Source organism: Homo sapiens, chromosome 5 (genome assembly GCF_000001405.40).
Source record: "Homo sapiens chromosome 5, GRCh38.p14 Primary Assembly".
Taxonomy (NCBI): domain Eukaryota; kingdom Metazoa; phylum Chordata; class Mammalia; order Primates; family Hominidae; genus Homo; species Homo sapiens.
Genome location: NC_000005.10, coordinates 170,347,166 through 170,861,763, shown reverse-complemented (window position 1 = coordinate 170,861,763; position 514,598 = coordinate 170,347,166). Strand labels below are relative to the sequence as shown.

Genomic DNA, 514,598 nt, shown 5'->3' with positions numbered 1-514,598 from the left:
CGTCCCTTGCGCTCAAGTTTCAACCGGCGTGTGTTGGTGGGTCATGACCTCCAACCTCTGCCCTTTGACACAACTACCACGACCCACCCGTCAGCCGTGGACCCTGACTCATAAGTCTTCCAAAGGCTCTCTTGACCCCTGACCCTCAAAATACAACTATCGCCCATGGCTCCCGACACCTGCATCTCCACAGATTTTCTTGTCTCCTAACAGCCAGGAACCACAGACACACACAGCCATAACCTTTGACTCCCACATGCCAGCTGTTGCCCTTGACCCCTGACTCCCAGGGCCCAAATTCCATTGTTGCTTAACAATGTTTTTAACTTGATTTTGGTTAAAATTAAACCGCCCATGTCTACATGCTGTTAAGTTGTAAAATTCAAGCTTTACCTCATTCTTTGTCTGCATTTTGTTTAATATGAACTTATATTTTACAACAAATGATTCCACTGCAATGAGAATTTATTGGAGCAGAATTGGGTCAAAGTTGCTGCTTTCTGATGTTCTCCGTTTTTTCTTCAAGTTCAGCATTTCCATTTGGGAGCACTGTGCTGTAGTATTTAAGAGGGAAACTCCCTTAAGCACTTCTTGTATTCAGGTCTGCTAACAACAAAGTCTCTCAGCTTTTGTTAACATAAAATCATCTTAATTCACCTTCATTTTTTAAAGGATAGTTTTGCTGGGTATAGAATTTCACATTGGCTTTTTTTTTAATCTTTCAGCATTTTAAAAATGTCTTCTCATTGTCTTCTGCTTGTCATTGTTTCTATTGAGAAATCAGCCATCAGTCTAATTGTTGCTCCTGTCTTTTGGCCCCCTCCTCAGGTACTTGAACATTTTTCTCTTTTTTTATTTTTTCTTTTTGTCTTCAGCACTTTGTGCTTGATGTCGCTAAGTGTGTGTGTGTGTGTGTGTTGTATTTATCCTGCTTGGGATTCATAAAGCTCTTTAAGTGTGAATGTAATCTTTTTTATCAAGTTTTGAAAAATCTTGGTCACTAGTTCTTTAAATATTGCATCTGTCCCCTTCTCTCTCTCTACCTCTCCATTCTGGAACTCCAGTTACATGTATGTTATAAGTTTTTGCTATATTCCTTATTTCTATTCTGTATTTTTTATTTGCCTGCTGTCCATTCCATAGAAACTCTGTTCTGCTGTGTCTGAGCTGCTATACATCCCCTCTATTGAATTCTTAGTTTTAGTTATAATATTTTCAGTTCTAGAATTTTCATTTAGAAAGTTGAAATTTTCATGGTTCCTCCTCCTCTCCCATTTTAAAAATAGATTCCAAGGCTTTGATGAAATTCTTTGTCTTTATTTTCTTAAACATTTTAACTGTATTATTTAAAGCCCTTATCTGTTAACTCCAATTTCTGAATCATCTGAGTCTTCCTGGGTTTTTGGTGCTTGGCCCTTGGCCCTTTTTTTTCTTTCTTTTTTTTTTTTTTTTTTTTTTTTTTTTTTTTACATATCTCATGATTTCTTGTTGAATTCAAACCATGTAGAAGAAAATTTGTAGAGGCTCTGGATGATAACAGGTTTCTCCAAGGAGGGCTAAGTTTTCTTGTGGTAGGCAGACAAGAGTACTAGTGGATCATTGAGTCTTTTTAATTCTGGTTAACTTCAGTTATGACCTTACTCCTAGGCCATGGTCCTTACTAGGTCTTACAACTAAAAGCCTAGAATGTGGCTGGGCATGATGGCTCATGACTATAATCCCAGCACGTTGGAAAGCCAGAGAGGGTGGATCGCTTGAATCCAGGAGTTTGAGACCAGCCTGGGCAACATGGTGAAAGCCCATCTCTACAAGAAATACAAAAAATTAGCTTGGTGTAGTAGCATGTGCCTGTAGTTCCAGCTACTCGGGAGGCTGAGGTGGGAAGACCCCTTGGGCCCAGAAGCTATAGGCTGCAGTGGGCCGTGATTGCACCACTGCACTCCAGGCCAGGCAACAGAGCAAGAATCTGTCTCAAAAAAACAAAAGCCTGGAATGTTTACCAAGATCCTTCCACCTTGTGGGGCTTGAACTCTAGTCTCTGTCTCTTCAGCCCTGTGTAGCTGCTGAAATCTTTGTTGAGCTCTTTAGGTGCTGTTGTTCTGCTGGATTTCTTAGAGTCTCTTCATGTGCATGTATATCTTAGGAACGGACACAAATTTGGGGACTCACATCTCTATAGTTTCTTTCTTTCTAGAATTTTGTCCTTCAAATCTCAGTTGCTCTTGTTCCGAAACTCCAGCCTTTGCTCCTAGCCTATTGAGACTGCTGCTTTCTATTTAGCTGTTATTCCTTGCTGCCACTTGGAAAATGCCTTGGGGTGATGACAGGGAGGAGCAGATGGGGAATCTAAGGTAAATTGGAATCTTACCCCTTGTGCTTTCCTTCTTTCAAGATTTGTGGCCACTTAAGTTCTGCCTTTTCTATTGCCTTTAGTTGTTAAAGATACTTATCTGTCGTGTGTGTGTGGGTGTGTGCATGCATGATTGCTGATAATTCATATTTACTCATAGTTTTATATATATTTAATATATGTGATAGAATTGTCATACACACACGTGTCCTATCTTTATAATAGTTTTCAGTGGGAGGTCTAATCCAACATAAGATACTTTATTATTATAAGCCTGTTTGCATCTTCCATGCTTCACCCTTGGTTTTCATAGCTCATCCACTGTCCATAAATCTGCATTTCCACAACTGAACTCCTTTAAACCTTAAAATCGTTAATACCCTCCCCCTGTGTCCCATTTTCACTCCTGTGTCCCAAAGTTCCTGATTCCCATAGTCGTAACTTCCATTTCCATGTCTCAATACTTTTGATATCCAATCTCAACTGTGATTCCCACAACCCAACATATCTGATGCCCACATCCCAAACACGCATCCTGATTTCTGACCTCTGTAAGATGTCTGCTGCACAATACCCCGTTATTTTAACTGCCTGCTGCTTTTGCCTAACTTCTAAAACCCAACCACCTTTTAAAGCTATTGTTTTAAAATGGCATTTTTATCACCTCAAATTTTAGGTCCTTGAGGGAGAAACAATTATTTGAGTTTTGAATCATTTAATTTTTTTCCCACTCCAGAATATTGTCACCAGAAATGTAGGGCTGTGAAAACAACAGAGGATGCCAAGTACTCTGTGGATTCACCAGGCAATTCTGGAAACAAGAAGACAACTTTTTTTCCTTTTTTTTTTTTTTTTTTTTTTTTTGAGACGGAGTCTCGCTCTGTCGCCCAGGCTGGAGTGCAGTGGCGGGATCTCGGCCCACTGCAAGCTCCGCCTCCCGGGTTCACGCCATTCTCCTGCCTCAGCCTCCCAAGTAGCTGGGACTACAGGCGCCCGCCACTACGCCCGGCTAATTTTTTGTATTTTTAGTAGAGACGGGGTTTCACCGTTTTAGCCGGGATGGTCTCGATCTCCTGACCTCGTGATCCGCCCGCCTCGGCCTCCCAAAGTGCTGGGATTACAGGCGTGAGCCACCGCGCCCGGCCTTTTTTTCCTTTTAAAATTTGAGTGGCTGCTTAAGATTTCTGTTTTCAATCAACACTTTCTTACGTGAGTGTCTATCAACAAAATATGCATACAACTCCATCTCTTTTATGTCAGTTAATAAAATTTAAGATAGAATTATGTCCCTACAACTATTAAAATTAGCACAGAAGATGCTCCAGGACGTCAAATAATTCATTTCTATCACAAAACTCAATTAAAGGAAGGACATTTAGAACCCATAGGAATTATAAAATTATCTTCCTTTATGGAAACTAGCCTTCTAAAAAAGACAGATGGATCTTTGATCTTTGTACTTTTCAGGAGATTCAATTGACATTTGTAATTCTCATACCTTAGGAAATTCATCTAACATCTCTGAGTTTTGATTTGTTATTTCTAAGATCAGGATGACAGTAAGTCTGTAATTCAAATAATTTTCTGAACAATAACATGAGATGAGGCAGGAGAGCACAGTGGTTAGGAAAACAGAGTCTAGATTTTGATGTCAGCTGTATTCCTTACTAGCTGGCAAACTTGAAGGCACTTCATCTCTATGCTTTCATTTCCCCATCTGAGAAATGGACATGTAATAATACTTATCTCATAGGTTGCTGTGGTGATTAAATGAGTTGATACATGTAAAGTACTTAGAAGGTGCTTGGTAAATAATGAGTGCTATATAAATAGTAATTATCAAGTACATTTATATCATCTGAATATAATGTTTAAAATTATATTTTGATAGCATAGGATTATAATTTTAATCAAACAGAGTAAGTTACTCTTTTTTTAATTTGTAAATTGATCAAACTGGATATTTCCTCATTGCCCTGCTCCGACCTCACCCAGCTTTTCTAGCCTGAAAAATTTTGAATGGTTGTGACATTACCTACATTACCTTTCTGGATGAAATGGAAAGGCTGTTAATGTTAATATTTTTGTAAATTGTGAGACTGAAACTGAAACTCTATCAGTACTTAAAAAGTAAAATCTATGATCAATCATTTACTTTAGTAGCACTTTTAAACAAAGTACAGGAAACAGTGTACAATTCCCTTAGCTTATTCTACAATTGCAATTTTGTTAAGTACATTTAGAAAGATTGCTTAATAACTCAGTAAGCTTTGGGAATCCAGCAGAGGGCAGGCAGGTGAGAGAAACAGGAGAAGAATGCATCCTCAAAATTCAAATTTACGTTAAATCCTCCCAAAACGCAACAGTTATATATTAATAAAATATTCACCTGTGTGTTTTCTTTCATGCTGGTTAATTTTTGTTTTGTCAATTCATTGACCTTAAACATAATTTATTTAAATATCCAGTGCCTAACCAGAGTACAATAACAAAAAATTCTTCTCCACTGTTGATATGAATTCAAGTTATTTCATAATCTTGATTATTACATATATACTAAAAATTATACACACTTTTCTTTAGATAGTTTTACATTTTTAACATACTGGCAATAGAAAAAGTATACTGCTCTGTATTAATAATGCCAGTGTTGGCTGGGCGCAGTGGCTCATGCCTGTAATCCTGAAACTTTGGGAGGCCGAGGGGGGTGGATCACGAGGTCAGGCATTCGAGACCATCCTGGCAAACATAGTGAAACCCCGTCTCTACTAAAAATACAAACAGAAATTAGCCAGGCATGGTGGCAGCACCTGTCATCCCAGCTACTCGGGAGGCTGAGGCAGGAGAATCGCTTGAATGTAGGAGGCTGAGGTACCTTACAATGGAAGGCCTTTTACAGTTGTGAACAGCCAGAGAGAGGCCAGAAGTACTAGTCACTGTCTACATATTTGCAAAGTTGAATATAAGTACTGGCAGCCTGGCTGGAAAACTACAACCCTTCTGTGTTTCAGTCAACAAACTCTTTTAGGTTCATTTGAGGAAGGAACATTCGTATCGGTTATAGAAACCTTTTTTTGTGCCCTTCTGGTAAGATCAAGAAAGTGCCGTCCTAAGAACTTGCAGAATGAGAGTCAGTGGCTGTGGTGGAGCCTTCTTTTCAAAAAATGCTATGTCCCAAGAGGACATTACTAATTGAAAACACATGGACACCAACAAGTCTGAGTTGAAGTAATTTGGAAGATTCAAATTCTATGTGCGAAGAAGTTTTAGGGATATCTTAAGCAGTTAATTTCACTTCTGTTTTTTTGTTATGTACGTACAAGAATGAATAAAGGTGGCCAGGCGCGGTGGCTCACACCTGTAATCCCAGCACTTTGGGAAGCCTAAGCGAGTGGATCACCTGAGATCAGGAGTTTGAGACCAGCCTGACCAATAAGGTGAAACCAAGTCTCTCCTGAAAATACAAACATGAGCCAGCTACTTGGGAGGCTAAAACAGGAGAATCGCTTGAACCTGGGAGGCGGAGGTTGCAGTAAGCCAAGATTGCCCCACTGCATTCCAGCCTGGGAGACACAGCTGAGACTCCATCTCAAAAAAGAAAAAAAAAAAAAGTATAAAGGTAAAATCCAGGTCTAAATAAGTCTAAAAGATCTCTTTCAGTAAGTACTCAGTAAGAATTCTAAGTTATGTTGCTACAGTTCAACTGTCAAGAGTTTTTCTTTCTTCATGGTGTATAAAATAATTAGGCTTATTACAATTGATATGTGCCTTAGATTGGAAGAAAATCAGTCAGTGGTAATTTTTATTTTCCTTGAAATGGCATCACTTAAATAGTTGCCACACGTAGACAATAATCTGCAAAAACATGCCAAGGTCGGCCAGGCGCGGTGGCTCGGGCCTGTAATCCCAGCAATTTGGGAGGCCGAGGCAGGCAGATCATGAGGTAAGAAGTTCGAGACCAGCCTGACCAACATGGTGAAACCCCGTCTCTACTAAAAATGCAAAAATTAGCCGGGCATGGAGGCATGCACCTGTAATCCCAGCTACTCGGGAGGCTGGGGCAGGAGAATCGCTTGAACCCAGGAGGCGGAGGTTGCAGTGAGCCGAGATTGTGCCACTGCACTCCAGCCTGGGTGACAGGACAAGACTCCGTCTCAAAAACAAAACAAAAAAAAACATGCCAAGGTCCCTAGGATTGGTTCCTTATTATGGCAGAATTCGTTTGGATAAAATAGATAACCTCTGAGAGACTGTCTCTACCTGGGATAACTAAAGTGGTGCCCATCATGTCTGCATCATTAGGAATATACTAGAATTGCTGTTTAATATAGGAAAAAATGAGGATATACTCTAGGCACATATTAGTAACATTCATCATTAATTAGCTAATGGGGTCTCACTGGGTGGTTGTCTGAGAAGTCAAAATATTGGCCTCAGGGGGCCAGGAGAATCTGTGCAAATATGGATGTATTAATATAATCAAATTTTAGAGTGTTCAAGGAGACCATGGCTGGCTAATGCGTTGGCCATGTGATTAAGAAGGGAATTCGTGACATGATAAAAACAACACGGAACCACTCTGTGGACTGATGTATAGCTGGCCACTCTGTCTAGTAATATTGAAACCTCCTCTGGAGGGATCCACTGACAAAGTGATGATAGAATCCATCTGGACAGTGGTTTTTATTTCTGTATGGTTTAACACAACCAGCATATTTGAGACTGGGGAAGAATGTATGGCATTTCCAAAGTCCCCGTTTGAAACCGGATCATTTGAACTTAGGCTAAAGCAGAGGCACTTCGCCAAGGGGTTACCATTGGCCTGACACCTCCAGCAAGGACCCAGCATTGGTCATTTGACATTTGCCTAGCACTGGACATTTCCTGTGCAGGACCTCTTGGACTACCTTACCTGCAAACAATCTGATATTGACTGTTTTACGAAAGAGATACCAGAATTTTGAAAATGGGCCAGGCGAAGGCATATCTTAAATGAGCTATCCTAGCCAAGATTTTCACCCCGCTGTTTCCACTGATCCACACCCCTCCCCACACACAATTTGGACTATCTGTTTAAAAACTGGGTGACTTATGCGATTTTATATCTGTCTCTGCTGCCATGTTGACTGTAGATGAACCTTAGTCATTTCACAAACTGGTTAATCTTCTGGTCACTTGCTGAGGATGGTCTGTGGGCAACATTTTACAAATATCCAATTGCAAATCATTTTATTGATTCTTAGAGTATTTAAAGATTGCTATGCTAAGCTATTTGTGAAATAGAGGATTAAACTCATTTAAAATGTTAATCTTCTTCAGTGAATGAATCATGCATTCAACCTGTTTTAGTTCTTCCATAATGCTCAACAGAAAGTTTACCATAGAAAAGTACTTACAGTATCACTGAATTATTCTTGTCAACTAAAGTGGTATGTGGTCATCAGGTGAGTAAGACAGGCTTTTAAATTGGGTGAATACTATTAAAAAACTAGATCCTATTTTGTCTGGAAAGAATAATTATATTTAACACTTTGATAGGAAACCTCGACTTTCTAAAAAAACTATCTTAAGTATATAAGTAAATATACATGATAATTTTATGTGAAATGTCTATACTTGTATAAATTTGTTTCCTTTCTTATAGTCAGCAGGTTCATATTCTCCCTCTTGTTCAATATAGTCTTGAAATCTTTTTTTTCCTTTTTTGTTTTTTTGTTTTTTTTGCTTTTTGAGATGGAGTCTCACTTTGCTGCCCAGGCTGGAGTGCAGTGACACAATCTCAGCTCACTGCAACCTCCACCTCACCAGTTCAAGCGATTCTCCTGCCTCAGCCTCCTGAGTAGCTGGGATTATAGACACCTGCCACCATGGCCAGCTAATTTTCTGTATTTTTAGTAAAGATGGAGTTTCACCACGTTGGCCAAGCTGGTCTTGAACTCCTGACCTTGGCCTCCCAAAGTGCTGGGGTTACAGGCATGAGCTACCACACCCAGCCTGTTCAGTATAGTCTTCATAATCTTTACTGTTCATTGTGACTCAGTTCCATGCAGGAATTTGATATGTGAATGAAGAGCCTATGCATCCAATAGATTAGAGGTGGCATAAGTGAAAGATACAATATACTTCATAATGTGCTGCACTTAGAGGTTTACTGTCAGGCCAACAGTTATGAAATGGTGCTACTCCACTCTTTCCTTACCCCTTGTTGTGAATTGAATGTTTGTGTTCCTCCAAAATTCATATGTTGAAGCCCTAACCCTCAAGTGGCTGTGTTTGGAGATAGGACTTCTGAGGAGGTGATAAGGGTTAAATAAAATGGGTCCTAATCCAGTACAGCTGGTGCCCTTATAAAATGAGGAAGAGATAGTAGAGCTCTCTCTTCCCACCATGTGAGGACACAGTGAGATGGTAGCCATCTGCAAGCGAGGAAGAGCACCCTCACCAGTAATCGAACACTGCTGGACCTTGATCTTGAATGTTCCAGCATCCAGAACTGTGAGAAAATAAATTTGTGTGGTTTAAGCCACACAGTCTGTGGTATTTTGTTATGGCAGCCCGAGCAGACTAAGGCACTCCTATTTGGCCTTTCCTCCCCCAGTACACACATCCCTATAAATGTACTGGTATTTATCAAGCCCCCCAAATTAAACTAGATCTGTGCCATGCTTGGATTACTTTATATTATTACTGGGTGTCTTAAAGCATTTGAGTTCAATATTCCCCAGACAAATCACATTGTTTACCTTTATTTAATATACAAAGAACCTAAGAGCAAAGAAATTTGTGTTCTTAAGTGGCCAAGTTTTACTCTGACTTTTCAGTTCTAGAATCTATGAAGACCATTTCAAATTATTCACAAACTATCTTGGTTAATTCTAAGTTGCCATTCAGTCTTGTATTAGAGTGGCAATATCAATTAGCTAATATTTGAATCTCTATTCTCTGTAAGTCATTCCACTATATATTTGGGCAACATAAAGTTTAAGACCATCTTTGCTTTTAAGAGGCTTCTAATGCAATGAAGAAAAAAAGCATAAACTGTTAGAGGCTCAATTTTGCATTCAGATATGAGGAAAATAATAACAAAAAAAGACATCACAAATTAAGTCACAATTATGTTGAATGAAAGGTCACAAATGAGGAGTATTAGTATTCCTGAATGGAAGCGTGAATATATGCTAAGGTAAATATTTCACAGTATTCTTAAAGAAGGGAGAAGACATGGATCACATCATTCAAAGGACGGGGGTGAATCAGTTTGGTTTGCAGAGAGGACTTGGGAAGGTAAATAGTTGATAGAAGCTTGAAAGGGTTTGGCTGGAGCAAGATAATGGAGGAACATCAAAACCAGCCTGGGGTCTTTTGACTGTTCTTCTGCAGGTAATGGGAGAGAACAGGATGGAAATGAAGTCAAAAGATGACTGTGGTTATAACATTCAGGACAAAGTGAAGGGGAAGTCCCAGAAGGTAGGTACCCCAGCTAAGGTGCTTTTGTAAGAACTGAAAGAAAGGATCAGGTGCAAAAGACAGCAGATTGGAAGTTGAAGAAAGATCATACAGAAAGGTGGATGCCATTTGCTCTTTAAATATTAACTTTTAAAAGACAAAAGTAGCATTCCATGGTATATATATACCACAGTTTCTTTATCCACTCGTTGATTGATGGGTATTTGTGTTGGTTCCATGTTTTTGCAATTGCAAATTGTGCTGCTATAAACATGCATGTGTATCTTTTTCATATAATGACTTCTTTTCCTCTAGGTAGATACTCAGTAGTGGGATTGCTGGATCACATGGTAGTTGAATGAATTAATGGCATTCGCAGCAAACTGGATGACATTGGAGGCTATTATTCTAAGTGAAGTAATTCAGGAATGGAAAACCAAACATTGTATGTTCTCACTCATATGTGGGAGCTAAGCTATGAGGATGCAAAGGCATAAGAAAAACGCATTGGACTTTGGGGACTCATGGGGAAAAGGGTGGGGAGGGAGTGAGAGATAAAAGACCACAAATTGGGTACAGTGTATGCTGCTCGGGTGATGGGTGCACCAAAATCTCACAAATCACCACCAAAGGACTCACTCATGTAACCAAACACCACCCGTTCCCCAATAACCTGTGGAAATATAAAAATTTAATAAAATAAAAAAATAAAACTAAAAGACAAAGTAATAAACATTCATTATGCAAGTTTAGAGTATTTATTTATTAAAAATTAGCATTGAATTAAAAGTGTAAATAACTCTTATTGTCCCTTCTCATGCTGTGTAGGGGTAACTACATTTAAAAGTATAGCGTGATCTATCCACCATTTTTCCTGTTTTAGCCTTAATTTGGAGTAAAAAGCTACTTAGCAGTCTCATGTATACATAGGCTCTCCCATATTCATCTTTGGTGTGGCAAGCATCAACACATTCATCTGTTTTCCTGATTCCTTAAATTTGCAGTCATCACATCAGATCGTATTTCAGAGGTCCACCTCTAATCTGTTGTTAGAAAAATTTTCTTTCAGCATTTATTTATTTGTGCATAACTTCCTACAATGGACATTTTGAACATATATAAAAAAAGAGAGGGCCCGGCGTGGTGGCTCATGCCTGTAATCCCAGCACTTTGGGAGGCTGAGGTGGGCAGATCACCTGAGGTCAGGAGTTCAAGACCAGCCTGACCAACAAGGAGAAACCCCGTCTCTACTAAAAATACAAAATTAGCCAGGTGTAGTGGTGCATGCCTGTAATCCCAGCTACTCAGGAGGCTGAGGCAGGAGAATCACTTGAACCTGGGAGGCAGAGATTGCGGTGAGCTGAGATCATGCCATGCACTCCAGCCTGGGCAGCAAGAGTGAAACTCTGTCTCAAAAAAAAAAAAAAAAAAAGAAGAGAGCTTAGCATAATAAACTCTTATATACCATCACCCACAATATACATAGGCCAGAGTTTTTTCATCTCTTATTCTCTCCTTAGGATCTATCCATCTACCCCCTACTAGCTTATTGTAAAGCAGTTCCTAGACATTATACTTTAGGATGGGTCTCTATGAGATAAAGGTTCTTTTTTTAAAAAAAAAAAAAATAAACACAGTTCTAGTATAGCTCTTAACATTTTTTAACAGTTCCTTAATATCACCAGTGGCCAGTCAGTATTCACAATGATTTAATTAGTTCACATATATTTTTATATATAATTTGTTTGAATCCAGATCCAAAGAAGGGCCACACACTGCATTTGGTTGGCATGATTTTCTTTTCTTTTTCTTTTTTCTATTTTGAGACAGGGTCTGGCTCTGTTGCCGAGGCTGAACTGCAGCAGCACAATCACGGCTCGGCTCACTGCAACCTCTGCCTCCTGGGCTCAAGTGCTCCTCCCAACTCAGCCTCCTGAGTAGCTGGAACTACAGACGTGTGCCACCATGCTAGCTAATTTTTGTAGTTTTTGTAGAGACAAGGTCTCACCATGTTGCCCAGGCTGGTCTCGAACACCTGAGCTCAAATGATCCTCCTGCCTCAGTCTCCCAGAGTGCTAGGATTATAGGCAAGAGCCACCACACCAGGCTGATATAATTTTCAAGTCTCTTTTAATCTATACTAGTTTGCTTCCTGCTTTTACTTTTCTTACCATTAGTTTATTGAAGAAAGCAACTTATTTGTCCTGTCAAATATCCTGCATTTTGGATTTGGCTGATTACGTCCCTGTGGTATCATTTCACATGTTTCTCTAGCCCTGTGTTAGTATTTTTAGGAATACTTAAGTTTTAAATGTATTTGAGGTATTGCAATCCATGCTAGCCATTATGTTTTCTGATGTTTGCATTGTGTTTCTTTGGCCAGTGGGAGTCCCATCGAGTTGGTTCCTGTGTCCTGTTGAGGAGGTGCCAGTGGAATGGTAATGCCCTTATTTTTTGGTATGACAAGATGTTCAGACTCAATCTGTGTATTTGCTGCCTCAGACCTGGAATCTGCCATTTCTCTAAGGAGCCTCCTTTCCTCTTAGTGGAAAATTATATTGCAAAACCATAATCTGGGTGCTACAGGTGCTCTTGACTACAGGGTTGGCCATAACTTCTAGGCCTTTTCATTGCTCAGAGCTGGGAAATGGTTTGGTTTTGTTTTTTCAAAAATAAAATTACATCTCGGATTTAAACTGATGTTTTCAATTCAAATTTAAGGTTACAAATTTTTCGCTTATCTTCTTTCTCTTGTATTTGTACTTGTTTTCTTTGATGCTAAAAATCTTGGTTTCTAATGACACTAACATAATTACTATTTGACTTACCATAGAATATATATTTATTCATTTCAAAACTGTAATTCTGGTAATTTCACTAACAGATAAATGATCATGCCGTCCCTAAGGTAGACCATAGGCAAATCAGGAGTATGGAGTATTCTGTATGAACAAAGCACCTGGTTTCTGCCATAAGCCAATGATATAAAAAACAAGGATGAGGGAGAGTACTTTTCTAGATTAAAGGGACTTGAGAAACCTAGTGACTAACTGTGATGTGTGAACTGTTTGAAGTCTAATTCAGAAAGCCAACTGTAAAAAGATTTTTCAAAGAAAGTTGGGGTGTGATTATGGACGGGCTGATAGATGATGCCAAGAAAATATCGCTATTTTTTCTGGTATGATAAAGGCATTTTGTCTATGTAAGAAAGTGCAATATATTCCATAGAGGCATACTGAGCCATGCAGGGTGACATAACAGGAAAGCTGGAGATTGCTTTAAGATATTTTGGCAAAGAAAAAAGTAAAACAAAAAAGGATGGATGAATAAATGTGACAAACCATTGATAATTATTGAATCTGGGTGGTGGGTGTAGAGGGCTTCATTATACTCTTCTTTCTACTTTTGAGGATGTTTGAAACTTCTTATAATAAAGATATACAGTCTTTCTATGACTTCATGGCTCACTGTGAAAAATCCAACCTCTGCACCCTATTGGATCTTCTTATCCAATTCAATCCTACTTTTCCTACCTGTGAATGCTGTCACTCATGCACACTGCACAGCTGTAGTGAATGACTTGTGTAACATGACTGTCCTTGCTGCTTTGCTTACACTGTTTCCTCTACTTACAGGTCCTCTCCACCCATTATTCCGAGAAGAATGCCCCCAGAGAGATGGTTAAAAATACTGATTATAGTAACTACCATTTATTGAGTGTTTACACTTGGCAATGGAATGCACTGGGTAATGATTCATATTCTTTTTTTTTTTTTCTTTTGAGACAGAGTCTTGCTCTGTCACCCAAGCTGGAGTGCAGTGGTGCAATCTCAGCTCACTGCAACCTCCGCCTCCCGGGCTCAAGCAATTCTTGTGCCTCAGCCTCCGGAGTTGCTGGAACTACAGGCATGTGCCACCACGCCCAGTTAATTTTTTTGTATTTTTTATTAGAGATGGGGTTTCGCCATGTTGGCCAGGCTGGTGTTGAACTCCTGGCCTCAAGTGATCTGCCCACCTTGGCCTCCCACAGTGCTGGGATTACAAGAGTAAGCCCCCACACCTGGCCAATATTCATTTTTAAACAATCCTGAGGTATACCTGAGAAAAAGAGGAAACCAGATAAAAGAGGTGAATTTGCTCATAGTGCAATTCATTCTGAAGCATATTATGCCGTTTGTTTGTTTGCTTGTTTGTTTGTTTAACTATATCAGTGTTTGTCAAATTTTAGAGTGGCATGAGTTCATCTGGAACAGTTATTTTCACATGCAGATTCATGAGGCACACCTCCTGAATCTTGACTTTTTTCAGCTGCACTTGAGCCCTGCAGCTGATCGTTTCACCAGGGTGTCAAGAAGGTGCTGTGGCTCGTGGTCTTTAAGCCGCTCTTTGAGAATCACTGCACTACAGCATGCTGTAACCTCCTTTCATCCTTTCTGTCACCACCTGCAGACCCCTAGGTCCTATTAATGAGATCATATATATGAAACGATTTTGTATATCTTCTATCACCTTGAATATGGAAGGCATTATATTGCCTGACATGGTTACAATGGAAACATTTTAATATTTCAAACTTGGATTATAAAATGCGGTCTCGGAAAGAGAATTCATTAATGTCATCAACAAATATATTGAGTGCCTGTGTGTGTTGTGCCAAAGATTCATGTACCTGAATTGAAATGCACCTATAATCATTGGGAAGAAATGTTTTATCTGCCTTTGCCTTCCACTTCAGATGTTTTATGGGGTAGGCTGAATTTTCACAAACAAAAATGACATTATGTATTTTCAGGAGGCAAAGAAATAACAAAAATGAAAGTATTTCCAGTGAAATTCTCTGGATTTTCAGGAGGCAAAGAAATAACAGAAGCTACAAAAAAAGTGAGAAATTTGTGTCAAAAATGGCTCCCATACAGTTTGGAGGCTCCTCAAAAAACTAAAAATAGAGCTCCCATATGGTCCAGCAATCCCACTGCTGGGTATATACCCAAAAGAAAGGAAATCAGTATACCTAAGAGATATCTGCACTCCCATGTTTATTGCAGAGCTGTTCACAATAGCCAACATTTGGAAGCAACCTAAGTGTCCATCAACAGATGAATGGATAAAGAAAATATAAGACATACACACAATGGAGTACTATTCAGACATAAAAAGAACAAGATCTTGTCATTTCCAATAACATGGATGGAACTGGAGATCATTGTGTAAAGTGAAATAAGCCAGGCACAGAAAGACAAACATCACATGTTCTCACTTATCTGTGAGATCTAAAAATCAAAACAATTGAACTCATGAACATAGAGAGTAGCAGGGTGGTTACCAGAGTCTGGGAAAGGAAGTTGGGGGGTGGAGGGGGGATGTGAGGATGGTTGATGGGTAGACAAAAATATAAAGTTAGAATGAATAAGGCATACTATTTGATTGCACAACAGGGTGACTATAGTCAACAATAACTTAATTGTACATTTAAAAGTAACTAAAAGAGTGAAATTGGATTATTTGTAACACAAAGGACAAATGCTTGAGGGGATGGATACCCCATTCTCCATGATGTGGTCATTTCATATTGCATGCCTGTATCAAAACGTCTCATGTGCCCCACAAATATGTACACCTATTATATACCCACAAAAATTAAAAATAAAAAAATCTTAAAAAGTGGCTCCAGTGTCTAAGGAAATATTTCTGAAAATAATTTGTGCATATATAAATGCAATTGGGGCCAGGAGTTCAGGACCAGCCTGGCCAGCATGGTGAAACCCTGTCTTTACTAAAAATATAAAAATTAGCCAGGCATGGTGACATGTGCCTGTAATCCCAGCTACTTGGGAGGCTGAGGCAGGAGAATAGTTTGAACCTGGGAGTTGGAGGCTGCAGTGAGCCAAGACTCCAGCCTGGGCAGCAAAGTGAGACTACATCTCAAAAAAATTAAAAATAAAAATAAATAATGCAATTGGAATAAATAATTGGGGTCTTTTTTCAGTACTCACATAGTCAGTAGACTTTTAGCCAAAATTTTTACAAAAATCTGTATAGTATTTATGCAGTATGAAAAAGGAAATCCAACAGCAAAGAAACTTTGCTTAGAAACTCAGAGATGCCTCTCATTTAGTTGAATTTGGACTTTTTTTTTTTTTTCAGATGGAGTATCTCTTTGTCACTCAGGCTGGAGTGCAGTGGCGTGATCTCGATTCACTGCAACTTCCACCTCCTGGGTTCAAGCAATTGAACCCAGGCTGCCTCAGCCACCTGAGTAGCCAGGACTACAGGCACAAGCCACCATCCCTAGCTAATTTTTGTATTTTTGGTAGAGACAGGGTTTCACCATGTTGGCCAGGCTGGTCTCGAACTCCTGACCTCAAGTAATCTGCTTGCCTCAGCCTCCCAAAGTGCTGGGATTACAGATGTGAGCCACTGTGTCCAGCCAAATATGGACTATTTACAATGGGAAAAACTTTTATCCAAATTTCCAAAAGTCCTGGTGAAAATGGAAGCTATGAAGAGTGTTGTGTTAAGTTGGATGGGGATGTTGAAGAGGAAGAAAAAGTAGGAAAATGGTGTGGAAAAGGGGAACGATGTATCTGTTAAGGAACTTGTATAAATAACTATTATAATTCAATAAAAACACGGCCAGGCGCGGTGGCTCACGCCTGTAATCCCAGCACTTTGGGAGGCCGAGGTGGACGGATCACAAGGTCAAGAGATCGAGACCATCCTGGCCAACATGGTGAAACCCCGTCTCTACTAAAAATACAAAAATTAGCTGGGCGTGGTGGCGCCCACCTGCAGTCCCAGCAACTTTGGAGGCTGAGGCAGGAGAATCACTTGAAACCGAGAGGCGGAGGTTGCAGTAAGCCGAGATCTCGCCACTGCACTCCAGCCTGGCGACAGAGTAAGACTCCATCTCAAAACAACAGCAACAACAACAACAACAACAACAAAAACCCTAAGAACCCAATGAAAAATTGACAAAGGATCTGAGTAGACATTCCCCCAGAGATGATATACAAAAGGCCAATAGACACATGAAAAGATGCTCAGCTTCGTGAGCCATCTCGGAAAGGCAAATCAAAACCACAATGAGACAGCCCTTCACACATACACTACCAGGGGTCTAGTCAAAAACACAGATGGTAACAAGAGGTGATGAGCACCTGGAGAAACCAAAACCCTCACATGTTGCTGGTAGGAATGTAAATATTGTGGAAGGAAAATAGTCCAGAAGTAACAAAGAGTTATCATGTGAGGCAGCAATTCTACCTGTAGGTATATACCTAAAAGAAATGAAAACATGTCCACAGAAAAAGCTTCTCCATGGATTTTCACAACAGCATTATTCCTAGTAGCCAAGAAGTGGAAACAACCCACATGTCATCAAGTGATGGATGGGTAAATAAAATGTGGTGTGTCCATGCAATGCAGCATTCTTCAGCAACAAAAAGGAATGAAGCACTGACCCATGCTACCATGCGGATGAACCTGGAAACCCTTGTGTTAAGTGTAAGAAGTGAGTTACAAAGGACCACGTATTATATGTCCAGAATAGGAAACCTCTAGAGACGAAAATAGGTTAGTGATTGTCCATGACTTGGCAGGATAGAGTACTGGAGGGTGAGGGCTTATAGGAGTGAGGTTTCTTTGGGGTAATGAAAATATCCTAAAATTGATTGTAGTGATGGATGCAGAAGCCTGTGAATCTACTAGGGTCATTGCATTATACCCTTTAAGTGGGTGAATTGTATGGCATGTGAATTATGTCTCAATAAAGCTGTTAACAAAAAAGGACCATATCAAAAAATACAAAAGATGTTCTTGATACTACAATACATGGGACAAAAATAGCCATTACTCTAAGATCTCATTTTCACTATGAGGAGTGAAACTGAGAGAGAGAAAAAAATATGTTTAATACCTATGCACCAAGCTTTATGTTATTCTTATTTAACACTGCCAGCTGGCAAGGTAGGTATTTTCTGATTTTTACAGATGACTTCAAAGAAGCAGGTCAGTTGTATCCTTAAGTGGCAGAGCACAGATTTAAACAACGTTTGTCTGTCTACAAAGTAAATATTTTTTCGATTACACCATTTGGTCTCTGTATTACAGCTAGTTTTATAATTTTATTTCAATAATGGGGCTACATCTAAAACAGAGCCTTTATTCTATTTGTGTTATTTTTACTTTAAAAAATTATATAAAAATGGGCCAGGCTCGGTAGCTCACGCCTGTAATCCCAGCATTTTGGGAGGCCAAGGCAGGCAGATCATTTGAGGTCAGGAGTTCAAGACCAGCCTGGTCAACATGGTGAAATCCCGCCTCTACTAAAATTACAAAAATTAGCTGGGCGTGATGACGTGTGCCTGTAATCCCAGCTACTCAGGAGGCTGAGACAGGAGAATCACTTGAACCCGGGAGGTGGAGGTCACAGTGAGCTGAGATTGCGTCATTGCACTCCACCCTGCCTAGCTGACACAGCAAGACTCAATCTCAAAAATATATATATATATGTATATATATATATAGAGAGAGAGAGAGAGAGAGAGCGAGAGAGTCAATATTAGGGAGTACATATATATATATATGTCCTAAACTTCTACCAGTTGACCCAGAGCACATTTTTTTATCCATTTAGAAGATAAAACTAAAAGTATAGGCATATGTGGTCGGGCGCAGTGGCTCATGCCTGTAATCCCAGCACTTTGGGAGGCTGAGGCAGGTGGATCACTTGAAGTCAGGAGTTCGAGACCAGCTGAGCCAACATCGTGAAAACCTGTCTCTACTAAAAATACAAAAATTCTGGGCAGTGTGACTCATGCCTGTAATCCCAGCTACTTGGGAGGCCGAGGCAGGAGAATCACTTGAATCTGGGAGGTGGAGGTTGCAGTAAGCCGAGATCGCACCACTGCACTCCAGCCTGGGTGACAAGAGGGAGATTCCGTCTCAAAAAAAAAAAAGCATATGAATATGCATATATCTTATTATATATATAAAATCTTTCTGAAAAATAATGTAATGTCATTGTTACATAGCTCAGTTTTATCTTAAGTGATACAGCATCCTGGAAAATTGACTTTGTTATGACCCAGGGTAAAATAATCAAGACATCTTTAATCTAGCTATGTGAATTATCTTGCCCACTTTTTAAATTATTTACTTGTTGTAGTCAACATAGCAATTGATACTAACACTGTATAATTAATTCATGGCTGATGGGGTCCTATAAAGGTTGATAGATTTTATAAATTTTATATTCCATGGTTTCTATTTCTTAATATTAAGTATTTTTTTCGTTTGTAGTAATCGCTGGACATAAGAATGTGTTCAGTCAATTTAACATTAAAGTAATTTTTATTTTTGTCCTGAGAAAGCAGAAATGTCAGTGCCAAAGGCACACAATAAAAAAACAGAAATCACATAAATTCCCCCTTTCAAGGGCAAAACTACTGCCTATGGCCCTTGGACATATTAACTTGTCCACATCAAATCAAAAACAAATGGGATAAGAAATAAAAAGTGCGCTAGTGTGAAATTGTTGCTTGTCAACATTAGGGAGTACATTTTATATCAAGAAACTCATAAAGAATAGACAATAGCTTAGCTCTCCTAACCACCAAAAGTTTTGTTCTAGCTGCTGCTAAAAGCTCCCAATATTTGGAAATAGTTTTTCCCCTTCTCTTTCAGGGGTATTTTTGATTGCCAACAATAGTAGCTTTTTCTTGGGCTTAAATGAATCAAACCTATTTGTTTTTATCCTGAATTGCCCACAAATAAATTACATATTATTGACTAAGGGGAACTCTGATACTGACTCCATTGTTCCAGCTGATGTCACATATTAATCAGGAAGTCTGGCCCTTTAATTTCCCTGTGTATTACAAACATAATATACTTACAATAGCCTGTGTCAAAATCACTCGTGATAAATCTACCTGTCTTGTCTACAAAAGGTCTCACAGACTTTCCATATCCCCAGCATGACCAAAGTTCAAATTCAATCCATCATATTATATGCCAAAACCCCAAAGAAAATCGCACCCAATGGACTGTTAAACCATATTAGGTTTGTATTATTTAGCTCAAGAACATTGAATCAGATTTAAGTAAAGTGCAGCCTTGAAAGTATTTTAATGGATTTTGGCTCGTTGCTGCTGATAAGTGTGTGTGTGTATACACCTATATATACACATATATATGTATACGAATATATATGTATATATATACGTATATATGTATACACACATACACACACATATATAAAACAGTGTGTTAAAATAAGTGTAAATTATTTCATATGATTGCAGGAAAATCATAATTGTGTTAATAAATTGGTCATTTTGCAAAGCATGTGAATTCAGACCATTGCAGGAAAGTATTAACATATTATAAATTAACAGTAATGGTTAACTGTGTTTTTGTAAATGTGATTTTTTAAAGGCTTGTCAGAAAATTCTGAAGGAATCCTACTCACTGAATTCATTTTCCTCTACGTTAACTTCAAATAATGCTGTAATATCCATGTAGAAATTAGAGTGTAGAGCGGGTAACCAAATCGAGAATGGTAAGATTCCGCACTCCAGAATAATTGATACCATCAGTCCTTTACACCCATATTCTCAGCCCAAGAAACTCACAAATGACACTGAGGAGTTGTGAATAATTAGAAGTGATGTAGAAGATTTGAAAACTAGCTTTGATGACTTCAAATATGATACTAGAAGAGGTACCCTATTAAATTAGTTTTCTTTAAAAACTAAAAAAAAAGTGGACACTGGAAGGAAAACTTAGTTTTATAATCATTAATAATAATTATAATGATAGGCCAGGCACAGTGGCTCATGCCTGTAATCCCAGCACTTTGGGATCACTTGAGCCAGGAGTTCAGGACAACATGATGAAACCCCGTCTCTACCAAAAACACCAAAAAATTAGCTGGGCATGGTGGTGCATGCCTGTAGTCCCAGCTACTTGGGAGGCTGAGGCAGGAGGATCGCTTGAGCTCAGGAGGTCGAGGCTGCAGTGAGCACTGATTGTGCCACTGCACTCCAGCCTGGACAACAGATACAGACCTCGTCTCAAAATAATAATAATAATAATAATAATTATTATTATTATTATTATCATATCAGGACCACTGGACTTACTTCAAGTGTCACTATGGTTCTATTATTCTGGAGAAAATGACTCTTGTTTCTCATTTAAAACAGAATACATACATAATAACAGGCTGAAGTGGATTGGAGAAATTCTTTTGAACACCTAGATCTTAGGCAAATCATTCTCTTTGCTAAACGTGTGTAATCCTCAGGAGTCTTGGATTTCAGCACACCCAGTACTGCAATGCTCTGCACACCTTGTGCATTTGTATTTGTAATTCTAGCACTGTGTTAGAATGGGTTGACATTGTCTCAGTGGGGGACATCGCTGGCAAAGCCTTATTTCATTCTGAGAATCTGCCTCTTGAGATCTCACATTTTTACTTGTCAGAAACAAATGTAATAGGGAAAATTATACCAATGGACTTTTGAAAACTAAATGCAATAGTCATACATGAAATACATGTGTCTGGAGTGTGCCCATGTGATACAGTGGATTCTGGGCACAGAGGAAACTGTTTCACTAATGGCGATTTCCAGACGTATGTTTTGAAGTGTTTAATAAGCAATTTAGAACTCCAGAGAGCATGCATCAGGACACTGGAAAATCTATAAGAAATTGGAGCAGCTTGTTTTTGAAGAACGACTTATATTAATATAGAGCCATAAAACTATCTTTGTGAAAGTTGCTGTTGTGATTGCTTTATTTTTCTTCACCTTTCCCAATGAGTATAGTATTTTTATGTCTACAATGGCTTCTTTCTCCTATCAAGAACATTGTAGCCTTGTGAGAACTATGTTTTGTCTTCTTACGGTTCTTTAGTGCACCAAAATAAATGCAAATGAATGCAAATAAATTTTCCATTGACATAGGAAGTCTTTCTAATTACTTATCAAGTATTGTAGATCTACAATTTATTTTCATGTGATTCTTTCATAGGATATGTTTAGACTCTTACACCAAAACAAAATTTCATCCAATTAATTCATCAAATCATATTTTTAAATATGCTTTCAGCAAAGATATAATTCATAGTTATTAAGGCATTTACCCTTCATTGCTTCTTATTACTTTTAATTCCATCTAGATATCACTAAATAAAAATTCTGTTATTGTTATGAAATAAACACAGAAACATTTGCTATTACTCTTGAAGTCTCATAGTTAAACTCTATGCTTGCTAATTTTTTGATCCTTGAGTAGTTTGAATATGGAGCACCAAATCAATCCCTGGACAACTAACTCTGTACACTTGAGGTTTTTAGATCTGCTGGAGGTCAAATAATCTAGACATTAAATCAGACTGTGACTGTAAAACACATACTAGGCTCTTACGTCATTTCAATACATAGAGTCAAGGTCAGAAATAGAAAAGCATGTACAGAGATCTATATCTTTTATTCTTTAATAAGAATTGAATGGTGTGCAGATTCTGTATTATCTGAATCACAAGGTCCTTTATGTTTCATGTCACTGTTGGTGTTCTTCTGAGAGTTTAGCTTCTTGAACTGGCAGGCATCCTCATAGTTTTTTTCCTGTTTCACACAGATGCATTGTGGCTCAGTGATTCTCCATCTGTCAGCACCTCTGCATCCAGGACCATGCCAGGTTGTTCACACACTGATCATAGAAATGGCTGTTTTGGCCAGGCACAGTGGCTCACACCTGTAATCTCAGCATTTTGGGAGCCTGAAGTGGGTGGATCACTTGAGGTCAGGAGTTCAAAACCAGCATGGCCAAAATGGTGAAACTCTGTCTCTACTAAAAATTTAAAAATTAGCTGGGCCTGGTGGTGGGCACCTGCAACCCCAGCTACTCAAGAGGCTGAGGCAGGAGAATCAGTTGAATCCCAGAGGCAGAGGTTGCAGTGAGCTGAGATTGTACCACTGCACTCCATCCTGGGTGGCAGAGCAAGACTCCGTCTCAAAAAAAAAAAAAAAAAAAAAAAAAGAAAGCTGTTTCTCCCCATATTCCATCATTCCAAGTAGAGCTGCATTGATCCAGCATAGTCCTGGACAAGGAGTGTGCAGGGTGGGAGCAGAGTTCTAAATCACATTTTCCACAGCTATCATCTCCCCAGAATAACCTCAGCCAGCACTTATGATGCAAAGTGGGGAGACTGCAAACCATGTAAAGGTTGTAGCAGGGCTGCAAACACCACTATGTTCACCAGAAGCTTCATTCCAAGCCATTCATTCATACCAGCTTTGAATCTTTGGTTTTAAGCCAAAAGAAAAAACATCCCCATTTTTTCATCTTGTTTTTCCCTCTTTCCCTTCCAGAAAAATTATAAATCTGCCACAGATGATTTCAAGCCAATGTTGACATCAGATTCCAAGTTTAGAGAGGATAAATAGGATATTTAAAAATCCAAAAATGCTCTTCTGGGATGCAATTTTTTAAAAGACAGCTTTTGGGTTTAAAGCAAACTATAATCTTGACAGTAGAATTGTAGTTTTTGCCTTCTGATTCGTTCTGGAAGCCAAACCCTGAGAGAGTTATTGTATGAGAATAAAATTGTTTTATAGTGAAGTCCAAGAAGTATTAATAAAGAAAAATTATGTAAAATATAAAGTTTATTATCATGTATGATTTAAAAATTGTTAGGGAGCTATTTTCCATTCCTTTTTTTTTTAAACCTCCTTCCCTCTCTCTTTCTTCCTGCTTTCTTCCTTCCTTTTTTTCTTCTTAGTCATAAGACTAACATGTCCAATACATTTAGGCTACTATTTTATGAAATACTAGAAAGTATCTATGGCCCAACTTAACTGGCTTCTGTTTATTTGGGTTTGGGGGTCAAGTGAGGTTCTGGGCATTATTTAACACACCATGACTCTAAAATAACTACTAAGCGACTGGGCATGGTGGCTCATGTCCGTAATCCCAGCACTTCGGGAGGCTGAGGCAGTGGATCACCTGAGGTCAGGAGTTTGAGACCAGCCTGCCCAACATTGTGAAATCCCATCGCTACTAAAAATACAGAAAAATTAGCCTGGCATGGTGGCATGTGCCTGTAATCCCAGCTACTCAGGAGGCTGAGGCAGGAGAATCGCTTGAACCCGGGAAGTGGAAGTTGCAGTGAGCCGAGATCACACCACTGCACTCCAGCCTGGGCGACAGAGCAAGACTCTGTCTCAAAAAGAAAAAAAATGTAAATAAAAAAAATTTTAATAAAATAAAATAAAATAACTATTACCAATAATAGAGGATAGGACTTCTTTTTAAACATGGTAAAAGAGTTCTCACATGTATTGCGGTTTTCTCCTCAAACTCCACTAAAATGATACCGAAGGAATTTGAAAAATACAAACTAATAAAGGCAAAGAGAACAGGAGAGGGCTCCACGGCAAATGGGGGAACTCAACACAATGTTTGGAAGCTGGAAAGCAAATGAATAGGTGGTAACTGATTTAGTACAGCAGGGACAGGGCAGACCTAGAGATCCATCACGGGAGAAGATGACAAGAGGCCAGCCATGTTGCACTGCAGAACTTCCGAATGTCAAGACGTGAAAGCGATATGAGCCCCTGGAGGCAGGGTTGTGGACTGGGCCTGAAAACGGGATGTTTTGAAAATTGCTATATAGAAAAGTAAGATTCCTTTGCAGGTATCTCGTTCAAAAGAATGAGAAAAAGAAAAAAAAAAGACAAGGAGTTTAATTTCTTGTAAGATTTGCTCAGTTTGGGCCAGTGATAAGATGCTGGACCAGGAGATTAAGGGGAAGTCAGTGGACTGAACAGGGAGACCTCAGGCCATTTCCCTGGGGGCTCCCAGAATGCTGGCAGCCAGGTCTACATCTTCCAAGTGAGAAACTGGGAGAATCCTTCTGTGGGGAAACTGACCTATTTGGGAGATGTTACCTTCAGATAGTGCACATGTTACTTGGCTAAACCTAATTTTTAAATTAAAAGCAACAGTAACAAAACACAATCAGACAATCGCCTATGGCTTTGTTTGAATCTTGACTTGCCTGTCACTAACTTGTGACCTTAAGTAATTTCACCGACTTGATCTTAAAACTTCCTTAAAATTGAAAAATCTTTCACTGAATTGTAATGAGGATGAAATGAGATACATATGTAAAAGCTTCTAGGGGATACAGAGGCACTTAATAAACAGCAGGGTTTTTTTTTAATTAGTTCATAGTGACCAATAATTATAGTAAAAGTAAGTCCTCTTAGAATAATTAACCTACTCTGGCACAGTAACCTTTGGCCGAATATTACTCTGGGCAGAATATTATATTGGCTTGCTTTAGACTCTTGCTAAGTGGCTTGGCTGTTGCCTGAGAAACGGTGATTGAAACTAGACATACAGATTTCTGTCTAAGTATGATAGATGAGGTAAGATAACAGTGGAAAAAGAGGGGAGCTCGAAGAAGAGGGGGAAAGAGAATTGATTTTGGTTTCCTTCAAAGGGTTGGTGTCATTTTTCTTAGATTTGTCATCATGTCTTGTTTGATCACTTGAAACCTAGGTGTCAAATACCACTGCATGTTTCACAAAAGCGGCAGGTTTTATAGAGGAATTGGAAAGGTCTGCAGATAAAGAGGAAAGGAAGCGATGGTGTTAGACTCTAGGTGCTATCCTGGAGAAGGACAGGTACCCCAGAACAGAGTGCATTGAAAAACCCCTGCACAGGAAGTAGAATTAGAGGAACAGGCTGATGTGGGTATCGAGGGGACACATACCAAAGGCCCTCTAGGTTCCAAGTATTGGCCATTCGGTTTTCTCTGAAATCTTCCAACTATAACCTTTGTCCAAATAGCTAGCTCATGATGCCACTATTACATACCCTGTTTGACAGATGAGAAAATATAAGCAAAGAGGTTAAGTAATTTGCCCAAGATTGACTTCTTAGCAGAGACAGGATTTGTGAATCTCACTCCAAAGTACATCTACCTTTTTTTAAAACTCCATTATTCCATCTCTTCCCAGACATGAACTTATTTTTATGAAATAAGTGTATGCAAGCCCTTTGTAAGGCATAAAGTTTTACATAAGCTCAAGACATTTTAGATATTATTTAATATTTGAAAGGCAAACGACACCTGAAAATCTGGGGTGCAGTTGTGCTTGTGTAACACTCAATGTATTTAGTTTGCCTTCTGCTTGTGGAGCAGGTTGAAATAGGAGAAGGGAATATGAGGCTGAAATGGAGATAAAGTGGAGATAGAAATGAAAGATGATGGGTTTTGGTATTTCAAGAGAAAAAGAATAATAGAATTATTTTTGTGGTGTAGAAATTGCTCAGCTTAAACATTTGTTTCTCTTGCATTACAAAATTATGTAAGTATAATGTGGATTTTCTTGGTGTAAAATTAAACAGGAATTATTTTGAGGCTGATCCACAAAAAGTTTAGGTTCTTGCTACTGAAAGTGTGGACTGGGACCAAGTTTTGGCTCCTCTTGGGAGCTTGCTGGAAATGCAGAATCTGGGCCCCACCTGAGTCAGACCGTGCACAGATCCCCAGGTGACGTGTATGCACATGGTGGTCCCTGAAGCACTGTTTTAGACCAAAAGCTAAAGGTTGTGAGTGAAGAGAAAAGGGCACGAATTTGGACAAGGGCTTTTCAGGGTTACATATTTTCGATGAGAATAAGGATTTTCAGGAAGTATTCTGAGTATTTTTTAAATGAATAAACAGACTAGGAACAAATCATCCCAATTGCCATGGAAGTGACTGGACTGTGGCCTGAGAGGGGGGCTGTAGTGGGCATGTGTGTTATAAATGAAGCTCATTAAACAACAGCAAAAGTTTAGGTATTAACAGAGATCAGGACATTCAGTGCAGCCTCCTGTTTACCAGTGACATTTAATTACCCAAAGAAGGTCTGAGTGAAATCTTGAAATTTTAGCTTAAACATTTCCCTTTAATATGTTAAGTAAGTTCTAATAAAACAAATGTGGATTTCTGTCTTGTCAAAGCAATTTAGTATTTTATAATGCTAAGGAGGAAAAGAGATATCCAATATCGAACACCTTGAAGAAACCAGAAGAGGGGAAGTCTATGGTGCCCTTAGGTGTCTTGAGTCCCCACGGGGGGCCAGATCCCATTTCCTGGCAGTCCGTTCTCACTATTTGTGACCTTGCACTCTGCAAAGCATGATGCTGGGAGCCATTGGTGGGGGATGTGAGGCAGAAAGACAGTGATTCAAGGCTTCCCAGCAAGAGCTACAGGTCTCTGACCTAAAGAAAATTACAATTCCTCAGGTCCTCAGAGAGTGAATTAAGAATTTACATGCATTCAGTCAATTTATCAGCATATACTTAGTAAACATATACTTCTTGAACAGCTCTGTACAAGAAGGCTTATACCAGAGCACAAGCCTTAATTCTTTTCTTCCAGGATTTTTAAATCTCCATGCCCAAAATGGCAGAGTGTTTTACAAAGGGGTGGGTGACGTCTGTTTGGATAGGAGAGAGCACTGTAATAATTCACTGCCTGTATTTAGGACTGAACAGTGGACAAAGCACATTCAGAGTCAGAGGGAAGTAATCGGTTTTCCCATTTTAGAGCCATGGAGCAGGTTGGGAGAGGTTTAATAACCCAAGGTCAAGCCTTGCTATAAACCGACAGAACTGGAAATAAAATCTAGGTCTTCCATCATTTAATTCCATGAGGAAAGAATAACCCAGATGATGATCATGATGATGGTGGTGGTGGTGGTGATGGTAATGGTGATGATGGTGGTGGTGATGGTGGTGATGGTGATGATGATGATGGTAGTGGTGGTAGTGGTGGTGGTGGTGGTGATGATGGTGATGGTGGTGGTGATGGTGGTGGTGGTGATGGTGATGGTGGTGGTGGTGGTGATGATGATAGTGGTGGTGATGGTGGTAAGGAAGGGTAAAAGACAGGAAAGGCAGTGCTAGGGACTCTCCTCCTTAAATAAAGAACAGTATTGCTAGGCCTTCCACTAGTGTTTGTTCTGGCTGAAGGAGAAAAGTGAGTGGCTTCAACGGACTGAAACTAGGACAAGCAGAGGGACTGGGGCATCCCAACGTGATCTTAGCACATATGGGGATTCCCAGAGCTTCATCAAGTGGATGTAACTGAAGAATCCTCATTGTAACCCACAACCGAGGTTAAAAAAGTCAGGAGCTTCACTAAATGTATCTGGCAAGCATTTCGTTTTCCCTTAAATAAAATAAATTCCCTTAATAAAGCCAATGGAGGCAGGGTTGGTGGCAGGGGTGGGAGGTGGAGAGGGTATGTGTGATTTATTACAGAGCAAGAGGAGGGCCTTGATGACTCTGAACTATCTATTTACAACTGCTGGCTCGAAAACCAAGTTGTACACTGGTTTCTCTTTTTGTGCCAATCTTACATTTTTTAAAGAATATAACTTTTATGAATATCATCATTAGTGCTATAAGCACAGGGAAGTATAAGTTAATTCTACAGTAAAGTGATTATTAAATCCATTAGTCATATACAAGGAATCCATAATTAACTTATTCTCCAGCATCAAGTAAATGATTCTACAGTGTGCTTTAAGAAAGCAATTGTTCACTAATATGCAAAATACAGCAGAACTATTAGATCATAAAGCCATGCAATCTTATAATTAAATTATAAATTTTACATATTTTAATAATGTGCTTTATATACTTTAATTGTTTTCTATGCAAGATTAAAAGGAGGTGCCATGGTTTTTCTCAGACATATTATATCTTGACCTGAACTATGCAATACTTAATAATAATTGATGAGTATCTACCAGGGATGACAGTAGTCTTTCAGTAGCATCAGATATTTCTTTGGATTATTGCTGAGGACTAAAATGAAGATATGCATTAGTCTTAAGTGGAGTTGCAGCTATACCCTTGGGCTTTCTTTGTTTCCCCCCTTTTTGCTTTTATAACAACCATGGGCATCCACGTTCTCTCTTCCCAGGCCACGAGAAGGGACTGGCCCCATTCACACTGCCTTGGTTGTATATGTGTGGGTAAAGGCAGCACGCACATTAAATTCTCTGCAGGGGACTTATGTGCCCACATGGGCAATCTATTGTGGTTATTGTATTTTGGATTAAATAATGATGCCATTTTTTTTTTCCCTGTGCAGAATTAAATGTGTTTGAAAGACCTGGGAAATACTACAGATCTGGGCTGCGGGGATTGCCTCTGTAACCTTCTGTTTCTCCAAATCCTGATTGCTGCAGGGGGAACTGTAGAGCTGGTTTCCTTTTCTTTCCCTCAGAGGGAGCTAACCTTTCTCTTTGATGGTTACGCTATTTCAGCCTGCTTTCCAGTGGTCACCATATGGGGCGAGGATCCTCTCACAAAGTAGCAAAGACAGCTGCCGCAACTCCTGGCTGACATCGTCCTCTTAAGGATGCTGTAACTAGCTCTTATTTGATCATCTTGGCCGCATGCTTTTCTGTGAAGCTATCATGGTAGCCAATAGATGGAGCAAGCTGACCGTCCAGACCTGGATCAGCTGCCCTCCTCTGGAGCCCAGTGGGAGCAGGGGCAGGATCAGCCCCATCAAACCACATGGACAGAAGGGGAAGAGTGAGAAACCACCAAGGAAAAGTGGAGGAGCGTGATGGTTAATTTTGTGTGTCAGTTTGACTGCACCACAGGATGCCCAGTTGGATTGCTAAACACTATTGCTGAGTGTGCCTGCGATGATGTTTCGGGGAGAGGTTAGCATTTGAATTGGTGGACTGAGTAAAGCAGATGGCCCTCACCAATGTGGGTGGGCATCATCCATTCTGTTGACGGCCTGAGTAGAAGAAGAAGAAGGTGAATTATCTCTGCCGGATTGCTTGAGCTGGGATATCGATCTTCTCCTGCTCTCAGCACTCCTGGCTCTGAGACCTTCAGATTCAGACTGGAACCTGAACCATAGGGTCTCTGGCTCTCAGACCATTGAACTATACCACGAGCTTTTCTAGGTCTCCAGCTTGCAAATGGCAGCCCCCATAATCATATGAGCCAATACCTTATAATACACCTCTTTCTAGAGAGATACGTATACTTCCTATTGGCCTGTTTCTCTGGATGACACTAATTCAGGTAATATCTGCCCCAAGAGATAGAAACAGAAGCCTGAAGGTTGTAGTAGGCAGCCTTTAAGGTGCCCTCCCCTGACCCCTGCCTCCTGCTAGTCAGACCATTGTGTATTCCTCTTCTATGCTAAGCCAAGGTTGATCTCTGTGACTACAGAATATAGCAGAAGTGATCATGTGTCACCTCCAAAATTAGATTATTAAAAAAACACGGTGGCTCCCCCCACAAAAAAAAAAAAAAGAGGCCAGTTGCAGTGGCTCACGCCTGTAATCCCAGCACTTCGGGAGGCTGAGGTAGGTGGATATCCTGAGGTCAGGAGTTCGAGACCAGCCTGGCCAACATGGTGAAACCCCGTCTCTACTAAAAATACAAAAATTAGCTGGGCATGGTGGCGTGTGCCTATAATCCCAGCTACTTGGGAGGTTGAAGCAGGAGAATCCCTTGAGCCTGGGAGGTGGAGGTTGCAGTGAGCCAAGATTGCACCATTGCACTCCAGCTTGGGGGACAAGAGCAAAACTCCATCTCAAAAAAGAAAAAAGAAAAACTCTTACAATAGGGTTCGGTACATCATTACAGTTATGGCAATCTCAACCAATTAGAAACCCATTCCTATACCTGGAATTATTATTCTAATGTGTTCTTCCACTTTAATTAAAGGAGGCAAAATTGGTCCCCTTGACTATGGTCTCTACTCTTTTTTCTCCATTTTCTAACTAAAGCTGTAGAAAGACATAGCAAATTAACATTGTATTTTAATCTGTTTTAGAGAAGTAATGAAGTATGAGTGAAAGTTTTTCTATTTTTAAACATCCTGGCTATTATTTGCTGTCTAAAACCAAAACAATCATGTTACTTCTGTTACCAGAAAGGGGTCCTGATCCAGACCCCAAGAGAGGGTTCTTGGACCTTGTGCAAGAAAGAATTTGGGGCAAGTCCACAGAATAAAGTGAAACCAAGTTTATTAAGAAAGTAATCGGCTGGGTGTGGTGGCTCACATCTGTAATCCCAGCACTTTGGGAGGCCAAGGTGGGTGGATCACTTGAGGTCAGGGGTTTGAGACCAGCCTGAACAACATGGTGAAACCCTGTCTCTACTAAAAATAAAAAAATTGGCAGGGTGTGGTGGCATGCACCTGTAATTCCAGCTACTCAGGAGGCTGAGGCACCAGAATAGCTTGAACCCTGGAGGCAGGGGTTGCAGTGAGCCGAGATTGTGCCACTGCACTCCAGCCTGGGCGACAGAGCAAAACTTCATCTCAAAAAAAAAAAAAAAGGAAAGTAAAGGCATAAAAGAATGGCTACTCCATAGGCAGAGCAGTGGCATGGACTGCTCAACTGAATACACTTATAGTGACTTCTTGATTACATCCTAAACAAGAGGTGGATTATTCATGAGTTATCTGGGAAAGGGGTAGGCAGTTTCTGGAACCGAAATTTCCTCCCCTTTTTAGACTGTATAGGGTAATTTCTGAACGTTGCCATGGCATTTATAAACTGTCATGGTGCTGGTGGGAGTGTCTTTTAGCATGCTGATGTATTATAATTCATATATAATGAACAATGAGGACAACCAGAGGTCACTTTCATTGCCATTTTGTTTTTTGGTGGGTTTTGGATTTTTTTTTCCACTACATCCTGTTTTATTAGCAAGGTCTTTGTGACCTATATCTTGTTCTGACCTCCTATCTCATCCTGTGACTAAGAATGCCTAACCTCCTGGGAATGAAGCCCAGTAGGTCTCAGCCTTATTTTACCCAATCCCTTTTCAGGATGGAATTGCTCTTGTTTGAATGCCTCTGACACGTTTTTTGTTTTTTGTTTGTTTGTTTGTTTTTGTTTTTGTTTTTTTTTGAGATGGAGTCTCACTCTGTCGCCCAGGCTGGAGTGTAGTGGCGCAATCTCAGCTCACTGTAACCTCCACCTCCTATGTTCAAGCGATTCTCCTGCCTCAGCCTCCTGAGTAGTTGGGATTACAGGTGCCCACCACCATGCCTGGCTAGTTTTTGTATTTTCAGTAGAGCCAGGGTTTTACTGTGTTGGCTAGGCTGGTCTCAAATGCCTGACCTCAAGTGATCCACCCACCTTGGCCTCCCAAAGTGCTGGGATTACTGGTGTGAGCCACTGTGCCCGGTCGCCTCTGATACTTCTCTACTTAAAAATCTTAGGCTTGAAAACGATAATCTTGGCTTGAGCTCAGATCATCACACATATATTAGGTGACTGTCATGTTCCAGGCCCTCAAATAAGATGTATGAAAAGGTTAATAATAGGTAATCCCTGCCCTTAAAAGTAAATTCTACTGATGATTTCACACTGTTTACAGCAGTTTCTCAAGATGTGATCCACTGACGTCCCATCCACATTTCTGGTATGGACTAGAACTACAGTGGACAGGCTGGGCATAGTGACTCACACCTGTAATCCAAGAACTTTGGATTCTAAGGATTGACTCGCTGAGGCTGGGGGGGTCACTTGAGCTCAGGGTTTGAGGCCAGCCTGGGCAACATGACAAAACCCCGTCTCTACTAAAAATACAAAAATTAGCCGGGTGTGGTGGTGCATGCCTGTAATTCTAGCTACTTGGGAGGCTGAGGTGGGAGGATCATCTGAGCCCGGAGATCAAGGCTGTGAGTAGAGATTGCACCACTGCACTCCAGCCTGGGCAACAGAATGAGCCCTATCTCAAAGACATCAGCAATTGGGCTGGGCATGGTGGCTCATGCCTATAATCCCAGCTCTTTGGGAAGCTGCAGTGGGCGGATCACCTGAGGTCTGGAATTTGAGACCAGCCCGGCCACATGGCAAAACCCTACTTCTACTAAAAATACAAAAATTATCCAGGTGTGGTGAGGTGTGCCCATAATCCCACCTACTTGGGAGGTTTAGGCACGAGAATTGCTTGAACCCGGGAGGCAGAGGTTGTAGTGAGCCAAGATTGCACCACTGCACTCCAGCCTGGGTGACAGAGTGAGAATCCACCTCAAAAACAAAACAAAACAAAGCAACAACAACAACAAACAAAACAAAAAAGAACTATAGTGAACCAGGTAGGTGTGAGCTCACTTAGAGTAGAGTGAGAGCAACACAGGGAAGCTGCTCAGGGGATACCAGTTTCCTGTTTGGTGCTGGAAATTGTTGATGAAAAGAGTCAATTCTGTAAAATATTTGGAGATTTACCCTTAGCCAAATGTGAGGACCATGACCCGTGACACAGCCCCAGGAAGTCCTGAGAACCTGTGACCAAGGTGTTCAGGCTACAGTTTTGTTTTACATGTTTTAGGGAGACATAAGACAACAATCAATATATGTAAAATGTACATTGGTTCAGTCCAGAAAGGTGGGACATCTTGAAGCAGGTTGTGGGGGCGTTTCCAGGTCATAGATGAATTCCAAGACTCCCCGATTGGCAATTAGTTGAAAGAGTTAAATCTTTAAAGACCTGAAATCAATAGAACAGAGGGTCTGGGTTCAGGGGCTGTGGAAACCAAGGTTCTTATTATGTAGATGAAGCCTCCAGGTAATAGGCTTCAGAGAAAATGCATTGCAAATGTTTCTTATCAGATTTAAAAAGATGCCAGACTCACCGGGTGCTGTGGCTCATGCCTGTAATCCCAGCATGCTGGGAGGCTGAGCCAGGTGGATCACCTGAGGTCAGGAGTTCAAGACCAGCCCGGGCAACATGGTGAAACCTTGTCTCTACTAAAAATACAAAAATTAGCCAGGTATGATGGCAGCTGCCTATAATCCCAGCTACTCGGGAGGCTGGGACATGAGAATTGCTTGAACCCAGGAGGCAGAAGTTGCAGTGAGCCGAGATTGCGCCACTGCACTCCAGACTGGGCGATAGAGCAAGACTCTGTCTCCAAAAAAAAAAAAAAAAAAAAAATAGATGCCAGACTCTTAGTTAATTCTCTCCTGGATCAGGAAGAAGACCTGGAAGATGAAGGGGATTCTCTACAGAATGTAGATTTTCCCCACAAGAGACAGCTTTGCAGGGCCATTTCAAAATGTGTCAAATAAATAAATTTGGGGTTAAAATATTTTGATTTCTTTCAGGTCCTGCTAGCTGTCGTGCTGGTATCTTACTGCTACAGAGTCTGATGTGTCAGTCTTAAGATCTCTGTTTTAATGTTAATGCTGGTCAGCTGAGCCTGAATCCCCAAGGGAGGAGGGTATAATGAGGCATGCCTGACTCCCGCTTCCCATCGCGGCCTGAATTAGGTTTTCAGGTTTCTTTGGCGTGCCCTTGGCTGAGAGGGTGTCCATTAGTCAGTTGGAGGTCTTAGAATTTTATTTTTGGTTTTCAAAGTCCAGGGCTTGACTCTGACACAAAGGTGTGGAGAAAGCTGTGGAAAAGGGGGTAGGAGGTGGACGCTGGTTGCTCCAGTGTTCTTTCTAAAGAATTGATCACATCTTATACCAGTGAAGAGAACTACTGGGGCTAAGGGAGGTCTAAGCTTTTGGCAAAAGGGAAATGCATGAGGAATTCAGGCCCTACCAGGTCTCCTTACTTGGACCCTCCTACACTGTGGCTGCCCAAATGAAACTTGGCTTCCCAGAGTTGGCTGACAGAGCAAGAGCTTGTTTAATTTGTGAGTACTGGACACCAAATCATTATTTGTGGCAGCTCTGATATTGGCAGATGGGAGATTTAGCTCTGTCCTGTTTATATAACAGCAGTTGATAGATAGTGACTTCATAGTTGGATATTTATGAGAGGTTTCATTTCAAATAATATAGTTTTGGCCCATGGCAATGCTAAGGCTCTTACCCATTATTACTGAGAAGCTAAATCTTTAGGATATTGTAACTATAACTGCAGGGTCCTTTTGATGTACCCGGAAGAGCTACAAAAGTTAATATTTTTCGAAGCGATGAAAGCTTTATTATAAAAAGTCTCATTAGGAAGTTATCTGTCCCTAAAACATATAGCCTATCAGAAGGTCGGGTATATAGAAAGGCAACATTTCATACTTTTCTTTCACTCTGTGACTTCTATCACATAACAACGTAATTAAAAAGAAAAAAAAGTCTCCTGCTTTCCATTACAGAAACCAAATGCCTTGCCATTGACTGAGTAGCAGCATAACCATCGTTGACAAGCACCTCATTTTAAAATTCACCTTAATAAAAAACCGCTTAAATCCAAAGGGCATCAGCCTAATGGCTAAGGTCAGCATGAACATAAACCACAAATAACTTCTCCAATCAGAAACATTCCAAACTCCTCCCTGACCAGAGACATGCTAGCCCCAAGATAACCCCCCACCAGCTGGGAGGATGCCAGCCTTGAGATAACCCCACTCCGGCTGGAAAGATGTCAGCCCCAAGATAACTTCCCCTCCACCCAGAGACATTCCAACCCCACCATAAACTTCTCCTTCACACAGAAACACTCCAAGCTTGTGATAAGCCCCCTCACCCTAAAACCAATATATACTGTTAGTCTGCAAGAGAAAGTGCTCCTGACTGAAATTGGCCAGAAGCCCCTCTCAGGGTTATCTCTCTAAAATAAACCTGTCTTTGACTGTTAAGCTGCGTTTTGTGTTTCCTCTCTCTTTCTTTAACTCTTACAGCCATGCCCTCTAGCCAGTTCCTGGTTTTGAGGGAAGCTGGTGAAGTCCATCCTCACTGTTTTAGGACAATAACCATGGCTGTGTTAGGCGCTGAGGCTGTTCACAGTCCTGTAAGCTGTCATCAGATAGTGAGTGTCCTGTGTTTCCCCAGTTGTGAAAGAAGATTATCCCTATTTTAACACTACTGGAGGAGATCTTTGGGATTCTGTGGGTTTTAAATCCTTATTCTGTGATAGCAGACCCTTGGCAGCAGTGGAAGTGGCAGGATCTGAAAAGGATGATTGGGTTAAGTGGTGCAAAGACTCTTTAAGGATAGGCACTGGGAATCTGTGGAGAAGCCCGATGCTGCTCAGCTGTTCCCAAAAGGAAGGTAGAGGCACTGGAGGACCTGAGTCATGGTGGCTCTCTTGGTTTGTGGGAGACAGAGCAAGAGTTAAAATGGTTGGAGGAAAATTGGGCAAGAAATGATGGTGATGGGTAACTTAGCAGAGGGCTTAAATTTTTCCTTTTCATGGGCCAGGCAAGGTGGCTCATGCCTGTAATCCCAGCACTTTGGGAGGCTGAAGCAAGTGGATCACAAGGTCAAGAGATTGAGACCATCCTGGCCAACATGGTGAAACCCCATCTCTACTAAAAATACAAAAATTACCTGGGCATGGTGGCACGTGCCTGCAGTCCCAGCTACTTGGGAGGCTGAGGCAGGAGAATCGCTTGAACCCGGGAGGTGGAGGTTGCAGTGAGCTGAGATTGCACCACTGCACTCTGGTCTGGCAACAGAGTGAGACTCCATCTGAAAAAAAAAAATCCTTTTTGTTTTGTAATGCAGGAAATTGAAAAGGACACACAGTAACCCCTCACTCTTTGAGGTGGCCAGTGAGAGGAGTCAGAGCTGGTGTTAAGGGCTGAATTCTGTCATTTCCAACCCTCTTCATCCCTTGCCCAGAAATTCATATGCTGAAGTCCTAACCCCCAGGACCTCAGAATGTAACTGTATTTGGAGATCAGGTCTTTAAAGAGGTAATTAAATTAAAATGAGGTCATTCAGGAAAACCCTAATCCTATATGACTTGTGTTCTTATAAGAAGAGGAAATTTGGACAGGCACAGAGCAAAAGACCATATGAAGACATCAAGAGAATGGCCAATTATAAGCCAAGGAGAGAAGACTCAGAAGAAACTGGCCCTGCTGACACCTCAGACTTCTGGCCTCCAGAACTGTAAGAAACTTATTATCTGTTGTTTAAGCCACCTAGTCTGTGGTACTTTGTTATGGCAGTCCTAGCAAACAAATATACCTGGTTGGATTATTTGTGGGGAGAAGGAGAGAGGCAAACTCTAATTTGTAACTAAGCATATCACCAGGCGCACCTGTGAGTTTGGAGCTCAGCCTTGTCTTGTGCCTGGACCCTTCTGCAAGTTCCCAAGCTTAAGCTGGGACTTTGCTCTCAGGTGCTATAAGGGGTCTGGTACCTCAGCCCAAATAAGACATTGGGCTTTAAAAACTTAATGCTAGGCTGAGCGTGGTGGCTCATGCCTGTAATCCCAGCACTTTGGGAGGCTGAGGTGGGTGATCACTTGAGGCCAGGAGTTCAAGAGCAGCCTGGCCAAAACAATGAAACCCATCTCTACTAAAAATACAAAAATTAGCCAGGCATGGTGGTGCACGCCAGTAGTCCCAGGTACTTGGGAAGCTGAAGCATAAGAATCTCTTGAACCTGGGAGGCAAAGGTTGCAGTGAGCCAAGATTGCGCCACTGCACTCCAGCCTAGGTGATAGAGTGAAGGAATGTGTCTCCAAAAATAAATAAATAAAAACTTGACCAGGCACAGTAGCTCATGCCTGTAATCCCAGCACTTTGGGAGGCCAAAGCGGGCAGATTGACTGAGGTCAGGAGTTCAAGACTAGTCTGGCCAACATGGTGAAACCCTGTTTCTAGTAAAAATACAAAAAAAATTAGCCAGACGTGGTGGCAGGCGCCTGTAATCCTAGCTACTCAGGAGGCTGAGGCAGGGGAATTGTTTGAACTAAGGGAGGTGGAGGTTGCAGTGAGCTGAGATCGTGCCACTGCACTCAAGCCTGGGCGACAGAGCGATACTCTTTCTCAAACAAAACAAAACAAAACAAAACAAAACAAAACAAAACAAAACACTTAAGACTAGATTTTCCTTTCATATATTTTATGTCTCATTAATTATATTTTAAGAAAGAGTTACTTTCTTAAATAATATTTCTTCAATCTATAATTTTGAAAAATATTTCCTCCCAAATTTTGTTTCTTGTTATTTTTCTTTTTCTTTTTTATTTTGAGACAGGCCTTTCACCGAGGCTGGAGTGTACTGGCATGATCATGGTTCACTGCAACCTCTGCCTCCAGGCTCAAGCAATCCCTCCACCTCAGCCTCCTGAGTAGCTAGAATTACAGGCATGCGCCACCACACTAATTTTTATACTTTTTATAGAGACGGGGTTTTGCTATGTTGCCCAGGCTGGTCTGGAACTCCTGAACTCACGTGATCTGCCCACCTTGGCCTCCCAAAGTGCTAAAATTGCAGGCATGAGCCACTGTACCCGGCATCTTGTTATTTTTCTACTAAAGAATCAAATCCAGCATTTCACAAAATGTGTTCCATAAACTATCCATGAGCTATGCTAGTATAATTTACTCACAAGTAGGATTCTGTCATCAAATACATTTTGGAAACACTGTACCTGATATCCCCCTTAGACATTCATAATGTACATTAGTATTTTGAAAGTTCTGACAAGTCTTGAAACAGGCAGCCCTTTAACTTTATTTAATTCAGTATTTTCCAAAATTATTGGACTAAATATGCCTTTTTATCCCCAGATCATCTAGCCGAAGTGGTGTTTGTAAGAATCATAATAACAGCAGGTTGTATGTATGTATATATCCCTGTACATAACAGGGATTGTTATGTACAGGGCATTGCTTTAAGCAATGTACATGTTTTTTTTTTGTTTTGTTTTGTTTTGTTTCGAGACAGAGTCTCACTCTGTTGCCCAGGCTGGAGTGCAGTGGCTCGATCTCGGCTCACTGCAACCTCTGCCTCCCGGGTTCAAGCTGTTCTCCTGCCTCAGACTCCTGAGTAGCTGGGACTACAGGCGTGTGCCACCACACCTGGCTAATTTTTTGCATTTTTAGTAGAGACAGGGTTTCACCGTGTTTGCCAGGATGGTCTTGATCTCCTGACCTCGTGATCCACCCGCCTCAGCCTCCCAAAGTGCTGGGATTACAGACGTGAGCCACCACGCCTGGCCTAAGCAATGTATATGTTTTAATTTATTTTATCTATGTAATAACCCAGTGAAGTAAGAACTATTATTATTGCCAGTTGACAGACGAGGCACAGAGAGAGAAATTAATTTGACTAAGACCACACGGCTAGTAAGTATCATAGCCAAGACTCAAACCCAGGCTTTCTCACTCCAAGGACTCTTGGGGAAATACTGCTCTAGTCTCCAGGACAGAATTTGGTTCAATATTTCTGTACTCAATGAATATATTTATTAACTCTACAAATGTTTATTAGATTCTTTTTATGTGGAGTCACTATGTTAGGCACTGTGGGGACTCAGGGAATAAAGGCAGACAGAGTCCTTCCCTGTATGAAGTCCACATCTCAGCGAAAGACAAATAGTTAACAATGAATGATTTGGATACATGTACAATTACAGCTGTGATCACATTGATGGGGCTTTTAATGAAAGGCATGTACTGCTATAGTCTATGAAACACAGGACTTGAGCTTTTTGGAGAGGAAAGAAAGGCTTCTTCGGGAAGTAAATATTAAGCCTAAAAATAATTCTATAAGGACCCAGACCTATGGGTGATAGTTGGTGAAAACTCCCGTAAAGACTTTACTTATTGGAAACTCTGTGTTTTAACCTTTAATGCAAAACTTTATGTTGAGTGCCTGACTTCTAAGTTACTTACGGTGTTAGGCACCCGATGGCTTCATTCTCCTTTCCCACTTCCCTGCCCAAATGTCTTCCATTCTTCATTAATCCCAAGGCAAATGTTTTAATATGCTTTCTTTCTAAGAGGACATGCTCATTTGCTCTTGGATTAAGCCATACACGGAAAGACTGAAGATCCAGTATAGAGTTTCCTTAAAGGAAACCTACCCAGATGTGGTCCCTATGTCAGCTCTATATGTTGACAGGCTGCTATTTTATTTTCCATAATATTATTTAGAACAATTTTTTTAAAGAAGAGTTTGGGAATGGTGGAAATGACGGCTAAAATTTTATATGTAAAAATAGGAAAGGGAGGAGTGTGTAGTTCAGGGACTGACCTATTCATTATAAATTCTAGAGATTTCACTTCACACTCTTAGCAGCACTGATTTCCTACTTAAACTTGCAGGAGAAATAAAATGGGTTTTGATTTGGGCTGTCTGACTAGACTTTAGTTTTAGCTGAGCCCAAAAAAGAGCATCTGTCCTTGCAAATGGAAACCCAGTGTTTGATATCCACTCTTTGTTTTTAAGGCTCTCTTAAATCAAGAGGCGTACGGCCATTAGGTGCCAACAAAAACCAGTTAAGCCAGAAACTGTGAATTTTGTTTTGTTTCACCAATAATGTGCCTTTTATTTTTATATAGTGACCTCACAGCCAAAGTTCCAATAAAAAAGAGATAACATTTATGGAGCATGCAACAATCGGCCAGGAACTGTAAGTGTTCTGCACACTTGGTATCGTTGTGTGCACTGCACACATTGCATCATTGGAGGCTATAAGGACATTTTTCCTATTTTACAGAGAAGGAAATAAGGTACAAAGAGGTTAAGTCAGGTCACACAGCTAACTGGTGACAGGCAGAGCCAGGGCAGAAACCTAAGCTGACTCAGGTCAAAGCCAGCCTCCTAACCTCTCCAGTATCCTCCCTGGATTCTTCACAGGGTCAGTTTGTTTCTTCCCATCACCCTTATGAGTTACTGGCTTTGGAGATGGAAAGTTCAGTGGACATTTCTAAGGTGGGAAAGTGAAAGGGGCATGATCTTATTATTGTTTGCATTTCTTTCATTTCTGTTATTGTCTAGCTTGGATCCAGATTCTGGAGACTTCTAACAACTTGTAAGAATGAGGCTGTATGGTGTAGTGGATGAAGCACAGGTTTTGTTTTGTTTTGTTTTCTTTTTGAGACAGAGTTTCACTCTCATTGCCCAGGCTGGAGTGCACTGGCATGATCTCAACTCACTGCAACCTCTGGCTCCCGGGTTCAAGTGATTCTCCTGCCTCAGCCTCCCGAGTAGCTGAGACTACAGGCGTGTGCCACCATGCCCAGCCAATTTTTGTGTTTTTAGTAGCGACGGGATTTTACCATGTTGGCCAGGCTGGTCACGAACTACTGACCTCAGGTGATCCCCCCACCTCAGCCTCCCAAAGTGCTGGGATTACAGGCGTGAGCCACCGCACCCAGCCCAGGCAGAAGTCTTGAGGCCAAATAGACCTGGGTTCAAATCGAAGCTCTGCCACTTCCCAACTATGTAACCTTGAGCCGGCCATTGAATCTCCTTGAATCACTGTTTTCCCCTCTGCAAAATGGATTAATATCATCTACCTTATAGGACTATTGTCAGGATGAGAGATAGGGTAGGTGAGGTGCTTAGTACATAGTTGTCACATAAAAAATTGTAGCTATTAACTAGCATTTATACACCATGGACTTCCGTCCTTTCATGCAACTTGTAACATCAAGTCTCTCTATCTGAGAAAAAGCAAAATAAAAAAATAAAAACACCTCTGATGGACTGCACTATGGTGATTATTCTTAATATTTTCCCCCAGCAAACTGCATAAAAGTTACTTTACTCCTGTGTTCTATTTGGAAAACATTACAAAACTTTGAGCAGACAGTGGTGCTGTGACAACACAGTGCTTACCAAAGCACAGTATGCTTTTCTGATAAAGATGTAACTTTATTGCCCTTTATGTACTCTCTTGGTTAATATAGTAAGCAAATGGGAGATAATTTGAAATACCTTTACTACCATTTATAGTGTCAGAACATACAACTTGCCTTTAAAAATGTGAAAGATTCATTGCAATAGAAGGCATTGTGTATACATACAAATGCATTTTTAAAACAATCACCAGTGGAGTGCTGAGAGGAATCATGAGCTGAGATCTTTCACCTTTGTAGAGATGAAATAGGATGTTCTTGTTAACTGTGTTCTTGGAGCAGTGAGCCAGGCTGCTCCAATATGCACTGTGGGCAAGATGCCAGCTTTTGTGATCTCCTTTGCAGGAACTTTTAGATGGAAGAGGTGAAAAGCAGGGTCCTCTAGGCTAACAAATGACTTTAAGTCTTTTCTGGGGAAGAATGATCTGATTTGCTAGTAAAGATTCCAGAGATGCCCCTGCCTCAAATTTCTGGTGGGTGGGTTAGGGTGTGGAACAGTTCTGGCAGATTGAGAGAGATCATCAAGACACAGGCCACAGATAATGCCATTCAATCTTTATGAGGTCGCGGCTTGCTGTTGTTCTATAGATGTTGTAATCTTGCAGCCCTGCTTCTGCATAGGCTGAGCATGAAGCTGAGTGCACAGAATCCTTTGAGGAGGTCATGGGATTGGTGAAAAGATGCTAGGCCTAGAAGACATGGCTTCTAGTCTTGGCTGTGCCCTGTTTGATTTTGGACGCATCCTGTGTCGTCTCCCACCCTAGTTTCTACTAACATGACATATAAGCTGGCTGCACTTCATCAAGTCCCAGCTACTGATTTTCTGGGAGTATGTAATATGTGTATAACCATGTATCAGATTGATTAGGACCCATTTGTGTGACTGATATCACATGTCCAAAATAGTTTCACATTTATAATCTTAATTTTTAACCATACTACAAACCTGTGAGATAGAAAGGGTGAATATATTTGTTCCCTTTGACGTATTAGAAAACTTAGGCAAATAGAGATTCAGTTAATAGTAGAGTCCAGGTCTCTTGACTCTCATTCTTGGGTTCCCACACTAAATTAAACTGGATTAGTCTTTTGGGATAAGTCTGAAATGGAATGCAACTAGATTCTTTGTGGAAAAAATAACTTAATAAATTCTATTCAATTCCTAAATGAGTAGATAAAAAACAAAGTTGTATTTCCCTTGTTGAGAATTTGCCTTTGAATCCCTCTGTGAAATGAATTAGAATGTTTTCTTAGGATGTAAGAAATATACAAACTCAGAAAAAGCACATCTCACATATTTTTAAATGGATAATTTCTCCTGGGACTTCTTTACATTCTGAAAATTCACTTTATTATTGCATTCTAAAGTTTGTGGCTTTAAATGCCATGGCATCTGAGTCTAACTTTTATTGGTGATATTTGTGGTTATCAGTTTCCACTGTCACCCTGTCCCATTTCCTTTGTTTTGTTCCATAGATATGATTTGGTTTATGAATGAGGGCTTTTCGATCCTTCAAGATATGTTTTTGTGAATTGGTTCAATAATTTGTTATTGAAAAGCAAAATCCATCAGAGACATGTTTGCCTACTTCCTTTAAAAAGAAATATTTTCATAGAGACCAACTGTCTATTCATCATTCATGCCTCTTCTTTGTATGTTTTAAGGACATAGCCACAATTCTTGTTCGTTAAATGTGTCCATGAATGTATTCAACCTGAAATCCCAGCTTCAAAACTTCTAAAATTTGGAAATTACACAAGTGTCTTAGTCCAAAAAGAAACTGCAGGCCTCTGCCTTGGGTGCAGACACAGAGTAAGTTGGCAGGCCAGACTCAAAGAGGCCCTGAGAAGGAGAAGGAAGTCTGACTCTCATTCTTGGGTTCCCACACTAAATTAAACTGGATTAGTCTTTTGAGATAAGTCTGAAATGGAATGCAACTAGATTCTTTGTGGAAAAAATTTGGAGTTGCCTTTTTATGTCACAACTCTGATGATCGCATATTTCTCAGCTGAGTGCTCCCTCCTTTCATTACTCTGAGTTCTTAGTGAAGCTTTTGACTCAGACCCCTGACCTTGAGGGCTACCTATGAGGCATCATTCAAGCCAGCTGCCCCCTCCTACCCATTACAGAAAGCAGGTTCTTTGATTGCAGGTAGTCTAACTTTTTGCATTCCTGTGAATGTTTTTAATTGATTTACATAAACTCAAATTAACTTTAACTAAGGTTAAGGTTTAGTGTCTCAAAAACTGGGAGTTGCAACAAAGAACTGCTGTATCCCTGTATGCCTGCATCATTCTTCAACCACAAATTTATCATTGGATGCTTTTTTGTCATGTTATGGCCACATCAGAAATAGATGTTGTATTAGTTTATTCTTGCTTTGCTATAAAGAACTACCTGAGACTGGTAATTTATAAAGAAAAGAGGTTTAACTGGCTCATGGTTCCACAGGCTATACAGGAAGCATGGCTGGGGAGGCCTCAGGAAACTTTCAGTCATGGCAGAAGGTGAAGGGGAAGCAGGCTCGTCTTACATGGCTGGAGCAGAAGGAAGAGAGAAAAGGGGGAGGTGCTACACACTTTTAAACAACCAGATCTCGTGAGAACTCATCATCACGAGAATTGCAAGGGGGAAGTCCTCCCCCATGATCCAATCACCTCCCACCAGTCCCGTCTTCCAACATTGGAGATTACAATTTGATGTGAGATTTGGGTGGAGACACAAATCCAAACCATGTCAGATGTCCTGTTCCTTCTTGGCACTAACATAGGAGATTCAATGAAACAGAAGGAAAAATTTGCTTTCTGTCTGCTCTACATATTATTCATATTCAATAGTCATATCCTGTTGGACGTTTCCATGTGGTGGACACACTGTATTATTTCACCCTCCTGAAAATGTAGTTTTCATGAAGTTGTTGTCTTTTCCACCAAGGCACGTGGTATCTGTCTTCCCATCTGGCTTCACATGTGGAGAGCTTGGAAAAATACAGGTCTTGAGTCCATAAGTCTGAGTTGAGACTCTGGGGTCAGTTGCCTATAGAGCTCCACCAGTGATTCTTATGATCAGCCGGATTCAGGAACCACTGCTTCAAAGCCTGTGTGTCCAGAGTCCCCATGACCACTGGCTAGGTTTGATGATTCACCAGGAGGATTCACAGGACTCCGCATATAGTTGTACTCATGGCTATAATGTATTACAGCAAAAAGATACACAACATTGCCCAACTCTACAACTCTTTAACTCTTGGGTCTCGTCTTCACTGAGAGAGGAATAGCTAGCTGGCTTGTAAATGCAGATGTCCTCAAAGATCACAGGGACATTGGACCATCAGGTAGTTATTTACTCACTTTTCATGTTCTATTCTCTTTCCTAGTTTTCAAATGGGATTGCATTTTATCTAATGTCTGGGAAGGCACAGTTAGAAGAAATGATATTGAGTGGTTAAGTTTCATATCATAGCCAAGTCACTGAAAGCTATGAATCACATGATTCCCCTTCAGATCCCCCAAAAGAAATCATAATTTTGAAGTTCAACCTTGTGGGCCACCAGGAATATTCTTAGGCATTTGTTTTATGTTAGCAATACGTTGACACTTTAATTTTCTGCAGCCAGAGGCATCTCCCTGCATCTACAACCTTCCAAGATTACCTGGTAAAATAGAGCTGTCTGCTTTCAGGCAGCTGTATGGCAAAATCAAAGGGAGAGATGATTCTTTATTCTCATGGGAAATTTCCAGATGGAGAATCTGAGCATTTCATTATTCAACCTGCACATTTTCTTCCTTCTAAACAATTAGGCTTTCTCTGAAGTGCTTTTATGCCTATTTACTTTTATTCAGTTCACTTATTCAGGTGAATAGTGGAACAGCATGTCCCTTGCACAAAATTTCTCTTGAACCTAATAATGACAGTCATTTACTCAGCTTACTTTCCAAGGTACAAAAGCTCCTTCTTGTTGGACTTGTTTTCTATTATTTAAATCACTTCTGTCATTCTTCTCTCTTTCCCCATTTCTGTACATCCCTAGAAGTATGGGCCAAAATTGAACTCAGTGTTTTCCACCCAAATATACTGCAGTCTGATATATATTTAAAGTCTTTACAAAACTGTTGAAAATTATATGTAATTTAATATATATTTAATTTTAAAAATAGATTAAACATATTTTCAATTTTTCTTTTAAAAAATATCACACATAACTTACATTGATCACATATTAGGGTGTAATTCCTTGTCTGTTAAAAGACAATTTTAAAAATGTATACGTTTTAAAAAGCAAGGAACTTTGGCAGTAAACTGATAAAAATTCACTATGGGCCAGCAGCTGAGAAGAACTGCTCTCTATGTGTAAGAGTAAGGCACAACATTGAAGAAATACCTTATCTCTTTTTTTTTTTTTTTGAGATGGAGTCTCTGTCACCAGGCTGGAGTGCAGTGGTGCCATCTCGGCTCACTGCAACCTCTGCCTCCTGGGTTCAAGTGATTCTCCTGCCTCAGCCTCCTGTGTAGCTGGGACTACAGGCATGCGCCACCACACCTGGCTAATTTTTTGTATTTTTGGTAGAGATGGGGTTTCACCATGTTAGCCAGAATGGTCTCGATCTCCTGACCTCATGATCCACCCACCTTGGCCTCTCAAAGTGCTGGGATTACAGGCGTGAGCCACTGCACCTGGCCAAAAGACCATATCTTGATCTCAAACTCCCACTAACTGCAGATCTTTATGCTTGTCACTATACTTGCCTTGTGTATTAGTTCGTTTTCACACTTCTATAAAGACATTACCTGAGAATGGGTAATTTATAAACAAAAGAGGCTTAATTGACTCACAGTTCTGCATGGCTGGGGAGGCCTCAGAAAACTTACAATCATGGTGGAAGGCAAAGGGGAAGCAAGGCATGTCTTACATGGCAGCAGGAGAGAGAGAGAGCAAGGAAGTGCTATACTTTAAAACCATCAGCTCTTGTGAAAACTCCCTCACTATCATGAGAACAGCATGGGGGAAACCACCCCCATGATCAAATCACTTCCCACCAAGTCCCTCCCACGACATGTGGGGATTACAATTCGAGATGGAACACAGAGCCAAACCATATCACCTGGCACTGAAAGCCATACTGTACTTTTCTTCGACGGGGACTCCCCTGCATTGCCTGCTCATTTCCAGCTTGAGGTCTACTGTAATCTCCAGCCCTTTTCTGCTATGCTCATTTCTCCTTTTTTCTTTTCTTCTTCTTTTTTTTTTTTTTTTTTTTTTGAGATGGAGTCTCACTCTGTTGCCCAGGCTGGAGTGCAGTGGTGTGATCTTGGCTCACTGCAACCTCTGCCTCTTGGGTTCAAGTGATTCTCCTGCCTCAGCCTCCTGAGTAGCTGTGATTACAGGCACCCACCACCACGCCCGGCTAATTTTTTTCTATTTTTAGTAGAGACAGGGTTTCGCCATGTTGCCCAGGCTGGTCTCGAACTCCTGACCTCAAGTGATCCACCCACCTCAGCCTCCCAAAATACTGGGATTACAAGTATGAGCCACTGCGCCCCACCCTCATTTCTCCCTTTCATTTGAAATGAACCATCTGCCATTTAGTTGCTATTGAGTGTCTTCCTATATTTTTATGATTTCTTATATTGAGACTATTGCTAGTCTCAGTAGCAAGTTAACTAATAATTATATTTCTATGATTTAGAATATTCCCAACCCCAGCTAGTTTCATGTCCTTTGGAAATTTGGTGAGGTTGTTCTTGATATTTTCAACCAAGAAGTAAATATTTTGAACAACGTGATCACTGGGACTGCTCTGGGTAGGGGATAAAATGGACAGGTTTCGAATATTAGAAGTTTTTACTGAGAACTCTGATGTAGTAGCTACACTTTAGTGCAGAGTGATACAAAATCCAAGAGTCAATGTTCCCCCCGCAAAGTGTATTCTCAAACTATAAAAATATCATTCAACAACAAAAAAGAGAATTCCAAGTGATAAAGAATGCTTAGAAGAAAATCTGTGACATTTTTTGAGAATTGGCTCTTTTGCTATCACCAGGCTCAGCTGTTTAACTGCAAGGCAGGTGTTGTGGTGCAGTGATGTCAAAGAAAACATTGGCTATGTCACCAGCATTTACTATTTGCTTGGCAGAAGATATTAATGGTAGGGTTTATATGTGTGTCTTGAGCATATATGTGTACCGTTTGGGGTTGGGGGAACATGAGGATAGAAGGATGTGAGCCCATTGAGTTTGTACTGTGATACATACCTTCTCCAGATTGGATCTTATAACAATCATTGTATAGATGACCACTTGATTTGGTGGGTAGCTAATATGGTATATTTATTTCACAGTTTCACATCTTTATCATTGTTTTTATATAAAAACAATGCTTAAGTGGGGTTTCAGAACAGATATTTCCTTTTAAACTTTTTTTAAAAAATCACAAATATGATTGGCTCATACAACCACATTTCACCTCTTTTCACCAGCACTCCCACCCATTCCCGTTAGAAATATTTTGTTAAAAAAATCAGGTGATCAAACTCATAGAAACTGAATTGTGAGAAGTATAATGGGAAAAGGAATGAGAACCTGTGGCTCTAGGGAGTTACAGAAGGGAAATCATCTTTTAGAGCCTTGGTTTATTTCTGACAGGAAAGGTAAAGCCGTGCATTTATTAGAACAGGAAGCTAAGAAATTAAAGATGGCGAGATTGTCTAAAATAACTGAGGCTGAACTGGAAGCCTTTACCCTGGCACACTCAAAAATCACTTTTGGTACTGTTGGCTGAGACTGGCCGAGGAATGTGCATCTCTGGCTGGATTTGGAGAGGGCAGCTCACCCGCAACCTGAACATAGGTTCTGTAACGTATCTCATTGTTACTCAGAAAGTTCAGTACTCAGGGCCAGCACGCTCCTGCTCATGCGGGATAAGCCACTCATAGCAGACCAGCTGGAAGGATCAGGGATCTGAGCAAAGCCAAGTTTACTTAAGCTAAGCCACTTGTTCCTGGGTCAAGCAGTTTGTTTTCTAATAAGCATCATTCCTGATCATTAGAGCAAAGGGATGAATGCTCCTCTTGGAATGATACAGGGGATCTGCCACTGGGAGAGTGTTGCTCAGTGTTAGAGTAGCAGCAATGACAGAATGACAGCGACTCTCTGAGTCAACCCAGTACTTTTAGTACCCCATCACTATGTGAATAAAGGCAGCTAGAAAATGGACTCAATTCTGCAAGCCTTCATGGCAACAGCCCATATTAAGACTTCTAGAACAAGTTAAAAAAAAATCTTCCATTTCCATCCATGCATGGGAAAAGGGCTTTAGTATAGTTTAGGATGGATGTGTGTATAATAATAAAATGATAAGATATGCATAGTGGGGGAATAAAGCCTCAGAGTCCTTCCAGTATGGGGAATCCATTGTATCTTAGAACCGAGGGATTTGTTTAGATTGTTGATCTACTAATTTTTTCTTCACTTATATTTGAATTTTCAATGATAGGACTTATTGGAAATTGGGGATAATTCTGTTGTGGTATTAAATAATATTCATTATTTAAAAACTCATCTTGGTATTGAGTTAGTGCATTGACTTCCAATGAATTGACATAAGCCCATATTTCATTTTAACCAGAAACAAAAACTAGAAAATGTTACTCCCTAAATAGGCAACAATGTATTTTATAAGCACTGCAGAGATTTAGTAAAAAACATGTATAGTTACTTTAGAAACAACTTCTGACACTTGAGGGTTACCCAATGGTCTCCTTCCCATTCTTTATATGAGGTAAATGCAAACCAGGGAGCCACCGAATAAACAGCCCTGAGTACATTTGTAATCTTGGGCTCCATGGGAATGTCCTTGATTAAGATGAAAGAGGAATGGACTGATGTTTCTATTACAAGATCCTATAATGCTAGGACTTCTACACAGCTTAGAACAATGGTTGGAGCTTCATTCTTTGAGCAGAAAGACTCAAATATTATTTCAGTCACTTGTAGCACCATTGGATGTGGGTGCACACTTGGCCTAAAATACCATTTACATCATTATCTTGTCCTGTTGAAGACCTATGGCATGCAAGAAATTTAACATTGACTCAAAAATACATGTAGTATGCCCAGTAAAATACATTGGCTAGCATAAAAATCAAAGGAAACAGTAGTTTGGAATAGTGATCAACATTACTGGGGTTTTGAATTGTGAAATAATCAACAATCCTGCCCATCTTTTCTCGGAAGACAAACTTGAACTTGTCGCTGGTTTTCATTGTCAAGTCACTGTAGTCAACGTTGTCGCTGGAAATTTCAATGCTGGCAAAGCTGATCTTCCGTTTAAAGCTGGAGATGGAGCTGTTGATGATATTAGTAATACTGACTTCTTCTACTTCCTTTGTTGTCCCCTAGTTCATAGACAATGCAGTTAGCTTAAAAGACTTGACTCAGCAAAATAAATAAGTAGGTAATGAGCTAATAAAAAGTTTAGAGGCCTAAGTGTTGAATAATTAGGCTTAATAGAGAGTGGCATTGAGTGCTTCAGAAATTGGCCAATAAGCCAGGCTTGGGCTCCTGTTGCCCTGTTTGGAGACACCTATTTGTAGGTCACCAGCATATATAACAGGAGGAGTAAACATGGCCTACTGTGGATATCCTGAGCAGTGTGCCAGATGCGAAATGCTCAGGCTTTGAAGTTAGTGGACCTGGGTTCAAATTCCATTCGGCCTCTCACTATTGTGAAACTTTAGTCACCTCAATCCCTCCAAGACTTTATTTCCTCGCCTGCCAAATGGTGATTGGTATTGCCATCTTGAGACTGATGGGAAGATTAAATGGTAAAAAATGGAAAGCATCTGGTAGGTGTTTGATGACTTCAATTCTGTTCCAGGGAGAAAGGAGTAACTGATTACGAGAGATAATAGAAATCAGCTGTGTCTTAAAGGCTTTGCCACCAAAGCAGAAATAGTGATGCTCCCTGCCATTGCAAGGAGTTGCCATTCTCCAACATGGCTGGGGTCAACTCCCAGGAATGTGGGAGTGTAGTGAAGTCAGAGAGAGTGTGGTTTGGTTCCTTGACCAGGCCGCTTGCTAGGTGTGGGGTCTTATGGGAGTTACCATATCACTGTACAGGACAATGAAATGAGTACCATTATTATCCCAATTTTACCCTTGAGAAATGTGCCACATCAATTAGTGGCACATTTCTCAAGAGTAAAATTGGGATAATAATGGTACTCATTTCATTGTGTTGTTGGATGAACTAAAGGAGATGTTGACGGATGTTTAGGACACAGTGAGTACTCCATAGTGCAGTGATTATCATATACACAGCAGAATAAGAGCTTTCTGGTGTCTTTAGAGGAGGCTGTCAGTATTTCACCAATGTCCATTTTGCCAATCTAGTAAATCCAGATTCTTGGGCGGGGGGATGAGGAGGTAACTCAACTTCCTTCCTCCCTCATAAGGAAGCCTAAGGGAGCAAAATAAATAAAAGCCATGTTCCTCTTTGGCTGGCACACGTGGTCATTTGCCTTTGGTGCTTGGATGACATGACTATGAAACATTACTCACTGTAGCCAAACCCAAGGGAAAAAGCAACTGGATCTTTGGGTCATTTTGATTCCTCATTCTACACTATTAGATCCTCCGTGGTCCTAGCACTTTGCTCAAGGTGGGCACCTCTTCTGAACTGGATCCCTATCATTTTCTTGCTTCTTAGCATGAACTTTAGAATGCCATTATCTATCAAATTTGGCTTCCAAATAACACTAGGGGTCCATGAACCTGTAAAGGGTGATAGTTAAGAGCATGGTCTAATGCTCTCTGCAAGTGGGAATAGCGGATAAGTGTCAGGCTTTGGAACCAAGTAGGTTTAGGTTGGAATCCCAGCTCTACCTCTTAGTATCTATATCCCCTGCGGTAAGTCTCTTTCCCTTCTTGTTATCAGATTTCATAAATTTAAAAAAGGAGACAACCTTATTGGGTTGTTATGAGCATTTAAAATAATATAGTATTTGCAAAAGGCTTGTTACTGTGTCTGGCACATGTAAATGCTTGATAAATAATGACTATTATTATTATTTAGAGAGCTGGACTATAGTGTTCCATTGCTAAACCAAATAATGACAGTTTTTCTCAATTAGCAGAAAAATATGCTCACCAAGAAATTTGTCACAATCTAATATTTCCATACATTTTTCAGTAAAGCATTACTTGTATAATTTAAGGACAAAATAATGCAACAAAAGAATTAAATAGTAAATATATATTAATATAAAACTTGCAAGCAGCTGATCATGTTTTTTTCATATTGGATTCTTCATGGATGCTTGCTCCTGTGGTTGTGATTTTATGCTGCATACAGATAACATATTTTCTGCTGGAAAATTAAACATATTAATATCTCATTGTATTTGGTGAAAAGAATGGTCTTTTTCAAGGGGCACCATGACTTCCAGCTGCTCCCACCTGAACAAGGATAAGACTCACTGGAGCACAGGGAATCACTGCGGGTGGGGTGGGGATAGAAGCCAGGTCCAGCCCATGTCTACAGATCAGCACACGGCACCAGTGATGGATCATACACAGGGCCCTCAAGACTCTTACCCTATCTTTGGCTGCCATCTGCTGTAAGGAACTGTAGTGAGCAACTGCATATTCTAGCAAGGCCCCAAACACAAAGCTAAAGCAGATCCCCAGGTACACATCGATGGCCTTGATGAAGCAGTTGGTGTTGGGAAGAGAAGTGCGGGACCCGATCATCAGTGTGGTCATTGATAACACGGTCGTCACTCCTGGGAAAACAGGCAGGGGATGTTCCTACAAAGTGACTGGTTAGTCCTCCACCATAGCCTGGCAGAGTGTCCCCATTTGAGAATTGGCAGGGTGAGGGCAAGACCCAGAAATGGAATGCATCTCATTTTGAAAAGTCTGCGACCTTCTAGAATAGGGTTGATTTGTCCATTTTGTACAGATATGAGGGATGTGTTTTTTTTTAATGTTTCACGTTCTGTCTTCTCCTGGGAGGGGGTGATAAATATGCAAAAGAACTGACAATAGACCATCTAAGCACAATGATCCCTTACTTGTCACTGTAAAACTTAAGTTTAAAAATGCACCACTCCTGGCAGGGCATAGTGGCTCACACCTGTAATCCCAGCACTTTGGGAGGCCAAGGTGGGCAGATCACTTGAGGTCAGGAGTTCAGGACCAGCCTGGGCAACGTGGTGAAACCCCATCTCTACTAAAAATACAAAAATAAGTTGGGCATCATGGCACATGCCTGTAGTCCCAGCTACCTGGGATGATAAGGCAGGAGAGTCACTTGAACCTGGAAGGCAGAGGTTGCAGTGAGCCGAGATCACGCCAGTCCACTCCAACCTGGGCAACAAGAGTGAAATTCTGTCTCCAAAAAAAAAACAACAACAAAAAACCCAGAATCCTAAAGTAGTCTCTTTCTGTCTCTCTCTTTCTTTCTCTGTAAAAGAATCTCCCAAGAAAACAACTCTTGGAACTGCCTTAGGAATATCAATGAAGACAATGGTAAAAGGAAAAAAAGTAAGTAACCTGATAAGCCAGTTCTTAGAAATCTCCTGTTGGAGCTGCTTACCAATGCAGGTTCTTGCAGGGACTGAATCGAGAGAGATCCAAAATGAAACCCAGGACAACACCACCAGGAAAGTGGAAGGAACGTAGGTTTCCAAAATGAAATACAGAACATTCCTCCGAAGCTCAAACTGTAAGACCAATCTAGTGTAATTTCCTGAAAGGGTAAACAACAGATAGGAAATTGTGTCTGTTCGTGTAGCAAGTGGTTTCTCTATGGGATGCTTAACTATATGTACATTAAGCCCTCTGTCATTGATCTAAATCTGGTTATGTATGAACTGTCATTATGATTTCCACAGGAGACACTGCTGTTGCATTGAATGGGATTTATAGGGGCGCTGTCCTGCCTTATGTCCAACCTGGGCTTTTCTGAATCACAGTATTCCTACAGCAGTGCAATCAATACTGGTTTTCTTGACGTCTGCCTCACTAGACAGTGAGTTCCTTGGGGGCAAACACTGAATCTTTCAGTTCTGCACTCACAAAGTAGTTGTTCAATAAATACCTGTTTAATGAAGATTACCTGTGACCATCTGTTTCTCAAGGAATACTATGGAATAGACCTAATGGACCTATTAAATATAAGTGAATTTTTGATGATTTCAGAGGCACCCCAGATTTTATACTACTTCAGGGCCATCCTTAGGGAATCTAGCAGTGTATTCTAGATGTGGGAAAGGCATGTGTTAGAGAGCTATCAGTAACAGAATTCTCTGTGGTAAATAGGCTACTGTAGCACAAAACATATATGTCCATGGGTTAGAGTCCCAAGCTCTGCTCCTGCTGTGCTTCTATTATGGGGAGGTGAGCAGTAGTGGCCAGCACTGGTGTGGATGCATGAATGAAGAGGTTATCCTCTGGGAACAGGAAAAGTCTGGCTTAGATTGTTGTTGGGGAAAAACAGGATGGTGAATGGGAGCTGCTCCAACCCTCTGTCACCCCCAAATTAAAGCCTGAAATGAGAAATTATACCATTAAAAAAACAACAGACATATGCCTGGATAAATATAGTATAGAATAAAAATATGTACTTTTCGAGCTTGGTGAGACCCTAGAGATTACTTATTATTTTACTTTATTGATGGGTAAATTGAGACACAGGAAGTTTTAGTGATTTGAAAAGGACCTGGAGTTGATGTTAGAAGAAAGAATAAAAACCAGGTCTTTTGCCCGTTGGTCCAGGGATGTTTTATCAGTCTACACTGCCTGCTTTATTTTCTTGATTTTGAAAGTCAATGTTTTAAAAACAAACAAGCAAACCTTAGAATCAACATTTGACTAAATAACGACCCTCTTTTGTACCTAAAGAGGGTGGTTATGTGCTACATGAGATTACATAATTTTGAAAACTGAAGCCATTTTTTATATGAACCCAACTTGGGAATCCAGATTTGGTAAACTATGACTGCATAGCCCTAATTTACAAAGTTGTCTTTAAAAATAAAGTGTATTTATTTGCCCATTATAAAAATAATTCATGATAATTACTTAAATTTTGGAAAATAAAGCCAGGCTTGGTGGCTCATGTCTGTAATCCCAGCATTTTGGGAGGCCAAGGCAGGTGGTTTGCTGGAGCTCAGGAGTTCGAGACCAGCTGGGAAACATGATGTAACCTCATCTCTACAATAATACAAAACATTACCCAGGCATGATGGCACACACCTATAGTCCCAGCTACCAGTGAGACTGAGGTGGGAGGATCACCCAAGCCCAGGAGGTGAATTTTGCCGTGAGCTGAGATTGCGCCACTGCACTCCAGCCTAGGTGACACTAGAGTGAGACACTGTCTCAAATAAATAAAATAAAATAAAGTAAAATAATAAGTAAATAGATAAAAGAAAAAAGAAAAGAAAAATTTGGAAAATAAGAAAAGTAGAGAGAAAAAATCATCTTTCCTTCTATTCCAGTCTTTTCTCTATACATACCCTTTAGTTTCTAATTTTCATGTAACCATGATCTTGGTGTGACATATGATTTTTAATGTCACCTAGGCTCAACTAAAATACACAGTAGGCCGGGCGCGGTGGCTCATGCCTGTAATTCCAGCACTTTGGGAGGCCAAGGCGGGTGGATCACTTGAGGTCAGGAGTTCGAGACCAGCCTGGCCAACATGGCGAAACCCCTCTCTACCAAAAATACAAAAATTAGCCGGGCATGCTGGAGGATGCCTGTAATCCCGGCTACTCAGGAGGCTGAGGCACAAGAGTCGCTTGAACCTGGGAGGCGAAGGTTGCAGTGAGCTGAGATCGTGCCACTGCACTCCAGCCTGTGCGAAAGACTTTGTCTCAATTAAATAAAATAAAATATGTAGTAATTTTTTAGGGTGCAAATATTGATGAGAATAAGCGTTCTTAATATTATCATAAGGAAGTGAGAGGAAAATGCCAGCTGCTTTTATATAACATCACATCTTTCCAAACATGTCTATGTAAAATCGCCAAAGACCAAGAGATGCATTTCTGGTAAATGAAATGAATAAGTAATACTTCCTGCCATGTTTGCAATAATTAGAGTGTTCATGCTCTTGTTGGGCATTGCTGCTGTCTTCTTCATCTTTGAGCTGTATTCTTATTTTTATTCTTCAGTGTCAGAGAACTAGTGTTCCAGTGAGAAATATGAATAAATTTTATGCATGATGGAGGCACGGAATTTGAGCACTCATTAGCAAGTATCTGGAGGTACATGGTGCAAGGCTTCAGAGCTGGTCCAGAGGTCTGTTCCTCAGTGGACCATTTTAATACTGGGTGTGGAGGAGGTGGAATTGCTCAGCACAAACCCTACTGTCCCGCTCCACTGCATCCCAAGGAGGTAAAGTGAGAAGACGATATTTCTGACTCAGAGAGCAACCCTACACCTCAGTTCACTTATTTTTATTTCATACAGTTTGTCACATGAGTTACCTGTCTCCTGCTGCGATCTGGTGACTAAGGTGAAATACCGCTCTATGGTGTACTGAGCAAGCCGCAGGTGTTCCAGTCCACGCACAGAGTCGTTCCCTCTCAGCCAGGTGAACTCCACATCATTTCCATCATAGCCCCCTGGCAAATAAAATGGAGCCCTGGTCAGTGCAAGGGTGTTCCAGATTGAACTGGTCTGGTCTGGAAAATGCTATAATATGGAGACAGCATGAGTTCTTTCTTCATAGTGATAAGTCCAAGGACAATCCCATGCAGAACTTAGCAAGATTTCCCAAGTGCAATTGCAATGTCTGCTCTGAATGAAGTGACCTGCCAGGACGATTTGCCGTCAATTGAGAGCTGGTCTTGTGTTAGGTACTGCGTAGATCTGGTGGATGATAAGTCATTAGAAGTGGCCTCCCTCATTATTTAAATTACATTTATTAAGCACATATCTGTGAACACGCAAAGATACTGCCTTTCAAGATTGTATAATAGCTCTGATGATATTTTCAGGGACTTAAGAACTGATCTGTTCATATTTCTATATTGGCATAAATGCAAAAACAAAAACAAAAAACCTGCTTTATTAAAGCCTGTAAAAATGCACGTTAGATAAGTCTCAAAGCAGTTTAATTAATATACTTGATAATAGTAACAATAGTTACCTTTTGAACATTTATAAGTACTTTATACATTATGTCACTAATGTTCTTGTAAACTTGCAAGGTAGCCATTTCTATATTTCCTCAATTCTAAGATGGACATTTCTTTACATTTTCTGAAATTGAACTGGATCTTGTAGTTGATTTATATCTATATAATATATAAATATTATAATATATATAATATATATAATATATAATATAATATAATATATAATATATAAACGTATATATGTATTTTAATATACAGTAAAGCTTATATTTTTTCCTGAAATGTTATTATTCAATAAATGCTGTTCCATAGAACTCAGTCACTATAATGATTTTCCCACATTATTCTTGAAAACTCTCAGATTCAGAGGGGTTGCATAACTTTCTCAGGATAACAAGGCAAGCAAGAAACAAAGTTACCTTAGGAAAGTTTAATCCCAAAGTCTATGAGTGACGATGATAATAATACCTATCATTTAATAAGCAATTGCATTTCCAAGTGCTTTACAACATTATCATCTCATTTAACCCTCAATGTATCTCTTTGAGAAGATACATGAATGGTTCATAAGCAAACAAAAAGATACTCAACATCACTAGTCATTAGGGAAATGCAAATCAAAACCACAATAAAATGCCTCACACCCATTAGATGGCTGTAATAAAAAAGATAGACAGTAACGAAGGCCAGCACATGCAGAAGCTGGAACATTAGCTAGTGGGAATGTGAAATGGTACAACCACTTTGGGAAACAGTAACAAAGTAGCAATTTCTTTAAAACTTAAATATATATTTACCATTTGACCCAGCATTCCACTCCTAGGTATCTGTCCAAGAGAAATGAAATCCTGTCCACAGAAAGACTCACACACCAGTGTTCATAGCAGCACTACTCATAATAGCCAAAAGGTGGAAACCAAATGTTCATCAACTGATGAATCAATAAATAAAATTTGATATATATATCTATCTCATCTATCTCACATGAATATATATATATATATATATATATATGCATACAAAGAAATACTACTCAGTAATAAAAAGGAATAAAGTACTGATGCAAGCCATAACATGTGTGAACCTCAAAAACATGCTAAGTGAAAGAAACCAGATGCAAAAGACCACATAGGGCTGGGCATGGTGGCTCATGCCTGTAATCCCAGCACTTTGGGAGGCTGAGGCAGGTGGATCACCTGTGGTCGGGAGTTTGAGACCAGCCTGGCCAACATGGTGAAACCCTGTCTCTACTAAAAATACAAAAATTAGCCAGGTGTGGCAGCGCATGCCAGCTACTTGGGAGGCTGAGATAGGAGAATCACTTGCACCTGGGAGGCGGAGTTTGCAGTGAGCCTAGATTGCGCCATTGCACTCCAGCCTGGACAACCAGAGCAAAACTCTGTCTCAAAACCAACCAACCAACCAACCAACCAACCAACCAACCAACCAACCAACCACATAGTGCATGATTCCATTTATAAGAAATATCCAGAAAAGGCAAATTCATACAGACAGCGAGTAGGTTAGTCATCGCCTGGGAGCTGGTGATGGGAAAGAGGCGTGACTGCAGATGGGTACAGGAGTCTCTTTGGGGTGATGGAAATATTCTAACAATGACATGTGGTGATGGTTGCACTACTCGGAAATGTACTAAAAATCTTTGAACTGTACAATTAAAATGGGTGAATTTTATCGTATATAAGTTATACCTCAATAAAGCTGTTAAAAAACAACTCTGAGTCAGACACTATTATTCTTCCCACTTCACTGATAGGAAACTGAGGTCCAGAGACATTAGTTACTCACCCAGAGTCACAGAGCTAGTGATGGCAAAACTCAGTGATTTCGGTACCTGTGATCTTATACATAAAGGTATATTGCCTTTGTTTTCAAAGACTACTGGGAAATGTGATGCCGGTGTTGGAACTAACATTTTGTTAAGTCTCACAGTATGGTATCCATTGTCTAGCAAGGGTTATCTCGCCCTCCCCAGGGAAGAGAAATATAGCCATGAACTCTTAGGGGATTTCCAGGTAAAAACTGTCTGTGGACTTTCCCTTGGAAGCATCCAAACATGTACTAAAGCCAGCTGTCTAAATACGGCTACCATCCCACATTAAAAAAAAAATCTATGAAAGTGGGTAGTACAAGTTTCTACCTGGACACTCTGACTTTACAACTAGTAAATGCTCACAATCATTACATTATGGTCTCTCTGTCCCTGGGTGAATAAGGAAAACTGTGGGATGGTATCAGTTCTTTTCTAGAGATGGTACTTAGAAAAAAACCCATAGTGAGGTTTCTGTACCCAAACACTGCTAATAAACATTCAGAGAAAGCTCCCTCCGCTCACTGGGGATGGTATATGTGAAACAGAGGCTGAACAGAGAAAGCTCCCTCCGCTCACTGGGGATGGTATATGTGAAACAGAGGCTGAACAGAGAAAGCTCCCTCCGCTCACTGGGGATGGTATATGTGAAACAGAGGCTGAACAGAGAAAACTCCCTCCGCTCACTGGGGATGGTATTTGTGAAACAGAGGCTGAGGTTTCCAGGAGAATCTGTCTCCTGGGATTTGAGATGAGCCCAGCCACGATACACGGAAGGTAATAGCTTTTTCCATGTGGGACTGAAAATGAGTTCTCTTTTTGATAACCTCAAGTTTTATTCTGCCACCAAACAGCTGTATTGCTTCAAGAAGTTTCTGCATGCATTTAATCAATAAGATAATTAATCTGTTTTTCTGGGTCTTTAATTAAATGTCTGCTTCTGAAAAATGGCTTCTGCTTCATAATGGCTGTGCTTCTCAGATGTTGCCCACTTGTGACCTTACGTAAGGAGTGCCCACTGCTCTCCAGAGTTTGACTATATTTCTCCCTCCACACACAAGCCCCACCTTGATGCCTTAATAAATCATATCTGCAATGTTGTTTGCCTATCACAGGTGCCCCAGTTTGGTGGGCATTTCGGAGCGGTTTACTAAGGAACAATGGAGATTACTTAACAATGCTAGGGAGTTCATTCATCACACATCAACCTAGAGTTAAATCCTCATTCTTCATCACAGGCAAATCCCCAGGTTACAGTTTAGATGCCCATTTACTGGCATGACTGTGTGAGCTTTATATCTATCAAGCAATTTTTTTTAAAAGTTGGAAGCACGAGTGATAAATGTCAAGGATGGCTTTGCATATTTGCCATCCCTTCTGCTTTGTTCCTTCTTGTACATAATCCTCATCTTAGCAGATTCTGAGTCCCACTCCTTGTCTCTTGGTCCATTCCAGCTGATGCCCTATGTCTCATTCCAAGTGACACTTTCCCTAGGAAAACTCTGACCCCCCCCCCATTACTTTTCATTGTTGTAACTCATTCTGTTATAATTATTTAAAGTCCTGCACCCTCTATTAGACTGTAGAGTTCTCGAAGACTGCAGCATTACTTTTATCTGTGTATTGCAAACATCTACCACAGTACCTCACATAGAATCGTCATTTAATGGTTGAATGGATGAATTGAATGTATTTAAATGAGGATAGACAGATGGAACCCAACCAGCCATCCAGACTGGCTGGAGACTTTAGTGGGACAATATATAAAACTAAAGTATTAGAATGAGAAAAAAGACTTTCCTTAGCAGACACAGGAAAGGACAAACACTGGTCTTGGTCCTAGGTAATGCAAGGGAACTGGCACAGGGATATGTCTGGGACTACTGTGTGGTAATCAGGTTGCAATTCAGTTGAACATTCTGGCAGGATTTGGGGAATCCAACAAAAGCGTCACATGGTTACTCAATTTGGGGAACAATGATGATAATAAATGGACACTGGAGAAATTGGGAAGGAGGTATTAAAAGATTTTCATTATCTCCATATTACTGTTTAAAAGCACTTTATGGTATACTCAGGAAAAATAAGCAGCTCAGATCACAAACAAGCCACTGGAACAAACTCCCTATGTGACTCTCCAGCCCAGTGGAAGGGCTATTAGAGTTCAGGGAACTTGGGACCTTGGGGCCATTCCACCTGGGTTGAAGTCCCCGTGCGGCTACTTCACTTTCCCTTGGGAAAATTGCCAAATCCTAATGAACCTCAATTTCTCTATCTGCAAGATGGGAAAAACAATATACATATCTCTCAGGATTGTTTGCAAGGTGTCTAGTATAGTGACAGACATGGATTAAGTAATTGTTAAATGGATGCTACAGTATTTATTGGGAAAAGAATATTTATTACTACATATATTTTTTTGTTTGAGATGGTGTCTTGTTCTTGTTGCCCAGGCTGGAGTGCAATGGCACAATCTTTGCTCACTGCAACCTCCACCTCCTGGGTTCAAGCGATTCTCCTGCCTCAGCCTCCCAAGTAGCTGGGATTACAGTCACCCACCATCACACCTGGCTAATTTTTGTATTTTTAGTAGAGATGGGGTTTCACCATCTTGGCCAGGCTGGTCTTGAACTCCAGGCCTCAAGTAATCTGTCCACCTTGGCCTCCCAAAGTGCTGGGATTATAGGCGTGAGCCACTGTGCCTTGCCCATTTATTACTATTATTATTACTATTATTGTTAACAAAAAAGTTGTTCAGTCAAGGAGATTGGGGCAACAGCAGATTGAGGCCATAAAACACATTTTGTTACCTCCTCCAAGAAGTCTTTCCTCACTAGCCTCTCTACTTCCTTTGCAATGGGGAGTGAGGTTTTTCTTATTATCACAGTGCTTTGCACAGAAAAAAAAAATAAAATAGTGTTTTAGACATGAAGTCCTTGCCCATGCCTATGTTCTGAATGGTATTGCTTAGGTTTTCTTCTAGGGTTTTTATGGTTTTAGGTCTAACATTTAAGTCTTTAATCCATCTTGAATTAATTTTCATATAAGGTGTAAGGAAGGGATCCAGTTTCAGCTTTCTACATATGGCTAGCCAGTTTTCCCAGCACCATTTGTTAAGTAGGGAATCCTTTCCCCATTTCTTGTTTTTGCCAGGTTTGTCAAAGATCAGATAGTTGTAGATGTGTGGTATTATTTCTGAGGGCTCTCTTTGGTTCCATTGGTCTATATTTCTGTTTTGGTACCAGTACCATGCTGTTTTGGTTACTGTAGCCTTGTAGTATTGTTTGAAGTCAGGTAGCATGATGCCTCCAGCTTTGTTCTTTTGGCTTAGGATTGACTTGGCAATGTGGGCTCTTTTTTGGTTCCATATGAACTTTAAAGTAGTTTTTCCCAATTCTGTGAAGAAAGTCATTGGTAGCTTGATGGGGATGGCATTGAATCTATAAATTTCCTTGGGTAGTATGGCCATTTTCACGATATTGATTCTTCCTATCCACGAGCATGGACTGTTCTTCCATTTGTTTGTGTCCTCTTTTATTTCATTGAGCAGTGGCAACAAAAGCCAAAATTGACAAATGGGATCTAATTAAACTAAAGAGCTTCTGCACAGCAAAAGAAACTACAATCAGAGTGAACAGGCAACCTACAGAATGGGGGAAAATTTTTGCAATGTACTCATCTGACAAAGGGCTAATATCCAGAATCTACAAAGAACTTGAACAAATTTACGAGAAAAAAACAAACAACCCCATCAAAAAGTGGGCGAAGGATATGAACAGACACTTCTCAAAAGAAGACATTTGTGCAGCCAAAAGACACATGAAAAAATGCTCATCATCACTGGCCATCAGAGAAATGCAAATCAAAACCACAAGGAGATATCATCTCATAGCAGTTAGAATGGCAATCATTAAAAAGTCAGGAAACTGCAGGTGCTGGAGAGGATGTGGAGAAATAGGAACACTTTTACACTGTTGGTGGGACTGTAAACTGGTTCAACCACTGTGGAAGACAGTGTGGCGATTCCTCAGGGATCTAGAACTAGAAATACCATTTGACCCAGCCATCCCATTACTGGGTATATACACAAAGGAATATAAATCATGCTGCTATAAAGACACATGCACATGTATATTTATTGCGGCATTATTCACAATAGCAAAGGCTTGGAACCAAGCCAAATGTCCAACAATGATAGACTGGATTAAGAAAATGTGGCACATACACACCATGGAATACTATGCAGCCATAAAAAATGATGAGTTCATGTCCTTTGTAGAGACATGGATGAAGCTGGAAACCATCATTCTCAGCAAACTATCACAAGGACAAAAAACCAAACACCGCATGTTCTCACTCATAGGTGGGAATTGAACAGTGAGAACACTTGGACACAGGAAGGGGAACACAGGAAGGGTGTGGGGAGGGGGGAGGGATAGCATTAGGAGATATACCTAATGTAAATGACGAGTTAATGGGTGCAGCACACCAACACGGCACATGTATACATATGTAACAAACCTGCATGTTGTGCACATGTACCCTAGAACTTAAAGTATAATAAAAATATATATATAAAACAAAAAAAATGAAAAAAGAAATAAAATAAAGTCTTTGTGATTTTTTAGACCTAAAAATGTAGCCCTGGACATATTTGCTGACAAATGATGAGTACATTGATGAAAAGTCCATGACCTTTTTCATATCTTCTACTGGGACCTGTGGCTGATATGATCTTGGGAGAGTAAGGGTGGGTGGGTGGCAAAGAACATGGTCATAGAACTCATCTGGAACCACAGACCCTTTGAGAGTTAGTAATCAGATAGATGGCATAAATTAAATATTAAAAGTTTAGGTCTCAGGGGCTAGTCTATATTTGTTGTCACCGAAATGTTTTTTATGAAATGATTGTCCCACAAAACGCTTATGAAAGAAGATTCCATGGTTTAAAACGTTTGGGAAGTGCTACCACTCCTTCTTGGAATTTCACGTGGAAGTAACTTATTAGAGCCCGTTAAAAACTCTGCAGCAGGCCAGGCACGGTGGCTCACGCCTGTAATCTCAGCACTTTGGGAGACTGAGGCAGGCAGATCATGAGGTCAGGAGATCGAGACCATCCTGGCTAACATGGTGAAACCCTGTCTCTACTAAAAATACAAAAAATTAGCCGGGCGTGGTGGCGGGCGCCTGTGGTCCCGGCTACTTGGGAGGCTGAGGCAGGAGAATGGCGTGAACCTGGGAGGCAGAGCTTGCAGTGAGCCGAGATCGCGCCACCACAGTCCAGCTTGGGCGACAGAGCGAGACTCCGTCTCAAAACAGAACAAAACAAAACGAAACTCTGCAGCAAAGAAGAATGTTAATACTTAAGGCTTTATGAGTCATCTGGTCTCTATCACAAATACTCAACTCTGCCACTGCAGTACAGAAGTAGCCACAGACGGTGTGTAAGTACATGGGCACGACTGTGTGTCAGTAAAACTTCCTTAGCAGAAACAGGTGATGGGGCTGGATTGGGCACACCAGCCGTTGTTTGCTGACCCCTGGCCTAGACCACCAACTACATTAAAGCATTTCCTTTGGTTTTCTTGTCCACTCATAGGTGGAGATATCTGGTACTAATGCATAATGGTTCTCCCCAAAAGATATTAGGCATATCTTTGAGAAGTCTCTAAATCTGTCTGGAAGTACAGTCAGAAGGGCTGAATCCACGATGAATCAACATTAAGAAAAGAAAGGTCACTGTGTATGAGATACTTTTCATGAATACACACACCTAAGTCACCCAGGAAAATCATCTCAGGAGCCTGTAGGATGTATACTTACAGCTTTCCAGCTGCAACTTGCATGTCTGTGTGTCCATGGGGTATTTAGACAGATCCATGTTACATGCAACAGTTGTCGTGATTCTAAGAGGGAAAAACAGGTTCAAAAACAGTATTGTGAGGAAGTTATAGAAAGTTCACATTCCTTCGAAGGCCCACTCAAAGAAGACTTTCACTGGAACTCTTAAATGAACATGTAGCTTGGAGTCTGCATGTAAAGCATCCTTGAGGCTCTGGGTGCTAAAGAATGTGTGCATGAGGCTTGGTTAAACCTGGGTCCAGAGTGGAGGAAGTTGGAATGCTGGCCATTCAAGGGGCAAAACTTCTGGCAGTATCACAGAACAGACAGATGCATTGGCTCGAGATGCTTTAGCATCCAGTTTTTAAATTTTATCTTCCTGACAGACCTGGGTGGGCCTAGAACAGTGTTCACCATCACTATCGTCACCACTTGACAGCAGGCATAGGGACTTGCATAGGCTCATGTGGCTCTGAGTGGCAGAACTGAGGCTGCAGCCTAGGTCTCCTGGCTGTGCTCTTCTCATGAGGCCCTGCCTCCTCATGGGAACCAGGATGCAGAGGCAGTGGGGGCCCCAGGCACTGTGGCTTTGGGGGCTTAACCCCAGAGATATTCAATTAAAGGTCAGTTATGCCCTCACAGTGGAGATTGCATTCACCAGGCCTCTATCTTCCTTTTTCTTCAGTGTCATACATTTTTATTCAGCATCCTTATTTATTAAGCACTGTGCTAGGTACTTGGGGGAAATGGAGGTGATTACAGAATGGTGCTCACCTCCAGGATGCTCACTCACACTCCCTTTAGGGAGACAGAGACTAACAATAGCTATGGTTTACTGAGTGCTTACTGTGAGCTAGTCCCTGGGCTGAGTGCTTTGCATGCATTACCCCTTTGAACAGTTCTACTAGGTAGGAAATATTTTAATTCTCATTTTACTGCTGATGAAACTGAGGCTCTGAGAGTCAAGTAACTTGCCTAAGGTCACAGAGCTGCTGAGGGACAGAGCAGGGACTTGTACCAAAATCTTTATGATTCTAGAGCCAGGCTATTAAAACATCACTCATTATTTGTAATCCTTACACAATATTGATTGTGTTGTGTGCCATAATACAGACAGACACACATGTACACACAAATGCATGCACACACTCACACATCCACATTCACACATTGCTGTGGGAACATGGGGAAGGGGAACATTAACGATGATTGGAATTGAGGTCAAAAGAGAAGTCTAATTATGTTTCATGAGACAAGAATTGGGCTTTGAGATGGTCTTTGCAAAACTCAGTACAGTTGAGGCATGTCCAGAAATTCAGTTTATCGGTTAGCTCAACCCTTGTTTTATAACTTTAGACTCTTACTTAAGATTAAACATCAGCCCCATGAATATTTGGCTCCTGGCCTCCTCCCCAAGGCCTCTGGGAGCTTTAGGTTTGCACAGTCCTTGCACAGGCAGGGATGAGTCCTGTTCCATCCAACCCGGCTCCATTAACAATTGGGTGAAAGGAACTTGAGCTTCAGGAATTTGGGGAGATGGCAAAGGGGAGCCCATGGCTGCAGGTGGCAGAGACTTTGGGGCACTGCACCTTGGTTTTCTCTACAAACATGACTCAGACAAGTAGAGTGGTGTTCTGGAGCTGCTGCAGTTCCACTGGGCCCCAAGAAAGGAAAGTTCCTTGCATGCACCTCTCTGTCGTCTCTGCCATTGCCCTTATTTCTTCCCTTGCTAACTTCCTTTTACCCTTTAAGACATAGCTCAGAATCCTGTGAAAGCATCCTGTAACATCACCCCCAAACCACTCACCTACTCCCTAACTTGGGCCCCAGCACCAGGGACCTCCTTTGTTTCCATGTCCGTGTCTTGAGGACAGGTCAATGCCTTACTCAGCTCTATCCTGTGGCCAGCATGGGGCTTGGCACAGAGCAGGCATTTGGTAGATGATGAACTGAGAGAGGGACCTTCTATTATGGGGGCAAGGATCTAAGAAGCCATGGGACCTCACAGTGGCTATTTGAGTTCTGGTCACAACTACCCAAGACACATCTGCATGTTTTCTCCCAGCTGCCGTCCTCCACCCCTGAGGTCACAGGTGTCCGCGTACCTGAGGGCATACAGGACCGTGCCATTGGAGAAGAGGCGGATGAGCCTGTTTCCCACAGTGACTTCATGGAGGAAGGACTTCTTGGACTCCACAATGTAAGTATCTGGCACCCAGAGGAACTCCACGAGGCGGGCATCCAGAGTGAAGCTCTTGTTGCCTTCAAACACCAGCCGCTGGTCCATCCAGCGCTGTCGGAGGTATATGGTGGCTGTGTAGTCCTGGGAGGGGGAGGCAGGGTATGGAAATGGATGGGGGTAGTGGGTGAGAAAACCCCACCAAATGGAGGAAAGTGGTCAAAGTTTACTCCCCTCCCCACCTCCACTTAGAGCAAGAATACACAGACTTTGGTGAATAAAGTTACCATTCTAATTGCAATATGCCACTACCCCAAGACTGGGGTAACTGATAAGTCACTCCAGTTACCCCAGTCTTGGGTTAGTGGCATATTGCAATAAGAGAACAAATCGCCTTATTTATTCTAGATAATAGCTCCTATTGCCAAAAGGGAACGCCATGTTCAAGACTTTAACTTACTTGGTGTGACAGCTCACATTGCACTGATCACTAAGGCCCCACCAAATTGTTGAATTTTTTGGTGGGCTAAGTGCTTAGGTTGTCCACGATTTATCTGGAATGCACAGCATACCCTCTTGGCAAACTGCCTTTAGTTTGCCCTTGTCTCGAATATGTTCTCTTAAGGGAGACAGTCGTTGTCAGCATCAGCTGTCAGTTTTCCTCGGGTTGTCTCCCCCATTATAAAAGACCATGTAATGGCCAGGCTTGCCTACTACACTTTCATTCCTTTCCCCAAATTTTATCCATCACCAAGTGTACCCACTTCATTGCCTGGTTTCTCTCCTTCTGGCTCTTGAACCGATTTTCTTCCTGCTACTCAGGAAATCTGCTCTACAAGAATCTTCCATTGTCTTACTCAGAAAATCTGCTCTACAAGAATCTCCCACTGTCTTGAGTTTGGAGATAGCACTCCAGCTTCTGCCATTCCAAATGGAGGAGGGCCATGAGCCATTCTTTTTTTTTTTTTTTTTTTTTGAGCGGCTAGAAAGCATATCCCCTTTAAACACACAGAGAGGGACTACTTGGGTAGAGTACAAAGGAACAGCGCTTACCATGTTACTCTCTGAAATGCTAGAGATACTTGCAATGTCCAGAGTCAGCGCTATCTGTACGGGTTCTCCTAAGATAAAAAAAAACAAGAAAGAATGGAAACACAACCATGAGCTGTCTTAATACTATATTAGTGCATTCTAAAAAAGATTAAAATTACAAAAGTTGTGCTTGGTTGTTAGAAAAATTTAAATATTCTATAAATATAAAAAGAAAAATTTTCTTATCCCCTCTCAAGAGTAACCATTGTGTATGGTGTGCCTCTCTTTTGTATGAAAAATATGCACACATACATAGGTATCTTAATATGTAAGAGAGACTACCTGCATAATTAATGCTTTTTAATTATTATTATTATTATTTTTGAGACAGAGTTTCACTCTTCTTGCCCAGGCTGGAGTGCAATAATAGCACGATCTCGGCTCGCCACAAACTCCGCCTCCCAGGTTCAAGCGATTCTCCTGCCTCAGCCTCCCAAGTAACTGGGATTACAGGCATGTGCCACCAAGCCCGGCTAATTTGTATTTTTTTCTCCATGTTGGTCACGCTGAATTAACGCATAAGGAACATAGTGCTAAGACATTTGCCACTTCTTACATGGAGGGTTTTTCCTATGGCATTTGTAAGGAACTAATTGTTTAGAAAGGTAACAGATTTGGTAATCTGATTGCGCACAGATGTTGTTTTATCCCCCACTTGGCTAAGTAAATTTACCACAAGAGGCATTCAAGACTCATGGCTGAGCTTTTGCTGACCTCCTGATACTTTGCTTCTCTTCCTTTACTCTCCTGGAACCCTAAACAATTTAGAATTTCAGAACCTCCACACTTGGTCCAGTGTGCAGACTGTTGGGCCTCAATCCTGGAGTCTCAGCAGACAGATTGAACTTCAGAGAGAGAGAGTTCTATCTCTAGAGACTGAGGTGTCAGAGCCACCTTCAAGAAGCCAGGCCAGGTCAGGGAAGTTTACTTCTCTTTATATGGAGATGTGGAATAATGGACCTAGATCCCAGCTCTGTCACCTCCCAGTTCTTTATTTGGGAAAAGTTATTAAATCTTTCAGAGCTGCAGTTCTCTTACCTGCAAGTGGAGATCATACTGACATCACAGGGTCATGGGAAGGGCTAAATGAGATTAGACGTGTGACATTGTCTTTGTGGAGTGGCGGCAATGGGGAGTGTAAGAGAAGTGCCTGCCTAGCCGGACATCCTGAAGGTGTTCATCATTGGTTATCTGTACAAAGCTCCCAGCGTCATGTCCATCAGTCACGTAATAATAGGCGCTCAATAATGGCATTTCCCTTCCCTTCCCCCTCTCTTCCGTAATCCTAGCTAATTTTGGAAAAGGGACAACTTTATTCACCAGGCTAATAGATGCAATAGCATTCACTTGCAATAAATAACCCCCGGGGGTACCTCAGGGGACTGTGATAATGCATTAACCAGGAAGAGGCCAGGCGGATTTCAAAAGAAGCTTAAAAACATCTCATCGGTAGGAATACGGCAAGGCAAACTACTTATTAATCTAAGGAGACTAAGCCATAGGATATAGGTAGGAATTTGAAAATGAAGTGTTAGAGCCAATGCAATTGAACAATAATTGAATGTTAATATCTGGTGGGAAAGGGCGAGATCTTTGAGGGCACACCCTGGAAGGTGCTGGAGTGACCTGGTGCTAAGTGGCTTTCTGCCCCTCTGGGCAGCAAGGTGCAGCTCTGAGACGAGAAGCCTGGAGTCAGAGACAGGTGTTTGAATTCCACTCAGGCCACCTAACAGCTTTGTGATCTTCAGCAAATTTCAAGTTTCTCTGTGCTGCAGTTTCTCTTCTTTTTCTGTCTTTCTTTCTTTCTTTTTTTTTTTGAGATGGAGTCTCCCTCTTGTCGCCCAGGCTGGAGGTGCAGTGGTGCAATATGGCTCACTGCAACCTCTGCCTCCTGGATTCAAGTGATTCTCCTGCTTCGGCCTTCAGAATAGCTGGGATTACAGCACCCACCACCATGCCCAGCTAATGTTTGTATTTTTAGTAAAGATGGGGTTTCACCATGTTGACCAGGCTGGTCTCTAACTCCTGACCTCAGGTGATCTGCCCACCTCAGCCTCCCAAAGTGCTGGGATTATAGGCATGAGCCACTGCGCTTGGCCTATGCTACAGTTTCACACCTGTAAAACAGAGCTACTAGAGCCACTGTGGTTTGAATGTTTGTCCCCTCCAAAACTCTTGTTGACATTTAATTGCCATTGTAAGAGTGTTAAGAGGTAGGACCCTTAAGAGGTGATTAAGCCTCATGGTGGAACTGGTGCCATGATAAAAGGGCAAGTTCAGCCCTCTCCTGTCCTCTCTCTCACCCTCTCACCTTCCACCATCTGATGACACAGCAAGAAGGCCCTTGCCAAATTCCAGCACCTTGATATTGGACTCCTCAGCCTCTAAAACTGTGAGCCAATAAACTTCTGCTCATTATAAATACTCAGCCTCAGGTATTTTGTTATAGAAGCACAAAACAGACTGAGACAAGTGCCAACCATTGAGAGTTGGGTTGGCACGGTTACGGCATCTACTTTAAGTGCCATAGATCCGTGTTAGTTGCCCTCCCTGAAGAATGCAGAGAATGGAAAAGACACGAGAGCTCCACTGTGCTTTCTGTCCAGTTTATATTCTACACCGTCTAATCTAGGCTTTGCCTCAATTGGCTTTTCTACTGGACCAGAGCTTGCTCTTTCTTCCCCTTGAGTTATAAAAGCAAGCTGTGCCACCAGAGGGCAGCTTTCTCCCAGGAACGAGGTCAAAGCCAGCTCCTGGGTAGTGTTCACTAGTGCCTGCTTACAAACCTTTGCTTTGTCCAGCTCAATCCCTAAGAAATCCTATGAAGGTCTTGTCTCTTTTGGACTTGGGGTCCTGAAAACTGGGTGCACAGACATTACAGAGAGCAATGGCCCTCCGTGGGCCTCCAGCCTGCCATGCAAGTATAGGGATTTTCAGGAGTGAAGTGCCAAGAGGCACAAAACAAGGGGTATGGGGTTGTGCTTTTCCCTTTTTTAAACTGAAGACTCCATGCCCCATTTTCACCCCAGGTGGGATGAGGCATCACATCCCTTTAGGCCTACCCCAGGCTCCCTGTTCTCAGAATGAGCTCCTTGCCCAAGGACCCTGCACCTTGTTGGCCAGTGAGTAGGCAAACAAGAAGGAGTGTATTCTGACTTAATTGTTTGGGGTTTGGGAGGCAAGAGAAATTGTTGAGTGGCACTAACCAAGGCGTGCAGACTCACGTGCTTGTCATACGTGTTCAGTAGGGCCTGGGAAAACCAGGGGATATTGGAGCCTCTTTAGGTTCTTTAATGTCAGGATCTCACATCTTAATTGTGTCTCAAATCTGAATGAAAATGCATCTCTCCCATCTCCAACTGAGCAGGTGTGATTGACTGAGGGCCTCGGCTGCTGTGCTTTGGAATCTACCACCACACTTGCTCCGAGGCCACACTTCTCATGGGCCACAGCCAACCACAGACTGAACACAGTGGGGATATCAAAGTGGCCTGTTCCTGGGAGGCACAGAGATGGGAGACTCCTCTGAATGCACCTGTAGCTCAAGGACTCCCTGGTGGTCATTCCAAACACTGAGGACTGCCCTTCCATCTAAGATGCTTCCACCCAACCTCCCTTCCTTCCCTCTCTCCTTCCCTGAGGCCAGACCTGCAGGTCTGACAGCTCTCCTAGCTTGCCTCTCCCGCTGCCTCATTCTCCCTTCTAGACATAGTCCCCCTAAATAGCTTGAAGAAGTCATCAGCTCTTGGCATCTGCTGCCCGGAGGATCTGGACTACCACATGAATCTTAGATCAGACCAGAGGGTTTTATTATCTGAGGGGAGGAGCAAGGAGGAGAAGGGATGAAAATAACCCACACTCTGTTGATGGGGCAGGCACTGTGCCTCAGGCTTACACACTTCATTCAGTCTTCCCTGTGAGATAGATGGATGTCCCCATTTTACAGAAAGGGACAGTGAGGCACAGAAGGCTAAACCACTTGCCAAGCAGGAGAGCTAGGAGCCAAACTCAGGTTTGTTAAATGCCAAGGCTCTTTCTGTTGTTTTCTGCTATGAAGAGCTGTGCAGTTGGCCTCACTCCCTCCCTCCTTGCTTTATTCTTTCAACAGATATTAATCAGCAATTTGTTATATGTCACGCACTGAGCTTCTATGGGGGATAGTGAGGGAAATGAAGTCAGACTCCTTCTAGGGCTGCAGCCTGGAGCCGGGACAGACATGAAATCAGTTATAGCATAATGGGAACGGCTATGATTTTGAGGCATGTTCACAAGGAAGTGTGAAGAAAGGGGATGGGGCCTGGAGGAATCAGGGGAGGCTTCTCAGAGAAGGCAGCGTTTGCTCTGAGACATGATGGAAAATTGATATTTTCTAGGGAGTCAAGTTTAAAGAAGCAATTCCAGGAAGAAAGCCTCTGTAAAGGCATAGAGGCAGGAGAGGCCAGGGATGTCAGGGAGCATTCTGAGTACACTGGGGAGCATTGTAGGAGGGGAAGGAGCGGGGACTTGGGTGGATGAGAATGGCAGACAGATAAAGGCTGGGCTGGGAAGGGCCTAGTGTGCCTGGACTCTACGCGAGCATGCTGGGACACATACAGGTGTTCCAACAGGGCAATGACCCAGGAGGCATCCAGATGGCAGTTTGGGGAGTCAGCTGAAAGGGCTCAGGCTGGAGGGGGAAGACCAGATGGGGTAGCCTGGTGGCGCATGGTGAATTCATTGAATAATGACCCTGGAAGTGGGGGCAGGAGGACGACAGTGTGTGAGTGTTAGGAGGCTCTTGCAGCCTCCACAGTGAGAAGGAGCATTCCTTTATCTTGCAGGTGGAGAGGCTGGGTGCCTTTTTCCAGGCAGTGTGAAAAATCATTGGTAGCCATCCTCATCCATCATTGCCAATCCTTAACAGGCTGCAGATCAGAAAATGGAGTCAACTAAAACCTCCCGAAACCCTCCACTGCTTATTGTCTCTGTTTTCGTCCCTTTGAATGATGTCCTGGACACAGAGGATGACCTACCACCAAAATTGGGCCTGAGAAATTTGTTATATCCTGCTGTGAGGTTCTCAAAGCCAGGCAGGGAAAGCTTGTCACTTCTGCCGACCTCGACGTTGAACTGACTCCCCTGGATGCACATCCTGGAAAAGAAATGGGCTTTGTTGTGTTTGCTTGTTTATGTGTGAATCAACACGTGTACACACCCTTGAGCTTGTGTTTGCCCACGTGTGTGTGGGTGTATGTGCCTTGCCCATGTACCAGCAGTGACATTCCTACAGAAAAATCTCTTAGTTTTCAGCTATTGAGTTAGTATCTCCATTTTTTACCCATTTGCCATAGATCAAAATATCATGGTAATTTGGAAACCCTCCAAGTCTCTTCTTTAAAAACATAAGGGTTCATTCATCTATGACCATATTGGAAGCTTGTGTTCTGTAAATAGAGTAAATGGCAGGAAGTTTCATTGTTCGGTGCTCCAGGGAAGTGAGTGGACCGGGTTTTGCCTTGCTGTGGGTGAATAGGAGGAGCTGCCCCCTCCCACCACATGCCCGAATGCAAAGCAACGCAGATGGAGGCCATTCTGGGGGTAGCAAAGCTCACCTCTCAGTGAAGAGACTCAGACACACGAAGGCCAAGTGGAGGCTGTAGTTCATGTTGAGAAGCTGCTCACACCAAGGGGCTGAAGTAGGAATCACCTGGGAAACAGGGGGCAAGGTAAGTGGAAGGCCGTGCAACAGGCTCACCTGCTCCTGGCCAGCCTCTCTCTCTGGTGGGTGGTCGGTACAGCATTTTCTCAGCATGCATAGGAAGCAGCCTCTTTCCATACCTTTCGGTTACAGCTCCTTCTCCCTGTGTTCCCTCCAGGAATGACTTCATTTTGGAGGATTATGTTTTTTTTTTTTTTAATTTTTTATTTTTTTTAAACAGGGCCTCACTCTGTCATCCAGGCTGAAGTGCAGGGACATGATCTCGGTTCACTGCAGCTCAACTTCCCAGGCTCCAGCGATGCTCCCAACCTTAGCCTCCTGAGTAGCTGGGACTACAGGCATGTACCACCACACCTGGGTAATTTTTTTGTATTTTTGGTAGAGATGGGGTTTCATCATGTTGCCCAGGCTGGTCTCGAACCAGCTCAAGCGATCCATCTGCCTTGGCCTCCCAAAGTGCTGGGATTACAGGCATGGGCCACTATGCCTGGACCAGGATTATGTTTTAAATCTATCCCAAATTAAGACTGGGACCTTGTTTGGAGAGTGGTTCATCAGCACCAGAAATGCAGCCAGTTTATCCTCTGGGCCATATCTGCTGGGAGCCAAGGCTATCCTTGCCCTGTCCTTGTCCCAGCTTTACCAGGAAGGACACTCTCAACTCTACACTCACCTTGACCAAGCCAGACATTCTTTTATTTATCCCCAGGTCTAGGCTTGTGGGGTCAGTCATGTAGACAGGAAACAAAAACCTGAGAGCCTCCAGTGTCAGGAGGTCATGAGTTAGGTGCTGTCCCACAGAGCTCACTCCATCCTCACAGTGGCCTTGTGTGGTGGGCGGGTTAATCCCTATATTATTACGACAAGGAAACAGGTGCATGGGAAGGACACCATGCTAGTGAGTGCCAGGGGAGACTTTGAATCCAGGGCTGGCTGCCTCCCCCCCGGTACTCTCTTCCTTCAGAGCAGGCTGGGGCCTGGGCCTTAGTTGACCCGAGGATCCTTGCTGCTGTCGTGACCTCCTAGACCTTGTCCCTGTGTTTCCTGAAGCCTTCCAGCTGGTGTGTATGTGAGGACCATCCGTGGGGCATGGCCCAGGGGCCCGGCCTCCTCAGCTTCAGGAGCTGCTGTCAGGCGTCCCTCTGAGGGAGCAGGGGGTAGCCAGGCAGGCCAGCCTGTGACCTGTCATGCTGGTGACAGCAGAATGGGGGTGCTCAGGCTCAGGCCCCATTCTCAGGCAGCCCTGGGTTGATTACCTTCTCTGTGGCAACTTCTGTGAAACAAGCCACTTTCTAGAATCTGGCCATTCTGGAGCTTAGGGCATGATTCAGCCACTCATTAATGTTATTTTACTTTCAAAACCAATACTCGCTCACTGTTGAAATGGCAACAAGTCAGAAGTTAAAAGTATAAGTCCCAATGATGTGTCAATATGGATTCATCAATGAAAACAAATGTGTCCCTCTGATGCGGGATGTTGACAGTAAAGAAGGTTTTATGTGTAGGGAAGGCTCAATTTTGCTATGACCCAAAATTGCTCTAAAAAAGAAGTCTATTTAAAAAAACATAACAAAAACAAAAAAGTCCCCCCCCATTTCTTCTCTTTTGTCTCATACTTCAGAAATAACTACCGATAACAGTTGTTTTATCCACAGATACACATATATATTTACATACATATATATCTCTATATCAAAAAAATTAAAAAGCAAAATTGGGGCAATAGCATGCTTTTTGCGGCTTACTTTTTTAACTTAATTATAGCAAACATTTATTGAACACTTAATGCATGCTTACAACTGTGCCACGCATATCTAGAATCCTCACAACTCTTTGAAGTAGGGACTACCATTCTCCCCATTTTACAGGTGAGAATACTGAGGATTAGAGAGGATAAGGAATATTTCCAAGGCTAAGTAGTACATGAGGGGCAGAAAAGTACATCTAAGCAAGCTGACCCAACTCCTCTTAATGAGTGCACCATGAAACATGCTGTTTTGCAGTATCAGTGACACCTTCCATGTCAGTTCCTATAATCCGCCTTATTCTCTCTAATGGCTGCAAGGTGTCTCATGGTCTGAATGTACCAACATTTCTAGAACACATCTTCTACTGTGAATGCTGTTATTTCCAAAGTTTTTACGTTACAAAATCAGTGAAGAACAGTTTTGCACACAGGTAAATTCTTATCATTCTGCTCTCTGTTATGTTAGCTTTTTTGTTCTCACTCATTGAAAATACCAGTTATAAAATCAACATTATAAATCTACCAACGATCATATTCACATTCTCTTCCTTTAGTCCATCTCCCCAATCCCTGTCCTTTCCCTGTCCAAGCATTGAGTTTAAGGGGGTCCATGGAGCAGCTCCCATGCCCTCCATTGCCTCATTCAATTTTCCACAGGTTTATTGAGCTTCTCCTGTGAACCAGGCATGTGAAAAGCACCACCAGAGCACCCACCCATCTAGTGAGGAAGAGACATGTGTGACTGGTGAATGAACATTCCCTACAGCATCCTCTAATAGGAGCAGAGGACAGGGGATATTTGGTATGCAAAAGAGCAGGGAGGATGGGGCAATGTCAAAAGGGAAGTCACAGAAAAGGTCATTTGATTCTTGAAGAGTGAGTTGCATTTGCCAGGTGGACAAAGGAGAGTGGGGGCCCTCCAAATGTTGGACAGAGATGTGCAGGCTTGCCCACGGCCTCTCTCCCACATGCTTATCAGCCTCTTCCCACCAGCCCTTGGCTGTCTGTGTCTTTCTCCTGGTCTGGCCTGAAGGAACATGGTTCCACTTTGGCATATTCCTCATTTCCTCCTCCTCCTATAGGAAATGGCCCTCGATCAAGTGATTTGGGGAACCATCCAGTCTTCAGTTCCAAGACTCCTCTTGAATAGTGCTTTCCCAGTGGCCAAACTTCTGTTAGGAAGATGTAACATTTGGCCCTGGGCCTCTCAGCCTCCTCTAAGGAGTCTCATGATCTGAGAAGCTTCACCCAGGCTAGAGCCAGAAATGTAATCCCATCCTACCGTGTTTGCTTGGTTAAGTTGCTAAACACGTCTCATTTTATAAGGGAAGAAAAGAGAAGAAAAAGGCTTCTAAATGCCCATGAATTGTTAGAAGCCATGTCTGGTGCTTAATTTCATTTAATTCTCATGGCTGCTGGCCCAGAAGGTGTTAATTTTTAGAGTCAAATCTTAGATTTGCAAGGGGATTTGGCTGAGGTCACACAGTTAAGTGGCATGATTTAAATCTGTTTTCCAAGTCCCTTTTCTTTGCCCTGCATTTAGGAGGAGGGCCTTCAGCACCCCCAAGCTGAACTGGATTCCACTTGAATCTTGTCCTTTTTATACCAAACCCATCTGGGGGATGGAGTGTTGCATCCGCAGCACATCCCAAGTGACAAGTGCAGCTGATGCCATCACTCCCTGTGGTAGACGAGCCAATCGTTAAGTGGCTATTTATGTGTCGGCCAGCCTCAATGGAGGCTCAGGCCACCAGTTCTGGTACAGGTGCTGGGGGATGGAATTTAGTGGAGAGGTACTGAGCCACCAGAGAGCAGTGTCCTAAGGGTTGTCCCCAAAGCTGCAACACAGATGTTGACTGGAACCACCTAGCCTTCTGCATCTGCAGGGACATGGTGCTCAGGAGGCCCTAGGAGGCTCCTGAGTAGGGGCAGCCTATGCATTATCCTGCCCCGAGGGCATCTCTGGCCAAGCTCCTACCTCCACTTGTAGAGGAGACCTTGAGCTCTGGATCCTGATACACCCGAGTCATTTAACCTCTCAGAGTCTCAGTTTTCCCATCTGACAAATGGGAATAGAAAGCATTCAATAAACATTAGTTTTCATTCTCCTCTGCCTTCCGTGTCTTCCATGGGAATTCAGTGATTCCACTATGACTAATAGAACCCAAATCTCAAGCTCTTTCTATTTCTATATACACCCCAGGTGCCACTCAGAGTGTGAGCTAACTGGCACCACCTCAGGAAGTACAGGGTCAGGCACAGGGCATTAAGGTCACATAGGGAGCTGATGGCACCTTTTTCTAAACCAGAAATCCAGCCTAATGTCTCCCAGTCTCCCCCGCCTCTTCCTGGCTTGGCCTACTGGGCTTCTATACTCCGTGCTCTTGGCCTCTATGTCTCTTTTGAAAACTTCCCAGGCTGGAAGCAGAAATAATTCCAATATGTGCAAGTTTCTACTACCGTTTCTACTCTATTCCCAGAATTTCTACCATGTAAATACAGTGACCCCCAACCCCAACTTGTCACCTCCAGCTTCCTTCCTATGCAGGCACAGTTTTCCTATCCTTATCACTTCAGCATAGACAGAATCATTTGTTGGAAAGCAGGAGTAGAGCCCGAATTAGGTTAAGGTGAGGAAAGGCATTATTGCCATGGGTCCCGCTTAAGAAAATCCCAGAAGATAAAGTGGTGCGGCGCGTGCCCTGTGTCTGCTGGTCTTGGCCAGCTGCTGCACAGGGGTGAATGACTGTGGCTGTAGTGAGGACAGCAGGGGCTCTAATCTTGGCTCTGCTGCTCGTCCTGCAGTGGCGCTCCCTGATGCTCATTAGGTGTTCAGCAGAGTCCAGGCCTGCCCCCTCCCTCGGTCCCAGCAGGGCTTGTATTTGGATCTCCCTCCCTCCCCTCTCTCCAGACACCTGGAGGGGCCAGCAGTTTCCTTACCAGGTAGTTGTTGAGGCTCTGTTAGGGCAAGTCCTTCAGGCCTACAGGCAGGACTTCCAGGCAAGGCACGGTCTTCTGGGTCCCCAGGGTTCTCCTCATCCTCAGCCCTGTCCCCTCGTATGTGGACACGCAGCCACCCTCAGATGGAGTGGCTCTCTGGGGAAGAATGGAGCTGCTAAACCTGCTGTGCAGAAACAGAGGTGGGCGGAGCCTCTCAAAGCCCCATCCTTGGTGGGGACACTGACTTGTCCTGAGTGTCTGGAGATCGTCTGGTCCTGAGTTTCTGGAGATCGTCAGCTCCTGCTATAGCTACTGCCTCCAGGGGTTTGATTCTGAGATCATGTCTCAGTCATGCTCCCAGACCTCTGCCAGAAAAGACCCCTGAGATCAAGGACCCATGAGAGTCAGATAAAGTGGGTGACCCCCACCCACTATGCCGGGCTCTGAATTTGGTGGACAGCCCTCCACCCTGGTGCAATGGAATGGCTATAGTGGCCACTTCACCTCCTTAGGCCTCAGCTTCCCATCTATAAAATGAGAAGCTGACTGTGTGTAAAACTCCGATTTCTTGTTGTGTATTTTAAGAGCATCTTTGGGATCAACAGAAGGCCTATTCTATGTTAAAAGAGACTTTCATATCCCAGGACCTAGTGCTTTCCAGCCTGGGAAGTTTCAAAAAGACTCATAGAGGCCAAGAGCACAGAGGATAGAGGCCCAGGAGGAGGAGGCGGGGAGACACAGAGACACTGGGCTGGATTTCTCCAACCCTCCACCTTCCCCCATCCTGCTCTCACACAGAGGATTCTTTAACTTCCCACAGAGTCCTTTCAGGAGCATCCCAGAGAGGGAGGCCTTCTTCCTCCCTGGCCAACCAAACCTCCTAACAGAAGTGCTTCGACAGTGCTCACTGAGCTCTGGGTCATCCCCTCATCATAGCCAGTGGCCCCAAACTCACTCTTGGCTCCAGCCATGCAGGTAAGGGGAGGGATTCCTTGGAGGCTTGGCCTTGCACCCTGAGGGAGCTGGGAGCCAGGAGGGACTCAGATGGAGGGGCAGAGAGAGAGCTGAGGCTGTGGTACGAGGCCCAGAGGCATCTCCTTCCCTCCTGACATCATGGCGAAGCTCCTGCCTAGACCCAGTCTAGGAGCCGGGAAGGGAGAGAGAGAAAGGAAGGGGAGCAAATGGAGGGGCAGGAAGGGGAGGGCCACAGTGTACAATGAACCATAGATGCCTTTGGCCCCAAGCCAACTTCCTTAGTGAGCTTCTGGAGCCTGGCCAGCCTGGAAAACATTGCTCCGCTGGTGGGTAAGGAGTGGGCACCTAAAGAGACAGCGCTTTCATTTCTCCTGAGAGGACTCACTTTCACTTGGGAACCTTGCTGGTGGCTAGAGCAGGAATGGCTGAGGAGCCGGTTTCAGGTTCTCAATGAATAGACAGTGATCTGGGGCTTTTCTCAAAAAGCCTAAGATATTCTCACACAGAACAAAGGCTCCAGAGTAATAAAGACAATTCAGAGCTGGGAGGTGGGGGTGGGAGGGTTTCCTCTGACCCAGGAACAGTGAGACTTAGATGAAGGAACATGGGCTGGCTAGCTGCATGGTCCTGGACAAGTTGCTTAACCTCTTTGGGTCTCCATTTCTTATCTGACCAATGGGGCTGATGCTTCCTTACAGGATTGCTGTAAGGAGTCAGCAATGACAGATGTGGTAACACATCTGAAAGCACCTGGCACCTTGACCTGGCACATTGTAGACGCTCAACAAATTGTTCTTTTTCTCCTGATGGTGTAGTGTCTTGTCAAGTTTGTGCTTATCTATCCAAACCTCCATCCAGATATCTATCTATTATCTATCTTCATCACCATTATCTGTCAATCTGTCTATCCTGTGTTTAATCTTCCCAATCATATTGTTAGTATTTTCATTGCAAGGGGCTTGAATTGTACTTCTATGTAGACATCCAGTAAATATGTTAAGAGACTGATTACCCCTGGTGGCCAGGGAAAGCCAGATCTTAAGTGAAAGTAGGTATGATAAGGCGTCTTATCTCCCACTTTCAAACAATGCTTCATTCTAGTGTTGGCTTCTTCTTAGATTTTCTTCAGATCAAGTGAAGAAATGCCTGGGAGGGGAATTTCCAGGAAAACTAGGTTCTTCTCCAGTATTCCCAGGCATTCTTGCTCCGTGGATCCAGAAACCCCAGCAACCTCTGCACCACACCTCATTTCCAAGTGTGACCTCTGGTCTCAGGAGGCCTAAGGTCAGTGTTAGGACGTTCAGGATGTTCAGATGTACTGCCCACAGGATACTGATCTCAGTGTCCACCTCTTACTCCACATGGTCATACTCTCTCCTAAGTGTCCCGGAAAAACAAAGGCAAGAGGACATAGATATGTCTTGCCTTGTACCTCAATCATAATGCATGCAGGATACTAAGTCATAATAACACCGTACATTTGTATAGTGCTTTGCAGTTTTCAGAGCCTTTGGCTGTGCATATGCTTTATCTTTGAGCCATATAATAATCCTGTGAAGCAGGCAGGGCTTTTTAAAAAATTGTTATTTTACAGATGAGGAAGCTGTGCTAGTCAGCCAGCTATTAAGGGGTGGAGTCGGCATGGACTGGAATCCAGGTCTTTGAATTTCAAATCAGCCGCTTACCCAAGTCCATTCAATAATGGTGGGGAGTACAGTGAAACAGAGTTCAACTAAAGCAGAGGACAGAGAAAACCTGTGGGTCTTCCCCTTGCCTGGGACACTGTAGTGGGAAAAGATTACTTTTTGCACCTGTGCTTCCCAGGAAATACTGCCTGTCAGAACTGAATACCCTTCTCACCTGCAATCCCAGCTGGAACGTCTAGGACAATCTCAACCCTCTCATCTTCCTTCTTCCCCCACCCTCAACACCTGATGGACCCTCACTCTTGATACCTTGTTCTGTCTTATCTCCCAACGCCTGGCTCAGCAACTCCTCATCTTAGAAATGGGCATCTCCAAAAAGAGGCCTGAATGGCTCTGTGCAAGATGAGCCTTTGAATTATAGGAGAAAATATTAGAACTTCTATGGCTTCAAACAATGGGAGAGATATTGTACTTTACTAATATTTACTATGTGCATGGATACTGGCTGCTCACCAGTGTGATAGGAAGACTGTCCAAGGTCATGTATAGCTGGGCCAAGCCACGTGAACCTGAGGATGGAGTGGGGGCTTTACAACATGGAGGGCTTGGTCTTGCAATCCTTTGCTTTGGGACCAGGTTAAATGGATTGATGATTTGTTTTCACCAAATTAACCCTAAATTGATGTGTGGCTTAAAAAAAGATTATTGCAAAAATGAACTACTGAAAGGAGATAACACTAGTAATGGAAACAGCAAGAAAATGGTAGCACTGACACTTCACTCATCGTCACCTAATTAAACATCTTCCAAATGAAGAGTTTTCAAACTCTTGTTAAAAATATAAAAGTGCCAATGGCAAATGTGGAAGAACAATTGATCGACATCAGAGAAGATGACATTTCCTAACTGAATTTAGACACAATTTGCATAATTGGTAAGATAGAAAAATTATTATTATAGCAAGCACAGCCAATGTAGTTAGTGCCTTTTCCATTTGGATTTCTGCACTTTAGTGAAGTATCATTTTTTTCAATTCTGAAAGTGATTAGAACTAAATATCAAAATAATTTGAACTTAAAACTAGTCTTCTAAATATCATAATGCAGAAGCTTAATATGAAAATAATACAAACATGATAAAACATAACAACCTCAGTACAAATATTAGTTTTCATAAAAATTTGTTCCAGTGAAAAGGGTTTTCCTGGGTATGGTTAACAAAATAAAAGCTTAAAAAGTAGTGTTATGTCATCTTTCATCTTTATCTCACCCATTTAAATGCTTTTTTTTTTGTATATCTTATCACACATACCATATATTAGGACATAAGACAGTCTCTAAATAAATTAATGTACACAGGTTGAGGACATAGGATCAAAGTGTGGAGACAGTTGGGCCAGGCTATTGAGGAAGTTCCTGACTGTTTTTTCAACTTCCAAATATATTCCCCTCTTGACAATCACCAGGCCGATCTTCGTAAAAACCCAGAGCGGATCAGGTCACTTCTCTGATTTCAGCTCTGTGTTGAGGTGAGTGGGTAGCAAAGGGTGCCAGCCCTAGTTGCTGGGCAACTTCAGGGGCTGGGCAGGCAATGTGATGCATGAAGGCTGAGTGTAACGACTGGTGGGAACCGTGGTAAACAGGAGAGTTCTTTGGCTAAAAACATTCCAATCTGAAAAAATGTAAACCTGGACAGGTGACAAAAAATACCGCTGTGGCCTGGATCCTATGTGGGGGCTGGCAATGGTAAGTTCGGAGCAGGTCAAGACCAACCTTGTTTCTCTGGAAAACGCTGTGCATCTCTCCAGGTAGGTCCCTTGCGGCTTCCTCCCGAACACTCTGTGCATTGTGGTCATTCCTAGTTTGTGCTAACTTTGCTCTGTGATATCTTCTTCCTGGCCAACGAAGCTTTAGCTAAACTAAAACTGGCCCTGATGTTCTCTCCTCCATGGAGTGCCTTGACTTCCCTTGGTAACTTTCTCTCCTTGTGCTGCCCTTGTACAGTGCTCTTGCTGGGCCTTACTGGGCTCAACAGTCACGGACCTACCTGTCTCTACCACTAAGCTAGGGCTTAGCTAGGGCTCCTTGAGGTCAGGTACTTTGTTCTGTTAATTGTTTCATCCCCAATATTGAAGTCAGTGCCTTGATCACATCGTGGGTCTTCAAAAAGTCTACTGAGCCAATGAACAAATGCGATCAATGGTATCTGCACATTTGGGCAACAGCAGTGTATTACGAGCTTCTTATATTTGCTTCTAATTTCTTTGTTTTTTATTTATTGAGATAGAATCTCGCTCTGTCGCCCAGGCTGGAGTGCAGCGGCATGATCTCGTCTCCCTGCAACCTCCGCTTCCTGGGTTCAAGCAATTCTCCTGCCTCAGGCTCCAGAGTACCTGGGATTATAGGCATGTGCCACTGTGCCCTGCTAAGTTTTGTATTTTTAGTAGGGATGGGGTTTCACCACATTGGCCAGGCTGGTCTTGAACTCCTGACCTCAGGTGATCCGCCTGCCTTGGCCTCTCAAAGTGCTGGGATTACAGGTGTGAGCCACCGCTCCCGGCCTGCTTCTAATTTCTAATAATAATAAATACATACCTTCCTCTTGCTACACTGCACAACCCACACCCCCCGCCATTGCCCCAGCTCCAAGGCATAAACCTCCAGATTCTAGAGATGCTTAAAGGACTGGAGAAAAAGGCAATGGCAGGTGGTGAAAACTCATTTCTCAGCGATGTCACTGCAGTGGAGACAAACCATGCAGGTAAGGCAGTGTTTCCCAAGATGTGGCCTGTCCAGAGGTGCTTCTGTCAGAAAGAATCACCAGGGGTGTACTTGTTAAAACGCACATTCCTGGGCATCTCCCCAGACCTACCGAATCAGAAGATCAAGAAATGAGGCCTAGGAATCTGAATGTCAATCAGCTCCCCAGGTAATTCTTATTGACTCTAAAATTTGAGGACTATGGCTATAAGGTAGAGCTCTCATTTCATTCATCGTTGATTCAGTTAATAAATATTACCGAATACCTACTCATTCCATACCAGGCACTGTGCTAAGTGCTGGTGGAATAATGCTGCTTCAGTTGCACCTGGCCTTTCCTTTGAAGCTTACAGTTTAGAGGTGGAGGCAGACAATACCTAAGAAACACATTTAGGCCGGGCACAGTGGCTCACACCTGTAATCCCAGCAATTTGGGAGGCTGAAGCTGGAGGATCACTTGAAGTCAGGAGTTTGAGACCAGCCTGACCAACATGGTAAAACCCCATCTCTACTAAGAATACAAAAATAAGCCAGATATGGTGGTGCATGCCTGTAATCCCAGCTACTCGTGAGGCTGAGGCATGAGAATAGCTTGAACCTGGGAGGCGAAGGCTGCAGTGAGCAGAGATTGTGTCACTGCACTCCAGCCTGGGTGTCAGAGTGAGACTCTATTTCAAAAAGACAAAGAAAGAAAAGAAAAGAAAGAAAGAAAGAAAAAGGAAAGAAAGAAAGAAAGAAAAATTTAACTACAGTGTGTGATAAGAGCTCTGAAATACAAAAAATGGAGCAGGGCTGGCCAGGTTAGATGGAATGACCTAGCAATATCTCTTCGAGAGGTGACATTTAAGCTGATTCCTAGAGGGTGGGAAGGAGTCAGCCATGTGTTGAGGAAGGCAGGGGAGGCAGGGCAGGGCCTGGGGCCAGAGCTCTCTCAGGGGTTGCAGGAAGGCTGGGCAGGGGCTGGGGGCAGAGCTCTCTCAGGGATTCAGGGAACACCCTGTGGGAACCCCTAGCCCAGGCAAATGGGTCCTGACTGGAGGAGAAGCAGAGGGCTGGCCTTCCACCTCGTCAGCAGCCTCCCCATCTCAAATCCTGGGAAACTGGAATAGCTACGCTAACATAAACCTCAGGTTAGACTTGGAATCTTTCATAACTCTTGGGGTTCAGCCAGACTCCCACAGTCTGAGAACCCCCAAAGCCAGGGGAGGTCTCCACCCACTCTCTCCAACCCTTGATGCTTTGTTCTTTTTCTCTCAATCAGCCTTTTCTTCTGAGCTGCTAAGTCACTGGCACCTTTAGAAGACTGTCAGAAGCTGAGGTTATTAAAGACCTCAAGTCACAAACACAATCACTGGCACTGTGGGCCACAGGGCGATTGAGGGAAAGTGGGTTGGATCTACCGAAAGCAGGCTGAGTCCCTGCTGAGGACAGACCATCCACACCCCTTACTGTGCACCGTGGGAAGCTGCTTCCAGGGAGGGGCGGCCTGGACGAAAGATCTGTGGCCGACACTGTAATCCCAGCCGCGGAGACTGGGAACCATTACAGGAAACAACCTCACCAAGTCCCCAGCATCACTTTACCCACTGTAAAGAGCTCAGGCTCAGCATGCCCAGCCTTACCACGTTCCCTCAACTCAAATAAATAATACATTAAAAAAATGAAAAAGCATTAATGCCATTGCCAGAGGGTCAGGCAATACATACATTAGTTTCATTTATCAAAATGCTTCCCTGGTCAGTTTCCAGGGGTTCTTGATTCCAAATATACTTCTGCATCTTCTACAGCATGTTTTAGAGCTGAATGGGGCTTCTTATTTCTCCATTTCATTCACCAAGTTGACCCTGCCCACCCTGGCTTGGCATTTTCCCCGGGAGCTAACGGGTGCTGCTAGATGAGGGGGTCTGAGGGTCTGTGTATCACAGAAGATGGAAAGTCTTGGTGGTGAGGCCAGCCGAGCTTGGGGCTCTGGGATGGTGGGTCTTGTTTGGCATTGGACATTTCAGTCTACGTGGCTGAGTGAAACAGAACACAGGCATTGGAGTCAAACCTGGGTTCTGGTTTCTTGGCTCTGTGATCTTGGCAAATCACCAAGTTTCAGTTCTCAGTTTCAGTTTTTCTTCTGTAAAATGGGGATAACATACCTACTTTATAGTATAAGTAGGCTATCTTACATTTTGCCTGGTACAGGGTGTGCTCAATATGTATTTTTTTTTTTTAGATGGTGTCTCGCTCTGTCATTCAGGCTGGAGTGCAGTGGCACGATCTTGGCTCACTGCAACCTCTGCCTCCCAGGTTCAAGTGATTCTCATGCCTCAGCTTCCTGAGTAGCTGGGATTATAGGTGCCTCTCACCATGCCTGGCTACTTTTTGTATTTTTAGTAGAGATGGGGTTTACCATGTTTCCCAGGCAGGTCTTGAACTCCTAACCTCAAGTGATCTGCCCACCTCTGCCTCCCAAAGTGCTGGGATTACAGGCTTGAGTCACCACAGCCTGCTCACAATGTATTTTTTGATCTGTAATTTCAGACCCAGGGCCTTGAGTAGCCAGTTGCACCCTCCCTGGAACCATTTGGTGGTGTAAGATGCTGGCATGGCACCCAGCGTCAGAAGCCTTCCAGCCCCAAAGGGCTAGAGTCAGCACACATGGAGAGGATCTTTGCAGCACTGGGTTCTCAGGGTTCTGCAGCAGCATCAGCCTGCTTGGTTGGCTCCAGAGCCTTGGGATACAGATCTCATGGGCTGGGGCTCACTTTGCTGACCTTCACAGCAGCTCAACACCAGCCTCAGGGCAAACCCAAGTCCCAGCTGCCAACCACTTCAGATAAAAACAGGCCCACAGCAAAGTTTTCCATTTCTTAATGGAATTTTATTATTCCATTAATTTTATTACTTTTTCCTTTCAAAAAAATTTGAGAGCCAACTGTGTGTCAGGTGCTTTTCTAGGTGTTAGTGACACAGCCGTGAGTAGAGTCCCTGCTTAAGTGAAATGTATATCCTATAGGTAAGAGACCAGAAAATAAAGAAATGTATACAGACGTCGATGCAATGTTGCGTAGGAATAAGCACTATAAAGAAATGTAAAGCTGGCTAACGATGACGGGGCATGATGAGGGTTCTATTCAGATGGGCCTAAAATAGAATGTCTCTTCGAAGAGGTGACATTAAAAGGAGGCCCAAAAGAAGGAATGCTGTTCTATTCCTGCTCCCCTCCTCCACCCTCATTGTGCTCTGGTCAGCATTATTCCTGGAATTCTACTACAATCAGATCACTTCCCAGCTTAAAGATCCTTCAGTGGTTATTTTTCTGAAAAAGCCGGAACACCTTTGGCATGGTATTCAAAAGATTTCAGGATACGGTCCCAAAGATCACTACTCTGTGACTCCCCAGTTTCAACCCACCCTGAACTACTCACACTTCTCCAACTGCCGCCAGGTGGCTCACCCGGTTTCTTTTTTTTCAACCCCTACCTTCCCCTAGTCTTTGCACATGCTGTTCCCCTGCCTGGAACGCCCTTTGTCTTCTCCCTCTTTTCCATCAGGCCAACCCCAGTAGGTCCCTCAGAGGCCCTCCTGTCCCAACCAGGTTTTCTCCTCATCTTCTAGGCTGACCCCTTGGATAGCACCCACCATACCATGAACCACAGGATCCTTAGTTTGTATCCTTGCCTGTCCTCCATACCAGACTATGAGCCCCTACAGAAATTATTTGCATCCATCCTTAATTCTTAGTATAGAACCAAACGCATAGCAGGTGTTGACTGGATTAGTAAGGGAAAATAATTCATTCTGTTTGTCACTTCATTGAGCCCTTTTCAGCATGGCTTATTTAAAAAATTATGGCACATAGTAGGTATATATATATTGATGGGATACATGAGATATTTTGATACAGACATGCAATGTGTAATAATTATATTAGGGTAAATGGGGTCTCCATAACCTCAAGCATTCATCATTTCCTTGTGGTACAAACATTCCAATTGTACTCCCTCAGTTATGTGAAAATGTACAACAAATTATTGCTGTCTGTAGTCACCTTGTTCTGCTATCAATAACAGATCATATTCATTGCATTGCTTTCATTGCATATTTTGTACCTGTTAATCATCCCTACATCCCCCCAACCCCACTACCCTTCCCGGCCTCTGTTAACCATCATTCTACTTTTCTATCCCCGTGAATTAAATTGTTTTAATTTTTAGCTCCCACAAATGAATGAGAACCTGGGAAGTGAGCTTTTCTGTGCCTGGGTTATTTCATCTAACATGTCCCCCAGTTCCATCCATGTTGGAAATGACAGGATCTCATTTGCAAAATCAGCATTTCCCTAACTGCCTCTACAGGTCAGTCACATTTCATATTCCAATATTCGCCATCACAGCCATTCTGTCCCCCATACCCTGCTCTTCTCATTTTTCCCTGCCTCATCTCCTTCTAGCAGCCTCCACAGTCGAGTCATTTGTTATGTTTATTATTGATTGGTCTCCTCCCCGTAGTGCACAAGCTTCACATGGGCAGGGTCTTTATCTCTTTTCTCCCTGCTGTATTCCAGTGCCTGGCACACGGTAGGGGGACACATTTGTTGAATGAATCACAGCAACTCAATGCTGCTGGCATTTCAGGATTCCCACTTGGGAACAGAGAGCCAGGGGGTAGCCTTGCCCAAGGAGGCACAACCAGTGAGGCTGACGGCAGGTTCGAGTCCCCTCCCAGCCTGAACTCTTGCAGCTCTGTGGGCTGCTTCTCAGTGTCCTGCTCCACAACCAGATTGAAAAGTGAGCCCGCTGGCTCAGGAGCTGTGCCCTGGTTACAGCTGGTGCTCTACCTGCTGGTGGTGGTGGGGTTGTGCTGGATTTCCTCATGCTCAGGAGTAGAGATTAGAGACACCTGGCTTCAGGTGGGGATTGGGGGTGGGTGGGAAGCCGGCAGGTGATTTGGCGGAGAGGCTTGATTTGCACAGACCCTTCCACTTCGGACTCCCAAAGTGCAGAGATTACAGGTGTGACCCACCTCAGCTGGCCAAGAACTCAGGTTGCTAATCCCTCCAGTATGCATTTGCTTTGTAAACAGTCCTGCAGCCAGCTCAGGTGTGGCCCTGACTTGGCCTAGCCAGGCCTCTTCCCGGGACTTCCCAGAGGTGCTGCCCTGCTGCTGCTGCCATCTTCCCAAAACTCTGGCAAGCCCACCTCAAATTCTAAAGGGGCGCTGAGGGCTCCAGTGAGGCACACTTAGTGTGCCCCCGCAAACTGAGTCCTCACCTTCTCCCATCCGTGCCCCCATCTCCTCGCCACCCCCTCACCCCCCTGCCACCATGCCCCACACATGCCAGTCTCAGTCACACCTCTGCCTGTACACACCCTGCCTGCCTGTCCCTCTTCCTGGAAGGCCTCTCCCTTCTTTTTCCACTTACTGAACTGTTCCTCCTCCTCCAAGAGCCAGGCCAAAGATTGTCCTCTCTGGGAGGCCTTCTTGCTGCCTGGCCCTCTACACACACATGTGCACTAAGATACTCTGTAAACACACATACCTTGTATACACACACACAAACACATGCACATACAAGGGCACAGACACACACACCACCCAGATTCTTCACATAGACATGTAGTTGTACACACAGACAAGACACACGTACCATATACACTATTCAGTCACACGCATATAACATATGCACGTACACCCATAAACCCCTTCCCCTCCACATGCACACACCCCCGTATTCCCTCCCAAATACCACCACTCACATACACAGATGTGCCCCACCACCCCTCCTTCCCCACACCCATCACACACCTGCCTCAGCCCCATACTCCCTCCCCTTGACAGCAGCTGCTCACCGCTTCTCTACGCTGCTGGGCCTGTCTGTCTTTCAGCAGGTCCTGCCCTGTGCCATGGCATGTTCATTCCCTGTCCCTCACTCCTTGACTGAGAGCCCTGTCTGAGCCCCGGTCCTTAACACTGGCATCTGGCACACGGAGGGAAAATTGGGAGGTGAGTGAATGAATCCAAGGGAGCTCAGGAGTGAAGGGTGGGGCTGAAATGAGCCCTGGAAATGATTCGGGCCAGGCGTAACAACCAGGAGAGTGCAACCCTGGGCATGAGGAGGACTGGGACAGGACAAGTGTATCTTTGTTTTGAATATCAAAAATAAACAAAGAAACAAAACAATAAAACAGCTCCCCAGGTGACTCTCATGTACATCCTTGGTTGAGAACTGCTGGTCAGGACCACCAGCCCCCCATTTTTTAAAAACAGGAGAAGCAGATGGTTCCACCCCACACAGCAGGGTCAGGACCTGAGCCTGGGCATGGTAGCATTGACTGAGCTTGCCTTGCAAAACTCATGAAGGGTGCAGGCTGTGGGATGATCACTTTACAGGCAGAAAGAGCACAGGAGGGCTGAGCTGCACCAGCTCTGGACTGCTGGGGGTGGGAATCCTAAATGCCTTTGTTTGGGGAGTAGCAGGTGCAGAGCAGTGGCCTTAGGTCAGGGGTGGTTTTTCCCCCAGCGGACATGTAGCAATTAATGTCTGGAGACATTTTTGATGGTCCCAATTTTAGGGGGCAGGTGCTATTCATACCTGGGGGTAGATACCAAGGTTGCTGCTAGACATCTTGTGATACACAGACAGCCTCCGTAACAAAGAACTATCCAGCCAAAAGAGTTAGCAGAGCCACGATTGAGAACTCCTGGTGTAGACAGAGGAACGTGGGCTTTTGAAAGATATCCGAGCTCTGCGTGTGACCCCGGACAAATCACTTCCCTGATGCCTCTGAACTTTGGTTTTCTCGTTCGCAAAAGGCAATAATCATGCCTATGTCACAGGATTATTGTCAGCATCAGCTTTCACTTTAAAGCACCTAGCCCAACACAGGGCGCATGGAAGGTGCTTAATAAACCGCGGCCTTCCGGAGCATCCTCTGCATCCACGGTGAACGTCCACCTTCCTTTTCTTCCTAAAGACTTCCACATTCGCCTATGCCAAAATTTTTCAGGATCTACATCCCAGCGTCTCCCTGATCTCTTGGCTTTGGAGGTAACCCTGCTCTGCCCAGGCCTTCCTCCCTTTGAACTTCATGTGCATGTAAGGGGGGGTTCTGAGTCCATCATCTTCCTCAATCCTCCCATCCTGAATATTCAAACATATCTGCGTTGGACACAGGGCACGTGGAGAGTGTGTGTGTGTGTCTTTGTGTGTGTATCCACTCATGAGCATTTTTACACTTTCCTCTCTGGTCTGGTTTTCAGCAAGATGATGATGGGGCATCGCTGATTTGGAGGTACAGCATTTCATCTGTAAACGTGTCTGAACGTACATCCTTAGGTGCACTCACCATCTGAAAATTAGAAAGGCCTACAACCACAAGTGAAACTTCCCTTTTCTCCAGTATTGCTCTGCCTTGCTCTAGGTTTTTGAGGAATCTGCCACCCTTGTTTGGACAGAACAATGTCAAGGAACTCCAGAAGGAGATGGTGAAGGATGCTTCCCAGTCCCAAGCATCTCTGGGCCTTGATGCTTTCCTGCCTGCCTCAGGAGTTCAATACACCCATGAGAGGTCCCCAGATAGCCCACTGAAGAGCCAGGTCCAGAAGCGAAGTTCCATGGGGAGTGCTCAGCCCAGCCTTTCTCTCTTCACTGGATGAGCTGATCTCTTCTCTGCAGGTGCAAACCCATAGTAGGGGCCACTGCCCCAGGCTGCTCCGAGCACGCTTTCCGTCAAAGTTGCCAGGGTCTCAGAGGCTGGATGATCAGGTGACTGTGCCCTGCCTTGCTGTCCTGCTCTGGAGCAGCACTCTTTGCCCTCGGTTGGCAGCCAGTTCTAGGGGCTGAGCTGACATGCTCATTCCCCTGTCCCCCAGCCCTTAGCCGCTGAGCAGGGCTGGGCTGCAGCAGCCTCTGTGCTCACCCCACCCACCCATTACCTGCTGTCTCCCCACCTGAGCAGGCCCTCCACCTGCCCACGATGAATTTTTCCATCACTCACCCTGAGAGGCCTCCAGGCCAAACAACCCTGCCTGCTACCTGCCCTGGCAAGTGGGCAGCCTGCTCCAGAAGACACCCTAAGGAAGACACAGAAATGCCCAGCCAGAACAATTGGCCAGAAATCTGGCTCGAGCTGTCTTCATGAAAAAGAGATACTAAATGAATCTTCACGAAAAAAAGACACTAAATGAACTTGAATGGGTGGATGAAAGCTTCTCTCATCTTAAAAGGTCACCTCCTTTTACGAGGTCACCAACACATCCACTAATTGCAATTCCCCCTTCTTCCTGTTGGAGTCTTAATGTAAGAGCTCCTCGTGAAGCTGGGTCCTCTTGCCTCCCTCCATTTGCTCCCCTCTATTACACCCCACCCCACCCTCTTTCTAAAATGCAGATCCCATCATGTCACTCCCTTCCTCAAAAGCCATCAGTGGCTCCCCATTGCCTCTAATAGAAGTTCTAAATTCCAAATCATGCTCGTTCAGGCCCTTCATGGTCTCTTCCAGCTGCCTTCCCTAGTCCTTACTCCCATTACAGGCTCACTTTCAGCATGCTTTAACCTACATCCCAGACACAGCAAGCAAGTTCTGCCTTCTTTGCCATTATGCTTTTGTTTCTTTTACCTGGAGTAATACCCGCCCTTTCCCATTTCCCCGCTCTTGAAACCGTACTCATCCTTCAAGACACACTTCAAATGGCTCTTCCTTTTCAGAACCTCCTAGCTCAAGTGACTCTCTTTTGTCCCATAGCACTTTGTCCCCATAACACAGCCAAGTGCTAGAGTTGATTGAATGCACATTTTTCTTCCCCAGTAATAAAATCTCCTTGAAGTCAGGGACTATGTGTTATTAATCACTGTGGTCGGCACCCCCCATGTCCTGCATCCCATTGCTTGGCATAGACTAGGGACTAGATAAATTGTGGAATTGAAGAGTGTTCTGCAAGCTGTTTTAGGAACCATGAAGGCTGACAGATGGGGGTGGGGGCTCAGCGACTGCCAGAAATCCAGGCAAATAGGAGTGTGGGCAGAGCAGTCAGCCTGGAGTACAACCAGGAAAGATGCAGAGATTTCCTGGAGGCATGCTCCAGTGGTCGGGAAGCCCGCCACCCATGATGACATGCTATTTTCCCATCTGTCAGAGCTAGGCGGCCTCTTTCCTTCCTCAGCCTCTTTCTCTTCTCTCCAGCTCCCATCTCTGGCTGTTCTCCAGGGGAAATTTATATCTGTAATGGTGGAATAATTAGCTCCCAAACCCGGCGTGCATTAACCTTGAATTGATGGTGTCAGCTAATGAGAGAGGGAGCAGGAGGGCTCAGGAATTATAGTGCACTCCTTTCTGCGGGGCCTGACTTGAGCTGATTGGTTTCTAAACCCCAAGAGAGTCCTTGCACATGTTTTCACTCCCAGGTAAGAGACATCATTGCAGGGGTTCCCACGTTCTATGTCCAACATCAGTCATCATTTTAGTCAAATATTCCCCAAACCCCAAGTAAATAAAACAATATATTTCTTCCCACAATGATATTATCTGTGGACCTCCAGTTGCTCTGGCAACAGGGAGATACCCTGTTAGTATGTTACCCTTACTTGCCAACTGTGTACACCTGGACTAGCTACTTGGTTTGAGTCTCTGTTTTCTTAACTGTAAGATGAAGATAATTATAGTATCTACTTTATAGGGTTATTGTATGAATCAAATAACCTCATATATACAGATGTTCAGTCCATAATGTGAGCTGTTATGATTATTACTTAATCCAGGTGAGCATCATGACACTGCATGTTTTCCAGGCCTCAGTTTCCCTCACTCTAAAATAGGGAGTGGGACTCGGCCATCAGTAAGTCTCATCTGGAATGCTAAGATGGGACCCTTCTTAAGTTTTCCCACCACGCTGTGTGCCCAATCCTCCTGCTATTTCTTATCACCTGAAATCTTGCTTGATTTGTTCCATTCAGTGATGTAAAAAAATTTAAAAATGTCTTCAATAATAGTGGTAATAGTCCTACTAATTCGACGATGGAGGAAGAGATTTCCCTTAAGAGCTCCAATTAAAGCTGCTTCTTGCAGTCCAGGGAAGTTACTACACCATCACCAGCTGATTCCTTGATGATTTTTATCTCTGGCAATCAACTGTATCCATTCACATTATAATCCTTACATCTGCATAGTATTTTACAGTTTAGAGGGTTTTTCCATCTCTATCGTCTCAATTCACCCTATCAATAATCCCCTGGCAGAGCTGGAGTAAATAATATCACTCCCATTTGATACACGGAAACGTTCATTCATTCGTCTGCTCATTCATTCCACGAATGTTTACGGAATGCATTTTGTACTAGCTGCCACAGTTCAGATGCTCGGCATATGTGGCTGAGGTGTCACTGCTCTAAGTAAGGGGTGGTTCTGGGTCAGGGTTCAAGGCCTCCTTGTGCTGGGTTCAGTGTGCCTGCACCCCCAACAATGCTCTCTTGCAGTCTGCCCTTGTTACTACCCCTGAATCCTGATGCTGAAGCCCTCATCCAAGAAAGCATTTCAGCCGAGGCACACCCTTGGGTTCCTCTGCTCAACCTTAGCCACCTGCTGACTTGCTGCTCACCCTTAAGCCCTAGCTCCTCTTCTGTGAGCTAGGGGGAGGCCCCAACTGTCAGGCCTCTGAGCCCAAGCTAAGCCACCATATCCCCTGTGGCCTGCATGTACACATCCATATGGCTGGTTCCTGCCTTAACTGATGACATTCCACCACAAAAGAAGTGAAAATGGCCTATTCCTGCCTTAACTGATGACATCGTCTTGTGAAATTCCTTCTCCTGGCTCATCCTAGCTCAAAAGCTCCCCTACTGAGCACCTTGTGACCCCCACTCTGCCCGTCAGAGAACAACCCCCCTTTGACTGTAATTTTCCATTACCTACCCAAATCCTATAAAATGGCCCCACCCCTATCTCCCTTCGCTGACTCTTTTCAGACGCAGCCTGCCTGCACCCAGGTGAAATAAACAGCCATGTTGCTCACACAAAGCCTGTTTGGTGGTCTCTTCACACGGACATGCATGAAATTTGGTGCCGTGACTCGGATCGGGGGACCTCCCTTGGGAGATCAATCCCCTGTCCTCCTGCTCTTTGCTCCGTGAAAAAGATCCACCTATGACCTCAGGTCCTCAGACCCACCAGCCCAAGGAACAGCTCACCAATTTTAAATAGGGTAAGTGGCCTCTTCTTACTCTCTTCTCCAACCTCTCTCACTGTCCCTCAACCACTTTCTCCTTTCCACTCTTCAATCTCTCCCTTCTCTTAATTTCAATTCCTTTCATTTTCTGGTAGAGACAAAGGAGACATGTTTTATCCATGGACCCAAAACTCCAGGGCCAGTCACGGACTAGGGAAGGCAGCCTTCCCTTGTTGTTTGATCATTGCAGGGACATCTCTCTGATTATTCACCCATGTTTCAGAGGTGTCAGACCACTCAGGGACGCCTGCCTTGGTCCTTCACCCTTAGCGGCAAGTCCCACTTTTCTGGGGAAGGGGCAAGTACCCCAACCCCTTCTCTGTCTCTACCCCTTCTCCACCTTTCTGGGGGGGCAAGAAACCCCCAACCCCTTCTCCTTCACTCTTAGTGGCAAGTCCCGCTTTTCTAGAGGGGCAAGTACCCCAACCTCATATCTCTGCACCCCAATCCCTTATTTCTGCACCCCAACCTCTTATCTCTGTGCCCTGATCCCTTATTTCCATGCCCCAACCTCTTATCTCTGTACCCCATCCCTTATTTCCATGCCCCGACCTCTTATCTCTGCACCCCAATCACTTATTTCCATGCCCCGACCCCTTATTTCCACGCCCTAACCTCTTATCTCTGCACCCCATCCCTTATTTCCATGCCCCAACCTCTTATCTCTGCGCCCCAACCCCTTATATCCATGCCCCAACCTCTTTCCCACTTTTCTGGAACGTAAGAACCCCCGAACCCCTTCCCTCCGTGCCTCTACTCTCTCTTTTCTCTAGGCTTGCTTCCTTCACTATGGGCAACCTTCCACCCTCCATTCCCCCTTCTCCCTTGGCCTGTGTTCTCAAAAACTTAAAACCTCTTCAACTCACACCTGACCTAAAACCTAAATGCCTTATTTTCTTCTGCAATGCCGCTTGACCCCAATACAAACTCAACAGTAGTTCCAATAGCAAGAAAATGGCACTTTCAATTTTTCCATCCTGCAAGATCTAAATAATTCTTGTCGTAAAATGGGCAAACGGTCTGAGGTGCCTGATGTCCAGGCATTCTTTCACATATCGGTCCCTCCCTAGTCTCTGTGCCCAGTGCAACTCGTCCCAACTCTTCCTTCTTTCCCTCCCACCTGTCCCCTCAGTCCCAACCCCAAGCGTCGTGAGTCTTTCTAACCTTCCTTTTCTACAGACCCATCTGACCTCTCCCCACCTCGCCAGGCTGAGCTAGGTCCCAATTCTTCCTTAGCCTCTGCTCCTCCACCCTATAATCCTTTTATCACCTCCCTCCTCACACCCGGTCCGGCTTACAGTTTCGTTCTGTGACTAGCCCTCCCCCACCTGACCAGCAATTTACTCTTAAAAAGGTGGCTGGAGCTAAAGGCATAGTCAAGGTTAATGCTCCTTTTTCCTTATCCCAAATCAGATAGTGTTTAGGCTCTTTTTCATCAAATATAAAAATCCAGCCCAGCTCATGGCTCGTTTGGCAGCAACCCTGAGACACTTTACAGCCCTAGACCCTAAAAGGTCAAAAGGCCGTCTTATTCTCAAAATACATTTTATTACCCAATCCGCTCCCTACATTAAATAAAACTCCAAAAATTAGAATCCGGCCCTCAAACCCCACAACAGGATTTAATTAACCTCACCTTCAAGGTGTACAATAATAGAAAAAAGTTGCAATTCCTTGCCTCCACTGTGAGACAAACCCCAGCCACATCTCCAGCACCCAAGAACTTCCAAACGCCTGAACTGCAGCAGCCAGGCGTTCCTCCAGAACCTCCTCCCCCAGGAGCTTGCTACAAGTGCCAGAAATCTGACCACCAGGACAAGGAATGCCTGCAGCCCAGGATTGCTCCTAAGCCGTGTCCCATCTGTGCGGGACCCCACTGGAAATCAGACTGTTCAACTCACCTGGCAGCCACTCCCAGAGCCCCTGGAACTCTGGCCCAAGGCTCTCTGACTGACTCCTTCTCGGCTTAGCAGCTGAAGACTGATGCTGCCCGATCGCCTCGGAAGCTCCGTAGACCATCACGGACTCCGAGCTTCGGGTAACTCTCACAGTGGAAGGTAAGTCCGTCCCCTTAGTCAATACGGAGGCTACCCACTCCACATTACCTTCTTTTCAAGGGCCTGTTTCCCTTGCCTCCATAACTGTTGTGGGTATTGACGGCCAGGCTTCTAAACCCCTGAAAACTCCCCGACTCTGGTGCCAACTTGGACAACACTCTTTTATGCACTCTTTTTTAGTTATCCCCACCTGCCCAGTTCCCTTATTAGGCTGAGATATTTTAACCAAATTATCTGTTTCCCTGACTATTCCTGGACTGCAGCCGCATCTCATTGCTGCCCTTCTCCCCAACCCAAAGCCTCCTTCGCGTCTTCCTCTCGTATTCCCCCACCTTAACCCACAAGTATGGGATATCTCTACTGCTTCCCTGGCAAATGATCACATGCCCGTTACCATCCCATTAAAACCTAATCACCCTTACCCCGCTCAATGCCAATATCCCATCCCACAGCATGCTTCAAAAGGATTAAAGCCTGTTATCACTCGCCTGCTACAACATGGGCTTCTAAAACCTATAAACTCCCCTTACAATTCCCCCATTTTACCTGTCCAAAAACTGGATAAGTCTTATAGATTAGTTCAGGATCTGTGCCTTATCAACCAAATTGTTTTGCCTATCCACCCTGTGGTGCCAAACCCGTACACTCTTTTGTCCTCAATACTTTCCTTCACAACTCACTATGCCGTGCTTGATCTTAAAGATGCTTTTTTCACTATTCCCCTGCACCCCTCGTCCCAGCGTCTCTTTGCTTTCACTTAGACTGACCCTGACACCCATTAGGCTCAGCAAATTACCTGGGCTGTACTGCCGCAAGGCTTCACAGACAGCCCCCATTACTTCAGTCAAGCCCAAATTTCATCCTCATCTGTTACCTATCTCAGCGTAATTCTCATAAAAACACATGTGTTCTCCCTGCTGATCGTGTCCGATTAATCTCCCAAACCTCAATCCCTTACAAAACAGCAACTCCTTTCCTTCCTAGGCATGGTTAGTGTGGTCAGAATTCTTACACAAGAGCCAGGACCACACCCTGTAGCCTTTCTGTCCAAACAACTTGACCTTACTGTTTTAGCCTAGCCCTCATGTCTGTGTGCAGTGGCTGCCGCTGCTTTAATACTTTTAGAGGCCCTAAAAATCACAAACTATGCTCAACTCACTCTCTACAGCTCTCATAATTTCCAAAATCTATTTTCTTCCTCCCACCTGACGCATATACTTTCTGCTCCCGGCTCCTTCAGCTGTACTCACTCTTTGTTAAGTCTCCACAATTACCATTGTTCTTGCCCCGGACTTCAATCCGGCCTCCCACATTATTCCAGATACCACACTTGACCCTCATGACCTTATCTCTCTGATCCACCTGACGTTCACCCCATTTCCCCACATTTCCTTCTTCCCTGTTTCTCACCCTGATCACACTTAGTTTATTGATGGCAGTTCCACCAGGCCTAATCGCCACACACCAGCAAAGGCAGGCTATGCTATAGTACAAGCCACTAGCCCGCCTCTTAGAACCTCTCATTTCCTTTCCATTGTGGAAATCTATCCTCAAAGAAATAACTTCTCAGTGTTCCATCTGCTATTCTACTACTCCTCATGGATTATTCAGGCCCCCTCCCTTCCCTACACATCAAGCTCAAGGATTTGCCCCAACCCAGGACTGGCAAATTAGCTTTACTCAACATGCCCCGAGTAAGATAACTAAAATACCTCTTAGTCTAGGTAGACACTTTCACCGGATAAGTAGAGTCCTTTCCTACAGGGTCTGAGAAGGCCACTGCAGTCATTTCTTCCCTTCTGTCAGACATAATTCTTCAGTTTAGCCTTGTCATTCCCTTCTGTCAGACATAATTCCTCAGTTTAGCCTTCCCACCTCTATACAGTCTGATAACAGACCAGCCTTTATTAGTCGAATCAGCCAAGCATTTTTTCAGGCTCTTAGTATTCAGTGACAGACTAATGGTCTATTAAAAACACACCTCACCAAGCTCAGCCACCAACTTAAAAAGGACTGGACAATACTTTTACCACTTTCGCTTCTCAGAATTCAGGCCTGTCCTCAGAATGCAACAAGATACAGCCCATTTGAGCTCCTGTATAGACACTCCTTTTTATTAGGCCCCAGTCTCATTCCAGACACCAGACAACTTAGACTGTGTCCCCAAAAACTTGTCATCCCTACTCTCTTCTGTCTAGTCATACTCCTATTCACCATTCTCAACTACTCATACATGCCCTGCTCTTGTTTACACTGCCAGTTTACACTGTTTCTCCAAGCCATCACAGCTGATATCTCCTGGTACTATCCCCAAACTGCCACTCTTAACTCTTAAAGTAAATAAATAATCTTTGTTGGCAAGGCTATGCTGAACCTCCTTAGGCACTCTCTAATCAGATGTCCTGGGTCCTCCCAATTCTTCGTCCTTTAATACCTGTTTTTCTCCTTCTCTTACTCCGTTTAGTTCTTCAATTCATACAAAACTGTATCCAGGCCATCACCAATAATTCTAAATGACAAATGTTTCTTCTAACAACCCCACAATATCACCCCTTACCACAAAATCTTCCTTCAGCTTAATCTCTCCCACTCTAGGTTCCCACGCCGCCCCAATCCCGCTCGAAGCAGCCCTGAGAAACATCGCCCATTATCTCTCCATACCATCCCCCAAAATTTTCGCCGTCCCAACACTTTACCACTATTTCATTTTTCTTATTAATATAAGAAGACAGGAATGTCAGGCCTCTGAGCCCAAGCTCAGCCATCATATCCCCTGTGACCTGCACGTACACATCCAGATGGCCGGTTCCTGCCTTAACTGATGACATTCCACCACAAAAGAAATGAAAATGGCCTGTTCCTGCCTTAACTGATGACATTGTCTTGTGAAATTCCTTCTCCTGGCTCATCCTGGCTCAAAAGCTCCCCTACTGAGCACCTTGTGACCCCCAATCTGTCCGTCAGAGAACAACCCCCCTTTGACTGTAATTTTCCATTACCTACCCAAATCCTATAAAACAGCCCCACCCCTATCTCCCTTCGCTGACTCTCTTTTCAGACTCAGCCCGCCTGCACCCAGGTGAAATAAACAGCCATGTTGCTCACAAAAAGCCTGTTTGGTGGTCTCTTCACACAGACGCGCATGAAACCGACCTTGCCCTTCTGTCCCCCTCCCTCCTTTGTGCCTGTGGATCCATCTCTACTACCATATTTACCACGTAATATTGTAATAGTTTATGTACCTGCATGTCTGTACCTGTTCCCCCACCCCCTCCACATACATCCCACCTGTATACAAAGCCACCAGACAGGAAATTCGGGAGGAAATTTGGGACCCTCATATGATCTCTGCACCACCAAAGTCAAGCCCAGCGCCGGGCACGGGCTCGGTAGATGTTGAATGGACAGAGTCATTTTGAATTTGTCCTTCCCCTTCCTGAGTAATGTTTGGTATCTCATACCCTCTGGGTGTGGATGAATGAGAAAGGGGAGAGGGAGAGGAAGTGGGGAGGAGAGAGTTATGAAAAATGGAAGCTGGAGACCACACCTGGTACCTCTCTGCTTCCTAGGGCAGATTGTTTCAATATGGGATGCCTCTGTTTATAGATGTTCAATAGCTGTAAATGGCTTGTGCATAAGAAACCTCCCATTCCACCCTTACTCATCTCCCACAGACCCTGGGTCAGGAAATTAGAAAGACAAAAAGCAGCCAGGTGACTTGCTTAGAGGAAATGAAAAGGAATTCATGCTGATTGCGGCTCAGGTGCTCCGGCTGCCTCATTACTAGGTCATATTATCCCCACGTAAGGTGAGTCAGTGGTCCCAAAGTTCAAATAAATTGCCCACGTTCACACTGCTGGCTGAGGTGAAATCTGACCCGAGGACCCCTGGTCCTTGTTGAGGCCCCTGCTCTTTCTCTACTGCACACCTCAGAAGAGTGTGGAGAAAGATCCAGAGGGAGTCTGGGATGGCCCCATGAGGAAGTGAGATGAGGGAGCTGAAGGTGCAGGTGCACTCAGGAGCACTGCCAATGACCAGGCTCCATCTGTACCAGGCAGAAGGGTCTCAGTGTAAAAAAAAAAAAAAATTAATCGATGACACTTAATAGAGCACAGTAAGACTTTCTTTGGTAGAGGAACTACGGCAATGGGGTTTTGCAGTTGGGGAGAGAGATTGGGCTCAGCTCTGAATACATCATGGGAAAGTAAGAGTTTACGGCCAGGGAGCAGGTGGGGTCAGTGGATAGAAAAAGACTAAGAGGAACTATCAGGAGTGAGAGGATTCTGGCTAAACCCACCTAAAAGATTTTTGCTGAAGGCAGACCAGGGCGATCAGACCTCACCTAGGGGAGGGCAGAGGGTGCAGAAGCTGAGCAGATATCAAGGGTGTTCAGATATCAAGGGTGGGGTGGGAGTTCTTGCTAAAACTGGGCTTTACAAGAAAATGCACAGATGGACCTAGGAGAAGGTCCAGGAGCCTGGTGAAGGTTTGATCAAGCAAATAATCTTTGTCATTAGATACAAATTAGACAGGTCAAGAGGTGGGAGAGGGCGATGCCTGGAGAAGGTTATGTTGAGCCTGGGGAGTAGTAGGGGTCTCTGTAGGTAGGCTCTGCCTCGTGTTTGTCTGTGGTTACCTTCCCTGCAAAGAGTCCCTGAGCCCAAGAAGATGGGCCAGGAGGTGAAGCCGTCAGGGCCCTTTATCCTGAAGAGACCACCAAGGAAGGGCAGATGGGAACCAGTGACAAACCTCTGAAGGGTCCCTGAAGCCAGAGCTCCAAAGCCCTTGTAAGGGAGAGGGTTGCTCTGCTGGTGTGTGTGTGTGTGCGCGTGCGCACGTGTGTGAAGTTGGAGGTTGTCTGACTCTCAGGAGTGTAAATCGACCCCTGTTGAGTGTGGTTCTCTGGGCTGTTGTCCCTGACGTCACCGACAGTGCCATCTGCAGTAAATCTCCCTCCACCTCAGCTGGCTCCTGCCCCATATGACCATTTGGGTCATGTCCCCCAACCCCACAGGGGCCCCTGCCAGACCAGCTGTCAGGCAAGGCAATTAACTCGTTTTACCAGACGACTCATGAGAAAATATCTCTGATTTGTGGGAACATGATAGATCTGGGAGCTGGCAAATGGCCACAGGGCAGGGACAGCCACCTGAACACAGAGTGCCAGCTCCCTCCCATCTCTGGTTTTGTTCAGCAGCAATTCCCACCTAGAGGCTCAAGCTGAGCTCTAGCTGCTCTCCCCAGCCTCCACCAGGATGACCCCGGCACCATGGGCCCTGACAGAAAGACCTGGAGCCAGGTCTTCGCAGGTGGGACTCAGGGACTGAGATCAGAATGAAGCAGAGGCCCTGCCCGTGACTTGCCTCCTGAGATCGTGTTGACATTGTCCTGCACTTGCACTCCACAGCGAGTTGGCCCTTCGTGAGATCGTGGTGTGTGTAGAATCTTCAGAGATTATGAACTGCCTTGTTCAACCATAATTTACAGGCTGGGGAAATATTATTTGAATTATATGTGGCTTCTTCACTCATTAGTTCAGTCAACATTTGCTAGCACCTGCTCTGGGCTAAGCCTTGTGGTAGGTCGTGGAGACTCAAAGAGGTATAAGACATGGTATATAAGACTCCCCTGGAGGGAGGGGTTCACAGACAACTGGAGGAGAGAAAGTTGTAAACAAGCAACCCACGATGTAAGGCAGGAAGTGCCATTATAGAGAAAGGGGCCTGAGGAGGTGGCAGAAAAGAGGCGGGAGGGCGTGACTACCTGGGACTCTGAGCAGACTCAGCAGGGAGGCAACACCTGGGTTCTTGATGATGAGCAGCCGGGCCCTTCTCAGTGGAGGGAACAGTCTGTGCAAAGGCCAGAGATTGTGAGGGGGAGAAGGAGTCTTAGGAAGACATCACGGTAGGTGACGGAAAGAGGAGTGTCAAGAGTGGGCCTGTGACCCATTAGGAGAAGCCAACAAGTTTGGTCTTTTTCACATAGACAATGGAGAGCCAATAGAGGATTTAACTGGGGAGCTGCTCACTTGGCAAATATAGCATGGGAACAGGGCTCATCTGCTAGACAAGAGTTCCAGTGGGGAGGTCATGTGGTCAGTGCCTGGAGACGCTGTGAGATTTAGGTGGAGAAACCTTTATGATGAGGCTGCAGACCAACTGTACTGCCCACCTTGCTAATCAACTCTGCAGGCCAGTAGGAAAGTGTATGTCCGGGTGCAGTGGCTCACGTCTGTAATCCCAGCACTTTGGAAGGCCGAGGCGGGCAGATTACGAGGTCAGGAGATCGAGACCATCCTGGCCCACATGGTGAAACCCTGTCTCTACTAAAAATACAAAAATTAGCCGGGTGTGGTGGTGTGCACCTGTAATCCCAGGAGAATCTCTTGAACCTGGGAGACAGAGGTTGCAGTGAGCTGAGATCATGCCACTGCACTGCAGCCTGGTGACAGAGTGAGACTCCACCTCAAAAAAAAAAAAAAAAAAATAGATAAAGTATGGACGACTCAACAAACTTCAGTCCCTACAGCTGGTTGGAAGGGCAGTGTCGAAAGTACATCTTGTCCCATTAAGGGTGGCACATAATCATTAACAGTAGATCATGCTCAAGCCAATATATAAACGTGGACATAAACTCATGGAAGTTTAGAGCAGAAAGGTTCTTATACCATCTTTTCATTAAGTTTTATTTTTCCATTGAGTTCTGAGACTAATAATCCTCCTCCTTTCCCCCTTTTCTAATGATCAAGGACCTTCTTTTATTTTAAAGATGGGAAAATTGAGATCCTGAAAATGTACACGAATTGCTCCGGGTCCCACTTGTGGCCAACAGCAGCGTTAGAACTCCCGAAGGCACACGTGGGGCTGTGACTCTCTGATTATGAAAGGACACCATTGCAAAGTACCTATAAGTGGGGATAGACTGATACAATTGCTTAGGAAACTTATGGAGGAAAACACACACACTCTCTTCTTCTTCTTGAATTATCTTGATCCCCAGACCAGAGGTTATTGATTTGCCAGCCATGTTTTCTCAGTTTCTGCAAGATTGGCCTTCATATCCTGGGAAGAGATAACAGGACAGTGAGAGGAGTGGAGAAAACACCTCCCTTCTTTCATTGCTGCCTGTTCCATTCAGGGAGCCCCTGTGACTCCAAAAGTGGCCTTTCTCCTCTGAGCATCTTAACAGAGGTTTCAGTAGAGGGTACTATACTAAATAATGCAGCCCTCCTTCTTTCTTCCATGCCAGAGAAGTTTACAAAACAAGGAGGAAGACTTCTACACCTCACAGCCAGGATTCCCTGCTCTGGCTCTCGGCTGCTGCCTCAGGGTGAATCTGTTGCTAGGTCATCGTGGCATCTCTGCAGGTATGTATTTTACATGTAACTCACTAGGAAGGATGAATTCAAAATTTTCTCTTTCACTCCTATCTAGAGCTGCTATATTTAGCAATAAAAACCCAGGAGGTCTAGTTAAATTTGAACTTAAGATAAACAATGAATGCTTTGCTAGTATGAGTATGTCCTAAATATTGTATCATTTGGTGTTTATCTGAAACTTAAATTTAACTGGACATGCTGGTATTTAATGTGACAACTATACTCCTACCATAAGCAAAATGGCCCGTATGCATTTTCTCTGCCCAGAGAGCAATTGCTTACACTTGTTTTTGCTACGATGCTCTGCTTGGAACTTGTTAAAATAGTTGGTCAAAATATGCATGTGCCTCGGGAATTCAAATGCCTGCATTTCTAGAATAGTGTGAGAAATGGAATCCAAATAGCAACACTTCTGATGATGAGTCACCAGCAGTGTATATTTGCCTGCTGCCAGTTCCTTCTTTGACTGGACTGAAAGGTCAGATAAGTGAAAAACAATAGCCAGCCACCGACTTCTACCGGAGCCCAGGCCATTAAGCACCTTTGATTTTCAATGGGCTGTTTTGGTGTTGGTAACCATTATGGTTAATGTGTAATTAGACCATGGAAAACACCTGCTTGAAGCCAGGGCTTGTCCCTGCTCTTTAAACCATATCTTTACTGATTGAACTATTAATAATTTGCTCATACCCGAGAGAAGGGTCGTCCCTTCCCAACCTCAGTCATTTAGAACTAATGTAACCCTTTAAAAGTTACAGAATAAAATTCACACACAGTGAAGGAAAGAAATCGTCTATGGACATGACCCAAGAGCATGGCAAAAGAGTTTCTGGCATGCCCCAAACGCTAATCGAGGTGGCTGGGTAATGTCCTGGTGGAGGAAAGAAGTTGTAACTAAGGCTGACACGTCTTCGGTAGAATTGCATGGTCTCTGGAGAATAGGAGAGTTTGCCAGTGGGGATGGTCAGCTTGGAGTCTTGAGATAGGAAACTCACAGAACAAGAATTCGGTAGTGTTTTTCCAGGGCCTTCCAAGGGAGAGAGGCTGGAATCTGCCAGAAATGTTTTAGGACATTGGAAAAGTTGTCACTGATGGAGAAAGGGTAGTTCATGAGACCTCAGCACAGGTCCGGGTGACAGGCCCTCTACCCGCCACCAACCTCCTTTTCCTTACCCTTTATTTCAGCTCAAGAAGTGATGTTCTTTTTATAATATGGCTTCCCTTTTCAATTTGTTTTTGGGGTTACCAGCACTGACTGTGTTGCATAACCTACCTTCCTTCCTTCTCTCTCTCCTTTCTTCCTTGCTTCCTTCCTTCTCCCCTTCCCTCCTTCCTTCCTTTTTCTTTTATTCTTCTTCCTTCCCCCACTTCTTGTTCTTTTTCCTCTTCTTGTTGCTGTTCTTGTCCTTCTTGTGATCTAATTCTTAGAATACATTTGTCAAGTGGAGTTAATTGTGGTTTGTATAAGAGCCTCTTGTGACTTGGGTTGTATGAGCTGGTTCTCTCTAAGGCTGGATAACTCTCAGAGCACTGGCAAAATCAAGTCCCTGGGCTTGGCATGCTGGAGGGCAGGTCCTGGAACACAGCAGCCACACCTAGGCCTTCTGCCTGGCCTGGCAACAGCTCTGTACTCTCTTGAACTTAGTCAAGAGAACACATGATATGCAGTTTTGTGTTTTATAACCAATCCTGTTTCGTTCCACTTTATGTGAACTTATCGAATTACACAAATCTCTTCTGGAGTGAAAGGAGGTATAAACAAGCAAACAAATACATCAGTGAATACTAGGCATCCACTGGTGGATCATACCCAGTTAAATATACCCAGTGTCCCTATTGCTGATGAATCCGGGACCCCAGCACCACAGATTCGGCACTTCAATTTGCCTGCTGGACATTCCGTTCTCTCAGCCATCTGAAAAATGGGCCCCAGAGCCTTTACATTAAATAGCTATTCACTGCCAGGCTTTTCTTGGCAAGATGCCAATTGGCCAAACTTCCTGTGTGGCTGTGGAAAAGGGGAGTAGCTGTTTTGCAATTGCAAGTGCATATAGAGCAGGTATACCTTTGTAATCACCTTATACATCGTATATGATCTGTGAGGAAGCTGTGCACAAAGGCGGGGGTTCTTACCACAGGGAAGACTGGCTGGCACATCCAATGCCATCACTGCACCGTTCTGGAGATTGTGTTTGCCATGTGGATGCCGAACCAAAAGGAATGTCTGTGGCGATATCTCCAGTTTCCCTCCTTTTGGTTGTATTTTTAGGTCTTATTGCCCAGGAGGCTGACTTTAATAATGTAAGAAGGAGGCGATGAATTTAAGGCTTATTCATCCATTCATGAAATAAATATTAACCAAGTACCTGCTATGTGCCCAGCACTATGACCCCTTTTAGCCTAACAGGAGCAAATGTGAGAAGCAAACATCTTGTTTAGCTGGTTCAGGGGTGACCAACATGTGGTTTGGTAGCCTGGACTGATATCTTGTTAGGTATATTAGAACTGCACATCACCATGAGGTCCTGAAGTTGGGAGTGGAGCCGATGCTAGGACAAAGCTGGGAGGGCAGGACAGGAGAGATGTCCAGACCTAGGCAAGGATCCAGGATGCTCCCCAACATCCAAATCCAAGGCCCCATGCAGAGTACTTGACTCTTATTATCTACATCACATGGTTTGAGCCAGGAAAATAGCTGGCAAGGTAAGTGGTTAAAATACTGGGTATGGTGTCAGGAGCTAGAAAAGCTGTAAGAATGAGAGGGGAAGTGTCAGATAAAACTGCCAGGATGACACAAGAGAAACATCTCTCCATCCATCCATCCATCCATCCATCTATCCATCCATCCATCCATTCATCCATTCACCCACCCATCCATCCACCCATCCATCCATCCATCGATCCATCCATCATTCCATCTACCCACTCATCCATCCACCTATCCACCTGTCTGTCCATCCATCCATCCATCCACCCACCCACCCACCCACCCACTCATCTTTCCATCCATCCACCCATTCATCTATCCATCCACTCATCCATGCATCCACCCATCCATCCATTCATCCATCCAACAATCCATCCATCCATCCATCCACCAATCCATCCATTCATCTATCCATCCATCCATCCATCCATCCATCCTTCCATCCGCCCATCCATCCATCCATCCATCCATCCACTCATGCATCCATCCATCCATCCATCCATCCATCCATCCATCCATTCACCCACCCGTCCATCCATCCATCCATCCACCCACCCACCCACTCACCCATCCACTTATCCATCCACCCATCCACCCATCCACCCACCCATCCACTCACCCATCCACCTATCCATCCACCCATCCATCCATCCACCCATCCACCCACCCATCCATCCACCCACCCATTCCTCCATGTATCCATCCATCCATCCATCCATCCATCCATCCATCCATCCATCCATCCACTCATGCATCCATCCATCCATCCATTCACCCACCCGTCCATCCATCCATCCATCCACCCACCCACCCACTCACCCATCCACCTATCCATCCACCCATCCATCCATCCACCCATCCACCCACCCATCCATCCACCCACCCATTCCTCCATGTATCCATCCATCCATCCATCCATCCATCCATCCATCCATCCATCCGTCCACTCATCCATCCATCCATCCATCCATCCATCCATCCATTCATCCATTCACCCACCCATCCATCCACCCATCCATCCATCCAGCCAGCCAGCAAATATTTATCAGTATCCATTCTGTGAAATACAAAGATAAATAAAAACATACTGGTTACCCTTAAGGAGCTTAAAGCATAGTAGGGAAGAAAGGCAATTAATAATGATTATAAATACTAGTTGAGCCTTGCTATGTTCAATGCATTTTTTGTTCCAGTTCCCCAAACCCTTATTCCCATGGGGTGGCACAAAGAGGGCCAGGTGTCATCTGTACCTGCTGTGGGTTGCGTTATGGGAGAGGAGCCCTAAGCCTAGGGAACCCAGATATTTCATAATGGAGAGTAAGCCTACCTGCTCTTTACATTGAAGGGAGACACTATATCTTCTGAGGCTATTTGCTTTGCAAACATTCTTGAAAAGATTGTAACCAAAGCAGTGTCTCTGCTCAGAAGACGTGCAGAAACACAAAAGACTCTTGGAAAAATGCTTCCCAACAATGAGAGGCTTTATTTTTTAGGATGACAGTGTTTTGGAAACAGTGAGAAACAGATACTGAGAGAAGTCCCTAGCCTGGGTACCCAGAGAGCCTTTTACCTTCCTCTGGTAGGACTCAATCCTGGTGTTGGTTACCCTAGACCAGGCCAGTGAAACAGGTAAGTCCAGAAGAGGGAACAGGGGTGGCAGCATTGGATACTCTCTCTCCTACTGGTGAATCAAATGCTTTACTTTATGAAAAACATGGATTCATCCTATTAGCATGTTGGAGCAAGTATCTAAATAGAAAAATAGTCCACCCTGGGGAGGCATGTGGGGTAGAGCAGGGTATATTGTCTACATTTCAATGTGATGATCTCAGGGAAGCAAGGACATTAAAATCTGTTGAGGATCTATAATGTACCCGGTGGTGCAATCATTTCTACAAACTTCATTTCATTTAATCTCATAGGAACTTTTTTTTGTTGTGGCAAAATACACATAACATAAAATTTACCATTGAAATCATATTAAAGTGTACAATTCAGTGGCATTAAGTCCATTCATGAGGTTGTGCAACCATCACCATGATCTTGTGTGAGAACATTTTCATCACCCCAAACCAGAAACCCTGTACCCATGAAGCAGGTACTCCACATTCCTCCTGCCCCAGCCCTGGAAACCATTCATCTGTTTCTGTCTCTGTGGCTTTGTCTGTTCTGAATAGTCACCATCATCTTTGATAGAGATCCTGTTATTCCCAGTTTACAGATGAGGAAGCTGCAGCTCGGAGGAGCTCACCTCCTGTCCAAGCTTGCAGAGGTGGCAGGGGGTGGATGTGATGGGTCTGTATGAGCTCCCTAGGTGGACGAGGAAGGTCAGTCAGTCTTGTTGCCCTCACGTCACCTTCAGGAGCACACCCACTGTTACTGTGTTCAGGGAAGAGGAGAGGAAGTAGGACTCCTACCCACCGGGCATGAATCAGAGGGAGGCAGGAAGGAGAGGGGCTCCAGGTGGAGAGAGGGTCCAGGCTGTGGGTAGCAGAGGCTGGTCAGCAGCAGGGTCAGGCCCCACGGTGGTGAGAGGCTCTCTCTTGCTAGAGTGGTGCCTGGGGCAGGGCAGCACTGCTGCAGCGGGAGCTTCTAGTGCAGCGGGCTTTGGCCCACATGCCCCCATTTAACAGCTTTGTTTACTTGGGTGGGTCCCCCAAGCAGACGCTCTGGGAAGGCAGCCAGTTCAGGTTTCTTTTTCTTCAGGGAAACCAGACCTGTCTTTGGCTGAAAGTCTCTCTGGTGTGCTGCCAACACCTCCAGGCTGTCTGGGGGGCTGAGTGCCTGAGTGAGAGTTGATGAATGGCCTCAGGTCAGAGACATCTGCCAACGAGTGAGCTGAGGGAGCCTTTTGTTCATTTCCTGGGAACCTGCGGGAAGTTGGGGCAGGGCGCTGCCCACCCAGTGCAGGCTGGGCCCTCAACATTCCCTTCTCCATGAGCCTCACAGGGTCACTTTCTGGGCCTTTACTCAAGCTGCTGGAACTCAGGGAGCCCCTTTACTTGCTTGGGGGTGCATGGTAGGTGTTTGGGGGTGTTCCTTCACAGATTCTTAAAACTCAAGAGGCTCACAGTCTCTCCTCTGTGGAATGTGGGCCTCCTCCTACCCTCAATCTACCTGGGAAGCAGAGTGGGGAGGAAAATGTGGGCCCGTCCCGGGTGTCCTAACTCATCCTCTGTAGAGGGACCCTCCTCCTTGAGTATCTCTCTCACCCAGGGTGTGGCATCCCTTGGTCCCGAGGGTCCTCAGAGGGTTAAAGCGTTGAACAAAAAGAGCCCTTCCAGATGGGCTGTGCCGTAGCAGCTGTCGTGAAGGGCCCCGCCAGCCCCCGTGGGCCTCTGGACACAATCATGACTGTATCTGGCTGTGTCTGACTCCAATCAGATGAGCTTCGACGTGAGGCATGTGGCTTCCTTCCGGCAATGAACTGTCTGGGGTGAATGTGACCCCCACAGATGTCTGTCTGCCTGCCTCCCTCTCACCTGGCATCTCTGGAAGGAATTTCTAATAGCAGCCTGACCCCATGGGTGAGTGTGCTCCTGGGGGTCAGGACGGTGATCTTACAGAACCTAATGAGGGGGCAGGTGGGCACGGGAAACAGCTGGATGCCTGCAAAGATGATCCTGGGATGAGTACCCTATTCTCACTTGGCATAGCAGGCACAGAGGCAGAGCAGCCCTGGTTCACCCAACCCTGCCACAGGCAGCCATGTAAACTTGAATAAATAAATCCCTTTGCCTCAATGAGCCCTTTCTCATCTGTAAAAGGGGATAATATGTTGCTGAGTTGCCGTGGGTCTTAAATGAGAGAATGCATGTGAAATACCTGGAAAATACATAAGAAATATAAGTAGTTATTCCAGAATAACTAATAATAATACTAAATAATATTGACCTTTCCATCCGACACCAGCTTATTCTGAAAGAATAAACAGGTTTACTCAGGGCGCAGTACCTCTGGGCGAGTCCTGAGCCTGTCCCAGCCTTTCCTGGGCCGTTTCTCTGATGTGTCCCCTGGTCTGGCCTCTGTTTGACTCAGCAGGGGACACTGCACTCTGTGTTTCTGACTCCCAGACCTCTCTCTGGGAAGAAGCCCCTCAAGCGTACAGCTCTATCACTAAAGGCTGCAAGCTGCGTTTCCGATTTCTGAGCGAGCACAGCTGGCATCTGCTCTCCTTCTTGAGCCTGTTGGACTCCTCACCCTCTCTACTTAGCTACTTTTGCTTACAATGCTTGAGCATGGACATCTAATCCTTACTGTCTTGTGGCTCAGGAGGCAGAGTAGTAGCATGGTGCTACTAGTGTGCTTTGGACCTAGATGGATGGTTTGGGTTCAAGTGCTGGCTCCATCATCAGCTCACTCCACTGGTGACATGGGGCAAGTGTCTTCACCTCTCTGCCTTAATTTCACCCTTTCTGAGTTGTGGACATGATCATCTTTCCTATCTACTTCAGGGCTATGGGGAAGATGAGATGAGCTATAGACACACAGGACTCAGAACAGAGCAGGGAAGAGGGGAAGAGATTCATGGCTTTTAATTGTTAGCAAGACCTTAAATCCTATGGGTCTGCCTAGAAACCATCTGGGCTCTGGGCAAAGCCTGGGAGAGGGGGTAGACAGCTGTTCTAGTTCCTAGATATGAGAGCTAGAGCTAGGGTGACGGTAGGAGGGAGGAAGAAAATGAACATTTCTCGATGCCTGTTGGGTGTCAGCCTCCTAGGTGTTTGCCCTGTGTTTATTCCCTTCCCTTGGTGAGAACCCTCAAAGGATGGGGCAAAGGATGTGTTTTGACTCTACGGCCAAGGAGGAAGCCGGATAAGGCAGCTGAGACACCTTGCCCAGTCTCAGTTAGCACATCATGAGTCAGGGTTCAATACCAGGTGTGTCTAAAAAGCCCATTCTTCCCTCATTACCATTCACCTCTCCCTATTGGCTGAAACTGTCAGTTCTGAAACAGAAGGGGGACTGTTATTCCAGACCTATTCACTGTCTCCTTGTTTGGACATATTTTAAGAGCCGCCCTAAGCGATTATGTGACAACTTATAAAAACTAAATACAAGTTCCTCATCGCAAACGTTCCAAACTGCCCTGGCAGCTTTCAGGTCAACTTATTAACCTGCTGAGGGTGGTTCTGCCAGCAATCTGTCCCTCTGTTGACCTGGGGACTTGATTGCACATGTCTGTCATTTATGGCCACAACAAAGTTAGAAAGACTCGTGGCTGGCTCTATGACATTTGTCATTTAACATTAACTTGAGTTTTCATTAAAAAGTGTTCCTTTCACCAGAAAAAAAATGAAGACCGCTCTCCTTCATATTAAAAGCCATCTCGAACCTTCTTATGTTTTCTGGGACTTAGACATCTTCAAAAACAATGAATACTGCCATTTTCATGAATAGCAGTTCCCCAGGCTTGGGTAGACAAAAGCCTCCAGTAACTGAGGCTGTAGAAATGGAAGCTTGGAAGACAGGGAGCTGGCCCATGTGGTAAGTGGGAGATACTTCGGCTATGGAAATCCCAGGAGACGTGCAGCATGGGGCAGTCCAGGAAGGCAGCCCAAGTCAGCTCATCCCCGAGACATGAAGAGAGGAGTTAGGCGGCTGACACCGCAGTTATCAAGAGCAAGCTGCTCCTGTGAGTGGGGAATGAAATCTGGGGGGCAGAGGGATTCAGAGGAAGGTGGAGACTCAGACCCCTCCCTGGGGAGCTCTCTGGAGTAGGGCTGATGTCAGAGAATGGCACTGGAAAGAAAGCCTCTGTGTTTGGTTCCACCGGGTCAGGGGCGCTTCTTCTGGAGGAAGGCAGAGGAAGGCGAAAGCAACCTCTTATTGAAATGCGGAAACCTCCCCACGTGCTCATCAATTACCAGGCCAAAGTAGGTGGAAATAGCTCCCCTCGCCTTCCCTCTGCAAACCGTCATTCCCACCCTTCCTTCCTGGTCTGTGGACTGTCATCTCCAGACAAAAGAAGACGCAGCTAAGCGCAGCCCCTTCACACACCCAGGACACAACAGAGTGGGTGGCAAAAAAAGACGTGGCTCGGGGAGGGAGGGAGGAGAGGCAGCTGGCTGCCTCTGAGGCCACAGACAGAGGCCAGTGCTCCGTCCTCATCCTAGAATGCTGCAGCTGGGAAGGACCCCAGGGCCTAGTTGCACTCATCTGCCGGGGAACCAAGATCCAGAGGAGGAGATGTGAGCATACAGCCTAACGTAGGCTGAGCTGCACAATTTGTTCATTCAGCAGTGGAGCCAGTGTCTCTTGGAGCAAAGGTGGGAGCTAACCCTTGAGCAAATTTTCTTGGATCTTCTGCAGATATTTGCTTCTGAGGGAGGCAATTTTGGTGGCCTGGCTGAAATTGGCTTACAGTGCAAGAGAAATACCTCCTTTGGCTAAAACTACTTTTCTTTTCTTTCTTTTTTCATTTTTTTTTTTTGAGACAGAGTATCGCTCTGTCTCCCAGTCTGGAGTGCAATGGCACAATCTTGGCTCACTGCAACCTCCACCTCCAGGTATAAGTAATTCTCATGTGAAACACCCCTGAGTAGCTGGGATTATAGGTGCCTGCCACCACATCCAGCTAATTTTTGTATTTTTAGTAGAGACGGAGTTTCACCATGTTGGCCAGGCTGGTCTTGAACTCCTGGCCTCGAGGGATCCACTGGCCTTGGCCTCCCAAAGTGCTGAGATTACAGGCATGAGCCACCACGCCCGGCCTGAAACTACTTTCCTTTAGGTATATAAGGAAACACCAACTAAACCTCTACCAACAGACAAATCCATGAGTGGATGTGGTCGGTGGTGACTGTCCCAGCTCTTCCACTTAGGCTGTGCTCCCCGCATGTTCTGAGCAGGTTACATTGCGTCCTGACCACAGCTCAGTGCCGCAGGCATTGCTATCACTCCCCGTGCCAGTCAGGGCCCTTCAAGAGCAGATGCCAAGATGGGGTTAGATGTCCCCGAGATGTATCGGGCAGGAAGTCCATGAAGGTAAAAGCGGAGGGTCGGTGTGGGTCTGGCATCTGTAGAAGGAGAGACTGGGTAGAAAGAGCCACAGACAGCACTGCGGGGAACTACCCTCCACGAAGCAAGTTGCTTGTTGGAGGACTCGGTGTCCAGCAGGAGTGGCCTGGAACTAAAGCCCCCTGGTGGCCAGTCCCTTTCTGGGCACAGCCTGGGGGATTTGGTGGCCAGGCCCCTGCAGCAGCCATCCCAGCTCCCCTCCCTGGGGTGGAGTGGGGTGACCATAGGAACATCGTCACCCCTACTCTGAACGCTTACTCAAGACAAGGTCAGGCAGGTTCTCTTGAAGGAGGTCCGAACAGCATTTCTGTGGCTTACAGATTAGGAAACTGAGGCAGAGAGGTCCAAGTGTTTTGGTGGCTGCTGTTGTGAGGAGGCATACATGAGCCTTTGAAAGATTCTGAGATCATGGAACAAAAGGTTTTTGTCTCTTAGATCCAGATTTCAAATAATTCACAGTCTTTTCATTGTTGATGTGGCCTGGTTAATGTCACTACTCATTCTGATTGTCAACTTTCATTCCTGAAAGGCTGCTGGGTGACAGCAGGAATGCCTCTGCACTGTTGGCCCTGTGGGCATTGGATAAGCCTGGGTGCTGGGGCAGGCGCCAGGCCAGGTCCTGGGTGGCCTCTGTAGTGAAATGCAGCCCTGGTTACCTCCAGCCTCCATCTCTCCTGGGGAGATTAACATTATTGAATCTCTACAACATCCTAGAACACCCTAGACAGGAGGTCTTTTTTTTTTTTTTTTTTTTTTTTGAGACAGGGTCTCACTCTGTCATCCAGGCTGGAATGCAGTGGCAAAATCATGGCTCACTGCGGCCTTGAACCCCCGGGATCAAGCAATCCTCCAGCCTCAGCCTCCCAGGTAGCTGGATCAGCAGATGCGCACCACCGTGATCAGCTAATTTTCTTCATTTTTTTTGTAGAGTTGAGGTCTCACTAAGTTGCCCAGGCTGGTCTGGAACTCCTGGACTCGAGCAATCCCCCCGCCTTGGCCTCCCAAAGTGCTGGGCTTACAGACATGAGCCACCGTGTCCAGCTGACAGGAGGTCTTAACATCCTTGTTTTTCGGACGAGGAAACTGAGGCGTGGAGAGGTGGAGACTTACACAAGATCATAGAGCGAATAGAGGGCAGAGCTGGAGTCTGAAGTCAGTCTGACCGACCATGAAACTCACATGTCATCCTGACACCATTCCAATCCTGTGAGGTAAGGATTATCATCCCTGTTTCATAGATGAGGAGACAGGGGCTCAGAGAGGGGGACTTATGTTCTTGAGGTCACACAGCATGTCCATCGCAGCAGTGGGGCTGGAGCCCAGCTTCTCAGACTCCAAGGGCCCCAGGAAAACCTTTCATCCTGTTTCAGCCAAGCGACTGCACTCAGAGGAAGGCACAGGCCCTGGGATGACGGGAACCTTTTGTTCTCTGGTCCCTGATTCCTGACCCCAGTCCCCACCTCCAGCTCTGTGGAGCTGGCAGACGGAGGAACAAGGAGGGACATCCTGCCTTTCCTGCCCCTTTGTTCCATGGTCTGGGGCCCTGACTCTGCAATACCAGGGTGATCACTGAATCAAGAATTAGGAGGCTGGTCCACGTCTTTGTGTCACTCTCCTGACCTTGGGTCACTGATTTGTAAAGTGCGGAGGTGAGGATGCAGCGAGGGGAAGGCTTTGGCACCAGCTTGGGGTTGTAGAACCACATGGGGCAATGCGAGTATTATTATCTTTGTGTTGTCTTCCTCCTGCCCCATGGCCTGGCCTCAATGCATCTGCTTGTCTGCAGCCCCAACCAGCGTGGAAAGCCACCTGGCAGGCCGCTTCGGACCTGCAGTGGGCCCCCACCCCCCATGCCCCCCCATCCCCTCCGGTGGCTGGTCTGGCCTGATGGAGCATATTTCTCACAGCTCTCTTGCTCTCCAGCCCTCCCCTCACCGAGCACTCTGCCCCCACCCTGCTTAGGGGAGAGTCTGTGACCCCCAGAGCAGGCTTCTGTGCTTCATCCCCCAGGGGAAGATTCCAGAGCAGACAACTCAGCTGCCTTTGTGACTGAAACCGAGAGTAAATGAAGGAATATTTATGAAGTCTCTGCAACTTGCCAGGTGCTTTCACTATGCAACCCTCCCTGCAGCAGTCCCGAGAATGTGATCCTGAGTTTACTTCTGATGAAAGCAAGGCTCAGAGGGGCCACCTGCCTAAGGGCGTGCAGCTGGAATGCGGGGAGCCAGGACTCAAGCTCTGGTCTGTCTCATTCACTTGGAAGCCAGGCCCCTTTCCTCCCTCCCGCTCTGCGTGCAGGAGCTCCGTGGTGGGGCAGCTGCCCCGAGGGAAGGTCCTTCTGACCGCCAGTGTCTGTGGCTGGCTGTCCAGGAAGCAGAGCCAGGACTGGCAGCTTGGGCTCCGAGGACTGCCTCTTCCTCTTGGCTGCCAGGGAGTTTCCAATCATCAGAAGAAACAGACTCTGGGAACAGCTCTGCCACTTGTCCCAGCCCTGCCCCAGCCTCTGAGCAACTGGAGCCCAGATGCCCTGGCCCACCCTAAGCTATCCATAAGCACAGGTGGGCCTGAAGGAGGCTCCCTGCTGGGCGTGGGCGAGGGTCTTGGCCTTCTAGGTGGGACCCTGCCTGCCAGGGGACAGCCTCTTAGGTGGGTGGGAAAGAGCTCTGTACTTGGGGTCACAAATGTGGCTTCTGGCCCTGCTCCACCAAGGGCCAGTGCGTGATTTTAAATAGATCTCTTCGCCTCTCTGAGCCTTAGTTTCTTGGTCTATAAAAAAATGGGACCCTAACCTCTCCTCACTGCGGTGTGGGAGGGAAAATGAGTCAAGGCAAGAAAGTGCTGGAAACTGAAAGCCCTGGGCAGGACCTGCTCCATAATTTGCCAAGTTCAGGGCAAAAATGAAAAGGTGGGGCCGGGCGCCCTGGCTCACACCTGTAATCCCAGCACTTTGGGAGACTGAGGAAGGCAGATCACTTGAGGTCAGGAATTTGAGACTAGCTTGGCCAACATGGGGAAACCCTGTCTGTACAAAAAATACAAAAAATTAGCCAAGCGTGCTGGCGCGCCTGTAGTCCCAGCTTTGCAAGAGGCTGAGGTGGGAGGATGGCTTGAGCCTGGGAGGTGGAGGCTGCAATGAGCTATGACCGCGCCACTGTACTCCAGCCTGGGCGACAGAGCGAGACCCGTTCAAAAATACATAACAACATAGCATAACATATAAAATAAAATGTAAATCAAAAATAAAAATGAAAAAGTGGGTCCCCTTGTTCACAAATTGTGAATTTCAAGGCCGCGGTGGCGGAGCGTTAAACCAAGCTCAGGGTCGCACGCCCTGAAGCCGGCGCTGGGCTGGAGTCCGGAACTGTGGAGGGTCCCCGCGGAGCCGCCGCTTTGGCTCCCTGGCCCGGACCTGACATCCACGCGACGGATCCCGGCGCATTCGGCGAGGCGCCGGCTCCATCTAGCGGCTGATGGCGAACAGCACCTGCCGCTCACACGCTGGTGGGCCTGGGGGCGCCTCAGACTCACACCCGCGGCTCGGTTTTCATCCCTCTCCATCGGTTACCACGTTCTCTCCATGGTCCTCCAGGGTCTCTCACTTGCTCCTGCCCTGTCATGAGTACTTTGGTCTACTCATTCGCCCACTTCCCCTGTTTTCTCGGGTGGTCCAGGAGGGCGGTGCGGTTCCTTGAAGTTCCCACGGTCCCTCGCAAGCTGTTCTCTTGCGGTCTCTGGAGGCACCCTGCCTGCAGCCCCTTTCCAGCCTGCAGCGCCATCTCACGCACCACCCCCTCGGAGCTCTTCTGTGGCTCTCTGCCACCTGCCGGGCAGGCCCGTTTCCTTCGTCCGGCATCACACCCTGCCCATCCCATCCCTCCCGCCTGTCCCACCCTGCGGCGTCCCATTTCCGCGCCAACCCGGCTATCAGCCTTCAGCGTCCCTGGCAGCCTCTGCCCCATGCACACCACTCCCCTGAGCGAGACTTCCCTTCTCCTGCCCGCGTTTCCCCCGGCCCACCTCTGACAGGAAGCCTTCCAGGATTACCAGAACCCCCAGGGTTGTCCTCCCTTTGTGTGAACAGCAGGGGGGAGGTGTCGGAGACAAAACGCCTCTGTTGGAGTGGGAGGTAGCCAGAGTAGGGGCGCGTGTAGAATGGGCTTTGGGATTGGACCAGCTGACCTGAAACCTGTCTCCATCACTTCTGAGTCGGTTTCCTTGTGGATAAAGTGGGACATCAAATGAAATAGGATTTTTTTTCTTGGTGAGAATTAAATTAGATAATTTATATTAGGCATTCAGAGTGGTGTCTGGCTCATTATGAGCACCGAATAAACGTTGCTATGGTCATTATCATTATCATTATTAAGTTCTGAACCCATTAATTACTGGCAGTGCGACCTCGGGCTGGTGGTTTTACCTTATTGAGCTCTCCCTGTCTGGAAAAAGGGGAGTTTATTTCTATTTGTATATCAGAGGGTGGTTGTGTTAGTAAATTAGGTGCTGTTCTTCGGTGCTGACAGTAGAAGTTGCTCCAGAAATGCTGTCCCTCTCTCCACCCTGCTCTGACCACCCATCAGAGTGCCCTCGCACAGTTCCTTCTTGGTTATCTAGAATCATCTAATTTTGGTACAGATTTGTTTTTTTTTTGAGACAGAGTCTCACTCTGTCACCCAGCCTGGAATGCAGTGGTGAGATCATGGCTCACGACAGCCTTGAACTCCTGGGCTCAAGCGATCCTTCTGCCTCAGCCTCCCGAGTAGCTAGGACTACAGGTGCGCTCCACCACACCCCTAATTTTCTTCATTTTTTTGTCTCACTATGTTGCATAGGCTGGTCTAGAACTCCTGGGCTCAAGTGATCCTCTCATTGTGGCCTCCCAAAATGCTGGGATTATAGGCCGTGCCCAGCCTGATACAATTGTTAAACTTCTGTGTTTCTTCAACCAAACATTAACACCCTGAAGGACATATTTTGGTTTTAATGGGTATGTTAGTCAAGGTTCTCCAGGTAAACAGAACTAACAGGATGTGTGTGTGTGTGTGTGTGTGTGTGTGTGTGTGTGTGTGTGTGTGGAGAGAGACAGATGGACAGACAGACACATCCCCAGAATCATTTATTTATTTTTATTTTTTTGAGACGGAGCCTCGCTCTGTCACCCAGGCTGGAGTGCGGTGGCGTGATCTCGGCTCACTGCAAGCTCCACCTCCCAGGTTCACGCCATTCTCCTGCCTCAGCCTCCTGAGTAGCTGGGACTACAGGCGCCCGCCACCACGCCCAGCTATTTTTTTTTTGCATTTTTAGTAGAGACGGGGTTTCACCGTGTTAGCCAGGATGGTCTTGATCTCCTGACCTCGTGATCCGCCCGCCTTGGCCTCCCAAAGTGCTGGGATTACAGGTGTGAGCCACCGTGCCCGGCCAGACTGATTTATTTTAAGGAATGGGTTTATGTGATTGTGGGGACTGGCAAGTCTAAAATCGAGACCCAGGGAAGAGTTGATGTTGCCGTCCCGAATCGCGTGGCGGTCTGGAGGCAGTGTTCTCTCTTCCTTGGGGGACTTATGTTCTCTCAGTTGAGGCCTTCAACTGATTGGATGAGGCCCACCCACATTATGGAGGATAGCTTGCTGTACTCAAAGTCTACTGATTTAAATGTTAGTCTCAGCTGAAAAATACCTCCACAGCAATGCCAAACAGACTGATGTTTGACCAAAAACTGGTTACCATGGCCTTGCCAAGTTAACACATAAAATTCGCTATTACGGTGGGCTAGCATTTACTACATAAGGACTTTATCCCCTTTATTCATTCCTCCTCTGCCCCCCTTTCACCTCCCCGCTTCCTTCTTTCCTCCTTTTACTTTCTTTCTTGACCACAGCAAGTTTAGTGTTCTCTCTTGCTCTTCTGCTTAGAATCCACATTTGTCTGTCTTTCCCCGGCTCTCCCCCAGCACTTGCCTAGTCTGTGTCATTGTGAACAGTGAGGGGCTTTGACCCTCAGGTAGAGCAGGGAGCGGGTTGGGGTGGACTGCATACTCTTCGTTCTCAAACCCCTGCCTTAAAATCCTTGTCCCCCTTTAGGCGTTCTCATGGACACCAGCTGAATATAGTTCACACTGGAGGGAAGAGTGACACAGGATTGCAGACCTCTGTTTCTCGCCTGCACTAGTCTGGATAAGGGGTCCCGACTGGGCTTTGGGATGAGGGCAGAAGGGGTAGACTGGAGTTGGCAGGCTTCCTGCTGGGAGTAGAGAGTGATGAGATGTAGCTGGAGAAGCATGGCGGGGAATAAAGTGGCCAGAAGAAACACTAGAGGGTTAGACGACGGGGCTTATTAATGGAAAGTGTCAGGTTGCAAGTTACAGAAAGTTCAACTAGAATTGCCTTTAAAAAGTGAATTTCGGCCTGGAGTGGTGGCTCACGCCTGTAATCCTAACACTCTGGGAGGCCGAGGCAGTCAGATCACCTGAGGTCAGGAGTTCGAGGCCAGCCTGGCCAACATGGCGAAATCCTGTCTGTACTAAAAATACAAAAATTAGCTGGGTGTGGTGGCATGCACCTGTAATCCTAGCTACTTGGGGGGCTGAGGCAGGAGAATTGCTTGAACCTGGGAGGCGGAGGTTGCAGTGAGCCAAGATCGCACCACTGCACTCCAGCCTGGGCAATAGAACGAGACTCTGTCTCAAGAAAAAAAAAAAAAAAAAAAGAAAAGCAAATTTCTTGATATTTATGGATACGTGCAATGAACACTAGAAGTAAATGTAACTTCATATGAAGCTTGATCTGCAGTTCAATGACATCAGCAACCCATTCTTTCATCCCTCTGCCTTGAATCACTGTGGTCTCTTTACCTACATTTCTAGCTTGGCTTCCCTGCAGATTACAGAATGGTGGCCTATAGGTCCCAGGGCTCTGTGTTTTTCATTCATGTCAGGCAGGACAATGAGCAACTTTCATTGTTCTCAGTAAAAGCCCTAACATTCCATGCTATTTGCGTGAGTTTAGGTTTTAAGCCTATTCCTAAAATTTCACTGTGGCCAGAGGCATGGGAGGTAATGATTGGCTTAGTCTTGGTCCCTATGTTTTATTCTAGAACTGGGACCTGTAGCATATCATGGGTCTTCAGGATCCTACCCGGTGGGGCTGGCTGCCTCTCGGGCTCCCCCCAGTCTTCAAGTTCTGAGCTTTGTTGGTCCCCAGTAAGGCAATGGAGCAGACTGCAGGGCTAGCTGAAGTCTGCCAGTTAGGTTGAGCCTTATTTTGATGTGGAAGGACATGCTTATTTCAGCTCCTCTAAGAAACCCATATGGCCATCTTTGCACAAGTCCTTGGCATGATTCCTTTTACAGGAGGAATAATTTGGCTCAGATTTGTGGGTTTGTTTTCATTGCTTTTTACTAATAGTTTTCATAGCATCTGCTTCCTGACACCTTCTGGTGTTTGTATATCATCAGAGCTAGTTTTAGGAATAGGTGGAGAATGGTCTTTATGCTCTGTAAGAAATAAAGCTGGGCATGGATTTTGGAGCTTGGCAGACTTTTAAGCCCACTTCCTGCTGTGTATGTAATTCCTTCTATGACTCTGGGCATCATTTTTTCATCTGAAAAATAGGTGCCTAGGATACCTGCCCCGCAGGGTTGTCATGAGACTCAAAAAAGATGTTGTCCATGGAGAACCCCATGATCCAAATCATGTCAAGCTCAGTGGTCTGCTCTTCAGAGAAGACTTACTCTCCACCCGCAGCCACCCTGTATACTCTTTAGCATGCCACACATTTATGCATGCCATTTCATCTAAAATAATTTCATTTGTCATCAGTTTCCTCCTGCTAGAATATGAAGTTTATGAAAGCAGGACACATGTCTGTCTTATTCATCATAAGTTACTGTTGTGAGCAACTGGGGCTCAGTCCTACCAGGGAAGTCTAGGAGATGATATAGAAGAGACCTCAGAGTTCTTCCTGCTGAGAGGAGAAGGATCTGGGATATTTGTCCACCAAGTCCCATCGGTCATTGGCCAAGGGCTTCTTCTAGGAGGTGTTGATGACCTGATCCTTTGGACTGATATGTCCATGGCAGAATGGCCCTGTGTCTTAGTCCATTTGTGTAGCTATAAGGAATACCCAAGGCTGGGTAATTTATAAAGAAAAAAAGCCTAATTTGGCTCACGTTTCTGGTGGCTGGAAAGTTTGATTGGGCATCTGCATTTGGTGAGGGCTTCAGGCTGCTTCCACTCATAGTGGAAGGTGAAGGGGAGCTGGGTGTGCGCAGATCACACGGTGAGAGAGGAAGTGAGGAGTGGGGCGGAGGGGTGGTGGTGATGCCAGGCTCTTTAACAACCACTCTTGAAGGAATTAACAGAGTAAGAACTCACTCAGCCCCAAGAGAGGGCCTTCATCTAGTCCTGAGGGACCTGCCCCCATGACCCAAACACCTTATCTTAGGCCCCCTTTCAACATTGGACATAAATGTCAACATGAGGCTTAGAGACTCAAATACCCAAAACATAGCGGGCTGTCATGGACACACTCTGTGATGGTTAGAGTCACAGACAAAAACTCTCGGGTGATTGCACTTGGCAGCAGTTGAGTCTACCTGCAGGGTGATGGTGAGTACCAAGGGGATTGGGCAAAGTGTCCATAGCACCTGCTGCACAGTTGAGTCCCCATCAGCAGGCGTGATGGTGAGAATTTGTTGGATGGTTCAAGAGGAGCAGGATCCCTCCAAGAAGACAAGTGGGAGATGAGGCCAATACGCTCTCATTGCTGCAACGTGTCCTTTCCCTGCTCTTCATTAGGACAACCATCTCCCTTTCTGTTGTTTATCCATCTGAGGACTACTTTTAAAACTTCCATCCACAATGAATTCTCTCTGAATATCTAAGCTGCTGATTTTCCTCTCAGTTTTAAGTGCCCAGGGCTGATGCTGGTGTCTTACTTGTGGTCTGGCTAACACAGGGAGAGGGGTACCAGTACTTCCTCTGCTCTAGAGCAGGGGTTTGCAGCCATAGGTGTGCATTGGAATCACCTGGTGAGCCTTTACAGCATACTGATCCTCAGGGCCTCACCTCCAGATATTCTGATGCAATTCATTTGGGATAAGGCCCAGGCATTTGGCACTTCAAAAACATTCCCCTCCTCTGCTCCCCAGGTGATTCTGACATGCAGCCAGCGGGGAAGGAAGGCAGCCACTGACCTAGATTTTTTTTTTTTTTTTTTTTTTTGAGACAGAGTTTTGCTCTTGTTGCCCGGGCTGGAGTGCAATGGTGTGATCTTGGGTCACCGCAACCTCCACCTCCCGGGTTCAAGCGATTCTCCTGCCTCAGCCTCCCGAGTAGCTGGGATTACAGGCACTCGCCACCACGCCTGGCTAATTTTTGTATTTTTTAGTAGAGATGGGGTTTCTCCACATTGGTCAGGCTGGTCTCGGACTCCCGACTTCAGGTGATCCGCCAGCCTCGGCCTCCCAAAAATTTGGAATTACAGGCATGAGCCACCGTGCCCGGCCTGACCTAGACCTTATATAGGCACCTGACACAGGCACCTGAAAAGGTCAGAGGTATGTCCAGCTTCAGAAGCAGCTTGATCTAGCAGATCAATGATATTATCAAAGGCTCGTTTCTGCTTGCTTTTTTTTTTTTTTCATCTCTCTGCCTTGCCTTATGTGATCTCTGGCTTATTAACCCTCTGATTATTAGATAAACTCTCAGAATTCCTAAATAGTTACTGGCATGTCTTAGGGCTATGTGCGCTCTCATTCATGTCTGGTGAGGGAGAACATCTTTGTCTCATCATTCCCAGCACTAGTTTGGAGATTCATGCTGTTTGAACCAGCGTGGGTCTCAAGCCTATCCCTGAATTGATCCTTGTGGCCAGGGGGATGGCTCAGACCACGCGCTTCATTCGCAGCTCTAGATGTGTCAGTTCTCCACCTTAGCCCTGTGTGCCCAGTACACCCACCTGGGTGGCCTCTAAAGAATTCTGAGGCCCAGGTCCCACCTTCAGGGATGTTCCTTCAGTTGGTCTGCTGTGGCATCCAGATGTTCACATTTTTCAAAGTTCCCAGGTGATTCTGATGTGCAGCCAGGGCAGGGAACACTGGCCTAGACATCATAAAGCCTCAAGATGCAGGTTAGGACCCCATATGGGAAGAGTCTCTAGGACAGATCCTCTCTTGGGCCTAAGTAGATGCTTTGCTGGGGACCAGCCACATGCCCAGAAGCCTTAGGGAACCACATGGCTACATGCAGGAAGCCCAGAGGAACAGGTCTGAACTATCCAACAAATTCTCATCATCACACTTACAATTTCCAACCATAAGAGGCAGCAGCCAATGGCCATCTGAGTGGGATGTGTCATGAATGCAGGAGATGTTTTTGTGGCCTCCCCCTGCCGGTGACTGTGGCTGCCTGAGATATTCCCCTTCTCTGCATCTGTTTCTCCATCTGTTACACAGACTCAAAGAACACCAATGCCTCTCTGAACTGACTTCAGATGAATGAGATTAGTGGGAAGTATCCTCATCCTTGGGGTGAGGCAAAATCCCCTTGTAGGAAGGGTCTATGATAGAGCGAGAAGAGTTTAGCCTCCCTATGGAGTCCCTATCAGCTGTGCTACCTTACGCAGGTCCCCCTTACCTCTCTGAGCTTCAGCAACCTCATCAGTACAACCAGGACTCTACCATCTGGAATGCTCCACATGAGCATGAAATAAGATAATGTATATAAAGCCCCTAGTGCAGCACCTGGCACAAAATAGGGTTTCAGTAAATTGTTTTCCTTCCAAGAATGCTACTGTTAGCTTTTAGTCTTTCAAATGTGATGTCAAATGGGGAAACTAAGACCCACAGTGTTCAACATGAGTAATCATTTGCTGGTTATAGGCTGAAGCCGCTTGATGGTCCTCTAGAGCCTAAAATCTCTCAGCAGGAGGCCCCGTCATCCTCTTTATCTCTGCACTCCCACTCACACCACAGGGGCTCCAGGCTTTCCATATCAGAGGGTCTTAGAAGTGGCAATCTTGTTGGAAGCAAAGTGTTGTGAAGGGTCTTGTCTCGAAGTTGCATTTGCATTTGGTCACAGTATTTGCATTTGGATTGGATGTTTGCTGGGGAAGGCTTGGGGGCTGGGGAGGATGAAGTCATTGCCTGGCACAGGCCTGGCACAACGTAAGTACAGTTGACCCTCCAACAACATGAGTTTAAACTTATTGGGTCCACTTACATGCAGATTGTTTTCAACCAAAAGTGATAGAAAATGCAGTATTTATAGGATGTGAAACCTGCATATATGGAGGCCAAATTTTCTGAAAACACGAGTCCCTCAGGGCTAGCTGTGGGACTTGAGTATCTGCAGATTTTGGTATGGAGAGTCCTGGGACTGATCCTTCACACATATGGAGGGACAACTGCACTAATAATTGGGTGTCAAATGAATGGACTAGCCTTCCCTTTTCACAGCTTACCTCTCTTACCTAACGGAGTCATGAAGAAGTGATTGAGAGTGTAAGAAATAGTTCTGTTTATTGGTTAGAACATGGTATAAAATTACAGCAATTTGCAGGCATTCTGGACTTCTTGGGAGGGACATGCAGCGCTGGGCTCAAGCAGGGGATGTGGTGGAGATATGGACCACTGGGCAATGGCTCCCTTCCTGGACATATTAAAGGACTTGTACTACCAGCACAAATGCCAGTGTGAGAGAATTATTGGTCCTCGTTTCTGGAAACAAATGACATGGGCAGTTTGGGTCATCAGACAATATCATGCTTAATAATTCAGTCCTATCCCACATATGTTAGGTGCTGGCTCTCCCAATCTGGTCATGACAGATCCTAATTGTTCTGGATAACTCTCATTCTTCCCACCAAAGGAAGAGAAACAGGCACATTGGTTTGGGAGGCCATCAGAGATGGTGTGCATCTGGCTCAGGTCCTCTTGCTTCCAGATTCACCAAGGTCTGCCTGACTTGGAGGCAGTGGGCTGGGGGCACGTAAGCAGCATATTTTGTGCACTACTGTTTAAGCTTAAGCAGAGGGACCTTCCATAGGGCAGCAGTGTGAGGAGATGAGCATGCTTCCAAAACAAACTCAAATTTCATCTTGTCTCTCTCAAGAAGAAGAAAGAGGAAGAGTTGGCAATCAGAGACTGAGCCACATGATGCTGGGTTCCATAGAAAGTCTTCAGCAGAGAATTCTTCCAAAGTGTAAAAGGTGTTTCTGTCCCAAGAGTTGGTGTGTAAAATCAGAACAAGGGCAGATCAGGGTGTTAAGGTGGTTGTTTAGTACAATGTCTCTGAGAGCTGAATGGCTGAGTGTCACCAGTTACATGACATTTTGAAACAGCTGGAGAGACCTCATGATGTTGTCGTCCTGGGAAAAAAGGAGGGCAAGAGGGTTAGAACTCTGAGTCTCCTCCCTGAGAGCTCTGTAACTCTGGTGAGCAAATGTCAAGCATGGGTTTCCTATATGGAGAAAACTCTACAAGGGTATGAAAAACAAGAAGTAAGGGTGGGGACCTAGAAAGTGATCAGTTCAAAGTAAGAAGCACCACCTGTAGCCTTAAAGAGGAATTCAGAAGAAACAAATCATCTAGTAAAATAGTGAGTTGCTTCTTTTAAGAAGCTCTGAACAATTACATCCACTGAAATGATTATATTTTTTCTCTTTTTATTCTATTAATGTGATTAATTACACTGACCAATTATTGAATGTTAAACCAACCTTGCATTCCTGGAATACTGCTTTAGATCCTACAAATTTTGATAAGTCATATTTTTATTTTATTTTTATTCGAGATATTTTCTTCTCTGAACCATGAATTAGAAGTGTATTGCTTAATACCGAACATTTGAGGATTTTTCTACATTCAATACTATACCTCAGAGAAGAAATAATAGAAAAATGTAAAATACAGAACATGCAATAGAGACATACAGTAAGAAAACCCCCCAAAGCGCTCTCTTTCAAAAAAATCAATAAAGTAGATAAATGCTTATTAAGACTGCTTTTCAAATTATCAATATCAGAAATGAAAAGGTTAATGTCAGTATAGGCTTATTTGGCTCATTATTCTGGCAGCTGGAAAGTTCAGCTGGGCATCTGCATCTGGTGAGGGTTTCAGGCTGCTTCCACTCACAGTGGAATGTGAAGGGAAGCTGGGTGTGCAGAGATCCCATGGTGGGAGAGGAATCAAGGTTGGAGGTGGGGAAGGTGCCAGGCTGTTTTACAACCAGCTCTCAAGGGAATTAACAGTGAGAACTCACCCCCAAGGGGGTCAGTGTTCATTCCATTCTAGTTGTTAAATATCTTGGATATCACCCTGCACATAGGACATCTACATAACAGGGTGGCTGTGATGTTTATGTATGTGCTTGAAACTTGATGGGGGCTCAGTATCTGCTAGGAACTTCTCCCCGGCTTTCTTACATTTGCTATTCTTCTTGGCTGGAGCTCAGAGTAACTCTGAACATTTCTAAAATAATGTGGGGGTACAAATGGATTTCTCAAAAGTAGATGAAGCAATTATTTCCAGTTCAGTCTCTGGTGGACTCTGGGGCTGGTCTATTGGTTAGACTTAATGAAAGTTGTGTTCCCAGGATCAGCATCACCAGTGTGACTGGGGAGAATGTGAGAAAAGTAACATCTCAGGCCCTACCCCAGACCTATGGAATTAGAATCTGCATTTTAACAAAATCATCAAGGATATTGTTTCACACATTAAAGTGTTAGAAGCATTGGTCCAGGACATTTGTGTTAAAGTGACCCAGATCTAGAGTCTCTGGGATTGAGGCCTGGAAATATGCATTTTCAGAATCATTCCAGGCAATTTTTATGCACACTGTGGTTTGAGAATCACACAATTGTAGGTTTTTTTCCCCCCAGCTGCTTCCTTGTAGTCTGGGAAATGGGTCATCAAGCCAGAGGCAGGCTAAAAAATAATGGTGTTGCCCTCTCGGGAAGTCTATTTTCACAGAGACCCCCTCTGAGTTTTCACATGCCCCCAGACCCCTACTTAGGCTCTCTGTTCAGTCTTGTGCTTAGCCAAGACCAACTGCAGGTCAGGTTGAGGAGTGGAACTGTGGACTTCACAGTTGTTGCTGGTGTTGTTGGCTCTGATGGGAGGGGTTGCAGGTATGTGCAGGTTTCTCATCACCTTCCTTCTGCAGGTCCCCAGGCCCCAGGTTTCCTTTCCCAGATGTAGAGTTATTGTGCCCTGAGATCTCTCCTTACCTCCTGACATGATTCAAGAAATTCATCTAAAGTTACGATGCCATCTTTATTTTTGTCCATTTTCTGAAAGACATAACAGAAAGCACTTTACAGAATCTGGTGATCTCCATTCCAAAGCTTACTCCCCTGCTTTCTTGCTGGAGCTCAGAGTAACGAGCTGGAGCTCATTTCATTCATTTCATTAACCAACTTTGCCCTGAGAATGAGAGTTGTCTTTCACTGGCCAGACAACTCCAATTAGGTCCTGATTACAACACTTTGAGCCCCATGAGCTTCCTTAAATCAAAAGACTTGCTCTGGACACTCATCACCTCACTGCTGGCTTATTCTGCTTCTTCTGTAGACTCCCTGCTACCCTGTCCATCTGGCAGAACACTGGGCAAAAGAGGTTCTGATTCTGGCCTGTTACTTGCTGTACAAACTTGCACAAGGCCAGAGAGGACTCTCTTTTCCCATCTGCAAAGTGGGAGGTTGAACTAGAGTGAACTCTTGATATTCTCTGATACTCCACCGCTAGATTAATTTTTTCCTAAAATGCCCCAATGATTATACCACTCCCTTAGTCAAGGATCAGCACTAGCTGCCCATCCTGTACCAGAGCAAGGCCAAACTCTTCCATTTAAAGGTCTCATAATCTGGCCCTATCCTAGTTTCCAATCTTATTTCCCCTTACTTCCCAGACACAAATGCTTAACACCTCCACAGTTGTAATTAATGAAGTCTTTCGTGTTTACCCTGATCCCCAAATTTTTATGGATTTAGAGTTCATACTATACCACTAGCGTTTAATAATATACTTTCTTGTTCTCTTCTGTCATGTACACTTGCAGCTTAAGGAGATCATCTGTTTCTTGAGGACAATGTATCTTATAATTCTTTTCTGTTACCAACCATGCTTAGTACAGGGTTGGACACAAATCATTTGCTCAGATGCTCGTGGGTTGACTTGATCTAGGCTGGGCTTACAGCTCATGTGCAGGGTGTGTGCACTTACCTGGAAGAAGACGTCCACATGCTGCCTTGGAGTGTCCTCTTTGAGCACAGGATATGTGTATTTCCCCATCATGTCATAGATGGCTTTGACAATGTCCATCATCTCCTGGAGCAGGGACATAAAAGCACACAGTGTGGAAACCATGAGGTCAAGCTCTTCCTAGGTGACAGAGTTTGGGGCTCCTTGTGCCCCTTGGCAATGAAAGTGATTAAAAGGTGAGGTCCTTCTTTAGCAGGTGATAGGGAGTTAGAAGCAAGCAGAAGGGGATATATTGTGGGAGCCCTTCTTAGAGAGGAGATGGTAGACAATTCCTAAATCCCTCAGAAGCTCATGGGTAGGTTACCTTGTTATGGGCATTGTCTTCAGTGGGGGGTGATTTGTGGGATCCCCATTCACAGGCTTGAGGCAAATAAAATACTATTCTGAATTTTTAAAAAGTTAATGTTCTAGCCTAGAGATTTAAAAATCCCCATAGTTTCTGCCACTGTTTTCAGTTAAGAAAAATGAACCAACAGCCAAGATTATCCACAGGGCACATGAGGCCAATAGTTCCACAGACTGAGGCCCTTATTAAAAAGATCAGTTCTCAAGTCCACTCCAAACCTATTGAATCAGAGAACCTTAGGACTCGGTCCTGAGAGTTTCCGTGTTTATCAAGGTACATTGGGAACCATTATTCTGACCATTCTGGCCCAACTCAGAATGGGGGTAAAAGAGCATTTGGGATGTTTGACCTGGTTTCTACAGAGACCCAGGGGACAGTCTCATTCCATGTGCTTATTTTATTTTATTTTTTGTTTAATTTTTGCATATTATGAATAATTTTAGACTTACAGAAAATTTACAAAATTAGTACAGAGAGTTCATGCATACCTTTCACTCAGTCTCCTCTAATGTTAACAACTTGCATAACCAGAGCACAATGACCAAACCCAGGAAATTAACATGGCTTCACTATTATTAACTAAACTACAGGGCTTATTCAAATTTTATCAGCTTTTCTTTTTTTTTTTTTTTTTTTTTTTTTTTTTTGAGACGGAGTCTCGCTCTGTGGCCCAGGCTGGAGTGCAGTGGCGGGATCTCAGCTTTTCAACTAATATTTTTTTCCCTTCAATGATTCTACATTGCATTTATTTGTTGTGTCTCCTTAGTCTCTTCTAATCTGTATGAGTTTCTCATTCTTTTTTTCTTTTTTCTTTTTTTTTTTTTTTGAGACAGGTTCTTGCTCTGTCACCCAGGCTGGAGTGCAGTGGCACAATCCCCGTCACTGCAGCCTCGACCTCCCGGGTTCAAGTGATCCTCCCGCCTCAGCCTCTCAAGTAGCTGGGACTACAGGCAAGTGCCACCACACCTGGCTAATTTTTTGTAGAGATGGGGTTTTGCCATGTTGCCCAGGCTGGTCTCAAACTCTTGGACTCAAGTGATCTTCCTGCCTCTGCCTCCCAAAGTGCTGGGATTATAGGCATGAGCCACCATGCCCAGCCTGAGTTTCTTTGTTTCCTTGTCTTTCAGGACCTCACACTTTTGATATGAGTACAGGTCAGTTGTTTTGTAGAATGTCTCTCAATTTGAGTTAATCCCTGGTTTAGTTATGATTAGATTGAAGTTATGCATTTCTGGCAAGAATACCACAGAAGTGATGGTATAACCTTCTCAGTGCGTCATATCAGGGAGTTACATAGTGTTGAGATGTCTTATTACTGATAATGTTAACCTTGATCACTTGATTAAGGTGGTGTCTGTCAAGTTTCCTTACTGATTTAGTATCTTTCAGTGGATCTTGCCTGCAAAAATTATTACTGTAGTGTTTGCCTGATGGTAATTTTGTATTTCCTTTATTCCTTCTATACTTATTAATTACAATTCTTCTGTAAGGAAGAGCTACCTTCTCTCCTGCATTTATTTATGTATTCAGTTGTTTATTTACATTAGCATGGACTTGTGGGCATTTACCATATTTTACAGGTTATAATCCAGTACTTAATAATTTTTAATTTTGCTCAAATTGCTTTCATTCTGACTATTGGGAACTCCTTCAGGTTGACTCCTGCAGTTTTTTTTTTTTAAGCACTTTTATACCTTCAGCATAATAAAGTACTCCAGGCTCATCTTGTATTTTCTCTTTCCCAATCTTAGAATCAACTATTCTTCAAGAAGACTGGTTCTGTTTATCGAAGAATGGTATTTAGAAATCAAAGTCTAGGTACTAGTATGCTCACTGCTACAGGGATGTCATTGCTCTGAGGTGCCCTCAACAGATAGAACGAGGAAATAGATGTCTCTATCCATGTGTTTATTTTTAAATGTGTGCTTTACAAGCCCTTCACATCTACATGGCCATTGATGCTTTTCCTGTCTGATATTTTTTTTTAATCACAGAAAGAGCAATTTTGTTGCTCTCTCAGGATTTTCATAGCCTACAACTTGGATGAGGTTATCTCCAAATGATTGCCAGGGGAAGATCCTGCTATCTTTTCTGAGAAGCTACTTATCCACACTTTCTTTTTCTTTTAAGGGGTACTTTATTAACTCTGCCCTCCAGAGAGGTCTGATAGATTAATGGGGAGAATTCTGCCTAGTTTGCAAATTACAAAAAGGGAGTAGGCACTAGTAAGTTTATTCAGTGATGGAATAATGAGTGAACCAAAGTTGAAGACCAACTAAATCCTATTTCTGTATTTTTTTCTTTATATGTTTTGCAAGGTAGTATTTGAATATTTTAGAGTATCATATATTTGCATGTGTATATAAGCATTTAGTTGTTTATAAAATTGAGATATCATACATACCACTTTATCAATTTAAAATGTAATATATTTAAAAATTTAATATATCATACTAATGTTTATTTTATATTACTCTTTCATGATTTTAAGTGGCCACTGGCTATTCCATTATATGTATTTACTGTAATTCATTTTACAAATCTGCTGTTAGTGGATATCATGGCTATCACATTCTGGGGCACTATTACCTGAAGACTCTTCTTGCTTTTAAGTCTTTGTGTCTATTCTTTATTTCCTTGGGACATATACCAAGGTGTGGTTTTATAAGGAGAATGGGATGCATAACTTTCAATGCTTTTGATACATATTCCTCAAATACCTTTTAGAAAGTTTATTATCAGAACACTTTCAGCAACTATGTATGAAAAACCACTTTCCACCAACCTTCAACAAAGACTTTACAAAACCTTTGCAATTTAATAGATAAGTGATAATTCATTGTTTTTAAAGATATACATTACTTTCTTAGTGAGGTCTCTAATATATGTATTGACTATTTTTATTTATTTTCCCATGAACTATTTTTTCATCTGCTTTGCTCATTGTGTTCACCTATTTCTGACTGGATTGTGAGAGCTCTTTATATATTCGTGTAGATTTATTAAATTGTTAAAATATCTTAATAGATTTTTAATTTATTTAAAGGTATTTTTACGCATCTACCATGTGCTAGATATTGTGTCAAAGAAATACAAAGATAAGCACGATGAATATGACTCTTGCCTTTGTTAAGATGAATGTCTACTGAGGAATATCAATCCTTTCTGTCATCATAAATTGCAGATTTTTAAAAACAAGTTTGTCACTTACTTTTCAACTTTGTTTATGGTATTTTTTGATATGCAGAATTTTAAAATATTTACAGTGTAAAGCCATCAATAATTTAAAAAATTGTTTCTAACTTTGATTTTATGCTTTTTCCATTCTTTGATCAGATATTCACATATGATTTTTAGTTCTTTTTTAGTTAAAAAGCAACTGTACATATCTATAGTGATTTTGTGTTTATGGTACCGAGTAAGAATATTTACTTACTTATTGCCAAAATAGTTAACCAGTTTTCCAAGAATCATTTAATGATTCATTACCTCTCTATTCAATATGCTCCCTTTATTATGAACCAAGATGGTATTTGTACCTGGGATTTCTATTTTGTTCCATTGATCTACCTGTTCCTTCTCTGATATTATAATATTTTAATAGTTTCAGCTTTATAATATATTTCAGTATCTGGTAGAACAAATCCCACCATTTTTCTTCTTTTTGAAAATTATCTTTGCTATTTTCATCTGATTAATCTTCCAATGTAACTTTATAACAATTGTGCCAAATTTCCTTCCCAAATAACACTTCCATTTTGATTCAAAATAAAATAAATTTAATTAGAGAAGAATTGCTGTCATTATAATATTGCTATCTTTATAATATACATCCTTTCAGAAGATGGTATGTTTCTCTACTTATCAAAATTTTCTTTCTCTTCATCTAAATTATGGATATTTAAAAATGCCCATGTGCTTTAAATTTTATTGTGATCACAATGAGAATATTTGTATTACAATTTTCTAGCTAGTCACAACTGATATATTGGCTACACAATTTCTTTTTGCATATGTATTTTATTACCAGTCACTTTGCCAGCTTTTTAAAAGTTCTAGTTGTTTTAAGTTGATTTTCTTGCTGTCTTTTTTCTCAGATAGAAAATCATGTCATTAACAAGGAATGTTGTAATTTTTCCTATTTAGATCGCATTTCCTTTTCTGTTTCACTGTGTTTGAAGAGCTTTCAGGAAATGTTAAACAGTGGTGATGTCTGACAGTGTGCAGACATCATCTTTTCTTGCCTCATCTTTTCTTCATCATCTTTTCTTGCCTCATCTTTTCTTCAGTGAGAATCTCCGCGTGTTACCATAAAGTATGAAGCTGTGTACCAGGCTGGGGTATTTTCTATTATGCTGAAGAAGTATTTTATTCCTAATTAATTGAATCCTGAAAATTATTATGAATAAATGGTAAATTATATCAAATGTGATTTTAGCATCAAATGGTTTGATCTTTTGATATATTAATGTGATAAATTATTTAATAGGCTTTCTCTGCTACTGGGCTATTCCTGCATTCCTGGAATAAACCCTATGTTAGTCATGTGCATTTCTTTATTTTATTTTATTGCTTTTTTGAGGAAGGGTCTTGTTCTGTTGCCCAGGCTGGAGTGTGGTGCAGTGATTATGGCTCAGGGCAGGCTTGAACTCCTGGGCTCAAGCTATCCTCCTGCCTCAGCCTCTGGAGTAGCTGGGAGCACAGGCACGTGCCACTACACCCAGGTAATTTTTAAATTTTTGTTTTGAAGAGACAGGCTCTCCCTATGTTGACCAGGCTGGTCTTGAACTCCTGGGCTCAACCCATCCTCCTGCCTCAGTCTCCCAAAGTGTTGGGATTACAGGTATGAGCCTTTAAACAGAGCACTGGGATTAATTTCCTATTATCTCATTTAGGATTTGTAATCTATATTTTGGATGATATTGAGTTCTTATTTTCTCTTACCTGCTTTATTTCACAGGATTTTTTTCCTTCAACACATTTTTTGAGTGTCTTCTATTGGTTAGGCACTTCCCCCTTACACCAAGTTTTTCAACAAATAAATCAAATTTATTGGAGCATAATTTACTTATAACAAATTCACCCATTTTAAGTGTACTGTTTGATGAATGTTGACAAATGTATCCACCCATGTAACCTCCACCACACTCAAGATATAGAACATTTTCACAACCAAAAGACATCCCTTCACACTTCTTCGCAGTGAGTGCCTCTCAAGCTTTGACACCAGGCAACCACAGATCTAATTTCTGTTACTATAGATTAGTTTGTATTTTCTAAAATCTCATGTAAATGGAGTAAAACAGTGTAAACTCATTTGCGTCTGGCTTCATTTACTCAGCATGAGGTTTATGAGCTTCATACACATTGCTGCATGCAACTATAACATTCCTTTTTACTGCTGAGTAATATTCCATTGGATGAACAGACTATGATGTATTTACCCATTGTCCTGTTGACAGACATTTGGGTCATTTAAGTTTTGAGATTACTATGAATAAAGCTGCTATGAACATCTTTGTACAAGTCTTTATGGAATTACATATTTTTCTTTTGGGGGTAAATATCCAGGAGTGGGACTTCTTTTCTTCTTCTTTTTTTCTTTTTTTGAGACAGGGTCTTGCTCTGTCACCCAGGCTGGAGTGCAGTGGTGCAATCTCAGCTCACTGCAACCTCCACTCCCCAGGGTTAAGCAATTCTCCCACCTCAGCCTCCCTAGTAGCTGGGACCACAGGTGCTTACCACCATGTCTGGCTTTTTTTTTTTTTTTTTTTGTATTTTTAGTAGAGACAGTGTCTCGCCATGTTGCCCAGTCTGGTCTTGAACACCTGAGCTCAAGTGATCCGCCTGCCTCAGCCTCCCAAAGTACTGGGATTATAGGCGTAAGCCACCATGCCTGACTGGAATGGGATTTCTGGGTTGTATGTTAAGTGTGTGCTGAGCTTTATCAAAGATGCCAAAATGTTTCCCAACGTGTTTGTACCATTTACATTTCTGCCAGCTATCTATGAGAGTTTCTATTGCTCCACATCTTTGCCAATGCTTGGTATTATCAGTCTTTTTAATTGTGGCCATTCTGTGCAATTGTATTTCATTATAGTTATAATTTGCATTTCTTTGAAGACCAGTGATATAGAGCAACCTTTCATGGGTTTACTGGCCATTCATATATCTTCTTTTCTTAAATATCTCATCAAATCTTTTGCCTATTTTATATGAAGTTGTTTATCTTTGTATTAAATTATAAATGTCCCTTATATATTTTGGATGCCAGTCTTTATATTGGTTTGGTATCCTGGTATCTTTATATATCTGGTATATAATTTGCAAACATTTTTTCCAAGTCCATGGCTTGCATTTCCATTTTCTTAAAGGTGTCTTCTAAAGCACAAAATTTTTAACTTTGATAAAGTCAAATTTATCTACTTTAAGAAATGATTCCTTATCCTTTCCTACTCCAAAGTTGTAAGAATGTTTCTCCTATGTATTCCTTAAGAAAACAGCTTTTGTTTTAATATTTAAGTCTATAATCCATTCCAAGTTGATGTTTATGTTTGGCATGAGGTTAAGGTTAATGTCCATTTTTGTTTCCAAATGGATATACAGCTGTGAAAACACGGTTCTTTCCCCTTTGATCTTTTTGGCATCTGTTGCATTGACATATGGGTGGGTCTATCTCTATTTTTAAAAAATATTTATTTTTTATTTTTAATTTTTGTGGGCACATAGTAGGTGTATATATTTATGGGGTACATGACAAGTTTTGATACAGGCATACAATGTGTAATAACCACATCATGAAAAATGGGTATCCATCCCTTCAAGCATTTATCCTTTGTGTTACAAACAAACCAATTACACTCTTTTAGTTAAAATGTTCAATTAAATTATTGACTACAGTCACCTTGTTGTGCTACCAAATACCAGGCCTTATTCATTCATTCTATTTTTTTTGTACCCATTGACTATCCTAACTTCCCCCACAGCCCCCCTACTATCCTTCCCAGCCTCTGGTAACCGTCCTTCTGCCCTCTATCTTCATATTGTTTTGATTTTTAGATCCAACAAATAAGAGAGAACATGGGATGTTTGTCTTTCTGTGCCTGGTTCATTTCACTTAATGTAATGACCTCCAATTCCATCCACGTTGTAGATGATTAAATCTCATTCTATTTTATGGCAGAAGTACTCCATTGTGTATAAGTACCAGATTTTCTTTATCCATTCATCTGTTGATGGACACTTAGGTTGCTTCCAAATCTTGGCTATTATGAACAGATCTGCAAAAAACATGGGAGTGCAGATATCTCTTTGATATACTGGTTTCCTTTACATGGGGTATATAGCCAGCAGTGGGATTGTTGGATCATATGGTAGCTCTACTTTTAGTTTTTTTGACTCTCTATTTTGATCCATTGATCTATATGTCTATCCTTATGCCAATTCCCTACCATCTTGACTACTGCACATTTTCATTAAGTCTTGAAGTAAGGTAGGTTTAGTCCTTCAACTTTGTTCTTTTTCAGATGTTTTGGTTATTTTAGGTTTTTTGCATTCCCATATCAACTGCTACAAAATACCTGCTGGGATTTTGATTGAGATCACACTAAATCTATAAATCAAATTTGGAGAATCCACATCTTAACTATATTGGGCCTTCCAACCCATGAGCATGATTTATCTCTGTGTTTATTTAGTTCTTTACTTTATTTCAGCAATATTTTATAGTTTTCAGTGTATGAGTCTTGCACCTGTTTTGTTGAATTTTTCTCAAAGTATTTTGTGCTTTTTGATGCTATTTTTCTTAATTTAATTTTCTGGTTGCTTGTTGGATGTAGAATTATAAATGATTTTTGTAAATAGAACTCATGTCTTCACTTTGTTAAATTCACTTATTATTTTTAGCAGTTTATTTGTAGACTCTTAGGGTTTTCTATTAATACAATTATACCATGTACAAATAAAGACAGTGTTAATTCTTCCTTTCCAGTCTATATCCCTTTGGTTTCTTTAAATATAGTGAATTATATTGATTGGTTTTTGAATGTTAAACCAACCTTGCCTTCCTAGAATAAAACTCACATAGTTGTATTGTATCATCCTTTTTATATATTGCTGAATTCAATTTGCTAATATTTAGTGAAAGCTTTTTTATCTGTGCTCACGAGGGAGACTGTTTTGTAGTTGTTTCCTTTCATAAGACCTTTTTTTCTTTGGTTTGGGTATCAGGGTACTATTGGACTTATAAAACAAGCTGGGAAATGTTCCATCCTCCTCTATTTTCTAAAATTTTTTTGTAGGATTGATATTAGAATTCACCAGTCCACCATCTGGGCCTATAATTTTATTTGGGAATGGTTTTTAACTGTGAATATAATTTCTCTAAATAATACAGAGCTAGTCAGATTTTCTGATTCTTTTTAAGTCTGTTTTTGCCTTTTGTGTCTTTCAAAAAACATGTTCATCTAAGAGCTTCCCAGGGGAATATGGATGGGCCCCTTACCCTAGCCCTCCACCATCTGACTCTGCTGACCTGTCAGGCTCATCCTGCACTAGTCTTCAGCTTCATACCTTCATCTGCAGCCATCTGAAGCCTTTCTGTTTTTGAAACACATGAAGCTCTATCTTGCCTCAAAGCCTCTCTAGTGGCTGTTCCTTCTGCCTGGAACACTTTTCCTGGCTTTTTGTATAACTGGTTCCAGTATGACGACACCTCCTTGGAGAGGCCTTTGCTAACCTTCCCTGCCAAAATATCTTCTACCTGCTGATTCCTTTTTGGCCTGTTTATTGTCCATCTCTCTATGCTGCTCCAGTGTGGGGCCTAGTCTGATTGTTCACCTCTTTACCTCCAGCACCTAGAACACCTAATAAGCCTTCAAATCTGTGTTAATTAAAAACATGACTAAATGAATGAGGAATGAAAGTTGGATAAACTCTCTGAGCTTACAGAGAGAAGCTTGCCGGGTTGAGGTGAAGATTGGTGCTGATATCTATACCTCCAGGCACCGTGCCTGGCACACAGGAGCTCAGCAAGTGGAGTGTTACAGGATGCCAATTTCCAGCTTCCACTGAGATACCAGGATACAGTGGATACCAAAGTGAGTTTTGAGATAGACCTGAGGGTATTTCACTGGCTAGAGACATGTCCTCTGAGGTTCTAAAAGTGCAAAGCAGTGAAGATTCAGAAATTATTTGTGATAATTTCTGTAAAGACAGCTGTACCTTCCATTACCCCCTTGGCGGTTGTATTAATAGGCAAAATAGTTTAAGGCCAATATGACCCAATTGTAGGTTCCTCTTCCTTAAAAATCTTTCTTTTCTATTCTAGGTGCTGCCTACAATTCCACCATTTCAACTTTTAGCTTTGACTTGTGGCTCCTAACCTTCCCAAATGCAGGTTCCCTAGGGAAGAGTAACTCTTCACACTGAAACAAGTCATTTTTATCCACTGTGTAATATCTACTGAATCTAGGTGACCCAGTGAGAATGAATCTGTTTAATCCTTTCTGGGCGCTTGGGAACAGGGCAGGGTAGGGCAATGAGGGAGGCCTTCTTTATTTTGCCAGGGACCAGCTCTGTTAGCCCCAAAGCAGAGCCTGCCTCATTCAGACAGTGCTATCCTCATGCCTGGGGCTGTTTTCTGTTGGGTTAGTTACCTTCACTGGAGCCCTCTCACACCCCTGGCCCCAGCTCACTTACCTCTTTGTTTATGTATCCGTCCTTGTTGATGTCATACAAATTAAATGTCCACCTTAGTTTCTCGTGGACAGTTCCTCTCAATAAAATCGACAGAGCGGTTACAAAGTCCTGAGAAGGGGAAAAGGCAGAGTGACATTAACCATCAAGCCATCAGACAGTGTGAAGCTGTGTCTTTGGGTCAGACTGTGATACTCTCACAGAATGGTGCCTCCTGCGTCCTCTTGTCTGCCTGGAGGATGTGGCTATGCTCTGTGAAGAGCTCCTGCCTTCAGTTCCCTACCCTGCCCCATTTTTTTGTTTTTTTTTGCAAGGTGCCCCCTTGAGGAAGAATGGAGCTCTGAGAGACACAGATCAACACAGCCAGCCCTGTTTTTGCCTTATCCATGGCTGCAGTGGTCTGTCTATCATCCCAGTGGCCGTATGGTCTAGTGGCTGAGGACGTGGACTGTAGGAACAGTCTGTATTGAGGGTCATTCTGCCTACATTCAAATCCATCCTTTATCATTTATGTGCTCTTTGACCTTGGGAAAACTACTCTATCTCTCTTTGCCTTACTCTCCTCTTCTGTAAAAAGGTAATCAATAATAAAACCCTACCCTATAGGGTTATTGTGGGAATTGGAGTAAATGAATTAATACATACAAAGCCCTAAGTACAGGGGCTGCCACTGGGAAGCAGTGTGCCCGGAAGCTCATACACTGTTGTTATTAGTCCCCTGAGTCCCTGAGTTCCTGCAGGCCAGGGAAAGTTGCTGCTGCTTTTCCCCATCTTTAGGAAATGCTTACAAATGGATAAACATGTCTTTGGTCTGACTGAGAGCTTTTGATGGTCCAGACCTTCCCCCAATGCCTTGAGATTTAGAGGGGGAGGTGATGCAGAACCAGAGGACCCCTAGAGTGGACCCCAGATGAGCGTACCTCGAACTTCACGGAGCCTGTCTGAGTGGTGTCGAAGGCATTGAAGAGGTAATGGGCATACGTGCTGGCATCTACAAGGCAGAAAAGGAGGGCAGGTGATGGGGGCAGGAATTCCACACAGGGAGAACCTTCCAAACAAGGCAGGGCTTCGACAAGAAAGAGAGGAGAGTGATGCTAGGGTGATGGAAAGGAGAAAATTATGGAGTGGGGCCCATTGACTCAACTCTTTGGGTTTGGGTGTGAAGTTAGATCTAGCAAAAAGTGAGATGAGCCCTTGCCCCTCCCTCTAGCCATCATGAGAAAACCATTCTCCTGCCTGTCTATGCATGGAGTCGTTGGTGTATGAATGGCACAGTGACTGCATGACAATGTTCTTCTGAACGGCCATGAATGCCTGGGATGAGCACTCACTCCAGAGTAGAGAGACCTGAACTTGGATGCCGCTGTACTACATAAGCTATGTGACTGTGGGCATCAAGCACGACCTCTCTGAGCTTCCCTTTCCTACCTCTCTACAATGGGATGTAGCAAGACCTATCTCTTGAAATTTTTTAAAAAGTATTTTAAACTACAGCTGTGCCTGGCATACAGTGAGAACTCAATAAACAGTGGCTCAGTGGAACTCAGCAAACTGCAATTCTGGGGCCTGCATGGGACAAAACTGCCTCCCCCACCTGATCTGGGTAGGGGCCCCACACACCAAGGAAGGCATCTGTCTGCTGCCAAAAAGGCCCATGAGAAACAGGGCCCAAGAAGTGTTTGGAATACTTGGATTTGCATTTTGTCAGGATCCAGGGAAGATGTCTTGCAGGAGACAGCTCTTGGTGACAGGATGCAAAGTGGCATGTGACACATGGAGGCCACAGGAGGAGTCACCGATGTGGTCCCAGGCCCATGGGGACACAGCTGGTTCCCACAGGAGTCGGGCAGGGCAACAGAGCAGCTGTTGTGGGCCTGGCACACTTGTAAACTGGCTTAATAAGCACAACTTTATGTTTCCTGCCTCTTTTTCAATTAGTTTATTTTTATAGTCTTCGGTATTTACTGAAGTTCTTTTACAAAATTCCAGCTTGTCTCAGCTATTTTAAGGAAAAGATTCAAAAGTGCCCTGCACAATGGTGGTGCCAGCATGGCAAAACCTGTTTCAGACCCTTATGGAATCTAATCCTGGTTTGCTACTCACCAGCTGTGCAATCTTGAGTACACTGCTTATCTTCCCCGAAACTCAGTTACTCCATCTGGGATTATAATACCTGCTTTCTAGAGCTGTTCTGAGACGTTGTGATGTTGCATTATCAGCCCTTCTTCCCCTTCCAGGGTGGGTTCATTTTCAGAGTTCTTTCCTGCTAAAGCTTTGGAGACTCCCACCTCTCACGATGAGGGAGGTGTCCTGCCCTGAGTTTGTCTCTTCCTCGAGAAGGAAGCAAATGGCAAGGAAGAGAGGACTTGGAGGAAGGGAAGGCTGCTTACCAGAGAGGGAGCTGGGCAAGATAGATTTCAAGGTCAGACTCACCTCCATGAGGGAAAAACTGAGCATAGATCTGCTTGAATGTGTCTTCGTTGACCACACCACTGGGGCACTCCTGTGGGAAGGGGAGAGAGTCAGCGGGAGGCATTTGAGGGCCAGCACTAGGAGAAGACTGGGCCCAGCCTTGGTGTCTGGGGTTCCTCATGATCCCCAGGGACAGGGACCTGTGCATTTCCACTTCTCCCAAGTAGTGCCATCTCAGGACTGGAGCTGCTTTGCAAAATGATGAGACATTGTCAGAGAATGGGCACTGTGAGGTGGAGAGATTTGGGGCTTTAAGATCAGAAAAACCTGGGTTTAAATCCTGGCTCAGCCAATACTAAGCTTTGTGACTTTGGCCAAGCCAGTCTCTGATCCTCAATATCCTTACCTGTAAAATGGGGGTAACAATAACTTCCCCAAGGGTATCTTATGAACCTATGTTAGGTGGTATTGAGTCCATGGTAGATGCCAAGCAGTGTAGATTTCTTCTCTTTTCTGGATGCTGTTCCCTCTGAGCCCAGTGCCTGCCTGGAAAACTTTCCCACAGGATCCTTCTCCAACTCGGCTGCCCACTGCTAATGCTGCCATCGAAGGAAAGAAGCCCTAATGGTAGGAAACTGGGCACTTGGCATGTGCAGTCAAGGCTAGTGTGGAAGGAAGAGGCATCCCAGCACCTGTCAGATAACTCCCAGGAGGGGCTGGAATCCCTGTGGGTCAGCAGTTTGGAGAACATTGAGGCTGTGGTCAGTTTGGAACTGACCCAGCTCAGCTCTACCTACAGACTGCACCTGGAGGGAGGGTGACCAGGTGCATGTCGCTGTAGCCCACCCCACTCCACACCACTCCAGGATTTGGGAATAAGATTGCACTCTGAGAGTTAAACTTAAAAAATAAATTAATATCCAGGATTGTATCTGAGAGCTCTCAAACTGGCCTGAGACTGCAGGAACACATTAATGTATTTAAAGTAACAACTAAACAAGGAACTCCCGTCCTCTGACTCCACTTTTGATTGTAACCTGGCTTCCATGTGGCTTCCAAGGAGAGCGGGTCCCAGCGAAGGGAGAGGAGTGTCTGTTTCCACTGTCAGTTCCATTTCCCAAGGTAAATTAATACACCGACATTCGGCTTACACATCAGTCTCGGTGAGCCTGGTTAGCATAAGTCAGCAGGGCCAAATCCCATTATTGTGGGGGCACCACCAGGTTGGAAGGTATGATTATGTTAAGGGCTAAGGCTTGACCCTGGGCCAGGGTGAATTCCTTGAGGATGTGCCACCCTGTGAAATTTCTGGGCAGTTGGCCGTTTACTGTCTCCTGAGGTTGCTCCATCCTCGCCTGGAGCCTTCCTTTCTAGCCAGGTGATCTCCCTCTCATGCCCCCTTTATAGAGCTGGCCTTCCTTGTACAGCCTCACATATGGGAAACGCCTTATGAGCTCCCTTGGCATTGGGGAGAGTGTAGCCTCACGTGGGAACCCCCCCCAGGCCTTCAGAGCGTGCACGGGTCTTACATTTTTGAAGCCTCGATAAAGGACCTGCAGCTCCCTCTTGGTGAAGTTGGTCTGGGCCTCGAGCTGCTCCAGTCCCTCGGGCCGATGGCAAACCATGGTCATCTCCAGCTCATCTTCAATCTTATCTGGAACCAGAGGAGATGGCATTGGAATGGTTGAGCTTGGGAGTCATTCTTGTTAGGTAACAATCTGGGCTGTCAAAAGAGTGGTGTCACGACCTGGGATCTAGGACTGTGGGCTGGGGTCACACTGCCAATGGCCTTCCTATCTTGAACCCCACTTCCCTGCCCTGTCAGCCTCTGCGTCAAACACCACACAGGGAGGGGGCTTCGGCGTTGGAGAGAAACATGTTCCCAGTGGAGGCAAAGGCAGAAGTGCTCAAAATAAATCCATATGAAAACATTTTCCTTGCTTTAAAAATAACTTCTTTGCATATTCAAATTGTTTCCCATGGAACCTTCTGAATATTCCAGAGACACAGGCAAGTAAGCAGAATGATAAACACCTCTAGACAGCAAAGGGAAACAAAATTATTTAAAGAAACAGTAAACTCTCACCATTGGGGCCAACTAGGAATGGATAGCATGATTTAGCAGAAAGTTCAAATTACGGCATGTTAAGTATTACTGATAAAAATCTGAATGTATTTACAGCGTATTGTTTTGTAATGTCTACTAGATAGCCTTAAATACTAGGAAAATATCTTAAATGGGAGCTACTTTGTACAAACCATTTGAAAGGCTCTAAAAACAGTTGTTGTAAGTAGTAGTTTAAGTATGTCTCCCTTATGGACTATAATGTAATATAAGATTGCATTAGTTATTTAGAAAGTGTCTGTCAATTAAAGCAAGGAATCTGCCCATCTTCCACTGAAGGATCACAAGGTCCAAGTCCGTGGAATTTTCAACGTTTTACCATCACAGAGGGGTAGGTGAGTGATTTCCTTTGGGCCCTGCCAGAATGTGTTCTATAAACTTACACCAATCAAGAATCAATTGCCATCTAACCTTCTCTGCCTGTTGTTGTCATGCAGATATTACCAAATCCATCTATTGAACAACTGTAAATCTGGGCTGGCAAGAATAGTGATGAGATGGGTGGCTGCTGGGAATATGCACAGACCATGTCTCATCCTGTGGCAACCCACAGCAAGCACAGGCTGAGTTGCCACATCAGGTGAGCAGGTGTATTAAATTGTGTGCATTTCTCTCATCAGTGTTGGTCTCATTGCACCAGATTTTCCCTGAAATTGTCACTTTCCCTTTTGAGACTTTGATCCCAATACAAAAGGAATCCATCAAATTAAGTTTGTATCTTGTACATATCCCCAAAGGTGATGGATGTTCGTGTGAGGCTCCCGTAACTTGGTAACAATTCCTAATTGCCATCTTTCTCATGTGCTGGGCAATACATATCACCTTATCCTGCTGGGACTAAGGCAGATGATTTGTTATAAATTAGATACTGTTTACGCCACAGAGACAAGTGGCCAATTTCCCCAGAATTCATAATTCTTACAGAGCCTTTAATTATGGTTGTGTTTGTAGCTAACAAGATAAGTAGCAATTATCTAAACGCTGAAGCATTTCTACGTAAATGAAAGGGCTTATTCTCAAAAAGAAAGAAAGAAAAGGAGAAAAATTCACATAAGTCTAATTCAGAATGCTTATATACATATTAATATTTTACATCTATTTTAACCCATTTTAACAGAGAAATTAATTGTTGGTTTGAATCTCCTAGCATTAGATCTAAAAGCATTTTTATTTTTAAAATGCACATCTGTTTATCTGTGCATATATTCACAAGAAACTTCCGAAGGGGCTGCAGAGGTTTTCACATCCCTCCTTTTGCCCCTTAGGAATTCCCTGGGTACGGCCCAGGTGGCTTGAGTGAAGAAAGGAGATGAAGCAAAAATCACATTAAAATGCAAATAAAGAAAATGGGAATATTGTATTTTTTGAGTAAATGAGGTATTCTTGAAGACATCCAGTACACTGTTAGATTTATCTTAGCCAGAAGCATGAAGGGTTTTTTGCAGTACACTTAATTCCTTGATCTTCCTGTGACTGAATTCCTCACAAGCTCGGGAAATTTCTTTGTGGGAGCTTGAGAGACTCTTTCCGACTCAAGAAACAGCACTTGTTTCCCATCACCTTCATAAAAAATGCACTAAGTAATTATTGAGATATCAACTATTAAACCCACTTCATTAAGGAGGAACTGGACTTTATTAATAAATGAGTTGTTTGCTGTCTGGGTAGCAGGATCAACTTCTACATCAAACAGATTCTGTAGTATCTGCATATTTGGATACTGACTGCCAAGCTTTTGTTTTGTTTTTCGTTTTCATCATTGGCTAAGTGTCAGGCTGTGGTAACATCGGTTGTGGAAGGAAATTTACTTCTTTGGGGCTCAAGATGCTGGGAAGTAGCCTGCCTGTGGATGTTAGGTAAACCAGTGGCCCTCTCTTTGTTTCTTCTTTCTTTTGCTGTATTTTATAGTAAGAATTGTAATTTAAATCACAACCCAGTATACACACATGTATATAAGTGAAATGTTAATGAAATATTTTGAAACAAAAACTCCATGAAATGATCCCATCCCTCACTAATGTGAGCTGTGCTCTGGTCTTAGTTTTAATGTATTCCTTTGTAGACTCGTGCTGGTTGTGACGCTCATGGGTCATGACTTTTGATTGAACTGCACTGATTTAACTTGTCTACAGCTGTGGCAACCTCACAGGAGTGCCCACGCTGCCGCTCTCACATCAGCTCTCCCTTCCCTTTCTTTGTATGCCTTGTGGTGCTGGCCGCTGTAGACACATTCACAGGAAACTTTACAGGTGACGGGCAGCGGTTTTCACCACCCTCCTGTTGCCACCTGGGGATTCCCTGGATGAAGCCCAGGTAGTCCCAGTAAAGGAAGGAGAATGGCCCTGTTCCCTGTGTGCAGGAGGAGAGAAGAGCGTGAACCCGTGGGGAGCCTCCTTGACAGTTCCTTCTGAGGTTTGTTCAAAGTCTGATGCCAGATGTTGCTAGTCATTACTTTGTTATAAAAAATAATGATGAGCTAGTTACTAAGTCAGACTTAAGTTTGAATGGTTGAGATAAAAATTAACTTGAGATGTAATACTATGGCAATAATGACATAACAAGAATAAATTAGAGCACCTTTTGTTTGTAAAGTACTTTTAAGCCATTCAGCGTTCTCATGCCTGTTGTTCCATAACCTTACGTGTGAAGGGAGTGAGGGGACCATTGCCCTGCGCATGTGATATTAAGAAGTGATTTTCTAACTGTGAGTGCCTCACACAGTGATGAATACCTATCACTAGGGGCAAAGAGAGATGGAATCACCAACTCTAGAGGATGCTACACAGGAAATTCTCAGATTGAATAGTAGATGATTTTGATTAAGTGATCCTTAATGTTTTGGGATCATAGACTCTTCTGAGTGTGGAATGAGGGGTTTAGACTCTCTCAGGAAAAAAAATGCACAATCACTGCACATTTGCTTATTCAGTCATGTGTCGCTTAACAACAGGGATACGCTCTGAGAAATGTGTTGTTAGGCAGTTTTGTCATCGTGTGAACATCGTGGAGTATACTCACGCAAACCTAGATGGGGTAGCCCTGCTACACACCTAGGCTGTATGGTATGGCCTTTTGCTCCTAGGCTATAAACCTGTACAGTGTGTTATTGTACTGAATACTGTAGGCAATTGTAACACAATGGTAAGTATTTTAAGTATTTGTGTGTCCAAACATACTAAATTTAGAGAAGGTACAATAAAACTAAGGTGTAAAAAATAAAAAATGGTACAACTATTAGGGCACTTACCATGAATGGAAGTTACAGGACTGGAAGTTGCTCTGGGTGAGTCAGTGAGTGATGGTGAGTGAGTGTGAAGGCCTGGGATATTACTAAACATGAGGTAGGCTTTATACATACTTTATGCTTAGGGCTATACTAAATTAATAAATTTTTTTTTCAATAAGAAATTAACCTTAGCTTACTCTAACTTTATTTTACAAACTATTTGGTTTTTTTTCAAACTTTTGGACTCTTTTGTGATAACGCTTAGCTTAAAATTCACACTGCCTAGCTGTACAAAAATATTTTTCTTTATTTTCTTATTTTATAAGCTTTTTCTCTATTTAAAAATTTTTTATTTTCATTTCTTTTCTTTTAAAACCCTTTTTTTAAAATTACAAATGAAGACACAACCACACACGTTAGCCTGAGCCCACACAGGGTCAGGAACCTCAAGAAGTCACTGGGCAATAGGAATTTTTTAGCTCTGTTATAATCTTATGGGACCACAATTGTGTATGTTGTGTTGCTGATGGAAACGTCATTATGCAGAGCATGACTGTACTTTCAGTGGGTTTCTGTATCTGTTAAACACATCCAGCCAATGCTAAGCTATTCTAGCATAGGAGATCTCTTCTAAACCTTCTCACTAACTGGCTTTGTCTGAGTCCTAAGTCGTTGAGCAATGGGTGACATATCTGGACCTAGAATCCAGCCAGTCCAGGCCCCTTTCATCATATCTGGTTTCCACATGTCCCCACAGTGGATTCTGCTTTCCTCAAGCACAAATTGCAAACTCGCTTGTAGCCAGCCTTGCAGCACACATGCTCCTACGAAGCTGTGTGCTTGTGTACCAGTTAGACCTGGACTGTGAGCAGTGGGAGGACTCACACCTTGGGTCTTCTCGCCAGTGAGGTGACCCCTCTGTCAGGCTCAGGACCGTGACCATGACCATCTCCTCCCTGGACTGGCCAATAGTGCCTCCCTCATGGTGTCTCTGATTTGGACTTTATACTTACCCATCTAGCTTTTTTTTTTTTTTAAGATGGATTTTTGCTCTTGTTGCCCAAGCTGGAGTGCAATGGTGTGATCTCGGCTCACTGCAACCTCCACCTCCCGGGTTCAAGCAATTCTCCTGCCTCAGCCTCCTGAGTAGCTGGGATTACAGGTGTGCCCCACCATGCCCGGCTAATTTTTTTTTATTTTTAGTAGAAACGGGTTTTCACCACGTTAGCCAGGCTGGTCTCAAGTTTCTGACCTCAGGTGATCTGCCCACCTTGGCCTTCCAAAGTGCTGAGATTACAGACATGAGCCACTGCACCCGGCCATCCGTCTAGCTTTGAGGTTACAAAATAGTGATCCTCGGCTTGAGTGTGGCCCAAAGATAGGTCTTGTTTGACCTGTAAAATGTATCTTAATTATTTTGGAATTAGTTGTCCATGTTTAAAGATGAGAGATCCATGTACAAATCTGGATGTCTGATTTGTCTTGGAAAATGGGATTATCTGACAATTTTGGTCTCAAATTCAGACACTTCAGCAGCCTGCTAGAGCTGAACACCGGCTGTCCCCTCTGGGCAGCCACAGCCTCTAGGATGTCCTGTTGTTCACCCCTGGCTCACAGAATTCATTTATGCTGCTTGCCCTGTGCAATAGGCATTGAGTTTTTGGTTTTTGATCTATACCTACTTACCCTCCCACCTACAAACCACATAGCCTACTCCTCACTGTTTATTTAAACACATGCCACTTTGTTGCACAAAGGACTTGAAGCTGATTATAGGAAATAAATATGAAATAAAAAGAGATAAAGTAATAAGAAAAACTGCCTCAGTATATGTTGATTAGATTAGGAGGTGAAGACCATGGAGAAAAAGAGAACACAGAAATCCAGGCCATTTGTTTGAAGCAATTACTACACTTGAGCTGCAAATGGGCTCTGAGTTTTTACAAATGTCTGTAAAAGGAAAACGTAACCATTTCTTACGGGGAGCAAAGCTTTTCCTGTAACTTGTCTCTAAAAGAACATTTCCAACTGTTTCTATATATGTGGGGCTTGTTAACAAAGGACACAGAAAGCTGGTGCATGAGAAGACTAATTACAAAACATGAGCTTGATTAAGAAGCTCTGCCTTTGCAAGTCATGTGACCAAAGTCAGGTTAGTTTAAACTGTTTTTTACCTCTCTGATACTGGTAATACCACCAGGCGATGTCTAGGAAAGAGTGAGAAAACATTTTACCAAATCGATTCATCGAAAAGCAAAACACACTTTTATTGTCAATGGAGAGAGGCCGCTCTGAGGGTGTCCACGTCGTCCAGCTTGACATATGCGAAGAGCCTCTCAGTAGCAGAGCTGGAGCTGAGCTCCCTGTCCTTTTCCCATGGTCAGAACAGGCAAGAGCAGTGGGTTGCCTCCCAGTGCCCATGGCTCCCACAGGGGCTCATTGAACATGCCCTCAGCCATGCAGTCATGCAGCCTGCAGAGATGGGATGGCACATGGCAGAGATGTGCAATGTTGGATGGGTCCTTGGAAACACTCGCATGTTTGACTGAGGAGAGGCTTATAAGATACCCTCCACAATCAGGAGGCCCCCATTCCCCCTCTCTGCTTCTTTGTGATTGGAAACTGCATATCTTGTAGGATTATTTGTTTGCTCACTCCACCCAATAACTGTCAATGAAGTATCTACTAGGTACAAGTCAGTGAATAAAACAGCTCTGTTCTCTGTTCTCTTGGAGCTTACAGTCTACAAGTTTTTGATTCTTTCTTCCCCCATTAAGCTTGATTAGTAACCAGATGCAGAAAAAGAAAAGGGTAGTTGCAGAAGAGGGTTAGCCCATTAGGATGTGTGGCAGAGTGGATGCCGGCCAAGTCCCCCATTATGCAGAATATAAAATACAAGACAAAATACCAGACCTGGAAAATTATCCATGGCACAGTGGAGCTGGGTGAGTCCAAGGTCCCAGGGAGCTCCACTAGATACTCTCCTGCTGGCCTTTGTGGGTCTATTTTGTGGTTGGCCTGGATTTCCTCTGTAGGCTCTTATTTGAACTTCCGCCTGTCTTGCAAGCACCCCTGGCCACGAGTGTGTAAGGCAGCTCAGCCACCATCTTGAGTGTGTATTAGTTTCTCTCCTGTCCCCCAATCTGCAACCCAGACAGCAGAGGCTTATTTTCCTGCTGCTCTTCAAAGTGATCGTATAGGTGGGCATCCATTGGAGTGTTTTCACTCATTTCCTGACCTGTATTCCACGTGAGACACTTACTTTGCTGGATTTAGTTGCCCCTTTGATCCTTCTGGTGAGGTGGCATTTGTATTTATTTATTTTTTATAAATATACTTTATTTTTAGAGCTGTTTCAGGTTACAGAAAAATTGCACAGAAAATATAGAGAGTTTGTGTATATTCCGCCCTCACAGTTTCTCCTATTATTCACATCTTGCACTGGTGTGGTATATCTGTTCCAGTTGATGAACCGGTATTGATATGTAGATATTAACTAAAGCCCATAGTTTACATTAGAGTTCATGCTTTGTGTTGTACAGTTCTGTGGGTTTTGACAAATGCATGACGTCATGTATCCACTGTTACAGCATTACGCAGAATAGTTTCACTACCCTGAATGCTTTGGTAGCATTTTAATATAGATATGTTTAGAAGCATTGACATGCTCTGGTGTGCCAGGAATGTCTTAGGTATTAGGAGAGAGATGAAAAGACATAATACCTGTTTACATGAGTTCTCACACTGGTGAGGAGGCATACACATAGACCATGGATTAGAAACTCAAATGCCAGTAGTCATTGGCAGGTAATTCAGATGAGGACAGATGATGAGTGTACAACTATAGAGAGTGGTAGGAACTGAGAACTGGAGAGTAACTGCTCCATGAAAGGGAAACAGTTGTTACTCAACCAGTTGTTATCATGCAGTCATTTAAGCCCAGTGAGTCCAGATCTTTAGATTTTTCAAGAGATGCCATAATTAACGATGGTTTGTTTCCTGGTTCTTAGCTGTTATCAATGAATTTGGTGTTTAGCACATACAGCATGTACCATATATAACACACCTTTGGGAAGGATGTTGTTGGTTGCTGGTCTAGAATTTTTCATTGGCAAATCATTTCAAAACAGTGTTGACATGTTTAAGAACTGGGAGCTGAGGGGAGGAAGCTCTTAGTGCCTCCTGGGTGGCATGGGACTAGAAGGGATGTCAGAGAAGGCTTCAAGGGAGGTGATAATTCAGTTGAGTGTTGAAGAATGAGGGAACAAGGGAAGAGCATATGCAAAGGCATAGAAGCTGAAGATCCCAGGAATGGTGAGCTCTCCTATGCAGGGGTGGAATCCCTTGAGAACAACTGGATAAAAAGGATTTAAAAAAAAATCTCATCATTTTTGAAGGCTTTGGAGAGCTACCAAGGCAGCCTGCATGAAAACAGCTCAGTCCCTGTTTGGATTTATCTGCCTTTGCTCTATTACCTTTCTGAAGCTGAAGACTCAACCAGATAGGTAACACATTTTTTATTCCAATGTGCACCCTTCAGTAAAAATCTGTCAGGCATATTAAGAGACAAGACTAAGAGAAAAAATAGAATACAGTAATAGATCCACAGCTGATCTAGATAATTGGATTAATCATATCTGGGCTTTAAAATAATGGTGAACATTTGTTCAAGAAAATATACAAAAAGCTAGATAATTCCACCAGAGAACCAGAATATATACAAAAAGTCAATCAAAAATTGTAGAATTGAAAAATATGTTATCCAAATTAACAATTAAACAGACCAATTTAAAAGTGGGTTTGACACAGATTAAGAGATAATAAGTGACTTGGTAGATAAGTCAATAGAAAAATGCACAGACAGATGCACAAGAGAGAAAAGAATGAAATCACAGTCCAGGCACAGTGGCTCATGCCTGTAATCCCAGCACTTTGGGAGGCCTAGGCGGGGGATCACTTGAGGTCAGGAGTTCGAGACCAACCTGGCCAACATGGGGAAATCCCGTCTCTACTAAAAATATGAAAATTAGCTGGGCATGGTGGTGCGCGCCTGTAGTCCCAGCTGCTTGGGAGGCTGAGGCAGGAGAATCACTTGAGCCCAAGGGGTGGAGGCTGCAGTGAGCCGAGATTGTGCTACTGCACTCCAGGCTGGGCAACAAAGTGAGATTCCATCTCAAAAAAAGAAAAAAAAAGAATGGAATCACAGATAAGCTTGCATAAGAGACATATGAGACGCGATGAAAAGTTTGAACATATGTATAATTGGAGTCTCAGAAAAGAAAGAGATAAATAATGATAATGAAGCGATATTTAAAGAGCTAATAAATGAACATTTTAAAAAAATGAGTGAAATATATCAAGTCACAGAGTGAAGGAGCACTACAAACCCCAAGCAAGATAAACACAAAGAAAACCACTTATAAGAACATCAGAGTAAAACCACTGAAAAATTAAAAAATAGAAAATCTACAATACAAGATAGAAATCATCAGATATAAACCAAACCCTGATTAAATGCTGCTTGTAAGCATAAGGGCACAGAAAATAAAAGTAAAATGATGGAAAAGGATATACCATGCAAACACAAATCAAGAAACACTGGCACAGCTATGTTTACATCAGCTAAAGTAGATGTTAAGGCAAGTAACTTTGCTAGAGATAGAGAATTCTTATGTAAAAGGGCCCATCTGCTAGGAAGATAAAACAATTCTAAATTAATATGTACTAATAATGTAGCTTCAAAATACAAATAAAGCAAAGACTGATAGAATTAAAAGGAAAAATAATAAATTCACAGTCATAATTGGAGTAATTTAAAAATACCTCTTTCAGCAGCTGATAAACAGACAAAAAAATCAATAGGGGTATAGAAGATCTGAGCAACATAATTAAGAAACTTGTCTCATTGAGACGTATGGAGCTCTGTACTCAGCAATCATAAAATACTATAAATTTTTTCAAGTGCACATAGAATATTTACCAAAAGTGACCATTTCCTGGGCCATAAAGTCAATCTCAAAAAACTTTAAAGAATTGAAGTTATAGACTGTTTTTGTCCAGAGTTGAATTAAGCAACATATCAATAGCCAAAAGAAAATTAGAAAATCCTCAAAAACATTTGGAAATCAAGCAATATAGTTCAATTTCTTTTTTTCTTTTTTTGAGACAGGGTCTCGCTATGTCATCCAGGATGAAGTGCACTGGTGTGATCTCCACTCACTGCAACCTCTGCCTCCCAGGCTCAAGCAATCCTCCCACCTCAGCCTCTTGAGTAGCTGGAACTATAGGCATGTGTCACCATGCCTGGCTAGTTTTTTTGTACTTTTTTGTGGAGATGAGGTCTCACTATATTGCCTAGACTGGCCTCAAACTCAAGCAATCCTCCTGCCTTGGCCTTCCAAAGTGCTAGGATTATAGGTGGGAGCCACCATGCCTAGCCTAATTCAATTTCTAAGTAACTCATGTATCAAAAAAGCAACCTCATGGTAATTAAATCATGGTAATTTTGAACTAAATGATAATGAGAATATGACATATCAACACTTGTAGGAAGTTGTTCAAGCTGTACCCAGGGGAAAATTTAAAAGAACATGACATACTTGAGCTGCAAATAATTTACAGGACTGTGTGCATAGAAACACAGAATGTTGTGCTTCCTCTTGAAATTGTATTCCTAGTATTTGCAGTGGTTCATTTTCAATGTTGCCTGAACTATATTGACTACATTAGACATTGTATTAATGATGGCATGCTGGCATTTGAAGATGTAATCTTTTCTTCCCCTTAAACATGGTTTGGTTTGTTCTGGATGAGTTTAACATCATCTTTTTGATTGACAGCGTTCCCTAATATAATTAGGGGCAAAAATCCACGTTGGTGCTTGCATGGAGCAGAGAGGGGATGGGACGGAAAGTCCCATTTGGTCCTTCAGCTTTAAGTCTTAGATTCTTACAGCCAGGCTTGGAGGGGAGTCATAAGCCCACTCAGACCCACACAGTGCACACAACTCATCAGCTCTGAGTTTTATAAACTTAACAATGAGCCCCAGGAGTGCTCAGCTGAGCCTTGATAAAGATTTTCTGAGTGTTCCACGTATTTTTTTCAGTCTTCTCGGTTCAATAAAACTCAAATCATGTTTTGCTTCAAGCATTTGTTCTCTTAATCTTGAAACCCCTCCTGCTCCTTTTAAGTGAAATTGAATTTATACATTTCTCATTCATTTATATACCTCAGTCCTGAAAGTGTCCTGAAAAAGGGAGTCCAAAAAAAAAAACCTTTGAGTGTTTCTGCTTCCATTAGATGGAGTTTTCAAGATCAAATGACTTGGAAATTCTTCAATATTTAGTGTATTTCAGTAGACAGATCTTTCTCTCCAAATGGGTATGTTTTTAATGTGACCTTCAGGTCAGCACAAATGTTGAGGTGGGTGGGGAGAGGAGTGTCAAATGTCCCTTACAGATTCTCAGGAGCAGGGCGATGGTGGAAATTAATGGTCACAAATGTAATGCAATTATTAAAAGTCCACAAAATCACGACATAGAATGTGACGTAAGTCATAATTCTGTTTGTGTGTGACAGTGTTACATTCATCCAGATATTTTCCAAGATTGAAGAAACAAACGGCTGGGAAAGGAATTATCTAGATTCCAGCACTAGAGAAAGCAGCAGCCCTAAAAGATGTGTCAGGACAAGGAGCAAGGCCATGTACATTAGGGACTCTCACGTGCCCTCACCACTGCAGCAGCATTTTAGTCCAGCTAAGCCCATGGCCAGGCTGCAAGGCAGAAATGTCAGTTTCATTGCAGCAGCTCAGCTTCAGGCACAGATCTCTAGAGGATGTTTTAAGTGGACCTTTTTGTCTGGAAAAAGTGCCCTGGGATGATTTTTTTTTTTTTTTTTTTTGATGATTTACTTAGGTAGTTCCAGCAGTCTCTGCAGCTCTAGGAGGCAATTAGTCAAATGACGTCCCAATCCTGCCACCAGCTAGTGTATTTCAGTAGACAACTCTTTCTCATCTAATTCAGGTGGCAGTGGAGAAACTTCCCACTGTTTCTCCTTTGAACCCAGCTGGACACCACCCTGAAGTTCCAGTACATGGAGATAGCCAGTAAATGAACAATTGATGACCTGTGTTGAAGAGAGAGGGCATGTTGCCTAGGGTGAGTGGGTCTACAATATTTCTGCGGGATATAAGAGGATTAACACGGGTGGGATTTCATTACTCCTCTTGACTGAGGAGCTGAAATGACAATTCATTGCAAATGAGGAGTGTCCAGGGAGAAAGGGCACTTTTAGTTTTAAGACGGAAAAATGAAGGGGCAGAGAGAGGTTGAAGGAATCGCTCAAAGGAAAAGTAAAATTGCCACAAGAATAGTATTATCTCAAGTTAGCACAGAATTTTCTCACTGATGGAAACTCACTGGGTCCAGGTCAGGCTAAGATGTGAACAGTGTATCTTTCAGCCTGCTTTCTGAAGAAGAGGAGTTCATTGCTCTGCAGATAATTTGGGAACTTGCTAAGTGATGGTTTCTGATTAGAGAGCTAGCGTTGGTAGGCTGGTAGATATCTGACAACTGGCTCTTGGGGAGGGTGGAAAAGCCTGATTGATACAGTTTTCCAGTTTCCTTGGTCTAAATATTCCCTTCACAGCCCAGTTCAGGCTGTTAGTGTGAAGTTGTTGAAATGAAGTGATCATACTTTGGGAAGCACGGTATGACCCAGCTCTATCACATTACTGCTACTGTTTTAGAATAGCTGGCACATGTTTAACTGTCCCAAACAAGCGTGCTAAAGACTCCAAAACCAGTTTCAGAGGGTAGGCTTAGGCCCTGTAATCCACACTAATAAACCCCTTCTTTGTTGTTCGTGTGAACATACATTTCTGTGCTTGATACAGAATAATCACAAATAGGAACATAATGGAAGCTGGCCATGTGAGCTTTTGCTGGATTCGGTATTAATGTATCCTTGTATTAACTGCCTGTCTTGGTGAGCTCAGAGAGCATGGTAATAGTTTTAGAATTGATCTAATCATCTCACTGCCCCTAGGAGGTATATGGTTATTAGACTAATTCAAGCTAGAATCATACCCACCTTGCAGCTGTAAATCTAAGTGAGATAAGGTATGTAAGATGCTCTACATGCATAGTAGGTGCTCAAAAATGTTATTTCCATCTTGTCGTATATTTTGACTGTGATTTTAAGGGTCATTCTCAACAACAGAATCCAATAGTCACATCTGTTAAACACTGTCTCAATCATGATTGTACCTTTCCTGATGGATCTAGTTAATTAATTGTGTTTCTCTTCAGTATAGGAAGATTTCCTTTTTCTGCTATTTATTGTCAGAGACACAACTCAATTGTCAGTTGAGGTTGGACATGAATAGGATAAAGTAAATATGATCGTTTTATGTTAAAGGTAATGGCCACCAGCAAACACAACCCTCTGGATGAAAGACTGTTGATCATCTCAGTCCGTGGAACAGAACAGGGGGTCTGTGGGTGGTGGACACCAGAAGCATAGGGCCTGGAACATTAGTGAACAGACATAACAACTGATGGCCACTAAGGACATTTCCTGGCTCTGGCTCCTCTGCCCTTAAGAATCCGGACAGTCCATGAGCACTGTTACGGGCCATCTCTTAGCTGAAGAAGTCAACTGGGCATTACCCTCCACTGGAACATGAACTTCCAGATGCAAGGAGTGCAGTCAGTTCATCTGAGAATGTATATCCGCCTGCCCAGAGGCAGGGAGAAGATGGCAAGGTGCTATCCTCTCCAGGATTCAGCTCTGAAGCCTCTTAACTGTGCACTTAATAAATGAAGCCTTGGCAGACACACCTTGAATTATTAATGAAGTTATTCAGCTTTGATTGTTTCCTTCTTTTGGGGAAAGGTTATTCACTCAAATGCCTTTGATTAGACTACACAATACATCACAATTGGGCATATTTTATGTGCAACTTTATGGCGATAATAGTTCTGTCTCATTTAGAAGCAAATCAGACATTATGAACTTCGTGATTTATTAATGTATTGATTTCTATAAATGTCAGCGCATCTCACATCCTGCCAGAGAGCCCGGGAGCAATCAGTGAAAGGCCAATAAAAATGTAAAATGAAACCATCATAAAAAGAGGAAATACTGCCTGTTTCCAAGCCCTGCTGCCTCTCTATATTGTCTCAGGGTCTACATCATTACCATGAAGGCATCCCCCCACCTACAAGGAAACAGCCTTGATGGTGGGGGAGGGGGCTCTATCCTGCTTAAATCTATTTTAAATAAAAAGAAGGTTGTATGGCAGGAGAAATAAAAAACAAGAGGTGAAGAGTGGGACCTGGAGGGGCCCCAGGGCTAGTGCCTAGATTCCTCACCCTGGAGAAAGCAGGAGGAGGAGGAGGAATCCCTTTCCATCAGATTCACCCCACAACAACCCCCCACCTTCCTGCTGAGGAACCTTCAAGACAGAGCCTAGATTTTCCTGCTGGCGCTGAAGAGTCCACGCTAGGGCCCTGGTCTACCTTTCCAGACGATTCCCCAATTCTGAGCCCAGTACATTTCAGCCTTATACTTTACAGAGTACTTTCACATTGCTTAACCCCTGTGAGGTATGCATAATATTATTCTCATTTTACCGAAGAGAAGACGGAGGCTCAGAGAAGAAAGAGAAAAGGTGACACTTCTGAGCACTGCCTATTTGCAGAGCACTGTGACATGTACTTTGCTTACATGATCTCACTTAATTCTCTCATAGCTTTAATTGTTGATTTCTTATTAGCTAATTATTGTTCCTATTTTATTAGGAGAAATTGAATCAGCAATTTCAGGAGGCATCCTTGGGGTCACAGAGACTAATCCCTGTCATGAGTCCTCTGCAATAGCCCCAGAATCTACTGGTGCACAGACCCCTGTCTACCAGAGCATGTGATCATCTGGCACTAATCCTATCCACCCTTAAAACATGGCGTAAGTGCCATCTCCTCTGGGCAGCTCTCTCAGACCACTGCAAAAAAAAGCTCTCTCTGTCCAAATTCCCAAAGCACTTATTATCTCTAGCAATCACCCAGCAGGTATCAAAATCTACCTTTGGGTGTCACAGTTTTCATATTCAAGGGTGGGGTAGGCGGAGATTGTGTCTTGTGCTTATTTTTGTTTTATTTTTGTTTTCGGTATCTCACTCCCTCTGTGATGTCTAATATCTGCTTTGCACATAGAAAGTGACTAGTAAGTGCTCATTATTTGCTAAAAGTGTGTATGTAGCACTAAAAGGAACTAATTGGAAAATATATTAAGAGTCCCGAGACAGTGGCCCAGGGAATATCTGGAAAGTATTTGGCTAATTTAGCGGGTAACTTTGTAATCTGACAGTTTAGTTCAGAAATCACAATCTGGCAGCCCACAGGGTACTGTTGTTTCACTTCTTTTATTTTTTAAATTAATTTTTTTTTGGTAGAGATGGGGTCTCACTGTGTTGCCCAGACTAGCCTTGAACTCCTGGCCTCAAGTGATCCTCCTGCCTCGGCCTCTTAAAGCACTGGAATTACAGGTATAAACCACCAGCCCTGGTCTGTTTCACTTCATTTAAGTGTGAACTTTATCAACATTTATTTCACATAAAAATATGAACTTTTGGCTTTCCTTTAGAAATCTGAAATTATGGCCATGCCAGGCCCACATTCCCACACGGCAACAATTAAACCGCAGTCCCCACTACTCCCTATTACATTTCCAACACTAAGACCAAGAGCTGTTGTTAGAGTCATCATCACTCGTTTATATACCTGAATCTGCAATCCCTGTTCAACAATTCCTTTCCTCTGCCTCCTACCATGTTTTCCTAAGTGACTTTTATGTGTTTGGTGGTGGTCTAGAGACATGACAGAACTTCATTTTTTGGGGTCCCAAGCAATGTGGAGAAGACAGGATGCCCTGTGATTAAAGAATCAAGCCGTGTCCTTAAATGTACCGTGCTGCTAATATCACGTGTGTCGAGAATGGAACAGACCTATAGGTTCTGAGCCCAGTACATTTCAGCCTTATACTTTACAGAGTACTTTCACATTGCTTAACCCCTGTGAGGTATGCATAATATTATTCTCATTTTACCGAAGAGAAGACGGAGGCTCAGAGAAGAAAGAGAAAAGGTGACACTTCTGAGCACTGCCTATTTGCAGAGCACTGTGACATGTACTTTGCTTACATGATCTCACTTAATTCTCTCATAGCTTTAATTGTTGATTTCTTATTAGCTAATTATTGTTCCTATTTTATTAGGAGAAATTGAATCAGCAATTTCAGGAGGCATCCTTGGGGTCACAGAGACTAATCACATCATCTGCTTGATGGGCAGATGCTTTGGAACCTCAAGGGACCACCCTAAGGGTCTCTGCTGGGCCCACTCTTGTGTCTTTGTAATTGTGTCTCTATAACAAGTCAGGGACCAAATTCCACTAATACAAGTCTCCTTCACTTTCTGTACTTGACAATTGGTACTGAGGGGGCAGGAGGGAAGACACCAAACAGTTTCAAGAGTACCCTCCCCATCTCCTTCCTCCCTCAAGCTCTCTGCCACCCATTTAGCATTTCCATGTTTGTTTCTTTTTTCTGAGCATCAAAGCAGCCTCCACTCTGGGCAACAAGTTGTATAAGTCACAGAGCGTGTGGCTTTTCTCCTGCCCTCTAAATGTACAGATGTGGCTACTGGGGCCCAGGGAGGGAACTGGCTTCATCCAAGGCCGCACACTGGATTCCCAGCATAGCAGAATTAAACTCAGATGAATCCTTCCAGTAATCTAACGTTCTTTTCACAACCTTATTAACTCATTCGACAAATACTTACTGAGTGTCTACTAGGTGCCAAGCACTCTTCTAGGCACTGGGGATAAAGCAGTGAACAAAAGACATAAAGGTGGGGATGGAGCTGTGAATGGAAATAGAGCAGAGTTATGGGACTGGAGAGACATGGGTCATGGGAGGCACTGTTTTTATTTTTAATTTTTATTTCCATAGGTTTTTAGGGGAACCGCTGGTGTTTGGTTACATGAATAAGTTCTTTAGTGGTGATTTCGGGAGGCGCTGTTTTAGGATAGCGAAGGAAGGCTCAGGAAAGGCGAGGTGATAGCCCACTTGAGCATCAGTGAGAGAGGAGTGATGGTGAGCTTTGAAGTCAAACAAAGGCTCCTGTCGCAGCTCCACAGCTGAAGAGGTGGTGGACCTGAGCAAGTCACTTCCATCCTCTGAGTCTCAGTTGCCAACAACAGGAAAAAGGGGACAGTAACATCATCTCTCAGTCTGCTGCTATCAAAAGAACCCCTGCAGATAGAGCGCTGGCATATAGAAGGCACTCATGAGTTTCCTCCCCACTCATGGGGGAGCCCTGGGGCTCAGCTTCTTAATGAGTGCCTTTGCTTGGCTGCGAGTAAGGTGCAACCTACAGAGAGTCCACGTAACACTCCATTAGCCAGGGCAGCAAGCCGGAGGGCCAGCTGGAAGACTTGCATAGTTTGAGAGGATGAATGAGCTGGGATTAATTAGCTGAGTTAGTTTGTGAATACATTAGCAGGTCACAGGGCTCTGAGGCTGTTTAGTCTGACGAGTGGTGGGTGGCAACCGCTAAGCCTGGAGTGACGCTTTGATGGAACTTTCCAGATCAGAGCTCTGACTTGGAACTCCCAGCCCTTCTGAATTTCTCACTGTGAGATAGCAGTGCTTCTCATCATTTAAGTCCCAAGGTGATTTACCATAAAGCTTAAGTTGGATCAGAGGAGTCTTTGAAAATTAAATCTCACATACAAGAAAGAGTTTGAAGTCATGTCTTCTATAGGAAGTCTTCTCAGACCTCCCAGCCTGCATCTCAAATCCTGAAACCCTTTTCGCCTATAAGGATAATATCTTGCGATTGTGGGGTAGGGAAGTTGGGAGGAGGAGGCACACTTTTCCTTTTATTACTGGTTGGAACATTTTTTAAGCTATGGGTTTGAATTGCTTTTAAAATTTTAATGTTTTGGGTAAAAACATGACATTTTGAGTGGGATAATGGTTGTGCTGTGCAGATAGGTCTGGAAAGTTGGTTCTACTGCAACCAGTGTTTTGTTGTTGTGTTTATTGTAATGTTGTTTTTGTGGAATAAAATGCCTTCCAAACAAAATATTATATTGGGGTGGTCATTTGTGCTTGTCACCAACAATTTCTGGTCCTCCTCCTTCCTGATGCGTGTTGGGTGTACCTTTTACCCTTTTGAAATTAGGTAGGACTATGTGACTGGCATTGCCTAGTAAAATGTGAACATTTCTATTGTGTGCGTGTCCCAGGTGTCCCAGGAGTGAAGTGTGCCACAGGTGTCCCGCAGGGCACAGCTGGCTCCGTGCTCAGGCAACCTGGCTCCAGAGCCAGTGCTTATAAATCACAATTCCATGCATGAACAATCTCTGCCCTCACAGAGGGATCAGTCCTGTGGTGGCAACAGATATTAAATGAATAATATTTTTTTTGAGACAGGGTCTCACTCTGTTGCCTAGAATGGAGTGCAATGGGGCAATCACGGCTTACCACAGCCCCAACCTCCCAGGCTCAAGTGATCCTTTCATCTCAGCCTCCTGAGTAGCAGGGACCACGGGCAGATGCCACAATGCCAAGCTAATTTTTATTTTTTATTTTGTAGAGATGGGTTTCTCACTGTTTCCCAGGCTGGAATGATTTTTTAAAAATAATGTTTGATTACAGTTGAGCAAATTATGATGGAGGAAAGGTATGGGTTACCATGCGAACTTAGGCAGGAAGAACTAAACATAACCGCAAGGCTTCTCTGTGGTGGCCTTGACACAGAGCCTGGAAGGAGGAGAAGGGGACCAACAGGTGATGAGTGAGGGAGAGCGTTCTGGGCAGAGGGAACATCCTCTACAAGGAGCCCACAGGAGAACAAGATAAGCCTGCTCTAGAGATGACAGGAGGCAGGTGTGTCTGGAGGCTGGGATGAAGGGAACAAGGCCCAGAGGGGTGGGAGGCAGGTATGTGGGAGGCAGGCATGGACCACATTGTGCCAGGCTGGGAACCCATGTTAACAGTTTTAGGGACAGCCAACAGCAAAGAAAATACAGTCTTGTTATTTTTAGGAAAACTGAAACAAACTTGGTCCCTCCCGTTTGCTGGGGCTTCACGGAGGATGGCTCTGTGGGGCCAGCTCTCTGCCTGCTGGCTTCGTGTCCTTCCTCTCCTTGCTGACTCATGGCAATCGAGGGCCTGTGACATAGGCCTGAGACCCTAGACTCCCTACAAGTCATGGGAAGGGGAAGGAAGTGTGTTTCTCCTTATTAGTTAATAGAGCCTACAATTTAGGATGTTTGAGGTTTCAGCTGGAATACCAGGGGACCTGGCAATTCCCCTTTAGAAAGCTTAGGGCTGAGTTGGGCTCAGCTTCAGAACTGACCCTATGGTATCAACAATATGATAAGGCTGGAGAAAATCTCCTGGGACTGTAAAACTTTTTTTTTTTTTTTTTTTTTTCACAGAGCAATTTAATTCTTATTTTAGTTACCTCATGACCCTGCACTAGGAAACAGGTCTTGGTAGTTGTCATTAAAAGGGGGAAGATTAAACATGCAAAGGAGGTGTGATAATTATTGAAGCAAAGTTCAAGAAGGTGGGAGGCAATGGGATGAGGATCCGAGACGTGGGGACCCTGTGCAGATTTCAGATTAGTTCTCAGAAAAATTCCTAGAAGTGCAAGAAAAAGCAAGGGTTATAAAACAGAAAATATCTATCATGTACCCATCTTCTCTGTGTCAATCTGTCTCATCTTTGTCTATATCATCTCTCTCTTAGATAATAAACATTTTAATAGTGGTGATCTCTGAGAGTTAGGGTTATGGATGGCTGTTACGTTCTTTTTTGCTTATGTGTATTTTCTAAATTTGCTGCAATGAGTAAGTACAAATTTTGTATATGAAGAAATTCATAAAGATTATTTTTAAGTCACTTTAAAGGGCAAACGTGGAGAACTCTTCAGTCCTCAGCGGCCCTGGGATGGATGTGGAAGGGGTGGAGCCCAGAGGCCAGGGCTGTCTTGGGGGTCAGTCCCTTTTCTGCAGAGAGGTCTGGGAAGCTAGGCAGGTGAGGGTGGAGATCCTCCGGCTTGGAGATCTTCATGTAGCCATGGCAACATGTCGTGTTTATCAATTTCAGTTTCAACATCTGGGAAATGGTGGGAATAATCCCTACTTTACAAGGCTCTTGTCAGATTTAAATGAGATAATGAATGGCAGTGCAATTGGTGTGGCGGTATATACTCAATAAAGATTAAACAATGACTAACAATCTTTTTCTACCTTCTGAAGAAAGACAGCTTGGCTAGAAGCAGTGGGTTAGACAGGATGCCTTCCTTCTGGAGGAGGCATTTCTGAGACACTGGTGAGTGGGGTGGGGTGGTACAATTGGGAGTATTGGGGGTGGGGGTCTTGCAGTGATCAGAATGGCAGCTGACATTTTAGAAGAATTTTCCCATGCCTAGGGCTTCATGTGCACTATCTCATGTGACCTTCCTAAAACCAGTGAGGTACATTCTGCCACCCTTTTAAAGACAAAGAACTAGAGACTTAAGGATGTAAGGTCATCTGCCCAGGGCCACAGTTAATAAACAGCAGAGGTGGGGCTCAAATACAGGTCTGCTTGATGCCAAAGCCCATGTTCTTAACTGCAGCATTCTATTCCATGAACTTTATAGCCACATAGAACTGGGTTAAGATCCCAACTTTGCCACTTGATACCTGGTGGCCTTGGGTAAGTCACTAACCCTCTCTAAGCCTCAGTTTGCTCATTTAGACAGTGGCTGTGATCTAACCCCTGTCTCATTGTCCCCATGAGGATTGAATGTGGCAAGGCCTGTGATACCCGGGTACCCGGCAGTGCTTACCACATGGCGGTTTTCTGGCCCCCTCTTCTAGGTCCTGGAGAGGGCATTCCCACAGCTCTTGGGTCTTCTGAGGCAGCATCTCAAAGCTGCACTGCTGAAAATGCAATTTTTCGCTCTTGCTTGTATGGATAGATTTTTAATATTTAATTAGGAAGACCTTCTGCTTGGAGAAAGGGCAGGACTTGTTATTAAATCCCTGCTGCTTGGTCTCCCTCACTTGCCCATGGGATTATTCATTCATTTCCAGTCACACAATTTAATATTGCAACAGCTAATGGGGAGATGTTGATAATTTCCCAAGGCCATTGGGGAAGGTCCACACCCAGACCTGCTGTGGGGGCCAAAGCAGATTCTCAGGAGATGAGGGTTCCTGAGAGCTTTATGTTCATTATCTGCAAACATTCATCTTGCACTTCTGAGTGTGGATGCTGTGCTGGGAGCCATGAGGGTCAGAAAGAAGTTCACGGCACAGTGGCATCCTCGAGGAGCTAGGACCCCTGAATGCATTAGAGGGCTAGGCTCTGCAGCCAGACAGATGGGGTTCAAATTGCCTCCTTGGACGTTTCCTAGCTGGGGCACTGGGCATTAACCTCTGGGGGACTCAATTTCATGTACTCACCATCTCTTCCTGAGACTAGTGCAAAGTATCAGCCTGTAGGTTCAACCTTACCAATGGGTTCTTTGCAAGAACAGCTAGAAGATCTCTTAAAGAGTCATTCATGGAACACATAACTACTAAGTATCTAATATGTGCAAGGCACTTTGGCAGGCAGTGTGATGATTACAGTGATGAACAGGACAGGTGTGGTCCTTGTTCCCAGATCTTATGATTTGGTGCATGAGGGACTTAACCTAAGAATCACAGACACAAACATAAAATGACAGCTGTGAGAAGTGCTGCAAGGGAAAGCTATTTGGTGCTCTGGGATGGGGGCAGGGGAAAGGGGCCCTGGTGTAGTGCAGGCATTCAGGGCAGGCTTCCCTGAGGAGTGACGGTGGGCCTGAAATCCCAAGGAGTGGAATCTGACTAGATAGGAAGGAAGGAGTGTGTGTGTATGTGTGTGTGAGACAGCGAGAGAGAGGGAGAGGAGGAGGAGGAGGAGATGGAGGAGGAGGAGGAGAGAGAAAGAGAGACAGAGGCAGATTCTACGTGTACAGGGAGGATGGGGAGAGCTTTTAGGAGCCTCCTGTGCAGAAGTTCTGGAGCAGAAGGAAATGTGCATTCTAGGGAAGTACATCTGACTGTCCTTATGCTAAAGCCTTCAATGGCTCCTCACTGCTTGCAGGAAAAAGGCCATGCTCTTTATGAAGGTCTTTTATGATCTTCTCCTTGATTAGCTCACAGGTTTTATCTCTCCTATACAAAGTCACCCTCCTACACAGACACACACAGTCACTTTCTGTAAATACTTGCTGTTCCCCCAACATGACTTCCTGGTTGACACTTCCACATCTTTGCATGTCAGATGCCTGAAGGGGTTATTTCCTGGGTTTCTCTGAGTCTATCCCATGCCTCACATATCTCCAAGGGGCTCTGTTTATCTGGACTACAATGTGCATGGTGCCCATGGAGTTGTACAATGTGCTGCCCTCTCTCAAATCTCGTTTCAAGGGCTACCTCCTCTGAAACTGAAGTTTTTCTGTCTTCCCCAGACAGTATCAATGTGACAAGACCCCTCCCTGCAGCTTCCATCCCACTGCAAGACAAAAAGACAAAGATTCTTCTGTCTCTCCTAGACTGTGGGTCCTTTGAGAGTATGGCCATTCAGCCACTCATTTAACAAATTTGTTGAGCTCCTACTCTGTGCCAGGCTTAGGTCCAGGCATCAGCAACATGGTCCCAAATAAGTCAGGCCCATCCTCTGTTCAGCAGGAATGACACAATAAACAAATACTGGCATCAATGACTATGCAATTAGAAATCATCTTTAGTGCAGTGAAGGAAAAGAGTGAGGGAAGTGTATGAAGGAAAAACCAGAAGGAGCCTCTTTTAAGTTAGGAAGGAAGGAGAGTCTATGAACACTACGAGGTGAAGCATAAAGGTGAGAAGTGGTAGGAAAGCAGTTTCAGGAAGAGGGAACAGCATGCGCAAAGATTATGAGATGAGAAAAAGCCTGGCTTTTTTTTTTTTTTTTGAGACAGAGTCTTGCTCTGTCCCAGGCTGGAGTGTAGTGGTGCAATCTCGGCTCACTGCAACCTTCGAATCCCTGGTTCGAACAATTCTCCTGCCTCAGCCTTCCAAGTAGCTGGGATTACAGGCGCATGCCACCACACCTGGCTAATTTTTGTATTTTTAGTAGAGACGGGGTTTCATCATGTTGGCCAGGATGGTCTCGATCTCCTGACCTCATGATCCACCCGCCTTGGCCTCCCAAAGTGCTGGGATTACAGGCGTGAGCTACCGCGCCCAGCCTAGGATGCTAACTGTGTGGACCATTCACCTGTCTGACAAGGACTTGGGCTCTTATCTTTAAAGCAATGGGAAGCAGAAGTGTCAAGTTTATAATAGCCTCAAAGCAGAAGTTTACCCAAGTGTTCAACAGTAAAATGGATGTTAAAATAGTCACACAATGAAATGTTACACAGCAATGTGAATGAATCAAGTATGACAGTGTCCAACAGCACGGATGAATATACAGTGCAAAATCAACGGAAATTAACCAGTGTTGCTAGAAGTCAGGATAGCAGTTACCTTTGGGGAGTAATGAATCAAATGGGGCAAATAGGGAGCTTCTGGGATGCCCTAATCTTCTTTCCCCCTTCTCGTTCTTTTTTAATCTGGGTTCTGGAGCAGATTCTATTTAGAGGAATGTTTTTATCTTTAAAAATTTAATTAAAAAATAGATGCAGAAGGACCTGCTAGGAGAGTGTTGCAACTGTCTGGATGAGAGATGATGTTAACTTTGAAACAGACAGATGAGGGGAAGATCTTGAATCTCTGTGACAGAGAGAAACCACCAGACTTGCTGATGTTGGGTGGCCGGGGGATGGGTGTTAGAGAAGGGGATCGGGAGGTGACAAGGAAGACTATCCAGGCTTTAGCAATTGGGTGGATGGTGGAACCATGCTGTGAAGTGGGGAAGCTGGAGAGAGCTGTGTCACACTTCTCTGCCCTGGCCCCAGTGATGATGAGGTTTTTCTAGAGAATGGGTTTGATTAATACTGACTTATCTTTGGCTATTGTAAGTCAATAAAGCTATGACAAGTCCTTGGAAAGCAGCTAGTTTACTGCCCTTGAGTTCTACAAATTTCATCTCCTGGAAGATTTTTCAGAATTATTTGTTCTTTAAACTCAACAGCTTTTTGCGGACAGAGCTCATGGACCTTTGTCACATGGGTAACACCTATTTATTTCCTTTGCATGTGCAATGCCATGTTATGGTCACAGACATATATGTGTGACGCTTTCAGGCATGCTTTGTGATTCTGGGTGTCGAGAGGAAAGAAAAGAGCAATTAAAAAGAACCTCTCTGTGGATGGTGCTGTGTTGAGTGCATTTCATAACCAATCTCAGGAAGATTATTTTTTAAATTTACATTTTCTGCATTATTAGTGCTTGGCTATTAGTCATTGAGTGGCAGAGTTGAAATATGAACTGTAATCATGCCACACTGCTTCCATCTGATCAGGGATGAAGGTCTGGGGCTCACTGGTGAGTGAGGGGGTGACAGAGACCATCTCCTCATTTCAGTCTCTGTGATGACAGAAGGGGGTCCTGATGCTTAGAAAGTGCTTAGAGATCTTCAAAAGAGAGCTGCTCTAAGGTTCTGTTTTACCATTTTAAAAAACACTTGCCCATAATGTCTCTTTATAGGATAATAAAAATGAACCATCTGTGGTTCATTGGAAAACATGTCTCAGGCTTATTAAAAATATATGAATTTTTACTTTAAGATGGGATGGCTATATTATTCAAAATTGTAAGCCAAAATGTATTATCTATTATTAATTTATTTTTAATAGTCATCTTTCTTATAGATTAGCATTCTAATTACTTCTGAAAAAGTGGGCAGTGGTGAGGCAAGGTTTCCAGTGAAAATTGTCCTGAAGATAAATTGGGGTCTTTGGCTGGAGCACTTCAGCCTTTTCCCCATTCTTGGGCAATGGCACCTGTCATCCCGGAGGGGCCAGGCCAAGATTCTACCTAGGCTAGATCTGCCTGAAGAGTTTGAGGCTCTCCTCTGGAGTGAATGGGGCTGCTCTCCACCACATTCCTGCTAAGGTGCTGTCCAAAGGCCACACCCATGAAGGCCGGCAGCACAGAACTGCCTCCAGCCTGCTTCTTGCTGCTGTCCTCCTCTAGGCTGCCAGCCCTTCCTCAGACCCCCTCCACTTTCTTCTTGCTAATCCTTCCTCCAAGCCCGAGATAAAAAGTGTCTGCTGCAGTAAATGCAGCTCACGTGATATGACAGGGGAATTTATGGGATCTTTCAAATACTTTCTATAATTGAAAAATTTCAGCATTTATAGTTTGATTGAAGCTTGTTCATGTCAATTCAAAGCAGTTCATGTTGATGGAGGGTCTTCCGTGCTCAGGTGTTTGATTCGGTAAAGGCAGAGACGTGGGAAGAGCTGGGTCCTATACCCAGGGAGTTTGAATGGCTTGGCTCTCATACCTGTCACCTGTGCACTCTGTAGCTTCTGTACGTTCTTCACCTGCCTTCTGGTGTTGCCTAGTCTGTGAAGAACACTCACTTCTCAGGGTCTTCACGAGGATTAGATGGGTACCCAGAGCATGGCACACAGAGGATGCACAGCAGATGGCAGCTTATTTCATTTCCCTCCCATCTATTCCTGTGTGAGGAGGGAGGACTGGTAGACTGAGTGGGGGCTTCCAGGTCATTCTACGTGGTGTCAGCCTGGCTCCATCTTGAAGGGACAATGTGTGTGTGTCGGGGGGATGGGGGCTGGCCCGTCCCCAGGGATGCCAGCAGAGGACAAAGAACACTGACCAGCGGGAGGGGGTGAGAGGGCGAGGGAGTGGGATGGGAGACCTGGGTTCCCAGACCACATCCCCAATTCTGGGCTGGGCATTTCCATTCCCTGAATGTCAATTCCCTCTGCAATAAAAAGGAGTGGTGGGGACACCAAATTTCTACTCGTGTAACCTTGGGCAGTTCTCTCTATATTTTTAGTTTATTAACCAGTGATGGATCTATTCTCCAGAAACTCCGCTAAAGTCATCTCAAACCTATGCTATTTTAAATTTATATTAATTTCCTCTGGAGATAGCAAGTTTCATTAAGTTTATGAGTTTTGGGGAAGGCAAACTTCTTTTAATCGGTCCTAGTTTACTCCTTTTAGTCTTCTAATTTTAGTATTTTCTGATTTGCTCAACATTCATGCATTTGTTTAACCAACATATAAGCATATCCATGCTCCCCATATTCAGATTTTCAGAAAGAGAAGATATATAGAAGAGTTTATTGAATACCTACTATGTAAAGACATACTAAGTGTGTTCACATTTGTCAATCTCCATTTACCTTCCCAACAATCCTGGGAGGTGATATTAGTATCCCCAGTTTGTCATTAGACAAGCTAAGTCTCAGACAGCTTAAGTGATTCCCAGGGTCACACAGGGAGTAAGTGCATGAACTGGCATCTGAAGCTAGATCTTGCTTTCTGTAATTCTTTAATGTAATGTTGCAATGTATTGTTGCAATCTCATAATATCATGCCCCTTCTTTCTGCCTTCCTTATCCTCTTTATATATCAGAGAGATGGAAGCTATTATTTCCGGAGCTGCTTAGCATTGATTCTTTGCTTCTCCAAGCCTGGGGGATTTATTTTCAAAACTCCCCGCTTTGCCTGAAAAGGCCTGGGAAAAGCTTGCAGTGGAAATTACAGAGGAGGGGATCTTCCAGGGGTCCCACCCAGCAGCCTGCTTCTTTCCTGTTGCATTTGGCCGTGGTGGTACCTTAGGATAAAATGCCATGCCTGCTGCTGCTTGATGACAACCTGGCTGTAGTAGCCTGTATATTTAATCCCACGCATGTTAAATTGCATCTGGCCAATGAATGTGTTGCATGTCTGGGGCTCTTTACTTAGGTGGTTCTTGGGGAAAATTGAGGGCATGTATATCAAGCAATTTTTGAATTATGTCTCTATTAGCATCTGTGAATGTCTCCCTGGGGAAGCCAGGAAAACTCTATTAGTTGAGCAGTTTAAAAGAGGATTGGAGGAAGCAGTGGGGAATATCCCATAGGGAACAATAATTATAAACAGCAGTTCCATGTAAACAGGTCTTAATGTGTTTTCTATATTGAATTCCTGAGAGTGAGGATCTCGAGTGGTGTTTCGGCGCCCCCTCCAGGACCTTGCCCTGCATACTGGTGCCTGGAGGGAAGTGTTGGGAGCTGAGGAGGAACGCTCAGGGGACCCTGCTGGTTCCCTGGGCACCAGAAGCCTCTTGGACCATGGCAATGCTGAACCAGTGTGGTTGTGCCCACCAGCTGCCTGTGGGCCACATGATACTAGTGGAATTGTTGTGTGATTTCCAGGAGGAGATCCTAGGCAAGTCATTCCCTCTCTGTGCCCTTGTGGAGTATTTATATAGGCTTAGCACTGAGCCAAATGTTCTCCTACAATTTATTTCAACTAATCCTACCAGTATCCTGCAAGGTGGGTTATATTACCCCACTTTATAGATGAGGAAACTAACTCTCAGGAAAGTTAAGTATTTTGCCCAAAGTCATTAGTCAGCAAATGGCAGAACTGGGGTCTAAATTCTGGTCTTTGACCAGAATGATACCAGATCGTTTCCATGCTCTTCAAGCTCTCGTCCAACTAAACATTCTGTGAAATACACCTTTTTGATACCAGAGGCTCAGTGATCTCATCTTGGGTTTTACAATACCCCCTCAACTTATTTAGCCTGTGGCAGCTATGGGAACAGAGATCTCACTCATTATTAATTCAGTGTTTTGTGTTTGCTGCTGGCTCTAGAGTCCTAGGGGTTATGGCTTGGGGCCAGTGCATAACCCATAGGATGCACCCATAAGGCATTCAAACTGATGGTTGTCATGGCAGTGGTGCCATAGAGAAATGCTGTAGCCTTGGCTAGGTCGCATCCCTTCTATCCACCTTGAAAGTAAGTCTATCATTTGTCTTCCTACATCAATAAAGTGGAATTATGAAGCATAAAGGCTTTAAGTTTGGTAAAACCTTAGCTAACACCCAGTATTTTACATCATCCTTAGATATCATCCACTACTATAAAGGCAAGGAACTCTTTAATCAAAGGAAGTTGTGCACAGAAGCTAAGTATGTAAAACAGATGAAAGCAATCAGATGCTTGGGTTAAAGAGGGAGATTGGGAGAGTGTAGTTTTCCTCCCTCAAATCCCACAGGTGGTCTTTAAAGGAATTCTGCAGATCACCATCTGGAAACAACTGATGTAATTCAATTCTAAAGTTGGTGAGAGAGAGCCTAGAGAGGGCACTGATGTGCCTGAGGGCTGGGGTTGAGGCTTAGTCTATGTCTACTGAATGCCACCTGGGCCCTTTTCCTAATCATGTGACGTGGAAGTGAGGGTGCCCCAGAGTTGGACTTGAAAAAATTATCATATCCCTTGCCATGAACAGCATGATAATTAGTTTTTGCATTAATCCATTCACTCACCAGATTTTACTGAGCATCTATTTGTCAGATGGAACTTTATCTATTCTTGGGATATTCTCTGAAATATCAGGAGATTTCCCTATTCTTGGAAATTCTTTGAAATATCAGGAGAACTCTAGGCCAGCTCTGAGGAGAATAACAAGCTTCTGTAAATATTTAGAATGTATATTTGGAAGGGAATAGAGAGATTTTGAGAAGGAGTCAGGCTGTGGAGAAAGACAGAAACCCACTGGAAATGAGCAAGAAGTAACTCTACATTGTGTGGGAGGTGGAGTTTTTGCTGTTGAAGTTGGAAACCTTTGTGTTGGGCCCCCAAATGCATTCCAAGGTGTGAGGAAGCTTTGGAGAAAAATCCCTGCTTAGGGCCGTCATTCATCAGTGATTTGTTCATTCATTCAACACCCTACTGAGGACCTACTATGTGCTGGGCACCGTGCGGGGCAGTAGGGATGTGTGTGAGTAGAGCAGACATAACCACTGTCTTTGTGAGTTAGCTCCTCCTCCCATCTCCCCTTTGTCTACAGGATAAAGGCAGGCTGTTCAGGCCTTGCATACAAAAGAAGGGTTTTAGGTTTTAAGTAGAACAGAAAACCTTTGAAATGTTTAATAAGAGGGGGGCCTGATTTGATGAACATTTTAAAAAGATCATTCTACACAAGAGTGGAAGCAGCGAATCCAGAAAGGGGGCTCCTGGCCTGATGGGCATTATTGTCCAATCTTCGTCTTTGACATCATCTCCAGCCTTCCCGAGGGCATATCTCAGCTCCCAGGGCCACAAATGTCTTGTCTTTTCCTGAACATGCTTTTCTCTCCTCTCAATTCACCTTTGAATGCACAACCTGTTCTTTCTGTTTGAAATGACTTTTTTCCTCTTCTCTGCCTCTATAGCTGCTATACATCCTTCAAAACCCATTTAAAATGCTGCCTTCTTTGGAAGCCTTCTCTGGTTCCTTTGAGGCAGATGTAGTCCTGGTTTCTTCTGTTGTACAGCTTTCTGCATGAATCTCTGTTTTGTGGTTCAGCTACTTACTAGTTGTTTTACTTGGGCAAGTTATTTGACCTCCCTAAGCCTCAGTTTCCTTATCTGTCAAATGGAGACTATAGTAGTATCTTCCTCATAAAGTTGTTTCAAGGGACATATGACCATGCATACAGAGTATTTTGTGCAGGCTGAACACAGAGGTATTATTACTCCATATTGTATTCCAAATGCAAGGCTCTCTTTCTGATTAGACTGTGAATGACTGTTGAGGATGGGGGCAAGTCTCATGCATCTTTGTATCTCCAGCATCTGTTCTAGAGTCAATTCATGTAAAAATGAGCAAGTGAATGAATGAACGAATGAATGAATGAAAGAATGTCTCCTCTGACTTCCTAAATTTCCACATCTCTGTTGGCTCTCCTGTGTTAATTCTCCTGGAAGCAAAGCTTGATTCCCCTAATCTTCAGGGACATTGAACACTGACTCATATCATGTATTATCTTTAGCTCTGATTCCCTCCTTCCTTCCAAAACTACCACTCTTCCCTCCCTCCCACCCTTTCTTCCTTCCTTCTTTCCACCCTTCCCTTCTTTCTATCCTCTTGTTCTTGGGTGTCCCATTTCCATGCTAACTGGTTAGCCCTGGAGAAGCCAGGTGATGATCTATATGACCACAACACAGGTAGTGTGCTTCCATAGGATCAGCCCATTTTGTAGTAAATGGTGCAGGGTGGACATGGCCCAGATAGTCCCAGAATTTAGATCTTTGTTCCCATGGAAAAATCTTAGGGCTCTCCCTCTGGGCCACAATTGAGGCCAGGAATAATCTAATGATTTTGGGACTTCACCTGCTGTTTAGGGAGGCCTCCAAAAGGTCACTATTAATATGACTGTGTTATCTGGAGGGGTGACATGGCTTAGTCCATCCTTTGAGAATTGCAGCTGTGAACCCAAGTTGGAACTCCCTGGATTCCCTCTGTTCATCTTCTTGGGTCAGTTTGGCTTTGCTTCTACTTGGTGGTTGAGAAGCATGGCTGCGCTGGCATCCCTGCTGCAATGGGAGAAAAATATGACTTTCCCATAAAGCATTTGGAAAACTTGAAACTGAACTCAACCATTGAGTGGAATGGAGATTGATATACTTAAAACAACCTAAATGTACCAAAATACATTCCAACAACTCAACTCTGGCTCAATCTTTCATTCTGATTAGTGACCTCTGTGTCACAGTCTTGCCCTTAGTTGGGACTCAGGCTTTGGTTAAACCAATCTCTATTTAGGTACTTCTCATAATAGAGCCTGAGGTCTGGAATCCAGCCTCTTGGATTTGAATCCCAGCTTCTTAACTAGGACTGCCCTTCCTAGGTAAGTGGCTTAACTTCTCTGTGCCTCATCTGTAAAATGGGAAAATAATGGTGCTCACCTGGTAGCCATGAGGACTAAATGAAATAATGTATATGAAGTATATCATGTATATAAAGAACTTTGCTTGGCACATGGTAAGAGCTTAATAAATATACCTATTATAATACAGTCATATTTCTTTTTCTCTTGGAAATCCTAAGATGAACTTCCTTTTCCAGTCTTGGCATTGTTATTTTGTATCTCCCTTTGATTAGGCCACCAGCTGTTCTCTGTCTGTAGTTGGATAACTCAGTCTTTGGCGAAAGTGGTTACTATATGCCAGGGACACACATTCTTACATTTCATCTCATGACATCCATGTGAGGTAGTCACAATTTACCCATTTTGCAAATGTAAAAAGTGAGTTAAGGAGATAAAATCTATTTCCTAAGGTAACAGTTTGCAAAAGACAGTGTTGGGGTTCAAACCTTGCCTTCTGAGGCAAGGGCTGGTGCATCGTAGAGTGTATAACATAGCAATGCCTCCCCTAAAGCAAACTTCCTCAGGAGGCATGGCTCAGAGTGAATACTGAAGGAGACAAGATCACCTCAACCATCTTCTCTCTAGCTTTTAAAGTAAGCAAACTTAAAAGCAACCAACAGTCTAAAGCCTGTATGCTATGTTAGTAGTATAATTTTAAAACATTTACTTAGGTTTGGCCAGGCACGGTGGCTCACTTCTGTAATCCCAGCAGTGATTACTTTGGGAGGCCGAAGTGCGTGGATCACAAGGTCAGGAGTTTGAGACCAGCCTGGCCAGTATGATGAAACCCTGTCTCTACCAAAAATACAAAAATTAGCCAGGCATGGTGGTGGGCACCTGTAGTCCCAGCTACTCAAGAGGCTGAGGCAGGAGAATCGCTTGAACCCGGGAGGCGGAGGTTGCAGTGAGCAGAAATCATGCCACTGTACTCTAGCCTGGGCAACAGAGCAAGACTCCATCTCAAAAAAAAAAAAAATTTACTCAGGTTTTTTTACACATAAAATCAAAACAAAATGATTGCCTAAGGAGAAACCGGATTTTTAAGAGTGATTGACGAGCAGCCAGAGTCCAGAGGGCATGGGACATAGGCTAGGTTAATTTTGCTGGAGACAGATTAACAGCAGGGAACTCAGGGGGAGAATGGGGGAGGATCAGCCCCAGTGGACATCCCAGGAGGAGTACCGTGGATCAGGAGAGAGGTTTGGGGCTGGAGAGGGGGAAGAGGAAGGGCACAAAAAGTGCAGGGCAAGGTAGAGAGGAGGAATCTGCAGACGGCTCTGACTTTTTAATCCTTGGATATTGCCTTGAGGGAAATAAAGGAGGATGGCTGCAGTGCTTGCTCATTTCAAGGGCACTGGCTCAGTGGAGTGCTGCATGGAATATACTAAGCACATGGCTGTGTGAGACACCAAACACTTCCTTTCAGAAAACCTCCAGTGCCCAGCCCCAGAGTTTACTGAGGAAGTAACTAGACAGAATGTTCTTTACAGCCAGTTTTCAGACACTCACAGGCCGGGGTCAGCTGTGGGGCTGGCTTTGTCTGGTGGGGATGGTGCTTTGGCCACAACTCAAGTGTAAGGTGGGCTGCTGTGGTCTGCCTTTGCAGTGTAAAGTCTCTGGAGAATGCGGGACAAAAAACAATTGGCAATTTGCAAACTGTTAATTAGCTAAGCAGACTCCTAAAGGCCAATGATTATAGGAAATAACTTACTTGGATACCCAAATGAACCACGGAGAATCAAGTGCTTGCCTCAGAACTGAGTGACTCTCCTTGTTCGCATCTTCCTCTGTTCCTCCCTCCCCCTCTCTCTCATTCTCACCTCTTTCCCTCTTTCTGCCCTGCTATTTCTGACAGTTTCTCTCTTCTCTCATTTATTGTAGCTCTCATCTTCCTATCTTATGTGTGCTCTCCTCCTTTCTCTCTGGAGAGAGAAATATTATGTACCTACAAAGCAGGTTCATTTCATTCCTCTAATAGACTTTGTGTTCATTTTTTAAAATTTAAAAATTAGATGGTGATCCTCCTTATGTCAGTACTAGGAATCTGCTCACTCTGAATGCTAGTATCCTGATAGTACTTTGTCCTGGGGACAAAAGTGGGGATGGGAAGTACAGGCCAGCAACAAGTACTTTCACCTGATCTGTAGAATAAGGGATGGTTTAAAAAAGGGAGAATCTGTTCATGTATTACTTGTGTAATTGAATATAAATAAAAAGGAAATGTCATTAAAAAATCAGATGAGCTGAATATTTTATGTTGTTCTTTCTCTGAAGAAGTTCAAGCCAGCTAAATGCAGTTGCTTTTACTCAAATTGGGCCTTGTTTCCTCCCAGAATCTATGATATGGAATAGAAAAAGTAATTTTAAAGTTTATCGGCTGGGCAGTGGCTCACACCTGTAATCCCAGCACTTTGGGAGGCCGAGGTGGGTGGATCACCTGAGGTCAGGAGTTCGAGGCTAGCCTGGTCAACATGGGGAAGCCATGTCTCAACTAAAAATACAAAAATTAGCCAGGCACGGTGGCACATGCCTGTAATCCCAGCTACTCAGGAGGCTGAGGCAGTAGAATCGCTTAAACCCGGGAGGCAGAGGTTTCAGTGAGCTGAGATCGTGCCACTGTACTTCAGCCTGGGCGACAGAGTGAGACTCGGTCTCAAACAAATAAGTTTATTATGCTTGCTATAATAGACTACAAAATACAAGATATTCTGGTCCTCACATCTAGTGTGCCTTTTGGGCTGGATTTTAGAAGAGACTCTCTCAGCTGCAAGAGTCTGGGTATTAGGTAGGCAGTTGGCAGAGTGGGATCTGGAGTCAGTCTTATTTGTTGATCATAGTTGGGATCTTCAGGCTGTGGCTAAATGGAAGGGTGGTTGGCCTGGGTTTGGGCAACTCTGGATGTCCCTTTGAGATCAGAAGTAATGAGAAGGCTTCTGACCACAGAATGTGTTCTGCTCATTGGAGGATGGAAAGTATTTGATGTCCTTTTGCTGATCATACAAACAGAAAAGTCTTAGGGCCAAATTGGGAACCCACGCAGAGCAGGAGACTGGGTTGTCCTTATGGGCAAGGAGAGGCCAAAGGTTACCATTCCCATTTACCTTGAAGGAGGTATGTTCTGGGAGCATTATAAACCTTGATGGTGTAAAAATGAGAATATGATAAACAGATTAAGTAGACAGAGAGAAGGATGGGAGAAGGAGGAGGAAGTAAAAGTGTTCTTGTCTTCTGATATTTCCAAGAAGGTGAGCAACAGACATTGCTTCAAGTCAACATGTAAGTAATTAAAGGCTGTGTGTCATTTAAAGTGTAACTATATCTGCAGAAGAACTAAAAATAGCCAACCAAATATGAAGGTAGAAAGAGGAAAGAGATAAAAGAGAGAGAGGTTTGTGGCTCAGGTTGCAGAGGAACACATTTACTGGGAGATGCCAGGTCCTTGTGTGGCCAGTGACCAGGGATGAAGGAGGGAAACTCCCGCTGGTGGGAGGTCAAGGCTGCTATTTCTCATCCTCCTTGGAACTGCAGAGAGAAGTTGACCTAAGCCTTTACATTCACTAGCATTCCAAATCAATGGGTGTATCCATACCTGAACTTTTAAGTGGATGTATTTTATTTGATATCATATTGTGGCAAATGAAGAAACATTTCCAAATACTGATGTATTATTTTCCTAAGACTGTCATAATACATTACCACAAACTAGAGGCTGAGATTGGAGTGATGCTGCCACAAGCCAAAGAACACTGGAGCTACCAAAAGCTGGAAGAGGCAAGGAGGAATCCTTCTCTAGAGACTTTAGACTCTAGGGGAGTTTGTCAAGAACTTGATTTCAAACTGCTAGCCTCCTGAACTATGTGAGAATAAATGTTTGTTGTTTTAAGCCACCCAGTTTGTAGTAATTTGTTCTGGCAGTCCTCAGAAATTAATACAACTATCATTCTCATTTCTTTATTTTATAAATGAGGAAAGAGAAAGCTAGGGAGAAAAAGAGACTTGTCCCACCTCACACAACTGATAAATGGCACAACCAGAATTGCAACCCAGCTCTTTTGACTCTTGGCTCAATATCTGTATACTGTTCTAAAATTATCCCTAAAAGATTGGCCAGGCGCTGTGGCTCATGCCTGTAATCCCAGCACTTTGGGAGGCCTCGGCAGGTGGATCGCCTGAGCTCTGGAGTTCAAGACCACCCTGGGCAACATGGTGAAACCCTGTCTCTACTAACACACACACACACACACACACACACACACACACACACACATACACTAGCTGGGCATAGTGGTGTATGCCTGTAGTCCCAGATACTTGGGATGCTGAGTGAGGAGAATCGCTTGAGTCCGGGAGGCAGAGGTTGCAATGAACTGATATCATGCCACTGCACTCCAGCTTGGGTGATAGAGTGAGATTTAGTCTCGAAGAAAAAAAAAAAAACCTTAAAAATAAAATAGGAATAAGATCAAGGGCCGAAGGAAGACTACAGATGGGTTCTTTGGAGATGTTCCACTGCTCTCCTTAGAATGACAGCATTACATTGGTCCTGGTGTATCTACTAGGAGGTGGTATTCTCTCTTTAGTACTCAAATTGTGAACAGAGTCTCCATATCAAATACACATTAAAAATGGCATTTTGGACCATATGGTAAGGGCTCTAGCATAAGAGCCTATGTGTGGTAAAGACTTAATGGCAGACTGCAGATCCCATCTGGAACTGGATTACTTGCTGAGGTACTTGGTGTACAGAACAGAGGGTGAAATTTTAGAGACAAATACCTCCACCTTGCTATTGCTGCATTTTTGGAAATTTTATTTAACTTCTCTAAATCTGTCTTCTTCCTTATATAAAAGGAATCATGATATTTAACTTCAGCATTATTTAAAATGTTTTCCTTAGAGCATTATTTTGAGGTTTATATTAACTCATGTATATAAAGGCACTTAGCACTGTACCTGGCACATTGTAGGTGTTGAATAAATGTTAATTCCCTTCTTTTTCTTCACCTAGAGTTTCCAGAAACAGTTCTCAACATATGTTCTCTACCTTTCACCTTAAATCCCCTCATTGCTATAACATTAGATGAATGATTGATATCCTTTATTGTAATAAAACAAAAACTGCAATCATGAGAAGTTAAAGCAGGGGAAGGAAGATGGATACTTATGATATGGAAAGGAAGAGCAGGGGAATATTTCTACTGCAACTTTAGCCTTATAAGAAAGTAGGAAGCTTGGCCAGATGCGGTGGCTCACGCCTGTAATCCCAGCACTTTGGGAGGCCAAGGCAGGTGGATGACCTGAGGTCAGGAGTTTGAGACCAGCCTGGCCAACATGGTGAAACCCTGTCTCATCAAAAAAAAAAAAAAAAAAAAAAAAAGAAACAAAGAAAATAGGACGCTGTTGCATTAATGTGCAATCTTAGCGGAAGCTGCTCTGAAGCTCTGAACAGGAATGGAACATGTTCTCTTGAAATCTGGTGGAGAACAGGGGCTCTGCTCAGTTGGTATATTGACTGGCAGGTTGAGTTTGGATCTTCAGAAAAGCACATCTAAGGGACCAAGGGCTGGAGCAGACAGAACTAGTCTTCCAGATTGTCAGATTTCAGGTGATTTTTAAGGAAGAAAAAGTTTTCCGAATGTGCTTCAGCTTTCAAAATCTCAGGGAAGCAGGGCCTTAGGGTCATAGAGTCACTAAATTTTAGCTAAAGCTAAAAAACATCCTTACATACAGGGCTAACATGCTGAACAGTAAAGTGGAGCTGTTCTGGTTGAAGCAGAGCTGAGGGACTCACAGTCTGGCTGCCCGTCTCAACCCACAAAACTGAATTCAAAGAAACCTTTGGATCACTCTAGAATTCCAAGGAACAGAGATCTAAAGTCATCATAAGGAAACCAAGACCTAGAATTTTTTAAAAAATGACTTGACCAACATTAAACCGAGACAGATTATGGATAGAAAGTGGATTTCTTGACTCTTACTCCAGGGCTTACCTCATCTTACACTTCAGTTTCTGGTCTTCCCACTTTCAGTTGGTATTTTAGCTAGTCCTTTGTCTACAAATGCATTTCATTATTATGTACGGTTTTGTCATGTGGTGCCCCTTGGAAGAGAAATTCTGTCTACACCATGCAGTGGTGGAAGAATATACACCGAATACACATTATACATACTTTGGATATACACTATTGGAGTTTGATCTTGTTTTATGAGCCCAATTGCTCATGAAATTTGGAATCTTTCCTGGAGCCTAATTTTAAGTGACAAAAATCATCTAGACAAACTGTGTTCTATTTGGAACAATATCTCATAAGGAGGAAAAATAAAACTCTTTGTTTCTTGAACTCCTTCAACGTTGGAAACCAAATCACTTTCTAATCCTAAACAATCGGGTTAACCTGGATTTATAACCCCATTCTCACTAAGGAATGGAGCTGAAGTCAGAGCTGAGGAGGTGGCTTTGGAATAAGGGTTCTTATAAGGGTTGAGCAAAGAAACTGACATTTATTAAATGTGTTCTAATTGTCAGACACTGTGATTAGCATTTTACAAAGGTTTTTACCTCCATATAATCTCCTAAACTTCTTTAAAAAAGTTAATCAACATAATGGCTTTTAAAAGTCACTGGCTTCCATCAACAATATACGTAGTTACCAGACAGCTTCAGAGAGAATTGTGATGTGTTGTGCTGGCCTCACCCATAGCTAATAATCCATCAAGACTCACATGCTCATAGGGCCGGAGCAGGAGACCCTAACTTCCTGGCTCCCGCACTCCCCAGGCGCACCACATTTCAGCACGACGGACAGCGCAGCACTGGGGCGCGACTGGGGAGGCGGGGACCAATACCACGCTGTTTCAGCCCGGCTTTTTCAAATCTCTCGGGTCTCCGCCCTCATTTCCGTGCATTTTCGAAACGACTGTCACAGCAACCGAAGCCACAAAAACACATTCACAGAAAACGGGGAAGCTCCAGGGTTCGCTTACCGTCTGACAAGTCAATCAGTCCGAGGTAGTGCAAAAGTTTCAGGGAGGAGCACACGACCACCACTATTCCCAGTGTCTGGAGCCCTTCGGACTCGCCCTCTGCCCACATCCTCACAGCACCCTGGCGCACCGGCAAGCGCTAGGCGGTCATTCAAAGCCAGAAAACCAGGCTTCCAAGCCTCCCTTCCTGCTGTTCTAAAGTGCACGGTTTATTTTCCACCAGTCTGCCTTCCTCTTTCTGCCTCCCTCCCTTCCTTCCACTCCTACCCCTCCCTCCACCTCTCTCCTCCTCCTACCTGGTAATCTCTATGTTTCATAGTAATATTTGCTTTTATTTCCTCTTTTCCCAAGGCAATTTCTCCAAAGGTTTAACCAGTCCCTAATCTTCTGCTAGCTGAGTGTAACCATCACTGGCAACATCTCATGGCATATTCTCTCGGCAGCTCAGAGAAAACGTGTGTCAGTGTAGACCATTTGAAAGACATACAGAAAGAGCCCCATTGCTTTAGATCGCAGATAGATGGAGAGATGAAAGATGCTTTTTCAAAGGGACAACAATTTGTCTTCACTTCCCAGTGAAAAACCCAACAAGCTGGTCTGGAACATATGTGGTCCCTGCTTTGACACAGTGAAATGTCCCTGGAAACTGTACCACCAGGAAAGCTATGGTAAGCTGGAGTGCGTCTCAGTTATATTTGTCTTTGGGAAGGTTTTATATTAGTATCAGAAATTATTAGATGGGTAATCAGGCTGGCTAAGTATCACTGGGCAGCACTGAGTGAGCAAATGTTCTGGAAATGAAAGAGAGAATGAGGAGGCAAAAGAGTGATGCTGTCGGCATGTCCTAAACTTTTGGGCTCTGTGGGGGTAATTTCCCTTCTTCGTACACTGGATTGTCAGCAGTGAGCCTGGTGGGGAAAGGTGCTTGACATGGGGAAAAGGGAAGATTGCACTCTTAGAGTCACAGAGACCTGTCCTTGGGCAAGTTCCTAGATCTCCATGAGGCCCAGTTTCCTCTTCTTAAATAAACTTAACGCAAATAAGAGAACCTGTGTAAAGTGTGGGAACAGAGCAGGCACTTCACACATATTGGTGTCAGATTTTGAGAATACACTATATTGACAACACTGTGGAGCAAAGACACTCTCTTGAATCACTTGTAGGAAGGTAAATTCATAAATAAATTGTATATATCCATTTATTCAGAAATTCCACTTGTAAGGATACCTACATATGCGCACAAATATATATGTACAAGGATATTCATTGCATCATTCGTTTATAACAGTAAAAGACTGAAAGAACTTACATGCTCATCGGTGAGAAAACTGGTTCCATAAATTATAGTGCATACATAAAAGGAGTACCATGTGAGCCATTAAAAATAATGTGGCACATCCATGTATCTTTTCCTGGAAAGATACTAAAAATATACTATTAAATGAAAAAAAAAACACCCTAAGTTGTTTAGTACCACTATTACCAATGTTAATATTATTTTAATATTGGAAAGGAACACACACACACACACACACACACACACACACACACTGTCATATACATAAAATATTTCCAAAAGGATACACTAATAATTGAGCATTTTAGTTGCCTCTGGAGAGAACTGAGGAACTGGGTTCAGAGGGTGACTGTTGCTGAAATTTTCTCCTATGTATGTGCGTAATGGATTTAAAACAACAATAACTGAATGTGAATGCTGGTCTCTCCTCCCCTTCCTTCTTTGTGAAAAGGGAGACATAGTCTACATATTGGATTGAGACTCGGGAAAATCTTGTCTTCCCTGCTCTGTGTCTCTCCACTCTGTTCTTTGTGTCAATCTCCATTCTCATTGGCGTGTAGGCAGTGATGTCCTGGGGTCAGCCCACTGCATCTCATGAAAACTAATTGTTAAATTTTCAGGAAATCAGCAAGGCAGTTGCTAAACCTTTGTCAGCTTGAAATCAGCCATGGTAGGGTGTTGACACCACAGAAATGCTACACATCAGTGTTTCTTCACCCTCCCCACTGTCTCTGAATTACCAGGATGCCACGCTACCATTCCAGATCCCATCTGCCCAGAAGAAAACCTGAGAAATTCACCTGCCCAGAGGTTTTTCTGACTTACTGTGTTTCCTCTCCTCTGGGGCCCTAGCAAGTGTAATAATTAACCCACTGGGCTTAATGGGATTTTAGGCATTCACATATCCAGATATGCGGAACTAAATTAGAAGCAGGAAGACTTCCATGTTTCTGGTAAGTCAATACTTTGTTCTCTTGGCTTATCTTAGCTGTATCTCTTCTAGGTTTCTACTTACTCCTTCCCCTCTCCCTGCTGCTTCCTTCCCAACAACTCTCTGCCTTATAAAACTCATGCTGTTGCTGATCTTCCCTCCCGTGTATTCTCCCTTTTTGCAAGCTCATGCATAAGCTAGGCATAAGCTCTCCTCTCAGCCATTTTCCTGGGCTCCCGTCCCAAAGTTTCATCTATTGCCCTTTTGTACTGCACACAAAACATTCCCAGTGAGGTCCCATCAACAGGTAATACTGAGCATCTGTTAGATATAAGGTCAGGTGCCAGGAATTAGACTTAATCCCTCACTGCTTTCTGGTATTTCTAGGAAAGAATGATGCAAGAAGGCAGAGTAGTGGTTCCCACTGTCTGCTTTGCTGTTACTGTGTAAAGACTTACATTCTTCCAAGAATTCTGACTTCACAGACAGCTCCCCTTCTGGATTGTCTCCTAACCTTGAACTTTAGGAGCAACTGTGTCTCAGGTGAGTCACCTCAGTGGCAACCAGAAAGACTTACCTACTATTTCCTAGAAATGGTGAGGTGCCACTTCTTATCCCCAATAACGTCAGAAGGAAATCCAGGTCTCATAGTAGTGGGTGTCTGCGTGACAACCCAAAATCTACCTGCCTCCAAAGTCTGTGCTGTCCTCATATGTCCCAAGCTGAGTCTGTGATTTGGCATTTGTGAAAGATACAGGAATTGTTTATCAGAAAACCTGCCTTCTTCTCACATCCCAGTTCCATCAGAGCTACAAGGTTTCTTCACAAATCTCTCTACATGTAACCAGCTTTGAAATCTTTATTGAAGTTCCATCCTTCATTTGATGAGAAATGTTTGCCCTAATTGGGGCACTCATGGAATCTATTTCACAAATTGCTCTTTACTATTTCCATATAGAGTGTAAGGTGAATATGTTTGTATTGGAGATGTGAGCCTGCATAGATTCTGATATTTCTCTTACTAAATTTGTCCCAAATTACTATTTTATTTTTTTGGCCAAGAATCTTCACATTGTTGGTCCTCTTCAATTCCTTATCAATACTGACAGGCATTTTTTTTTCCCCTTAGGTCCATTTGCCTTAAAGAAACAAAGGTTTGATTATTTGTGAAAAGGTTTCTCTAGGTGAGGATGATGTGTGTCAGGGGGATGTGGGGTTGTGGGGGGATTAGCTGGCCTCATGGAGCAGATACCTGACTTTTGTTATGATCCAGACATCATAAAAGACTGGATTCCAGTTTAGGTCCTTGCATCTTGACAAATGAATACTGGCCATGGTCTGCAGAGTCCCCCAGGCGTCTTGGAAACCAAGATGGTCACAATCACAAATGCCAAGTTTTTGCCAAACAATTTTAGCTCTGGGTTTCAATTTTATCTCTGCCACTTACTAGATGTGTGACCACGATAAGTCACTCAAGCTCCAAAAGGAGCCAGTTTCCTTACCTGGGAATAATACTGATACCCATAGCATAGGGTTGTTACAATAACAAAATGAGATGATGCCATAAACTGCTCAGCACAGTCCCTGATACCCAGTAAGTGGGAGTGTGGCACAGAGGTCCAGAGCACAATCTCTGGGTCAGAAGCCTACATTGACTCTTAACTCTGCCTCCTACTTAGCTCTGTGACTATGATGAGTTACTTAACTTCTCTGTGCCTAAGTTTTCTCACCTGTAAAACAGAGACATTCACAGTATGTACTTCATAGAGTTGTGAGATTAAGATGAATTAGTAATTATGCATAGAAAGAATAATATTAGTATAATTATTACTGTTATTATTAACCATAAGCTAGAGGCAATAATGCTCAGCTGGGCCCCATGGACAAGTCATATATTGAGTACGTATAGTCTGGAGATCTGGATCTGGGGAGAGGAAGGAGTGTTACTTCAGGTAGGGGAATCAGACTTCCTCTGGAAATTGCTGGGTGCATGAACTCCAATTCTCCAGCCACAGATCTTTCTTCCAGGCAAATGTTTTCAGCTGAGTATGATTTGTTTTTGCTTAAACTTCACTTGAGTATTGGCCTCTAGCAGTCACAAAATCAAATGCAATTTTAGCTAGCTACTTCTGCTGCTCTCAGCTTGCTTGTTGCTGTGTAACCTGAAGTAAATGGAGAGGCCCCGTGGTGCAATGACCCACAAGATCGGAGCAGTTCACTTAGTTATCTGAAAACACATGTGCAGTGTGACATCCATGTGCCCTTGACTCAACAGGGCTTGCTGCTGCCATGGGGGCTTTCTGAGTGGTTCTCCTGGTAAGGTACTGTCTAAACCTCATTTGGAAAAACTAATTTGATAGGGGCCTCATTTTCCAGAATGTTCTGCTGCAGTCGGTATTAAAATAATGCCAATAATTGCACTTGAAGTTTTCTTTTCTTTAAAAGGTGCGAAAGAAATGAAAGAACTCCTCAGAGCACCATCTCAGAGCTCCTGATTCTATCAGAAAGCAATTATTTAACTGCAAGATGGTTATGGTTCAGAGAGAAAATCATTACCATTCCCATCACTGACGAAAATGGGAAAATGATTCGTGTGTTCTTTATCTTAGCCTTTATCTTGGTGCCCTTTTGTGGGCACAGGATGGGTTTGTTTAAATTAGTTATATAATGATAACAATTGCACAATAATAATGATATCTCCCTTCCTCCCTCCCTCCCACCTGTAATCCTTTCCTTTCCTTTCCTTTCCTTTCCTTTCCTTTCCTTTCCTTTCCTTCCTTCTTTCCCTCCCTACCTCCCCCTTCTCTCCCTCCCCCGCCTCCCTCGCTCCCTCCCTCCCTTCTTCCTCCCTTCCTTCTTTCATCTTCCTCCCTTCCTTCTTTCATCTTCCTCCCTCCTTTCTGCTCTCTCTCTTTTCTTAGATATTCACAGTCCGCCCAAGCTCTTGCACCTGTTGGACACTGCAGATAGATTAAAAAGTCTTACCTATTAGGAAGTTCATAAGGTCTAAAATGTCCTTTAGGATTTTTAATTTGCAAAGTTCTGTTCAACCTTTTACATCTATTTGCGTGTTGCAGTTTCTCAATAAATATTTGTTGAAACAATACTATGCCACTCTCCATAATCAACTTTTGAGTTAGGATACAGCATTATTTCTGTTTTATAGATAAGAAAATGGGGGCAAAGAGAGGGAAACTAAATGTCATTAGGATTTTCCATGGAGCAGGCACTGTGCTGGGCTCTGCACAGTTTTCTCCTTTATCTTAATTATTACAACTACTAATGATGTTTTTAGTGGTGTCAACTTACAGAGCAATTTATTTTATTTTAGAGATGGGGGCTTGCTCTGTTGCCAGGCTGGAGTGCAGTGGCACAATCTCGGCTCACTGCAACCTCCGCCTCCTGGGTTCAAGTGATTCCCCTGCCTCAGCCTCCTGAGTAGCTGGGACTACAGGTGCGTGCCACCATGCCCGGCTAATATTTTTGTATTTTTTAGGAGAGACAGGGTTTCACCGTGTTGGCCAGGGTGGTCTTGATCTCCTGACCTCGTGATCCGCCTGCCTTGGCCTCCCAAAGTGCCAGGATTACAGGCATGAACTACTGCACCTGGCCATTTATTTTTATTTATTTATTTATATATATATATTTTTTGAGACAGGGTCTCACTCTGTTGCCCAGGCTGGAGTTCAGTGGTGTAATCATGGTTCACTGCAGCCTCAGCCCCCTGGGCTCGAGTGATCCCCCCACCTTAGCCTCCCAAGTAGCTGGAATTACAGGTGCAGGCAGCAAGCCCAGCTAATTAAAAAACATTCTAGACATAGAGATCTCACTATATTGCCCAGGCTGGTCTAGAACGCCTGGGCTCAAGCGATCCTCCTGCCTCAGCTCTCAAAGTGTTGGGATTACAGGTGGGAGCCACTGTACCCAGCCCAGAGCAATTTTAGACAGATGCTGAAAGGTTAAAAAAAAAAAAACAAAACAAAACCCTCTGTGCATCTAGCTACAAGGCCTTCTTTCAGAACCTGTCATTGGGAAGAGGTGTTGTGCTTTAAGCAGCACCTTGTGGAATCCAGCAGGGCTGGCTCTCCATCCCAGGGTCTCTGTCCCTCAGGAGTTAATTCTCAAAGTCAGCTCCATGGAGACTGGAGAGGAAGGAGGCAAGACAACTGGAGAGAAGCTTCCTGGTTTTCCCCTGGCATTTTACAAAACCCTCGGAACAATCATTCCAAGCATCCTGGGAGATCAATTTTGGGAGGATCTTGAACCCTGCTTCCAGGATTCCATGTCCTTTGGGATAAATTTCAGAACCTACTCTCCCAAAATGTCAGCCTGCAGGGCCCATTCTTCATTCTCCATCACATCAGCATCCCCCTCCCCTACTAGGGTTCCAAGCTGACAGGTGCAGATGTAGGTCTGTCTGCTTAAAACAGGCTGGAGAACGGGAGTCGATGCCTCCCGGCAGGGAGGAATAATGAGCACATTCATTAATGACTGCACCATGTTCCTGTGGATTGTCAGCGCCAATCATTTGTTGCTTTGAACAAAATGTAACTGTTGTCAATGGAAAGCCATTTGCAAATAAAGCCAGTGAGTAATGATATTTAGATATCCATTGACATGTTTCAATTTTTACCTTCTTTGTCTAGAAGGGATCAGAATTTCAACAGAAATTCCAATTCAATACACACATTTATAATCAAACCTGTGGATGTAACTTAACTATTAAATATTTCCCTCCTTCCCTCCCTCCCTCCCTCCCTCCCTCCCTTCCTTCCTTCCTTCCTTCCTTCCTTCCTTCCTTCCTTCCTTCCTTCCTTCCTCATTGCTTTCCTCTTGGGAATAAATTGCCAGGTATGCTGCTAAATCCCCTACAATGCCCAGAACAGCCCCCATCACAATGAAATATCTGTCCCAGGATGTCAGTAGTGCAGAGATGGAGACAACCTGCTTTAGCATTTATCCCAGGAATAAAACTGCTGTGTCACAGGATCTATGCACCTTTTACTAAGTCTTGCCAAATTGTTTCCCAAAGTTGTTTTACTAATTTACCCCCAACCTAGTAGTATGTGTAAGAGCGCTCACTCCCCACCTCCGCCCACCACCATTTTACAGATTAAAAACTTGAGGCTTTGGAGGGTGTGGAGTAACTTGGACAAGGGTATAGAGTGACAGGGACATTAATAAAGCGTTGAGAGTGACATAGATGTTATATCTCCCTGCGAGGACACAGCCCAGGAAGATACATTCAGTCCTTCCATATAAGAGATATTTATAAAGTCCTAATTACATACCAGGAACTATACCTTACACATGTCTTCTCAAATCTTCCCCCAACTGTACAAGATAGTATCAGAGCCCACTTAACAGCATAGGCTTTGAAACCAGCTAGAACAGATACTAGGTCCCAGAGTGGTTATTCACTAGCCCTGTGCCTCAGGAAAGTTACTTGAGCTCGCTAAGCTTCAAGTTTCCTCATCTGTGAAACAGGAACCATGGTAGACCTACGTCACTGTATCGTTGTGTTGGAGATAACACAATAGGCGATCCATAAATATTAGCTGTCATGGTCGTCATCATCACCACTCTCACTTAACAGATCGGGAATAGAGCCTCAGTGTTTAAGCTGCAAAAGGTCACAGCTAGTAAGTGGTAGAACTAGAATTTGAACTCAGGTCTGTCTGACTCCAAAGTTTGTCTCACTTTAACTGTGTCAAGTCTGTTACCCAAGAGGGGAGGACTCCTAGCCCCATCTCACCAGTTTAGACTAATCGGGGTTGGGCGGGGACAGCACATATGAATTACTAAAACTCAGAATTCATCGAACACTTTTAAATAACACATTTTCATGGTATCATGAATATTTAGTAACTCAACTAAGTAAAACAAATGTTGTCAAGATATCAGTTGCCTGGGGACCTGCTATAATAGATAGTCCAGGATGATCTGTAATTAGAATATGGACTGCATGAAAATGGTGATTCTATAGATTCTGAAAACAACCTCTTCTCTTACAAATTATAAATATCTCCTTTACCATATTATTGCTATCCATCTGTTTCACCCTTGAAGACAAACCAACTAAAACCTATTGCCTAGGCAAAGATCACAGATTTTGAATTAGTGGTGTCAGAATGAACAATGCTTGCCTTCCTACACCCTGTTTGCAATCAAATCCTCCAATTTCTCCTCTATTTTCTGCCCCCCTCCCTCCTGGGAAGACATTTGTCTTCAGAGGCTGGCAATGAGGCATTTGCCATTAGACACACTATGACATATTTTAAATATGCTCTAAGAAGCCGAGGCTAAATTACACTGGTGAGTTATTAAAAACAGCTCTCAATGCTATTATTATTTATTGCATTTGCAACTCTCAGCAGCAGCTGATTACACTGCTTAATCTTATATTTTTTTAAAATTCTCCACCCTGAAATTAATTCTCCCCACAATGAATAAGCAAGGTCAGCCACACTGAACATCCTTTGGAAGCGTTTGGATTCTGGGAAGGAGTCTGATGGACAGCCCTGGGGCAGAGCCTCAGTTTCTCCAGGGGAGGAAGTCCTTCACTTGAAATATGGACATCTCTTTTCTGAACCCCTTCGAGAGGGAGTTCTCCATATCACAGGTCTCACCATGCCAGTCCCTTCCATGCTGTCTCTGCAGCTGCCATATGTTGCTGTCATTGAAAGGCCTCTGTGATCTGGCCCCTGTCTCCCTCCCCAGCCTCATCTCTCATAGCCCCATGTCCTCATCCAGGTCTCAGTCCACGAAGTGACTTGCATTTTGTTTCCAGTGCCAGGCTCTGCCCTCTGAGCCTTTGCATATGCTGGTCCTTTCACCTGAAATTCTGCCTCCACCCTTATTTTCTTGGCCAATACCTTTTCCTTCCAGAAGCAGCTTAGGGAATATCTCCTTAGTGAAGCCTCCAGTGAGGAATAGAAGGATTTCTTCTCCACATCCATAAAACTGCACCCCTCCATCTATTGTAGCACTCGACACACTGTATTGTCACTGTGTATTTGTGTCTCTTTTTTGTTACATTGTGAACTGCTTGAGAGCAACTGTAGTTTACCATCTAAGCTTTACTGTCTAAGCTCCCAGCATAAGCCCAGCACAAAGAAAGTGCTTTGAGAATTAAGAGCTAAAAAATAGAAGTAATGTAGTAGTACAGAAAGAGCCAAAGCTCTTGAATGAGGCATTTATTCATTCACTCATTCATTTATTCAACAAATATTTATTAAGCATCTATTATGAGCCAGGCTCTGTGCTAAGCACTAGGGATACAATGATTAAAAATCAATGATTCTAATACTAGTGGCATACTGGGGGAGACAGACATAACTCAAATAATAGCATAAGTATATCATATAAGCCGTGATTGGTGCCATAAAGGAAGAATACTCAGGGCCATGACAGCATAAAGATAAGGCCCAACCCAGGCTGGAGTTTGCATAATGAGTTTCATCAGGGCTGCCCTCCTTGAGGAAGTGATGCTTCAACTAAGAGCTGAAGGAGGAAAAGGCATTAACTAGGTGGTAGGTGGGGCAAGAACATTTAAAGCAAAAGAGACAGCAAGTGTAAAGGTTCTGAGGGCTGTGGGGGCCTAAGTGCTGAAAAGGTGTCTAGGAATGAACCAAAGGTTAGTGCTAGGGCCCAGGGAACAGGCAAAGGTGGAGGTGGTGTGTGACAGATCAGGTTGGGAGGCACCCAGGGGCCATGCCATGCAGAATATTGTAGACCGTGTTAAGGATTTGTCTAGCCTGGCCACAATGGGTTTTAAGAAAAGGAACAACATTTTGCGCGTGTATGTGTGTGTGTTTTAAACCATCTGCAATGCAGAGAACAGAATGGGGGACAAGGTACACAGAGATTGTGGGGTATGAACTTCCAGACTGCCTCAGAAGACACAGTGACAAGGTGGTGTTAATGCCTAAAGGACCACAGAGAGGTGGGGAGACTTCCAGAAGTCCTCAGGGAGACACCTGGACCATGTGTCAGGTTCACAGGCCTGCTCCAGATGTCCTCTTCTTTTTTTTTTATTTTTTTTTTTGTTTTTTGAGACAGAGTCTCACTCTGTCGCCCAGGCTGGAGTGCAGTGGTGTGATCTCAGCTCACTGCAACCTCCACCTCCCAGGCTCAAGCAATTCTCCTGCCTCAGTCTCCTGAGTAGCTGGGACTGCAGGTGTGCTGCATCACCACACCTGGCTAAATTTTTGTATTTTAGTAGAGATGGGGTTTCACCATGTTGCCCAGGGTGGTCTTGAACTCCTGAGCTCAGGCGGTCCACCCGCTTCAGCCTCCCAAAGTGCTGGGATTACAGGCGTGAGCCACTGCGCCTGGCCCAGGATGTTCTCTTCCAAAGCAGGAGCTCCTGCTGGGGGAAGCTCAGCCTTACTCGGGTTAACCAAATTGGTGCAGGGTCAAGGGGCTCTGCTTTAGAGCAGAGCTCCCAGGGAAACTGAGCTCAGGCCAACTCTATAATTTATAGTTTATGCCTCTAGGGTAGTGAGGTCAGAGAACTGAACCCTTCCCTGTAAGTTCTTGCCCTGACTTCTAAGTCCTTGGAAGGGTTAGGTCAGCCCATCCTAGGCTTAATTTGCTACCTTAGGAAGAATCAGACCATGGGAGGTCATCTACCTTCATCTTTCAACTTCATCCAACAATCCATTCATCCATCTCTCTCTCCGTCCATCTGTCCATCCATCCATCTATTCATCCACCCATCCATGCATTCATCCAACAAATATTCACTAAGAAAATATTAGAGGACGGTCTGGAACCTGGCCTTTCGATCCTCAATATAGTATGTGTTCTGCGCTGGTCCACATCTGCCCAATTTGACTTACTGTTTGTCAGCTATAGGTAAGGGATGAAGTCTGGCCCAGACTCCGTCAAAAAATTTTGTTCTTTCAGTTCTCTGGTTGCTGAATTGGATCCCCAGGCAAACCCTGCATTCTTCTCTCCTGGTTTAATTGGTCCATTATTTTAAACTTTTGTAGATAAGGGAATAAAAAAGTCAGTGGAATATTGTATTCATCACATTCAAATTAATATGCTTCATTACCACAAAGACAAGGAGTATGGTTGTAATATTTTCTCAAAACTTTTAATTGAACAGAGCATGGGAGGGGGAAAAGCGAAAATGGAAACCACCAAGCTCAGATGTTGTTTTTCACTTTCTCAAAATGTGTGCTCTTTGTAATCCACTCATCTCATTAGTGTTAATTATGACCTAAAATAAAATGGCATTTAACACTGTGCTGAGACTTTAATTAAAGCCAAACCTTCATACCCAGGAACTCTCCGAAGTCCGAGATAGTTACTCTAAAATGGTATAACCTTCTGCTGATCCAGCGGTATCCACACACTCACTCCATCCCCTGCTGCTGGAAGCCTGCTACTTCCATCAACCATCCATCCATCTGTCCTTTCAACAAATTAATTTAAGGTAGTTCTGGGGAAAGAAAATGAATATTTATTAAATACCACTCTATTACTTTAAATACATTCTATGTAGCCTAATGTAGCACCAAGGACCTAGGAATATTCAAGTAAGGACAGTGAGTAGTAGTGTATACATTATCTCATTTAATCTTCAAAATAGTCTCATGAAGTAAGGACAAATTATTATATTTATTTTTCAAGAGGTAAAACTGAGGTCCAGAGAGATTTGAAAACTTGCCCTAAATCATATTGACAGCATGTCTTCCTGCTTTACACTGCTGAGCTAGAAAGAGTAATCTGAATTATCTAAATGTATTCATTCATTCATTCATTCATCGTTCATTCAATAGAGATCACCCACTATGTATCAGATCTATGCTAGGTGCTAGAGAGACCCAGTCCCTTTATTCACACCATCAGTGGGGCAGGCCTACAGTTGGTAGAGATAACAAGACTGTGATGAGAAAGAGAAGCAGGAGGGCTGTGGGGCTAGGCTGCAGGGACACCCAGCCCAGCCTGGGAATCCAGGAAGGGTTCCCCAAGAAGGTAAGACTAGTGGAACAATTTTATCCATAATTCCTACAGAAGGACCCACTCAGAGGGTGGCCTAGTGATTCTTTCAGAGATTGTGGCAACCCCAAAACCAGCTTCCCAGAAGCAAGTGTGGTGCAGGGCCCATCCAGCCAGACTGCAGGTAGCCTGCACCTGGGAACCACCTCCAGGAAGCATGCTAATAACTGACCCCAGTCATCTGGGCTGCCTGGCATCAGAATCTGTGGATAATACTGAAACATTAGTGTCTCGAAGAGATTAGGCACTAGTAAGGAGTGGCACACCCTCCTCCACCATCATGGTTTCCCAACTCTTGTCTGGTTTCTGGGTTCTGGAACCTGAGCCAAGCATGCCGTCTGTACTGGGCTCCTCCCCTGTATGCCAATCTCTTTATTTGAAGGAAAAGTAAACGCAAGAGAGCAATTACTGATCTGGTCAAGAATTCAGAGATTTCTAGGGCTGACATGGTGCTGGAACAACCAACATGCTCATCAACAGGGGAGGAGGCTGTGGCCCAGACCAGGCAAGCCACCTGTCCTGTGTCATACAGCAGAACCAGCCCAGGACTCCTGACTCTAGTCTGGTGGTAATTCCTTTGTCCTAGCAGGGACCAGTGGAGAACATTTTAGGAGAGGTCAGGATGCTGAAGAAAATGATTCTTGCCCATAGATTAGCTTCCTGTTTACCAAACTTTGCCTCCCCTCCTTATCTGCCCTCCCTGGCCAGGAGCCTGGCTGCACAGCTACTCTTTCTGCCTGTGGCTTGCCCATCAGCTCCATGCTTAACCTCTTAGAGTTCTTTCAAGCTTCATCTTCAGGGAAAAGGGATGCAGTTTCAAGGAAAAGTGCATGTTGCATTTCTGCAGCCCCACATCTATTACCTGTGATTTCCTTTAGGGATAAAACCTGTGAAAGTGGCCAGTGTGATCCTTGGATAATCCCTCAGTCACTGTGATTGGTTTGGGGATGGACGTATGAGCCCATTGGAGCCAATGAGATTCTGTAAAATGTTGAAGTTCAGTTACATGAGCCAATAAATTCCCTTTTGTTTAAGTGATTCTGGGTTGGCTTTCCTTGTACTTGCAACCGGAAGAGTCCCGAATGATGAAGTAATAAAAACAGTAACTCGAGTAATATTAATTGGCTGCTTACTCTGTGCTAGGTACTGTGTAAAGTTCTTCCATTTGTGAACTTATTTGGCATCCCCAGCAACCTTATGGGATAGTCAATATTGTTATCCTTACATTGTGCCTAGTGAGGTTTAAATAACTCAGGCTGCTGCCCAGCAGGTAAGTGATGGAGCTGGGCATTGAACCTGAGCAGCCTGGCTCTAGAGCCCATGTTCTCAACCACAATGCAATACTGCCCCTCAGTACACACTCTTCAGCTAGAGCCCCAGGAAACTTCTCTTCCATTTGCTGGTCTGGTGGAGACACAGTTCCCAACTCAGTCAAACTCTCAAGAAGGACCGGATGAATTTCATTAGGTCTCCATGGAGAAGGCAGTTTGCTTGTGCAAATTCATCCCTCCCAGGGGCCTGCCTGCCACACTATGCCTGAACTTCTATCATTAGATATGTGTTTCTTCAGATTGCTAATAGTAATTATGGTTATAATAATGACAGTTTTTACTTTTTTTTTTTTTTGAGACGGAGTTTCACTCTTGTTGCTCAGGCTGGAGTGCAATGGCACGATCTTGGCTCACTGCAACTTCTGCCTCCCAGGTTCAAGCAATTCTCCTGCCTCAGCCTCCCGGGTAGCTGGGATTACAGGTGCCTGCCACCCCGCCCAGCTTATTTTATATTTTTAATAGAGAAGGGGTTTCTCCAACATTGGTCAGGCCGGTTTCAAACTCCTGACCTCGTGATCCGCCCACCTCGGCCTCTCAAAGTGTTGGGATTATAGGCGTGAGCCACCACGCCCAGCCGACAGTTTTTACTTTTTAAAATACCTGTTTCTTACCAGGCCTTTCTCTGAGCACTTTGTATATATTATCGCATTTACTTCGTAAAGAAGAGGAAAATGAGGCCAACTATCACGTTGGAAGTCACAGAACAGTGATGTATTCACTTCCTCAGAGTCTGCTGGAGGACACACCCTGGCTCCTGGCCTCTTGGCCTGCGGTCTGCTGGAGGGAGAAGTGGGCAGGGGCCCAGCGAGCAGACCACCTGAGGATGGCCAAATGGAAGCTGCTCCAACCACAGATGCTGGGACAGGGAGGTAAACCAGGGCCCATGATATCCCTTGGTCTGGCAGAGATCAAGAATGAAAGCACAGACTTCTTAAGAGCCAGCAACTAGCAAAAAGACCAGATGAAAATACCCCAAAATGTTAACGCTGGATTTCTTTGCTGCTTGGATTATTTGGGATACTTATTTTCATTCTTATTCTTTTATATCTTTGCTATATTTTATGCAATGAGCTGACTTACCCTTATAATTATAAACAAAACCAGACAAAACAAAATGACAGCCCATTATGAAAATTATAATAGGAGCCAGTAATAAAAGGAATCAGGCGTTCTTGGAGGTTCCTTGGAGTGGCTCCAGGGCCAGGGCAGGAGATGCTCAAAGCAAGCCTAAGCATCTTTTGGTGCCAACAGTAAAGAAGTGCTCAAACACACACACACGCAAACACACACAAAACCCAAACCCCTCAATGACGGGGACATAGGAGCCAACTGCAAGAGCCCCAGTACCCAAAGGTGGAGTAATTTGAGCAAGAAAAGAAGTAAAATACTATTGGATTATAACCCAAAGTGTCAACATAAATATCCATGAGCTCATATTAATATAAACAAATCTCTTATGCAGAATAATTCCCAATAATTCATGAAGATGGCCCACGCTCAAGGAGGATCTCTAACTTCCCACTCCTTCAGTGTGAGTTGCACACAGTGACTTCCTTCCAAAGAGCCCAGTGTGTAAGAGGGGAGGGAGGAAAATGACTTCACAGCAGAGAAACCTGACAAACACAATCTTAGCCAGGTGATCGAGGTCACCATCAGCAGTGATAGGTCGTGTTGATAACATGCACTCTTCAAATGATGTGATGTGAATGGTACTTTACCTCTGTGCTCTTCCTCCCCAAACCCCAGTGCAATCATCAGAAAAACTTCAGATAAGACCCAGTTGAGGGACATTCTACAGTCATCTGCCCAATATCTCCTTAATATTGTCAAGGTTATCAAAACAGAGGGAAGCCTAAGAAACTGTCACAGCCAAGAAGAGTCTAAGGAGACATGCCTACGAAATGGAATGTGGGATCCTGAACTAGAAAAAGGACTTCAGGTAAAAACTAAGGAAGTCTGAGTTAAGTATGGACTTGAGCAAATAATAATATTGCAACATTTGTCCATTAGTGGTGACAGTGTTAACCTAAGCTGTTACCAATGGGGCTCACCAGGTGTGCAGGATATGGGAACTCTCTTACTATCTTTGAAGTTTTTCTCTAACTATAATTTAAAACTATTCTAAAATGAAGAGTTTGTTTTGAAAAGCTAGATAGGAACAGAGCATGGCAGGAGAGACAGGCGTATTACAAAGGCTTGGGATGATCTCTCAGATCAGCTGGAGAAATGGCTTAACCCCCAGTGACTCTTTGACTTTTTTTCCAGAAAAAAAAAATCCAGATTTCTGTAAATAAATCTGTCTGCTGGACTGGAAGGGGACAAAGTTATTGTATCTAACTGGCCTTCCCAAATCCCACAGGGGCCTCATGGCAGTTAGATTCATTAAGTCAGCATTTTCTAATGATTAACACTGATCAATAAGCCACTGGGTCTGTTCTTTAAATCAATTGCCCCATTAATGAGAATGAAAGCCCCATTTTATTACCCAAGCCCTGGTCCTTTTGCAGAAAAGGCTTCTGGGGGTTCGGGCTTCCATTCCCCGCGCTGTGTATTAGGTTAATTACTCTCCCACACAGGTCTTCCAAGCCTGATGCTTGTGACTTGGAACAAAATGAGCTACAGGGAAAGACTTCTAGCAAAATGGATTAGAGGCTTTCACTGAGTGAGACACTCAGTTAGTTCGGGAGTCAACTAAATTTTACCATGGACCTACTGAGTGCTCGGGCTGCTGCTGAAATACCACCTCTGTAGAGAGACCTCCCTTTACCACCTTGTCTAAAACATCAATGCCCCCATGCTCTCTGGCCCCTGCTTTAGTTTTCTTTGGAGTATTTATCACTACTAGATGTTATATTTAACTGTTTGTTTGTCTTTTTGCTTTGCTCCCCACTAAACTGAAAACCCCTTGAGGGCAGGGCGCCTTGTCTGCCTTTTTCATCCCCGAAATCTAGCCAATAGTAGATCTCAATAAATAGTTTTAAATAGAAGAATGCAGAGGGCCGGGAGTGGTGGCTCATGCCTGTAATCCTAGCACTTTGAAAGGCTGAAGCGGGTGGATTGCCTGAGCTCTGGAGTTCGAGACCAGCCTGGGCAACATGGTGAAACCCCATCTCTACTAAATACTGAGGGTACAGAAACGAATGGGACCCAGACTCTACCCTCCTAGATCTTATAGTGCAGTGGGGAGATGAGCACTTGCACAGGGAGGAATTATAATGCAGAGAGGGAAATGCTAGGGAGGAGGCTCAGTGAGAATTGAAGAGGGGAACTGAGCCTGTTTTGGAGGTTAGGAAAGCCTTCCTAGGAGAAGTGACATCTAAGATGACCTGCAGGTAGAGCAGACATGTGCCAGAAGAAAAGAAGAGAAACCGAGCTGTTCAGACATAGAGTGCAGGATGTGCAAGAGTGGATGGGGGTGCAGGAAGAGGAGCCCATTGGTTTGATGGCCAGAACACAGAGTGTAGGGGGAGTTGCAGGATGAGGCTGGAGACATAGGCAGGGCAGATCACAAGGCCTTGGGAGTGTCTGGCTAACACTGAGGATGGGATCCTGGAGGTGGTGGAGAGCTGTGGGAGAAAGTGGCATGGTCAAATTTGTCTTGGAAATATGACTTTGTTTGGAGTGTGTGGACAGGATTGGAGGAGAGTACAGACAGGGTTGAAGGAGGGTGCAGATAGGATTGAGGAGAGTATAGAAAGGATGGTGGAAGGGAGTGTACACAGGGCTGGAGGAGGGGGCAGGAGTGAACGCACAGGCCAGTTGGGAGCGGTGCAGAGATCCGTGAGACATGATGGTAAAGCTGCTGGGCCATGGTAGGTGGGAAGGAGAGGAGAGAGATTTCGGTGCAGACTCTCAGAGGGCAGGATAAACAGGATTTGATTGATTAGGGGTGTAGGGGAGGAAATGTCAAGGGTGACTCCCAGGCCTCTGGTTTGGGGACCAGGATGTGGGTGGAGCAGTTCCCTGAGTGGGGAACACTGGGGCAGGACAGATTGTAAGATGACCTAAGGGTGAATTTAGTTATATTTCTCAGGCTAGGGGCATTTGATGAGAAATCCAGAACATTTTCTTTCTGTTCTTCTAATTCTGGCAGTGCCCAAACTCCTTGTCTTCTGTAGGAGAAACCCTGGATTCGGGCTAAAATCCCCCTCAGCTGGCCTGGTGCAGCTGCTGGGGGAGAGGCACCTGGGTGGAGACGAAGCCCAGGCACCCTCCTTTCTCTTACTGAAACATGGCATGCACCAGCTTCAGCACGGTGGGAGAGTAGCCTCTGTCTATGGGACTCCGGCAAGTCCAAGTTGGAATAAGCAAGTGTGGGATGATTTAAAGGCTGGGACTTTAAAGTCAAATACCCCAGAGTTTCACTCTGGCTCAGATGTTTAGCAACTGTGTGACCATGGACAAGTCATTCCGAGACTCGGGTTTCAGTCTGCAAAATGGAGCTGACATATTCCCTTGGGAGTCGTTGAGAGGATCAGAACCAACACCTGAGGCAGGATGATCTGAAGTACCACTCAGAGCTTTTCCCCAGTGTCTTCTTCCCCATCCCCCATGCCTGGTTCAAGAAGTGGTGAGGTGGCCTCTCCTAGGTGTCCTCAGGGTGGCTTTTAGGCAAATGCCAAGAAAAAGAGAAGAGCACCTATGAGCCCAGTTTTTGAGTTTTAAGGAAGACTTTGCAACTCAGATTCTTGGCTTTCCAAAGTCCAGTCCTTGAAATGCTTAAGCAATAAGTTGGATGCCTTAACCAATAGATCTTGAAGAATATGTGAGGGTGTGTGGGATAGGTTTTTCTCCAGGGAGTGGAGGAAGATTCTCTGGGCCAGAGGGAAAGGAGGATAGACAGAGGAGGAGAAAGAGACTCAAATGCTGAGAGTGTTTCTGACCCCACTCTCTCTAGAACCAGGCGAGGGCTTGTGCCCATGATCTTGTGACAACAGAACCTAAGCTCTTAAGTAGGCTTTGAGATTCAGGACAAGTGGGCTTGGTGCCTCTTCCTGGATGTAGCCTGGGGAGGTGGCAAGGCTTCTGGCTCTCCTCCACTCCAGGCCTGTTTGGTGGCAGGAAGGCAGGAAAGGCCCCAGTCCTCAGATTGGAGAGGAGATTCTCCGAGAGATTAGCATCTCCTGGAGAAGGATGAGCGGAGACCTGGGCAGTCTTGGAAAGGCCTTGTGGTTAAACCTGGAAGAAATGGATGCTTTGGTGGACTCAGGGCTGGAGACAGAGGAAATGTGATTCCAGCACAGCCTTCAGTGACGGAGGGTCATTCCTCCCCCGGGTAGCTCCTCCCTCAACAGTGCCAGGGCACCTTATAAATTCTCTAGTGGGAAGAGAAGGGAAAGAACACCCTACCTAGACTGCAAACTCTTTGCACTGGCTGAGCTTACCCCAAATAAACTAAAACTAAAATATCCATGCCCAGCAGAATGAGGACCCAAGAAAGAAGTCAAGTTCAGTTATAGAAAAATAGAAGCTACCTTCCTGCAATACCTGGATTGGGTGCCTGAAATCTGCTACCTACAGTGTGTCTACATTCAGTAAATGCTGGCTATGGTCATTTGGTAGTGGATTGGTGTCCTCCCCTGACTGGAGTGCAGATGGCAAGGAGGAGCCTCCATTGTGTCTACAGCCAGGCCTGGAGACAAGGAGTGACTGCTGCGTTGTGCTCGAGCCTTGCAAGGAAAGCTCTATGTTGTACACATTGAGAGGGGACCCAAGAAGTAGAAATTGGTTTTGGAAAGATGTGTGAGCTCCTCCGGGACAGGTTGGCGTCTGATTCCTGTTGCAATCTGTGGCATTCAGCACAGCATCGATATCTAATATATATTTGCCGGTTCAAAAATGAGCATGTGCTGAATGAATGCATGAGTGGGTAGGTGTGAATGATATGATTTTATGTTGAATTGCAGCGATGAAAAGGGTATAATATGGGGCTGGGTGAGCAGTAGCCCATGTGTCTTTTTGGCCTCAGCTCCTTTGCTATCCTGGAGATCAGGCAAGTCCTCTGCTGGGCCAAGAATGCAGCTGCTGAAGGCCCCAGGGGAGGTGCAGAACTCGCATCTAACCTCACTGCTTGTGGTCTTAAGACTTCTCTGTTCCTGTTCACCCAAACAAACCAGGGATGGCAGCATCTTTGGGATTCCCCAACTCCTAGAATTGTGGAGTTGGCAAGGGTCTCAGATGCCATCTAATATCACCCCCTCATTTTACAGGCCATTAAAACTCAGACATACCTCAGCCAAGGTCAGACAGGAAATTGTGATGGATGTGACATTCTGAGTCATGCATGTCAATGTACACGCAGAAACACATACTCACGTGTCCCCACACACACCACAGGGGAACACACAGACCCCTGTGTGGGCCCCCCCATGTGCTTCACATCATGGATGCCCTCAAATGTGTAACTCAAGCCTCACCCAGCCTCTCCTTTGAGCTCCAGACCCATGCCATCAGCCATCTCCTCAACCTCTCCACCTGGGTGGCTGACAGGGTGATCAAACATATCAGGTCCCAAGCCAAACCCTTGATTTCTGTCTCACCAAATGCCCCTGAACAGATCTTCCAGAAAATGCCCATTCTATCACATCAGCCACCTAGGTGTCATCTGAGAGCATTCTCCTTCCTCACCCTTCCAGTCCCCAGGGAAATCCTCTGCAGGCCCCATTGGCTCCATCTCTAAGATATATCCCAAACCTCGACTTGTTAATCTCACTGGTTCTTTTGCCACGTGAGCTTTCTCTGTGATCAGCAAGCCCACGCTGGCTCCTGTCCAGGACACACAGCAGTGAAGGCACAAGAGTGGCCAAGGGCAAGTCTGCTGAGCTCTGCTGGGCGTGGAAGGAGGGATAGACTGGGCACAGCAGGAGGGTTGGGGAGCCCCGCTGGTCAGGAGCCTGGAGCTCCACCTTGGTGGGACTCTGGGGGCCATTTGACAAGAAGAAGGAGAGGACCCATCCCTCTCTTCCCATGTCGCTAGAGGCAGACACTAAGCCCAGGGTTGAAATCCACATATGGGTGAGACAGGAACATGGGACAGGCCTGGAGTTCTGGTCTCCCCTCACCCTAGCTCTTTAGCTGCCACCCAGCTAGTCAGAGAAGGACATAGGAACAAATATCATTAGCTGGGTGTCTCCTGGCAGAAACCATAAATCAAAAAAAGTGTTATGCTCCAAACCCAGACTGGCACTGCACTGTGATTTACTTTAAGTAGACAAATGAATGTTTTTTTTTTTTTTTATAAAAATCATTCTCCTTTAAATATTAAGGGGGAAAAGTTTTCCATTTTCTTTGGTATGGTTTTTATTATATCTTGAGGGCAAAGACTTCCAATTTCAAAATGGAAATCAATGAGAAACATGATTGAATTTAGGAAACATGGTTTTACAGCCAACAGTTTTGGGCTGTGCCAGAAGTTCTGAAGGCTATAACTATATCTATAATTCATACTAATATTTTGAGGATTTGAAAAGCAGCTGGGTCTTAGTTTCCTGAGAAGCTAACTTCAAGTTGGTAATGTCCTATGTTCTTTGGGAGCCAGAGATACCTTGAGATGAGCTTATTTCCTTGCATTTTTCTTCATGCTCCTCCCACCTCTGTGGGCCATGGAAACGGTTAGATGGGCTAATGTGCCTAAGGAAATAGGCCAGAATAAGCAATACATGGCAGCTCTTGTGATCATTCTACTCCTGGAAGGAGCTCCAAGGGGCCAGGAAATTTTCAGGGACTTATCAGGAGATGAACGATGGAGATCTGAGGACACAGAAGCAGTTCTATTAAAAATAATGCCAAAAACTACAATTACTTTTGCACCCGCCTAATAATAGTCAAAGATCTTATCTCAAAGTTAGGGTTCTGAGAGAAGATGAAAACACAGGACAGAAAAGCAAGGAGTCTTGTTCCGAGCCTGGTTCCAGATAAAAAGCAGAATATTCCCTGAGCTGTGCATGTTAACTCCTCACTGCCTCTGCAAATTCTTAAGATTTTGGATCTGCAAGATTCTGGGAAGTCCTCAGGAAAGACCTCTCTATACAAAGAAGGAGAAAGGGAGAAAGGAAGAAGAGACTCCTCCAAAAGGTGTTTATGATGCTTCTCTCCATGCAGTAGGAATTCAGGCAATGTGGTTTTTCTTCTTTCTAGTTTGCTTTTTTCCCCAAATTTTCCATAGTGGACATACATTGCATTTATAATAAAGGCCAAGATTCTTGAAGTCTCCCTTGTATTCCCCTCTACTCCCACCCATGCCTTTGTCATTAGTCCCTCTGAAGTATGTCCCTAATTTGGGTGTCCCTCTGTTTCTTGTGGGGATCCTGACATACACCCACCACGAATGGAAGGTAATTTTAACCACAAAGAGAGCAAAGCAAAATGATGCTGTGAAGTCCTAGTGAGAGGCAGCTGCTTTCCAAAGGCTCTTGGGACAATGCCCACCTACTTTGGATTAAAAAAAAAAGTGATCAGAGAAGACTAGCTCATATTAGGCAAGCATTAAAGGAACGCAGGCAAGAAGTACCACTTGGTCCTTGAGCAGTCAGGACTGAGAGGCTAGGAAAAGAGTCCCTCAGTACGTGTCTCAATGCTTTTGATGCTGGGCCCGGGGACAACCTAAATAAGCTCACAAACCATAGGCCCCATGACTTTGGAAACGTCGACTTAGATGGCTGCTCGTGATCTGTCAGCTGTGAGGCTGTCTCAGTTTCTAGGCTCCCAAACCCCCAACAGGAACCTGAGAATGGTTACATGTTCAGACCCATCGTGGAAAACATTGCTGTCTTGGGAATTTGGGACTGGTGCAGTCTTGCAGTGACCGTCTCAAATGCAAATCTGGTGGAGTCATTTGGCTCCATTGATTTCTTCTTCCATTCTCTTGCTCACTCACCAAGTATGTCTCATGCTTTTGCTGTGGCCTGGATGCTGTGCTAGACTCTGCAGCCTTAATGGTTCATGAGACAGACCCTTCCTCAGCTGCCCACCACCGGCAGGAAGGGCAGGTTTGTACACACTATGAGATCTGTGTGATCTGCCCCTCTCCCTCTACCTCCAAAATTCATCTGCCATCTCTAGGAAAAGCGATCTCTGTGAGCTATAGTTTGAATACTTTTCCCCTCAAAAACTCATGTTGAAACTCAATCTCCAATGTGGCAGTATTGCGAGGTAGGACCTTTAAGAGGTTAATAAATTTGTGGGTGAATGAATTAATGGATTATTTGGGGAGTGGGACTGGTGGGTTTTTAGGAGAAACCTGAGCTAGTGCACTCAGCCCCCTCACCATATGATGCCTTATGCTGCTTTGGGACTATGCAGGGAGTACCTGCCCCCAGCAAGAAGGGCTCACCAGATGTGCTCCCTCAACCTGGGACTTCCAAGCCTCCATAACCATAAGAAATAAATTCCTTTTCTTTATAAATTGCCTAGTTTCAGTGTTCTAAGCAACAGAAAAGGGACTGAGACACCATGTAGCACCCTATTCTCTTTTACTTCTTTGGTGGAGTCCCCCATGCCATTGTTTTTGGTCTGAGTATTTGCTTATACTGATCCCTCTGCCTGCAATGCCTTTCCATTAGGTTCAACTCAGGTAATACCTCCTCCCTCTAGGTCCCTGCTTAGATACCTCTTAGAGAGCCTCATGAGGACTGTATCCCAGCAGGTATCACATCTGTGTCCCTGTCTGTGTCCTGCCCTGGGTTTTGAAGGTTTTGAGGCCATAGCCTGGGTATTATATTCATTTCTCAACATGCCTGGAGTCCAGCAGCAGGTCTGGCATGGGTTGCTGTGCAGTCAAAGTTTGCTGAGTGGCTGAGTGACTGTGAGGACATCCAGTGCTGTGCAGCCTGGTGGGAAGGTCATCTGATTGCACCAGTCTGCAGGTACACACATGCACTCTTACAGCAGCAGCTTGTTTTGCACTAGCGCCAAAGTCTGTCTCACTCTTTTTAACCAAAAACTTACCCTCAACAGTTGCAGATCTTAGGGGATGGGATAGGTTATTTCCGTAGGAGCTGGGGAAGTGTGAGGGATCTAGAATGATGGGGGAAGCTGTCTATCCTTGGGAAAGGGTTAATCTCAAGGGTGGTCAGGGGCATTTGACATGGAGCCACAGAGCTGGAGGGCCCATAGAGGCCCATCAAGGCAGCCAGCACCTTCCAGATGGAAACTGAGGCCTGAGCCAAGGCGGTGGTGGGTGCCTGCCCTAAGGAATGGGTGGCAGGGCTGGGACTTGAAATCAGAGCTCTTGGCCCCCTCCTCACCCTCATTTCCCAGGTCTTGGAAATGCTGAGTGGGGGCCTCCGCTCACATTCAAAAGACTTACTGAGTTGGCTGGGCATGGTGACTCACACCTGTAATCCCAGGACTTTGGGAGATCGAGGTGCTCAGATCACCTGAGGTCAGGAGTTCAAGACCAGCGTGGCCAACATGGTGAAACCCCATCTCTACTAAAAATACAAAAATTAGCCAGGCATGGTGGCTCATGCCTGTAGTTCCAGCTACTCAGGAGGCTGAGGCAGGAGAATTGCTTGAACCCGGGAGGTGGAGGTTGCAGTGAGCTGAGATCATGCCACTGCACTCCAGCCTGGGCAACAGAGTGAGGCTCAGTCTCAAAAAAAAAAAAAAAAAGAAAGAAAGAAAAAAGAAAAGAAAAGACAGACTTACTGAGTCATGTCTGTGCACATGGTCAGCCAGAGTGAAGCTGATGTGCTGAGCATGGGGACGGGTGGGGATGGGCATGGGTGAGGGCCACAGCGGGAGCCAAGGGCCTTGCTGACCTGTGGCTCCCTCCCATGTGCGCTGTTAAAGGGACAGTGGGAAGCAGCCATGCAGTTGTTGGGATGATGCTCCACAGTCCGGCTGGAACCCTACTGGCTACTCGAGGTAGGAGGTGGAGGAAAATGTCTATGAGATGGTGACTGTGCTGGACGGTCCCCATTTGCCCCTCCATGTCCACTCTGCTCTCTGCCCCTGGAAGCTGATCTTCATGGGTGGCCTCTCCCAGGCTCCCATGACCTCTAGATTCTAACAGGATGCAGCCAATGGGAAGTTGTGGGTGCTCACAGGGTCTTTATTGTCCAGCTCTCTCCTGTTGAGTTGGGGACTGGCAGCGGCAGCTGAGGCTCACACTGGGGGGCCCTGACCTACAGCACAGGTCTGTCTCTCTGGGTTCTGTCCTTCAGGCTCAGGGATGGTAGTAGCTTCCTGCTACTAGTTCTGGGGCATTTCACACTCTCTTGTCTTTCTCTTAACCCCTCCCGCAATTCTATAAACAGCCTTCATAAAACTCCCTGCAGATGCAGGCCTGGGATTGTCACAAGGACTTAAAATTGCAATTAATTCTTGTGTGTTTCTTGCACACTTAGTGTGTGCACTGAGCTTCATTCTGGGAAAACTGAGAGGAAGCTGTTCACAGGGCTGGGCCCATATAGGCACTCCATCAACTGAAGCTTTGCCTATTATTAGAACAGGGTTCCCAGTGACTTGGAGCACTTAGAGGTCACATCCTCCCTGGCCATGCCCCTCAGAGCCGTGCTACTCTCGCTGCTTGCGGAAGGCAGGTTGGCAAGAGGTCAGAGTTCTGAGCCATGGAGTACGAGGAAGGTCAGTACCCAGCCTGTTTTGTCCTCTCTTGCTCTCCCCCACCTCAACCTCATACTAGCCCTTTGGGGCCCAAGGCCTTTCCAGGGCTGTTGGAAAGCTTTCTCCTATGCATAGATTTTTCTAATTTCTTGCCGGGTGGCCGAACCATTGGTCAATGAGCAAGATGACTGATTGATTTGAGAGAGGCTGGTTTCTTGAATAGGATTTCCCCCCACAGCGGGAACATGGTAATTAAACTTTGCTACGGTTGGGGGAACAAAATTTCCCCAAGCAGAATGTCAATTCTCAGCCCACAGTGCAAGTCAGAAGTGGAGTGGAAACAGGGTTATGGTCCCAGCACTGAAAGTCATTTCTCCTCTACTCTGACACACCAAGGAGAGGCAAGAACAGCCTGAACCACCTGAAACTGGGGAAGAAGTCAGCTTTGCAGATCTCAGTAAACTCCAAATGCCTAGCAACACATCTAGGACCTGCCTTGGTGAAGGTGGGCCTAGAAATTGCTATTGGCCAACGGTGGCGGGAACCACATCATAAACTCTTTGGTCTTGGTTTGGTGCATGCGAATTCAACCAGAGCAAAATGGGATCCGGGGAGAAACTGAGCTTTGCCAGCTAAAGAAGTTCTCCAGAGTGAATTATGCCTTCCTTGGCCTTGGCTTCCACGTGCCTCCTCTAGGCAAGCATCTCACTGGGCCGAGTGTGACCTGCATATTAGCATACATTGAAAATCTGTCATTTTTATACAACAGGGCCCCGAATATTAATGCACTCTGACTTCCTCATCTAATGCACAACTAAAGAAAGAGAAATTTCTTCCAACAAATTGGGAAAAATATTAGTTTTGTTGGATGTATTTTGAGTTGGCATATTTACATGTATTTTAAGAATGACTTAAGATATTTTGAAGGTAATTTTGAGTATACCCAATTTTTATCTTTTGTGCTGGCTCCAGAGCCACTTAAGTCATTATTTTGTAATATATTTTATCCAGCCAACTTACAGATCCTTATTTTTATAAGTGGTAATGATGCAAACTAGATTCTGGCTCATTTTTGAATTGTTCTGAATTTAAGATTGGCAAACTCCAAAGTAATGGTTTTATGATACACCTTATAAATACAGTTCAGAACCAGGTACTGTTAACAGACTTACGTTAGCTTAACATTATCTTACTGTATTCCAAAAACCATAAAGAAAATCTCTGTTCACACCATTAACCAGATGATGTGAATGCAAGTCATGTACCTAAGTATGAAACTACTGACTGCAAGCATACCCTGGAAATTAGTTAACACTGTAATTTTTGCCAACAAATGGCTAACCTAATTTACCCACAGGTGGATTTGAGCTACTTCCAGATGCTTGATATGCAGGTAAATCACAGGTAATATCTGCATGGGAAACAGTAATGAACAAATCCAACAGTAGCTGGAACGAATACTTTGCTTTAAGTAATATCTTTTACCCTCATTAAATACATTAATATTCATGAGTAAATGATTATATATATGCATTTCCTACTGTAATGACCCAGATTCAGCCGATGCCCCCCGTTTTAAAATGGATACCCAGCATTACAGTACGACACAATTTTATTGTGACTAGAATAGTACATACAATTTATGGATTTATTACCTCTTTGTGGACATGACTAGAATGTGAGCTCCTTCGGGGCTTTGGTTGCATTTTACCGCTTGGAGCATCCCCCATGGCCCTGAAGCACAGTGCCTGGCACAGAATAGGTGCTCAGCAATGCTCAATATGTGGAAAACGGGTGCCTAGGTCAATGGCATGGATCCTCCACAGCAGAAGAGCTCAGAAAAGGCAGCTCATAGCGGTTGCAGGGACCAGGGCAGCCTTCTCAGAGAAGGTGGGACAAAGTTGAACCCTGAAGAAGGGCAAGGCTTGGCACTGGTGAATGGAGTGCAGAGGATGTTTCAGAATGAGAGGAGGGAGTGACAGACTTGGGCACTGGTGCAGAGGTTGGAAAGCGAAAAGGATGGTGTGACCTTTGCAGAAGATGAATTGCCAGATGAAGGGGACCACTGTGGGCTTGTCAGACTAGCACCCTTTTTTCTAGGAAATGTCCTCCTCGATTCAAATGATTTTAGTGAAAATTTCAATATTCCTGCAATATGAGCTCCTCCTGGCCACCAGTTGCTTGGCCCAGGGTGGGAGTGGAAGGCTGGAGCTAAGGGCATCAAGTCACCCTCTCCTGGGAGGCCAGGCTTCTGTTATACACCTGGAGTTACTGGTGGCCACATTCTGCCATGGATATTGGAAAAATGATAGCATGTCTACAGGTAAAGGGAAACAAGCAGAGATGAGAGAGAGAGAGAGAAGGAGACTGAGCTTCCTGAATGCTGTGCCGCTCCAGGCCCTGGTTCCACGTGAGGCCCTCTTGCCATCCTCCATTAGTATGCCTCTGAGAAGTCCCTCTTTTTGGCTTAAGATAAGTAGAGCTGTTTTCTGTTACTTGGCACTAAATTAGAGATTTTTACATTCATTTGTAGCCTGAGGCTGGATTGGGCAGAGAGAACATCACAAATTTTGCCCAAAACCAAGTTTCAACCCCAGAGGTAGCCTCACAGATCCATATTTGATGATGATGATGATGATGATGATGAAGAGTGAGGAGAAGGAAGCAAAGGAGAAGATATGTTCGTGATACCACTTTCTGCTCTTTTCCAAGGACACTGAGCTGATCACCACTGGGCAGCAACAATGCTTGCTGAAGCCTCAGTCCAGCCAGGGGGAGAGTTTCCCCAATTCCTCATGGACACTTGGCAAGATGCAAAATCCCAAATCCAGCAACTCTGACAGATGCCATCCCTCTTGGCTCATACTGAAAGGAATGGGGTTCATAGCTGGGCTGACTTTTCTCCAATCGCTGTCTGCATGTCCAGCAGACTGGTCCCCTACTCCTTTCCTTTGGGGTGAGTGGATGCAGGCCTAGACCCTCGCTCCTTCCCCCGACCCAGCTGTGTGCTCTCTCATTCCAAACAAGAAAAATGAAGAGTGAAAATCTGGGCCTACTGACTTTCAGAATCAACCTAAATGTCAGCTCCAGGAAGGCAGGGCCTTCGTTTTTTTGTTGGTTTTGCAGGGGCAAGGTGGGGGTATGCACCCAGGGTTTGCTGAACCACTCAGAGCTTGGGTTTCCCCATCTGTAAAATGGGACAGCAGTGCCTATCTTTCTACAGGGATGTTTTAATGACAAAAACAGAGCTGATATATATAAAGGCACAAGTATATGCCTGACATACTATAGGCATGTAAGTAAATGTTAGTCCCTCTCTGTCCCTGCAGGGACCCTAGAGCCTGACATGGAACATCACTTGGGCAAGCACACATGAAAACCTGCAGCCTTCCACAATTCGGTGCTCTACTTTTTACCCTAAGTGGGCAATGCCCCCTTTCCTCTGTTTCTGGCTACCTCGAAGGAAATCCAGTGACTTCAGGTCATTTTTCTTTTCTTTTCTTTTCTTTTCTTTTTTCTTTTCTCCTTCCTTCCTTCCTTCCTTTTTTTTTTTTTTTTTTAATAGGGTCTCAATCTGTTGCCCAGGCTGGAGTGCAGTGGTTCAATCTGGGCTCACTGCAACCTCTGCCTCCTGGGCTCAAGCTATCCTCCCACCTCAGCCTCCCGAGTAGCTGAAACTATAAGCATGTGTCATCACACTTGGCTAACTTTTTGTATTTTTAGTAGAGACGGGGTTTTTCCATGTTGCCCAGGCTAGTCTTGAACTCCTGGGCTCAAGCGAATCATCCACCTTGGCCTCCCACAGTGCTGGGATTACAGGCACTAGCCACGCACTAGCCAACTTCAGGTCTTCTATTCTTGGCCATTAGAAGCTCCTTTCCCCCAACACAACTAACCTGGCAACCAGGCACTCACACTGCACTCTCCTCTTTGTCTTCCTCTCTCTGTCTCCCCCTCCCCCACAGCCAGCCAGCTCCTCATTGCTCAGCGTGACAGCCACAAACGCCTATTTATTTGCCGAGTAACTTCCTGGTGGTTTAATATCCCCTTGAATTACTGTACAATCTCTTTCAAGTTATATTTGATTATTTTTCACATTTAAAAACATGAACACAATTACCCAACAGTGGCACGTGCCCTTACAGTCAGAAATAAAATAGTATTGCAATACGATATATATCTTAGACAAGTAGTCAGTCACTGGAAATTATGTCTCCAGCATGGAGCGAGATCTGCAGTGATAGGTACCATATAAATGCATATGAGACAATAAATAGTTACAAAGGGAGAGGATGCTGAATAATTAATCCACCCGCCTCTCCAGGAATGTTCTTTATAAATCTGTCCGAGGCATTCATTTGTTTTTTTACGGAAGCAAATATTTAAAAGTAAAGAATAAGTAATGTCCAGGAAGGAGACATACAAAGAAAACAATCAGCTGGGGGGGTGGCGGTAGAAGATTATAGATGGCAAGGGCTCCAAGATGGCTGCACCATTGACTGATGGCATTTGCTAAGGAGACGCCCAGGGGACAGGACGGGGTTGTTCACTGTGGAGACAGTCTTGGTTTGAGGTCAGATATAAGCATTAAGCATTCCTGCTGGGTTAATGCCATAGACTTCTTATTAGGCCCAAGTTTGTGTGTAGCTGGAGAAGGAAAAACCCACAGGGACACATTTAGAAAGTTCTAGAACCCACCTGCCTTCCCCTGATACAGATAGGACTCTAAGAATCACAGGATAAGAAATGGATTTAATATGGTCCACTCCAAGCCTTGGCTTTGATTTGCACCCCTCCTGTGAGGGGTACCCACTGCCTCTCTTGGTGACTTGTCTAGTTTATCTCTGGGAGCCCTGACTGTTAGAAGGTTCTTCCAATGGAGTCCAGAGTTGTCGCCATGAGACCCACATTTCTCTAGCTGTCCCCTAAGAGCCAAGAATAGTCCACGCCCTCTGCCCTTCAGAGGCAGAGATCAAGCCCTACTCACCCCTTCTCCTGGCTTTGGGCCTAAATTTCCCCTTATCTGAAATTCCTTTGGGTTCAGAAGCTCCTAATTAGAATGTGGTCCTTGTACAGTCATTCATTCCTTAGTGGAAAATAGAGTTGTTATTCTCCTTGCATATTTTAGATCCACATGTTTTATCAGATGCTTTGCAAATATTTCCTCTCATATTGTGGCTTGCTTTTTCCCTTTGTTAAGAGTGTCTTTTGGAGCAGAAGTTTAAATTTTTGATGAAATCCAATTTATTAATGGAGAGCTGGTGGGTATAAAATGCTACATCTACTTTGGAAAATCCTAAATTCGCAATTTCTTAAAAAGTTAAGGTTTCATCCATCATGTGATCCAGCAATTCCACCCCTAGGTATTTGCCCAAGAGGAATGAAAGCATTTCCACGTAAAGATTTGTATGTGAATGGCATAGTAGCTTTATTTGTAATAGTCAAAAGTTGGAATTGTCTATAAATAGATGAATGAATAAGCCTACTGTGGTATATCCATACAAAGAAATACTACAATACTACTTAGCAATAAAAAGGAATGAAGTATTCAGTTACACAACGTGAATGAGTCCCAGAATAATGCAGAATAAAAGAAGCCAGACAAGAATGCATACTGCGTGGCTGATTTAGATAAAACTGTAGAAAATGCAAACTACTCTCTACTGACGGGAAGCAGATCAGTGTTACCTGAGGTGGGGGATGGCAGGGTGGGAGGGATGGAAGGTGGGATTAAAAAGGACATGAAGAAACTTTGGGGGGTGATAGTTATATTCATATCTTGATTGTGGTGATTTCATAGGTCTGGCTATATGTCCAGACTAATAAAATCAGATATGTTTAATATGTACAATTTTTTTGTATTTCAATTATATTTCAATATATCTTTTTTTATAAAAAGGAATTTGAATATTTACATTAAAGGGTATCTAATCTATAACGCTTAGCAATATTTCTTAAAATTCCCTTTTCTCTCCCCTCTGATGTTCTTCCTTCTCCCAACTGCACAGGAGCCACTCATGCTATAAAGCACAAGAGGGCTCCCCAGGGCACCCCTCCTTTGGGACTTTTCTGGCTCTCTTTCCTGGCTCTTTCTCTTACTTACCCCCAACTTCTTTTTGTTATGAAGAACAACCGAGCCTCTCTGGCTTATTTTCCAATCTTCTTTCACTCTATCTGTCCCTTTCCTGACCTTTTCATGACAAAGAAAAGACAAGACATCACCTTGCCTCCCTCCTGCCTCACTTCCTATTTCTCTGCTGCATTAAAAAGGCCTGGGTACCTGCTTGGTTACAACAGGATTGTACCAGGATGGATAGGCTGGGTGGTGAACAGGTCAGTGCTCCTACTAATCTAAAAAATGCCTTTGTGTGAGTTAGAAAATGATGCTCAGGCTGAGTAGATGAATTTGAAAAATACTTCCCACAGGGCAGATCCAGACTTGTAAGCACTGGATTTGGGGAATAGATGACATCAATATCTGAAGTAAAAGATGCCTCCTCTCTCTGGGTAGAGACAGAGCCTGCACCCAAATGCATGGCTTGGGGAGCAGAGCATGGCTGGATTTCAGCTCCCACTCACTCCTTCATCAAGAGCCTTTGTTCAGTGCAGAAACTAAACAATGGACCATGGATGCCCTGGAACAAAAGTTTTGATGGCAGGCAAAATAAAATATTCTTAAGAAGAGAGGAAAGTTGAGAAAACCACTTGATAGTAAATCTTGTTCCCATATCTATTTTTATTTTCATTTTGCATAAAATGAGTTTATTCATTCAACCACTGAGAGCTGTTTAAATTGATTCCAGTTTTTGCTGTTGAAATGATACTGCAACAAATGTTTTTGCATTTATCTCTTAAAAAATGCGTTCAACAATAATTTTTTAGGGTCAATACTTAATAGTGGCATTATTAGGTCATTTTGGGGTCATATTCAACTTTTCTAGGCATTTCCAAACTATTTACAAAGTAGGTATACCAATTTTCTTTTCCATCAGTAATGTGTAAGAGTTCCTGTTGCTCCATATTCTAATCAATTCTTTATTAAATTTCTTAATTCTTGTCAATCTACTGGTTATGAAGTTGCAGCTCACTGTGTTCTTTGTTGATTAATAAACTTTATTTTTTAGAGTAGTTTTAGGCTCACTGCAAAATTAAGTGGGAAGTAGAAGAGTTCCCATATACTCCCTACTCCCGCACATGCACAGCTTCCCCCACCATCAACATCCCACACCAGGATGATGCATTTGTAATAACTGAGGAATCTACAATGACACATCACTATCACCCAGAGTCCATAGTTTACATTAGGGTTCACTCCTGGTACATTCTCTGTGTTTTGACAAATGAATTACGACATATGTCTACCATTGTAGTAGCATACAGAACTGTTTCAATGCCCTAAAAATCCTTTGTGCTCCACCTAATCATCCCTTCCTCCCCACAACCCTGGAAACCAGCCATCTTTTTACTGTCCCCATAGTTTTGCTTTTTTCCATAATGTTACATGGTTGGAAGCATGATTGGCTTTTTTCACTTAGTAATGTGCACTTACGGTTCCTCCATGCCTTCTACTGGCTTGATAGCTCATTTCTTTTTAGTCTTGAGTAATATTCTACTGCCAGGATGCACCATCATTTATTTAACCATTCGCTCACTGAAGGACATCTTGGTGGCCTACAAGTTTTGTCAATTATGAATAAAGCTGCTGTAAACATCCACATGCAGTTTTTTGTGTGAACACAAGTTTTTGGTTCACTTGGGTGAATACCAAAGGGCATGACTGATGAATCTTATGGTAAGGGTCTGTTTAGTTTTGTAAGAAACTGCCAAACTGTCTTCCAAAGCAGCTGTACTGTTTTGCACAGTCCCACGAAGCACTGATGAGAGTTCCTGTTTCTCCACATTCTCACCTACATTTTGTGTTGTTAAGTGTTTTGGATATTGGCCATTCTATGAGTTCTGTAGTGGCATCTCATCATTGTTTTAATTAGCAATTCCCTAATGACATATGTGGAGCATTTTTTCACATGCTTACTTGCCATCTGTATATCTTCCTTGGTGAAATGTCTGTTCGGGTCTTCTGCTTATTTTTGAATCAGATTTTTAATTTTCTAATTATTGATTTTTAAGAGTTCTTTGTATGCTTTGAATAACAGTCCTTTATCAGATATATATTTTTTCAAATATTTTTTCCCAGTCTGTGGCTTATTTTCTCATTCTCTTAACATTGCCTTTTACAGGGCAGAGGTTTAAATTTTAATGAATTCCAACTTCTCAATTATTTCTTTCACAGATTGTGCCTTTGGTGTTATATCTAGAAAGTCACTGCCATACTCAGGATCTTCTAGATATGATTCCATGTTATATTCTAGGAGTTTTATAGTTTTGTGTCTTATATTTAGATCTATTACCCATTTTTAGTTAATTATTGTGAAGGGTGCAAGGTTTGTGTGTGGACTCTTTTTTTTTTTTAATGTGGATGGCCAGTTGTTCTAGCACTGTTTGTTGAAAAAACTGTCTTTGCTCCTCTGTATTGCCTCTGTTCCTTTGTCAAAGATCAGTCAACTCTATTCATGTGGGTCTATTTCTGGGCTTTCTGTTCTGTTCCATTGATCTACTTGTCTATTTTTCACCCATACCACAGTGTCTTTATTATCATGGCTTTAGAGTTAGTCTTGAATCAGGTTGTGTCAATCCTCCAACTTTTTTCTTCTTCTTCAGTATTAAATTGACTATTCTGAGTCTTTGCCTCTCTCTGTAAACTTTAAAATCACTTTGTTGATATCCATAAAATAATTTGTTAATAGTTGCTAATAACCAATAATTTTGGCTGGGATTGCATTTAATCTATAGATGAAGTTGGAAAGAACTGATAACCTGACAATACCAAGGTTTCCTATCCACAAACATGGAATACTCTTCATTTATTTGGCTCTTCTTCGATTTCTTTCATCAGAGTTTTGTAGTTTTCTTCATATAGATCTTGTACATATGTTATTTGATTTATACTTATTTAGATTATAAGTATTTCATTTTGGGATATACCTTACCAATGTAAATGGTAGTGTGTTTTAAATTTCATATTCTACTTGTTCATTGCTGGTATATAGGAAAGTGATCGACTTTTGTATATTAACCTTATCCTGCAACCTCAGTATAATAGCTTATTAGTTACATGAGGTTTTTGTTTTTGTTGTTGATTCTTTTCAATTTTCTATACAGATAATCATGTCATCTGGAAACAAAAACAGCTTTATTTTTCCCTTCCCTATGTGTATACCTTTTATTTCCTTTTGTTGTCTCATTGCATTACCTAGGACTTCCAATATGATGTTGAAAAGGAGGAGTGAGAGGGGACATCCTTGCCTTGTACCTTAGTAGGAAAGCTTCTAGTTTCTCACCATTAAGTATGATGTTAGCTGGAGGATTTTTGTAGATGTTCTTTATCAAGGTGAGAAAATTCCCCTCTATTCCTTGTTTTTTGAGAGTTTTAATCACAACTGGGGGTTAGATTTTGTCAAATGCTTTTTCCACATCTGTTTATATGATTATATGATTTTTCTTCTTTAGCCTGTTGATGTGATGGGTTACATTAACTGATTTTCAAATGTTGGACCAGCCTTGCATAACTGGGATAAATCTCACTTGGTCATGGCTTATAATTCTTTTTATACGTTGTTGGACTCAATTTGCAAATACTTTGTTGAGAATTTTTGCATCTATGTTCATGAGAGATATTAGTCTGTAGTTTTCTTTTCTGATGTCTTTGTCTGGTTTTGGTATTAGGGTAATATTGGCCTCATAGAATGAGTTAGGAAATATTTCCTTTGTTCCTATCTTCTAGAAGAGATTGTAGAGAATTGATACATTTTCTTCCTTAAATATTTGTTAGAATTCACCAATCAGCCTATCTGAGCCTGGTGCTTTCTGTTTCGAAAGGATGTTATTGATTCAATTTCTGTAATAGACATAGGGCTATTAAGATTATCTATTTCTTCTTGTGCGAATTTTGGCAGATTATTTACTTTAAAGAATTGGTTCATTTCATGTAAGTTGTCAAATTTGTGGGCATAGAGGTGTTCATAATATTCCTTTATTATTGTTTTGATGTTTGTGTGATCTGTAGTTGATTCAGAGTATTTTTTTTTAATTTCTCAAGATTTCTTTTTTGACCTATGTTATTTAGGAGTGTTGTTTAATCTCCAAGTATTTTGGGATTTTCTTGCTATCTCCTTGTTATTGATTTTTAGTTTGATTCCATTGTGCTTTGAGAGCAGACATTGTATGATTTTTATTATTTTGCTTTTGTTAAGTATGTTTAATGACTCAGAATGTGGCCTATCTTGGTGAACGTCCCATGTGGGTTTGAGAAAAATACGATATCTGCTCTTGTTGGATGAGTAGCCTACAGATGTCAATTACATCCAGTTAATTGATAGTGTCATTGAGTTCAGCTATGCCTTGACTGACTTTCTGCCTGCTGGATCTGTCCATTTCTGGTAGAGGGGTGTTAAGGCCTCCAAGTGTAACAGTTGACTGATGTATTCCTCCTTGCATTTATATCATTTTTTGTCTTCTGTATGTTGACCCTCGGTTGTTAGGTGCACACACATTAAGGATTGTTATGTTTTCTTGGAGTATTGACACCTTTGTTATTATGTAATATCCATCCTTATCCCTAACAATGTTCCTTAAGTCTGCTCTGTCTGAAATCAATGTAGCTACTCTCACTTTCTTTTGGTTCTTGTTAGCATGGTTTTTAAATGTTTAAATCCAATTTAAACCCTGTTCCCCATTTAAAGCCTGACTGAGGCGGATTTGTGACCCACCTAGACAAGCTTTAAAGAGACTAATCCTGGTAATCATAAGATTTATTTCTAACATAACTACAGAGTCTCTTTGTTAAGTAACCTCTACAGACAACCAGGGACCTAATTTTCTGAGAAGCACACACTTTGGGAAATGCTGATCTACACCTATCCTTCATTTTACCAACAAGGGTGCTTATGCTCAAATTAGCCACTGAGCCAGCACTAGAAGCCTTAGGTCACACATAAGGAAGGTGGTGGACCCTTGCGGCAAGAGAGGCCAGTATACACATCTTCCTGAAAGAGCTGAGCAGAAGAGGTTGGATGCCTGACTCAGATCTTCAGGCCAAGCTATGTTGGGGCCCAGGGATTCTCTGTCCCCACTGGAGGCCTGAGAGTTGCCCATCTCAGCTGTGGGCATCTGCTTCACCATAATCACTGTAGCAAAGAGGCTTTTGCTGAAATGCCTGTGACTTGAAGTCAAATGCCTATTCTGGGGGCCTTACAGAGCTGACTGGACTCTGGGCTTCCAGCCAGTGTCCCCTGCTGATGGCCCATTTGTTTCAAGGTCCTTCCATTTTTCTGGTAGCTGGAAACCTCAGTCATTTTGAGTTCTTCTCTCCCTCCCTTGTCCCCAGACACTGTTGAGTCACTCATCATTTTTGTCTTGAGCTTACTTGGTGACCTGCCTGGGTGCTGGGGCCATGGGGACAAATCAGCACCCAGTTGGAGTGAGATGCAGGTGCTCAGGCTGCTCCTCCGCCCAGCCCCTTCTCCCCTCAATCCAGGATCCAGTGGAGTCTGGACTTTGCCTCTGGCCTCCTCCACTCTGATATAGCTCACTCAGCAAAGCCAGGCTGATGCCTACAGATATCAACACACTCAATCTCTGCTCAAGAGTCTCCCGCACTCGGCTGCTGACTGCCTCGGGCATATGTCAGGCCACTCTATGAGGGCAGGGACCTTGTTTCTTCATGGACACCATTACATCCCCAGGACCTGACACAGAGCCTGAGGTCACGTAGGTGTGTGGTGAATATTTGCAGAAAGAATGGGATGAAGGTGGCACTTGAAGTCCCTCATCATCTGACCCTCTTGACTCTGTTGGCTTCATTTCCCAAGACCCTCTATGGGCTTCCTCTGCTGGCAGACTTACTGAGGGCAGAGGGGCACTGGTTCCTGCTTCGGGTCAGCACTATCTGGGAAAGGTTTGCACTGGTGGTTTACAGATGGAGAAGGAAACGCTGAGGGGAGTTCAGTGACCCACCCAGTGAGCACTGGTGAGTGACAGAACAGGAACGTGTATAACTCACTTGTATATGTCACCTTCTCACTTCATCCCCAGGACCACTTGAGAGGGGCTGTGAGTGCCCCATTCGTTACACAGGTGAAGGCACAGAGCCAGGGGGTGGCAGCCCTGACCCATGGTCCCCCAGCCAGCTGCAATTAGAGCCCTGATGGCTGCCTGCAGATCCCCTGCCTTCCTGATGACTTCTCGTCCCACTGTGGGGATGGAGGGCGAAGAAGACACAGAGGCCACATACTGGAGACAGGCAGGGACCCTGCCCTAGAAGCTGAGGTCTGATGAGAGGCTCACAGCAGCCGTGGATAGTTTGTCTTCTTTATTCTTAATCTGGGGAAGGCGAGTCTCACTTCCTGGGCACCTATTATGCATCTGGTCCCTGATTTCAGGAGTCCCTTAGCTTGGGGGGTGAGTGGGTAAAGTGTTGGACTAGATACTAACTCCCAGCAGCAGAGCCCTGTGAGCTCCAGCACACTGCAGAGCAGAGAGGAGGGAGGGCATCAGGATCCTTGGGGCATAATCCTGGTGTTTTGGTTTCTCATAGCGCTGTCATAAATTACTGCAAATTTGCTAGCTTAACAAAACACAAATGTATTCTCTTACAGTTCTGGAGCCAGAAATGTGGAGTCAGTTGCACTGGGCTAAAGTCAAGGTGTTGGCCAGGCTGGTTTCCTGGGGAAGCTCACAGAGAAAACCCATTTCCTGGCCTTTTTCTGGCTTCCAGCCACCTGGACGCCTTGGCTCATGGCCCCTTCCAGGTGTCACTCCAGCCTCTGACTCATCATCATGTTTCCCCCTCTTCTGTAGCAAAATCTCTGTCTTCCTCTTATGAAGACACTTCTGATGACATTTAGAACCCACCTGGATAATCTAGGATAATGTCTCCCAATCTCAGGATCCTGAATTTAATCACATCTGCAAAGGCCCTTTGTCATCTAAGGGAACACTCACAGGTTCCATTGTGAGGGCCATTATTCAGTCTACCACATCTGGACTCATCACTTCCTAACTGGGTGAATCATTTCACCTCTTAGAGCCTCAGTTTCCTCCAGTGTAAAATGGAGATAATAATCCCAATTGCAAAAGGGCTGTGGCTTTAAAGATTACATGGGACGATGTGAGCAAGTTACATTGCATTATGTGGAATATTGGTTTTAATCACAGCACTGGAATTCAACTCTCCCAGGTTTACCCTTAGCCCTCAGCCCTCCCTAGCTGGGTTTGATGCAGACACAAGCAGTTTTCACAGGAGCACAAGTTTAACAAATAGAGTGGGATGGTGCTTGAAGTGAATCTCCTTCCAGATTCCCCGCATCTGTCCTTTACTCCCGGCTATGGGGCATGGGAGCGCTGGCCTGCAGGTCTGAGGCTTTGCTTTGGCGATGGTGACGATGTTTCGAAAGCAGAACTGGGGGCTGATGGAGGCACCGTGCTGCTCCCACAGTTACTCAGTGAACTGAGACCCTCTAATGATTGTGTACTGGGAGAGGGCCCAGTCCATCGGCTTCCACAGCCACTGGGCAGCTGTGACGCTGGAGATGAGTGTGAAGCTCCTTGCTGGCACTGTGTGCACAGTCGGTGCTCACTACATGCCAACTCCCTCTCCTTTGCCTTCCAGGTCCCCCTGCTTCTGGTAGGCAGCTGCAGAAGGTGAAGATGCAGCACTGAGGAGGCAGGAGGAGGGCTGACCACCAGCTCCCGGCATGTCCCCAGCACCAAGTGGCCCAGAGAGAGCCCAGGATGCGCACGCAGGTGGATGCTCCGCGTGCTGCCCTAGCGGGTGCCTCAGGACCCTTTGACATTTCAGTACCAGAAATCAAATGTCGCTTCAGAAGCCCGGCCCTCCAAAGATGTCACAATCCAACCTCCCACACGCACAGGTAATTGGAGTCTAAACCTGGTTCCCGCTGGCTGAAACCTTGATGTGAGGTGATGGGTGGGAGAAAGGTGATGGGAAGGGCGACAGAGCCGGGGGTGGGTGACATGGCTGGGTGAGATGCCGTGAGTTTGGAAATGGCCGAGGCTGCATGCCACCGAGGACGAGGGCCTTCTGAGCATCCAGGCAGGACTAGCGAGGTCCCGGGAAGCTCCCTGCACTCCTCCATCCCATGCCAGTAGGTCTCAGCCATTCGAAGCTGCCAGGAGCAGCTCTTTGAAGCCAATGTCGTAGATCGTGGGGAGATGCCTCCCTTGGAGCAGGCAGCCCAGTGCAAGCTACATGCACAGACAATGGAGCCGGTTCCTGGCCAGATGGTACCTGGAAGCCGCCACCCCTTTGCCTCCCCCAACCAAGGCTAGGGCCCTTTCCAGACCCAGAGAAGCCTCTTTGGGGACAGAAGTCCACGCATGAAAGTCCACCCCAGCAGAGGGTTGAGAGGCAATGAATCAATTGTGTCTTACTGTGGCGGCTTTTGCTCCCAAACTGCCAAGTGTGTCATCACACAACCCTCCCGACTGCTGGAGCATGACTTACCTGCAAGAGAAAACACAGATGGGGATGACGGCCACCTTCCCCTGGGACCAGCATGGCCTCTGGGACTGGGCCCGAGCAGCCCCTCATGCTGAGGAAGAGGCAGGCTCTGAAAAGGCTTCCCCCAGCAGAGCAGAGCCAGGTAGGGCTGCTGCATGACTCTCTTCATACCTTAACCTTGAACAAGTCAATAGCCTGGGAGAAATGTGATGAGGCACAGAGGTGGGGTCTGGGAAAGAGGCTCTTCCCAAGGACCCAGAGTGATGGGGAAGCCATGCCCATAAGCCAGCGGGCAGAGGGTCCCAAAGTGCCACGAGCATGAAGGTGTGTCTAGAGGCAATCAGAGATGTTGCTTTCTGTGTTGAGAGGTGGGGACCGCCTCTGCTTGAATCTTTTCCTTGGGGAAGGGAACAGCAGCAGCCAAAACATATTCTTTCTACTTAGCAACCAGGGGATTTGTGATTCGTTGGATTTTTTAGCCCTCTGCATAACTGCAAGCCAAAAGGAATTAGCAGCTCTGGGGTGGAGTTTTGGTTCCTCTTTAAGCAACGATGCTTCCACCTGCCCATTCACTGTGCATCAGAAGGAAGCAGAGGAGTCGATTCTGTTTATCCCATGCCAAGCCTGCCTTCTGTGAGGTGTCCCCCCTTGCAAGATGTTTCCAAGATTTACAGTTCTCCAGACAAGAAGGCGTGTTGGGGACTCGGGCAAGGGCCGAGGATCTTAAATACTGACACTTCTTCCTGAATATACATGAACATGCCTGGCACACACTGAGAGATTTTAGTAAACATGGCTTGTCCACCCCTCCTTATGTTCCCTCCTGGCTAAGTGTATATCCTCAGTGTGTGTTTGGAGGGATGGACGCTGTTCTGTGCTCAAAAGCCTGAAGTACCGGTTAAACAAATTTCATTGCATTTTTTTCCTCGAAATGCTTCATTTTAACCCAGCTCTGGATATTGGCCTATGTAATTTGGGACCACCATCATCTGGGGCACACAGCCCAAACCAAAGGCTGATATTCACCTGCAATTCAAGATGGCGGCTCCAGGTGCAAACTTGTGAGATTTAATCAGGGCTTTTGCAGGCCCTGCTGATGTCTTTCTAGCACGGGGCTGGGTTGAACAGGTTTCTTCCCTGCGTGCCCTACTCACAATGTTGATATACTAATGTGCATTGTGACTCTCTACTGCCTACCACTTCCTAGCCACGGGACCACTGTCCCTGTCTCAGGAGTTGGGAACAATATTCACAGCAGCTCTGGTTCTCACATCAGCTCCTTGGGAGTCACCGTTGGACCTCCCTGTTCCCCAGCTCTGTGGCAAATCTGTCACCAAGTCCTGTTGATTCTACTTCCTAAGTCTCTCTGGAAGCCACTGCCACTCTCACAGAGCAGGCTGTTGTCACCTATGGGTCTGAAGGGTGGTGCTCCATGGTTCCACTTGGGCCATGAAGTGGCAGCCATGGGGTGATATTGGCAGAACAAGAAGGCAGAAGGAGCCCAGGTTCTTCCTGATTTCTTGAAGCTGCTGTACCAGCCCTTTAGGCACCACTTTTTGCCTTCTTTTATGTGTGAAAGAAATCAACTTCTCTGTGATGCAAAATAATGTTTTTGTCAGGGGGAGGGAGTTGATCATACACAGCTGAACCGCATCCAACTGAGTCACTACGTCAGAGCAGGCAATCTGACCTGTGAGCAGTGCTACACCTGGGAGAGCAATCATGACTTTTCAATTACAAAGTGATGGGGGCAGGGGGAGACAGGAGGAGAGGAAGGTTCCAAGGGCCACGGGGACGTGGGAGGGAAATTATCCTTGAAACCACAGGTGGTCCAGCAGTTGCTGGGTATGGATATTCACCTGTATTACAAGGAACAACCTTATGAATCTGGCCCTGTGGTCATCTCCATTCTATGAAGGAGAACAGCGCGTTTGGAGGGATGAAGTAACTCACCAAGGTCACGCAGTCCTGCAGAGCCAGGATCCCAACCCAGGAAGTCCTCAGAGCCGGCCCTCGCCACCGACTCCCTGGAGGTATGTCCATTTCACTCAAATACCCAACAGATTGAGGGTTTAAATGTAATATGCCCATTTTTTGAGACGTCCGTTCTGTTCAGAGTTTGATATCTTATTTTATAAAGTGGAGGTGATCGTGGAGCCAGTCTCAGGGCTGGGTGTTGTGGGGGCGTGGATGAGGTGAGGCGGGTGAACACGGTATTTGCGCTCAGTAATTGCTGGGCTGCCTGTAACTCTAAGCAGAGTCGAATGTCATTCTGGAGGGGAAATTAAAGATGATCTAAGCAGAAGGCATTTCGTTTATTATTATTATTATTGCTAATCATCATCAGCAGCTGTAGTGGCCAGACAGCCTTGGGTCAGTGTCATGGGGAAGCTTGTGAAGAAATAGAGCAAGGCTGCTGCAGGTGCGGCAGAGGTGTTCCGCCCCGGAGGACCCTTGCTCGCCCTCCTCTTTGTGTGTCTGCTCCTGCTGCGGAGGAATTGGGGCTCCTAGGGTGGAGACACCGGCCTCTCCCCTAGGCCTGGGCCTCTGGGTCTTCCCCAGGCTGCTGCTGCCCTCTGCTGGTCATAGCTGGAATTAATGGACATTGCCTCCCAGGGATGCAGGAAGCCCGGAGATTCGGGAGAGGAGGAGGGTTCCCCTGAGGCTTCCTCTGTCGTTGTAGTGTGGGCAATGGCCACATGACTTGTTAGGAGCTGAAGGAAGACACCACTTTATGTGGGGGACTGGCTGCCCCCAAGAGCAATGCAACACACAGGGTTGCCTTGGACGCTTGGCCCGGGTAGAGAGGAGGAGGGAGGTCTAACGAAGAGCAGGGAGGCTGAGGACAACCTCACTATCACCTGTAAGTGACACACCTATCCCCCTGAGAGGCATCAATTATTGCTGTAGTCTTCAGAGACTGCCACTCAGAATGGTAAAATAATTTCTTATTCCATTGCGGTCAAGACCTTAGACTATGGGGTCAAATTGTATGCATTTGAGACTCAGACCTTGTGTGACCTTGGGTAAGTTACTTAACTTTCAGAGCACACTCTTCTCACTGAGAACTGGGGATGCTGCAGGGCATACAGAGGTGACTGAGAGGACTCCATGAGCTACGATGCAGGCAGGAGGCCAGCACGTGCCTGGCAGGGGGCAAAGCTGAAGACCACCGAGCAAAGGCAACTGCTGCCCAAGACACACCTGGCAAGCGGTGGCAGGGACTGGAACCTGGCCTGGCTGCCTCCTCCTACTAAGGGTGGATCTCCTTGAGCAGGCTGTTGAGGCTTGGGCTAAGGTCAGAGGTGGGGTTGTCCTTCTCTGAAATGCAGACTATCAATCTGGCAATGCCAGGCCCTCTTGCTGGCATCTCAAACCTTGCTTAAAATCCAGGCCTTGGAGATCTTGGAACATCCCCACCCCCCACCCCCCAGACACACCCCTTTTTGGGCACCTCTCACTTCTCTGCTTTAAGCTGAACTGGGAGGGTGGAGAATGACAAATCTTTCCCCTGGAGTCCCCACACCACTTTATCTGACATTCATTTATTCAGCAAATATCGACTGCATGCCTCTTCTGGGCCCAGCACCATTCTAAGGGTGGAGAAGAAGCAGATAGTCTGCTTCTTCTAGTCGGCCTGCCCCAGCATCGCTCACATGTATTTCAGTAGGGGAGAGAAGGAAATACATAAACCAAGGCCCCACAGAGTCTGTTATGTAGCGCGAACAGGAGGAGCAGGAGGGCAGGGAAGGAGAGGAGAGTTGTTATCTGGAAGAGGCGGCCAGGAAAGCCTCACTAAAGGAAAATGAGCCTCGTGGGTGTCTGCAGGAAGAGTGCTCCAGGCAGTGGGAACAGCCTGAGCAAAGGCCTTGAGGCAGGTGTGTGTGTGCCACGTTTATGGGATGGAGCCGTCAGATCTGAGGGAATAGAGCAGAGGGACAGAGGGAGGAGCTGAGGTGTGGGTGGGAGTGTTTGGAGTGTGCTAGCTGCTGCCCTTTGCTCTGAGTTGAGACAGAAGGCATTGGAGGGGTTCTGTGCAGAGGCGTGTACAGCACCCCTTTGTCTGCTGGTTGAAGAATGGACTCAAAGAGTGGGGGCCAGGGCAGAAGCAGGGAAGCTGGTGAGGAGGGGTGCGGTGGTCATTTGGATGGAGTGGCCACTTCCCAGTGAGAAAGCCTGGCCAGACACTCGGGGTCTGAGGAGAAGGGGGAGCAGGGGTGGGTAGAGGGTGTCAAGGGCCGTGGTTCTGGGCCTGTGGGACTCTAAGGGGCTGGGAAGTGCTTGGAAAGGACAATCCACCATCCCCCTTGGTTCACATATGCAGGGTACGCCTGGAATCGATGCTGTTGTCATAAAGATGACATTTCTGATGGAAGGCTGCTGATTGGCTGTCTATTTTGAATGCACGCATGCTTTCATTCAGTGGACTCTGACCACCGTCCTGTTGGTGATGGGGATGGGTTGGGGGTGGGGCCAACCCACTGTGGACTTGGAGGTGGATTTTGGATTCAGACAGCCTGGTTTGCAGGCCTGGCTCCACCACTTAGAAGCCATGACCTTGAGGAGGTTGTTTCACACCCCTAAGCCTCTGCTTATCCATCTGCAAATTGGGAATTACAGGACCTGCCTTTATTGGGTGGTCAGTAATGTGGGTAGAGCACTTCGTATGTAGGAGATATTTACAGGAGGTGCTCAGTAAATGCTTGCTCTCACCTCATTTTCTGACCCCCACCTTGAGCCCCCTAAAAGCTGGTTTCTATGCTTGTTTTACACTGGCTTGCTGTGCGATCTTGGGGGAACTATTTGTCTCTTGGGTCCATCCCTCTCCTGAGAAACAGGGATAAGTCCAGGATGGAAAATACCTGCTCAGAGGGCTCGGATCAGGAAGCGTGGCCGTGTCATATTGATTGAGCCATTGATGAGGTCTCTGCATGCAGTAGGTGCTCAATCAATATTCTCCTTGAGGATAGATCACTGCTGCTGGCATGAGAAGGCAGGCCTGGGATAGTGCCTCCTGGTTCCAGCCTCGGGCCCCTCCTCGGCCACCCCCCTGTGATAGAGCACTGACCTTCAGAGCTGTTGGCCCGCCACCCTCTGCCTTCTGCCTCCTGCCTCCACTGTCCCTGTGTGCCTTTCTGCCCCCCTCAGGGCTCAGCTCTGCTCTGCTCTTCTCTTTCGACTCTCATTCCCCTGGTGAACCCATCTAGCGTCACAGCTTTAAACGCTGTCTCTACGCCAATGACGCCACAATTCCTGTCTCTGGCTAGGCTTTCCCCCCAACTCCAGACTCCTATTTCCAGCTGACTTCCTGACATTTCCGCTTCACTGTCTAATACAACAAACTCTCAGAATTAATAAAATGAGACTCCAGATATTTCCTCCCAACTGGTCTGTCTTCCCCAGGTGGGTGTTGAGGGAGTCTCCAAAATGTCACATCGGAGTCACATCTGGGAGAACTTGCCTGTCTCATGCCCATACCCAGCCCACTGGCAAGTCCTGTTGGCTTGACCTTCAAAATATACCCAGGGCCTGGCCACTGCCTGCCACTGCCACCTGCACCTCCCGGCCTGTGTCTGGGCACTGGCAGCCCCTGCCTGGCCTCCTGCCTGTTTTCTCTGCCTGCCATGGTCTAGCCCATCAGCGTGGCCCAGCATCCCTTTTATACATCCAAGGCAGAAGACTGTCCCCTTCCACTCCATACCCTCCAATAGCTCCTAATTTCCTTTCAGAATAAAAACAGAGCCTTGCAAAGATACTTATCTTGGCTGGAGACAAAACCTGAAACAAGACAGAAACTGGACCTGCCCCCTTGTCCCTTACAGTGCAGGGAGGCTGATAGAGACAGCAGTGATAAACCTTTAGCAATAAATGAAAGTTTAACTAAGCTATACTAACTCTAGGGTTAGTATACAGCTACATGCACAGGGCTTCAGGTTGTGATGTAAACAGGAAATAAACAGCAACATGCACAGGGCTTCAGGTTGTGATGGTTCTGTGATGACTGCTGACTTGGGTGGAGAGCTACCTTGGACAGGGGAGTGAGGGAAGGCATCTCTGAGGGGGTAACATGTAAGATAACAAAGAGATTCAGAACTGAAAGAGACTCTTAGAACATCTACTTTAAAAGGTCTTCTTGGCCGGGCGTGATGGCTCACTCCTGTAATCTCAACACTTTGGGAGGCCGAGGCAGGCAGATCACTTGAGGTCAGGTGTTTGAGACAAGCCTGGCCAACAAGATGAAACCCCGTCTCTACTAAAAATACAAAAATTAGCTGGGTGTGGTGGTGGGTGCCTGTAATTTCAGCTAGTCAGGAGGTTGAGGCACAAGAATTGCCTTAGCCCGGAAGGCGGAGATTGCGGTGAGTGGAGATCGCACCACTGCCCTCCAGCCTGGGTGACAAAGCGAGTCTCTGTCTCAAAAATAAATAAATAAATAATAAATAAAAGATTTTCTTATTACATTTATATATGGAAGCAAGAGAAGCCCAGAGAGGTGAAGTGACCTGGCTGAGGCCACACAGCATATTACTTACAGAGCTGGAATTCCAGGCAGTCCTCTTGACAATCTAGTTTGTGATTTAAGGGTTGCCAGCCTGGAGCTGCAATTCCTAACAGCAATGCCTGGGAATGCTATGAGCTATTAATCTCCTCTTACATATAAACAAATTGCAAAATGTATCATATTAATGATGACCTTTCTCTTTTTGGCTTTCAGGACACATCTGCCTGGCCTTCCTCTTGCTTCAGTGGTTTCCCATCCCAGTCTTTGCTGGTCCTTCCTAATCTGCCAACCTCTTACCATTGAAGAGCCTGGGGCTCGGGACTCAATGCTCTTTTCTTCCCTCTTTACACACACACACTCCCTGGGAGAGCTCATGTCGTTTTGTGGATTTCCGTGCCAATGACTCCAAAATTCTATCTCTTGCCAGGATCTCTCTTTTGAATGCCAGCCTCAAACATCCAGTTGCCTACTTTGGTGCTACTCGAAGTGTGGTTCTCAGTCTGGCAGCATTGGCATCACTTGGGAAGCTGTTGGAAATGTAGAACCTTGGGCCCCATGTTGGGCCTATTGAATCATTTTGGGCCTATTGCAACTCAGGGGTGCAGGGGTGGGCGTGGCACCCATCCATCCGGTTTAACAAGCTCTCCAGGGGACTGAATGGATGCTGGAGTTTAGGAAGCATTTTATTCCTTGCCCTCTCCACTTAGATATCTCCCAGCCATCTCAAACTTAACAAGTCCGAACATAAGTTCCCGATATTTCCTCACTCTACCAGCCTTCTCCATCTAAGTTAGTGGTGACTCCATCTGGTTATCTGCTCAGACCAATAACCCTGCTCAGACCAATAACCCTGCAGTCATTCCGGAGTCTCTGTCTCACCTCAACTTTGGTCTGTCAACAAATCCCGCTGGCTCCATTTTCACAACACCCGCAGAACCACATCCCTCTCACCACTGGCACTGCCACTAACCTGGCCAGAGCCGCAGCATCTCCCACTAGATTCTTGTAGAAGCCTCTTGGGCGCTTTTCACACTCTGCCCTTGGCCCTGACAGTCTACCCCAGCACAGCAGCCAGAGGGATTAAAATGTCATCAGCTCTTGTTTCTGCCCCAAGCTCTCCAATGGCTCTCCTTCTCGTGCAGCATAAAAGCCACAACCCTTATCCAGACGCACAGCCACACCCCGCCCCGCCCCATCCCCCCTCCGCCCCGCCCCCCGCCCCCCCCTCCGTCCCCCCCTCCGCCCCCCCGCCCCCTCGCCCCCTCCTCCGCCCCGCCCCCTCCTTCCGCCCACCGCCATCTCTCTGACCTCTCCTCTCCTCTTAGTTCTCTGTCCCTGGCCTTTTAGCTCATTCTGAAACATTCCTGGAACACATCCAGGCACATTCCTCTGCACTGGCTGATTCTTCATTTTCCATCCTGGAAAGCCTCTGCGTTTCTTTTGCCTCCTGCTTGGGTCTGCCATAGGCCTCTGCACTGGCTGATTCTTCTTCCTGAAAAGCTCTCCTCCCAGACATCTGCATATCCAGTCCCCAACTTCAGGTCTTACTCCAAGCCACTTCTCAGTGAGGCCCCCTGACTACCTCAGTCACTTAATTTTTAAAATTTGCTCCTATGACTAGCTGCCCTGCTCATTTTCCTCATCTTCTGTGTTGTCCATGTGTTTGGTAGAATGTCCGCTCTCGCTCTCGCGGTCCCCTCCTCCCCTGACCAGCGTCCTCCTCCCACTTCGGAGGGTCCCGCTCCGCCTGTCTTACCTCTTCTGGACGCCAGGTGGCGCCCCACACCGCCCAAGCCCCTGGCCGCCTCCATCCTTGCTGGAGAGACCCCGAGAATGCCTGGGGAAGGCGTGACCCTCGCAACCCCCTTCCCTCTGCTCTCCCCCTGCTCAAAGGAGGATGTCCTTTCTGACCACCAAAGCGGATGTTTCCTCTGAGACCCAGGAATTCACAATTATTCCTCGGGGAGAAGGGAGGGAAATGGCCTCTTCCAGGTTCAACCCGTGCTCAAGCCCCAACCCACCCCCACGCGAGGGAACGCTGTGCAGGACCTGCTGCCTGCTGGGTGCGTGCTGGGTGCTTTTACATGGTTGTCCCATGGAACCCTCAGCACAGCATTAGCGTTCCCACTTACAGATGAAGAAACTCAGGTTCAGAGAGGCCAGGTTGCTTGCCTGAGGTCACACAGCTGGTTAAGTGCAGAACTGGGATTCTAGCCTGACTCAGAGCCAGGGCTCTTCCACTTATTAAATGTCCCCCCAGAGAAGGCACAGCAGGAGGCTGGCCCATCTTTGGGCATCACATTTTAGGAATCGAGGAAGGGAGCTGACACTGGTTTGTGCTGGTCTCTTTCATTTACCGCCCACATCCCTGGCGGTAAGAATGTGCAAACGGCCCAGAGAGGTTGTGGTGCTTGCCCAGGGCCACGCAGCAGAGCCGCGCTGCTCCTCCTCATCTCCCGCCTCTGTTGGTTCGCCCTGGCCTAGGGAGGCAGAGTGCTCTGCAGCCCCTGCCAAAGGAGGCTGCTTCTCTGCAAAGGATTCTTCAAAAGCCTTGCAAGGAAGCGCCAGGGGGCAGTGGTGAAGGCTGGAGGAGAATCTTCTGGGGGAAAAAGATACAAGATTTGAGGCGAGAATCCTAATTACAGGAAGACTAATAGCCTGTCAATCCACGTGGCGTTGGTGGGACAGGGCTTGATTCCAGGGGCATCTGGGGTTTTCTGAGGGTCTCTCTTGCTCGCTCGCCTGGGTATTCATTTTCCCTCGCCTCTTGGAGGCAGAAGCAAAGGCTCCGAGAGCCTTGATTCAGATGCGTGTTTTTCTGCTCCCCAACTCCAGCTGAGCCTGGCCTGGGGACTGGGCAGGAGGACAGAGGACAGGCACGAAGGTCCTCTGTGGCCGGCGAGGACTCAGAGCTGAGCGGCCTCAAGCGTGGGCCCCTTTAGCTCCCCCTGTCTGTGGCAAATCGTCCTGGACACCAAAGACAGCCGGGAAGGGGAGGTCCACCCCTGACCAGTTGGGAATGTCCCTGTGAAGGGGCGGGATTTGGACCTATGGCTTGCTGTCATGAAGGCAGCTGCCAGTATGTGCCAGTGCACATACCATCTGGGGCTGTTGTCGGCGCTACTCTTTCCCCTGGTCAGGACTGGCCCAGGTCTCTAGTGGGGGCAGCACGTGGCCTTGGGGAGCCCAGAGGCCCCTGGGAGAGAAGCCCTAGGGGACCTGGGAGTCTCAGCTCCAGTGGATGGCATCTGGAGGGGAGGAGATTTGAGGGGTTGTGCCCCCATCACAAAGAGACTTTCCTGGCATCCATTCATGATGAGCAATGACAAATACATAAGCCAGCAGTCTGGGGCCTGGTGGCTCTGTGCTGTGGAAGACAGCTTCCCTTCTGTGCAGGAGACAATTCTGTGTGTTTCTAAAATTCCATTCGGGAAAGCCCCTGCGTTTCTTTTGCCTCCTGCTCTCCTGCTTGGGTCTGGAGCTGCTTTCAAAAAGCGTTTGAAATGGAGAATGGCAGAGTCCAGTCACCAGTGCTCAGAATTGCTCTTGGTTCCTGAAGCCCCTTCCTGGGGCAGTGGTACCATGTGTGTGGACAGCAGCTGCACCCTCAGCCTTTCCTGAGCACCTACTATGTGCCAGGCATGGTGCTTGGGCTCTCACACACATTCTTTGGTTTTCTGCCCACAGCTGTCCTGGGAGGTAGGAATTCTAACACCCATTTCACAGATGACATAACTACCTATCTAGGGGGCTGGGCAGTTAGGACAACAGCCCCTACACACTGGAAGTTCTCTCTCTTGTACCAGGCAATTTCGCAGCCATTGTTTTGTGAAGCTGAGTGATTGTCCCCATTCATAGAGGAGGGAACAGAAGCTCAGAGAAGGAAGTCATCTGGTTGGAGTCACCTGACCAAGTTCACACACTGAGTCATTGACAATCTGTACTCAAGCCTCGTACCCTTATTCCTAACCTAGTGTTCCCTCCACTGTCCCGTGCTGACAGCTGTTATCAGTTGCTTATGCCCTGGTGTGACTGGGGAAGGAGGTAGCTTTGGAGATGCTCTTATCTGCACGCTGCACTCATCAGAAAGTCTCCCTCTGAGCCTCAGTTTCTGGACCTGGAAGATAGGGGTGATGCTGTACTCTGGAATTAGACCTTCAAGACACAGTCATGCAATCTGTTTCTTTCCTCCCATTCCTCCCCACCAGGCATTTCCCTGTGGATGGAGAGGCTGTGATTGCTCCCTTGGGGTACAATTGTTTACCAGTAGATTCCCTGACCCCTGGTCTTGATGTTCTCACCTGTGCTGTGCCCATTCACATCCTCTGCCTAGAGTACCCTTTCTCTTTCCCAGGATCCTCTCTCTCCTTTGTTTTGAAACATACAGTGGCTCCAAGTTAGGCAGTAAGGCCCTTTCATCTGCCCTCCCCCAAGTCCTGATGGACGCCTCTGGGCTCCAGCGACATAACGACACACTCGACCCCCTACTCATCTGTACGTCCCAGCCCAAATGCTGCCTTTTTGGAGAGTCTTCCCTGGTTCCCTGGCCCACCCTGGGCAGAAGTCATTGAGTTCATTGCTCTTGTTCACTGGCACACAGTAGGAACAATGAATGCATGTTGCTGGAGTCGGAGCACTCAGTACATTAAGTCATCGGTGCTGCCCACTTGGCTGCCTAATGCATCCATCCATCCATCCGTCCATTTATTCACTAAGTAAATATTGATTGAGTTTTATAACATATCAGGTCCTGTATCTAACCTTTTTGTCTGACATGGTGGGGAAAGACTGTGCCTAGATCTTCTCTGTATCCCTCGAGTTGGCATCTGGCCCCTCAAAATTGTCAGGGACCTTTTACCTAATAGTCACCAGGGACTCAGTCCTGCTCTTTGCTGGAGGAGCCCAGCTACCCCGGCCCCCACCCCCTCACCCCAGGCCCAGCCTGGTGCAGGGAGACGGGATGGGCAATGTTGCCAACTGTTCAGCACTTGCCTGCCTTGCCCGCCTCAGCCCCAGCCCCATCAAGAGGAACAGGTCCAAGTCCCTGCCTTAGGATGGGCTGGATGGAGTAGGGTTAATTTCCTTCTGCACAATTCACATTGTTTCTAGAGAATCTTGTGTGGTGGTTGCCCTTTTTCAGGTTCAGGGTTAATTCATTTCACTCATATGTCTGGGCATGCATTTGGTGCCCTTACTAGATGCTGCGTGCTGGGGATGTGGTGGGGATGGGTGCTGGTGCCGGGGTTGTGGAGGTGAAGGTGGCCCAGAGAGGAGGGCGTCAGGGCCAGGCCTGAATGCTGATGCCACCCTGCAGGGGGAGGGGGCAGACTTTCTAGGGAGGGACCAGCAAAGGCCCAAGATGGGACCCAGCTCAATCTAACTGAGCACCTGGAGAAAGGACAGTGTGCTGGGGTGGGGTGGGGGACCCAGGCATCCCAGCTAGCACCTCTGGCCTGCCTGAGACCCCTCCTCTCTGCTTCTGCAGGCCTTGGCCCCAGGGCTGGTTGGTTGCTGACCAACTCCATCAGGGCTTGGCTGTCCGGGACCCCTCTAAGGGTGGAGCAGGTCCTGGGGGAGGAGTCCCTTGGCCTGCTGAGTTGCTGTCTTAGCCTATCCGATCATTTACTCTTTCCTTCTAACCTTGACGTAGGACCTTGGCCAGGAGGTCCCTGCATGAACAATGCCCCTGCCCATGGCTCACCTTGTCGGAATCCTCAGGCCCTACCTGCACCCCGTCCCTTACAGCCCCCTACATCTCTGTCTGATGAGGACTGAGAGTCTGTCTCCCAGAGTGGTGAGCTTAGGCAGCTGGGCTAGCATGAGATCGATGCGTATGTCAGGGGCGAAGGAGGGAACAGATGTTTTCTGAACAGCAAATCCATAGATGTGCGAGGTGGGAGTGGAGGGCGGGAGGACAGAATGATTTTGCATTTCAGGGTCAGCCTGTGGCATGATAGATGGAGAGGCTCAGTGGGGCTGACGAGGCACAGGGTGGGCTTGTGGCCAGCGCTGACCTCAGTGCTGCAGACTGCAGGCCTGGATGGAGGAAAGGAGATTTTCTGTCTGACCCTCATGCACGGCCAGAGCTCCCCTCAGGGGGCTGGGGGCCAAAGCTGCAACACTTGCTCAGAAACTCCAAACATGAACCCTGCAAATTAACCTTGAGCTGCCCTCGAGTGCAGCAGCTCCCCTGCCAGAAGCGCGTGCACTGCAGCGTTGTGTGTCAATATTCATGTATTGACGGGTGTCTTCGCAGGACAACCAGGCCTGCAGTGAGATCATTCAATCATGCCTTCAGAGCCCAGACCCCAGGCATAGTGAGTACCCCATGCTGCGGTTTATGACAGGTACCAAGGCCGCCTTCTGGATCACATATTTTATTACATTTTTTCCCCAAACCAGTGTTCCTAGCAGATTCCTCACTGGGGCTTGTAGGGCACAATATGATTATGGCCAGAAACGCACACACACACACACGCCCTTTGGAGTTAGAGAGATGAAGTTGAAATTCTGACTTTAACACTTATTGTTATGTGATTCTGAGAATTTCCACCACTCCGAGCCTCAGTGTCCCCAGTTGTCATAATGGCCAAGATTCACTGTGAGTGTGGGCTGTTGTGAGGATGAGATGCCATGATTTCTATAAAGCAAGTCAGGCTGGGGGTAGCCATGGGAGGTGGTTCGCCTGACCTTTGGTGATGGAGGTGGCTGTGTGTGCCTGGGAGAAGGGCGGGGAAAAGCTGGCTACCGGCTGTGGTTAATAGACTGCTTGAGAAGTTGCTAGGCCCAATAGTCTCAGCGCCCAGGCCACACGCTACCCTGAAGACCTCTTTGGCTGCATTCTTATCTTCCAATGCTGTCTCTGTCACTTCGTCTCTGAATTCCCAGAGGCGGGAATTCCCCACTCACTTCTCTGCAAAGCAGGAGCAGAAGGAAGAGGGGTCCAGGCTCCCAGTCCTGACACCTATGAGATTAGCTCAGGCCTGGCGCTGGGGGATGAAGGCATTTTGGTTAAAAGTTTTGACATTTACTAGAGAGAGAGGTCACCCGATATTCTCATGCTGCTGATACGTTTCTTTGGGGTCCCTGGAGCTTTGGGATCAAGGGGAGCCCCAAGCCCCTCTCCTCTTCAGCCCTGTCCCTCGAAGCAGGAGCAGTTCCCCAGTCTGGGCCCTGGTGGGCTGAGAGGGTGGGGGTAGATGGGGACTCCCACCTTGGCTCCTACAAGCCTCAGCCTTTTTATTTGTCACCCAGGGAGGGCTAAATGCCACAGGTTGGCTCAAAACAGATCTTGCAAGGGCTGTCTTCAAGCCAAACAGCCATTGTGACCTTTGCCAGATGCCTGGGGGTCACCCATGAGCCATCTCAGGCACTCCGCATCTGTGGGGTCAGCCAGGGTCCTGAGCAGTGGCCGGTGGCCCTGGAGCCTTGTTGTTTTCTTGGGACTGGCCCTGTCCTTAGCTCCATGCCAGCACAGCTGGGCACTGTGGGAAGCATCAGCTCTGGGAACCAGGGCAGCCTGGGACATTCTTGCCCCGGCATTGGCAGGTGTGGGGTCAGGCAAACCAGGGTGCTGGTCCTGGTGAGGGAAGCCCTTGGGGCTTGCTGCAGGCAGAGGACATCTCATTGAAAGAGCCCAAGATGCAGAGGGAACTCTCTCAGTTACCAGGTACATTATTTATTTATTTTTCCTCATGTTGTTTGGGGCCAAGAACAGCTTTGCCCCAGGTTCTATTTTTTGAGAGCCACTGAGTGAATGGTGAGGGGCTGCGGAGAATGGCCAGAGACCCAGCTCCTGTTCCCAAAAGCAGAGTGCTCCCTGCAAAGTCCAAGACAAGAAGAGAAAAAACGTGGGGGAGGGATGCATCGTCAGAGCCACGGCCCCCACTGGCCCCCAGGAAAGACACGGATGCTGGCCCCACTGAACACCGGCCAGGGCTACCGCTGCAGGCACAGTCCCATCTCCCTGTCCCTGTCTGTCTGTGTCACCAGCTGTCACACTTGCCAGGCCTCAGGTGCCTGCTCTCAGCTCAGCCGCAAGAGAGCCTGGGAAGTGAGCATCTGGCCTTCTGGGCTTCTTGAGAAGGCCTGCTGCCCACCCAGGCTCATAAGCTGAGGGGATTTCTCAGACCTAGTAGGGGTTTTTAAATGCTGAAGTAGCCCATCCCAATCCCCTCCAGAAGACAAATGTCACAACACGCAACTTGTGCGGCAGCCTCACTGCAGCATTCACCCAGCCTCGGCTGTGGCCCGGACAGCTCCAGCTTCTACTCCTTCTGGGGCAGCACTCGGGCAATGAGACCTGGGGGCCAGGTCCTGGGGCCCCGGAGTCAGCAGCCTCTTCTCCACACCTGGTCACCCTTGGAGTAATGTCTCTGCCCCTGGTCCAGCATAATTATTAGCTGGGATTATGCAACTCCTTGTCAACTTCAAAGAGTCAGCCCAGACCATCCCTCCTAGTAGCACATACTCCTTCCTAGTCGGTGTCCAGGCGTACTGGCTGGAGCAGTGACACCTGCTCACGGTGCCATGGGAGGGGGGCAGACTGCCTTCCCCACCCCCATTAGAAAGCTAGCACACTCTCGTTAGAAAAGCCAAGATACTGGAGTCTGCAAGTCCTGGATTGAATCCAGCCTTAGCACCTAACAGCTGGGGAGCCTTGGACAAGTGACTGAATATTCCTGAGCTTCAGTTTCCATTTGCTGGGTGCAGATGCTCCTACCTGCATGACAACGTTAGTGCAAGGGTTAAAGCCAGTAATGATTAGAGCATGCGTGGCACAGGCCTGGCATGCATACAGTTGTTCTACATAGCAGCTACAGGCATGATCATATCCCTCCTCTGCTTCAAACCTTCCAGCACCTTCCAAACTCCTTCCCATCACCTGCAAGGCCCTGCAGGGTCTGGTTCCAGCCTCCTCTCCAACCTTATCCCACGCCACTCACCTCATCGCTCAGTATACTTTGGGCCTCTTTAGTTTTGCTAAGCCCAGTGAGGTTGTTCCCACTTGGGGTTCTGCCTTGCCTGCAATGCCCATCCCCCAGGTCACTGCTCAGTGGCTCTGTCTTGTCGCAGTCTCACCTCACTCGCTGGGTCCAAAGCAGCATCATCTGCCCAGTCCCCATCCCACTTAATCTCTAAGCATCATGTTTTACCGCGTTTCTAACACTTTGCACTCCTGAAATCATCCTAACAGCAGGTGGAACCAGACACCCTGCTGCCTCTGGGTTTTGACTAAAGCTTGCAACCTGGGGATAATGAATGGGAAGTAGCTGGGCAGCCCTGTATTCTGAATAGAGCTGTTGGGTGCTTGTAAGACTAGCCGAGGGAAAGTGGGATTGATTTTGTGACCACCGCCCCATCCCAGATATGTCAGTGAAAGCTAGAAATTTCCAAGGAAATTGGTGGGAGTGCATTCAGAGGAGTAGATAGCACTGTGAATTTTTCTCCTTCCCTTCCATAGAGGGGCGCCCCCGCAGGTCACAGCCCAGCGATGGGGAGCCGGAGATGAGGGTGCCCATGAGAAGGGGATGCTGGTAGCTTACGCCGCAGCCAGGGGTCCTGAGCTGCAGACGTGTAGTGCAGCCACAGGCCCGATGCTTGGTGACAGAGCTCTTGTATTCTTGGGGCTTGGGGTTGTCTGGGAACACAGAGACTGGAAAATCCAGGAGGCAGCCTCAGGTACCAACTAGAGAGAAGGTAGCTGCACACGTGTGCACACGTGTGCCCTGTGGGAGCACAAGGGTTTGTGACTTTCCTGCGGCCACGTGGGCTCTGAAGAAGGTGAGCAGGTTTAAGGGGCTTGGGTGAGATGCCCTCCCCTCAGTACCCAGAGGGCTGCTGCTGGGACCAGAGGACCAGAGTAGAAAGAGGCTCTGAATGGGGTGGCTGGGGACATGGGATGTTCATCAAAACTCAGCTCACGAGGGCATCCATCTGCAATAGACTGGAAGAGAGCCCTCTCTGCTATAGTGCCCCAGGGAAGAGCCTGCATCTGGATGACCATGTGCCATGCTGGAGAACATTCCAGTCAGCCCATGTTGGCCAACAGAAAGTCACCAACAGGCCCAGCTAAGACAGAAGACCCTGCCTCTACTCTGCCAATCCTCCTCCTGCCCTGGGCCAGGGTAAGGATGGTGAGGAAGGAAAGGAGAGTGAGGAAGCCAGCTGCGCTTTTCTCCCCTTCTCCCCCACTCCCCTCCCCTCTCCTCCCCTCCCCTCTCCCCCCCCACCTCCCCGGTCTCCTTTCCTCTCCTCCCCTCCCCTCTCCTCTCCTCCCCTCCACACAAGAACTGAGGCACCAAGACAGGTCTGAGCTCACGGGCAGGCGAAACGTTTAAACTGCGTGTGAGATTGACATTTTAATTGGATGGGACTTTCCAATGCTTGAAAACTGAAATTATTATTGTGATGAGAACCGAAGTGATCAGAAATATAGGAGAATAGCCAGAGATGTTGTAAAATGATTGTAAAATGGAGAGGAAGGAAAACGAGAGAATACAGTTAAAGATAGAGTTTGGAGAAAGGAAGGTGTTTGTTGTTTGTACCCCTTCGTCAGTCAATCAATTGGTTACCTTCTGCTTCACTTAGTTGTTAATTCATTTCCTTCCTCCTCACCTCCACTTGACTCTAAGCTCAGCAAGATCAGAGACTGTTCCTTTTTTCAAGGTCTCTGCTGTATCCCCTGCACCTAGAATGGCTACTGGAGAATGGCACATAGTAGATGCTCAATAAATATGGTTTGGATTAGTGAAAGAACAACAAAATAGGTGCTCAAATGTGTTGATTTATGGGTATGACCTATTTGATTATGCTGTTCGAATCTTTTATTTTGTACTCGAGGAATGAGTTTGCCCTGGTTAAAGTAGCCCAGAAAACCTGGGCCCGGGAGCTGAGAGGACCAGGGGATGGATTGCCCAGGTCAGGGCATCAGGCCAGGGCCACTATTTCCCAGACACGGGGCCACTGGAGGCAGGGAGCATAGAGCCTCAGGGAGTCGGTTCCTTGGGGCTGGCTGGGCGTGGAGTGAAGGCTGGGCCTGGCCTCAGTTCTGGGACACAGGTGTGGCTGAGCTCCTGCTGAGAATAGATTTGGAAGGGCTGGAGGCTCAGGGCCCCCAATGTAAGACCTCCCAGTGTCCAAATGAGAACCTTTTCCTGAGTACTTGGGCCCCGCACTTGACATCATGTGCGTTAGTCTTCAGGCCACCAGAAGGGGGCAGCGCCGTCACGCCATTTTGCAGAGCCTTGATAAGCCCATTTGGAGTTCAGCCCCTCCCGCCATCCTCACTATCCCTTTTCGTCCCAGACTTCTTTACCTGAAACTTCATGAAGCACTTTTCGCATCGGTTTCGTCTGAGGGGAGAGGTTGGGGAAAGGAGGGTGTATTTGCCTCTTAGGGTCACCATAACAAAGTATCACAGGCTGGGGTGGTTTAAGACAGGGGTCCCCGGGCAGGTCGTGGTGGCTCACGCCTGTAATCCCAGCACTTTGGGAGGCTGAGGTGGGCGGATCACTTGAGGTCGGGAGTTCAAGACCAGCCTGACCAACATGGAGAAACCCCATCTCTACTAAAAATACAAAAATTAGCCAGGTATGGTGGCGGGTGCCTGTAATCCCAGCTACTTGGGAGGCTGAGGGAGGAGAATGGCTTGAACCCAGGAGGCGGAGGTTGAAGAGTCGAGATCGTGCCATTGCACTCCAGCCTGGGCAACAAGAGCGAAACTCCATCTCAAAAAAAAGAAAAAAAAAAAGACAGGGGTCGCCAATCCCCTGGGCCACGGATGGGTCTGTGGCCTGTTAGGACCCCGGCTGCACAGCAGGTGAGCTGGCGAGCAAGCATTACCGCCTGAGCTCCGCTCCTGTCAGATCAGCCGCCGCATTAGGTTCTCATAGGAGCATGAACCCTATTGCGAACTGCGCATGCGAAGGATCTAGGTTGCTCACTCCTTATGAGAATCTAACTAATGCTAATGCCTGATGATCAGAGGCGGAACAGTTTCATCCTGAAACCATCTCCCACCCCACACACCCTGTCCGTGGAAAAATTGTCTTCCACTGAACCAAAACCGGTTTCTGGTGCCAAAAGGGTTGGGGACCACTGGTTTAAAGCAACAGCTACTTATCCCTTCCCAGCTCTGGAGGCTGGGAGTCTGAAGTCAGGGTGTCAGCAGGGCTGTGCTCCCTCCAAAGGCTCTAGGAAAACCCTTCCTAGGCTTCCCTGGCTTCTGGTGGCCCCAGACACTCCTTAGCCTCGCGCTGCATCCCACTAACCTCTGCCTGTCTTTGCACACAGCCTTCTTCACTGCCTCTCTGTATCCACTCTTTTTTTTTTTTTTTTTGAGACAGAGTCTCACGCTTGTCACCTAGGCTGGAGTGCAGTGGCGCGATCTCGGCTCACTGCAACCTCTGCCTCCTGGGTTCAAGCAATTCTCTTGCCTCAGCCTCCCGAGTAGCTGGGATTATGGGTGCTCACCACCACACCCAGCTAATTTTTGTATTTTTAGTAGAGACGGGGTTTCACCATGTTGGCCAGGCTGGTCTTGAACTCCTAACCTCAAGTGATCTGCCTGCCTCAGCCTCCCAAAGTGCTGGGATTACAGGCGTGAGCTACTGGCCCCGGCCTGTATCCCTTCTTTTTATAAGGACATCAGTCACTGGATTTCGGATAGACCCCAAATCCAAGATGATTTCATCTTGAGACCCATAACTGAATTAAACTTGCAAAGATGCTATTTCTGAAAAAGGTCACATTTGAAGGTTCTGAGTGAATATGAATTTGGGAAGGACGCGGCTCCACCCACCACAGACGGAATCTTGATTGAGAACACATTTTGCTCCAGGGACCGTGCAAAGCACCTTCATCCTTGACAAACTGGAAGGGAAGCAGTATTATTTCCAGTTTTGTTGTTTTCTAGACAAGGAAAGTGAGGCTCAAAGGGATTCAATGACTTGCTGCAAGTCACACGGCTGCTTGCAAGGGGAACTGGGACTGGAACTCAGGACAGCAGACTCCACACGTCTCTATACTGGCTTATGAGCAGCTTGAGGACAGAGGTTTTGGTCTTCGTCGTTCCATCTCTCTTCTCCTCTCATTTCTGGGCCTAGTGCTCTGCATACTGATGGCTTTGAAAACTGATAAAAAGAAGGGAATAAGGCCAGGTGCAGTGGCTCACAGTTGTAATCCCAGCACTTTGGGAGTCCAAGGCGGGAGGATCACTCAAGCCTAGGAATTTGAAACCAGCCTGGGCAACACAGTGAGACCCTGTCTCTACAAAAAATTGAAAAATTAGCTAGGCGTGGTGGCATGTGCCTGTGGCTCTAGCTACTTGGGAGGCTGAAGTGGGAGTCACTTGAGCCCAGGAGTTTAAGGCTGCAGTGAGCTATGATGGTGCCAGTGCACTCCAGCCTGGGTGACAGAGCAATAAATCAATACATAAATAAAAATAAAAATAATAAAGAGGAGTATGACTGACCTGCAGAGATTCAAGTGCTGACCCTCATGGCTGCTGGGGTGCTCACAGATCTCCCCCACACCACACTCTGTGGGGACAAGTGAGAATGCCCTCTCTTACTACCTTGCTGCATCTGCTCCACTGAGGAACGTTGCAGCCCCTATAATCTTAGATCTACACTAGCCCTGGAAAGCAGGAAGGGCAGCCATAATGATGATAAAAATCTCAACCACAGCTGCCATTGATCAAATGCCTACTGGCCTACAGGGTCTAGGCCAGACTGTTTCTATGCCTAATGTCTTGGAATCTCCAGGGCAGCCCAGCTAGGTGACCCTTAGTATCCCCATTTTGCAGATGGGAAAATCGAGGCTCAGAGAAAAGAGTGTGACTTTGGGAGCTTGGAAGAAGTTGAGCTAGGATTCTGGCCTGAGTCTCCCTGAGTCTGGAGTTGGTGTTCTTTCTGGGGCCTATCTTGCTTTTTCTCCAGCTTCCCTGCCACAGCTTCCCAGTGTGACCAGTGATGGACACCTCTAACACATAGCAGACTCCCTCAGTAAAGGGAGGAGATGGAAGGATCCTGGAAGCAGAGCATACAGGCTGTCAGTCAAGAGGATACCTGCATCCTTGGGGAGGGCCCTCATGCCTCTTTGAGCTTTAAATGATTTAAGAGGGGGCAGAAGTCATTTCCTGGAGATCCAATTAAGGCAAATGAATTTGCATCTCCTAAATCGGCTCACAAAAATCTTGACATGCTCCCAGTGGATTTGGGGGTGAGTTTAGGAGGGTTGAATACCCAAAGAAGATTTTTTAAATTAGTCAAGATGCTTTTTGTTTTATTTCTCCAAAAATTCAACCTGATACGGCTTTAAAAATAGAGAGAATCCATTACATGGAACTAAGAAGTCCATAGATCAGGCAGGCATCAGGCACAGTTTGAGCAGGACTTTGGCATCATTTTCTGTGATGCGTAGCCCCTCCCCAGGCAAGTTTTGTTATCATGGCTAGTTCCCTCATGGTAGCACAATGGCTGTAGCAGCCCCAGCCCTTACTTTTGCAATAAACTCCTTCCAGAGAGAAAGAAAGCATCTCTTTCTCCATCCAACAAACCAGATTTCTGAGCTTAAATCTTATCGAACTAATTTAGGTCAAGTGCCTTTCCTGTACTAATGATGAAGGCCTAGAGAACCAATGGAATTAAGCTGCTGGGTTCAAGCCCATCAGAGCCTATTCCTGGAGCTGGGAGTGGGATGATTCCATCTCAACTGCTACAGGACAGGGAAAGGTTGGTGCATGTGTTGGAAGACACATCAACATCCACTACAAGGCTCTCTAGGGACAAGGGAAGTGGAACTGATATTCTTTGAGCACCTGCTATGAACTAAACCCAATGCATTTTGACAACATATTGCATGGTAAATAATTTTACTTCCATTTTTGAGATGAGTCAACGGAGACTGAGAAGTTTGTAGCTCATAACACTCTTGAAGTTAGTAAGTGGTGGACTATGGGTCCAAACCTTGCTCTTGGCATCTTCTGAAGGGTTTCTGGCTCTGTTGCCTCTCTCTCCTTCTTCAGACCCCTCAACCCTCCTTGAAGTTGGAGAGCTGTGATTGGGGGATGCTGACATAGTGATCTGAGGATTTCTAAAGGTGGACAGAATCCAGTGTTAACAGTGCCAGGAATTTGCAGAATATGCTAATTTTCCCTGGCACCATGACTCAATATTCTCCTCATCAGATTGTTTGGCAAAGGTACCAAGAAGGCAAGAAGTTTATTAAGGTCCCATAACAACTAATTATGGGCCAAGAACAGCAAGAGCCAGGAGGCCTGAGTTCTAACTATCTCTTATCTCTGTTGCTTTAAAATGTTCCTTGTATCCTGGGCTAAAGTGTTTCTGTTTTTGGCACTGATGGATGCTGTGGGCACCTTCATCCAGGCTTCTTTGATGGGTCTCATTTTGGTCAAGACACCTTCACCCCAGGTCTGATTTTGAGCTCCTTGGGGCCTTCCAGAAACTCATTCCAATCTAGCAGACCTCCTTACCTGCCTCCTACCTGAAGGCTCCTGGCAAACCTTTGTGTCCTTCGGGGTCTTACATCTCATACCTCCCTTAGGAGGGGCAGGACTCATTTTCCCTGGGGGACAGAAGGGGAAACTGAGGCTCAGAGAGTTAAGCTTCTTGCCCAAGGTCATGATACCTGATGACCAGAGACAGGCTGTGAACTTGGGTCCATCAGACACCAGTGTCCAAGTGTGCCTCTTCTGTGTGGGGCACTGGGAAGAGATTTGAAGGGAAGATGGCATGCCATCTGTGTTCTGAAGGATGAGGGAAAAGTTAAACTATTAAGTGATTCTTTCATTGATACAGGGCTTTTCAGATTAGTGTGTCATTGCCCATGGAAGCATCCATTCATTCAGTTATCCATCCGTCTCTTCAACAGCTGTTTATGGAACACTTACCATGTGCTAGGCACTGAGGATACACTGTTGAAGAAACACACACAGTTTCCCTGCAGGGACCTTCCTTCCAAAGCTCTGAGAGCTTGGGAGGGTCCCCAGATCTAGACAGTGTCCCCCATGACTGCAGCTCTCCATATAGAGCTCAGTAGGAATGTGCTGTCTTCTCTATACCTTCTATTAGAAGGAAAGAAGAGAAGGAAAGAATGAAGTAAGAAAGAGGACAGAAACCCTGTCTTTATAAAGGGCTATGCTCTCATTATATAATGTCTCAACAGTAGTGAGAGACACACCAGATGTCAAATCATCATTCCCATTTGACAGACTAGGAAACTGAGGCTTGGCCAAATGATGTGATTGGTCTAAAAAATCACACATATTAAGTGAGTGACATTACTAGGATTCACTTTGGTCCCCAGACTCCTCAGTTACATTGCCCTTCATGCCAATCAGATGGCAAAGGGGAAAATGTCAGTTAGCTCCCTCCCTCCCTCCCTCCCTCCCTCCTCCCTCCTTTCCTCCCTCCCTCCCTCCCTTCCTTCCTCCTTTCCTCCCTCCCTCCCTTCCTTCCTTCCTTCTTTCCTTTCTTTTCTTCTTTCCTTTCTCCCTCCCTCTCCCCCTCCCTCCTTCCCTCCCTTTCTTCCTTCCCTCCTTATAAGAGATATAGAGAAGATGATGCATTCTTGCTAGGCTCTATGTGGAGAGTTGCAGAGTCATGGGGGACATGACTTTGCAACTAGACCTAGGGACCCTCCTGAGCTCTCAGAACTTTGAAACCAAAGTCCCTTGCAGGGAAGCCGTTAGCATGCCTGCAAGTCATTGCAGCCAACCCAGGGTTTTTAATCAGGCAGCATTTAAACCATCCCATTTTGTCTGTGATTACGCCCGGATGTTTACATCATTTATAATGAGACAAATTGGGACAAATTGCCAAGGACACTTATGTAAATGAAACCAGCAGAAATGCTCCCATCTCCAGTGGTCGGTTGGAGGGCTTCTTTCACTTTCCTTTCTCCCCTGGGGATGTCGTGGAGAAGAAATGGTACTTTGTATTCTGAAAACCTCCTCCCTGGGCAAACAGACTATTCCCTGTAAGACAACTGTTTTATATCTCCGGTTGTAATTCTCTCCTGCATCTTATTTACTCTCTCACCTACCTCGAAGGAAAAGTAAGTGTGCAATAGATGCAATCACTTTAATTTTCTCTGCCATTCACTGCACAGAGAATGGGTTAGATCTGCATTCCCTGGAGGATCTCTGCAGAACTGTAGGTGGGTCATAAAAAAAGAATCCTTCATTCAATTTAGTTTGGGGAACAGGGCTACAAAAGTTAGCCCAGAGTTTTTTCCTGCAGGACATTTCAGAGCCTTTGATATGCTAATGAGCAGTGAGACTCTTTAAGAGCAGATGGTGCTTTTAGGACCCTGGAGGCCCCATTGCAGGAGATCTTTTAGGGAATTGAGCAGAACCAGCTTTGGGAAAGTGCTGTGAACACTATCTCTAGAAGGGCCTGGACCCCCTCTGTCTGCTGTAATTTGTAAGGCTGGTGGCTTAAGATCACTTAGAGTCTGGAGGGTGAGGTCCCTCAGTGGGCAGCAGGCAGCAGCAGCCAGGGACATATGGAAGCCAGAAGATCACGGTGCATTGTCTGGAGGGGTCAAAACCTGACAGTGGTCCAGCTTTCCACTACCCATCTTAACCTGCCGGCTCAAAGAGATCTTGCTTATCCGGCCTTTTTGTCTTTGTTTCTGCTGTGTCCCTATCTGGGATGCCTTCATGCCTTCTCTCCTCTCCACCCTTCTTGTCCACAATGCCCCAGTCTGAGTGCTGACGCTTTGCAGGGAAGGCCTGTTATCTTGTAATGCTACCTTGTCTTCCCCTCCAGACCTGGGGTCTTCATTGCAGGGACCCTGTGTTCCTATTTTAGCTCAGAGAAAATATTTGTTACACATTCACTAGGTACCAGATTCTGGGCCCTAGAGATACCAAGACAAATAAGACATGGACCCTGGCCAGAAAGAGTGTGCTGCTTGGTGGAGGCGACAGATTAGAAATCCCAGTTACAACTCAGTGTCATAACTGGGGTGATGAACAGGGAAAATCAAAGAGCAGAGGTGGGCAGAGGGGACCCTAGCCCAGCTCAGGGACATCCAGGAAGGCTGAATTCCAGAGGACATTCAATCCAAGCAGTGGCACAAGGCAGAAGTAGGAGTTAGCCAAGTGAAGGCAGGTGTATGGAAGCATGTTCCAGGCAGATGGAATAGCCTGGGCGAAGGTCTAGAGGCAAGAGAGAACATGCAGGTTTAAGAAACTGGATGAAGGTGCAGTGTGGCTTCCTTTGGGGCAGCATGGAGGGTCCGAAACTGATGAGTGCCAGATTGAGTATCTAAGGAGGATGCTGAAGAGGAGAGCATGGAACCCCACCTCTTTCACATTACAGAAGGAAACTTGGGCCAGAGAGAGGTGGGCTCTCATGGTGAGCACACAGACGTGAACGCAGAGATGCCGCCATCCTTACCCAGCCCCTGCAAGGCCTTCCTTCCAACCTGACTCTGAACAAGAAATTATTTCAAAATGAGAAGCATGCTCCAGACTGAAGGCCTGTGTCCTGGCCACTGTCCTATCTGTCGAGACAGTCATTATCCACCTTAACTACGATGATGTGAAGCTCCACGGAGATGGGATGCCTTTTCCCTTTGATCCCTGATGAATCCCAAGGCCCACCTCAGTGTGCCTGGCCCAGGGTAGGTGCTCAGAAAACATTGTTGACTAAATAAATAAATGAAGAAAACAGTTATGAGTACCAGGCCCTTCTACATTTATGATCATCTTACCAATTCTCAAAACTACCCTATGGAATAAAAACTGTTATTCTCAATTTTTGGGGAGGCTCAGAGAAGTGAGTGATTTGAGCCTATAAGGGTTCCATCATCAGCCATTGGAAAAGCCAGGATTTGAATCCAAATGTGCAGATTCCCACTACTCCATATTTAAAGCCCTATCAAGTAGACATGACATTTCTCAAAAGGCTGCCCCCTGTGAAAGTGGTCTTGTTCCCAAACATCTCAGTCCTGCCTCTTCCAAGGCTGATGCAACTCTCGCCTTTCTGGAGGAAAAATAATAGTAAAACAACAACAAACCCAGCTACTGTTTATTATAGGAAGCACTCACTATGTGCCAGATGCGTGCCAGGACATTACTTGTACCAACTCAATTAATCCTTACAACAACCTTATTATGTAAGTACTATTAGTATTAGTGCTTTATGTGTCAAACGCCATTTGACACATAAAGAAACTGAGGCAATTTAAGTAGTTCCAGGTCCCAGTGTATGAGTGGTGAGGTCTGAATGCAAGGACAGCAGCTGGGCTTAGAGCCTGTAATCCTCTGTTACCATGGCAAGTGGAGGGTACCAGGTGCCAGGGAGTCTTCCTTGCCCTTTGCCAGCTTTAACCTGGTGGAAAAGCCCAGGCTGCTGGGATTCTCCCTGCAAGGAACTAGCAAGATCGGGATTGTGACGGTGATGAGCCTTTTCCTAGGACAGACAATTAATCAGGAGTATTAATGAAAATGCCAGCTCCATGATTGCAGAAACTTAAGTATTTTATTGGGAACTGAACTCAGGCCATTAAAATGTTATCACAGGCTTGTCAGTCTGCGTTCCGTGTGCTTCTGCGAAGGAGCCACGGTCTTAATGAAACTGTTTGGTGCTTTTGGAGCTGACGGTTCCTGAGTGTGCTCTGCCAGGAAAGGTGATTCACCACAGTAGCTACGTGCCCAGGCTGTGGGAAAGTGGCTTTCATGTTCTGTTTTTTCCTTTTTTTGTTTTTTGATTTTTGAGATGGAATCCCACTCTGTCGCCCAGGCTGGAGTGCAGTGGCGCGATCTTGGCGCACTGCAAACTCCACCTCCCGGGTTCAAGTGATTCTCCTGCCTCAGCCTCCCGAGTAGCTGGGATTACAGGCGCCTACCACCACGCCCAGCTATTTTTTGTATTTTTAGTAAAGATGGGGTTTCGCCATTTGGCCAGGTTGGCCTTGAACTCCTGACCTCAGGTGATTCACCCGCCTTGGCCTCCCAAAGTGCTGAGACAACAGGAGTGAGTCACTGCACCCGGCCCATGTTCTGTTTTGCTTTAACCATCTGTGAAGCTCCTACCTTACAGCACGCACTGAGAGGGGGTGTAAACAACAGAGAAACAGGCCTTGCCCTCAAGGAGGAATCAAATACATAAAGATGGTAATGTGGATGTGCAGGAATGCAGTGATGTTAGAAAGCTCAACTCCAGCTGAAGGTGGATGGGAGGCTTCTGGGAAGAGACAAAACAATGCAAAGAGCATTTGTTTCCTGGTGAGTTGCTTCTCTCCCTCCAAATCTGATAGGGCTGATTGCAGAAAATGGTTATCTGAAGGTTTAGTGTACAACAGGCATTCTCAACGGGGGAGAGAATTGGTTCTTGTGGGAATGCACGTGTGAAAAAATCCCCTTTTTACGTTTAAAAAACAGATTTTGCATAAAGTATGTAAACAGAGAATATATTTCTGGTATTAAAATTTCATGGTTGGTTGGGGTGATTAAGAACAAAAAGTCTCAAAAGGCAATGATGAAAATGAAGTTGAGATCACTGGCAAGCTGCCAACACTTAGAAGATGGCACCACTGGAATGCATGTGTCCTCCTGGCCATCTGGCAGATAAGAAACTGCATGAATTATAGCCCCTAGTGAGGAGGGGGCCCTGAAGCCTCAGACAGCTTCCACTGCCTGCCGAATGGGCTGACTGTGTTTACAGCATTCCTTTTCTCCCAACCCGGACCAGTAGCATCCTGTCAATGGCCCCATCTGCAGGGAATCAGGCTTTCCTCCTGGCTGCGGCAATATTTAGGAAGATGATTAGGGCAATTCCCAGGACAGGCAGTCCTTCCTCGCCAGCTGTTCCCATCTGCTTTGTGACACAGCCAGATGAACCATGCCTCCCCGAGGGACACATCCTCAACAATTGTGTTTCCAGGGACTTGTTGGTGGCTATGCAGGAATTGAACACTTCACTTCATCACCTCCCCAGTAGACACCGGAGCTGGGGCCATCTCTTGTTGAACTTATTCTGTTCAGGCTGGAAGCCACTGATGCATTCATGCTTGTTCCCTCTCCAGGGCCACAAAGAGCCAGCCACACAGACACCAAGTGGCCCCTGTGAAGGATTCACATGACACAACAATACCCATGTTTGGGCCTTGAGTTCCCTTTTTAAGAAGCTCTTTGTCATCCTTCGTGGTCTAATATGACCTTTTTTTCTGACACTTCTTTATAAATTTAGTTATTTATTTTATTAGTAAGAACAGGCTAGGATCTGTGACAGTAACAACCCCCAAATCTCAATGACTTAAAATACAAAGGTACATTTCCAGCTCCCGGCCCTCCCCGCCTCCTTTTCTTCCCTTCTCTTCTTCCTCCTTTCCCTGTGGTCTCCCCAACTATTTCTCTCCCTCCCATCTCCTTCAGGTTCAAATCTTGGCTCTCTCACTTATTAGCTGTGTAGTTTTGGACATATCACTTTATTATTTTCATGCCTCTGTTGCTTAATCTTTCAAGTAGGGGGCATTAATAGTACCTATTAATGGAGTTTTGGGAAGCTAAATAAATTAGTGCATATAAAGTCCTCAAATCACACTTGACATAAAATAAGCACTCAATTAATGTTTTGTCTAATTATTAGCTATTTTACTCTGTCTCCAGGGAAGGGATGTGACAATGAATTAAATAGGCTTTCCCCTCACAGGCTCAATGGATGGAGCGATGGACACACACAGGTAGTGGCAGGGATCCATGCAAAACCGGTGGGAGGCGAGATGAGGAATCCAGCAAGAGGCAGAGAAGGCCAAACATGGAGAGAGATTTAAGCTGGAATTTCAGGGAAACACAGGCATATGCCAGGTGGAGACAGGGTGGAAGGGCATTGGGAACAAAGGGATCAGCTTCTGGGGATGTCTTCAACAGAGGAGAGGCACGTTCAGGTGTGAGTTCTAGAAAAATGTGCTATGCTGGGTGTGTGTATGTGAAGAGCGGATGGGACCAGGACTTAGCCCTGGGGCGCAGAGGAACCTTCAGGAGGCTATTGCCACAATCCAGGGAGAGAGGAGAGACCTGGGGGAAGGAACCAGCGGGCCCTATAGATTGACTGGGTCTTGGGAGGGGGTGAGGAGTCCACTAGAGGTTTCTAGCCTGCCCCACTTGGGGGAAGGGCAGGACACACGGCCATTATCTGAAAGAAGATACAGCATGGGTCAAATTGAGTTCTCTGAATTACAGCCGGCCACATTTGCTAAAAGCCCAGCCTCACATTGTCAGGCTGGAGCAGGGCGATCCGTCTGTTCTCCTCCTGCCACCATGACAACGGGACTCCACTCCATTAAACCAATTTACTCCATCTTCCTAGACTCAGGAAAATGGGAGCGAGCTCTGGGGAGGCCTTCTGATTCCTGACCTCTGGCTCACCCTGGGAAGCACTGCCTCTTCAGCCTGCGGGCAGAAGACTGGCTGGCTGTCACTCTCCCAAGCTGTTGATGAGGTTTCAGCCATAGGCTCTGGATCCTCCTCTCTAGTCATCCCCATTAGTCTCCGAAAGGGAGCCGCCAGGAGAGCAAGTGCCTCTTACTGGTGATGGCTTAGTTACGCTAATTGCACTTAATTTCTCTGTGCTGTGCCCAGCAGGGGCCTGCTGAGAGCTTGCTAGGCATTTTGCACAGCTGGCTGGCCCTGGAAACCAAGGCATGTGGCTAGGGAGGAAATTTGGAAAAGGGAAGGGATGGGAGAGTGGCCTAGAGTGGGACCCACTCCATGTGGGGTGTTTTCTGGCCCCTCGTGCGTGCAAGCCTTCAATGTTGTCATTGGGTGTCTGTCTGTCTGGTTTCCCCGTGGGCCATGAGCTCGCTGGTTGCAGAGAATCTCTTGTGGACATGATGTGTCTGGCACATATGGAAACCTGACAGGGTAGACAGTTAAGTGCTTGTGGATTAATCGAGGTGTGGGGCCATTATTCACTTGAACATGAACTCCAGGAGGAAAAGTACTTCTGTCTATTTCATTCACTGCTGCATATTCAGCACCTAGGCCAGTGCCTGGCTCGTGTTCAGTTAATATATATTAACAGAATGAATGAACAAATCCTCCCTTCCAGCACTTTGCACAATAGGTGTGGTAGACTGTCATTCAGTAGCGATTCTCCCTTCTCTCTCTGTCCTTCCCAGCCCCACTGCCTGTGGGCTTGGCTGTGTGACTTGCTTTGACCAATATGATGATTAGGAAACCAGGCCTGACTCCAAAGTTCCTGCTCTTTCCTCTGAAAACGATTAGGTCAGGAAGAGGTTACCCTTTGAGGAAGGTGGAGTGGGCTTGGGAGGTGTTGGGAGGTGGGTGTGCCGGGTTCCTGGCAGGCAGCCAAGGCTATGGACTCCAGGAGAGAGGGAAGGCTAGAGAGACACATGCTGTCTGTGTCTTCGACCCTGAGTGGATGTATGTGATACCTCCTTGCAAGGGCTATGTGGATGATTCCACATCTTCTGACCTTTTCCTGCTCTAATCAATTAACCCTAAGCTCTCTGCCATACCCCTCTGGACCTTGGCTGCACTTCGTAGTGTGGTACTTTTCATGGGAATTGACCTCACCTTTCGAAGATGCTGTGGGGCCCAGGGGAGAGAAATGAGCAGCACCAAATGTGAGTATTTGTTCTGCTTAGCTCTTTGGGTCCAGGGCAAGCCAAGTCCCTCTTGTAGCCTGGACTCTCACAGCTATAAACTAGGGGCTTGAACCAGATACATTCTAAGCATCTGTCCTGCTCTAGTTCTAAAAACTGATGCACCTGCTTCCTTCCTGCCCAGCTGGGGCTAAAAAATCAGAGACTAGAATTGCAATATGAGAAAATATCTGCAAGATCCTCAAGAAACACTTGATGAATTTGAGTGCCACTGTCAAGCCAGAAGGCCTGGAATCAAATCCTGGCTTTGGCACTTAATACCTGTGTGACTTTTGAAAAGTCAGTTCATTTTGGGGGGAACTCAGTTTCCTGATGCAGAAAATGGGTAATAATAACTACAGTGCAGAGCTGTTTAAAGGCAAATGATATAAGTGAAAGAACCCCGCACATACTAGGTACTCAGTAAGTTTGGAATATGCATCTGAACAATAATCATCCAGGACAGATGGTGGCAGGAGACATGGACATAGGTTTGATGGCTTGGAGGTTTACCTACAGGAAACACACTCTAGCAGTTCATAATCGTGGGAACATTTATAAGGACTCATTAGCATACTAAGCACCATACTAAGCATACGGTCTGTTAGCCCATTGAATTTTTACAGCAACTCCATGGAATACATAAAATAGTCATTTTCCTCTTATACATGAAGAAACTGAGGCAGAGGGAGGGAATTAAGGGAATTGGCCAAGGTCACTCAGTTAATGAAAGGTGCACCTAAGATTCAAATTTGGGTCAGCCTGGCTCCAGAGTCCTGGCTTCTAACAGCAATGCTGGGATATTCTCCAGGCTTTCACTACTCAGAAGTGTGCATGAGCATGAAACCAGCCCATCATGCTGTGTGTCTGGGTGACATAGCTTGGTGCCTCTGGAACTAATTTCATTAAGCTGTGCCTTGAGAAGGTTTCATGAGTGTATGCTAAGTAGGAAGTTAAGAAAAAGGCCTATTAAGTACATGATGGTGTTTATAATGGGGATTTGGTCAATATAATAGCTCACTGTGTCATGCAGAAATTTCTCTGCGATATCAATGTTAGAAGCTGGTGTGTATTTATTCTAACATAAGTGGTTCGTACTCCTCAGCATGTATCATCATCACCTAGGGGGCTCGTTAAACCAGATGCCTGGGCCTGACTCCCAGATTCGAGGGTGGAGAGGGACAATCTAACAGGTTCCCAGGTAGTGCTGATACTGCTGGTCAGGAGACCATGTCTTGGGAACCACTGCTATAGAGATTTACCTAACAGATCTTGTTTTCTTCTTTGCAAGGGCTGCTAGGAAGCTAAAAGCCAAATTAGGACCCACCCCAGCAAGAGCTCATGCATTTTCCATTCTAGCTTTATGTCCAGCTTCCTTTTTTTTCTTGCATTTTTCCATTTGTCACAATTTACTGACTTAAATGAATGAGCAAAGTAGTATTTGTTTATTTGTTTGTTTGTTTTTAGAGACAGGATCTTGTTCTGTCATCCAGGCTGGAGTGCAGTGGTGTGATTATAGCTCACTGCAACCTCGAATTTCTGGGCTTAAGACATCTTCCTGCCTCAGTCTCCCAAGTAGTTGGGACTACAGGAGTGTGCCACCATGCTTGGCTAATTTTTTGTATTATTTTTATTTTTTGTTTTATTTTTAGTGAGGTCTCGCTATGTTGCCCAGGCTGGTCTTGAACTCCTGGCCTCAAGTGATTCTGCTGCTTTAGCCTCCCAAAGTGCTGAGATTACAGGAGTGAGCTGCCATGCCAGGCCCAAACTAGTACTCTAAAAAAATTTTATGCATCACCAAAAGTCTGTGAAATTGCACAAAAAATAATCAAAAAGTCTGAGTAAATGGATAAGCTCTTGGATCCTCATGTTAGGCTAACATGAGCGTCACACTCAACCTCTCTATGCATGAGTTTCCTCATCTGTAAAATAACTCCTGCTTCCTAATCCCTTTGGAAAGATTGCTTGCGATAACTCATGCAGTGAAGTGCCTAGCCCGGTGCCTGACACAGACAACTCAATAAATGCAAGTGATTATTATAATTATTATCAGGCAAAAAATAAATAAATAGCCTCAGGACAGTCATTGCTCTCTGTTGACCTCCCCATGTGACTGAAAGGAAGAGAGGAAGCGCCTTCTCATTATATTTGTTAGGAAGCCACCCTGGGGAAGACAGTTTTCTCGTTTCCAGTCTTTGCTGTGTACATTCTGCAGGAGAATTGCACCTTTTTCCTGCCCAGAGCACGTGATTCTGAGGAGCACCAGGAGGCCCCATTATATTACTATCACACTGAGGGGAGACAGACATCTCCCTGTTGGAGAGTGATGAAAGGGAACGTGGAGGCACAAAATCCAGGTAGACAGAGCCCGACTCAGAGCCAGGATAGCCTTCCCTGCCTCCGCCCGGGACTGTGCTTCCCACTTGGACTTTTAACTCTTCCTCTAGCAAAGGAGATTTTACAGAGTAAGGGGGGAGTAATATGACTTTGTGGCCATCATTTCTCTGAGCAAAGGGTTTTCCCACACTAATTTTGTCTTTGCATTAATTTTTTTTTTTTTTTGAGACAGTTTCACCCTGTCGCCCAGGCTGGAGTGCATCTCAGCTCACTGCAACCTCTGCCTCCCGGGTTCAAGCGATTCTCCTACCTCAGCCTCCCGAGTCGCTGGGATTACTGGTGCCCATCACCACACCTGGCCAATTTTTGTATTTTTAGTAGAGACGGGGTTTTACCATGTTGGCCAGGCTGGTCTCAAACTCCTGACCTCAGATGATCCACATGCCTCGGCCTCCCAAAGTGCTGGGATTACTGGCGTGAGCCACTGCGCCCAGCCTTGTCTTTGTGTTAATTTCATCTTCATCACGAGTCAGTCAGGTAGACGTGGTTCTCCCCATTTTATGGGTGAGTAAACTGAGGCTCAGAGAAACAAAGTGAATTGCCAAGATCACACAACTGATCTTGTCTGACTTTGGCAATTGTCTTTACAATACTATGACATGAAGCCCAAAAGATCTGCTGCCCCAGAGTTGGGAGCCTGTTCCCCTTTAACTGTGCTTCCTGCTCTTCTATCAGCAGCTCTCAGCAGCAAAGGTTTGCTTTTCGGCTCTGAGGATGGCTGGCAGACAAAAGGGGTCTTTTCTGGAATGAATGTAGTGGTGTCCTTGTTCCTAGGAGACAGATAATGGGGGGCTGGAGAAGGATGTGGGGTGTGTGTGTGTCACAGGCTTCTGGGTCAAGTTCTAGTGCCTACCTTCTTCTGTCCTCACTCCTTGATCTGGACCTTCTAGCCTTCAGGGCAGTGAGAGAATAAATGTCTATTGTTTTAAACCCACTCAGTTTGTGGTAATTTGTTGTAGCAGTCATGGGAAACAAATACAGCCCCCCAAATTCATTCTCCAAGAATATTGGCAAGCCATGTAGATTTTGTTGCGGGCTGTGAGGGGAGAAGAGGGAAAACTTTCTCGTCACACATCCTGTGGCTGGAAGGCTCCACCTTAGGGATCGCTGCCCTCCGGAATCCCTCCCCGCCGGCTGAGACCCTCATCTCACCTCCACAAACCTCTCTGTGACCTTGGAGTGTCCTGGCCAGTTTCTCCATTGTCACTTTCAGTGTGAATAGTCTATCTGGGCAAACCAAAGGGCCCTCCTTGAAACAGCCACTGAGGAGGCAGGGATGAACCCTTCGTGAGAAGACACTGCATTTTCTTTGCCATGATTGGAATGAGCATGAACTTTAGAGTCAGACAGATTTGGGGTTCACCTCAGGCTCTGTCACTCACTGCTGGGAGATCATGACCTCTCAGCACCTCGTCACATTATCCCTAAAGTGGGGGCTAGACTGCTCACCTCTAAGGGTCACTGTAGAAGTAGGAAAGGCCCCCAGCCCTGGGTTTGGAGCATACGGTGGTCATCACTCTGTAAATGATTGTTTATGTTTGATAATGATGCTTAGATAAACTGAGCACTTACTGTGGCTCAGGAGTTAAAGCTTTTTACTGGGATTAGCTCATTTACTCTTCATCACTACTCTACGAAACGGGAATTGTTTTCATCATCCCACTACACCCCTGAGAAAATGGAAGCACTGGAGGCTAAATAACGAGCTGAAAGTGACAGTGACAATTAAGTAGATCCGAACCAGGGCAGGCTGATCCCAGAGCCACACCCTTGGGCATGAGAGACCAACAGAAGCGCGACAGACGGAGCCGTCCTGTCTAGTCTGTGCATGCTGGTGAACAGGAGGTGGTCCTTCCTCTAGCCTCAACAGGAGGCTTGAGGCATTGCCCGCTTGAGAACACATCCTGGGGAAAGGAACTCTCAGGGGCAGCTGTGCAGCTAAGAATCTGATCTCAGGCCAGGGGACAGAAGCCTGTGGTTGATACTGGCTAGTTTGGCCCCAGCCTAGGGCGCTGCCTGGTGGGAAGGAGCAGTTTCTTGGACAAAGTAGTGCTTCGGTGGAGGGGAACCAGAGCAGCAGAAGAAGGAAACAGTGGATGCTGCATTCATCATGAGGTTCTGCAAAGAACAAGTGAGAGTGGGCCTGGGACACTGCAGGGACGGCTGTGAGCGTGGCCGTGTGGACATAGACTGGTGGGGTAATGGTTAAGAATTTTAGTAAGTGTTACTATGAGGATCGGATGAGGTCGCACATGTGCACTAGACAGGTCTCACGGCCTGCCCCTCCCGGGTCCCAAACTGCCCAGTCCACAGCCCTGGAAGATGGAAAAAACATTTGAGATGGCCACCTTCTGGGTCAGGGACTCCAGGCTCCTCTCATCTTCCTGTTCTCCAGCCAGTCTGATTGATCACAAAGGCTATCAGTCATTTAATCATTTTATAGTTGGTTGAGAGATCTCTGCCTGGTGATTAAAAAGTAAAAAGAGCCTCACACCCACTGGAAGGACCATAAAAACAAGAACATTGATGAGGATGTGGGGAAACTGATACCCTTGCACCTTGCTTGAGGGATCGTACAATGGTGCAGCTGTTATGGAAAACTGTTGGGCAGTTTCTCAATAAGTTAAACACAGAGTTACCATATGAGCCAACGATTCCACTCCTGGGTATATACCCCAAAGAATTAGAGACAAGTGTTCAAATAAAAACTTGTACATGAATATTTATAGCAGCATGATTCACAATGGTCAAAATGTGAGACAATCCAAAGGTTCATCAACTGATGAATAAACAAAACCGTGTGGTATATCCACACAATGGAATGTTACTCAGCCATAAAAAGGGATGAAGTGGCCAGGCGTGGTGGCTCACGCCTGTAATCCCACCACTTTGAGAGGCCGAGGTGGGCAGATCACCTGAGGTCAGGAGTTCAAAACCAGCCTGGCCAACATGGCAAAACCCCGTCGCTACTAAAAATACAAAACTTAGCCAGGTGTGGTGGTACGTGCCTGTAATCCCAGCTACATGGGAGGCTGAGGCAGGAGAATGACTTGAACCCAGGGGGCAGAGGTTACAGGGAGCTGAGGTCGTGCCACTGCACTTCAGCCTGAGCAACAGAGGGATACTCCATCTCAAAAAAAAAAAAAAAAAAAAAAGAACAGGGTTGAAGTACTGACCCATGCTACAACGTAGATAGACCCTAAAACATGGTGCTGAGAGAAAGAAGCCAGGCACAAAAGGCCACATATTGCACGATGCCTTTAAATGAAATATCCAGAATAGGCAAATCCACAGAAACAGAAAGCAGATTGGTGGTTGCCAGGAGTTGGGGGAGGTGGGAATGGGGAGTGGCTTCTTAGTGAATACGGGGCTTCCATCTGAGGTGATGAGAAAGTTCTGGAACCAGATAGTGGTGATGGCTGCATGCCGTTGTGAATGTAATTAATGCCACTGAATTGCATCCTTTAAAATGGTTAAAATAGTACATTTTATGTTATGTGTATTTTCCCACAGTAAAAAAATTAAGATGGGCTGAGTATATCCAATCCTTTCCCTGTCTTGCAAAGAAATTGCAGCTGGGAAATAGCAAGAAAATAAGGAAGCAGGAGCAGAGGCTAAATGGTCTTGAAGCAGAGTAGGGCCAGAGGGGTTCCCAGACCAGCCGTCATAGTGAGGACAGAGGGACTCAGATGAGCAGCACCCATGGGAGGTCGGGGCACATGATAAGGGAGGGTGGGCAGGTGGCTGGTGGGCAGGGGCATGGCAGATTCTCATCCCCATTCTGAAATGAGGGAGCTAAGAGGTGAGCACATCTCATGAGGCCTGTGACACAGAGCCAAAAATCAAACCCAAGTTGGCCTGCGAAGCCCAGGCCTTTCACTGCTGTGCCACACTCTCCTGCAGGTTGGGTGGACATGTGCCTGAGTCCTTTCCTGAGCTGGAGGAGGGAAAGAGGGAGACCCCCTGGCTCAGAACCAAGTCTGCTCAGGAAAGAAGCAGCACAGGTGGCCAGTGCAAATGGCCTCTTTTTTGTTGAAGGTTGTTTGCCAGATCTTCCTTGCTTCTGTGCTGTGTGTGGACACGCACACCAGCAGGTCCTCTCCTGGGGGGGCTGAACCTGTCTTGGGTGCAGTTCCCAGTCTTCTGGTGGGGCAAGGCCACTGAGCCAGTTCCCAGGGGTGGGACAGATCTGGGAAATGCCCTGAGCAGCTCTGCATGAAACCTCCTGCTGTCAGTGCCTGGACAAAGGCTCTCCAGCTTCCACTACATACCAGGAGTGAGCAGGGAATAGGACCTCAATTTTCTGTGGCTTCCTCACCCCCAGGGATTCTTGGGGACAAAATGGCCCACATTTATGCATACAAAGCCTCGCCATTCACAGAGATCCATTGGCTTCTCCCTGCAAGTGTGAGATGAGCCACAGCAAAGGGCACAATGAGATGGGGCCAAGGATCCTAAATGTTCTGCTCAGCCTCAGTGGGGCATCTGCTGTTCCTTTCTTCTGTTCCTCCGATCCCCGCCCTTGAAGGACTACTGTGTCCAACATACACCGCTGTCCCCATGGGCTCTGGCATCAGAGTGGGCTGCCAGGGCTCCAGTGCACCCTGACCTCACCTCCACCAGATGTCATGAACCAGTATGTTCCCAAGTCCATTTCAGCTGGGTTTCAGTCACTGGCAACCGAAAGAATCCTAATAGCGAGGACCTGAGATTTCCCTAGAATGGAACCCTCCCTTCTCCCCGGCCCTTCCCATCTTGGTAAATGGCGCCACCTGTTGGGCAAGTCAGACACCTGCAAAGCCCCTCCTCTTCCCTGGTTCCCACCACCGGGCCGTCACCATGCCAGGGGAACTTGTCCCTTCCTCTCCATCCTACTTCAAGTTTTGTCAACTCTTGCCTCAACAGTTTTCTTCTCCAGTTTCACAGAAACTTCACCTGTACCCCAGAGACTCCTTTACTCACAGTTTCTTCCCCTCCACCTCCTGTTTCTCCCTGAATCTACCCCCTAACAGTGAAGACAGTGGTTTTCCTGAAACACAAATGTCATTCCCTGTCCTGGCTGTCAATAACCCACATCATCTGTAGACTAAATTTCAGATGCTTTCTGACTTGGCATTCAAGGCCCTGCCGGATCTGGGCTCCATGTGTCCTCAGCCTCAGCTGGGGCCCTGGCCCAACCACATGGTGATCTGAGAGTGTGGCAGGCTCTTCTCTCCCCACCTCTGCCTTTGCTTGTGTGGCCCTGTGCTGGGACACCCTCTGTTCTCTATCTGGCTAGCTGGTCACCACTGCGTCCCTACCCTCCCATCCCTCCACTGCCTCCTCCTGCCCCAAGGGTCCTGCTCAGACCCCTGTGCACAGCCTATCTTGTCACATGTGTAGCCCTGTTTACTCCTCTGTCTCTTTGAGCTCTGTGCATCCGGGGTTGGCATCTGTCTCGTTTGTCACTGTGTCCCTGGCTCCCAGCACAGGGCCTGCCACACAGCAGGAGCTCAACATGGAACCAGTAAATCCGTTAATGGAAAACGATCGCTGAGTCTGAGCTCAGGGCTCTGTACTCTCAAGTGACGGAAGTGGAAGCTTTTCCTTCAGCCCCTCCTCCCCGCCAGAGGTGTGATTTGGACCATTGAGGTTCCTCTTTGCAGCAATTCAGCTCAGCAGAACCTCCAGCGACACTTTGAATTCCTGTAAATTACTTCCCTGCTATGACTTGTGAGCCAGGTTGCCAAGCAACGGAAAGGGATTTGGTCCTTATCAAAGGGCCTCATCTGCACATTATGCATTGGAAAGATGTCCGAAAGCAGGTTTGGGGTGGGTGGGATCCCTGGGTGGGATCCCACTCCTTCGCCCCCTGCCCTGCTGTGTGCACCAGCCTTAGCTGGGGCCTAGCCCCTGGTCCTGGAAGGAGCTAGCCATGTTGGGGGCACCCGGGACTTCTCTTTCTGATCTGCCATCCAGCTGGCTCACTCGGGGCCAGGGGAGGAGAGTGTGCTCACTAACTGTGTGATGCGGCGCCGAACCTTGGGACCACATGCAGTGGAATCAGAAAGCTCAGGGCTTGCATCTCATGACTGGCACCTCACCTTGCGCCCTTGGGAAGGGGAAGCTCCTTTTCCTGGCTCCTCTGGTTTTTTCATCTGGCCCCTGTAAATATGGAGACCCATCCGCCAGGGCCAGGAGGGTGAGATGAGGTGACTGGCAAGGAGCCTGTGGTGATGCTTCTTCCTGGTTTGTTCTTAGTCCTTGAGTCTATCCCTGTCCTAGGTTCATGGAAGCCACAGCACTGTCTTGTCAGGACCACTGTGTCCAGCACTGAGTGAGTGAGCCACCAAAGGGAAACGAGAACAGTGGTCACCGCTGTGGTCCTTTGGGAATGTTCTGTCAACCATCTTAAAAGTCACAAACTGCACGGCAGGCAGGTAGATGCTCACTTCCAAATTTCCTTCCAACACTGAGGATTTTTCCAACTGCTGTAACTGGGCACCTGCCCCAGACCAGCAGCCAAGCCAGGCATCCCGTCCTCTTCCTCCTGAGGGCTCCAGGGATCAGCTGTTCCTGTCTCCACTGGCATTGAGGCCCAGCGGTGGGATTTGATTCCAGGTCTGCTTGGTCTGAAAGTCCCTTGCGGCTAAGATGCAGAGGAGGGAAGTGGTGAGTGGGAAGGGCAGTGTGAGGCAAGGTGGGAGGACCAGATCAGTGCCACGGCCCAGGACCCCATTTATAAGTATGTGTTGACTGACTTACTGTCCCCAAAGCAAAGGATGGCCATGCACTATACAGGAGCTGGTCTTACACTTTCACAGTTCCACAAGAGAAAGTTATCACAGAAAGGTTGGCATGTGCTGTGGGGTGATGGCCACTGGGATTCTAGGGTCTCTGAATCACACACAGAGGCAGCCTCCTGCCTCACCCCAGAGGGCAGAGAGCCTGGGGCGGTGTCATTTGACCCAGACTCAGCCCAGTCCTCCGGCACCATCTCGGTTTCTGGCAGCATCTGTCCCCTGCTGCCTGCTCCATTCCCCATTGCCAGGGCCAAGGCCCAGGTAAGACTCCAGACAGGTCCTGCCTCTTCAAAGGCCCCTGCTCGACGTCCGCAGGCAGCAGCCACCGCCAGTCCCTTACCATGCTCGATGCCTCCGTTACAGTGCAAAGCACACATTCCAACCAGCCTCTCCCTGCCGGCCTGTGGGCTTCCTGAGCACAGGAATGGGATCTGGCCCTTCTGTGGCCCAGAGCAGGTGTTTAGTATAATTGTTGAAGGGCGAAATGAGTGCAATCTTTTTTCTGCTTCCTTCACTGCTGAATTATTTATTGTCTCTGCTCCTACCTGCCCTCAAATTTCATTCAATTTCCTTCTTCCGTCTCGCATGGCTTTTTAATACAACATGTGTCCTATTGGGATTAAAAACTAAGAGAAGCCCTGAACAGATAAACTGCCTCATTCTAAGACAGAGCCCTGGAGCTGGAGCCCTGGGTTTTCGGGACAAAGCAGAAGCCAGGCTGAAGTTTCCCGGGACGTTCTAGTCCAGCTCCCGGATGATGTTCCAGCTTCTGCCTCCTTCTCCTGTGATGTCTCTGGGGATAGCTGGCAGCTGACTGTGGTTCCGATCCATTGCTCCCATAATTACTTCCAAATGTCATTTTCTTGAAGCCATATTCTCCTCTACACCGCTGTGACTCCCAGCCGTCCCCGGCATGTGTCCCATTAGCTCCAAACCAGGAGCTGGTGTATTTAAAAGGCACTGCAGCCCAGTCTACAGCCTTAGCGCGCAAACTGCAACAACGCTGCTCTGTACACAGAGGGAAGCGACGCAGGTGTTGTGTTTGTAATCTTTAGAATCTTTGCCATTTTAAAAATATGAAGCCCATTTTATAGAGGAGGAATTAAACTCAGAGAGGCTAAGTGACTTGTTCAAGGTCACACAGCTGGTAAGTGGGAGAGCTGGAATTTGATATGAAGTCTGTCTAGGTAGAGCCCGATTCTGAAGTGCAGTGTTGCCAAACATTCATTGGCCATCTGCTTGCTGCATTCCAGACCCTGCACTAATCAATTTATATGTGCGATCTCATTACACCTCACAGCGACCGTGGAGTGTGAGGAGCAGCGGGCTAGCTTGCCCAGGGTCGCACAGCTAACACATGGCTGAGTGGAGATCTGAATCCAGGCCCTTTTGGATGCAGAGCTTAAGCTCTAACCATTTGCTGTCCTGCCCCTGCAAATAGTACCTGCCTACTGAATGCAGGGACCAAGCTAGGCCCTTAGGAGACAGCCATGAATGACATGCTCCAGGGAGAAGATGACAAGGCAGTCATCAGTTTCAATGTAATGTGAGAAGTGTGGTGTGAGGGTCTGTCCAGGGTGGGTGAGGTAGAGAGGAGGTAGGCGTGGGCACACAGAGGATGGGGTGCTACCTGGTGCTACCAGGTGCTACGTGGCCTGATGGGGTTGGGGGCACCAAAAAAGGCTCCCAAGAGTAGGAGAACATTAAGCTGGATCTTAAAGGACAAGCTGGTTTTGGGTGAGAAAAAAACAAAAAAGGAAGAGAATTCCAGGCACAGGGAACAGCTGTGCTAAAGCCTGGACGCTAAATACAGCATGATGTGTTCAGAGAAATGCTGGTCATTCCGTGTGGCATTGGCCAAAAACTCCAGGTGGTGAGAAACTTAAGGTGAGGCTGGAGCCAAGGCAGGGCAGGGCTGGTCGACTTAAGTACGGGATTAAGAACAGTAGCGTAAGGACCAGTTACCTGAGTTCAGGTCCCAGCTCTACTACTAACTAGCTGTGTGGCCCTGAGCAAGTTAATTGACCTTTCTGGGCTTCAGTTTCTTCATCTGAAGGGGTGACCCTGAGAGAACCTACACCACAGGGTTGTCTTTATATGGCTTGAATGAGCTGGTGCCTGTAACAATGCCTGGCACATCATGTGCTCTCAATAAATGTCATCTTAGGATTGATGAGGACCTTGGGCACCAAGCTAAGAAGCTCCACTTTTCTCCTAAACAGAATAGGCAGTGGAAAGGGAGTGAATCACTTTAAAAGGACGGAAGTGCTGTGTAGAATATATTTTCTTTCAATAAGTGCTTGTTTGACTAAGTCCTCTTTTGTCCTCACTGAAATACCTCCCATAAGTCAACGCTGGAGGAAGGGGGAAGAGGAGAGGATATGCAGGTGAAACTCATCTGCTTGGCTTCCAGGTTGTCTGGTTTCTTCCTCTTCTGCCAGTGTTCTGACTTCTCGCTCTTCCCCACCCCTAGGTCCATTGCACGGGAACTTCTCGCTCTTCCCCACCCCTAGGTCCATCACACTCCCGTGCTCATTCCACAGTCCTGAGCATCATGGAATCTCGGGGTGGGAGGGCACCTCTGAGCTCCACTTGTCTACTTCCTTCTCCTCCACCAGAAAGGCTCTACTTGATTGTCTCCAATGATGGGAGACTCATTCCTTGATACACAGGGTATGTAAGTCTGAAGGGTTGAGTAAGACTAGTTGCCCTGATCTCATTTGAGATGTGGGAAAACTAAATCAGATGCCATCATGACATTGCACGCGATTCCTCGGGGAGTGAGGAGTCTTCTTACCTGTGTCTGGATGAGAGGCCCCAGACCAAAAAGGGATGCACGGTGTGCTGCGGTGACAACTTTTCCCTCCATTGTAATCATAATAGCTAGCACTTATTGAGCGCTACTGTATGCCTAGTAGTTTGTTTTAGCTCATGTTAATTGCTGATTCCATCGTCACCTGTGATTAATGGCAAATTTTCAGAGAAGAAATGTGGTAGAGGAAGGAGGAGTGAGTCAGTTCTATCTGGTGCTCCTTCCAGTCTCTGCCTCTGGTTAAGACACCAGCAGCCCTCAACCCCACGGCAGCCTGTGGGTCTGCACAGGATATTGAGATCTGCAAACTGCCTTACTTATGGGCCGGGGCCTCAGTCTTTGGCTCTCTGCCCTCTCTTCCTCTTCTGCCTCCCCTCCCACCCCACCAAACACACACACACACACACACACACACACACACACACACGCGCACACACACACAGCGGGGCTATGGGAACGAGCACATCAGATGGCCTCAGGGCCTGTTTGCATTCAGTATCCTGCTTCAGCTTTGGCATCTATGATGACAGGAAGCTCCTGCCCCTACATGGCCTCTGCTGACTTCTGTCCACTGGTCCCTTGCAGAGCAGGGGAAATCCCTGTTCTCGAGAGGGCCCTTCTGAAGTGAGAAGATAACTTGTTGACACCTCCCAGGCCTCCCCTCTCTGTGTGAGTTTAAGCTCTCCTCTGCAACCAGCTCCTCTGTGTCTTTGGATAAAAGTTTCCTGAGCCTCTCTAGGACTCGAGTCCACCCATGTCCTGGTTCTTTGCTTTTTCCACTTGCTTTTTTCTGGGGGTTTGCTTCTATACTCACAGGGTAGGTACCTTGTCCGGGGCACACAGAGAATGGGTTGGCCAGAAAATGGTAGTTAAAGAATTTGAACCCAGGCTATCCAACTCCAGGGACCACAGCCAGGTGTCCAGCTCAAGGTGGGCATTCACCAAACATGGACTCAGATGACCCTTTTCAGTGCCTTCTCTCTGACCTGCCACCTCCTTTCCTGGTTCCTGCTGGTCTGGACTCCCACTGGTGATCTATCAGAGAGGGAGGGCTGGCAATTCCTGCCTCCTCCCAGCTTCCCTTGGCTGCCAGAGAAGCAGGTGGCTTCCCCTCATCTCCCATTCAAAGGGTGTCGAGCTGGTGGAAGGCAGATGAATGAGCTCCTCAGCCAGGGAAGATTCTGTTGCTAAAATACACGGTCTGATTAGGAGTGATTGAAGGGCTAGAGACAGCGACTGCAGTTGGCTGTGATTTGTTCCGATCTGAAGTAGTTCTAAACAAGTCACCGGGAGGCAGGAGTGGGGGCCACAGAGTTCAGTAGCACAGGGCTTGGCAGGGATACATTTCCTGTGGATGCTGGGGCCCTTTCCAGCAATTCCGGACAGAGTTTTCAAACAGCTTTTGAAATCGGATTCGGTGCATTTATTTTGTCTTGTTTCCACTTGGCATGAAAGCTTCCCCTTTGTGTCTTTCTCTCTCTCTCTTTTCTTTCTTTCTTTCATATATATATATATATATATATATATATATATATATATATATATATTTATCTCTCTCTCCAGCATCAGAAGTGAGCTGTAAATCAAGTGGAGGTGGCTTGGGAAACCGAAACCAGCCTGGTATGGAATAATGATGTTATCTGTGGCTCTAGATCAGCCATGACACTGCCTCCCGTGTTGTCTGACAAGGAGAATCTGCTTGAGGGAATTCATCCTGTCAGGATTGAAGGCAGTAATTGGGGCCAGTGATTCATGACCCCTTTATGGGCTCATGAATACATTCATCTCCCAGATTTATCTCATTTCTAAAACCCATGGTCGTCAGTTCCAGCCAGAGGTGGTATGTGTGTGCGGGGGTGGGTGGGTTGGCTGGCATGGAGGGAGACGCCTCTTTGCAAGCACAGATAAAGGGAGAGCGCTCAGGAAATAAGGCTCAGTGAAGAGGTTTCACTTAGGTGGTTTGTGGGATGACTGACTCAGCCTGCAACAAGGCCTGATAGCTCATCCTTCCCTAGCACGGGAGAATGAGAGTCAGTCCCTTTATTTGTCACAGCTGCTTTGGTTTGAGTCATAGGATTGCTGCAGCTGCAAGTCACTGTCCTGCTCCTGGCCTTTAAACTGGATTGAACCAGCCACCCACCGTGCGGGCCTAAATGTTCCTTCTAGGATGATGACATTGGACCAAGTCCTAACAGAGGCAGGATAGACCAGTGGTTCAGAGCTCGGATGCTGGAGCCGGATCAGCTGGGTTCAGACCCTGGCCTTCCCTGTTAGCAGCTGCATGAGCTTCAATATGTTACTTAAATTCTGTGCCTTGGTTTCCCAAGGTAAAACTCACCTACAGCATAATTGTGCAGCTGAAGGGAGTTAATACCTATTCAATACTGGTGCACAGCCAGTGCTCACTCAGCGTGAGCTCACACTACTCATGTTCCCTTGCTGTGTCTGCTTCCCAGAAGCTCTGATCCTTGATTTTGACATCTGCTTCCAGTCCCATGGTTGGGGACCCCCTGGACAACCTCCATTTGGCTTCTAGCATCTGTGCTTTCTGTATGCATTTTAGCCCTGATCATAGCTCCAGCTCTGGCCTCCCAGAACCCCACTGATTAAGCAGGTCTCAAACTGGATGGTGTTAGACAGGATGAGAGCTTTGAGATCATTATCCAGCAGTGTCTGTTCACAGATGGCCGAGGCACTGGCCCCCAGTGGTTTGGCCAGTAGCTGGCAGAGCTGGCGCTCCTGGCTTCTAAACTCATGCTCTCTCCATGGCTCCATGCTACGTGGGGTGGTGTTTCCTCTATTGTGCCATTCCTCTTCCCTACTGTGGCTTAAGACAGAGTCCTGATTCATGGATACAGTCCTGCTCGCAGATCTCCAGAACACATCCCTGAGAGACTCAGGTCTCTCAAACAACACTGCAGTCTGGCGTGGGTCTCTAAGGAAGGAGTTTCTCCCTTAGCTCCTGGTCCAAGAGGCAGCTGCCCATGATGACAGCACTTTCATCTGGCAGCTGTCCTGACAGTTGATACTATGGGTGTGATGGGCACAGGGCATCAGTGTTCACAGAGAAATGTGCTGACTTACCAATGGACAGGTGAGCCTGCCTGTATTAAGGTGGGGACTGGGGGAATTCTATTCTTCTAGAATTAGTTGTTTGAATTATTGGCTCTTTCTTGAATACAAGAGAATAAACAAACACTTTGTGTGCTGTTTCTTTCTGCTGCTTTCGAAGCCCCGTTATAAAGGCCCTGGAGCTTCAGAAACAACTTTTTGAGTCCCTGCATCTTAGAGGGAGCCTCGAGTAACCTGGCATTTGCATTGCTGGAAGCTCTGCTGTGCAAGCTAGTTTGAAATGAGTCTGGATGAAGCTCACCACCCGAGACACTGACTCCCACATGCATCTCACATGCACACCTTCATTAAGGTTAGCAGAGCGTCTTGCATGTCAAACATATTGTCTAAAACCATGACACAAACTTGTAAAATGTAAAGAGATGATGGACTGATCCACTGTAAAGAGCTTGGCTCTTTGGAGTTAGAGTCTTGGGTTCAAATCTAACCATTTGCTAGCAGTGTAACCTTGGCAAAATCATCTTAGATCTCTCAGTTTTAGCTTGCCCTCTGTAAAATGGGATAGAATATTTAACCTGCAGAGATGTTAGAAAGATTGAATGAGCTAACACAGGTGATCAATAGGTGCTTGTTTTTTTCTCCTTGCCCCTTCTTCCCACATTCTGAAACCTACGCACTCAAGGCCATCCTAGACCATATTCTGGAGGGTGGTCCTGGAGATGGGCAGGGAATCATCCCAGAGGGTCCTGCAGGGAGCCCTTCCTTCCAGCATCATGGGCTTCTTTATCAGAGCCATTCCAAGCAAAGCGCTCAGCATGGGGATTGGCTGCCCATGCAGGCTTCTCTGCTTCTTCAGCCAGCCACACATGCATGTGAGTTATTTTCATGGACCACTCCCAATCCCACCACTGATGGAACTGGGCACAGCCCCTCAGACGCAGCTCCCTGGTCCAAGGAGCCGTCATCCTAATGGACTCTGCTTCAGAGCAGAAACTCAAATGGGTTTTATCACTGCTTCCCCTTCACTGGTACCGCTGCCCTCCATTTTTAAACCCCACCCCACTCCTCACCCCCAGTCCCCAACCCCAGACAAGCCCCATCACAACCAATGAATACCTGTCATTCAGGACTCTCTGGGGAAGCTAGGACTGGGGAGATGCTTGGACTTTGGTGGCCTTGAAGTGGGCCTTGACTCTTATACCTGCCACAGAGGAAATGGTGTGGGGGACCTGTGTTGACTGAGTTGGATTGGCCCGGTACTCCCTCCCACCTAGCCGCTCATGTGGCATTTAAAACTGCATGGCCAAACTGTTACACTCCTCACGAGAAACCCAACAGGAGCTATGGGTAATGTTTGCCACATGCAGACACCGTGGAAGGCCCTACTTTCCATAACTCATCAGTGGGACTATTGTTATTTCCAATTTACAGATAAAGAAACTGTAGTTAGGCTGGGTGCAGTGGCTCATGCCTGTAATCCCAGCACTTTGGGAGGCAGAGTGGGGTGGATCACCTGAGGTCAGGAGATCAAGAGCAGCCTGGCCAACATGGTGAAAACCCATCTCTACTAAAAATACAAAAACTAGTTGGGTGTGGTGGTGGGCAGCTGTAATCCCAGCTACTCAGGAGGCTGAGGCAGGAGAATTGCTTGAACCTGGGAGGCGGATGTTGCAGTGAGCCGAGACTGTGCCACTGCACTCCAGCCTGGGTGGCAGAGCGAGACTCTGTCTCAAACAATAATAAAAAAAAAGAAACTGTAGTTAGAGTCACTAACATGCCAGCCCCACACTGGGAGTAGTTGTCTTGGAACCCTGGCTTTCATACTATGAAGTGCTGCTCTTGTAACCACATGGCCATACCCCTCTTCTGGTGGGGAAAGAGTCAAATACCATCTCTTTCTACCCAAGGTGAGGACAGACATACCCAAGATGGGACACTTCCTGAGGTGTCCAACACACTGTGGCTGGCTCTGTGCATCCTATTATTGGATTATTCCCAGCAGATGTGATTTATCAGGAAGGAAGAGGTACCAACAAAAATGAGGGAAGATGGGAATAGTCACGGAACTCCTACGGTGCTTCATACCCTACTGGGTATTGTTGAATATTCAAAGGTCCTGGGGTTGCCAATCTCTAGCTGTGTCTCCTAGGGAAAGTCATCCTTTGGAAGACTTGAGTCCCATAACATGGGAGGGGGGACCCTCAATGTCAGATGTCTCTTCCAAGAATTATATCTTGACTCAAGCTCTTGACACAAGATTGAATGAAGAATTATATCTTGTATTCTGTTATACAACAGAGGTCCATAAATGTTCACTGACTTTTCCAAGCTCACCTGAAGCTAGAGCCTACGTTCTTCCCACCACCTCAGGCATCCTCTTCTTTTTCTACAGTAATAGCTGGGAAGGGAAGGCCCCCAAACATGTATCCCCAAACTCCAGCCCCTTCCTGAGGTCCACGCTGCTGTGGCAACCCCTCCGGCTCCCTCCACTCAGGGAGAGAGTGACTGAGAACACAGGGATGAGGCCCCCCAGCCCCGCCCTGCCCAGCCGGGGATGATGTCTCGCTTAATGAGGGATTGTGGGAGGGTGGAAAACACACCCGATTTATCTTTGTTGCCTAAATACCTCTTAAATTCTCCCTTGAATACTTCTAATTCAGCAGAATGTGAACAATTATAGCAAGAAGCTATTCATAGGTGGAAGGGGGCTGATGGAATTATTTATCAAAGTGACATTTTAATTATAGTGAAGAATGAGTTTGTTGTCACTGAGATGGAAGGCGGTGTTACTCGGCCTCCACACACCCCTCCAAAGTAAATTACAAATGCTCCCCTCTCCGTGATATCTCTATTAGGTGCTGGGGATGGAGAAAGCCAATGGTAGGTTCTTTCTGTTAAACATTTCTGGAAGGAGGTGAGGTGACCCCCTGAGAGGGATTCTGCTTCATGCCAGGAGGTGTGGAGAGTCTCCAGAATACATGGGGTTGGCAGGTAGAAGCCAGATGGGGTCAGAAGACTGTCTCTGTTGTCTCTCCCACCCACCTGTGGATCAGGCCACCTGACCACATTATTCTCGCGTACACGCTCTTTTAAATGTAGTATATGTGCATGGCAAATTCCAACTATGTAAAAGCATAGAGAGTCGAAATTAAGTTACAGAAGTAAATGAGCCAATTTTCTTGACCTCTGAGGCAACCAGTATGTCCAGATTCTTCCGAATGAGTCTGGAAATAATCTACACATATAGAAGCATATCCATAGTCTGTGCTGACTTTGATTTTCTTCTTTGATTGTAGCTGGGCTATTTTACATCCCCAACTAGGAGGAATGCAAGCAGAAGGCACAGATTATGTTTCGGGCTTCTTGTGTTTGTCCGGAGCTTATAAGCATGGCAGTGTTAATTTCTACTATTTAGGCAGCACCTGCCACATGCTAGCCACATGCTTAGCACTTTGCAGAGGTCTTTGCTCAAATCTTCTAAACAATCCACTGAGAATTTATTTTCTCTCCCCATTTTGCAGAAGAGGAAGCCCAGGTTTCCAGCAGCTAACTCAAGTGATCAAGTCACCTGGGGACTTTAGGTGTGGCCTTGAGCTTGCATCCACTTATCCAGCATGTAAGAGATTCTGATCCATGGCTGCCACTGTGCCAAAGATGAGAAGTAGTCTCTGATTTCAAACCACACTCAATTTATGTAGTAGATGGGACAGGCAGGAGAGCAGATAAGTAAATCAACATGATGTTATGGTGCAATAATGTAGGTTTCATGAAATGTGCGTTAGGTTTGGAAAGAGAAAAACTGATGTTTCAATACAAGCTGTGTCATTTTCTAGCTGTGTGACCTTGGATAATTAACCTAGTCTTTCTAAGGTTTAGTTGGCTTTACTGTAACACGAACATACTAATATCCACCTCATTGGGGAGTTAGAAGGATTGGGAATACTATTTACAAAAGTATGAGTAGAGTTAACAGACATTTCTCCAAGAAAGATATATAAAAGGTCAGTAAGAACATGAAAAGATGCACCCATCACTAATCATCAGGAAAATCTACAAATCAAAACCTGCAAAGCAAACCACAATGAGAAACAACTTCACACCCATTAGGATGACTATTAATAAAAAAACAAACAGCAGCAACAGAAAATAACAAGTGTTGGTGAGGATATGGAGAAATTGGAACTCTTGTGCACTGCTGGTAGGAATGTAAAATGCTGCAGCTGCTGTGGAAAACAATATGGCAGTTCCTAAAAGAATTAAAAATAGGATTACCATATGATCCAAGAATTCTGCTTCTGGATACATATCCAAAAGAACTGAAAGCAGGGACTAATATTAGATATTTGCACAGCCATGTGTATAGCAGCATTATGCACAATAGCAAAAAAAGGTGGATGCAACCCAAATTTCCATCGACAAGTGAATGGATAAACAAAGTGTGGTATATACTTATAATGAAAAATTATTCAGCTTTACAAAGGAAGGAAATTCTGACACATGCAACAACATGAATAAAGTCTGAGGACATTATGCTAAATGAAATAAGCCAGGGTACAAATACTGTTGATTCCAATTATACGAGGTACCTAGAGTAGTCAAATTTGTAGAGATAGAAAATAGAATGGTAGTTGCTAGGAGCTGGGGGAAGAGGGAATGGGGAGTCGTTTAATGGGTACAGAGTTTTGGTTTTGCAAGATGAAGAACATTCTAGAGACAGATGGTGGTGAAGTTTGTCCAACAACGTGAAGGTACTTGGTGGTACTGAACTGCGCACTCCAAAATGGTTAAGATGGTAAATTTTCTGTTACATATATTTTACCACAATTTTTAAAAAACGAACTGGGAGATCTCGACAAGTGCCAATTCACTCTCCTTTCTTTCCCCTTTCCTCTTCAGCAAGCTAAGTAGAGCTTCCACCGCTGTCCAAGTCCTGAGAATACAGGCTGTGGCCCCTGCCTCCATGTGGCTCAAACTCTACTGGGAGGAAGGACACACGGTCAGGCAGTCATCACTCTTGTGATCTGTGCTGTGCTAGAGGTTAGCCTAGGACTCAGGGAAGCAGGAAGTGAGCCTGGATTGTTCGCATTTGCACATGTACACACCTCTGACTCAGCTTGAACAGATGGAAAATGACAGAGAACATTGTCTGGAGGAGCTGACATCTCTGCACATAGTAGATGCTCCATGGGCATGGTGGTTGGCTTGACAAAGGTGCACAGTGTCCTTGTTCTCTTCTCCTTCCAAGGGAAGTCTGTGTGGTCAGATGCCCAAGTTCTGGCCCAGGGGATAGGAGTGGAGGTGGTGCACCTCACTTCCAGGCCTGCCCCATACAAACCTGAGGCTTCCTCCAGGCTCCCTTTCCCAGCCAGCAGTGTAAGGGCGAGGATGGGGAGCTTCAGGATGGAAGGAGCCTGCATGCATGCAGATGCAGACATGCCCATCCACTCTGAGCTGCACTGGCTGCCATGGCAACGAGAAGTAAACTGTCATGGTTTCAGCCACAGACACTTGGGGCTGTTTGTTACAGCATTTGCACTGCTCTGACTAATACAGTCTGGCAGGGGATCTGATTGTTTGAAATGGAGACAGTCCCAGGAATGGTCAGAGTTATAGTTAATCCTCCCCAGTTAGGTGGTGAGGTAGCTGAGGCTGAAGGTGCAGGCAGCCTAGCGTGAGACTGGAACCTCCCTCACCCCTCCCATCACCCTCTGACCTAGTGCCTGCCCCAACACTGACCATCACCAAGCCATAAAGCAGAGTCCAACTGCAAATCCTCTACCGGTTGGATAGAAACGTGTCAGCCTCAGTCAGCCATCCCCTCCTTGGAGATCTCATTTCCACCTCCAGACTCACTTCTCCACTCTTGCTTTACCTGCCTCCCAGCCATCAGTTTAATCAGCAGCATGGGGCCCCCAGACCTCAAGCTCTCCTCAGAGGAGCTGTGTTGGGCAAATATCAAGGTGGTTGACGAGTGCCCTGGCTGGAAGTATCTTTGGCCCAAACTGGGTATCCAGATACTCTGGAATGACCCCTGTCTCTCTGAGGGTAGGTCCTGGGAAGTGTAAAACTCCCAACTACCTCTTCTTTACCTTCAAGGCCATCCCTGCAGGCTCTGAGTTTCCAAACTTGTGTCCAATAAAATCAACACCAGCACTTACCTATGATCGGCCATGCGCTATGCTCCAGGCCAGGCACTCTGCTCATACTTCCTATACATTATTCCTCCTAACTCCCGCTGGGAGTTCTGAGCCATCCCCATTCCCATTTTGCAGAGGGGGAAAGGAACACTAGGGGAGATGAAGTCACCACCCAAAGCCATGCATTGGCTGAGATGTGGGCCCTCCACTGACTGACTGCAGAGTCTGGTGCTCTGGGCTGGGCTTCAGGACTGGCCTGGAAGGCCAACAGGCTCCTAAGGCCAGCCTCAACCCATACCACACCACACCGCACCGCACCGCACCGCACACCACATCACATCACACCACACCACACCACACCACACCACACCACACCACACCACACCACACCACACCACATCACACCACACCAAACCAAACAGAAACAATTTAAGCACCTTCACATACTCCTTTCATTCGAGTCTGTGCCCTTACAGTGCCTCCTCCAAGGGGGCTTCCCTGACACTCATCTGAAACAAAAGTGCCCCAACCTTCCGCACTCTCCATCCCTCACTTTGCTTTGTTTTCCTGCACAGCATTTATCTCTGACCTTCTCTATTTACTTGTGTGTTTGTGTCGAGGACAGGGATGTTGTTTTATTCCCTGCTGTACTCCTGGCATCTACAACAATACCTGGCACTGAGTAGGTGTTCCATAAGTATATATGTTAATTAATTTAACATAGACTCTGAATACCTAATTAAAACAGAAAATAGCAGATACCACGTATTTGGTTCTTATTGTCAGGAACTATGCTAATGCTAACATGAAAGTATGAGCTCGCTGGCTGGGTGCGGTGCCTCACGCCTGTAATCCCAGCACTTTGGGAGGCCGAGGCGGGTGGATCAAGAGGTCAGGAGATCGAGACCATACTGGCTAACATGGTGAAACCCCGTCTCTACTAAAAATACAAAAAAAGTTAGCCAGGTATGGTGGCAGCACCTGTAGTCCCAGCTACTTGGGAGGCTGAGGCAGGAGAATGGTGTGAACCCAGGAGGTGGAGCTTGCAGTGAGCCGAGATCGCGCCACTGCACTCCAGCCTGGGCTACAGAGCGAGACTCTGTCTCAAAAAAAAAAAAAAAAAAAAGAAGTAAGTATGAGCTCATTTTATCCCACAGCAACCCTGAAGAGGTAGGCACAATTATTACACCCATTTCATCAGAGGGAAAAACTGAGGGTCAGAGAGGGGAAGCGACTTGCCTAAGGCCATCAGCAAGAAACAGAGGAGGGTAAAGAGCCTCAGTCTAAGTCCTAGGCCTGGATGCTGAACCCCTGCACTACATGTCCCTTTTCCCCCCTCACTGACCTTGGCTCTCAATCTTAGATCATTGACAGCCAGACCGAATCACAGGAAACAGCCTACACATGTGAAGCCTTGGGATAAAGCTTCCAGGGTCCCTTGGGAATATCTTATATTTTCTTCCCTGGGGGAGCTGCTACCCAGCAGCCACACTTCAGGAAGCTGAAGGATTTGGGGAGGCGAGGGGTGGGCTCTCTCTTGGTCCTGCTCTGAGCCTGCCTTTCTCCTGATTCCAACCCTTTAAACAATCACGTGGCATCCCCACAGGCAGGAGTGAGTGACACACACAACTACAAGCTGCTGCTCGCTTCTGTTCAAATCTTGCAATACTACAAATTATACATATAATCCAGTAGGGAAATAGGAAGTTCCCTTGAGTGTAAAGCTGAGTGGCTTTATAATGTGTGGGGTGGAGATAAAGAGCACTGGCCCTGATGCGAGGCAGCTGATGATGAGTTTCCATGGATTTCCACTTCCTGACTGTGTGGCCTCAGGTGACTGACTGCACCTCTCTGTGCCTCGGTCCCTCATCTGAGAAATGGAGTCAACAGTGACTGTCAGAACAGAGAAATTGTCCATCCGAGAAAGTGCACTGCATGGGGACTCAGTCTATGATTGCTTTCTTGGGTACCTCCCTGACTTTAAGTTCTAAGGCATCCAGTCTTACTTTTGGAAACTGAAAGATTGCACTCTCCAGCAGATCTGACCTCTGATGATTAAGGATACATTGATGAGCAAAGTAACAGGTCCTTAACCCATGAAAGCCAATTTCCTGTCTTGATCTTGAGGTCAGGCTTGCCTCAGTGCATGCTCTCTCTGAATGAATATCCATGGCCTCTACTGTGCCAAGCACTGAGCTGGCGATGGCAAGGACAACACCTGCCTGTAGTGGGTTCCCCCATGCTAGGTTGAATCATGGTTCCCTAGGGATGCATGTCCTAATCCCCAGAAGCTGTGAATATGTTACCTTACATGGTAAGAGAGATTTTGCAGATGTGATCAACTTAAGGATTTTGAGATGAAGAGATTATCCTGAATTATCCAGGTGAACCTGATGTAATCACAAGGGTCTTTCTCAGAAGGAGGCAGAGGCTCAGGGTCAGAGGAAGGCCATGTGATGACAGAAGCAGAGATTGGAGGGATGTGCTTAGGACATGGAGGAAGGGGCCGTGAGACAAGGAATGTGAGTGGCCTCCAGAAGCTGTAACAGGCAAGGAAACACTTTCCCCTGGAGCCCCCGGAAGGAACACAGCACTACAACACCTTGATTTGAGTCCCATAAGACTCATTTTGGACTTCTGACCTCCAGAACTGCAAGATAATACATTTATATTAGCTTTTTTTTTTTTTTTTTTTTTTTTTGAGACAGAGTCTCGCTCTGTTGCCCAGGCTGGAGTGCAATGGCACAATCTCGGCTCACTGCAACCTCCACCTCATGGTTTGAAGCCATTCTCCCACCTCAGCCTCTTGGAGTAGCTAGGACTATAGGTGCCTGCAGTCACACCCGGCTAATTTTTCTATTTTTGTAGAGACAGGGTTTCACCATGTTGGCCAGGCTAGTCTTGAACTCCTGACCTCAGGTGATCTGCCTACCTTGGCCTCTCAAAGTGCTGGGATTACAGGCATGAGCCACTGCACCCGGCCCATTTTTATTAGTTTTAAGCCACTGAATTTGTGATAATTTGTTACAGCAGCAACAGGAAACTCATACACCCTGCCCGGTCCATCCCACATTGTTCTGTATCCTGTGACTTGGTGTTTTTTGGGGCTGGCACCTTTACTTGCAATTAAAAACTTGTTGCCTATATATCTGTCTTCCCCACTGGGCTGTGAGCTCCATGAGGACAGAGAGAGCTCATCTATTCTGTTCACTGCTGTGTGGTCAGAGCTGAGCACAGTGGCAGGCATAGAGACACTGCTCAATCCACAGTTGTTGACTAAATGAATGGATGTTCCATCCCTGCCCTCCAGAAGCACACACAATGAAGTGTACAACTCTGCTCTCAAGGGGAGTGGTGATCTGTAAGTTGGGGAGATCAGAAATATACTGACAAGAGTAGCAACAGCAATATCCACTGTGAATCGAACACCCACTAGGCCAAGTACTGTGCTAAGCACTTTGTGAGCATGGCTTCATTCACTCCTAACAACAGCCCTGGAGAAGATGAGGGACTGAGACCCAGACTCAGAGAGATGAGGTAACTTTCCCCAGCCACACAGAACAATGTGGCATGGACCCGGCAGGGTGTGTGAGTTTCCTGTTGCTGACAGTAAATTTCAGCACATCTGTATAACTCCAAAGGTAATTCAATTTCTGCTGCAACAAATTGCCCTCTTGTGATTTCTAAGACCCATGAGGGCTTTTACATTCTTGCCTAATCTTCTCCCCCTCCTCTGCATCCCCATCAGCATCTTCATCATCATCGTCACCATCATCTCAATCACAACACCTTAATCCTGCACCTAATATATGCAAGGTACTGGGAAGGTTACAAAGAAGTAAACTTTGAGGCAGATGAATTGCAGAGGCCAGTCATGCATTTGGAGGATACACAGGTGACAGAGAGCAATCGATGATCATAATAGCCATCGTTTATTGAACACCTGCTGTATACCAGGCATGGGGACAAACTCTTTACACTCATAATCACATTGAATTCACATGACCACTGTGGGGTGGGTATTAATTATCCCCATTTTACAGATGGGGGCACTGAGATTCAGGCATGTTGCCCGGCCTGCCCAGCAGTGAGGCAGAAGGTTGGGACTTGGAAGCAGATACATCTAACCCCAAAGGCTGTGCGATCAACCACTACGCTCTTCAGGGCCAAGGCCATGTGCTTGAGAGGTACTAGAGGAGACATGCAGAACCACTGGCTCCTGCAGGGCTTGGAGGGCCAGGGTTGGGGATGCAGAGTGCTCTAAAGCACGGCCAGGGCTGGGAGACAGCCGTGCTGGTGAAAGGAGTGAAGGTGGCCCTGCGACTGGGTTCCATGTGAACATCTGTCATGTGCCACTCAGCGAATGGCCCCGTCTGCCCTGGGAGGAATATTCACTGTGAATGCATTCAGCTCTAATTTCCTCTATTCACGATGCCATTATCAGCCCCAAGTTCTAGACGCTGCTGGGTGCCCTGATTGGTCCGGTAACAACAGAACCATTTCCGGGGCGGGGGGTGAGAGGTGGGAGGCAGGGGGCTGACAGGCTCGCAGGTATTGTAGGCCTGTAATGGGCAGAAACTGCCATGCTGGGAGACTAGTGGGTGGAGCTGAACACCTCTGAGTAATAGGGAGTGGAGCCACGAGGAGTGGGGCTGAGAGGCTGGGGAGAGGCTTCGGGGAAAATACAGTGGAATGTGCCAGAGGAAGTCAACAAGCAACATGGTAAGTTCTGTGGCTCACATTTCTTCCACTGTAGGGTTCAAGTCCCGGCTCATCCCCTAACTCACTGATGACCCTGGACAAAACAGATCTCCTCACTGACCCTCAGATCCCCCCCTCTGAAAAATGAGGGAGTTCTCAGCTTAGGTGTTCTCTAAGGACACTGCTACCTGTGACATTTTATAGCTTAATTGGGCCAGAGCTATATCGTTAAGAGAGCAAGCTTTCAACTCAGATTTTTTTTTCTTTTTTTTCTTTTTGGTTTTGAATATTTTCGACTCTGGCTTTGCGACTTCTTAGCTGTGTGACCCTCAACCAGTTACTTTGCCTTTCTGAACCTCAGTTTTCTTACCTGTGAATTATAGGTACTAGTAGTGTCTACTTCCTAGGGCTGTTAGGGGTTACATGGGATAATGCCTGTAAAGGGTTAACACATTGCTGGACTTGGAGAGCACTAGTAGATGGGGCCACACTGATGACTGTCATGAAGCCACCAGGCCTGCTCTGCTCTGGGCTGTGGATTTCTTCTCTTTGGAGGATGGGAGAATGTTAGCCTCTGGGAGACTGTGGGGAGGAATGTGGAGCAGGAGAAATAAAGCACACGGATTCCTCTATTGCCACTGATTGGAGCTGAAAATAAAACTGAAATTCAGCTAGAAAAAAAGGAGCATATGAGTCACTGGGGAAAAGAGTCCCCTCTGCCAGCCACTAAGTCCCCGGAGTTGTCCCTCCAGGCTTTCTGTCCTTGTCACTGTGACCTGCCTCTGCCGGGGGCTGGGCACCCCTCCACGCCTCGTGCAGACTCAACCACTCTCCAAGCTGGTCTTTCTGTCTCCTTGACTCTACGTGTCCCTGCCAGATTCCTGGTGTTAAATGCAGCTTTTCTTACTTATTCCTCTGAGCCCAAACCTTTCACGACCCTCAGGCTTCCTAGTTTGGCATTGTAAGCTTTTCCAAGTTCTGGTCTCAATCTCCCCTGCCGTTCTTATCTCTTACTGTCCAGCCTGGCCTCCCGACACACCATGAACAGGCCCAGGAGCTGCCTCTCTTGCTTCCTACTCCAATCCCCTTCTCTAAGCCTACATTAAGGAAGCAGTTTCTGCATTCATTTATCTATTGAACAAACAACAATCAGAATTTCTAAGAAGCACGGAGTCTGGGGATCATGGCATGGCTCCCGTGGCTGCTCCCAGGTCCAGTGCCCATGGCAGACATTACTAATAGATCACAGCACTTCTTTTCTCACCAAGTTCAGATGCAGCCTCAGAACTGTTCTCAAGGCAGCGCCTCAGGCAGCCTCTACTCATTAATTTAGTTAGCACAACCCATATTCCATCTTCAGGTAGTTGAGTCAGACAGATGGGGGTTCCAGCCCCATCCAGTGCCTCCATTTACCCCTGCATTACCTCAGTGAGGCCAATGTCCATTCTGAGCATCCATATCCTCAGTGTTAAAATAACGACCTGATGTGATCATTACACATTACATGCTGGTATCAAAGTATCACATGAACCCCATAAATATGTACAACTGTTATGCAGCCACAATAATAACATAAAAAATTAAAAACTGATGATTATCTTTACCTCACTGAGCTACTGGGGGACAGAGATAAAGAAGAAACACTGCCGGAAAATATTTCTGGAGTTTCTCACCGCCCTTTTTCCATCAGCTCAGCAGCATTCATTGCCTCGGGGGTGGGTGATCTAACAGGAAAGCTGAGAAAAGATTTTAAGTTTATTGAGCCTCAAGAGCCTAAACTCTGAAGATCATTTTGTGCCCCAAACAATGGATTTTGAAGAACAAATGAAGAGGCAGGCTATTCTGCCCTTAGGCTAGCTAAAGCATCTCTAAACCAGGGGAAGGAGGGGAGAGGAAGGAGAGAACTTAGATGCTGTGATTTCCAAGACCCATGAGGGCTTTTACATTCTTGCCTAATCTTCTCCCCCTCCTCTTCCTCTCCCTCCCCATCATCATCATCACCACCACGATCTCGATCACAACATCTTACTCCTGCATCTAATATACACAAGGCACTGGGAAGGTTATAAATAAGTAAACTTTGCAGCATTGGCAGATGAGCTGTAGAGGTATATCATGTACTTGGAGGATACAGAGGTAACAGAGAGGAAGCGATAAACTTAGATGCTAGTGGTCATGAGAAGGGTGGGGAGAGAAAGAAAGTCTGGAGACAAGAATGCAAGTGAAAAACAGGCAGGGCGCTGGACCTTCTCTGCACTTAGCACAGTACAGGAAAAGCAGCGATGTCAGGAAGATGGGCTGGGACGGCCTCCCAGCATGCCCTGGTTTTCCCTCCTCCATTAGGAGAGTGAAAGCCCTCCCACCCACAGATTCAGAGAACTTCCATTTTTATCGTGTAGGCAACTTCTCAGGAGTGATGAAGACATGAATTGACTGGCTTTCTAGCTCCGTTGTCAAATACATTTAATCAGTTTATTAAATGGTCTTTAAAAATGCTTTGTGCTTTGATAAATTTGGGTACAGCAGGCTCAGGAGGCAGTTTGCTCCCATGTAATTCAAGAAAATGTACAATCCTTCAACATCCAGTTCTCAGCTGACTGCTCCCACACATTTATTGCCTCTGGCTCTTCCCCAATTTGTAGGACTGTGGGTGTGTACTTTGGGAAACTCCATGAAGAAGGACTGGAAGGTGAAAAGTGTTATACAGATAAGTGATCTGCTTGGAGCTTTTTGGCCTTCCCTCCTGGCCTTGGTCTTCTCAGTCACCTGCAAAGCAGGTCCCTGGATCTCTTCGGGAATAAGAGACTCCAAAAATCTGCCTCAGACCAATAGTCTGAGATTGGTGACCTATGTGCTCTCTAGCAGCACATTTATGGGTGGCCTTTGCTGCTCACCTTTTAAATGCCTGGAAAGGTTCTAACATAGAGAGAAGGGGGTAGATGCAATATTATAAAGCCAATACTTCCTATCATTTATTGAGCAACTGCTAAATGTTAGGCTATGCTGAGTACTTGGTATTTTCTCTATTTCTCATGGCAACCTTGTGAGAGAGTCATTATCTCTCATTTTACAGACCAGCCAAAGGATCTCAGAGAAACACCTGCTCAGGACTACTCAACAAGTATATGGTGGAGCCACCTGCCAACCTGCTACCTTAAACTGTCATTCAAACTATCTACATATCAACTGTCATCTGCTCTATATTGTTGGGGCTTAAGGTCACTGCACATCTTTTGCATTCGTTAGGTGGGTGCTATAGTTTGGATATTTGATCCTCCTCATCTCATCTGTTGAAATTTGATCCTCAGTGTTGGGGGTGGGGCCTCATGGGAGGTGTTTGGGTCACAGGGGTGGATTCTCCATAAATGGTTTGGTGCCATTGTCCAGGTAAGAAGTGAGTTCTCACTCTATTAGTCCTAAGAGAGTTCCCCCAAGAGCTGGTTGTTTAAAAGAGCCTGGCATCTCCCCCTCTCCCTTGCTTCCTTTCTTGCCATGTGATCTCTGCACATCCAGCTCCTCTTCACTTTCTGCCATGAATGGAAGCAGCCTGAGGTCCACACCAGATGCAGACACTGGATCCATGCTTCTTGACAGTCTGTAGAACTGTGAGCCAAATAAACCTCTTCTTTACAAATTACTCAGCCTTGGGTTCTCCTTTGTAGGAACACAAACAGACATAGACAGTGGGTTTAACCATCAAAGATGGATCCTTGAATTATTTTAATAAGTGAGGTACTACAACGTTATCACACATTATAATCTCTTTTGCAATATTAATATCACTTCCAGGCAGCATGTGCAGAAAGTCATTAAGATGGATTAGCTCAAGGCTGCCAAACCCTTGGTACACAGGTTGTCACTTCCCCACCTGTGTCCAAAGCAGACATCATAAATGATTCACTCATGTCCACTGGATCCAGATATGGCCTCAGAATATTTCTGGACAACAGCACTTCAGGAAACCATGACCAATGAATTAAAAGCTGGCACATGAAGTGCATCCTGTTTGTCACTGCTGGATGAGAAGACTGCCAAAGGTCCTTCATTCTTGACACTCATGATCCAGGTGGTGTAGGAAGTGGAACTAATTGTGAGCTCAACTTGTGAGTCCTGGGTCTAGCCTGACTCTGACACTTGTTAGCTCTGTGACCTTGGAAAGTTAGTCCCTGTCTGCAGGCCTCGGTGTCTTCATGTATCTTTTAGCTCTGTAGTTCCATCTGGCTCCAATAACTTGTGATTCATGACAGATCACCTGATGGGGGTTGGACGTGAAGTGATCCTATGGCTTTTGCATCCCAGGCTAAGAAGACAGCATCTGGGAGGAATAATACCTACCTTTAGGTTTATCAAGGAGATGGCTCAGTGTGCTGCTTGAGATGGACTCCTGTGCGTTACAATAGAATCTCTTATACTTGGGGTCAGAAGTGCCTCAGTGGTTATTTGGGTCATCTGTATCTGTACTTGAGATACTCATACCATCCCTAATAAGAAGTTGCCAAGCCTCTGATGGAGAGCTTACTACTTTCCAAGGCAGCCTGACCCCTTTTTGGACACTTCTGAGTATTCAAAAGCTTTTCCTTATATGCTGGCATTAATTCACCTCATTAGGCCTTGTAACTCTTGGACCCATAGAGGGCCTTCTGGCTCTTGATAAATCTTCATGTATATGAAATTGGCTTTTTATGTCTTGCACCTCTTTACCCTGCTCATCTCCTGCCATGAGTCTACCTTTTCTTCATGTTAATACATCCTCCAGTCCTTCCTCTATTCCTTATGTTATATAGTTCTGAGTATCCGTCCCCTGAATATGCCCAGCGTGGTCTGCATTGATAGCCAACCTGAACATGACCATCCGGGTATGGTCTGCTCAGTGCAGCATGAGGCGGGAGGCAGTGAGGGGGTTGAGGGTCTGGCTCCTGAAGTCTACCGACTTGGGGGCCTCAACTCTGCATGACCTTGCACAAAAGACTTCTTGGAACCTCAACTGGTTCACCTGGGAATAAGAGTGATAACAGTGCCTGCCTTCCAGGTTTGTTACAAGGATGAAGTTGGCTAAGACATGTACAGGGTACATAGGAACTGCTCATTTGATGTTAGTTATTACCACCTTGTCTTCCTAGAGATGGTACTTCTGTTAATGTAGTCTAAAGAAACAACTTTCCAGCAGTGTTTCTAAGAAAGCAAAGATCTCTCAGAGCAGTTTTATCCTTTGAAGATAAATGATATCTCCATCCCCTTTACCTCTACCCACTGGACGTGGACCAGTGGGTGGAGGTAGAAGTGATGGAGCAGATTCAGATGCTGAAGCAATCAGCGTCCAGGGGACCAGTAGCCATTTTTCCTTAAAGACTCAGAAAATCAAATTTAGAACAGAGAAGGCTACACCCTAGCCTGACAGAAAGCACCAAGCATATCTGTGAACTTGCAAGAAACTTGTTTTTTTTTTTTCTTTCCTATTTAGGGCTGTTCATCCCAGGGCATTTAAGAGCTGATTTAAGGCAAAGTATGTAAGCCAGTAATGAGCTTTTGGAATGCCACCCCCCACTCAGGCAAGGGATCAGAGAAGATGCATGCAGGGCTGTAGGAGAGAGGCGGAGAATGCTTGCTTTGATTTCTTGTGAGCCCCTCTAAGCCCTGGCCCAGCAGGGCTTCCCGCCTCCAAGCAAGAGCCAAATCCAGCTCTGAGCTGGGGATAAGGAGCCCCTAGATTGGAACGAATCTCTTGGGGCAGTCTGAAGAATTTCTTGCAATGCCAGAGAATCTAGCAGAGATAGGTGTGGACCAGAGTCCTAGGGGAGGTTTGTTACATGGGGAGATGCATTAACTCATGGCTTTCCATGGCTGTGCCAGCAAGATGGTATCACAGTGAAGCAATGCACATGATGCTAAAAATGCCCAAGATCACTGGTAACTGGTGAGATCTAGGGCCAGCTTCTGCTTAATCCTAAAAGTAGAGGGGCAGGGCCATTCTTCTGGCCTGCCTGTGGCTGTTCTTGGTGAATTTTCCATCACTGATTCTCTAAGTGTCGTACATAGATCACCTTCATCATAACTATTTGGGGTGATTTTTTTAAAATGCAGGTTTCTGTGAAATCAGACTATCTGGAGGCAAGGCCCTAAATGCTATATTCTAAACCAGCTCAACAGGTGTTTCCTATGCTCATAAAGGTTTGAAAGCCATTACATCTAGATGTAGGACTAGTTCTTATGTATGTAATACATTCTGAGGCTGCTGTGACTTTAAGAGAAAGTGGATTGTACATAGGAAGGTAGTGAATATGGATGGAAAGAGAAAAATTTGAAGAGAATCATGCCTGGGTTCTAGTCCTGACTCAGCTACCTCTACTATGCCATTGAGGTTTGGATGGTTTGTTACACAGCATTACAGTGACAATTGCTGACTGATACACTTACTCCTGCCATTTTCCAGATAACTCCCTATGCTCCAGTCATGGCTTTCTTTCTGTCCCTCAAGCATATCAAGATTGTTCCCACCTCAGGGCCCTCCCTCTTGCTATTCCTTCTGCCTGGAATCTTACGCTCCCAATCTCTCTTCATGACTGTCTCTTTCCCAATATTCATATGTTATATTCATATGTTAGCCAAAACATCCTCTTTTCAGAGAGATTCTCCCTGATCAGGCTATCTAAGTAGAACCCTCTCTCCAACCCTCTTTATTTCTTCCATAGCATTTATCATGTTTTGAAACATATTTGTTTGTCTATTGTCCATCTCCTTTAACTTTAAGATGACTTATTTGTTATTTCATTGCTTGGTCCTTATCGCCTGGAATGTAGCCTGCACCACTTTTCCCAATGCCACATTCTTAGATAAACGCTGCCAGCTCTGCGGTGATTCTCCACGGATCTCATCCCTGATGATCCCCTCTCTCTTTTGAGAGTCCCTTCCATCTCCTCATGTGCACAGTCTTTCTGATGGCAGTGAAGAAACACAAGGGCCATAGGCCTGTTCTCGAGGTCAGTCAGCCCAGTGAGAAAGATTTGCTCTTTGGATACACTCAGGCAAGGCCAGTTCCCCCACTCCCACCCTCCACTTCTGTCCCTCCAGAGCCAACCATCCTCTTCTATCAGGCACTTTCTCAGACTCTTTGAATCTCACCTCATTCAATGATCTCTGAACCATGGCACTCAGAGATCCCTGTGTGTAGCCTTTCCACTGTTCTCAGTCTCCTCAGCATCTGCTACTGTCTACTAGATTCCTCTAGTTTTCTTTCCCCCCTTCTCACTCTGTTGTCTCCGTGAAGGTGAGAGCCTTTCATCTGCCACGGGGCCTCTGAGGTTTAGAGCAAAGCCTGCCTACCACATAGTGGGCACTCAAGACATGTTTGTTGACTGAGTGAATATTATAACATAGGCTTTGTCCTAGTAATTCCACGTCTAGCAATCTATCCTAAAGTGGTAGTCAGGGTAGTTCAAAGTTGTTCATTGACACATTTTTTTTAGGATAGCAAAAAATTGTAAAAAATTTAAAATCCATCAAGAGGTGATTGATTAAAAAATTCGTCACATGGAATAACATGGACTTTGCAGTCAATATCAATGAAGCTCTTGACTTACAAACATTTAGGTGACTTTCAAGTTTTTTTGCTGTTGTAAGTAACACTTCATTGAACATCTTTGTTCTTATAAATGTGCTCATTTCTATTATGTCCTTAGGATAAGGCCCTAGGATCTGAATTATTGGGTTCATAGTATGAACTCTTTAAAAAGTCCTACTCTTTTCAAATTCACACGCTGTCTCCGAAAATTCATTAACAGAATTACTTAGAGCACCTGAGAAAACACTGTTTCTTTGTTTCTTTAACCTTTTTTAATCAAATGAAAACATTATTGCCCCTGAGTCAGAATTAACAAGTGAGACGGTCCATATTAAAAGATTCAGTTAGAATGAAGACAAAGGCATCATATGAGCTCTGACATTCACACGCAACAGACGCATAAATGGATTTCTCATCCGCTCCAGCTTTTGACTCAATGTATCCAGGCAACAGAAGTCTGGATTTAATAACAGATGTTCGCCACATAGCAATCACCATATAATGCCAGGGTAGACTAAAACAGCATTTTATCAACCAATAAATGTGCTGTTTGCTTTATTTTACCATGTTGTTCTTCAGTTCCCTTCAGAACCGAGAGGACAGATTGAGTCACTCGGCATCTGCTGGGAGCAATATGCTTGGCTTCATTTAAAATGAAAAATCAGGTCTGTGTTTACATTTTTCACCAAAGCATGGGATCTGATGTACTAACACTCCCAACTGGGCTAGCCGGAAGGGCTTTCAGGAAAATCTCAGGGAAACTGGGACCAAAGCAGGAAGTCAGTCACCCTCTTGGGAAAGACATATGGTGACCCTTCACTTCAATCAACCCCACCAGAGGGAGGTCCAGATTTCCCCCACCCATAGAGCAGGGTTGCAAGAGACCCCTGCTGGGTCCCTTCCCACAGCCAGCAGCTCCCGCCTTTGAAAAGACGAATCGACCAGCAATGCTTGAATAATGATCTATGTTCAACCTGTAAATTTACAAATACACAGAAACTATTTTCTCAGCAGAAATACTTCAAAGGGGGCAGCCAAGAAGAATGCCATTTTGAGTCAGTCCAGGTTGACTGAGATGAAATTGAGGAAGTGAGACAGAAGCAAACATTTGTTAGGCATGTACTTTGTGACAGGTACCAGGTTAATTTTTAAAATGTATTATCTTATTTAATGGTCTCATTTGTAATACTCATTTGTCCCCACTTTAGTGGAGGAGACAGAGGCTTGGAGAGTTGAAGTCACTTGTCCGAGTGGCTAATAAATCATGGGGTATGGGGGCAGAGTGGAGGATCAATCCTGTGCTTGCATTGGGTATGTCCAGTTGTATTTGCTAAAGATGCTTGCAACAATATCTTCCATCCCACATGCTCTTTTACAACTCTGGCCAGTTACCTATTAAGAAATGGAGTCTATGTCCCCATCTGTGAAACTGGGTGGGCTTCTGTTACAATATCTACCAATAGGGTGTGATAGAGGTTACACTATGTGACCTCTGAGGCTAGGTCTTAGAAGGCCACATAGCTTATATCTTGCTTCCTGGAATACTTACTCCTGAAGTCTTTAGTTGTCACATTCTGACTGCCCTGAGGTTACCATACACTGTGAGGCCCAAACAAGGAGACTGGGGAGGAGCTTTTGTAGAGATGAGCCATGCTTATGCAGAGTGCCCCTGCTTATAGCTTTCAACTGATAGCCGGTATCCATTTGGCAGCCCTGAGAATAAGCCATCTTGAAAGTAGATCATCCATGTCCCAGTTCAAGTACCCAGCTGACTCCACATGGAGCAGGAAGAAGCTGTCTCATCCAATGCCTGAATAAACTGCAGGCAGTGAGCAGAATAAATGATTTTTATTGTTGTAGAGCATTGCGTTTGGGGTGATTTGTTACACAGCAATAGCTAACTGATACATTGGAGAACTCAGCAGATGATTAAAAGAGGTCCATACAATCTAACTCTTCAGTGCCTGGGTTAAACTTTTCAGTAAAACGAAAAAAAAGTTTTCCACCTAACAGTTGTAATAAGGTGAATTGCTAAGAAGAAAGACCAATTATTTTTAGCAGTCCTCTCCCACTCCCACATTGGAAAGTCAAGCCAGAATTTTGCTTCTAAAGGCCCGTTGAGAACAACTGTGCTCCCTTTGTCCAGGAAAGAGGAAGAAGCAAAGTGGGCTGAGGGGGTACAAAGGAAGCAAGTGGGAGGACTAAGTGAGGGGTGATTTTGAGCCATTCTGCAGAGCACAGCCTAAAGGATGGACAGATCAGCACACACAAAAGCAGTGTAGGCATACAAGCAAGATTAAAAAATGATCACTGCCCCAACCCAAGAACCTGTCTCCAACTTAAGCTTAGAATTCTTATTTAACAAGACCCTTTCCTAGAAAGGGGTAGGAACTTCCCTATGTAACTGAGATTGAATTTTCTGCCAGGTGGCAACTTTGAACAGCTCACACATATTTAAAGATATAATACAATTGGTATTTCTTAAACCCATTTTTCCTGCTTAAACTTAAGTAACATATGCCCTATTAAAGGGGACATTTTCAGTAAGTGTTGACTTTACCATAATGTTACTTAATATGTACAGACATAAAACTTAGGTATAAAATCCTTATGCTTTTTAGCTCTTATTCAGCTATAAAACTGAAACAAATTTCCAAATTAAACACAAATACGACTGCAAAACCAATAAACTTCAAATTAACAACATTAGTTTAATGTGAGGTTGTTTGGTTGAAATGGGATTGCTGCTTCCAGTATGACTGCAGTGTGGGTTCACATTTTTTTTTTCCATTCTATTTCACCCTGCCTCTACTGCCTTGTACTGTGATGGCTTAAGTCTCCCAGGGCTCTTTTTTCCTGGAACTGCTGGAAAGCTGTACAGCAGGTCTTCGAATACTGTTGCTTCATATAACATTGATGAAAAACAAACAAACAAACAACAAACCCTGGCAGAGCCACTGTCTGTGTGGAATCGGCACGTTTCCCCCATGTCTGCACGGGTGTTCTCCAGGGACTCCAGTTTCCTCCCACGTCCCAGAGCTGTGCATGTGAAGTGAACTGGTGTGGTCCCAGTGTGAGTATGTAGGTGTGTGTGAGTGTGCCCTGCCATGGGATGGCGTCCTGGCCAGGGTGGGTTCCTTCCTGGCACCCTGAGCTGCTGGGATGGGCTCCAACCACCTGTGACCCTGAACTGGAATAAGTGGATTGGAAAATGAATCAGTCAATGAATAAAAGTAATTGTAAAATAAAAATTTGTAAAGCAGAAGATAATCGTACAAATGCAAGGCAATAAACCATGTGGTATGGAAGTGCTTGGCGAGCCTGCCATATCTGTAATTGTTTTTGAACTGTGTGGTAGGAGGAGGTGCTCCTGACAACTTTTGCTTTCAAACATTTATTCCTTGATCCAACAGACCACCACTATGACTGCTGGCACTCGCTAATTCACCAAACTTGGGTAAATAATTATCTGACTTGTTTTGCTTAATCTTTCTTAAATGCATGTATAGCTCATATTTATTTTAATGCTTAGTGTTACAAGTGTTTTGGGTCTTTATTTAGAAGTTTGGTGATGTTTTTGTGCCCAGAAATATGCCCAAGGAACTTAACTCATTTCTTTCAATTAGCTTCTGGTCAAATTGGTTTCTTTATATGTCTTTTCACTTAATAAAGTTGCAATATCAAAGAACCTGTAGACAATAATGTGAGGACTTACTGCTTTCTGTAGCTGCAAATGTTCTAAGTGCCTGAGTCCTCCTCTATTTTTATTTTTCTCATTAGCCCTATGGCAATAAAAGTAAAAAACCCAGCTATTTGGTGCATTCTGGGTATCGGGGGTCCCACTTGGGTCCCTCTGCAAGGAGTTTTTCTCTATTTAGCAGGAAAATTTATGCAGAGGTTGCAATCCAAGAACTTGAACAAAACCACAACAGACAGAGTACCCAACTCAGCTGGAAGCACAAACATAAGCCACTAACATCACATTGCATAGGTCAGGAATTGTCCAACTTTCTGTCTTGGCCCATATAGTAAATATTTATGGCTCTATGGGCCATAAGGTCTCTGTTCCAATGACTCAACTCCACTGTCTTTTTTGCAAAGGCAGCTACAGATGAATGAGAACTGCTGTCTCAATACAACTTTATTTATGGACACTGAAATTTAAACTTCATATACTTTTCAAGTGTCATGAAATATTATTTTTCTTTTGATTTTTTTTTTCTCAATGGGTTAAGACCATGAAGCCATTCTTCAGTAGTAGACCTTAGAATAACAGGTTGGAAGCTGATTTAGTTCACAGGCTGTAGTTTGTGGACCCCCAACATAGATGGTTATAAGGTGATTAAAACAGACAACCTAAAATAGTAAATTGATGTTTACATGATTATTATTTGATGAAAAATTTTAAATTTTGTAAAGAGGTTACCTGGAGAATTCATAGACGCTGGAGAATATCTCCCAGGATTTGAGTTAGAGAGGCACTGCCCTGGGACATTCCTGGAGAGCAACCATGCTCAATTGGGCCCCAGGCAAGAGATTCAAGAGTGCTCGAATTTCAGAGGGCAGATTTCCCCAGACCGCCAGAGCATCACCTTTCCCAACTCCCAAGGATAGATAACACACCAGGTGCATAATTAAAGTACCAATATTACCCTAGACTGTCCACAGAAGCCTTGTAGTAACTCGAGTTTCTGCAAAAGAAATTGTTCCTTGCCCAGCCAGCTTGGAAAAGACTGTGTGTGTCTGTGTCAGGGTCTTGCATAGGAGAGCAATGCCAGAGCCGAGGTGGGAGCTCTGGGCTGGGGACTGGCCCCTCTGCTCTGCTGCTTAGCAGCCTTGGGCTTCTCTGCCTCAGTTATTTCAAGTATAAAATGTTACTGCCAAGGCTCCTTCCCAAATATAACAGTGGGTGTTATGAGGCTTAAATGAGATGGTATAGGTAATGTTCCTGGCACCGTATCCGGAATAGAGTAAACATTCCATGGATAGTGGCCATTAATAAAGTCACACTAAATGATTGTTGTTGGATAGTTGTTTGAGCTTCCCTGAGTCCCATCTGTAAAGAGAGCAGTCTCAGGGGTGGTTTGAATCCGATAGCACAGAAACATGTGCAGCAACCTGTGCCATCAGTCATCATCAGCCCCGCCCCAGAGCTTGTGTTTGTTCCAGCAGCAGAGTCCTGAAATGAATATTTCTGTTTCAGTCAATAACATTGTACAACTTGTGGTGAAAACTGAGAGGCGATTAATCATTGAAACTGGAAGCATTTGATCCTATGGCAGAGAGGAAACAGGAACAATGTGCGAGTGATTTCTGCACACCACGTATGCCTTGATCTTTTAAGCGCTGCCTAGTCAGGTTATAAATATTTTTCCTTTGGCGCTGGGGTTTGCTGAAGCTTCAAGAAAGCACTGTGAGCGCAAGAAGGGAGGGTTTTGGGGCCACACAAATCCCAGCCATTCGGTGCATTCCGGGTATTGGAGGTCCCACCGGGGTCCATCTGCAAGGAGCTTTTCTTTATTTAGTGGGAAAATGTGTGCAGAGGTTGCAATCCAAGAACCAAAACCTCTCAGCAGATGTTGCATTTGGCTTGTTTATTTTGTTTTTGTTTGTGCCTGTGCGTGTTCAATTGAGGCAGCTCTTAAAAATTGGGACATTACGCATACAGTCGATTTCCAGCTCCTCTTGAAGTCAGGAAATCTGGCTGCACTGGTTCACATTTCCTTGGGCAATACCAGGCTGAGGTTGAGAAGCAGCAGCCTCTTTAGACAGGCTCGGTGCACCTCCATTCACCCCAGCCCCCATCACTTCCTTTCATTGTTCCTACAAGTAGACTACTTGGGCTGTCATTACTGTGCGTAGGGTGCTATTTGTCTTATAGTAGAGATATAGTTCTCTGTATTCACATCTCTATTAAATGTGAGGAAATGAAAGATAGATCAGGAGGGATGCATTTTTCAAGAAAAATGATGGAAAAGATACTTTCTTGTGATATTGAAGAATATTCTTCGGTATTTTGTAGGCGAAGGGCCAGCTCTGCTCACTTGCATGCTTTGTCTGGCCCACAGAATGACCTATTCCCTGAGCCCCCAGAAATGTCCACATTTAAGCACGGTCCCATTATTGACATAACTCACTCAGCCATTGTCTACTGAGTGCCTGCCATGTACCGGCAACCCTGCTTAGCCCTGGACTGTGGTGAGTCAGATGGACGTGCTCTCTGTCCTCCTCCAGTCTGGCCAGTAAAAGGAATCCCAACAATTCAAACAAGTAACCCCAACCAAGTGCTGGGTGCCGTCATAGCAGAAAAGCCCTGGCCACGGTGGTATAAATTAGGGGAAAAATACCTAGGAGTCAGCAGTCTTTCCAGGAAGAAGTGATGTTTCAACTGAGACCTGGAGGTGGAGACAGAGCAAGTTGCTCCAGTTGGGGAAAAGCCTGCGCACAGGCAAGAAGGCAGGAGAGAAAGGTGCTGGAGGAACTGGAGGAAGCTAAGTCTTGCTGGAGTATACAGCATGGAGGTGAAAGGGCCAGGGAAGAGATGAGTCTAGGGAGGGATATGACAGCTGGGCTGTGATGGTCAAAGGGTTAGTGACCTAACTGGGTTCTAATGTGCATGGATGAATCCCAGTAGCCAGAGGACAGCAAGAGTCAACCAGAGTCCAAAAGACAATGTGGGGGAAGAGGGAGGAAAGTGAGTGAGGACCGGGCAGATGGTGGAGGCTGGAGAAGGACAGCAGGGGACCTGTGGGTAGCACCTCCTTCAACATTTTTGCAGCAGTCCTCAGAATCTGAGCGTGACCAAAACACAGAGAACAAATTGCAGGCTTCCAAGCTGGATAGATCTAGTTGAGCTACTTTTTGATTGGCTTTGGGACACTACTTATCATTTTTTAGCCTCAGTTTCCTCACTTATAAATCAGGATAATGACACATACCTCCAGGAGTTATCTGAGGGTTAAATGAGGCTAAAAGCATCTGGCACTTAGTGGGGGACTTAATAAAGGTAAGCTGATTTTCAGTTGACTTGGTTATGAATTTTAAAACCTGATACCCAGCCTGGGATGACTTAGCTTTATTTCCTCCCAGGAGGCATCTCCTGTTCGGTGTCCCCACCTGGGAGGAGCCCTCCCCAGTCAGTGCCGGCCGTCTGTCGCTGGTGCTCCAATGCTGACCCGCCGCCTGGCACGGGGCCACAGTCATAATTACCACTTCTGAATCGATTCCTTTGAGCCCTTTTGAGCAGGCTGAGGAATGCTGTGATTAAAATGATTTAAAACCTGCCTCTATTTCACAGCTTTTAATATTTGATAAGATTTGGAACAAGGGGTGAGAGCAAGGCAGGAGATCTGGCAGTTTACAATCCCAGCTTCAGCCTTCTCAAGTGCCTATTGGGGGCACTCAAAAAAGGGGGTGGGGGAGAGAGTATGAATTTGAACATGTGGGGAAGTGTAACAGCGTGCATTTTCCAAAGGAGACAGGCATGGACAGATCAGCTTCTCCTTCTCCCAGGTGCTTCATGGCTTTGAATGCCAGTAATGATTAAGATGATTATTATGAAAAGCATGATCAGAAGAAGACTATAGCAGCTATCATTGATCAGGTATCCAAGATATGCCTGTAAGAGATCTATTTTCCCAAGGATCTTTAATTTCCCTAAGGATTTTATAAGGGAGTGTGATTTTTCTTAATTTTATAGAAAATAGAGGCTCAGTGACTTTTCTAATATCACTCAGCCAGTTACTGGGAGAGCTGAAGTCCACGCTGGGCTGGCTCTGCCACGTACGACATCGTAGAGCATCGGAGCAGAAACAGGAGAGTGTTGCAGATGGGCAGGGACCTTAGATGGCTCTCCTATCCCCATCCATGACAATGGTCCTAGGGAAAAACAGCCAGATATCAAATGTCTAGATGCTTTGCTCTTTTCATTACTTTGGTGCATTTTTAGGCTCGCTCCATGCTAAATTGCTTCCTTTTAACCCAATTTTGATGACTCTGCTAGAACGTCACTGAGGGCAACTTCTTTGTCTGGATGGAAATCATAATCCTAGCAAAGCTAACTAGGGTGAAGGCTTACTAAGTGCCAGACACCTTTCAACCTCTTTAAAAAAAAAAAATTAGAGACAGGGCTTCGTTCTGTCTCCCAGGCTGGAGGGCATTGGTGTGATCATAGCTCCCTGCAGCCTTGAACTTCCAGGCTCAAGCAATCCTCCTACCTCAGCCTCCCGAGTAGCTAGGACTACGGTGGCATGCCGCAAAGCCCAGCTTGTTCTACCTCTTTTTCCACCTGGTACCTCACTGACTTTGTCCACCAATCCTATGAGTGAAGTACTATTGTTATCTGTATTTGACACATGAAGAAACTGCAGCTCAGAGGTGTTGGGAAGATTATTCAAATAACTCTGATAGGAACCTGGACTGCCCTCTGGCATGGAAAAGACAGTTCGGGCCTGCCCAGAGTGAGGTCTGAGAGGGTCCCCAAATGTTTGCCAAGTGTCAAAAAGAATTCATGTTTCTGGAAAAGCTGGTCCGGGAAAGCCCCTCTCCTGTTGCACACAGCAGCGGGGGGTGGGGGTGCAGATTTTGGGAGCTCCATCGACCTGGGTCAGAACGGGCTCCTTTGAAGAAGCTTGCAAAGTTGCTCTGTTCTCTAGATTTCAGGAAGGTAGCAAAATATTCCAGGTTACTGCTAAAGAGGTCTGTCTACCTTTCTGAGATCACCCCAGGACCCCTGGAGGCCATGGTTACTGGAAAAGGGTTTCAGGGGGCAGCACTTGGAGCTTCCCACTTTCTGAGGGAAGAGAGACACCAAAGCCCATCCTGGGGATGGTCACTCAGTCATGAAAATTCTTTGTCTGGATGGAAAGCTATCCCGATCCAGCAGAGGAGGCTGGGTGACAATATGTCATCCATTAAAGTCCCTAATAGGAGGTAATGTGGGAGATGAAAACACAAGCCTGGGTAGCCGCAGAGAAAGGGCCAGAACCAGAATTTCAGCTCAATACAGGTATATATTAACTTTCTTTTGTCTTTTCTTTTTTGAGATGGAGTCGCATTCTGTCAACCAGGCGGGAGTGCAGTGGTGTGATCTTGGCTCACTGCAACCTCCACCTCTCAGGTCCAAGTGATTCTCCTGCCTCAGCCTCCCAAGTAGCTGGGATTACAGGTGCCCGCCACCATGCTTGGCTAATTTTTTTTTTTTTTTTTTTTTTTTTAGTAGAAACGGGTTTCACCATGTTCGCCAGGCTAGTCTCAAACTCTGACCTCAGGTGATCCACCCGCCTCGGCCTCCCAAAGTGCTGGGATTACAGGTGTGAGCCACTGCACCCGGCATGAACTTTCTCATAGTCTGAGTGGTCTGTAGAAGGAATCACCTGTCTCAGGAGGCGGTGAGCTCATCAGCACCAGAAGTGTGCAAGCCCAGGACACATAAGTGGGATGTTGTGGAGGGTACTTAAGCATCAGGAGGAAGTTTATGGACTTTAAGATGCCTTTCAGCCCCTAGGAGCTTAGTAAACAAAGAACAGAAATTAATCTCTATTCCTCCATGTAATCTTAGTGTTCAGCACAGTGTCTGGGACATACTACATGCCCAGGAAATGTTTGCTGGATGCATGAAGGATTCTGCTGCAGCAGATATGCACCAGAGCACTCAGAAATACTAATGAGGGAATTATGTTCCAGCAATAAGAATGGCAACCACAACAACACATTTGCAAAATCCTCTACAGTTTAGGTGATCCACACAGATGTAACCTCTGTTATCGATCCCATTTTTATAGGTGAGGAAACTGAGCTTCAGAGAGAGGCAGTGACCTATCAAAGGCCACATCTGTAGAAGGTTGCTGATCAGGGATTTAGAACTCCATTGACCTGGCTCCGTAGCCCGTGCTCCACACACCCGAGCCATCCTGACCTTGGGTGCAAATCTCATCCTTTGCCAAGGATGTAGCCTGGGCCCAGGGCAGCTCTTTAATGAGCCTCTGCTTTTGTGCCTGCCTGCAGTGGGACGTGTTGCTGTGCCCAGTTGAAGGTGACCTGCTCCTGACTGTGGGGGCCAAGAGTGGCATTTCCCATCATCCATTAACAGATGGCCTCTGGTAGTAAAGCACGCAGGCCCCTTGTTTTGTTTAAACTGCTTTCCAGAACATCATCACTTTGACCTCCATCCACATCCACCATGGTGTTCTCCATCCAACTTCTGATCAGAAAGGCTCCTCACCAATGGCCCTTCCCCCTGGCGCTAGCCTCAACTGTCCTTCCCCATTGCTTCTTGATCTTTGCTGCTTCTGTGATGATTGTTAGAGCCCAGCCCGTCTGAGCTCTGAAGCTTTTTTCCACCTCTGGACTTCTCTTTGCCTGATCTCCTCTATGATCCTCATCTCCTGACTGACTACTTAACTTCCTTTTGTCCTTTGGTTCATAACTCCTTTTCTGACCTCTTTTCCTCCTAGCTTCCCATCTGATGTTTGGTCTGACTTCTGACCTCCTCACCTCCTGTATCCACCTTCTCACTCATCCTTAGATCAGGGTTTCTCCCCAGCGACACTATGGCATTTTGGACTGGATAACTGTAGTTGGTGGGGAGGTCCCCAGGCCTTGTAGGATGCTTAGCAGCACCCCTGGTCTCCCTGCTCACCAGAGATTAGCAGTGAGTAGATACTTAACCTGGTTGTGCTCATTAAACATGTCACCAAATATTGCCTAACATTCTTAGGGGGAAAACCACTGTATGCCAAGAACCACTGCCTCTGACCTAAGATGGCCTTCCCCTGCACTTCAGGCCCTGACTGTATCCCACTGTCAGGGACAACTGGGATTTATGCATTTCTGTTTCTAGCTTTTCTAGGTAACAGCTCTGCCCAGTCCCTAAGCTACAGACCCCTGCCCTTCTGAAGCCTAAATCACACTCTTTCTCTGAATATCCAGGTGCTGGCCACAGACTTTCTGTTCGTGGTACTCCATGCCATATCTTCCTTCTTCCTAATTCCTCGTGCTTGTTTTCCTCCTTTTCCTGGTTTATGATTTGCATTTTAATAACCAGTTCAATTTCTCAGGTGCTTTGGGTGGGTCATTAATTTCATGGTGCTCCACCGTCATTAACAGTTTTGCCCCTGACAACCAGGGACCTGTTTAATCTCCATCCTCCCCCTCCTTGGCTTTTCTTTTTGCTTTGATCCATGCCTTCCTCACTGGCCCACTCTCTAAGACAGAAACCAATGCTGTTTACATCTATCAATGTAGACTACGAGGTCTCCTGAATCATTGCAGACCTGTTTCCTGAGGGACATGTGGTGGCATGGTGTGTGGGGGAAAGCATGGGCATTGAAAATGGATAGATCCTGCCTTGGTCCCTCCAGTCCTTGTATGACCTTGGACAAGTCACTGAATTTCTCTGAGGCTCAGTTTAATGCAGTGTTTCCATTTTCCTTTAAAAGCTTAAATGAAAATACATAATAATACGGATAGTTGGCCGGGCGCGGTGGCTAACGCCTGTAATCCCAGCACTTTGGGAGGCTGAGGCGGGTGGATCACCTGAGATCAGGAGCTCAAGACCAGCCTAGCCAACACAATGAAACCCTGTCTCTACAAAACAAACACACAAACAAACAACCAAACAGACAAAAAACCAAAAATTAGTCATGCATGATGGCAGGTGCCTGTAATCCCAGCTACTCGGGAGGCTGAGGCGGGAGAATCGCTTGAACCCGGGAGGCTGAGGCGGGAGAATCGCTTGAACCCGGGAGGCAGAGGTTGCAGTGAGCTGAGATTGAACCATTGCACTCCAGCCTAGGAGACAGAGTGAGACTCCATCTAAAATAATAATAATAATACAGATAGTTCAGAAATTAAAAGACAACAAGTTTCCCCCATAATTGTCCTCTTCCACTCTTCATCCATATACAGATATTTTTGCATTGTTGCTAATAATATCCTGCATTTGTCCATTTTTGTCATTTCCCTACATATTAGGCATCTTAACACTATGCTGTGTCATATGAAGATGAGGTGCTTGGATTTAAATACCTTATCTAATTGCTTCTGAAAATATTCCTGGCAAACAGACATTGTTTCCTTCCATTTCGCAGATGAATAACTGAGGTCAAGAAGTCCCACATGGAGAAAGTGGCAGGATTAAAATCCTAGTTTTAAAAATCCTAGTTTTTCCTACTTAAAACACATGCCTTGAACCAAATAGCATATTGCTTCTTATATAAAATTAATGGACTTGAATGAGATAATGTGTATAAAGTGTCTAACAGTGCCTGGCACATAGTAGGTACTTAACAAATGTTAGGTATTTTTCCTTATGTATTTTTTTGGGTAATAAATAGAAACTGTGAGTGTTTAGAGAAGAACAGAGTGTCTTTGAAAGATCTGCCCTTTCCCTGGCCACACTCTCTACTCAGTGTAAGTTCCTTTAGGCTGAAATAAAATCTGTCCCTGAGCTTCCTGCAGTACCTTGGCCAGTGCTTATATAAATAGATACTGATTTGATTATTGGTTAAAGCAACACGGGAGGTGCAAGTCACATCCATGGTGACTCCATGGGGAGAGGTGAGACTGGCATGCTGCTGGCCCATGGCTACTCTCAGACAAGGGCATTTGCATAACTGGAACTAGCTGTCCCCATCTCTAATAGAGATCTGAACGTCACTAATTGGCAGGCAGAGGCTGTGTTCTCTCTGTGGGAATCAGAAGGGAGCAGAACGTGTCCTGAATGTTAATTTTCTCATCAGCCTGCTCTTGGTGGTGGGGAAAGAGAAGGGGAGATAAAGGAAGGTTGAAAGGCACAACTTGTTCACACACAGAGCTCTGGTCTCGCAGCCATTTCATTAAAATGTACGGAAGTAAAATTAAAAGGGCACAGGACTTGGGGCCAGGTAACCTAGGTTGAGTTCCTGAATCTCTTTCTTACAAGCTAAGTCAGAAACAAATCTCTCAGTCTCACTGAGCCTCAGTTTCTGTATATGGCAAATGAAAAAAAAAGTGTAACTGGTAAAAACAATTGTTGAATGAATGGATGAAACCTGATAGATTTTTCAAAGGGATGTGACATCAGCTATATAATTTGTCTGTTTGTTCTGCAAGAGTGTAAACAGAAAAAAAGTTTCATAAAATAAAAAAAAATTGACAAACCACATGCAGGCTTCTGGGTGAAGGATGGACAAGAATCTCCCACCTCCCATGGCAAGAACAATACCACGTCCCAGCACTGTGGTGCACACACCTGGCTGGGAAGTTATTTGAGGTGTTTTCTTAAAATATAGATCACGGGCCACATCCCTGGAGAAAGTGTGGTTCAGTAGATCAGGAAGGTGGGGAAAAGCTAGGAATCTGAGCTGTTTTTCCTGTGCCCCCGCAATTCACCCTGGAGGCAATGCCACGGTCAGTGCCTAACAGCTCGGTCTCCTGCTACCTCTTGCTTTTGATGATTGGAAAAACCAAAAGACGTGTCATAGGAAAGATGCTGTGCTGTGCAAATAAGTGTTGTAGTCAGTTTGCCTTCCAGGATCCTTAGAGATGTTTCAAGGACATCTGAGCAGAGGCGGGAGAAGATGAGAATAGTGTGAAGCTATAATTTGTGAACACTCCCAGAACACGAGTACAGTTTTTAATATATTATTAGCATCTGCTGCTGTGCTGATACACAATGTACCTTAAAAACATAATTATAGAAATTAAAAATGATAACATAAGAATGTATCAATAGAAGGCCCAGTGATTTCTTTCTGCATCTCTGAGATTCAGCAGATTGTTATTGCATAGCTGGTTCGTAATGTGTTTACAGTGCACTGTGACGTGGTTATGGAGGAAAGAGGACGTAGGGTGGTTGGGGACTCTGTGTGTTTATAAAAGCAGAAGGAAGGGGTGTGTTGGGATAGGAATCTTCCTGAATATGCCCCAAATGGTAGAAACTTAAAACGCCTGATGCAGTGGCTCACGCTTGTAATCCCAGCACTTTGGGAGGCTCAGGCGGGCTGATCACAAGGTCAGGAGTTGGAAACCAGCCTGACCAACATGGAGAAACCCTGTCTCTACTAAAAATACAAAATTAGCCAGGTGTGGGGGCACATGCCTGTAATCCAAGCTACTTGGGAGGCTGAGGCAGGAGAATCGTTTGAACCTGGGAGGCAGAGGTTGTAGTGAGCCAAGATTGTGCCATTGCACTCCAGCCTGGGCAACAAGAGTGAAACTGTCTCAAACAAACAAACAAACAAAAAAAAAAACAAAACACCTTAAAACTAGCACATACCTCCCATTGCAATTGTAAACTGTGCTTATGACTTTGCATTCTTACACAAAGGTAAGATGTAGCTGAGAGCAATACAAAGGAAATCTCTTACATCATTTATGCCAAACACCCAGTGCAGATCCCCCACCTTAGAAATCTCAGGCTACAGAGTGAGGTATGGGGACAGGATGGGAGAGGAAGCCCTGTGTGTGAGCAGGTGATGTCAGTGTTATAAAACTGGCATGAGGATTGTGGGCCCGAGTCCAGCAGTTCCATCAATAGCAGCCACTGGGATGTAATTCCAATAAACTGAGCAACTGATTGATCCAAAGTCGGAATAATCACTAGCCTCCTTCCCTTTACCACTGGGCCTGCAGGGCTGGGCAGGGTAAACTCTACTCCAACCAAGGTGAGGAGCAGCAGCGCCTGCCAAATCAGTAAGTGAAATAGTCATCTGCACTCTGGAGGAGTGGGGGTGAGTAAATGATAGTTGGTGGATGGCAGGTGGGAAGGCTTTGGGTTTCTTAGGCTCTCCTAGCAGGTCTTCTGCAGTGTCCAAGACTGAAAGGGCAGCGTACGAGGGGAACTAGATCTGTGTGTGGGTGGAGGTGAGGAGGAGAAATGCCTCTTGCTACCAAAGTTGCAGTCTACAAACTCAGTAGCTCAGGCCCTGGACTCCATTTCCAGAGTGCAGGAGAAGATGAACACCTGTTCTACTGCCTTGGGGCTCGAGACTGCAGACAGCTACAGGAGCATGGGTCCCATGTGATATTCCAGGGCCTGAACCTTATTCTGGGCAGGTGTCCTGCTTGCTGTGTTTCAGTTCTCCAGCTGCAGCTTAGAGCCCTGGGCTCTGGAAGTCAGATTTCTCTGTACTCCAATTCCAGGAAACTTGAAATGCAAATGTGCCCCTTGTTGGAAGGGCTTTTATGAGAAAATGGAGCATGTCGTGGGCACAGCAGCTCAGGGACTGAGAGACGGCGTGCAGGGGATGAGGAAATGAGGCACCCATTGGATGCCAGGCTTTGGGAAAGGCTTTTGCAAAATAAATGCATTTGCGGGGACCCACTGAGCTTTGGGAACTGGACAAGGGAGGAGAGGCCAGTGAAGACAGCATTCATTTACTCATCCAATAAATGTTTGTCGAGTGCCTGCTACACATCAAGCACTTTCCCCAACTCTGGGAACACAGCAGTGGACAAGACAGATGAGGCCCTTGCCCTCACAGAGCTCACGTGCTGGTTGCAGAACCCCATGCAGTCATGTGGTCTCTGAGCTCAGATTTCACAAGGAAGCTGCTGTGCCCATTGCCACCAACCCCTGTGCACTCCTAGGCTCCCTCCTGGCTCCACACTTGTGCTGGGCCCTCTGTCCAGTATTCCCTCTGCCTCTCTGTCTTGCAAATGCACATTTATTCTTTGGGTCTCAGCTCTATTTGACTTCCTCCAAGAAGCTTTCTTGTCATCCAGGGTGGGCCGGCTGCCTCTTTTCTTTGCTTCCATCTAAACATTTGCCACATATCTATTTTTCTGTCTGTCTTTAAAAATGTAACGCAGATGATCCCTGACTTACGACGGTCTGACTTCAGATTTTTTGACTTTATGATGGGTTTATTGAGACATAACCTCATTGTATGTTAAGGAGCATCTGGACTTAGAATGGTTCAATTTACAATTTATTGACTTTATGATGGATTAACTGGGGGTACTAAATGCGTTTTTGATTTCTGTATTTTTGATTTACAATGGGTTTCTCAGGAGGTAGCCCCATGGTAATTTGAAGAGCATCTGTACACTCTGTGGGGGCAGGTCTCAGTCCCAATCATTGTTGTAGCCTCAGTTCCTAGGATAATGCCCACCACGCAGTGGGAACTCAACGAATATATACTGTATTGAACTGAATAGACTACCTTGTGTACCTACTGTGTGCCAGGCACCGTGTGTGCATAGGCGTCCTGTGTGATGAAGAGATGGGAACCTGGTCTCAAGAAGCCCTTGGTCTAATGGAGGGTGATCAACCACAGAGGCAGAAACATAGCGCCTAAGGGCCAAGGCACAAACAAGCTCTAGATTCTGCCCTGTAGGTACTGAGGGAAGAGAGGAGGAAGCCAACGCTACCTCTAAACTTGTCTCCCACATGCTCCTTCACCATTTGCCCAGCCCCCTTCCACGTGCCTTTGGTGGTGGCCTGGCACCATCCTCCTCCTTTCTCTGTTCCAAGAGTCCTCCCCCTCCGGAGTGCTCTTAAAGCCACTTTAGCCTCTTTGGACCCTGCACACTCTTCAGTCACGGTTGCTGTGTGGCCACTGTCTTTTGTGAGCTGGTGGTCCCAGCAGGGCTGGCAAGGCAGGGAGGAGGGCGGTCTCATCTGAGGATGCAGGGGCCAGCCAAGCAGAGCGGGGACTTTCTAATTGACATTTAAATGTCAGTGCGCCACATTAAATGTTATGGGTGTTTCATCTCAGCCCTCGAAGGAGCATAAACACATCTCCAGCTCCTTTATCACTGCCCACATTAATTACAGATGCCCTTTGGTAAGTGGAAACAAACCCACAGCACAGCCACGCACCAGCCAGGAGGCTGGGCTCCTGCCCGTTGGATGGCACGGATGCCCTCCTTGTCCACAATGCCTTGCCTGGCCTCTGGGCCCCAGAGGGGACTCCTTCTTGTGAGAAGAATAGGCAGTTAGAGAGAGATTAGAGAGAAGCCTGTAGTGAGGGAGAATCTGGGGAGGAAGGAGTGGGAGAGGAGAAGGAAATGGAGGGGAAGAAAAAACCCCACAGAGAGAAGAGCATCTGGGGCGGGGGGAACCAGGGTGGAGGTGAGAGACAGTATAGGACAGAAGCAGAAAGACATGACAAAGAAAGGCAGAGGAGACAGAAAGAGACACAAACATACATAGAGGGGACAGAGGGAGATGAACAGAGAGGAAGAGAGACAGAGGCTGAGAAGCGCCAACCTGTAAACTCAAATGTTTCTTTCTAGATAGGTCTGGAAACTTGAATCTCTGGAATATGCAAAATGCCCCCTTCACCACCAAGAAAGGACCATCCTGGTCCCTGATCCCCGGGGGCACAACACTGCTGTGTGACAGGGGCATGACAGCTCCCATGAAGGAGTCCAGAACCGAGACCTGTGGAGAGAACATGAGATGCCCAAGGTCACGAGGTGAGAGGCTCAAGGTCACAGAGTCCATCATAAGACTCAGATCTTATATTTTCTGGGGCTTTGCCAGGGCTGCCTGTCAAGACATTCTGGCTGTGTTCCTCCAGCAGATCTGAAACCTGACCCAATGCATGTATGCTCTCAGCCAAGAGCCAGCCCAGGTAACAGGTGCTGGGCATGTACGTCTCGCTGGCTCAAGTCATAAGAAAACCAACAAGAATGCTCTCGTGTGCTTTCTGCTGGAAGCCCAGAGGCTGAGAGGAGGAGCTGGAAGACAGGTGGTAGGCTGGTTTAATGAGCTCTGTCCTGCCCCACACTGCCCAGAAAACTGGCTCTTCCTGAGAGGTCCCCAGGTGCCACTCAGTGGTAGCTCCTGAGAAGGTTTAGGAAGCATCTACATTGCACAGCATAATACTGAACATCATCTATGAATCCCCTAGCCCCAAACTTAAGAAGCAGGATAATTACCAAGTAGTTGAATTTCCCCTGGGAGACACAGCCTTATGTATGTGGATGAGGAATAAGCAGGAGGAAATTTGGGAGAGTGAGAAATGTGGTCAAGGTGTTGAAATGGTGACCAAGACGCTGTCTAAGGTTCAGGCTGAGGAGCCTGCAGCTTTGAGTTCTTGCTTGGTTGTGGGCATCTGCCTACCTTGAGGCAGCTTTATTCAGACCCCTGACACATCAGGTTAACAGCATCACCATTGCCAGGCAGTTAACATTTACCAATGCCCTCTCAGAGCCTGGCCAAGAATGCAGAGGATGTAGAGGTGAAATGTCCAGAGGGTGTTTTTCAAGGAACCCAGCCTAGAGGGGAGAACTGAGAGTAAACAGATCCCACAGCACACAATACCCCAAACAATAGAAGAGGGGTACGTATGAAGGACCCAAACATAAGACTCAGCCTGGAGCAGTTGAAGTTTAACAGAGGAGGGGATTTTTGTGCTGGACTTTGAAGGATGAATAGGAGTGTGCTTAGAGGACAAAGGGAGGGTGGGCCCATCCCAAGTAGTAGATAGAAAAGGCATGAAGTTACAAAGTTTGAAGAACTGGGCATGTTTGCAAACAGTTCGTATGCTAGATACTGGGGAGGAAGCCAAAAATGAATAATACATGTTTCTGCTTTGTAGGCGATTTGACATAAATGGAAGTAACTAATTATGGGTTTATTGTGATAACTTACATAAGAATGATATACACAATGCCTTGGGACTAGAAAAGTAGAATTTTTGAAAAAATGCATTTATCTTTACCTCTATCAAGTTTTCTAGAGGAGTTTAGGTGGTAAGACAGAGGAATTAATTCAGTCTAGAGTGAAGGTGGATGCTGCCTTGAGGAGTGATGTTGAAACTGGGATTGGGAAGAGGATTTTCAACAGTAGTTCATACAGCTGCCAGATACAGATACTGTGTAGCCTAGAGTAGAACTGACTAAGAAATACTTGAGATGCCTGCCTCGGTTGGAAGAGAACAGAGAGAACATTATCTTTTTTTGATCCTCTTATTTCACAGGTGAAGAAACTGAGGCCCTGGGAGGTGATAGGGACTTGTTTGAAGCCACTCAGTTTACTAGGGGCTAAGAAGATATAGTCCCATATGTCAATTGGCAATTTCTGGGTTTTAAACAACTCTGGGGTTTATAAGCACTTTGTTTTATTGTATTAGATTTCTGTGTCACGGCTGATGCTCTTAAGGATTTCTGTTTGTGCTTTTCCAGTTCATTAAAACATAATAATAGACCGGGGGACCATTAAAGTTTAAATTCCCTGAATCAGCACTTGGCTGCCTCTTTTTGGGAAATGTACAGGTGGGTTGAACGGCAGCACCCAGGTCACTCCTGGCTGGTCCCAGGGGCTGCACAGCTGCTGGGATGCAGCTTCCAGAGAGCCCAGTAGGGTCACTGTGAGAGCGCTTCCATGATCTTAGATGGAGTCAGTGTCCACTCCCATTCCACCTCGATCTTTATCTACAAGGGAGCTTGGTGTCCCACCTGTTCAATGATGCGGCTGGAAGAAATTGTTTCCTTAGGTCACAACCAGTTTAAACCTTCTTTAAAAAATTAATTTTTTATTCTCTTAAATTATTTACTTTTGGAGACTGGGTCTCACTATGTTGCTCAGGCTGGTCTTGAACTTTTGGGCTCAAGCCATCCACTCACCTCGGCCTTCTATGTAGCTAGGATTACAGGCACTTGATGTAATTACGGGCTCAGTTTAAGCCTTCTGACCTTAGATGGCAAAAGCAGTTTAAATGATGAGATTCCTTGATCGTGGGTGGCACTTTACATTAAAGTTCATTGTCACATTACCTGGGGAGGGGAATGTGATGCTGCCATTTTATAGAAACTCAGGGAAGGAAGGGAGCTTGGCTAGGCCAGGGAAGGGCAGAACTGAGACTTGTCACCCAAATCCCGTCAAGTCCTCTCTCCTAAACCAGAATGCCAATAATTTCCTAGTAGACCACAGCCAGCCTCAGGGCTGAATATGGAAATAAGTGCCACCATAATAAAAGTAACAATTATTTAAGGCCCAGCAATGCGCCAGATGCTGTTCCAAGCACTCTACCTGTCTCCTGTCATTTAATCTTCAGAACAACCTTATGCTAGAAAACTCAAAGTAAGCCCACATTTCTCACTGTGGCTTCAAAGCTCTCTATGATTTGACCTCTAGCTACTTCTCAACCTCATTCCTACCCATCTTCTCCCTGTCCCTCCACTCCAGACACTCGGGCACTCTTCCTATTTCTCAAGCTTGTTCTCTCCTCAGGGCCTTTGTACAAACTGCTTCCTCTGCCTAGAAATGCTCTTCCCTGATGGTCATGTGGCTCAAATAGGATGTTGTCCACGAGGCCTTCCCTGCTCTCCACTGGCACTATCTGACCATCCTCTAACTGTTTGTCTTGGAGAGGATGGGACCCACACGATTCATTTCTGGGTGGTTGACCCCAAGCACAGAGCTTGGGACACAGCAGGAGGCTCAGCAAATGCTTACAGCAGGAGGCACATGAAGAATGCAGGGGGAGGCAGGAGAGAAGGAGGGAAGGGGAAGAAGGCATGAGGTACTGGAACCACTTCTCCAGGCCACACCTCTTTGAGATGACTTCGCAATGGACCCATCTTCAGGAGAGAAAGTTGTCTCAGTTTATCCATATTTATTCCAGAAAATAGCCACCATGCCTGGATACTGGCTAACATGTCTGAGCACTCACCATGTGCCAAGTCCTTTAAATGCATGAATTTGTTTCATCCTTTTGACAACTCCATAAGATGCATGCCTGTATTAGCCCTGTATTGCAGCTGAGAAGAGAGGCCCAGGGGTGTTGGGTCACTTTGCCAAGGCCACACAGTTAGTAAGTGGCAGAGCTGGGACTGGAGCATGGGAGAAGGCTTAGCTTCAGAGTCTGTGCACTTAATCTTCCACTCCACTGCTGAGGGAGGCTAAGGGACCTGTTCAAGGTCACACAGCCAGCATATGGAAATGGTGGGATATAAACTCAGGCCTGTCTGACTCCTAAGGCAGAACGCCCACACTGTCCTACCCAGGAAAGTTTTAACAGGCCACATCCACAATTGGAATCCAGGCTACAGACCAGCAAGAATTCCCTGATGTGGCAGCTAGAGCTGACTGCAGAATGAGGGTCTAGAAATACTCTGGTGCATTGAAGGTGGGGCCTCCCAAGTGCTCCTGTCTTTCCTAATCACAGCTAAGGTTCTGGAACAAACACCCAGGCCTCATTCACAAAATGAGCTATCTGCAGATGGGGCTGAATGGAGACCATCGGAAGAGACACTTTAGATTGTCAGAGCTGTGCAGCTGGCTCTAGCCTGCTTCCGGGCCCAGCTGCCACATCCCACCTCCTTCTTTCTTCCTCTCCCCATCCCTGTCCTTGTTCCTCTGCCCCTCTTCCCTGTTGACATCGGCTCCCACCCCCCACCTCCTGGAGAGGAGAATCCATGCAGAGAGAGCTGGGGTCCCTGACCAGAAAGGGAAGGGAAATGCAGACAACACCTAAAGGTGCTTACAAGGGCCTTCTGGGCCAAAGGGCACACAGTGCAGGACTCCAGGAATCTCCTGAGCCTGGCATCTCAGATGCATTCTTCCTTGCTATCACCCTCAAATCATTTCTTGCAGCTCCTCCAAGAAGAACTTGAGTTTGGGAACCCCTGGAACACAACCAGTAAGGAGGGTGGTTTTCTAGCACAGCGATTTTGACAAACTGTCAAGACCAACTGGCCTCACCCCTTGTTTGCTGTTTGACATGGGGGATGTGGTTTAATGAACCACAGCTTGCTCATCCATCAAATAGGGATAATAACACCTACTTCATAGGATCTTGAGAATGAAATGTACGGACGTGGTTCCTGTGCATAATCCCGTGCCTCGTACATATTTTGTGTTCACTAAACGGTTGAGTTGTTGTGATTGTCATTGTTGCAGTGGGCCAAAGGTTTTCCTAGCAGGCTGGTCTATTCTGGCCCACAGTGGGGCAGGAGGCTGGTTCAGAGGGTACCTGGAAGCCAGGCTGGGCTTGGGTGGTGTTTCCTTTGCATTCGCTTTCCTTGGCAATTTCCTCTCATTACCTTGTGTCCCTGTAGCCCTAGGTTTTCACGCCCCAAATTATAAGACAGTCTCAATAACCAGATACGTCACCATTCCCGAGGCTGCCTCGGTTTTCCCAGGGCTTTAAAATATGCCATCTCAGTTCATTTCATGAAGACTCTGTGGGACAGACAGGGACATCCCTGTTTGACAGATGAGGGTAACCTCCTTAAAGAAGTTTTGGGCAGCACAGCAAGGGAGAAAGCACTTGCTCCTGACATGGCCAGAACTTTCCAGCACCCACAAATTGTTTGGGGCAGAGCATGAGGGCATGTGTGCTCTCCCTGAGCCACAATGCTGTAAAGTAGGAAGGGAAGAAACCGTGGGGCCAGCTAGCTCTTGGTCGGAATTCTGAGGCCACTGCAACTGACTCTGCAGCTTCCTCACTTACAGCCTCAGTTTCCCTATTGGTAATATGGAATGATAACACTGACCTGGCAGTGCTATTGAGAAGATTAAATTCAATACCAAATGGGCACATGGTAGGTGCTCCATTCATGCTGGCTCCTGGAGGGGTAACTTCTGTCTTTTTGGAGGGCATGGTGCCCACCTCATTCCTTCTGCCCCCAAAGATCCTCCTTGGAAGCTATTTCCCATGTGCATGCAGCAAGCGCTCTGAAATCACCTCCACGATGCTGTCAAAAAGTAGGCTGAGCGCCCGCCTGCGATCTCCTGAGTAATGGCTGAGCTCAGTCTCGGTCTCGCTGGGGAACTGAGACAGGCAGTTGTTTAGTGGTGGAGCAACCAGGAGCCTGAGTACTCTTGTTCTGAGAAGATGGGGCTGGGAACGAACGTGATTCTGCTCCGCCTGCCAGCAATGAGGGATAATTACAGTGCTTGTCAAAATAAGATATGGAGATAGAGCCCATTCCTCGCCAGCCAGCTTCTCAAATCCCCTGGGACTTCCTGGTCTAATTAAATACCTGGTGCAAATGCTGGTGTCAGCGACATGTCTGGATTAAAAGCCCACCCTAAATGGAGCCAGGATGAGTGTATCCCCCCTTTCTTCCTAACAGGCTCTGGGTGGTGCAGAGCAAAGGGGTGGTGACGAGAAGGGGAGAAGAGGAGAGAGGGAAGGAGAGCATGACACATACAGGAAGAGAACCGATAAACAGAGTCAAAGGAGGCTCTGGCAGACGGATTACATGGAGCATAAAAAGAATTTCCCAACTGGGAAGCATGCCTGCAAAGACATTTGCTATCTTAAGAAAAATAAATCTCACATCCTCGAGTCTGGCCATGGCTGGTGAATCTCCACTTGGGGAAGGGCGGCTCAGCCCCAAATCTGGCTTCTAAGACTCTTCAGGTGCCTGAGATTCCGTCTGTCATCAAGCCATCTTCCCCCACTCTTCTGGCCTCAAGAGCTGCTCCCTCGCTTGCCATCCTGGCCCAATTTTATACACAGTCCCATCCTTTAATCCTCCTACAGAATGGCTGAGCCTGGCTGCAATGTTAGACAAGACTTAACTAAAATCCTGGAGTGACAACCAGAAAATAAACATCGAGCAAGTCTCGAATCCGGATAAGCTGGCATGCAAAATGTACCTTCCTCTCGGAGGCTCCAGGGAGCTTCTCATTCTTCTTAGTCTTCACCAACCCAGTCCCCATTCTGGGCCACCTGCTACTGATCCCAGACCTGGCATCTCAAACTAGTGCCCCCTGGGCTGGATTTCACCCTTAGATAATATTTTCTTTGGGATACACACGATTTTTAAAAAATTAAAAAAAAAAACTTTGCATGGCATCTGTCCATCCAGGTTCTTATGAAAAATCAGAAGAGCTGGCCATACAGGGCCACATTTCCACAGGCATGACCAACGGGAGCTGCTTTCCTTAGACAGGACATGTAAGCATGGACATTGTCACACCAGTCTAGGCCCTAGAGTGTGAGGGCAAGAGCCATGACATTGCCTTTCTGCCTTGTCCACCTGTATGTGCTAGATATTGAGTTGGATGTAAACATCTCACGGACTTTCTCATGTGAAGGATGAACCCGGGTCCACACACATCTATCCATCCGTTCACTCAACAATGTTACTGAGGACTTCCTCTGTACCAGGCACTGTGCTAAGCCTGGAGACAGAAGGTTAAACAAGATAGGCATCTGAGGTTCACCTCTTCACCCCAGGTTTCCTGTTTGAGGCCCTCTCCTTCTTACTTGTAAGGAATTGCAGCTAGGAATGAAAGGCCAGCCCTTCCTCTGAGGTGAGTCTTACCGTCGCAGACCCCAGGATGACAATTGTGCCACAGAACAGCTCACCCACACCTCTGGGCGTACAAGAGATGCTCCAGCCCGCTGAGGAGAGCTCTTTCCACTGTGCCAGCTCATGAACAACCGAGAGCAGGTGGTATCATGTACAGCCTAGAAGAACATGGATTCTGGGTCAGTCTGCCTAGATGTAAATGATGGCCAGTGCTACCTTGGAGAAGTTACTTTGCCTTTCTGGGCCTCAGTTTTCCTCATCCATGAAATGGGAATAATGATAGTTCTGACCTTCTGAAGTGGCTATGAAAATTAATATTGGTCAAGTGATTGAAAAGTAGTAAGGGTGTTATTTAAGGATATGATGAATAAATAAACAAGAACCAGGAATACACAGGTTTCGACACAGGGGTACAGGTCACATGATCTCCAGGCATCCTTCCCTGTTCAGGATTTTATGATTCGACAGAGGTGTCCCTCATGGGGCAGTTGTGAGGATTATCCAGAAAATGCCTGTGGTGTCTGGCCCAGAGTCTAGGTCACGGGAGGAGGTGCTGCTGGGGTTACGATTTTCCCCTCCTCTCTCCCCCAGGCACGGGCCGCAGCTTGCTGCTGAAGCCTGAGGCCTCTGCATAGCCTTGGGAGGAATTCCCTGCATATCAAGCAGCTGGGAGCTGAGGGTGATGTCATTCTTTGGGAGCCCTCCAAGGCTGGCTGCTGGGGTCCTGCGGGAGAGGAGGGCTGAGTCTCAGGGAGTCTAAGCTCTGGGCCCCACTCATCGTCAGCGTCAGCTGGCCTGGACAGCTCCTGACTGCCTTTCTGGGCCACGCTATCTCCTCCTACAGTTCCTGCCCTGCAGCACGGCTGAACTTGGGAAGCATCAATCGGAGCCTGTCAGTCCTGCGTAAGCCCTTCTAGTGGCCTCCAGTTGCACTCAGGATAGAATCCACTTCCTTCGCTGGCCCCAAAGGCCCTGTGCGGTCTAGCCCTTGCCTTTCCTACCACCCTCCCTTTCATTTCCTGCATTTCCTGTGGTCCAACCACAACCACCCTCACTCCCCTTCTCCCTGACTGGTCTGGAGCAGCCTTCCATCTTCCCCCTACCTGTTATGGAAGCCCGAACACAAACGCCACCTCCTTAGACAGTCTTCAAGGATTTCTGAATTTAAAGCAGCCCCTCACTCCTCCACACTCCCCTCCTCGTGGCCTCCTGCTTTCTTTCCTTTGGATCCCTTCTCGTTTCTCCAAATGATCTTACTGATCTGTTTACTTGGTCATTGTCTGACCCATGCCCACTGTCAGAGCAGCGGATCATGAATTCCATGAAAACGCAAACTGGTTCTGCTGTTTGGGTCAGCTCTTTATTCCCCAGCTCCCAGCCCTGTGCCTGGCCACAGACTTGCAACAAACATGTGTGGCCTCAATGTGTGAATAAATGAGTTCATTTATTTCAGACGCCAAGAGATGTGGCCTGGTCCTCCCAGGGCCCAGTGCTGTGTTGAGAGACCTGTGACAAATGGCTGTAATTTTTATAACTTCATGAAGACTGGGTAAAGGCAGCATCCTCGATCTACGCAGTAGGGGACTGGTCCTCCCTCCAGCCCATCGTGAACATCGGCATGAACACACACACACACACATTCTCTCTCACACTCACACACACATACGCACACAACACACGCTCACACACTCAAACACATACACACACTCAGACACACATGCACACTCACATTCATACGTGTACTCATACATACACACACTCACACACTCGTACACATTCATATACACACACACACTCAAACACACAGTCTCACACATGCACTAACACGTACACTCAAACATCACATACTCACATTCACACACATACTTGAACATACACACACTCACATTCATACACCTACACATACACACACACGCATATACACACTCAAACACATGCACTCATATACACAGTCACACGCCACACATACACACTCTCATCCACACTCTCACAACCACTCACAGTCACTCAAGCACACACACACATGCACACACACACACACACAGCTACCTTGGCAAGAACAAATGCTACTGTGTGGTGAAGGAAAGAGAATGACATTTGCTTTCAGACTCATCTGGATTCCAAACCTGGGGAAGCCCTGGCCCAGGACTGTCAAGAAAGGTGTGGGCAACACAGAACCTGGGAGAAGGGGGCTCTGGTCTGCATAGCTGTCACTCCATGGGGGTGCATTTACCCTGCACGTTTGCAACAGTTGCCCATGTGCCTTCAGTGTTCCACTCTGGGAGGGGGCTGGCAATGAACCGTAGGTCAGATGTGGTATGTTCCCTCACCACAGACTCAGATAATAACGTAATCTTAGAAGTGGTGAGGGTTATACAGATAAATGGAGAAAGCATTGCAGGAACCTAGGCAAAGGAACATTGCAGTGCATTCCAGGGTGAGATCAGCCAAAGCCCCAGAGAGGCTCTCACCATTGAGCTGGACCCTGAAGGATGAGTACATGTCTTGCTAAAAGACAAGAAGGAGAAAACACAAGTAGAGAAGAACACAAAAAAGGCATAAAAGTGTAAAAGTGCACGGAGTGAGTGAGTGCGCCTGTACCCAGACTTAAACTTTAGGAAGCTTACATTGGCACAGTGTGGAGACAGATTGGAAGAACACACACTGAAAGAAGGTAAATGAGATGAGGGGGCTGTTGAGAAAGGTTAAGCCCTGTTCCAAAGAAATTAAAGGATGAGCTTAAGAGTTAGTTACTTATGAAGTAGACTCACAGTTCTTGGTGGCCAATTGGCCATAGCATTGAGTGAAGGGAAGGAGTTGCAGATTAAACTCTATCATCATTGCCATCACCAATATCACCATCACCACCATTATCATCAACCTTGTCATCACCATTATTGTCATCATCATCACCATCATCATCATCATCAGTACTGTCATTATCATCATCACTGTTACCATCATTGTCATCACCATCATCATCACCAGTATTGTCATTGTCATCATCACTGTTACCATCATTGTCATCACCATCATCATCACCATCATTGTCATCACCATCATCATCATCATTGCCATCATCATCACCATCATCATCACCATCATTGTCATCACCATCATCATTATCACCATCATCATCATTGCCATCATCATCACCATCATCATCACCATCATTGTCATCACCATCATCATCACCATCATCATCATTGCCATCATCATCACCATCATAATCATCATCGTCATTCCTGTTAACATTCACTGGATTATGAATCAGGCACTTTTAGAGGGATTGTTTTGGGAGGAATTCTCAGATCAATAAGAGATTCTGCAAGCCTTAAAAACCACCCAGTTTCTTATCTAACAGTCTTTCCTAAACTTCCTTTCCTAGATAAACTTTTTTCTGTTCCAGAACCAAGTGTGTTTCTGCTTGGTCTTCTTTATGGTCCTCTTGAGGGGTACAGTTATGTCAATAAATTTTGCATCTCCCAGGCTGGATACAACAGCCAACTGCCCAGTCAACTTCCCAGCTCTGGGGCCTGTTCCACGGCTGTGATCCAACAATTTGAGGGGCAGCTGGATTCTAGGCACTTGCTACTTCTTTCTTAATGCCTCCACGACAGTCCAATGCTCCTACAAGCTCCATGAGACAGAACTATATCTTTTTTATTCACCGATGTATACTCAAAGTGGTAAGCACATAGTGGACTTTCAGCAAATATTTGTTGAATAAATCTTACTTTCTCTATAATCCACATTTAAATGTTCATTGACAGCATACAAATATCTGTGACAGTAGTGAATTCTACCCAAAAAATGAATTATTACTCCTCCAAGTTCCTTCTATTTCTGTGGTCACACATAATTTGAAAACACCGAGTCAAATAAAATTAAATAGGCTTCTTTATTGCAGGATTTCTTAGAGCCTTTAATGTCTAATATACTTCGTGAGTTTCCAAGAGAAGTTTCAAGCATATAATATTTCTTAAGCATATTTCAACATAAAGGACTTTTCATGGTCTAGTGTTTCAAGGAACATACTTTCAGAAACACTGTTAATGGGTTAAATCAAGTGTTCAATGGTTTCATCAACAGTAAACCTGCTATCATCATCCCAGATTTCCTTAATTATACTATTAATCTGGTTAAGAGACAGATGATAATTTTATCAATTAGTTGCATAAATGCCAGTTCCTTAAAACAGAGGAGGGGGGTTGAGGGATGGTGAATTACCTGTTGGGTACAATGTACACTATATGGATGATGGGTACACTAAAAGCCATGGCTTCATCACTGTGCAATACTTCCATATAACGAAACTGCACTTGCACCCTCAGAATCCATATTTTAAAAAAACGAAGGAGGTTTTCTCAGCCAAGAGCATTATCATGGCCTAGGACTGGAACTAACTTCTCTTTGCTTTAAAAAGAACTTAGGAATTTAATCCTTGAAACTCTGGATGAAAGTTTAGGTTAACCAAGGCTCATGTATAGCATACGCTTTTTCAGCCCAGGTGAGATTTTTTTTCATTAGAGTAAATATAGCTTCTTATGAGAGGATCCCAGGCTCCAGTGGACATGGAGTGAAGGCAGAAGAGCTTACTTTTGGGTGTTCAGAAGCCAAGCAGAGACCCCCATCCCTCACAGTGACCGTGAGGTCCCTAGTGTACTACTTGGCTTCTCCAGCCCCAGCCCCCATGCTACAGGTACCAGCATCAGGGTTCTCCCATCTAAAGAGGTTCAGGATGGCTTTAGCTGAGGGCAAACATGAATTCAGTGACTCCGAAAGCAGGGTGCTAGTGAATAGGTCCACTGCCTTTAAATAATTAGTTATACAAGAATTAATTATACACTGATGAGTCTCCTGGCCTCTGATGTTAACCACAAAATATGCTTAGAAACCCAGTAGGTAAAACCCAGGCCCTACCAAGTGGGAAGAGGTCCCAACATAAAACTTGAACCTCAAAGAGCTAGACCTTTAATACAAAGGTGAATGAGAAGTGAACTAACACAGAAAACCTGTCTGTCCTGACTTTGGTACTAGGAAGGTGGATGGGGAAGGAAGGAGCCTCATTTTCTTCAAGAATTTGTAACCATATGTGAGCTCTCACATGGGTTTGTGGTCTGAAAAACCTCAAATGAAAATTTTAATTGAAAATGAACTTGGGTTGTTACCTCTCTTGAGTTATTAAAAGGTGCAAACACAGTACTTTCCGGAGAAGTGAAATTTTAATTCATTCCTCTAATAATTATCAAGGATAAAGTTCTAAAGAATATTCACTGTCAACAATTGTAAAACACACAAGAAAACAAGGTACTGTGAGATAAGGCTTGCAGGAAAAAGAGATAGCAGAATCTGATTATTAAAGCTTCCGATATTAGAATTTTTATTAGCACAGAAAATGAGATGGCAAAATTTATATGCTTAATGAAATAAAAGAGGTTTGAACATTTCAGCAAGTAATAAGACACTATAAAAATGTCTTAGCAGATTTGAAAAATAACCATATAGAGCATCTAGAAATGAAAAATACATTAGTTCAAAATTTTAAGTGAGAAATGCAAATCAAAACCACAATGAGATACCATCTCACACCAGTTAGAATGGCTACTATTAAAAAGTCAAAAAATAACAGATGCTGGCGAGGTTGTGCAGAAAAAGGAGCGATGTTATACTGTTGGTGGGAGTGTAAATTAGTTCAAACATTGTGGAAGACAGCGTGGAGATTTCTCAAAAACCTAGAGACAGAAATACTATTCGACCCAGAAATCCCACTACTGGGTATATACCTAAAAGAATGGAAATTATTCTATTATAAAGACAGCTGCACGCGTATGTTCATTGTAGCACTATTCACAATAGCAGAGATATGGAATCAACCTAAATGTCCATCAGCAATAGACAGGATAAAGAAAATGAGGTATATATACACCATGAAATGCTATGCAGCCATTAAAAAGGGGATTATGTCCTTTGCAGGAACATGGATGGAGCTGGAGGCCATTATCCTTAGCAAACTAACACAGGAGCAGAAAACTGAATACCACATGTTCTCACTTATAAGTGTGAGCTAAATGATGAGAACACAAGGACACATAGATGGGAACAATGCATACTGGGGCCCACCAGAGGGTGGGAGGAGGGAGAGGATCAGGAAAAATAACTAATGGATACTAAGCTTAATATGTGGATGATGAAATAATCTGTTCAACAAACCCCCATGACACATATTTACCTATGCAACAAACCTGCACATCCTGCACATGTACCCCTAAACTTAAAATAAAAGTTAAAAAAAGGAAATTTTAAGTCACAATGGACAGATATAGATGGAGCAAAGAACTAAGGAGACAATTAGTAAACTCTTAGATAGTTATAAATAAAACAAGCTAGAGAGACAAAGATGGAAATAATGGAAGACGATGATAAGATGTGGAAGAACAATTCCAGAAGATGAAAGTAACATCACAACCTGTGACGGAGAAATATTAAAAGTAGTTAGAGAGAAAAGTTAGACCATCTACAAATAAATAGCAATTAGGCTAACATCTGTCTTCTCAACAATAACAATGAAAGCCAGAGGCAGAGGAATGATATTTTCCATGTGTCAAGAGGAAACAATTGACCAACTGTAAATGAATACTTAGTGAAATTACATTTCAAGAATGAGAGCAAACAAATTTTTTATGTTTGAATAAATAAAACAGGTCCTCACAGAGGAAATTCTAAAAGATGTGGCTTAGTCAGAAGGAAAATTAGCACAGATAGAAAGTCAGAGATTCAAAAAGGAATACAAAGCAAATATGTGATTAACTCTAAATTAATATTTATGTGCGAGTGACTCTAAATATTGCTGTATATATTAATAATAATAATGTCTAATTTGTTGACTTAAAAATAACAAGATAAGGTATTGCTTCCAGGTAAGATGTAGTAGATTGTGGCAGGCTGACTCCCCTACTGCAACAACTATTAAGAAAAAAAAAGAAAAGCCGCAAAAATAGAAAATTTGAAGACATCAGAAAGCTGTGGAAATGAGGACAAAGTGGGTCCTCTGTAGGCTGATAACTCCTGACAGTTTTCTTCCCTGTGGGCAACTGCTGATTCTGGACGTGGGTTGAGGACTGGCATTGGCCCAAGCAGAGGTTGTCTACTGGAGAAAGCAGAAACCAAGCAGCACTTTTGGCAGTTGTGCAGGGCTGGCATGATGGATTGGAAACAAGAGAAGCCTGAAATATAAGAAGCCAAGTGACTGTTGGCTTTAACGCATAGGACACTGCTAAGTGCTCTATGCAGCTCAGGTGGCTGGGAAATGAGGATGGAAGGTTGGAATGAAATTTCTGCTAAACTCACGGGACTTAGGAGACAACATTCCATGAGAGAGAGAAAGGGCCTGACATAAATCCCTGTTTTTCCCCTCAAGATATTTGCCAGATTTTGAAGATAGCCAGAAAAGCTCAAAACTTCTAAAGAGCAGGACTGAATCTCTTCAGGCTTTTAGGGCTGAGGAGACAGAGACTAGCTAGGCTCCCAGCCAAAGCCATGAAGACCACACAAGGAAATGGGAAAAGCCAGAGGTGGTCGATTCAGTCTTTCTCAAACTGCAATCCTCTTAAATTTCTGACTAGACTGAGGTCATCAGCCTTCACCCTGACTCTCCAACAGAGGAAAGGGGGAAGCTGCTCTGGTGGAATGTATCAGCTGAAACCTCCACAGTTCTTTTACATACAATGTCCAGCTTATGGTCAAAATTATGAGGCATGTGAAAAAGCAAGAAGAGAAAAGAAAAGAAGCAAAGCAAAGAGAAAAAGAAAGCTAACAATAAAAACAGATCCATAGATGACCCAGCTATTGTATTCATCAGACAGGACTTTGACTATGGTTATTCTGTTAAAGAGAATAGAGAAAAAGATGGGCAAAATGAACAAAAACATATAGCCTTCTCAAATCTAGTATCTGTTAATAGTTACTTGGAATCAATAAAATAGTACAAACTTACTATATGGGTTTACAGCAGACTGGACATAGCAGACTATAGGGTCAGTGACTTAAAGACAGAACAATAGGTAAAATTCCAATTAAAACCAGAGAGAAAAGAGAAAGGAACATTAAAAGACAACAGTATGAGTAACACATGGGGCATTATCAAAGGTCTAACATACACATAATTGGAGTCCCAGAAGGCAAGAAGAGAAACTGGGCAGAAGCAAAATTTGGAAAGACAATGATCAAGAGTTTCCGAAAATTGATGAGAGAAACCAACTCATTGATTCAAGAAGCCCACCAAGCCCTCCAAAAAGTTAAACACAAAGAAAATCATAACTACACATATCATAGTCAAAATGCCGAAAACAAAGGTAAAGAGAAGTTCTCAAAAGCAGTAACAAAGAAAAAAGACATTACCTTCAAGGAAGCACCAATAAGGTGGATTTTTCAACAAACACTGATGGACTCTAGAAAAATCTTTAAAATGCTAAAGTAAGAGGAAAAGAACACTGCCACTCTTGTGTTATATACACAGCAAAAAATCCTGCAAAAATGAAACAAAATAAAGACATTTTCAGACACACAAATGCTGAAAATCAGCAAAAATTTAGTGCCATCACACTGACACTAAAGGACATACCAAATAAGAATCTTCAGGCTGAAGGAAAATTATTCAATCCAGAAACACAAAATTGCAAGAAGGAATGAAAAACACTACAAAGGAGAGATATTTGGGTTAGTATAAAAGAATATTGGCTGTTTAAAATGACAATAATGTCTTATCAGATTTATAACTATGCAGAAGTAAAATGTTTAACAACAGCACAAAAAGAAAGAAGTGGGTACAGGAGTTTAACTGTTGTAAAGTTCTTGCATTGTTCAGGAAGAAGTAAAAGTCTTAACTTAAAAATACACTATAATAAACTAAATATATATATTAAAACTTCTAGGGTAACCACTGCACAAAATTCAGGAATGTGAAACAAGAAGCCAATATAAGGAAAAAAATACAATAATAAAACTATTTACTTAATTTTTGAAAAGACAGGAATGAAGAAATAAAGGAAGAAAGAAGAGATAGTACAAATAGAAAAACAAATAGGAAGGTGCTAAAAATAAACCCAACAGTGTCTGTAAGTATAGTAAATATAAATGACTAAAAGTAACAAGATAGAACTAAAATGATGAACAGTAGCCTATGCATCAGGAAGGAGGTAACCAGAGTCCAAACACTGAAAAGCTATTATTGTTCAGGAGTTAAATGAAGTATCAATGAGATCTAGACATTTAGTGGGTACATGTTAACATGTAATAGTACATGTTAAAATATCAAGGGTAACCATTAAATGAATCAACTTAGTAAGCTTTCTATTCTGAACTACTTTAGAAATTCTTGTCAGTTATTTTATTATTATTATTATTATTTTTAGTAGAAATTGGGTTTCCGCCATGATGGTTAGGCTGGTCTAGAACTCCTGACCTCAGGTGATTCGCTGGCCTCGGCCTCCCAAAGTGCTGGTATTACAGGTGTGAGCCACCACGCCCGGTCTCTTGTCGGTTATCTTGAATTTGACAACTAAGTGTCATTATTCAATTCTCTGAGGTTACAAGGTTTGATAGAGAAGTAAAAATCTTCATAACACAAAAATACTTACGAATGAGCCGGTCACTTAAACGTTTTATGCACGCTTAAGTTTTACCTCCCATTAACGCTGGTTTCTAGCCTTACTCATTTAACCTAGATCTATTGGTTTCCTTCGGCTTGTTGGTTGTTGTAAATGTCTGATGATGTAATGGAAATTCAAAGGAAATTGATGAAGAGGAAAAGTGCAAATCTTTAAACAGATTCAGGATTTCATAAAAATAGCAAAAGTATTGTTGGATAACTTTTCCATTCACATTTAACTACAGGCAAATGAGAAACTGGCAGAGTTAAACTAGTTAGCAACCGAAGAAGAGAAAAGTGACAAAGTTGTCAGGTGCTTCAAAGGAGAAAAATGTTATCTTCTAACGATTGGAAGAGGCCTATGGGAAAATGGATAAAGCTTGGAAATATTTGCCCCAAATGACCCTCTTTATTTATTGTGCTGTGAAAGTCAAACAAAATCAAAACTGTTAGACTGTGCTAAGATAGGATTTTGTCTAAAAAATGTGCCATGCCTCCCCCAAAGTCAACACTTGGTAATTCCTATTTTTAATGGAAAAAATTAACTCATTTGACACTAAAACCTACATTTTGTTACTAGACAATAAAAAAGACTTATTTTTGTGCTTTCAATTTTATTTTTTCAAGATTTGGCCCTACTCCAACCTTTTTCCTTCACTATCACAGTAAATAGTCAACATTTGTTTTAAGAAGTTTCTCTTTAAGTGGTATTTGTACTGGTACCAATTATTCTTAGAAAAATGAGGACTGTCCGTGTCTACTTTCTTTTACCTGATAAACATCTTTCTGTGTAGTATTTACATAGGCGTGAACGCTCATGTCCCCCAGTATTCATATGTTGAAACTTAATACTCATTGCAGTGGTGTTGAGAGGTGGAGCATCTGCGGGGTGATTAGGTCACGAAGGCAGGGCCCTCATGAATGGGATCAGTACCCTTACAAAAGAGGCCTAACAGAGCTTCTTTGTCCCTTCTTCTATGTGAGGACATAGCTAGAAGGCACCATCTATGAAGAACTGGCCCTCACCAGACATTGAATTTGCTTGTGCACTGACCTTGGACTTTGCAATACATTTCTGTTATTTATAAATTATAGTAAATTACAGTAGTCCCCCCAATCAGCAGTTTCACTTCCCGTAGTTTCAGTTACCCATGGCCACTTGCAGTTTGAAAATAAGTAAGTACAATACAGTAAGATATTTTGAGCGAGTGAACGAGAGAGATGCCACATTCACATAACTTTTATTATACTATATTGTGGTAATTGTTCTATTTTATTATTAGTTATTGTTGTTAATCTCCTACCATGCCTAATTTATAAATTAGCCTTTATCATAGGTATATAAGTATAGGAAAAACATAGTACATATAGGGTTTGGCACTATCTGTGATTTCAGGTGCCAACGGGGGGTCTTGGAATATATCCCCTGTGGATAAGGGGAGACTACTTTACCCAATCTAAGGTATTCTATTATAGCAACCTGAATGGACTAAGATAGTATGTGTGTCCTATTTTCTTTTCCATGCAGGGTTGAGTCTCGACACTTTCTGTTTCTGACAATTACTGTGAGCCAGGCACTTTGCTAAGTGTATATCTCATGTAATCTTTGTAGCAACTCTATGGGACATTTTAGATTTAAAAGCTGAGGTCTAGAGAGTTCAAGTGATGAACCTGCCCAGTGCCACATGGGGAGTTTATGACTCAATCCATATCTTCACCTGAGGTGTGTCTGACTTCCAAACCAAGCTGTTAATTTTGATGCTACACTTTCCAATCCATCTTTCTCTCTCCAGGGGGTCACGACGCGGCCTGCCACATAGTAGGTGCTTAGTAAATGTTGGCAGATCTGAATTGTTGCTTAAGTCAGGTCCTCAGTTCAGTGTGACATGGCTGAATAAATATTATTACTGTTGTTCAGTTTGACTTTTGGGCGTATGGCTAGGAGCCCGGGTGCAATAAATCTGTAGATGGAGATACCTCTTTAGAATGGGATCTGGCAGTGAGCATTTTCCCCATCTTGCTCTGTAGATGATATTACTACGATGGGAGAACTGGAAGAGAACCAGTAGTAGATCTCAAGCTTCTAAAATGTGCCAGGCATTATCTGGCATGTTTTCAATTTGTTATCTGGATCTCCTAAGAACTCTGCTAGGTAGGTGTTATCGCATTTTTGTAGATGTGCAAATGGACCTCAGAGAGGTGCAAATGGACCTCAGAGAGGTGCAGAGGCTTGCCAAGCTTCAGCCTGTACATGGCAGAACCTGGGTTCAGGCTGTCTGACTGCAAACCTCTTTCCCTCTTCACAACATTACTTTATCATTATGGCTTGGAGCATCCAAACTAGGTCAGAAGGTGGGTGGGTGGGTCATGGGTGGGAGTTTGCTTTGTGGTTCTGCCACTGCTCTGAGAAGAAGATGACAAAGTACTCAGTCACCTGGGTGGCTGGAGTATGCAGCCTCAGGAAAAGAGCTTGCTGGTGACAAGTGTTGAATAGCCCAGCCCACATTTCTGGGGCAAGGCTGGGAGCATCATTCATTCAGCTGAGAAAGATAAATCCCTGTCAGTGGGATTAATGGAGCTGGTAGCACTCACTGTTTGGGACCAGCTAAAAGCTGATTATGAGTTCAGACAGACACTTCACAGTCAGAAGGACTGAGAAATGATTGGGGCAGACTCCAGGGGGTGACGGTGAGAAATGACCAGTCCAAAAGGAATGCTTCAGGCCTGGCACAAAGGACAGACAGATGGCTATGGGTCATATGGAACACTGGGTCACTTGCAATGAAGAATCAGAGGCAGCTGTATGGAAGGGACCTCAGAGGTCATCCTTTTCCCACCCCTACCATTGGCCCATTTTATAGATGGGAAACCAAGGCTCAGAGAGTGGAAGGGCCTTGTCCAAAGTCACACAGCCAAGATTATCAAGCTCATACTTCATAGCTGGAGAAACTGAAGTTTGGAAACTGTGAGATCTGAACTTGCCTAAGATCACATATGAGATTGTCTATCTCTATACCCCCATTCTATAGATGAGATCGCTGAGGCAGAGAGAGGGCTCAGAGAGGGCACATTTCATATCCAGTGCAGAAATGGCACACTGGGCAGCCTTAGATCTGTTAGCCTCCACCTACCTTTCGGTGTGGCCACTAAGACCTTCTCTACCAGGGGAAGTGGGAAGTGTCTGAGGTTCTTATTCTACCGGCCGCACACTATCCTATGGCCTACTGGTGTTTTGGGGACCTCACCTTCTGCAGTTGAAGGCAAGTTGGTTTGGAAGAAAAAGCCACTGTAAGGCAACCATTATGGCAGGAGTGGGACCATGGTAAGCCCACTGGAGTTTCTGATATTTCAGATGCCTCAGACATGGGCCACAGTGCATCCTGCATTACTGAGGATGGGCTGCCCAATCTTCTCAGTCATTACTCATAGCATTGTGGTCAGGGAAGGGCAGGTCTTCATCACATGGTGGGCTTGTGAATTTCCACCTGTTACCTGAGAAGCACCATGCTCTCCAGTGTAATTGTGGATAAATTATTGTCCCCAAGATCCACATAGCAGGGCTGGGCAACAGCTGTTGGTGCAATAACTCATCACGAGGCTCATTGTCTGACAACCTCAGGGCTGTAAGTATGCTGGGCTCTAGCAGCCTGCTTACTGTGCCTCAACATACCTTTTGAGACTTTTGCAGGGTGGAGTGAGGAGTGGCACTGGGGGCAGGCACTCTATCCAAGAAGCCTAGCAGCTGCTGTCTCTACAGGACGTAGGCTTTGAGGGAGCCATGCCCCCAGGAAAGCTCCTGAGTCTGTTTCCTTGCCCTGAAATCTTGTTTGTCTCACATTTGAGTTTTGTGAGATGATTTCCCTGGAATCTAGAAGGAAAGCAGCTTATACTGGGAGCCTTACTTTACATCAGAAGAACCCAGACCCAGGCAGTGAAAGTGCACTGGTCAGATCCACACAGCAGGCAAGTGGAGCCGCTGAGACCCGCACGCAGGTTGAAAGATCGTTCCTTTATTATTATTATTTAAAAAATCTTTTCTCATTTCAGTGTGGGCATGCAGGCACTGGAAAGGATACATTTTTATTTACCCTGAGTTCTTAATATTTGCGACCTTGAGAACACAGAGAGCTGGGCTTAGAAGACACATTTAAACTTCTAGCAATTTTTGGGCCATAACCAAAGAACCTATTCCCCCCAATTCAGCCCCTCACTTCCCCCAGGTACTTCTTGACATTTGTCCTTAACAACTTGTTGAGCACCTATCCTGTACCAGGCCTGAGTTCTAGGTGCTAGAGACAATGGTGAACAGGCAGGCCAGGTCCCTGCTCTTCGGGGGCTTGAAGTCTAGCGAGGACAATGGATAACAGACCAGCAGCACGTTCACAAGATACTTTAGGTTGGGATGAGCGCTATGGGGAAAATAAAACAGGGTGATGAGATGCAAGACCCTTGATGTGGACAGGGGCTTCTTCAGGCAGAACGGCCAGGAAGGCCTTTCTGAGGAGCAGGCACATTTGCTGAGATCCGGATGCCCAAAAATTGCAACCCACGGGCAGGTCTGGGGGTTGAAAGCAGGAAAAAGCTTGGTGTTGCAAAAGTGCAAGGAAGCCACAGCCAGTGGTGAAAGATGGGAGGTCAGCAGGGTCAGAGCAGGTGCGGCCTTGAAGTCTGTGGTTGGGAGTGTGGATTTCACTCCAAGGACCAGAGGAAATGTCCCAGTTTCATGCTGGGGAATGAAAACAAGTGTTTCCCTTCAGGCTTATTAAAACCTGAAGTAAAACCAGGAAGTGACAACCCGACATATGAATTAATAGTGACTTGTAGGAGGCAAATTTGCTGGCAATGAGGCAATCCTGAAATGTCTGCAATAGTGTAGACTAGAGATGAGTTTGGCTTGGGCTAGTGAGAAAACAGGAGGTGATGAGATGTGGACGAAATGAGACAGATTCTGGAGGCCATGATCATAGGACCTGCAGATTGCATATGGATGGTCTTTAAAGCCAAGAGAATGAATGACACCCCCAGAAGGAGGAATAGAAAGCCAGCCCAGAGCCCTGGGGCTAGCAGCAGTTCAGGGAGTGTCAGTGGAGGAAAATCTCATAAAGAAGGCTAGCTGAGAAGGAGTGGCCAGAAATGGACTCATTGAATAATATTGGTTCAATTAATGAATGACTGCAGGCACACAGGCCTTTGGCACTTAGAGGAACATATGACAAATGATTTCTCTAAGTGCCAAAGACCTGTGTGCCTTTGGTGAACCACAGGATTCCTCTTTGCTGGAGCATTGAGCATCCTGTGGTCATCTCTTCAAGATGGACAGTCCATAAACTGAGAGTTTTGGGGGCAGCATCTGGGTCTCATTATGCATCCCCAGGCCAAGGACACAGCTGGTGCAAGGGAGGAGTCTGGAATAAGGACTGAGAATGGGTAAGAATGGAGGTGGGGAAGAAGGAGGAGGAACAACTGTGTGTGTGGACAGACAGACCCTCTTGTGACCCTCATTCCAACAGGGTCCAAAATCAAGGCCACAAGCCTGGTGTGATGAGAAGAACAGGAGCTGGCAAGACTGTGGGGAAGAAACTGGTCATAGGGAGGCTTCCTACTCACCACCCCATTGGAAAGGGGGTTGGGAATAACAGTCGTAATAGAATATTTACCATCCATTGTGTTTCTGCTTTGTCAGGCCATGTGGGGCTGACAAAATCACCCCTGTTTAATTATTAGCCCAGCTTTCCGATGGCATGTGCCTCAGAGCAGTTGTGAGGAGGACACTTCTACTTGAGAACATGCCTTGGAAGTTCAAGCACGTGTACTCAGTAGCCTCCTGCCTATACTGGAGAGGGCATGAGGATAGTCATTAAGGGCTCTAGGCTTAGCTCTGGCTGTGAAACCTTCTCAGAGCCTCAGTTTTCTCATCTTTAAAATGGGAAAGGCTGTAGTAGCTTCCTCCCAGGGCTCTCTGAAGAACTGAGATTTCACATGTAGAGGGATTAGCACTGAGCTGAACTCATCAGTGTTCATTACTCCTGCTTTAAGTGCCTGAAGGGAAATTGTGCCAGGTCTGTGGCCAGACGGGACAGTTGCTTCATTCAGGGTCTCAGCTGGACACAATGGCACCCTCAGATTGGGGAATTGGAAGGCCGTGTAACAAAAGGACTGTGTACAGTGGTGTAGGGAGAGAGTGGGAAAGCACACGAAGAGGGCAGTGCCCTGGGACAGAAGCAGTGGGTGCCCTCAGCACCCCAATTTGATGAATGAGGAAAACCATCAACAAAAGGCCGAGCAAAGAAAGCTATGGAAGAGAGCCATGCCCTATAACCCTCAGGGAGGGAGCCTGGGAGTTGACACCTCGTGTCACTCTCCTCCTGCCCGCAGTCTCCGCCTGTGTCATGAACAGCTGAAGTCGGAAGGCAGGGGCCTCATTCACAGAGTCCTCCCAGGTCAGCCTCCCCAGCCAACAGTGGAGAGGGGGTCCTGAGGACAAACAGAACATCCAGGGCAAGGGTTTGTACAAGGAACAAAGGGGGTGAGGAGGCATTTACTCCTGCCTGTATGACAGGTGGAGAAACTGAGGCTCAGTGGTGACATCACTTGCCTAGAATCACAGACCTTGGCTGCCTGACTCCCAAGTCCATGCCCTTAACTGTTGCTCCACATGGCTCCACTCATTCATACCCTGAGTTGAATGCTATTTTCCTCATTTTACAGTTAAAACAACATGTGCTTAGATGGGTAAGGTGACTTGTCCGAGGTCACACAATTGTCAAAGTTGGGATTGTAGGAACCAGGCCAGGGGACTCCACTGCCAGCTGCTTCTACTACTCAGCACAATCCTTTCTCAGCAGGAGAAGAGAAGGTTCTAGAAGCCACATTTAGATGGGAGCTGCTACCTCTCTGAGCCACCAACCTGAAGTGAGGTGGCCTGTGGCACAAGGACGGACCTGAGGGGGTGTCCCGGGAGAGTTGGTCGTGCTGGCAGAGGAACGAACCCTCGTTTCACTTTGCAAAGCCACATTCTGGTGAGATTGTGGAGCATAATCTCTCCTTCAGTAATAATTTTTCTGAGCAGAGCTACCCATGTTTGACTCTCCACTCCTTAATCCAGCAAGTCTAATGCCCAGGAGATGCATGCTTCCATCCTGCCTCCCTCCTTTCCTGCCCTCCCCCACTTTCAGCCGCTCTCCAGGCTTCTGAGTGGGTTTTCTTTGACTCTGTCCTCTGCTCTAGACAGAGAATACATAAGGCTGTTTGCCAAGGTCATTTTTAACTCCGGTGCACTGCAGGTGTGGGAGTGAGAGAGCGTTAAATCACAGAGAGGCAGCCCAGGGTAGCTCCGCTTTCCTTAATGTCTCTGCAGGTGTGTGGGGGCAGAGTGGGAGGACTGTAGCCTCTTCCCTCCCCTCACTCCACCTTGGCCCACTGAGACCTGGGCTGGTAACAGGAATATGTTTGCCTTCCTTTGTTTCCTCTTTGGGGAGGGTGGAGCTAGAAAGAAAGAGTTGGAGAAGGAGAGAGGGATTTTAATGATGGGAGAGAACAGGTTCTGGCCACAGCCTGGGCAGAAAATGGTCAGCTGTTGGGGGAAGGTGGGACAAGGTTCTGCCCGTTTTCCAAAGTGGATGTGGTCTTCTCCTCTAATAATAAGCCCATTCTACTGCTGGGAAAACTGAGGCCCAGGGAAAGCAAGGTCATGCACAAGGCTGCACAGGCAGTAGTAACTGGTGGAAGGATTGACAGCAAACCTACATCTCCTGCCACAGGCTAATGCAAGGAGCGCCTAGTTTAAGGCCCAGGAGCCCTTGGTTTCAATCAGGGCTCTGCTCTAACTTGCTGTGTGACCCCGGTCAAGGCACTGCTGCTCTCTGGGTTTCGTCATCTCCATTGATGGCTTTGTTTTTATTAAATGCTTACCATGTGTGAGGCACTGGGGATACTATGGGGAACAAACAAAATCCTGCCTTTACGGAGTTGATATTCTGGCGGAGAAAGGGTTATGAGCTAAACTCAAGACAACCATGTAGGTATTATCAATCCCATTTCACAGATGGCAAGACTGAGCTGCATCTCCACACTGGTGGGGCTGGAGGAGGCAGTTCCTCAGGCCCCTTTCCACTTGATGTTCTGGCTGAGACAGGCGGAGGGCAGTTCACACCGAGCTGCAGATCTTGGAGATTTGAAATCTTATTTATCTGGTCTGGAGATGAGCAATCAGAACTTTTTCCCTCAAAAGTAGATTTAACTTCTTAATTATGTTTGAGTTAGATTTACAATGATATTAATTCTCACTCCCTGAATAATCAAAGCAGGTGTTTGCTTAGGGAAAGACCTCTACAAGTGTGAGAAGCAAAGGGGGCTGGGATTTGAGAATTTCTGCAGGTTTTCAGAGGGTGATGATTCCTGAAGGGGAACAACTGGGGGTGGGGTGCTGGATTTACAAAGAGTTTGGGGCCAAGCAGGAGGGAGCCTCTGAGGGTGGTCCCCTCTCATCTTTTGTCTAGTCCCACATCAGCAGAAGTGGGAGCTCACTGCACACCTAGATATTGTTGTTGTTGTTGGAGAAGCAAATAAATGTACACTCCCCAGTTCCCTGTCTCCTGGCTTCTGCTATCCTGCAGAAGCTGCTGGCCTTTGCTTGTGGCCTCAGGCTCAGGGTATTGACATTAAAGAAGGCTCAAGTCTTCCCTCCTTTTTCCTTCACCCAAGGGCACCCCGCTTGGTTCCACTGTCATTAAGTCAGATGTCAAGGAGAACGTCCTTCCAGTGTGTCAGCTAGGGGAGTGGAGGACACGGCCTCCCTCCTAACGTCTCTGGGGACAGTGGATAATCTGACCTGTCAGTGGGGGTGAGGCACACTTGGAGATAGAGCCAGGCAGGCACTGCTGCCCCTGACCTCTCCTAGGTTGCGGAGACGGCGCTGGGACCCAGCCCCTGCTGTGCCCACTGGCTGAGTCAGCTACAATAGGGTCTGCAGCCATGGGGAGGATTTAGCAGCTAATGAGAAATGAAAACTGGGAGAAAAACAAATGAAGCAGCTACTGCCTGTGGAGGAAACATGTTCATCAGACTCTGGGAAACCGAGGCAACCAGCACAGCCCGCTGCACACAGGAGGCAAGTCTCCCGGGCCTCAACTCTAGGCCAGGCAGTCAGTCTTGTCTGTAGCCTCTGTTAAAAAAAAAAAAAAATCTATGCCGGGCATGGTATGGTAGCTCATGCTGGTAATCCCAGCACTTTGAGAGGCTCTGGTGGGAGGATCACTTGAGCCCAGGAGTTCAAGACCAGCCTGGGGAACATAATGAGACCCCCATTTCTACAAAAAATAAAAAAAAATTAGCTGGGCATGGTGGTGCCTGCCTGTGGTCCCAGCTACTTGGGAGGTTGAGGTGGGGGGAATCACTTGAGCCCAGGAAATCAAGGTTGCAGTGAGCTGTGGTCACATCACTGCACTCCATCCTGGGCAACAGGTGCTTCTGTAGCTCTGCCACCTCCTTCTCCTTCTTCTCCTTCTCCTCCTTCTCCTCCTCCTCCTCCTCCTCCTCCTCCTTCTCCCTCTCCCTCTCTTCCTTCTTTTTTTAAGGGTCTCACTCTGTTGCCCACGTTGGAGTACAGTGGTGCAATCACTGCTTACCACAGCCTCCACCTACCCTGCTCAGGTGATCCTTTCACCTCATTCTCCTGAGTAGCTGGCTCTGACACCTTACGTTCCTATGGGGACAAACCACAGACCAATGTAAACAGTAAGTTGAAACTAGAAGCTGCACCAATCAGGAGCCACCAATGAACCTCTAATTAGGAACTTTCCATTCCAACCCATTAAAATGGTTTTCTTTGTCTTGCTTCTGCAACCTCTTTATAAAAGTATCCTGTTTGGCCCCTCCTAGAGGAGTGCTAGTTGCTTGCTGTCTGTGCTATACCGTTTGTGAATCGCTGAATGTTCAAATAAACTTTTAAAAGTTTAAATGTGCATATGTTTTTCCTTTATCACCTCTATGGGGACAGACTGGCTGCAAAGTGAGTCTGGGCACCTTCTGGTGCCAAACTGAATGAATGCATGAGAAACTACACAGGAATACATTTGAGGTTCTGGCCCAGTCAACCGCCCTCCCACTCCCGCTGCCCACTGGAACCATCTAGTTACCGTTTATCAGAGATGTTGTGCTCATTTTGTGGATCAGGAGATGGGCATTTGGAGACGGAATGTGACTCCCTGAGAATTGCAATCTAATAGGAGAAATCTGATATTGGTTCACACAAGTCTTGAGATTCAAAGTGTGAGCATCTTCAGACCAGAGCTCTCACCTAAGCCACCTCATTTAGTGTTCACAGCAGCCTTCTGCTAACAGGTTTATTAGATCCCTTTTGAAGAGGTGGAAAATGAGGCTTAGCGGTGTTGAGTGACTGATCCAGTGACACACAGTAAGTAAATGACAGAGCATAGTTCCACGTGCTGGACCCTCCCAAGTTCCAGGCACTGTGCCACCTGCCCTCCTGTGAGGTGGTACAGCCCAGTGGTTAAGGCTCTTCAGCCTGGGGGCACCGTGGATCCTGGCATCATGGCCTCAAGCAAGTTACTCAGCTCTCTATATTAGTTTCCAGAGCTGAAGGATCAGGATAAAAACAGTACCCGCAGCGTAGGATTGCAGGATAGCGCAACAACAATGCCGCGAATCAGAAATGCCTGTTAAACTTGGCTGGCATTAACCCTCCCTCCACTATGCCCAGGCGGGGAATATAGAGGTGAGGGAGGTGCTGGGGTGCCCCTCTGTGAGCTCTCTGTCTGAGTGTTCTCCTTGCTTATTATCCACCCCTCAACACACACACACACACTCAGTGACCCTTTCCCTGAGTCAGACTGCAGGCAGGGTGTTCCACGCTGACTGCCTCCAGAAAGCAGGGAACAAAGAAGATGCTGCTTGTCTCCTGAGTTTCTAAACAGACTTTTACAACTGCAGACAAAGACCTGCAGTTGTGAGAGAAAAGGTTTTCAATTTCCTGAGCTTGCAGAATTCCAAAAGCTTAGAGCTTTGAAGGACTCCTGGAAAGCACAACAGATCCGGAAGGCTACATGCTTGGTCAGAGAGACCTCCACCTCATTATTCCCTCCTCTGGCCTTTGCATAAAACTTCCTTGGACTGGGAGAGGAGGAAGAGGAGAAGGAGGAAGAGGAGGAGAGGATCAGAAAGAAAGGAAGACTGGGAGTTTGTTGCTTGTCACTGGAGAAGGGACTGTGAGGGACTGTGACCCTCCCCTCCAGCTGAGTGTCCAGGGCAGGGGGAGGCAGACACTCCCTCTGGTGGCATGGGGGGCAGGTCTAAGAGCAGAGGCAGCCACACAGCATCGTGACCTGTGATCCATGGCACCACAATGGCTACAAGATATGTACAGGCCAATGGATCTGAGGCAGGGCCAGTTGACCCCATCCTAGAAAGACCAATATCTCCTCATGTCCAAGAGTGTTCCAGAAGTGTTAGAGAGAGAGAGAAAGAGAGAGCACATGCATGCGTGGTCTCAAAAAGTGTTGAGGTTCAGATGAAGAGAATACAAGAATACTCCTGGAGTCAGCATGGGCCTGTGATCTGAGATGAGGGGAGTCGAGGACATGTCAATGGATGTCAACACAGAAAGAAGACTGAGGACCAAGGAACAAAAGCACCAGCAGAAACTGCCTGGCCTGGAAATGCAACCCCAGAGAGTAGGGAGGGGAACCTAAGTTGACCAAGATTCCATTTCTACCCCTTGGCAAGAATGGGGACTTGAAGTTGAAATTAAAGTCAGTTATAGAACAACAAAGAAAGCAACCTTTCTTGTATAGCCAAGTGTGTGGACTGAGTTTGCTGTAGGCTTTGAGCAAATGAAAAGTTTGAAAATGAAGTACTAATCTCTAGGATTTAGGTCAGCTTAAATCCTGGAACAAAGGAAATTTGAGGAAGGCTTTCTAGAGCCTTCCACATGGATCTCAGAGGTCATGGAGGAGTTGGCCGGATGGATAAGAGGGTATTCCAGGCTGGAGAGCTGCCTACGCAAAGGTGTGGCAGTGAGAGAAGAAGTTGAAAGAGGCTGAGGCCAGGTCACTATGACAAATGGTGTGAGTTAGATCGGGAAGATGGGGGCAGGACTTGGATGTTTGTAGCTGGATTCTAGAGGATTCTAGAGGACAGGACAACTGCTTCAGGGGCCTACTTTCCTTTGCTGGGAAGGGTGGGGCTTAGGACAGGGGGTGGGGCATGAGGTGGGGAGGCTGGGACTCCTGCAGTGGCTCCCCCATTGTCAGCACTCCCTGGGCTGAGTTACAGGTACAAATAGCAAACCACACTCCTATCATGCTGTACTGTAGGGGAAAGGAACAGATCCTGTTTCTTCAACAAAGCGAATTATCAAAGTGTCCTCATTAGGAGCAGGCTTGGCATAACAAGAGTGCTAATTATGAGATTTGAAGCTCCAGGTACCTTAGGACTTAGGATGTTACCAATGATGGGAATAATTGTTAGTGGTGGGCTTGCCCGGGGATGATTTGGTCTCATTATCTCATGCAATTGAAGTAGGCACTTCTGTCTTGTGTGATGTTTTGCTGGAGGCTTAAGCGTCCCTGGAACCTCACCACCTCATTGGTGGTCCTCAGACTACCAGCATCAGCAAAACTTAAGTGGAGAAGGGTATTGGAAATGCAGGATCCCAGGTCCCAGCCCCAAACTCCTGAATCAGAATTTGCATGCTAACAACATCCTTAGGTGATCTGTGTGCACAAGAGTTTCAAAGTACTGCTGTAGAAGGCAGAGGTTTCCAAAGGCCCATCATCATAATAATTCCCCTCGTTGATCCCCTAGTATACCTGTTTGCTGCCACATCCTCAACTGATTCTCTTTATAGTCCAGAGCTCATGCTGCCTTCCCACATGGTCATACCTAAACCCACAAGCTTCAGGGGGTTTCAGTCAGGATTCTTGGTTGTAAACTACAGAATCTATTCTAGTTGGTTTATGCAGAGAAGGAATTTATTAGAAGATATTTGGCAGTGCAGAGAATCTCGAAGAGGGTCAAGGTATTAGGCTTGGAGGCCACCCCAGCTAGAACAATGTTTGAGCCCTACCATGGAGGCCTCTGCAGGAAAGACCCCACTATCTCCACTGCTCAACACAGGCGCGATGGTCCACACTAGGAAGGAGACACCAGAATTTCCCCACCTCTGCCTCCACAGAGCTGTCTGCCTCTGCTGCCACCCCTGCCAGAAATGAATTCACGCTTCATCCACATCCTCAGGTGGACCCTTCTAAATCAAGCCTCAGGCAGGTCCCTCTGCTATCTGAGCCCTGGATGCAAGCGTGGCTGGAACTCTGAGTTTGAATACCCACCTTGGGGAAAAAGGATTCATAATGTCATGAATTCTCCAAACTTAGAAAAAGCATCCAGTAGATCTTGGGAAGCCATAAACTGAATTTTGAGCCCCAAGGTTGGCAAGATTGCCAAGGGGCTGACCTTGTGGGCAGGTCCCTGGGTATGAGAGGCAGATAGGGTGTTGAGGGGGCCAGAGGGCCCCATCCTTGCAGTCCGGATACATTATATGCAAGACTTTGGGAAAGCCATTTCACCTCCTTGACTCCCAGTTTCTTTATCTACAAAATGGGAAGAGTAATATCAGCATCATAGTATTACTGGGAGGACTAAAAGGAGCAGTTACGCAAAGCCTCTATTATAGTACCTGACATGTTGACTATTATTAATATAATACTCATTAGCTATCAGATCATTACCAACAATAATAATCCTGTCTTTGAGTCTCAGCAACCTTCCATGTTTTGATTTTATCTGTGTTGCCATCTAAACAATCAATAAACATGTTATGAGCCATGAGCACCTACTCTGTGCCAGGCAGTGTACTAGGTGCCAGAGTGGTAAACAATAAATTTAGTCTCTGCCCTCCAAGGGTTAGGACAAACAAATACACCAGCTGTAGTCAGCAGTGGCATGGTGACCTTGGTCTTGTAGAAAAGGGTCTTGCTCAGATTTAATCCTGGGGAAAACTATCAGGAGGAGGAGCATTCAAGGAAGAGTTTAATAAGTGAGCAGGAAGTAAAAAGAAGGGCATTTAAAGTCTAGAGTCCAACAAGAAGAAAGGCCTGGAAGGGTGAAGTGGGGAGACATTCTCGGGGAAGACCATATTGCTTGATGGCTAAGAGTCTGCCCTGTGAAGTTAGACTGTTTAATATAGGTCCAAACTCCAACTCTGCCATTTATAAGCTCTAACTCTGGGCAACACTGTTACTCCACCCAGTAAGTTTGTGGTTGGCTATCTGTAAAATGGGAATAAAGATAACAGAACCAATCTCAGAGGTTCAGAAGAAGGTCCATGTACAATGAGCACAGTCCTAACAGGAAGCAGGCGCCCTGCAAAGGCAAGCTCGAACTCCTCATAATCCTTCAGGCTGGAGTTTGGGGCAAGTGGTGCCTCAGTGTGATGTTAGGCTTTACAGAAACCTGTGTACTTGAAGAAGGCAGTAACATATTTTGTTTCTGCTGGCCCAACATCCATTCTCCTGGTAAGAGCTCCTTGGTTTCCCACACCTCCCCACAAATACAGTCCATTCGGTTGTTAAGGCAGAACACTCCTCCGTCCCCAGAACCAGCACCTCACAGCATAACACAGAACCCTATCTAGGCCAATGGGAGCCAGCCCTGGGACTTTTCCTGGAACTATTGAGAAGCTCTTTCCCACAGAGGTTGCTGAGCTGGTGGGCTGTAAATATGGGGCTGCTGGTGACTACTCTTGGAACCCCAAGGTTAGAGCATTTCCTGAGAATGAAGCCAAGACAGAAGAGAGCAGAGCTGAGACAGAGAAATCAACAGGTTCTTGTCGACATTTTCTTTGAGCACCTGTATTCAGCTCTGCCTGAAGTTAATCTTACCCTGGCCATTTTATTACATGAACCAATAAACCCCCCTTTTCTTCCTTTAAACAGGAAGAGTTGGTTTTCTGTTGTTTGAAACTGAAAAGGTTCTGACTAACAAAGATGGGATGCTCACTTATGCTTTATCTGACAAAGAGACTATGGGGCAATCTTTGGGGTTAGGTATGGTCTCCCATGCAATAACACTGCCCAGGACTATTGAACAGTTGAATGCAGTGGAGTGGACTTCTGTCCTCAAACTCAGACCATTACCCCATCTGGAAGCACATTCTGCACATGCATACAGAGACAGCGCCAGCACAACCCCTTAAAGAATTCTTCCTTCCCAAATGAAAAATGGTCTAAAGTCCATTTAGAACCTTAGATTTCTGACTTGGTATCTTTAACCCTGTGGCACTTTGAGGTCCCAGAATAGGCCACAGATTTCCTGTCTATGAACAGAGAGACGGGGGTGGGGAGTAAAGGGCACTATTAAGTCTGACATCCCACAAAACCCTTCTCTCCATATATGCCTGGCACAAGCCCCTTCAAGATTACGCCCTTGGACATTTGTTTCCAAGTATCTTCTTGATCCCTCAGGAGGATGAACTAAGTTTTTTGAGCTGTGCTATGCCCCAGGCACTGGACACAACCATTTTGTTTATTCCTCATGCCAGCCATGCAGGAGAGCCCATTCTATAGATAAGGAAGGTCACCCAGCTTGCAAATTACACAGCAGAACTGAAGTCTGGCCTGCAGTGCTTTGCAGTCACCCGATGGTGTTAGGAGGAAGATTACCAGGGTCTAAGAGGCTTTAGAAGTAGTTATCCAGCTGCCCAGAGACCACCCGCTTGCAGCTCCCTCCTTGAACAAAGGGGCTGCAGACTGGGGAAGGGAATGGGAGAGGCGAGAGGGAAGTGGGTGGGGAGCAGGGCCCAGTGAGCCAGAGCCTCCAGTTCCAGAGCAGCCTGGGTGGGATTGGCTGCTGAGAGGCAGGTCTCCTCCAGGGCAGGCCCCAGGCAAAACTCATTTGAGCTCCTACTGCAGTCAATCCTTGAGGCTCCTGGGAGGGTTCCTAAGGCTCTCCCAAATCCTCCAGCTCACAAACACCACTGCAGCATGCCATGTCCCACATAAAATGCAGTAAAGGATAATCGAAAAATAACATGACCCCTTCAGAATTGTCGTGTGTCTGTAAATGCAGGACAACAACCGCTTATGAAACTATTAATTTAAGTGCGTCCCCCCAAATGAATGTTACTTGATATGAGATTGTATCATGATGCATTTTGTTTTGTTTTGAAAATACTTTTGCTGTAACTGAAAACCCAAGGACAAATAGAGGAAAATATATTGTTTTGAGACATGCATGCTGGGGTGAGCCTGTGAGCGTGTAACTGTGTGTGCTAACGTCCAGCTCAGTGACTCTCCCACATCAGAACTCCAAGGAGCACCATTCAAGTTTGTACCTAAGCAAAATCACTAGTGACAGCCTGCCATGGGTCTTCTGATTATTCGTGACTAGCTTAAAAGGCCAATGTCAAACTCAACTGCCTGGTTCTGCTGCAGCTGTGAGTGGCTGATGGGTGCACTTGGCTCACACACCAGGTCCTCACAATAGATTGCCGTTCGCAGGCCCTGAAGAGCTAACTGAGGCTTTGAGAGGGAAAGTGACCTTTTTAATGTTCCATAGAAGGCACAGGTCTGGAGAATTCTCACCCAGGTCTTCCTGATGCCCAAGCCCAGGTATTTTCTACTTTTCTACTGGGCCAGTACCCTGTCTCAGTTTAATTCAGCTCTGCAAACATTTATTTGCTTAGTTGACTCAAGTCTCTTTTGTAATAAGGCAGAATGTTAGCAAATAAACAAATACATAGTTTAATTTAACTTCTGCCATGTGTCAGACCCTGGAAGCTCTATAAGGCTTGGACTCTGATATTAGAGCTTCATGGCTTGGAGCTCCATGCTGGGGCTGCTTAGGAGCAAGGGAGTTTTGGAGCATGGAGAAAGGTCACCCAAGCCAGCCTTGTGATGAGGGAGGGACAAGGGAAGCATCCCAGAGAAGGTGATGCCTGTACCAGGTCCCAAAGGACAGGAAGAAGCAACTAATCAGGCCGGGTGCGGTGGCTCACACCTGTAATCCCAGAACTTTGGGAGGCAGAAGTGGGCAGATCACCTGAGGTCAGGAATTCAAGACCAGCCTGGCCAACATGGTGAAAGCCCATGTCTACTAAAAATACAAAAATTAGCCGGGTGTGGTGGCAGGCACCTGTAATCCCAGCTACTTGGGAGGCTGAGGCAGGAGAATCACTGGAACCTGGTAGGTGGAGGTTGCCCTGAGCTGAGATCGCGCCACTGCATTCCAGCCTGGGCAACAGAGCGCGATTCTGTCTCAAAAAAAAAAAAAAAAAAAAAGCTAATCAGATAAAAGGTATGGGTGAGAGGTTGGGCAAAGGTGTCCCATCAGTGGGGACAGGCTGAGCAAAGGCAGGGGGATAAGAAGCAGCTGATGACACCTCAGTCTTCTCCTCCCAGATGTCACTACCTGAGTTGTATTGGTGACTCCCCAAGTCCAGCAAATCTCCAAAGCCCAGAAGGATAGGTCTTCAATTAAAGATGGATGTAATCTGGGTGCAGTGCATATTTGACATGTATGGGAATGAATGAGTCCCTCTAATGGCAGTTCCAATATGGCCTGGAAAGAGCAGAAAAGCCCAGACTGGAACCCGACAGGCCTGAGTTCGAATCCACCCCAGGCACATGCCTTCCCTTCCTGTAGCCTCCCTTTCTTCATCTACAGAAATGGGCTACTGCGTAGAGTTGATATTGACAACATAGCTGGCATTATTGAGTGTGTAGTAGGAGCCAGGCACTGTTCTAAGCACTGCTGACTGCTTTCTCACTTCACAGTCACAGCATGTAGGTTGAACTTTACAAATGAGGGTATTGGGGTGCCCAGGAGGGTGACATGAGCATGGCCAGGTCACACAAGTGCAAGGTGGAGGAGCCAGGTCTCAATCCCAGCCACAGGCGAAAGTGCCTGATGACCCTGAGCACACAGTGGGGTCCAGCGATGTGAGGCTCAGTGACTGAGCTGGAGCTGGCACATGGTGAATATTGGAAGGGAGGTTGTAAGATGGCAGACATGTCGCCCCAGGACAGCAGCCTGGTTGGTGCTGGCATCCTCAGCAGCCCATTTCCCTGGTGACTCTGACACAGAAGCCCTGCACAGGGGTGTGGTTTCTGGGCCCAGGATGCAGGGTGGGAGGCGCAGCTAACATGACCCGAACTAACACCCTCACCCTTGGCTAATAGAGATGTCAGAGACAGAGTCTGGAATTACTTCCTTCAACCAGGTGGACAGTGCAGCATCACATGGCTCTGCCCACCCTTACTCCCACTCCAGGAGAAGATTCCAGAACACTCCTGCCTGTCCTCAGTTGCCTGGGAAGGGGCTTGTCACCATGTTTGGCTGGCACTGCAACACTGCAGTCTGAGTCAGAGAATCACACGGCGGTAAAGGTCACAGGCTCCCAAATTAACTAGAGGAAAAACTGCCAATTGGCAAAGATGTATGTAGGGTTCTCACAGAGGTCTTCCTTCCTCTGCATTCTAGGGAGGGAAGGCAAAGGGATTATGCACAAAGATGGGTGCCCTACCTGCATGATAGTGCTTGGTTCTTGCCATTTTTAAATGTTGATTGAGCCTTTGCTAAATCTCAGGCACTACCTAAATGCTTTAATGCAGATTCTATCGCTTATCCACACAACTCTATGGGGCAGGTATCATTATGATCTTCCATTTACAGAAGAGAAAACTGAGGCTCAGGAAGGTTAAGTCACCAAGGGCTACTAAGTGCGGGAGTAGGGGTGAGGACCCAGGCAGCCTGCAGAGCGCATGCTCTTAGCCCCTCTGCTAGAGGCCTGCAGAGACAAGGTCTCACCTACGGACACAGCTATTTCCAAAGCCCAGGACAGCTGGCTCCCAGGCGTGGGTTCTTTCCACGTATCCTGGTCTCAGAGCAGGCACCCAGTAAATGGGGTGCATCAGGCTGAGCCCAGGGCCTAAATCTTAGGCAAAGTTTCCCCGGCCTTGTGCAGAAGTCCCCTCCTAACGCTGCCACCGTCAAATGTCCTCTCATCGGTTTACCCTGGAAAGCTGAGCTGAGTTGCACACTTTTCTTCTCCTGCTCCAACCCACTTCTCAGAGTCAGGGGTTTGGTGGGGAGGAATCCCTCTCACCACTAGTCAGCCCTCAAAGAACTCAGGGAACTTGACCACCCAGAGGGAGCTGTCTGCTCCATGCCAGGGCAGCCGGGCCTCAGAACCAAGAACACTGGGCTGGGTCCTGGGGTGGCCATGGGTAAGGTCCCTCCTCTCTCAGGACCTGTTTCTCCCTCTGTAAAATGAAGGCATGAACTAGTTTAAACTGAATTCCCGCCCCGCCCCATACCACCCCTCCACCACCCACACTTGGATTTCACATTTTGTGTTTCCATCTTGGGACAGGCAGCAGGCACTTGATAAGATGGCCACTGTGCACTGGTCATGCTCTGAGTCTTTTACATGAATATGTCATTGAATCCTCCCAACAACCCCATGGATGGGTTCTGTTATTACTATTATTTCTACATTATAGATGGGAAGAAAGAATAACAGAGGGGCCAAGTGACTTGTCCTGGGTCACACAGCTAGCAAGTGACAGAGCTAAGATTGAAACCCACACAGTGTAGCTCCAGAGTCCAGAACATTCACCCTTGCATTCCTCCCTTCCACACATGTATGCTCAGGCTTGGCAAAGCCACATTGGACAACTGGGAGAAGTGCATGTGGCATCTGATAGGGTTGGGTGTCACAAGCAGGGCAGGGGATGCAGTGCTGGAGCGTTGGCAGCTTGGGAAGGGTCTTCAGGACAGTCAGAAGGGGCCAAGTTGGTGCTGAGAGTGAAGGAAACCATGGAAGGACTCCAACCTTGGGAATGTGTAGACAGATTTACTGGAAGACATTGGATCTGGAGGCAGTGGGAGGCTGGTCCCCAGGGGATGAGGGTGGGGAGGCCAGGGAGGAGGCCACCACAAGAAAGCCAGGGCAGACCATGGAGCCCAGACCTGGGCTGTGCCGGAGGACTGGGGGGTGGTGCTGGGAGAACAGGCAGGAGCCAAGACACATCTGCTGTAGAACTGACATGACCTGGCTTCGGATGGTGCACAGGGAGTGGGAAAGGACTAGCAGGTTAGGACTCCTGGGTTCCTAGTGGAGGTCTGGGAGGTTAGGTATGTCTGGCTGGGAAGAGAATATGGACTGAGAGGCAGACTGGGGTAGGAGGAGAATGGCTCAGGCTGGAGTGCAATGGGCTGGAGGAGACACGTGAGGGAGATGCCCAGCATGCATTTGCAGATGCCTGGCTGGAAAGACACTTGGTGTCATCCGCATATATGTGCTAATGGGCAGGGGTGGATTGTCCCAGGGAGGTGACACGTGCAGGGAGTAAAGAAGAGGGATTAGGTCAGAACTCTGGGGACCCCCTCCTGTAAGGGAGTGGGTGGAGGAGAGAACTCATCAACTCCCCGCCTCCCTTAGCTTTACGTTTGCCATGTCCTGGCCCAGCCAGGTAGGAGTCTTAGGAGGAGGAATGATTACCCTCTTCTTTCAAAGTCGACTCTGAGAATCAGCCACTGGCTGCAGTTCCGGAACCCTGCCTTTCTACTCTGGCACCAGCCCAGGATTCTCCAGCAGGCTCTGAATCGTGTAATTATCCATGCAATAATTATGCCTGGCAGAAAGCATCGGCTTTCCTGGCGGAGGGCTTCCCAGAGCATCGCCTAGCAGTTCAGCCACCCTCAGCCTGCTCTGAGGACAGCTCTCTGCAGCACGCAAGATCAGGAGTGCAGTCCCTGGCCGAGGGAACTGAACTCTACCTTGGGCACCTGTCAGACTGTCTCTTCCGGTGGCAGGGTGGGGCAGGGGGAGCTGCCCACACCACTTGGTTGGGCTTCCTGAATGTACAGCCCATCTCGACCTGTTCCCACCAGCATGCTTCCACCATCTCCCACAGCCCTATTTATGACCTAGAGAGAAAAAAATCTATCAACTCGGAGCAGTAGCTAATCAGTTTACTTGGTTGCCTGGGGTCTCCTGATGTAATTATAATTCCTACTAAGGCACTGGCGAGTGTCAGACTCATTTCAACAACTGCTGCAGACACGATCATCAAAGCGCCAAGATTCCTTTGTTCCAAGTCCTGTTCAGAAGTGGCTCAGGAGGTCCTCTTTAGAGGGAAAACTCTAAGCATTGGAATTTTTTTCTGCTTCCTCTCCTTCCTGCTGTACTCTTCCTTACAGAGATCAGGGAGAATCTGCCAGAATGTCCCAGTGCAGCTGGAAACAGACCCAGACCCGTGGGGTGTGGATGTGGCTCCCAAATGCCATTGGGCTGGCCAGAGAAGCCTCATGCTGAGACAGGAATGGTGCCCTGGGGAGGCTGCTGGCTGTGTCCCAAAGACCTCACAAGGTGGCATTTACCTTGGCGAATTCCCCAGCCTCTGGCAGTGAGCCTTGGGGGCTTGGAAGCCTGATTTTGCTGGCACACCCAGCAAAAGGGACTCATCTGTCAGGCGAATACTCCCATTAGCTCAGATCATGTGACCAACATATAAACCACAATGAGAAATGCAACTGCCATGCAGAACAAGAATGCTGAAGTTGTCATGCCTGGCATTGTCTCTCCCTGAGGCAGAGCTGCCTGGGGAGCACATTACAATAATGTTTCTTGGTGAACCCAGACTCATCGGGATGCTGGTGGAACCACTCAAATGTTTAATGGCAACAGGCTCTGACCATCTGCTGCAGGCTGTCCTCGGGAGGGAAGCAGCTGACATCAGGATTACACAGGCCTTGTCCATGATCAGGGCAGGGCTTCCCTGGATAGGCTTGGTGCGGACCCTGCCAGCTGACCTCTGGTCCTTGAGCTGCCCTGTTCCATGCCCAAGATGACCACATAGTACCTGGGCTCAGACTCCTTGGCCAGCTGGGACTCCACCCAGCTGATCTGGTGCCCAGCCCTGAATTGCTGCCGGTGGCAGGCCTGGCTGTGATCTCCATACTATATCATGTGCTTCTCCAAGACTAGAGTTGTTCCTGGGCCAGAGACCACATTTTCTGCTCCCCTTTCACCTAGATGTAGAGGATGCCTTAGGGTTGGGGGAGCAACAAGATGGAAGGAGGCTAGGTCCCTGAGTGACTACATGGAAGAAGGCTACTGGCCCATCAAGAAGTTATATGAATGATAAAAACAATTCTATGTTTCAGCCTACTGCAATATTGGGGTTTATTTGTTATAGCAGCTAGGGTTACCCTAAAGTATAATTGCTCTAGCCTAGGCCTACCTCCTTGAGATTATGGTTGTCAGCCAAAGGAGTGTTAAATCTTTGGAAAGACTTCAAATTTATATTCAAACACCATCTCTTGTGTCACTCCTAAAGGTGGCCGATGGTGCATGCTGTGTGTGGATTTTGCTCTCCTGACTTCTAACTTTGATTCCCCTTGTCCTTCCCAGACGTAAGCTGATGTTACTTGGAGATCCCCAGCCACAGACATGACATTGCAAATGGGATTCTGAAAGTTCAATGATTTCTACAAATCAGCACACAAAAGACTGAAATGGTCTTTCACTCTGGAAGAGGAGTTTAAACACACATATACACAAACATAGAAACATACACTCACAAAAGCAGGTGGGAGACAGAGCAGAGAGACAGCCTGCACTGAGCAGATGGAGCAGTGAACATGGACTTGGTGAGAACTAGAATGCAAATAAACTTCATCTATCTTCCATGTCAACTATGTTCAACTGGTAGTGACTGCTTGAAGCATTGTGTTAAGAAAGATTCTGAGGTCACATTCTAGCTCAGAATAAAAAAGTCTCATAATGAGGGATCTGTGTCTGCCATGGCTGATGGATATGGGAGGGATAGCACATGCCAGGCAGTGTCATGCTTGTGCTAAGGACTAGGATTGTGGTTGCAGAGGAACCTGTATTTATCAAGTCTGTTGCCTGAGACCCATGGGCTCACACTGTAACAACCCAAACGTTAATTCTCAAACGGGTGTCTATTATGGAGCAGGCATTTCACATATACCTTCTCAATTAAGCCCCACAGCAACCCAAGAAGGGAGGCATTAGCTCTGTTTTGCAGACGAAGGATCTGAGGCTCATAGAGAGTAGATGACTTATCCAAGGCCACACGCCCGAGAAAGGCAGAACCAGGTTCTGAACAGCACTGCCCGGCTTCTGAGTCTGTGCACTTCACCATTATGTGGAGCCTTCCCTGAAGGAAGTGGTGTCTGGGTTGAGAAGGGGCAATGCATGTCAGCCCCAGAGTCCGGCTGCTGAAATTGACATAGCAGAGCAATGGTGGGCGAGAGTGAGGAGGGTTTATCTCCAGGGACGCTCAGGCGGAGGTAAAGCAAACACCAAAATGTTTTTGAGTTGGATCTTCCTACAGCCTTTCTCTGTCTCTCAAGTTGGTTTATAATGCATTCCCCTAAAGTTTTGGATGACAGCCAAGAAAAGGAGGAAGAGAAGGAAGGAGATGGAAGATTCTTGTGTTGTCAGTTCCAATGATGTGCGAGGCCCCAGGGAGGGACTGTGGAGCTGGCAGTCAGAACTGGGATTCAGTCTACCATTGCTTCAAGTTGGCTGCGCAACTGAAGGAAACAGCTTTCCTGGGGCTTAATTTCCCCAAGGGTCAGATTGAGCTAATACTAGGTAGTAGGTGTAGAATCTCTGAGACCTAAGGGCACAGACGGGCCTGGGTTCTGATGCTGTCCCTGCACTTAGCAGCTATGTGACCTTGGGCTGGTCATCACTTCTTTTCTCTGAGCTTCAGTTTTCTTGTCTCTAAAACTGAGACAATAACAGCATCTGCTTCATAGGACTGTGTGACAATTAAGTGAGATAATTTAAGGGCAGTGCCCAGCACAGTGTCTGATGTATACAAAGAGGTATACATGCTTCATCCCTCTACACACATGCACACACCAAACACCCTTTAAGGAACTCCTCCTGTTTGACACGTAGAGTCGCAGGGTGGTACTAGAAGCTTGGGGACTGCCTGCCTCAGATTGCATAGAGTGCTTTATAACCTTAAAGAAATTCAGCCCAGATTCTGTTCATTTCTTCATGCTTTCGCTCACCCCCTGTCTTTGCTTGAATTCTTTCTACCTGATTTCTCTTCTACATCTTTCAACAATAAGAACAATCACAACAATACAAATGACAACAGCCAATTAATTCTCCCTCTGCGGAGGGCTTGCTATGGGCAGGCAGCCGCTGTCTGCACTCTACATGTTTACATTTTCTTCCATACTCTTATTACCCATCTCTCTCCCTTCCTTCCTCCCTTTCTTGACTTTGTTCCAAGATTTGGGAGAATAATAAATCAACTCCATAGACAGATAAAGGCTGCAGGCAGCTCTAATCCAAAAACCACTTTGGTCTTTCCATTACCTCCTGTCCTGTGCTGCCTCGGAGACAAATTCCCTCCCTCGCTCCATTTACACTTTATTTTCCATCCTCTTCCCAAAGAGCCAATGTGGTCAATATTACTAACCTTACTGGACACAAGAAGACAGTAAGGCTCAGCAGAAATACTTCCCTAGGGCCACACCACCAGGGAAAAACAAGTCTGGGATTTAAATCCAAGGGTGTTTGGTCCCCAAATCGTATTCCTTATTCAGCAGAACAGCATTTGAACCCAAATGCCTGCAGGCCATCTATCTATCTCAACAACCCCGCTGGCACCACATGACTCATTCAGAGGACACTCTCAGGCCAGAGTGCCAGAATCAGGGGATTCAAGGTGAATCCAAGCCACACATGTTCCACCAAAGAGACACACAAAGTCTCTAGTCTATCATTATTGACCCATATATCAGCTCAATGTCTCCACTAGTAATGGAAATAATAAATGATACCAATATTAATAGCTGCTGCCATTAGCGGAGCCCTCACTATATGCCACACCCCTAAAAACCATGAGAACCTTATAATGCTGGTGCGAGATTATTCCTTTTCCACACACAAAGAACAGAGGCTCTACAGGTGCCTCTGACTTGCCTAGAGCAGAGGGTGGGTGGGCTGTGGAGGCACTGGCACCTGAAATCACTTCTGTAATCCCTCCTGCCATTGGGGAGGACTTGCTGCCAAGAAGAACATCTCCAGAGCCAGGATGTGCCTCTCATTCCTGCCGCACAGCAAGGTCACTGAGGAGGGAGGCTTGGACTCTCCAGAAGCAGCCGGTGGGAGAGGCCATTTTCCCCACTGTTCCCTGTGATCAGTTAGCACAGAATCCCAGTAGAACAGACCCTACCTCTGAGGGCAAAGTGGTGGGTACAAGGGCCAGGCCAAGCTGACATCCGGGGGCTTCCAGGGGCAGTGTAGGTGCCAAGAAATCTTCCCAACCTGCCAGGTTATCGAATTGCTCATGCTGGCAATAGTGTTAATGCAGGTATATTCTGATGTGCCTGATAACCCCCGCGTTATCTTCAAAGATGAAACATTTAACTCTGATGAGTTCATCCAAGAGAACAGCCTGTGTCTTTCTGCAAGTTCATCCCTTCATTTCACAAATATTTATTGAAGACTTGACGATGTACCAGCCATGGCACTGTGCCACGTGCTGGAATGCAAATGTCAAGAAAGCAGCTTACATTAAAATGATTCTGAAAGTACCAACCAGGAATAAGAGAAGAAATCTGAAGGCATGGGCTGATTTGTCTTATTCTTTCCTACTTTTGACAAATACACCTGGGGGAATTCAAGTTCTGGGGGTTGGAAATCCTTCTGTGCAGCCTAGTCAAAGAAGATAGTTTGGACAAAGGGAATGATTGCCTTAAATTCACCAGTGCTGTTGACACCACTACCACTATCATCCTTCCAACAACACTACTACTTACATCACTATATAATCACCACTGTCACCACCATCAGCCCTACTGCTATCATCACCACTGCCACCATCACCACCTTTCATCACAACTATCACTACCACCACACCACCACCATCACTATCATTATGACCACACCACCATCATTACTATTATCATCACCACCATCACTATCGTCACCACCACCTCCATAACCACCACCATCACTATCACTTCACCATCATCACTACCACCACCACCGTCACTACCATCATTACCATTATCACCATCACCGCCTCCATAACCACTACCATCACTATCACTTCACCATCATCACTACCACCACCACCATCACTACCATCATTACCATTATCACCATCACCACCTCCATAACCACCACCATCACTATCACTTCACCATCATCACTACCACCACCACCATCACTACCATCATTACCATTATCACCATCACCACCTCCATAATCACCACCATCACTACTACCATCACCATCACCATCATCACCACCGTCACTATCATCACCACCACCACCATACCACCATCGCTGTCATACTACCATATCACCATCATTACTATTATCATCATCATCACCATCACTACCACCATCACCATTGTCACCACCACCACCACCCTTATAATCAACATCACCTATACTATAATAATCACCATTACCACTAATATTGTAATCCTCCATCATCATCATCATTATTGCCATGAAGCCCCTACTGTCATTACTGTCACCAACACCTCTGCCATCATCAACAATATTATCCCTTGATATGGTTTGCCTCTATGTCCTCACCCAAATCCCATGTTGAACTGTAGTTAATAATGTTGGGGGAGGGACAAGGTGGGAGGTGACCAGATCATGGGGGCAGTTTCCCCCAAGCTGTTCTTGTGATAGTGAGGGAGTTCTCATGAAATCTGGTTGTTTAAAAGTATGTAGCACACCCCCCTTTGCTCTCTCTCTGTCCTACCACTATGTGAAAATATGCCTGCTTCCCCTTTAGCCTTCTGCCACAGTTGTAAGTTTCCTGAGGCCTCCCCAGCCATGCCTCCTGGAAAGCCTGTAGAACTGTGAGTCAGTTAAGCCTCTTTTCTTCATAAATTACCCAGTCTCAGGTAGTTCTTTACAGCAGTGTGAAAACAGACTCACACATCCATAATATAATAATTACCACCACGAATAACACCATCCCCATCACCACCATCACACCACCATCACAAACATCATCACCACCACTATCAAAATCATTATTATTGCTATGACCATTATTGTCATCTAATACTGATCCCCACCACGTATGCACTGCCTTATAGCTTACTAAACACATTCATATTATCTCACTAATCCTCATGACAATCCAATGAATTGATACCATGATTGTTATTGTTTAACAGATGAAGAAGCTGATATGCAGAAAGGGGCTAAACAATTTCTTCAAACCACACAGCTCCTAAACGGTAAGCTAGGACTGGCCTTCAGTTCTATTTCACCCAACACACCATATCTTTTTCTCTTCATCAGCTCTAAGCTGTTATGGAATGGCCTCCAATGTGCTATGTTTTCACACCAAGCCACAATCTTTGATGTTCGTATCTTGTGAATATGCTGTTGGCGGGTGGGGGAGATCCTCAAAGTCATGCCCAAGTTTCTCTGCCGCATGAATTCTAATTAAGGAATCCCAAGTCTTTGTGCATCTCTGTGAAATATCAGTTCAAGTCACCAAGTACCAGTCTTTTGCCCAGTACTGTCCTGGGATGCTCGAAGATGCTGAGAAGGGAAGAAAGAAAGGTCCAGGTCTCTGAGGAAAGGTCACTCTTGCTGGAGAGTCAAGCGTGTTTACAGGGAATGATGATAGAACAGTTCAAGGTAATCAAAGGCTAAATCATGGGGACAAATAGTAAGTTCCCTGGGAGAGGAGAAGGAGGAATCAAATGTAAGCTGCAGTGATCACGGGGAGACACTTAGGGGGACAAGGGTGGTGCTGAGAGGGCACAGTCTCGATCCCTACTTGCTTGGTGCTTTCCTCATCCTTGCTGTCTACTACCTCCTAGGACCTTGTCCCATTCTCCTGAACATGGACAGCCTGACTCTGCTCCTTGCCTCCCACTTCTGATGGCATCCTCTTTCTGTTAACATCCTCCAAGTCACAAGCATACAAAACATCACTGTCAGTTTTCATTTCTTTCCCCTTCTTGTTGCCTGCCTCTGTGACTTTGCTTATCCTGTTCCTTCTGCCTAGAACTTCACTAACCTACATTCTTGCCTGGGCCAACCCCTAGCTCTTTTGTTGAGCTCTAATGCCGCCTCTTTCGGCCATCTTCTCTAATTCTCCAGCCCCTGCCCCTCAGATAGAGGTGCTTTCTCCATCCTCTGAATCCCCACAGTGTTACATAATCTATAATGTCCTCTAAATGCTCAGGTCCAGCCTAGTCCAGTGATTCAGCATGCAGGCACTGGAGGCAAACCATCTGGGTTCGAATCCTGGCTTTTCCACTTATGAGAAGTGAGACATTGGACATTTGCTTATGCCCTCTAGTCTTCAGTGTCCTCATCTGGAAAGGGTCTAGTAATAGTGCTCACTTCCTGGGGATACTGTAAGGCTTACATAAAACCAAGTTGCTAAAGTGTCTAGCACATAGCATGCTATAGGTTTGCTGTTAATATAATGATTATGACCAGAGAGAAGTTCCTTGGGGACAAAGACTGTGTCCAACATAACTCTAATTTTCCAGCAGCTTCTTCTTCAGGGGAAGGCAGATGGGAACCAGACTTGCCTCCAGCAGAGGCTACATGATATGGACCAACGTATAGAGTGGTCACTTAGCAAGGGAAAAACCAGGGAGGAGGGAATGGTAGTACCAGGTGAGAACAGATGCAATAGGCAATCGGGAATGACAGAGGGTCCCTGAGAAGATCAGGACAAGATTCAATGCTCATTGTAGTCCCAGGTTTTCCTCCCTCCTCTTATAATGCACCCTGAGGACATATCAAATCATAAGGCGCTTCTAGGAAATGAGTGAGGCCTGCATTTGGAGTGTCAACATCAAGGGCTTTGGAAGTGGCCAAAGCTGGTGTGAACACTGTTCTTCCACCAGGCATCGGGGCACTTGGGCAAGTCACTTCTTCCCAAGCCTCAGTTTCCTCATCTATAAAATAGGGGGATCAGTGCCTGTCTCTCATAGTGTGAGATTTCATCTGTTACATGGGAATAATCACACTACCTACCACATAGGGTTGTTGTGAGGATTAAATTAGCTTAATGTACCGAAAGCGCTTAGAGTGGTACTTGGCACAGATTGCTATATAAATGTCACAAGGACGATTTAAATGTTATGTTTGTTACTGTTGTTATTTTGTCAACACCTTGCACAGTCCTTGGCATGCAGCAGGTGCCCGATACAGATCGGTTTCTTTCCTTTTCCTGTCTGGTTCCAACTCCAATGCTGAAATACCTCACAGGCACACTCAAGAGATGCTTAAAGCACTAGCAAAGTAGAGGCATCAAAAATTGTGTTTTGAAAGCACATTTTATTTCAGAAAAGTCACTAAAGTAGTCAACATGGGAAAAATCCAAATTTGGCAGACTTCCTTAAACTTATTTTACTGTTTCTCCTTTGAAATGCCTGTGTAGCCCTTGGTGGGGTGAGGCAGGGCGGGGCAGTGGTGGGAGGACCTGATTATTTTAGTGTCAGGGCCTACAGGGCTTAGAGTCCTAATCAGCCCAGGGCTGGATGTATGCAAAGAGGGAAGAAGACAAGGGGAGCCCCTTGCTGCCCTGATTTCGATGGGTGGGGAAGCCTCCTGAAGACACCCCTGCTGAGTGCACAATTTGGACATCTGGGAGAGTCATACATGGGCGAATCCCAGAGATGGAGAGAAAGTGCAGCCTCAGCCACACGGATGCAAATGTGCCAGCTTCCCCCAGGCAGCTGGGAGCTTCATGGTCTCCACCAGAACATCCCTCACTCTGGGTCCAGGGTTGGCATGGGTGAGGAGCTGATGGGGCCAAGAGGAGGCTGTCATTTTCAGTTCCTGGGAGTTGGGAAACTAGCTGTAACTGCTCAGCCTCTTCCTGGGGCTCAGAGGCTTGCTTGTCCTGGATATGCCCTCCAGCTGCAGGCAGGAGCCCAGGTGGTGGAGTGCCTCGCAATCAGATCCACTTCAAGTCCTTGCTTACTAATCACTAGCCAATCAAGAACCTCCCTGCATCTACGTTTCCTACTCTGCAAAGTGAGAATAATAATGAAACCATTACAGGACTCCTACAAAAATAAAAAGATTACTTTTTTGGGGGATCCCCACCAACAGAGAGGTCCTACTAGACCCCCTGGAAAAGGCATTTGACTTTCATTCCCCAGGCCCTACCTGTGTCTGTTTAGACTCCTACTTTAGTCACATTTTCTGGCTTCAAATCCCACACAAAGGCTCTGTATGTAAACCAGGCTGCCATCCTGCTCTGGGATTCTGAACATTATCAGTGAAATCCATTATGCAGGCAAGTCTCTAGTTGCAGTCCACATGGCTCTGTCCTGCACCCTGTTCTGGCCCATGTTCTTAGAAGCAACTTAGATAAAGACCTAGAATGCCTCCTTATCATTTCTTCAGGTAGCAGAAAACTTGGAGGTACAGCTAAGATGATGGCTGGTGGAGTCAAGATTCAGGATCTCTGTTGGCTGGAATAACATTTAAAATGAGTAAACTAAAACTTAATGGGCGTACATCATCCTGCACTTCTTTGTTGTTAAAAAGAAAGAGAGAGAAAGAAAAACAGACAAGCTTGATTGCAGAAATGCAAATCTGGAAATCTGACTTCTTAACAATTTATATGAGATGACCAGGGCTGGGGTTCGGATGTCAGGCCTAACACTTGAGCTGTGTGATTGTGGGCAAACCACTCACCTTCTCTGGATTCTATTTTCTTATTTGTAAAATGAGGCTTAAATCAGAAGTCTTAGCAAAAGCCTCTTCTGGCTTGATATATAATTTTGTGTAATACAATACACATAGTTCCATAATCTGTACTTTAGGCCAGTATTCCTCAGACTCCAGTGGGCATATAAACCATCTGGTGATCTTGTTAAAATGCAGGTTCTGACTGGGTAGGTCTCACTGAGTTGAGGTTTTTTTTTTTTTTCCAAGATGGAGTCTCGCTCTGTCGCCCAGGCTGGAGTGCAGTGGCGCGATCTCGGCTCACTGCAAGCTCCACCTCCTGGGTTCACGCCATTCTCCTGCCTCAACCTCCCGAGTAGCTGGGACTACACGCGCCCGCCACCACGCCTGGCTAATTTTTTTGTATTTTTAGTAGAGACGGGGTTTCACCGTGTTAGCCGGGATGGTCTCTATCTCCTGACCTCATGATCCGCCAGCCTCGGCCTCCCAAAGTGCTGGGATTACAGGCGTGAGCCACCGCGCCTGGCCGGGACTCTGTATTTCTAACAAGCTCCCAACTGATGCTGAGGCTGTTGGTTGGAGGAGCACACTTTAAGTGGAGTAGACCCAGATAGTAACAATTTACCTTTAGCGCATTCTGAGTGCTGACCGCTGCATCTTACATGCATGACTGCATTTAATCCTCATAACAACCTGGGAGGGAATTATCAACAATACTTTCATTTTCTAGATTATGTAGAGATGAAAGTTCACAGAAGCGAGGTAACCTGCTCAATGTCACACAGCTAATGAGTTGCAGAGCCAGGATTTGAATTCTAGGTCTGCCTAACCAGGAGTGTATGCTCATAACAACCGTATAACATACGCAGGTGATTTGGGCCAACATGTGGCTAAGGAGAGAAAGGAGATGAGCAGTAAGGTACTTGCAAATGTACTAGCAAGTTCTTGTGTTTTTTTCTTAGCAGTGATAACCACTTGTAAACCGACTGATCTCCTTGCCCACCTGGACCGTGTGAAAACTCTGATCCTGGTCCCTGGTTCTGAACGTTTGCAATTCTAACATACTTGGAAGATATTTAAACACTCTATCTTCACTGACAGGCAATGATGGCTATAACAAAGAGAGAAAATTTTAGTTCACATAAATGATTAGAGCAGAGGAGAGATGTTTAATCCTATTAATGAATTTGCTAATTGGCCTTCTGCCCCCAATCATTTCATATTCAGGCTTCCACAGTGTCAGATGAAATGGAAACAGATCTAGGGGGAGGCGGGGTTGGGATGGGGCTAAAAGCATTTTGCTCAGGGCCTGCACGTAGCTCAGTTGTTCCGTGTGGCTAATGAGGTGCTTCAGTCTATCCTTGAATGCCTTCTCCCCAACATCCATGCACCCGTTTTGACTGTTTTTCTACTCAGGTCCCTAAGGTTCCAGAGGCAAAGCCAGGAGGAGAGGAGGTTAGTATGGCAGTTAGAAGCTCAGGGTCTGGGATCAACCAGAACCAGGCTCTGCGATTCCCAAGCTCTATGACCCTTAGTAAGGCACTTCCCTTTTTAGAGCCTCAGGTTCCTCAACTGCAAAATGAGAACTGTAATAGCATCTTGTCCTCCAGGGTTGGGGTTAATAAAATAACACAGGAAAGAGCCGAGCAAGGTGCCTGGCACTGGGTGGAGGCCAGAGTCATTTGAGCTAGTATTATTATCCTTCCTGGCGGGTGACCTGCATTTTCATACCTCACTGTTGGGAATTGCTTTTACCATCTAAAGTTGACAGCTTCCCTTAGGAATCACCAGAGAAACTGCTTAGAATGCCAGTGACCATGGATATGGTGGCTCGGGATCTCAGAGGGCTGGAATCAGAGGCCACAGCTCAAAGGGATGGGGAGATTACCAAGGGTAACACCGTCATCATCCAAGTGGAGCAAGGCAGAAGGAAGGGGCCTGTCCTGAGATGGGACAAAAGGCAGCAGCAAAGCCAGCACTGCCAACTCACCTGGTGTGCAGCACCATGTTCAATTCCTTCTTGGCCCTCACGTGGCCCTATAGGGAGACACTGTCATTGTCCCCATTTTTTAATTTTTATTTTTTTTGAGACGGAGTCTCGCTCTGTCATCCAGGCTGGAGTGCAATGGTGCAGTCTTGGCTCACTGCAACCTCCGTCTCCTCGGTTCAAGCGATTCTCCTGCCTCAGCCTCCTGAGTGACTGGGATTACAGGAGCATGCCACCATGCCCGGCTAATTTTTGTATTTTTAGTAGAGATGGGGTTTCACCATATTGGCCAGGCTGGTCTTGAACTCCTGACCTCGTGATCTGTCCACCTTGACCTTCCAAACTGCTGGGATTACAGATGTGAGCCACCATACCTGGCCCACTGTCCCCATTTTATAGAAGAGGAAACTGAGGCCTGGAAAGGCTCAGCTATGAACCAATGAAAGGGAGTTCAATCCCAAGACTCTTATTTTAACGCGGTGCTCATAGCCATAATGCAATCCTACTTCTAGCTTCCTGATTTGAGTGGAATGTGGTTCCTACTTCCCCCCACCGCACCAATGAGGCTTTTAGTCTGGCCTTGAATAACAAGATTTAATCCAAAGTACTACTCCCATGGCTGGGGTACGGGAAGCTAGCAATATCCCAACTGACTACCACTACTTCCAGAAGGTGACCTATTTAAAATACTACCCGGAGGAAGGGGAAGCATTTAAAGAGATGTTTCTCTGAAGGCCCTAGGACTCTTAGGCTCTCTCTCTCTTTTCTAAAAACTGTTCCTTCCCTGCCTGATGAATGGGAACATCAGCTCCACGGCCATTATGCAGAATTTTGCAGAGCTTCTCCCCAGGAGCAGACCTGGATTCCTCATCTGCACCGCCGCATTCTCACACCGCTCAGAGCCATCAAGAACGCACACTCTGGCCCATCCATCCTTACCTCCATGCCGCCAGCATCCATCAAGCCTGGATGCAGTGTCAGGCCTGACAGAGGCCCTGGGATAAGACTCAGTGCCTGAAAGCTAGTCAGAGAGATAAATGTGTAAACCCATAATGACAACCTCATAGTGTGTTCAGAATTGTAGTTAAGGGAAGCAGCAGCAGCTATGGGGAAAGAGAGAAGGCAGAGATGTGCTCTGCCTACAGAAGCCAGGAAAGGCTTCCCAGAGCGGTGGCATTGAATGAGGCCTTGAAAGATAAGTAGGAGTTGGCCAGGTGAATGAGGAGATGGAGGAAGAGGGAGGATGAGGAAGCCAGAGTGGATCTTAGGCAGGGAAGCAATGCTGAAGGACAATTGTGGGACTGGCTAAGTGAACAAATAAATGAGTGGATAAATATACAGATTCTGATCTCACCCAGGCAAGGGTGAACGAACCTGAAATATAAGGGAAGACAAGGGGAATCACTGTGAGTCAGTCCCTGCTTTTGTTTCAGCAAAAGAGTGAAAACTTAGAGACATCTCCTCACCTTCTCCAAAGACACTATACACCTACCAGTATCCAAAAAATTACCAGGACTCTTCTTGACTGAATTTATATTTTTCAACTTTGGGGAGATGACTATCAATGCTCTTTGTGAAAAGATAGGCTGTTAATTATAGCTGTTCTGGCACTTCATCATTCATTCATTTATGGACATATTCATTCATTCATGTGGTCATTTATTCGATCATTCTTTCTGTCATTCAGTTGATAATTCATTTGTTGCTTCATTCATTCACTCCTTTACTGCTTCCCCCATTCATTCAATCATTCATCTTTTCACTTATTTGTTAAAGCATATGCTCACTTATTCACTTACAGATTTACAAAGCATTCATGGAGCAAGGCCCTTCCAGGCAGACAAAGAGGTCTAAGCCTTGGCCCTTTTCCAGAGACCAAGTCAAAACAATCCCACTGATTTTAGGCAGTAAGTCCTTCTCCTCTGTCTTCCATTCTTTTCCATCTCTCTCTTTCTGTTTATCTTGAGCTCCATTGAGCTTCTTCTGGGATTGAGGGACCAGAACTGTGCCTGGTGCTGGGTGTGGGTTCCTCATACCTTTGTGATTATGAGGGAGTGGGAGTAGAATCACTGTTCTCAGCACTTTCCTGCTAAATGGTAAACAGATTCGGTACATTTCATGGACAAAGTCAATTCAAAGCCAGCAGACCGAACAACAGAATTCATTCCTGGCAGAGGGCTGGTAACTGAAATTCCGGTGGGAAGCTAACTTTTCCTGCAGGGTCTGCAATTCTAGCAAATAATGGAGAGTGGCCAACCATTCCATTATTTATAGTTTACTCTAGGAAAATTTTTATTAAGTACCTACTATGTGCACAGAACCAAGCAGAGAGTTGTGAAGGATGAGTTAGACGAGCTCCTACCCCCAAGAACCCTGACCTCTGGTGGTGGGGAAAGGGGGTTAACACCTCCGTTGATTGTCTAATTCCAAGCGCGATTGTGAGTCATAAGAAAATGTACACCTTAAAAGAATATGGGAATTCAGATGGGAGAAATCACTTCTCTCTGGGGCTTGGAGAAGGCTTCCTGAATATGGAAATTGCTGAGTGAGGTCTTGGAATGTCGGTGGAATTTTAACTATTAGACAAGGCAGCAAGGGGTGGGGTGGGAGAGCATTATAGAATTAAAGGGACAGGCAAAGATGCAAAGATGGGTAAAGACCAAAGCACAAACATTTCTATACATCAGGATTCTCCTTTTGCAGATAAAGAAACTAGCATTTACAAGGTGAAATGACTTGCCAAAGGCCTGCCCCTTGGGCTCAGGACTATGTGACAACACGGCTACTGCTTCTCTATGCCTGTCTGTCTCTTGTCACTCTCCCATATCTTTAGGTTGAAAATGCTGCCCTGACCAATAAACCCTAAACCCAGTCTCATCAGGTACACTCTGCTTCCATAAGTTCCCTGAGGTGCTCATTGATCTAGGAGCAAATATGGGACTATCGGGAACATTCCCATGTTTGGCCCTATATTAACCAGTACCCTATTAACTCACCGTGTGGCCTTAGAAAAAGCATCTGATAGCCATGGGGTTGAGTCATAGCTCACCTATGCTATGACTATTCTGGAGATCCGAAGCTCAGCCCTTTCAGAAAGTTCTGCATGCTTGCACTCGGTCATGGAGGATTTCTAACCCAGCCACCCCTGTAGTGTGGGATTATTTGCTTCTAGGCAATTCTCTGTTGAGATGGCCTTGGTCTAGTGATGTTGTCCCTAAATTCTCCTGCCCCGCTGACAAGCCCAGCAGCTGCACCTGTATGGTCCTCCTCTGGTTCTCCTCAATGCCCTAGCCTGTCTCACTTACCCATTCAAGGCCAGGAGCAGTGTCCTTGGTGTGTCATGCACATGCAAAACTGCTAGAGTCAGAAATTCTATCTGGGACTGGGATGCAGAGGCTGAATCCCAAAAGCAGGGCTCTCCTACTTTTAATTAAAGACACACAAAGATCCCAAACAGAGAGAAGGACAGGAAATGAACCTGAATATTTTTATTCAGTGGCATGGCTCTTAAATTACTTTAGATTTCTGTTGCCTTTAGAGAGCGCTCCCTGAACACCCAGGTTGGGCTGGATATCTTCTTGCAGCACTAATCATGCAGAGTTTTTGCCCTATTTAAAAACTATGTATGTTTCTAAATTGTATTATCAAGGCATTCAGGATTTTAATTGAGCAGGCTTTGATGTTTTCAGGACAAGCCACAGAGTAGAGGTCAGTGAGGGTTGAAGCAAGGGACGAGCATCTGTGTGCTGGGGTTTTTGGTCCTAGTTATCTGGATAGGGCTGGATAAGGTTTCCAGAAATGAGCTGTTAAGGCTCTCAGATGTACTGCCTACTTCGAAAATGGCCTTACTCTGGACATTTGGAAGCCCCAAACAATAGAGCCATAAATTGAATAGTACCTCAAATTTGCTGACCACTTATGTAGCAGAGACTGTGCTAAATGCTTGACTTGCATGATCCTTGAAATCCACACAACACAACAGCTATTTTAAGATGGTAACTACTACTATCTCTGTTTTATAGTTGAGGAAAACAAGGCTTAGTCATACAGCTAGTAAGTGGCAGAGCCTGAATTTGAACCCAGCAGGGAGACTGATTCCTGAGTTGAAAAATCCCAACTGCTCTCTTCCGGTTGCTTCTAATTAGATCTGAGCCTCACGTCTCTGAGATCATAGCAGCAGCTCTGGTGAGAGCATCAACCATAAAAATATTAGAATTTGAGAACCAAATGGAACCTGAGGAAATGCCTAATGTAAGTTTCTCCCTTTACAAAGAAGAAACCGAGGCCCCAGTGGGGAAAAGTGACCTGGCCAGGATAGGCTCCCTGACCACTAGCCTCCTCAGCCAGGGCTTCCTCCAGGTTTCCAAGCTGCCTCCCATAGAAGGGTCTTCTGCTGATTAGCATTCCACTATGCAAGGCAGTGAGATGACTGTGCTTCGGGGGCAAATACCTGGGGGAACATATGCAGCTGGACCCCTGGACAACTCACGCCAGTGGGCTTTGTGCAGGAAGGGCTGAGTGCCCAGTGCTTCGATAGCTTGTCTTGGGAGTCCACCCATTGGCCCCGAACCTGCTATGAGCCTCAAACGAACATTGTTGTGAGGGTTAAATGAGAGTTGTTGATAAAACACCGAGCATTATGGCAAGCACACAGTAGGGACACACTGAATGCCAGTACCCCCTCTTCTGTTTCTTAGAATCCGAGGAGACAGAAGCAAAGACCTTTGTACTCTGGGAATCCTGCAGGAATTCATCCAGGGTGAATTCCTGGATGTTTGGGGCAGGAGAAGGAAATGGTAGACAGCAATGTCTGAGCTCTTACTCTTTTCCCAGCCCTATGCACGGAGCTCCCTATTCATCATTCATTTGATTCTCACATCCTTACAACAACTTCCTCTGGGTCCCTGGTGGCTGCAGCCAACACAGTATATGAGGCAGAGTCTTCCCTTCCTCTACTTCCTACATACCCTTCCCTCCGGGAAGTAGCATACGAATTTCATGGATGAAAAACTGAGGCTTAGGGAGGTGCGGGGGACTTTCCTAAGGTCCCAGAGGCAGGGAGTGATGGAGCTGGGATTCACACCCAGACTCCACTTGACTCTAGGGCTTGAGATCTTTCTGTGACACCCAGCTCCCAGGAGAGCCACAGGCATTGAAAATATTTAAAAACAAGCCCCTGACTTTCCTGTCCCCACAGTCCCCTGGCCTCTGAGACCGCATGGTGGTCAGACAGATGATGAGGGAGAAGACCTATATTTGGCGCTGAAAATTGTCCCCAGTCAAGCAGCATCCCAGGATCTGTGAGAGGTGAGGCTTAGAATGTCAAGGCCTTGGGCTGAGCTTTGCAGACCTGTTCTGGTCAGGACTGGTAACAGGACAACCAGTCCCTTCCTTGCCAGCAGGACATGTAACTCAGCTGGACAAATGGGCCAAAGCCTCTTCCTATGTTCTAGGATGTAAATGCCAACCCAGCTTCAGCACCTAAGATCTGCACCCAGAGATCTCTTTCCTCGGGGCTCAGCCAGCCTGATGCCCCTGGGAGCTGGGCCAGAAGCTGGGACCCCTTCTTCCAGGGGGTTTCAAGGACAGCTTACTTATGGAGATCTCTGTGGTTCTAAACAGGGTGAGACCAACCAAGTTCTAAGAGGAGACTTATTGTTCACTTGGGGTCCCTTACCCCATTACACTTCTACTCACTATCAGGCCTGTAGGGTAGGAGCTTAACTCCCACCTGTATCCAGGATGGGGGCTCTGATGGTAGAATTTGAATGTTTAAGTGTCAAGCTGCTTAAAATCTTACCACTCGTAGTGACATTTGAACATTAAACAAAACAAAACCCATCATTTCCCGTTTCCTAACTGCTTCCAGTCTCTTTATTCCAACCACTAACTTTTGAACTGCTGGTAAGGAGACCTGCATTGTCCTCCAGGGCCCAACACACTGGTTCCAACTTCACCTGGACCCATTTGAGGACTCTCCCACGGATGGTGAGATCAGCCATGCCTCGGCTGGGGACAGGTGGTGAAGGAACAGCGTCCAGGCAGAAGAGACTCCACGATATTATGCTTTTTAATCCTTGATGTAAGCTCAGCTCGCAGCCAGCCCTTCACGGTTGCTCCTCCTGACTCCCGGAGCCACCAGGACATGAGGCCTGGGAGTTTTACCCCTGGCAGCAGCTGATTCCTTTTGGCTTGCAGAGGTTTTGGGGGTGCAGACAGAGCACTCTTCCTGATGAAGGGACTCGCAGGTCTGCACCTGGCATAGCCGCCTAGGAGGAGTGTGGGAGTGTGGCAGCACCCTCACTGAGTGCTCAAACGCCAGCTGTCATGGGAATGGGAAGAGCTTCACCACACTTCCACCAGAGAATCCGGTCACCCCCACCTGTGAACATGCCGCTTCCTTCGGCTCTCAGAGATTTCCCCAGGAGGAGAGTCCCGACACCTGGTGCCCCAGAGGGGTCCAGTTGCCGCTGGGGCAGACGTCCACTCCGGCTCCCTCCTCTGGGTGTTCACACCAGCCCTCCCGCCGATTTCTCTCTCCTTTGGATACAAGCACCTGTCCGGGCTCCTCGTGGAGAGGAGAGTCCGGACTAAGGGAGGCAGGTGGCACAGCCCACCTCGGCGCCTAGCACCCCCAAGCCCAGACAGGGGAACAAAAGGAAGAAGGTGGCTTACCTTTCGAGGGTCGCCTTTGTTTGGTTTGCAGAGATGAGAAGGTGCCCATGACGGCCCCCATGGCAGCGAAGACTTGAGTGCGAGTTGGGACCCCGGGCCCGGCCCCTCCCCTACCCTGGAAAGAAATCCCCGTGGTTTGTCTACTCTGAATTGGAGGAGAGAAAAGCGCCCGGCAGCTCGCCTGCAGCTTGGTATTCAGCAAGCGTGGAGGCGAGGCTAGGAGGCTTCTGGCTTCCTTCTTCAGCCCCGCACATGCAGGGACTCAGGGCTAGCCGCTCCCCGCGAGCCTTCGGAACCGCTTCCCCGCGCGAGGACCCGGCCCGGCGGTTCCCTCGCCCAGGGCCGAGGACGGTGCCCTGAAGCCTGCCTGGCACTGGACACGGGGCCAGAGCGGCCGCCCGGCCGAGGCTGCCGAGCCAGCGCCGCGTGCGGTGCGGGAGCCGCCGTCCGCCCGCCCCTCCTGCCGCACACTCGGCTCCCCTCCCTGCGCTCGGGCTGGGTCTCGGAGGGCCGAGTACCAATCATGAATGAACAGAGCCCGGACCGCGCGGCGCGGAGCCACAGCGCGCCCGCCTGCTGCCTGCTGCCTGCTGCCAGCGCTCGGGGCGAGAGTCGGAGCGGCGGAGGGGGCGGCGGAGGGGGCGGCGGGCGGGCAACTACGGAGGGGCGGGGCGGGGGCGAGGGCTGCACGGTGGGGGCGGGGGACGCCCAGCCCTGCGCCCTCACCCCTGCGCACCCTCATCTGCCGGGGTATGTGCGGGAGCCCCGGGAGCATGTAACCCTAAGAGACAGACCCGGGGCCAGGCACCTGGCTGATGGGTGAGGTTCAGGGGGCAGTAGATTGGCCCCAGGGAGACTGTGTGTGTGTATGTGTGTGTGTGTGTGTGTGTGTGTGTGTGTGTGTGTGTGATGTGCGTGCGTGCGTGTGTGTGTGTGTGTGTCCCTGTGTGTGGTGCATTGTGATTTCATTCGACTTCAAGGGAAATCTTATTTAACCCACTGCCTGAACTCATGGGGAGGGGGAAAGTCTGCCCCACCCAGAAAGGGGTGAAAAACACATCCAAATGGGTGGTCATGGGAAGAAGGTGCCGTCCTGCTCCGCGGGTCCTTGAGGGTTCTGCAGAATCCTCCTATGGCAGGGCCCACCTTCTAGTGACAGGGAGTTGGGGAGGAGAAAGGAGCCCTCAGCCCCTCTGGGCCCTTACACTCTCATTTTTCTTTTTCTTTTTTTTTTTTTTTTGAGACGGAGTCTCGCTCTGTTGCCCAGGCTGGAGTGCAGTGGTGCGATCTCTGCTCACTGCAACCTCTGCCTCCCAGATTCAAGCGATTCTCCTGCCTCAGCCTCCGGAGTAGCTGGGATTACAGGCGCCCACCACTAGGCCCAGCTAAATTTTTTTGTATTTTTTAATAGAGACGGGGTTTCGCCATGTTGGGCTGGCTGGGCTTGAACTCCTGACCTCAGGTGATCCACCCGCCTTGGCCTCCCAAAGTGCTGAGATTACAGGCGAGAGCCACCCCACCCGGCCTGCTCTCTCATTTTTCTGTTTCTTTCCTCCTTGGTTCTACCTCTTCTCCCTTTCCAGCTCAATAATTCATTAGCCATCAGCTCCTGGGCACGGGTTGTTAGTGCTTGAAGGGGCAATGATTAGATTTAGGAAGCCATTTCCCTTCTGTGAGTGGCGTCTCACCCAATGGGCAAAGTTTGCGTCCCTGCCTGTGGACTCAAAGCCTTGTGGTGTTGAATTGCAAGGTTTGCTCCCTGGAAGGTGGAGGAAGAGCTTCCCCTCCCCCAAGTCTGAGCTGCTTGGGTTCCCACTGAGACCCATTTTGATTGACACTGAGGATCCTTTGCCCAAGCTGCCCCCTACAATCCCACCCAGCCATTTTCTGTCTGCCACACAGATACACACCATGCTAGCAGTTCACAGAATACCCGGATGTATGGCCTCATAAACAAGCATGCATGCCCAGAAAGTCCCACAAACATATGGGCGCAGGTCCTTAAGTCCGCACAGACATTGCTATTGTACACACAGACAGACCCAAGGCTCATAATACACCTACAGTTGCCCCCCACGAAGGTGGAGAGACACACAAACACACAGGCATGCAGACGCACACACAGCAAAACAGCATGACAGTCACCACATTCACACAGGCTCAATGCCACATAGGCACAGAGTTGAATCCCCAGGATACAGGCCCCTTGAGAGCTGCTTCCCCTAATGCCAACCCATGAGCTGTCCCCTCAGGGCCACAGGTAGCCTGTGACTTGGCCAGGGTCCTTGAATAGTTTTCTTCACCTGTGCAGCATTTATTGCTTTTCTGCAATCCCAGCATGTGTCCTGTTTTGTGCAACAGGGGAGGGGCACTTACTAACATACTTCCTTTCCTTTGCATTGCCCACTGCTGTGCAACCACATTGTCCACGTGATGCCCACCAAACCCCTGTGAATTAAGCAGGTGCCTGATCATTACCCCAGAGAGAAATTGAGGCTTACCTTGTGTTAGAAATTTGCCTGAAGTTGCCCAGCCAGGATGTGGGATTAGAACTTGGGTTCCAGGCCTCTGTCGTGGTCTCCTGGGGAACCCCTGCTCACAGATGAGGGCACTGAGCCAGAAAGACCTGCTGGGGGTCCCACCAGATTCACAACCTCTGCTCTCCTAACTGCCAGCTCAGGGCTTGTCCAGGCCAGGGAGGCCTGGAATCCTGGAAGATGGAGCAGGGGCTGGTCCCTGCTTCCCTCCTGCCTTCTCTGTTCGAGAAGAGGGCATGCGAGGCTGAAGCTTGGGGTCACTAGAGGACCCAGTGGGATATCCAGGATTCAGGGAACAGAGGAGAGCTCTTTGCTGAGGAGAAAGTTAAGCCACCCTGGGTGTCTTTGCCAACTTGTCAGGGATACCACTGGGTGAGCACCAAGCTACTTCCCCCTTGGGGCTCTGCTAATTTTCATGGTACCTGAATGACCATAAGGACAGCACTTGAGAGGTCACAAAAGGCTAGAATGTCATCCTCTCATTTCTGCTTCCCCACAACCCACTGAAGAAGCAGAGTACAGATGACTTGCTCCATTTTGCAGATCAGAAATAGCAAAGTGCTTCTGGACGTGTTTGCAATTGGCTGCCTCTGAACAGTAGGTATAAAGTGAAGTCACCAAAATAAAATCCAAACCATTGAACATGAATTATGAGGTCTTTTTTGTGGCCTGTGGCTTCTTCTACAAATCCTCCCTGACCCCTGGTGTTCCCTTTGTGGCTCAGCCACCCAGACCCCTCACTATTTCTCAGATGCGTGTTGTGGTTCTCCTTCAGGGCCTTTGCACGTGCTGTTCCCCTTGCCTGGAATGTTCCTCACCTCTTTCTCCTTCTGGCCACCTGCTGCTTACCCTGGAATATCTACTGCAGATGTCATCTCCTCCAGGGATCCCTCCCTGGCCCTGAGTCGGTGCCCTGCTTGTGGTTTCCATAGCACCCAGGGCTTCTTATCAGAGCACTCCTTACTTTGTTTCTCATTGTTCCTTTCCTTGCCTGTCTCTCCCTCTGGACTGTTTTAACTGCTTTACATACTGATTTAACTCTCTACTTTCTGCTTAACCTCCGGTTTCTGACAGGGGTGCAGCCAACCTATGCTGAATAAATGAATGAGTGAGTCTCTTTTCTTTGCTCAGTGACCCAGTTAGTAAGCAGAAACTGATGATTACCAGATCATCCTTGCCCCTTAAAGGAAGACACATGCTCTGCCAAGTGAAGATTCATTCATTCACTTATTTATTCAACAAATATTCATTCATTCATGTATCTACCATGTACCAGATATTTACATGCACAATAGCTCATTTATTCCTGCGGACGCCTTGTGACATGGGTATTATTTGCAGATAAATACACACACATACGCACGTGCCCACTGTACAATGCAGCCAACATCACCCATGAGATGCTCACAAAGAATGTGTCTAAGTAGAAGAACACAGGTAAGTGTGAGGGGCAAGAGAGAAAGATGATGATAACAGGCCCTCTGCCTGCCTCCTGGGAACTTGCAACAGAGAGCAAAGAACTGCATGGGGAGAGAGGGAGTGACAAAATGAATGTGCAGAGGGAGTGCTGAAGAAGCCTCCCATCAGTCACCCTGACTGCAGGAGCCATTTGTCCTGTTGTCCCTCCCATGATGTACTCAATACAGCGACCTTGCCAGCCCCATCCAACCTGAGCTTCAGTGGCTGTTGCTCCCTTTACTCTGGAAGGTGAACTAGCTCATGCACTTTCTCCAGCTCTGACCCCTCCCTCATGCACCCCGGTGTGGACTGAATGTTTGTGTCCCTCCAAAATCCCTGTGTTGAAGCTCTAAGCCCCTGTATGGCTGTATTTGAAGAAGGGACCTCTAAGGAACTAATGAAGGTTAAAAGAGGTCATAAGGGTGGGGCCCTGATCTGATAGAGTTAGTGTCCTTACAAGGAGAGACTCCAAAGACCCCCCACGCACAAAGATACCATGTGAGCACACAGGGAAAAGGCAGTTGCAACACAAGGTGAGAGGCCTCACCAGACACCAACCCTGCTGGCACCTTGATCTTGGACTTCCAGTTTTCAGAACCATGAGAAAATAGATTTCTGTTGTATAAGCCACCCAGACTGGGGTATTTTTTGAAGGCATTCCAAGCAGACTGATGCGCAACCCCAGTGTCAATCCATGAGCTCAGAAAGTTCTGGACGCAAGGCCTTCCTTCTGCCATAAGCCTCTATATAGGACTCCTTAGGCAACCCCTCTAAGGTTGTTCAGGGAGGAAGGAGTGAGATTGTCAGACCTGCAGGAATCCTGTTAAAACATGCATGTGCTTGTCTGAGTTTATGTAACACACAAGCCCTGTTCTTTCCCTCCCTCCCCCTCTCCTTTCTTCCTCTTTGTATCTCTTTCTTTCTTAATTTATTTCTTCCTCCCTGCTGCCTCCTTCCTCCCTACTCAGTGCTCCCTTAGCCATGTTTCTTCTCATCCTTATGGACAACAGTAGTTCCTTCCAGGCACAGAGGTAGCATAGAGTCAGATTGAGAGCATTAATTTGGGAGGCTGCTAGAATTGGGTTCAAACACTGAGCTTGCCCCTTTACTCTGAGACTGTGGGCATGATGAGTACGATCTCTGAACCCTGCTTTCAGCTTCTTGTGGATTACTTTCATAATTCCTTTAGTAAGTGGTAGTGTTGCTGTGAGGGATTGGTGACATGATGTTTGTGGGGCCCTTAGCAGGTGCCTGGCACATAGAGTGGCCCATTATTGAAGGTGGACTGCCCTATTCCTGTTGCTGTGGGCCAGACATCATGCTGGGTTACAGGGGTATAAAAATGAGTAAGCCACAGCATTTCCCTCGGCTCCCATCTTTGCTCTTCATCTGTTTGATAGGAAATCTATTCTCAGGGTCCCCATCTGGTATTAAAAGACTCAGATTAGTTAAGGAAGGGAATGCAGTTGGCACCTGATTATGTGCAATTCAGCACTATGCTTGCTGCTGTCTTGTACCATTTCCCAAATGTTCTGCATGCATAAGTCTGGCCTCAAATAGACTGGGAGCTTTTAGAAAGCAAAGGCCGAGTTTCCTGCTTTGCATACCCCACCTCCACCGCCCCCATCCACCGCCACTCAGCCTGGCCCAGAACATCCTAAGTGTGCTACAAATACTCAAACTGAGATCCTTCAGGGCAGGGGAAAGGGTGTCATCATTTACCCCTGAGCTCATATGAACCCAGTCCCATGTCCCCTGGTATGTACACCTGGCCGTTAGCCTCCTCATCTGTGAAACATGAACCCAATCATGTCAGGGGATTGTTGTGAGAATGGGGTAAGATAAAGTAAAGGGAAAGCACTTGTCTCTCTGTAGAGCACTCTGCAAATGTCCTTTATTGTTATTTGCTTTGGGGCTCATTGGATCATTCATTCATTCATTTATTCAATGAATATTTATTAAGCACCATCTACCTGCCAGGCGCTATTCTAAATATATGGATCAATAATGAGCAAGAAGAGGCAAGAGTACCTGCTCTCAGGAAGCTGGAGGTCTAGGGCTGAAGAAAATCAAATCATCTCCTCATTGCAAATTGCATTCAGGCTAGGAAGGAAAGAGTGGTGCAGTAAGTTCAGGGTAGCAGGTGCTTGGAGAAGCCAGGTATCACCTTGTGTGAACAGTGAAGTGATGACATAGGACATATAGATCTTCAGAGGGCAGGGAAGTAGATATGAGTTTCAGGTCAAGCAGATCAGGCTTAAAGTCCCGGATTTGTTTTGTGACTTTGGGCAAGTTATTTGACCTTTGAGCCCCTCAATTTCCTCATGTTTGCAAGGAGAACAATCTCAGCAATGTCGTTGGAGGTCGCAGGGTGAGGCTGAAAGTGATCGTGATTACAAAAGTGCCTGACACAGGGTCTCCCTGGCTGGAACACAGTCCTGATTCAGAAAACACAAACTCCATGCCTCACTTTCCCCTTCCAGTTCCCTTTGCTTGGACCTTCTCCCCTACCTCCCCAGGAGGAAGAAAAGACCTTTGAATAGGACTTGGGTTTGGGAGGCAGCTCTCCCTGGCTGCATCCTTATGCATCAAGCATGGCCTCATCTGTCCCGGTTGATCATGTTCTGGAGGGAGCAGGACTGATGTAGACTGCAGCGGAAGCCGGGGAAGCCGGGGCACAGGCTCTGCCCTTCATGTCCTGATGGCTGCGCTGCCTGAGGATTCCCCCTGCACGCTTCTGCGCTGCCACAGTCTCCACCAGAGCTGAGATGAGTTCAGACAGAGTGCAGCCACCCACGCAGCTGGGACACTGGCGGTAAAGCCCTCCCAGTTACCCAGATCCTGCAAGGAGTGTGTGTGTGGTGAGGCGGGGGCAGGGGTAGTCAGGGAGAGGGGGAAGGATATTTCTGGAGACCAGGGAATTCATGGGTGCCAGCACTATGCTTGGCGCAAGGCAGATATTTCATGAATATTGATCAAATGGCTGTCTGGGGGTGGACAGAAGGGTGGATTGAAAGGGGACGGGTGGTTAGATGGATGGATTCAAATATGTTCTAACAAACTGTAAGTATCTGATAAAACCTGTGAACCTTTTCCCCCAGAGTTACCATGCTGCATGAACACATGCTCATGCTTGGTGTAGAATTTCAGACTCTCCCCAGTGAAACACAGCCTTGGACAGTTGGTGAAGAAACTTTGTCCTAAGGAGGAAAGGTTATGGTAAAGGATTTTATCCATTCATCCCTTAGCTGTGTGCCTTTAACTTCACTGATCCTCAGTTTCAACATCTATAAAATAGGTACAATAATTACGCCTATGTCTTAGGGTTGCTATGAGGATTAAATGAGTGGAAGCATTTAAGTGCTTTAGTGTGGTACCTGGGAGGTTGCAAGGCTCATGAAAAAGGCAGGTCATTAACATAATCACTAATCTTCATTCAATCATTCATTCACTCATTCATTCATTCACTCACAACTTTGTGAGGGCATCAAGTGAGTGCCTCCTGTTCATCACACCTGAGCAGGGCTCTGGGGCTCTCTGCAGAGGTTGATGCTCCCTGCATTAGGGAACTCACAGTCTCAGGGCACTTAGATAAACAAGTCACTATAACATCCCAGACTTCACCGAGATCCCTCTCTACCTCTGCTGCTGAGGGTCAAAGGCACCAAAGTCCTAGATACTCGGCAAGATCAGGGGTCTAGATCAGACTAGGAGGGTAAAGGTCATGGTGGAGAAATCAGGGTGGAGCTGGGTAGAAAGGGATGGGAGCTGGAAGGAGTGGAAGTGAGACTTGAGCAGAGCAGGGCTGAGGTGGGGTGAGAGTGGCCCTGGGCAACCGCATTTCCGGGCCACAGTGGTGAGGTTGAGGGTGGACGGGTGAGACTGAAATGACGGGGGCAGTGGAGACAGATGCTGTGGTTAGAATTCCTTGTCTTTCTAAAGTGTGTGCAAAACATGGATCCATAATCTCCTTGGGTAAATGTCCAGGAGTCAATGGTGTTTCCTCCCCTGCTTTAGTCTCCTGAGGTGATAGAATAATTGCATTAGCAGTGGTGACCTCTGTTTATGGAGTTCTTACTGTGTGCCATCACATGCCTGATCTCACTTAATCATTTCAATAGCCCCATAAGGAAAGACTCTCATTGTTTCCTGTTTTATAGATGAGGCAGCTAAGGCACAGAGAGGTTAAGCAACCTTCCTGAAGTCACAGTGAATAGATGGTGGAGCTGGCCTTGAACTCAGCTGGTCTGACTCCGGAGCTCACACTCTGCATGTAGCTCCAAGTCCTCCTGCTGCTCTTGCCACTGACTTCTAGCACTGTTTCTCTAGGGAGGCAGCAGTTCACTGGGGACTCAGAGATAGGAGAGATGGATGCACATGGGAGGGACAAGGGTCCCCAGCCCTTTGAGTGGTGGATGATGCTCCCACCCATCCTTTTAGTGCCTGGGGGCTGCAGCTGTGATTATCAGCCTGCCAGGGTGCACGCAGGGTCTTTCCCTCTTCGGCTCCTGCAGCCTGAAGACCCTGAGGAAGTGAGCAGGGAGGGGAGGAGGGAACAGTAACCCTGCCGCTGCCTGATGATTAGTAATCATGCCAGTGATGAGCCGATGAGCATGCCCCTGACCCTGCACGGCCCGCTGAACATGTCAGAGCTGGCTCCGGGCTCCCAGGATCTCCGCTCCCAGCATTGCTGCTGCTGCAATTGGAGCCTGAAAAAGGAAGAAACCCAGGAAGAGGGAAGGAGGAAGGAATGGGGGAGAAAAGAGTCTCAGCTGCCCTCGTGCTGAGGACTGACTCTGGGACAGGGCCTGCAAAAATGAGGCCACATACAACTGAGATATTAACCGGGGCTCCTTCTGTTATTTCCTGTGACCACACAACCTGCCGCACATTTGAGCTGCGGCATTCACTACCTGTGGCAGAGGTGGCACGGAAACAATGGTCACATCTTGGATTTTGAGATGAAAGGCCTGGAAGAATATGTGACTGGTTGGAGGGCAGGAGCAAGAGGGGTTTGCCCTTGTCCTCCACCTCAGGCAGAGTTCGAGGGTTGGTGGCCTGTTTGGCACTGAAACCCCAGACTTTGGCGGAATGTGGGAGCTGAGAGCAGACCCTGGCTTTTCCAAAGTGGAGCCTGGGAGAGTGAACACAGCCTAGGGTTCCCCTCTAAGGCCTGCCACCTCTGTGTGTAGCAGGAGCATTGCACAGCCACTGACTTGTGTGTCTTTTTCAGGCAGGGGTTCCTGACCTACCTCTCCTGGGCAAGTCCGGTAAGGAGAAGGGGAATCTTCCCCTGCACCCAACAGTGGTGCGGTCCAGGAAACCCTCCTAGAGCCTGGGAGGCCCCAGCTGCGACCTGAATGGCACAGTGACCACAGAATGCACAGGAAGCAGAACCTCTTGGGGTGCCTTTCTGTAGGAATGGTAGGGCTGCCCACCAGAGGTAGAGCCCACTTCAGGCTCCATGCTCCGTAAGCCCACCCCAAAACATTCAGGCAACACTGGGGATGGGGCATCCTGAACTGATTGAGGGTTCTCTGCCACTGAGAGGAATGGGAACTTGGAGTAGAAATTAAGTTCAGTGATTGAAGCAGTAAGCAAAGTAACTTTCTGGTACATCAGAGTGAGTTACCTGAAATTCTTAGCTATTCATAAAATGATCCTCACAATGCCACTGTGGCAGGTACTTCTCTTTTCTCCATTTTATAGACTAGCAAACTGAAGTTCAGAGGCATGGTGTAATTCGCCCAAGCCACAAAGCTTGAGTGATCTGTAGAGTCTGGGTTTGAACCCGATCTCTCTGCCTTCAAATTTAATGCTTTTATCCACTAAGGAAGGAAAGCAGATGGGAGCAGTGGAGGGAAGAGAAAGAACTGGGAGGAAACAGCAGTATTGGGAAGAAGAGGTGAGGGGACGGGGAGCCTGTCATCCTCCCTCCCAGGATGGAGTTGGTACTGGGTCAGAGAAGAGTGGCTGTGAAGAGCTTTGGTCTTGGTTTAGAGGACAACACAGGACGTACGCTGGTGGCCTGGCACATAGATGGCCAGGTGGAGGGAAAAGGATGAAGCAGCAGTTCCAAGAGCCGTGGCATTCGTGTAGCAATTATTACCTGGGCCCCCAAGAGCACCACCTTTCCTCCCAAGAGTGCCTGTGGGAACCTCTTCCTGAGAGGCCAGGCTGGCTCTCTTCTTCCCTCACTCTACATGGAAGATCCCTTTCCAGGCTGCCACAACACACTACCTTGACTAGAGCAGTCCTTCAAGCCGAGTTCTTTTTCTGTTGCTCCTTCTTGCATTGGGCTGGCCTGTATCAAGTGAAGGGGTTGGGCACTGTAGCTGGTGCTGGGGGGAGCTAATTGACAGTCCAGGGCACTCTTGCCCTAGGCTGGCATTTGCATGATCCATTAGTATTCGTGCCCACAGCTCAGGGCTGCTCTGGATGGAGGACACTATGCAGATGAGCATTGAGCAGGGTGTGCAATGAGAAATTGATGTGGTTTGCTGGGAATCAAGGCTACTGAGTGAGGAGACTGAGGAAGGCTGCAGACCTGAGACTGGGGCTTCTCACCTGGTTCCCACACTGCCAGTCCCTGGGGTATCTGCTGTCTGTGATGTATGGGCTCCCAGCCAGTCCCTCCAACAATTTAGCCAGCAGCCACCGGGCCCCTGCTCTGCCCCACCTGTCCTGCGATGGCACCAGGGAGGCAGTGAGAGATGAGGTGGGTATGGTTCTGGCCCTTAGAAAGCTCACAGTTCCGTGGAGAGAGAGTGGAGTATGCACTATTTGCAATCAACCAAGAGGTCACACCAGCTGAGAAGAGACATTTAATTAAACCTGGGGAAGGAAGAGTGGGGCATGGGGAGAGGGCCAGGCCAGGCTTCTCAAAAGAGGAGATGCTTGAGCAGGGTCCTGAAAGATGAATCAGAATTTGCCAGCCAAACACCACTCTTAACACATGACTTTGTTCAGTGTCCTCTTCCTTAACCAACTGCAGAGGAGTCACGGTCTACTTCACTCTCATAAGGGTGCCCTGGTGAGCTGACCAACAATGCTTCACTAACCCCATCTATGGGCTCACCAACCTGCAGCTGGAGGGACTTTGGAGAAAGCAGGTCCAGCCACCATGGTGACTTAACTCGATAATGCCTGTAATTCATGATTGAAATGAGCGACTGAGTCACCCAGAGCAATGGGATCTTCCTAAAGATCTCCAGGGATGGAACCTTCCTAGCTTCTATATGCAACCTATTCCAACTTCTACGCAGATCTAGGAAGTGCTTTCTAATATCTCATGAATTTCTGCTGAACTGAAAAGCATTGACTCTTACTACTCCAGGAAGAAGGGCATGGAATACCTCATCTGAGAACCCATTGTGCAAGCTGCCAGAGCCACACAAAGCCCTGAGTGTCCTCAGTTCAGCATCAGGGTGGGATGGGGGAGCTCGCATTTGGTGGGGGATACAGATACAGATAGTAAACAAAACTTTCTACCACAGAAACCAAGTGGGCGGGACTGGTGGAGGGCTAAGGGATTTGACCTGCACCTCAGGCTCTGATTCTGACTGTGCCCATCTGTGGTGTCATAGAAAGGGGCCGGGGGAGGTGGCTTACGCCTGTAATCCCAGCACTTTGGGAGGTCAAGGTGGTTGGATCATGAGGTCAGGGAATCAATACCATCCTGGCCAGCATGGTGAAACCCCGTCTCTACTAAAAATACAAAAATTAGCCAGGCATGGTGGTGGGCACCTGTAGTCCCAGCTACTTGGGAGGCTGAGGCAGGAGAATCACTTGAACCTGGGAGGCAGATGTTGTGCCACTGCACTCCAGCCTGGGTGACAGAGTGAGACTCCGTCTCAAAAAATAAATAAATAAATAAATAAATAGATAGATATTTGGTCTCTGTCTCCCATTCCTAGCACAAAGCCCCTAAAACCCTTGGAGTTTCCCGAGTGATGAGGGTATAGGAGCATCTTTTGTTCCAGTGAGGTGACTCTTGGTGAGCCTTTGATAGCTTCAGGATTGGGCTGGTCACCAAAAAGACCAAGCCTTGACTGGAAGCTTGAGACTTTCAGCCCCATCCCCAACTTCTGGAGAGAAGGAAGAGGCTGGAGATTGAGTCAGTCACCATTGGCCAATAATTTGATCAATCATGCTTATGTAATTGAACCTCCATAAAAACCCCTAAGCACCAAGATTTGGAGAGCTTCCCTGTTGGAGAACGCGTCCAAGTGCTGGGAGAAAGGCATGCCTGGAGAGGGCATAGAAACTCGATGCCTCATCCCCCAACCCCATATCTTGCCTGATTCAGTCATTTCATTTGGCTGTTTCTGAGTTGCATCCTTGAAAACAAACCAGTAAACATAAGTAAAGTGTGTTCCTGAGTTCTGTGAGCTTCTTTAGCAAATTATTAGACCTGAGGAAGGAGTCTTAGGAATCCTTGACTTATAGCTGGTTGGTCAGAAGTACAGGGGGTCTGAGACTGGCCACTGGTGTCTGAAGTGGGGGCAGTTTTGTGGGACGAGGCCTTTAACCTGTGGGGCCTCTGCTAACTCTGGATAGTTAGTGTCAGAACTGGATTGAATTGTTGGGTACCCAGAACTGGTGTCCGAGAACTGGAGAAAAGTCGGCGTGAGCAAGAAAAGAGAACTACTCAACATTATTATGAAAACTCAGAAAGAGTCTCCCCAGAAAACAAGGGCTCCTCTAGAGTTTTACTACTGGAAGTCAGAGGGCCTTTATATGCCATCGAGCTGGGCCCTATTTTCACAGACGGCCCACGGAGGGGCGAAGTCTGTTTAGCAAAGCACAGAGAGACAGTGACAGAGCTGGGACTGCAACTCAGGGCTCTGGAAAGTTTCCGGCATATTTAAAATTCCCTGAGTTTGCTGTAACTGCCAAGACCTCCCCTGTAGGTCTAGATGCACATTTACTCTTGGCTTCCTGTGAGGCACAAATGAGCACAGGAAAAGGCCTCTGTCCAAAAATGTTCCTTCTTCCCCTTTACTAAATGCCCTTAAGATGACGTAATATCACATGAAGCTTAAACCACAAATATCTGGAGGAAGTTGGCACTGACCTGGAATTCAGACTGAAGTATAAATGACTGATATTATACTGTGAGCCAGATTTGCTAGGTAAGTGATGAGGAGGAAATATGAGCACTGGAGATTTGAATCCTGTTAGAGGGGTGGGAGATGTGGGCGGGGAGAGTAGCCTGAGGCCTTCAGTACATCACCGAAGCAGGTGTATGTGTTTAAAAATAGTATGAGTCCTGGCTGGGAAAGTCTGCACTAGGTAACCTTGTTTTCACTTCTGCTAGAATGCTACTTTGTGTGGTGCATTCATTCATTCATTCTTCATTCATTCTTCATTCATTCATTCATTCATCTACCATTGATATTCACTGCACTCCTGCCTGTGCCTGCCCCTGTTGCAGTTTCCAGGATACACTGGTGACCAAGATAACATTTTCTCTGCTTCATTCTCAGAGGGAGGGGAGGTCCGGACTGACAGTGATAGGTAAGCAAACAAACGAATCAGATCATGTCTGATGATAGCAGGACTCTACACTTGATCTTAGCCAAAAACCAAGAGGTGATGGTGATGTAGCACCCTAAACACAGTGGAAGGGCCAACTGTATTAGGGCTGAAGGGATCAGCCTGAGAAAGAAGGCCTTACAAGAAAAGGAGACTGATTGTGAAATTTGAATGACAGAAGTTACTTGTGTTTAGGATTTGGGGCGAGAGAACTTGAGGTAAAAGAAACAGCAAGGCCTACAGCCTCACAGAGTGGGCTGGGTGTGCTCAAGGTGCAGAGAGAAGGGGATGGGGCTGGGCCTAGGGAGCTTGGGGAGAGGTTGGAGAGGAGACAGAGGCCAGATTACAGCGGGCCTGTGGTGCTCCGTGAGGAGTGTGGATTTTATAAGCAGAGTAGTGAGAAGTCATGTGAGATTTTTTAATAACCTTTTCTTTTGAAAGGATTATAGACTCACAGAAAATTCCCATAATAATACTGAGAGGCCCTTGCACCCTTCACCCAGTTTCCCCCAGTGGTAACATCTTAGGGAACCACAGGACAATGTCAAAGTCAAAAAACTGACATTGGCATGGTCCACACACCTTGCTTGGATCTAACCAGTTTTATATGCACTCTTATGGGTGTGTGTATGTGTGTAGTTCTGTGTCATTTTATCACACACATAGATTTGTGTAAACACCACAGTCAAGATACCAACTGTTTCATCACCACGGGGGGCTCCCTTGTGCTTCTCAATTGTAGTTGCCCTACCCCCAGCCCGTCAATGTGGGAGAATTTCACACAGTGAAAGCAAGGGTGAGAGCAGTCAGCTGGGTCAGGGACATGGCCTATCCAACTTTGGATGTCCCAGAGGCCTTAGAACAAAGTAGGTTCACCATGAATACAGATGATTTTGAATGCCTTCACTTTGCAGGGGAGGAGCATGAACAGAGAGTTTAAACAACTCAGTCATGGTCACACAGCGCTTCTCATGGCTTACTGAGTATCTCAATGTACATGCAGGTATTGGCTGGAAGGTAATGGAGAGAACCTGTTGCCCCCACCTTGAGCCCTCTCAGTCTCATTCACTGGGGTGGGGTGGAGATGAGTGTGCTGGGAGACTGGTGAATGTCCTTAACCCTCAAACCCTGGAGCTCATCTCCTTCTTGCAGCTGCCAGGCTCATTATTCCCTGCACATGGCAGATATCCCAGGGCCGCCTGCAGGCATGTGGGGCTTGGGGCAGTTGGAGGGCAGACCTGGGGGAGACCCTCAGTTCTCCAGTTTCTTTGCTAGGGACCCAGTGGCTAAGTTTACTTCATGAGGCTGGAAATAGGGCATAGGTTTTAGCCTCAGGCTTCATTCCCCAGGATAGCTCCCGTCAGTTGTAAAGGGGGTAACTTCTGCCCTGAGCCTCCATTTTTTCTCAAATTGTTCATGGGAGAGGAGTATGAGTGATTGCTACCTTTCAACTTCAAGACCAAGCACAGTTCTGGGTCCAGAATGCCTGCTGCAAATAACATCACAGTTGTATTTTGCGTGGTCTGCTCAGAACTGTCTGAAGGTGTGGGTGCACACCAGTGGGAGGAGGCAGGGGACCAAGAGAAGGGGGTCTAGCAATATGGAGAAAGAAGGAGAGAGGTCAGGGGTTGGGGCAGCCCTGGGGCCTTTCCAGGACACTGAGGGAGAGGAGAAGGGCCGGCCCTTGCCCAGGGGCCTCCTGCACGAGGCCCTTACCTGCAGGACAGCCCTGGCCAAAGTCTAGCGGCAACCAGACAGTCTCATTCCTTCTCTGCTGACAATGTGCAAATCTTGATTGCCTATAGCATGGCTTTCTCCTTCTCAAGGGAAATTTCTGTCTGTTTCTGCCAGCAGTCCTCCATCTTTTGGGGTAAGTGCCGAGGTGACAGATGGAGTCATCGTCCCCTACCTCTTCCTTCAGTGCCTGCAGCCTCCCAGGCTGCTCCATCACCATTCCGGGGCCATTGGGTCAGCCTCCCCGCCTGGCTGGTCTCCTGCCCTCTGGCCTCCGGGGGAGAAGGCACATCCTTCCTCTCTAACACTAATGAAATCTTCCTTCTGCTCAGAGCCCGAGTGGGCTCGGGGTCAGTACTCTTACCTGCTTGGCTCAGCTCTGCACTCTGGCTTGGTAATTACACCCCACACCTCACTGTAGTCAGGCCCCGGCTCAGCTTCTCTGCACCGTCACCGGGAATCTTAAAAAGTCCTCTCCAGGCTTCAGGGACTGTGGGTGTGTAAATTCTCTCCCTTCTCTGGGTCCTCTGCAGGCCTGGCATTTGCTCACGTGGATGCTCCCCCCAGCACACACACTCAAGACACCCTTCCCCGGGCTCTGTTCCATCTGGCTGAGTCCCAGTCCTTGCTCTTGGCTTCGCTCATGTCATGCGGCCTCTCCCCCAGGGAGCCTTCCTTGGTTTACTTTACAGTCTCTCTCTACCTTCTGAGACCAACATGTGGTGCCTGCTTGCTTCTCGGAGCTCTGAACACCCGCTGCTGGGAGCACTGGGCTTTGTACCTTGTAGATGCATACACTAAATTGTGAATGGATGAGCAGATGAACAAATGAATATGTAATTATGTGTCTATCCTCCTCCTCTGATGCTTAACCGTATGTTACTTTGTTTTGCTTTTTCACTGCTTCATAGAGAGTGATGATGGAAAACCCTTGAAGGAAGGACACTTTTCCTACATGTGACTACTCATTCATCACCCAGGCTCATCCAGCAGACCTCATCTGCACCAGGCATAAGGACACAAGGGAACTCATGAAGCATGCCTCTGCCCTTCGAGAAGCCCTAATCTCAAGGCTCTTGGCCCTTCCTGGGATCCTTTTGAAGATCTGATGAAACCCTGAACTCTCTTCCCGGAAACACAAGCACATCAAATGGTAAAAATATGGGGTAAGTGTCAAGAAGCCCTGAAATCATAATTTAAGAACTGCTGGTTTGGTGAGAAAGAGAAGCAAGTTGATTAGGCAATTTTAATATCTTTTGCTAAAGGCTATTCCAGGAGGCACCATCAGCTTATATTGGGGGTTCACAGAAAATAAAGTGATTGACTCAGTTTGAGGTGGGACAGGGTGCTTCTAGTAGGTGGGATCAAGGAAGATATTTCAGAAGGGCTAACTCTTGAGGAATGAGTGGAAATTTATGAGGCAGTCAAAGGGAGGCAAGGAGGAAGGTGAACCAGCATGAACAACATGCAGACCAATGTGTTTATTGGTTGCCAGGAGCTGGGAGGAGTCAGGGTTTTTTTTCTGGGGCAAGAAAAATGTACTGTGACTGGGCCGTGCGCAGTGGTTCATGCCTGTAATCCCAGCACTTTGGGAGGCCAGGGTAGGTGGATACCTTGAGCCCAGGAGTTCGAGACCAGCCTGGGTAACATGGCCCCTGTCTCTACAAAAAATACAAAAATTAGCTGGATTTGGTGGCATGCGCCTGTGGTTCCAGCTACTCGAGGGGCTGAGGTGGGAGGATTGCTTGAACTGAGGAGGTGGAGGTTATAGTGAGTTGAGATCACTTCACTGCACTCCAGCCTGGGTGACACAGCCAGACCCTGTCTTAAAAAAAAAAAAAAAAAAGTTCCGTGACTATATCGTGATGATGATGACCTTGTGAACATGCTAAAAACATGGAATTGTGCACTTTAGAAGGGTTCATTTTATGCTACGGTATGTGAATTGTGTCGGTTAATTTTGCGTGTCAACTTGCCTAGGCCATAGTACCCAGTTGTTTGGTCAAACACCAGTCTAGATGTTGCTGTGAAGGCAATTTTTTCAAAGAAATTAACATTTAAAGCAGGAGTCTTTGAAGAAAGTGGATTACTCTCCATAATATGGGTAAACTTCATTGAGTCAGCTGAAGGCCTTCAGGGAAAAAGACTGAGGTCTCTCCCAGGAAGAAACAATTCTGCCTGCAACTTTTCCCTAGGCTTCTTGCCCTGCCAATTTTGAATTTCCCTTGACTACTTGCCCTGCCGATTTTGAATTTGCCAGCCCCTACAATCATGTAGGCCAATTCCTTAAAGGAAATCTCTTTCTCTCTCTAGATATATAGATATGTCTGTGTGTGTGCATGTGTGTAATATATAATAATGTGTATAATATATATACACACACATCCTGTTGGTTCTGTTTCTCTGGAGAACCCTGACTAATACATGAATTATACTTCAACTTAGAAATGTTCATTAATGAGGGATTAAATAAATTATAGTGAGACCATAAAAGACAAGTACACAGGCGTGTACCAGTGTGGTGTGCTCAGGGTGGCAGGTACAGGCTGGGGAGGAAAGAAAGCTGGCTGGGGCAGGCAGGGCCCAGACAATGGCTAACCTTGACTATCAAGCTGTGGCCCTCTCTTGCCTGCAGGATAGCAAATCTTAGTTGGGTTATTTTTGATTGCAAAAACCAGAAACTGACTCTGGCTGAAGAAGCTATGAGAAGGGTATGGGGCTCACACACCCAGAAAATGCTTAAGAACCAAATCCAGAAACTGGCAGGAGCCAGGGAAATCCCAGAAATCTTGGCAGCAGGAACTCATTACTTGGATTTCTTAAGGATAAATCAGTTGCCACCACTTTTTGTTCTTGATTCCTCTGGTCAAAATGCAGGATCTCAGGAAAGACAATGTGATTGGTCACATGTGAGTCCACGTGCCCAACCCTTGCACCGGAGTGCAAGGCAGAACCCCTTGTTTGAAATTTCTGCCAGTTGGGTGGTGTCTGCGGCTGCTGCTGGGAAAATGGGGAGTAGAGGCTTGCAGGTAGATCAGCTGGAATACATGGCACAGGTGACACTGGAATCCCTGACCTGCTAATGAATGAAAACAGGGCCTGATGTCCACTGAGTTGAGCAACAGGGCCTTTGTTACTGCAAGGACGTTGTCCCCACCTCCGGCTGTGTTAGGATCACAGAACACCTGTCACCAGGGAACAGAGCTTTTTCGCAGGTCCCTGATGTTTGTAGCTGTGTGACCTTAGTCAACACGCTCAGCCTCTCTGAAATGCAACATCTGGGGGAAAAAATGAAAGAAAAATGAAGCAAAAAGAAGAAGAAGAAGAAGGAGGAGGAGGAAGAGGAGAAAGGTAATGTCCTCATCTGTTTGGGACAGGCCATTTTACGCACCTTCTGGGCTTCTTAGGACGATAAAATGAGAAAACGCGTGGGGTGACGTCTGGCCCAGCGTCTGATGATTCAAATGCTCTGTCCCTCCAGTCTTGATGATGCTGAGTCTAGAGGAAGGGCAAAAGCAGCCTTTTCCAGTCTGTTTTCAATTAGTTTGAGCCCAGCTGGGGCTGGGGCTGGGGCTGGGGGTCCTTGGGCTGGGCTGGGTTGATCTTTCCTTGGGCTCCCTATTTTCTCCTCCTCCTTCCTGTGCCAGGCCCAGAGGCAGCCTGGAGGCCTTGGCCTTCCTCTGAGATCATGTCATCAGCAGCCCCTCTCCCTGGCCCCTTTGGGAAGGGAAGTGAAGCTCAGCCCTGAGAGGCGGAGGGTGGGCCTGGTGGAGACTCAGAGCTGCCCTAGCTCCCTTGATGATTCCTGGAGGCACTTCGCAGAATAGGGTTTATGAATCCTCATGACCCTGAAGGTGGGCCATGTGTCTGTGTGTGAGTCTAGGCATGCTGTTGACTCACAGGGCTCAGCTCTGGGCCACCAGCCACCCTCCCCGTCCACACCCTGGGCCCAGAGCTGGGCTCTGTGGGCTTGAGTTTGGGATGTGGAGAGGTGTGGTGAAGGAAGGAGCAAAGGTTTTATCCTTAAGAAATCCAGCTGAGGGAGGGAGGATGGGACTCCCTTCCAGGCCCAAGACCAGAGGCCCAGGCCAGGCCAGGGTTGTGTAGGGGGATGAAAGACCTAGATCTGGCTGGGTGCGGTGGCTTACACCTATAATCCTGGCACTTTGAGAGGCCGAGGCAGGCAGATCACCTGAGGTCGGGAGCTTGAGACTAGCCTGACCAACATGGAGAAATCCCGTCTCTACTAAAAATACAAAATTAGCCGGGCGTGGTGGCGCATGACTGTAATCGCAGCTACTCAGGAGGCTGAGGCAAGAGAATTGCTTGAAACTAGGAGGCAGAGATTGCAGTGAGTGGAGATTGCGCCACTGCACTCCAGCCTGGGCAACAAGAGTGAAACTCCATCTCAAAAAAAAAAAAAAAGAAAAAAGAAAAAACAAAAAAAAGAAAGACCCAGCTCTGAGCCCACTGGGTGTGGCTACAGAGAGGGAGGGTGGCAAATGGAAGAAGATGTGGAGAGGGCAGATAAGTGAGCCAGAGACACGGAAGGAAGAAGGGAGAAGCAGAACGCAGAGAGAGGGTGGAAAGGTGGAGGAGGGTTTGAGAGGCAAAGGGCGAAAAGGAGCCTGGCTAAGAGAGATTTGGGAAAGGAAGAGAGGGAGAGGGAAAGAGGGAGGAGAGAGAGAAGGGGAGGGGGAAACGGGTAGAGAGAAGGACATGTTGAGAGGAGAAGAGAAAGAGAATGGCAACAGAAAGAGAAGAGGAAGAAAAGACGAATGGGTAGACAGAAACAGAACAGAGCAATGGAATGAAAAAAGGAGAGACAAGGTGGGGAGCACACAGCCTTGGAGGGAGAGAGGATGCCAGAGGGAGGCCCGGCAGCCACCAGGCTCTTTCCAGCTTCCCCAACGTGCGATGGAGGGCGTGCTGGCTGGGAGTCACCTGCCAGCCTCCTGGAGGGCCTGCACCTGATCAGCTTGTTTTCGCCATCTGAAGCTCTAAATGGTCTATTATCACAGAGAGAGCTCTTCACGTGTTTCCTCCCACCGCCGCCCCCGAGGAACACGTGCTGTATTTGTGAGGTGACTCATCTGGCTGCCACAACCTCTGGGATCCCAGGCAGAATGCACGTTAGGAGTTCACCTTCAATTGGCCACAGGGCGGAGGAGACGAGGCCTCAGTGGGGAGAGGGTGTGGAAGGAGCAACTTGGATGTGCCAGTCTTCTATCCTGTGGGGGTCGGGCTGATGCAGATGGCCAGCGGGATGCTCTGTGGGGGGATGGCATGATGTGAGTGCCCCCTGCTCCCTGGTGCCTTTTTTAGGCTGCCAGTCTCACCGAGGGACCTGAGAACTTGTCTAAGAAATTCCTGTTTCTCTTGGCAGCAAAGTGATGAGGTGGAGAATGGACACTCTCTCTCCCTTCTGGCCACAACTCAATTCCCCCAGGCTGTCTAAGTGCATCCTACTTCTCCTTTGTCACATTCATCAGTCATCACGTCACACTCATTGTGAAGTATTCTCATTATCATTGCGTCTTGCATGCCAGTAGACTGAAAGCTCCCTGACTGCAGAATGAACCAACGAATGAACCTATTTGCACCTATTTGGGAATCTACTTGCACCTATTTGGGAATCTACAGATGCTGCGTTTTTATCCCATGGAGGTATTTTTGACAACCATAAGGAAGGTGAAGTTCAGAGACAGGCAGCCACTAACTTGCAGGATACAGCTGTAAAGATGAGTGGGGGATTTAACCAACCCAAATGTGACTGATTGTAGAGTTGTCCCAACCATCTGGAACCTTGCGGCCCCACACAGATCACCATTGACATGCATTACCCAAGTTATGGAGTGATTGGTACTCTCTTCTTGCATGTTAACCCAATACAACCAGCCAGATATCCTTAAAGAAAAAGAAGCGAGAGGGGCTGTAGCAGACAGGAGATGTGGTCTTAAAATGGAGAGGATGGCTAGGTCCACTTTAAGGGGATTTAGAAGGTGACTGCAGATCTGTGCAATATCCCAGTGATGGTCACTAGAGAGTGCAGGAGTTGCATCTCCTCCTGGGGAGGGAATGTTGGCTTTCATCTTTTTAGTCCAAAGGTCCCCAGCCTGGGATCACCCTAGGGTGTTCCCACCACCCTGGGTTCCTCTTGCCTCATAGTTACCTATGATTTTCAGGCCTGGATGAGAGGCAGGGCGAGTGAGCTCCATGGAAATACCTGTCTCCACAGCCTGCAGGTGCACACACGTACTGCCCAAGCTATCCGGCTCTGCGGGCCCCAGTTCCACTTTTGACTCCATCTGTCCTTGGAAACAAAAGGGAAGAAAGGCTGTTTCTTCCACCTCATACTTTAATTTAAAATTTAGGCTATGTTTTCTAGGGATGCATGGAATCTAGTCATGACCTATTTGAAATACTGAAAGACCAGATAAAACCTCTCAGGACAGAAGGGGTGGGACAATAGCACCAAAATGCTTCTCCTGATAATTGTCCCAAACTCATACCTCTAAACATCACCAGCGCTGTTTCAGTGGAAGGCAGAATTGGTGGAAGAAGGCTGTGGAAGTTATTATAATTTTGGAGCTAATAAAAACCTCTCTCAGACAGGCTTGGCCTTGGACGTTACTTGACTCCCACAGCATACCAGATGAAATCTGGTCTCTGGGGACTTTTAAATCATCAATACCCAAGCCTCAGCAAAGACAAATTACATAAGAATGTCTGGGAGCTATGGCTTTTGGGGAGAGTGATTCCTCAAAACACTAACATCAGATATATCTAATTCCAGGCTCTGCCACCGCTCATCTGTGAGTCCTAGAGAAATCACTTCAGTTACTTGATCCGTGGTTTCCCCAAAAGTAAAATGAAGCAAATCATGGTGCAAATTTCATGGGGCTGTTGTAAGGGTTTTATGATATAATAGCTGCAAAAGGCCCCGTACTGTGCCTGGCACACATTAGGGATTCAAACATTGGCCATTGTAATTTTACTGTTATTATTCTTATTGATAAATATTGACTAATCGCTGGCTAAAATTATACCCTTCTTTGAACCCTGGGGAAAGTATATGAACTTGATGGTAGATGGGCACTGCTGGGGGAAGATTAATGGAGGTGTCCTGTGCTGCCTAAATAATAAATCTCTTCTCAAAGTGGACTCCAAGCAGAAGTGTCTTTCCTGTTATCAGCTGGTTGGAAAATATTAATATCACCCACATTCTCAATTGGCCTAAAACACCACCACTAGAGGAAATGCTAACATGGCTGGCTTGGTTTAAGACATAGACTGCAAAGCATCCCGTAACCACAGCCAACATTCTGTTAATCTTATCAGAGGGAAGCAGAATGCTTTAGCAGCTGATGGAGGGCAGGGATTTAAAGAATTCACTTTACTACCTACAGAAACAAAGAACAAGACTTGGAAACGGGGGCTCAGAAGCAAGAAGGGATGATTTCAGTTCTGATATGACCATACAGACCACTCAGGGAAAAACCCACCATGGATGAGTTCCTTCTTGTCACTATGAAATAAACTATAAAGAGCGATTGCTATAAAGCATGGGTGGGGTCATTCTCAATATTTCTTTCTGTCAAGGTAATAAATCCCAAATTCATAAGCCCCTTCAGATAAGGTTAGATGCAGGCCCCTCACTAAGGTGAACCTGACCTTACTTCTACACCCTTCAATTGAGTGACCAAGGATTGATGAGAAATATCAAGTATTTCATAAATATTTATTTTCTAAATATACAACTATAGAAAAGTGAGGTGTAACATATAGCTTGGATGAAGGGTTAAAATGTTAAGTATCTCATTGAGAAAAATGTGTTTGACATTTTTACATTAGAACAACATAATGGAGCAATGCTCACGCTAAACTGGGAACACTAATGTGAACTCAACTTAAATATTTTCCCACTTCTGTCACTAACAGTGGACACAGCAGCAGCAGCAGCAGCAGCAGCAGGAGTAGTACTAATGCCCACCACAACTCTCCTGTACCCCTAAATGGCCAGACTTTGTCTCTAACAGTTTTCTCCACTTAAAGAAACAGGGGCTCTTTGGAAGGGTTGTCCTGAGTAGGGTAAAACAAATGGTTTAAGCCTGGAAGTTTCTTTTGTAACCAGAAAGCAAGGATGCTTTCTAGAATATCACAGGGTGGTTCTGGAAGGACTAAGAAGCTAGATTAAAGAGGTTTCCTCTGGTCAAGCTCTGAGATTTTGAATATCAAATAAGATTGATGGCTATAATCAATTAAAACACATGGAGTCTGTGAAGAGCTGTAAGTTCCTAATGAAGCTATGAAGAGAAAAGTTGATGTAAATGGCAAATGCGATAGGGTTTTATTTCATATTATTTTTAATGGCAGATTTATATATGGGTGATATTATTTCTTCTATTAAATATATGTTGGGTTATTAAGCATCGATAGGCACTTTTCTCTATCCTTGTAAGAAGGAAAGAGTGAATTTTGAATACAACTAATAGTCCTGGAAAAAAATAGAAATTAGTAGTCATGCTTGGTAACATGTAAAGAGGGAACTGATAACATGGAAGGATAATTGGCCAAATGTGCTCGTAAGGACAGCAAACTGCAGGGTTTAAATTCCTCGTCTTGGCCGGGTGCAGTGCCTCACGCCTGTAATCCCAGCAGTTTGGGAGGTTGAGGTGGGTGGATCACTTGATCCTGGGAGTTTGAGACCAGCCTGTGAAATATGGAGAGACCCCATCTCAAATACAAAAAATACAAAAAATTAACCAGGCGTGGTGGCATGAGAATCTCTTGAACCCAGGAGGCAGAGGCTGCAGTGAGCCGAGATCACAACACTGCACTCTAGCCTGGGTGATAGAGCGAGACTTTGTCTCAAAAAAAAAAAAAAAAAATCCCTAGTCTCCTAGGAGATGAAGCGCACTTTAGGAAACACTCTGGTCTCAGAAAAGGATACCAATGTGAAGGCACGGACTTTTATATTCTTAGGCCACATTTAAGCTCAAGTGCAATAATGTTGGGAGACACTTTATCAGTTTCAAATAAGAATCAGTAACCCCAGAGCTGGCTGGCCTGAGATTATTTTTCTTTTGGTTCTGAAAGAAATTTGTATTCTTAGGAGAAACTGTATCACTTCATACTCTAATCCTAGGAAACGATCGCATTGACTCTAAGAAAGTAACAGAGAAAATATAAGAATAAGTATAAAAGTACTTTTTAAAACCAATATATACCCATAATCTTCATGCCTTTGTAACCAGTGTAAAGGTAAGTGTGCATATATATTTTTCAATCAGTATGACGTTTTGTGTGCATTTTTGCTGACTTTTTAGGTGTTTGAAACATTTAAAAGGGTCTGACATATTAAACTTATGGTTTTATTTAAAAGTGTTGGAGAGTGTGGTTAAATAATTTTGTAAACAATGGTTTATAAGTTTGGGAATTTTTAATTGTTTCAATTTTTAATAAGTTTTTGATTTATTAATTGTGCAGATAGTGTTCGAATGTCAAGAGGAATATTGTTTAATAGATGTATAAAATTCGGAAGTTAAATGTTAAACAAAGCACAAATATGAATCAGGAACACTAATCAGTGCTTTGTTTAATATTTAACTGATTGCTGAGTCAGTTTTGGTGACAAATATCCTACCAATGCATCACAGCCAAGATTCCAGAGCCCCCATGTGGGCAAAACAACTCGGTATTACCCTTATGGAACTGTAGTAAAAGCAGAAGGGACAGATACATTTTTCCTTGGGGTATGTCATGCTGAGCTTGCATTTTACTATGGCGATTCTTAGAAAAGGAGAAGTCTTCATGTCTTAAAGGAATTGATCAAATGGAGCTTTTCTTGGTCCTTTGCAGAAGGTGATTTAATTCTTCTATTAAATATATGTTGGGTTATTAAGCATCGATAGGCACTTTTCTCTATCCTTGTAAGAAGAGTGAATTTTGAATACATCTAATAGTCTTGGAAAAAAATAGAAATTAGTAGTCATGTTTGGTAACATGTAAAGAGGGAACTGATAACATGGCAGGATAATTGAGGGGGATCTTTGGGACAGGAGTCCTAACCTCTCCCCCAGTTTTCTCTGGTGCTTTCTGCTAGTGCCTGCTAAGACCTGAAGTTTACTTGTTTTCCATCAGAACTCTGAGATTCTTATTTTATTAAACCATATAATCAGGATTTTATAGTCTAGGAAAACATAGACCATTACCTGCTCAGCGCCTCCAGCTAGTGACATCTTAGAAATACAAGCCCCTAGTTCTCTTAGTAACCAAAGGAGTGGAGTCCTTTCTGAAGGCTTGAATTCTATCTGACACTACACATTTGTGGATTTCTCTGCTTTGATGCCTTCTTGACAGATAACGTGCAATCCCCCTTTTCAAAGTCTAAAGAAAACAGGATTGAAACATTTGGGAGCAAATGCCCTGCAAATATGGCCAACCTTTTTTTTTTTTATCTTCCTTTTCATTAACCACATTGAGAGTCATGCATGAAACTTAGATCTATATTGGTGTTTCATTTATAGGAAGTGTTCAGCTGTCTGTCATTTTTATTCACCCTAAGCATCTTGAACATCCTACCGAACTGTAATCTTGAAAGCTAATGCTTCATGAGAAACCTTTTCTTTTTTTCTTTAGAGCATACAAGTGTGTCCTATTTAAAAGGAACCCAAGATGCCAAAATTCTCACATAGAAACTTAGACATCTTGGCAATTGTTCTTGCAATGGAAAACTGGGCTTGGTAGAGAGATGGTTCCCCGGGGAAACTGACCATGGTGGAGTCGCACAGTCTTGCAGTAAGCCTTCGGACACAGGCTGAGTTCAGAGTCCCTAGGGCCATCTGGAGCTGCCAGCCAGAAAGTAACACACCTTTGTGAGGATGGCAGCCCGAGGGATCTACACTCCATCAGGACTGCCATTAACAGCAGGTGTCCTTATGGGACTGGAAGGCCGGGGAAGCTTGTCCTCCAGCCATGAGCGTTGCATAGTCTCTCAGTCCATTAAAAGAGCCAAATTAAAGGAACATGCATCCTTTTCCTAAGTCTGTGATATCTTTCTAACCATTATGCTCCCAAACTTTATGATAATCATGTAATAACTAAACAAGGAACTTACAAAAGGTATCAAATGAATACAACTACAATAAAGTCCATTTGGATAAAGCCCCAAATCTTTACCTGCCCCTTCCCGCCCCAGGCCTTCTATCATTTGACCACTGTTGCCTCTCTGGCTTCATCTTGGCAGGTCCCCTCATGTGCCCTCTGCACTGAAAGATGGAGGTAGGTGTCTTGGACTGAACCTCCCAGGAGGCATGAAATTCTGAGATCCTTCAATGAGGCTTCTGCCATGAACCCTCCCCTGACACCTCCCCAGCAACCAGTTCAATTGGTACCATCTTCCCTGGAGGCACTTCTATTGGAGTTTTTTTGTCATACTCTACTGCAAATATTAATTTATAGATCTATGAAGATGTGGGCTCTGAGGACAGGACTGTGTGGGATTCATCGCTATCTATCCAGTGGCCTGTACAGCACAACACTCAAAAATGTTTGTTCAAGGAGTAAGCAACAGCCACTAATGACTCCAAACCTGGCTATCAAGTAAATAGATAAGAGCCAACCCGGCCAGGTGCTTTCACTCACACCTCTAATCCCAGCACTTTGGGAGGCCGAGGCAGGCAGATCACAAGGTCAGGAGTTCAAGACCAGCCTGGCCCACACGGTGAAACTGTGTCTCTACTAAAAAATACAAAAATTAGCTGAGCATGGTGGCATGTGCCTGTAATCCCAGCTACTTGGGAGGCTGAGGCAGGAGAATTGCTTGAACTGGGACCCAGGAGGTGGAGGTTGCAGTGAGTGGAGACTGTGCCACCGCACTCCAGCCTGGGCTACAGAACGAGACTCTGCCTCAAAAACAAATAAACAAAACAAAACAAAACAAAAAAGCCAACCCAGGAAATAAACACCTTTAGAGGGCAGTTATATCTCAGATTTTAACAAGAAATATTTACTTTCTAATATATATGTGTATATATATATATGTAATATATATGTGTATATATATATACACACACATCCCCAGAGTGAATTTACAGGTCCAAGTAACATATACTTTCTGATATATATATATATCTCCCCAGAGTGAATTTACAGGTCCAAGTAACATATAGGAAATGTCTTCATTTCTCAGCCCAAGAAAAGGCCATTTATTTACTGACTTATGTATTTACTTACTTCTACTTTTTTGAGCAGTCTTAGGTTCACAGTAAAATTGAGCAGAAAGTACAGAGAATTCCCATTTATCTGTCTCCATACACTTACAGCTTCCCTCACTTCAACATTCCACATTACAGCGGTGCATTTATTACAATCTGTCAACCGACATTAACACATTATTACCACCCAAAGTCTATAGTTTACATTAGGATTCACTCTTAGTCTTGTAGGGAAGGCCATTTATAATGTACATTCCCAAACTGTCTCTGTGCTTGGTAATTTATGTTGAACATTACTGCGAGGATGTGGTGAGAATATTTTCATTTTTCATGAATAGAAGGATCTTGAGACTCTTTGATATATGGTAGAGAGTGATGTGTTAGCTGGTGGGATAACAATGCTTTTCCTTAAGAGTGGATGTCTAAAGCAGAAGTCAGCAGAAACAGGCGATTTTCTGTACCAAAATTTGCCTTACGATCAAAATTTCAGGCCCGCAGCCATTTCAGCGGGTCATAGCACTATCCCAAGACCGTAACTTTGATACAAGCCACCACTGAAAGGTCAAAATTCAAGACAAATTGTCATACTGCTATTTTTTAAGGCTAAACAAAAATTTTTCTATTCATATTGTGTTTATCAACAGTGTGCTTTTAACTAATTAGCCATGAAGAAGGGGGAGATTGGAACAGAGGAGAAGTTTACCATCTAATGTATGACACCAAGACAGTTCAGTCAAAATGTAGAGAAAACAGAATCTGTTTGTTCCGGCTGGAATTGAGAGGACAGTTCAACACTTCGATATTTCATCATCTGTTATTGTAATTAGTCAGAGATATGAGCATCTAAAAATTTGGAACTGCTAATTAGAAACAAGTTTAGGCTGGGTGCAGTAGCTCATGCCTGTAATCCCAGCACTTTGGGAGGCCAAGGCTGATGGATTGCTTGAGCTCAGAAGTGAAAGACCATCCTGGGCAACATGGCAAAACACTGTCTCTACAAAAAATACAAAAATTAGCGAGGCATGGTGGCACAGGCCTGTAGTCACAGCTAGTCAGGAGGCTGAGGTGGGAGAATCACTTGAGGCTGCAGAGGTTGAGGCTGCAGTGAGCTGAGATCGCACCACTGCATTCCAGCCTGGGTGACAGAGTGAGACCCTGTTTCAAAAAAAAAAAAAAAGTTTAAACCAAAATTGTTCTAATAATCATTTCTTCTCCCTGACCCCAGAAAAAGCATGGGCCACTTGTCACCCCTCAACCTACTCCTGACAAGGGGGTAATATTGGATGATTCAGGATTTGGCTCTGAGCTGGGAATAGGATCAGTTTCTTCTCGGCAGGGGGTGGATTCCTGAACAAAATTGGGTCTGTTAGTAAGGAAGTAGGGGGAAGGAGGGGAGGACATGGAGGTGGGCTAGATAATCAGTCTGTTTTGGCTTTGAGGTCCTTTGTGGCTCTCAAATAAGAACCCCCCACAAAGAGGCCCTGCTGCAGTTGTGTTTGGAGCAGCATCCAGAACAGAAAGATATATTGAGATTTCCTGTAACTTTGTGACTTCTCCTTTTGTTTTGTTATTTTTATCTCCTCTATTTCCCTGTCTTACCAGCAGTGAGAGCCCTTAACTTAGAACAACCTAAGAAAAGCTGCTGTCTTGTTCCAGGACAGCCGTGTGGGAGTCACCTCTCAGTGGGTCTGCAGCAGGAGTCAGGGAGGTTCCTCCCAGCACCGCCCTCCTCTTCTAGACAGAAGCAAGTGGACTAGCTTCCGAAGCTTTGTTCGAATAACACTTAGGCCATGCCTGGCACGCAGGAGCTGGTCAATGTGAGGCTGAAATAAATGTGCAGAAATGGACATGGTAGAGAGGGAAGCCAAGCAATGAAATAAAAAAGCTTGGAGGTTGGTCACACTGAGAGGTGAAGCCAGCTGGACTTCTGGGTCGGGTGGGGACTTGAAGAACTTTTCTGTCTTACAAGGGGATTGTAAAATGCACCAATCAGCACTCTGTAGCTAGCTAGAGGTTTGTGAAATGTACCAATCAGTGCTCTGTCAAAATGCACCAATCAGCACTCTGTAGCTAGCTAGAGGTTTGTAAAATAGACCAATCAGCACTCTGTAAAGTGGACCAATCAGCACTTTGTAAAATGGACCAATTGGCACTCTGTAAAATGGACCAATCAGCAGGACATGGGCAGGGACAAATAAGGAAATAAAAGCTGGCTACCCTGACCAGCGGCGGCAACCCAGTGGGGTCCCCTTCTACGCGGTGGGGGGTTTGTTCTGTTGCTCTTCACAAAAAATCTTGCTGCTGCTCACTCTTTGGGTCCTTGCCACCTTTGAGGGCTGTCACACTCCCCGTGAAGGTCTGGTGGCTTCATTCTTGAAGTCAGCGAGACCACAGACCCACGGACACAACACCTGGGTTCCACTCGCAGCATTGCTGTTTCCTGGTTGTGTGACCTTGGACAAGTCACTTACCCTCTCTGAACCTCCGTTTATTCATCAGCAAAATGCAAGTAATACCACTGAAGCTAGAGGAGTCTATGGGAATCAGAAATAACACATGTAAAGCTTAAGGTCTGGGGCCTGGTGCTTACTAGGTGCTCGATAAATGGAAGCTGACTTCTCTCATAGACCAATCCTCTTGCAGGGGAGGGAACGGTGGTTAACCCCCACACTTCTAGGTTCTTTGACTGAGCTATAAATTAAATTTACATAAGACAGATTAGCAGAAGCAAAAACATTTATAATTACTTGCATAGGTATGGGGGGCGGGGGTTCCCACAATACATGAGACTCAAAGTAGGGCCAGATGATTGAAGCTAATGTAGCATCCTGAGCTACAGAAAGGAATAGGGGTGCTTTGGGTTTCTCGGAGATGGTGGAGTTCTTGGAGGGTAAGGGGAGGAAATGTATGATAAGTAAAGGTTGTCTCGTTATAAAGATAAAAAGCCTCTCGGGTAATAGAAGCTGTCTCTGAGCAGCCCTCTTCCTGATACAGATTGTTTTACTAATGTGGATTTCCTTTATAGATGTAAATTTCTTTTACAAAAGGACAGCTTTTCAGAGCTACTCCTGTGTCTGCAGTTTCTCATAATAACTAGCTTGAAAAATGCCAAAGTAGATTTTGCTGTGGCAGATTCCTGGTCGCCTACAGTCATATTTTGGAGTGGTGTGTCCTGACGCCCAACGCAGTCTAATTATTTTCTAAATTCCTGTGCCATATCCTAGCCCTGTGTCACCTGCACCAACACTACCCTGTCTCGTTGCTCATGCCACACCCTGGTGTGAGGCTGGGTCAGAGAACTGGCAAAGATACTGGGACCCTGTTGGCATCATGGGATTTGTGGGTCAGCTTCCCTGGGGGTGAATTGCTGAACAAAATTGGGTCTGTTATCAAGGAAGTGCAGTCGAGGGAAAGGAGGAAATAGAGGGGGGCTTTGTGGATGAAGTGGCAAGAGTTCAGTCTGTCCCCTTGGAAGACCACAGGTGTGGGATATCATGAGTGCAGGTGTCACTGACGGCCCCCATGCTGAGCTGCCAGGGGCCCTGGTGCTCAGCCGAACCTCTGCTTTCCCTTAGACTTCGGTGTGAGGTTGCTTTGATTATTAAAAACTCCTGGCCCCTCCCTGATTTCTCAGGGGTGATGACTTTATTGGTAAGAAGGTAGACTCTGGAGTTGGCCAGAGTTCTAATTCTGGTTCCACCATTGACTGGCTTTGTAACTTCGGGCACGTTGCTTTTGCCTCCCTATGCCTCAGTTTTCTCAACTATAAAATGGGCATAACACTGGTACACATTTTACAATATTAGTAACAAGTACAGCAACTGTGAGATTTAGCCAGCTAATACATATGACAACATGACATCCTTGGCACAGCGTCTGCAAAGCACTTAATAAATGTCAATTATAAACAATTCTCAGAAAAAGATATACAAATGGCTAAGAAACATATGAAAAAATGCTCAACATCACTAATGATAAGGGAAATGCAAATCAAAACCACAATGCGACACCACCTCACTCCTGTAAGAATGGCCATAATAAAAAATCAAAAAACAGTAGATGTAGGTGTGGATGCAGTGAACAGGGAACACTTCTACACTGCTCGTTGGAATGTCAGCTAGAACAGCCACGATGGAAAACAGTGTGGAGATTCCTTAAAGTACTAGAGGTAGAACTACCATTTGATCCAGCAATCCCACTACTGGGTATCTACCCAGAGGAAAAGAAGTCTTTATATGAAAAAGATACTTGCACACACATGTTTATAGCAGCACAATTCGCAATTGCAAAATCGTGGAACCGACCCAAATGTCCATCAATCAACGAGTGGATAAAGAAACTGTGGTATATGTAGATACAATGGAATACTACTCAGCTATAAAAAGGAATGAATTATCAGCATTTGTAGTGACCTGGATGAGATTGGAGACTATTATTCTAAGTGAAGTAACTCAGGAATGGAAAACCAAACGTCGTATGTTCTCACTGATGTGTGGGAGCTAAGCTATGAGGACGCAAAGGCATAAAACTGATACAATGGACTTTGGGGACTTGGGGGGGAGGGTGGGAGGGGGGCGAGGGATAAAAGATTGCAAATGGAGTGCAGTGTATACTGCTTGGGTGATGGGTGCACCAAAATCTCACAAATCACCACTAAAGAACTTACTCATGTAACCAAACACCACCTGTACACCAATAACCTATGGAAAAATAAAATTTTTTAAAAAGTCAGTTATTACTGTGATCATCAGAGACCCCCAATTTCACCCCATCCCTTACCCAGGCGGGCGGACCTACAGGACTGTGGGGCAGGCGCCGCCCCAGCGTCAATCCACCCTTGCAGTTTTGCCTCCATCTGCCTGGGGAGGCCTCTCATTGCGAGAGCTTTCTTCTGAATCTCACAGTGGCTCTGTCTGGTTTGGACTGAGATGATTCCCATCTTGTACATGAGACAGCTGAGGCCCAGAGAGGATGCCTTCCTTCAGCAGGGTCTGAGCATAGTCTGCAGCAGGAGGAGGATTGAGTCCCAGGTCTCCTGACTCCATGTTTGGTGCTCATTCCATCCCATCCTCAGCGTCTGGAGAATAACGGGGGTGGGCCGGCAGAGGAAGGGTCAGGAACTGCTTCCCCAAACCCAGCTCCTGCAGGAGGCCAGAAAAGGCTCTGACACTTCCACCCCATAGCCTTCATGCCTCCCACGTGGCTGCCAGGAGGCCTCTGACGGAGATGTGAAAAATGAACCAGTAAATGTATCATGACTTGTGAGGCTGTCTTAATAATTAAGTTTTATTAAAATGAACACCAAGAAATTTCCTGACATGGTCTGCCTGGTGGAACTCATCAAAAGGTGATAAATGAGTGGGTTCAGGGGAAAGAGGATCTAAAGGAGGAAGTAGGGACAGAGAGAGAGGCCCCAGGGTGGAGAAGAGAGGGAGGAGGCAGGGGGAGGCTCAGGAGCCCTGAGCAGCAGTTCAGTTCAGCACCTGGCCCGCTGCTTCCCTGCTTTGCTTGGAATTACTGCTGAGGGCACTCAGGGCCTTGCAGACTGGCATGTGGAGCCAAGCTTCAGTCACGGCGGACTTTAAATCCCAGCTGGGCCACTAGTAACTGTGGCAGCTCTCCTTCCTGGGTCTTCCTCCCTCCCTGAGCTGTGAAAAGGGAGATGGATCAGAACAAACTACCCTCGCCCTTGAAGGGAAGTGGATGGCCATCCATTTATGGAAAACTTGGTCATCCGATCTGGTCTGCAGACATTGACTAATATACTCACCAAACAGTGGTTTCTTCTGGACAAGGTATTGGGACTGGGGAGGGTGTTGTTTAGAGCAACTCTCTTATTTGGGTTTTCCACAATAAGCATTGATTGCTTTTGTACAGAAAATGAATGAACACTTCCACCCCATACAGATTCTAGAGCACCCAACCGATAGTTCAAGATAGGGGGCGAGATGGAGCACAGACCCCTCTTAGGAGCCTGCCAGGCACTCCTCTCCCCAAGCATGGAAATAAAGGAAAATCTAGAAATTCCAGGCACGTAGCAAGCCTTGAAAAGTAAATGCGCAACTTGACAAGCAAGAAGGTAATAGTAGCTTAAGACAATAGCCAAGGAAATTAGAGTCATAGGATATTTGGTTTCCTGTAGAAACTAAAGATAACATCTCAACCTACGTCCCTGAGTTGTGTTTCAGAAACCCAGACCTCCACCAAATGGAAAGTGCCATCTGCAGGCACAGAGACCTTGGATAAGGGGAAGCTGAGGACCGAACTCCAACCACCATGCTTTCTCCTAAGTTTCTTGCTGAGGGACCTGGAAGAGATCATGCCCACGGGCAAGAGCTAACGTTCTTTTCTGCCTACACCAAAATTTTAGACAAAACTTCACCTCCTTAACCCATCACAACACTGAAAAATCTTTGAATCCACCTTTCACTTGCCACACTCCCAAACTTCCGCTTCAAGATGCTTTGCCTTTTTAGGCCAAACCAACACATAGTCTCCATGTATTAATTTATGATTTTGCCTGTAACCTCTCCCCCTCTACCTTTAAAAACCCTTACCTGTAAGCCATCAGGGAGTTCTGATCTTAAGCATGAGCTGCCCAATTCTGCTTGCTTGGCGCCCTGCAATAAATGCCTCACTTTCTCTGGCTGCAATCCCAATATCAGTGTTTGGCTGCACTGTGCCGGGTGGGCAGACCCAAGATCAGTTCGGTAACAAGAGTAAAAGTCTGCTGAGAGACAGGTCCTGCCCTTGGGGAGCTCACGGTGGTCTAGGGGAGAGGGGGCATAGGGCAATTCTGTTACAGGCATGTTGATTCTGTTGTGTTAAGGGCTGGGGCAGAGGGAAGCCCAGAGTGGCTAATGTGGGGCATAGGGAGGAGCCTCAGGAAAGGTTTCCTGGGCAAGGGGACACCTGAGCTGAGATGTGAAGAAGAGCTCTTTTACTATTTAGTAGAAGAGAGGAGGAAAGGAGAAAGTGGGGGCCAGATGTGCTCAAGTGAAAGTGCAGAGGCCTGAATGAGCACTGGGAATTCAAAGACGGGCAGCTAGTTCTGTAGGAATGGGGCGACAGCTCAGATTGGCTCTTCCATTTTCACACAGGGATATCAATTCCACTATCTGCCTGGCTGATAACTCTGCCCTCAATCAAGAATAACGGCATTCTGGGCCTTGCCAGGAAATACGTGAACCTCTGCTGTCCCTATCTCTTATTAAGAAAGAGAGAAAAGCTCTATTGAAAGAATTGTTATTTATGGAGGATTGAGTGAAGGACATTCATTCTGCAAGAGTATAGGTTTTATCCATGAATCAAGTCAGGTCATCAGAAAACTTGCACCCAAGGACAGAGAGATCAATGGAAGAGAATGGAAAGGCCAGAAATAGACCCAGATACAAATGGGAATTCATTGCTAGATAAAGGTGGCTTTGCAATGCAGCAAGGAAAAGATGGCTCACGTGTTGAAAGCCGGAGAGTAAGAGATATGAGAACTGAGAAGCCTCTAGCGGGTTTGGTAAGGTGGAGGGCATTGGTGCCCTCAGAAAGCACAGTCTTGGTACAGTCAGTAGCTGGGGAGGCAGGAAGTAGAGACAGTGAGAGGATCCACTCTTGAGAGAAGTTTGGGCACAACCCAGAGGGGAGGCATGAGGCCACACCCCAAAGGCGATGAGGAAGGGAGAGAGGGATGTTAATCTTTATTCTTATGGGAAACATGAACATGTTTTTAAGATATATTGTTTTTTGTTTGTTTGTTTGTTTTGAGGCAGGGTCTCCCTCTGTTGCCCAGGCAGGAGTGCAGGGCGTGATCATGGTTCACTATAGCCTTGAATTCCTGGGCTCAAGTGATCCTCCTGCTTCATCCTCCTAAATAGCTGGGACTACAGGTGTACACCACCATGCTCAGCTAATTTTACATGTTTTTTTGCAGATCGGGTCTCACTATGTTGCCCAGGCTGATCTTGAACTTCTGGCCTCAAGGAATCCTCTTGTCTCAGCTCCCAAAGCTTGAGGATTACAGGCATGAACCACCACACCCGGCTCAAGTTATCTTGTTAAGCACAAAAGCAGTACAGAATGTTAGATGCAGAATATATCTCTTTGTTTAAAAATGGGGCTGGGGAGAGATTCTATGCTTATGCAAATAACATTTCTGGGCAGAAACACAAGGAACTTGTAATGATGGTTACCTCTGGGAAATGGGGCAAAGGGCTTCAGCTTTTTCCTTACATACTGGTTGATTTTTTTTTTTCATTATAGCCATTAAAAAAATTTTGTTTGAGACAGGGTCTCACTGTGTCTTCCAGGCTGGAGGGTAGGGGCGCGATCTCGGCTCACTGCACCCTCCACCTCCTGGGCTCAGGTGATCCTCCCATCTCAGTCTCCTAAGTAGCGGTGTGCCACCACATCCAGCTAATTTTTGTGTGGTTTTTTTTTTAGTAGAGATAAGGTTTCTCCATGTTGCCCAGGCTGGCCTCAAACTCCTGGGCTCAAGCTATCCACCCACCTCGGCCTCCCAAAGTGCTGAGATTACAGGAGAGAGCCACTGCACCTGGCCTAATGATATTTTTTAAATAATAAAAAAACTATTAATTAGATGCCCTCAAGAGCAGCTCTTAGGCGCCAAAAATATTGATGAAAGGTTTCTTTGTTTTTCAAAATTAACATTCAATTTATTAAAGTAACAAATTCATATGGACCCAAGTTCCTCCATAAGCTTTGAAATTCAGCTTACGAATCTTATTATTTATTTATAGGTCTAGCAAATTTTAACAATCACATTTAAGAGTACCTTTGAGAAATGTTTCGTCTCATTTACAAATGTTTTTAATTAAATTGCTCTAAACATTGTAAACTGCATTTATAGGCTTAATATATTTTAATTCCTTTTTAAGTACTTCAATTGTCTAACAAACCTTCTCAGATATTTAAGTAATTGTTATAAATCTAATTCATTAAACTTCTAAAGACGGCAAGGCTTAAATTCTTTTACAGGTTCCAAATCTTATTTAAATACAGTAAGATTTCAACTTAGAATCTGATGTCAAAGTCAATTGCTCCGTTAAACATTTTATATTAGAAGGAAAAGTTCATATATGACTCTGAAAGGCCACAGATTCTTAAACATTACAAGTGTGTAAACATAGCTTATTTCAAAGCACAAATATCTTAATAGAAAGAATATAGTTCTATTCCATACTTCTATACTTAGTTTCCTTTTTTTTTTTTTTTTTTTTTTGAGATGGAATCTGACTTTGTTGCCCAGGCTGGAGTGCAATGGCGTGATCTCAGCTCACTGCAACCTCCACCTCCTGGGTTCAAGCGATTCTCCTGCCTCAGCCTCCTGAGTAGCTGGGACTACAGACAGGCGCCAACACACCTGGCTAATTTTTGTATTTTTAGTAGAGATGGGTTTTTGCCATGTTGATCAGGCTGGTCTCTAACTCCTGACCTCAGGTGATCCACCCGCCTCGGCCTCTCGAAGCCCTGGGATTACAGGCGTGAGCCACCGCGCCCAGCCTATACTTAGTTCTAAATCTTCCTTGGGTTAGAAGATGCTCACCTATGGTCCTGCCAATGTCATCTTCCTCATTCTAAGAACCTGAGCGTGGATGGGGCCTCCCTCTGCTCCCTGCTACCTCCCTGCCCCTGCACCAGCCTCTCCTTCTTTCCACTGGTAGTAAAGAAGCTGTTCCTCCTCCCCACTCAGGCCAAAACCACCTTTGTTTTGTGAAGATCCTCCAACTTTCTTATTGGGTTGGTGCAAAAGTAATGGTGGTCTTTGCCATACTTGCCTGATATTCATCATTCTTTTCTCTCATATAGATCTAATTGTTTCCTCTCAGCTTGGACAATGTCACATCAGCATTTTAAATGTGCTCAGGTCTCTCTCTTAAATACAATAAAGCTAAAAACGTCGACCTCTGCACTGTATTAGTCACTTTCCTGTCTACCTCTGACTCACGGCCAGCTGCTTTCAGAAGCTGTCTACACTGGGTATCTTCATTTCCCCATCTTTGCCATCCGCCAGCACATTCCATCTGACTGTGCTTGTCAACTCCGCCAAAACTTCTCTCCCTAAGGTAACCAGTGATAGTCATGTCATCACATCCAATGCCTACTTTTGAGTCTCGGTTTTATTACACTCACATTCTCAGTAATGTTTGACTCAGGACTTGGTTTATTTGAGACATTGTACTCCCTTGCCTTCCATGAAATCATCCTTGTATGATTTTCATTCATCCTTCTTGGCTATTCCTCCTGCTATAGACTGAATACTTGTGACCCCTAAAGTTCATATACTGAAATCTTAACCCTCAAGGTGATGGTACTAGGAGGTGGGGATTTGGGGAGGTGATTAAGTCATGAGGGTGGAGTCTTCATGAATGGGATTAGCGTCCTCATAAATGAAGTCGCAGAGAGCTTCCGTACATCCTCTACCATGTGAGAACATAGCCAGAAGGCAGCATCTATGAGCCAGAAGGCAGACTCTCACTTGCACCTTGATCCTAGACTTCCCAGCCTCCAGAACTGTGAGAAATGAATTTCTGTGGTTTATAAGCCACTCAGGCTATGGTACTTTGTTATAGCAGCCTGAATGCACTAAGACACCTTTTCTGTTTCTAATAATGGATTTCTTTTAGCCTTGGCCCTAGATCCTTTACTCATTTCACCCTCTGCTTTTTCCCTGGAAATTCCATCCATTTAAAAATTGTATTTATTTTATTACCATCTCTTTGCAGATGACTGCTAGGGTTAGATCTTCACCCCAGACCTTTCTTCTAAGCCCCAAACCTACGTATCCACATTCTGACTAGACATATTAATGTGGATCTACATATCAGCTTGAACTCCTGCTCTCTCCCCTGCTAATCACATCCTCCTCTTGGGTGTCCTTTCTCAGTGAATGACACCACCGTTCATTCTGTTTGCAAGCCAGATTTGGGAGTCACTCTTGACATTGCCTTCTCTCTCTCTACCCCATGCATCATCTGTCACTATTCCCTGTACATTTTAATTTAGAAATCTCTCTTAAACCTCCCCACTTGTCTTCTTCTCAATTTGAGCCTCCCTAGCCCCAAGCACTATTATTTCTTTACTGGAAAAATGCACTAGTCCCCTCCTTGGTCTCCCACATCTGGCCCGTGGTACACATCCTCTCACTTGTCTTCCAAACCACATTCATCGTTCCGGTTAGTTACAAACATGGGCTTTCTGACCCTCCCCCTGTTGGATTCTCCTGCTGCTTCCTCCTGCTCCATGTGGTTCAGAAACATTGGTCTTCTTTCAGTTGCAGGAATGGACCATCTCCCTCCCTCTTGGGACCTTGCACTTGTTCTAGAATGTTCTTCTGAGGACCTTCCCCCAACACCTGCTTAACTAGCAAATTTCTTCCCATTTCTTAGGTCCTAGTTCAAGAAGCCTTCTCTGCCCTCCGGACCCAGATAAGGTTCAGAGCAGTATCTGAATACATGTATTTCTCTCTCACTCTCTCTCTCTCTCTTTCTGTCTCTCTCTTTGTGTTTGTGTGTGTGCGTGATGAAGGTCTGACTCCACCAGTGGACTGTCCCTTGAGATTAGGAAGTATCTATTTTTTTGTTTCTTCAGTGTCGTCAGAACCTAGCACAGTACTTGGTACATAGTAGGTGCTCAATAAAAGTTGACAATGGCAAATGCTTCGGAGGCCAGTGCCCTTCACATCCCTTGGTTCCCTTGGATGAAGACATTTCTTTGAGCAATAACAGCTTGGAAAAGCTCAGTTTTCTCTAAAGGACTGATGTGTGAGAGGGAAGCAAGGGAAGGAGGATGGAAAGAAAAACAGGTGGTTTATAGCCTCTGATAAGGGGCAGGCTGGGTTTTCTCCCTAGGAATTTGCAGAATCATGTTCACATTCTAGTGAGAATAATGGATATATTGTAGGATCTATAGCAAAGGTTTGTTGTACAGAAAAATTTTATCATCTGTATGAAATTTTGTGTCTCCTCCTCACAAACTGTAGCATGTTAGCTCAGCCAGCTCTGGGTGTCTGCATCTCTCTCCAGCGTCCAGCATGTCCCAGTGCTCATGTTCCTGAAGGATCCCTCACATGGCTTGGAAGTTGAAAGACTGAAAGATCATCAGAACAGGTGGAGCATGTGTACAGAGAGCACTTGTGGCACACAGGTGACAGTGGAAGTGATCATATGGGAGCTCTGGAGCTTGCCTCCTAACCGTCTGGGCATCCACACTCAAGCCAGTAGGGCAGAGACTAGAAAGCAGGCTGTCCACTGAGTGGACACTTTCAGAAATGTGGATGAGGCACAACACGCCCTGTCTGGTCGCTGGATGAGGTCCCTAAGCCAGGCTTTGGGGGTTAGAATTCCATGATTCCCAAGCGTCTTGGGCTGTCTGTTCACAGGTCCTGTGTCGAAGAAACTCAAGAGTGGTGTAGGTAGTGGCTGAGAGGATGCAATGTCTTTATACTTAGGGCAGATCTGAATGTGGACCCGCATTTGTGGTTACCCAGCTCTCTGACCTCAAGCAATTCCCCATATTTCTTTGAGCCTGGGCTCTGCATCTGAAATACTGAGACAGTGGTTCCACTTGACTGCATTGTTGTGAGGTTTTGAGATGATAAATATTACCGTACTCAGTTCAATGTTTTCACTGCCATAGCTTTGAAGTAAGATTCGAAATCAGGAAGTGCAAGATGGACTTTGTCTAGCTTTGTTCTTTATCAGGATTGTTTTGGCTATTTGGGGTCACTTGCAATCCATATGAATTCCAGCAATAGCTTTTCCATTTCTGCAAAAATGGCCATGGGATTTTGACACGGGTTGCATTAAATCTGTAAATCACTTTGCAGTATAAATAACTGCAAAAAATGCTATGAAACTTTGACAGAGATTGCATCGAATCACTTTGAACCTATAAATCAATTTGTAAATCACTTTATAATATTAAGTATTGCCATCTTAACAATATAAGTCTTCTGATCATGAACATGGATGTCTTTGCATTTATTTCCATCTTTAATTTATTTCAATGATATTTTGTCGTGTTTAGAGTATATATAAGTTTTAGACTTCTGTTAAATTTATTCATAAGGATTTTATTTTCTTGATGCTATTGTAAGTGGGATTGTTTTTTGAATTTTATTTTTGGATTATTCATTACTAGTGTATAGGAATTTTAATTTTATATCCTGTAACCTTGCTGATCTTGTTAATTAGTTCTGATAATTCTAATAATGGATTATTTAGGATTGTCTCTATATAAGGTGGTATCATCCGGAAATAGTTTTATTTCTTCCTTTCCAATTTGAGTTCATTTTATTTCATTTCCTTGCCTAATTGTTCTGGCTAGAACTTCCAGTACAATATTTAATAAAAGTGCTGAGAGCAGACATCCTTGTATTTTTCCTGATCTTAGAGGAAAAACATTCAGTCTTTTACCATTATTTATCATATTAGCTGTGGATTTTTGGTAGATGTCCTTTATCACATTGAGAAAGTTCCACTCTATTTCTAGTTTGTTGAGTGTTTTTATCATGACGTCAGTTTGGATTTTGTTAAATGATTTTTCTGTGTCTAATAAGATGATCATGTGTTTTTTTCTCTTTTCTATTGAATTATGTATTATATTAATTAATTTTCAAATGTTAAACCAACTTTGCATTCCTTTGATAAATCCTATTTGGTCATGGTGTTAGTCTTTTTAACAGACTGCTGGATTCAGTTTACTAGTATTTTGTTGAGGATTTTTATGTTTATATTCATAAGCAGTATTGGTCTGTAGTTTTCTTTGTAGTGGCTTTGTATGGTTTGGTAATGGGATAATACTGGCCTCACAAAATGAAATGGAAAATGTCCCCTCTTCTTCTACATTTTAGAAGACTTTGTGAAGAATTGACATTAATTCTTTAATTTAAATATTCTGTATAATTCACCAGTGAAGCTGTCTGGGCTTAAGCTGTTCTTTGTGGGAAGTTTTAAAATGACAAATTCAATTTCTTTGTTATTTGGTAGTTTTAAAATTTTATTTTTATTTTTTTTATTTTCATAGGTTATTGGGGAACAGGTGATGTTTTGTTACATGAGTGAGTCCTTTGGTGGTGATTTGTGAGATTTTGGTGCACCCATCACCCGAGCAGTATATACTGCACCATATTTGTGGTCTTTTATCCCTCATCCACTCCCCACCCTCTCCCCCTGAGTCCCCAAAGTCCACTGTGTCACTCTTATGCCTTTGCATCCTCATAGTTTAGCTCCCACTTATGAATGAGAACATATGATGATTGATTTTCCATTGCTGAGTTACTTCACTTAGAATAATAGTCTCCAATCTCATCCAGGTTGCTGTGAATGCCACTAATTCATTCCTTTTTTTGGCTGAGTAGTATTCCATTTATATATATATATATCCACTCGTTGCTTTATGTGCATTTGGGCTGGTTCCACGTTTTTACAATTGCGAATTGTGCTGCTGTAAATATGTGTGTGCAAGTATCTTTTTCGTATAATGACTTCTTTTCCTCTGGGTAGACACCCAGTAGTGGGATTGCTGGATCAAATGGTAGTTCTACTTTTAGTACTTTAAGGAATCTCCACACTGTTTTCCATAGTGGTTGTACTAGTTTTACATTTTCACCAGCAGTGTAGAAGTGTTCCCTGTTCACCACATCCATGCCAGTGTCTATTATTTTTTGATTTTTTTATTATGGCCATCCTTGCAAGAGTGAGGTGGTATCACATTGTGGTTTTGATTTTCATTTCCCTGATCATTAGTGATGTTGAACATTTTTTCATATTTTTCTTGGCCATTTGTATATCTTCTTTTGAGAATTGTCTATTCATGTCCTTAGCCCAATTTTTGATGATTTTTTTTGGTAGTTTTTTTTTTTTTTTTTTTTTGCTAATTTGTTTGAGTTTGTTGTAGATTCTGGATATTAGTCCTTGGTCAGATGTATAGATTGTGAAGATTTTCTCCCACTCTCTGGGTTGTCTGTTTACTCTGCTGACTGTTCATTTTGCTGTGCAAAAGCTCTTTAGTTTAATTAAGTCCCAGCTATTTATCTTTGTTTTTATTGCATTTGCTTTTGGTTCTTGGTTATGAAATCCTTGCCTAAGCGAATGTCTAGAAGGGGTTTTCCAATGTTATCTTCTAGAATTTTTATAGTTTCAGGTCTTAGATTTAAGCCCTTGATCCATCTTGAGTTGATTTTTGTATAAGGTGAGAGATGAGGATCCAGTTTCATTCTCCTACATGTGGCTTGCCAATTATCCCAGCACTATTCCTTGAATGAGGTGTCCTTTCCCCACTATATGTTTTTGTTTGCTTTGTCAAAGATCAGTTTGCTGTAAGCGTTCGGGTTTATTTCTGCGTTCTCTCTTCTGTTCCATTGGTCTATTTGCCTTTTTTTTTTTTTGAGATGGAGTCTCGTTTTGTCGCCCGGGCTGGAGTGCAGTGGCTCTATCTCAGCTCACTGCAAGCTCTGCCTCCCGGGTTCATGCCATTCTCCTGCCTCAGCCTCCCGAGTAGCTGGGAGTACAGGCGTCTGCCACCACACCTGGCTAATTTTTTGTATTTTTAGTAGAGACGGAGTTTTACCATGTTAGCCAGGATGGTCTCAATCTCCTGACTTTGTGATCCGCCTGCCTCGGTCTCCCAAAGTGCTGGGATTACAGGTGTGAGCCACTGCACCCAACCCTATGTGCCTATTTTTATACCAGTACCATGCTGTTTGGGTGACTATGGCCTTATAGTATAGTTTGAAATCAGGTAATGTGATGCCTCCAGATTTGTTCTTTTTGCTTAGTCTTGCTTTGGCTATGTGGGCTCTTTTTTGCTTCCATGTGAATTTTAAGACTGTTTTTTTCTAATTCTGTGAAGAATGATAGTAGTATTTTGATGGAATTGCACTGAATTTGTAGATTGCTTTTGGTAGTATTGTCATTTTCACAATATTTAATCTACCCATACATGAGCATTGGATGTGTTTCCATTTGTCTGTGTCATCTATGATTTCTTTCAGCAGTGTTTTGTAGTCTTCCTTGTAGAGGTCTTTCATCTCCTTGGTTAGGTATATTCCTAAGTATTTTATTTTATTTTTTTTGCAGCTATTGTAAAAGAGGTTGAGTTCTTGATTTGATTCTCAGCTTGGTTGCAGTTGGTGGATAGAAGAGCTACTGATTTGTGTACATTAATTTTGTATTCAAAACTTTGCTGAATTCTTTGATCAGTTCTAGGAGCTTTCTGGAGGCATCTTTAGGTTTTTCTAGGTAAACAATAATATCATCAGCAAACAGTGACAGTTTGACTTCCTCTTTACTGATTTGGATGCCTTTTATTTCTTTCTCTTGTCTTATTGCTCTGGCTAGGACTTCCATTACTAGGTTGAAGAAGAGTGGTGAGACTGGGCATCTTTGTTCCAGTTCTCAGTATTATGTAGGCTGTGGGTTTGTCATAGATGACTTTTATTACACTGAGGTATGTCCCTTGTGTGCCAATTTTGCTGAGAGTTTTAATCATAGAAGCGTGCTGGATTTTGTTGAATGCTTTTTCTGCATCTATTGAGATGATCCTGTGATTTTTGTTTTTAATTATGTTTATGTGGTGTATCACATTTATTGACTTTGCATATGTTAAACCCTCCCTGCATCCCTGGTATTAAACTCACTTGATCATGGTGGATTATCTTTTTGATATGTTGTTGGATTCGGTTAGCTAGCATTTTGTTAAGGATTTTTTGCATCTATGTTCATCAGGGATATTGGTCTGTAGTTTTCTTTTTTGGTTGTGTCCTTTCCTGGTTTTGGTATTAGGATGACACTGGCTTCCTAGGATGATTTAGGGAGGTTTCCTTCTTTCTCTATCTTGTGGAATAGTGTCAGTAGGATTGGTACCATTTCTTCTTTGAATGTCTGGTAGAATTCTGGTATGAATCCACCTGGTCCTGGACTTTTTTATTGGTAATTTTTTAATTACCATTTCAATCTCACTGCTTGTTATTGGTCTGTTCATGGTATCGAATTCTCCCTGATTTAAGCAAGGAGGGTTGTATCTATCCAGGAATTTATCCATCTCCTTTAGGTTTTCAAGTTTATGCACATAAAGGTGTTCAGAGTAGCCTTGAATGTTCTCTTGTATTTCTGTGGTTTTCAGTTGCAATGTCTCCCATTTCATTTCTAATTGAGCTTATTTGGATTTTCTCTCTTCCTATCTTGGTTAATCTTGCTAATGGTCTATCAATCGTATTTATCTTTTCAAAGAATCAGCTATTTGTTTCATTTATCTTTTGTAATTTTTTTGTTTCAATTTCATTTAGTTCTGCTCTGATCTTGGTTATTTCCTTTCTTCTGCTGAATTTGGGTTTGGTTTGTTCTTGTTTCTCTAGTTCCTTGAGGTGTGACTTTAGATTATCTATTTGTGCTCTTTCAGACTTTTCAATGTAGGCCTTTAGGGCTATGAACTTTCCTCTTAGCATCCCCTTTGCTGGATCCCAGAGGTTTTGATAGGTTGTGTCAGTACTGTCATTCAGTTTGAATAATTTTTAAATTTGCATTTTGATTTCATTTTTGACCCAGTGATATTCAGGAGCAGGTTATTTAATTTCCATGTATTTGCATGATTTAGAAAGTCCTTTTGGCCTTAATTTCCAGTTTTATTCCACTGTGGTCTAACAGAGTGCTTGATATAATTTCAATTTTCTTAAATTTATCAAGGCTCATTTTGTGACCTATCATATGGTCTATCTTGGAGAAAGTTCCATATGCAGTTGAATAGAATGTATATTCCACAGTTGTTTGATAGAATGTTCTATAAATATCTGTTAAGTCCATTTGTTCCAGGATATACTTTAAATCCATTGTTCTTTGTTGACTTTCTGTCTTGATGACCTGTCTAGTGCTGTCAGTGGAGTATTGAAGTCCCCCTCTGTTACTGTGTTGCCGTCTATCTCATTTCTTAGGTCTATTAGTAATTGTTTTATAAATTTAGGAGCTTCAGTGTTAGGTGCATATATATTTAGGATTGTGATATTTTCTTGTTGGTCAAGGCCTTTTATCATTATATAATGTCCCTCTTTGTCTTTTTTAACTGCTGTTGCTCTAAAATTTGTTTTGTCTGATATAAGAATAGTTACTCCATTTGCATAGAATGTCTTTTCCACCCCTTTACCTTAAGTTTATTTGTGTCCTTATGTGTTAGGTGAGTCTCTTGAAGGCAGCAGATAGCTGGTTGGTGAATTCTTAGCCATTCTGCAATTCTGTATCTTTTAAGTGGAGCATGTAGGCCATTTACATTCAATGTTAGTATTGAGGTGTGAGGTACCATTACATTCTTCATGCTATTTGTTGTCCGTATACCTTGTTTTTTGTTGTTGTCTTAATTGTATTTTTGTTTTATAGTTTCTGTGAGATTTATGCCTTAAAGACGTTCTGTTTTGATGTGTTTCCAGGATTTGATTGAAGGTTTAGAGCTCCTTTTAGTAGTTCTTGTAGTGCTGACTTGGTAGTGGTGAATTCTCTCAGCATTTGTTTATCTGAAAAAGACTGTATCTTTCCTTCATTTATAAAGCTTAGTTTCACTGGCTACAAAATTCTTGGCTGATAATTGTTTTGTTTAAGGAGGCTGAAGATAGGGCCCCAATCCCTTCTAGCTTGTAGGGTTTTGGCTGAGAAATCTGCTGTTAATCTGATAGGTTTCCCTTTATAGATTACCTGGTGCTTTTGCCTCACAGCTCTTAAGATTCTTTCCTTCATCTTAACTTTAGATAACCTGATGACAATGTGTCTAAGTAATGATCTTTTTGCAATGAATTTCCCAGGTGTTCTTTGAGCCTCTTGTATTTGGATGTCTAGGGCTCTAGCAAGGCTGGGGGAGTTTTCCTTGATTATTCCCCCGAATATGTTTTCCAAACTTTTAGATTTCTCTTCTTCCTCAGGAATGCCAATTATTCTTAGGTTTGGCCATTTAATATAATCCCAGACTTATTGGAGGCTTTGTTCATATTTTCTTATAATTTTTCCTTTGTCTTTTTTGGATTGGGTTCATTCTAAAACCTTGTCTTTGAGCTCTGAAGTTCTTTCTTCAGCGTGTTCAATTCTATTGCTGAGAGTTTCCAGAGCCTTTTGCATTTCTATAACTGTGTCCATTGTTTCCTGAAGTTTTGATTGTTTTTTATTTATGCTATCTATTTCATTGAAAATCTCTCCCTTCACCTGTTGTATCATTTTTTTGATTTCCTTAAGTTGGACTTTGCCTTTCACTGGTGCCTTCCTGATTAGCTTAATAACTAACCTTCTGAATTCTTTTTCAGGTGAAACAGGGATTTCTTCTTGGTTTGCATCCATTGCTGGTGACCTAGTGTGATTTTTTGGGGGGTATTAAGGAACCTTGTTTTGTCATATTACTAGAGTTGGGTTTCTGGTTCCTCCTCATTTGTGTAGTGTCTGTCAGATGGAAGGCCTAGGGCTCGAGGCTGTTGTTCAGATTCTTTTGTCCCATGGGGTGTTCCCTTGATGTATTACTCTCCCCCTTTTCCTAGGGATGTGGCTTCCTGAGAGCCGAGCTGTAGTGATTGTTATCTCTCTTCTGGATCTAGCCACCCAGGATGTCTACCAGGTTCCAGGCTGGTACTGGGGGTTGTCTGTACAGAGTCCTGTGATGCAAACCATCTGTGGGTTTCTCAGCCACAGATACCAGCACAGTATTTGAGGTGTCTCCCAGGTCCTGCAGGAGCAATCCACTTCCTTCAGAGGGTCTGTGGGTTCTCTTGGCTCTCCTAATTTATTCCTGCAGTCGTTATGCCCCTCCAGGGCCTCTCCGTACTCTTCCTGACATGTGGTGGTGGTGGTGGTGGCCCCTGCAGTTTTGCTGCCCTGTCTTCAGCTCTCAGTTTAATAATCTTTTTTAAATACCTATTTAGATTTTCTATTTCTACTTGAGTCAGTTTTTGTAGTTTGTGTCTTTCTAAGAATTTGTCCATTTCATTTGTAATTTAATTTGTTGGCATATCAATTGGCTTGTTGTATTCCTCTATACTTTTTGTATCTATGAGGTTGGTAGTAATGTTCTCTCATTCTTTCCTGATTATGGTAATTTAAGTATTCTTTTTTTCTTGGTCAGTTTAGCTAAAAGCTTGTCACTTTTGCTCATCTTTTGAAATAACCAGCTGGGTGTGGTGGCTCAGCATTTTGAGAGGCTGAGGCAGGAGGATCGCTTGAGCCTAGGAATTTGAGACCAGCCTGGGCAACATAGGGAAACCTCATCTCTACAAAAAATTGAAAACATTAGCTGGACATGGTGGTGCACTCCTGTGGTTCCAGCTACTCGAGAGTCTGAGGTAGGAGGATCACTTAAGTCCAGGAGATCGAGGCTGCAGTGAGCTGTGATTGCACCACTGCACTCCAGCCTGAGTGACAGAGCTAGACCTTGTCTCAAAAGAAACAAGAAAGAAAGAAAGAAAGAAAGAAAAAGAGAGAGAGAGAGAAAGAAAGAAAGAGAAAGAAAGAAAACAAGAACCACTTTTTGGTTTCAGTGATATTCTCTATTGTTTTTCTGTCCTCAATTTCATTAATTTCCACTTTCATTATTGTCTTCCTTCTGCTTGCTTTAGGATTAGTTTGCTGCTTTTCCCCTAGCGTCTTAAGATAGAAGTCTAGCTTATTGATATGAGATGTTTTTTCTTTTTTTAAAAAAATTTTACTCTAAGTTTGGGGATACATGTGCAGAATGTGCAGGTTTGTTACACAGGTATACATGTGCCATGGTGGTTTGCTGCACCTATCAACCTGTCATCTAGGTTTTAAACCCCATATGCATGAGGTATTTGTCCTAATGCTCTCCCTCCACTTGCCCCCCACCCTCCGACAGGCCCCGGTGTGTGATGTTCCCCTCCCTGTGTCCATGTGTACTCATTGTTCAACTCCCACTTATGAGTGAGAATATGTGGTGTTTGTTTATCTGTTCCTGTGTCAGTTTGCTGAGAATGATGGCTTCCAGCTTCATCTATGTCCCTGCAAAGGACATAAACTCATTCTTTTTTATGGCTGCATAGTATTCCATGGTGTATATGTGCCACATTTTCTTTGTCCAGTCTATCATTGATGGGCATTTGGGTTGGTTCCAAGTCTTTGCCATTGGAAATAGTGCCTCAATAAATATATGTATGCATGTGTCTTTATAGTAGAATGATTTATAATCCTTTGGGTGTATACCCAGTAATGGGATTGCTGGGTCAAATGGTATTTCTGGTTCTAGATCCTTGAGGAATCGCCATATTGTCTTCCACAGTGGTTGAACTAATTTACAGTCCCACCAACAGTGTAACTTTCTCCATTTTTAATGTAGGTATGTGGAGCTATAAATTTCCCTCTAAGCATTGCTTTAGCTATATTGCATAAATTTTTATATGTTGTGTCTTAATTTTCATTCATCTCAAAGTATTTTCTCATTTATTTTGTGATTTCTTCTTCAACCAATTGGTTACTTATGGGTATGTTAATTTCTATATAGTTGTGAGTTTCCAAAAGTTCTTTCTAATTTTATTCTTTGTGGCCAAGGAACAGATTGTGTATAATTTCAGTCCTTTTAAATTATCGAAGCTTGTTTTGTGGCCTAGCATATGGTCTATTCTACAGAATGTTTGATGTGTACTTAAGAAGAATATGTGGGCCAGGCATGTGGCTTGTGCCTATAATCCCAGCACTTTGGGAAGCTGAGGCCCATGTATCACCTGAGCCTGGGAAGTTGAGGCTGCAGTGAGCCATGATCACACCACTGCACTCTAGCCTGGGCAACAGAGTAAGATCCTGTTGAAGAAGAAGAAGAAGGAGAAGGAGAAAGAGAAGAAGGAAGAAGAAGAAGGGGAAGGGGAAGGGGAAGGGGAGGAGGAGGAGAAGTAGGAGGAGGAAGACTTCTGTTGTTGGGTGGATTATTCTATAGATATCCATTAGGCCTAGTTGGTGTATAGCTTTGTTAAAATATTCTATTTTCTTGTTGATCTTATGTCTAGTTGTTCTATCCATTATTGAAAGTGAGGTATTGAAGTTTCTAAATATTGCTGAGCTGCCTATTTATTTATCCCTTCAACTTTGTCAGTTTTTGTTTTATGTATTTTGAGATTCTATTTTTAGGAGCATATTTGTTTATAATTGTGGTATCTTCCTGATATTTTGATACTTTTATTATTATAAAATGTCCCTTTCTATCTGTATTAACATTTTTGTTTTAAAATCCATTTTGTCTAACATTGAAATAGCTACTCCAGGTTTATCTCTTCTTTTTTTAAGAACAATATTTTTTTAACCTTCATTGAACTTTGTAGTGAGGGTAAAAGTAATAGAAACATCAAATGAATACACAGACTAGATAATCTGTAAAAATAACTAGTTCTTTATGTTTACACAGAAGTCTGTCACACAGATTTCAGAATTACATAGCTTAAAGAGTTCTAATTATATAAAAACATTCTTAATTCTGAAATATTTCCAACTTCCTACTCATTTTTCTTAGAAATCTACAGGCAACATTTCATAGTTTTACCAGGTAAAGTTTAATGTCTTTTCATATGATCATCAGGAAGTTTTCTAAACTTCTCACCTGCATTCTTAATTCTTAGTCTGTGTAAGACAGAGTACAAAAACCAGTTCTCCTGGGCATCAGGTATCTCCTGACTTATAAGTAAGGGTCTCTGGCAGGATGCAAACATTTTAGGTCAAGGCCACTTCTTGGAATTTGTTTCAGGTTTAGGTACACTCCTCTAGTCCTTCATTACATTTAATGCCAATCTCTTTGTTTCACATTGCTCATTATCACTTGGAAGAAGCTACCTGTATGCATACCAAAATTTAATTTGTCCCTTCCTCCCACCTTTTGTGAGTTAATTATACTCACTTCTTCGAGTCAACCATGAAAACAAATGCACTTCTTGAGGATTTTAAAGAAATTTGGGTGTGTTGAGAAAGAAAAGACCTTCTAAAACTGCAGGACGTTTTCCTCTTTTTGCAAAGCATGAATTATTCTTCTAGGAATAAAGCTTGCTTTCCTGTGAATGGATTGAAATCTGGAGCTAGCTAACCTTCTTGAGCAGCTGTAATAGTTTTCTAAACTGTGTAACAACTAACATACCTTTATGATGTGACAGTTTCTGTGGGTCAGAAGAATGGACACGGTTCAGCTGTGTCCTTTTCCCCAGGTCTCACAAGACTGCAATCAAGGTGTTGGCTGGTCTGTATTTTACTTGTCAGGCTCAACTTGGGGAGAATCTAGTTCCAGCCTTACTCAGGATGTTGGCAGAATTCATTTCCTGTATGTGTAGAACCAAGGACGTCTGTTTCTTGCTGGGTGTTTGCTGGATGCCAGTCTCAGCACCTGGGCTTCCCACAGCTCCTTGCCACGTGGAAGTCTTCATCATGGTTACATACTTTGTCAAGTCAGCAAGGAGAATCTCTAGCATGAATCTTCCATCATAAAGGAGCCACATGATGTAATGTAATCACAGGAGTAACGTCCCACCACCTCCGCCATATTCCACTGGTTAGAAGCAAGTCACAGATCTCATCTACCTTCAAGTGGAGGTTATTACATAAAGGTGTAAATACCAGAAGGCAGAGCTGATTGGCAATTAATTTAGGGTCTGTCCACTAGTCGTGTTGGAGTACTCCTTAAAAGATATGCCCCAAAGTTACTTTCAGATTTTCTAAAAAGGAAACTGGAACCAGGAATGTGGTACCCCGCTAAATGATGCCTGGAAGTGCACCTGTTTTCTTTGGTGGTATGGTGGCTGCAATATGTGAAAACTGCCTTTCCCCATCCTTCAGCACTAAGCCAGCACATTGGAAGATGTGACAAAGACCATTACATTGAAATAGAGGCCACTTCTCTAATAAGGCAACTTTCCTTTAAAGTTAAATTGAGAAACTAAGTGACTGGATGATATCCTTTTAATGGCTGCTGAGCGTAAATGCATTTTGAGAGCAAATGCTCCTTCAGGAATGATCATTTCTAATGTTCTTTCAAGTCGTCAATTTGGAGGGTGAAGAGGAATGTGATTAGAAGACCAAACTAACAAAGAATTTTGAGACCAGCAAAAATGTTGACTGCACGGACGTATAATTTAAACTGCCAAAGTGCTAGCACATTTTTCATGCAAAATATACTTAATCAGTAATAATCCTGTTCCTCAAGAAGGCTTCTAATATGTTTTATTGCCTTTTTAGATTTTTCCCCCTTCATTTTCTAAAATATAATCATAGTTCAGCAACTCCATCTGTGAACGATCCAGCGATGAATTCTGGGTGGTAATGATGTACAACGAGTGAATAACAATTCCTTAATCACGCTGTTTCCTCTGTTGTCGCCTCATTTGAATTCCTGGTTTTCAGAAAATTCAATTATAGTTGCAATTTCATCAAGAAATTACTCAGACAAATAACTGACAGAGAGTAACAGTTCGCTTCTTTGTCAGGATAAAGGCAGAGGGAGCAGGGTGGGGAGAGAAGTGGCAAAAGACAGATTTGATTAAAAGTGTCGTAAAGAAGTTTTGCTTTCCTGAGAGGCAAAGGAGAAGGGTGACAATTTTACAGCCATGGATGTCAGCTTGGCCTGAAGATGGGAAGTGACAGGAGCCCCTAAATGAAACTTCCTCATCCATCAAGGCTGGCCTAACATCCCTCTCTGGACCCATCACCAGCTTTTGTTGACATTTATGAGGCCCCAGCCCTCATTCCAGGCAGAAATTTACAATGGGCAATCAGAGGTGCCCATGGCTACCTTCATCATCTGAGTTTCATATTGAATTCTGTAGCCATGCACACTAGGCGCTTTCCGGTTGCTAAGGAGAAGCCCTATCTTGACTTCAACGTTGCCAATAAAGATTCTCTGAGTTTTCGAAGAAGGAGATTAATCATCCTCCTCAACTAACATCTGTTGGCATTCTGTCTCCATTGGGTGATTCAGCCCATTACCCAACCACTGTCAGAGGTGATGCAAGCACCACACAGTGCGTCTCTAATCCACACTCAAAGCCTGAATTTTGTTCTGTTCTCAGTCCCCAATGCCACCAACCACGTTTCCCTCTGGGTCTTTCCATGGGAAGCAGGCCTGAGGAATGGAGACGGAGTCACAGGGGTGTCCATGGATTGGAGTGATATCAGCAGGACTTATGAGGATGGCCTTACAGTTACCACTCCATGACAATAGCCACCAGCCCAGGCCTGGGCAGGGCAGCTCCTGGGATAGAGAGTGTCTGCTCCATGCTGCATGCTCTTACCTCTCTGGAAGCAGATGTAATCATCCAGTGATAACATTCTTTTTCTCAAGGAATATTAGCTGATCTCTTTCCAGATGAGACATGCCCAGTCACGGACACCCAGGACAGCAAAGCTTGCATCTTCCCCCTGCAAACACACACACACACACACACACACACACACACACACACACACACACAATGCAGGAGAAGCTGAAGCAACTGTCCGGAAAACATATAGTATGTACAAAGTTGTCTACTCCAGCTGATGCTCCCTATCAGAAATACATTTCTCACTATCAATTAGCTTGCAGAAATTGTTTAATTAGGTATTTTTTTTTTTTTGCAAGTTCAGGTTTCTGGGAAATGGGTGGTGTCAATGCCCTTTAGCCAAAGACCAGGAACACACCTGCAGTTGAACGGAGCTGGGTTTATTGGCTCATTGCAGCAAGGAGATTGTGCACTGTGGGGAACAGTGAGGGGTCTTTGTGAGAGGGTGTTACGAAGAACTTACAAAAGGATGGGGGCTTGTGTTAAGTGACTAGGGAGGGTTCAATTGGATGCCATCAGGCAGTAGGAATCATTCTATAATTGGGTACCTATAATCTTATCTATAAGGTAGAAGGACTAGTGCAGGGCCAACATTATAAACATTGGTAAACAGTTACTCCCATTAGCCCAAAAAAGCGGGATGTCTGGTCATTTTTGTGGTTTAGACAATGTTCTTGTTTTATCTGCGTTTAGACATGACTACGAAGTGCTCTCGATTTTGTCTTGCTCCAACACAGTCAGAATAGCCTTGTCTGATGTCAATGTTCTGTGAAATTGTTCAACAGGAGACAAACTGTGAGGACCAGGCCAGCTCCCGTCAGTTGGGGCTGCTTGCCTCTTTCTCAGCAACAAACTTTTTCAAGGTTGTGATCCCCTTCTTCATATCCATGCTCTCGGTAATCGCACACACTCTTCTAAATACTAAGCACCTTCTCTATGGCAAGTGTCAGGTGATGGGACTGGAGCACTGAACGTGTCAGCCACAGTCCCACCCTCTCAAAGCCCCTGGCCTTGCAGGGGAGATAATCACGATGGGGTGTGATGAGCGCTCAGCTTGCGATCCGCAGGATTTTATCAGCCTCAAAATGGAAGGGATCCTGCGTGGCCAGGGGAGACATTCTGAAAACCGATAGAAGTTGGCCAGAGAAAGAGAAGGGGGAAACTGTTTCTGGGGATCGGGGCGGAGGTGGTCGGAGCAACTGGGTCAAATCTTTAATTCTTGAGATGTGAGAGCTACAAGGGGTTTACAGGGGCAGGAATGAGGGGTGTGGGTGGATAGCAGGCAGGAGCTAGAACACAGGAGGCCTTGCAAGCCCTTCAGAGGAGTCTGGGCGGAATTTAGCCTATGGTGAGTAATAGGGAGCCACGGAAGGGTTTTCAGCTAGGGAATGCTGTGGTCTGATTTACATTTTCAGGATACACCTACAGAGTGACTGTGAGAAAGGAAGACAGACAGGGGTGGGTGGCGGAACTGAACATCTTGATTTGTGAGTAGATGCGGGGTCCAACCCGCAGACCCTGGCTGAGTGATGGATGAAAAAATGTATGCAGACACAGATTTTTTGCCTGGCTGCACGGCTAAGGGACTGGGCCACTCACAGGCACCGAGGAGGGTGCTGTAAAGAGTCAGCAGCTGCAGCCTTGACAAGCTGGTGCTGTGGGCATATATTCAGTACAGATTTAATGACAAAGGCTTTGAGTCAACACACTTGTGGGTAATTAACATGGTGGCAGGGGGTGGGGTGAGGGTGGGGTGGGGGGTCGGGCGATCCTTTCCCCCAAGAGAGCAGTCCTGAGCATGGATGATTAAAGGCCATGTTTCAAGGCCTAAGTAAACTAACTTATCTAGATTAATTCCCTTACACTTCCTTGTTATTTACTCTGAGAAAATTCAGCTGCCTTCAGCCAAATCCTTTCCCAAAACTTTTGCAAAACCTCCCGGCCTTCCAAGAAGGTTTGAGTCTTTCTATAATTTTTATAATTTTTCCTACCACCCTGACTGAACTCCTACAAGTAGAGACCCCAGGCCCTATATGACTGCTTCTAGTTATCAAAGCAGGAGAAGGAACTGCAAAGGAGGGTGGGGTCTGAGGGTAGAGTGGAATTAGCTGACCCATTGCTCAGGAGTACCTGGCAATGCTGCTACTTCTAATCCCAACTGGTGTCCACTCAGCATTTAACATACACCGCCGGCACTGTTCTGTTCTAAGTTCCTTATGTGGATTATTGTATTGTATCAGCACAATAGCTGTATGGAGTAGGTGCTTCTAATTTTTAGCCCTAGGTTATAGGTGAGGAAACTGAAGCACAGAGAGGCTGAGCAATTTGCACATCATCCAGCTGCTAAGTGGGGCAGGAGTTCAACCTACAGCAGCCTGATTCAGGACCTGCCCGATTTTCCTCTGGACTCCTTGGAGCCCTGGAAGTGCCAGGCTCTGCCCTGCACATTGTGCTCATCTGGGCCTCAGAAAACTGTGGTCCAAGGGTGTGTGGAGCTCAGGGAATGTCAGTGCCCGAAGCACAGTTTGGAAGTTGAGGGCTACTTTTCAGGAGTTGGGACAAAGAGCTTAGAAGCTCAGCAATTATGAGGAAGCTCCTGTAACTTAGCAAGTTGCTATCTTTGAGTCTGAAGTGTCCAGTACGGGGCTTGCTGGTTTTGCCCTAGAAGTTTGAGTGTAATAAATGTGTATGAATGAACAAATGGAGAATGAATGAATGAACCAACTCACTACCTCTCTTCTAAATAGATGGCAATAGGATATTGTGCAGATGAGACAGGAGAGGGCTAGTGTCTCATTTCCAAGGACACTTTCTTATGGAGGCACTGGAATTGCCACTGTGATGATGTTAACCCACAAGGAGAATTCGCTTCCTTGAATTAAGCATGAAGTAGAGTGCTGCATGTGCTTCCCAGCTGCGTAGCCCTAGACGGGTCCCTTACACTCCCTGAGCCTCAGTGTTCTCATCTGTAATACGGGAACAATTACCTTGTAGGGTTGTTTTCATAATTATAGAGTATATTTTAAGTGTCTGTTAGGCATTTGGTACATAATGGGTGCTGGGTAGATGAAAGAAGATATGGAAACGAGTCATTTTTGAACAGTTATAAATCACTGAAAAGTATGGCTTTATTCACTACAACCAGAGGGAAAGAGGGGTGGGAAACAGGCCTTGTTGGGTCCAGACCAGCTCATACACTATTATTTGTTTGCAATGCCTTTTCACTTGTGGCTTTTTATCTTGCCCATTCTTGAAAATTGCTAAAGAAATGGGCCTTCTCTGGTAATTGTTCCTTTTGGTGGTCAGTATTCCTCAGGCAAGTCTCTCCATTAGCATCACCATGGCAACCTGCCCACTCAAGGGGCTTGCAGCCCACACTTCCCCCAGGGAGTAAGCAGCCACTCCTCCAAGCCCCCAGGGCCTCCATGGCTGGTCAGAGAAAAGGGAGCACAGCAATGTGAGCACTTCTACCTGCAGGATCTGGGATGTGGGCGTAAGAGGACACGGGGCCTGGCGTACAGCAGATGTACAAGACATGCTGGTAGAAGTGAAATGAGGCAACTCTATTTTGGGGTTTCCTGGAACAGGGCAATTGCCCTGAGTCCAAAAACTGAAGCTGCTCCATGCTGCCAGGCAGTGATAGTGGGGGATCACTCTGGCCTAAGAGAGTTCAATCCATCCACTCATTCAACAATATCAATAGGCTGGGCAACTATACTAACTACTACTAACAATGATGAAATAGATGCACTTCTGTCCTCATGCAGCTCACAGAATAGTGAGGAAACACAGAAATAAACAGTAAAATCCAGGGTCAGGATGCTACTAAGAGGAACATGCAGGGTGGTGTGGGAGCCCAGATTTGGGGTGATCTGGGAGGGCTTCTCAGGGGAAGAGTCTTCAAGCCTGACCCTTGGATGACTGGGTAGGAGTCATCCAGTCACAAAAAGAGGGTGAATGCCTGCTCCAGGTGAGAGAAATGACATGTGCAAAGGCCTCAAGGTGAAAGGGAATAGGATGACTTCAACTGGAAACTCAAGACAACTTGTCTCAGTCAAGGTCTCATTTGTAAGCAACAAACACGGAGTCTGGCTCCTCCAAGCAGAAAAGGGATCGATTAAGTGACATTCGTTGGCCCACTGAAATCTCTGAGAAACTAAAATAAATTCAGAGGCTACGGGCCAGGAGCAACCCTTGAAATAACATGACGAAACTGGCCCTGTGAAGACACCCCCGTCTTGGCTGCTGGCACTGATTTGGTGGCTTGCATGACCAACATCCCTGAGGCTGAATTCTGGATGCTGCCCCTGGGAGCTAGAGGCCACGCACCTTGTGCCACCCCCTTCACAAACGGGGTCCTGTGTGGTTCCTAATTCTTCAAGTCAGAACTTCCCATTCAAACTCTAGGGCAGAAGGGTTTGATTGACTGAGTCTAGCTCATTTAGGCTCACCATAGCTGCAAGAGAGGCTGGAATGGAGGGAACGTGGCATTTCCAGCTTTATGATGAGAGGTAGGGTCTGCTTCATAAAGAAAACAGGAAGATTCCTGAACATAACTTGAACATGTGAGTGCCCGTGGTCCTGTTATTTGACCCAAATTCAGTCATTTGGGGCAATAAATGCCCCCCTCCCAATTCTTCCCCTTAGTCCCCTTTGTGGTTTGCCTCTCTCTTGCAGTAGGAGCTTTCCCAGCTGGCATACAGCAGATGTACAAGACATGCAGTAGGAGCTTTCCCAGCTCCTACTGGGATGTTTTTGAATTCCTACTCTATGAGTGAGGCGTGATGCCAGGCATGAGGAATATTCAGATGAATAAGAAGATGGAGATTCACCTGAGCTTCAAGGGGGTGAAACATCAAATGGGAGAGATATCTGAAGAATGAAAATAAACCTAAATTAAGCCATTGCTTAATGCAGGAACACCTATTACTCTTTCGGCATGTAGAGAGAGGAAATTTGGTTCAGTCAGGACCTGGAGCAGGTTCACAAGTCTTTTCACAGGATCCCCAGGGAGGGACGTGAGGGCCCAGTTAAGCCATTTAGTAGAGTGCTGGGGACAGATGGAGATTTGGACATGTGGCAGGTCCTGCCTCACCTAGAACTGGGGAGAAGATAGAAGTGGGAGAAGTTGAGGCTGGGTGCAGTGCCTCATGCCTGTAATCCCAGCATTTTGGGAGGCCGAGGCAGGAGGATTGCTTGAGCCCAGGAGTTCCAGATCAGGATGGACAGCAAAATAAATAAATAAAAATAGCTGGGCATACTAGTACACCTGTAGTCCCACCTACTCGTGAGGCTGAGGTGGGAGGATTGTTTGAGGCAGAAGTTCAAGGCTGCAGTGAGCTATGATTGCACCAATGTACTTTAGCCTGGGCAACAGAGCAAGACCCTGTATCTAAAAAAGAAGTAGGGGAGGTGGAGTGTCAGGAGCTGTACCCAGCACTGTGATTTTTTTTTTTTTTGTCAGCAAGGTCAAAGGTTAGTACACAAATAACTCAAAGCAAGACTTGAGCTCAGACTTCTCAAAGAGAAGATGCAATTTGCCCACGTTCACATAGCCTATGTAAGAGTCCAATACCTTCAAACCCAGTCTCACTGCACTACTCAATAGCAGCAACCTTCAGAAATGGATTTTTCTAGGCGCAGAGTTTTCCAAGTCTCACCACACAAAATAAAAGGGGAGAACATATCCCGTTCTCTGTCCCGTGCTGCCAGTGAGGGTAATGACTGACGGCCGAGCTACAGGGAGACTTCCTGGGCGACTGTATCGGCCAGCTACTGCTTAGAGAGTGCTCAAGGGTAGGAAAGAGAGGGACAGGAGCTGCTCCATGCATTTTACACTGTCAGTTTCTCCAGGTCAGGCTGCATGCTTATGAAGGACTGAATGAAACAGAGAGCCATGTGGCAATTTCCCTTGTCTTAGCACAAACTTTCTGGATACTGGGCAAATCAAACTGTCTTCACCCAGGGAAGGGAGCAGAGTGTGCAGTGATGAATTAGGATTAAAGAGTTAGGATTGAAGGAACAATGTTGCCCAATGCAGCCCTTTCACCTTCTTTAACCTCGGTAGTATGGCCTGGCTTTAGGCCCTGATAATTTAGATCCAAGGAGATCTCTACAGATGGAAAGGGAGCGGGGGATAGTGAGAAGGGAGAGGTTAATTGTTGCCGGATGAAATTCGGGAAGGCTGACTATGTGCCTGTGAGGGAAGGAGGCGAGCTGCTCTCTCCTCAGCGAGCATTCAGGTTCACATCCAAGCTCTGACACTTACTAGCCATGTGGTCTTCAGCAAGTTTTATCCCAGTACCTCAGTTTCTTCATTTGCAAAGTGAGAATGATAACAGGAGGAAACTTGGAAGGGAACTGCGTGGCCTAATAAATACCAGCAAAGTGCTTTGTAAACAGTAGCTGCCACCCCAGGAATCCACCTCGGGATCCGCAGTCCTCTCACTCGCAGCCATGGTGGCAGGCACTGTCCAAGTCTTCTCTTGGCTTGCCCTCTGCTTTTCCAGTTGGCCTGATACAGTCATTGACTCTCCGATCAGCAAGGACCATCTATTCATTCATTCATTCAACGAATGAGCATCCACATGCATCTGAGGCAATTGGAGACAACAGTGAAGGAGGCAGGCCAGGCCCTGCCCCCTTAACGGGGCTCTGTACCGGATGTGTAGGTGCTCATGTGATTATAAAACCCTGGGCCCCACAGGAAGGAAAGTTCCCGCCTGCAGTGACAGAGCTGGCCAGTGACGGCCAGGCACATGTACCTTGTTCATCACCCTTGTGTTTCCAACCTCACTGGCACAGGGTAGCTGCTCAATCAATACTTGCTGAATTGAAAAAATGGATTAATAATGCCTAGCTGAGTGCTCTTTCATGACTTCCATCAAAATAATTGGAAAGCGAGGGTTTGTGTGGACTGAGGATTAGTGCTTCCCACCGTGTGGCCCCAACTCAATTCTCCCTCTGCAAAGGGTGGGCTGAGGCAGCTGGAGGGGGTTTTATTTCTGCTCTCAGGCCACTGCATCTGGAGCCAAAGTAATGCAACAATGTCAATCAGAAATGCCATTCTGTCCAGATAATCACATAACTATCCTTGCCCGCAGATCTTCTCAGGTACTTAGTCCTGAGGTCTAAAGGAAACCAGACTTGGGGAAGAAGGTTTTTTTTTTTTTTTAAAAAAAGAAAAAATATAATTTGTAGACACTGGTAGCATTTTATTCAGAATTCAACAAATTATATGCCTCACTTTTGTAGGGGTTGGGACAAGAATCCAAATGGAAGCTGTGGTAGGCAAAACAGTGGCCCTCTAAAGACATCCGCATCCTCATCCCTATGCCTGTGAGTATGTTACCTTGCATGGCAGAGGGTCACAGAGGTTGTGGATGGGATTAAGGTTGTCAATCAGCTGGCTTTAAAGTGGGAAGATTACCCCGGGTTATCTGGGTAGGCCTGTGGAATCCTCTGGGTCTTGACAAATGACATAGGGAGGCACGAGAGAGAGAACAGAGGTAGCAGCCTGAGAAAGACTCGGCCCAACACTGCTGGCTTTGAAGACGGAGGAAGAGGCCATGAGCCAAAGAATGGGGTCAGCCTCTAGACACTGGAAAAGGCAAGGAAACAGGCTTCCCCCAGGACCCCAGAAGGAACGCAGCTCTGCCAACACCCGGATCCAGCCCAGGGAGAGTCATTTTGGATTTCTGACCCCCAGAAATGTCAGATAATAAAGGTGTGTTGTTTGAAGCCACGAAGTTTCTGGTCATTTGTTCCAGTGGCAATAGGAAGCTAATACTGAGGTCCACTTACCACATCTGCATACTTAAAGTTATGAATCAAGTCAATTACTGGTTAAATACAAAATGTTCTACATTAACAGATATATCTTCTTAACCATTTGGGTTTGCAAATTTACACCCACCTGGGAGGTCCTCACCAGAACCTGGCAGTGTGGAGAAAGCAGACCCCAGCCCCCACCCCTGCCCTGGGCCTGACTCCCTTTCTCTTCCTTCCACTTCCTGCCCATTTCTGGAGGGGCACATGCCTGTGGGCACCCCCCGCCTGCTGCCCAAGCCCCTCCATGGCTCCTGCAAGCAGCTGCTTCATTTGCATCATGAGATGTCCTCAACAGCACCTTCTAGGGTGCAGATCTTTTTGCTGCTGTGAAAGAGGGGCTTATGCAGAATGACATTGTCAGTCTAGACATGTTTCACACAGAGGAGAACTCAGGACGAGGACAGGAGTGGTGGCAGGAACTCAATCTATTACAACAAGTTTTCTGATGTAGTTATGCTCCAGGGATGTAGAATCCTGTGCCTTTGTGTGTAAGGAATCCTTTCTACAAAACCCCTAAGAAATAATCATTCTACCTGTTCTTGCATATGCCTTCCACAGGAGGCTCACTACTTTACATGGCCATCTCTCTAATAGTGAAAAGGTTGAGGCCAGCCCTGCTTTCTTCCCACTTCCATGAATTGGTTTTGACCTTGGCCTCTGCACCTCCTTTTCCCAAGGTTGATTTGGTTTCCAAGCCCTCCCCATGCATTGGAACTGTGGGGTGTTCACCGAACGTGTAATAAATAGCAGGCTTTTGTTCAGTAGGGTTGCCTCTCTCAGTAAATAGTCACTTCAGGGCCGGGGGGTGGGGAATGAGCCATTTTTATGTGGCAGCAAAACACAGCTGCTCATCAACTTATCACTCAGCTGTGCCTCGGTGGTGATCCAAGCCACCTTTGGGTCTGGACAAGAGGGGTGCCTACCATGGAACCCCTGCTTTAGACCCTCTCTGACCCTCCACTAGCTGAGCCCCTCCCCACAGGATGAGGGAAGGGAAAGGGCCAAGGTGGGTTTGCCCACCCAGAGCCCACTCCCTCCTTCTGTCTAGACCAGGCTCTGGGTACGAGGACCCCAGAATCCCCTATCCAAATAGGCCTGGGGCTGATTCCAGGACCTGTCCAGGCCTGTTTTCTGGGATTGTCTTTAATCCCAGAAATCCTGAAGGCACAGGATTCTACATCCCTGATGCATAACCACATCAGAAAACTTGTTCTAATAGATCGAGTTCCTGCCTCCATTCCTGTCCCCTGTCCTGAGTTCTCCTCTGTGTGAAACATGTCTACACTGACAATATCATTCTGCATAAGCCCCTCTCTCACAGCAGCAAAAAGATCTGCACTCTAGAAGGTGCTGTTGAGGACATCTCATGACTCAAGTGGGGTGATGTCTTCTCCAGATTGTCTTGGCAGAAATGGGAAACTCCTGAGTGTAGTGACCTAGTGTCTTGAGAGTCCTGCGTGGTCCCCAGAGCCAGACAGGGCAGGGCGGAGCTAGAAGGCCTTTCCCTGGAGAAACTCATCCTGAACGCAGAACGAGGCCCTGTCTCTCCTTAACCTGACATGAAGGCCCAGGGTCAGGGTGGATCCTAGATGGTTTGGTCCAGAGCCCTTTGCAGACAAGAAAACTGAAGCTCAGAATAGGACAGCGACTTGGACAAAGTCACATAATTAATGCCACCATTTCTAGGTACAAGACCAGATTCCTTTCCAGGGCCACTGGGCCCCTGAGGATCTGGCCCCGATGACCTCTCCAGTTTCACAAAGGCTCCCAGCTATGTGGCCTTTTCTCTGATCTCTGAAAGGCCTCTGCTTACTCGGCCCCTGGGGTCTTTGCAACGCTGTCTCCTCAAGGGCCTCAGAGCTCATGTGGGGCCAAGCTGGGATTTGACTCCAGGGTGCACCGTCTTAAGTACTGCACATGTCAGTGGGTGAGGATGCTTCATAAAGGTTTGGGACGGACAAAAGCTTGAGAACAATCTTGGCTGGGGCACTGAGTGGTGGCTTCCTCTTCCTGGATAGAGTATCAGCTATGCTTATTGTAGTAAACAGTAGTCAGCAGTTGTTCATTCTTTTTTTTTTTTTTTTTTTTTTTTGAGATGGAGTCTCGCTCTGTCACCCAGGCTGGAGTGCAGTGGCACGATCTTGGCTCACTGCAAGCTCGGCCTCCTGGGTTCACGCCATTCTCCTGCCTCAGCCTCCCGAGTAGCTAGGACTACAGGTGCCCGCCACCATGCCCAGCTAGTTTTTTTGTATTTTTAGTACAGACGGGGCTTCACTGTGTTGGCCAGGATGGTCTCCATCTTCTGACCTCGTGACCTCCCAAAGTGCTGGGATTACAGGCGTGAGCCACGGCGCCCGGCCCACTTGTTCATTCTTTAAGACTACATTTTCTCTCAAAAGCCAAGCCCTGGGATGGTTCTGGATATACGGCCCTCAAGGAAAATCTGCAGTGGGCTCTAGGGCTGCAGGTGCCTCTTGCCTCCTGGGCTTCTCAGTCTCGCACCTGAGTCCCTGGCTGAGATAGAAACACCATTGATCGCCTGCCACACAGAGGTACAAAGTGCACAAAGATACAAACCCTGCACGTGGGCACATGGGCACCAGAGGCTCACAGATGGGCCCCCCACCCCTCCCCAGCACCAGAGGTACAAATGCTCTGAGGTGTCTGTGCCCTCAGGGGTCTCGTTTGTTCCACACTCCCTGGAGCTAGCCCTGTTATCTGAATCACAAAGCCTCTCTACAAAGCACCAAGTTCTCACTGCTTCCTACTAGTTAGATTTTAGACAGATCTGTGTGTAACTGTGCACACACGGTTGCATGAAAGGGGCTTTGAGTTCTGATCCCATCCCTGCCAGGGCAGAGGCCCTGCTGGGCTGGGAGGGCAGCTGGAGGAAGATCAGTGCAAACTGAAAATAAAGTTTAGTTATAGGAACTAAAGGAAGCCATGTTTCTTACACACCTGAGCATGCAGAGACTAAAATTCATGCCTGTTACCCATGGTCACGTCTGATCACTGACAAAGGGCGACGGCAGACCGAGGGAAGGAAGCAAGAACAGAGACATGGAAGGGAGGAGCTCAGACGGCAATGGGAACCAGGGCATTGGGCCAGGGGGAGAGAACACCTGTGAGCCAGCAGCCCAGCCTGACTCCTGGGTCCTCCATGCTGTCCAGAGCGGAAGCTTCATCCAAGGACATACCCTCCACTTTTCCATTGCCTTACAGCTTACAGGTTTGTACATCGTGATCTCAGTTAACCCCCAACTCTCCCTGGAGGTAGGTGCTATAAATTTCTGCACTTCAGAGATAAGCAGATGAGGCCCAAGTTTCCACCATGAATCTGTGGTAGGGGCATGATGGGAACTCCAGATCTCTGTGTTCTAATTCTGTCAAGAGGGATCCTGTGTCATACTCGCCTGGCTTCTACCCCTTCACTCAGCCATGAAACACCCTCCATCTGTAGTCCTGTAGTCTCAGCATCCTCATGCTCCTGGAAACCCTCTGACTCTCCCCTAGGAGGGGGTCAGGCAAGGGCCCTCCCCTGGGAATCAATTTCCTTCAGTTCCGTGTTTCCTCCAAGTTGTTGTGTGGCCTTGGGGAGGCCCCCTTCCTCAGCATCCTCAGTTTTGTGATCTGTGAAATAACTGAGACCCTGCTCTGGGATCTGGGACCCCCGCTGTGTATTTGTGGTTTAAATGGCCTTATCACACTTTTCTGTTTAGGTATCTGGGCCCTTGTGTATTGGTTTGCTCAGGCTGATATAATAAGGTGCCACAGACTGGGCGGCTTAAACAAAAATTCATTTTCTTCCAGTGCTGGAGCCCGGAAGTCTGAGATGAAGGTGTCAGCAGGTTGGTTTCCCCTGAGGCCTCTCTCCTTGGTTTGCAGACGCCGCCTTCTCCGTGTCTTCACGTGGTCTTACCTTTGTGTGTGTGTCTATGTCTTATTCTCTTCGCATGAAGATACAAGTCACATGGGATGAGGGCCCAACCTAATGACCTCACTTTAATGTAGTTACCCCTTTAAAGGCCCTGTCTCCAAGAACAGTCCCATTGCAAGGTCCTGCCTTCAGCACGTGAGTTTGGGGAAGACAGAACTCAGCCTGTGGCACGGGGATGGCCGCCTGTGGACAGCCAGCCATACCCCGGTTGTATGAAGGAAGGGATGGGCCTCTCCTCCAGGATCTAATCCCCCTCAAGGCTGCAAGCCCACTTCTTCTCAGCAGACTGCCCCAGGCCCACAAGAAAGGAGCCCACCTGGTGTCCCATGACTGAGTTGTGGGCTGGCACTGCCAAGCCTGGGGAAGGGGAATGTTGCTGGAAGCCTTAGGGACTTGCCAGGCCTGCTCCTGCAGCTCGACCCAGGAGTACTGAGGCTGAGGGTTCCTCAGGCTAGCGCGCCCCTCACAGCAGCCTGCCACTGCTCCCAAGGCTTGCGTAGATGAGCCCCACTAAGTGGTCAGGCTGGATTCCGCCTTCTGCCCCAGCAGGCATCCAGCCTCCTACGTGTGGAGTGGCAGCTGAGACCACCAGGTGGTGCCAAGCTCCGCACCCCCCCGCCCCCGTCCCCCACATTGTGCCAGGCTCTCCTGACACATTGCAGGAGAGAGCTGCAGTGGCCTGTGTCGAGGGGACCTGCCTGGAAGGCAGCCCAGCCCGGGGCCCTTGTTCCTCACTTGTGCCTGCCTGCCTGCCAGGTTGCCTGCTGAGCTTCATAAATGCTTCAATTTGTGGAATTAAAGTTTCCTTCTTATTTGCATCTGGTGGCATGGGGTCAGGGAACGGGGGATGGGAGGTGAAAGCTGAAGGCTTCTGATTGATTCCTGGGCCTCCACAGCAGCCCTAACCCCATTCAGTTCACCCGGTTTATTAAGTGGGTATAGAAGCCCTTATTCCCAGCTGTTCAGTCTTCCCCAGGCATGTGAGTACAACTGATTGTTTTTTTCTCCTGTGAATCTGTCCATTGTCAGTTGATTTGTAGCCCTCCACCCTACCACTAGGATCTAAGTTGATAGAGAGGGAATATTTTCTTCCCAACAGATTCTTAGAAGCAAAAACACACAGAAGCCAGGGGAAGAGTGCTCAGAAATGGTGAAAGGTACCCGAGGGGTCTGGGTGGCGTATGGACAGGCCCACATGCAGTGTCCAGGCACAGAGGAGTACAACAAGGATGTTTCCAGCACCACAGTGTGCCGCTCGGTACAGGGTGCTCCAGATGCTGGGCAGTCCTTGGAGGGGGAATGGGGCATCAGGGAGGGCTTCCTGGAGGAAGAAACATGTCGAAGTCAGATACAGGGAGTGTTCTAGACCAAGGGAGCAGGCTGTGCAATGGCTTGGGGGTGAGAAAGAGCACGGGCTGACTTTAGAGCTTCGTGTAGCCCTCCCACCCCCACCCAAGAGTGGGGAAGTCTATGGGAGTGTGGTGAGGCTGGTGGGCTGGGCGAGTGGCTTGGGGCCTTGGCAGCCAGGATGGAGAGGAGCTTGGGTTTCATGCTGGGGTCAAGAGCAGCCTTGCAAAGGCTTTAAGCTGGGCAGGTCCGTGGGCAATTTTTAAATTTTATTTTAGAAAGCTCCCTCAGATGAGGAATTGATTTCAGGGGAGTGGCGAGGAGGCCAGGGCTGCCTCTGGGCCAGCTCCTCAGCCTAGGACAGGAGACCCTCCTCACCTCTCCAGTGTGCCCTGCTGTCCCCACACGAGGTATTTTCAAGCCCAGAGTGGGCCCTGCTCTGAGCTCAAGCCAGAGTTTGAACACTAGAGCCTTGTCTGCAGTGACCCAAGGGGCTGACAGGAAAAGCTCAGTACTGGTCTGGGGTCCAGGCTGAGGGAGAAGGGGTGGCACAGCCTGTGTGGGAAGGAGAAGCCACTAACAAGGCTGGGCAAGGTTTGGGGCCTGAGTAACATCTGGAGGGACGGAGAGAGCCAAATTCCACTGGGGTCAGAGAGCCTTCCAGAGCCTCTCGATAAAGCCAGTCCTCCAAGCCTTGAGTCTCTGCATGTGTTTCTGGAAATACTGAGGCTGGTGCCAGGAAGCACAGCGGGGAGCAAACAGGGGGCTCTGTGGAGGGACCAAGGCTAGGAATGGTAAAATGGTGTGAAATCGGGGGATTGGCCTCAGAGCCAACTCCGGGGAAGGAGCTTGGTGGCCCAAGGTTTGTTCGGTCATGTGCTGATGGCCCAGGAGATCACCTCAGGGCTGCTCTGAAGGCTGTGCAAAGGCCCAGAGGTAGGGGAAACCTGGATGGTTTGGGATCTTCTTGCAGTTCCATCTGAGAGAGGGAAGAGGTCAGAGGAAGCATGGCGGGCTGGAGGATTGCCTTCCTCTGTGGACCCTGTCCAGAGTGGCTGCTCAGGGCTCAAGGGCAGAGTCCCGCTTTGAAGGGGAGGGTCCGTTCTGCTCCGGCCGGTCCACCTCCTGTCTCTGAGCCTGCTGAGGAAGATACCTGTGCTGCACTGGATTTCAAGCCCTTGCTCACTGGCCCAACAGCCCTGGTTCAAATCTTGGCTCTGCTCCCTTGGGAAGGTTGCTTCATGTCTCTTGGCTCATCTCTGGTCTCTCAAATGGGGGTGAGCAGAGATTTGAAGGTTTGTTTGGAGGATCTCACAAGTCAATACACATTCATGGCCGTTGAGTGACTGGCCTGCAGACAGCCATGGTTGTGAGGGAGTTCAGGACACACTGTCCCAGATCTGCCACCTTGGCATTTGAGAAAACCACAGAAGAAGGAAGGTCGCTCTCTGACCTTCTCCTGCCCTTCTCCCCTGAAGCAGGCCATAAAAGAATTTCCTGAATTTATTCTCAAGTGGGTCATGAAACCTTCATTTAAGAGGTGCCTTCCCTAGACCCACAGGGAAGGAAAGTCCTTCTCTATGAAGATGCAGAGACGCAGAGAAGAATCTGAAGAAACAGGCCTTCCAAATGCCACTTAGGTCATTACCATCAAATCATACCCCCATTTTCCGATTATACTTCTCCACAATTATCTGCTTCTTCATCAAACTTGGCAAAAAATCACATAGATGTCCCTGTTTCTTTGGGTCTTCATTTCTCAAGGCTCCCATGTCACACAAAACTTAAATTACTTGGTTGCTTTTCTCTTGTGAGTCTGTCTTTTGTTACAGGTGCCTCAGCCATGAACCTAGTGATGGATGAGGAAAGAAATCTTTTCTCCCCTACAGATGCACTTTTAAAACAAACTTATGGGGCTGTTATGGGGCCTGGAAACAAGGGCCATGAGAGGGCTTGTGGGCTCTAAACAGCTGGGCATGTATTAGTATTCTTCTAGGTCTAGACTGGGCCTCTGGTCAAGAATGGGACCCCAATCAGGAAGTCTGAGCTAAAACACTGCAGAAAGCAGAAAACAGGGGAACACACACATGCACGGGCACAGACACAAGTACACATGCATGCATGCATGCACACACCTGCGCTGCAACACCTGGGAACTTGTCGAAATGCAATTTCTCTGGCCTCATCTCAGATTTACTGAGGTCAGCTCTAGGGGCGGAGCCAGCTCTCGGGGTTTCCGTGTTCCCTCCTGGGGATTCCAGTGCTGACCCAAGACTGAGAACCACTGAGCCGGATGGGCGATCGCCTTCATTCTGGCCTCAGTCCTGGCAGCTGTGCCCTGTGACCCAGTGGGAGGCCTGTCATCCTTTAAAGCTGGTCCCTGAGACCTTTCTGCTCACCAGGCGGAGCAGGAACAGGCCCTGCAGGGTAGCCTCCTGACTGCCTAATATTGTGGGCATTCTTTACCCAGCGTCTACAGTCTCTCCTGCAAATTAATAACCTCGAATGGCCGGAATTTGCATAATGGCTCTCCTGTCCCCATCATGGGCCTTCATTAATTGTTTTAGAATACTATCTCATTGCCTAGAGCAGTGGCTCTTTGATTCTGTGGGCCTCAGAACCCCCTGGAGAACTTATGGAAAGGTAAATGCTCAGCCCCACATCTTCTCGGCTCCACAGTCCTGTAGGGTGGATTGAAGACGCATGTGTACTTTACAGAGGATTGGGACGAGGCCAGGGTCTTGGTCAATGAAGGGCTTTGGGCATGGTGGGCAGGAATGTGGGTGTCTGATTGAGATCGAGGGGGCAGTGCTGCAGCAATTTGCAGGCCCTGGCTTAAGAAGGGAGTGGTCTGGCTCAGGTAGTGGTGGCCTCCCTGCGCATGAAAACAAGAAGATGATGTAGGAAAGGGAGAGAAATTCCAGGTACCTGTCCTTGAAAGAAGGTCCTCTGGGTGGTCTCCCCAAGATGTAACCTGAAAAACAATAGCATTGTTTCCTGAGCACCTTGCTGGGCTCCGTGCACGTGGTCCCTCACTTACTTCTCCTGTAACCCTGTGGGGTACGGATTTTATCCATCACTCCAAGGGTCAGTGAAGGCTTGTCCATAATCACATAACAAGGCAGGAATAAGCATGGCCCTGTCCTCTTCCAGAGCCTGTGCCTTCAGCATCATCTTATGCCTTCTCCTCCTGGGAGAGAATGGCAAGGGGAAATAGCTCACTTGGCCCCGGTGAGCTTGCAAAAAAGCCCCAAAAACCATCCTGTCCAGCCCCGCTCTCCAGATGAGGAGGCGGAAACTCGGGGGTGTTGGGGGTGCGCTGTCTGCACCTACAGGCGCTGGGGCCCTCTGCCCTGGAACACAAGCTCAAAGTCCCGTTTCTGGTTTGCAGTGAACCTCTGAAATATGCTAACAGAGTCCAGAAAGACCTCAGAAGCTGGGGATGAGGCAGGGTGTCTGTGATAATGTCCGGGACTTCTCCGGCCTGCAAAGAAGTACAGGGGAGACACCGAACCCAAGAGGCTACACGTTGTAGCAAAATTTCACCTAGAAAAAGCCAGCCTGTGGCCTGTGCTGCCCTCTGCTGGGCACCAGGTGGTACTGGCTGCAACTGGCCAGGGCCGGCTCCCTGGGTTGGGTGGGCCTCAGGCCAGGCTACCAGGAGGAAATTGTCTGAGGACCTGACGCTGGCCCCTTCTGCCCCAGCCCAGACAGGCTCACATCAGTGGCGTCCAAGGCCGTGGGCTGGCAGCTGACTGAGAGCTGGGCGTTCCCTTCCATCCTGTATTTTACTGATAGATGGATTGAGATGGAGTCTCGCTCTGTCGCCCAGGCTGGAGTTCAGTGGCACGACCTTGGCTCACTGCAACCTCCCCTTCCTGGGTTCAAGTGATTCTCCTGCCTCAGCCTCCCGAGTAGCTGGGATTACAGGCTCGTGCCACCACGCCCGGCTGATTTTTGTATTTTAAGTAGAGATGGGGTTTCACCATGTTGACCAGGCTGGTCTCAAACTCCTGACCTCAACTGATCCATCCGCCTCGGCCTCCCAAAGTGCTGGGATTACAGACATGAGCCAGCGCACCAGGCCCCATCTTGTTTTTAGAGGAGGTGTGATAGTCATCTCACCCCACCCACCGACCCGTCCCCCAGTCAACCCAGGTCCCTGGCTGCTGCTCCTAGTCTGCAGAGACCAGGAAAGACAGCAGCTTCCTGCCTGAGCTTCCCTGGTGCACATCCTACCTCCAACCTGAGTGCTCTTACAATTCCCTATCCTGATCTCCTGGGGAGAGGTATGATGATACCCTATCCAGGATGCCACCCGATTGGGGGCTGGAAAGCAAACACCCCAGGAGGCCTCTCACTCCAGCCCATAGGATAATATTAACAATACTTGACATTAACTGAACACTGGCTATATTTCATGCTCTATTCTAAATGTGTGTGTATATATATATGCTTACATACATACTTAATCTTGTATGTATATGCGTACATGCGTAATTCTCACTTAATATGAATCTTAACACATACATACTTAATCTTCATAAGAAACTTATGAGGGAGGTACTGATATTATTCCCATGTTATAGAAAACAAAAAATTGAGGCTCAAAGAAGTTCCACAGATAGTTTGGGGCCCGATAGCCAGTAAGCAGCATTTGAACCTAGATAGCTTGGTTCAGCTTTGGTCACTTTTCTTAAGCGTGATGAGAAAAGTGGGCACAAATCTACAAAACTCTTTTTGAGGTCAGAACAAAGAAATGCGGCCCAATCAAGGCAGTCAGGCTGGGAAATGGGAGCTAAAGTGAGCAGGAGGCCCCTCTGCATGGAGACAGGAAAGAGTGTGGTCTCTACAGCCAGGTGGGCCTGGAAGAGGGTCCCCCACTGCCCCGATGAGCTGTGAAATCCTGGGTAAATTGGTGCCTTGTTCTGAGCCTCAACGTCCTCATTTGTAAAATAATAAGGGTTTCGGTAAACGTTAAATGAAACAGTGAAGAATTTAGCATAGTGCGTGACATACAGCAAGCCCTCAACAGAGGCAGATTTCCTTTATTCCTTTGACATTGGACTTGGCTACCAAATGATCTGGAGGAGGCAGATGTAGTGGTGATGACAAGGATGCTGATGATCTACCTGCTCATTATCACTGAGCATCTCCTCTATTTACTTAATAGCTATTAATGGCTATTGTTTGGCTAGAGTATATGAGCTTTGGATTTACTTTTTGTTTCATTTCAGTGGTTCAACCATAAAGCTTTTAAAAACATTGGTACCAGCCAGGTACAGTGGCTCATGCCTATAATCCCAGCACTTTGGGGTGCCGAGGCGGGCGGATCATCTGAGGTCAGGGGTCCGAGACCAGCCTGACCAACATGGTGAAATCCCATCTCTACTAAAAATAGAATAATTAGCCAGGTGTGATGTTGGGCGCCTGTAATCCCAGCTACTCAGGAGACTGAGGCAGGAGAATCGCCCGAACCCAGGAGGCAGGGGTTGCAGTGAGCCAAGATTGTGCCACTGTACTCCAGCCTGGGTGACAGAGCGAGACTCCATCTCAAAAAATAGTAATAAATAAAATAAAAAGAAACAAAAACATCGGCACCTGGGTTCTACTGATTTAATTAGACTGGGACTGTATCAGGTCACGATACTTTCTTTGTGTTTGTGAACCTCAGGTGGTTCAAATTGTGTGTCTGGATTGAGAGCCATGGAGAAGATTTCCCTCCTGCCCAGTCTCCTCCTATTTAACACTCATCTAATCCTTTAGACCTCAGCTTAAATGTCACTTCTTTAAAGAGACATTCCCTGATCGCTTAGACCAGGCCCCACTTCCTTTGTTTTACACCATTGTAAATCCCTATTCCTTTCCTTCAGAGAGAATTTATCTCATTTATATTTATTCTTCTGGTCATGTCAATACTATCTGTCACCCTCACTAGACAGTTTATGCATCTGTAAAATGGGGATATTAATTTCCACCTCAGAAGGTTGTAGCGAGGATATAATAACAAAATGTAGGGAAAGAGCCCGGTTCAAGGTAGTCTTTGTGAATGGCTGCTCACTGCATCTTGTCCCAGGAGTCTCTTGGGATAACACATCATCACTTTCTGATTTCCAAAAATGAACACTTGCCAGCTTCAGAGCGTTAGGCTGGCTTTAGTTTCTCTGAATTTAGGCTACCAAGTGGTTCTCATTTCCCATCTGAACTTCTCTGATTATATGGGCTCGTATCATAGCCCCCACCTCCAAGCCATGAATATTCTACCGAACCCTCAAGTGCCAGCTCTGAGCTAGCATTCTTATTGTGTCCAGCTGGCCTGTCTTTTTAATAATCAAGATGATTTGCTCAATAAATATTAATTAACTAAGGATTAGGTTAGGTGCCAGGCACCATTCCCAATACATATATTATCTCATTTAAGCAGTTTTGCTGTTTAAATAAAGCTAATCCTCTTGTTTCTAGTTAAAACCTACAATACGTGTCTGCAGGGGCAGGGGTTGATATAAATGAGTGCAGGAAGGGATTTTTTTGTGGGGTGATAAGTCCTTTGGCTGCTGGGAGCTCAGGCTTTATCAGAAGCCCCTGTTTTTAGCTCTACCGAATTGTTTTTACACAAGCCCAGAACTGCCAGATTGCCCTACTTTTAAAGAGAAACCAGCAACTTGCTTTTTTATATGAAAACCTCAGCTGTAAGAAGATGGCTCAATGTGAAAAAAAAAAAAAGAGAAAGAGAGAGACACAGAGAGAGAGAGAGATAAAATGCCATTGAGGCCAAACAGCTCAACCATGAGATGGAATCTGCCCACCAGCAACCCCTCAGGCCTGAGCCTTAGAGAAGAGAGTGGAATGTCCTGGGGGACAGCAGAGGCAGGTGTCAGTGGAGAGGCAGAGACAGAAGGAAGTCTGGAGGGAAAAGGCCAAAACCAGACCCATCTCCTCAAGTCCAGAAAGGTGCTGAGCTCATGGGTCCTGCTGGGTAGGTGGCAGAGCCTTGGCGGGAATGCCTGGCCCCCTTGCACCAGGTCTGGGGAGCTCAGCCCGTGTAGACCCTGGATGCCCCGGCAACCTCTGTCTTCCAGGGCCCCCGTGGGCTTGGCTGAGAAGGAAATGAGGAGGCCTTCTCTCTGGTTGGATCCATTTGGGAGATCTTGTTACTTCTTGCCACCACCCTTTCCCACCAGGTGACAGCTTGAAGTGTTAAGTTCCTCCATTGAACCCAGGTAATTTCCTGGAAATTTCTCAGCTGCGTGGGGATCCCAGCTGTAAGCAGAGGTCAACGAATGTGATTTCTTTCCCCATTTTCTCACCACCACCTAAAATCCCCCAGATTCTCACATAAGGCTAGAGAAGGGGAAAGCCTATCAGGAGAGAGATGATCCTGTGCCCTCCAGCAGCCTGATCCTTGGTTTTAAGAAGACGAATGAATGGACATTTCTTCCACCATCAGCCATGGAGGGCAGGATTCGTGCCGACTCCTCACTCACTCCACACAATTGTTGAGTAACTGGAGAAGATGTCTCCTGACAGGCAGTGGCAGCAAGGCCTTCTGGCTCCTCCGCCAGCCTAGCTTGTAAACTTTAATGCCCGCTTCAATTCACAACCCAATTGCTTGTAAAATGAAGCCACTTTCCGCAAGTCCCTTAATTGGAATCTGTTTCTCTGCCTCAGAGGCGAGGGCTGGAATGTGCTTTGCCAGCATCTGCAGATGGAGTGAGGCAGGATGATCTGTCCTGCAGGAGGGGAGGGCCTGGAGGGATGGCACTCTTTGTCTTCCCCTCCTACGAGTGGGACCAGATCCTGCCTGAATGTTCCCAGCCATGACAGGAAGTCGTGGACAGTGAGCAAATTCTGGGATCCAGGAGGCAGGCTGGCCGCTCATCTATGAGACTAGTGAAGGGGTCACTTAAGAGAAGGGCTGAGATCAGTAATAACACAGTAATAGTAGGGGCAACAATCAACGCTGCAGCTACCATTCGTGGGTCACCTCTGTGACCCAGGAACTGCGTATGACCTCACATAGTCCCCATGCCCATGACAACTCTTTCCCAGCTCTGTCCTTCACTGGTTCCTGATGAGGGGCTGAGTCTTTGGTTTAGCAAGCACTTCCTAAATGATGGGAAATGAGGACGTTCCCATCCTTGAGGACAGATGAACGTTTGGGAATGTCACCAAGCACCAAGCAATGTTAAGTGCTACACTAGCCATACCGGGTATGATAGGAGCCAAGGAAGTAGCAATGTCATCTCCTTCAGCTGGAATCATTGTCAGGGAGAGGACCCATGAGCTGGGCTTTGAAGGGTGTGTAGGAGTTTGACAGCTGGAGAAGGTGGAAGAGAATGCTGGGCAAGTAGAACAATTTGAACAAAACATAGAAGTGTCAGGGGCATTGGCTTATCAAAAATTGGAGAAGACAGTGTTACAAGAAGAACCTGAGACAGTAAATGTAAATCATGTGGCCCCGACCATAAATGGAATGGGGGCCTTCAGCATGCACTGGCATGGTCAGAGGTTTGGGGCTGGAACCATGAAAAGCCCCTATTGGGTCCTACCTTCCGCCCACCACACCATCCAGACCAACAGATGCTTACTGTCCACAGGCTTAACTGATGATTCCTGTCACCTGATTTTCCAAGGTGAGCAGGGTCGCTGAAGTATCTCAGGTGACTATCCTCTAGAGGAGGGTGACTTTGGAGTAGAGTGTGTGGGACAAGAGGAATAAGTGGTGAAATCTGTGGGGACATCAGTGGGAGTCTTTGGTCTGTGGTCTAATAAGTAAACCTGAGATCAAGGTCAGGATCTGAAATACCTGGGTCTACCTCATGGATTTGTGTATTGCATCTGCTTCATGTCCAGCATTAGACATGATCATATTTCCTGTAGGTTACATTTCACAAAGGTTTGTTAGTTTTGTGTAGGCAAATACAAAGGGGGTGTATGTATATATATAAGCATTTAAAATTCTGTGAGGCGTCTTTTGCAGCAACTGGAATGAAACTGGAATTCATTATCTTAAGTGAAACAAGCCAGGTGAAGAAAGTCAAATATCACATGTTCCCACCCATAAATGGGAGATAAATAACCTGTATACATGGATGTAGAGAGTGGGATAATAGACAATGGAGGCTTGGAAGGGTGAGGGTGTGGGGGAGGAGTGGATGATGAGAAATTAGTTGATGGGTACAATATACGTCATTGTGGGGACGGATACCCTAAAAGCCCTGACTTCACTACTACAAAATCTATGCATGTGACAAAACTGCAGATGTCCCCCATAAATTTGTACAACAAGAATTTGAAAAACAAAAAGTGTCAGGGGAATAAAAAGCATTTCAGTTGCTTCACCTACAGTATGAGAATATATATATATATACATATATATGTAGGGGAAGAATAAGGAAGAGAGACTAGGCTGAAGTAGGACTGTGGTGAGCCTCCAATGCCGTGAAGCTTGGATTTTATCCTGTAGACACTGGGGACTCAGTGAGGGGTTTAGCAGAGACAACGGCATGCCCAGTCTAGCCCTGTGTTTTAAGATGTTCCCTCTGGTGGCTGATGTGGAGAACAGGGTTGCTGAAGGAAGATGCAGGAGGCAGGACTGGGTCAAAGAGAAGTTACCAGGAAAGCACCTTGGGCTCAGTGGGAGAAAGTCAATTTTGTTTGTTGTTTTTTGAGACAGAGTCTCAGTCTGTTGCCCAGGCTGCAGTGCAGTGGCGCGATCTCGGCTCACCGCAACCTCTGCCTCCCGGGTTCAAGTGATTTAATGGGAAAAGTTCTGAACACTTCAGGCTATCATACGATGGGAAAGGGTGGTATCCAGAAGCAGCAAGTTCTCCCTCAGCAGAGGAGTACAAGCAGAGGGCAGACCTCTCACGCCCTTTTTATTTAGCCCTCACAGCAGACTGTCAAACCCCAGATACCTTCTTTCCTAGCACCACCCGCAGCTGGGCAGGGACATAGAACCAGGCTTTGATCAAAGGGGCATTGAGAAGGGAAAGGTGGGTCACTTGGCAAATATTTTCCTCCCCCATAAAGGGTGGGAAGGTGAAGGTGACACACACCTTTCTTCCTATTGGCTTTAGTGTAGGTGGTTTCGTGAGGCTATGATGTCTGTAGCAGACACAGCCACCCCGTGAGTACTGATGGGACAGCAGACAGAATCCCAGAAACCGCCCAGAGCCTGGACATAACGGAGCTGCTCTAAAGTTCTCAACACCCTGATCTCTTGCTATATAAGATGATAAATATCAAGGCTTAGGCTATGTTTGTGTCAGATATTATGTTCCTTGTTGTTAAATTCCATCAGCCTGGAATATTGTTTTAATAAAAAAAAAAAAAGACAGCATTAAGCCCAAATCTAGCTCCAAAGCATGGGTGAGTAATGTGTACTTTGACTGTGGTTTTCATGGAGAGACTGAAGAGGACCTTGTATCCTATCTTTCGCACTGTGGCAAAGCCCCTTAAGCATAGCTGCTCTGGCTGTCACGTTCCTTACCCTCAGGTGGCTGCCACGACATCCCCACAAGTCCTTCCACCAACCCTGCGTTTCCCAGCCTCCTCCCGTTTCCAGTTTACCTCCTTATTCTTTTTTCTTATGTAGAGCAAATTTAGGCTTCTCTCAACTTCACTGAGGAACACAGATGTTGTCCCTGGGACACACCCACATTAGAAGGGGAGGAGTGGAAGGAAACAGGTGGGCAGGGAATAGTTGAGCATGGTTTTGAAGTATGAATAGGAGCTCACCACGTGGAGGAGAGAGGAAGGCATTCTGGAAAGGGGAAATCACACTTGTACATCTAACAACACTATTTTCTTTCTACCATATGCTGAAAATACTAAATGTGAAGTTAACCCATAGGCCTCCTCTGGGAGGCTCTGGGCAGCTTGCCAGCTCTGGAGTTGGGGGTTGGACTCAGATGCTGCAGGAAGTGTGATGGGAAGAGTTGTCTCTGGGCCATCTGGCTCCAGCTGCCTGGCAGCACACTTTCCTTTGAGATGAAGGCGAAGGGGTGGGAGCAGCTTCTCAAAAGGAAGTGGAGGAGGTGGCAGACCCCACAGGTGCAGCCTGGGAGCAGTCCTGGGGCCCAGCAGCAGGCCGGCAAGGTGGAGACCTGGTACAGGGGACCAGTGGAGACTGGTCACGTCCCTGTTTGCATTGGCTGGGAACCCCTGGGTGAGGATACAGTGGTTCTCAGCTGGGGATGAATTCTCTTCCCCATGGCAGGCTGTGCTTTTCAGGGCCTAGTCCTACCACTTACTGGCAATGTGAACCTGGGAAGTCGCTTCCCCTTTCTGTGCCTATCTCAAAACTGGGGAAATAAGAATGCCCGCCTCATAGGGCAGCAGTGAGGATTAGATGAGATGGTTGTAGCTATAATGCTCCTGTCCAGACACAAGAAAAGAGTGGCCATAAGCTGCCAGAACCTGGCCCAGAGTCTTACACCTTACGCCTTTCTCTCCTGGTCGTTGGAGGCCGCAGGAGGGGCTGGGAATGCAGGGGTTCTGGTCGATAGTCCTAATGCACCAGAAACAGCTGGCTTGGGTCTAACTAGTGACTCTCAGCACCTCTTTAAGGCTGTGACTTGCAGAGGAGGATGCTATTATTTCCATTTGGCAGGTGAACCTGCAGAGGCTCTGGGAGGCCATGACTCTCCCCTACCCTGTGTTGTAGCAGAAAGCAGGGAACCTGCAGCCCCTGCTCCAGCCCTCCTTGGGCTGAGTCAGAAAAGGTCTGTCTTGCCCTCAGCTCCCCACCCCTGAAAGGAGGCCTCTTCCCTCTCCCTGTGGAGCTGGTCCTGCGGCCGCGCCTCTTCCCTCTCCCTGTGGAGCTGGTCCTGTGGCCACGCAAAGGCTGCACATGGGGTGGTTTTTATCTGGGTTTCTCCTCCCTGAGGCCAAAACATGGCTTTCTTTCTGCAGGCTGGTAGGGGAGGCGGGCTCTCAGCTCCACCCTCTACGAACCCCTCTTGGGAGTTGGGTGGAAGCAGATGCTTTCCCAGAAGTTCTTTCTTGGCTGCTGCAGTGAAAATCTGGGTGGAGTGTGAACTGTTCCTTCAGGTAAATCAGACAATGCTGACAGCAATTGCCATTTACCAAGCACCTGCAAGCTCAGGCACTGTGTTAAGCCTCTGTGTGCAGACTGCCCTCCATGCTCACAGCGCCCCTAGTGCTAGATGCGGCTGATAGCTCCATTTTGCAGACTGGTAAAACTGAGTCCCAGTGGCAACTAATCTGCTTAGTGTCATGTAGACAGTAACTGCTGGATCTAGGATTTATCCCTGTGACTTTGTGACTCAAGCCTTCGCCCTTCAGTATGTCCCAGTATTAACTCTCAGTAGGAGGCAAAGCAAGACAAGGTCAGGCTTCCAAATTGAGCTGGAAAATGAAACAAAGAGGATAAGAATGTTATTAACAGGGTTTGTCTGGAACAGAGCAGCTGCCTCAGGGGGCTGATATGACTGATAATATTAAAAACTGTGTGTGTGTGTTTGTGTGTGTGTGTGTGTGTGTGTGTGATTCCTTTTGAGTCACAAAGCATTAGCAAACATTTTCCCAAGCATGCTGGGCCTGAGGATACAGGGGCCTAAGAGAACCAGTCCCTACCATGGAGGAGCTCTGCATCAGTCAGTGGTTCGAGGAAGAAGGGACTTACTGCAAGGAACCAGCCGCTTCCAAATCACTGGAAGGGCTGGAGAAGCGGCCACCAGGCTGGGCCTCCAGGAATAATCCCCAGCACACTGCCAAACTGACCTGCCCGGGGCCACTACCTCAAAAGCTGCTGAGAAAATGCCTGAGTCCTAGAGCATGCCACGGACCAGTGCTGCAATTCAGGAACCAGGAAGCTGTCCCCATGGCTGCCACCAATGCAACATTTTCTGTCACCAGGAAGCAGTAGGATGGTCAATGGCCACAGACAACCTTATATTTCCAGGACCTTGCCTGCCTGCAGGAAGGTGGCTCCTGCCTTCCAGATCTTGCTAGGGCGTAGGGGACTGACACCCAGAGCCCTCACCTGGAGAGGTCTGGTGGTCTTCTTCATGGCACAGAGGCTTCCGTGGCAGAGGAAGAGGCACTTGCAGGAGGGAGGGTGGAGTTGCAGCCAATTCAAGAACTGTGCCCAAGTCTCTCTCCAGCCAAAATGGGGTGTCAGAAGCTTTGGTGGCAACAGAAGGATGTCTTGTGTTCTGTGTATCCTTTAGACTCAGCTTTGCAGAGTTGGGGGCATGGATCCAAGGGATCCTCCTTCCTATGAATACAGGGAACCCCAAAGGGCCTCCTAGCTTTTCTCCAGCAGCTCTCTGCCTCCCCCCATGACTGCCATCACCTGCATGGCCAGGCCACCTGGAGAAAGACTCCTGCATGGGGCCTGAGCCTGGAGGTAAGAATTGGTTTTCAGAATCAAATTGTCTCTTTCAAGGGGCCAGGTCAGGGTTCACCCAACTTGGATGCAGGGGAAAAGAATGAGACAAGTTAATTCATTTATTTAAGTAATAGTTATTGAACACTTACTACATTACAGTCAGCATTCTAGGGCTGGGGAAGCAGTGGAGAACCGCCCAGATATCTGTCATGGAGCTTACATTATAGTGGGATAGGAAAATAGCAAATAAGAAATAGAGACAGTGTTCAGTGCTGTAAAGTAAATGAAACAGAGCTATGGTGTGGAGCGTGTGCAGGGGAGGGCTGTTTTCAATCCAGGGTACAGGGAGGGCCTTTCTGAGGAAGTGACTTGGAGCTGAGGTCTGAATGACAGGTTGAAGCTAGTCATGGGAAGGGTCTGAGGAGGATGGTTCCAGCATGTGCAAAGGCCCTTAGGTAGGCATGAGCTTATTGTGTCTGAAGACCAGAAAGAAGCCAAGACGCCCAGATAAAGGAGTGGGGTAGGAACGAATGAGCAAATGTTGGCAGGGGCCATATCATAAAAGGCCTTGAGGGCCATGGTGGGAGGTTGGGCTTTATTCTAAGAGTGGTGGGATGCCATTGGAGGCTTTTGAGCAGGAGAATGACATAATCTGACTTCTACTTTTAAAAGATCGCTCAGGCTACTGGGTGAATGATGGATTGAGATGGGCAAGAATGGAGGCAGGGGAGTCAGGAGGCTGACACAGTGAACAGGGGAGAGACGATGGGGATTTGGACTAGGAAAAGGAGTCCAAATCCTTTGGATCAGTATCTACCCTGCCCCACCCCTAGCCCCAGCCGAAAGGATTCTGCAGTTTTCTGAGTCTTGGTCTGGTCTTCACTGCTCTCATCATTGCTAAAAGGCCTGAGGTGTGTGGAGCCTCGGGGTGGGATGCACCCTTTGTTCTCGGGCAGCCTTGTGTGAGTTGCCAAGGCTCAGACACACCTGAGTTCACATACAGGCTGTATTCCCTACTCTGGGGGCAGCTCACTTCATTTCCATAGGCCTCAGCATCCCTATCTATAAAATGGGAACAGTAATGCCTCCTTGTGGGAAGGATGAAATGTGACAATGCCAGCCCAATGGGACATGTGCAAAGTAGGCCTTCGATAAATGGCAGCTTCGTGCCTGCTCTTCATTCCTCATCCCTCCCTCAGTCTCCTGCTACCCCGCACTTGGGTAAGGACAGGGAACCCAAGAGCATGTCTGAGAAGCTCCCTAGTAATGGAAATGTCAGCAGCAGAAGAAAAAGAGCCAGTGCTGCTTTGACGGCAGTGATGGCGATGAATGATTTATGTCCAGCCTAATGGTTACATAAGCAGCTGTTACATTTTAAAATCATCATGCAAACAATATGAAACATTTATTTAAGTGGTTCTACACTATGGGGAATTTGATTTAATCAGCCTTTATTTCTGTTCTCATTAGAATGAAGTCTGGCAACTCTAGTAGACAGCGCTACCTCCGTTTGGTAGCTTCCAGCTACTGAAAGCAAATATTTTTACTGAGCCACAATTAAACATTTATACAGCACCCGGCTCCCCATCTGGCCTGTGGAGGGGAGGGGGTGAGGCAGTGAATTCATCCAAAAATTCCACACAGAATAAAGCCAGACGCACCCCCGCATCTAACAGAATTAATAAACCATCTGAAGAGCCCATTTGAGAATGAAAAAGTTCACCGATTCATAAAATTTTTCCAATATGCTGTGAGCTGCAGGTAGCCAAGCTGGGGATCCTCGAGGCTGGCTTTTAATCTTTGCTCTTCTGGGCCAAGTGGGGTTTTTGGTTTTGTTTTGAAACAACTTAGACATCATGGGAGATGCTAAGAAGATCCTCTAAAGACAATATGACTTATTTGAAATTCCACCAGAATTTTCATGTATTATATCTCCAAATTCAGGATATGGGTTCCCTTGGGGAGACAAATGGAGAGAGGTACACAAGGGGGTTTTATTGTGTTGGTGATGTTTTATTTCTTACACTAGGTGGTGGTGCATGGATATCTTGTATTAGTCTTTTTATCTGTTTGTGTGTCTTAAATAGTGTATAATAGGAATTGAAAAAAAAAAAACAAGAAAGAAAAAGAAATTCACTGGGTATTAGAGTCAAAAGACCAAAAATCCAATCTTGGCTCTGCCACTATCTTTGTGAAATTTGGACTTGCCTCTTAGCTTTTCAGTTTCCCTATCTATAAAAAGTCAGGACTAGAGCAGTGAGGGTTCTGTGAGGTTTTTGTTTGTTTTTAAGAGCCAGTCACTGAAGTTCGTTTGTTTGAGACAGGGTTGTGCTCTGTCGTCCAGGCTGGAGTGGAGTGGTGTGAACATAGCTCACTGCAGCTTCCACCTCCTGGGCTCAAGCAGTCCTCCCACCTCAACCTCCTGAGCAGCTGGGACTACAGGCACATGCCACCATGCTCAGCTGAGTTTTGGATTTTTGGTAGAGGTAGGGTTTCGTCATGTTGCCCAGGCTAGACTCTAAGTCCTGGACTCAAGCAATCCGCCTGCCCCAGGATAACAGGTGTTCACAGTTAAATTTAAGTCTGGGAAATGCTGCATACTCTTTGTCCTTTGGGAAAATCATAAAATGTTAAAGGTACTGAGAAGTCTTGTGGCAAAGAAGTCTGTTTTGTTATATATCTATTAATATCATGAGGTACTAACATTCTGTAAAATAATCTCTGGGACCTGTTATTCTGTATTATGTCAAAGACCCCTTTAGATTCTAGGTTCTTTAAGGCAACAATTTTTGCCTATTAACGGGGCAATCTTTAACCATCCCTGAAACAGATAAACCAGACACTCCAGCCAATCACTTTCCTCTAGGTTAGCCAGCTGAGCACCTTTCCTTCCTGTTCCAAGTCCCGGCTTCTTGCCCCTGGGCTCATGCTGGCCCCCTCACTGCTGAGTAATTCTTCCTGAGCCAGTCACTGAAGTCCTTGGGTATCTATCTTTCTTTTCTTCTTGTCTCCCCATTCTAGAAGCATAAATTGTCCAGACTGTCTCTTGCTCAGTATGAGACGATAAAGTTGAAGACCTGAGAAGCAGTGTGACAGAGACATAGTCACGCAGCTGTGGGTGGCAGAGTTGAGACCAGAACCAAGTTCCTTTCTCATTGCCCTCAAATGCTTGGTTTTACATCCAGTTTACATTCTGCCCGGTGCATGTACATCCTTGATGCTGTTTTCTTGCTGTTTGTCTATGATGGTTTTGCATGTCTCTCCTGGGAAGACTGTATTCTCCTTCAAGGCACAAGTCACATCTGTGTTTATATAAATTCTAACACTATTCTGAGGACAGCATGGTGCTGAAAACACTCTCAATGCCAAGTTATTGAATGTCCCAGTGGATTCTTCTCCCTGCCAAGTCATCTCAGCTCCAAACACTGCTTCCTGGAGAGATGCAGACACATCATTTTATTCACACAAAGTTGTGTTTAAAACTCCCCTTCAAATGTGGGAGTGATTCAGAAGTCCAGAATAACATTGACCCTAATCAAGTGTTCTTAATTAATTATTCACATTGGAAAAATACGTCTTGGTTCACTGAAACTCTGGAATAACCACACCTACCCAATTTGAGTGAGGAAGACACAACTTGGCAGATGCTATGGTCTCAATGTTTCTATCCTCTCCCAAATTCATATATTGAAATCTAATCATGAAGATGATGGTGTTGGGAGGTGGGGACTTTGGGAAATGATTAGTTCATGAGGCTGGAACCATGGCAAATAGGTCTAGTGCCCTTAGAAAAGAGGCTGCAGAGAGCTGCCTTGTCCCTACCCCTCGGTGAAGACACAGCAAGAAGACGCCATCAGTGAACCAGAAAGCAGGCTCCCACCAGACACCAACTCTTAATCATGGATTTCCCAGCCTTCAGAAATGTGAGAAATACATTTCTATGGTATATAAGGCCAGCTTATGATATTTTGTTATAGCAGCCATAATGGGCCAAGACAGAAGAAAGGTTTTTACTGTGAATTAAAAGAGAGACCACATGATTTCTGGGGAGAAGCCCTTCACACAACCACATGGCGAAACTGGGTGTGAAAGAAACTCCTGCTTTTTAAAGAGCTGCTTTAAATATGCCTTCTGAAAAAGAGTTACCATTTTCTGCTAAATCCTTTTGCAACCAGGAAACAAGAGTGCACCACGGCCAAGGTTTGCCGACATCATAAGTGACTTGAGTTTGCTCCATGGCTGTACATCTTCTCTGGGGACATCCTCAGCAACAACACCCCCTCCAACCCCAAGCTCTTTCCGGGGAGCTGATCCTGAGGCCCACTGTGCTATTGTCCCTGATGCTGATACTTTCCTTCGAGGTGGTTTTTCAAGCAAGGAACATCTGTCCACCAGATGGCAGTGTACCAACAACCCAATCAAATGGCTCCTGCTCAGATCAGGGCTAGACCTCGCTGTCCGGCTGGCAGACCCCAGCCATACGTGGCTATTGAGTCCTTAGAGTGTGAGTAATCTGAATTGAGATATGCTGTAAGGTTAAAATACCCACTGACTTCGAAGACTGAATACAAAGAAGTGGGGTTGGGGGGGAGAAGAAGAAGACGCAGTATTTCATGAATGACTATTTCCTATTGATTACATTTTGAATACTATTTTGAATATACAGTTGACCCTGAACGATGTGGGAGTTAGGAGTGCCAACCACCATGCCGTCAAAATCCTGTGTATAACCTTTGATTCCCCAGAAACTTAACTCCTAATAGCCTGCTGTTGACTGGAAGACTTACCCATAACATAGACAGTTGATTAACACATATTTTATATGTTACATGCATTATACGCTGTATTCTTTTTATTTTTTTTTTTTTTGAGTTGGAGTTTCGCTCTTGTTGCCCAGGCTGGAGTGCAATGGTGCGATTTTGGCTCACTGCAAACTCGGCCTCCCAGGTTCAAGTGATTCTCCTGCCTCAGCTTCCTGAGTAGCTGGGAATATGCTGTATTCTTACAGTAAATGAGGCTAGAGAAAAGAAAATGTTATTACGAGAAATCATAAAGAAGAGAACATATATTTGCTATTTATTAAGTGAAAGTGGATCATCAAAAAGATCATCATCCTCTTTGTTTTCATGTAGAGTGGGCTGAGGAGGAGGCGGAAGAGGAGGGGCTGGCCCTGCTGTCTCAGGGGTGGCAGAGACTGAACAAAAGCCATGTGTAAGCGGACCCACACAGTTCAAACCTGTGTTGTTCAAGCCTCAACTGTATTGGGTTAAATAAAATATCATATTAAAATGGATTTTACCTGGTTCCTTTTTCTTTTCAATGTGGCTATGAAAAAATGTAATGTTACATATGTGGTCTCATTGTGTTTCCGTTGGCCAGAGAAGAGAAACAGTGGGCGGGGAAGGGTCGCACTGGGAAGCTGGGTAGAGCCAGCGGTCACAGTCCCATGCAAAGTGAAAAGAGCATGGCCTTTGGTAAATGACCACCTGGGCTTGAACTGCAGCTCTGTCATTTATTTTGGACTTGTGACTTAATCACTTTAAGTGTTGGTTTCCCCAGCTGTCAGGGGGCATAAACATGCTGCCTTCTCCCATGGATACTGTGAGGGTCAGATGTAGGACAGCCACAAATCATGGCCTGCTCAGGCCTGCGTCCCAATGCAATTATTAACAGCACCTTCTTCAGTTGCAGAATTTTGTCAGTTAAAGCAATGAATTATACAGTTTCCCTGGTGAAATGAGATCACGTATATTAAGCACTTGGTACATCGTAAGTGCACAATTTTATGTCTAAAATGATCATACGACTCAGAGATGGAAGATGGTGACTTTCTCTTCTATAATTTCACATAATTTCTGACTCCAAGCTCCATTTCTGGTTGAAGCAGAAAACTCAGCCTAGTCATTTTCAGATAAATTTGGTTATTTTAGAATTATATTCAAATCCAGAGTTCTATCTTCTTCCTTCTTCCATGGGTAGAGTCTAGACTGGGGGAGTGGTGGCTTATGCAGGTCACAGCATTGGACCGGGAGGGAATATTTGGTGTTTACTTGACTTCCCTTGGCTTCCTTCCTCCACCTCTCTGATTACTTCCTCCCCTGCTGATGGCATCGGGGTCCTGCTGTGGTCCACAGCTCCTCCTCTGCTGTGGAACCCCCAAACCTCACTGGGGTCTTGGCCTCTGCAGCCTCCTAAGGACTGGCCATGTTTTTCCATTTCAGAGGTCAGCACTGGACACTGACTCTGTCTGTCCCCTCTATCTCAGCTCACTTCTTCCATTCACCTGGACAACGACGTTTACACGTTAGGAAGATCTGTTAAATTCACTAACCACGTAGACTTTGCACCTGTTCTGTCCCTTGTTTTTTGCTAAGTTCATGGGATACAGAGACATATAAGAAAGGTTACTGCCCTCAAAGAAAATATCGTCTTAGCGAGGACACTCACTCAAATGGCACGTGAAAAATGATAGCTTCCAGAAAAGAAATGTAAATAGAGGGCTATATGACTGGGGAGGATGAACTGGTTACTTGAGGGCAAGAAAGCCAGGGTTGAGGAACTTGTATGGATAGCTGCTGCTGAGTAGTCTTGAGGGACACCTGGAAATGTGGAGGGATGGTGATCCAGCAGAGAACCCAGTGTGAACAAAGGCTAGGAGGTGGGACGGGCTTTTTGTAGGTACAATGGATCAGTTTGATTGGAGGGAAGGGTGTTAGTGGTGAGGAGGAGACCTCAGGCTGAAAAGTACTCTTAAAGCTCTGAATGGAATGTTGCAGAGTTTGGTTTTGATCCCATGGGCACAGTTTTGAGTAGGGGACTGGATAGGATCTGAATTGTATTTTAAGAACCTTTACCCAGAAGTCACACATAACAGACTGAGGGGGAAGCAGGGAGCCAAGGGAACCCAGTCAGGAGGACTTGAGGAGGCAAGGGCTGGAGAAATGATGGGAAGAGGGTATTTGTTTTGTTTTTTTGAGACAGAGTCTCACTTTGTAGCCCAGGCTGGAGCGCAGTGGTGCAGTCTCAGCTCTGCAACCTCCACCTCCTGGGTTCAAGCAATTTTCCTGCCTCAGCCTCCCCAGTAGCTGGGATTACAGGTGCATGCCACCCTGCCCAGCTAAATTTTGTATTTTTAGTAGAGATGGGGTTTCTCCATGTTGGTCAGGCTGGTCTTGAACTCCTGACCTCAAGTGATCCACCCACCTTGGCCTCCCCAAATGCTGGGATTACAGGCATGAGCCACTGCGCCCAGCCGGGAAGGGGTTATTTGAAGGAAACATTACTGAGGTTGATTTCAGAAGTTTTGGGCACTGATGAGATGTAAAAAATTAAAGGAGGGGTGGAGAAAGGTGATTTTCAGGTTTGGAGTGGGTGGAAAGTGAAAGAGTGGTGCTCATGGAAGAGAGAATTTAACGTGGCAGCACAAAATAAGACTCCTGTGGTGGGCATCAGGAGGCTTATAAGCTGTGTGGTTGCCCAAACGAAGACGTCTAGTGGGCAAGACTGGGTATAAGGAGAGAAGGCCAAGGTGGACAGGTGAATTGGAGAGTCATTTTATTTTAGGAAGTTAGGACTTAGGAAAAGAAGAGAGAGCAAATCAGGTAAATGTATTCGTTGGATTCTCAACAGGAAGCAGATGCTACTCTATGTTCAGGTGATTTGACTCATGATCAAGGTGTCAGTGGCGTATAGAGAAAACACCAGGGGGCATTTAAAACCAGGGCCAGGGCAGCAGAGCTTTTACTATCTGTATACCCACAAAAAAAACAGGGAATGGGGAGTTTACCAGAACCCAGACGACAAGAGGGTTTTGCAGGGTCAGATGCCTTGGGAGGGGCAGTGACTTCTGCCAAGGTGGCCTCACGCAGAAGGGACCAGGTGAATATAGACCCCGTCTCCCATTGGCAGAGAGTGGAGCATTTGGGACAAATGGAAGGTTCCAGCAAAGCAGCCATAGCGTCTACTCTCAGGGAGGAAGAGGCTCACTAATTCCCCAGAAGAGACAGATTTCTGGCTGCTTATTCTTTTACTCAATAACTTTTATTGAGTTTCTTTCTTATTATAAATGTAGTACATGTTCATTGTAGAAAAATTAGAGACTATAGACACGTGAAAATAAGAAATTAAAAGTCAATAGAAATCCCAGTCCTCAGACAAAATGACTGCTTACAAAAATGTGATTATTCTGGACTTTTCTGTTAAAATATATGATTTAGATGTCTTTTTATGTTGGTACATACAAACAGATGTCATTTTGAACAGCTACATTTATATGGAGGCATCACAGTTTATTTAAATAACCCCTCTTAGTGGAGATTCTCATTGAGTTCCACATACTAAATAATACTGCATCCTTCTAACTAAATATTTATACCTCCTTAGGCTCAGTTCCTAGTGGTAGAATTGCTGGGGCAAAAGATACACTCAATTAAAAAGATATTGCACCATATTCTAGCATTAATTTTAAAAAGAGGATATTATTTAAGAGTTAAAGGGTGGATTTCTTTGTTAAACATATCTTAGAAATTTTAGTGAATCTGGGAAAATTACTAAACTTCACTGCCTCAGTTTCCCCATCTGTAAAATGGGGATGATAATAAAACTATGCACCTTACAGGGTTGTTGTTAAGATTAACTTATTTCCTGTTTGCCCCAAGAAATGAGTGCTGGCAGTGAGCTGCACTTTTTTTTTTTCTAGGCAGGAAATGGGTAAAATGAGTTACGGTAAGTATTAAAAAAAATTAGCTGTTACTATTGCCAAATGTCTTCTTACACCGGAGATACTGAGTGGCCTGATCTTCTCCATTTTAAATGCAGAAATGTAGCTTTTTCGTCAAAGACCTTCAACACCAGCTCTGTCGTAGCATTGAGGTGGAAGGGAAGGCCCCTGTGACAAGGCTGAGTTAACAAACCCCTGACCTCCAGCATGGTTTGACCAGGAATGACGAGTCTCTTCAGTGATCATTCCTCCGCATCATTTCTTTAAGCTGACTTCCGGGAGGAGCCGGAAGTGGAGGATCCAGGCCTTCCCTGACTGAGCCTGGAATTTGTGGTTTCTGATTGAGGGCCCGCCCATGAGGGTTAGAGGGGTGGGCTGAGCACTGAGCTGCCCTCATAGCGTTGCCTCCTTGATGGAAGGACTCTCTCCCACCCTGAGATATGACTTGGGGGCCACACCAGCTCTGGCTTCAGCCTCAGGAGTTCAGACCAGATTTAGGAATCCTCCCCAGCCTTCCCAGAGTGAGGCTGGGCGACAAGGAGAGAGGAGAGTGAGAGTGGGCCAGGGGTGGACCTTGGGACATCTGGGAGGTTTCCAGAGGGCTTGTTGTCACTCCTGGAACTGAGTTTGCACCCCTCACTGTGGCCTCCTGACTAGCTTTTCTGGCTCTTGGAGCACCCTTCTCCAATCCCGCTCCCCTCTCCTCCCCAGCAGCCTTCCACAAGGCAAACCTGTTCCTGCCTGAGAGCTGTGCGGTGACTGTGCCCTCTGCCTGGAGTGTTCTTCCTCATGACTTCCCAGGGCTGGCAATTTCATGGCATGGAGACGTCACTCCACAGGGAGGCTCCCCCAGTCACCTCGTCCTCACCTTTATCCACTGGAGAACCTATTGAGTGCCAGGGACTTCTGGGCCCCAGGGATAGAGAGATAATCAAAATAGAAAAAACTCCTGTGGCGCTCATAGCCCAGGGGAGAGGGGCAGACAGCAAACGAGAGAGACACCAGGGAATGATCAGAGAGCTCCTTGGAGACATGAGCCTGGAGGGTTGATAGGACGGTGGGCCTGACACTGGTGTGGACCATGAAGTCAGAAGACTTGTTGCAGACTTGATGTTCCTTCTGAAACTGTTCAGAAAGAAGGAACCAGCCATGTTCCCCGGGGAGGCTAAGCAGTGGTTCTCACCTGGGTGGTGTGTCTTGAGACATTTTTAGTTGTCACGGCTGGGGGTGGGGGGTGCCTCTGGTATCCAGTAGGTAGAGGCCAGGGATATTGCTAAATGTCACAGCACACAGGAGAGTCCCCCCACAGCAAAGAATTATCCCATCCAAAATGTCAGTAGTACCGTTGTAGAAAGTCCTGGGCTGTAGGATTAGGGATCCAAGGATAGGAACACACTGAGGGAAATGTGAGGGACAGGCAGACGGCAAACACAAACACAAAAGCAGGAAGAAATCAGCAGGCAAACCCCTCCCCGGCTTCCTCTATCAGCCCCATCCCCTCACTCAGAAAGAATGAAACAACGTCCTCGTGGGTTATCCCGATTGATTATCATGGCGTCTACTCACAGAAAAAGAGAGAAAAATATATATGACAGGAGATAAAATACTACATTTAAACTTAGCTAAGGTAACAGCATTTATGAATCATGAAAAGTTATGCAGAAACTGAGGTCATCATTGAAAATTCATTCAACAAACATTTGCTGAGCACCTACTACATGCTGGGCATTGGAAGCCTTCCCAACACCTGGAAGAATCTCCTCCCCATTTCCACAGCTTCCTTTTCGCATCACACATAGAAACAAGAAGCCACAGAGTGGGAAAAGCCCAGGTAGATTCAGCACATTTATTTATACCCCAAAGAATACGCATTGAATTTTTAGTTGAAAAGCTCAAGTAGATTTTGATAGAGAAGGGATAGCAAGTAATGATTTCCTTCTTTCAAACACACACACATTTTGTAAGTTCCTGAAACTTGGATCCATTCAATAGTCAACATCTAGCATTAATAGAGTGATAAAAGAAAAACTTCAGCAGAATTAAATTTGAAAGAGTTTAATTGAGCAATGAATGATTTTGAATTGGGCAGCCTCCTGAGCCAGAGTAGACTCAGAGACTCCAGCGCAGCCACGTGGTGGAAAAAGATTTATGGACAGAAAAAGGAAAGTGATGCACAGAGAACAGAAGTGAGGGACAGAAACAGCTGGGTTGGTTATAGCTCAGCATTTGCCCTGTTTGAACATGGTTCAAACAGTTGGCCACATTTGATTGGCCAAAACTCATTGATCGGCACAAGTGTAGGCTACAGTCTGTTTACATCTCTACTTGCTATAGTTCACGATGTGCAGAGAAACCTTTAGGCTGACCTTAAAATATGTAAGGAGGCAGCTTTACGTTAAACTTGATGTAACAATAGACTTTTTCCTAAAAAGCTTCATCGGGTTGATTGCATGTCTCACAGCAGAGGGTACCTTAGATATAAGGGAGAATATTAGATATGACATACAGACCATAGTTTCTTCTCCCTTGCCTGAGGCAGACATTGCTAACTGATTGCAACACTCTTGATTGGATTTACAGAATTCTGGAGCCAGTCTCAGAGTTCTTCCTAAGGCAGGGCTCCTGACACTCCATGCCCATTAATCTTAGTCACTGCGAGGATGAGACATATCTGCCTTCTACATTGACTCTTTGTCACCTTAGGTCACCTCTTTCCCATCTTCAACTTGCTCTGCCTTTTTTTTTTTTTTTTTTTAACTTCCACTCAGGAATGGTAGCAGATACAGTTGGACAAGACCAGGGGAACATGCAGGATTCATAAATGGTTGTGGTTTGCTGATTTCCCCATGTAAGAGAGAAGTGAGTGGCTTCTGAGTGGGTCAATGGCTCCTTCTCACTGTGACAAGGGGAGGCTGGGCTGGTGGAGGAGACCAGTCTGTGCTGAGAGGGAGGCCCTGCCCTCATTCCATGTGGCAGGCCAGGAAGCCAAGGACGCAGTCAGGAGACCATTTTTACATATTTATGTGTAAAAGTCATGTCCAATGTGTGATGCTTTGCAGCTTCCAAAAATCTCTCGCCGTGCTTAATTCCTCGGCCTTCACAACAGTCTGTGACACAGCTACTGGTACCATTCCCATCTTGCAGATGAAGAAACTGAAGCTCAGAGAAGTGCAAGGTCACACCCAGGAGAGAGATGGCTTGATATTTGGGATTTGAGTCCATCTCTTCTGACTCAAGACCTAGTGTTCTTTCTAGTACCACACAGCTGCAGCATTTGCACTGTGACATTTTAATTTTGTGTAGCTATGTTTAGAAAGGTGTCATTATGACCAGAAATGAGCCCACCGAGTGCCAAGGCCAGGCACGATGAGTTTGAAAGTGTCCACTGCAGCTGTGCCTCCTGGCCCCAGCCAGAGGGCCCTGAAAGACCCAGGCCAGGCTTCATCTACCAAGACCCCGCAGTCCTCCGCAATGCAGGTCGGCACAGGAACCAAGGACCTGCCTTGGTCTGCTCTCTGGTGCTCAAGCTAATGTCCTGTGTAGGCCACACACTCGCCGATTTACCCACCATCATTCCTTCCTCCCTTCCTTCATTCACTCATTCAACAGATCTTCACTGAGCACTTACTACGCCCAGCGCTGCTTTAGCACTGAGGATACTGCCTGTGTGCAAAACAGACAACAATCGCCACTGCAGTTTCCATTCCAGAGGGACAGGAGATACACAAATAAAATGAAGGGTATGTCAGATAGTCACGAGGCTGGGTGCCTGGGGCGGCAGGTGTGTGGTGTAAATGAGGGGGTGGGGCTACAGAAGAAAATTTGAATAGGGTGATCAGGGAAGGTCTTGCTGAGAAGGGGGCATTTCAGCAAAGATAAGGATTGAGCCATGTGACCTGGCAGGGAAAAGCATTTCAGGCAGAGGGAACATCTGGTGCAGAGGCCCTGAGGTGAGAGGCAGCAGAGAAAAAGCAAGCTCCCTCACTCTGCACTGCACCCCTGGAGAAAGCTGCATTCTAGTTTTCTCCACCCAAGACAGCACTGCAAGGACCTCCAGGAGGCATTTTGCTGGTTTTTGTTTGTTTTTGTTTCTTCACACTTGTTCCACGATCTTGGGGCAAATCTCCAGAAGTCACATTTCTGGATGAAAGGGTTTGCACGTTTTAAATAGCAGGAGTCACTTCCTGAAACCCTCTCCTATAGCATTTTTCCTCTTTCCCCCTTGGAGGGCCAGATCAATCTCCCCAAATCATTTACCTCTTGCTACTTGAATGTCCAGAGGCCTCAATGGCTGCCTCCTGCCTGCAGGAAAAAAGCTAACATGTTGGACTCACATTCAAGGCTTCCTCCTTCTGTCACCCAAGGCTTCTCCCATCTTTTCTCCTGCTTTTCCCCTATAGAGTCTACTTGCTTCTCCCACAGATGTGCCTGCATGACCTAAAAAAAAATGGAAAGCCAAGGAAGGTCATCTGACTGGTGGGGCCACAAGTCAACTAAACTGTATTGGTGGGCTGGGTAGAGGCTCAGTGGTCACACATCCCTGCAACCCACAGTCCGTTTGTTATGCCTCATCTCTCAACCGTTTGTCCTTTCTTTTCATTGGGTCCAACATTTATTCATTCAGCCAGCATGCACCGTCACTTGCTATGGGCAGGCCCTCTGCTAAGCATGGGGGAACTAGTACTGCCAAACACTAGGCCCCAGCCCTCAAAGTGCACCCTTTCTGGAATCTTCCATAACCCCTCCAACCTCTCTCTCTCCATCTACCCTGGGAGCCTTCCTTGACCAACCCAGAGCCCAGACTGCCCCCTCTTCTGACCTCCACTCACCTACTCACTGACTTTTATTTGGCGCTCGGCATTGGTTTATTGACACTGTTACTTATTATCTTCTAAATAAATCTGTGTTTCATCTCTCCAGCTAGACTGAAGCTAGGAAAGGGCAGAGACTACATCTTATATTAAGTGTCTGCAACCCTCTCTGCACCTAGAAGATTGTCTGGCACCTTGGAGTTGCTTATTAAATATAGATTTGTTGGGGGGATATAATCATGTCTGAATTCTGCTCAAAAAAGAAAAAAAATGTTGATAAAATCCAAATTCCTTAGTGTAGCATTTAAGACCTTTCCTTTAGGATTCCACTAGACATCACCACCTCCAAGAAGCCTTCCAGGTTGACACAGAGCCACTGCCATACACATGTGCACACATGTACACACACAATCTCTCTCTTTCTCTCACTCTCTGTCCCCTGCCTGTCCTCTGTCAGAACATTTGTCTGCACAGTGGATGAGAACTTGGTCTTTGAAGGTACGAACCCCTGGGTTTGAACCATGACTCTGCCACATATTGGCTGTGAGGAAGTCCCCTCATATCTTTGAACCTCAGCTTCCTTATCTGTAAAATGGGCATCATAATGACATTTGCCCCCTAGCGGGGAGAGGAGGTACCATGAAATAAAAGTGAGCAAGTGCTACCAAGGAGCTGTAGCACCTGGCCAGGTCCATGCAAGGCTGCAATCAATTAGCATCGCTTGGATGCAATCATCTTGGCCACATGATATGTCTGGGTGCTCCTTGAGGGCAACATAGAGCTGGCTCTGTTTCCCTCTAAACCTCCAGTACCTGGGAGGGTCTGCAACAGGGAAGGTGCTAAAATCACATTCACTGGGTGGGTGACCATCTATATTTACTTTGATAGAAAATCTGACAAATACAATCATCTCTCATCTCAGAATAGCACTGAATTCCACAGGTGGGGCATGGCTAACAGTAAAAGGCAGGACTCTGGAGTTTCACCTGCGTCTGTGTGGGGCCCTGTTCCACCATCCTCCTAGGCATCTTTGTGCACCTACACTGAGCCAACCTCACAACTCTTCTGACAGATTCACTGAGATTCATTCAGACACCACTGATTTCTTCCTTTTTATCCTGATCCAAATAATTTATATTTTCCCATTATAATTTAATTTTCTCCCTTCCTCCCAAACCAGAGCACATTGCCCACAGAGACATGGGCCATTGTTTGTATTTATAGCTTCCTTATTAATCCTGCCCTGACCTCTGGTGCAGAGCTCAGCCTGGGGAAACAACTTCAGTTCCCTTTCCACAGGGCCTATTTAAAATGCCTTTATTTTAATTGGTCCAAAACAGAAGATGAGCTAAAAAAGAAAAAAAAAAAAGCCAGCCTTCCTATTCCATTTCAGGGTGCAAGAACAACATGCAGGTGCCCCTGCACTATGTCTGCGATCCCCTGTGTGGGGGACCCGGTGCACCCATGCTGTGTCTGCAATACCCTGCATGGGGGACCCAGGTGCACCTGCACTGTGTCTGCGATCTCCTGAGTGGGGGACCTGGTACACCTTCACTGTGTCTGCGATCTCCTGAGTGGGGGACCTGGTACACCTTCACTGTGTCTGCGATCCCCTGTGTGGGGGACCCAGGTGCACCCATGCTATGTCTGCAATCCCCTGAGTGGGGGACCCAGGAGGCCCTGCACTGTGTCTGTGATCCCCTGAGTGGGGGACTCAGGAGGCCCTGCACAGGGCAGGCTGATGAGACGGGATGGCTGGCAGGGGCTCACAGCACTCTGATGGCTTTGCCCAGGATTCCTGATAGTTACACTGGATCTTAGAACAAAATCATATAAAACTGGAAAACACTATGGATTCAGATTTGGCCTTTAGCAAAACACACTTAAAAATGCCAGTCAAATGCTAACAGCTAGCCTCTTAGATATTTACTACTTGTTTTTGAGTATTTACCAGACTTTAGGCACTGATCTAAGTTCTTTCTGGGTATTAACCCCTTGAATGCTCATGACAACCCAGAGGAGAAATACATTATGTTGCCCATTTTACAGGGAAAGACACTGAGGCACACTGAGGGTATGTAACTCAACCAAATTCCTCAGCTCTTAGCAGCACACAGGGCCAGGCCTCGCCCATGTGAATACTTTGTAGAACTGGCATAAGACACCCTGCTGTCGGTGGAATTCCAGGGACCATGGCTTAGTAGAGTGGCACAGGCTGGGCCCCCCTTGTCATCTTGGCCTGGAGCTCTGGAACGGGCCATAAGCCACACAACCCTACATGGCGATCCTGGTGGCAGGGGTGGATTGGAACCCAGACTGCCTCAAGAGCCTGTGCGTGTCACTACTGCACAACCCTGCCTCTGTGAACTTATTCATGGGGTACTGTTTGTTCCCAAGTTACAAGAGCAAAGCCGTGGGATGGAGAAGTGACTTGAACTTGTTGGCTTGCTGAGAGCAACTGGACACATGAGTTCACACCCACATTGCACACATTGTGACCCCAGGTCTAATCCCTGAGGGCAACTTTTTGAGGCCTCAAGACCCTGAAGGCAGGTGGTCCCAGGGGAGTGTCCTGATGGATTTTTGTAAATTATGAACCCACTCCCAGCCAAGGAGGACAGTGGTGACACAGCCAAGTTTGAGATTTCAACTTCAGGAGATGGCATGAGGGCAGAGGAATGGCACAGTCTTGAGCATCAGCCAGACCAGTGTTCACATCCTGGATCTGCCTCTTAGGTCTGTGTGAGCTCGGGTGCATCAGTAATCAGGCTGAGTCTGGAGATGAACAGTCACTGATTGTTGGGTCCCTAGAATAGAGCCTCTCCCCGTACTGCCCCTCCCGCCTCTGCAGCCCTGAGGGTTGCTCACTGGCAAACCCCACCTGCTTGCCCACTTTGCAGTGCCTGGGGAGTGTGTGCTATTGATGGCACCTTTAGAGACCAGGTGTTCCAGGACTGAAATGTTTCCAGAGCAGCCTGACTTTCCCTCCAGCACCTTCCTTCTTCCTTCAAATACCCACGCAAAAAGACCCACCGCCTGACTGAGCCTTCACTCTGCTGCTCTTTTTCTGTGCATTCTTTTTTCTTTTCAGCTAAGGTTTTTTTGACAAGGGCCGCAGTGACAGCAGAGAAAGCGTTCTTCAAGAAGCCAGGGGGTATTTAAAATACAAGTTTTCCTTTATGCCAATAAGAAATACCAAATACCCCAAACCACCACCTTCATTTCACTCAAACTATGCCAATTACTTTCTCTCATCGCCCGAGAAGGATAGGAATGCATTTGGAATTGGACAATTTCCTCTCTGTCTGACACATGGAAAGCAGCTAGGGACAAGTGTGCTTCTGCGAGGTGTTTTTCCCCCTCCTAGTTTGGGGTGCAGGATGATTCTGCTCACGCTCTTGGAAATCACAGACACCTGGCTCCTATTAAATTACATGACAATGAGCTCATTCAGTCAGCCCGTGGTGAGAGCAGATTACAGACCAGGATCTGGCTGAGCCATGGAGATTCCCTGAGGATTAACAGCTTGCATTCAAGCAACTGGTCTCCCTCCAATGGCCCTGCTCTATCTAACTGAGGCTCTTACGAGCCAAGAACTCTTCCATAAACAGTTCTCTGCCAGTCAATAATTTGAATCTCCTTCTATCATCTAGTAACCATCTTTTATCTAACAATTCCCTCCTCCAATTAATGCCATCCACTATTGACTACTGTGGGATTTCAAGATAACATTAACAGCCAAATGACAACAGCTAGCATTTGAGTTTTATCTCATGAGCTACTCTAAATGGTCCACTCATATTACCACCCTTAATCTGTTCTAGAAGCTAAAAACTATTATCCTGCCCAGGTTACAGGTGGGAAAGTTGAGGCTGAGAGAGATTAAGCTATTTGACTTAAGTCACACAGCAGAGTAAGTTGTGCTTCAACAAAGCCCATGCTTTTTGAGGGACACCCCTATAGCTAAGATGCCACCATAGTTTGAAGGTCACTGTCACTACGCCACTGAAGATGAGGTAGTGTTTTGAGCAAACAGTATAATTTACACCCATAAATCCGCTATGACATGTTTGGAACCTGAGCAGGAATGTGACACATTTTCAGATTGGGCACTTGTTCTGTCAATAATGTCCAAGTTTGCCCTGCCCTCAGGAAGCGTGTTGGGTGGTTGGAAGTCAAGACTAGCAAATGTAAAATGATGACAGAAACAACACAAGGCAGATCCTAAAATGTGTTCTGAAATTTATAAATACTGTAGGGCAATGCTTTCCAAAGTGCATTCTATAGAAATGCAGTTCCCTGTAGTATTAACATGTCTTTAAAAAATATTCAACAGTCACAAATATGATAATAGTCTTTGTGTTCAAGGATTGGGATTGTTGGTAAAAATTTCAAACCTCCCTATCTTTACATAGCATTTAAAAAAATTTTTTTGTTACACTTATGGATAGAAGGAAATAAAAGTATCAGCCAAGGCAGACAGTACCCTTACCTTTCTAAATTCCTGCCCATCCTTAGATCTATAAATGTTTCTCCCATTCCCAGCAGCTGCACCCACCTTAGTTGTGGGAAAGCACCTGCAATCCTTGTCTTTCTTGTTACGCAACATGATGGGGCACAGACCCAGCCCTGGGGTCCTTAACCATGGCACGTGCAGCTTCCCCCGCTAGCAGTAGCATGCTGTCACTCTTAACTCGTCTATGGTTAGCTGGTCCGTGGTGTGGACAGGCAAGGGCTGCTGCCCACCATGCGCACCACAGACCCTAGGCTGTTTCCCAGTGTCAGTTCCTCAAAATCACCCCCAAGGCTCCATGCTGCTCTGAGGACTCCATTAGCTGAGGATTTCATAGGCTGAGTATCTTGCGAGCAAGAGAACAGTATGGACTTCTTGGTCTTGAAAGCTGCTGAATGGTGCTGGGTTGAGTCTGAGGAAGCTGATGCCCCCACATCTCTTGGGGTTTTTATTTGGGGTCTCCAGCTTTGGGATCTTCTGTTGACACTCATGGCACAGATTTGGGCCCATGGCCTTGCCTCCTGCCTGGCCTTGGACCTCATGAATGCGGAAGGCCTGGGGTTCTCCAAGCTCTAGGCAGGAAGCAGATTCCTCTCTGTGCAAAGACCCTCCAGGCCTCGGAATGAGGAAGGAGCCTAAGAGGGAGAGGGTGTGAACCTTCTGGGGCCGACATAGGAAGAAGAGAGGGATGCTGATGTGGGAGGAGAAATAAACCGCTTTCCTGGGTATGAGGGCTAGTAAGCTTACTGGCCCCTGCTGAAGGTCTTCCAGGCCATGCTGCCTTGAACAGGCCACTCACCTCTTGTGCCTGAGCCACTTTTTAAATTCAGTAGGTGTAATTATTGCTACCTGCCATTTCTTGTCAAAATCCTTATAATAACCCTGTATGGGTTATTATGTCCATTTTAGAGATGGAAAAACCAAGGCACAGAGCAGTCAAGTAACTTGGCCACATTTACACGACCAATAATGGGTAGGTGATTTGAGGCTGAGTGTGTTGAACTCCAGAGCCCTTGCCCTCAAATGCTATACACACAAGCTCTCCAGCTTACTCTTCATTTATTTGCTCAAAGGGCCAGTCCTCTTTTAACTTCCAGACCCACGGATCCGTGATTTTCCATAAACGTACCCCCAATCTCTCTCCCACCAACTCACTGCTCATGGTGATCCCAATTTCCCTTATATTAGAGCCAAATATTTTTAGAAAATCTTCAATGAAGCTTGTTATCTAGGAGGAAAACATAGTAACTATAAATGCAATTATCAGTTAGCTGGTGTTTTAGACAAACAAGGAACTGAGGAAGTAAAAGAGGAGACAGATAAGTTTTGAGGAAGTGGAAGAGGTGTCTGGCTGAAATGTCAAGCCCGGAGAAACGGGCAGGGGAGAGGTATTCTAGCCCCTAGTCTCTATCTGGATGTGGGACAAATCTTGGTGTTGCCAATCACACAAGGTTTCCATGAGAATCACATGGAAACATGATTGAGCAGGGGCTGGTAACACAGCTGTGGAAAGGGACTGTGAGAGCCAGCCTGGGATGGGAGCTCGTCTGTGATACCACCTGCTCCCCAGCTCAGGGTGCAGGTGTTACCATCACTGGTCCAGGAGACTCCTCATCCAGTCTCACATGGACAAGAAGATCACAGGGGCCTGAACCAATCGTTATGTACCACAGAACTGACTGTCAGAGAACAATGACCACAGACACTAATACTTTTGCCCAAGGAAGGGTCTGCCCAGTTGTGCTTCATTCCAGCTTCCTGGCATGAGGCACCAGGAAAACAAAATGAATCAAGAGAAGCCAGGAGGCCCTGCAAGGATGCCTGAGTCCAGGCTGCTGCTGAGAATCCCTCTTCTCAGCTGGGCACAACGGCTCAGGCTGATAATCCCAGCACTTTGGGAGGCCAAGGTGAGCAGATCACCTGAGGTCAAGAATTCAAGACCAGCCTGGCTAACCTGGCGAAACCCTGTCTCTACTAAAAAATTAAAATATACTAATAATTAACTGGGCATGGTGGTGGTGCCTGCAGTCCCAGCTACTTGGGAGGCTGAGGTAGGAGAATCGCTTGATACCTGGAGGCGGAGGTTACAGTATGCCGAGATTGCACCACTGCACTCCACCCTGGGCAACAGAGCAAGACTTCATCTCAAAAAAAAAAGAAAAGAAAATCCCTTTTCTCTCTGTGGCTGGAGGTAAAGCAGCATAATTTTGCAGGGCAATTTGGCATATGTATTATTTAATCCATATTTCTTTCATTTATCAGAATATCAAAAACCATTTATGCCTGGTTGAATCCACTTCTGGGAGTCTATCCCAAGGAAACAATCAAAATTACAGAAATACCTGTCTGCATCAAGATGTTCCATGCAGCTTTATTTATGTGCTGGAGAACCGGAAGTCATCTTTATGTTTAATAATTGGGAGATGCTTAAGTAAACTGTAGTCTGTCTACTATCCAAATAATGTCATGAATCCTTTGTATTAGTAAGGAAAAAATCATAATGCGATAATAAATTAAAAATGGAAAGGTAAAAAACTTCACGCAGTCCTGATAGATTGCAAAAATGGCCACAATATTTTGTAGTTCCTCCATCAAGAAATAAACTTTCTTTACCCCACTGAGTCTGGGCTAGCCTCATGATCTGCTTGGACCAATCAAATGCTTGTAAGTGACAGTGTGAGTTTCAAGCTTGGACCTCTAGAGGACTTGCAGCTTCTGCTTTCCCTACTGCTTCTGCATCTTGTCACCATGAGAACAGGCTCGTCTAGCCTGCTGAGAAACACATGGCATAGTCACTAGCCTGTCACCCATGATAGCCAGGCAACCACCTGACACAAGGGAGGCCCCTGGGACCGACTGACTGCAAGTACATGAGTGATCCTAGCTGAGATCAGCCTAGCCCAGCCCAGAAGAACCACTCAGCAGAATCCTGAGCATCTGGTGCCACTACATTTTGAGGCTGCTTGTTACACAGCAATGGATAACCAATACAACAGCCTATGATGATAACTATGTACAGAAAAACCATTTACAAAGGGAAAAAAAAATCTTGGAAAAAAATTTATAAATGCACATAGTACATTTATTAAATGGTAGAATTATAGATGATTTTTTATTAGTTTCCAATTTTTAAGACTGTGCTTAAGCTATTTACACTGATAAATAAATGCACATTTTAAAAACTAAAACCTGAAGCTTAATTTTCCTCTCTGGAGAGTTCTAATTCAAACCTCTCTGGCATGTTTGTGTTCAGAGTTAGGACCTCATTATAATCCCCTGCCTCCTGCCCACAAGAGATGCAGGAGGAGACTTAAGCCATGTGCTCTAGTGCAGGACCAAGACAGTGGTTTCTGGAGGGCGGTCCTCAGCCCCACTCTGCTTCTTCCCCACAGGCTCTGAAGTGGGAAGCTTAGGAGCTGTTTTCTACTACAATATGCAGCTCCCCTCTGTGAATCCCTCTGGTATGCAGTGCAGGTGGCTCCACACCAGGAGTCACTCTTTAATTGCTTCACTGTGTTCAAAGAGCTCCTCAACCAAAGCCGGCGTAGTAGGAGGAATCTGGCATTTGGAGTGTAAAGGCCTGAGCTCAAACTATAGTTCGGTTCTTCCTGGCTTCTGCATTCATTTCTTGGGCACCTGCTATGCATTAGGGCCTGAGCTATGCCTGAACATTCAGAGATAAGCTGACCACGGCTTCCATCCCAGAGGAGCACTTGGCCTTGGGAAGGAGACCTATACACTCAAAAGCCACTGTCCTCCAAAGTTAGGATGGCCACTTCATTTACTCAAACTAGGGCACATTTGAGAGTAAAAGGAGATGACAGGAGTAAACAGGGCCTTTCCATGGCTGATGGGGACCTGTGGTCATGCTGCCTACAGCCCCATCCCTCTGTATGGGGTCATAGTCAAGATGTACAGTCTAGCACACAAAAGGACTTTAAACAAATTCAGAAGAAAGTCACTGCTTTTCCATAAACACATAAAAGAAGATCATGTTCACAATTCTCAGTTATGTTTCTCGTATTTTTCCTCTGCTCTTGAATCTTTCCTAACTGAATCTGCTCCAAAATCCCATACATGTCAAACTAGGAAAACTTTTCTAGGACATCTGGCCCACGTGGAGTTTCTTTCTATCTTTCTGTCACCCCCTCCCTTTCTGGCTCTTATCTCTGGTACCTCTCTGCCTCCTGCCTTTCCAGCTCTAGCTCTCTCTACCCATTCTCCAAAGGGACAAATGAGAGAGGGAGGAGAACTGAGAGCCAAAGTACAATTTGGGAGGTGGTGTAAATCAGTCTTACCAATCATGTTCCTGGCACGCATATAGATAAATCATATAGTGGGTTAAATCCAAAGATGGAACAGGCGTACGTGAACGAGGGGCACCTAATTCAGCACCCCTTAATAAATAATAATTGAACTGTGACTTAAATGCTCTGTGACAGTGAAATCACCTAACTTTCCTGAGCCTCAAAGTTCTCTTCTGAAAAATGAGTGAAATAATGAATTACATGAATGAAGAATAAGTAAATGAATGACACTGTGGCAGCCGTGGCCAGCTGACCAACAAGGTGTGGTGCTTTCCCCCTGCCTCCATCCCAAGAGTGTGATACTCATGCTGAGAAGCCACTGAGCCTTCAGGGGCTACATTTCCCAGACTCCCTTGCAGCTGGGCAGACCACATGACTAGTCCTCACCAATGGGATGTAAGGATCAGTAACGTATGTCACTTCCAGGCCAATGTGTCTGTGTATCAGATGTTCAATGATTCACATGCTCTCTCTGCCTCTCCTGCTCCCAGTCTACCTGCTGGATAACTCCAGGGGGACCTCAAGGCCACAGGATGGTGCAGCCACAGATGGAAGAAGCCTGGTTCCCCCAGCAACCACCTAGAGGACAGCCTCCCAAGCAGGAACATCCATATTGGACTTCCCACGAGTTAGAAATGCCCTGTTATTGTATAATACCATTAAAACCTTGGGGTGGTTGCGGCAGTTAGTCCATCGTGGCTAATTCACCTCCCTCTCAGAGTTGTTATATAGATTGAATAAGATGAGTATAGTGACTTGAATGGGGTCCCCACAAAAGATATGTCCATGTCCAAATTTCTGGTACCTTGAATATGATCTTATTAGGAAAAAAAGAGTCTTTGTAGACATTATTAAACAAAGGATCTTGAGCTCTTCTTTGATTACCTGGGTGGGCCCTAAATCCAACAGTAAGTATCTTTATCAGAGACAGGAGAGAAGAAGCCACTGACAGAGCAGGAGAAGGCCACATGAAGACAGAGGCAGAGCCTGGAGTGCTGCAGCCACAAGCCAAGGAGTGCCTGCCACTACCAGAAGCTGGAAAAGGCAAGGAAGGATTTTCCCCTTAGAGCCTTTGGAGGGAGCACGGGCCTGCTGACAGCTTGATTTTGAACTTCTGGCCTCCAGAGCTGTGAGGAAATACATTTCTGTTGCTTTAAACCACCCACCCAGTTTGTAGTGATTTGTGTCACAGCAACTCTATGAAAGTACCGTAGGGAGCCATGTGCCAGGCCTAGTGCAGGGCCTGGCATGAAGAAGGCACTCAGTAAATTATGAGGGATTTTTTTTTTTTTTTTGACAGAGTCTCAACGTCACTCAAGCTAAAGTGCAGTGGCGAAATCACGGCTTACTGCAGCCTTGACTTCCTGGGCTCAAGCCATCCTCCCACCTCAGCCTCTCAAGTAGCTGGGACCACAGGCATGCGCCACCATGCCTGGCTCATTAAAAGAAATTGTAGAGATGGGGTCTCACTATGTTGCCCAGGCTGGTCTAGAACTCCTGGGCTCAAGCAATCTTCTCGTCTTGGCTTCCCAAACTGCTGGGATTATAGACATGAGCCACCGTGCCCAGATTAAATGCTGATTTTTAAAAAATCAGTCCTTTTATGCTCCTTCACTTCCCTCCTTAGAGACAGAGTCTTCTGGGAGATGGTGCTCTGCTGAGAACTCCCAGAGAAGATTCTAGTGAAGTTCATAATAATATTCACTCTGAGTGTAAATGTAGACCTTGAGCTTTGCAGGAGCAATCTTATTATTTATGGATTACAGACATACATTTTCATTAATGTGTAACAAAAGGGGATTAAAAAGCCTCTCTCTGCAGTGTGTCTTTGTAAATGCCCACAGGAAGTAGCTCCTGGGACTGCCAGCCCTGTAGGCAGCTGAAGAATCTGTCTCAGGCACAAGGTCCTGGCTCAGAGAGAGTCTCTGGCTCAGGATTAGCAAGGCGTGTTAGGAGGGCTATTCTGAGTCCCACCCCAGGCTGAGGTCCAAGGATGGTAGGGGAGCCCTCTTCAGAGCTGCCTGAGTCAGGCTATGATGGAGGGAACAGGGAAACTTAAGGCTCCAGAGATACCTATCCAATATCACTAGTTACATGTGGCTATTTCCATTTACATTAATTAAGGTTAAAAGTTTAGTTCTCCACTTACACTGTTCACATTTAAGTGCTCAACAGCCATAGGTAGCTAGTGGCTATTGTATCGAATGGCTTAAAGTTATAGAACATTTCCACCACCACAGAAAGTTCTGTTTGGACCACACTGCTCAGACAAGAAGGAATGGGGGTTTCGGCTCTAAGGTACTAACATCATGACCTTGGACAAGAAATGCTGTGTTTCCACCTCAGTGTCCCCATCTATAAAATTAGGATAACCACAGTAACCACTTCAAAGGGTCAGGATCAAATGAGATACTGCAGTTCAAGTACTTAGCACAGTTCTTGGCACATGTTGGTGATCAGTAATTGAGAGTTCTCACTAGTGGAGAAATATTCTACAAAGAGGAATGATATGGCTAGGCTCTGTGTCCCCACCCAAATCTCATCTTGAATTGTAATACCCAGGTGTTGAGGGAGGGACCTGGTGGGGGGTGATTGGATCATGGGGGAAGTCTCCCCCATGCTGTTCTCATGATAGTAAGGGAGTTCTCATGAGATCTGATGGTCTTATAAATGGTAATTTCCCCTGGGCTTCTCTCTCTTTTTCCTGCCACCTTGTGAAGAGGTGCCTGCTTCCCCTTCTCCTTCCTCCGTGATTGTAAGTTTCCTGAGGCCTCCCTAGCCATGCAGAACTGTGAGTCAATTAAACCTCTGGTGCTTATAAATTACCCAGTCTTGGGTAGTATCTTTATAGCAGTGTGAAAACGGACTAATGCAAGGAATAAGGCAAGAATATGGCATAGGAGTCAGGAAGCATGGACTCCTGGCTGGGTTCTGGCACTCACGAGAGGCTGTCGAGACAGGCCTGAATTCCAATCCCTGGTCTAACAAAGCTATGTGGCTTTGGGCAAATCACTGCACCTGTCTGAGCTCACATGGCTCACCAACAGAACAGAGGTGTGTATTTTATCAGATCCTATGCTTCCAGAAAAAGAGAAGAGGCAGAGGCTTTTAATGGCTAATATTCTTTGGCTCTGATCATGCTTTTAGGAACCTGTTGGAAGGAAATAATCAGAGAGGTGAGCAAAGATGACATGAACAGATCATCACTGGAGAGTAGTTTATAATAGCAAAACCTGGAAAATAGCTTAAATGTCTCAGAAGAGGAAATAGTAAAACATTTTATGACATATCTATATGATGGACTATTATAGGGCCATGAAGTACTGGTATTTTGAAAAGCAATATTACATAAATGGGGAAAGTGTTTCTATTTAAAATAAGAACACATTTTAAATTGTATAGTATATTCCTAAGTTTGTTTTTAGAAAGGATTTGTATCAATCTTTAGAACATAATCCACTAATATTTTGACTGTGGTTTCCTCAGGATATTGAATCTTGATTGATTTTTATTTTCCCCCTTTTTTACTTTTCTGTATTATCAAGTTCTCTATGACTTACCTCTATTACTTTGTAAATAGAAAACATTACTCAAGGACAAAGTGGTCATGTAGGCCTGTTATAGAAACCCCTGTTTACCAGGCCTCTGGTTTAATAAAATGCGACTAGAGTGACTCCATATTGAAGTGAGCAGGCAGGCATTCACAAAGCGTGTTTAAGGTTAATGCTAATGGTCTGAAAATAGCCAAATTCTAAGCTGACCACCACTTATAATTATGTAATATTTATGGCCATACAGAGCATCTCCCAGCAAGCCTGTACAATGTCCGGATATCTTAAGAGTACAGCCAATTTTACTTAAAGATAACATCGGTTAGCAGGCTTAGGGTAAAAGATTCATGGTCATTGATAACACCAATAGCCCTTACCTTTGGTAAGCACATCTACACATTCCAAGTGTAGAGCTCCTTCTAATTTCTTGCAAGTAGACACACTCACAAAGGATGGCATGCTCCTCCTCCTGCTGAGGATGCCCTACTCTGTAACAAAGTAGTTTCCAATAAACTTGCTTCTTTCGCTGTCCTCTGTGACTCTCCTTGAATTATTTCCTGCGTGAGATCCAAGAATCCACTCTAGGTGTCTGGATCAGGACCCTCTTTTCCAGCAACAAGCCTAGATGACCTCTAAGGGCCCTTAGAGGGCTGACATTCTATGGCTCAGCAAAGAAAGTTTACAGAATAACCTGTTTATAATCTCAAAACCCCCTGCCCATGCTGAGAGGCTGGGAGGGATTGGGGTGGGGCATTCAGCCCCTGGAGCCGGTCCTGACCTGAACCACTTAGAGCAGCTGATGAAGATTGGGCCTCTGAATCTTGCCAGAGAAAAAGGACAGTTAGAATGGTCTAAAACAGGGGCTTCTTATTTATTCCTGATCACAATTTGGGACAAATAAAATATTTCACTTCCAATGAACATATAAAGGACTGTACAATCTTGCTAGTAATCTAAAGAAAGCAAATTTAAAAACAGATGAAAGAGTTTTCACCTAGCCAAAAGACACATATTTCCAAATTTAAGAGTGTTAAGAATTGGTGATTATGTGTGAAATTAACCAGTCTCCTCTACCAGCAGTGAGTACAAGAATTGGTATCGGTATTCTGGTAAAAGGTGTGAAATATATACCAAAATCTTAAAAATGTAGAAACCTTTTGCCCTAGAATTTTGGCTTGGAGGTCCAGTCTTTATTCTAGGGAAATAACAAAAAGTGTGCAAACATTCGTAAACCAAAAATAAAATTTTAAGGTCCTCCCAACCATCTGAATGGATCCCTTCTCTCACCAGGGCATTCCAAAAGTAACCTGAAAAACTGGTTCAGGTCATGATGGAAAGAGGGGTCCAGATATGCCTCATTATGCCCTCCTCCCTTTTGGATTTCAGGAAAAGCTGACCAGCATTTAACGTCAACACAAACCTTAAGTCTGATAAGAAACATCTACAATCTATTCTCTCTGAAGCCTGCTTCCTGGAGGCTTCATCTGCATCATAAAACTTCAGTCTCCACAACCTCTTATTATAACCCCAACATCCCTTTCTATAGATTATAACTCTTTCAACCAATTGCCAATCAGAAAATGTTTAAATCTACCTATAACCTGGCAGCCCCCTCTTCAAGTTGTCCCACCTTTCTGGACTGAACCAAGCCATCTCTTAAATGTATTTGATTGATGTCTCCCAAAAATGTATAAAACCAAGATGTGCCCTGACCACCTTGGGCACATATTCTCAAGGTCTCCTGAGGGCTGCATCATGGGCCATTGGTCACTCATATTTGGCTTAGAATAAATATCTTCAAATATTTTACAGAGTTTGACTCTTTTCATCAACCTATTTTATGCAAAGAATATTTAATGAGGCACTGTTTATGGAACCTGAGTTTCCTGAGCTCTTACCAGCCTGGGGCTCCAAATTAGCCACATAAAATTTGACTTACAAATGTTTAGAGTCCCTACCTACATACCTTTCAGACCCCTACAAATATTTCTGGGGGATTTGCAGGGAGTCCCCATGTGCTCAAGCCCTCTTTTTTTGCTCTTACCTAGTTTTCCTGTCCCAAAGCCACATACACAGGGAGATGGACTGATATCTATGTAAGCCCCTCCTGACCCCTCCTCACTCTCTAGCTGGCTCTGCCCTGGAAACTGATCACTGGGGACTGCAGCAACAAGCTCTTTGTCTGTCTACCAGTTGGATTCAACCAAAGGAGATCAGGTGTCTGCAGAAGGGTCTGTACGCCAAAAATAGAATGCTAAGCCGCTTGATTGACTGAATGGATCCCACCTCTTGGCCAAGGGGATTTCAAAGAAACCTGAAAAACTAGTTCAGGCCATAATGGGGAGGGGATGTTGGACATGCCTCTTAATAAAATACCTTCCTCCCTTTGGTATTCAGGCACAACTTACCAGCATTAACATTAAAACAGAGGTCTTAAGATGACAAACAGACTCTTTGTAGTAATAAATACCAAATTCCAACCTGACTGTAGTATAGCATCACATGACAGATAGCAGGCTCTGAAAGAAACAAGTATTTTAACCCCAAACTATATTTATTTGACATATTTTGAAATAGTCCTGCAAAGTTGTCATTTGTGGGGAAAATCTACATTCTGCAGAGACTCCCCTTCCCTTTCTAAGTCTTTTTCTCATCCCAGAGAGATTTAACTAAGAGTCTAATCAGACCTTCTAAGGTCTGGTAAGAGACATTTATCATTTATTCTTTCTGAAGCCTGCTACCTGGAGGCTTCATCTATATAATAATAACCTTAGTTTCCATAACCCCCCTTCGTGGTTCTTTCTGTTGACTTCAACTCTTTAGGCAAAACTTAATTATTTCAACCAATTGCTATTCAGGAAATCTTTGAATCCACCTTTGAATCTTTGAATCCACCAGGAAATCTTTGAATCCATCCCCATTTGAGATGTCCTGCCTTTCTGGGCTGAACCAATGTAAATCTTATGTGTATTCATTGATGTCTGCCTGTAGCTTCTGTCTCCTTAACATTTATAAAATCAAGCTGTAATTCAACCACCATGGACACATGTTCTCAGAACTTTCTGAAGCCTTGTCACAGGTCATGGTCCTCACATTTGGCTCAGAACAAATCTCTTCAAATAATTTGCAGAGTTTGGCTTTTTCATCAACACATTCCAGGAGAGTGAGCATAGCAGTCCATTCCCCAGTTCCTTCCCTGAGGGTCTCCCCAGGCTGGGAGCATCCCCTCTCAAGAAGATTCTCCTGCTGATCCTGGACAGAGCTCCCTTCCCTCAGCCCTCAACCAACATTGCGAGCCCCTAGGTCACTGTTCCCTGTGGTTTCCTATAACCTGTCCACACCTTCATTCCTAATACCTCCTCAGGTTTCCCAGTTGAAGTGTATCCTCTAAAGTGGTGTGCTGGCAAAACAGCTCTCCAAAAAGACAAAAGCCCTGATGTGTATTGTTTGTAGATTTCCACAGTATAGCTACTCCCATCACTGTGGTGGATTTTCAGCTCCTGATGGTTGAACACTTGGCTTGCAAAGGCTCTCACGGTGCCAGTGTGAGCCAGCTGCAGCACACCTAGGGACACCGATTCACACAGGAGTCTACCTTTGCTGCAGCTATTTTAGATGATAATGATGGCCATTATCTGTCAGGGCCACTGCCCAAGGCCACAGCTAAGCAGAAGTGGAAACACCCTCTTCGTAGGTCCCAAAGTGGCATTTCTTGTGTTCTGAGTCCCACAAGCCCTAACAACAGCTTTCTCTCTCTTGCTCTCTCTCACTCACTAAGGCTCAAGTCAGGCCTGGGACAGGGTTGAGCAATTGCCAACCTGTCACCATCTCCCACTTCTATGATGTTGCCATCTCTATCCACCTGTTCTGGTCCCCAAACTTTGTGCTTATAGATACAGTCTCCCTTATACCTGTCCATTCATGAAAAATGACATCTGGGCATGGGTGTGGTTCAGGGGTAGAGAATAAAACAGGTCTGCCCATAGCAGAGGCGGACTCTGCCTTCCGCTAAACACAAACAAGCATGCAGGGAAGCAAGTACCCTTCTTAAATATCTGACAACATGGCTTTGATGAAATCTATCCCGACTTAGCCATAACCTAGAAAACTGTATAGCCTTTCTAGAAAAATGTTTTTGAAATGCTCAGCATCACTAATCATCAGAGAAATGCAAATTAAACCACAATGAGATGTCACCTCGTACCAGTCAGAATAGCTATTACTAAAAAGTAAAAAAATAACAGATGCTGGCAAGGCTGCAGAGAAAAGGGAATGCTTTTACACTGTTGGTGGAAATATAAATTAATTTAGCCCCTGTGGAAAGCACTTTGGAGATTTCTTAAATAACTAAAAATAGAACCATCATTTGACCCAGCAATCCCACTGCTGGATGCATACACAAAGGAAAATAAAGTATTCTACCATAAAGAGACCTGCACTTGTACATTTATTGCCGCACTATTCACAATAGCAAAGGTGTGGAAACAACCTTGGTGCCCAACAACAGCAGATTAGATAAAGACAGTGTGCTACGTATACACCTTGGAATATTACACAGCCATAACAAAGGATGAAATCATGTCCTTTACAGCAAGATGGATACAGCTGGAGGCCATTATGCTAAGCAAATTAATGCGGAAACAGAAAACCAAATATCACATGTTCTCACTTCTAAGTGGGAGCTAATCCCCGGGTAGACACAGACATAAAGACAGGAATAATAGATACTGGGGACTCCAAAAGGAAGGAGGGAGTGGGGCAAAGGCTGAAAATCTTCTTTTTGGGTACTATGTTCACTCTATCAGTGATGGGATCAATAGAAGCTCAAACGTCAGCATCACGCATTACACCCTCACAACAAACCTGCACGTGTATCCCCCGAATCTATAATTAAAATTCAAGAAAGAAAAGTGTTTTATGTACAACTGTGAAACTATAATATATCAATTTAAAGAAGAAAAATGTTTCATGGCATGGGAAAATGATTATAATATTCTGTTATGTAAAAAAGCGAGAGATTTTTTTTCCCGAAAACCAAAGCACGATGACAACAAAACCGCAAGATCTTTGTTTATTCCTCCTGGCGCTAGAGATGCGGCAGTGAATAAGAACGGTTCCAGTCCCTGATTTTAGAGAGCTTACCCTTGGGTTAGGAGACATGTTAATGGAGGATGCACATGAATAAATGTTAAATTACAGGCGGAGGAAGTGTTCTGCAGAAGAGGCATGCGGTGCTCCCAGCATGCGGAAGCAGAGCTTCCGCCTGGCCCAGGAGGCGCGGAGAGTGGCTAAGGGGCTGGGGGCGAGGGAAGGCCCCAGCGGGGAGTCCTGTGGAAGAGGAAGAGCTGGCCAGGAGGCAAGGACAGAGGAGACATGTGCCATGGAAGGAGAGGGCACATGCTTCCTTTATGTGTGTTGAAAAGGCCACCACCACTCTTACAGCAACTCTCTCTGAGCAGTGAGGCTAACACTGTACCTCATCTTCTCCCTGCACTTCCACATCATGCCACTTTCCCACAGAGCTGGGATGATTTGCACTAAGGAAAAAGCATTTTTTTAAAAAAACCAACCTTACCACACAGACAGACAGCAGGGCTGTTTATTTATTTATGCTCCTCTTTGTCTCAAAGAGGATTTTCAAGGTGCTTACAATTATGTTAACAGCATGGCAGGATAAAGGAAGAAAAATCAGGCCAAGGGAAAATATGGTGAAAAGAGTCAGAGGAAAAAGGAGTGAGTATCACCCTACACAGCAGGGAACAACTTTACCATGTTTTTTGTCGTGTCTTGTTGTGTGACCATTTAATTGTAATATCGGCATTTACTTTTGCTGTTGTTATACTTTGTCATCTCAACTCTACTAAAAAACCTCCCACCGTTATTTCCTCTGCCTTTTATTACTGTCTCTCATTTAAAACACATCTTTCACTTTCTGTTCTGTATTTTTGTAGTTGAGGAAATCTGGCATCGCTTTTCTGCAGTGAAGGGACCGTGTCTGAGTCACCTCGGCACAGTGGTGTATCCAGAGCCTCTGCATAGCAAGTGCTGGGATGTCTGTGAACGCACAGCTTCGCTAGGACTGAGAGTGACTAACACCCATCCCTGCAGCACTCAGAGAGGCACACACAGGGGCTCAAGACTCAGTTGCCAATTTGATTTATGGGACTTATTATCCCAAGTGTCAGCAGAGAGGAGATATTGATTCAGAAAGACTTAAATAAACAAGCAGGTGCATAATCCAGAGAGGGGTACAGACTGAGCTGAGGGTGTCTGGAAAGCAGTGGAAGCAGACATCATGAAGAAACCTGGGGTCTCTTGAAAACTGCTCCCAAGGGAGTCATGGGGTGACAGAGGGGCAGGGACGGGCTGTGGAGTCAGCGGGCACAGGTGCACTCCAGGCTCCATCACATCACACGCTAGGGGCGTGACCTTGGGAAAATCACTTTGCCTTGTGCTTTTACAGAAAGAACAAGGCCTTTTGTGGGGGATTGTGGAGAGGAATGTCCATGTGTATGTGTATGTGTATGTATTGCATATCTATGTGGTCATTCCCTGGTACATAGTAGGTGCTTCATAAACAAAAATACCCTCCCATATCACTGCCCTTCTATTCCATTTGTGCCATAGTGTGTGACCTAAGAGTAGATAAAGCACTTTTTTTGTTTGTTTGTTTTGGTTTAGATGGAGTCTCACTCTGTCGCCCAGGCTGGAGTACAGTGGCTCAATCTCAGCTCACTGCGACCTCCGCCTCCTGGATTCAAGTGATTTTCATGCCTCGGCTTCCCAGAATAGCTGGGATTATAGGCACCTGCCATCGTGCCCAGCTAATTTTTGTATTTTTAGTAGAAACGGGGTTTCGCCATGTTGGCCAGGCTGGTCTCGAACTACTGGCCTCAAATGAACCGCCTGCCTTGGTCTCGAAAAGTGCTAGGATTACAGGCATGAGCCACCATGCCCTACCTAGATAAAGCATTTCTAAACTCTCCTGTAACACTCCATATAGCAATCTCAGGTGTTTTAATTCTCACTGGTTTAATCCTACCACTATCACCAGCAACTGTAACAGTCCCCCTTTGAAATCACTTGCAAGTGTGTTCCAGTTACTATGACTGCATAACAAATTACCCCAAAACGCAGGGGCATGAAACATTAGTTTTTTTCTTCTCGTGGATTTTGTGGCTCTGGAATTCAGAGAGAGCACAGAGCAGGTGGGCTGTCTCTGCTCCACATTCTCTGAGGCCTCAGCTGGGAGGCTGGCAGGCTGGGGGCTGGAACTGTCTGCAGGCTTGTTCTCTCCCATGCCCGGTGAGATTTGCTAGCTGTTGGCTGAGATCTGAGCTGAGGCTGTCAGCTGGAGCACGGGGCCTCGGCTTCCTACAACATGGTGGCTGGTTCCCAGGTACATGTCCCGAGAGCGTGTGGGGGGAACTCGAGCCCCCGTCTATGACTTAGCCTTGAACATCGTGCTGTGTCCTTCTACCATATTCTACTATTGAGGCCCTTACGAAGCTCCACCCAGGGTGAAGGGGAAGAGACATCAATGCCCCTCTTGATGGTGGAGTGTTGATGCCACACTGTGAAAAGGGCACATGGAATGGGAAGTATTTGGTGTGACCATCTTTGGAAAGGACAATCTCCATACTATGTGTCAGGTAGCTTAGGTGATCTCTCATTCCTCAAAAACACTGAGGGGCTAGGTATAATTATCTCTATTTTAGAGACAGACAAACTGAAGCTTAGAGAGGCAAAGTAACTTGCTTGGGCAATTTATTTCACCTCTCTGAGGCTCAGTTACTCCCTCTATCAAATGGGTAGAAAAATCTCCACCTCAGTGGTCTATTGTGAGCCTATTGTGCTAGTACCTTAAGAAGCTGTTGGAAGAGTCAGAGAAGATATTTTGTGATCTCTGACACCCCGTACTAATGCAAACCGTCAATATTTATTGTTGCAGCATTGTTATTTTCTTGCCCTCCACCTGTAGCCATCTGTCACACACAACCCCGCAGCCAGCAAAGGACCTGGGTTTTCACCCACAAACCCTCGAGGACAGGGCTTGTCAATGCCTTTTGGTTGTGGCTCATTTAGGGGGAGCAGAAGACCCCACGGCCCCCCTTCCCTGTTTGTTCCCACCTTCCCTTGGGAAGAATGCTAAAGTTTGTTTATGATTTCCAAATAATATGTAGCCCTTAATAACTTATTCAGAGTATCACGAGCAAGGAGCCCTTCGGTTATACTCATAAATGGCAGCCTGTTGCACTGTGTATCTCTCCCCCAGGGAAGCAGGAGGGGGGCCTGGCATTTCTGGATTAGCCCCAGGAGGACTTTTCCTGCTTCTGAGTGGACAGAGGATCATCCTTGGAAAATTGCTCTTCTGAGATTGAATTCCAGATCCTACATCCCTCTGTCAATCTGCCTGCAAGGTCTGAAGCTGGTCTTAGACCCTCTGGTGCTATGGTGCCCATTAAACAGACACTGTAGTCTCCTGTTAATAAGATTCAATTAGGAAAGGGGTGGAGAAGGGCACTCACCGCCTGAGAGTGTGTCAGGGAGGCCTGAGTGGCTGCCTTCATTTCGCGCCTGCTGGAGGCAGGAGGGAGGAAGGTGGTGAGCTCGCTCAGCAGGGAAGGCCAGGCTGCACCCACCTCCCTGGGGGCTGGGGAAACTCAGGGTGACCTCCAGAGCCTCAGGTGGCAGCTTACTGTATGATCGAGGTGATTTTTAATGTCTCAGAGCAGCCCCAGGGTCATCAGAGACAGACCAAGCTGTGCCATCTGGAAGGGCCAGCTTCGAATCTAGTTCTGGCCCCTAGGGTTGCACCAGTGACTTCAAGCCTCCAAGTCTCAGTTTCAGGTTCTTTGATTCTTGGGTCAAGTGAAGGGTGGAGATAAGCTGCCTTCTACCACCACGCCTGATACTTAGGAAAGCCCCAATATCTGGGATTGTTTTTGTTGTTTTGTTGAAAATATATATATATATATATATATTTGTTTTTTTTTTTTGAGACGGGGTCTCGCTCTGTTCAGGCTAGAGTGCAGTGGCACAATCTTGACTCACTGCAACCTCCGCCTCCCAGGTTCAAGCGATTCTCCTGCCTCAGCCTCCCAAGTAGCTGGGACCACAGGCATGCACCACTATGCCCGACTAATTTTTGTATTTTTAGTAGAGATGGGGTTTCGCCATGTTGCCCAGGATGGTCTCAAACTCCTGGGCTTGAGCAATCCATCTACCTTGGCATCCCAAAGTGCTGGGATTATGGGCGTGGGCCACTGTGCCTGCCCTTTGTTGCTGATTTTTAATCCTTACTTCCACTTTACAGATGAAGAAGCAGAGATCTAAAAGCATGTTTTTTGCCTGCAAATGCTGACATTCACTTGTCTTATTGCTAGGAAGAAATCTCTGTACTTTCGCGGTCTCTGGGAGGGCCCCTGGTGAGCAGACTGTCCCTGGACCTGGTTGGAAGCAGTTGTGGAGCTCTCACTACTCCCAGCTTCAGCTCAGTTGGTCCTTAAAAAGTCAGTTCTCTCCCCTTGCCATAAATCCCCACCGTCTCTAACTCCCATCACTACCCTAAAGCAAAGTAGGTTTTAAAAATGCCAGTAACACAAGTGAGAAAACTGAGGTCATTTAACGATAAGTTTGGGAGTAAAACCAAAAACAAAAAAGGAAACTGAGGCCCAGAGAGGTGCCATAACTTGCTCAGGGTCACACAGCACGTAAGTGCCAAAGGCAGGGAGCTGTAGCTGCTCCAGCGTGGATATGCCAGGGACTAGTGACAAGCCCAACCCCTCCAGCCCAACTCCACCCTTCCTCATGCCAACAAAAGGAGAATCATTTCCTATTTCTGGCATCTTTGCCAGCCCACAGAGACAGAGAGAAGAAGAAATATTTCCAAATATACCAGGCTGATCTTTCGTAGTTTCTCAGTCTTGCTGTCTGTTGTTGTTTGAAATCTGTTTCCCACGAGACTCTGGGAAGATGGAGGTGCAGGGCTTGGGTAACAGCTGCCTTCCTCAGGGCTGGGTACCTGCTCTCCGAGTCTGTGTCTCCAGGCTGTGTGCTCAGACTTGACCATGTTTGGGCATGGAGGCTTGCCCCAGATGGGGACCAAAAGCTGCTTCCCTGGAGACGGGCGGGGAGGCCAAACTTCCTGCTGAAGCTCTGTGGCCTCTTTTGGGGTGGGGGCGGGGGTCCAGGCAGAAAGAAACTGTCTGCTGCTCAAGACCCACAGGACGCCGGGAAGACTGTGAGTACCGGGCCTGAAAGCACTTGGGAAGTGATTTCTCTGAAGACCGGGCTGGAGGGAGACAGGGGAAAGCAGCCTGCCACGGGGCAGGGAGGGAGGCAGGCAGGAGGACTCCCTTCCTCTCGGGGCTGTCCTTCTGGATGGAGGGCCCGTGGTCTGGTGGCCAGTGGGGAGGGTGGCACAGTGGCCAGGTTACTCTGGTAGTAAGCGCCCTGGCCCTCTAGGTCCCAGTTCTCAGAGTGGCCAGAAGGCTGCAGCCTGGAGATTAACACCAATGCTGGCACTTGTCACCGGTAGAGAGGTGGGACAAAAATAGATTCATCAAGAGGGGTCCAGACTTCTGCTCCAAACTTTCAGGGTTTCCTTCGTTAGTAGTAATAGCTAATATTTACTGGGGGCTGATTTGGGGCTAGGTGCTATGATACATGTCTGATACTCAATATGGCATTTGATCTTTAGCTGAACTCTCTGAGGCAGGTACCATGGTTCTCGTTTCACAGTCATGTGGTTGCTAAGTGTAAGTGGCAGAGCCAGGATTTGATTCCATGTCTGAGGACCTCAGAATCGCCCTGTCCACACCCCACCAAACTGTTCAACAATGTACTCTATTCCTTGTCCTTCTAAGGAAAAGGATGTCGACCCAGCTATCAGGTCACCCAGGACACTCCAAAGTCCTGCCTTCCTTTGTCCTTCTCCATCTTCTCTGAATCTATCCCAGATCTCAAGTGACCTTTCTAAATGGGAAGATATATCCTGGAACTTCAGAGATATTTAGAAATGCTCAAAACTGGGAAGTTCTTCTTACAGTCTAACTGAAATCCCTCCTATGATAGCTGAAACCCACTTCTTCCTTTTCTTTCTGTCCCTTGGGGGATATTGACAGTTCCCATCCTTCCTCCCGCCAAAGGTTCTCCCTTTGGATGCTGAATACTAACTTCTTGCTGAAGTCATATCTACACTGAACCCCACGCATGGTCTTAGGAGGATTTATCATGACTCTATAAACTCACTCAGTGCAGGCAACAATCTCATCAGACCATTAGAGACGGGTCAGACCTGAATAAGCCAAGTTTCCAGACTTCTCTGTGACAGGGAAGCCTCTCCTTTCCTTTCCTTCTGAGCTCCTAAAACTGGTAAAACCAGGTTCCTGCCTTCACCAGCCTCAGGAGTGCCCAGGGGCCTGAGAGGGCACTAGAAGCCAAATAGCAGAGGAGGCCATGGCCCTGGGCGCTGGGGGGGGCTGATTAGCCAGGAAGGAGCCACAGGAAGCCCCCACAGGTGCGATCCAGTTCCCCCAGGAGAGAAATGGCTTTGTTGTGGGCACTCAGCCCTAGGCTTCCAAGATGGGATTTCCCATTGGCTTCAAATGATTTATGTCTCACAGTATCTGGGGTGGGGCCAAGTGCCAGTGACCCTTGCAGGTCCTGGGGAAGCAGGCTGTTGGGGCTTTTAGCTTACCTCCAGGTGATTCTGTTGCTTTACCTGTGAATACATGGAGAGTCTTGTTCAACTGACGCCAGGTAGAAAAAGGCATGGGCTCTCCCATTCCCACAAGATCACAGAACAGGAGGAAAAGGATTGAATAAAAAGAGTTGAATAAAACATCTCTCTTTGTCGGGGGCAATTTCTGCTTGCTTGTGCTTTTATAATGTCTCCATTAGAATGCAGGAGAAACTCACCTCCTGGTGCCAAATAAAGGAGAAAAAGTTGTCATTGGATGTCACCTCTGCCGATCGATAGGGGAGGTGGACCAGCTCACTGGGAAGGTGTGATGGGTATCCGTGGTGCCTGACCCTGGTCTCTTCCCTTTAGCGGAGATGCCCGGGTATGAGGGCAGCCTGGCTAAGGGGAGGGAGTCAAGAATCTCTGAATATTTGAAACAGTCTAGTAGTTAAGAGACGCCTGAGCAGAAAATAGAGCACTTTGCAGAAAATCTCTTTGGACTAAGGCCTGTCACCCGGACACTGGCTAATTAAACAAACAAAAACCATAATATGTTTATTACTTTAGGGACCTGGCAAGGAGAATAAAGTCCCCCTGATATCTGGCTAAAATTTCCCCTAAATTCCCCTAAAATTTCCCCTAAAATGGAGGATTACATTGATAGCTTCCTGGTATTTTTGGTAGAAATGGACTCTGGTTACTTTAAACAAATAAAAACAACAGCAAATAAATTTACCAGAGGCTCTAGGACAGCTTGCGGAACCATGGGAAATCACGCGGGGACCATGGCTGGGCATCTCTGTGGCTCCAGGCGGCATAGATTGAGGGGCTGTTTCTTGAAGTCTTTGTCAAGACTCACACTCCTGGGGGAGCGATCAGGAGCCTAGCAGGGGAGGGTGGAATCTTTGCTTGCATTGGGGTGGAGTCAATGTCCAGGGGAAAAACAAGGAGTTGCTGCCTAAAGAAAGAGGAGAGAAGGAAAGCAACCACCAGCAGAATGTGCCCATTCTGCTTTGTCCCAGGTGGCTTCAAGCCCTGAAATAAGAAAGCAGTCGCTGAGGCCACCATGATGCCTTCTTTCTTCTTTCTTTGCTTGAAGTAGGGGAATGTTCCTTACAAAAAAAAAAAACACCGGAATATGGTAAACCTCCTGCCTCTCCTGACAACCTGCAGCTGCCTTCTGGGGCCCTCCTCTCCTTTCCCTGCCTGTGCCCGGCCCAGCTAGCCCTGCCACAGAACTGTTTCTGGGCAGAAATACTCCAAGTATCCCTGTGAGATAAGTGCCGTGGAAGGAGGTGCATGGATGATGCACATGTACTGCTCGCTCACCGCATGGGACCTATGACTGTTGTAGCAAATGATCATAAACCTGACGGCCTCAAACGACAGAAATTTCACCAGAAGTCCAAAATCACCAAGGTGTCTGCAGGCTGCACTCCCTGCAGTGGCCGTGGGGGATGAGCCATTGTTCCTTGCCCCCGCCAGCTTCTGACGCACTCCTTGGCCTGTGGTCACATCACTCTAATTGCTGTCTCCCTGGTCATATCACCTTAGCTTTCTCATCTGTTTAATCTCCCTTCACTTCCCTCTTATTAGGACCCTTGGGATTACATTTAGGAGCTACATGGATAATCCAATATTGTCTCCCCATTTCAAGAGCCTTTATCTTTTTTTGTTTTTTGTTTTTTTTTTTGACGGAGTCTTGCTTTGTTGCCCAGGCTGGAGTGCAGTGGCGCATCTCTGCTCACTGCAAGCTCCGCCTCCTGGGTTCATGCCATTCTCCTGCCTCAGCCTCCCCTGTAGCTGGGACTACTGGCTCCCACGACCACACCCGGCTAATTTTTTGTATTTTTTTTTTTTAGTAGAGATGGGGTTTCACCATGTTAGCCAGGATGGTCTTGATCTCCTGACCTCATGATCCGCCCACCTCGGTCTCCGAAAGTGCTGGGATTTCAGGCATGAGCCACCGCACCTGGCCTTCAAGAGCCTTTATCTTAATCATTTCTGCAAAGTCATTGCCACATAAAGTAACATTGATAGCTTCCAGAGACTAGAACATAGACATCTTGGGGGGCCATTACTGAGCCTATTACATACTGTGTGACCTAGGGCAAGTCACTTTACCTCTCTGAGCCGTAGGTCTTTTATCTGCAATTGCCTCTCAATTGCACAGGGAAGGCTTACATGGGGTCCAAAAAGCAAGACTTCTGGAAGTTGCAAAGCTCCAAATATAAACAAGAGTGATATTAATAGTTGAGTACCTTCCCCTCTCACCTGTCCTCTCTTTCTGTGGATCACCTGTGAACTGGGCTGATCTCACTTCTGTTTGCTTCTGTGGACCTAGAAATGATCACTGCCCCCAGTGAATATGGTGAAGAAGCTGGTGATGGCCCAGAAGCGGGGAGAGACACGAGCCCTTTGCCTGGGTGTAACCATGGTGGTGTGTGCCGTCATCACCTACTACATCCTGGTCACGACTGTGCTGCCCCTCTACCAGAAAAGGTACTGAGCTCTCCCGGCCTGCCCACCCCCCAACCCTCTCCTAAGGGTCTGGCATCTGTAAGGAACCCTGGCCTTCTACTCACCCCTCTCCTTGACCCTCATTCAAGGCAGCAGGGTCAAGACGATGCTCATTCTTAGGTTCTAGGGTTCAAGTGCAGGGAAGGTAGGATGAACTGAGCCCCACTGGTCTGAGATTCTAGGACCTGGTGGTAACAGACACATGATCTAGGACGTGGTGGTAACAGACACATGATGCCCTTCTCAGAAGAAATAGCAAAGAATCAGAGCAAAGGTTCCAGTGCAAGTTTGATCCCAGGAGGAATCAGAGAATTGCAGATGTTTACAGCTCAGCTGCATAATTCTCTCCCCTCTGAAGCCTCCCTGTCAGGTGGGCATCCAGCCTCCTGATGAATACCTCAAGAGACGGGGAGCTCCTTGCCTCACTGAACATACATTTCATGTTTGAGGTTTTCTGATGTGTCTGCATTGAGCCAGCATCTGCTTCCCTGAAGTTCTGCTCAGGAATCTCAGAGAATGGTCCATGCCCTTGCTCCATGACATATCAACCACTTGAGATTTTAAGGAAAAGCTGTGAATTCCTAATTCGTGTTCTATTTGGAACAAAGACACTCAGTTCCCCCAGCCTGTCCTTAGGATAAGTCTCAGACCTGTGCTCTGGGCACGTTCCAGCAGCTGACAGCCCCCTTCTGACTGGCAATGGGTCTCCCACAGGATACTTGGGAGTTGAAGCACAACTGATTTACTAATATGTTGATGAACCTGTTAGCCTCTCCCGGGCCTGCTGCAGCCTCACTCTTCACAACGCTGAAGCGATTCCAGGCTGGACTCTTAATCTGGTGAAGCACCATCTAGAGACTGTCCCCACCATCTTTCCCATCCTGGCTCAACTCAAACCCCTTCTACATCTGCTCCTTTTAGGGGAAAGAACACAGCTCTCCAACCCACTCAGACCTAGCTTCAGGTCCTGCAAGGTCTCAGCAAAGTCACTTGACCTTTCTGAGTTTCTCTTCTGCCTCTGCAAAATGAAGACGATATGGATAAGAAAGTCTCAGGTTTGGCTGCTCGTCAGAATCACATCAGGGAGCTTTGAAAAAACACCCAGGGCCTGGGCCAAACCACCCAAGAAGTTCTGATTCACTTGCTCTGGGGTGTAGCTTGGACACGGGAATCTTTTTAGAAGCTCCCCAGGTTGTTGCAAGAGTAGCCAAGGTTGAGAACCAGTCATATAGATAATGTCTAAGACCCCATCCAGCTTCTACAATTCCTCCCTGTGTCCGGGGACTGTGGGGTCATGTGCCTTTATTGCTGGATGCTGAAGACAAGATGAGGATCCCAGTCCTGGATCCCTCTAGAGGCTCCCAGGGGATAATGGGTTCAAATGGGTGTTCTGTGTGTCACCCAGTTCTGAGATGTGTATGTGTGCATGTGTGTGGTCTCCTCAGCGTGTGGACCCAGGAATCCAAGTGCCACCTGATTGAGACCAACATCAGGGACCAGGAGGAGCTGAAGGGCAAGAAGGTGCCCCAGTACCCATGCCTGTGGGTCAACGTGTCAGCTGCCGGCAGGTGGGCTGTGCTGTACCACACGGAGGACACTCGGGACCAGAACCAGCAGGTACTGAACTGGAGGGATGGGGACACATCCCTTTATCCCTGTCAGGTGTGTGAGCCTGTTCCTAACTGTCCCTGTCCCCGAGGCTGAGAAAGATCAACCCACTTGACCAGGTCTCACAGCTGGAATGAGACTGAGCCAGCCCTAGCTCTTCTGTGTTGGAGTCACACAGACCTGGGTTTGAATCTGCCGCTAACTGGCTGTGTAAACATAGGCAGGCCACTTAGCCTCTCACCTCCTCAGTTTCCACCCTTGTAAAGTGGAATGCTAATGCTGCACCTTGAAGAGCTGTTATCAAGTCAGAGACGCTGTATATAAAGTGCCACGCTTGATGCTGAGTGGATAGTGGGCACTCAAACAAAAGCAGTGATTAGTGTTAGTACTTTCATTCTACAACCTCAGTCAAATGAGGGACCAGGCCCAGGGCCAGATCCTCAAAGTGGAATCCCGGTGACTCCCCAGGAAACCAGGGACTCAGGGCTGGAGTAACCTCCATAAACAAACATTTAGATGGTTTTTCCATCCTTGCATCCCAACATCCCACCCTCCCCCTCCAAAACACAAAACTCACCACCATATCCTTTCCTAAAGCGATCAGTTGGCCCATATTCTGTCTCTCTTCCTTCCTTCTTTCTTTCCTTCTTTTTTCCCTTTCTTCCCTCCTTCTTTCTTTTCTTTTTTTTCCCCTCCCTCCTTCCCTCCCTCTCTCCCTCCCTTCCTTCCTTCCTTCCTTCCTTCCTTGTTTCCTTCTTTCCTCCTCTCATTTATTTATTCAACAGCCATTGAGCACCTCCTGTGTCAAGCCTGTAGGACTCAAGAGGAGAGAGCTCATGCATGAACAGTGCCTAGCAGGGAAGAATTGGCACCGGGGAGAAGAACAGAGGAAGTTACAGGGGTTAGAGGAGGGGGATGTTTTCCAGCTGACAATGATGGGGGTATCAGAAAGGCTCTTGGTGAGATTGCACCATTGCACTCCAGCCTGGCAACAAGAGTGAAACTCCATCTCAAAAAAAAAAAAAAAAAAAAGAAAGGCTCTTGGATTAGGCTTTTAACATCAGGCAGGCGCAGGATGCAAGGCATAGAGAATGAGGTGATATAGGAAGCGGGTATGCCTATAGGACGAGGCATGGCGGAGGGAAGGGCTAGGTGGAGACAGGGATCAGAGGGCTGACTACAGAAAATGACCCATGATGGGGTGTATGCAGCTGGAAAAGGCTGTCAGGGCAGACTAAGGTCTGTTCCCAGAGGCCTTTGATCACCACAATATGGAATTAAAATGTGAGTGTGTATGTCTCAAGATATGTCAACTTTGGCTATGCATTAGAACCCTGTAAGAGTCTTAAAAAACAAAACTAGGGTCCAACACTAGACATATCAAGGTGGAATCTCTGGTCAGAGATCCATTCATGGAGCTCCCAAGGTGATTCTAAGGTTGGAAATTATTGCTGTTGGCAATGGGAATCTTTAGGGCATGATCAGAGTTTCAGAGTTGGGCTGGGAAGATGGAGCCTACAGGTGTGTGGGTCCAGTTACTAGACAGAGGAGCCAAGGCCGCAGCAAGCACTCACGACCAAGATGTGGCCTGCAGCAGGGGAGATGCTGACAGTCCGGACTTGATGGCTGATGGGACGGGAAGGGGCAGGGTGCCTGGGATGGGGCGTGGAGGCTGGGGGATCTTGAGAGTGCTGAAGGTCAATGAGAAGTGGGTCTGGGCAGTGCAGGATGGTCAGGTGTTCTGTCATCGCTAGTATGACTCGGCCCCACCCGGTGGAGAGAGGTCTCAGGGCCCACTGGAGGCAGCTCCTACCCATGACCCCTGCCTCTGCGTTGGCATTCAGTAGCCCTTGATTTATCCCAATGCAAGAAACAAATTTTCAATAACTGGTAACATTCTCCGGGAGTGATATGGGCCAGAGCAGGCTGGTTTTCAGGCTGCCTCCCTGGTCCTGAGATTGCCAGCTCAGAGGAGCATCCCCTGAATGAACTGTCAGCAGGATGTGAAGGAAGGACATGCTGGAGCCACTGCTGTCCTCTCCCCTGCCGCCCAGGCTTGACCAGGTGTGGTGCTGATAGCAGGCTGCAGGAGCTGGGAGGAAGCAGTGGAAATGCCCTTCGTGTTTTTGCCAAGCAGCTGGGTTGTGGGCTAGCTGCTCCTTCCGCCTATGTCCATCATAGGGGTTCAAGTGGCTGGGGCTCCAGGCTAGCTGGGTGTCCTCTGGAATCACTGTGAAGGGCCAAGAAGACTCTCATCCCACCCTCCAACTCTGAAGGTAGGGGCCATAGTCTGCCCTCAGCTTTTCCTGTGAGTCTTAGCCTGGAGCAGGTGAGTTCTAAATTCCCTCCCATTGTCTGTCCTGGGGACCTTACACTGCAGGGCTTGGGAAAAAGCTGGTTGGTTTCAGATCATTCAGATAACTCAGGCTTAGCTGGACCCAGGACAGGAGAGAAAGGATGCATTCAGGCCCCGGCTTCTGGGTTTGGCCATGAAGAGTGAATTCCTGCCCAGTGTCTTGCCAAACAGGCCCAGCATAAAAGATCCAGAGGAACCCTGAGCAGGCAGAGGATACACTAGGCCCAGGATGGACAGAAGCCTCTACTTCAGAGCTCATCCATAGACCTCTTTTTAAGAAGGTAAAGAAGGAGCTGTTGTTGCAATTTCATAGATAAGTCAAAACATATTATTATTAATAATAGCATCTTCCACTTTTTTGAGTTCTTATCGTGTGCTGGGCTTCTGTGCTCAGTGCTTTACATGCATCATCTCATTTAATCCCCATGACAGTTCTCCTAGGCAGGTAGCCTCACAAACCCATTTTACAAGGCCCAGTGAGGTTGTGGCAGTTGCCAAGGTCACACAGCTCAGAACTCAGGCCTGTCTGACTCCATAGCCACACTGCTATTTAAGGAGCTAGGTTAGCCAAGGTCACAGTCAGAGGCATTGGAGAGACTCAGGCCAGGCCCCCTCACCGTCAGCTCAGGATGCTGGATTATATGCTACTGAGGACCTGGCAGTGTCCAACAGCTCTGAATGCCAGATTCCTGAGGAGCCAGCGTCTCCCCAGCCTCAGCTACTCCCTGGCTGGCTGGGGCCCTAGATCTGAGTGCAGCATCTGCATTTCCCAGGCTGTGAGAACTACAGTGCAACCCTCCTCTGTGTTGCTGGAGTGAATGCCCTCAGGGCAGGCAGCTTCCAGGGTGGCACCTCATATAAATCCAGGGAGTGGCCGAGGCCTGCAAGGAATCTGGCTCAACACCTGCCATTTGGGTCTCAGTTTTACACATTTTGATCTTGCACATGATTTCACTAGGGCAAAATTAAGTGCATGAAGGAATCACACATTCCTGGGTCTCGCCCTCAGTGATGCAGAGTGGGTAGGGACCTGGGCTATGGGGGCCCTGTAGGTATTCTGCTGCAGATGGGGGCACCACACTTGCAGCTCAGAACAGAGATAAAACCAGATAAAACTCCGCTTTATGACTGCTTTGCATCACTTTCCAGCTGGCCTCATCTGAACAGGGCAGAAAGTTCCTAATAACAATAATCAACGTCAGAATTAAATGTGTGTCATGCTCTGCTGGCACAAAACTCTTTTCAATGCATTCTTTCTTTCCTTTGGATCCCAGTGTCAAATACCCGCTTGCCAACATAGTTTGTTTGCTGTACACAGGTTGAAACTGCAAAGGTTTTCAATTTTAAATTTAGCTAATATTTTACTTTTTTTTTTTTTTTGAAATGGGATCTCGCTTTGTTGCCTTACCTGGAGTGTAGTTGCGAGATCATAGCTCACTGCAGCCTCCAACTCCTGGGCTCAGGTGATCCTCCCACCTCAGTCTCCTGTGTAGCTGGGACTACAGGTACACCACCATGCCCACCTGGATAATTTTTAACTTTTTTTGTAGAGATAAAGTCTTGCTATGTTGCCTAGGCTAGTCTCGAACTCCTGGGCTCAAGGGATCCTTCCCCTTCGGCTTCCCAAAGTGTTAGGATTACAGGTGTGATCTGGTTTCTAACTTCTCTTAAAGTGTTGGAGGTCTGGCTATTATAGATCTTCTGGATGGCCTGACATCCATTGCCTGGAGGGAGTGGTGACTGCCTGTCTGGAGGCAGCTGGCTCTCTCCCTATTGACAGGCCCTGCCACACCCTGGCAATTCTTCCTGGCACCAAGGCAAGAGTCAGTGGGCACCTGTCATCTCATTGCTTTGCCTGCTTCACCCTCTGACAATACCTTCATGAGCCCTGTAGGCAATTGAGCACATGATCTCGATTTCAAATACACAGCCCACTTGGCCTGTGTCCCTCCCTGGTTTCCTTAGATAGCTCTGTGTGAAGTCCTTCTTTCATAATATCCTTTGAAACCGATATTCACCCATTTAAGTGATGAAGCTTCAGGGCTCAGAAAGAGTGAGAAATTTGCCAAAAATTCTACAGCCAATCCAAGCAGAGCCAGGACTCCAAGGTAGGACCTGCGCCCAGGTGTGTAGCCTGTACCCCGAGCAGCTCCAGCACCGCCATCCACACACAAGACACAAATGAGAGCGTGCTCTCCAGACCTGTACAGCGCATGGCCTGCCAAGCTTTAGACCAAAGCCCCGACTCCAATCCAGGGGCCCGACTACAAAGCTGGTATTTTTCTTTACTCCATATCAAGCCCTTGGCTAAGAAATGGGGATTTCCAAGCCCACAGCTGCTCTTGTTTCTCCCCACAGTGCTCCTACATCCCAGGCAGCGTGGACAATTACCAGACGGCCCGGGCCGACGTGGAGAAGGTCAGAGCCAAATTCCAAGAGCAGCAGGTCTTCTACTGCTTCTCCGCACCTCGGGGGAACGAAACCAGCGTCCTATTCCAGCGCCTCTACGGGCCCCAGGCCCTCCTCTTCTCCCTCTTCTGGCCCACCTTCCTGCTGACCGGTGGCCTCCTCATTATCGCCATGGTGAAGAGCAACCAGTACCTGTCCATCCTGGCGGCCCAGAAGTAGAGCCATCCATCCATGCCATACCACTTGTCAGGGCACAGGGGACTGGCTGGGCCCCCAGGGCTGCTCCCCACTTGCAGCACAATGCCTTCTCCACCTGCCCTCCCACTCTTCCAGTCCAATCCACGCTGTCTTCTGTTGCAGGACTAACCTTTGAGAAATCCTTTTGTGAAGTCATTGCCTGCTCAAGAATGTACAGTGGCTCCCCAATGCCTTGGAGGCCATAAGGCCAGCCAGTTCTAGCTCTCTATTACCTGTCCCCACTCAACTGACTCATACCTGTTTCCGGCTGCATCACTATGTGCCCCACAGAGAACGATGATCGTCACCTCTGTGCCTGAGTTCTCCCTGTTGTCTCAAAGCGGTACCCATCCTCCCCCAGAAGCTGTCCCCAGCGAGCCTCCCTTCTTTGTTTGAATTCTCTAATAAGAGCAACAGCAGCTCCCATTTCTAGAACACATTTACAGTATTACTATTTTCTAGGATATAAAGTGCCATATATATTTTTAATTCCAATATTAATAAATGTATGCCAAACAACAATCAGCTGCAAGGAAACACATGAGAACTCATCAAAATTTTAGCGGTGGGATGGTGGTTAATTTCTGTTTTCTTCCTTATCCCCTTTTTATTTTTGCTGCTTTTCTAAATTTTTGATTATAGGAAGGGTGTGTTTCGTTTGCTTTTAATCAGAAAAGCCATGGTAGATGCCATTTTGGAAAAGTTGAAAGAGTGTGTCCCCCTCACAGAAAAAGATGGAAGTGGGTCTGGGGACGGAGTTGGGTTCCAGTCAGAGACAGGCCATTCAGAACACACAATCTTAAAAACCCCTCTGGGCCGGGCGCGGTGGCTCACTCCTGTAATCCCAGCACTTTGGGAGGCCGAGGCTGGTGGATCACGAGGTCAGGAGATCAAGACCATCCTGGCTAACATGGTGAAACCCCGTCTCTACTAAAAATACAAAAAATTAGCCAGGCGTGGTGGTGGGCACCTGTGGTCCCAGCTACTCAGGAGGCTGAGGCAGGAGAATGGCGTGAACCCGGGGTTCGGAGCTTGCAGTGAGCCGAGATTGTGCCACTGCACTCCAGCCTGGTGATAGAACAAGACTCCGTCTCAAAAAAAAAACAAAAAACAAAAAATGAAAAACAACCCTCTGGAGGAAAGGTCATGATATAGAGGAGGATTTGTTATTTAAATTGAGGGTATGGACTCTGGCACTGAGCCTGCTGGGGAAGCCTATCTCAGATTTGAAAAGGGCAAAATGGGAAGAAGCCATCACCTTTACCATTCCCACTCCAGGAAGTTTTCCTAGAACGATGACTGTCCAAGTGTGGTCCCTGGGCCAGCAGCATCAGGATCCTGTGGCAGCTTGTGAGAAATGCACACTCTCAGGCCCCTGTCCCAGCCCCACCACGCCAGAAGCCCTGCACGGGGTGGGGGTAGCAATGTTCTGTGTTCTAACAATGCGTAGGGGATTCTGTGGCACACCTCGAGCCAGAGAACTACCGGTGTAGGAAGTGAGCGTCCTGTCGCGAGGATTTTCAGAGCAGGTGAGTGACCATTCGGCAGGGCCAGTCCTGAGCTGGGTGTGAAGTTAGGCTGGTGTCTGAAGTTTCTTCCAGTGTTGTGAGTCCAAGATGCAGATCTTGGGTTTGAATCCTGTCTCTACTCTGCCCGATTTCATCTCTTTGATTCTTAGTTTTTTCATCTATAAAAGAAGGACTCTTTCTGGATAGTTGGGAGGGCTGAAGGAATGTTTGACACATCATAGGTGTTTAAAATGGCAACTATAGTTTTTTTTGTTTGTTTTGTGTGTGTGTTTTTTTCTTAACTTTCATTTTAAGTTGCAGGGTACACGTTCAGGTTTGTTACATAGGTACACTTGTGTCAAGGGAGTTTGTTGTGCAGATTATTTCATCACCCAGGTATTAAGTCTAGTACCCATTATTAAAGAAAATGTGGTACGTATACGTCATGGAATATTATGCAGCCATAAAAAGGAAGGAGATCATGTCCTTTGCAGGGACATGGATGGAGCTGGAGGCCAAATATTATCCTTAGCAAACTAACACAGGGACACAAAACTAAATACTGTATATTCTCACTTATAAGTGGGAGCTAAATGATGAAAACACATGGACACAAAGAGGGGAACAACACACACTGAGGCCTATTGGAGGGCGGGAGGTAGGAGGAGGGAGAGGATCAGGGAAAAAGAGCTATTGTTAGTAACAAGAAAAAGTCGGCCGGGCGTGGTGGCTCACACCTGTAATCCCAGCACTTTGGGAGGCCGAGGTGGGCAGATCACGAGGTCAGGAGATCGAGACCATCCTGGCTAACACGGTGAAACCCTGTCTCTACTAAAAAATAGAAAAAATCATAGCCGGGCGTGGTGGTAGCCGCCTGTAGTCCCAGCTGCTCAGGAGGCTGAGGCAGAAGAATGGCGTGAACCCGGGAGGCGGAGCTTGCAGTGAGCCGAGATCGCGCCACGGCACTCCAGCCTGGGTAACAGAGCAAGACTCTGTCTCAAAAAAAAAAAAAAAAAAAAAAAAAAAAGAATAAGTCATGAATACTCAGAAACTTCCAGAAGTTATACTGACAATGTTATCTGGCATGTATGGGTGCTTATTTATTCTGTGCCAGGCACTGTACTAATTAGTTTGCCTTGGAAAAAAAAATGAGATACTCCTGAACCTGCCTCACAGATGATGAGAAGCAACAGAGGACAGTGGCTAAGTATGTGGACTTGGGATGTGCACTGTTTGGGTTCAAATTCCAGCTGTGCTGTTCACAAGCTGGGTGACTTTGGACGAATAACCTTTCTGTGCCTGTTTCCTCGTTTGCAAAACGAAACTGATAATAGTATCTTTCCATAGAGTTTTGGCATGAAACAAATTTTTATGTAAATTTCCTAGGATAGTGACATATGGTAAGTGCTATCTAAGTTACTATGAAAAACTGAGGCTGTAAGAGGTAACTGGCCAAGGCCATCTGTAAAGTGAGGGGCTAGGACTCAAGCCTGGAGCTGTGTGTTCCAGTACCTGGCATCTCAACCACAGAACTCAGCAGAGCCAGCTGTGAAGGGCTGAGGGACAGAGCCAGCTGTGAAGGGCTGAGGGGCAGAGCCAGCTGTGAAGGGCTGAGGGGCAGAGCCAGCTGTGAAGGGCTGAGGGACACAGCCACTCAAAGCCACAGGGGCCAGGCAGGGAGCTGCGTTGCATCCCTGGAACCCAGGTGCCCTCATGCAGGTTGGAGTTCTGAGGGGAGGCCCTGGCATCTGCACCAGCATCTGCCAATTCCAGCCAGGGAGCCCAGAGGTATCCCTGTGGCCTCCAGTTTCTTACCTGGTGGACCTTCCTTCCAAAGGCAGGCAGCTCATCATTCCCTGGAATTTTTTCCTTCTGGGGTCAGGGAAGTCTCAAAGGTCCTCATGTGAGTCTTTTAAGAAAGTCTTAATTGTAATATTGTACTATAGTTTTGCAAAATATTAAATATTACCATTGGGGACATTAGGTAGAGGGGGCACGGAATGTCTCTGTATTATTTCGTAAAGCTTCATGTGAATCTACAATTATCTCAAAAATTTAAGTTAAAAAAGGAAGAAAAATAAGAAAGGAAGTCCCAACTTGGAGTCTGATTTAAAGGGTCTATTTTGTCAATGGTTTCCATGCACCTGAATTTGGGACTAAAATACACAGAAACTCAGAATACCCAAACAATCCCTGCAGGGGAAAAGGCCATGTTCCTCTAGAAAAATTAGTATGTGAGGATGCCTAACCCCCACTGTCCCATAAATTATTAATGATGACCTTCATTTGCTTGAGATAGATGTTCTCCTCCTGTCAATAAAGACTGGCCTTCTAGCAAATGCCACAACTGTCTGCTGCTCACAGAACTTTATGCACGGGATAAGCATGAAATAATGGGAATTTAGGCATGATGGAGTTAGACCCTGTGCCTACGTGTTTTTTTGCAATAATATCTGCCTGGGAGCAGAGAACCTTCATCAGTTCTTAATAAACCACTCTGCTAATGAGTGTCTAGTGCTTCCATCATTTATTATTGTCCTCTCATGGACTAGTGACTCATACCTGGAGAGGTGCACCTGGATGGTTCTCCCATGTGCCGTCCTCCAGAACTCAGACAAAGCGGTGGAATTCAGAGGCAAGGGGCCACCTGAGCTCCAGAACTGGGGTGGAAAGAACCCTGGGGGACATCCTAACAGTGCCAGGTCTCAGACAGAGCTTCAGCTCATCAGTCCAAGCTGCAACCAGAGGAGGAAAGAAATGAGGGTTTCTTCTATTTATGAAGATCTCAGAGGACTGGAATTTCACTTCACTTTTATGATGTATCTATTTGCTTGCCTGCAAGGAACTTGGTGTCTTCTTGCCATTCTCCCTCCCTACCCCTCACTAATCATTGTGAGGGGCTTCCTTCTTCACAGTGAAGACTCAGCATTATGCAGATTTAAAATAATGCAATATAAATATTAATATAATCTTATTTTCTGTGACTTACTGAAGTGATACCAGCTCCTCCTCTAAATCAACAACTCATCCAAAATTTATCTTAAACTCCTTGGGTCAGGGCATTGCAAACTGCATTTATTTTATTGTTCATTGGCAGCACAGGCTGTTATGTGAGAATATCCAGTATTCTTTGAATTGGTCTTGTGTTTGGGGGAGTTTGAATTCTATGAAATATTTAAGAAGACACTGTTTGAGCAAAGTGCCACCTTCCTGTACCTCACCAGCCATTGCCCTGTCACATGGAAGGGAAAGAAAATGACCAAAGAAAGATCAGAGAGACATGGAGAAATTCACTACAGTCCAGTGTAGCAGTTCTCAAAGTGGAGGCTTGCAAAGTCAAAACTCTGTTCATAATAATACTAAGACATTATTTGCCTTTTTCATTTTCATTCTCTTATGAGAGTGCAATGGAATGTTCCAGAGGTCATGTAACATGCATTGTTAAAACAGTCTGAATGCCGAGGTAGCAATGAGATTCTAGGTGCCTTTCTAAAGCTGGACATTAGAGATTTGTGAAAAATGTAAAACAATACCACTTCTCCCAATATACTTTTTGCCACGCATAATTGTTTTTCAAAAAAATATGTTATTTTTGTTAGCAACTAATGGATGTATTATTATTTTAAAATAAGTAAATTCAAATTAAATATTTTTACCATTCTTAGTTCTAATCTCTAAAATGGTAACTGTTAATAGATATAACCCATATACACCAAAGCTCTTAGGATCCTTAATATTTTTTAAGCATGTAAAAGGGTCCTGATGATGAAAAGCTTCAGAACTGCCAGCCTAGTGCATCCAGAGACAAGGCCTCCAGGCCCCTCCCACACCGTGCCCTGTAGAAATGTGAGGCTCTCCACCAGGCTCCATCAGATTCCCACTGGGGGCCAGGAGGAGGGCTTTAGTTTTCTCCATCACCTCTGGCTCCCAGATCCTGTCCCCCAGATGAGTCAGTTGATGGGTCATCCTCCTCTCCACAGTGCTTTCCTGGTTCTTTCTCATGTCACCTCTGATGCAGAACTCAGCTTCTTCCTAGCTTTGCACAACTCTCCCTCCCCACTTACATAAGTACATTTTCACCAGCCAACTTCCTCAAAGGATTTGGGAGATGAGAAAGGGAGGTATATGGAAGCAAAGCCAACAACTCTAAACTGAGTACTGGACCACGTTTGTGATTCCTTCCCAGGCCAGCTGCATCTCCCCCAGTTGCAGAGTCAAAAGTGGCTTAGATGGACTCTGTTCTCCCATAATCTCCATCATTCCATACCAACCTCCCCTATCCCCAGTACACATAAAACAAAAGCAGGGGCTTGAGAGGCACATGAAGCTTTGGGATGTGTCTTCTGTCCCCACGCCCCATGAGATTGCTGCACTGAGTCCTCCTCCTGTGTCAATTCTGGAGCCCCTTTTACTCAACTCCCCTTTGATTCCGCATGTTCAAATACAAACACTTGTTCTCCAAGTGCCAGTAAGACTTTAGAGATCATCTAGTGCTTCTCCACTTTATATTTGGTGCTTGAACTCTCTGTTGTCTCACAGAAAGATATTTGGTCTTTGGTACAGAGGTCCTTTAGGGGCGATAGGAGTGTCTTTTTTCCAGTGAGATAACTCTTGGTGGGCCTGTAAATAGCTTCGGCATGGGAGCTGCTTGCCAGAAGGACCAAGCCATGATTAGAGAGTTAGAACCTTCAGCTCTACCCGGCAACCTCTGCAGAGGGAAGAGGGGCTGGAGGTTGAGTTTAATCACCAATGGCCAGTGGTTTAACAATCATGCCTATGTAGTGAAATCTTCATAAAACCCCCTAAATAATAGGGTTTGGGGGGCTTCTGGGTTGGTGAACACGTCAAGGTGCTGGGAGAGGGCCCGGAAACTCTGCACCTCCACCCTGCATCCCTCATACCTTGCCCTGTGTGTCTCTTCCGTCTGCCTGTTTCTGAGTTATATCCTCTGTAATCAACATGTAATAGTAAGTGTCAATAGTAAGTAAAATGTTCTTTTGAGTTCTGTGGATCACTCTAGTAAATTATTATATCCTATCTGGAGGTGTAGGGGAGGTTGTAGGAATGTTCTGTCAGTCAGGTGGAAGTGTGGATAGTCAGGACACCCTATTGGTGGCTGGCATTTGAATGGGGGCAGTCTTGTGGGACTGAGTTCTTAACCTGTGGGGTCTGAGCTAACTCTGGGTAGTTAGTGTCAGAATTGAATTAAATTGTAGGACACCCAGTTGGTGTCCAAACTAGTTGGTATCAGTAGGGGGGAAGAAAACCCTCTTACGTGGTGTCAGAAGTATTGTCGGGGAGAACACAGTCACACTCTTTCTACAATAGTTCTCTTCAATGACAACCTGCAGCAACACCTCTTTGGATGAATAACTCACTATAGCAAGATGGAGCCACTTTCATTTGGGCATATATTTAGCTGATCACTTGCTGTGCAAGAATCTATCATTCCTAACGGTAATAAGGGCTAGCATTTGTTGAACACCTACCTGAATGCCAGGATCTTTCCAGGCACAGCTCATTGAACAGTAACAACATCCTTTGAGGTTATTATTAGTATCTCCATTTCACCAATGAGCCAATGGAGGCACAAGGAAAAGATTTAACTTGCCCCAAGGCAGAAGTTAGCAAATAGCAGAGCTGGAATTCAAATCTAGGTGGTATTGCTCCAGAAAACACTCTAACCACTGGGAATCCTGTTCTTGTCTTTACCCCATATCAAAAGTGGAAAATGCCAAGCAGGTCAAGGTCAACTATTGAGAGCTTGTTAGATGCTTCCAGATACCTTTCCATCACAGAGCCCAGGCTCTCAATTGACTCCCTGGGGCCACACCTCTGAAGTCTCAATAGATGTGGGGGTGATGGCCAAGCAGAAGGATCTGAAAATGTCCCACAAAGGTTCTGCTGTGGGCACTGCCAAGACAGACAGGACCACGAGGCCAGCTGGCACCTGCCTAAATCTATGCTTTCCAGCCCATAGCTCATCACACGCCCAACTGGAACCCAGGCACACCATGGTTGCAGCGATCCTTGAACTGGTCACTATGCAAAAGCAGAACAGAAGGGAGACTGGTACACCGGCACAGCTCCTTCTCAGCAAATGCACCCGCCTCTCATTCATCTCTACTTTCTTTCACAAGTGTTCCCAAACCATGGGTTTAATCATGCGCTCTAGAATTTGTCCAGGAGTTGACAGCATGCTTGCTTACATATTGCCTCAGAGTCCTCTTTTACTATCGTTAACTAAACTTAGGCCATGTCATACCTTCTTGGCACCTAACTAAATTTTCTGTGGCTCCACTGGTCATGATCCCTCATTCCCCTCTGTTGTTTCTTTCCAACCCTTCTGAATTGAAATCCCCTCAGCCACAAGCCAGAACCCCGCTGGTTTGAAGCAGTCTGAGCTGTGGGAGGAGATCCTGACCTCACAGGAGCCTCTCAGCCATGCTGGGCCATTGCGCCCAGGTCTCAGGTCTCCCTCCTTGAGGGACAGATGGGAGCAAAAACAACACCCAAAAGAGAAGTAGATATTGTTAGCTCTTCCATCAGATCATTCGCCCCAAGCAGCCTCAGCCACCATTTATTTTCACTCTCTCAGGACTTGTTTGAAAGGCCTTTTTCTCATGCTTACAATTTTGGTGGGTAAGATACAGCTGAGTATGGCATTATCCTTATGGCCCTAAATGATGTTTTTGTATTTGTCTTTGAGAGGGAGCCTGCAGGGAGAAAAGCTCAGGAAAACAAGAGTTTGAATCTGCCTTGTTCATGACTTTGGGCAGTTTATTTAATCTTCCTGAATCTCAGTTTCCTCAATTGGAAAGTGAGCCTCACAGTGTTTGTTTTACAGGGTGCATTGTATCATCAATCATGAATGTGAAGTACTCAGCACGGTGCATAAAAGATGCTTCACAAATGTCTGTTCTCTCTTCAAGTAAGTGTGTCTCCTTCAACCGATAATTCAGATTCTTTTCGATTTGGGCTCAGAGAACTACCTCCTGCCGTCTTTTTCTTACTAGCAACTTCCCGCCTCTCTTGCTTGTGGGCCTGATTGATGACTGCCTCACCTCCCTCTCTCTCTCCCCTCTTGCTTCATTTCTAGGGGTACCCTGACTTAACAATTTTGGCCACAAACAGACTGCCTATCTTTGCTTTGAACTTCCCTGACTCTACTTGTATAAACTTAATTCCTGGGGAAAAAGGGTCCTACCCACAGAGGCCGTATTTCTGCCTCACTGAACCATTCCAATGGTTGAAGGACCAGCTTCCTTGAGAGTCCACTTCATGGGAGAATCATGACCCGTGATAATAATAGGCCTGGCCAGAATAATCCTTCCAGTGCGAGGTAGGCCAACCTCCTGGCCCAGAAATCAGGCTTAATTGGAAATTAAATTGCTTTCCCATGCCAACTGCAAGACGCCTATATCTACAGCTAATTTATCAAGGTGATGCCTTATCTCAAGGAAGCCCATGGGAATAGAGTGGCTGCATCAGCAAAAGTGCAAACTTGGTCCTGATGAGAAGAGTTTTCTTTAAAGTACAGCTTGAACCCTTTGAGATTCTCATTTGGGGTTCAGTGCATTTAATGGCTTCTTCCCCCTTGCCAGGCTCTGTGCCAGGGCCTGGAGGTATGGATACCAGCGGGGCAGGCACCGCATTGGAGCAGCTTCCAGGGCTAGTGGCAGAAAAAGAACCGTGCAAGAAAAGTTTCCAAAGCTGTAGCACTTTACTTAGTTGTCCAGGGATGAGCAGCTTATGGAGGTAGAGAATATCATGAATAGAGTCACGGTTAATAAATTGATTTCTATATTTAGCACTGATACTAACAGTTCATGATCAAGGGTGTGTGGCACTCTTCGCCAAGCCCTTTACACACATACATTCCATTCTCTGGGCAACTGTAGGAAACAAATACACCAGGATTTTCATTATCCCCATTTTACTGATGAAGAATCTGAGTCTTAGAAAGTAAGTACCTTGCCTAATGTTACTACTTCCCAACTAATAGGCAGTGGGACTGGAACTTGAAATAAGGTAATTTCATGCAGAATTTATGCCCTTAAATACTATACTACACTGCTCCTTTATTTCCCCAGCTTTTTATTTTGAAAATATCCAACTACAATGCAAATTGTAAGCATGCCTCCCCTTCATCTAGGTTCACCAATGATGATCAGTATTTTATCATATTTGGATTTTCTCTCTGTCTCTGTCTCTCTCTGTGCACATGCGAATTTGTGTTTCTGAACCATTTGAGAGTTAGGCTGAGGAGCACAGAACAGAAGGCTGGTTTGGAAACATGTGGGGACCAGTTTGGCTGGAGGAGAATGCGTGTGTGGGTTTGGTCACGGGGACACAGGACTAGGGAGTGGGCTGAGGTCTGAGACTGTGGGGTTAGGGCTGGGAGTGCCAAATCTGGTAGTTCGGGGTGTATTGCCACATGGCATGAACAGCCAGTGATATGCCAGTGAAAGCAGAACTTTCATGCGTTCCCATACTGAGAACTGTATGATTGAAGATGTGTATTTAGTGAATGATATGTTTGTGGTTTCTGATTAAATATGGATGCTTATTGAAGACAATTCAGAAAATGCAGAGAAGCATCAAGAAGAACTTTAGGCCGGGCACGGTGGCTCACAACAGTAATGCCAGCACTTTGGGAGGCTGAGGCGGGCGGATCACAAGGTCAGGAGATGGAGACCATCCTGGAAAACATTGTGAAACCCTGTCTCTACTAAAAATACAAAAATTAGCTGGCTGTGGTGGCCGGCACCTGTAGTCCCAGCTTCTTGGGAGGCTGAGGCACAAGAATCACTTGAACCCAGGAAGCAGAGGTTGCAGTGAGCTGAGATTGCGCCACTGCACTCCAGCCTGGTGACAGAGTGAGACTCTGTCTCAATAAAACAAACAAACAAACAAACAAACAAACAAAAACTTTAAAAACTCACCTTTAATCCAAGCTAAAACCTAAACTAATGTTTCAGTGTATTTCTTCTCTATTTTACTTTTCCATACACATCTATTCCCACAGACTGGAACTGCATTCATCATACAGTTTTTTTTCTCCTGGCTTCCTACTTGATACGATATCAATAGCATTTCTCTAGGTTATTAATTAGTTCCTAAAATAATTTTTCAACAGTTTAATATTGTTCCATCAGACAGATGAACCAAAATTTATTTAATACACAATTTTTTCCATTGACACTTAGATTGCCTCCAGTTTTTCACTGTTATAAATAATGCAATAATACCATAATGAATACCTCTAAATAAAAGTCCGTATGCACAGCTGTGATGATTTGCTTAGAATAGATTTCTAGAAGTAGGGCTTCTGGGTCAATGGGTTAGATGGGCCATCTCTTTGGAATGGTGTGGAGGAGTCAGAAAGGGAAGAAATGGGAAGAAACGCAGTCTGCAGGCTGCTGCAGCAAAGCGGGTGAGAGGTTAGAAAGGTTCAGATTTCAGGAACGGTTCTGAGAGTGGAAAGGGAGTGACAGATGGAAAGAACAAGGCTCGAGACTGGGACATGTAAAGAGAAAGAGTAAAATCAGGAGAGAGAGGTCTCCTTTGGTTTTACAAGGATTGAGTAGGGGCTATAGAAAGACATTCAACTGGAAGGGTCTAGTGGTCCTTCCTCCCATCCTCCATCAATCCATCCATTTGTTAGGCCCCTACTCTATGCCAGGTCTTGTGCTGGGTGCTGCACATTCTTTCTTTCTTTCTTTCTTTCCTTTCTTTCCTTTCTTTCTTTCTTTCCTTTCTTTCTTTCTTTCTTTCTTTCTTTCTTTCTTTCTTTCTTTCTTTCTTTCTTTCTTTCTTTCTTTCTTTTTCTTTCCTTCTTTCCTTCTTTCTTCTTTTTTTTTGAGACGGAGTTTTGCTCTTGTTGCCCAGGCCGGAGTGCAGTGGTGTGATTGTGGCTCACTGCAACCTCCACATTCTGGTTCAAGCGATTCTCCTGCCTCAGCCTCCCAAGTAGCTGGGATTACAGGCATGTGCCACCATGCCCAGCTAATTTTGTATTTTTAGTAGAGACAGGGTTTCGCTGTGGTCAGAATGGTCTCGAGCTCCTGACCTCAAGGGATCCACCTGCCTCAGCCTCCCAAAGTGTTGGGATTACAGGCGTGAGCCACCGTGCCAGACTGCACGTTCTTAAATAACTAAAATGTAGCCCCTGCCCTTCCAACAAGTTCACAGTCCAGCCAAGGAGTCACCTGCAGGCCTGGAGCTTAAGAAAAGAGCCAAGGCAAGAGAGAGAGACTTGGGAGTCTCCCCCAGAGGTGAGGCCATGAAGGGGAGAGTGCAGAGATGAAGGGAGGAGGCGAGGGGTCTTGCTTGGGCTTAGTCTATGAGTCATCGGCTGTGTGGCAATGAAGAGCCATCTGCTGGGTGGCCACCACTTCCAGGAGGGGCCAGGCTACCCTCCATCCCTGTGCCCCCAGCTACCAGCCAGAGGAGGCTCCGTTTTGAGGGTAGCTTACTCAAGGGTGTTCCTTGCTCTGGCCTCAGTTTCCCCACCCTTACACTGAGGACATTTGGAGGAGTCTCACGCTGGTCACTGTGCCATGTGGCCTTGACTTCCAGTCACATACTGGCCACCTTCAGGCTCTCAGAAGCTCCCTTGGCCAGACTGAAATTTCCAGATATAATGAACATGGGGGAGCCTGTGCCTGATGTCTTTTTACCTCATGTGCCCTGTGAGACAGGCCAGCAGGCACAGCAGATGCTCAAAGGTAGTGCCAGAGCTTGCTTGTCCATGGGGCTTTGTGGTTCCAGCCAGCTTCTCCCTTCCAGGGTGGTGTCCTCAGGGGGCTCTGACCCAGGGTGCAGTGACTGCCACGACATCCAGGTCTGAGGCCTCCTCCACCTCCTCTGTTGAGCCCCCGGTGGACTCTATACAAAGACAAGGTTTTACTGCCCCTTCTTATTTTTTCATCCGTAGGAGAGTGTGGGCTGGGAGTGGGGCAGGAGTGTACAGGAGATTTTAAAGGTTCTGGACATGAAGAGCTTGCTCAATGAATACAGTGTGAGCTCTCCTGTCTCATCTCCCTAGAATAAAACTCTTTGTCACTGATACTCGCATCCCGGGTAGGGAAAGGAAAGGCAAAGAGTATGTTGAAAACATCTCTCACTCTTTTCTGGCCCACGTGGGTGATTTCAGTCACTCAGCCGTTTCCCAAGACATGGGAGGTCCCTGGTTTGCCTAGGATGCAATGAGGGAGATTTAAGCTCAGCCCTGATAAACAGCAAAGCCAAATAAAAGCAAAACCACCCATCATTTGTTGAATCCTTAATTTGACACAAGCCCTACACTAAACACTTTTAAGTGCGTTACTTTAATAAACCTGTGGTATTGGCATTATTGCACACATTTTACAGAAAAGGAGGCTAGGCTCGAAGGAGTGACTCCCTTGGACTTCCCAAGGTCACACAATTTGGTGGTAATGGATTCAGCATCCAGTGAACTCCAAAATCATGTTTCCAGAAAGTCCTGGATCCTCAAGGGCTGGAGGGGAACACAGCCATGGAAGCCAGCTGCGTCTGCAGCCCCCAGATGCCTTCGCTGGTGACTGCTCACTTCATGCCCTCCCAGAGGAGCCCCTTGGCTGAATGGAGCAGAGCACACTGGAAACCATCGCCATCCTTTCCCAGCGGCAGGTTCCCCTCTCTCCATGGCAAGAACAAATCAAAGATGAACCAAATGGCCCGCCAGCTCCAGAACTGAGGAGGGCTGTTCTTAGGATGGTAGCCTGAGAAGCCAGATGACTATCTTAATTAACCCCTCATGTCCTGGATGCAGGAACATGGGCGGCCTTGCTAAGGAGGAAGTGTGGATGGACAGACGGACGTGGAAATGGTGGATACAGAACTGGAACCTTTAAAGGGCATGCAGTGCCGAGCCTGTAGGGAATGGAAAGAGGAGGAAGCCCAGATTCAAGGCCAGCTCTGCGTCTGGCTTGCTGGGTGGCCTTCCCCAGGCCTCAGGTTCCTCATCTGCCAGCTCAACCTCTCAACTCCCAATGAGGGCCTACCATGTGGTAGGCCCTGCACCAGGTGCTGGGGAAGTAGTCAAGGCCAGGCAAAATTCCCTGCCCTCACAGAGCTCGACTCTTAGTGGATGAGCTGGATCATAAACAAATGAATAACGGAGATGTTGGCCAAAGCGTATAGAGTTTCAGCTATGGAGAATGAACAAGCTCTAGAGTAATGCACAGCAAGGAGACTGTAGTTCATAAGACTGCACTGTATACTTGAAATTTGCTAAGAGAGTAGTTCTCACCATACACAGAAAGGTAACTATGAAAAGAGACGGATATGTTCATTAGCTTGACTGTGATAATCAGGCCATTATCTATGTGTGTATCAAGACATCACACTGTATACCTTAAACATAGACATTTTCCATTAAAACATTTAAAATCACCAAGCAAACACATGTGTAATATTATTGCAGGAGCAGTAAGGGCTGTGCAGAAAAGCAAGGCAGCATTAGGCAATGTGTTGGGGGAGATGAGGAGGGACGGCAACCGCAGGAGGGGATTTGAATGAATTGAGGGAGAGAGCCTGGGGGTATTTGGTGGAAAGAGTCCAAGGAGAAGGACAGAAATGCAGAGGACGGATCATGCAAAGTCACAGGCCACTGAGAGGAGTCTGCATTTAATTCTAAATGTGTCAAGAAACCACTGGAGACAGTTTCCAGTAAGGGGATTATAATCGTATATGATTCATTTTTTATTTTAAAAATATGGGAATGGTCCATCAATGGATAAAAAGCAAAATGTAGTATCCAGACAATGGAATATTGTTCAAACTTAAAAAGGAAGGGAATTCTGACACAGGCTGTTACAGGAATGAACCTTAAAGACATAACACTAAGTGAGGGCCAGGTATGGCAGCCTGGAATCCCAGCACTTTGGGAGGCCAAGGTGGGCCAATCACTTGAGCCTAGGAGTTTGAGACCAGGTTGGGCAACATGGAGAAACCTCATCTCTATAAAAAATTTTAAAAAATTAGTTGGGTGTGGTGGTGGCGCACGCCTGTAGTCTCAGCTACTCTGGAGGCTGAGGTGGGAGGATTGCTTGAGCCCAGGAGGTAGAAGCTGCAGTGCGCTGTGATGACAGCACTGCACTCCAGCTTGGATGACAGAGTGAGACCCTATCTCAAAAAAAAAAAAAAAAAAGATATTACACTAAGTGAAATAAGCCAGACACAAATACTGTTCATGACTCACTTATATGAGGAACCTAGAACAGTCAAGTTAATAGAGACAGAAAGTACAGTGGTGGCTGCCAGAGCCTGAGGGTAGACAGAAATGGGGAAGGGTTTAGTGGGTGCAGTGCAGAGTTTCAGTTTTGCGAGAAGAAAAATGTTCTGGAGATGGTTGGTGGTGATGGTTGCACAACATGTGAATGTACTTAAAGCCACAACTGTGCACTTAAAAATGGTTAAAATAGTAAATTTAATGTTATATATGTTTGTCACAGTTAAAAATATAGGAAAGGATGCTATGCAAAGAATGGTCTATGGGGCTGTATTAGTCTGCTTGGGCTGCCATAATCGAATGTCGCAGACTGGGTAGTTAAATAACGAAAATCTATTGTCCCACAGTTCTGGACACTGAAAGTCCAAGATTAAGGTTCGGGCAGGGTTGGTGTCTGATGAAGTTTCTTTTCCTGGCTTGTAGTTGGCCATCTTGCCCTCACATGGCTTTTCCTCTGTGTGTGTGTACTCCTGGTCTCTTCCCCTTCTTACAAGGACACCAGTCATGTTGGATTAGGATCCCAACCTTATGACCTCATTTAACCTTAATCTCCTGCATCAAGGCCCTATCATCAAATACAGCCACCTTGGGGGTTAGGGCTTTGACATACACATTTAAGGGGACACAATTCAGTCTGTGACAGAAGTGACGGTGCTGACAGGTTTGACCAGGCGTGTTCAAAGGAACATTAGTGTTTGCACATGACCTTTTCAACCACAGTGCTGTATCTGTGATGTTGGCAAGTTATTCAGCCTCTCAAAGCCCCTGGTTTGGAATAAAAACAACTCACAGAGACAGGGCTGGACTGAATATAGGAATCCTTGTAAAGCCCCCAGAAAATAGGTAGCACTCAACAGAGGATGGCGATGGCCCTTCCCCTCATGTTTCCTGTTGCGTTTGAAATGACAGCCACTGTTTCTGAACTTGTGAGGCCTGGGCAGAGTTAATCAGCACAGGGATGTTGTGGATCATTCTGCAATCCAATATGCTTCATGGCTTAGAGACATCCCAGGCTCCGGGTGATAGCCGGCTCCAAGCTGAGTTTTGCAGACACCGAGCAGTAAGCCTGGGCTCGGCCCAGCCTGCCAAGCACAGATGGTTTGAAAAATGTCATCCAAACTGGCCCACAGTTAATCAAAAGATTACAGAAAGAAAATTAGGCTAACCCCAGCTTCTCAGATACAAGCCCCAGAATCACACCTCCCTACCTGATTCCTGCCCAATTCTCTGCCTCAGCTTCCAACTGACCTCATTCCAGCAATAAATGAAAATTGGCCAGACTAGAAATACAACAGGAAATCTTGCTGGGTGGTGTTTCCTTTTTTCTCCCCTCCCTGTAGTCTTGGCTGTCGGGCCTGCTCCCCATATGTTTTGTTGTTTGACTGTGAAAGGTGACCTATGGGTAACGGTTTAGGGGATGGATCGGGGAGCTTGAGTCTCAGAGGGCATTCTCCTCAATTGCACTTCCTCAGTCAGAATGGAGGTCCTGAAGTCTTGATTTCGAAAACAAGAGTGTGTGTTGCCTCTTGGCCAAACTGGGAAGGAATCTGTTTTGTCTTCGTTGCTTCTTACCCTGGATCTGATTTTCAGAAATGGAAAGAGTGTACTGGGGATGGGCTGGGGAGGGAAGTAAAACCCAGGGCTTGGGGCCAGACCGCCTAGGCTTCCAGTTGTGGCTATGCTTCATGCTGGCTGTGTGACTCCAAGCAGGCCGGTCCCCCGTCTGAAGCTCGCTCTTTATATCTGTAAGTGGGGTTAATTAGAGCACTCCACCTCCTAGGTTTCTCATGTGCACTAAATAAAATATTGGGCATGGAGTGCTCAGGCAATGCTGGGCACATGGCAGGTGCCACCAGCAGTGCTGCAATTTTGTTTAATCTTTAAATTCCAAAGCTGAAAGAGGCCTTTGAAATCAGCAGCTCCTTCATTTTAGAGATGAAGAGACTGAAGCCCAGAAAAAAAAGCCATTTACTTAGTGCAATGGGCTGAATATTTGTGCCTCCCGTCCCCCAAATTCACATGTTGAAATCCCACTCCTGAGGTGATGGTATTTGAAGGTGGGGCCTTTGGGAGGTGATGAGGTCATGAAGGCGGAGCCTCTTGAATGGGGTGTGTCTATAAGAAGAGGCCAGAGAGCTAGCTTACTCTCTTTCCTCCACGTCAGAATACAGCAGGAGATGCTGTCTGTAAGCCAGGAAGAGTCCCCACGAGAAGTCCACAGTGCTAGCATCCTGATCTCAGACTTCCAGCTTCCAGAACTGTGAGAAATACATTTCTGTTGTTGATAAGCCACCGTGTCTTTGTATGGTAGCTTAGGCCATCAGGTTGATAAGCAGCCTGATGGCCTAAGACAGCAAGCAGTTGTGAGGATTTGGACTCAAACCCAGGTCTGGCTCCAAAGCGGGTGTTCTTCTAAGAACACAAAATGGAATCTCAGTGGCTTCAGCCAGAGGGGACCAAGGTTAGCTTTGTGTTCATGGTCCTCCTCCCCTCATCCTAACAGAGAAGGAAGGCTTTCTTCTGCCCCTAGACTGAAGACCTGTGACAGAGAGCGTGGTCAGTGGTGATAGTAAATGACTTCCCATGAGTCTTTTTCAGGAGTCCTGGCCTTTCTTTCCTCCAGCTGGCCCGGGAGGCCTATGCAATTTCCTCATTTCCACATCCTCTCCCCCAAAGCTCCTCTCCCCTGCTGCCTGCCTTTCAGTGGGGTCCCTCCTCCTGCACTTCTGGGTGGGGTGCAGGTGGACAACGGGGAAGAACCGCCGCCTCACCTGAGCACCTGGCCAGCTGTGATGCATAGGCAGTGTGGGCCTGCACCCAGGGGCAGTCCCCCAGCAGAGCATGAGAGCGGAATGGGGGCAGGAACAGGCCTTTGGTCTTGTTTGCACTGACCCTTGTCTCATCCAGGTCGTTCTGGCTGGTCACTGCTGTCAAACTCCAGCACAGGAATTCAGACAAGGGAGATAGGGAGTGGTAGGCTCCAGAGCAAGCCTGACTAAGACCAGACCTCAAAAAGGGAACTCCAGCCACATGGCCTGATGTTGCTCGGCAGGGAAAGCATTTAGTCGTTATTTATTCAACCTTCCTTCCTCGGCTGCAGGTGCTTGAGGCACTCACTCTAGGTGATTCCCACGTGGTGAACGTGGTGAACGCTTTCACAGGGCTCCCATTCTCATGAGAATGGATGACCAATTCTCCCATGAACAACTAAATAAAAAGGATCATTTCCATTGTTGGCACATTTTTAATTATAGAACTTGTCATCAAGAGTGACTGGGGGCAGGGGGGATAATTTTGAAATAGCAGCACATCTGGATAGGAGCTGGGAAGAGGACTTGACCCACAGAGGCTCAGCCTTGTTTCTCTTGGCTACAAATCCAAGGTCGTATCATAGAAAAGAAGGGTGGGGAACTTGACTTTTACTGAGCAGCTTGTATGAGCCAGGTCCTGTGCCTGTCACATGTCCCATCTCATTCCATCTCCAGTAGCCACATGAGATGGAAATTACTGGCCCATTTACGGAAGGACACAGACTCAAGATGGGGAATGGCTTGCCCAAGGCTGTCCTGTTGGTGCATGGCAGGGTTGGAGCCCAGGTCCCTCTGGGTCCAGAGTTTTCCCGCCCTGCATCCTGCTTCCTTCCACAGTGACTTCACATCGCCACTTCCACCCTTGGGAAGCAAAGGCTTTCAGGGATTTGGGACCTGGGTCTGCTGAGAGAGATGGCCCAGGGGAGATTCTGTAACCCTAAGAAGACTGGGGAAGATGAGGGTCCCTGTGGCATGGCAAAGGAGGCCCTGGACTTAGAAGGCTGATGAAGACCTGACTAGATCCACTTCTCCCAGGGCTGTGGTGTGGCAGCCTGAACTCTCCTGCCTGCCAGAGGGCCCCGTTTCCAGCTACTTTTAATTTGGAGCAAACTAGCCGCTCCCCTGTGGTCCTGAAGTTAATAGGATGTCTGTGCAGCAGTGCCAGGATAAATGGCCCTGAACAAATTACTCCTGCATGGTAACAGGGTTATCTAGGAGAAAGACCCGGAGGCTCCAGAGGGGCAGGTGATCCCTCCTTCTTCTCTGCCTTCTACTGTGGGACTATGGAGACCCTAGTGAGCTGAGCACCTGAACAACCCAAATGGGTCAGGGAATGCTGGGCCTGCTGCAGAGGGGCAAGGGTGGTGAGGCCAGTAGGCTGGGATGAAGGCTACTGGACATCAGGAGGGCCAAGGTGAACACATGCCCCTCCTGGCAGGCTCTAGCTTGGGGCTGGAGAGGTAGGCAGGGACCCAGAAGCCCTGGATAATCAAACTTTCTTCCTGTGACAAAGCACTGGCACTCAGAGGTTCCAGGGTTGCAGAGAGTGAGTGGGGCTGTTGTAACATGACCAGAGTGCTTGCTCAGCCCCTCACTGCCAGGACAGTGAGCGAGCCAGGACTCGGATGGTGGGGACTCTCTTTCCCCAGCAAGGGGCAGCATTGAAGCTTAGCTTTTCATGGGACAGGTGGCATTCTCCTCTTGGTAGAGGGATGATGATATCTCACAGGTCTCAAAGTCCCCAGTGTGAAGGCTTCTGCTTTCCCAGACAATTCCAGTAAACAGCTGCAACACCTCAATTCCAGCCTGCCTAGTGTCCAAAACTTTGTGTGTATTTTCCCACACCCAAGAACACTTCTCACACTTGGCCTGTAAGAAGGGAGAGCCATGGGGGAGTGGCCCTCATGGGACAGAGCCTACTCAGTGTCTGGCAGGTGCTTTGGGCCTGCACACCTGCCTGAGAGGTGATAGGGATACTGAGAGAGCATGGGTATGGCTGTCCTGCTGATCTTGGCCTCTGGAGTGTTCCCTTTCCCCATAACCCAGGTGATGACACTTTATGGAATTTGTCACAACCCTTTGCATGACAGGTGGCTGCTCTGATCAGACCCAGCAGGGAAAAACCCACCAACAGAATTAGTGGGACGCTGGGGGACTCTCTGCTGGTGGCAAGGTGGGGAGTAGTGCAGGCAGGCGTGACTTCTCCAGCCCTAGGAGTGCAGAGGAATGTACCTTGTCTTGGCTGCAGCAAGACCTGGGTTCTAATCCCAGCTCTGCCACTCACCAGGGGAGCCACGACACTTAGCTAAACCCCAGTTTCCTTACCTGCTGAAATGGTGATTGCAATCCCTACCTCCAGGATCAAGACTAGAAAGAGGCAAGGAAGGTGCCTAGGGCACAAAATGTAAGCGGGGGCGGGTGCCCTGCAAGAGCAGAGTTGGGATTTGCCTGTGAGCTGATATCTCTTACTCATATCATCATTACATTAAAAAACAGCCTTGTGCCATTGATATTATTATTATCTCCAATTAAAAGTGGGGAGCCTTGGCTTGGGGTGGTGTTCAAATGACACAACTTCACACAGCTGGTAAGAGGCAGAGTTGGTACTCCAGCCTGGCCTGCTTGAAGGCAGAGTCCATGCCCGGGTCCAAGGTCAGTCTCTTGAGGATCTTGAACAGCAGTGGGAGGAGGCAAGAGGAACAGTGTGTCACTGATGGGGCAGCTGAGGTTTTGCCTCGAAAAAAGAGGAACAGCCTGGGCCTGGGCGGGAGGGGAGAGTTACGGCTCCAGGGCCTTGTCCTTGAGATAGATCTCATCTTCCCACACCCCTTTTCCCCACCCCCGCAGCCTCATGGGTGGCCTGGAGGACACTAGAAGCTCTCCTGGATTGGATTCCTCCCTTCTGCTCACTTTGGCTCTGTCATCTGTGCCTGGGGTAACATTTGTTCCCAGTGCAGAAGGAGATGAGTTTAAACCTCCCCAGCCAGAATGGAGCCTGCACAACTTCTGGTTCCTGCCAGCGGCCCCCAGGAAGTCTGTGAGGCGGGTGGAGGGGAGCTGACTGTGCAGAAAGAGGAAGACGCAGGTTCCCCAGACCCCTGATTTCACCAAGCATCCGAGCCAGGAGCTGGGCTTCTCCTAGGTTAAACAGCAGGCGAGGACCTGGCTCTGGGAGTCAGGCTTTTAACTCCTAATAAGGAATCAGGTGAGGGAGATGGCTCTGGGTAGGCCCTTAAGAAAACAAGTTGAGCAGAGGGGAAGCAGTGGTCTAAAGTCATCCAGTGGCTGGACGTGGTGGCTCATGCCTGTAATCCCAGCACTTTGGGAGCCCAAGGCAGGAGGGTCTCTTGAGCCAGGAGTTTGACATCAACCTGGGCAACATAGTGAGACCCTGTCTCTATAAACAGTCAAAATTAGCTGGTTGTGGTGGTGCACATGTGTGGTCTCAGCTATTTAGGAGGCTGAGGTGGGAGGATTGCTTGAGCCCAGAAAGTCGAGGCTGCAGTGAGCCGTGATTGCATCACTGCACTCAGCCTGGGGAACAGAATGAGACCCTGCCTCAAAATAAATAAATAAATAAAGTCATGCAGTAACTGACAAGGCCATAGGCTTTCATAAAGTGATCATGAGATGTTGCTCTTAGAATCTGTGCCTGGTGCTGAGAAAACAAGTAATGAGTGAGAGGGAGTCCCAGCCCGGAGGGGCTCTCAACCATGAGAGTATCCGCTAATAACAGAAGTCATATCCATCAACACTACTGAGCACCTAATAGGCAGGGAGCTTTATCTGCACAATCTCATTCAACCCCATAAGAAGGGTATTGTAATTCCATTTTATAGATGAGGAAACTAAATGCCAGGGAGGTGAGGGACCCAGTCCGAGGCTTCCGAGCCACAGTGCAGGGTCCGGGGATGTCTCAGTCTAGAAACCAACTGTGCTCCTCACTGCATTCGTGGTTTGAAATTTTTTTTTTTTTTAATGCCAAAGAGATTCTTTAAATGTGGGAGAAATCCAGTAAATAAAACAAATAAAAATAGAGCCAGAGGGGTGGGAGTGGGGATGCCAGAAGCCTGCCCACCCAGCCTTTCCTTCTGGGAACAATCTTAATGCCCTTCCCTAGACACTATGCAAGCTCAGACCCAGCCTGAATGTTTTACGTGGCTGGAGGCTCACGCAGGCTGGAGGCTGGAGGCTGCAGACTCAGCTTGCTGCAGCTAAACAGACTTCAGAGAGCATTTGCTGAGCACCTGTGGGACAGGTGTTGCATAGTGCTTCCTAGAAAGCTCCTGTACCAGGGGTCATCTCAGGCTGACGGCTGGTGTCTGTGCCGTGCGGTGCCGTTGCATTCGTTTAACACGGTAACACACATACTCCATTCTGGGCCCCATGCTAGTAGCTCTGGCCACAGTGGTGAGCAAAAAAATGCACATGGTCTTGCCATGATGGAGCTGAAGTCTAGTGGGGAAGAGAGCCTTTAGCAAACATGTTCCTAAAGGGAATGCAGACCACAAATTATGATCAGGGATAGGAAGGAAAGTTCAAGGTTGATGAGATATGTGAGCAGGTGGACATGAGCAGTTTATCTCTGCAATAAGCGCTGATGAGAAATCTGGGCTAGCTGGCATCTTAGACAAATGGCAAGAAGGATTTCTGGCATGGCAGGAGGTGGCCAAGGGTTAGGAACAGGCAGGACAGGGAGGGTGATCCTGGACCCTCCTTGTCCCCCAGGTATTTGCAAGGCTGGTAAGAAACAGTAAATTGCCATAGAACAAGCAGGTACCTGGTCCAACACATTCTTTACATTCCTCAGTTCTGCAAGGGACAAAGAAAAATCCCTCTCCTGAGGGTTGGATTACTGCAAATCTAGAACTCAGTGCAATGAATAATGAATAAGTGAAATCAAATTAAAATCAGAAATCATTAAGCAATCATAATGTATCCATGTAGGGTTGAATCTAAATCCACCTAGGGGAGGTGTAAACATTAGAAAGCCGTTTTCTGGACTCTCTGCAGGCCTTTCTCAGCTACCCTGCTCCCAGCCTGGCCCTGCTCCCATGTTCCTCACTATTTAACAAATATTTAGCAAACACCTGGATCGGGTAGAACACCAGTCACCTAGCACGTGCCTGGCGCAGAGCCGGGGCTGTGTAAACACTTGGTCCTCTCTGCGGAGCTGAAGCAAAGAAGACAGATGCGGTTAAGACACAATCCTGCCCTGGTGCCTGCCATGGGCTGCCTCTCTGAGCCCTGGCCACAGGAAAGGCTGTACTGAAGCAGTTCACAGGAAGGCCAGGTCCCCACGGAGTCCCTTCTGTGTCACATGGATCTTAGTTTCTGGGATTCTGAGCAGAGAGAGGGAGGCATTCTGACTCTCCAGCTGGTTCCTTGCAGAGGCCAACACTCTGATGTTGCTCCCTCTGGCAGCTTCGGCTTCCTCCCACCTTCTCAGCCCTGCCTCTCCTCATCTCAGCTTAGATGTCACTGTTTGGAGGCACTCCTTAGTCTGCCCCAGACATCTCTTCTCTATGCCTGTTGACCCCCATGATTCCCCCATCTCAGCACTCAGTGTGGCATCCAGGGAGCATCTGTGTGTGGGGTCTGGGTCGCCACTAGACTGCAGGTGGGGACAAGCCCTCCATGAGAGGCTGCAATGGGTTGCTGCCCCACACCCATTACCCTCTTAGGTCCTGCTATCTGTAATGAGGAAAGAAAACCTTCCAGCTGTCTCTGAGGATTGAATGGGGAGACTTTGTGAAATTTCCTAACCCCTTTGCTTTCTCCTTCTCCAGGAGGTAAAGCCACTGAGAGCAATCACAGCTATACCCATTAACCTCCTGTTTACCCCACTTCTGGCCTCCAGGAATTCTGCCAGGCAGCCTGGCCCTCCACATTGGGGGCTCAGCCCACCTGGGTATCTTGGAAGAGCAGTGCCCCACTTCAGAAGGATGGTAGGGAAATAACAGGAAGGTCAGAACATCCCAAGGAAGGAGATAAACAGAATCCCATCATTCCCACCACCCACACATGCCACACAACGTACACTGGGCCAGACCCGCTGGGTGGCGGGCACCTGAGCCATGTCATGAGATCTGGCTGCATATAGCCTTTCTCTGCTCTCATTGTCATTTTGTAAAATCCCATCAAAGTTTTGTGGGCTCCTTCCCTGAATATTCTGCCTGCTGCTTCCAGTGCCTCTCTCCCCAGCCCCCAAAGACTCTTCCTGAAAGACAGCATGAATATTTAAAGACGTTTTTTCAGCCAGTGGAACCACATCATGCTGCTGCTCTCCCTTGACATCATCTCCACAAAGTTGGCCAGACCCCTCTGAGGGCCTCACCTTCCCTGGTGCCAAGTGTAAAATGGGGTTTAAGACACAGGACTGGGCCCTGAGGAGTTAGCCTTCTTTCTGCCTCCCGGCTGTGGGCCCATCTGGGGCTGCAGCCCTAATTCTGGTCCATAGCCACACTTTCTGATCTGCCCAGACAGTTACTCCTGCAAACCACCTGCCACCCCAGTTCCTGGAGAAGCAGAAAAGACAGGCATGGACATAGGCATGAAATGTGGAGGGACAGGGATCCAAGAAAGCAGAACGATGAATGAAGCCCCAGAAGCACGAGACGCTGGAACCCTATGAGAGGAGGCTCTTGGCACTTGAGGTGCAGAGCTGATCCGGTTTCTGAAGCCACCAGGGCAAAGCAGATGCCGGCCCATCACCACCTCCCACTGGCCCCCTCAAGCGTCTCTGTTCTGCAGAATTACTCACAACCCACTGCATCAAATCTCTCTTTTATCAACAAAATACAACCTTCCATGGATAACTTCTTGAAACTCCAGTCACGCTAAGCCACTTCCAATGCTCTGGAAAGGGTTCTATCCCTCTGCCCGCCCATAACGTATCAGCCACACACCACCAACTCCATTTCCAAAGTTCCAGGCAATTACAGCCAGCTGAGTTCCCTGGCTGGGTGCCCGCCTACTCAAAGCCAGGACGCAGGTTGTCAGCAACCTCGAATCCCAGCCACCAATTTCCCCAGCTTTTTCCAAGACCTGGGTGCACCAGAATGGTCACGCTCACCACACCGAGGCAATGCGACCAGCCAGGCCATATCAAGACAGAAAGCAAGGGTCAAGGCCAGTTTCCATACCTTTGCTGAGGGTCCCAGTGATGAGCTTAAAGATGGTCTGGGCAAATTTCACGAACCCAAGCTTGCATCTTTTGGAGCAGCCGCTCATGGTGGCGGAGGGGAGCCAGGCTCTGCTGTCAGCACCCAGAAGGGACAGTGCCCACCTTGTGCACCCCAGGAACTTGGAGCCTGCCTGGGTGAATGAACCCTGAGTGACGGATGCACCCCTGAAGCCAGGCTCCGGGAACAGCACAGCTGCCTCTGCAGCGAGTCTGGCTTCTGCATCCAGAGAGCCTGCAGGGCAAACTCTCCCTCCCTCTCTCCACCCACTCCTGCTGTCCACTTAAGTCCTCACCACGGGAGGACCTCAGGATGCCAGGGCCGGGACAGCACTGCCGGGGCACAAGGTACTCCAAGGGAACCGAGGAGGAGAGTGAAGTTGAGCAGAGCAGGGAGGGAGGAGCTGGAGCTCTCCCAGGCTTTGCTGACTGTCTTTCTTACATGGCAGCGGTAATGTAGCAATTAATACTCAAGTCAGAAGGGAGGGGACTGCTACGCAGAAAACACTCAGCCCCACAGCCTCCCACACTCGCTCTCCCACTCTTTCCTTCCTGGTTAATCTGATAGATCAATTCTCTGTGCCTTGATCAGGATCTGGAAGAACTCCCCGCAGAGCAGGAAGCAGCTGTCGGCACTCAGCAGAAAGTTTGTAGGCAGCCTCAGAGTGGCCTGGTTTGCATCTCGGAGAAGCTGGGCTGAGTGCTGAGCCTCCGGGGAGCTGGCCTGTGAACATCGGACAGACAGACAGAGCCCTCGCAGCCTGTCCAGTAACCTTGGCACCAACAGCAGGTGCTGTCTGCCTTCCTGACTTGGAAAGGACAATGCCCCTGACCACCTCCTGCTCCAGGCATCCCCGACTCAGACTACTGAATTCCAGCCTCCACCCCTGCGGAGCAGGCACGAGTCTGTGCTCTCTCACCGGGATAGGAGAGGAGTGCAATTAGGGCTTTTCTTGATTGAGATAGTATTCCTCAGAAATGTCATAAAGGAATGACCGAGATTCATATAATTAGAATACAATGCAGTACTCTTAACAGTGAAACTGCAAGGCATTATGCAAATGTGAAGTCCAGCTATTGCTCCATAAAAAACCTGGCTGCCATTCAGTACCATAGGCTCCGTGAGTTGGAAGGGACCCTGGTGGCAGGGACATCTCATTCCACCCTCTTCACCAGGTGTGAACCTCCCCCAAAACAACCCTGCTTTGCTTTCCTCAGAAAGTCCTTGTGGGCCCTGGCCATGGGTACATCTGTGAATGCAGTGTGGCTACTTGTGAATAGCAGATATGAAACACCTTCATCTGAATAAGGCTATGCCTTGGAAAGTCTCTTCTTCTGCCTCGACTGTCTCCCTTTGATCTGCTTCTCTGGGATGTTCAAGAGGAATCCGTTGCTTAAGAGACAGAGAATGGAGACTGAGTTGACAAATGCCAGATAAGCCAGAACTCATGTATCAGGTCTGATTTTTACCCCGTGTTCTGGGAGTCAATGTGGAAGTGAATCTTGAAGAAAGAAACTTCAGCCTTCAGAGTGCTCATCAACAAATTTCAGCTCTGAAAAGAGGCCTGGGAGACAGTCTGCAAACTCAGAGCCTCCTCAAAACCCCGAAGCCCTCAAGCCTTGCCAGCATGGTAGGAGTCAGAGCATATATAACAGAAGTAGCTCTAGCAGGAAATACCCCATTGTGCTAGATGTCTTAGGGCTTAAAATTGCCGTGTTATGCACTCTCTGTCTTAAGAGTTGAAGGTCCCAGTTAAAAGGCACATGGTGGCCGGGCACGGTGGCTCACACCTGTAATCCCAGCACTTTGGGAGGCTGAGGTGGGTGGATCACAAGGTCAGGAGATCAAGACCATCCTGGCTAACATGGTGAAACCCCATCTCTACTAAAAATACAAAAAAATTAGCCGGGTGTGGTGGTGCACACCTGTAGTCCCAGATACTTGGGAGGCTGAGGCAGGAGAATGGTGTGAACCTGGGAGGCGGAGCTTGCAGTGAGCCAAGATTGCACCACTGCGCTCCAGCCTGGGCAACAGAGTGAGACTCTGTCTCAAAAAAAAAAAAAGGCACACGGTGTCTGAGAGTGTTAATGGCACTTAGTCTTTGGTTCACTCATTCACTTATCCAATATTTACTGAGCTCCCAGTGTGTAGGAAAGAGCTGAGCACCCAGGATGCAGAAAGGGCTGAGCCAGACAAATAAGACGACAAAGTCAGAGCCCTCATGGACTTACAGAGGAGGAGATTCACCACGAGACACTCAGTCCTTGTTGAGAATCAGTTTATCTAACTAACTTCTTTCACTTTGCAGAATCTTAGTGGAATTGAGGCATGAGGCAGGTAGGTGTTAAGACGGTCATGGAGCACGACCTGGCAGGCAAGGAGTGGGCAAAGAGCAGACAACCTAGGCACCATGGAGAAGGATCAGAGACAGAAAGTTTGGAAGGGAGGGTGTGGGACCCATCTGATCATTTTACCAACAATAATACTGTCCTCTGAATAGGTGAGTTCACTTTGCAGGACATAGGACTCTCAACTATGCCCAGTTTCTCCTCTCTTCCATCCCACCAGAGAGGGTAAGACTAAAAACTGAGAAGCCAAAGGAAAAAAGGCTGTGACCATAGTGATATAAGGTGATCCAGAGCTCAGTCTTCAGCCTGGAAATCTGGCCAGGAATCCTGCTGGAGGAATGGCTCCCACAAGACAGTTAGCAGCCTCTGTTCAGGGATGATAAGAAATGTCCAGGGTGGATCTGCATTTGGGCCCCAGCTCAGGAATCTGGAATCCCAACATTTGACCATATTTTGGGAAAGAAACAAAAGCATATGTTGTTTGACCTGACAAATCCTATGAACATCCCATAACTCCTCCAAGCCAGATGTATAATGGATAAGAGCACAGATCTTCGCACTAGGTATTTACTGACTCACTTGTTCATCCTACACATGCATATTGAAAGTATACGATTATCATGGACTCTGTTCCAGGTGCTGAGGATACAGTGGTAGATAGAACAGACAAAGTCCCTGGGCTTATTGACATTATATTCATGTGGTCCAGGGACAGAAATAGTCAACAAATGGGCCTCTATACAAGAGATAGTGCTTTAAAGAAAAAGAAAACTGATCAAATGGATAGAGAGTAACAGGAGTTCCGATTTCAGATAGGGCCACTGGGGAAGGTTTCTATTAAGATGACATTTGAACAGAGACTCAAACCAGCCATACAGCTCTCTGAGGGGGGGAAGAATAGTTAAGGCTGAGAGGATAACAAGCACAAAGGCCAAAGACAGCCTTGAGCTCAATCCTAGGGTTGAGTTCAACTCAGCAGCTGTTGAACAAACAGGTTATCCTCACTGAGCCTCAGTTTTTTCTTCTGTAAAATGGGAATAATAATCCTTATCTCATAGGGTCTGGGGAAGGTTTAAATGAAATTAATGTGCTTAATATAGTGGCTGGCATAGTACATGGCAGAGGTTATTACGTCAACGGCAAAGGTTATTGCTGCTGCTCCTACCTCTCCTACTGTTGATGCTGATGCCATTCCTGCCCCATCCCCAAAACTACCACCTACCATCTATGTGACTAGACAAGAAACATTCTCTATCGGTCTGGAGTCCTGAACAGCTGTTGTGTGCCCAGTGCCAGGCAAATGCTGTGGAGGGCTCCAAAGGAAGTGTGAGATGGGATCGTTGCTCTCACATGAAACCATTATAAAACACTGTTTTTATCAAGGGAGGGGTAGAGAATTCCAGAAGAGGAAGAGAAGATTGAGATCACTGAAGCTGTGGTAAGTGGAAAAGAACTCACAGAGGTGGAAACCAAGCAAGCACAGAAAAAGGAAGGTGAAAATAAATAGAGGCTGTGCAGGTGAGACTTTATAATTGTTCGAAATTATGGAGCCAGCTCTTTGATTTTTCTCTCTCCTAGCAGTAAGCATTTTGGATTCTCCTCTGATCTCTGCAAGGCATCATGTGTTTGAACTCTCAGCCTTGGACAAATAAGTCAGGCCCAGAGAGGGTCAGCAATATCCAAAACACCACACAGCAATATCCCCCCAATACATGGGCAAGGGACTCAGTGTGCCAAGAACATTCCCATCAAAGGAAGGCAAGGTGTGCCAGTATGCACTTCATGACAGGAGAGTACAGGAGAGAATCGTGCTCTGCTCAAGGAATGTGCTATCCTGCAAATAAAGAACAGGGAAGAGGATTTACATAGCACCTGAGACCCTAGAAATGAGACCATCAGCAGGCATGTGTTAGTCAGCCTCTGGGTCACAGATGTGCGTTATCCAAAGGAACTTGGGAAGTCAGAGTTTTCTCTCCACCTGAAGCGTTTATGGGAATCTTCACACCCCAGTTCCAGGCGGAAGTAGGACAAGCAGATGGGGGCTCCAGCTGGTGTCTGGGCCTGGGAAAGTGCTCCGACTTCGAGTGCAAGGCTAAGAGAGGACAAACATGCTGTCCTTCAAAAGTTGAAAGGCTGTCCTCCTCAATGATGATAATGACAGCATCATTCACCAAGTTTCTTCCCCGTGCAGGTGACTGTTCTAAGTGCATACACACCTTAAATATTTATTATAGCCCTATGAGGTAGCTATTACGATATTATATATTCTATAGGTGAGGAAACAGGCCCGGAGAGGGAAAGTAACTTCTTGATGGTCACACAGCTGAAGCTGAATTTGAATCCGAGATCATTTGACATTTGACTCTAAAATTTACAAAAACTTATTTGATATCTCACCAGGGCTCAAAATGAAAGTGACTCACAGTGTTAGAGAGGTATATTTTGCCTCGATATTGGAAGAAATTAGCAGCTGTCTATTAAATCATACACTCTCCATCCCTGGATGCATCGTGGAGAGAGATTGAAGATGTTTGTCCTGGAAATAATTCCCTCTAAGGCCAGAGCTGTGGCGTGGGAGGGGAGGCAGGGAATGACTAGACAAGGGATCAGTCACTGTCCAGCCGGGAGAAAAAGACCACAGCAGCCAGTTTAACAGAGAGGACTTCACATAAAGACTTGTTAAGCTAGCATTGGAGGACTGCAGGAGGCTAAAAGGAACACTGAGGAACCATAGAGATAGGAAATGCAGGAAGCAGCTACCACTCCTAGAGTTGGGTGGGGGTGAGTAGAGGATAAAGGAAATCAAGACTGGAATCCCCTGGACCTAGAACTTCAGCAAAGGGACCCAGTGAGGCAGAGGCAGTGCCTGCTGGCTGGTGCTGATGTCTCTGAGGTTGTGTGATGAGCTTCATTCTGGGAGTTAAAGAAAGAAAAACACTACAAACTGGAACCAGCTGCTGCAGCTGGAACATATTGATGCTAGGGTCAAGAACTATTGCCGTGGAGATGCAGGCAGAAGTGAACTAGAAAAAAACGCTCTTCTTCCAGCCTGCACCTCTCTCCCCGCGTAGTGACAGAGCCTGTCACAGGGCTGCCCGCAAAGCAGAAATGAGCAGAGCAGAGAAGGGAGCCCTGAAACCTGAGTGTTGAAGGGCTTAAAAACCAGCGCCGTCTAGATGTCTTCCTTCCAAAAATCCTAGAGCCTTTTTCTCCTCACGTGTTCATTCAGCAAATATCTATCCGACACCTACTGTGTGTCAGCCGTTAGGGATATGCTGGTAAATAAGACAAAATCCCTTGCCTCATGGAAGTTGCATTTTACAGGCTGAACAGGGGAGGGGGTACTCAGACCACAAACAAACAAATTCATAAGGTAGAGAATTTCAGGCAGTGAAAATAGTGATGAAATGAAGAGTGTCCGGTCTGTGTTTTCTAATGAGCAGGATAGGGCCCTCCCAGAGTTTGCTGGTCAGCTCATAGAACAACTACAAAGAGGAAAGGGACAGGTTCCGTGGGGGTCGGGATCATTGTCATAATCATTATAGAAATATCACTGTGATGTGTTACTCTGTTGCCAGATGCTGTTCTGAGTGTTTTATTTGGATTAGCTCATCCTAGTCTTGTAACAAGCTCATGAAGTAGGTATTAGTATTTATTAAACCCATTTTATAGATGAGGAAATGGAGGCTTAGGCAAGTTATGTTATTTGCCCCGGTGGGAGGAAGGTTGAGCAGTGTGATTAATGACTGATTGGAGGAAAGCACGGGGGAAGCAGAGGGAGGCAAAAGCCATCAGTAGTTCTGGAAACAGAAACAGGAAAGGTATAAAGAGAATCTGGTCTGGGAAGGGAGACGGTTACAGATTTTGTATGTCTTGGGAAGACAAACATCCAGCTGGTAGATGGAAATGAAGATGAGGAACTCAGGAGAGCAGGTAGGAGCTAGAATTCTCATAAATAAATGATTTTTGTTGCTGCTAAGGAAGAAAATAAATGTGGCATCCCGGCAGGCCAAATATATTAGCATTTAAATACAGGCTTACACAGGTGGGTTAAAAAAAGCAATTTCCTAAGAATTAAATCAGATTTTGTTTCTTCTCTAAGTCTTAGAAAAATCAGTTCTGCTTGAGTGTGGTCCTCAGAGAGGGATTTTGCCTTGCTCTAGGGGCAGGCTAGCTCCACGTTCTCAGTGGGACTCCATGTCTTCTTCCCATTATAATTACGAGAAAATGATGCCTAAGAAGCCGAGGGCAATTCATTAGCACTGTTTGCTGGAGTTTCGAAGGCTCATTTGTTTTGAGAGAAGGGCGCCTCATGTTGGGGTCTAGATGCACTCCGCACTCAGCTGTGTCAGCAAGTCTGCAGGGGCCGGCTAGGCGAGGTAGAGAAACCTTGGTTTTGCCATGGAAGTGGT

General features: G+C 45.8%; 3 protein-coding genes and 6 long non-coding RNA genes across 21 annotated transcripts, besides 36 other annotated features; 5 read left to right on the top strand and 4 right to left on the bottom strand.

Moving 5' to 3' along the window:
• Positions 47,717 to 79,044, bottom strand: GABRP (gamma-aminobutyric acid type A receptor subunit pi). Of its 4 annotated transcripts, none has more exons than XM_024446012.2 (10): positions 78,845 to 79,044; positions 73,096 to 73,190; positions 72,517 to 72,635; positions 67,466 to 67,533; positions 66,339 to 66,556; positions 64,216 to 64,298; positions 55,911 to 56,048; positions 53,012 to 53,164; positions 52,009 to 52,196; positions 47,717 to 49,808 (listed from the first exon to the last, which is right to left on the bottom strand). In XM_024446012.2, exons 2-10 carry the CDS (start codon positions 73,146 to 73,148, stop codon positions 49,506 to 49,508), a joined length of 1,323 nt encoding a protein of 440 aa, XP_024301780.1. In that variant the 5' UTR covers positions 73,149 to 73,190; positions 78,845 to 79,044; the 3' UTR covers positions 47,717 to 49,505. The 4 variants fall into 4 exon arrangements, with proteins under 4 accessions (XP_024301780.1, NP_055026.1, NP_001278914.1 ...); NM_014211.3 differs by lacking the exon at positions 78,845 to 79,044 and adding an exon at positions 77,890 to 78,039; NM_001291985.2 differs by lacking the exons at positions 52,009 to 52,196; positions 78,845 to 79,044 and adding an exon at positions 77,890 to 78,039.
• On the top strand, positions 78,708 to 92,089 carry LOC107986475 (uncharacterized). The gene is made up of 2 exons (XR_001742978.3): positions 78,708 to 82,317; positions 90,521 to 92,089. It is a non-coding gene; the product is annotated as an uncharacterized LOC107986475 (long non-coding RNA).
• Positions 93,113 to 93,976: an enhancer, noted in NCBI's record as "NANOG-H3K27ac-H3K4me1 hESC enhancer chr5:170194792-170195655 (GRCh37/hg19 assembly coordinates)". NCBI's record gives its function as "activates a minimal SCP1, AML or CMV promoter by ChIP-STARR-seq in primed H9 embryonic stem cells {active_cell/tissue: H9 hESC(primed)}" and the evidence as "EXISTENCE:reporter gene assay evidence [ECO:0000049][PMID:30033119]".
• Positions 93,977 to 94,841: an enhancer, noted in NCBI's record as "NANOG-H3K27ac-H3K4me1 hESC enhancer chr5:170193927-170194791 (GRCh37/hg19 assembly coordinates)". NCBI's record gives its function as "activates a minimal SCP1, AML or CMV promoter by ChIP-STARR-seq in primed H9 embryonic stem cells {active_cell/tissue: H9 hESC(primed)}" and the evidence as "EXISTENCE:reporter gene assay evidence [ECO:0000049][PMID:30033119]".
• Positions 99,209 to 99,739: an enhancer, noted in NCBI's record as "OCT4-NANOG-H3K27ac-H3K4me1 hESC enhancer chr5:170189029-170189559 (GRCh37/hg19 assembly coordinates)". NCBI's record gives its function as "activates a minimal SCP1, AML or CMV promoter by ChIP-STARR-seq in primed H9 embryonic stem cells {active_cell/tissue: H9 hESC(primed)}" and the evidence as "EXISTENCE:reporter gene assay evidence [ECO:0000049][PMID:30033119]".
• Positions 101,863 to 102,393: an enhancer, noted in NCBI's record as "H3K27ac-H3K4me1 hESC enhancer chr5:170186375-170186905 (GRCh37/hg19 assembly coordinates)". NCBI's record gives its function as "activates a minimal SCP1, AML or CMV promoter by ChIP-STARR-seq in primed H9 embryonic stem cells {active_cell/tissue: H9 hESC(primed)}" and the evidence as "EXISTENCE:reporter gene assay evidence [ECO:0000049][PMID:30033119]".
• LOC107986473 (uncharacterized) lies at positions 103,297 to 116,392 on the top strand. 3 transcript variants are annotated; one of them, XR_007059044.1, is made up of 3 exons: positions 103,297 to 103,903; positions 114,571 to 114,853; positions 115,653 to 116,392. It is a non-coding gene; the product is annotated as an uncharacterized LOC107986473 (long non-coding RNA). The 3 variants fall into 3 exon arrangements; XR_001742974.1 differs by lacking the exon at positions 103,297 to 103,903 and having other exon boundaries at positions 114,443 to 114,853; XR_001742975.1 differs by lacking the exon at positions 103,297 to 103,903 and having other exon boundaries at positions 114,443 to 114,853; positions 115,631 to 116,392.
• Positions 108,783 to 109,667: an enhancer, noted in NCBI's record as "H3K27ac-H3K4me1 hESC enhancer chr5:170179101-170179985 (GRCh37/hg19 assembly coordinates)". NCBI's record gives its function as "activates a minimal SCP1, AML or CMV promoter by ChIP-STARR-seq in primed H9 embryonic stem cells {active_cell/tissue: H9 hESC(primed)}" and the evidence as "EXISTENCE:reporter gene assay evidence [ECO:0000049][PMID:30033119]".
• LOC107986474 (uncharacterized) lies at positions 109,358 to 110,365 on the top strand. 2 transcript variants are annotated; one of them, XR_001742977.2, is made up of 2 exons: positions 109,358 to 109,641; positions 110,007 to 110,365. It is a non-coding gene; the product is annotated as an uncharacterized LOC107986474 (long non-coding RNA). The 2 variants fall into 2 exon arrangements; XR_001742976.2 differs by having other exon boundaries at positions 109,839 to 110,365.
• Positions 109,668 to 110,552: an enhancer, noted in NCBI's record as "H3K27ac-H3K4me1 hESC enhancer chr5:170178216-170179100 (GRCh37/hg19 assembly coordinates)". NCBI's record gives its function as "activates a minimal SCP1, AML or CMV promoter by ChIP-STARR-seq in primed H9 embryonic stem cells {active_cell/tissue: H9 hESC(primed)}" and the evidence as "EXISTENCE:reporter gene assay evidence [ECO:0000049][PMID:30033119]".
• Positions 111,936 to 112,693: an enhancer, noted in NCBI's record as "H3K27ac-H3K4me1 hESC enhancer chr5:170176075-170176832 (GRCh37/hg19 assembly coordinates)". NCBI's record gives its function as "activates a minimal SCP1, AML or CMV promoter by ChIP-STARR-seq in primed H9 embryonic stem cells {active_cell/tissue: H9 hESC(primed)}" and the evidence as "EXISTENCE:reporter gene assay evidence [ECO:0000049][PMID:30033119]".
• Positions 114,973 to 115,731: an enhancer, noted in NCBI's record as "H3K27ac-H3K4me1 hESC enhancer chr5:170173037-170173795 (GRCh37/hg19 assembly coordinates)". NCBI's record gives its function as "activates a minimal SCP1, AML or CMV promoter by ChIP-STARR-seq in naive H9 embryonic stem cells {active_cell/tissue: H9 hESC(naive)}" and the evidence as "EXISTENCE:reporter gene assay evidence [ECO:0000049][PMID:30033119]".
• Positions 115,732 to 116,491: an enhancer, noted in NCBI's record as "H3K27ac-H3K4me1 hESC enhancer chr5:170172277-170173036 (GRCh37/hg19 assembly coordinates)". NCBI's record gives its function as "activates a minimal SCP1, AML or CMV promoter by ChIP-STARR-seq in naive H9 embryonic stem cells {active_cell/tissue: H9 hESC(naive)}" and the evidence as "EXISTENCE:reporter gene assay evidence [ECO:0000049][PMID:30033119]".
• Positions 117,251 to 118,010: an enhancer, noted in NCBI's record as "H3K4me1 hESC enhancer chr5:170170758-170171517 (GRCh37/hg19 assembly coordinates)". NCBI's record gives its function as "activates a minimal SCP1, AML or CMV promoter by ChIP-STARR-seq in primed H9 embryonic stem cells {active_cell/tissue: H9 hESC(primed)}" and the evidence as "EXISTENCE:reporter gene assay evidence [ECO:0000049][PMID:30033119]".
• KCNIP1 (potassium voltage-gated channel interacting protein 1) lies at positions 125,132 to 508,277 on the bottom strand. 7 transcript variants are annotated; one of them, XM_017009407.2, is made up of 9 exons: positions 508,134 to 508,277; positions 507,800 to 507,971; positions 142,882 to 143,006; positions 141,374 to 141,443; positions 139,861 to 139,931; positions 138,944 to 139,051; positions 128,860 to 128,964; positions 127,866 to 127,928; positions 125,132 to 126,005 (listed from the first exon to the last, which is right to left on the bottom strand). In XM_017009407.2, the coding sequence occupies exons 2-9, from the start codon at positions 507,885 to 507,887 to the stop codon at positions 125,958 to 125,960; spliced, it is 678 nt and encodes a 225-aa protein (XP_016864896.1). In that variant the 5' UTR covers positions 507,888 to 507,971; positions 508,134 to 508,277; the 3' UTR covers positions 125,132 to 125,957. The 7 variants fall into 7 exon arrangements, with proteins under 7 accessions (XP_016864896.1, NP_001265269.1, NP_001030009.1 ...); NM_001278340.2 differs by lacking the exons at positions 507,800 to 507,971; positions 508,134 to 508,277 and adding exons at positions 192,104 to 192,265; positions 357,131 to 357,744; NM_001034837.3 differs by lacking the exons at positions 507,800 to 507,971; positions 508,134 to 508,277 and adding exons at positions 148,878 to 148,910; positions 357,131 to 357,744.
• KCNIP1-AS1 (KCNIP1 antisense RNA 1) lies at positions 180,294 to 222,606 on the top strand. The gene is made up of 6 exons (NR_136214.1): positions 180,294 to 180,611; positions 180,938 to 181,254; positions 182,504 to 182,836; positions 183,202 to 183,357; positions 219,619 to 219,709; positions 222,218 to 222,606. It is a non-coding gene; the product is annotated as a KCNIP1 antisense RNA 1 (long non-coding RNA).
• Positions 221,670 to 222,463: an enhancer, noted in NCBI's record as "H3K4me1 hESC enhancer chr5:170066305-170067098 (GRCh37/hg19 assembly coordinates)". NCBI's record gives its function as "activates a minimal SCP1, AML or CMV promoter by ChIP-STARR-seq in primed H9 embryonic stem cells {active_cell/tissue: H9 hESC(primed)}" and the evidence as "EXISTENCE:reporter gene assay evidence [ECO:0000049][PMID:30033119]".
• Positions 222,464 to 223,259: an enhancer, noted in NCBI's record as "H3K4me1 hESC enhancer chr5:170065509-170066304 (GRCh37/hg19 assembly coordinates)". NCBI's record gives its function as "activates a minimal SCP1, AML or CMV promoter by ChIP-STARR-seq in primed H9 embryonic stem cells {active_cell/tissue: H9 hESC(primed)}" and the evidence as "EXISTENCE:reporter gene assay evidence [ECO:0000049][PMID:30033119]".
• Positions 224,910 to 225,659: an enhancer, noted in NCBI's record as "H3K27ac-H3K4me1 hESC enhancer chr5:170063109-170063858 (GRCh37/hg19 assembly coordinates)". NCBI's record gives its function as "activates a minimal SCP1, AML or CMV promoter by ChIP-STARR-seq in primed H9 embryonic stem cells {active_cell/tissue: H9 hESC(primed)}" and the evidence as "EXISTENCE:reporter gene assay evidence [ECO:0000049][PMID:30033119]".
• Positions 228,429 to 229,010: an enhancer, noted in NCBI's record as "H3K27ac-H3K4me1 hESC enhancer chr5:170059758-170060339 (GRCh37/hg19 assembly coordinates)". NCBI's record gives its function as "activates a minimal SCP1, AML or CMV promoter by ChIP-STARR-seq in primed H9 embryonic stem cells {active_cell/tissue: H9 hESC(primed)}" and the evidence as "EXISTENCE:reporter gene assay evidence [ECO:0000049][PMID:30033119]".
• Positions 228,475 to 228,654: an enhancer, noted in NCBI's record as "active region_23612". NCBI's record gives its function as "activates an Ori minimal core promoter by ATAC-STARR-seq in GM12878 lymphoblastoid cells {active_cell/tissue: GM12878}" and the evidence as "EXISTENCE:reporter gene assay evidence [ECO:0000049][PMID:35858748]".
• Positions 233,687 to 234,187: an enhancer, noted in NCBI's record as "H3K4me1 hESC enhancer chr5:170054581-170055081 (GRCh37/hg19 assembly coordinates)". NCBI's record gives its function as "activates a minimal SCP1, AML or CMV promoter by ChIP-STARR-seq in primed H9 embryonic stem cells {active_cell/tissue: H9 hESC(primed)}" and the evidence as "EXISTENCE:reporter gene assay evidence [ECO:0000049][PMID:30033119]".
• Positions 234,188 to 234,688: an enhancer, noted in NCBI's record as "H3K4me1 hESC enhancer chr5:170054080-170054580 (GRCh37/hg19 assembly coordinates)". NCBI's record gives its function as "activates a minimal SCP1, AML or CMV promoter by ChIP-STARR-seq in naive H9 embryonic stem cells {active_cell/tissue: H9 hESC(naive)}" and the evidence as "EXISTENCE:reporter gene assay evidence [ECO:0000049][PMID:30033119]".
• Positions 235,922 to 236,421: an enhancer, noted in NCBI's record as "H3K4me1 hESC enhancer chr5:170052347-170052846 (GRCh37/hg19 assembly coordinates)". NCBI's record gives its function as "activates a minimal SCP1, AML or CMV promoter by ChIP-STARR-seq in primed H9 embryonic stem cells {active_cell/tissue: H9 hESC(primed)}" and the evidence as "EXISTENCE:reporter gene assay evidence [ECO:0000049][PMID:30033119]".
• Positions 237,905 to 238,199: an enhancer, noted in NCBI's record as "tiled region #9502; K562 Activating DNase unmatched - State 12:CtcfO". NCBI's record gives its function as "activates a minimal TATA promoter and a strong SV40 promoter by Sharpr-MPRA in K562 cells {active_cell/tissue: K562}" and the evidence as "EXISTENCE:reporter gene assay evidence [ECO:0000049][PMID:27701403]".
• Positions 241,660 to 243,172, bottom strand: LOC124901132 (uncharacterized). The gene is made up of 2 exons (XR_007059045.1): positions 242,298 to 243,172; positions 241,660 to 241,897 (listed from the first exon to the last, which is right to left on the bottom strand). It is a non-coding gene; the product is annotated as an uncharacterized LOC124901132 (long non-coding RNA).
• Positions 249,267 to 250,003: an enhancer, noted in NCBI's record as "OCT4-NANOG-H3K4me1 hESC enhancer chr5:170038765-170039501 (GRCh37/hg19 assembly coordinates)". NCBI's record gives its function as "activates a minimal SCP1, AML or CMV promoter by ChIP-STARR-seq in naive H9 embryonic stem cells {active_cell/tissue: H9 hESC(naive)}" and the evidence as "EXISTENCE:reporter gene assay evidence [ECO:0000049][PMID:30033119]".
• Positions 263,549 to 264,748: an enhancer, noted in NCBI's record as "P300/CBP strongly-dependent group 1 enhancer chr5:170024020-170025219 (GRCh37/hg19 assembly coordinates)". NCBI's record gives its function as "activates an origin of replication core promoter dependent on BRD2, BRD4, P300/CBP, MED14 and CDK7 cofactors, with strong dependence on P300/CBP, by STARR-seq in HCT116 cells {active_cell/tissue: HCT116}" and the evidence as "EXISTENCE:reporter gene assay evidence [ECO:0000049][PMID:35650434]".
• Positions 307,913 to 308,113: a silencer, noted in NCBI's record as "peak5573 fragment used in MPRA reporter construct". NCBI's record gives its function as "represses an SCP1 promoter by STARR-seq MPRAs in K562 erythroleukemia cells {active_cell/tissue: K562}" and the evidence as "EXISTENCE:reporter gene assay evidence [ECO:0000049][PMID:32103011]".
• Positions 308,890 to 309,459: an enhancer, noted in NCBI's record as "H3K27ac-H3K4me1 hESC enhancer chr5:169979309-169979878 (GRCh37/hg19 assembly coordinates)". NCBI's record gives its function as "activates a minimal SCP1, AML or CMV promoter by ChIP-STARR-seq in primed H9 embryonic stem cells {active_cell/tissue: H9 hESC(primed)}" and the evidence as "EXISTENCE:reporter gene assay evidence [ECO:0000049][PMID:30033119]".
• Positions 326,177 to 326,677: an enhancer, noted in NCBI's record as "H3K4me1 hESC enhancer chr5:169962091-169962591 (GRCh37/hg19 assembly coordinates)". NCBI's record gives its function as "activates a minimal SCP1, AML or CMV promoter by ChIP-STARR-seq in primed H9 embryonic stem cells {active_cell/tissue: H9 hESC(primed)}" and the evidence as "EXISTENCE:reporter gene assay evidence [ECO:0000049][PMID:30033119]".
• Positions 375,312 to 375,478: a silencer, noted in NCBI's record as "fragment chr5:169913290-169913456 (GRCh37/hg19 assembly coordinates)". NCBI's record gives its function as "represses an EF-1alpha promoter that drives an FKBP-Casp9 reporter gene in an ReSE screen in K562 erythroleukemia cells {active_cell/tissue: K562}" and the evidence as "EXISTENCE:reporter gene assay evidence [ECO:0000049][PMID:32094911]".
• Positions 376,294 to 376,794: an enhancer, noted in NCBI's record as "H3K4me1 hESC enhancer chr5:169911974-169912474 (GRCh37/hg19 assembly coordinates)". NCBI's record gives its function as "activates a minimal SCP1, AML or CMV promoter by ChIP-STARR-seq in naive H9 embryonic stem cells {active_cell/tissue: H9 hESC(naive)}" and the evidence as "EXISTENCE:reporter gene assay evidence [ECO:0000049][PMID:30033119]".
• Positions 422,573 to 423,530: an enhancer, noted in NCBI's record as "H3K27ac-H3K4me1 hESC enhancer chr5:169865238-169866195 (GRCh37/hg19 assembly coordinates)". NCBI's record gives its function as "activates a minimal SCP1, AML or CMV promoter by ChIP-STARR-seq in primed H9 embryonic stem cells {active_cell/tissue: H9 hESC(primed)}" and the evidence as "EXISTENCE:reporter gene assay evidence [ECO:0000049][PMID:30033119]".
• KCNIP1-OT1 (KCNIP1 overlapping transcript 1) lies at positions 438,920 to 472,271 on the bottom strand. The gene is made up of 3 exons (NR_109899.1): positions 472,161 to 472,271; positions 441,149 to 441,378; positions 438,920 to 439,793 (listed from the first exon to the last, which is right to left on the bottom strand). It is a non-coding gene; the product is annotated as a KCNIP1 overlapping transcript 1 (long non-coding RNA).
• Positions 450,392 to 450,471: a silencer, noted in NCBI's record as "silent region_16606". NCBI's record gives its function as "represses an Ori minimal core promoter by ATAC-STARR-seq in GM12878 lymphoblastoid cells {active_cell/tissue: GM12878}" and the evidence as "EXISTENCE:reporter gene assay evidence [ECO:0000049][PMID:35858748]".
• Positions 450,562 to 450,611: an enhancer, noted in NCBI's record as "active region_23611". NCBI's record gives its function as "activates an Ori minimal core promoter by ATAC-STARR-seq in GM12878 lymphoblastoid cells {active_cell/tissue: GM12878}" and the evidence as "EXISTENCE:reporter gene assay evidence [ECO:0000049][PMID:35858748]".
• Positions 469,101 to 469,601: an enhancer, noted in NCBI's record as "H3K4me1 hESC enhancer chr5:169819167-169819667 (GRCh37/hg19 assembly coordinates)". NCBI's record gives its function as "activates a minimal SCP1, AML or CMV promoter by ChIP-STARR-seq in primed H9 embryonic stem cells {active_cell/tissue: H9 hESC(primed)}" and the evidence as "EXISTENCE:reporter gene assay evidence [ECO:0000049][PMID:30033119]".
• Positions 469,602 to 470,102: an enhancer, noted in NCBI's record as "H3K4me1 hESC enhancer chr5:169818666-169819166 (GRCh37/hg19 assembly coordinates)". NCBI's record gives its function as "activates a minimal SCP1, AML or CMV promoter by ChIP-STARR-seq in primed H9 embryonic stem cells {active_cell/tissue: H9 hESC(primed)}" and the evidence as "EXISTENCE:reporter gene assay evidence [ECO:0000049][PMID:30033119]".
• Positions 470,355 to 470,855: an enhancer, noted in NCBI's record as "H3K4me1 hESC enhancer chr5:169817913-169818413 (GRCh37/hg19 assembly coordinates)". NCBI's record gives its function as "activates a minimal SCP1, AML or CMV promoter by ChIP-STARR-seq in primed H9 embryonic stem cells {active_cell/tissue: H9 hESC(primed)}" and the evidence as "EXISTENCE:reporter gene assay evidence [ECO:0000049][PMID:30033119]".
• Positions 470,856 to 471,356: an enhancer, noted in NCBI's record as "H3K4me1 hESC enhancer chr5:169817412-169817912 (GRCh37/hg19 assembly coordinates)". NCBI's record gives its function as "activates a minimal SCP1, AML or CMV promoter by ChIP-STARR-seq in primed H9 embryonic stem cells {active_cell/tissue: H9 hESC(primed)}" and the evidence as "EXISTENCE:reporter gene assay evidence [ECO:0000049][PMID:30033119]".
• Positions 472,397 to 487,093, top strand: KCNMB1 (potassium calcium-activated channel subfamily M regulatory beta subunit 1). Its single transcript, NM_004137.4, has 4 exons — positions 472,397 to 472,505; positions 476,293 to 476,450; positions 477,914 to 478,085; positions 482,791 to 487,093. The coding sequence occupies exons 2-4, from the start codon at positions 476,317 to 476,319 to the stop codon at positions 483,058 to 483,060; spliced, it is 576 nt and encodes a 191-aa protein (NP_004128.1). The 5' UTR covers positions 472,397 to 472,505; positions 476,293 to 476,316; the 3' UTR covers positions 483,061 to 487,093.
• Positions 473,281 to 473,781: an enhancer, noted in NCBI's record as "H3K4me1 hESC enhancer chr5:169814987-169815487 (GRCh37/hg19 assembly coordinates)". NCBI's record gives its function as "activates a minimal SCP1, AML or CMV promoter by ChIP-STARR-seq in naive H9 embryonic stem cells {active_cell/tissue: H9 hESC(naive)}" and the evidence as "EXISTENCE:reporter gene assay evidence [ECO:0000049][PMID:30033119]".
• Positions 473,782 to 474,282: an enhancer, noted in NCBI's record as "H3K4me1 hESC enhancer chr5:169814486-169814986 (GRCh37/hg19 assembly coordinates)". NCBI's record gives its function as "activates a minimal SCP1, AML or CMV promoter by ChIP-STARR-seq in naive H9 embryonic stem cells {active_cell/tissue: H9 hESC(naive)}" and the evidence as "EXISTENCE:reporter gene assay evidence [ECO:0000049][PMID:30033119]".
• Positions 500,161 to 500,661: an enhancer, noted in NCBI's record as "H3K4me1 hESC enhancer chr5:169788107-169788607 (GRCh37/hg19 assembly coordinates)". NCBI's record gives its function as "activates a minimal SCP1, AML or CMV promoter by ChIP-STARR-seq in naive H9 embryonic stem cells {active_cell/tissue: H9 hESC(naive)}" and the evidence as "EXISTENCE:reporter gene assay evidence [ECO:0000049][PMID:30033119]".

What these genes read in the sequence shown, in the direction of transcription:
- GABRP (XM_024446012.2), bottom strand. Translation starts at nt 73,148, where the DNA reads ATGAACTACAGCCTCCACTTGGCCTTCGTGTGTCTGAGTCTCTTCACT. An exon ending in CAAGTTGCAGCTGGAAAGCT is followed by an intron (nt 56,049 to 64,215) that starts GTAAGTATACAT and finishes TTTATTTGCCAG; the next exon opens with GGGGCTATGATGGAAATGAT. An exon ending in CAGATCGCAGCAGGAGACAG is followed by an intron (nt 53,165 to 55,910) that starts GTAACTCATGTG and finishes TTACCCTTTCAG; the next exon opens with GAAATTACACTAGATTGGTC.
- KCNMB1 (NM_004137.4), top strand. Translation starts at nt 476,317, where the DNA reads ATGGTGAAGAAGCTGGTGATGGCCCAGAAGCGGGGAGAGACACGAGCC. An exon ending in CTGCCCCTCTACCAGAAAAG is followed by an intron (nt 476,451 to 477,913) that starts GTACTGAGCTCT and finishes TGGTCTCCTCAG; the next exon opens with CGTGTGGACCCAGGAATCCA. An exon ending in CTCGGGACCAGAACCAGCAG is followed by an intron (nt 478,086 to 482,790) that starts GTACTGAACTGG and finishes TTCTCCCCACAG; the next exon opens with TGCTCCTACATCCCAGGCAG.
- KCNIP1 (NM_001278339.2), bottom strand. Translation starts at nt 357,191, where the DNA reads ATGGGGGCCGTCATGGGCACCTTCTCATCTCTGCAAACCAAACAAAGG. An exon ending in CAGGCTCCGTGAAGTTCGAG is followed by an intron (nt 139,052 to 139,860) that starts GTACGCTCATCT and finishes TCCCCTTCTCAG; the next exon opens with GACTTTGTAACCGCTCTGTC. An exon ending in TTCTTGAATCATGTCAGGAG is followed by an intron (nt 126,006 to 127,865) that starts GTAAGGAGAGAT and finishes CTTTTTTCCCAG; the next exon opens with GACGACAACATCATGAGGTC.